The 576716-nt window shown below is 41.7% G+C and overlaps 3 protein-coding genes across 5 annotated transcripts; 1 reads left to right on the top strand and 2 right to left on the bottom strand.

Moving 5' to 3' along the window:
• Positions 1-109394: 109394 nt before the first annotated feature.
• SPOCK1 (SPARC (osteonectin), cwcv and kazal like domains proteoglycan 1) lies at positions 109395-434068 on the top strand. The gene is made up of 11 exons (XM_056350365.1): positions 109395-109569; positions 109952-110119; positions 218630-218675; positions 299947-300061; positions 330001-330133; positions 368302-368416; positions 415449-415565; positions 422392-422613; positions 423243-423305; positions 428472-428609; positions 429638-434068. The coding sequence occupies exons 2-11, from the start codon at positions 109952-109954 to the stop codon at positions 429826-429828; spliced, it is 1308 nt and encodes a 435-aa protein (XP_056206340.1). The 5' UTR covers positions 109395-109569; the 3' UTR covers positions 429829-434068.
• Positions 434069-510849: 76781 nt separating this feature from the next.
• KLHL3 (kelch like family member 3) lies at positions 510850-558920 on the bottom strand. Of its 3 annotated transcripts, XM_056349237.1 has the most exons (16): positions 558737-558918; positions 557023-557132; positions 551103-551219; positions 548066-548172; positions 542551-542672; positions 533113-533275; positions 530008-530117; positions 525491-525607; positions 524354-524503; positions 521605-521722; positions 520680-520877; positions 519753-519854; positions 515823-515951; positions 512102-512242; positions 511749-511892; positions 510850-511497 (listed from the first exon to the last, which is right to left on the bottom strand). In XM_056349237.1, the coding sequence occupies exons 3-16, from the start codon at positions 551138-551140 to the stop codon at positions 511469-511471; spliced, it is 1668 nt and encodes a 555-aa protein (XP_056205212.1). In that variant the 5' UTR covers positions 551141-551219; positions 557023-557132; positions 558737-558918; the 3' UTR covers positions 510850-511468. The 3 variants fall into 3 exon arrangements, with proteins under 3 accessions (XP_056205212.1, XP_056205211.1, XP_056205213.1); XM_056349236.1 differs by lacking the exon at positions 557023-557132 and having other exon boundaries at positions 558737-558920; XM_056349238.1 differs by lacking the exons at positions 519753-519854; positions 557023-557132 and having other exon boundaries at positions 558737-558920.
• Positions 558921-571478: 12558 nt separating this feature from the next.
• HNRNPA0 (heterogeneous nuclear ribonucleoprotein A0) lies at positions 571479-573305 on the bottom strand. The gene has a single exon (XM_056350024.1). It carries the CDS (start codon positions 572950-572952, stop codon positions 572017-572019), a length of 936 nt encoding a protein of 311 aa, XP_056205999.1. The 5' UTR covers positions 572953-573305; the 3' UTR covers positions 571479-572016.
• Between the last annotated feature and the right edge of the window lie 3411 nt (positions 573306-576716).

The following is a 576716-nucleotide window of genomic DNA, read 5'->3' as shown; positions in this document are numbered from 1 at the left end:
TTTCCAGTCCCAGTGTATCACATTCTTTATGATAATGTGACAGGTTTTATCAGGTTTTATCTTAACTGTGCTTCAAGGCTGCTGAAGGCATGTAAAGTCAGACCAAAACTGAATGTTCCTGAATACTGGAACATAAGATATTTTCAAAAGAAAGAAATAGGATATTTTTTCTCCTGTCCTCTGACCATTCCACGTTCTTGACTACCAACATTTGGATGAGGCTTCTGAATGGAAAATTCTTAATTCATATGATGATCCATTTTTCCCCTCTTCCCCTTGTTTGTCAAAGCCCTGGGTTTGTTGCACTATTATCTCTTTTATTTAAGATCTAGGATGGTCTTAAGTAAGATAGATTGTCTGTTTTCAGTGCCGTGGCATGCATCTGTTTATGAATAATGAGCCCCACAGACAGACTGATTAACAGTAATTTTATATTGTGGGAAGAGGCTAGAAAGGAGGACATCGTGTGGAATATTTATTAATGAAATGCAGCCAGCACCACACCATGAATACGGACTGTGGGGGAATAAAAAGGAGGGAGAGAAAGGGAAAACTGTTCCCAGAAACTCCAGAGAGCATGGGAAGTGGCCAGCAGAACAGTGCAAACGAATGAAAGACAGTGAGAAATGAGCCAGATAGTCACATAAACCTAATTCACGAGCACGAAGGGCCTCTCTTTATTTCTCTAATGCAGGTGAAGAACAGAGAGGATCAGAGTAGCACCTCACTGGCAACACAGTGTATGCAGAGGGGAACCTTTCCCCTGAGCTGAACTGGATCGGTAGCGCCACAGCCTGAGTTCCTTCAGTCACTCCAATCTGACATTCGAACACTACATCGCAGTTCTCAAGCTAAAGCTTTGCCAAAGTAAGCACCTGCTAGGATTTCCCCGCTCTTGGTATTAGCATCTAACAATGCCTTCCAGAAAGTCCCAGGCTGAATTACCCTAAGTCTCAGACAGACCAGGCAGGAACTCCAATATCTGTAGCTGGAAAGCATATATTTGCAGTTTACCAGCGATAATGTTTCCTATTAATTTAGCCACTCCTAACAAATGAGATGCTAGAAGTTTGCAAGATTTGCAATAACCTCTAAGACAGATAGTTTCCATCAGTTGACACTTTTTTTTTCATGTTTAAGAACCAGAGCACGCAGTAGTTCACCTCTAGTGACAAACGCTTGTCACAGACATGTTTTAGCTATTCACTAATAGCTTCTGAAGTTGTCAGCAAACCAAAGGAAAAACCTTAGAAAATGTTAAAGCTGAAAGCACACTTTGACAGTCATTCTAACACAGAGAGCAAGAAAAGAAACAAACCATACCTATCCATCCACACACAAGTAGCTCCCTATGTAGGTTGTATGGTGGTCCTTCAGCAAAACAAACAAATAAATAGATACGTAATACAAATAAGTAAAAGCTATTTTTCTTTTGCCTACTAGTATTGATTTCCCCAGTAGTATTTTTCAGAAGTGGCAGAAACAACCTTGATATGTTGTCCTCCTAAAACTGGGAAGTTGCTGTGTCTGTGCACATCCATGGCCAACCAAAACATTGAACATTGCTCTTCACTGACCTTTCTTACCAAGTAGTTTTTTCACTCACTAAGCGGGCAATAAATTAATCTGAAATAATGCCATGTAATACCTTGCTTTTAACAAATTTCTGGGTTTTTCTCCTGAAAATAATAACCTTGCCGTGAAACAGTAGAATCCCCTGTGAATCCCCGCTGTGTCAAACAGAAACTCAGAACCAGTATGAGACCTTCAGTTCCTATTCCCAGTCACATGCTCATCCACTAACTAAGCTTGATTTTTTCAGTCCCTTCTCTATCTTTATCTCTTTTTAGGAAAATAGCAGTAATTTTTTCCTGTTACTCCACTTGGTCATAAAAAACAAGTATAATTTCAATCCTGTTTTATTGTGTTTTTCTCAAAACTCCACACTTCCTCATTTAAGGTACAATAGAGAAGTACTTTTATTGTAGCTACTTTTTTGTTTTCGTTTTTGTTTTTTTCTTTACTGGCTTGTGTATCAATTATTAATCTAAGGAAGATATACAGAGCTCAGCTGGAAAAAAAGTGTAATGGATTTTTCCAATCTATTTTCAAGGTTATTTGTCTTTCTGCTAATACTTCTCAAAGATGTTTATTTTCAATTCCTTTTTTGTCTCAATACCCATACAGTATGGCTGGGTTTTTTTTAATTCTGTGAATAACTGCCTTAGTGATATCTAAAGCCAGTTAAAAAACTCATTTACAGTATATAATTTCTGTTTCCAGTGACTAGTCCTGTCAATCAACTGGTCTCAGGCTCCTGCAAAAGTATGTCAGAAGCTGCACTTTCCTGGCTATTACCTATAATCAGTGTGAAAGGAGAAAGCACATTATTTCATTTATAGTTGTGTCATATTAAAAAAAAAAACAAACCCAAAAAAAGCCCAAAGTCTGCTAAACTTCACCAAGGTTCAGCAGCTGCAGATAAGACAAAGCCTCAATTAATTTCTTAGCATCGAGTCTTTCTGCATCAGGTTCTTTTCGACCCCCCCCCAGTTTGAAACTACCAAGGCAGATGATCAAAGAGGCCATATGTGGTGAGTGTCCCTTACAAGCACATGAAATACAGTGAGAAAACAGAAGAATATTTTCACCCCTCCTCCTTTGCTGCTGTTCGGCCTTGTGTGCAGCGCAGGATGTGCTTCCAGCAGAAATTGCCCACATTCAGCACCATCTTCCTGAGATTTTCTGTCCCAGGTAAGGACCTTCTCTCCTCAAGTTCAGATCATCATTAGTACGATTTTGGAATGATGCTCTGTTATAGGCATTTGGTGCTCAAGTTGTCTTTGTTAGATGTAGTAAACCATACAGAAAGTTGCCCGCTCTAGGAGAGCCTAAGGAAGGTCAGCGTCGCCCCATAGTATTCACTGGGGGACCACAGTGGAAACTGGTGAGGGCAGAAATGACATCTACAGAGACCTATAGCATCAGTACTCGTGGCTATTCCCCGTAGGCATATGTGCCATGCCAGCCCATGAGCTGCAGCCCCAGCACCTCCCCCCGGCACGGATTCGGATAGGGACCATCCCTGGGCAGCCCTGTGCGCCCGCTCTCCCTCGCCACAGACACTGCCCGCAGGCAGAGCTGACGAAGTTTTTCCTTCTGTCTTTTTTCCCTGCTTTGCAGCTTAAATATGCACTGCTCCCGAAAAGAACTCTTGCTGGATCTTCAGCCCCATGGGGTGAAAACGGGAGCTCAAAGAAACTACATTTCTAACAATGCTCAGCCCAGCGTCAGAGGGAGCAGGAGTGGGTACAGCCCCAGCGGGTCCCTCCTGTCTCCAGCACTTGCCCAGGGAGGGTGAAAGAAACCTGCTCCTCATCCTTCTGCCCACCTGGGACCAATCCTTGCCACCTCCAGACTTTTTTTTGCCTTTCTTTTCCTCCTGTGTGTAAAGTGAAACTTGATGAAATTCAGTTGTTTAAACAGCAAAAAGCTGGAAACACTATGGATTTGGTGTCATTTGTTTTAGTCAGATACTGTGAGCACAGATTCCCATCTGTGAGATTATATGTATTAATAGATGGCATTTTGAAGAACGTAACCTTCTCAGAAATATGGGGTGCTTATTGTTTGTGTTTCATGTATATATCAAAATCATAAAGTAACTCCATTCTAGTCCTTTTACCATTTATTATACTTCTGCCCATTTCAAAATTATATCTTTGTTCCATAAAATGTAAAAGCTTCTGAAATGGCTTGGAAGGGGACCATATTAGGAATAAAAACATCACAAAACAAGATGAGCTCTATTTCTTTTTAACAGCTCATCATCAGTTTTCTAAAGAGAATACTCTTTTCTCTGGAAAGAAACCCACTTCAGCTGAAGTAATTCCTCAGATTTTTAATTAGTGCATTCCTCTTCAGGACTCATCTTTTAATAGCTAATTCCTTCACCTTCCCAGCTTTCTTAATTCTTGAGAACAAGCCTCTCAGCAGTTCCAGCAGCAACGTGTTTTGCATGATGACATTTAAAGATGTATCATAAAAGAAATACTAAAACTGACCAGCTCAGAGATTAATTTTTGAGTGAATATAGAATAAGTCCCAGCTAAATGTTAGGTCTAATTTTATTTAATGCATAATGGAGGCAACATTTCCCTGCAATGTGGCCTTGCATAGCCTGAGCAGCAGTAAAAGGCACCAGGTACCGCAGCAGTCTTCTGCTTTTGAGGAGCATCTTCCCAGACTGAGGGGCTTTTCAAGACACCCTGATTTGTGTCACTAATTTCTCTCTCTCCTCCCAGTGCTGTAGACAAGCATCTCTCCCTTCTCATCACCAGGTCCCAGGAGAAAACCTTCCCGTCTCCTTCCGCATAGCTCGTGACCTTCCCAGGAGCGTACAAGTGCCTGTGCGCTCTCGCAGGTGTAAACCTGTCATTTTAAGTTATCATCTAGGAAACCTGAGAAATGAAGTTAAAACAATATTCATATTTGATGTCATATAATCATTTCACCCTTCACAGCGTGCCTTTAAATCTACAAGCGAAACATCCCAAAGCTCCAACCCCTCCTTACATACAACATACGCACGGTGTCCAAGTAGACACATTCTCCGCTGAAATATGGGAACTGTAGGTAGAAGAAAAAAAGAAATTACTTAGAGGAAAATGTACATTCCTCTTTCAAACTTCTATATAGGTTATTTTATTGGAAAACTTAAAATTTGAAATCAACTGATTTCTTCTTTCTGCACGATGTGCTGCCTGGTCTACTGCTGCTCAATGGTTATTTTTATGTGAACTTCAGGAGTCTCTGCTCTATTTAAAAATTTTATTTTCTCCTTTATATGGAAGTTTGGGTTTTTTTCTCAGCAGGAATTCCATTTGTCTCACTGCCAGCATCACCGAACCCAAACAAGGCTGTTTACTATTCTTCTGCAGTTTGAGGCACAAGAAGAATAAACCCAGACACCAAAGTAGTCACAAGCGCTGCCACAAAGCAAGCAGCCTGTCGAGGCAGTCTGGCATTGTGCACACTCACACCGCTTGTAAGATAAAAATTAGAAAACATCCATATTCGTACCACAGAACCACAAGTGTGAGCAAGTTCATCTCCACCCTCCTCAAGTATTCTCTTGTCTATAACAGACGATATGGGTATCTGGTGTTACTGTAATCCCTCATTCCTTGGGTGTGTTCTTCATGCTTTTATAGTCACTGTAGAATAAGTACAACAGAAGAAAACACGTTAACCCCAGATGCTGAAAGAGAACAGTGTCAAGCACCTCAGTTTCATGGTTTCAACTCCAGCACCCGTCACCTTCGTTGATGCTGTGGGACTGGGATAACTTTATTGACTTCGCCTATTTTCAGCTGCAGCACAGAACCATATATCAGAAAATCTGGATCATCAGCCTCATTTAATGGCATAGAAGGACTTTTGAGCGTTGTGAGACAGGGTGATTCATCACAGGGACTGATTTCCAGGGCTTTGCTTTGTGGAAGGCTTGGCTGGGTAAGTGCCAGACAAAAGCAGGAAGGAAAAAATAGTAGAAATATTCAGCAAAGCATCCTTTTCTAAGACACCATTAAACACAATAAATATTTATGTAAAAATAATGTTCTAACAGCTTCTGAAAATGGAGAAAAAGCGCAGTGTTGGGTAACAGCTGACTGTTTCAAATCCAGCACAGCTGATCAAGCAATGTTGGTGACACTGAGGAAAACTGCAAAGACTGGTCTCAAAGTCACATAAAAAAGGAAGAAGAAAAAAAAAGGTCTAGGGAGGAGAACATTCTATTTCTGGGGACGTAGGTTTGCTTTTGAGAGGGCGGAAAAGAAATGACTACTTAAAACATATCTTTCCTGCAAGAGGTGATGCCAAGTCAAGGGCTGGAGTTGCTGAGGATGGTGTTGTAGGTGTGAGGCACGGGTGAAAGGTCCCATGGCCCTGGCTGCCCCGTTCTGCCTGTAACTGAACGCTGGAGCTGGGGCTGGGCCACGGAATCCTTCGGTGGCTCAGGTTTGCCAGGAACTGTCACTAGCAGCAGACCAGGGTGAGAGTGGGAGTTAGGAACCGTGAGAACAGGGTGAGGTGGTGTCACATGCTGGTCTGAGACCAGAGCGTGGTTCTGTTTGTATTCTCAGGAACAGAATTAAGACTCGAAACAGAGTCAAAAGCCAAGGAGCTTTATTTGCCCAACAATAAATCTGTGAATGCAAAGGGAGAGCAAGAGATAAAGCGAGGAAGGAAGGAAAGAAAGAAGTAAGTAAGGAAAGAGTGCACAGCAATAGGTACCACCCCGGAGCTGCGGCGTCCCGACAATCCGATTCATTTCCAACTCCGGCTGGGAAATGTTCCGTCCCATGTTAGTTGGTTCCAGTTTTTTTATAGAGTTGTTACAAGCTGTTCTGCTTAACCAGACCTTCCACCCGGCAATGGTGTACATGCCAAATGCTATCAGGTGGTCCTCAGGGGCCTTCAGCCACCTTGATCCCCCTGACCCCAGGTCTGGGTGCACGCACAGGGGTTTGGTTAAGTTTTGCAGGATCAGCCTCCCCCATTGCTCCATGGTGTCAGTCGGTCTCCTCCTTTAACAATGTATGGATACATCTCTGCGGTGGCAGTGCTGTTATCTTCCTGCCTTAACAACGTCTAGATGGACCATCCACTGTGGCGATGGCACGAGTTTCCTGCCATAGCAATGTCGAGACAACACATCTGCCATGGTGATGCTGGGTCTCACCGGCGCAGTCTCTTACAGGTGGGCGAGTCTGAGGAGGGGTGGGTGGAGGTGAGGAGGGGACCGGTGGGCTTGAGACCTGCAGGGACCTCCAGGGCTTGCTATGGCAGCGAGCCAGCCCCCTCGCTTCTTCAAACTGCTGAGTTTGGGACTTCTCCTTAGGCTCTGCGCTCCCAAAGAGACGGCAGCACTGGTGCCTTCCAACACAGCGCCACGCACCGCAGCAGCGCAGCCGTCCCGGAGGATCAGCAGCTCCCTGTGCAGAGCCAAGTCTGCCCTTGGATCTGTGCAGGCTGGCTGAGGAAGATTTTTATCCAGGAAAAAAACATGTTATATAATAGAAGAAAAGGTAGCAATCTATGAAGAGGGGGAAAGCATCTGGTTTATTTTGGGTAAACAAAGAATGAAGTCAGGCATTAATTTTCAACTGACTCATACCTCTCCAGTCCTGCAGGTTCATTTTTAATGTCATGGAGAAATGAAGTTATTTGCTTGTCTGAGCCTTTAATTCTTGTTTGCCTGAGCCTTCCTAAATATTTAGTCTTCATAATAATTAGAGCTGAAGTTTTTAACGTGAGGATTTTTAAATACCTGAACACAGTTAAGCACACAAAGTCTTGAGATTATTGCAGGATTTTCATACAACTAAGAAATAAACCCTACTTAGTAGAAGTTATTTTATTGAAAATTGTCTTTTGGCTTTGCTTCTTCTGCTTAAAATGGAACCAGGTATCTCAGGGCCTAAAAAAAATAGAAGCTCTATAACTGAATAATATTGAAGTATCTGAAAAAACCCAAGAATATTGGTACAGATTTTTAGTATCCCTGCTTTTGCAAGTAAAGATTTTACATTAATTAGTGTCTCCACATGCTTATAGATGTCCCAGAAAAGAGTTTCTAGGGATTGGAAGCCTCTGGCAGACTTCAGCAAAATAGAATAGGTCAGAGTAGAAAAGAACACTTATTTATTCATTTACCTATCCATCTCATGGTGAAAGGACGAAATGGCTCCTGTAAATGAATGTTAAATCAAGATCCTAGGCAAAGAAAATGTTATGTTACTTTTTGATTCCATACATTTATAAACAACATAGAAATGAGGAGGGCAGTCGTCTTTGACTTACAGGCACACCACTAGGCTTTCAGACCTCCAAAGCTGCATTTTCCAGGCAGGGTCGCTTGCATTCCAGGGGGATCCATTACAATAAGCGTGCAACAAAACTGTGACGTTTTAATTCTCTGAGACCCGCAGGCCTGCACCTGGCTGCTGAATTCTGCTGATAGCAAGCCGCTGAGAGTTGTCTTTTGAAAAATGCTTGCTTTTTAGTTCAGCTTTCAGAGAAAATGCAACTGGTGTAATTACACTCGCCGTCAGTCTCAGCTCTGCTCTTGATCTTTTGAGCCACAGAACAAGTGAAGTTGGACAGAAGGTGGCAGGATCTGGCCGTGCAGCAGGTCTGGGTGCTCAGCTTTATTACTTTTTTCTTAGCATTTCTTTTCAAAGAGTTAGGCAACCGTTCTGCTACAGTGGAGGCTTTGAAAAGACTAATGTATCTTCTTTATACTGGAAAATATGTATTTTTCTATAGCTAAAACCCAACTGATTGCATATTAAAACCACTAGTGTTTAATTTGAAAAATTCTTAACTGTAGCAACTACCCTGCTAGGTTCCTCTTACAGTAAAGACCTGTCTTTACTAAAAGGCAAAATTAAAAAAAAAAAAAAAAAAGCTGTTTGTCTGAAGGGTGTTTTGGACATTTTGCTTCAGTTGCAGTGGATTTTCTACTATATTTGTACTATTAAGACCTAAAATACTGGCATGTTACCATCCACTGTACCTCGTGTAGAAATTGTAATCATAAAATAATCAAGCACATGGAGAATAATCATCAGAAAAGAAAAATAAAGGTAAACTAGACCAAATCGCTGTGCTCTGGGGCAGCACAAGACAAACATTTGCGCACAGGAAGATGATAAGGTTTACTTTCCTTGGCAGCTGGGAAAGACACCAATACACACCAGAGGACAGAGCCCAATTAAGGCAATTAAAGAAGCAGCGATCAGAAGCTGACCAAGTTGAAAGCTTTTTGAAATGCTAACAGTCATGTTTGCAGTGGATGACATTCCCGTGTGCTGGGGTATTTCACACATTTTCTGTCTTGCTGTAGCTCCTGTTTGATCAGTCAGGGAACTGTATTTAAGCTTATACATTACTGTAATTTACTTTATACTCCAAGTTAGACAAATGTATTGCCACAGTGAATTTGGGTCAAGAGAATAAATTAGAACTACATTTTCTAGGTGTTACCTTTCCTGGTAATAATTTGACAGTTTTGTTACTAAACCCATAAATCTAGGTGAGTTCATCATAACAGCAATGTAAGGAAAGCAAAGCTAACTGCACTCTCAGCTTTGAATATTTTCTAATTTACCACCCTGCCTACAAACAGGACTGGTTTTATTACTCGTAGTTGCCTCTGGGTAAATACTGCCTTTTCTCTCCCTCCTGCACAGGACAGCCTGAGTGCAATCGCAGTGGAGAAAATCCTTGAGAACGCTGTAGTCCAGCCTGATTTGGGCTGCATTCCAGTTTTTCCTTTTTCTTCTACACACAGAAGCCAAACATGGCTTGGATGGAAATTGTTTACATCTGATTCTAGTAATTTTACCATGGCATAACCATCTGTTTGCAGCCTGCTGGCTCTAATTGTACATCAGGAAAATATCACCCCCACAGGTTCCCTGCACCTGCCTGCCAACCAGAGGCAGAGTGGGCTGGGGCTTCGCTGCATTAGCAACACTGGAAGGACACAAGGTGCAAAAGCCGAGAACTGAGTATCCTGCTTTCCTTCAATGGGCAAGGGAAGGGAGTATTACAGTCTCTAAACATGCAGTAAACTCAGTGGGAAAACCTTTCTGGTGATTTCCCTTGAGGTACCGAAAGCTTAATTCAATTATTCATTTATGTGCTTTTATTGCAACTTATCATCCTCCTCCTAGTCTGTCTACCAAACTTCCCTCTGCCTTAGAAAAAAACCACCACCACACCTGTAACAAAACCTTTCACATCACACCCCCTTTTTAGAGGTGTTATTTAATTTTAAGGGATAGAGTCAGGTGGCCCAAAGAACACTTAAGCACATGCTTAATTAAAAGATTAAGTATTGGGATTTAAATAGATCTTTAAATGCTTTGTTGAATTAAGCCATAAAACAGAATGTCATTTTCCAGTCTAATATTCAGCTATCATTTTCTTTTCTACAGCCACGTGAGCAGGCTCCAGCTAAGCTGCCACATCAGTTACTTAAAGCACATCAGGACCTGATGATCTGCCAGCTGCAGCTACTAAACAGGCTGTGGCAGCTTAGAAAATGCCTTTGACTTGCTTGCCAGCCTCCAGATAGCTGTTCCTGCCCCTGAGCTTTCTTCTCGCTAACAAAAGTAAAATTACAGGGGTTTGCCATTATGGTTTTTCTAAATCAGCCTTAAGGAGCCGTACAAGTAACATCTAATATTGAAGTTTTGGAGTAGCCATTTGCAATATTGCAGCATGCTGCTATATTGAATGTTGTGTCATGGAGATATCAAAGGCAAATTGTGCAATTTTTGCATGCTCTGATGTTTTTTGTAAACTTTCCCTCAAAGTACCAGTGCTTTTGCAGGTTACTGGGTTTCTAAATAAGTTCTCAAAGCCGTACCATGGTCCTGTGTTCCTCAACCACATTGCAGCTTCAGTAATTGGGAACAGGAGGACTAAACTATCTGATGCTCAATGGATTGGTGCTTTCTTTTTCCCTTAAGAGCGCATTTATTTTTCAAAATAACTACATTGCCCTACCCTTCTGCTTGACAAGACTTTTGAAGCCTCAGTGTGAGTGAACTAAGAAGCACAGCTATATGCTTTACATACAGCATAAGTATTGCCAAGATGTTATTTCAATAACCATTCCCAAGACACTTTCCAACACTTTGAGCACATTGCACCTAGAAGGGCACACAGTTTTTAAGGATTTCCATTAACCTCATCTAGCAAGAAACAATCTACAAAACCTCAGCTTATCCACAGGAAAAAAAGCAACAACATACTTATATTGCAGAAAGCAAATTGTTGAACTATGCTTTTTTGATATTCTGAGTTGGAGGTTTTAAAGGCGGGGCACCCAAGATAAAAAAAGAAAAAAGAAAAAAAAAGCCCTTCAGGTGTCCTTTAGCTTGGAGAAGACAGCTGTGATTAATTCTGGCAAGGCAGGTGTCCTGGGGAGGGCTTGCAGGTATTTTTTTCTGGGTGTTGGTAACTGTGGCATGGTGCTTCAAAAGCAACGTCAGCAGGCTCTGTGGAAGAGCCTACTTTTGAGTGATGTAGGATGGGTCTGGGCCTGGTGCTTACTTGGATGTTGAGCATGTTGCCAAGCTTGGAGACACTGACCTGCTTGCATGGACCAGGTGAGCAAGCTAGTTGTTTGTTAGGAGTTCTTCTGATCTAGATGCTCTTGAGTTTCTTCTACTTAAATAGTGAATTATTTTGGACTGTGTTCTGGTGAAGCCTTACTTTAGCATGAAGGAACTTTGGTCATGGCAGAGAGCTTGCTGTAGGGAAAGGCAAGCCTCTTTCAAAGACCTGGTCTGAGGTCCCTTCCTGTTAAGAAACAGTGGCTGAGTAAGTGTTGCTTTTAAACAAAAGCCTTTACCAGACTCGATTTAAAACATTATTAGAGGATGGTAAGTACTGTGATACTGCAATTTGGTATATTTTTCAAATGGGATGCAAAATTTTCTTGCCTCTGTGGGTTCTTATGGGTGTTTAATGTATTGTATGTTGTAGACCTTAAATGTTCCTGAATTATTTCAAGTGCTACCAGGAGCACAAAAGTATTTTTCACAAAAAGAAGAAGGTGCTTTACACCTTTGTCTGGTGTATGGAAATACCAGTATTGCTGAAAATAGGCTAACAGTTCCCTGTGTGTTTCCAGGGTGGGAGCATGGGCTTAATGGTAACAAGGAATGTTGATTAGTGATATAAATTTAAGTTTATCAGGTGTTTGCTTGTTAGATTTAGTCTGCATGAATGTTTGGGTTTCTCAAGTTGGAAGCTGATTAATTTCAGGCTTTCATCGTGTTGTCTTTACTAAAAATGTAACTTTAAAGAAGCAGAGACTTGTGTTGGGGAAGAAAATGGTACTAAAGGTAGCTGTGCATCTGCTACCTCTGTGCTGCAGCAGGTAGAAGCTGCTGCTGAGCAAGGAGAGGTTTGATGGCTCCTACAAAATGACCTTTGACTCGAAGACAAGGGCTGCTGTGGGGAGGAGGGTGCTGCCCTGCTCCTCTGGGTGATCGAAGGAGTCTTCCCTGGAGCTGTTGCAATCCTACATCTTCTTATCGATCACTTACATTTAACTTAGGGTTTTCTGAAAGAATTAATAACTTTTGAGAAATGAGGCTCTGGAATAAGGTTCCCCAACACGATTTTAATGTAAGCTTAATTTGTAGAAGTAATAATACAAGTTGCCTGCTGAGGACTCCAGGGCCCAAGCCCCTCTCAGTCCGGTGTTCCCACGTTGTTTTTCTCAGATGCAGGGAGCATACAAGAGCTGTTTGAGCCAGCATAAAGTAGGAATGAAATCAAATAGAATAATATTCCTATGCTTGCCTCTGTTAAAAGGTGCCTGTAAAATGGGCATTACGAAAAGGTATTTTTTGCTTTCTTTTTTATTAACTTTCTAGATTTGGTGGGGGAATTATTCAGGCTCATAATTAACTTTCTAAATTCTCAAAGCAATGTGTTCCAGCATTCATTGATGATGCTCGATGAGTAAGTAAATTAGAGGGTTAACAGCCTGGGAAGCGTTACAGCATTTGCAATGCATAGCCAGTTCTAAAAGCTACTTCACAAAGCAGCTGGGGATGATACAATGATGCTGCACAAGAAAAAGATTGTTATCCAGCTGTCAACTGTTTTACAGGTTTTCATCCATCAAGTGTTGTAGAGGGCCACCTCCCTACGCTGCCATAATTTAGCCCTCTTAACTGTGATACCCTAGGTCAATTTTATGCAAATACAAATTATGTGTGTGACATAAAAAACATCTTGACTCCTACAGTGTGATGCTGAAAATCGAAAGATTCAATAGATCTTTCTATTCAAAATACACAGATGCATATAGAAGAGCATTTCCTGGCTTAAAAGTTCCCCTGAATAGTTAATAGCTACCTTTTTTTTTTTTTTGTTCTCTCTTCTTGTTCCTTGATTTTGCTTTTACTGTTTTTATCACAGTGCCTGTAGTAAATCATGTGTACATGTACAGCAATAGCTCTGCAGGTAAACTGGTTGCTTCCTCCTTTCCAGATATTCCAATAGTCAGCAGATAACAGTCAGAACATAGACATATGAACCATGCATAACTTATGCATTATTTTTCTAGTGCTGTTGTCATTAAAAAGTCTTAATGTTTTCTTTTTTTCAAAGTTTACCTCAGAAAGGCATACTTCCAAGTGTAAATATCTACCTTTAACAATAAAAGGTATTATTTTAATGAAATAGAAGTCTAGAAATCTGAACAGATCTCACTCTGAAGACTCAAAAAGCTTGATTTCTCTCTCATAGGTTGTGATGCTTAGTCAACCTGCCAACGCTTCAATGGGAATCAGTAAATAGAGTCCCAAGCCAGGTTTCAATGACTCTTGGAAGTGTTTTTAGCTGTATTCAAGTATTTAGATGTTTTGATATGTGAAGTTTAACAGCCATAATATCTGACTGAGACCTGCCAGAGATTCATTGAACTTACTGCTACGTCATGAGTATTTATTGTCAAGGAATTCGGTAACTTGCATTCATGTTTGAAGATGAAAATGTCGTATCAAAAGTAGGATGTCACCTTGTCTGTGAGGCTGTGCTGGGTTGCTCTCTGCCCCTTTCCAAGTGGGGTGATGGAGCAGAGCTGAGGCAGTGGGAGCAGGGCTGATCTAGGTTCTGGCACCTGTAATCTATTACCATGAGTCTGAACAGCGTTTTCAAACACAGATTAGCTGCAGGAGCCTGAGTTGGACTGAAAATAAGTGCGCAATGCGAGCTGCTGTTGGAGGCTACTGCCACTGTGCTCCTAGCCTTTCTGCTGTTGCTTTGCTGGGATTTGCTGGGTCTCTGCAGCTGTGGGGTTTATTGGGACTGCTTAGCTGCGAAGGAGCAGCGGAGGAGCCTGGTCCCAGCTCTGTCCCTGGCTCATCAGGATGATGCTGTGCATGCCAGCATGCTCAGGTGCTCTACCCAGTCTTTTAGCCTTACATGCCTCTGCCTTATGTCCACAGGAGCTGGCATACTGAGATAAGTGCTGAACTTTGGCTTGTGGTCGGGTCTTAAGCTTGACCTAGTTTTAAGGACTTAACTAGTCTTAAGGACTACAAGTAAATACTACTGAGTGTAATAGCACTGAGCTGGCCACATGTTCAGTGTGTGTGGTTCAGCTGGGAATGGTATTTGAACAAACTTTGTGGCCCTGCACATATACAGTGCTTTATAAGCTGCTTATTCTGCTCACTGCAACTGTGTAAAATGGATGAAACAACAAAAATAATATAGTGTGCCTGTTCTCAGAATAGATAAACCCTGGTTCTTTCTCTCCACTTAGTTGCTACTGCCTAATGCTTGTAATCTTTCTGAACTCCTGCCCCCACTGCCATGATGTGCATATGAGCCCTTCAGTCAGAGTTTGCATTGTGCATGTGCTGTTTCTTTTCAAAGTTTTCTTTGTGTTGCATTTAATTTCTTGTAAGCTGTATCCATGCTGACATGGTGCAACGAGCACCAATTTACCTCTGTTCTGCTGTTCATTATTTTATATATCTCTAGTGCAATTCATAAATCCATGCCAATGTAGTTTTTCCACAAAGTCAGTGCTTCCTCGGTTCTCTTGCCAATTAATTGGAAGTACTCTTGACAGAAATGACAGATATGCCTGAGGAAGAACTAGTGTCTAGGGGAGTGTGTTAAGATAACTTACAAAGCTGAAATTAATAAGTAGATGAGTTTCTGATGATGCTGTTGAATAAAGTGGCTAATCAATAAAGCACACTGAACAAAAATACTCATTCATTATAAGTGCAGAGGCTTGTCTGTAGCTAGAAAAGTGAAAATATGAGCAAAACTTGCTTTTGTGATGTTAACAGGACTCTCACAGTTAAGTAGAAGGTTTTAATGCAGTCGTTGAGATGTGTTTTCCAGAAACACGTTGTAAATCTTCTCAGGACAAAAAAAATAAGTAGGGATGGGTATAGGATGTGTTGGGTGGGAAATGTTTCTCTTCTGCTCCTGGTGTGGGTTATTTTTATGCCTTGTTTTCTTGTTTTAGGCAAAACAGCCTTCAGGGCCACAACTGTCACCTATTTACCAATTGGACAGGCTGGTATTATAAAATGTACACCAGCAAAATGATTCTTTTTCTCCTTTTCTTTTGCATATTTTTCTGATTCTACGTTCAGTATCAACTTTTAGGATGCCCTAAGCAGCCTCTTTCTGCTGGTGGGTAATGTAGGTTTCCCTGCAGGTGTCCTATCAGTGAAAAACTTAAGTGTCCATCAAGTCTAATGGATGCAAGTCCGTGCAGGTTGTACCAAAACCCTTAAATGCCATGCTGTAGTCCTTTTCTCACTTAGTATTTATATTCTCTCTTACTCCTTGCAGCCAAGTGAAGCAGGTTATTTGTTATTCCAAAGCTATCAAACGAATCCCTTCCGTGCACCTATCCTTCATTCTGTCTGTTCTGTCCTTTTCTATACAATAAGACTGATTCTGTTTTCCTTTCATGCTTTGTTATTGGCTCTGAGATTCAAACCCATGCCCTCAAACTGCTGATAGCTGCTATAAAATAATCTTAAGAATCTGTAAGCAAAGTGCTTTTCATTGCTTGCCTGTGGGACACGCTGCTCTTCCCATGAAGCTTTCCTGATACTGAGGGAAAGTTCCTATGCTTAAATTATGAGTTTCCTTGCCAGTTGTTCAAACCCTACTTTTGTTAAACCGCAAGGGTAAATTGTGCAGAGTCACTTGCATGTGGTGTTCAGCCAGGGTAACTTCTGCCAGGAAACATTCTCCAGTTCTTTCCTCTCCATATACCTCCTGAAATAGGCTCTTTATCGAGGATGGAGGTTCTGTGTAAACTGCTTCAAAATGGGAGTTTATGGTGTTGAGGACAGATTTGTAAACCCATGTACTGTTCCGTGCTGCATCAGCGTGGCTGTGGCAAGCAGGTGTGCCTGGGCTTTGAAGCAGGGCATTTTTCACGTGCCTTTCATTTCTTATCTGCCTGTGGAATAAATGTCATGCCCTGCCAGCCTGAAATCGCTGTTCTCGTGCGGGGACTCTCTTCACTGAGCCATCTGGTGGATTTTAGCTGCAAACGTGCTGCTGGCCAACTTCATAAAGCATCTGCCTTGTTAGTCCTGCTCCTCTGCCTTCGCGGTTAGTTTTATAGCTGCATGATGTCTTTCCAGCTTGGTCTAAACTGTATGACATGGAATATGTTTCAAAACAAGATTAAAACGGTAGTACATTTTGGATTCCATCCTAAAAATACTTGGGTTTCACTGTTCCTCAAGGACACTGGCTCTGCTTTGATTTGTGTGCTTCCCTGGGTCTTAGATCCAGTCTGGGCATAGGAATTCATCATGTAGACACGATCTGGCAGTTGGAGATCCCTTTAGGCTGAGATGATGTGGCCTCTGAGTAACACAAGTCAATGCAGAACCAGAGGTGGGATGCAGTTTCTTTTGTCGTAATACAACGTATTTTCTACTGTAGCTTTTGTTTATACTTTAAGCAACAAACCTGCAGTAACAGCCATATGGGGGAAGCAGCTGAGCGCCTGTTGTACTCATTTTCCTCCCTCCCTTCCCCAGTTATTAATGAACGTTCTCCAGGGAGCTTTCCTTCCTGTGGGCACTATGTAATATACTTATGTATGACTTGGAAACAAAAAAGGGGAAGAAGTGGAAAAACTTCTCCAATGACTTCCCAAACTGCATAGGTGTTCAGCTGCATGGCGGTGGAATAATGTACGTGAGTTACCTTGTTTTTCCTTAATGTCATTAAGGGAGTGGATCCCTGCAACAATGAAGTGTTATTCCACAAGTCTTGCCTGTGGGGAAAAACCTATTAGGAAAATCAGCTCTGTGTAATCCCGGTAAATTTTGAAGCAAGGAAAAAGTGACTGCAGCAGGGTCAGATGGCAGAACTCTCATTGTTTTTGGAAAGATCGATATTTCAATAACTGATCCTGTTTCTCCATACAACTGGGAAGGTGTGTGTGTGTGAGATACTCCTGTGAGTGAAGCAGGGTGGTCAGCCAAGGAGATAGGTATAGATATAAAATATAGGTGATGCTCATCAAATTGATTTAAAATTCCTGATTACAATCTTCTTATTTCCTAAAGTAAAGTCTTGGTTACAGCTGGAGGTATTGGCAGGAATTTTCTGATTTTATTGTATGTTTTAATTTGACTTTATCAAAATAGGTAATTTCTAGTCTTTTTCAAGGTGTGTAGGAGCACAAGCTAAGGAAATCTGAACCTGTATGCGTTTAACATTTTATACCAGTTCAGTAGTTTTCTGTTGCTGAAAACTGGACATTTTCATTTCTCACTGCTATTTCAGTATATGGATGCATTTAAAAAAAAATAGAGATTCCCTTGCATGAGTTGTTTAAACTAATTCTGCTCATTTTGCTCCTGGGACTGAAGGGGAGGCCTGTGGATTTGGTGCAGTCGAGCCTGTCTCTGTGTACTTACATCCTGAGCCCCTGCTGGATAGGGAACATATTCTTTTTGCCCTTGATGCAGTGGCTAAAATGGCTTTTCTCAGCCTGCTTTAAAAGGAGAAAGCTTTTATCACATCGCCTCTTGACCCTGTGTGTTCCCTCAGGGCTGCAGTTTCTTCTCATAGATGTCTCTGTTACACAAAGCTATAAAATCACATGTGACCACACTGTCACCAGAGCGGTGCCGGTTTGCACTGTGGGATGCACTTCTTGAATCTGGCAGAGTCGAAGTTCTACTAAAATATACTCTTTGCTGAAACCAACTGTTATTTCAAAAATTTCTAATAAATCATACTCTTAAACCAAACATATTTCCAATTTCAGTAGTTAACGTGTTCACTGAGCTGACAAATATTCATATACCCCTTTATAGATCCATGTATAAGGTGTTTGCAGATACCTACTCGAGCAGTTTAAAGTGAGTTTATGTAGGAAATGTTCCTCCACACCTGCTGCATAGGAATGAGCTGGCTGGCCCAATAAAGCAGGCAGACTGCAATCACCCCCTGATTGCTAGGAGCAAATTACGGATAGATTCTGTCTCTGCTTTCTTAATTACAAAAACGAGATCGAGTTTCGTGGTTATTGATCTTGCTATTTACTTCACTAGTCATTTAAACGAGTGCGGAAGGGAACTCTTAAGCATTTCATTGCCAAGAAATCATTTCAACAAAGCAATTGTGGTTTGTGTCTTTACTAGGCATCCTGACAGCGTTTCTTTATGTGGGAATTCAGGCTAGTGAGAGGTTCAGAATCAGTGTGCTTATTAACCTTCTGGCTTTGAAATCTATTATTTTCTGAACACTGTTTCATATGATACTTCATGTAATTAGTGCAAATCCTCTTAGAGTGGCAGCTTTCCTTGCAACCAGATAATCCAAGCCTGGAAGAAGCAATTTGCTCTTTGTTTTCCTAAGACTCTACCCCCAGGATGAAGAAACTGCTGGATTCAGGTTCAGCTGAAGCTGATAGCATCTGGCAGTTGACTAACAGCCCTCGGGGTGCATCCCCAGGGGCAGCAGAGTTTTTGTTTTTATTTTTTTGTTTTTATTTTCCCTCAAACAATTTTGCTTCATCACCTGACCAGGGTTTGAAATACTTGACTAGAGCTGACTTTTCTGCATCTTGTGCCAACAGTCATGTCTGTCACTGGAAAAAGTACAGATTAGCAGGACATGTGCTAAAGCCCAGTCTTCCATGCTGGCAAAATGTATCTCTACCTGCCTGGCAATGCGGAGGGAAGGCTATTGAAATAATATAGATGAGACTTCAAAGAATGAGTCTGTTGAGCCAGAAAGCTATTAGAAACTTTTGGCAGAAATCTACTCCATCCCCATGGATCACAGTGTACTTGTGAAGCTTGTAGTATGCAAAGAGACAGAGGCTGTTTTGTTCAAGAAGCTGCTTAGGTAATGCAGTTAGTGTATATGCTTGTACATATATGTATACAAATGCCATTTTTTAATAGGAATGCTTGCAGGTTTGTTTTTTTTAATTGGGAAGAAATGCATCCCTTGACCACACATCCTGGTAGTTTAAATGGGCTGCTGTAAGTCTACCAGCCCCGAGAACACTGAAGTGATAGTGGGGTCAGCTCTCTGAACTGTTCCTATGTCAAAGGTGGAATTGGGTGTTCTGTCACGCACAGGAATTATTTTACCCTCTGGTTTAGCTGTTTGTTTTGCTTTGGGTGGTGGCTGCAGTCTGAATGCTGGGCATGAGCCAGTGGAGAGCCACCCTGCAGGACATGTGAGGCTCACTCCTGGCCTCTCAAGGAAAACAAAGACTGGCCAAAAATATTCCTGGCCTTCTCCATTTTGCTGCTTTAGACAATTTCCTTTAAAAAAATAACCCTGCCCAAGGTGTGTCATCCGTTCCCCCATCCCCCAAAAAACCCACCTTCATAACATTCCTCTTCAAGCAGAACCTCATACAATTCATGAGACAATTTGTAGGTATTTCCACCTAGTTAGTAGAAAGCTAATGCAATTATTTTCAGTAGATGGGAGTTGCCTGTGTGTAGAATAAAAGGATACCACCCTTGACTCAGGTTGGTATGGTAACAGCAAAAAGGCACGCATTTATTTATTCATTAAAACTGCTGGCAGGGATTTAAAGTCCAATGATTCTGTCCCTTGTGTCTCAGTCTTTAAAAGAGCATTAAATCCTTTAGCTGATTTTCAAAAATAAGTCATAACAGTTTCTGGACTAGTTTTTAGGTCTGTTAAGATCAGAAGGACGCAAAGAGGTACCTAAAATGTTGCAGTTCCCCAAGTAATAATAAAAAGATGAACAAGGCCACCTTGGTAACGTGTTATTCAAGTATGTCAGATATTCTTCCTGAACACGTTTTCATTGATTTTTAGAAACATATTCAAATGTATTAAAATTACTATCCTGCACTGCCTTGCTGTATTTTACTGGCTTACCTTTGTACACCGTCTGAAACAAGACTTTTTCCTACCTCTACAGCTTTCCCCCTGTAAACTATTATGGGAGCTAGTACTGATGTATGGTCTTTTTGAAGTGTAGGAAGAGCAGGATGCAATCTTGCTTTTGTTTTGTGGGTGAAATATATTTGAACACTGAAAGAAAGTGGAGTCTTGTGTTTCTTTAATCAGATTGTTTAAATGGACTTTAGCAAATCTGAGTGAGTATCGGTGTAAGTAGCATAAGCTTTGTTATCGAAGTTTCATCCATCTTGTGGGACTAATTTATCTATTCATCCAGGTTTTTGCCTGAGGACGGAAGATTAGAAGAAGAGAAACTTTAGTGGAGCTAGTCTCCTTTGATCACACATTTTATGATATATATGCTGCGGCATTTTAATGCCAGAAGTCTGCTAAAAGCTCAATAAATGGTCTCAATTTATAAATGGAAAAGCAAAGCAGGCAACCTTTCTGTGGGAAAGACCAATAAACTGATGGCGTGGTAATGTTCTTCAATGCAACAGATGGACTAAAAACAAACACTGGATTATTTTTTTTTTCAAGACACAAGTGGCTTGAATAACAAAGAAACATTGCATGCAGAAATAATCTATGACATTAGAAACTGATAAACTGGTAAAGAGTACTAATGAAAACTGCTGGAGGCTGCAGGGGGTATAAAGGAACTATCGGTAACGGAGAACCTCTCCGTTAGCCCTTTGTCTTTATAACCAAACAGCAAGTCATGAGTTTTGACCTCCGGTGAGACAAAGACAGTCTTGGCATTGCTCAGCCTTCCCTGTACTTTCTTGTGAGTTTTGCATCCATTAAACATTTGTTGATTGTTATTCTCCTCTGTCCCATCTCCTGTACCTTTGCCACCTGCTCGCTGAAGGCTAGACATGCAATAAGCATTTGTATTTTCTGTATCAGTGCATGTGAATTTGTGCACTCCAACACATCTTACTCTATTCTGAAGTTTGCTGTTGGAAAAAGATAAAAAGAAATATGAAACTTTGCAATTCTGGGGTCTTACTTCCGTGAAAACATTAATTAAGCTACAGTCAAAGGCAATTCAAGCTGCTGCTTTTTCTCTCGAGGGATCCTAAGCTTACTCAGCCTGTCTACTCATTTTAACATCTCATCCAGCAAGACAGGAATTTCTCAATGTTGCTCAGTGATATAAGTGTACACGCTGACAGCACAGCTCTGAGATGTAGGAAAAAGAGGGTGGCTTTTGTTGCATTGGTTTTTAATCTTTAGAAGTAGGTTATTGAAAATTATATCGCAATTACATCAGCTTTTCCTGGAATATTAATACAGGTCTAGATCTTGCAGGCTCTTAAAACTGATCTCAAGATTTAGTGCAAAATTAAGTGTTTTAATAATTCCACTTGGGAATTCTTGACTTTGGTTAGCATCCAACCCAGGAGAGTTGTGAATATTGTGCCTTATGATAACAAGTTTAACTGGCCTGATATATAACGGACCACAACACATGCTCCATGTGCAGTCCCTAGTCAAACACCCAGAGCGTATTATCTCCTTGCTGTAAAAGATGGATAGCACTTGTAGTGTGGGATACCTCCTAGCTTCTAGCAGACATGCTCCTAACACTATGGGTAAACCTTTCTTCATCTCACACCAGGTGCTTGAATACCAGTGCCTGTCATGGGAATTCCTTCTTTGTGCAGCCTTCATGTGAAAGGTGCTCTAAGGCAGGCAGGCAAGGAGCACCAATGTGACTTCCAACCCCAAAAGGCAACCTCGAGGCTTTCACTCAGATCCTCTTGGCTTATAGATGATCTGGTCTGGAGAAGGAATTCCCTTCCTCCCTGGAGACAAACCTCACTACCTTTCTCAAGTAGAGGAGTCTGATGCAAGCACTTCAGTTTGCTTCCAGGCTGAAGCAGGGGAGAGCAGAGCACCTCGGTAAAACGGGTGCAGCCAGACCATAAGGGTTTAGCCAAATCATTGCACAAACCCCTGATGTGCATTTGGATTTAGCCCTTTCCTTGAAGGTATTTGAGTGAGGTTAGAAAGGTAGGACATAATTACTTTGAACTGTTCAATAAGCCTCAACCTGTCCTCATTTGGTGGCATTTAACTGACCTGCTTCTGTGGTGCTTAGGCAGCTCGGTCCTGGGGCACGTGTTTGGCTGGTGGCTGGAGGTTACCGTCAAGGCACATGCCCAGTGCCCACACTGTGGTGGGTCCATCACCTGCTGCTCTCCGGGTATGTCCCCAGCATGTCAACAACCCTTGGACAAGAGGGGTGGAGAGCAGAAGGCTCTGCAATCCACACGTGTGGTGGGAAGCAAAGGAAAACCGAAACTGCTTGGATGTTAAAATCCTGATGTTCCCCCTGTGAACTCCCTGAGTTTATACTGAAGGTTTGGGGACTTCTATAAAGAGGGGATGGAGTGGGGAGTAACATGAGCAGCGTGCTGGCGCTGTCTGCTCCTGCGTTAGCACAGCCCTGATGGTCTGGTGAGGGGCCTGGAAGGACCCGGCTGCTCCCCCACCTCTGTGCTGGGGCCATGCCTGGAGCAAAGCTCAGCCGGGGGCAAACAGTCCCTCCCTCTGGCATTGCAATGCAGCCGCTGAACTGGAACTCATGTTTAAAATATATTTTACTGTTGAAATACAGCTCACTTAAGGCAGAGTCTAGCTTTTCTGGTTCTTGCTAGTCTGGGAAAAGCAGATCATGTGCTGTTCTGTGCAGCAGAGCTCAGCTCGGGATAAAGACTGTGGAGTCTGGTTCTTTTCCTGCAGGTTGGACCATCTTATTCTTTGTTGTTCCCATGTCACTTAGATTGATGGGACAGTAAATCTCTTAAGTTTGCTATATAAAGGGAAAGTACATGCCTATTTAATTTTCATCATCTGGATTTCTAGCACTGCTACTCTAGAGACATTTTTGGCTAGACAAAATGATGATTTAAAACATAAAGCAGCATTTATGGCCTATTTTCCGCTATTTATAAAATTTAGTAAACATGCATGGCGTGATGAATCATGATGGTATCTTCTGCAGTCAAAGCTCACTGGAATAAATGTTTGATGCGCAGTCAAGCAGAATTATGTTTTATGCAAAGGAGGAAATACAGATACAAGTTTTTCTGTCTCAAATGGTAACCCTGAGTTTGACACTTTTTTTTGTGGTGGTGTGTTTTTTTGTTTTTTTCTTTATACCAGGAGGGAGAAGAGATTTTGGATTTTTTTTGTGTTCCTTGAAAATCATAAGGGGCTTTGTGTTTTATATTCACTAATAACACTGATTGTATATTTTGGGGTTGGGAAAAGTGCTTAAAAGGCTTGTCTTACAAAATCAGTCTGGGTAAACGTTGCATGCAAAGCTGTAATAACACCTGAAATAACACTTGACGTTACTTCACCAGACTGACTTGAAGGGTACATGCTTCATTGATTTTTTTTTTTTTTATTTTTTTTTTGAGCTTATTGCTTGTAATATTTCTGGCAGCACGCTCATTACAACTCCTTGCTCTTATCAGGCTCAGAGCAGGCAGCTGAGAGCTGACAATAACATCTGACGTGTTGCATACCTCAGGTTGATAAAGATTTACCCTTTTCAAAGTGGTTATGTAGATCAAAACTACACCTTTTTATCATCTTGAATTCTCTTGCAGTGCTTTCATATAATGTTTACACAGTATCCTACTGCCCATCTGAAAGATTGCTTGTTTTAGTCATAAAGATTCACATCTGTGCTGCTTTTGTTAGTGAAATAATATAATATTTTTTTGTGTGAGTGATAATGTAATTAGTACTGTTAAGAATATTTTGCTAATAGTCTGCAACCTAGAACAGTTACCTAGGGGTGTGTTTATCCTGCACCCAGGTAAATACCAGTGGGATTTTTTTTCCTTCTGGACAGCATACTAGTGATTGACTTATTTCTCTGTAGCAACAGGATTTAGATTATGATCTAGTCATCATTTATGGAGCTGAACCTCCTCTTCTGTAAGAAAAATGTTTCCCTGAAAATCCAGCTACTACCTCAGTTCACTCCTCCAGTTTGCTCATTTAACTGAGTTCTTGTAACCTAATTAAAAATAAAATTTAGGTTAAGATAGGGATAATCCCATAAAGCAAAATAGTGTTTGGGTCTTAGAAATCAGTGCTGGCCTGGTGCTGTGGGTTGTCTTGCCTGTGAAGGAAAACAGGAGCATGAAACATCTAAACTAACATTTCTGAAGCGTGGCTGCAACCCCTGTTTGTACTGATGAAAGCTCAGCTGGTTTGATTTAGTTTAGACAATTAAACCAAAATGTTTTAAACTGCCCTGAATCAAAATAATGGGGAGTTTATATATTCTAAGAATGAAAAGTAAAAAAAAAAAACAAAAACCAAAAAAACACAAAAAAACCCCTGCAACCAACCAAACAAAAAAACCCCACAAAAAACTAAAGACTCTAAAATTTTTCTCGTGCTTTTTTCCTACTATTGCAGGTACAATGCTTTTCCATAAAATAAAAACTGTCAGTAACAAATTACTACTTAGATTTAGGATGCCAGGGAACATATCTGACTGTCCTGGTCCATGACACTGACACAAATACCAAGAACATAAATAGTGTCCACAGCCCTTTGGAATAATTAATTTTCCCTGTTGTTATGAGCAGGCTCAATCCTGAACACGTAAACAGTAAATATAGACACTGCCAGAATTACTCCTCAGACTGGTAATCTCTTGCATCTCTAGGCTGAGAGATTTGTGCCAGATAACATCCAGGATTGCTGGTCTCAGGCTGTTATTTGCATGGAAGGAAAAGGGTTTTTGGCCCTAGACAGAAATCTCTGGTATTTCCTCCTGCTCCCTGTGCCTTGCGGTGCTGGGTGGTGTGAGAGGCAGCAGCAATTCACCAGGGCAAAGCAGCTACCTGCAGGACACGACATCGAGTTGTCATTGTTCTCCCCAGCAATTAATAATTTTATTTTTTTTTTTTAAAGTGGTGAAGGTTGATGCAAGTTGCCAAATAGAGGTGATACAAGACCAGGTATTTTGACTGCTTCCCTTGCTACTGAATATTAGTCCTGACCGTTTGCTTTCCCAGTCCTGAATTTCCCTTCTCGCAGCCATGTACTGCTCTGCTACTGCCCGCTCGTACGCTGGGTGATGTACACCTTGCACGCCCTGGTAACAGCCAGGCTTCCCGCCTCATTCCTTTGGCACGGGTTGTAAATTGGTGTTAGCAGATACCTGGGCAGTGAAGGCTGCCAGCTATTGAGTTAATGAATTATTACCAAGGCCTTTATCAAACATCACTCTGGACAGGAGTTTCTGACCGAAGCCATCGGGAGGCTCAGTCACCAGCAAAGCCCCTCCTCGCCCCGGCTGTGGTCAGCGCTGGGTAGCTTCCAAGCAGATGGTATATTGCTGGTGCTGCACCTATTATGGTTTGACAAACTCCCTTGGATGCCCCACAACTGCCCTACTGAGCTGTTTCTATTGGCTGCTTGGAGGGACTTGCTTACCCCTTGCTAATGACACTGTGCCAGTGAAACTTTGCATAGTGGTGTTTTTGGGAGGAATGCTTTTTCTAGCACAGCTGACATTGCTGTGAGAGCTGGTGGGACTACACAAGCGGGAAGGTGTGCTGCATCTGCCAGAAAGGACCTGCAAGTAGATGCACCAGCAGAAAGGGACTCTTGTTTGTCCTGCAGCCGTGCCCTGTGCCTGCTGCCTCTGACCAGGCTGCAGCAATGCTGCTCTGCTCGCCCTCGCCTCTGCTCTATGCTTCCTTTCTTCTGAAGGAATCCATGAGCTCTTTACTGCTGCAGAGGAATATTATGCTTAGCAAACAGGACTTGTGAATCTTTAAGTGTATACAAAAAGAGACTGACCCCAGTTGCCTAAGAAAGGCTTTGGCTAGGTACAGGTATGCATAAGGTTTCTCCTATCTGTCTTGCGTGTAGGGACTATCCCTGTACTCGTACAAAAGATAAAGGGTTTGTTTGCACCATCACAAACATACTTACCTATATTTGTACTTGTGCAAATTCATAACGTGTGTACTTCAGAACTGTAGCGTTCAGATTGTACCCATTTATACAGGAAACATTTTCCTATTAAATTTCACTTGATTTCTTTAAGGGAGGAGGGAATCAAAATGTGAACAACATTGATAGTAAATAGAACTACCTCTCAAAATACACAGTACCTCTCGGTTGTGATAACACAGAAAAGCTATGTGTCAGGCTCCAGAGCTGCAAATTATCACAATAATTTAAGTAAATATGTCGGGTTTATCATTATAGGAGGTTTACTTGCTGAGCTACATATACTGATGTATTTAGTTCTTTGTGAATATAAATGTCTTCTTCTGATGGAAATGGTCAGCTGTCACTACAGTACAAATGCAAATTGCAAACTAATGGTTGAACAATTAAGACCTAGTGCACGGAGCTTATTGCCACTGGAGGACTGTAATTGAATTCCTATTGCTGTCAGACAGGTTGGAAATTGCTGTAATGAAGAGCATGAGTTTTCTCCTCTACATCTCATTGTTTCCCAGCCAAGGAGCATTACCGTTAAAAGAGTTTCCCACGAATAGATCAAAAAGTATTGGAAAAAGAGAGCAACAAAGGACAGAGGACTGCTACCTGTCATTAAAGGGGAAAGTAATTAACACTCTTTGGCTTGGTTCCCACATGCCCATGGAATCCAGGAATCTGAAGTCATGGCTCCTGCCCCAGTGATCCCAGTTGTGTTGCTGTGTGTGCAGGGTGGAACAAGCCATCAGGCAGCCATGTACCCCAACACCGGGCAATACACTAAACAATTTGATAACTTGGTACAATCTCTAATTCACAATATAATAGACAGCTCTACTGTCTACTCCAATAAATGTTGAAGTAATCTGTGGCTACGCATGTGAAAGTAGATGTTACTTTTATTAGTACCTTCTTAAAAATACATAGTGTGTATATGCCCATGTGCATCGCATCTTAATTACAGGAAACCTGTGTGGAATGATCTCTAGAATGAGCAAATTTATAGGAGATACATATTGAAGAGACATATTGAAGGATACAAGCAAGGGAAGATAAATTTAGTTATTTACAAAACACATTTAACTGGTGTCAACTCCTTCTTCTTGTATAGATATTCCCACTTCTGATATGGCAGGAAAAAGCATGAAATAGGGAATTGTCTAAGATTTGTTTCTTTGAGTTTCTTATTTGGGGCCGTTATATTGCAAAATAAGAGCACCTGCATGTTCTGGGTCGTTCCGTTGGGGGAAACTTCCCTCCCATCTAAAATCAGAGAGAGCAGTTTTAGTCACCAAAGATGAGGGGGTGTCCCAGCAGCTTGCCCTTGACAGCGCCTGTGGGTGAGAGGTTTGTGGTAGTGGGGCTGGGTCCCTGCGTTGAGAGCAGCAAAGGGGTGATTTTTGAACCACCTCTAGAAACTGTGAAGTAAGAAAGAACTCACTGCTTCAAAGTTTAGTGCATATATTGGACATCTGACGTTAGACTGTGGTAGTGCTTTGTCTGCTCGGTATTTGGGGATGATGCTTAAGCTGGTTGATAACAGTAGTTTTCACACTCAAACACCCGAGAGATGTTGTACCTTGCAAGGAAAAAAGGGAACTTGGTCTGATGGTGTCACTGTCAAGGGGACAAGGCTATTGATGAAGCACTGTGATATGAAATCTGTTTGGCCAGGCCTGTCCCTGATGTGGCAGCAGGCTTGAGTTGTGCCTCTAGGCAATACAGGTGCAGACCCAGCAGTACAGAAAAAAGGCACCTGCTTCATCTAAGCAACCACAAAATGTTTTGTTAGACTAGGTCATGAATGCCATATGTTATGAAACTTATTTGAATTTAAAATATTGCTGTTGTGAGTAATTCTGTCTGTTTAATTTTCAATTACCCCACTCAGCATGATTGTGCATATATTTCAGTGTATTAAATGTGAAAAGTGAACAAACATCCTGGAATATGAACAAGCAACATGCTGTAGTTTTTTGAATAGTCTAGCCATTTTACAATTTAAAATAGTGCAGAAGAAAAATAGAAGTGAGAGTTCTGCACAGCTTTCGTAGCTATTTTCTAATCCTCAGAGGTTCTGTGTGTATTCAATATATGACTGTTATATCCCACCACAAAAATGAAGACAAAATGGCAATTTTCCCGCTTCCTCTATGAGAGACCTAGCTCAGGTGATGCCTAAGGACTCCTTTATCCAGTGCACTTCCTAAGTACCGGTTACTTTCAGTCTCACGTAGTATGAATTTCCTGCTCTTGTGATCCTCAGTAAGTGCTCAGAGCTCGTTAGTAACTTGGTTTGTAGCTGAATCCACTCACTTTGGACCAGCAGCGAATTCTCAACAGAAAATTACCTGCTGTTAACTTTGGTTTCTGTATTCAAAGCGTAAATCCATCTGGATGTTGCACAATAATTCTATTGTCACACTGAATATCTAGTACTCCTTAACAGAATCCAACATGGTATTTATTATTTCTGTACATACTAGAGGTTGATGGGACCTACCCACTTTTTATTGCTTCAGGAACCACTAGATCAAAGCAGGAGAGCTGCAGTTCAAACCAGATGTAGCTTTCCTTAAAGCGCTCCAGTGCTATAAACTGCGCTAATGCAGAGGTGGGAATGACAAACAGCTTCCTCTTGGCAAAAGCAAACCAATTACAATCTAACAAATGTGTTGCACCCCAGCAACTAAATAATTCACAGTATTGGCAGAAGTTCTCTGTTCTGCAAGTCTTTTCAGTCCAACATAGTGAGATGTTAATGTATCAGAGAAGAGAGATCCATCTCCCCCCTTATCAAGAGGTGGTTGTATGTTAATAGAAAAATGCTCCAGGATACAGGGTTTTCCAGCACATTGGATGACATGCTTGAGAAGTAAAAGCTGCATAATCAAGTGCCGCAAAGTAAAATGCTTTTACTTTTTATTGTGTGGTTTCATCCTTGGTGAATACTAAAAGTCTAAACTTTGTTTCAAGCAAGACCATTTCTGTACGATGGCAGACGATGTACTCGGAGTGGGTCATTTACCAACAGGCTACACACAGAGTGGACCCTTCTCCATGCTAATAGTCTTATAACTAGCAATTAACTAATTTTGACACCTGGCATCTCATTAAAAAGATCTTTGCTCATGCTGAAAGCATACTGGGATATCTGGAAAGCTCAGCTCTTTCCGGGATCCTGTCAGCTGTGCAGTGTATTCCAGGCTGGTGACACCCACCTTGGTGGGGATGGTTGGGGAATTTAAGGCAGATGCCCCTCCTGGGGGGGCTCAGCCCATTTGATGAAGGCAACTCGTCTTGTTATCTTTAACTTGAAAAAGTGGTATCCCATACCAAAATTATAATAGATCATAAATAGTGGGAAAGAGCTATCATGTGAGAAGTCCACTCATCCCAAAAATATTAATTCTTGCCGTCAGTGGTGACTTTTAAGCACAAATCGGAGCAGCCAACTTGTGGGTGCTTTCTTGCTGCACATCTGCACACACCTATAACCTTCTGCTTCCCTGGATACTTTCACATTTTCTAGGGTTTTCACCTTTTCCTAGTTCCTCAGGTTTAGAGTTATGTACCCAGCTCCACCACAGTGGATGCACAGGAGAAACTGTCTGATGACACCAGAGGGCATGTTTGGTATGGAAAGTATGTAAGGCAGCTAACCGCTATACTCTTCGTTCAAATTCCAGCATTAAAAACTGTTCTAGAGCCTGCCAAACCTTTATGCTCCTGTGCTGCTTATTTGCTAGGAAACCCCAAGTGGTAGCAACTGGGAGCTAACTGATATAACCCATTGACTGCCCAGTTCCCACTGTGGCCCAATTTCTGTGAACTGGAATAGGAAATAATCCCTCCTGTGAAAGAATTTCTTATCACTTCCAGCTCATTGGATTAGTTCCACATTGAAACAACATTTCATGTGGCCAACTCAGAAGAGTGCCAAGCCGGCGGCTGCGCGCTGCCTCGCCAGGGGTGTCTCCTGAGTGATGGGAGGTGTGCTATTCAGATGCAGTGCTGGCTGCGGAAAAACCAGAAGAAATAAGAGGGCTCACTCCTGAATATGGTGTCTCAAATGCCAAAAGCTTATGGTTTAGTTCAGGTTTTTTTGTTCTAGGCCTGATGATAGATACTCAACCACTTGTATTTTCTTATAATAAAGACCTCAGCTTTGGCAATCTGTCTTCCTTCTCTTGAAGGTATTTATGTCTCTAAAAGGAGGGGAAAAAAAAAACATCTTTCAGAACACCCCTTTGCAAAAAGGAAGACAAATCTTGTGTATTATCCTTACATCAGCTAGAAAAAAGCCATTAATACTCCCCAGATGCTCTTTTCTTCACCAGCTTTTTTTCTGCAAAGGGAACTCTATCTCACTTTAGAAAAAAAACCCCAAAAAAACTGACAATGGTACTTTTCAACTGCCATGGGTCCAATTCTTCTATAAACTTGAAAACAAAAAAAAAAATGAAATTACTGAGGTGCTCTTAGGGTTCGAAGGGAGAGCCACGTTTACAAGACATAAATGCCAGCTCACACAGATTCAGATGATCAGTTCTGGATGATCTCAAATGCTTATTAACATAACTCGATACTGACCCCAAGAGAACAATTAATTAAATGGATTCAGCAGTGAGTGTTGGAAAAACATTATCTGTGACAGATTTGCCCTTGTTCTGTGCTAGGTTTAATCAGCACAAAGAACAATATTTACTTTGCTGTTAACTTCACCGCCTTTGTCTCAGTTTTAAAAATGTGTGAAAAGCTCTGTCCCGGTTTCTTCCATCACTGATTTTCCTGAGGAAGATTTTAAAATTCACATCTAGAGCCAGATTCACTTCTGTCATATGTGCAAACCCACTTACATCACCGCTAGCATAGATATGAAGGAAGGAATGAGCGCTTTGCTGCTTTTTAGTGGATTTATCCGTTGTTTTTGTGAGCAGGAAAAAACACACCCGGCTTGCTTAATTTTTATCTTGTGGTTTGATCCTGTCACATATATGAAAGTGCACATGTTGCCCACTTAGGTGGTATAAAATTATGCTCGTTCTTAAACCATTGCAGGACAGGGACTTTAAGGAAAAAAAAACTGAAAACCAACATATCTGTATTAAACCACTTTCTCCTCCGATGAACAGTTTGCAAAGTAAGGTAATGCTTTCCATAAGCATGAGGAATGTATGGAAGCTGAATCCTAGAAGTATTAGGCTTCTTTGCCTGCTCACAGAGGATAATTAATAATTTCAAGTTTTATATCTTCCTTAATAAAAAGAAGGGATGCTGGAGGGACTCCTTGTTTTTCAGAGACCACAAGTAGTTGTTTTCTAGTGGTAGCTGCATGGTAGGTGTTGCACTGTTTCGGCAGCTTACTAGTGCTTTTTTAATTATATCACTTGCAAATGACAGCTAATTTAATTTTCCTGTCCATTAATGTTACTTGGATTTTCAAAACTTATTTTTCCCTCTCGTCTGAACGCCACCATCTTTGTGTATGAGTTTCCTTAAGGCAATGTATTGTCACATTTAAATGCTTTTTGAATAATGTTTGGATTAATTATTTTTTTTCCTTTGGGCTATTATAAGTAGGAAGGAACTTGGCTCCCTTCTAGGAGAGTCTCCTGTAACTTTAGGTTGGAGACAACAGCAAACAGGACTCTGCAAGCTGCTTTTGCAGCACAGAGGCAGCAGCTAAGTGTAACTTTGATACTGATGAAGCCCATTACAGGTTGGATTTATGAGCATGGTTCCTTAAATGATAGCGTGTCCCTGTTACCTAAGGCTATGCCAATACATGCCGCAGTGTAATGCTAATGTTTCCAGACACAGTCATAATTATTTTTTTTTTCTAGGCAAAGAAAATCGTGGTATTTAGGACAAAAGTTTGGCATTCAGATGGAAAGATCCAGCACAGATTTGAAGTGGTCAGAAATAACGTGTCAGGACCTGAATTTCAAGCAGAGACTGCAGATCGTAGTGCTTGGTGCTAAAATGCTGCAGGTGATGGAGTTGTAGGGATTCTTAGAAATGCAATAAATTCTATGATAAATGGAAGAGATTGTTCACTTCGATTTCAAGTCACAGAGGCTTCTAATATAGTAATAAATAGTTCAGAATTCTGGAAAACATACTAATGTACCACCCAAAGACGTTTCAGTTGTTTACATATCTTAAATCTAGATTTCTCCCTCTTCTAACGCCTGCCAATCCCATGATTTCCTCTTTCCCAGTCTAACCTGAGCTAATCCAAAAGCAGTTGACTGCCACTATGAATTCATTCCACAATAACTGAGTTTTTCCCAAATACTCAGTGCCTAGTTTTGTCAGATGTAGCCTGACTGGCATAATCTAAGCTGGCCTCGCTACTGCTAAATGAAACCTGTATGCATGCAATGCTTATTATTGAGATGAAAAGTGGTATTATCCCATGGAACTCTCTCCTGAATGGCCAAAAATTCCCTCCAGGGAGGCTTGGAGTGAGCTGGCCACATGTTAAGTGCTTCCCCAGCTGTGGTGACATTAAACCTGCAACTGTTGAATGAAGCACACAGAAGGTAAAGTGAGAGGGCGAGATGCTGAGTGCTTCAAGGAACTGTACGGGACTTCACTAATTTTAGTAGTATATTATGCTTTGGTAGGCAAAAATTTACTTGGATCCATCTTTAAACATAAAACCTTTGAAGCCATCTCTATGTATCTCTGCTTGCTGTCTCCTTTTCCTGTATGATAGAGCCTTGCCCGGAAGGGACAGTGGTGGGAGCACACTAGTGGATTCAGAAGTGGAAGGACACAGGTCCCTAAAATTGCCAGAAAAAAAAACCCAAAAAACCCCACCACACTAACACACATACAAACCCAACCTTAGAACTGTTATCTGGGAGTGAAAGGAAAATAAATTTGCAAGACAACTTGCCACCTCCACGCATGCCTGCGCTGCACGTGCTGGGGCTGTGGGAGCATTCCTGTTCCTGCTCCTTCTAGAAACAGAGGGGTGCCCAGAGCCCCTGAGGAAAGGTGCCTTAGCTCCTCTGGCTGGGTGAATTCCTCTTTCGTGTGACGGAGCGAGCAGGGGCGCTGTGTTGGGCGCTGTGTTGAGTGCTGTCTGTGAATACTAAGGAAGAATGATAATGTTTCTGTCGCTGGCAGTTAGCTCAGGAAGCCTGAGGCTGTTGTTAAAGGCAGTTCCTTGGCCTGGCAACAAGCTGTCCAAGTGTTCCAGAGGCAATGAGGTGCCTGTGTACAGAAACCCTTGCAATGATCCTGCATCCGTGTCCTTCCCAAGAGGGGAGCAGGCCTGGAGTACATGCAGTATGCTGGCTCCTACGCACTGGGGGTGACAGTAACGTATGACATGCCAAAAGCATCGTTATCCTGCTGGAGGGGAATAATGGAATGGGATGTGGTTTTTCAGCCGCTAATCTTTTTCTGTCCTGCTAGTCTCTGTTACTCACCGCCTGTCCCAGTGGGCAGTCCTATTTCTTTGCCCCAGCAATAACTGCAGAATTAACTTTCAGATGTTCAAAACAGCTTGCAGGGATCTAGCCATGTAATTTCTTCTGACGTTAGTGGGAGATACATGATTACAACTTAGCTTGGTGGCCTGAAGTCGTCCCTGCTGGTGTTTTCACCTTATAGTGGCACCAGTGATGCCTCAGTGTAGCCAGGGCTGCCAGAGGCAGATGGGCTCGAAGGCAGAAGTACCAGGTTGTCTCCCTGCTTCTTGCAGAGGCTTCTCATCCCACTTGCTCTGGATACACTGAGCAGGAGAATCTCCTCTGCAGAACACTGATTAATGAAGCAGGAAGCAGTGTGGGAAGGAAGAAAGATGGATGAGGGGGAAGGTGGAGGAGGAAGGACTGGCAGGGAATGAGTTGTGGTTCCTTGATTTTGTTCTGTCCCAGCTCAGTCGTGTCTTCTCTAGCACAAATTTCCAATGGACTGCAACTCGTGCCAGTGTAGCCACCTCCCCAGATGGCTCTCGTTAGCCAGAGAAAAGCTGGGTAATTTCCAAGGCTTTAACTTTTCATTTAAGGGTAAATGCAGATCAAGCAGTCAAAGGGGAATTCAGAAGCACCAGGACAAACTCTTGGGGGGGAAAAAAAGTGTCCTACACCAATTCAGCTCCTGTTTCCACTTATGGAACTTCAGCTTCCTTCCCGCTGAAGAAACATATATGCACTTTGTAGTTACTGCCTGTTCCTGGGAAATATGTACTGCTGCTGCCCCAGGGGCTGTTCGCAGCAATTTCCAGTCATTGCAAATAACAGGCAACACAACTCCGAGGAAAACTCGGAAAGGATGTGTAACCTTTGCTTTCTGGCTAGAAATAAATCCAGGACTCTGAAATACCTCATTCCCAAGAAGCATTTTGATTTAAATTACTCTAAAAGGGCAAATTCCAAATTTCAGCAAGCCAAAAGAATATTGGAAAAAACTCCTCCAAATAATTCCTTTCTCTTCACTCAGTAATAAAAATTTGTTATACTTGTTCCTCATTTTGAAGCAGAATTATAAATCTATAGTTATATGAATGTTGCAAGCACCGTATACATTATTAATTGCCTGAAATAGACATAGTCTATTTTATATTTTTATAATACAGTCCCTCATCTCCCATCACACCACAACAGTAAAAGTAATCTCAGCGTTAACATTTGTAATTCTAGGAGAATGAGAAACGGGAGGTCTTCCCTTATGGTTTTTCACCCTACAATACATCTTCTTGAAGAAAAGGCACTTAGTGCTAGAAGAAGCTCAGGAGGGGTTAGCTAAAATGACTTCAAGAATAATTTTTTGTTTTTTTTCCATCCTGGAGAGCATTCAGCTGCTCCCTGTCTGGAAGGGTGTCTGTGTTAGCTGTCTGCAGCCCTGAGACGTAGGTGACAAATGTCCTGAGGGCATAAAGCTGCCCTGGCCATGCTGGTCCTCCCCACCCGCACTGCATTGGGGCTATCAAACTCTTATCTGTTCTAGCTGGCTCCCCTGACATCTCAGCTAAAGCTGGAGGCAGCGGGAAGTGCGGTTTGCAATGTGTTTTAGGGTAATGCTTCAGCGCATTGTCAGGGGGTTTGTTCTATTCTTCCTCTATGAAACCATTCAATATAACCATGTTGATTTACCGGGGAACCAATAAAAAGCAGTAAAAATGCATGTTAAAAAAAGAGAGATATTACAATGAACTGAATAATAAGAATAATCTAAGGGCATGATGGATTTCATTAGTTCGAGGCAAACATTTTGTTGGAATATCTTGCTGGCATTTTTCTTTCAATAGAATATTTGTGTTTAATTATCTGTGGTGATAAGTGAGATCTGCGAGAGCTGTTATAGAGACATTATTAAATTTTGCATTTACCCAGTAAAAAGATAATGATACCAATTACATGTATGAGTTCCAGTTCCGTAAACGTTTCTCTTTAGAACAATAATCTAGTAGGACTTCAGAATCTTCCTTTAGCTTTATGTCGTCAATTGTAACATGCTAACTGAGCAATCATTTGCAGAGAGAACAAATTATGCCACATAAACCACTGTTGCAGAACAAAGCATTTTCAGTGGTGTTCTAGCTGGTTAAACAAAGGACAGGTTCAGATGCTGAAGTGGAAGAATACTATTTAAAATGTAGCCAAGCATCATAACTCTCAGAGATTTTTAACTATTCATGATGACTTTGCTTCTTAATAGCAAGGCTGTGCCCATAAGTCACTGCTTGCTTCTCTCTGACAGCATGCAGCTTGATTTTTCTTCTGATTGTGTGGTAGACCCCCAGGCAGCACTCTGGCAGCTCAGTGCCTTACCCAGTTAGTTCCTTCACTTGAAAGTCAAAAAAAAAAAAAAATTAAAAAATGATTCCGTGGACCTGCACAGGGGAGAATTGAAGCTTTACAGAATTTGGCCTCCCTGGCCAGGAGGTGCAAGGTGAGGTGTGCAGTGTGCCCAGTGCCTGGCAGCTATTGAGGGTCAGGGTCTCACTTGTGTCATCTTGGTTTAGTGCAGGTAATAAAGTGTTGGGGGCAAAGGCAGGTCCGTCATCATGACTGTGCTCCTAACGTGGATCTGAGCCATGTCCTCAGACTGGGTTATTTCACTCATTAAAATACATCCACTTCTGCAACAGCTACTCCATGGAAGAAAACAGAACCTAATTTTCTAAAGTGTGAAGTAAACTGTCACAGTTTGTGTTCCTCTTCCCCTTACAAACACAACACATATTGTATTAGCTCAGGCTTGTTTCATAGGCTGAATGTTTATGAGCTCCTTGTGAGTACATTTTACTGAAACAAGCTTTGACACTTGCTAAAGATTTTCAGTGGTAAAAATACTTCTCAGTGATTCAGACTGTGCCTAGGCATATTAGACCAGGATTGCAAAATGTGTATCTTATCTGATAACCGGGGCACAAGGTGCTTTCCTCTGAAGAAACAAGTCAATCTGCCGAAACCTATTGCAGAGAGGAAAAAAAAAAATATTAATATGATGATTGTTTATTGCCATAATTCCAACAGGAAAGAACACCAAGAGTTTTTATTTGGCTGAGTTACCAGTATTTTCCACCTGGAAATGATAAACTAAAGCAAAACTCTGACCCAGACCCCAAGGCTGGGGTTAAGCAGCTCTGAATTTTTTGCAGGCTCAGAACAGGGTTTCAGTACAGACTGTTACCTGGTTTGGGAAATTTTCTGGGCAGAAGACTTATAGCTTACTACAAGGATTTATTTCTATGTGCCCATTTTCTTTTTCTCCTTTTATCAGGAACATCTCTATTTTCTTTCATTGCATTGTGTTTGGCCACAGAAGAAGCAACCCAGGCTGTCTTGAGAGTAACCTCAGTTCCCCATTTCATTTTAATAGCAAAATGTGAAAACACGATAATTCATGTAATTACTGTGCTTAAGGTGTGTGTGTGTGCGCGTATATCTATAAAATCTGTAGCAGTACATAAACCACCTCTTGCTGTTACCTACAGTCCCAATGTCCTTTTTTAGAGACCTTGTGTCTTTCTCCCTTTAAACCAGGAGATCTTTGGGGCAGGGATTTTTTTCTTGCTGTGGCAATGTGTGTTCCCAAGTATTACAGGGGAACCAAAGTTCTATTTTCTTGTAAAACATAAAAGGTAATGAGGGTATAACACCCTTGGAAGGATAACAGCATTTCTTCTTCTGTCTTTGCCACTGTCTTGTGAATTTATCTTAGCCTTATCACTATTGCTCTGATGCTCTTGTGAGCTTTTGCTGACACAAGATGTGTCGTTTGACTTTGCATCGCTGCTACACCCCAGCCAGCCACTCCAGCTTTGCAGGTTTACACACAGGTAGCAAGCTTGAGGATCAAAGCAGGAGATAAGTCATCCATAGAGAATGACTCAGGCCTCAACTGGAAGAAAACTGTACACGAAAGTACAGCAAGCTGAGGTGTCTGTAGAACTCCAATAGCTTGATTCTCAGCATTGTGGACTCTTTTACATATTAATCAGTGTCAAATGGGATGATCCCCTTGTCTCAGATGGGTGAATTCAAGTTTGAAATTAGTGGTGCCCTCTCTGCACCTGGCAGAATATCTTGCACATCGTGGATAAGAAATGTATTTAGCATAAATTGAAAAGTTAATCAGCTAGACTTCTGATTTTGCGCTGTGTGCTCTCCCCTGTATAGTAATGGACTTTGCAGTTCATTTAGGAGACTGAGGTTGCTCTAGCAATTAGCTTAGCTCCCATGGATGCCATTGGGAGGTTTGCTCTGTAAAGACTGCAAGAAATTCATTACTGTCCCATTAAACTGGTGTCAAGGTATCCCTTCAAAACAAGACTGGAATGCTAGTTCACTCATTCTGATCCAAATTCATTCGTTGCTGTTTTGTTTGATCTTAAAGGTCTGCAGCGAGTTGCATGTGCTAATGACATTTATGGATGCGTGCAAAATGCATTTGATGATTTCTTGTCTACAAGAAGTATGAGGTTTGACATGCAAGGAGACTTCATTTCAGTGTTGTGGTTTCATAGCCAGTGCCTGTGCTGTTTTAAATTGTCGTTAGCAGCTACTTGCCCTGTCGTTAGCAGCTACTCATCCCTCAGTTTATACAGGTGTATTTCTATGGTTGCATGAACTGCTTATGTGTTTGTCACCCAAAACCTGCTTAGGTGCATCTCCAGCTTGGTGTGAAGCATGGTTCTGCTTCACAAGAAAGCTGAATTCTGCGCTGGATCCTGTCCTGGAGCTTGCAGAATTTTAGGCAGGAAAATAATAGTGTCAGTGGATTAAGAAGGGAGCAGGACCCTTGAAATCCATCCAAAATGAGTGATAAGACCTGCAGAGCTAAGAGGTTACAGAATCCATCCTGGTATAGCAATGTACCTCTTGTTGCACATCAGGAATGAGTGTTCCCATATATCCTTACTTCAGTGGCCAGCCCCAATTCCTGTGTGCTGTGACGGGATGACCTTTCTCAGAAAAGAGTTTTCATTGGCAAAATTAATTTTTGGTGTGTGTACATTTGCCTGTTACAAACTATCGCTCTGAAAGGAATAAAATCCCCTTAAATCCCAAATGCTATCAGATTACTGGCAGTCCATATTCCAAATCCACCTGTCACCTAAGAAGCGTTTTGCTCCAAGATGAATGTCCTTCAGTCCTGTGTATTATTTTATTTATGGAAGTCAGTACAAAGTTTCAAAAATAGCTATTCCAAAATCACAGATTAATAGATCTGCCGCTTCTCTGTGCAGTGTTAAAATTCATGTTCTTTCTGGTCAGAGGCACCTGGTGAATGAGGTGATATAAGAATGAGATGAACTCAGAGTGCCAGCACCTTATCACCTGCTTTTGGCATCTACTTCTGTCAGAATTAAGGTATGAAGCAGCTGCTGTTGGCTGCATAAACATTGCCTGAGCAGTTCCGTTCAGTTTTTCACTAAATGCTTGGCAATGCTCCTTTGGCTTTATTCTTCCCCTTCAGAGCAAAGTGACCCTGTTACTCCCCTGAAACAGTATGTTCACAGTTTCAGGGAACAGAGACTCTGTCGGAGGAACGCTGCAAGTCCTCCTCTTGGTGAGGGATGCTGTTTGGAGACCTCAGCAGCTGCTCTTTCTCAGGCAGAGCTGTAACCAGTAATGCCTGTGCTGCCCCGAGGAGGTGGGTGTTACGAAGTGGATAGCTTTGCATTTGCACCTCGTTTGGGGTGTGGTGCAGAGTGAGGAAGGATTCCCAGTTACTTCCCATCAGGGTATCTTCCTCTCCCTTGCGTGAGCTTACAGAACATTCTATGCTGACTTACAAGCCTCCTCATAGCTTGGCTTTCTCCTGCTGACAACGTCCATAGTCATAAAAGATAAAAACTTCTCTGACACAAATTAAAGCAATCAAATTGTATTATGTATCTTCTTCCTTTGACCAGGAGGGTTTTAGTACTGGGCATACAAAGCATCACAGGCTGCAAATCTGTAGTCTCTGGCTGGTGCTAAGAATGAGTTGGATTGGCTTTCCTTGGTGGAAAGAGAGAAAACCAAGACACTCGCAGCCCGGAGTGTGCACGCTCTGTCGGCACGCTGAGCAGTGTTGGTTCCATACTCGCTGATTTCTATCCCTTGAGTGACCACCAGCCTTCAGATGACGCACCCTGGTGTAAATCCTGGATAGCCTCAGACCCAGGGCTTACTGAGGCATGTTGCTACAACCTCCCTGCCAGCACAGGAGGGGTCCTGTCTCCCCACAAGCAGGATGGTGCATGAAGACCAGGGCAGGCAGCGAAGAGCACTGCTGGGTATCTGCCTGAGCCCTTCTGCTGGCCTAAAAACGTGGGGGCCAGAAGAGTGGTGTGGCCAGGAGGATTTTTCAGGGTGGAAGAATATGTTGTTCAACACTAATCTTCCTGCATCAGCAGGGGGGGGAAAAAATGTACCCAATGCTTGAAGAAGTTGGAAGGGACTGCCTTTTAAAGAGCAGTGCAGTAGAGCCAGGGAGAGCAATTCCTTTCTGCCTGGGTGCAGAAAGCCAAGTGCATGCTGTCTTGAGCAGTCAAAAACCAAACAACCCACCCCCTGCAAAAAAAAAAACCCAAACAACAAAAACAATTAAAAGCCTAACAATGATTCGGTTTTGAGCCTTACCCACACTGTTCAGCAAAGGCAGAAGCAATTTGGCAGACCACAGACCAGTTTGATCGCTTGCCATCCTGTGTTAGCCTGTTCTCCTCAAAGGCTCATATGGACCCTGAGTAACTGTTCTTAAGTAAAAGGTAATTCACTGGTGAGTTTCTGATTTATGCCTTGGTTTCTGTTTAAGGATAGAAGCCATTCAGAAGGGAAAGCCTCCATATTTTCGCCCATGTAAAGGTGGCATCATTACACCCAGCTCTTTTGTGCTATTTGGCTTTTTTAATGAGTAATACTTGGCAGGATGCTGGCTCTGACCACTATGTGAAGTAATAACTTGGACTAACAGTATTGAGATAGCTCTTCAGTCCAACTCAGGAGTGATATTGCTGATGTGCTTTTCATATAAGGTGCATTATCCCTCCTTACATTCAGACTGATGGATTTACTGGAATTATACCCTCTGGGCTAATAGCTACAATTTCTTTGTACGTAGAAAGTTTAAAAGAAATAGGGCATTTGATTGATTTGTTCAGGAACTAGGTGTGATTTTTTTCAATTTTATTTTTTTTTTTGTAGATACATATGAAGTGTTAGATGTTTAAAGTTAATTGCTTATTTAAGTATAGACCTGCACTGAGACTTAAATTTAGCACTGAGGGCCAGATGAACCAGCAGTTACATACAACTGGCGAAATGCTAATAAAGCGATACAACCCTGTCTATTAAACTTTTGCATGGGTTTTGTTCGTGGCTGCATTTTTACATTTCCAGAGGTTCCTGCCTGGAAACAACCTTATTAATATCTTCAACTGAACTTTGAGATGAAACAAGTCGCCTAAAGAAATTGTGGATGCCCCATCACTGAAACTGCTGAAAGTCAGGTTAGACAGAGCTTTGAGCAACCTGATCTAGTGAAAGAAGTCCCTGTCCGTGGTGGGAGGGTTGGACTAGATGATCTTTGAATGTCCCTTCCAACTCAAACTATTTTATGATTCTAAGAAAGTAAAGATTTTAAAGAAAAGTTGTTGTGTCTCCAAAACTTGGTCTCCCTTGCTAACAGTAATATGCGCTCTCCTGCCTGGCATATTGGTCAAACTGTGAACATCTTGGCAAAACCAACTTAGTTCTGGTAGACTTAGTATTTGTGGTGGCAAGAAAAGCATCAGCCATAAAGAGGACTGTATGATTTCTACACCACAGGCTTGTGGATGCAATGTACTCAAGGTAGATTTACTACTGCTGAGGTATGACTTGACCTGGGATTATTTACCTTCCTGTATGTCTCCCTTTCTTTCTTTGACAGCCTGTCTGTTCACTGCTGTGATCTTGTCTCTAATTTTTCCCTGGGTAATTTTTTCACTGTTCTTTTTCTTACTTAACCTGAATGTTAAAGCAAAGACTTTCAAGGAATGACATAGTGGGCTTGACTGTGCCTTGGGATGGAAGAATAGACTAGACATCCTTTTAAAAACTTTCTCACCCCGTCTTTCATGATTCCATGAATTTAAGACAAAACTGCATTTTTAGTGAGGCTTGTCATGGGTCAATAAAAATTTGATTGAATTCACCATCTTCCCTTGCAAAAATAAGCATTACAGCTGTGAAATGTCACGTGCTTATTAAATGCCAGGAACACTACTATCTGTTTAGGTATTTTCAGTGGAAGACAGACATGGAGTACTTATTTTTCAGAACAGCTATTTGTTGCAAAAAAAAAACCCCAACCCAACCCTGAAACCAAGAAAACCACAATTACCAGTGGGTTTCCTGTTTAAAAATACTCAATTCTGCTTACCAAATGTGGCTTGTTCTTCAATATGTGAAGAAATGTAGGGAAGCATTATAGGAAGAGAAACTGGACCAAAATAATTTCCGGTTTATGCTGCAAATCTGCAGCTGCGGACATAAGCGTGGGTAGAATATCTAAAGACATATTATGTCACACCATTAAAAGAACACATGTGTTTAGCACGGTCAGGTATTGCCACCTAAATCTGCAATTGCTCACGCTCCTGTTTCATGCAGTTATTTCATTGTCAATTGTTATAGGCATATTATGTCCGTAGCCAATATTTTTAGCTTTTACGCAGTACATTTTATATATGCAATACTAGAATAAATGACCAAATGCAGAGCTGTGCAGAAGGAGCGAGTGCAGAACTAACACCACTGCAGTTTTCTGTCACTGCCATATTTCTGTCCTGACAGTTTTCTTTCAGGATTACACCCAATGACAGAATTATTTAGGTTGGAAAGGACTTTTAAGATCATTGAGCCCATTTGTCGACATATCTTGAAGAGTCTGATTTCTTTTTATTTGTGTTCATAATTCTTATAACTTGGGATGAATGTGATCAGTACATTCAGGTAATTCCCCTACAATATTTTTTTAGTGTTCTTTCTAAATCTTGTTTTCCTTTGACTCGCTTTCTGAATTAAAGCCGCTTTAAATATCTGTACTTCAGCTAGTTACGATTGAGCAGTTAGATCCACTCTAGCTTTTGCAGATCTCTCCTTCTAAGTAGTACTTGATTTCTAGACTGGTGCAGTATCAATCTTTCACGCGATGCAGAGCCTCTCTGTCTGACAGAAACACCTACTTCTCACTCAAGGAATCCATCTAGGGAGAAAGAAAATGAGTCTGGCAGGTTTTGGCAAGGTCTCAAGAGCATCCATATAAGTACCCCAGTGCTATTGGCAAAGGGTGAAGACAGGTTCACCTGACAGGGTTGTGGGGAGACAGTGCTGAGCAGAAGAGGGAAGCAAACACATTCACCAGACCGAGTGACTGCTGCTCCAGCTGCTCAGACGTGAAGGTGTCTGGGTTGTAGATAATCAAGCACCGCCACTTTTGCAGCTCTGATTAAGAGGAAGAAAATGATGTTTCAAAAACCAGTCCTGTCTGCCACCTACACTTGCTCTCCCCAAGCTCCAGGAAATGGACTAATTCAAACTCTGCTAATGGATAGCAAGAGCAGAGCCTGTGTTACAGCACTGGTATAGGAGATAGCAGAAACTATTTGCCCCTTTCACAGCAAGAAGAATAAAAGCAGCATCTCCACAAATCAAAAACCGTGGAAGAAAGGTCATACAAGCACAAGCTCCTCTGATCCTGTGCCTGTCCACTGCACAAGGGCTGTGGGTAGGGAGGCTGGTCCTCTTGCTGAGGGTCCCCACAGCCAAAGGGGCAAGGCGAGGAACGCAAGGGAAGCTGTAAAGTTGTCTGCAGGTGACATTCCCACAGGGATGAGGAGCTTACGCCAAATGTCACGATAACAGAGCACTCCCCTTGCAGGCTGTATTCCCACTGTCAAAGAAGTAACAATTCAGTTCTGGGTCAAGCAATTTTTCTTTCTTGTTTGAGAAAAAGAGGACCCAAAGATTTTTGTAGTCGGGCTGACTCTGTTTTCTCAGCCCATCTTTCCGCAGCAGTATCCTGGCCACAAGGCTGTGGAGAACTGAGTTGGTGCTGAGCCCATACAAATGAACTGTGATTGCTGCTACTTCTCTTGCCTTGTGCTGATGCTTCAGCTCACTGGATCTCAGCTATCATCCATGAGCCTAGCTTCTGATTTCTTGGCAATCATCATGCTAATTATTCATTTCTTTCCTCGTATATATGCATTTCCAAAGTCCCAAAATAAGACACGTCAATGATGTGAATAGGAGGTATGTAGGTGAGCCCTATTCTACATCATGCTCCTGAATATTTAGAAGGTAATTTGAAAATGAAAAAAAGTGCATCTTGCTAATGAATTATAGCTCAATGTCTGCAACTCACTCATGGATACATATTCTGCCTGTTGATCACTAAGGAAATTTGTCATATGCAGGGAGATCAGAAGAGCTCTGGGTTTGAAGACTCACTGTCTTGCAGAGCAAAATTGCAATGTAAACAAGAAAGGCAACTTTTAATTACCTTTATTTCTAACCAAAAAAAGCAAAACGTCTCATTATTAAAAAAAAAACAACCAACACAAACCTCAAACATTCTTCTCTACTGCCACTGAGATTTCCTTTTAATTTCAAACTTTTCCAATATAAAAATAAAGCAAGGCAGAGTGAAGGTTTTGTAGCCATTATTCTCCCTTGAAGAGAGTGGTTCAGAGCAGTTTTATCAGTATGAGCTATTAACGAGGTTTTTCTCTTCAAATTCCCTCTTTCTGCTGTCCTGGAGAGACCTTATTCTCTCATCTCAAGCCCTAATACAATGGGACAAAGTACAGTGACAAAAAAAAGGTAAAAATCACAGTGTTAATAACCCAGGAACTGCCTTGGTCATGTGGCAAAGCTCCCACTGGCAGGTGCAGTGACGCAGTGACCTCTCCGGCAGCGCCTGGCTGGGAGGGGTGGGAGGCTGCTCCTTCCTCATGGAGCAGATCAGAAAGGATATGAAAAACTTCCCAGCAGCAGTTGTCTGCTCAAAGAACAGGAGATGGAGTAAGAGCTGTCTGGCCCCTATCTTCCCTTTTAGAGGTCTTAATTGTGCTGAATTCAGTGTTCTGGAAAACCTCTAGGCACCCTTCACTCTGCATTAAGTTCCTTGTCACCGAGTTATGTGACTAACTTCATCTGCAGCCCCGTCACGGTTTCATGAGAGAGCCCTGGGACGCTGCCAGCTGCCTGCTAAAACCGTCCTGCCGCAGAGCAGCTGAGGTAACCCACCTTGGGGCACAGGCTTGGGGTCCTCTCTGACCTTGGCATCATCGTGGGGCACCGCAAGGGACTGGCCGGATGGGGAAGGACAAGGCGCTCTCGATTGTTACCCAGCTTTGTGTCTGCTTGTGCCAAAAATTATTTTCAGGGAGGGGTGGGGGGTGTTTTGAGTAGAGAAGCAAAAAGTTGAGGGCGTCTTGCCAGCTTCTAGGCAGCGGTGAGGTGGTAGCTAGAAGCCACCTTGCCCTGTGCCCGTGGCACGGAGGGGATGGAGCCCAGCTCATGTGGTGCTGCAGCCTGCCCGTCCCCACCGGCTCGGCCACGGCTTCCTCTGCGGAGACGGCACCGTCTGCCACGGGGAGAGATCCTTGGGTCTGTGCCACTGCGCGCGTACCTCTGCAAAATAAACCATTCCCTGCTTGCAAGGGGTTCTGGTGTTAATTTGGGTACGTGAGGCAGCATCTAAACCAGGCTTCTGCTGTGGGCAGGGCAGCAATCGTTTGCTTCTGGAAACCAAGCCGTATCTGCTGGATGGGATCAAGTTGCTCTAACTACACCGGGGGTTGGCCTTGCTGGTGACTCAGCTTCTCCCTCCCTCTTAGGTTCTCCTTGGATTTCTTCAAGGCTCTCTTCTTTCCCTGATAGAGAAGTGGACCACCTCCCTGTGAAAATAAATAAATAAATAAATGTGTTACGCGTTCTACCTGTGCAGCAGCAGCAGCACTGTGGGAGACATTATTTACATGAACTTCATTAATATTTATGGTAACATTTATAGCTTTGTTCAGCAGGAGGCTTGATCAAGTCGGTTGTATGGCTGGGGATCAGTCTTCAATATACTACTTTTAACGAGAATAATTTGCATTTAATAAAGGGCCTGAGGTATGACATTTCAATGCAGATTTAAATTTTCTTGATATTTTGGGAAATATTTGGATTAGTAGTTTTATACCACGTCCATTTTTTGCTAGCAGTGATGGAACGAAAGCAGAGATTTCAGTCCAAAGAAACAGACTGACAGGAACAGCATGAGAATGTGCCAGAAAATAAAGAGGAAATTTTTCCTTTTGAGCCCTATAGCATGGGTGCTGCATATTTGGAGATGGACCCCCATAGCTTTGGGTGACTGCCTTTCTCTCTGCCATGATCACTGCAGAGAACTGGGATGGGTGTTTGGGGAACCCTAGGAGGCTTCCTCTGATGCATTTTAAGCGCGGTATATTAAATCCACCTTTCCCTCCCCACAAACATGTGTGTTCAGGCTGCCCTGGGCATCTCCCGTGCAGCGGAGCCCGGGGGGGCGATGTGGGGGTGCCTGGGGATGCCGGGCTGGACGTGGGAGCTGCTCTGGGCAGCGGCTGTGCCGGCAGAGCTGGGGCTTGGTGCGCAAGGGGTAGCTGCTGCCTGCTTCAACCCGTGCCAATAAAAACCCCAGGTGCAACCCTCCCTGCTATACTAGTTATCTCATAACTGGATGTGGCTTCAACAGACTGGTTCAGTCATGAGCTAGCTAGAGAGAGGAAAAATCAGGTTTTCTCCAGAATAAGGTGTCGGGGCAGGAATGGGTGCTCTAATTTCACCTGTCCCTATTTGTGTGGCTTCGTTGCGATGCTATTTAGAACAAGACAGTTTTCAGGACCAGCCCTTCAAAGGGATCTTTCTGCCACTGCAAAAAGCACAATTTTAACTTGGCTGTAACTATTTATAGGCCCAAGCGTCTCCACAAAAAGTTGAAAGGCCAAGGAGTTGAGAGATGCAGAGCGACTTCAGCTGAAGATGGGGAACAAAAATAGCTCCAGGACAAAGCACAAAGAAACCTCTTCTTCATCCTGATCTCTGGGTAGTTCTGGGGAAGGGATTTATTTTCCTTCTGGTTCTCCTATATCAGCAAAGACATAGAAATAGGTTGTATCTAGTTATACGCACCACTGTTTCTCATGATTTTGTAACTTTGTGATTTGTTTTAGCAAAAAAAAAAAATATATTTTTTTTTCCCAAAGAACTGGTGTTCTACTGGCAGCAGTATTCTTACCTGGGCAGCTGGAATGGACAGGCTGTGCCTGCAATGGGGTCTGTGTGATGCCGGTGGTTGTTACTTGGGAGCATCAAACTGTGACCACTGTAAGTGGTGTTGCAGAGGAATCAGCAAGCCCTGTGTTCTAAGCAGCACCAAATTACTGTATGCTCTCAATAATTTCCGATGCATGTGACTCCTACGTGTCATTTGAATCTTGCATGGCACATTTCACAAAGCAACCTGCTGGGACAGAACGTGCCCAGCTCCCCATCCCTTGCTTTGGTTTTGGCTGCATCATTCCATTTTTTGAGTTTTATTGTGGAAGCCAGCTGCTTTGCCATAAAATATGATATGACAAGGGCTTGCGTGTATTATTATTAGATTTAGTGGGAGCCATAAACATTTGGATCTACAGATACCTCTAGCCATTCGCAGATGGTTGCTGAGTTGCCATCTCCTAGCATAAATGTTGCAATAACTTTACTAAAAAAACATTTACAGATAAATTTAGTGATACGCTTATGGCTTTAACGTTCTCAGCCAGAAAAACACTAATATAAGGATTATATTATGGAGACTGGAATCAACTTTTAAATGGTAGTTACAACAATTTATTTATTTTGGATAGGCATTTTCTGTTGAGCTCGTCTGTATATTTTGCAATAGTTTCAAGAATGGTTAAGCAAACGCTAAGTGGAGGGCTCACTGAGGTCTAACCTCGCCAAGACGAAAGGAGGAGGAATAAGTAGAGGATCTGCATCTGCAGGTGCTTGCAAACTACTGAAACCTTGACCCAGGATGATTTAGAGCCTGAGCAAGGTTTATGCAAATGTTACGATGCTTTTGCGTTCACATTTAGGTGCTTCTTCACTTCCTCAGGAAGATATTCTTGTGTCTCAGGTCATTAGTATCACCACACAGTGTACTCTTAGCCTCAAGATTTGTTAATACATTTGGCAGTCTTGCTCCTTGTTCTTCAGCATATGCTGAATATTTACACAGCAGCTATTTGTACCTTTCCTGTAATGTGCCAGGACAGCTTCCAGTTAGCAACAAGAATCAATTTTCTGCCTCTCTGGAAGGACTTTTTGTAAAGAAGGAAAGATTTAAAAGATCTTACCAAAACATCATTTACAACTTCTTGCTCTTGCATTGCACTTTATCCTCTAGCTATTATGTGCACCTACTAATGTACTTATTAAGAATTATCTTCATGATTTGGATGATTTGCTTTGAAGTTTGGGGTCTGACTATTAGATATGTTGAGGTAAAAGCCAGAGAATAATTTTAATTATACTCTGGAGGGCAATTTTAAAGGTGTCACTGACCTTCCACAGAATTTGGCCCATTGCATTTGCAGATAACGAAGAGGGTCTGGTCCTCCCTGCTCTCTGCGTTCCTGGAGCTGTTAGGAAAACCTCGTGCAGAGCCAGGCTGACTCCAGCAATCACTTGCCTGTGTTTGCTCCTCTTCTTTCACTGCTTTTGGTACTGAAAGGGTGTTGGCTTTGTACTCGGTGGTTATGGGGATTGCTAACTGCCAGCTTAACTCCTGTGAGCAACCAAACCTGCACTGAGGAATAAAACTGCTGTGTCCCTCAGCCAGACTCTTCACAACGAGCCCACACAGACTGCTGATAGTCTCTGTAAGAAGCTTCCAAATGCTAATTTTCACTGCAAAATTTTCTAAAGGGTCTATTATTGCAGCTTCTCAATTTATACTTCATAAAAAATCGGATGTTAATGGTTGCTCTGCGTTTCCAACCATACTGCAGGCAGTCCCTGCGTACCAGCCAGGGAAAAATATTCTAGGTTCTGCATTTCCAGTGTGGAAACACACACGCACTATGAGGGATTTCAGTTCCCTTGTGATATACTGGGAATCATTTGCATTCACTAGTAAAATATGAATAATGGCATCACTATTCTAAATACCAAAGCTGCATGTTTTCTAATGTGGTAAAGACACAACAGAAGGAAAATTTTAGACTTCCTTGTTACAGTAAGCAAAGATCAACTGTCCACAGGAAAGGAAATTGGTGGTGGTGACGATAACATAGAAATGTATGTTTATAACTGAGAGGGAAAGATTAAGACAAGTCTTAACAGTTGTATGCACTTCCAAGGTTGCACAAATATTGATTTCTAAGGCACTGCAGAAAATCTTAGATGCATTTAGTTAGGACAAAACATTTAGATATAAATTAAAATCAAAACTTACTGTGTGAAAACTGGTTTTGACTGCTGCATATTGTGATACCGTTGTCTGTGTTGTAAACCGGATGCTCAAATCCTGAAATTGTTACAGGAAAGAGCTGCAAGATCAGTTTGATGTTGGGCAAAAACCTCTACAAAGGTTCTTTCCATTGAATACAGCAAGATGAGAGAGGATATGATTACCAGCCAAAGTTATATCTCCACTGGTGCTCTTTCATCTAGGAGAAAGGGATGAGAAGAGCCAAACAAGCCCAATTTAGAAATCTGATGGATGTTTTTATCAGTGTTCATGACTAGCTACTGGAAGGATGTGCTGAGGATAGTGATACATTCCTGTGGTTTTTTCTTCTTTTTTTTTCTTTTTTTTTCTTTTTCTCCTTTTTTTTAATCAGGGTCTTGTCATCAAGATTAGAAGTCTCTCTGAAATCTGTGCCTTAGTGAAAACTCATTGCTTGGTCGAGCACCAGTTGGTACAATATACTGTTCTACAATATAAATGTGCTTAGATGAGGACATCAGATGGCCTTTAGCAACCTGAATTGATCAGAAGAACCTGCCAGCCCCGAGGCTCAGGTTAGGTGTTGTGAGCAGAGCCGGCAGCATCTCCTCCACCCAGCTTTTCCTGCTGGAGCGGCACCAGAAGAAATACTCCCAGATCTTACCCTGGGATCCTAAGATACTTCTTTGAACAGGGTACAGGGAATGTTAAAGGATACATTGTTTAAACCTATTATTTTATTAAGTGAAGTCTGAAGACATCACTAAAAGGACATATGTACAGAGTTATGTCCACCTAATGGAATTACCTAAGTAAAATAATTGCATGCTTAACACGCACTCCATTTATTCAGCATCCAGTTATCAATTTTTAAAAAGTAATTTTCTAATACAAGTAATTAATTATTGCTTAAAGTTTTGGGGATGCTCAAATGAATGTAGGAATTGAGTAGCCTGCAGCCTGCACTATTTGCTTCCTGTTGTAAATGTTGTTTTACTTGTTTTATGTCCCTTAACCTCTTGCAGATGTCACACAGCCAGAATTTCCTTCTATATTAAAAAGAAGAAAATGTGTGATAAGGCAGACTGAGACTTCTGTATATTACACATTTTAATTTCTTTCAGGACATAGTTTTCCTACAGAATGCTTTATTAAGAGGTATCAAAGCTGGGAAAAAAACAGTAGAATGAAGAGCTTTATTAGTATGATTTATTTTTTCAATTTCATATTATACCTGGAGGTATTTTATATCAGAATTCAGATGCAGAGAATACAGTTTACAATGCAGAACAGCTCACAACTGGTGTTTCTTAGAGATGTTTTGTTGTAAAAAAAAAAAAAAAGTTTTGATTTTAAAAAGAGTAATCACCAAACTATAACAATGTCAGTGGAACTTCTCAGGGAGAAATATTTCAGGAAATTTTTTTTTCTTCCACACCATTTCAGTTCTTTACAAGACCATGAGCTTGATCCAGATTTGCATTGCATTAGGATGGGTTATTTCGGTAGTTAGACATCTATTATGCCATCTACTGGGACCAAAGTGAAGGGAAATGAGAGCCTCCCCTAATCAGTTTTGGAGGAAGCAAAATACGTTGTGAAGGGGGTATAAAGTTGAGGATGCATTTGGGAGAGACAAATCGGGAGATACCAACAAATTATGAATCTCATTATTTTGAGATACGTAATTGTGTCATCAGCAGTTTGGCAAAATGTTGGGGGGAGGGTTATTGCTTTAAAGGTTAACCCATAAATTTACAAATGAACGTTGCAAAGATCAGAATCAGAAACAATATCAGCACGATCTGGAAGCAGTTCCAGTGGAGTCAGTAGTAGTAGCCTGGTTTGTGTAAATGCTGAGGAAATCTGGCTCCCTGGGGAAAGGGGGAGAAGAGCTCAGGGTTTGCACTAGTAGAGGGGGGGTCTCGGGTTTGTCTTGCATCGAGACGTCACAGAAGACAGGCATCGTGATACATGTGCTGTAAGTTAAGGAACATTAAAAGGTATCTGAAAATGGAAGATGCAAAGCTGCAGAGAGATTCGGGTGAATGTTTCATTTGATTCTCATCATGTAGGACTAGTTAACATAAATGGATATTTTTGTAGTCAGGGTTCAAAGGTGACAAAAAGGAAGCAAATGGCAGCTAAAATGGAATCGTTTCACCAGTGACACACGCACATGAAACCTTGAAATGCTGCTTGACTTTTATAGGAAACTGTAAATCAGGTCTGGATTACTTGAAAAGTTCAAGAGCCTTAGAAAATGTTTCAGCTAAATGCAGCTGAGTTGTGATTTGTACTTTTATGCACTGAGCTCTGAAAATGAGCACTGCAATGAAGTTATTTAAGAATCTTCCTAAGGAAGAACATTGTACCTGCCAAAAAGAACAGTGAAAACCTACGATGCTCTGTTTGCCATCTTTGTAGATGTAACTGTAAGGTTCACCAAGGTGAATGCATGCTAAAAGCAGCAACATTTGTGAGGGTTGCAATTTGTAGACATTCATTTTCAGATTAAAAAAAAAAAAAAATCATGGAAAGGATATTTGTCACGTCTTTAAGTGCACTGTGTATTATACAGGAAAGTAGAAAAGATGCAACAGTCCTAAACTGGTGAACTTATTACATATTTGCAATTCAAGACTATCGTATTTGCCATTTTGATGTCAACAGGCAGGGGGTCCAGGATCTTGCCCTGTCACATAAATGTGCTCTGATATTTCCCATCTGCTTTTTCTACTTTCTATGTCATAGGAAAAAATGGACTGTAATATTGTTTATTTACTTTAATGTATCAATAAAAGGGTCTACTGTGAGAAACTGCAGGCAACATTTTACAGAGCAACAGACACTATCACTAAATCGCAAATTAAATCCCTATAGTGATGCCCTGATTAGCCTTTAATACACGCTTTTTCATACAAATCATTCTGTTTTGGTGCAAAGGACAATTTCCTTTGCTGCTGTCCTATTTACAGTACTCCAAAGGCTTGCAAACCGACTGGCAGGCAGAGCTGGGAATCTGAAATGTGTCCATTACACCCTGGCAATGTACTTTCTTGAGTTTTAAGGAAACTTGAACAGAAATCAATTTGAAGTGCTGAAACATTTTGTGAATTGATACACGGTAGTGGTGTGCTGCCTGGTAAAGCATGCAGAGGAAGAGAGGTTTCCATGCCAGCAAATGTCTCTTTGACTGTACCAGAGAACAAAGTGTACAGACCTTGAATATAATTTATATTTGCCATGAGACCCAGAGATGTCAGAAGGCTGAAGTTAGTAAGGACAATTCAAATTGAAGGATTCTTGCTGTGCTTCTTTAGCCAGAATATCTCAGCTGGGAAAAGACATGCTGAACATTTCAAAAAGGAATAAACTTGGGTTTTATTTCACTGATTGACAGCTGTACATGTCACTTGCAAGAAAATTACCAGCAATGACTTTGTTAGCTTTACTTCTCATTTGAAAACAACAATTCCTTTGGAAACCCTTCATTTTTTCTGGGTCATCATTAATGTCAACAAGATTCTCCCTTGGCTTGAGCTGATGCTGGAGCCCAGCAGAACCGGGGAGAACAGCACCCGGGTGCAGCTTTGCTTGCGGGGCCTGGCTGGCTGGCACTCGCCATGGGGAGAGCAAGGGAAGCCAGGCTGGGAGGACTGAGATGTTGCCAGGACACCTTGGCTCCCTCCCTGGCACGGACTCTCTCCGAGGGGTGTGTTGAGCACCCACAACCTGGTGCCCAAGGATCTGCTTGCTAGTGGAAATGTGCAGGTCTTACCAGTTACAGTATCTTCTAAACCAGCTAGGAGAAGCCCGAAATAGTGATGTCCGTGGGGGATGACAGCCTCGGGTACCCACAAGCGCGCTGTAAGGACCTGCTGGCCTGATGCGGTGCGGTGTGGCACGATGCCCGGGCTGGAGCTGAGCCGCAGCCATGGGTAGGAAGGCAGCAGAACGCTCTGCAGCCTCTAGCACAGAGCCTCATAAAGTCAAGCTTTGGTTTAAAAAGTTATAGTTGCAATTACTTTTGTGGCAGGGAATGACAGTGCCTTTATAGGGAGCTAATCAAATAACCGGCACATGCATTTTATGGCAATAACTTATTCGATTTACAGATGTGATTCAGGAAACTGAACTGAGAGGTTGGAATGACGATGATAGTCATTATTGACTTTGACATTAACTTGCTGGGATGCAAAACATCACTCTGTAGGAAGTAAATTAAAATCCATGAATGAAATTAAATTAATTTGTATTACTTGACCAGTAGGCTTTCTATTCCTTCAAAATGTCATATGCTACAGTGTGTACTTAGAGGTCACTGTTGTTACAGTGGTTTGAAGGAGGTGGGGCAGCGAGTAGAGACTGAACAGTGGAGATGCAGGAATTAATTTAAACCCAGACTTAGCATGATGCTTCAGCAGATGTCCGATTTTAAGCAGTTGTAGCCACAAGTCAGTTCCAGTTTATAGGAACTTCTGCTGCCGCATGAAATTCCCAGGTATGGAAATAAGGAATTTGAGCTACAGTAAGTGCAGTTCTGGTTATGGAAAGTATTTCGAAGCTGAGCAGAGCTAAGTGCTGAGGTCCCCTGCCTAGGGGGGCTGCAGACACCACCCCACCCCACCCCCCATCATTGAGGTCTTCCTGAGCATCCCCCAGGAGTGGTGGACTGGACAAGCTGTTTCTGAGGTCACTGCCATGCTTTATTTTTTATGATTTAATGAGGAACTTGGTTTTTCAAAGGAAAACCAGCTACTTCATTCTGCTAGAGACTGTCATCCATATCCTGGGGTGGGGGTGAAATGTGAGGTCAAATCTGCTGTTTCTCTTGGTGCGTGTTCTGCCAATGTGTCTGCTAAGGCAGACGGTGATTCTTCTTGTGAAAATCCAATACAATTAGCTTTGTGTTAATTTCCTTTTTCCCCTCACTCTTTGCATGTCTCCCGGTTTCCTTTCAATACCCTGGCAGTTCTCCAGACCAGAAATTTGATGAAAGAGCAGGGATGTGTTACGGCATTGGCAAGGTTTCTCATCTTTTCTCCCTTGTTCTCTGCTTGCTTACCCTCACATGAGCAACGTAAAACCGTGTCTCTGGTTTGGGTGATGAGTACGTTGTATCCTGTCAGAAAAAGCAGATGCTATTTAAAGCTTCAGGCTGTAAGAGTATCTAACGAACGAAGAGCAGCAAGCGTGTCTGCAGGCACCTCTGGGCCTGCCACAGGAGGAAAGTCCTGGATATTATTACAACTTTCTGGTACCAAGGAAAATTGAGCTGTTTGACATGTCCCCTGTTCCTCATGATAGGTGATGTGCTTTTATTTCTCAGGAATTAAAACATCCCTTGGAATCTAAAATCAGCTATGAAACTTGACTGCTTAATTCTGTCAAACCTAATAAAAGCCGAGACTGAGTTGCAAGCTCGTTTTACACTAAGATTGGTATAAGGTAGAAATGAATAAATCAAGCGTATTTGCTCCTGAGGGCAAGAGTACCAAATTCTTTCAGGTTTTGGCCTCTGATCCTCTGTTTCTGACACCTTGCCCTGGACAGTCTTCCTTGCCAGGTATGAGCTTGAGGAATAACTCAGGGTGTCCAGAGAAGCTCTGTTTTGAAAAGCTGTAGTTTCTTTTCTGAAGTTCAGAAGTGGATGCTTCCTTCCTCTAATGACGGTGGATACTATAGTTGTGCCAACACAGCAGCCCTGGGCAATAGGATAGTGAGGAAAGTCAGAGTTAAGGAACTTCCTACCAAGTGAGTTACTAATTGCTGTGCAGGGGGTTCCACGCTCTCCCAGGCTGACCCAGGCAGAGCAAGTCTTTATGCTTAGCAGAACTTCACCAAAGCTTCAGCACGATTTCATCCTCTTTAGATATCAGAGACACTATATATATATATATATATATATATATATATATAACCACAAAAAAAACCTCAAAAAACAAAAACCAAACCGAAACAAAAAAACCAAACACAACCCCCCCAAAAAAAACTAAACCCCAGCAAACCACAAAACTCACCCGTGCCCAAGGAGGGAGCTCTCTAAGGTAGACGCCAGCAGCGACTGCTGTTTGTCGTGGTGCTTGGGTGTTGGACAGACTCTCATCTGGGCTTTCTGATCCCCCAGCAGTGTTGTTTCTGCTGCGCTTGTTCCCTAGCGGAGGCGTTAACAAGTCTCTTCTCTTCTTGGCTATCCATTTTCACAAAACTTGCAGAAACTTGTTATCTCTGGGATAACAGCATCTTTGTCACACATGATTCATTTGAGGGAGAAGAAAGCAAAGCATGAAGGCTACTAGGCATAAAAAAAGTGAACGGTGGGCATGATTTCATTTTGTGATAAGACGGGTGTTTGGGTGGTTTGGATTTTTTTCTTTTTAAACAAATGCTCATACATACTCCTGGCTAATTAATGCCAGCAAAAATTGGTCCAAGCATCACAATGACAGAAATTATAGATTAATTTTCTAAGAATATAGGTCTTCACTTTTATTAATAGAACACAAGGTTCTCTTTTCAATAAATGATAGGCAGAGAAATCAGGATAGACTCAAAGATGAATTCTAGTTTCTAGGTATCCTCTTCTTAGAGGAGAATAAGAAAAAATAAGTGACTTAATTTTTCACATTTTTCTTGGTCCTTATTCCCCTTAAATACCCTGTTTCTCCAGACCTGGGCAGCTTTTAACCTTCCTATTTCACAACATCCAGCCAGCCTTGTCCTCAAAGCCTACCCAGAAAAGTGAACTATCTGAAAAGATTTTGGTATTCAAAGCTTGCATGAGCCTTGGGAATCCTGGAGAAGGAGCAAAGGCTCATCAAGAAGTAAACAACAAATGTAAAAATAGAAGGGTTTCTGATTTTATATTCACACTGTAAAGTAATGATATTATAAGCAGTATGATAATGTCTGTCCAGAAGCTTGTGTGTAATTTTCTTAAACCCAAGAAAAGGCTAGCTGAAGATGAGATTAACGCTTTAAACTTATAGTTCATGCAAGTTTCCATATGTTTTCAGTTTAATAGGGAGCATCCCTTTGGAGGAATTGTTAGTCTTTCCCAGATCTTCAGTGCAAGGTGGTACAGCCAGCAACTCAGCCCCCAGCACCGCTCGCTCACTCCCCCGTGGCGGGATGGGGGGAGCACTGGAAGGGTAAAAGTGACAAAACTCACTCGGGGGCTGAGATCAGGACAGTTCAACAGGCAAAGCAAAAGCCGCACAGGCAGAGCGAAGCGAGGAACCCGTTCACCGCTCCCCAGGGCAGCCGGTGCTCAGCCATCCCCAGGGCAGCGGGGCTCCATCCTGCCTAACAGGGGCCGGGGAAGACAAACGCCACCACTCCGAACGTCCCCCCTTCCTTCTCCTTCCCCAGCTCTATGTGCTGAGCACGAGGCTCATGGCAGGGGACATCCCTGGGGTCAGGCGGGGTCAGCTGTCCCGGCCGTGCCCCCTCCCAGCTCCTTGTGCCCCCCAGCCCGCTCGCTGGCGCGTGGGGTGAGGAGCAGCAGAGCCCTTGGCTCTGTGTAAGCCCCGCTCAGCAGGGACTGGGCAGCCCTGTGTTACCAGCACCCTCCCCAGCACAAACCCAAACCAGCCCCGTAGCAGCTACTGAGAAGAAAATTAACTCTACACAGTCAAAACAAACACATCAGGTTATAGGTTACTATTTTGTTCTGGTAGTGCTGTTAAACCTAAAATTCAGTATAATGTCACATCCCCACAGTGTGGCTTATAAACAATTTACTTGCTCATTTTAGCATGGAGAGACACCTGTACTAAAAAATATAGGAAGGGCAATAATTAGAACTGAGCAAAAGCAAATATCTGTGACAATCCAGTAAATCTGAGAAATCCCATGAGAATAAAAGAATGAAAAGAAATGAAAGGGTAGCTCAAAGCTGGAATGAAATTTGAAAGCCTCCGAAAATGTGTATAGGCAGGCTTAGAGCTGGGATATTAATAGCTTTGCTGTCTGCCTTTCAAGAAATTCGATGAAAGGTGCAGCTATAACTTTCCCTTATTGCCAACTCAAGTGCATCTGCAAAGATGGCGATATTTCTATATAACCCTTCCAGCTAAAATATTGCAGAAATAAAGCAGAACTGTAGACTTTCAGGCTGACACACATACGTTAGATCCTGAGACCCGTATATATGCACAGGGGCAGTACTGGGAGACTTGGAAGATGCCAGTCCTGCATCCCTCAAGGCACTATTGCTCCTTCAGTAAACAGGAGGTTGTAAATAAGAGGTTCCCTTATCCCAAGCAGCTCTGTCCCAGAAAGCTTTGAAGAGCGTTGGCAGGTGATAAACCTTTACAGCTGAGCCCTGTCTCGGGGACCTGCACCGAAGGGAGCTCCAGAGTTTATCTGTGCTGCAGAAATCCCTGTCCCCAAACTGTTGACGTTTAACCTAGAAGTCTTCCAGCCCTGGGCTCCCTGCTGATTGCATTCTGCTGCTGTAGCAGAGCAGCCGCCGAGCTGAATCTAAAAGTCCCAAATTGCTCCTGGCGTCATACAGCAGAATTTGAGAGTCTGAGTGCTATTTATCTGCTCTGGATCCAAAACCGCAATGGCTTTATTTCCTGAACAGAAGGTCCCGTACAGAAAATGGCAGAGGGCATTTTGTTACTGTATAATCTAGAACAGGCAAAAAAAAAAAAAAAAATAAATCATAGTCAGGTCTCCACCTGAAAACTGGGCAAGGGAGGAAAAAAAACCCTAAGCAGACACACGTTGTCTTGGCTCGATAATCTCCTTTAATAATAATTGTGGGACCACCATTTCCATATTCACTGGCAAGAGGAAACAATTAGCTAAAGTATGTCGCACCATTTTGTCACTGCCACTTCTAGGCCTGAGGTGAGAATGACAATCATGTCTAAAATTTGAAAGCCGTTCGCTTGCTAGCAGTATTAGTGCGCAAAATGGTTCAGGGATAGTCTGCCAGGAACCCACTTATCCAGGGTTCATAACCAGTACAAACTTTAGTATGAAGCATAATTGTGGAAAATAAAATCCTTGTCAATGCTTTATATATGTTCACAGGATTTTTCTTAACTGCAGTACTGTCGTAGGCACTTGAAGAGACTTTTTGTTATTTGGCAGTAATTTTTGCGTGGCTCGAGAGGAGGTTTGAAGGTATGATGCTGAGGTCAGAGAACAGGGCAACGGTGCAACCCAGGGGCACTCGGTGCACGTGCAAGATTGCACCGCCCAGTGACCGAGCCCATCACACCCAGTTCCTGTATGGAAGGGAGAGCATTTTAGATGGTTGTATTATTTGTAATAAGTAATTCATATTCCAAATACATATCCAGCACTTGTAAGAGCCACCTTGATTTAATTCAGTGAAGAGGCTCCAGACTGATAAGCACTGACCACTGTAATTAAGATCACAGTGTGACTGTTGACCATTAAGTGCAAGATTTTCTTTTGTAAAGATGTGAAGGATGTTGGTCAGACACTGCCTGGGTAATCAATGTGCTGCTTTGTGTAAATGAGCACTGAAGAAAACCATGGTACATGCTACGAGTTTTCAGTGAACCCCAAGGAATAATTTAATGCATTATTAAAAATCCTCTAATTCAGAAGGAGAATATTAATTGTGTTTGGTGCTGAAGCTGAATATTGAATGTATGAAAGGAAGCAGAATTATTTTGATTATAATGGAACTTCTTTATCATTTACTTTCACATACTTCAAAGTAATTTAAATAATTAGGTAAAGGTCACTGTCTGTACCCTTTCTTCCAGCTGTCAGCATCATTTAATTTCAGCAGTTTCTGTGTAAACTGCTGACAAGTTGTTGATTGAAATACGTTTAAAATATTTCTTTAGATTAATGGGGATTTATCAATTCATTGATTCCTAATCACTGAAATCGATGTGTGACCTATTTGCCTGTATTTTCAGATCTGTATGACTAATACACTGCTATATTTTTCCCATGAGATAACATAATCCTTCCACCCGTAACATGACCAGCACCTCTGCATTGTCTCCTCATTGAGGAATATATTCTGGGTCTCAGTGGCAAAAAAGGAGATTAAAGAAGCTCTTGCCTACAGAAGGAGGATGGGAAGGTGCACGGCTCAGGGCGATTGATTAACTGTGCTGACTCGCTGCCTGAGACAATTACTGCGCTTTAGGCTGCCAAAGGTCAGTGAGGCAGCTGGTACTTGGAAAGCAGCAGAGGTACCGTCACACTGTCTTGCTTTGAAATCTGTCATCTCCAGAGCGGACGGCTAGGGCTGCCTCTGGCCCCCAGAGCAGGGGCTTCGAGGAGGTGGACACGAGCCCCGCAGGGGTCACACAGCCATTGCCACCACTGACCGGCTCGTGCTCCGTCCTCCCTGGGCACAGCGGGGCTCAGTGGAGGAGCTAAGGGCAGAGGCCGGCTGCTGCGCATCTCTGGGGTGTCACTCCAAAAGGTCACTACCTGATAAGATCACCACCACCGGGATGCTGTTAATGACTGGGTGCATGACTTGGCTCTCGCAGGACTTACCCAGTTTTCCCCCGCCTGGCGCTCCATTCAGTGCAAGAGAGCCCTTGTGCTTTCTCCAGGGCTTGCCAGAGCCCCTTGGAAACCTCCCCAGGTGCCCCACGAGCACACGGCAAGGGGACGGTCACTTCACCAAGAGCTGTACAGCCAGAGGCAGAGGGGTCCCAGCAAAGGACAAGAAAGCACAAAGTACCCAGCAGCAGCATGGTTGTGCTTTTTAACTCTCCTCTGCTGCAGGCAATAGTCAGATCTAGTGTATGATTTTTGGAGTGCAGGAAGCTTACGGTATGGCAAAATGGGGGGTTTGAGTGACAAACAAAATGTCACCTTGGAAGAGAAGCATGAGATTTCCCAGCACTTGTTATGTCAAGTAACGGGTAGAAGCAAGCAGTGAGACACCCCCCCCAGTTTCATGCTTCAGGTGCTAAAAGGCTAGTTTGATGATTAAATATACATTTGCTGTACCAGCTCCTGCTGTAACCATTCTTTTCTATGATGTGCTTGTTACGAAGGCCTTTCGGAATTGGGAAGATTATTGTCCTGCTCAAAACACTGAAACACAGGCAGAAGGATCTGTGGACAGCACCGCTTAAACACCCTGTTACTTTGAAGGACTCGTGAACCTCCCACCTTCCGTCACTCTGTCACAACACGCATCCCCAGCACCCCAGCCACTGGCTCTGGGTCAGGCATGTGTAAATCAAGAGGTTTTCATGGCTGATAAACTGGAGTTTGAATTTTTTATATTGCTATTTCCTTTGCAATATTTTTTCCTCTCTCTACTGAAAAACACAGCAGGAGGGATTTCTGCCGAAGATGTTTTTTGTCTGCACGGGGTGCTGGTGCCCTCTACTGCTCTGCCCATCACTGCCGGGTCTGAATTTAGACTTGCCTGAGGGCAGCTCTCCCTTGCTAAATCCCGCGGGACAGACACATGCTATCCTGGCAAAGAATATGTCCTTGGTAGCTGAGAAAAAAATCAGTAAGACTTGGCACCTCTGAGCTGCTCCAACAAGTGATTTTTTAATTCTTTGGGGTAAAAAAGTCCCTGATAGATTAAATACCACTGTTTTACTGGCTGATCCATGTAGATGTATGGAGTCACTACCCGACTGGGCTGCTCAAAAACTAACATACTCATAAACCCACTGTATCAGGGTAGGTCTGCCACAGCTCTGCTTGCTCACGGGATTGGGGTGGGAGTGCAAACAGTGTTTGTGTCAGTCCTGACGTGGTTGTGCCAAGCTCTGTCCTGGTTACGCTCGTTGCCGCAGGTCACAGAGAAACAAGTAGCATGCAGTCAAATTAAAACCAGCTGGTTCCCCAGAAATGCCCTGGAGCTGTGATGCCACCCTGCAGAGTCACTTTTGCAGAGCATTAAAGCCGTCCCAGAGAACCCTGTTAGAGGGTACACTTCTTTACTGTCTGATGAAGGTAATTCTGTGCTGCTGTAGAAACACAACGGTGTCTTACCATTATTTTTTTTTTTTATGTTTCCATCAGCTCTGTAATTTTTGCACAGCATATTTTTATCCCATTGCTGTATATTTTTAGCTACGCTTCCATTTGCAAGTGACACATAGTACGATAGCTGTCATTACAAGAACACCCGTGTCTCGCTTTTAGCTAATCATGTGCTGTCCCCTCCAACATCAACACTTAACATCTCTGTAATACCTAGAGCTAAAAATAAGCCCTCCTCCTCCTTGCAATGTGGAAGCTGCTTAGTGCAAATGTATCAGCACATTTTAACTTTTATAGTTAGTAGATGTAAGGTTGTATGTCAGGTCTGCCACCAGCATTCATCCCACTAGCCGCTCCCCAGTGATGGTCAGGAGACTGAACACATTGCCCACCACACATACTGCTGACTTTGAGGGATGTTTGAGTCTTTTAGTTCTTTGCAAGAGTTTAAAACCAAACATACGAAAACATGTCTGTAAAAACTTTAAAAATGACCTTGTTACTTAACTTCTCTTTATAGGGTGAGGGTGAGAGTTTATATGGGGAAAACCGGTGTTTATGTGTAGTGTAATTCTTTTTTATTATTTTTTATTTTATTTTATTTTTATTTTTTGTATCATTTCTATTAAAAATGGTAGGAAAAGAGAGACTTATTTTGTCATGTTAAAGGGCTAGTAACAGTGGAGGAAATAGTTTTAGTCAGGCCTAAGCTAAACTTTTTTCCTTCTGTCTGGTCAGTGTTGGAAGTGCCTTGGATGCATTTGCAGTTGCATAGATCCCTAAGAGATGAAGCTGAAGAGGATTTACACAATACTGAAAACTCCAGGAGCTTATCTGGTTATAAAGCTTCCTTATTACTGAACTTAGTTTTCTTCCTTAAGCTGTCCTATGTTCTAAGTGTCGTCGGGGACAGAGGCTGGGCTGCAGGGGGTTGGAGGCGCACCCTGGGACTGGATTTGTCCTTCTAAAGCAAAGTCAGCTGCAAGAAAAGTCTGTAATCTGTAGTTTGGTCTGGCCATACCACTCACTTTTATCATGAGTGTGCAAACAGATCACAGGTTTGTGCTAAAGATATGCTTTGTTTGCTCTTGACAATGAACAACTGTTCCATGAGAACAGTAATTTGCGCTTTTTCACCAAACTTCAGGAAACAAGAGTCTGAACAGATTACCAGCACGGATCACGGTCTTTGCCAACACGTGAACCTTCAGCTAATTGCTTGTCAACCTTCTCAGGAGCCTGAACAGTTCCCAGCTCCCAGGCACCCACAACTGCACAGGCAGCCTTGGGGCTGGGGGGGGGGGAAGGCAATTAACTCCTGTCTGAAGCAGGACATGCAGGGAGATCTGCACAATGCAGAAGAAAAGACAAGTCAGAATGTAACCAAACCAAGACACTGCTGCAGTGCGGAGCAGCAAATGTCCGGGAGGTGTTTATTACACCTGCTCTGGCCTCCCCAGCACATAGATGGTGACTTCATGCCTGAGCGCTGGAGCTGTTACAGCCAGCTGTGCAGTGCTGTTGTATCCAGCCTGTTTGAGCTACAGCATCACACCTTTTAAAATAAAAATGCCTTTATTCTGATTCTTCATAGATTAAGTACTCTGGCTGTGTTCCACAATGTTTCTGTGTCTTTTAGAGCAGCTAAGCATCCATCACTAAAATGCTGTATTACAGATCAATCAGTAATCCTTGATGCTGCAGTTTGGTGTTGATTTTTTTTTTTTCTCTCTCTCTACACAAGGCAGGAACTTTTTTTCTCTCCCCACGAAGCGGAAACCCCGAGGTTCCATTTCAGCTTATCTCCAAAACCTGAAAAAAAACCCAAAAAACAACCTCCTTAATTCTTTCAGCTCCAGAAATTTTACCTGTTCATTTGTTTACTCGCTTTCCTTTCCTCTTATTAGCCTTCTGCCCTTCCTCAGACTGATTCTCGTGCAGTTGTCTGTAGCCACGGGCAGAGCACCATTACTATTGCTACAAGGGGTTTGTATTTGAAAACAGATGTCAGACTTTGTGATTATTTCTCCCTAAATTTCAGTTGTGCCCATCAAACTTCATTTTATCTTCCATAGCTGTGCATTACCTATTTTTGATTATTATTTGCAGTTAGCAGCTGTTCTGCCACTACAAGTTACTTTGATGGTCTTTCAATTATGTTGAGTACACATGTAGGATCAATACAGCCTTTTCACAAATTGCCAAGCAACTATCTATCGCTGTTGTGATTAATTAAGCTTTGAAAACTTTAAGAACTGAGGTCTTTTTTACAAGTTTGAGTATTTATAGTGGCTTTAACACACCTGGAGTTTAACCCTGCAGGTGAATCTCATATAATCTCATAGCTCAGAAAGACTTAGAGGATTTCTCTCTGGGCTTCTCACTGTGAAGAGGAATAGGGGTGGGAGAGACTCAAGTGGCCAAGATCCAGATGAGGGCATTTAAACAACACTTCAAGGGATGTGAAGTCAAGAAGGTCTTCAGGGCTCCCGAGATATCTTTTTAGGTGGTGTGGAGCAGGAGCTTCTCTGAGTGGGTTACAGTGGAGCTGAATTGCTGCAGACGTTGCACACCAGGGTCGTGTGGTAGTGATGCTGCTGGGCACAGAGTAACATTTTCAGATTATTTACCAAAGTCCGGAGAATTTCTCATTTATGATATTGAACCTGGACCCAAGTCCTGAGTATTTGAGCATCCACACCAGCATCTAGTGAGTTTACTATGTGACTTACTGTTAGTAGGAATTTTTTGCTATCTTATTATATGCTACAAGTAAAGTATAAATATGCTGGACTATAGTCTAGAGATCCAAGTAGTCTGTCTGACAGCCAGTACCTAGTATTGAAATTTACAGTTTGAAAAACGATTTTAGAATGATTTTGTTTCCCAGCTGCTGCTTAGTGTTGCACGTATCAATTTTTTTTAAGGATGCGATGAGTGATAACACCATGGCAAAACAGTTTCCAGCCAGCGGGTTTTAAATGCGTTTTTTACTGGAATAAATTCAGCAGGAGCCCAGGAGAGGGCAATGTTGGCTGCTTTAAGGGGGCACGTTGCAAACCGCTTTTCTATTCCCCTCTTTGCCCAAGCCTGCCACCTGCAAGACTCACGTTGCATTTGGCCAAAGTGGGGGGGGGGGGGGGGGGGGGAGTACTAGGAACCTGGGCTCAGTAGCATTTACACGTTACTGTAATGATTAACAGAAGTGTTGGTGGTTCTTGGTTAAGTCAGTTTTAGCCAATGATCATCTGTGCCCTAAACTGTTTGTTGTTGAACCTCAGCCGGCAGCCCAGCCCCACAACAGCCGCTTGCTCACCCCCCCTCACCCAGAGGGATGGGGAGGAGAATCGGAAAGGAATGTAAAACTCAAGGGTTGAGATAAGAACAATTTAATAGGTAAAGCAAAAGCTGCACATGCAAGCAAAGGAAAGCAAGGAATTAATTCATCAGCTCCCATGGGCAGGCAGGTGTCCGGCCATCCCCAGGGAAGTCGGGCTCCATCACACGTAACGGTTCCTGGGGAAGACAAACACCATAATGCCAGATGTTCCCCCCTTCCTTCTTCTTCCCCCAGTTCATATACTGAGCATGACGTCATATGGTATGGAATACCTCTTTGGCTAGCTTGGGTCACCTGTCCTAGCTGTGCCCCCTCCCAGTTTCCAGTGCCCCTCTAGCCCTCTCGCTGGCAGGGCTACCCAAGGAACTGAAAAATCCTTGATTCAGTATAAACACCACCCAGCAACAACTGGAAACATCAGCGTTCTATCAACGTTGTTCTCAAATCCAAAACGCAGCGCTGTAGTAGCTACTAAGAAGAAAATGAACTCTATCCTAGCTGAAACGAGGACAACTGTGGATCATTCTGTTGACAACCAGTGCTGAGCGAGTAGGACTGTAGTTAGTGCTCTGGCTGTTGCAAATGCATGAAGCAGGGGTTCCCCATCTGTTTAAGCACTTGGTCCCAGTTTTATGTGACTTTTCATAACATTTTGTGCAACAAAACTCAGCCGGGGATGGGTGTTGATGGTCTCGTGTTTACTAAGGAGAGAGCTCACCCAGGATCTCTCCCCTCCTTTACCAAGGAGTCCGACCCACAGCTGCCTGGGCAGGTCGACACTGTCAAGCGCTGGTAAAGTTGGGAGCTGCATGACGCAGTTTCCACAGCTGATACTCCTATAACTTGCAAATTTCTGTAGGTCTAAAGGAATCAACAGTCAGATAGCAAATGCAAAACTGAACTTGTCTTCTCACATGAAGGCTGTAAAGAAAGCTGAATTTTGCTCTGAGATTAATAATTCAAATAGTGAGTGAACTCACAGGAAAGGTCCAAGAATATGAACTGAATTCAAAGCCTCTCCTGGATCCATGTCCCCAGGGATGCCTCTGTGTGGGAAGAAAGGTCAGGAGAAGCCTTTGCAAAGTGATCCAGATCAAAGAGCTTTCCCTCGCTAACAAATCTGGTTGCACAAAGGACAGCCCCTCTCTCCAAAGTTCAGGCTTCTGAAGTTGTCTTTAGATCTGTGAAATGAAAGTCAGTTCATTGATCAAATACCTTTAGATCCGAGTGATTTCCAAGTCATCACCATAACTTTGAGCACATAGAGCTGTGAAGGGGAGCGTTCCCTTGGGGCTGCAGCGGGGGGAGAGGTGCATCCATCCTGGCAGGACAGTAAGAGCCATAACCAGAGCTCTGCACTCCATTTTGAAACATACCTTTTATGAGCTGGCCAAGCCTCAGACCTTTCTTACACAAATGTTACATTAAAAGGGTGATTTACCAGAGATTGTACCTTTATCTTGAGAGAAAAACTCCAATCACTGTTCTGGAGGTTATGAAGAGTGTTCTGCGATGTCGGATTTCTCTACAAACCTCACTTGTTCTAAAATCCCCGACTTTCCCAGTACTAGTGTTTCATTTGCTGTCAGCCCTCAGTGTGAATGACACAACAAGCATCCTTAACAGACCAGGTAACGTCTGTGTGCAGACCACCACGTGGCTCCTGCAGTCCCTGGGCTCTTTGGGGGTCTCGAGGCAGTGCCCTTCCCCTGCAGCACCCGGCGCCTCCCGCATGCAGCTGCAGAATCCTTCCCAAGGCCACCCAGAGGTATCAGAGCTGTTACCTCTCTTCTGTATGGCAGCATCTTCATAAGCAGGCTAAATGTCCCCTTTTTTCTCTTTCTTTATTCTTTCTTTTCTGTCTATGTAAAAGCAATGGATAAACTGTAAAAACCAGTCACTGCTCACGATGGTCTCATTAGCCCTTCTCTTGCCCACTGGTCCAGGACCTTTACAAGCTCCGAAACGCCAAAGCTGCAGAGGGAAACCCAGCTTCACATCTGGTGTTCAGTGGCGCTAGAAGCTGTCCCGAATAAATCGATCATGCTACTAACGAGAGTTACATAGTGCCTGTGTAGCCAGAGGAGGGCACGCTTTCAAAGAGACCTGAAGTTTGAAGACTTGCACATACTCATGATACAATGTGCAATCAGATTTCATACTGCTGGGTGGGCAGATGAGCCACTGAGGTGTGTAGGGAACTGGCTTCAGCACAGGTGATAGTTGTGGTTGTCCCAGTGAGCAGGAAAAACAGTGAACATGTGTGACTTGATCCATGATTTCTGCCTGTATATATACTTTTCAGCTTTGGCTTCTCAATGGGGAGTATCATGTCCACGAGAGCAGCATGTTTCCCACATGCTGCAAATATTTGCACCTCATCTATATCTTTGGTCCTGGCAGACAGATTGCTTTTGATCATCTTCCTTGTAGAGGTGGGTAATCTCTGCTACTGCATGTTAAAAGCACACAAAAGCGATGTGGCATCTCTGGCTTAGACATGGATAGTATGTTTCCAGTTTAATTTAGACAGGAAATCAGTGAAGTGTGTGGAGAAAGCACTTGTGAGAGGAAGGTGGAGGATACAAGAAGCGTTTGAAAGCTAGAGAGCAGCAGTGTTCCAGTGAAAACAGGCTGGAAAAAAGGAATATTAAAGCGGGCAGTGTTAGATGGAAACCTAGAGGGATCACAGAACAAGTGAGCATCTAAGATTAACAACGGCTAGGAATTAATGAGCCAACAGTGCTTTCCTCAGTCTGCAGCAATAATGCGCAATGCCTACGTGGATTGCCTCTTGTGCTTTCCTGCTCACCACATCTCATCTCCCATTGTTGCAGAATCATTTTGCAAATCTGTATTAAAACCATACAAGAAAGCACTTCATGGGCAAGTGTTAGGTCATCCCTACAGTGAAGCTGTGGAAGCCAAATTTCACAGCCCTGAAGTCTGATGTTTCCCAGATGAGACCCTGAGCTGAGTCGACCCACGCAAAAATCTAGGGAAATGGGTGGTATCGAGCAAGAGGGGTGTTTGACATATTTGCATCCTTCTATCCTGTGACTCTTCGATTACAATTACTGTCTGCAGTGGGAAGAGAAAGGCCTGAAGCCATTTCAGTCTGCTGTGACATTTTATATTCTGTAGGGGATTAGGTGTAGAAATTACAGATCTGCTGGACTGAAAAAAAGTTTCAGCTGTACTCATCACCTGGGGTGTTTAAGTTTTGAACTTTTTTCTATCACAGAAAAGTTAAAAAAAATTAAATATTTAATATAAAGAATTTTGAATGTAGTGTATGAGAATCATAAACTCTCAAATGTAGTCAGCTTTAAAAAGAAAAGTCCAAAACACAACCTAAAAATGCCTCTTTAATAAAAATGACTGTATGCTTGCTTGCATGGGTATAAGTGATACAAACTTTGCTATGGTGCCTTGGTTACTAGTAAAATGTTTACAAACTGATTACAGTGTCATGCCTGAGTTTCCATGAGAAGCTGTATCTATGATGATTTAATACTGTCCATCACTTGCATTTCTCCTATATACATCAAAGCATTTTCTTGTGTGCTATCTTTCCTTTTTATTAGAATTTTTTCAAAAAGTGTCCAAGCTTTTAAAATAATTTTGCTGTATCTTCTTCTTGTCTTCCCAAATTCTGTCAGTTCTGGGTTGTAGAGAATCTCATTCAAAGTAGATGCAGCAGTAGATGCAGTAGAAGTGTTTCAACCCAGACACAATAGGGAGGATCAAAATAAGAAGTGAAGGTTGAAGATATGTCTGACACAGAGACAGACAAATACAGGAGCTATCTCAGTAGGTACAGTAGGTGACAGTTTTGTGTATCTATAATCAAGGGCTCGCTCTATATTGCTTTTTAGGCGAGTCATAAATTTCTAGTGACCGGAAAAGGAAAAATATCAGAACCTTATTGCATAATTGTGCTATGTAAAAAAAGAAGAAACCACAACCATTGTGAAGAACCACTTCACGATACAGAAAACAAATCTGCTGTCAACTGCGCACCAGAAAAATAGCTCCTAGTGCTAAAAATGGTACCCCCAATTCAGTTTCTGAAAATGCATGATTTAAGAGTGACTTGATTTTTCTGTATCACAGCACGTTTCTCTGTCTCTGAGACCCAAGCCCAAAAAGAAAAAGAAACACACCTCCAACCATCCCACCACTCTACACCAGGTTCTCCCCTGTCCTTTCCATCCTGTCTTTCTTCCCAGTTCACGTTATAGACGTTCCATAATGCATACACCGAAGCGATGGAAACTTTCCAACCAAGTGAATGCAGGCAATTTCAGGTTACTGCAAAGGACAGAACAATTTGCTAAGAAAAAGTATAATCAAAGTTATCACCAAAGTCTATTTGATCAAAGCCTCTACTGAGAAGTACCCTTCGGTGGGAATGAAAACACGTTATCGTAACAAGGTTTTCAAAGTGGCTATTTGCATATTATTTGTTCTGCTGTTACCGGAGTTCAACAACGCATGTATTCTAACCCTCCAGGGACTCTCGTGTGAGTAGATTCCTCTGTTCGTTGGTTACGTCTAAAACAAGAACCATGGTGATAATCTACTCTGATCTATTGCAAACCTTGGGAGAGGCGCTTTGCCCCATTTCTGCATTAAGCTCTTACCTCCTATTCAAGTTGTATCGTACAACTATTAATTTCTTTTCTGTGTGTGGGGACAGCTTATTTGGTGATGCTGTAACTCCAGGCTACTTATTGTAGGAAGCAAAAGAGGAGCTGGGGTGCATTCCTTGCTGCGCATAGATAATCTCAATAGAAGCTGAAACTATAGACTTCAAGGGAGCTAGGATTTCATCTCCAACCTCAGAAAGCCTCACAAACTAATTGCCCTTCACATTCGCTCTTGTTAAAGGTTAGAATAATCTATTCCTTTCCATTGCTGCAACCTAGAATACTGTTATCACTCCTAAAACCTATTAGATTTCAAAATATGATTAAATGGATTCTTGAGGGAAGCCAGGGGTGGGGGAGACGAGGGTGGTTTTTTCTCCAGAAAGGTTAAAATTTTCATTTGAATATCAAGCATACAGCTTGTAGGAATTCTTCTATTTTATGATGGCATATGATACCCAAAGGCATTACATACTAAGAAACCCCATTGATCTCTAGATTTTAATAAACACTGAACTACCGAGCTTGTTGAAAGAATGTTTTTTAATCATGAATTATTCCAATATGGTGAGAAAAGTATCAGTGTTTCAACCTGCCTTTTTCAAAAACGTTGCCGTCCTGTGTAATGACTTGTTGAGTCAGCTGCAAGGGGCCGTGAAGAGGACAGCAGTTCTGTCTCATTAGAGACTGCAGTGATTTGAGATCGGTTTTTACTCTGAATCTGGAGAAAAGCAGAAAAGGTCAGATTTTCCAAAATAATACTCATGCATCTGTACATTTTCTTCCAACAAAAAGGAAGTGTTCTTTACTTCATGCTTTTGTTTTGTACTTGTGGATTTTATTATCAAAGGCAATTCAGAATAAAGGGCCCAGCTGTGGTGGGTTGGGAGGGGGGGGGTGGGAGGTGGTGCTGTCCCCGTGTCCCATGGGAACACACACCTCACTTCGGCGGTGGATGCTGACAGCACAGAGCTAACGTGGTACACCTGCCTCTTCATTACCTGCTGCTTTTTGCCCATTTGTTTGTATTATGTTAGTGTTTAGGTCATGTGGGTACTCTGAGAATGTGATATCTGCACAGTCCTAGGCTAAAGCTTTTACTTGAGGTTGATGCTATTGAGCGGCTTTTTAAACTGCTTTAAAAATGGGAATGAAGAGTAATGAGGTAGAGGAAAGAGGAGAAGCTGTTTAACCAGCATCTCTAATACATTCACAAACTGCAAGATAGCTTCCAGAAAGAGATCATTCTGTGTCACGGGACACTAGATGAAAGGACAAGATATTGCTTAGGATATCCAATGCCTGCCTTAACAGTCGGCTGGCCTCCCTCCAAGGAAACTCAGACAGCTGTTTCATTTCGAGGCCTATTTAATGCTCAGAAGAAACTTGGGTTTGAAGTATTCTCAGAACAAGGTAATGGGAGAGGACTGAGTGCATTACCCAGCACCGCTGCCAAACCCTGGGAACAACCTGCATGCTGCTCAGCGTGCCTGTTTGGAGGCACAGTGGAAAGGTTGTGTTGCTCCTCCAAGATTCCCTCAAGTGACGATGCTTCACTGTGCAGACAGACACCACACTGTGATACAAGGGAAAGAAAAGGGAGAAGGGAGAAAGCAATTTATGATATCTCTGCTATTTCAGTCCTGCTGTGGCACTTTAGCTAAGTTTCTGGTTTGGAAAACGCTTGACTTGAAAGTAACATCTAAAGCAAAATTACAACAATTAAATATTAAGTATGTAATTTCTGTTTACTGTACCCTATATCTGTTCTCACCGATAAGCATGTCCCTTTGCTGCCTTTCCACCAAGCCATATATTTAATTTCTTTGAAATACTCAGTTTGGGGCTGTTCTGTTACTTATTGTAAGTTGTTGATTTTGATGTAGATTATGCATCATCAGAGGATGTATTTCAAAACTGCTTCAGAACTTGTTTGATACTTTTCTTCTGGCATATCTGTCTTCTGAATAAGATGTCTGTGACATAGGCTGCTGTAAATCATGGACAGAAAAGCAGCATCAGGGACAATTTCTCTAAAGGTAGTAACACTGAAACCCTTTATGTGCAGGTTTTAGATTAAGATACTTCTTTAAATGAAGGTAAAAATGCAATGAGATTGCTTGGTGGGAATTCAGTCTACATTTATTCCATGGCTCCTGCCCTTTACATTAACATTAACGCCCAAGCATTTTATAAGTGCATAATGTTTTAGGCCATGCATGTGGTCACAAGCCAAAAGCTATGCTGAATTACGAATCAAAAAAGCTCCAACTGCTATATCATTATTAATCTCTAAGTCCCCATCTGCATGGTATAACAGATAAAAACCCCTGTGTTCAGAAATAACATCTGACAAGCTAAAGACAATTCCATGTCAGCAGTGGTAATGAGAGGTAGACTGAAGAGTGAAAGGATCTTGCACATATAAGAAGCATGCAAAAATGTTTTAGCAGAATAAAAGGGTGTGAAAGCTCCTAATGCACCAGTACTGGAGGCAGAAATCTCTGTACTTCATCTTTATGGAGTGATCTGGATGCCAGAATAAAATGGTGTCTAATATCCACTTTGAATAAGCTAATATCCACTTTGAATAAGCATTAATGAATGTGTAATGTTCAAAAAAATGGGAAGTACGGTCTGTTTATTTCATCTGTCATAATATGTTGTAGTGCAATAATTTGAACAGTAAACTGTGCTCCAAGAATGTCAAAATTGGTCATTTTGTCACCAGAATGTTACTGCTCACCAATCTCAAACCTAAAAGACAAAATCAGAGCTGCATCCAAGAAGCAAAAATCCAAAATTTTTGAGTCAATGCCTGTCAAGTAAATAGCGGTTGAGAAGTGGGACTCTGTCATGTAATCCACCCTTCAAAGTGTGCATACATTTTATATAACAGAAAATACATTTAAGAAAGCTCTATAGAGTCTCTTCCTTTTTGCAACAGCTCTATAAATTGCTGAAGGATGCTAGTTGTACCGCTACCTGTTGTAACCCTTGGGGAGGAGAACAAGCATGAAGCTGAAGCTGGATTTGGGAAAATAAACAAAAATCAACACTTGGGAAGCTCCAGAAAGGAGCCTTCCAGAGAAGCCAGGTGTGCAGGTATTCTTGCCCTCCAACTATGTCTGCCATGTTGCTCCTGTGATGGTGCTGCCAGCTCAGTAATGCACCAAGCACCACCCGGCTGCAGGCAGGACCCACCTCTTGTGCTGGCTCTTTGGGAAGTGTTGAGGATCTCACCTTGAAGCCAACCTTGAGGCCCCTCTTAGTTACCAATGTGACAGTCACTATAATGGCAAACATTTCCATGGAGTTATTTCTTGCTCAGTCCTGGGCTGCTCTTCCATTTTTTCCTCTCTGTAATTAAGCTCGGTTTTAGCCGTTGTAGCTCAAACAGCAATTGTCCTTTACAAGATTACACTGAAAAATGATTTAACATTGTATTACACTGAGCAGACAAAGGGTGATACTAAAAACAGGCAAGTATGCAAACATTTCAGTAGGCAGGTAATCACTGTAGCCAGAAGAGTATATTTGCTAGAAGTTCTGCAAATATTTAGTGATTTAAAGGTTGCTGCTGTTATTGTACAGACTTATAATGTCTTACCAAATTATACTCTCCTAGCCTGAAAACTAATTATTTCTTTAGCTGAAGTCATGGATGCCAAAAATTAGTCAGCTTTTATATGTTGGTCCTTTGCAGTTATGTGTGGTTTTTTCTGTATGCAAGCATCTCAAAGCTCTTTATTAATGACGCATGATATTTTAGTCCAAGTCGAAAAGGTATTTCAAGAGTTGTAAGGGATACTCTGTCAACAGAAGCCCTCCATCTGGTAGGATTTATAGCATGACTTTTTTCTAAAGAATCTAATTCTAACCACTGAAACATCATCTGATACAATTTTGTGTGATGGGAAAAGAAATAGAATATTTCATGCACAAGTTATGTTTCTGACTGCTTATAATGACCAATTCCTATTTACATCTACAGTAACGATAATGTGCCTTCTCGTATAAATCAGAAGTGCAGCAGCCTTCTGATTCAGTATGCTTGTAAGAAAACTGATTATTTATTTCAAATCTGTAAGTAAGCCTTGGGATTCCTAGCCCTACATCCCCAAATCCTTTTGCAAAACAAGTTCTGCTGAGAGAGATCCCCTGTGTGGAAAGCTGTCCTGCTGCCAGATCTTCCTTGAAAGGTGAACAACTTTAAATCAATTTCTCTCAAATAAATTCAGGTCTCATAGAAAGTCACTGTAACTTTTAAAAAGAAAATACATCTATTATGTTTCCCACTGATTTTTTTATAAAGTTTTCTTTATTGTTGATTTTTGACAACATAGGGGAATTGATAAAACGCCTGGAGAGCGGTCAGCTGGAGGCATCACTGGGCTCTCGCAAGTTTACTCTCGTGGTGTTACATTGGCCAAAGACTCTCTTCATCCAGAGGTTCTACAGCCATGATCCCAAAAGATGGTATTACAGGTCTGAGAAAGATAAAGAGCTAATTCTTGCTCAACTGCACTAGAGCATACCACAAGTAGCTCCATTAGTGTAGCTCCATTAGTGTTAAGATATACTTGCATCAATTGGGAACTGATGTGAGAAGAAAATAAATATGTGGGTTATCTCTCTACCACTGCCCTTTCATTTGCAATGACAGAGTTACCATGAAATTCTTCTAATCAGTTCTTTGCCACTCAAGATTAATACTGAGTAACAGGGTGAAAGGGAAAAGATTTTTATCCTGTCAGGCCTTGAGTGCTACTGGAATATTTTTCCATCCTGTGTACTCTAGAGAAAACAGCATAAATAATTAGAAAGGGCACCAGAATTAGGAACTCTGTTAATGAGGTTCACATTGGTCTCCTGTGCAACAGAACAGTCAATTCAGTTCACTGCCCCTACTTCTTCATCCAGACTGTATGACTTGGGGATGCTCCTCACCGCCTTTCAGTCCAACGTCTGCTTCTCTCATTCTGAAACTCTCTCCTTGTCCTTGTCATGGTTTAAGCCATACCAAGAATAATTTCTAAAATAATTTGAGAATCAAGCTCCCCAGAAGTGCAAGATAGTCAGGGATTTTAAAAACCATTTTAAATTAGATTCAATTGGGTTGCCTTTCAGTTTTCTGAGCTATTAGAAGTTGCTGGTATGGGGTTCAGGGAATCAAAGCAGTATAGAAGATAGAAATTTGCATTTAAAAATAATGACAGCTGATTCTCAGGGGGGCTCAGGGAACCCAGACTCTAAAGGAAAGTATGAAATATTTTGAAGCCTAAGAAACGTTGCAAGAACTGAGAATTTGAAAACTACACTGTGCTTCTCCGAGAGACTATGCAAGCTTTCTGTTTGTCTTCTAAAGATATCTCTGTGTCTCCCTTGTGCTCTTACTCTCAGAGACCAACAGTGTGCCTTAGATTAACACCTGAGCCTTCCAAAACAGCTAGTTGCAAATGGGAAGGCTTCTTCCACCTCCCCATTTCACATACACCACTGCCTCTCATGAGGCTGCAGGTGAGTCATTTAGCTTGAGGCCATCCTGTTCAGCAGCAGAGAGACATTAAATCAGCCTAAGGCCAAGCTGCAGCCTTAGCAACCACTGGCTGCTCACACTGATAATTTTCAGTAAAGGTTTCTCATACTCCCAAAGCTCTCTTCCCACTGAGAAGTCTGCTGGGCTTTTGTTCTGCTTTGTTTTCCAGTTAGCCTTTATAGAACTCTGAAGTCGTTAGCCAAAAATTTTATAAGAGCCTTGATCACATCGAAATCAGCTGCAGGTCAGCAGTGAGTCTTATTGACTTATCTCTCTCTGTGACATCCCTTTCATAGGCACATATGTGACTGTGGATGCCCAGCGTCAACAGCAATCTATTTTCAACACATGAAAATATGAAATTCCTTGAAAAAGGATGAACCTGTGATGGTTTGGATATGGTCTTTTCTTTTCAATAACAGTAAGGAATTGAAAAAAATCAGTGCTGAATAGATGGCTACAGAAGCTGTTGCATGCTGAGACAAAATAACTTCACATACTGTTTTGTTTAAAATGTGAGTTGGATTCCATCTGTAAGTAATGACAAACAAGTAAAGCATTGTAACTATTTGTATGTGCAGGAAAAGAGGGAGGGGAGATGAGTATCAGGCAGGAGACTGGACTTTAACAGTGCAGATAAATTAAGTGCTAAAACACAGCTTTGCATCTTGGGTCACTATGTAGGTAAATATTAGATACAGAAAGGGCTATGTAGTTTCACATCCATCAGTGGCAGATAGTATCAAAGGCTTTGATGAGACATCAAAGTTCCAGCTGTGACAAGGGTGGTTAGTGATGGCATTAAATTCATTTCCTTTTCTTGAAAAATGGGTAACTTTGAAGGCTGAAAAACCACGATGTTCTGTAGGATAGAAGGAAACAGGCAGAACACCAGTTGCAGACATTAATTTGGGTTTGCGCTGTTATTGTAAATTCAAGGAGACTGAAAGAGGGTAGATTTAGATTAGATAATAGGAAGAAATTCTTCCCTGTGAGGGTGGCGAGGTGCTGGCACCGGCTGCCCAGAGCAGCTGTGGGTGCCCCATCCCAGGTTGCTGGTGTCCCTGCCCGTGGCAGGGGGTTGAAACTGGACACTCTTTAAGGTCCCTTCCAACCCAAACCGTTCTGTGACTCCATGATTCCTCAGTCCCCCCACTCAATGCAGAGGGATCTGTGTATGTGTGTGTGTATAATCCCTTAAGTTAATAGGATGGGGGTTTAGCAAAATAACGTGGTGAACTGTAGAGGGAAGAACTCCTGGGAAGTAACGCAGTGCTGAGAAGCCTCCCTGTTTTCTGTTTGGCCATCTCACAGTAAACTCTCAGCACTTTTCATTTGATTCTGTATTTTGAATCCCTGAAGACTTCATCAGCGCGCACACACACACACAAAAAGTTCCATGGCTTGTCATGCGCGTTTTTTGCATGAGTCTCTGAGGGATAGAGTGTCTCTGCAAAGACAAAAGCAGAACTCCTTCGTCAAAAAAATGGTCCAGAAAGTTAATACCTTTATCTCCACACACAGAGTCCTCAATATCTCTAAAAGCTTTTTTCAATTTATTTTTAAATGGAGCTATACATTGTCAAAAGCTGTATTTTTCTGTGTGTGCGTAAGGCTCTTTTTCTCTTGGTTGAATTTGCTGTGCACAACCTTTCTTTCCCATAATAAATGCCCTGAGGAGAACAGGTGTCCGCATTTGGAACCTTCAGCACCATCAGCCAACTGACGGGTAACCCTGCTCCTAAGGGAGAGGCTTCGGGGTCTGCTTAGCTGTAGATTTTCCCCATGTGACAAAAGAAGAAAGGGTTGAGCAGGGAAGTTCAATGGGTTGTATTGTAATGTCGGAGAACATATCACATTGTCCACAGGAAAACTGCAGCAGCGTAACCTGTGCAGATTTAAAAAACAAAAATAGGTCTTGCTCTAAATTATTCAGAGTTAAATAAAGACAAATTGGGCTGTAACAGTCTCCTGTGGTCAGCCATGCTGTATCAATGACTAAGTTAGCAGGAGCGGTCTTCACCTAAGTCGGGAGTCATAGTACCCAGGAATTGCGCCTGAATGCAAATTTCAATTTTATAAAATGCATCTCCATTTTTTGAATGGATCACTAAACCTTACATTCAGACACTGCAGTACGTTAAGGTCTTGCAACTAGTTAGAGGTAGAAGACCAAAGGGTCAACTTATTCTTCACTTTGCTGTTGACAGAAATTTCTCTCTGGGTTTTCAGCAGCGGCGGGTTCACTCGGTGTGTTTGGTATGAGGGTGGCTCAGTGACAAGGATTTAGGGAGCATCTACTCAAAGGGTTCAGACAGACCCAAATCCAAGTGGTGCTCCAAGCTGCCAACATGACCTGTCTGGCAGAGCTAGACTTGAGGCTGAGGCTTGAGTAGATATATCCCGGCTCTCAGCGGGCACGGAGCGCTGTGCTTAGAGTAACTGCCTGGCTTCTGCCCTCCAGCAGCCTTACATCTTGCCGGCCTGAGGGAAGAAAGAGCTCGGATCAGCCTCTGCAGGCACGTCTGCAGAGAAATGGATTTAAGTCCAGTGGGAATTAAAAAAGTTTCTTAAGTACTTGTGAAAGTCCCCACTAGGCTTCCCTCTTTGCAAAGTAAACACTTTAATAATCTGATTCCTAATGGCTTGCCTTCTCTGCCTCAGTCTTAGTTTGTCTTTAAAGTGGGGAAGTCCTGTCCTCCTAAAGCATATTAAAAAATAGGGAGCTCAGCCAATCTAATAAACCAGGGATTGCAGAGGATTTCATAAGGGAGAGCATACAGATATCACATTACAGCATTACAGGTATGTTTATGTAATACAAATATTACAGCTTGATTAGGATCTGTTTCAAATAGAAAACTGAATTGCAATGTAACATTCAAGAGCAGTATATGAAGACATACAGTTTTCACATACAGTAGATTTCACAATATTGCACTGGGCTCCAATACCTTTATAGTTATCCTACATCCTACGAAAAACCCTACAGTACATAGTACTGTGCACGCACATACGGTGAGATTTAAGTGCAAAGAGCTGTTTCTAGGAAGAGAGATCAAAAGAACTGAGCGAGCTGAAGGCGGATCAGCTGTGCCGTTCTTGACCACCATGGTATGAGGGATGAAGTGGATTTCAGATTTCAGAAAGGATGGTCTCTGGTTTACTGCCATCCAGATTTATCCAGAAACACTGAAGACATTGCAAATTATTTGAGATCAATCTTTTAACTGTTATATCAAGTTAGTTTTTAAATTGCTTGCTAAAGATGACTGCTCCACTAAAGATTGCTTCTATTTGCAAGGGAAATGTATTTTATACCCGCCTTTGTCAGCACTGGAGTACCGACGGCGCTCTGCTTTGAGGCTGTTGTTACAGAAGAGAATTACTGAAGGTAGCTTTTCAGGTCACTAGTCACTTTTCATTGAACGGAAAAATCTGCCCTCTCGGGTGGTTGGCGTATAGCTGGGATCTGAACCTATATTTCCCGTTGTCTAATGAGGACAGCGCTTGAGCAGAGCGTAACACAGGCGGCATTACTTTCTGCAGAAAATATTAGGAGGTGGTGATTCTCTCACCCTATGCAAAGGACACTCAGGTGAGATTTTTGAAGGTAGAAAGCTTATGACTTTGCTTCTATGACTTAAAAGTTCTTCGTGGCAAATTCAAACAGCTGGAAATGTGGTTGGTATGTTGTAGTTGCCTGTTTGTGTACTAAGCTTAAAGAAATTTATTTTCTATAACCTGGGCTTTTCTTTCTTCCCAGCATACAACATGATTTTTTTTTTTTTCTCTGCACTGTTGCTTTAGGGCATTAATCAAAGTAGATGGATCAGATTGTCTATGTATTACATGACCTCTGTAGTAATCAGGAGATAGCAGGGAGTTAGAATTTGACTAGTAACAGAGAATGTCCAGGGGAGACCATTCCTGCGAGGACATATGCCAGAACACACGCAGCCTGCACAGCTACAGCTCAGGAACAAACAACTAATTACACCTTTCACTTATATTCAAGGAGACAATTAGAAACAGCGTCTAAAAAAGCTGCCCAGGAAGAAGTGGGAAAGCTAGTAATAAGGCCGTACAGTTATTTGTTGAGAAAATTTAAAGATGTAGGTTCTGGAAAGCAGTGAAGGGAGCCTTTTGCATCCCCAGGCAGGATCCCGTTGGAAAGAGTCGCTATTTCCCATCACTGGTAGAAAAGGGGAACCAAAGCCCTGGAAGTAAAGGGAGCAAGGGCTAGTGGGGACCAGATTTGGGACTATCCATTTCTGTCAACTTTATTGCACAATCGTGACTCTAATCAGGATAAGACCTTCAGTGTACAAGTATTTGTGAATGATGAAGTTTGCTTTGTCACGAGGGCGTTGCTACACGGTTCAGTGCTGTCCCTTGGCAGGGGGTGGCTCTGTACCTCTAAGGCACCCTGGAGGGGCAGGCTGCCTATGGGCAAAGATTCAGCCTGCGAGAGGACCCGCTCTGTTTCCACTGCAGACTAGGTGGTGGTAGAGAAAATATATACTTCACATAGCTTGTCCAAACAAATAGCTGTTTCTATTTTACCTTCCTTTAGCTTCCCCAGGGGATACCTTTCTTTAGTCGGAAGCAGAGATGTGCAGTTCTAAACTGCAGTGGGCCAGCCCTGGAATGAGGGCTGTGTGATGACCTTTCTGTAGCTGGACCATTTTTTTGGTGGTATTTTCTGCAGGCTGCAGCAGGTAGCAAATGGTTTTAGTCAAAGCTTTCAAATACTGTAATTTGATGTTCCAGATGGTGGTGTATGATGTTATTTTGACTTTCCCGTTATGCTGGTTTATGCTCTTTTTTGAAAACTAAGTACATAATGTGAAAAAAAATAAATCCCATTAAATTATTCAAATATTTTCTTATGAGGCTATAATACAGGCAAAACGTGAAATGAAAAGAATTGCTGGAGACGTTAGTTTTTTACCTGAGAACTATGATTTTCTAATAAACATAATATTCCTTGCTGAAGAAGATATATATTTATTAAAAAGAGCCATTGTTTGCTTTTCAAGGTAATGTTTTGGACTTTTGTTTGCTTCTTAAGACTGAATGAATAATGTTTATTTACACTCACTGCATATAAAGCTGCATTATCTTTCATTACTCTTGCAGCCTTTCTAGGGTGTTAGGTTAGGAAATATATTGTAATTAAAAACGAGAAGCTAGCTTTAAAAAATAGTTATCTATTGCTGTGCCTGGGAAAGAAACGTTATTTCCTTTGTGACAAAAGAATAATAACGCTGGCAGATGGGTTGCTGCAGAGCTGGAAGAAAAGCTCTGTTAGAGTGGGACTGACAAAGCCGTCTGTGCAGAACGCAAAGTCCTGTCGTGGAGGTAATAAAAAAGACACTATTTCAGCTCAACTGGTTCCAAATAATCTCTACTTTAAGCTTGCCTTCTGACTTGCTAGGTAAACATCATGGTGCTAAGATAATGACTCTTCTAGTTTATTGAAATGACCTTGTTGTTGTTACCTCAGCAAAGACTCTTCGACATATAAAGGTGTGTTGAACACACAGCTTTAATATCTCCTGGTTTGGATAACACAAAAGTATTCAGACATCCTCTGTTTGCTTTGTCTGGCTCTTTTTTTTAGCAGATTGACATTGTTAGAAGAACATTAATGAATATGACATTGAGCCTGGGCTTCCCAAGATCTTTTCATCTTTGGAGAGGGGTGCTACCTCTTCCCTGCGAAGAGCTGTCCAGATGGCTTTTGGTGTCCCATCAGTATCAGCCTTATAAATGATCCCACCTGAAGGCAACAGAGACAACTCAACTAATGCTCCTGCACTGTAAACAGGGTACACAGGTTATCAAGGAAAACATTTCTTAAAAATATTTAACCCTGTAAACTCATCTTTACTTTAACCCCCTTATAACCTGCAATAGACTTTCCAACTTTTCAGTAAGACCTGGGTCAAAGCTGAAACAGCTGCCACAAGGGAGACTAACAGGTAACTACAGTGCTGCAAGCGACACGTCACCATACATCAGAGAAGATGCCCTAAGCAGGACCGTATCCCTGGATGTGTCCCTTCTCCCACACAGATGTATCAAACCTGAGAAGTCTGTAACACATACAGTCAAATCAGGTTTAACTGTAGCTGTAATACCACAAGTGGGCTTGCTGCGGTACCTTGGGAGTCTCTATCAGCTGTAGTACCAGCAAAGATTTGAGCCTCTAGCCCTATTGTCTCAGCTGGATTGCAACCAGCGCCTGAGCTAGCTGGCATTAACCAGTGCAGCTCTAAGGAAGGTGTATTGCAGTCACGGCCATGGCAGGTGCAGATGCATCCCACCGATACAGCAAGAGATGAAACGTTCCTGTATTTACAGAGTAAAATGAGTCTTTGAGGAGGATTATCTGAAGCAAACTTCTCAACAGAACCTCCAGGGAATCGTTACAATTCAACTTTTGTTTTGTTGACTCTTCAATGTTACCCAATCTCTTCCTCTCTTAAAATAGATTAATGGATTTCCCACCAATCATTCCCTTCCCCCCTGTTTACAGTGGTTTTCAGCTACCTTTTCAGGGGAGGAAGGGGTACAGATTTGAGTATTATTGTCTCCTCTGGTCTCTTACACAAACGAGACAGATGGCTAGAGAATAGGAGCCAGACTTGGGTCCCCAGTATTTGCTCTCTCTACCTTTACATTCTTTTTTTGCTAAAAAGTTGATTTAAAACAGGTGAAGCAGAAAAGCTTCTTTCAAAAATAATTAGCTAGAGTCTTTCCAGCCATGTGAAAAGGAAAAAAATCTAAAACCCTAAATCTTAACAAAGAAACACAAACCCAACAGTAGTAAGGCCTACCTTTGAAAGGCAGAAAGGTGTAAAACAAAACATCCAGATCAAAAATCTTGTAGTTTCTCCTTGAAAAGGAAGATGCCATCAAATTACAGACCTAATCAGGATTCTGCTCTTTCAAGGTTTGTAAAGTCAGACCCAACAAGCTGGAGCTTGCCTTCTGGTTTGATCTAAGCTACAGCTGGTGTGCAGTCGTTCACATAATGCTGTGTTGAAAGGCAAAATACCAGAAGGGCTGTTGATACTGTGATCTGTGCTGCATTTGAGAATAGAAAGGATCCTACAATAAACAGCAGGGGTTGTTTTCCCATTTTTGGAGGGATTGAAATACTATAACAACTTGCTGACATTTGCATTATGAAACTTGACTTCTCCTGGTATTCCAGTCTCAGACCTGCTGAAGAAGTAAAGCTAGGCACCTTCCTGAGCCTGTACCTGAGTGTGCTCTCTGGAAAACTGGTCCAAAGTATGTGGATTTGAGCGTTTACTTTGTCTGAGGCTGTGTACTTCAAAGGACAATAACCATACTTGTTTGATTCCTACTTGATAGACTTCTAGTGCCTAATACGGACTTCTTACTATATTTTCAAATTTGAATATTCCATATAAAACTTAGCAGGCTTTCAGATTAAGGAGTTATGGTGTATTAAAGCATGCTATAGGTAACATTTGTCACTTATGTATTTTTCACTTGTCCTTCCTGGCTGAATAATTGATACCTACAATGCTTTGTTGGGTTGCTGTTGCTTGGAATAAATTTGCTGAGACAGCACACCTCTTTGCCAAGTAACATGTATTACTATTTACAACATCACTTCTAGGGGAGCAATTATTCCTAAAGATGATAATGGGTTCTGTGCAAAAAGGCTGATACTTGATTAATTATGCCTTTTTGCTGGTTTTGTAAGGAGCTGGACAGGGAAGGAAGAGCAGTATTTCACAACTTAGTGTTTGTGGATTTTGCTGAGAACAAGAGTTCACCGATAGTATCTGAGCCTCACTAAGCTAGGCTCAAACTTTTTACCTGTATAAAGGAAACAAGTCTAAAATCAGATTTAGTTCTTTGCTTTCCTAATCTGTTTTCTGAGTCCAAACTCATGGTTTTTTGCTTTGCTTTATTGAGCCTAAAATTAACAACAGTAAACAGTCCAAAAATCACCATGGTGAGATTAAGCTCTTCCATGGTCCCTCTCATAAAACATCTCTGGGGAGTCATTGCGTGATTCTTTGTACTCAAATAAGTAACAAATAACTTTGATTCCATGGATGAACAGAAACCTTGTAGTTATTTAATGGTACCAAGCAAAGTTAACTAACAGAGTGGGATGATTAATTCAGTGAGATGTCTCAAGTAAACATGAGGATTTGAGTTTAAACTTTGGATATATATCCATTGGTGAAGCCATTGCATTTTTATTGTAATAGGGAAGAGAAAGCAGAGCTGACATTTCTGTCAGGAATGTGCTTGACTCGGCCACAGGCATCACAGTTGCAAGCTTTTGAGGTGTTTAAGATATGCTGTCCATGTTGTAGCATTCAGAATTTGCTTGCAAAGTTCAGATTTAAAACGAGTATGAAAAAGAATTTATAGAAAATTACATCTATAGCCCTCTCTTTCCATTACTATTATCACATCATATGCAGTGAGGAAGGTAAAAACTTGATTCAAATCAGTGCAAGTGACTCCTCCTCAAGTAGGCAACTAGGCACCCCCAGGTGCCCGATCCAGCTGACTGTCTACTACAAGAAGCCTTCCGTAAGCCCATCTTGTGTCATAAACGCAAAGACACTGTCTGGGGTTAGATGAGAGGTGGCAGGGATTGCATTTATGCCAAGGAACAGGTAGTTCTACCGAAAACTTTGAAAAAGACTGAAATTTTGCAAGAATAAGTCCTCAGTTAACTCCTCTCTTTCAGCAGGTTGGGTTACTGAAGAGGAAGATGGGATCCTTTTCACACTTAACTGTGGTCCCCCCACTGATAATAGAGTTTATGTGTCAAAGCAGGTATTATTGCTTCTGTTGCTTAATTGTTTGCTGGTTTGGGGACTAGCTCTGTCATTGCATTTGATAGAGAGTTAATGGCACTTGAAATACTCTCTGAAGACATTTAAATCAGAGGCCTCGGGTATGGACCCTGGCCCCGAGACCCCCATCACCCAGTGACCAAACTGTCACTCTCCGAACATACTTCTGATGCAGAAACCCTAGAGTTTTCTGAGAATGGCAAGGAAAATTTCATGAATATTTGCAAAATCTTGTGATTTTGGAGCAGAAAAAAGAGCCGATTATCCATATCTAAGTAATGAAGGGAAAGTTTTAATTTGTATGGAGAATGTAGGACAAAACTCACTGTTACCAGTTGCCTCTAACTGGGCATTTATTAGTCACTATTGGAGTCTTAAGACTTTTAAGACTAAATTGGACTCCTTAAATTCAGTCCAAATTAATTCCTTTATTCTCCTTGAAGGCCAGCTTAGTAACAATTAAGTAGATTGCATTCCTAGAAGATAAACCAACCTATGAAATGCTGTGTAAGGGAGTCACAAACATGAGGTTGAAGTGAAGCTTACGATTGGGGGGATGAAAAACAGTCTCTTTGCTCAGTCTTAACAGTCTCTCTCTGCCTGTTTAAGAGACCTTCTGTAGTATAACCCATTAACCTGGTGATAACAGTCAAAACAGGCTGAATTCAATGTTAAAATTTCAACTTGTGTGAGCTTCTGTTTCTGACAGAAGAAAATGAAATCTAAGATGAATACAAATGTAAAGAAACTACTTCTTATAGCTGTGTAATGTCTAGGATGTGAAAATTACTCTCCCTTGTTAGTAATCAGTCAATGGTTCAGCTACCTAGAAAGGGGCCATTTCATCCACTGTAAGAAGCATAGGCAGAAATATCTCAGCATCAGAAGTTCTACTTTTGAGGGAAGGTTTTTAGCTGTCTTAGGCTGATCAGTCCTATCTTTTGGACCAGGGAAATTATTTTCTTAGTGCCTTCATCTTTGCTGACAGAGAATATAACACCCTCCTTCCATTCTACTAAGCACTCACCATTATTGCAATGTGAATGAAATTTATAACATTCTGAGCACCATAAAGTTAGGCAGGCTGTGCCCAAGCCAGTTGTCATCATTCTCTCAGAAATAATACAATTTGAAATAAATGCAATCCCAAATGTTCCCTTTAGTTATCACCATGAAACAATGCATGAAAATATTGCTTGCTACAGCTGTCATGATGACTGATGGTGGCCCATTGAAAAGACCGCTCACTTTCTTAAAATGCAAATACCTGCAGACAAAACCTGAAAACAGCTAATGAGCAATTGCCCTTGGAAACATATAAGACAGAAGACATTCCATCCCGTTCCTTTATATATTCAGAGGCATGACTTCTTGGTAATTCACCAGAGCCATCACTCACTATATGATTCATTAGATGTTAAAAAAATGTTTGAAGTTGTCATATATAAGACGACAAATGTGCAAACTAGATATGCAGCTGTGATGAATCTGCAGCAGATGAACAAAGCTGACTTTCATGCTATTCAGAAAGTTCAGCAAGTGCCTTAAAAAATCCCAAACCACAACACTCCGAATTTAGGGATGTCCCGGTTTAGGAAAAGCTTTCATATGCTGTTTGTCACAACAAATGCATGTCTTTAATTTTCAAGTAGATGTTCTATAGTAAATTGTTAGGTCTTGTGACTAATGACTAAAATAAAAGCAAAACTTCTGAATAATTATACTATACATGTTAGCTATTCTGCCTAAAATGTTTCGTTTCACCAGGTGTGAAGGGTTTTTCTTACAGCTTCCAAGATTCAGAAAAACTTCAATGTATTATTAAATGACATTAAAATAGAAAATAGTTCTGCTCTAGTTCTGACTAGCTGTAATATAAACTTACAGACACTGCACAACAGTGGAAGATTCTCTAAAATACAGACTGTATCACCTGAGAACTCATAAATGTTCCTTCTTGAAGACTAAATCTCTACGTCTGCCTGCAGTCTCCGTATAGCCATTGTAAGCTGCCTTGAAAACTGGTACGTTCTAGGCTTCCAATACCCCAGCTGAAGACATTTGATTTCAGAAGTGATTTAATTTCAGAATGTCAAGTGTTTTGATGGTCAAATTTCTTCTCCTAGTTTATGGTTTGGTTTTGTTCACATTCAGTTCTCCTGCATATTGCAAAATAAGAGGAAAGCTTACAAAGTTGTGTGAGGAGAAGGAAAATATTGTAAAATACAAACCAAGATGATCCAAAGTCCTACACAAAGATCTTAGGAACACACTAAGGACTGTAAGGTTGCTTATCAGAACCTTTCTCTGATTCATGATCATGTTTGTTAGTTGAAAACCAAACGCTCCAGGTTGATTGCTACATTTCTATAAGAGATTTGGATTGATGTCAAATGATGATCAGAATGATGCTATTCTAATGACAACCAGCAGCTTTCAGCTGTACATATAGTCAGTGCCATACTTCTGGGAAGTATACCAAGGAATACTAGATAATAAACTATACTTGTTAGTTCAACTAACAAAGGTTCAGGTTGTATTTCTGTACCATGTTGCACCACTGTTTAGAAATGGAGACAAAATAGTTGTGAAACAAAGAAAATAGGCAAAAGAAGTGAAGAGTCATCAGTATATCTTACTTCTAATACGCACATCATCACAGACACATATATTTTTTCCAGGCAGTATTTCAGCAGAACTAAAAAGGCTTGTAGATTCAACTGATGTCCACATCATGCTATGAGATTAAAGGAGATGGGATATAAAGATAAAATACAGGAGTGATTTATACACTCGGTGAAAGCATTATGTTTCAGACCATTGTTAAGAGTCTTTTGATTACGTAGTAAGGATCTAATTTCACAACCCTTTCATGTAAATAATTCAGTTCTGAGAAACCATGCCAGGTCACTTTGTTTTTGATGCCTTGCAATATGTGCACAACAGCAATCCTAACAAAGCAAAACTTCTTGTGTTTTTGAAAGATGCTGACAACTCTCCAAGAATATTTACAACTTGCCAAACAGACTGAGCCTATTAACTGTGGGTGCATTGTTTGAACTTCTTATTTTTCTAATCAAGATTTGCACATTTCTGAGGAAACAGCTGGGTTGCTTGCACTATGGAGACTTCATAATTCCTTCCTTCGCTCCAAAGTGGAGACAAAAAAAGACTTCAAGTTTTCCAGCAGGTAACAGGTCAGTTCACACCATGACCCTGTGGCTGTGGTTCCTATTTCAAAGCACCTCTGCTACCCAGTGGATAGGAATATACTGCCTGCTGTGCCACGCTGCAGAGACACATATAGAATGGACAAGTAAATTTAGCAATTCTCATGGCTGAGCACACCGGTGCTGAGCAACCTGTCCCAGTGTGGCAAACCATGTTCTGTTAAGAGATTCTATACAAACAACAGCATCTAAACATGACAGAAACCCTGAAGAGTATGGTATGGAAGGAGAGCTGTGCTATGGGAAGCGGAAACAGCTCTAAGAACTTGTTAGAGCACCCTGGGATGCCAAGAAAAAGATTTGGGTTTTTATTCTGACAATTTATTGTGTGCTCGAGGAGAAAAACAACAATGCTATACTGTGAATAAAGGCACCAGGAATTTAACACTCAGTGTCCTACAGGAAAGGTAAGCCCTGCTGGAGGACTGCATTTCTGTCCAGAGATGAAATGTTCAGGTTTTGATCAGCCACTGAATGCTTTGGAACTGCTTTTTTCAGGATAACTTTCACAGGGCTTTGGTCCCATTCCTGCTTGCTGTGAAATAGAATTCTGCTCTGGAAAGCTGCCATGGAACAGAACGTGCATGCTTCCAGCAGCTTTGCTTGTCGTTGACATGATTACTTCCACGCTACACACAGCCAAAACAAAGCTTGGAGTTTAAAGGATACACCTTCCCTGTACATTTAGTTCAGGTTTGTGTCCTTATTTATCCTGCACCTTTATCTCCTTCCACCCTTTGGTTATCATTATATCATGTCTTATCGATAGTATCATATCGTGTCATTTCAATTTGTTGCCAGACCTTTTGGGTAATCTGAGGGCTCGGTGTCTGTAGCATGAATGAGTCCTGCAAGCTGTCTCTTTCCACCACATCTTACTCAAGACTGTGTGGGTGGCTCCCGGTAACCTGAAGTCAGAAAGGGCTGCTTTAATGATGGGTGATTTAAGCTTCCTGGGTTGGCTTTTTGTTCAAAGAGAAGAGGAAGAACAGCTCTGCCTAGCTGTCTGAATTGTTGGGCTCAGGAAAGGTGAGTCAGGAGAGCCACAGAAGCCGACTCAGAGGCTCAGGATCACAGGGATGGATACTACTGAAAACACATCCAAAGCTAATGTAAAAACTGTCAACCTCTTCGCTGATGCTCATTCCTACTAACCACACCACCTTTTCATTTAAACTATCTTGCTTACTTGTGTACTGAGTTATGTGAATAGCCAATGATGCTTTGGATCAATAGGTGCCCTGCATGGCACTTGGAAGGTTGATTCCTTCTGTGTTCTCCCCCTTGCTGTGAGGGTCCACACCAGTCTTCCCCACTCCCCTCGCGCTGCTGTCACAGGCACTTTCGTTATGATTGCTTGCTGTCTCCTGCCTGCTTCTTAGGGATTCAGCTTGCCCACCTTCACTTCATTATTTCATGCCCCTTCATTTCTTCTTAATGTGGACATTTGTGTGTTGGCATCTAGGCTGTGCCTTAATATATGTAGTGAACTGCTCTGATTCCGGTAACGGTCTGCACCTGGATGACAGAACTATCTTATGAAATACTCCTATTCTTCTGCGCTGCTTGTTTTCTCTGGCAGGAGCTTCTTTGTTCTGTTCTCACAACTGAATTCTTCCAGCAGAATCCTAATAGAGAGATCTTCTTTTGATTGGAAATTCTCAGAATTTGAATTTTTTTCCCCAGTGCTGTGTGGTTTTGATTTCCATAAGTCAAGTTTAGTGAATGCAGTACTTAAAATTCCAGTGAATGTGTTCGCTCTCTTTGTTATATGTATATGAGAGTGAAACTCAGTACAATTTCATGCATAAAAAGACACAAGTACCAAATTTAAGAGTCTTTTTATTGATCTAAACATTGAGATGTACTTGCCTTACAGAAAATATCTTCAGGCATGTTAACTCTGAGATGGGTGCATGCTCAAAAGTGTAACAGATTATCACAACATAATATGGCTATTACACAGAACTCTGTTTTAATGATCGTGAATGTGACTACCTTGTAATTACATGATATTCTCTACATAGCTAACAAAAATACTTATGAGCTGATGGGTGACTTGTGTACACAGTTTGCCTCTGCAGTGAATCTGGGATGTGTTTTATAGGACTTGGCACAGGAAAGCTATTAAAAGATGGAGCTAGAAAGCCCACAGGGGAAAGAATCTCTCCACTGCTCTGGGGAGGGAGGACAAGAGCCGGCTCTCACCATCGTTTATGCAGCATATACAAGTCTTAGCTCATAGACTGCAGTGTTGATCCTTGTTGACTCTAGATAGTGTGTTAAGTTGTACACTTCAGGAGTCTTTCTGTATGAGCTGTGTCATAAATGTTGTGTGTAATTGGACAGGAGCATTTGTTCAAGGTAAAGCCTGGAGAGAACTACTTGATAGCTCCAGTGCAAGAGTCAGACTTGAGTGGTGCTAGGTTCAGAAGCAAGGCAAGCACTGCTCTACTCTTGGTTTCCTACCTGGACACTCTTGCCCAGTGGAGTAATTCTGGATTTGTGACACTTGATCAAGAAGCAATGTACCAGCTCCATGACAACTTAGCTGCTGGAACAATCTTCCTGTGAGTGCTGGTGCAGGAGCTCCAATTATACAGAAACAGATCTAAAACAAGTGAATCTGGGGGGAGCTGCCTCCAGCCACTTGTTTGGCCATAAAGAGAGCTGATTAGAATGTTTGCTTGAGGTGACTGTGATGTCAATAAGCACCAGACCCTACTGAACTAATTAAATAATACCCAGAACTGTGAGATGAGCCAAAAGCCACAGACAGTCTTTTGTTGCCTTATGAGATGAACTGTGTCCATCTTTCCCCTTGCACTTTCTAGAAAAGGAAAGACACGAGATATATTCTGAGAGTTCCTGTATGGGAAGAGAGGGACAAACAGTGATGAAAATGCCTGAAAGTATAAATGTTATATCTAAGTAATTGACAAAAATATTTAAACAATTCAATTTTTACTTTTAGTTTTAACAGGAGTTTCTAGACAATATCAAAGCTGGTCTTTGCTTTGCTAATGACAGACTACATAAAGGGCATCTTTTAAAACCCAGAGTGCTTGTTAAGGTGTATCTTACACATTGGGGCCATGTGAAAGATCCTGCTCTACCTCTCCTGTAGCGAAGCCTTAGCTGGGTGAAACGATGTCATTTGTGATGGGTCTCAGAACTTCTCCATGGGGGAGAGTTATGAACCGGAGCAAGAATATCATTAGATGCTCTTAGATTATGGTGACCATATTGTAGCATTTCAGTAAACATTCTGGTTCTTGAACAGTCTGCACATAAGCCAACAGAACAGTTTTATCTCACATTTCACAAAGAAATGTGTAAAAATACTGTAAGGCACTAATACTTGGGGCAGACAGATGATAGGCCTTTTTGCAAACTGTCTTATTCATGATCCTGTGTTGTGCCATGTATCCAGATAATGATGGGATCCGATTTTTTTCCCTCTTTAGAGAAATGACGTCTTTTTCTGTGGATCCTAACAATGAAATTTGCATTACAATGCATGGCCTTTCTAACCTTCTGCCTGCAGCGTTCAAACTTTCCTTGATCATAATAATGATTAAAAATTTCCTGAGCATAAAGTATTTTCTGATGTTAAAAGATTTTCTAAAAGAAATATCTTAAGTGAAAATCTTAAGTTCAGCAGCATAGAAAGATAATTAAATAGAGAGGGTCTCACTTCCTTACATCTTCCTGTTCGATGTATTGCTGCAGGTTTCATTGCTTGTGATCAAAAGATGAATACAAAGTTCAGATAGACACAAATAGGTCATCCTCTCTTGCCTGGCTGTATCAGCATTGTGCAGCTGTAGTTGAGCTTTGCAAGATCTTTAACAAAAGTTCATTTCACATTCAGAACACAGACAGATTTGTGTTGCTGAATCCTTTTCACATCCACTCACCACACAAAAAGCATGTGCTAAATTGAGTTCAGCCCATAGCAACAGTTCTTCTGATAACCTTGGAATGCAGGCTGCATGGGCAGAGGACACTTTAAGTCTTTAGAAATACTTATTAAATAAGCCCCCTCTTTTATAATAAAAGCCCAATTTTAATAAAACAGTCTCAAGTATTCTCTTTCAAGTAACTACTACATTTATATAGCCAGGTGCTCATCTTGCTTTTATCTCACCACTTCTAGCATAATCCCAATTTATGGTTTTAATTTTTTTTTTTCCTTCTGACTTTGGCCCATCTCTCTTTGTAATTGGTCTTTGCTGTTTAACTCCATGCTTGCCATCATGAAACCATGAAAAGGCAGTTGTCTCAGCTGTTTAGATGTTGCTGTGGGAGTTTATATCCTATTCTTTACCACTCTAATCCAGATTTCATTCTGAGAAGTAGCAGCAGGGAACCACAGACTCGAGGTGATATTTTACACTTTCTCTTTCTCTTTTTGGCTCTGAAAGGTAAGGCACTGTTGGAGGTGCACAAGCGAATGTTTGGACTTGTTCTTCCTTTTCCTCAGCATCTGCACCATCCAGCAAAAATCAGACTATTGGTTTTTTACTCAAGCTTGCTAACAAATACAATTCAGCATTTTGGACGTCTGCTGAAAGAATCCTGTTAGTGGGCTTACACTCTTTCATTTTGTATTATGCCCTGCTCACCTTCTAAGAATTCATCTTTGTTTAGTTGGCAATGAAGCAGCTATACGAAGAGAGATTAATGGGCATTAGGCAATATTTGTCTCTGCGTCCTCTCCAGGGGGGCCACATAGCTTAACCACAGGGTTGGCCTGTAAAAGAATTCAAGAAAAAATAGATAAATGCCCTTTCAACTAATTATCATCTACTGTTACTGGTTAGGATAATACAATATAAGTAAAATACTGTATCATATAAAATTCCTATATGATAAAAAGAAGGCAGAAAAATCCCATTAAAGTTGAGTGTAAATGGAATATTTTCAGAGACTCATCTGCATCTAGTTTTGTGGTATCATAGCTGCATATCTTTACCATTATCCTTAGCCAAATTATTCCATGTTCAATTACTATAGCCACTGAAAATATTTACTCTTATTCCTTTTCATTTTACCCTTCTGAATTTTGCCTATCACTAAGGTTCATCCTCTTTTTCCCTCTTGATTCACATCCTATGGAAATAAATTCTTACAAGCAATAGAGCCTTCCTATCATCCTGTACCTTGATATGCTGTGAGCCATCCTTTAGGAAATCTCTGCATATCTTTCCTCAGAAACCAGTTATGTTAGCGCTTAGAGAAGCTGGTGTTTCTTATCTAAATTACTTCCTAGTTCCACCTGGGGTTTGGATGCTTGAAGTAGAGAACTAGATCCTTAGCAGATGTAAATCAGCATACCACTATTGATTTTAATTATGTATGATGTCTTCTTATACTAGCTTATGATCCAGCCCAGAATAATAGCATAATAGATGGCTTGTGCATTGCAAGAAAGGAGGTGCTTTTTTTTTTTTTTAATCACTGCAGGCATCCAGCCTTGTTGCTTGCACCTTCTCCTTCAGCAGCAACATTGCACAGGGGTAATAAGACTTTCCTAAAGCTTATCATTTAACAGAAGCATCCTTGTGGTACAAAAGGGTTTATTTCTGAATTAGCCTTTGCTAGTTCAAGATACAGTCATAAACTACCAAACCTGTATTCACACAGCGGTGGATCTGATTTAGTAAAACCCTTTCCGCTAACCAGTGTCACTGGGATTTAGTCTGCTCCCATCTCTTCAAACCTTGATGAAGGCATGATGACTTGCTGAAGAATTACTTAATACTTCTTCCTTAAAGAACCACTGTGGATTTGGACATGATTGAATAAAAGGTTCATTCTGAATCCCTGTTCTGACATAAGACAAGTGTGCCAGTAGGTTTTATGTGATTTATGTGCTAATTAGACACTTTTTCTCATTAGCCAATCTGAAACTGGAACTGCCTTCTCCAGAGGAGAGTCAAAATCTTCCTCAATTTCTGTGCAAAATACACCTGTTTCAGTTGCTAAATGTGATGTATACCATAGAAAGTGACAGGCAAAAGCATACAAATGACAGGAAAGTTAAAAACAATTGATTAACAAAAAAAGCATGTCATTCTCCATCTGATAAGATAAAAAAGGGAAAAATACAATTAAGAAAAAGTTTTAAGCCCTTACATGCTAGAGGAAGGGCATTTATTACAGCAATATCGGTGACATCAAAATTCATCAGCTGAAACAGAACATAATTTTTAGGGTTAGAGATGGTAATCACAAACAAATACACATTATATACAAATATATAAAAATGTAAATAAAAATTTAGTTTTTCAAACACAGCTCATAGAAAGAAGGCATAAAAGTAAAAGAGAATTTTGTTTGCCTACTGTGCAAGTAAAGAAGAGATGAACTGTCAATGCCTTAAGCCGGTTCCTAAAGTTGTTTATACACAGTGGGTTGCAGCAGTGACTGAAAAGTGATCAAAACACAGAGCGCGATGAGGAAGGACTCAGCCTGGCATCTCTCTATAATGAAGCAAAAGCTGTGTTCCCACTCTCTCTGGTCAATGCATGCCATGAAATATATGTATCCCGTATACTGAGATAAATTCTAAACATAATTTTTATCAACTATAGATGGATTAATGGGCTAGATTCTGCAATCTAGTCTGATTATGTGCAAATTCAACGTGACAGTCTTAATTTGACACATATAATTAAAGGTCATAGCAGGATTTCCTAGATTCAGAGATTTTTTTCACCCTATCTCAGCTACTTCAATGCATTTTAAGGAAAATTTTATCTAGGAGAATAATCACATAATTTTAAAAACTGCTTTTCATATTTATTGAGTAATATTCACTAAAAAGAGTATAGGCAGTGACTTCAGGGAAGCTGTTTTCATGAATAAGATAGCATGCTGTAAATATGAATTCTAAAATTAGGCCTGACTGGCTTTCTTTGTAAATGCAGAGTCCTGCCCATAATGGTATTCAGTATTTGGTTTGACCCATGTTTATTAAATTTATCATATATAGCTAAATGACAGAAATTATTGGTGGGGCTGAAGACAGGAGATGGCAAATGTTAAACTGTACAGCATAGCTGAATTGTGAAGATCGGAACTGTGTTTTGGGTAGAAGTCCATTTCACAGAAAGGCTTTGCTGTTCAGCAGCTCTGTGTGTACGTGGGGGTGCGTGTGTAGCTGGCTGGATACGGAAAGCGCCTGCCGAGTGCTGGGCAAATACGCAGTTGTGTGCCATGCATGCATGCTGAATGCAGTGATGCTGGGGTGAAGAAAGTCACGGGATACTTGGAGCTGTGATAAGTCCTGTTCCTTACACGTGGGAGGGAGAACTCAAAATCACGAAACCTGGGCCCTCATTGGTTATTGCAGACAATGGCGGTTATGTGGGCTACGCTTCCTGAGCTGGAAGAAACTTTCATAAAAGCATTATCCACACGCACACCCGTGCAAGCCTTTGGACACAGCTGGACATATCTAACTCAGTCAGTAGCAGGCCCTGAACATACTCACCGTAGCCAGTTCCTTAGTAAAATTTTTACCCTCACATTACAGACTGACACAGCATTCAGCTTTCTTCCTATGGTATAAGACAGAAAGGAAATGTATCCTAAGCAAGAACGCCAATGAAAGACAAATGTCTAAAGTAACAGTGAATGAAAGAAGCTTTCTGAAAACAAAACAAAAAAACCCTTATGTAAGCTCGTGAGAATAGAACAGAAAATAAATGCTATCTAGGGGTTACCAATCAAGAATAGTGCATGAAAAAAACAGGCTGGCAGGTTTTCTGCTGCTTATCTGGGACCTGAGTAGCCAGACCATCCTGATCCTGAGGAATAAGGTTTCTCTGAAGCTGTCTCTGAAGGTCTTCATTGAATTTCTGAGCGTGAATTACTTAACATTTTAGCTGTGCAGTAGAACTTGGAAGAAGGAAGTCACTACTGGTTGGGTTAAGATACTGTATCGCGCTTCTGATATTCAACCTTAGTAAAATGTTTCCAAAATAAAAAGGCAAGTAATTCTACCTCCTGCTAAGGAACAAAGTTACTACAAAGATGGTTATGTCTCCTGAGTTTCCCTTACCACTGTGCTTCTCTTTTGGGTTCCTAACTACCCTGCCAAGCTGGGGAGCAAGAATTTTAAAGGGAAAAAAAAAAAAAGAAGAAGAAAAAAACACAACAGAAAAAAACAGAAGCTGCCTCTGAGTTTACTCACAAGGTCATACCTATGTTTAAGCACTTAGCTGAACTAACTTTGGCTATTAGGGCTCTGGCAAGGACTGTCTCATATTTTATGTATGAACTCTGAAATCCCTGGTTGATGTTATAATATAAACACTAGTAATTATTTTTAACGTTAAGGCTGAAGATAGCAGTCAGATACTGGATTCCATCGCTCTAACAGATGTAGACTGTGAAGCTGCCCTTGTCCTGAAAAGTTTACAGTCTAATTATTAGTTGAAAGCCATCAGAGGATCAGCAATCACACATCTACATACACATATATTTTCCTCCTCAGTTCCCCAGAGAGATACACAAAAACAAATCTGTATCTTGTTTAAAGTTGTATTTAAAGAAAATGAGATGTAGTAAATAAAGCTGAGTCTGAGGGGAGAGAAATATGCGAGTAGGATTTCCCAAGCTGCACAGAAAGTATGGGATTAGAAAGAAATACACATGAAAAGGTATTGTTTTATTAGGCAGAACATGTTCACACAAGTTGGAAAACAATCAATGAGGATCAAATAAGTACTTTCTTATAAATGTACATGTTTAGCAAAGATAGACTTTGAAAAAGAACACCAAAGTCCCAAAAGAGTCATGTAGACAGACATCTGATAAGCTTCCAGAACAATGACCTTAGTGTGCTTGATCCTATATGCTTAAGTCTGTGAAGTGACAGAAAAAAATTAGTTAACAACATCAGGGTTTAGAATAAACATGCAGGAGTTTTTAACAATAGCATAATATAAAGATCTTTATGTAGTTTCAATTTCACACCAAAAAATCAAGAAATTCAAGTAATTGGGTACTATAAAAACAACAGAGGTTGTACCTCGTGTAAAAGGACAAAATGACATTCTGCCATCTTTAGGGATTGCCAAAGCCGGAGTCAAAATTTGCAATCTACATTACAAACTGTACTGCAACCTTAAATATAGAGGGGTCTATATTTAGAACAAAGCAGCATCGTTAGTGCTTTGTTAAAGTGTTGTCAGAGCAGACTGTTTTCAGATGCATGAGACAGACCCAGTTTGTGCAAGGAATCTCAATCAAAGCAAACCCACCTTGGAGCTTCCACTTCAGGTGCAAATCTTGCATGGCTCTGTGGCTCCTGCACCTCCGTTTCTCTCCAGTATTCCATCATTCTCACAGCACAGCCTGTCCCAGCTGTGGTCTCTTCTACAGACCGTATAAAAATAAAATACAGGATAAAACAGGACGCAGGGTTTTTCTGCATAGAGTGATGGGTACTTTCTTCTATAACAACAACAAAACCAGCCAAATGCCAAGCAGTAAGGTCTTTGCTTTGATTATAAGGCAGAGCTACACCACCACTATCTGTGAGAAGATAAAAGTCTTAGATATATTGGATATATAATGAGTATAAGCAACTTGATATATTGGATTGCCAATACAAAATATCACAAGAAAATTTCACATCCTCTGGAAAACTATTACTGAAACTTGATCCTGTTGCTTTGACCGAATGCTGTGCCATTGTAAAGTTTTGCTGCTGCCTCAGGGTTTGGGAGCGGATTCACAGCCTTTTGGATACATATCTGCAATACAACCAAGATGATCTAAAAGTTCCAGTTATGTGGCTTGGTAACCAATAAATGATGCATGAGGTGAAGAAGACGTGACCTCTCTTCATTTATGGAACTCTGCAAGTATTTATTTGTCTGTGGTTCACCAGGAAAATCCTTTCCTTTTTAAAATGTACTTTCACAGGAATTGCTGCCATACCCATCCTGCATTAATATTCAGGATCTGCACTCATAATCCATTGCTAAGCAACACTTAACAAAATTGATCTTGCATTAAGCAAGCTCTGGAGCTTGAATAATACATTATTTCCTCTTTCTACTTATAATCAGTGAAAACCTTTGGTTGCCTTTTGAATGTCACAATATTAAAACTTTTTATTTTAAACACTGATTTTAATTGTGGAGAAAGTCCATTTGGATTAAGGATCAGATGTAAATTCACCCTTGGTACTCTTTAATGCTAAAAGTAAATAATACAGCCCTTGAAGAATGTGGAAAAACTTAAAAATTGAAAGGAATGTAATGCAGAGCAGCCATATCCCATTTTGCATTCGGATACATTAAGGGCAATACCTTGTCAGCTACTGTGTGTATATCTTAAGCATCTCTGTCACTGTTTATTTATATTCTGTATTAAGATCACACAACTGTGTGCATTTATATGCTGAATACAGGAGTTTCTGATTCCCATGCACAAATTTTATGTACATAGGAAATAATCTGGCCTCTCTGGAGTTTTCTGAATGGCTGCTGGGGATGGAATTCCATGCCTTAAAGTTGCTAGAAATTACCTGTTTTGTCTTTTAGCCCATTTCTCTGCCACTGCAGGATAGCTCCCCTGAGTATATTCACCAATGCCTTAATCATCCTGTTCTTAAGAGTCTCAAGCAATGTCTCCTTTGGGAGTTCACTGCACAGTCTATTAGATCTTAGTGCTAGACAATACTTATTTATATTCATCCTGTACTTATTAAGCCAGAGTCCTTTGTGTCTCTATCCTTCCCAAGCCCCTGCTACACCAGTGCAAGGCAGAATGCAGGAAGTTACTTTCCTATGATTACTGAAGGCTCAGGTGTTGGGATAATTATTTATGCTTCCACCGTCAAGCCTTTCTTCACTTCCATTAAATTATAAGATGTCTTAAAACTCAAAAAATTGGGCCCTAGAGAATATGAATTGATTCATTTTATCTCACACTTCATTCTACAAGGCAGTTTTCTAAACCAAATCTAAAATACAATTTTAATTCAAAATTCCTAATAGGATCCAGACAAGGTGTTAATTTGTTGACATCTCCTATGAAATATTTTTGCTTACGCTCTGTTTGTCTCCATTAAAGAATCTAGTATCCATGCTGTAACACCTATGACTGATGTGAGGAACTTTAATCAAAGGCTCTTCCAAGCATCTGTACTTTGCATTTAGGAAGTGTATGAGTTATTTAAATGAGTAGAGAATATAAGCTACGTATCATTTTCTAAGGGACTTTTTTCGTGAAATTAACCAAAACACTCCATCTTCTCCTTGGTTTTTTTTTTTTTTTTCCTTTTTGCCTTCATCAGTGTTAAACTTTATGTTTTGACTTCTCTGTATTTCATTATCCTGATCACTCCCTGTTTAGTATACTCCAGAAATTTCAGTACTGGGCTGTAGACTCCTTTTACCAGGTAACTGAGGTTGGTGTTAAGTAAGACAATCCTAACGTTCATACCTACTTGCTTTCTGCTTGTTTCCCACCAGGTAGTGTCTCGAGTGTTTGACTAACATATTTACTGGTCTTTCTTCCACCGTTCATTTCTAGCTGGCAAGTCTTACAGCCCTAGTACAGATGTAACCCGTTCATATGTTCCACCACATACAGAGCAGGAAGAATATCCAGCCACAGGCTACGGTGCACCCTGAGGTGCTGCTCCGCAAAGACGCTTCCTTCCCACCCGGCACTGCTGCTGGATTCATCCCCACTTCGACAAATACTTTATATTTTGGCTTGTCTAGGATTCAGTAAGAATAATCTTTCCAGATGGGCCAACCTTTCCAAGGCCAGCCTTTGACTTTGGCATAGTCGCCCTTACAGACATCCTCTGTAAAAATGAAATTCTCAGTGTTTTTGAATAATCATCCAAATAACTGAAAGAATTCTTCTGTGAGGAGGTATAAGTAAAACCAGACACATTCAGGCCGGTGAAGGCAAAACTGCCAAAACAACCTTGCTGTTTAACTGAGCATAAGTTTCAAAAACCTTTTTTCATTGTATTGCCACCAATTTATCTGAAATTCTTACACAGCTTCTGCAAGAAAAATAAAATATGTAATCTTTAGTTAATAAAAATGCATATTGAAATTAAAACCATGAGCATAAATTTTAACTGTTCAGTGGGGAGACATTTAGACCCATGATAATACTGAACTTGATTTTTGAAAGGTAACTGAGTCTCAGCATCTTCATCTCACCAGAAATTTTGCTCATTCCTTACATTTTATACCATGTTGTTCCTTCTCATTATTTATAAAGGTTGAAAGTTATGTTTTTTCTGTGACAACACGTATTCCGATGCTGTAATGGCAGTGCATCTCTATTACAGATATTCCACCATTTGAAAGGGTGGCAGTTGAGAAAAATGCATTACTCAGTGCTTCCCCATATGACCTTAAACAACATTTTGTTCTTGATGAATTGTACTTCATATGCTTCCCTGTCACTGCGTATTTATTAGGCATAAACCAGGATGTAAACATCTGGTCTTAATTACACAGTCTTTGTATTTTGCAGGGAACACAACAGTTTGAATTCATCCCTAATAAGGAAAACAGAATTACTATAGTAAGCCAGAAAGAGTTAGGGTTTGGTGCCTTATATCCTTTTCGGATTTAGAGACAGAGAAGTCTCGTCTGAGAGCTGTGGGATGAATCTGGGACCCAAGCCATACTGCTGGGTTTGCACCTTCTTGTGACTTTTTAGCTCTGTGTCTCTGATAAGCACAGCTTTAGCCTTTAGCTTTTGAACATCCAGGCAACAGGTTTTCAGTTTTCTGTTGGATAAAATGTCAGCGAGTTTTGCTAAAATTATTTTTTACTTTTACTGTGAAGTCTGGGAACAACTCCAGTCTGTCTGAGCAGGTTCTTTGTTCTTTTGACATTTTCTCCCAGCAACCGTTTGGACTATGAATGGTGAGAAATATTGGTCAGGAGTCTGAAGCCACATTTCAAATTGATGGCTTAAACTCACACATACTAAGCAGCCTATTGAGCTTGTCAGTATTTACATATCTAGAAAAATAAACTGAGACATAGGATTGTCTATTTAATTGTAGCTTCTTGCAAGGAAGCTGCTGAGGGGGACAGAGAATAATGTAACTATTATATAGTTATTTCTCGTCATTGTTGTTAAATCCTTCTATTGGAGAGGACAGCAAAGGACAGGCAATTCTTTTTATGTGGCATCAGTGTGATGGAGATTGTCTCCTTATGTGCTCTTTCATTCCGTGTTGTCTCCATTGCTGGCCTAGGTGACAATATTTAATAGTTCATGCTTCTTTTGAGGCCAGACTTCAGACCTTTTCTTAGACTTTTCAATGTCTAAAGTCACCCATTTTTCTATGAAGCCTTGGGAGATCACTATCTTTGCCCCTTTAACAATTTAATAATCTCACTAAAAAAGGTATATAGGTCAGGAACATGCAGACCTGACTTTTGCTAATAGTATTAATTTCTTTCTGCAGGGGAATTTCAGCTATACCTTTGGAACTTGCAGGTTTTGCTTCATCTGAGGTCAAACAGGCTGGTTTTATGAATTGGGTTTAGAAAAACTTGTATGTAATCAAGCTCTGCACTTTGCATGGTTGCACTTCTGTCAAAATCTCCAGAGTGTGTGCAGGCAACCAAGAATCCTGTGCTTGTAGAAGAGGAAAAATAATCTTCTCAACAGGTTATATGCCAGATCCTCTGGCAATGGCAATAAGGTTTCTATATTCAGTTTGAGCTGACTTTAGGATCCTAAAGTACTTAAAGAAAATGTTAAACCTTTGACTGAGGTGAAAAACTCCCTGTCTATCTGAGCCTATTGCTATTAGAGTTTTGCAGACATAATGGACTCCAGAGTAAGAGGACTGAGTACCGTCTTTGAAAAGTTTTCTATAACCAACTTCGTTTACTCCTTGTAGTTCCCTGGACTTCAAAATTGGTTAGTTTGACATGACTGGCAAGTCAGGATAGATTTGCAAGATCAAAACTGGGTCCAGACAGAGTAGCACTGTTCCTGTTTTGTTGACCCCATAGATGCTGGTGTGGGGAACCTGTATCACGTGAGACAGACCGTCTGGTTTTCAACTGGGCTCACTTGTACTTATATGTTTAATATAGCTCTCTTATCTGAAACCAGAACTGTCCAGATCAAGTTATGATACCTGGAAAATTAAATTCCATCTCCATCTTAACTTTCAGGTTTCAGAAGTTGTATTAAATGCAAATACCTTTCTGCACTTAATTAATTCAAGAAATCCTCACACCTTCTTTTTGTGTGTTGGGGGAACAGATTTATGGTGTCAATGGATGATCTTCCTGGCCCTATTAGCTTCTCTCATTGCTTCATTTATTATTTATACCTCATGGAATCTACTTAATTTTATTTGTAGGGTCTTTTAGTTTGGTAGCTTTTGTTACCTCCAAAGCTGCCTGGAGATTTTATATTGATACTGTGGGTTTGCTCTGATGAAAATCTCAATATCTTGTGTTTCATCAAAAAAATTATTTTTCTATCAAAAAACTCTCAGAAAGAATGGAAAAAGACAGAAGAATGGAAAAAGTCTTTCCTGAAAGGGATGTTGAATATACAAGAATAAGGAATCAAAAGCATAGGGCTGGGAAGACTTCAAGAAGCCATCTAGTCAAACTGCAAGGAGTCTCAGAAGTCATCTTGTCTGCTTATATTTTGTTTCCCTCCCTACAGATCCTTTTCAGAGCCTGACAATGCACAAAGAGGAAAGGTCTATAGTTTCAAGGACTTCTGTCCCTTGGTGAAAAACGCTTCCAGTTTATGCGGTTAGATCCTTTGAGTCGAATCATAAGGAAAAGGTTCTACTTTTTCCCATCTCAAGGGATTACTTGCCTTAGGATAAAGCAGTGAGAAATGCACCTCATTGCTTTTCATCCTGTCCTTAAAATGAAAGGAACTTTCCCAGGGTTTTTTTCTGTGTTCTGAAATACCTTCTCCATTCCCTGGAAGGCACTCACATATCCTCCTTATTTATTTTGTATTCTTTGCCTTTCCAGTGACTTGGCATCATCAAGAGCAGGAATCAAACAATAGGCTTATTTTCTCTTGAAGTAAATGTAATCTGTAGCTTTTCTCAAATTCATATCCCTGTTGATTTGATTAACCCTCTTAAGAGAATGTGTGAGCTCCCCACTAAAATGCCCAGAGCTACAATCACTTAGCTCATTGTTTGTTTTTCTTTGATTTTATTTTTTTTTTAACTAAGAATACTATTTTTGGCATTTCATTGCGTTTAGCGCCAAAATCCAACCTAAAATTAATACATCTCACTTCCTTTCAGGCAGGTAGTCCATCTTCTGCTGCAGTGTTATGAACTGCTCCTATGAAAAATTTTTCTGAGCTGCTAATGACATTGTCATGGGTTTTGATGCAGCACACGCTCTTCTAGGGCATGTGAAATTATGTAAGCCTTTGCCATTATTGCATTTCTTTTTAGGCATCAGCAAAATTTTGGCTCAAATATATAGCACAGTGTGCCACCCCATGTACTACTTTTTGAGTGGACTTTGACATTGGGTTCTGTATATATTCCTGACCCCAGGCATACTTTCTTGAAATATTAGCAGATTATTTCTACTCCCTATGGAATCAAAGCACTGCCCACCTTCCATAAATTTCACTGTAGCATGAATTTTACTTGGCAGATCCTGATTGCTTTGTCTAGGGTGAATTCTGGGTTTTCTGCAGCATCTCTGCCAGAGCTTTGTCTGCACGTGTGAGCTGGTCTCCTCCTCCCTTGGTGGATTCATTTTCTCCCACACACCTTGGAATTGCAAGATCTGGAGTTGCATTAGAACGTGGACAAATTCTTCCATGCTTTTTGCACTCCGCATTTAAAAACTTAACACTCATCTTTCATTCCTATGCAGAATGAAGTGCTACTTAGATTTCTTTAATACACTTTCAAACATGGCCAGTTAACTGAAAACACATCAAGCACTTCGGAATCGCCTACTGTGAGAAATAAGGCTGCTGCCTGTCTGCCTTCCTTTCTGCCAGTCTCCATGCTTGCTGACACGAGGTGAATCCTCCATATTTCTAGACACTGTCACTGCAGGTAAGGCATTTTCCTCCTTTATAATTCCTGCCCTTAAGAGTATTAGTAGGGTTTGGGGGATATTTTTCTTTGGCTTTATAATGCTGTTATCATAGACAATTCAGTAATTGCTTAAAGCAGAGGAAGATGCTGAGAATTTTTTAGAAATTTTTGTCCATTTTCTGACCACCACACGGTCCTTCACAGAATACTGTCCCTGGTGCAAGGACCTGCTTGAAGTATGCATGACTGGACCAACAGTTCATAGCAGCAGGACTGTTTACCTAGACCAAGGTCTGCCCCCGCCATGCTTGAGCCATGGCGCTGCTGGGGTAGGTACAGCAGTACAGGCTCATAGCAGAGCTGAGCCAACGGCCACATTTTTGTCAGTTGCCTTCAGTATCCCAAGGCCCAAAGCTGCCTCTGAGAATCAGGTGTTCAGAACCCTTGTGCCACACCTGGGGCGCATGGTCCACATTCCTCAAATTTCTTACAGCCACCCTGGGATGCTAGCAGACACTGATGCTGACCATAACTTGCACTTTGTACCTCTCTTTCAGCTATTGCCACACCTAACGCCTCTCTTCTCTCCCTACCCAAAGTCTTCGTCTTAAGCACACTCACTTCAAGGGATTCAGTGATTGTGTAAAATAGCATCTGGTTTTCCATAAGGGTTCAAGTTATTGGCAAAACGAATCATCAGCTTCCCTGGAGAGCTTCAGCTTCATGTCTAAAATGTAGTGGCAGGGACAAAGAAAATTTTTTCTCTACATTATCTGGGAGTGTTGCATTCTAGCACATTCTTAACGTTATCCCCCATAGGAAAACACTGAAGCCGCAAAGACTGAGAAGGGTTTACGAGTATGCAAACCATTATGGCCCCTCTGTGGCTCATCTTTATTGTCTTCATCTATGGACATCAATACTTTTGTTTTATTTTCTTTAATGAAAAGAGGGTTTAGTGAGAGCCAGAAGATTGTTTGGTCCAACAAATCCCTGGTTCTTGTCATTTTCACGTTACTCAGCAAATCTGAAACTGCTGTTAACCATGTGTATGTAATTGGGCTGACGCGAAGCCTGGCCTCTGAAGCTGCAAGATGTTTTGGGACTTGTGGGCCATCAGGCAGCAACGCTTCCAGACTGGAATCTCTCCAATCTCTCAGGAAAGCTGCTGCTTTTGTAAGGATCTTAGCATCTGTTTATATGGGCAAGAAAAAAGGGGAATGGGATGGGATGGGTGAAGTAAATGAAAGTAGAAAGGGAAGAATGGAAGAAATGATCATAAAGGAACCATAAAGACCTCAAAATGCAAAATCTGCAGAAGATCATGTAAGAGGGAAAAGAAAAAAAGTAGCAAATATGGGGAAATTTGAGACAGTTTAAAAAGAAGCAAAGGATAACGGGGAAAGAACAAACACACTTGAGGCTTCCCTAACATTTACATGAATAGACATTTTATTTTTGTAGTTCAGCCATTAATGATGCTCTATATTCCATGCAGATTTCACTTCTGAAATCTGACTATTAATGTAAATGGTGTTATTGATTATTGTTTGGTGCTGTGGTGTCTTGTGGATGTTCAAAACAGGATCTTACTGCAGTAAACATTGAACAAACCCATTTGATATTCCACTTGTTAATTTCCAGATCTCTGTTTCTGTTCGTATATTACAGAAAGGGCTTAAGGCAACTCTCTGAGACTGCCTGACAGTGGCACATCTTGGGATGGCATTTTCCATGCTGAACAGAGCTACAAAACTTCATAACAGTGTTTCATCCCAGCTAACTATGAAGTCTGAGGACAAATTTAATTCTAGTGACCTTTTCCATCTGAAGATGAAGGCTGCATTGGCAGAGTTAACTCTGGCGTTAAATGGTGAGAGCTCTTCACTGCAATATTTATGTTAACCGATTTTTGTGATGCAATTCCTAGTAAAAGTTCCAGTAGTAATAAAAGCCGCTATAAAATAAGGTTGCCGTTTTACAAGATACTTTGTGAAATTCTATAAAATTACTTTTGTCATGATCACCATATCGACTGGAAAGATAGGAAAGTGAAACTATTTGTCAAATATTCAGGGATTATCTTCCCATTAAAAACTTTAAACTGATGAATGTTCTGATGTGACCCAAAAGACTGAGTCATATGGGTAAGGATGATTTTTTTGTTACCCTGCAGGTCCTGAGGGCAATAATCACAGGACCTAGCTTTTACCTAGCATGCCTCTGGTTTGGTAGGCTCTCTCTGGAGTCAATAACATCCTTCAGAAAACAATCTACAGTGTCTAGGATAGACTTCGGCTCTGAGGCATCGTTCGGAAGGACTTGTTTCTTTTTCCTTATGACAGAGGAAATTGAGGATTAGCGTCAGAAGGCAGAAGTTGATTGTCGTGAATACCTGCCTCAATCTCATCTTTCACTTTAAATGTAACCTTGTATTTGATTATACATTTTATGTGTACACCAGTGTTTTCAACTCTGAATGTATTTTTCTTTCCTCTTCTAGACACCTGTGGGCAAGATAGCTTTGCAAGGTGGGAAAAACTCGGTCCTGAAATCTACCTCCAACTTCTGTAGGTGGTAAGTCACTTTATTTATTCATTGGTTTTTTTCTGTTCTTTTGCCTGAGTTTTTTGTCTTGTGCCTCTTTACCATAAATTGTGTTCAGCTTTTACTTTGCCCAGGACTTGCCAGTATTTCAATTCATTTTAATCTGGGGTATTACAATGTTGTAGGATCTTTCCAGGTCAAGAGGTGTTTTCTCTTACACTGAAATCACTGACGTTGGGGCTAAGTGCTTCAAAAGGATGAGAATACAGGGGATTGCACCAATGGCCATGTCTCCAAAGCAGCTGGTGCCACTTTACCTGCAAGAAATCCATAACTTCCCTGCCATGTGACATATTTGCAGCACTTCTGGTTGTAAGCATTCAGCAAATTCTTGCAAAATTCCAGGCACTATTGCAATAAAATACAGCTGTCTTAGCCTTATATAGAGAAGAGGCCAGGAGCAGAGGCGAATAAAGAGGTCAAATCAAGAAACTATTTATAGTATTTTTAAAGAAGAGGAATTACAGTCTGTTGTAAAGTGGACAAATGTTTCAGGAACTTTGTATAAGCCAACAATCACTCATTGCACAGGTTAAACTAGTATTTTTCTGCACAATTGCCCAGCAAAGCTAACAAAGCTGAATCTGCAGTTCTGAGAATCATGGAAGGAAATAAACCCCCTGTCTATTAAAAGGATACAACAGTATATGGAAGAGATAAAGGGTTGTTAAATAAAGGTCTGTCCCCCTGCATGTTCCTTTTTAGTGGTGTATTTTTAAATCCAGTTAAATTATAAGAATTGAATTTTCCTAATCCAGTAGTGAAGGACTCTGGTGCACAGTAAAGTACAGAAATGCACGTTAAACATTTGTTACTGTAAAGATTTTCTTTCCTGAGTGAATGTTTAAAAAATGAAGTCAGTGGAATTGGGCCTCACAAGAGGAGTGGAAAAAACCATCAATAAAAGTCCACAGAAGATTTCCAAGGCTCTACTACAAAGGCTGCAGCCACTGCCTCAAGAACTATGGAAGTAATCAAGGAGGTGAAAAAGTGACTTTTGCTGCCAAGTATAACTGGGGGAAGTAAAATCCTTCACATGGCAATGCTTATGTGCTACTGCTGCTGACTTTACTCTGCTGGGTACACGCTGCTGGCTACTGGCTATGATGTGGGACAAGGTCAGTGTAGCTTTAGGGAAAACAAGAGTGGCTGAGTTGGTTCTCCAGGCATCCTTATTTTGGTCTAGGGGGAAGTTAACATGCTTCAGTTATGTTGCCTGCAAGACTGATGCTGCAGGCTTTCTCTATTAACTGCAAGTCCCAAAGTGCCCTATTAAGACAACTATCACATTCCTCTGCATGGGGAATTTAGCTGGAGATGAGATCTGGCCCTTGATTCTTGTGTGTGTGAAATGCTTTCTGCACCAGAAGGTTCTGCTTCCAGAAAGAAGCCGGACAGGCTACAGCATGGAGAAGCTGGCAGGGCATGGTTATTATTACAACTTCCGATAAAATAATTTATACAGTTGAAGTGAGCTATCAAATAATATACAAAATCAATACTGTAGCACTTTTTACAGCTGCAAGCACCAAAAAAAAGGAGAGATTTTTAACTCTTCAGTAGTTCTTCTAACTTGAAACAAAGGAGCTTTCCACATCCAAAATGCCAAATAGTTGAGTCATCCACTATAGAGAGAGACCTCTAATATTATATTCATGGATGAGAATTAGAGGCAATTATAGCACTGTCCAGAGATAAAAACCAGCCAACAAGGATGTTTCAATTCTAGTCATGGATGATAAACAGTGTGGAGGTGAAACGCTGCAGCTGCTGAGTGAGAGATTGCTATCAGGATTAAACGGGAAGCCTGCGTTTTACTGGATCAAGAAAGATTAGCCATGTGTTGAATATGGGATTATGAAGTAATTAAATAAATGAAGACACATTTCTGACACAAATGCTACAAGTAAGAATGTAATTACTCACGTTATAGACAATATTTATGTAATTTATCATTCAACCTTTGACTGGCAAGCATATCAGCCCGCTTCATGCTAAGTGAAGTCAACTGTACTGAAGTCACTGAAGGACTGTGCCTGGTTTGCTGTGCTAACAAGTGTGTTTTGCAGGGATGAACTAACTGCTGCTATAAAAATATAGTGGGTAGAACTCCAAGTTTTGGGGGAAACTGTGTTCTGCTGCTTTTTACTAGCCAGGCCTGGCAATTCGTGAGTTGAAGGAATGGTCAAGGGAGGATTAAATCGGTCTGACCTGCAGTGGGATCAAGAAAGCAGTACCTAGTGCATCTACACAAAACTGGAAGCACTGATGCAGCTCCTTGTGTATAAAAATCCTCAAATATTTAGTAGGTAACGTGGTTTGCGTATGATGGTGCTGAAATGTCTGGGGTGAAACACATGACTCAAATGGAACTGTATGCAGCTGAGTGGCAATAGATTTCTGTAAGCTCACTGGGGAAATCTCTTAACCATGAGATTTAAGATGGTGCAAGATCTTTAATGGCTGTGCAGAGAAGACAAATCCTCTGTTGTTAAAAACCTTACAGAAAAGGCCCATACAGAACAAACTGCACAGTACTCTGTTAATCTAAGTAAGAAATGAGAAAGCTTGTGTTCACCCTGCCAGGTGGAAGTTATATAAACCTTATCTGTCACTGAAACTAACAGTTTTATAGGAACATCTGTGCACAACAGAGAGATATTTGAGAGGAATACTTACCCTGGACCACCATCAGAAGAATGGTATAGTACAGTATAGGAAGGAAGGTGCAGCAAGGCATTTGGATATGGATTTACATCCCAATCTGCAGGGCTTTGGTTTGGATGTCTTCTATTTGTTGCTTTTATTGGGTTATATTTTGCCCTCCTGCAGGTATGTTGCTTTCATTAGATTCTGTGTGCACCAAGGGGAGAATGCAATGTGCATATGTGCTTGTTCTCTACCGTCAAAATTAACATTGGGGTTTTTTTTCAGTCCCAGAGGCTTTTATTGTGGTTTCGTGGCACTTAGGAACTGTATTTAAAATCAGATCTAGGAACAGAACTGTATACTGAGTTTAGTGCTCAGATATAGAGCAAAAAATGAATAAACATCACCCTTTTCTACATCACTGAAGAAACGCCTAATGTGCCTGTAAAAAATGGAATTAACCCTGTTGATAGTTTTCTTGGGGAGAAAAGGTGGTATTTACAAGACACTTTAATGAACCATATTTGAAAAATGTCAGATGGAACAGTATTTACTGCTGCATTTAAAATGATAAGCAAAAGTATATGTCCTCATTCTTGGGCATTCTATTAATTAGCAGGGGCTGAGTTCTGTCTTCCATCCAGGTGCAAAGAACGAGACCCTCAGTGAGAGCCTCCACTCTGTATTCTTAAAATCAAATGTGGGTGTGAAATTTCCCTATCCCTTGAAACGCTCGGAGGTGAGAGGATGAAGAGTGCCTTCCTCATGGTCCTTGGGGATGGATACAGCAACTATCACCCAAACCCTGATGTGGGAAATAGCCCAGCCCCCGTTCCCACCTCCTCGGTGGACAATGGAGGTCTTTCTCCTTTCTTGCAGGAGAAGGTCTCCACCTTTCACCCTGGCTCCTAGACCAGCACGTAGCTAAGAGCTCCCCTCCTCTGCCTCTTCCTGTTTTTAGGGATGGAAGATGGCTCTGGCTCTCGCCTGTACCCTCCCCACGGCCCAGGCAGCCCCACGCTTCACTGCCTGGTGCGGGAGCAGAAACCCGCTCGCACATGGGTTGCGTTGGCCAAGGGAGGGGAGCTCCTTGCCAAAAGAAATTAAACTATTGACGCAGGGTGGGTGTACGCTACCCAGGGCTTATAGACCTGGTATTTGTGGGGTTTGATGTTTTAAAGGCCAGTTCGACGGCTCCATCACCCTTCCGGCTGCGGTGAGGCTTTCATTGTCGAGCCCTCCGAGGAGGCTGCACCCGGTGGCCTCAGTGACACCCGGCCGCCCCCACCGACACCCGGCCACCCCAGTGACACCCGGCCGCCCCCACCGACACCCGGCCGCCCTGCCCTGCCCCGCCGCGGCCTCCACAGGTGCAGGGGCGACCGTTGGGCGCGCGAGCGGCGCCCCGCCGCGCCCTTCCCTTCAGGCGGGCGCTGCCGCCGCGCTCCGCCCCCGCGCCGCCGCCGCTCGGCGGTAGATGGCGCCAGACCTCGGCTGGAGGCGCCCGGCCGCCCGCCCGCCGCCGCGCACACACGGCCGGAGCCGCTGACGGCGCCTACTCGGGGCTCGCCGCGCTCCGACCCGCCGCCCGGCAGCGGCGCCGCACAAAGGAGCGGAGCGGGAGCTGGAGGAGGGAGCGGCGCGCACGGCGCTCGGAGCCGCGCTCGGTGGCACTGCCCGGAGGTAGGGGCTCGCTCCGCGCCCTGGCAGCCAAACTTCGCGGAGCTGGCGCGGGCGGCTCCGGCGGGGGGTGTCCTGGGGGCTCGGAACGCCGCGCTCCCCCCTGGCCCAGCGCCGGGTGATCCGTTTTATTTTAATTATTGTAACCTTCGCTGTTCCCCGCCTCTCCAGGCTGGGCGGGGGTGGGGGGGTGGGTTCTCCGCGGACCCGGCGGCTCCGCAGGCAGAAGTTGGCGAGGGGCGTGAGGGGAGGCGAGCCCCGACTTGGGTCCCCGCGAAGTTCCCTGCCCGGGGAAGCCCCCGCCGCCCCCCGGCGCTGCTCGCCGGCCCCCGCCGCCCCCCGGCGCTGCCCGCCGCTGCCCGCCGCCCCTCTCCTCTCCTCGCAGATGTCGGGGGTGCTGGTAATCGCTGCCTGGTGCTTCCTGCAAGTGGAGAGCCGGCATCCCGAGATCATCACGAGTAACAGCAACCACGGGAATTTCCTGGACAACGACAAATGGCTGAGCACCGTTTCGCAGTACGATAAAGACAAGTACTGGAACAAATTCCGGGATGTGAGTACCTCTTCGCTTGCGCGTACTCGCTCGTTCCGTTCGGCCGTAGCATCCTTCCCGTGGGTGGCTGCGGGCTTTTAGAAGCGGCGGGTGGAAGAGAGATGCAGCTCGGGCAACCGGTTGCTGCTTGTATGAAGGATGTTCAGAGCTGTTCAGAGCTGTTTGGAAGCCGGACAGACGGTCCTGGCCTTCCTGATTACCCCATCGATTGGGGCAGCTTAGGCACGATGTCACTCTCACGCAAAGGTCTTCAATTTTCCTTTCGGGAGGAACTTTGAGCGAAGTTTCTGTGCCTGCTGATTAAGAGGCTAGTTAACTGTAAAATGATGGAAAGGGGTGTGTGTGTGAGAAGGGAATGTTTACCAGTTCAAACCACAAGGTGGAAAACAGTGAAGCTTTTCTTTTTGCCTGCAGATTTGGTGGAAAACACTTTATTGTCAGTTCTGCTCATGGAAATCTTTGACGCTGGTATAGGGTTGGAGGAAGCAATGCTTTGACTCAGGGTTTTTTTCGGTCTGGAAAATAGGGGTAACTTCAAGATGTGTTTTGACATGTATTTGTACAAAACAAGTCACTTAAGCTTGAAATTAAGTCTTGAATTCCCCTAGTTTGAATACAACTGCATGTATTAAGTCAATGACTGGAAAAAGGGAAATGCAACGTTTATGGTAAATGCAATATTTACAGAGCTCCTTTTGCTTCTGCTGTCTGTATGCTGAAAAAGCTTTCTTGGAGCACACAGAGGAAACCCTGCTTCCATCTGCCCAAGCAGGGTGAGGGAAACATTACTGTTAAGGTTGATGATGAGCACATTGAGGTTAAGTGTTCTTTATTGCATGGGATTTGTGCCCTGTGGCTGCAGTGTGACCCTGGGAAAGGGAAGAGTAGAGCTGGCTAGCAGTTCTGCTGGCACTATTGTTTGTTTGTTTAGGAAGCTCTGGTATTTTATAATAAACTAACAAGTTAAACTTTGATGCTATGCGTTTGTCTCTGTGGTCTTAACACTGTATCTTATTTTGCAGAGGAAGTCAGAGTATTGCAGTTAAATGTGACCAGTCTCTGCCTAGGTTATTCTTTCTACGTTTTTCTGTAGTTGTGGTCATCTCTGTGTTTGAGAAATCGTGCTGCTCTGAATCTCAATATGACAGAGTACAGCATTAACAATGGTATCAACAGATATGTCAGAATGTATATTTGTGTGCAGTGACTGTAACGACATCCACCTACTGGGACTGTTGAAGTTCTTGTATAATAGGTGTCTGGAAAAGCCTATGCTAGTGCTCTAACTACTGGTTTATTAAGAGGATTCTACAGTTAACGTGTTTTCATAGATATTTACCAGAGTCCAAGGGAATCTTTGTTAGTATTTGGTGTAGTCTCCTGGGGAGCACAGGCTAAGGATTTCACTTGTTAATTTCTACATCCAACCTAATGTGAGAATTCAGCAGCATTTGAAAATGGTAAATTGAATGAAGGACTGATGAATCCAAAACCACTAGGGACAGATTTATAGCAAGGGACATCTTTCAACAGTCTCCTTCCAGATTGGCATTCTATTAATCACGCTTCTTGAGCTTAAAGGTTTTATTTAATTTTATGCAGGTGATGGTTGTTTGGGTTTGGTTGGTTGGTTGTTTTTTCAAGCCTGGAGTTCTTGCAACCTCTTCTCCCTTTTCCTCAATCTCACAAGTGAAATTGACAGAGAAATTACTCCTCTTCCCATGGAAGATGTTTGTGAAGATTACCTCTCCCGTGTTTTAAGCTTTCACAACTGAAAATGCATTTTTAGATTTTCTGAAAATGCTAACAAAACCTGTAAAGCCTCAAAAATGTTTTCTATAGGAAGAGTCAATTTATGAATAAAACCCTCTTAACGCGTCCTCTGCCAAGCAAAAGCAAATAGTAGAAAGTTAATGCAAAGTTTAGGGTTTTTTCTACCCAGCTGTCTCAATGGCTCTATTTAATTACTTCAAACTGGCATGTTACAAATGCACATGATTATCCATGAAACCTTTTATGGTGCAGATTAACAAGCTACTAATCATCTCCTACTAAGCTTTTCCAAAAAGAAAAAATAAAAAGCTTTTGTATGTCATTAAGCTCTTAATAACATGTCTTCAGCTACAGTGATTTACCGCATCATAATGTTCTGTGTCCACAGATGAAGACATGCGTAGGTAGAGTTGCTGCCAACTTAGTTGGTACAGTAGAGACAGTGTGCTCCTTGCATGCGAAGATGTCATTAGAAGAAATGCAGTCCTTGCTTGATGAAGGCTGTGGTGTCGGGGATAGATATTTGTTAAAAGGCTGCCTGGTGAGATGCAGCATGACAGTATTAACTGCTTTATATGGGGTAGACTAACATTTCATAACTGTTGAATCGTAGGGAAAATATCTTCCCATCTTCCCTTTGCTCCCCAACTGTAACTACATATATACATCATCACTGGATGAGGTTCTCAAAATGGACTTTTCGTAGAAGGCTGGAGTACAAAAATGGCATTTCAGTTAAAGCCTTCTTGGGTCTGGCATTACAGCTACTACAGAGCAGAAAGCCTAGATCATACCCTGTATATCAGCAGAAGCGAGGTTGCAGTAATTATCAGAACTGCCTTTAGTAGCTTTCTGGATTTTATGTCATGTTATAGAAATAAAATTGCACAAATATTTACGTAACTATGTCTTTATGTACAATAGGCGAAACAATGCACATATGGAGCTGAGATTTGATTGTTTTGGGTGTGCCCACTTTAAACTCCATCCGTCCTTGCAGCACAAACATCTGTGTGCACATACGTGTCTATAAATCTGTCATTTGCAGTACGGGGTGTTTTTTTTTACAGATGATGTATAATTGAACATAAAAATTTAAATTGTGCTTCTCTCAACTTTTTCAGTTATTCTTTTTTAAAATCAATTGGTTGGTCAGCCTTATTGAGCTATGGTCCAATATGGCCTGATTTTGAGAAGACAGCTATTGATTGCTTTTTTTTTAGTATGACCCATATTTCTTTTGGGCAAAGACAGCATGGTAGTTGCACTTAATGGCCCAGCAGTCATTACTCTTCTGTGAAAAGAGAACGCAGAAATACACCTCATTTGAAGTCTGCATTGCATCCACATAATCAGGCTAAATTTTTAACTCCAACTGAATTTAATGGTGTGAAATGATCACCTGTCAACATTTTCAAAAGGCCTCAAGGTATCTGTTTAAAGCAGTACTTTATAATATTATCTTTTTACATGATATGGACACAATTTGTAGAATATTTAAGTGCTCCATTTTCAAAAACAAGCAGAGCCTGTAAATGAATAGTAAGCCCAATGTGACTGATGTGCTGTGAAGCACATGCTGTTGAAAACCTTGTGTATTGTCCAGCTGTCTAGTATCAATATCTAGTATCAATAATGTCTGATGTGTTAATAAGCTTTCAGTACTATCTGAACTTGCTGTTGCTGTCTGTCTTCCACCCATTTTTCCCTCTCTGCCATGGGCTTTCTATCTGACCAGTGACAAAATCTGATCTCTGTTTGAAGTCCCATTTTATAGCTGGTGATAACAGTATTTCTTTTCCTCAGAACTTGTGTTGGAGCTCTGAAAAAGAAAAGATAGAGTTCAGGATCTGTGGTAGTATGGAATTTACTATTCATCTACTCCATATATTGAATGTGGCTTGATATGTACTGAAGTAACTGACTAGGTCTAGTTTAGTAAATATCTAAAACCCAAAAACTACATCAATATAATTATTACTAAAGAAAGAAAAAAGATAGCAAGGTGGAGTCTGTAGGAAGGACTGCAGCGATTTCCTTTGTACAGATGTGAGGCTTGGAAAAGCAGACGTCAGGGATATGAGGGTCAAATTAGACCTCTTGATATTTTGAACACAGATGTTAAGTCCTCGATCTTTCGATCAAATCTGTTGAGAGAGATCCTTTGGCTTAAGAGGAGCTTCACTGCAAATTGTCACCTGAATGTGAAGGGAATTCTTATGAGCCTTAGAAAGCATTTTTCTGTGAATAGCCATGCATGTTATTGAAATAGGTCACACTGCAGCACCTCGCTGTGTTCATAGAGCTTGGCACAGAGCATAGATTGGGTGTCCTCTCAGTGTTAGGCCTGTCTTTAATCAAAATGATACGAACAGAGTAATTCTATTACTTCTACTTGGAGTTATGTCTATTAAATTATTAATGCTTATATATAAACAGGTAGGAAGTTCAACTAGCTATGGATTAAACTGCAAAAAGGAAGAAAAAAGTTAAATGAACTTAGAGGATCTAGTATAAACCATACAAGGGATTTCTATGAAGTTGAAAGCTAAGAATCTTGGCATGAACTCTGGTTTCAGTGCATGTTTATGCATGGCAGGCTGCCAGACCACGTTCTGAGCATTAACTAAGCTGTTTCTCTAAATTTTATTGCTTATAGAGTTTCAGTTCAGGCTATCATGTTAAAACCCCCATGTATTATAATGCCTGGAGATGCTCTGAGACTGTGCATGCCTAAGAAGCAAGGCATGAAATGTCATCATCTGTGCATATACATTTCTCAGACTACTGTGGATAAATACTTACATATAACTATCAGGAGCAGGCATAGTTACAAGCATGAACATATATAAGTAGTTTAGATTTCCCAGGTTGGTCATAGACTACCATCCCGTGGTTTAATCCACTGAAGAGGCAATTTTGGCAGTTACCTATATATGTCACCTTTCTGAGTCTATGAGTTCCTCCTCACACCTGGTCAGAAGTGTAGTGTTACGTGACTAGAGCAAGTACAGAGCTAGGAACTGGGGGACCTGTATTGTTCCAGCTTTGCCACTGATGGATTGTTGGATTTTGGGCTGGGTCTTCACACTTAAGTGCTTTTCCCCTTGTTGCGCTCACCCTTCTATGAATTGTTTAGCCCAAAATTAGAAGTGTGGTAGTGAAACTTGATAGCAGGGAGTTGGAAAACATGACCAATACTGAGAAGGATTGGAATACCAAGCAGGCAGAATTGGAAGACCTTGGGAACTCAAGTAATAGAATTGAAATGAAATTTAAAAGTACAAAGTAGAAGGTCATGGAAGTGAGAGCTAACATGAATTTATTCTGGGTCCTGGCAGCTCAGCTTGAAATAGATGAAAGGGAAAACCTGTGTACTTCTATTGATTTGCAGAGTTATTCTAAGTAACAAAAGTAGTGCTACTCTGAGGAGAGCAAATGTAATGTAGGAATGCATAAAATGAAAGATTCCTGGTTCTGTTGAAGGAAGAAATAAAACTGTACAGTGTATAGGAAAGAATACCTAATAATGAATATTGTGAGTGGTTCTAATCACTGAAATTCAAGGACACATTTTTGTACAGTTGGTGAGCCAAAGGCTTTCCAGCATCATAGGGGAAAAGAGCCCGTTTTAGAGTAATATACTATATCAGTTTACTCACACAAAGCTAATTGTGTAAGAGTAGATTTGCTTCAGAATGTTTATTGAGGGACAGACAGCAAAAGCTGCCTTGCATGAAGTTGAGATAAGAAGGAAGTAGATAATCGGTGACAAAAATAACCTTATTTCTGAATTTAGGAATAAGGAATTACTCCACCCATAGTTATGTTTTAAAAAGTTATCTTAATGAGCACTTTGGTTTTAATAGGTAGATTGTATGTCAATAGAAAAGATTATGGTGTAGAAAACTGTGATAAAAGAACCTGGATTTTGAGTTTCTAGAGGCCTTGGCGTTTTGTTCACATATGTCTGTTCTTTAAGTTTAAAGCCCTTTGCACATGGTTGTGTTGCTCCCTATCCATGCAGCTTCTAGTGTGGTGGAACCGGATCTGCAGTACCCAAGTATCCCCTGATCCGTTGGGATTTTTGAGCTAACAGTCTGTTGCAGGCTGGGTTCCTTCTGCTGTCTCTTCTCTGACAGATACGTGCCTTCGATGTGATCTCACTGCCAAGGACTCAGTTTCAAGGTACCACCTGATACACTAGGTACTAAGGGGAGGTTCCTTGGTTTGGGGTTGAACTTTCTTTTTCTATGTTGTATTTAGGTCTCCAGCAGAATGAAGTATTTTTCTGCCTATAATTTATTACCAGTACATCACATTTTCTAATTTCTTCACCTCAAATATAAGCACAAGTGTTTCTGTGATTCAGTGATCAATACATTCATTACATATATTCCTGGAGAAACTATTCGGGCCCAGGTAATTACATAGAAGCGAAGACAGCCATAAAGGAAGGCTAGTACATAGAAGAATACCCACTAGCTAGGTGATGAACGTACCCAGTCAGTAAAGTGTCTGGGTTATGTGATGGGACACAGGCACCTCAGGCTTGCTTCCCAGGAGATTATCATTCCAAGACCACCTTGAGATTTAATTGAAGGTAAAGATTGTGTGTATGGATGCCAGTGGATCTGGACTGAAGTACAACGGAGTTGAAATGTGATTTATAAGTCTACCCAGACACTCTTAGCGTAGGTTGTCTCTTAGGGCAGTTCTTACTCAACGGAGGGACAAGGCTGGAATATAAATGTGATTGAAAAGTACAGCTGAGATGTACTTGCCAAAGCTGCATGAAGTTTAAAAGAATAGCAAAACATGAGACTGCATCTATGCAAATGTAATTCCTAATCAGCTTCTTACAAAGAGATACAATTACTAAAAATGCCCTTCTCAAACTTGACACATTTCTTGCATTTCTTCTGCAGTGGACAAGGGGAAAAATAATGTCATTTATTGCAGAATAATTAACCTGGAAGGTGCAGAGAGCCAGCTTTTAGTAATTAACTGACACTTATCCAGCTTCCTCAGGAAATACCCAAGACTCCAAAGCTAAATAGGTCAGTAAAGAACTAGAGTGTTAGTTTCTGTATTATATGTTTGGAATAATAACTTAGTTTCCTCACAGAAATGTTCTGTGGACTGCAGTCACAAATTGTATCCTTGCTATAGAATTCTGTAGATTTGAAGTTTTCACTAATGTGTTCCAGGTTTTTAGAGTAACCATCCCTGTATTCTACTGGTGCCATGTCCCTGTCCATCTGTGTCGTGTTCCCCGCCCTGCCCCCCCCCCCCCCCCCCAGCCCCCCCATCATTTTATAGGATTACTTTTCCATAGAGGCTTGCTTTATTTACAAGTTTAAACTGTAATTTTGTCAGATTCCTGGGAGCTGAGTCTTCTGTTACCTTTCTGGATGTAGCCTGTATGTTTTAAGAGTTGCACCAGGAACGACAAGAAATAGAATCATGTGAAGAGCATGCTGCAGCTTTGTAAGGCGAAAAGAGAAATATTTTGTTTCTTGATGAGCGTGAGGTCAAAAATGAATAAAAAAGTGGAAGAGCCAGTTTTGATGTATTGCAGTGTTAGCATCTTGGGGACAAGGGGGCTGAAAAAAACAGCAATCAAAACCAGGTACACAGTTGCGGCATAGATTTTGTTTACATATTTGTCAAAACTCACCCTTGTAAAAGGAAAAAAGAGAGGGGGAAAACCCACACGAATGAGCCATGTGTCATGTCAAAGCATGTCAGTATAATATAAAATGGGTGGATTGAAAATAATCATAGGAGGCTGAGTTCTGATGTCTGTAACAACTATTATCAGGCTCAGGTACCTATGGGTAAATAATACCAGTTTTATTTCAGTTAAATTGTCCAGGATTAGGGTTGCAAAAATCAGACTCACTATTCTCAAGTGCCAGAAGTTAAAGCTTAGTTTTAGTTTTAATACTGTTTTGCAAATGGAGGAATTACTGCTTTTTTTTTTTTTTTTTTTTTGGTGGATATTTTAACTGTTTGCTCTCTATTTATGGTTTCAACCAGGAGGCTAGAAGTAAGTAACTCCAGTCAGCATGTGTGCATTTTTGAGGATAAAATACGAGACCATCTGAATTTGTGTTTCGCAGCTGAGCTGCTTTTACAAGAGGCAGGACTTCATGAGGGTAGTGGAGGTCAAATACTACATCTAGAGAAGGAAAATGTCTCTTTTTAGATAACATCTGTTTATTCAAACAAAGAAAGATTGTTTCTTTCCTTGCATAACCAAAAATGAGATTTGCCCAAAAGAGCTGTAGTGAAGTCTTGGTTATGTTGAAGCTGATGACCAAATTCTCAAAGACTTTAGTAAGGCCTGAGTTTGATTTTCATATTCCTCATCTTCCTGTTCTCTTAGACAAAGAAAACTGTACATGAAAGACCAGTTAGATTAAACAGTTCTGTTTGGCTTTTGGAGGACATTGTGTAATTGGAAAAGGGTGAAAGACAGGTGTCTGGCCAACATAAATAAAGAAGCTCCCTTGAAGTCCTTGGAAGAATGAAACTATCTGAAAATCAAACATCTACAGTCTACAAAGTACACATTGTATAGATTGCAACCAAAACAAGAAAGTGGAGTTGAAACAGAGCAATGTTAAGGTAATGGTGCTGCCTCCGGTGTGAGGTTTTGTACTTCCAACTGCTAACTCTGTTTCAGCTTTACACGAGGCGTTACTGCTGTGAAGTTACCAAGTCTTAACTCCATTTAAGTAGTCTGTCATCGGGTAGATAACTGGCCATTATCATTGCGGGATATACTGTTGCAGGTTGGCAGCTAAATTGAATTATACTTTAGGACTGAACATCTAACATCTAATGAGTTTCAAGGCTCAGATATGATTCAAAATTCAGTTTACAGATAAATTGCTAAGCTACTGAATAGAGGCTTTGGCAGGGAGTAGATTGGTCTTTATCTGCCACTTCTATAGCTTGGTTTGTAATCCAGGGTAACAGAAAATCATTCTCATTAAATAGGTACAAGGGGGCATCAATTAATTCTGTGATCTAAGCTGTCCTCTTAATGAACTTAGTGTCATAAATCCACTTCACTGATTGCTTTCTCCTGGGCAGACAGAAAAATAATTTATTAAAAATTACTCTTAGAGGAACTGTATTCAGATTGGTTTTTGAAAAAGGTTTCAATATATCATGGCTTTACGGTTGAATTCCGACTAACGCTGGGATTTATAGAGGTAGTGATACTTGTCTGTCCATGCAGGTTATTTTGAAACTGTCTAATCAGGAAATTCAGCTGTGTATACAATTTGATTTGAAACTTCACAGCATATTCTTCTGTAAATAGTTTTTATGCACTTCTTAGCTTGGAGATCAGTTTTCTTCCTTCTCTGAGTTCCACTGGCCGTTCAAAAATTTATTTTAGCGTTCTCTTGTAGTGTTTGTATATTGCACTCTGCCTTTCTCTTCAAGTTGTAGCAGTTAGAGACCTTGAAGCTGCACAGAAGATTAAGGTAGAGAGGTAGAGGCAGCTGCCTTTTGGCTGCAATTGGCAGAGGGGATGCTTGTATTTTAGAGAATGGAATGGGAGGGAAATTGAAAATTATAAATGCAGGATTAGGAAGAAGCGAGGTGGGGTTGCTTGTTCAAGGGAGTGAGCAGAAAACGTTTTTAGAGTAGTATTTCAGTGTGTACTAGGGATGTTGAGGTTCTTGGTGGAATTTGATTGCAGTTGCTAAATACTGATAAAAATCGATTTTAGGGAGTTCAGAAATGCCTGTCGTTTCTTGTTTGATAACGAGAGTGTTGTATTATGAAGACAGATTTCTAGGACAGCTCTGTTAGTCTTCCAGTGTTTGTGTATGTGCCAACACCTACTGTACTGTAAGCGCTGGTACTCCTTGCTTGTGAGGGTTTTGCCAAGTGTGTTCATCCGTGGTGGTACGTGCCACGCAGCCAGCTCAGCCGAGTGAGCCTGTCCAGCACAGGGCTGCCTGGTGCTGAACCCACCGCGGGGTCCCAGACTGCATGGAGTGGGTGAGGACTCCTTCAAGTCGATTAAGAATACCTGAATTTTGCTACATCTCAAAGCACTTTTCCAATGTGGTTCGGCATACAGAGATGCGTATCTAGATTAGACAGATGTGGAAGCAGAGGATGAAGCTAGTTCACAGCTATCCATCAAGCTCATGCCAGATCTAGCCAGAGAATTTATGTTGTGTAAGTCCCAGGACAGTACTCTTCGACTGAGCGATGTACTGTGTTGGAATGCAGAAAGACAAAGCTTAACAGGTCTTCAGTCTTCCGTGGGATGTATGTGCTAGGATCTGACAGCAGTGTTCATTGGGTCAAATTCATTTCTTGTTTGATAACATAAGCGTCACTCAAAGTATATAAGGGATAAATTTTGTTCATTTTTTTTGTAAGTGAAGGCAGGGTAACCAATCTTTTTGAAGCTAGCTAGATGTTATTTATTTAGTGCTAGGTAGGTACACCTCTAGTTTGCTATCATATTGAAGGGGGATGAGCTCTGTCCTGTGAAAGCAGCGGTATTAGACAAAGCGGATTTCCTATATCTTGTTTTATTTGTATGCTAAACTATACCTGGTGAAACTGGTGACTTAGGATTTTTACATCTACTGGTCTTTTAAAAACTTGTTTTGTATGGCTGAAAAAGAAATTGTATCACATAAAAGATCACTGCAGTGCTGCATTCAGTAAGGATATCTAGAAGCACAGGATAATTAATGATTTAAATACAGAATTGTCTGCCATATTCCTTAAACACAGTCATGAATCTCCACATTATAGTTCACTCAGGACAAAAGCATCCAAAAATAATTCGTGTCACATTTAATTAGAATAAATATAAACTGGAAAAATGCTGCACAACTCAGCTATGCATATAACTGCAGTTCTGAAGCATGAAGGAAACTGGTAAACCAGATACATTTGCTCATAAGAAAGTATGTAGTAATTCAGATAGGTGGCCAAGATTTATTGGCGTCTTCATGCTTATATAACAAAGTTAAGTTGGATATAACAAGAGTTAATGGTCTGTTCTCATTGGAATATGAGGCAAGATGGACTGAAATGATGATCCTTATATGACACAAATGTCTTACTTTTATATCTAGTCTCCTTTTCCTCCTATAAAGCCTTTGGCTCTTCTCATGAAGAGGTGCTTTGTGTCTTATGCATGTGTCTTATCTTAATAAATGTTATCATGATTGACAGAGCAAAGATTTTGTGGCTTGTAATGAACTTCTTATAACCGGAGATGAAAGGTAATTTCTTTTGCTCCCCCTCCCCGCCCCCCCCCCCCCGAGATCGTGCTGTTAGAGACTGTGAGTAAGCATTCCTATCCAAGTGCAATGCCTTGTAAAAGAGAAGACTCAATGCAAGTACAAGAAACTTTAATCGGTGTAAATGGACAATCTTTGAGCGTTCATAAAAATATAAGCAATTTCAGAACCATTTAAAAATATATTAAAAATTCCACTTCTAAAGCAACATCTGCCATCACAAGTAGTCCCATCTCTGTATGTAAAGGGAAAAAATGCCAAACGACTTATAGGCCATATTTGCCATCAGTATTTTGTTTTTAAGTAATTGCAGACCCTTAGCATTAGTTTCTGTTGAGATACTCCGGCCATGGTTTAATGGCAGAATATGGCCCTATGTAATCAAGAATGAGCAATATTCTATTACAGCAGGGCAATGTACAAATGGAGATAGATGTGGCATGTGCTCAGTACAGCTGCAGTTTTCATTAGCAGTGAAAGAAGCTGCAAACAGGAAGCAATTTTGAAACCTGCCTCCATCATTGCAAAACCATTACTGATATATCAGAGATGGTGCGGTTGATGTGTTCCATCCAGAATGATGCAAGATTGTCTATAAACTTTGAACTCAGTAAGGAGACATGTAGATATAAAATAAGATACTAAGCTGAAGCCTTAGGGCATGGCTGATTTTAACGCTGAAGTTTCCTGAAATGAGAAGTTAGTGAACCTGTAATGATGGAATAAATGTGTTTTCCTCAGTCATTCCTTAAAAAGAGAAACTACAGGTGCAAGCAAATGGAAAAAAAAAACCAAACCAACAAAAAAAAACCCACAAAAAAACCCAAACAAGAACCAACCACAAACAAAAAACCCTGAAATGTACGGTCTGTGTCATAGGCAAAGGTATGCTGGATAATGTAGGGGATCCAGCCAGAGGAGTCATGGGTGAGATGGAGACATGCCCTGTTAGGTGAGAAATCACAGTTGGAACAATCGTTTCTAAAGCCCAGAGACCTCTCCTCATGGAAAACGCCTGGCAGAAGGGGGGAATTAAGAACGTCACAGGAGTCTGTGTACCTAGGTAATGAATTTATAAACACAGACAGAATGGGAAGGGGGTAGGTAAGGAAAAACATGTTTTGCTTTGTTAGAGAGGATTCCAAAATGGGAGGTTGCTGATGGTGTTAGGGGCAGAGGGAGAGGAGAGCAGGAAGGGATGTAGAGGGTATACAACTGAGAGTTAGTTACCTGCTGATCAGTGTCCTGCATGACCCTGACCTGAGCAGCAAGTATTCTTGTGAGCAAAGCTACTGGTAAGCCCCACTTAAGACATGCATGTGATTCTGGGCACAATTGTAAAAGTTTTGGACTCCCAAGCAATGACCACTGTTTTACTGCCAGATGAGAAGCTTATGTGGTCTTCTTACTGTGTGACTTGTGTGTGGTGTGGCAAGTGGTATCACTTTTAATTTAAGATAAACAACAAAGATGCATTGTAGAAAGCACACATGTGCTTTAATCACTTTTTTTCCTTGCAACGTAGTTGGGGATATCTGTAGCACTTATAATTAGCAGAGGAACAGATGGCAAAAGCTTGGTTTAAAACAGAGCATTCACTGAGTGATCATGTGCTGCTACAAGCTTATTTGGGTTGCAGTTTGCTCTGTTCCCTTGGATAGTGCTCTAATACAGCGGTGCAGAAGTAAAGTAGGAGAAGAATTTGTAACAGTTGACATAGTTCAGTGTGGAGGACATACAACAAGCATCTAAACTTCCAAAACATCTCCTGGATGCTAGCGCATCATGCTGCACAAGGATGAATTTCAACTTGTATTGTCCTGTATCGCTGAAACCTGTTACATATGCATTCATATATAGGGTAACTATAACAAAACGTCCCTAAGATTTCTCCTTTTCCCTGTCCTTATATCTGCACAGAAGGGAACAATTGTGTACTCTGCTCAAATTTTGGTAAGTATTGTTCTGTAACTTTTTTTTTTAAAAAAAACAAAAATACAACAAAAAACAAACCACAAAAAAACCAAATAAGAAAACAAATCAACCCCCCCCAGATATATATTTTGCTTGTGTGCTTCAAACATTAGCCCTGTGCTGCAATCTTTCAAAGCTAGAAAACATGAGAGGATTTTGTCAGCATTTCACCATGACACTTGTTTCACATAAAAAGCCAGAGGGCAAAACAAAGTGCTTTCTTTTGGTCCGTGTAATCTTTTTAGAAAGCAGTAGTAGCCCTGCAGGCACAATCACTGAGATTCAGATGAGGTAATGTTCAGAATGATGAGATCTCAGATGTAAAGGCTGATTGATTAGTTGCATGATTCCATTCTTCAAATTCAAAACCTAAAAATATTTGATTTTAAGTAGAGGCAGGCGCAAGGAGGAAAACAGAAGGTTGCTAAAGCAGAAAATATAAAGCAAAATAAATACGGTTTTCATCAATAAAGTAAAAATATGGTATTCTCCATCCCAAAGGAGCTGGATGGATTATTGCAACCATCCAATCTAGTCAAGATCACATTTTCTTTTTTCTTTTCTCTCTTTTTTTTTTTTAAAAGATAAATGAACCCATGTTGAGATGTTTATCTCTGTGAGATGACCTGTATTTACCTTCAAGTCACAGTGAATTGGGTATTTTCTTAGTCTGTGAAACAATTTTATATCACTCTTTCTCTCTGCAGACTCTAGTGATACAGACATAAAATATTTCAGTGAAAACAGTAGTGTCATTCCCTCTATGTATGGAATGGTTTGGGCAGTATCTGTAATAGCCAATGAAATGATCTTTGATGGCTCCTATTTTTCTCCATATGCTGAACTATAAATTTAAATACGTTGTGCACTGTTTCTTTTTTCCATCATAAACTCCCTTTATCTCCTTACAACAAGTAATTCACAGAGTAAACATAGTTTTCTGTTTGCCTAGACATCTTTCTAATCTCTGATCTTCATGTAAAACTGACTCAAATTTTTTCCAGTATGAAAATTAAAGTTTTCAACTGCGCCAGTTTCTTCATTGAGAAGACTGAACAAATTGTTTGTGCTTATTCAGTTCAATTGACAGGGGTTTTTTTGTGTTTGGGTATTCTTTTAATTATTTTTTTTTATTTTTTTATGTATTTAGATCAGAAACTTTTTGGAGTGGAAACACTTCTATGTGTTTGACTTTGGAGAAGCCAGCTCACTGGGGACTGTCATCTTTGCAAGGGCTGCGGACCAATAAAAATTTTTTAATATAAATAATTATTTTTTTATTGCAAATCAACATGGCGAGTAGTAGAGCTAAGTTAAAACATCTGTGTCACTATGGGGTCTTTTTTTGTGGAGTGTCTCTGTGCCTTCTCAGTATGCTGCTCTTGTTAAGTGTTTTGCTCAGACTAGAAACAAACTTCAGCTAAGTTTTTGAAAGACCTGCACTTGTGCAGAGTTTGACTTCTGCGCCCTGTGTACTTTCCCTTTCCTCTTGTAGAGCTCTTAAAACCTGTTTGGGTTCAGGAATAGCCTTTTCTAAGTTAGCTGGAGTATTTTCAATTTAGTATCGAATGGAATGTTTGTTTTCAATATAGATATTGCCAAAACAGTCACGACCATCGTGTAATTGGGTAACAGCATTCTAGCCACCTTAGTATTCAGCTACAGGAGCTGTAGAAGCAATGTACTTTGCTGCCCAGTAACAGAACTAAGCCTGAGCTATTTCCAGCTTTAGTCAGAAACACTTCCTTAACCCAAGTTTTCAGAAGTTATTTAGCTTATTGCAACCACTTGAGCCAGCAAGTTCATGGGTCATAGGAATTTTGCCCAGAAGACTTCTACTCTCTCCCTCGTCTTTGAAGCTGCCAGTGTATTTTTAAGATGCTTTTTTTTTTCATAGTGATTCGTGAACATCACATCAATGTATCTTACTGGCATGTTCATGGCTTCAGAAGATGATGTTTCTTAATTGCTGAAAGTACAGAATGACAAGACAAAATGATTTCTCACCTGGGATCTGAAGTTCCTGCAGCTGTGCTACTTGCAACTTCAACTGCCTTGAAAGGCTGCAGAATTACACAGCATTCCCTAGAACCATGGAGCTTACCGCTGCCTGCTGAGTTGCGGAATTGTTCCTTTCAGGTTAGACTATAGCTTGTACTAATGAGACTGCAAAAAACCAAGGCCTAACCTAACCCACTAAAAGACCACCTAACCCACTCACCCAGCACTGCTGGCAGAGTCGTGCTTAGGACTGTTTATTGACTAGCTGCGGATATGTTGAGAAAGCGTGGGGGACGTACCACAAGAAGGTACAGAGGGTTGGGGACCTCACTTGTTCTTTTTGAAAGGATCATTAAGTTACTCTACTCAGCAATAGAACATGAAAAATATGCCTGGTATGGTGCTGTAGAAAACTACATGAAATCCAATGACAGGGAGTAAACAGCTTATTGTTAACAGTTTGGAGCAATGACAGGAGGGAAAATAAAAAGGAATTTCATAAAGCAAATTTTCATTTGCTGCCTAGGGAGTGTTTCTTTCTGTGGGAAGGGAGATTGCGAGTCATTGCTCACTTGTTCCAAAACACTGTTTATAGCGTGAATTCCTGATCTGGAGGAATGGCCACCTTCCTGAGCTTTCTAGCAAGGCAAATGTTCTGCTAACTCAAACCGTGTAACATTTGCACCCTGCTGCGATCATACAACTCTTTCTCCTCCTCACTTCACGTATGGCAGTGGCAGTGCTATGCCTTTGCTTGCTTACCATCACTGAGCACTACAAATCCTTTTTACAGGGCCTATATACAGAGACCATATAGGTAGGAGGTGGATAGTGCCTTCCTTTATATTCCTGCACAGAACACAGGAAGTACCTAGTGTTTCATCTGTGTCTTCCAGTTCATCGCTCCTTGTAAATCTGACAATGATTTCAATTCTGTTTTTAGTTAAGGGCACTTCTGTTATCTTTTGCTTTCACATGCACACAGTATGAGAATAGGAAGAGCTAGAATGCTGCAGGAATAACTCGGCCTTCGTTTCAGCCTCATCATTTCTGTTACATAAATGGTTTTATTTTTATTTTTAGCTTTTACTTTCTGAAAATCAAAGCAGAATATGTGCATTTCTAATCTCTAAATTGTTTGTACCCTACTGAATATAAGAAAACCAAGGCTGTTTTCCAGACGTAGACCTTAGATTGTGCCTCAGACATTCTTGGGAAATTCCCAAAAGTGAAGCAGTGGGAGCTATCGCTATAATTTGGATACTAAAACCAACAAGAAAATGCCAGACTAAAAGTCATGGCCAGCCTCACTTAACAAATGAAATGGCGAGCTACCAGCCAGCGTTGAAAAGAATAGCCGAGTGATGCTGCTTGTATCGCTGTGCAGTTGGCAAGGCCCTCGGCAGGTGCTGAGTGTTGGTAGTGGGCCTGGGTACGATTGCACTAGGCCACTAAATCGTTCGACACTTCTGACTTTTTATCCCAGGAGAGCACTGGGATTTCTGCTTGTCTCCCTTGAGTAGGATGGCTGCGCTGGGAGAGGGGTCCTAACGGGCTTGAGACCCTCGTAGAAAGGATCCACTGTTTTTTTTCAGTACCTTAGAAGTTCTGACAGTATGAAGCACCAGTGTCTCTACTACTGAGATTCTGAGGCTAAAAAACCCTGAAGTTAAAACAAACAAAGAACCCAGATTAAAATTGGCTCTGGCAGATTGTTTGCATGGAAATTATTTGCACTTGGAGGAGATTAATTCAAACAGTTGTCTAAGGTGCAGAGTTTTAAGCCTAAATATAAGCCTGCTTTGGTAAGTTTTACTGTTTATTCTCATTGAAAAATCGGTAGTATTTTTCATCAAAAATGTTTCAGGAATCTCCATGCACATTTTATGAAGATGTCGTCTGTAGAATGAATTTACATTGTTCTCTAAGAGCTGCTTTGTCATCAAAGATATCCAGGAGTAAAACAAGCTGCTTTTGTTACTGTTCTCCTTGCTATCAAGTAGACACACTGTACGATTCTATGATACTGTTTTAGTTTCGTCCCAGAAATAAGTGGTACTCCGTCTGTGCGTTGCTGTGCGCTGCAGTGAGCTGGGCTGTGAGGGAATCCCTTCGAACACGCTGCACTCTCCTGTGGAAATAAGAGACACTGATAACAGGTGAAACTTTCATGATTTCTGGAGATAAAAATTTTAACATGATACTAGAGTTTAAAAGAGTCTTTGATAATGGAAAATGGATGTTTCCTACCTCCATTTTGGAGTGTTGTCTAGAGAAAGTATAAACAATTAACTGCCCTTTATTTTTCCTTCTGGTGACCAGTTCTTTGACTTTCACCTGTTTGGTGACCATTTTATACTCAAGCGAAGTCTCTCTGAGAAACAGATCTGATATCTTCCTGCTCCATGCAAAGTTAAGTTAGTATTTCTGAAAGGGCTTTTACTAGTATAGATTGTCCTTTGGGCAGTGCTCTCTCCCTTTGGAAACTCGGTACTGATGTTTAAAATCCTGTATTTGAAATACTTATCAACAATATAGGGGTAGGTGCTGTGCTTCCCGGAGGAGATTTTTGGATTACAGCATCTAACTCTGGACCCATTTTGAATGGCAGGGGACTAGACAAAGCATCTCTGGAAGCTCTTGATGTGAGAAAGTGTTTCCTTGAATTGTTCGTCGGTCTGGCCAGTCTCTTGACTAATTCAAACAGCCCTGAGAGTCTAGATTGTCCAGTAATTAATAAGTCACTCGATAATGCTGTTTCCAAACTATCAAAACTATGGGTCTCTGCAGCCCTTTTCAAGCAGAGACTTGACTCTTGGTTTTTGCTTAAGACACGACTGAGCACATAGTGTCACACTGTTTTCAAAGTGTGGTTTTTTTCTATTCTTTAAGGCTTTCCACTTTGTCTCCAGATTCCATGGAAGCCATCTACTGTTATTTATCTCTGAAGCTGACTTAAAGCAAGACCTCAGCTCTCAAGGAAAGAAAGTATTTTAAAGGATTTCTCATCAAAATGTTGTCAGCAAGGCATACTTAAAAATAAACTGCTTCTCTCCTTCTTTCCTTTCTAGAGTGAGCTGAGAGGACACCAGTTGAATCATCCCTCTGAGTCATGCAAACAGCTGTCATTGTTAGACGTAAAGATGAACTAAAAAGCTCTCATTTGCTTGAGAGTATTTTTATACTTGACTCACTTGTCCAGTGAAGGGGAGAGTTGGTTGGTTTTTTTGGGTGGTTTTGGTTGGGGTTTTTTTGCCTCCTTTCACATGGAAAATTACAATGAAGCCCTGTGTTGTGGTAATGGCTGTAAACTCTGCTACTGACAAAGCTTTACAGGAGACTTCCACCTCAGAGCATCTGTCATCCTGAAAATATTTTTTTTTTTTTCTTAACTTGTGCACAAGCTCTGTGAGGCTCTGTGCAGACATCTCTCATGCAATCTTTCTCTCAAAATGCCTGGGCCTGTGCAAGTATCTTCTCCTCCCAGCTGTGTGCTACCCAAAGTGATTCACTCTTGCATCTGGATTGTAAATACAGACCACGCTCTCACTCTGACATCTAACAGTTGACCCTCAGATTGATGGGCTTTTTTTGCTTGCCCTTCTCTATCTCTTATTGTCTGTTGTTTATTTCTCTCTTGTAATTGACTCTACAGCACCTTCTTTACTTCACGTCTTATACTTTTTTTTTAACTCCTTCGTCTGTCATGTCTGTTGTCCATCCTCTTTCTTTCCTGCATTTTTCTAGTGTTGATCTTTCTTCCCTCATTTCTAGGTATCTTTTATTCATTTTTCCATTAGCCAAGTCCTGTGAGTTTGCTACCAAGTATTGTTAGCCAGTAAGTCACAACAGCATGGAGCTATTTTATGCAAACACGTTATGGTCAGTCTGGCTGGTTTTGATGTAAACCTGACTCGCTGAAAACTGCTGTACGTTCCTGCACTGTGCACCATGGGGAAGCAGTACTCGAAGACTGAGCCAGTACTGCAAGATGACACAACCTTGGCAAAAGAAGTGCAGGGACTACTTTAGAGTCCTAATTTCTCTAGTACTCTGTAGAACATATAATTGGCGGCATTCGTTCAAGTTCCATAGTCACAGCTTTGCAGGAAAAAAAAAAGGGGGGGGGGGGGGGAGTTTTGAAAAACTTTCTAGCATGCAACATAAAAGAAAATCCCTACTTCCAGTTCAAAAGAGTGGAAAGGAGATGAAGATGCAGCTACTCTTTATTGCTATGTCTGCCATAAAGCTTAACATCACTGACTTAAATGGCTATTATCATTATATCCATGAAACATGTTTTTAATACTTTTCTGACTTAAGGAATCTAATAATACAAATCTTCAGACATGAACTGGAAGGCTTAGCAGTTGAAGTTTTCTCTAGGAGCCACGTTACAAGCCAAGTGCCATGCTTTCTTCTAAGTGTAGTAATTTTGAAATTTATTATCGTTGATCTCAAAATATTTAAATAATGGAAGTGATATTTCTCCTTCTATAACCCTACAGGAGCATTTATTTATACTCTAGAAGATGAAATTTATGCTACATAAGAAGCTTTGACACTAAGCTCAAGCATAACCCTGTCTGCAGTGGCTTCTAAGCTGAACTATGATGGTTTTTTTCCTCATTTATCCCTAATCAGCTGGGCAAGGCTCTTTTCTAGGATGTGTCACTCTCTAAGGTTTGCTGGTATGTTTTTGAATGCTTTTCTTGTTTTGGAATGGCTTCATATTCCTTTCTAATCACCTGGAGACAACTCACAAGCAAAAAATGCAATGACTGGATGTGACACTGACTACTCCTGATCGTTCCTTGTGATCATATGCAGTGACATGAGGTGTCTCCCTCCCTGGAAAGTGAGCTGTGTAATTTAGCAGAGCTGCAGCTTCAGTCTCCTTCTCTGGAGATACTCAAAACCCACCTGGACGTGGTCCTGTGCAACCTGCTGTAGGAGAACCTGCTTCAGCAGAGGGTTGGACTAAATGATCCCCAGAGGTCCCTTCTGACCCTGACCATTTTGTGATGCTGTGGGCTAGTGCAGCATCACCTCCGCTGTCCCACTCTGGTGTCTCTTCTGGTTAGTTGTCTGAACCGCTGCTTTCATTCCTTCCTTCTCTTCCTTATTTTCCTGTATGTAGAGTCACTAACCTTAAACTCATTCATGTGGTTGCTTTGGGTGTTCTGTTTTTTGGTTGATTTTTATTGTTTGTTTGGGTTTTCCCCCCTTTTCTGTGCTGCAGTTATTAGCTCCATGCATCCTTTTTATGGGTGAAATCTGGTATGTTAGGGTTGGGTATATCTGTGAATATGTGGTGATAAGTCAATGCTTTAGCATAGCATTTGTCTGTAATAATTTGGATTCCTGATTAAGTGGGTATATAGATATCAGATTAGTAAGACTTTGAATTTCTGAGAAAGTGGTGTATAGGTACCAGATCTGTACAGTTTTTCCGGCAAGTTTAAGGCCTAGCTAGCAACATTAATTTTTCTGTTAGACAAGAGATCATTAACAAGTGTAATTTTGCCTGCCCTGCAAATAAATTGAACAGAGCCTCTTGGAATATTGCACGAAGGATAGACACTAACATAAAGCAGCTGTATCATTTAATGTAGCAAATACAACTTGCTTTACGCAATACCTTTATTATGTGAAAGACCTGTTTGAAACTCAAGGTTAATGCTTTGTGCAGAATAGTCAGCATTTTATAGGCGCTACAAAAATTAATTTAATTTGTGTCATACTCTATTTCAGGAAGATGGTAGCCATACCGTTACTACATAAAATACCATGCATTCTTTTGATTAAGTCAATATTATGTTAACTAATTTCTGTAGCCAGAAGTACAAAGCGGACAGCAGGGGTATGTTAAGATTTCAATACTGTGCCTGAAGCTTCAAACAAATAGCTGTTTATAATGAAGTTGTGAAGTGAGTGCTCTCCCTGATAAAGCTTTATCATGTTCAGATTGAAGATACGGTTTCAGCATATTTCAGAAATTCATAATACCCTCTTCCCCCCCGCCCCCCCCCCCCCCCCCCCCCCCCCCCAGGTTCTCTTATCTTCTTCATGGAAAATCATAGTTTCTACTTATATAGTCACTCATCTGCCACAAACGGTTTCCCTGAGAGCTTGAGAAGATTGTGAGGCATATAATTGCCCTCTTTAAGTCCCCACTCCATTTTTTTCTGAAAGAAAATCCACCAGAGTTGTTGGTATCCTTCTACTTTAGTTGCATACACATTGTGTAACCACAGGGATGAAAGTCTAATTTTTCCATTCTCCTCAAGGGAGTTCTGATTGTTCAGTAAGTTGAACGTGTGCTTATTTGTGTTTAGGACCTGATGCAACCAGGAGACTTTTTATAGATTCCAGGAAGCTGTTCAAGCAATTGGGCTCCTCACACCTCAAAGTAAACAAACAAAACAAAAATAAAGATATTCTTTCTTTCTTTTCTACTAATTTTGACAGCCAACTGAGTACAAGTTGTCTTTCTATTAAGTTGCCTTCTGATAATTATCTTACGATTCTTGTGTATGATACAATAAGGTATAGCAATCTGTTACATCAATGAAGTTTTATAACCAGCTTACAGCAGTCTATTCAAATCAATCTCTACTTCTCCATATTTACTTCTTCACAGTGTTGTTTCTGATGTGAGTAAATGGGGAAACTAAAAAAAAAAGAAAAAAAGAAAAAAGCCAGCTTCTGGGAAGGGGGTGTGGAGAATACCTTCCTCTTAGAGAAGGTAAAAATAAAACAATGGCAATTCATTATGAATTTTGGTAACTGTAACATGTTAACAATTAAGTTTGTTAAATATGTAGACAGGATGTTTAGAGTTTCTAAATCTGCAGATGTTTAAGTACGTGTTTAACTTCCAAAGAGTAGTGCTCCAGAACTCGGTGGGCTAGCGTGCATGCTCCAAAGCAGGGTCTTCCATAGCTGTTCGCAGGATTTATGTTTAGAGATGCGTTTGATTAGCTAGTGGTTGACGTTTGAGCCCCAATGTGTAGTTGCATGGTTGCAAGTTTCAAAATCTGTTTGCCTAAAGCTATTTATTTTAGAAAAATAATTTACTTATTCAGTCTTTATAACGAGACTTTTGTTATAAACAATCAGAAGTTTGATTTTTATTGTTACCATCTGTTGATGCTATAAAGTCATGAACTGGCTGCCAAAAGAATACATGTGTTTTGAATCCTGCAAACAGTATTTAGGGAAATCTTCTAGTGACTGACCTATTCCTAAGATTGCATAAAATTCTGAAACACTTTACCTGCCTTTGAAATGCAGCTGTCTGCAGGGTAAAATGTAGCAGCTGGTTTTACGCACAAGAGTTAACCCAGCCTGACCCTGCAAGGCTCGTATCTGACGAAATCATAGCGTGAGGCTGTAAGGCTGCAGGCAGACCTGAAAATAAGCAGCATAAACTGACAATTCCAAATAAATAACTAAGTGGTGTAGGAGATACAGAATGTGCCATTTGGTATTTTTTACTTTGTGAGATCGTGAAATATATAAAATGCATTATATTTTGCGAGATCAGGTGTGTTTTGAAGCTTACTTTTTTTGAAGTTGCCTTCTGTTTTAGCAGGGTTGATACTTCTCTGTGAACTCACTTCAGCGGTTTTGATTATGGGTCCATTTCAGAATGACAAGGTGACGGTATTTTCTTTCCCCGTTTCAGTGTTGTTAAATTCTGAGTGCTGGCAGGGCTGAAATATTAGTCACTGGGAGAGATTTGCCACTATTTTAGGAAGTCTGGTGACATATTGGTGCTCTGCAGCTTTTACTTTAAACAGAAACAAACCAGCCCTAATGGTTGTCTTAGCTTTTGTTTTGTGGTTGAATGCCTGTGTATCTAGTTTGCATTGCAAACTAATGAATAAAATAATAAAAAAAGTGTATCTACAATGCAGCGTTCTTCCCGCTGTTGCTGATCAAAATAAAATTAAATGCTTACTCCTAAACTTGAACCTCTATCAGTGTTTTCCAGTTGTCAGCCACTTATAGATGTTAGTTATTTGTAATTTTCAAGTGCCTAGTGTTTAAGGTTGAAATTGTGGTCCCACTGAGGTCAGTCAAATTTACCTTTAGTGTGGTCACGTTTTCCCCGTGAAAACATTAAACCTCATCCTTTACTTTAAAGCTTCTTCCCTTCTGAAGACAAGAAAATAATCCTATCAATAGCAAAAAACCCCATGTCTGTTTTTTGCTATACGAGTCAGTAGCCTTAAGTAAAAATTTAGAGAGGTAGGCAGAAAAATAAAATTTCAAGTCAGAACACAGGAAGACTATTGCAGGTGGCCTGTAGAAATTGTTCAGTGTTGTCTGAAATTTAGCATGTGCCTCGCTGCTTTGCCTTGCCCTGTGAGTACTGTCCTCGAACTGTGGCTGGTGGTTCTTAGCTGCCTGCCATGGTCCAGTCGTGGTCAAGAGACAGATGTTTCTCAGATGGTGGTGATTGTGACGGTTGGGTTTTTTTCTTCCTTTTGGAACAAAAGTTTTAAAATTAGATTTTAGCAAAAGGTCAATTTAAAGCTGTCAGTTGATAGAATAAGCTGCTTTATTTTTGTATTTTTAATTGGTTTTTAATGTCATGGCTTTAAATAGATATGAAGATCGATACTCCCTTTTCCTTCAATTATAACATACCAGATAAACTCAGCTAACCTTTTTCATCCAGACTTGCTGTTTCTCCTCTGTTAATGGCAGTTGTCACTGTAGGGCTTAAGCATTCCTCAGAAGTGTTAGATACCCGCCGGAGCTGAGGAAGGGGACCTTCACAGGCAGGATTGTAGGAGCACATATTTCTGTGCTTCATTTTCAAGTGAATGGAGAGAGGGGGAACGAGGGAATACCAATACCTTTCAGAGAAGACAAGCAGTTTAGTACTATGTCAACAATATATTTTTTTTAAGTCTTGCACAAGTATAACAAAATGAGCATTAATCGTTAAATCACCCCCAGGGTATATTCAGCCACCACTACTTTTTCCCTGTTCGATGATCTGTTGTTGCAGACAATGTCTGTGCTGGTGACTGCAAGAACCAAGAATGCACAGTCCTGATCCTGAATGTTCGTCCGCATACCTGAACCAAACCAGTGGTTCCCAGTAAGGGCAGCTTAGGCATGTAAAAATTCATCCGCTTCTGGGATGTTCAGATATTTAGTTTGCAGCACTGCTATCCCAAGAATTATGTTGTTCACTTTGACTTTTACCTTTCTTTTTTGTATCTAATATCTTATTTTTGCTCTTATTTGGTTTTCTCAATGTGAAGCTTGGCCAAGAAGACAACAAAATTAATTTGACAATAATAAATCCAGCTCTTCGCATAATAGTAAGCTTGGATGTCTGTCTTCTGGTGTTAGAGCTTCACGTATTTCCTTTCTCTCACAGCCTCAGCCTTATGTCTTTCAATTATTTTCTTCAGCTGCATAATGTGGTTTGTTCTGGCTTACCATTTTGTCTGTATGTAATTCTTTCTTCTTTAAATGTGTTTCTCCATTGACCTTCATCCTTTCTTTTAACGATTTGTGTGTTTTTCTGTATCCCTTTGCCCTGTACTCTGCTTCCAATAAATTTCTCCTCTCTTAGGTTCCTGTTTTGTTCTTCTCTATTTTTTAATTTCGTCCATTAGCGCCCATATCTGCTGGAATTATTCAAGACATTGCTATGTATTATGGTTAATTTTCATATGGTTTAATTGAAAGTACCTTTCTGGAACACTTTCAACTATAACATTCCAGAATATTTACTTTTACTAAGGAGTTATAGCAGGTCAGAATGAAACACCAACTAGAATCTAAATTATTTTCTTGGGGATTAAATTGTAGTCAACCTCCAAGAAGTCACTGAAGCTATGCTGATTTACACCAGTGGAAGTGCTGATTTATTACTTTTTTTTTAAACCAAATCATTGTTATTTTTCAACTCAGAGTGTTCGGCAGTATCTAAATTCTTCTGTGTTAAAATCTGCATATGAAATCTCTCTTAGAATACAGATGATGCACAAAAGATGAAAGAGTATATGTGCTTCCAGACTAGCAGCTTTGTCACCGCTGTGTTTGTCACGGTGCCTCAGTAGAAGAGCTGTTGGGTGGCTTACTGCAATGTGTGATTGAAATGACTAGCATCATGCTTGTTTTCTTGTCCTTCTCCACTGAATAAGTGAAAATGCAGGAATTAATCACTAGCAGGAAATAGAATCTGCTGTCTTTGAAGATGACATTAACCTTCACAAAAAGGACTCTGTTTGTATATAAGTGTTTCTGTCCATGCTCCTAATGTTGACAATGCTGCATGCAGTTTGTTAAAATGATTTTCTTTCCACCACTAGCATAACACTCTATTTTTATTTTTTTTTAATTCCCCAGTCATCTTTCTTGTGCTTATAACAGCAATCATACTAAGTCCAAGTCTGTACCTAACCTAACATCCAACCTGTGTCCAGAGGCAGGTGTCAAGATAAAAACTGTAAGAAACAGGGTGTAACTGCTTATTCCATGTTTTCTCTTAGGGGCAGCGTTTGTACTGGGGACACTGGTGTCCACGCCCACCAGAACTCCATAACCGTTTTTCAGAGTCTTATTTCTAACTTGCATTAGGTGCAGACGACAGATATTTTTTTTTTTTTAATTTATTTACTGTGTGTTATAGCAGTATCAGCATGAATGCCTGTAGCGTGGCGCTATGATAAGGTAGTTGTATGAGCCATGCAAAAAGGCATCCTGGATACTACTTAATTCTTAGATTCTTTTCTGCACCTTAATAGAAGAATCCCAAAGCACGTACTCATATATGTCATGTCCAGTACTCTTAACAGTATGAGCTAAAATTTCATGGAAATAGTAACAGGTACTAAAGGCAAGGGAGGAGGGAAGAAAACTCAAACCTTGAACTACCTTGAGGTCTTCCTTTGTTTGTAATGTATGGTAACTTTATAAGGGGGAGGGGGGATTATGATTTAGCAGTTTTAATCTGTTTAAATTTGCATCTCTAATCTAAGGGAGGTCTGGTATTTCTACTCAATCAATCTGTGTGTCTTTTCTGATCCTGTTGTTCGGAGTAATTTCAGATACAGGCAGTCTTCTCTATTGATTTGATTCCCTGTGATATTGCATTTGATATGACAATTTTTCCTGCCAGCATTTCATCTGACAACCCATCTAAAGTTCCCCAAATATAGTACTTTGTCCTGCTTCAGTTTGCATATTGACTGGATGAGAATATTAAAGCCAGAGTTTGATTGATCTATTGCTACCCTTCGTAGTGAGCTCCCAAGATTTCCTTCGAAGAGACTGGTATGGCAAATTTGAAGCTTTACATCCAGGTTTTTTCAAGTTGTGTTATACTTGGGTATATACGGAAGTGTATCCTGCTACTCTTCTTAAAAATAAAACCAGGTATGTTCAGGTGTGTAGGGTATATTCTTGAAAAATAGTTATCTAATGGCAGTGATTCATATAAATAACAATTCTCATGAACTTCTGTTGTGACAAAGGTGCAAATATACTGTTATGCTTTTATCTTGTTGGAGGTATGACTGAAAAATAATATAAAAAATAACTAAAAAATAGAAGGTTGTGCCAAACCCCTACATTTTCATTTTTCTTGTATCTTTAGAAAATTGTGTAATGGGTTTGGCTTGTGTGTGAGGGTTTAAAACAAAATCTCTCGCTCAGATTTTCTTCGTATGGTCTGTATCTGCTCTTATCCACAGTAACAAGATGTTGGCAGTGATAGGAGCTTGCAATGTGACTGAAATAGCTACATTTGACCAATGGTGCTATATTTGATTTCAACTTTTGAGCAAAATTATGTGGCAGTGAAAAGTTCATGATCAGAAAGCATTAGTTCACTCGCTTGTACTGGCCATCAGCAGCAAGAGAAGATGATAAAAGAAGAAATAAATATGTTTTATTTTGTCCCAGAGCAGTGTGTACACTACCTGCTGTTGATTCAATGGACTCCAAGTTTTAGCAATCTGGTAGATGTCTCCAAAGTATCAACACATGGATGTGATGGAGAGACTGGCAGCCCTAGGGAAGGAGAAGGGTCATCCTAAGAGAATGGGCAGAAGTGACTGTTCCTCATTCATTGTTCTGAACTGGATCTACCTCCATAGTTTGTATTATACTTGCTTTGCTTTGGATTCCTATTTCAAACTAGTCTGGCTATTTAGTAATTTATGAAAGGAGATTTTTAATTTCCAATTAAGTCTTATGCATTGACATTAATGAATGATGCTACAGTGTTTTGAAACACCTCACTCCCCCACCCCCTTTTTCCTTCCTCTTCATATAATTACCCTTTGATTTAGGGTTGCTATTGATTTGTTATACACTTGTCCTTGGTCATTGTGTAGCGTGATTTCTTGGTGTAAATAGATAACTGTTAAACATCAGATAAGAGGGCATGAGTGACACTTTCCATTATACAATGCAGTGCTGTCAGCTACTGGGAAACATTTCCTGTATTTGAAAGGATTCTCCTATGGATTTTCTTTTGTCATGGAGACTGTTTTGCGGTATTTGATGATGTATTATCCTGGATGATAATGAAAATAACTTGTTGTCAAATATGATTCATTATGTGCCAACAATCACTTTTCTATCAAACATAGCTACATAACTGTACATGGTTTGAGTAGAAGGTTAAAATCAGGTAGTTTATTACACAGGGTTTTTTTAACTAGCTTTCTGTTTACATGTGGTGCCTTTAAGTGATGCTGAAGAACTCCTGTGCACTTGGAGAAGTTAGCAAGAAAATCAGAGCTATTGTCGTCTACAGTTCTTATTTTACCCAAGCACATGTTACTTGCCTGTGCTGACTTCTTGTGTTTCTGTGGTGTGATGCAACAGAAAGGTGTGTTTGCTGTGACAGCCAGTTTAGGTCCAGCACACTTGAAGAATCTCCCGAGCCATTAACTAGATCAGTTCAGAGTTCTGCCAGCTAAATCCAGCAGTAGGAGTGGTTGGTGAGTGTTCTCTCTCACGCTATCTAGAAATATGTTCATGTCTCTGGTGTTGCATGGTTCACACCCAAAGGGGAAATTCACTTCAGATGAAAATGTCTTTGATGTGAGTTGGCAGGTAAAGCCAGAAGTTCTAGAATAGGACAGTGGAAAAGTTGGTCTCTGATCTGGACTGCTTTTTTCCACAGACCTCAGGAAGAATTCCTGTATCTTTCAGAGATGTTCCATATTTCTTCCAGTCTCTTGAAGAGCAGTTGCAGGTAGGCAGGAAATAGTGGCCATCAGTTGAGAGTCCAGAAGAACTGAAGCTGAACCACTGTCTCCTGCTGAATGAATGCTAAAATCAGCAAGCCTTGATGAAATTAAACAGCAGACCTCATAACAGTTGAGTAGCTGACTTAATAAAGTCTCTATTAAGTCTTTTGTTATCCTTTCCCTCTATATACCAATGAGAAATTAAATGTAATTACATCTAATTGAGAAGCTGTATACAACCAAACAAATTGACCTTGGTTGTCAATGAACATTGCCCTCTCCAGGTGAAAACACTTCAGAGAAAAGTCACATCACCTGGCCTGGTGGTGCATGTTCTCCCAGAGGCACCGGGGAGAGCTGGATGAGTTTAGATGTAGGAGTTGTAATTCACATCTTGAAAAAAGAGCTTGAGTTTTGCATAGTTCCTTCTGCTTCTCTTGCAAGTTACTGAAAGCTTTTTGCTGCTTGTTCGAAGATGATCATCATCCTCACAAATCTCTTGCTGTAGCTATACAGCAAGTGTAGCTGTTGTATAGAAGCAGAATTGTTTCTGGTAGTATCAGTCCTGCTAGGCAGTGTAAAGACGTGCAAGAATTGTTCTGTCATTAGCATGCTTCTCCTTACCAACACACAGCAGAGCGCCTGCGTTCAGGGCAGCTGGCAGGTTTGTGAGTCCTGGGGGTGATGGGCTTTAGTGAATTCTGGCAGGAGTCGGGGCAGAGCGCTGCTCTAGAAGCAGGTAATGGAAGGGAAATGCCTCATTATTGCAAAGTAAAATCAGATTCTTGCCAGCATGAAATTCTTCTCTAAAGCCAAGTTTCAGCTCATAACTTACAGCCTGAGCCACAAAGGTTTGCAAGGAGGAATTACCTATGGCCCAAGACAGAAGGAACTGGTTTGCTTGCCCATAGGACACGCTTGTCAAAAGTCGTCAGTGTTTGCTGGTTATTTCCAGGGTACAGTAGCTCTCCCAGCAAGCTCCCCTGCTGTAGTTACCTGTGGCTGCTGGGAGCAGGGTTTATTTTATGTGACTAGGCAGGCAGAGTGGAAGTCGCTGTCTGACTCGCGCTTAGTGACTTACTGAGAGAATGAATGCTGCTGGACTTGGCGTGGAAAGGCGTCTCAGTGAAAAAGGAGATGAAATTCCTAGCAGCCTGTTCAGGTGAGAGTTCATCGGGAAGTTTGCTGCTTTCAGTCTGACATACAGATTGCTTGCTGACCTTCCGAGGAAATAGCAGCGTTCTTTCTGTTACAGCAATTCTCAGTGAAAAACTTCTCCTTTGGAGGAATTTTTCATCTTTGTTTTGCTTCTGCTTTGAGGCCTGATCTGATTGCCACGTGATGCATGGACGTCGCTTCGTTCTGTCATTGATTGTGTCTTTGTCAAGGCTTTCTAGTGCTCAGGAGAGATGCCCTTTCGTGTCTGTCCTGTTGCAGGGTACTCAGTGACCACCACACGGAAAAGGGACATATGCAGTAACATTCAGCTCTTACAGTCAATAACCTAATGAATGTTAACATGGATTAAGCAGTGAACACTAGAGATACTTGGTGTCAAGGCGTTCGGGCTCATCTGCCTAGTGTTTTCTAATGCTCAGGAACCTTAACGTAATGCTGGTTAATATGCTATATATTTTCTAGTTTTGCAGTACAGAGTAGCATGTCAAAATAATTGATCTAGGATCATATTTTGCCTTTATTGCCATGCAGCTAGAATGATATACTATCCACTTAATTAGAGCCAGTTTTTAATGAAGGTAAGGAAGGGAACAGCAATAAATGGAGCAGAAGCAAGTTCTAGGTATTGCTTAGTGCAAGTTACAGGCTAAGGGTTCAAAAATGTCCTTGATTCTGAGGCTTTTCTGTGACAGGTCAGCAAGGACACAGTTTCTGTACCCTATAATGGCCTGTTCTAGTCCTGCAGAGTATTGTATCAATCTGGATATGTGTAGTATGTGAGGAGAGCCCAATTGCATCCCTTCTTTTGAATATGTCTCTGGCTGAAGCATCTGATGGCAAATGAAATTGCCTAAGATTTGGTGCTGAGCAACCAACTTCAATCTAGATAAAAATCCGTCCATACTGAAGGCATCTAGTATGCTCATATTAGAGGAACCATATGAACAAATTTAATAAATCAGTTGATATTAATTAGCATAAATGTAATTAGTCTAAATAAAAACACTGTCTACGAATCGCTAGAGAGATTCAGACTGCTACCAAAATACTGCTTGTGGCACCATGTATTATGGCAGAAAATCAAATGCATCAGAAATGCAAATTCATAGCATAATAATAAGCAATGTTCCAAATAATTTGCAACAACCTATAGCTGAAGAGAAATAAAACTATATTGCTACTGCAGCAAGAATTTTGCAAGTTTATGGAACTCCAAGAGGAGAGCAGTAAAGCTGTAATAATTTTTTTTAATCAGACACAGATTGGTAAGACACAACTCTGAGCCCAGGGGCTCAATACATGAAACTACAAGGACCCACAAAGATACTTTAATTTTGAAAGGATTTTGGGTAAGTGGCAGTATTTTAAACATTCATTCAGGAGTGAGGGAATGAATATTCAGTTTACATTCAACCCTGAGTGCTGTGATGATGTTTGGAATTGTTCAGGCAATGACGGCTGTTAATCAGGGGCTAAAACCTGCAAGCCATCACCACCAACCTTTTTTTCCTTTTTCTTGTTCTTCATTATTTTGGTATGGGTTCTGTTTTGTTATTCTGTTTGGGTGGTTTGTGTTTTTTGTTGTTGGTTTTGGGTTTGGGGATTTTTGGGGTTCTTTTGGGTTTGGTGTGTTTTTGCTTGGCTTTTTGTGTGGGGTTTTTTGGTGGTGTGGGTTTTGGGTTTTGGGGTTGTTTTTTTTTCTTTTTTTGAGGCCCCTGTTTTGAATTTTGATTGGGCTGAGGGAGTGCCAAAGAGAACATCACATGGAATAAGTAATGTATTCTTAGATCCAGTGTTAGTGAACGCCACTTTACTATCTAATGGAAAATGGAAACTTCATTGGCATCTTCTAGAGACCATATTGAGTGCAAGTATTTGTAGGATTGTAGAAGCTCTATTTTGAAGAGTTAATACAGAGTATTGTTTGTACTTCAATGCATTCACACATATAGGAACCCCTCAGAAAATTCTGATGGACTGTGAATTCTTTAGAAAGTGATTCTGGGAAATCGAGTAAGCTGCGGCTTGGGAGTTTTTTGGTCCATCATCCCCCCCTGCCCACCATGCTTTTCAGAATAACCATGACAATTTTAGAAAGCTACCAAGAATGCAGCAGCCATACCTTTTCACTTATCACAGTATGGTGGTTTTGCGAAGTTGCTGTGAATTTATCTTAATTCATTACATTTATAGATAGTGGAAAAAAATCATTTGGGAAGTTCAAAAGGCAGAGGAAGTCACAGAGCAATCTGTGGACTTCCCTAAAACCTGTGGCTCCACTGGGTCTGGATCATTTGAAAAATTTTAAGAACATAGGAGGGGAGTCAGGGGAAGGACGAGGAAGAGAGAACTCTATTAAAAAGAGAATGTTCCTTTTTTTTTTTTTCCTGGGAAAATCTCAGTGCAAGAGACATGCCTTTGTAGTTAAGTTTGTAAAAAATGCAACATGGAAGTGATAGTGTTCCTGCAGACATACTCTGAGACCAAGGAAAACATCCCATTTTTCATCCTGGTGGATTTAAGCATGTTAAATCAAGCTGAAAATATTTTCTTGATTTGCAATGAATTTTCACATTATAACATGTTAAAATAAAGGTTGATTCCCATTTTATTTAGAGGTCATATGAATTCTTTTTAAAACAATGCACAGATCAGCAAATTCCTTATTTGTAGTCTACCATCTGTAAGTCTTACTGGATCTATTTAATTAGATTTCAGTGCAGCATCTGTAGCACTGGTAAATTCAAATAATTAAGTTTCGTGATTTCTTATGTATTATAAATGTCACAAAACTAGTTGCTGTAGAGCAGATAATTCCTTTTAGTAATTGGAATTTCTGTCATGAATTGTTTCCTCATTTATAGCTATTAGAACTTTGAAAATAATTTTATATAATTGGGTTCAGTTTGAATTACCTTTTACTATAGGTTCACGGTTTTTTATATCTTTCTTATGTATCTTATTTTCTTTTTCTCTTAGTTAAATTTTATGTGTATTTCCCTAAAACCCGTTACTACTCTTTTATTGAAGCACCTGAAGGGACTGCTGGCTGGGAGAGGAAGAAATTGAGAAACAGAGCTATTGTGACCCAGATGTAAGCTGAGTTGGATTCATTCCAAAGCATTACATTCTTGTGCCAAGACTCACATTTCTAAATGCATGTCATTGAATGAAAATCTGTTTCATAAAAAAAAAATTTAAAAAATTAAAAAAAAAAAATATCCAAGCAGCAACACAGGCAATACCTGGAAGGGCAATACCTGCATTTCGGTCCCTGATTCAAGGGTTGTTTCTATAGTGATTAGGGCTTTTCAGCAGTTATATGTAGAGATCCAAGTGTGATCTTCTGGGGGTTTCACTGTATGGCAGTTGCTGCCCAAGACATCTCAGCCCTAGCGTCTCTGCAAATGGTAAGTTAATGTGGTATGTTCTGGGCAGATACCAAGTCCCTCTGGCTGTGTTTTGCGATCAACCAAAAGCCACGAGGTGCAGGTTAGCCCCGCTCTGCCAGGTTGGCTTTCTCAGCTTGCTGCTGTCACTGCACTAATACGTTGCCTGGCTTCTGTCCGCTGCTGGCTCAGCGGCTGGTGGTGCCTGCCTGGGGCACGGTGTTCATCTCCACCACGCCAACAGCCTGCATCACCGAGCAAGGGGGCTGCAGAGACCAATTAGCACTGTTAATTGGTAGGCTGTTTATTATATTTTCAAAGTTCTGTAGGATGATGAGGTTAATGGTTGTTGTTATGCGAGGCAGAAAGGAAGGTGGGAGCATCCTACTACCATGGGTCCTTGCAGGACTCTTGTGGTTGTTTTGTTGAATGGAGAGTCCTCTTGCATGGCACGGTGAGCGAGGATTTGGGTACTGAATGAAGCAGACCTTAACTGCACATTGTCATCTGAATGTGAGAATGATTTTAAACTAATTTTCTTTTTTGTAGGTTTTAACCAGCTCTTAGGGGCAGATCAGCTCATCTAGATTTCATTCTTGAAATCAAAATTTAGAATTCTTCAAAATGTAGGGAAATAATTGAAAATGATAGTAAGATGTACTGTAAATGTTCTAAAGCTGAAAGGCAAACCAACCCCCTTTCACATAAAATCTGCTTATCTTTTTGAAATCCCTTGGCTGACAAATTGATCTCCAGATTTCTATGACTTCCTGGCTTACAATGTTTACGTTCATATCATTTAAAATAACAAGATTAAACCACAGAAATCTATGGAAGATGCCAGTTGATGATGTAATTTAATTCATCAGACACTGATATTTGAGACTAAGGATTATTTTAATTCAAGACTGACCTTTTCAATAGAGCTGCTACATGATATTTAAAAACTGGGACCAGATTTTCCTTCACACTGACACCTGGCTTCGGGTGTTGCCCCCCTGCCCTTAACAAATGAGTCGGTGGAAAATCAGGCCCTTTGATCCATTCTTGAATAGGGTCACAAAGCTTTCTCACTGTTCTTGGGATGTAAAGGTGTCTTAACGTGTCCGCAGAAGTGAAAATGTCCTCAACACCCTTAATGAGGCTGGAGTAACAGGAAATAGCCTTGTGCCTCATGCTTTCTGTGCAGTCACAAAGCATGTTTCCACTTCAGGAATCTGAAGCAAAGAGATGATGTAACTTCGGGTTTTGACACTTTGAAGGGCAGAGCCAAGAATAGAATTCAGGTCTCTGCAGTGTGATCCAGCTCTAGCTGCCCTGCCTGGTTCTTTCAGCCTGCTGCTACTAGAGGCTTGCTGACCCAGCTGCAAGCAAATTTGGGGACAGCCAAATTTTACTGAACTGTGCATGTGCTTCATGTAACTGCAACTGGTGATTTTTCTCTCGGTTATTGAAAGTCACTGCACTTGCATCTTACCATTTATGTGGTAATTCTGTCAAGCGACGGAAGATTTGCAGTGATGCCTGTGGGAAGTGCTGTATTTATCAAGTGTTTATTACAAATCCCTTGCTGTAATGGAAAATTAAGCAGCATGGGGAGCATGCCGAATAGGTATTAAAGAAGGAGTCAGAGAAAGGTAAGAAACACGGTACGTACAGAGACACTGATGCTGACCAGCTCTTGAGAATCGCCAGTAAAACACTTGGAAGCCAATTCCAGTGTCTGTTGGAGGAGACTGATTGTCAGTCAGATCAAAGCTAATATTAACTGGTACCTTGGCAACATAGTGCTTGAAACATAGAAAGTTAGCGTTGTGACTGTAGTTTGGTGCTTTCTGAGCAAACCAAAGATGCTGTGGGATCAGAAAATACAATATGCTCTATAGCTTTGATTTCCAGGCAGGCTGTTGAATAAAAAGGTTAAGACAGAAAAAAGGTTTGGTTTTATAAATGACAATATCACTGGCTAGGCACTTATTGAGTAGGCCACACACTAATCTCACACCATGGTGAACATCAATGCAGCAGTCCCAACACGTTTCTTTTGTAACAATACTGTCTTTTCCAGTGATTAATGAATTAAGCATGAATCTATTATTACCACTGGGAACTGAGTGGAATCAGTTTGCATTCGCAATTTTCCACTTATACAAGTTATCAGTTTCCAGAATATTTCTAAACTAGTGATTATTTGTCTTTCAAGGGGTCACTCAAATCTTTTGTTTATTTTAAATATATTGTATGTGATTTATTGTGCTTTATGGAGCTGACAAAGACTGTTTCATTGGGAATACAGTGAGAGTTTGCTATCGGCTGAGTAGTAGCTTTTGCTGGAAATAACCTGGTATGTTTTGGGGTAGTTCCTAAGAAGTGTAATTTTCCTTATTTCCTCTTGTTGCATGTACTTAATGATTTACAGTTGGTTTATTTTTTTTTTAATATTCTATTTTATTGTTTATATAAATAACTTCTATTCTAGCCCTCTGTCTTTCTGTCCCCCACAGTTCTATATGAGCCATCTCCAGAAGGGATTCAGGTATTCTCAGCCTAATTCACTATAGTTGTTTATAAGCCCATGTAACTTCACTGAAATGACATTAATAGAATCACAAAGCATAATACTGTTATGATGAATCAGGGTTGGCTGTTAGCCAGAAATCTGCTGATATAATTCCAACTATCCTGCTTCTGCAGAATGAAGTAAATGAGATGTTTTTCAGGGGCTCAAAAAACCCAGACACTGTGTTTTCCTGAAATTATAATGTGCTTTATTATTGTTGCACATCTGTGACTTTTCTGGAATCACATAGATTTTTCATGATTAATATGGATTCTCTGTTAGCATACAAAAAGAGCATCATCAAAATTCATATGTATGTCACTGGGCAAGTAGCATCACTCAAGCAATAATATGAAAAGCCTTTGAAAGCGTAGCAAAAGCTGATGTTCACTGGCATGAAAAGAACATCCGTAATAGTCAAGCCTCTATCTCTTAATCCTAATGAGTTGTTACAGAAGTTTCTGAAAGGTAACTGCATGTTTTTCCAATAGTGGCTGAAAGGAAAATATTGATCAGCATGGTTGATGTAATGCAGCGTATTAAAGACTTTTGGCATGTTCTAAGCATTAGGCTGCTTTGCTGATACCATGGTTTTAGCAACATTCAGGCAAATAACAAAAATGAAGATCAATACAAGCCTTAGAAATAAATGTTATTCTCTTGGGTGAGGAGCCACATTGTGTTGCATCTGAACAAAGTGTAGGTTTACAATGTTGCACATGAGAAAGGGTGATGGGCCAATCGATAGAGGAGTGGTCCCAGGTATCCTGTCTTCAGTATTAGAAAATTCTGTTACTGCCTTTAGTGAAATAGGTGAAAGTCAATTCTGTGGACTGGCTTGTGTAGAAAAGAAGCTTGTGATGTGGAAATTCCCAGAAGCACTGCGTAGATACAGCTCTGTCTTCTGACCAGTCAGTGCCATTTTATTATGTATTTCAGAACATACTTAGGTCATACGTAGTTCAGAAATAATACCTTTGCAGCTAGAAAGAGTGAAGAGATCCTGTTCATCGGAATCGGGACAAACATCTCGAATAAGTGGCAGTTCCTGACTCCTGTAAGGAGCAGGTACTGAGATGATTGAGCCCAGATGCCCAGAGCCAGTTTTAGAACAAATGGCTCCAAGGCATGTTCTTGAAAGTAATAGACCATGAGGACAGTCCTAAAAAAATTTTTTGCACGTCATCCTCATCTAAAAAATTGCCTATTTCTGTACATATTGGGCATTCAGTAACACACATATAAAAACAATTGTGTATTTGTGTGTTCATGGGGAGGTTGGACTAGAGACATCCTGGCCCCTTCCAACCTGAGTGCTAATGGTGATTCTGTGGTTTGTGTCCTGATGCAGATATGTTCAACCAAAAGGCTTTGGGGTGGTTGGCTTGTTCTTCTCTTATTGTGTTCTAGAACTATCAAGTTGAAATCAGGTGGCATTGACTACTTCAGAGGTGTAAGTGTGGGTAGTTGTGACCTATGAAAACCTATGTTTTCTGTTCCAGAAGGTGGCTCTGGAAAGACAGAGACCTAGAGGACCCACAAGCGGTATTTCTTCCCGTTTCTGGTGGGATGAGGGAGGGGAGAGCAAAGAGGCAGAGGCTTCATAAACTGTTGATGGTCCCCTTATAGCTGAAATTTGTTGTCCTTACTGAGTGGTTGCATGAACAGTTGTGATGCATGTAACTCCTGCTGAGCTGTGCTCTGTGGGAGTTGAGACACAGTGTTCTTTTCAGTAGATATGGCTGTCATTTTCAAAGCTTGATGCTTATGTAAAATATGGCTTTTAAGTATTAAGGTGTCTTTTTTCTCTCTCTTTATGCAATAGTAGTGCAGTTTTTTCAGATTTATGGCACATCATCTTTACGTAACCATTTCAAAGTGGTTCAGCAAACGAAGCAGGGAAGAAAAGATTCTGTTTAACCCCTAAGCCTTGAGGTTTTATTTCTGGTTACTCCTTGGGGGGAATATTCACATGCATTATGAGCAGCCTTTAAAAATAATACTTCTATTTCATATACTGATAGCTGATCCTCAAAAAATGGTGTGTAAAAATACAAATAGAAGAAAGCTGCTTTGGAGGAGCTCTCATCAAATGCTGCTTGGTCAGTTGTTTTTATTTCTTGATTCTTCTGATATTTGTAGCTAGACATGGTGAAAATAAATACAGCTTGCTTATTGGTCTAATTCTTTCACTTGTATAAATGTCTATATTTCAATGGATTCTAATATGTCTGGCTGGACATGGGAACAATGCTTGCAATCCTGTTCTAAAGGGGAGTTTCAGCAGTAGTGTTTAAGAATTGGATCACTCCCTCCATGTGTCTGCTTTCATAGTAGGTATGTTGAACAAAGCAAACATGGAAACAGGAGGCAATGCCAAAAAGTCTACATGCAAATGAGTCTGGAATTCACCATATTTTCCCATTGCCCTCCTTTTCCACTTGTTGCTTAGAACTGCCAGAAAAAGATGTGATTTCAAGGACAGCTGGCATTTGAAATCCTTTGAAAACTTGCTCTGACATCCCAGAGTTTATCCTTTTAAATGGCAGGTTACCAGAAAGGAAGTTAAACAAAGGATGCCTGTAGAAAAGCACTGAAAATATCAGAGGAAATGGGTTGTTGCACTCTGTGTGATCTGAAAAGCACCTAACAGCTGATAGGTGGTTTATTCTAAAACATAAAGTCATTCTAACAGTCTGTGAAAACAAGATATTAAGAACATGGTAATAAGGGGATAAAAAGTTGAAGACCTGCACAGACATTAAGGTTTGCAGAATGTAGACTTGGAAGGAACTGAAGTACAACAAGGAAATAAAAATTACCTGGCCACAGTGCCTAATCGTCACTTACTTTAAGGCCCCTTTTGGCCGCTTTGGCAATGCAGAGCGACATGAAGGTGCAAGTAGTGTAAATGAGAATTGGGCCACGATGAACAGAAGAAGGGAAACCTGCCACAGTCATTTGTACAGACTAACTAGTGAATTTACAATGCAGAATAAAAAAAGCCCTTAATACCTGCTTTATTTTGTCAGGATCCATTACACTTTTTGGGTATGTGCTCCGCAGGATGCAGCTCCCTTCTCTCTTCAACACCTGTAACATGCTTTTTGCTAAGGTATTTCAAGTCTCGTTACTTTTTAAAAAATCAGCTTAACTTAAATGATTTCTCTAGCAATTAAAAACTTGCCTGAAAACAGAAACATTGGTAGGTGGCAAACACAGTAAGCCCTGTTCTCCCCCTGCCATCTTTTTCACAGATTACTCTGTCATGAATAGAACTGTTCAGAGTATTTTGTCAAAATCGGCATTTTTTTGAACCGCAAAATGTTACAAGGTACCTTTTAAATGTCCTGTTTTCAAGCTTGGAAGACATCCACACTCCAGGGCTCTCTTGGTGCAATTAGTAAGAGAGGAGCACTGGAAATGTTTCAGTCTTGTTTATTTTTCCAGCCGGAAAACAGACATCGTGGTAAACTTCTACTTTTACAAAAAAGTTTTCAAATATTTAGGAATCTCATTCCACTGGGAAATAAGGGAACAAATTTGAAACTTTTCAGGTGTTGATGAAATGGTGTTGTCTGTCAGCGGTCGGCTCTGGTAGCACTTGTGTATCACAGGTTTCCTGTGTCGGGATCCGTGTCAGGCTGTCACGGCAGGTGGGAGGCTGTGCTCTAGCACCCTGATTGAAAGTCCTGTGGCTTCACTGAGTTGAGCTGCCAAATGATGGTATTCTTGTGGAAGAGAGCTCATACGTGGCTGTTTGGGTGACTGATGAGATTGAAGGAGAGTAAGGCAAAAACGAGTGCTCTGCAGCATGGTTCGTTGGGCAGAGGTAATGGCGTGAACCCTGAGAGGTGCAGCAAGAGATTCGCTTGCTGAGAAGTCAGTCACAGGAGGACTGAATTTCCTAAAAGGCTATAAATTAAACTTGTTCCTATAACTTTGCTGGGTAGCAGAGAAGCATAAGTTTAGATGAGCTGAGTTGTATTATCCTGTAATAATGTTCTATAATGCTTTGTTCTATTTAGTGGTAAATGCAGCTGTTCAAGGTGATACCAGTCACTTTAAACCCTGGTCCCAGGCTCCTTATAGGAGCACAGATTCTGGTTTATGCGTGGTTGCAGTTAAATGGCCCAGTTGAGGATGTCTTCCTTAAATCCCAGAATTAGGAGTGTGAGAATTGCTAAATGTTATTGCACGCCAGGAAAATGAAACGGCTATAAAATTTCAGGCAAGGCAGGACAGAGGGACCAGAAAAGGGCAGAGGAGTATGTGGCCACAGCGCTGTGATACTGCTTCTGTCACGTGTACGGAGATGTGCAGCCTTGGCTGCTTTCGTATTTCAGTTGGTGCAGGACTGGAGTCTGCACATTTAACAGGTAGGCTCTCTATACTATTTCTGTATCATTGTTCAATATGTCTGATGAGTGAAAATGGCTTAAAATTAATCGATAAAGGTTTCTATTTAAATAATGAAAAACTTGAATTCATTTGAATTCTGGATTTTCAGTTGTCTGTTCTGTCTCATATTGCAGTGCACTGCTTTTGGTTCAGAATACTTTATTATAGCATTTTAAATAACAAATAAATATAAATACCTCATTATAATATTAGTCATACCATCTTGTGACTTGGTTTGATTTAGATAGTGCAAGCTAAAGGGTGTTATTTGGCTCTTATGTACCCACAGATGCATGCCTAGTCATGCTGTTTTATGTACAACACAGCTGCTACTGTGTTACTGAGTTTTCCATCTAAGAGAAACCAATTTCTCCCACGTACAGCCTGATTAATCAGCCTGTACACAAAATTGAAACCAGTCTGTAACTAAAATGTACCACCCTTACCCATGACTGGACTGAAGAATATAGGAGCAGGTGAGAGCGGCATAGTTTTCATCTAAGAGCTGGAGCAGCAACTGCAGGTTTTAAGTGTCACTTGTACTGTGTTGAAGCCGTCCATCACATCTGCATAGATCCAAGTCTTTATCCCATTGTCTCGGCCTTTCTGGAGCTGTTACAGGGGGTGTTTCACCAAGAAGACAAATACGCAGGCGTTTCAGCTGTGAACGTATCACAGAGGAAGTGCAGTTCCATCAAGAAGGTGCAAATCTGGGATTTACAAAACTGCCTTTCATTTCATGTCCCTTCGTGTTTCCCCTGTGACTGAAGTCACTGAACTACCATATACCCCAGGTTACTGTTCAGACACCTTTGGAATGGGAATGTTATTTGCCGTTCCTGTGGGGACACTGCATAGAATATAGCAGCATTTGTGAGGCTCACAAAGATCTCCGTGGTGTGGCCTCAAAGTGCCTTAGATGAACTGTAGGAAATGGTCTCCTCGTGCTGTCAACCACTCTAGCTCTGGAGAATATCAGTTTTTCCATAAGCTAAAATCTCAGTGTTGAAAGTGCTAGGACTTTACCCTGACCTTTCCTTTCTATACTTGCTTCCAATTATTCTCCTGTTCCCTGTTTATCATTCTACAGTTAGCTGAAATAATCAGGGTTCCAGCAGGAACACCTGCCGTGATTAAACTGAAGTACCATATGTTGGCTCAGTGGGGCAAAGTCACCTATAAACTATTTTCATTTTTTTGAAGGGGAGGACAGATCTTACTTTCAGGGAGCAACTTGTATGAACAGGTAGTAAAAATCCCTTTCCAAGTGAATTGGCATCTGTGTCCATACTGCTAGGGAAGCACCGCAGTGGCATTTCAGTCTTGATTTTTCATTATAGGACTCTGCCAGGCTGGTGATCTTTTAGGCTTTAACAGAGCAAAAGATAGACTTTAAATGTGATTCATCTCGTCTAACTCAAGCTAGCTACACTGTAGTTGTATTTGAGCCAACTGGTTAGACTTGTTTTGCAGCTACTGGAGTGGAGCAGACAATTAATTCTTAGATGTGGTTCATCTGACCTAATTTGGATAGCTGTGTAAATGAGATGAATGGTGCTTGCTTCTGCCTATCGACTAAACGAAACCTAGGCAACTAACTTCGATGAATCCTACTTTTCATGTCAATATTCAGGTATCTTCTGATACACCATTTTTCTATACTTCAAGCTCAGGCAACGTATAGTCCTGAATGGAACAAGTTTTCTTCTTTAAAATGACACAAAATCTTACCAAGTCCATGTCTTTGGGTTGCAGAGTTGTAACTTTTTGAAACAGTCTATATATGCAATTCTTTAAATACTGCAATGTTATACTTTTTAAATTATAGTCTATATATGGGCAAAAATTCTCAGCATTGCGATATTAAAATTGTAATGTTCTAAAATAGATTAAGATAATCTGACCTATCGAGAAAATATTCTTAAAGTCTATTCTTGTTCCACAGAAAACAGTTATAATACCTGCGTATTTGTCAGTAGTTTCAGCATAAAAGATAAAGATCAATACATTACAGGATTTAGTGTGTCCTAGATAATTTTTTTTTGTACTTCTCACTTTTGTTGAAAGTTCTTCAGTATTTCATTGTAGCAATGATAGTAATAGGCCATTCTAAAAGCAATTCAGTAACCCTCAGAGTTCCTGCTGTAACAGTCATAGCACTTCATTTCCATTCAGTGGATAAAGATTAGAGGATCATTTTATGGTAATCACAGCAAAACGTACGTTGACAGATGACAATGCTGAACTCCAAAGAACAGCATAAAGGTAACCTCATACTTGTAAAAGTGGTGGCCACTAAAGTGTAACATATCAAATTTGCGGTTGGATTTTTGTATTGTATTCTTTTTTGCTATAGAGTTGAATAGAGATTCTCAAGATGCACAAACCCAACTTGAACCTTACTGTAACTGTGAACAGTTTCTATAGCTTAATTCTCTGATATGCATTTCAGAGGAAGTGATTGTTTTGTAACAAAGCAGGTGACTTCTGTGATACTTTGGATGTGAGGGGAGATGATCATCACTTCCCCCTGCGACCATACAACTCTGCTGACTTGATTAGAAATGCTCCTGGTCTGTACCTTCAGAAGTGAGATGTTTAAACCTTCTATCCTGGGAAAAATGGCAAAATTTTCTATTTAATGTAGTTGATGAATAATCCAAAATTTGTAATTTTAAGACTGGTAAACACTTGTAAGTTGAAACCAGAAATTTTGGATTTTTCCAGAAATCTAATAAAGATACGCTTTTCTCATGACAAAATGTACTCCCTGGCAATCTGAAGTGGATGCTGCACAGCTTACCAAGAGAACTTTATCATAAAGAAACTTCTCTCTTTCTTTCTTTGGATAGAATCTGGTGAAGTAGCAAGTATTGATTTGTCTCAGGTTCATTTTGGTAATGATCAGATTGATTTTACCAAACTTTTCCTGGTTTCATTAATGCAAAGGAGCTCTAGCATACCTGTAATAGCCTCAAGTCAGATGTTACCATTAAGGATTTAGAATTTAACAGCGTGAGAGACCTGAGTGAACAGCTCTAAGCTATGGAGGGGAATCTGTTTGTGGTCATTTCAATAAAAGCCAGGGTTTATTTCCATCAGAATGCTTGTAAGGTCTAACAAAGCCATTTTTGGAGAATATTTCTTCTAATTGGTGAGGAGGGGACAAGTGAACTGAGTCTGGCTAGTTGCTTGCTGGCTGACGCACAGTTCAGACTTACAATCGTGCATCTTGATTAGGTGTTGGAGATGGGGAGAGTACCACGGCTGCACATTGCCGATGCCCTTTATCTAGCATTTGAGAAATTTCGGTGAGTGGACACGGTAGACCTTGTATTTCCTGAAAGTGTCTCCAGGTGTGTGTTTCTTCATAGCTTGAACATGCAATCTTCAATGCTTCCAGCAGCTCCATTCAGCTGCTCCACAGCAGCGAAAGGAGTCTTATGGGTTTTCTCGGTATATTCTGTCACTGTCACATATTATAACAAACCTAAGAGAAAGATTTTATTTTGAAGTGAACATTTTTTTTTACATACAAGTTTCTGTTCATAAAGAGAGACTTTCTTATGTATACTTGAAATAGTGTTTCTAGCTAGCTGTGTGCAAGAGGTATTCTCATTGACCAGCATCACGATAGCATACTTGATTCATTGGCAATATGTTTTCTATATGGGACAACCAAATAAGCATTAAGGGATAGCTATTAGACTCATCATTAATGTTAGTAGACTTGCGTATGTGACTTTGTGCAAACCCAAATGTGGAGAGACAGATCTGAGACTTCTTGTGGAGGAGCTCCTGAATGAAACTGGGTCTCTTTACTCCTCTTTGTTTTAGATTCCCTTGTGCTGTTTAATCTTCGGTTTAAACGGATGGATATTCTTCAAATGGATTATTAAAAATACTGCTGAAAACTGGTAGTCATCCATCCATCCTTCCAAAGAACCTCTCTATGTCTCTTTAGAAACTACCTAAATTTCTTTATTGTACACTAAAAAAAAAAAAACCAAAACAAACCAAAACCAAAAAAACTAGCAGGAAAAAAAAAGACAACTTTGAAGCTTTGACGGTCACATCTTTTGCCACGGGACAGAGCCAATTCTTACTTCAATTTATTGGAGTCTCTATTGCAAGATTGTCTCTCTAGTCCTCCTTCTATAGCCAAAAGTTACTAAGAGGGCCAGTGTTTTTTAATTATTTTTTCCCATTGGATTTGTTGACTGGTTCAGCAATGTAGTTGACTGTGTTAGTCAAACTGTAAGAGGATTAAGGGTGATCCAAGACATGAAAAGCGTCTGAACGTCCAGCTCCTGGGTAAAGTCTCGGATCAGGGGATATTCCCTTGGTTTGGGGGAAGATGCACCTACTGTAAGACTCTAGTACCGTACACATGAAAATGCCTAAACTCATGGATATTCCAGAGGTATTGAACTCTGCCCCCATTTACTCGGGCTAAGGAAGATATCACTTGGGTTCGTTCAGGTCATATGCCCTTTTATTCTTGTGCTTTCTGCTAAGCATTCTTTAGAGACTTTCTGAATTGTTTCACAGATTCTCTTGTTAGAACTGATCGGTCTTTTCCCCTCCCTTCCTTTCTTAGGCATTTGAATTACAGCACTCATGTGTTGTGAAGTTTCTATAACATCTAAATTCTTTCTGAATAAGGGTGGGCATTGAATGAGCCTTTAACAAGCTGCACCACATGGGAATTCTTTTCTATATGTCCTGAAAAGATATGGTCATATCAGTCTGTCTTGTTTAGGATTTTTTTTTTTTTTTTTTTTTTTTTTAGAAATACTTGTGGATAGATGAACATGAAGCTTCATGGGATTATCTGATATAATTATCACTAACCAGTGGCTCAAAAGAGTTTTAGATATTACTCTACAGTACAGCTGCTGTACTCAAGAGGCAATCGGTTGGCAGCATGGAAGAGACTGGTGCCATGTTATGATTCTAATATGTCTTGATATCTAATATGCAGTAGTGATCTCTTTAAAAGATAAATAATGGTTATTTTGCTGAAGAGGAGAAAGAAGTGTAGATCACCAGTGGGAAATGTGAGAAAATGTGGCCTTCCCTCCCCAGTAGTAAGATATCCTTAACCAGCAAACCGCAGAAGGGAATGTACTGGGAAGAGGGTAGAAGTAGAGCATTCTCTTCTCTCCATGCCCCAGTGACCCTTGGGTTTCCTGATAGAAAATCTACACAGGAACTTGGCGTGTAAAAATGTACTCTAATTTTCCACTCTGCAACACATAGGGAAATAGCACTATATCAGGTGTGGGGTTCAGGTATTAACAAGCTGAGGTGAGTATTGCCGTCAGGTAACAGCGGAGCTCAGAGGTGCCAGGCTCACGATTTCCATGTCTAGACTGGAGCAAGAAGTGAGTGGCTGCGTGTGCCCAGAAGCACTGAGCTAAGAACACGGCACACACGGAGGAGCCAGAGGCAGGTGAGACTCCATGCGTATCAAAGTACAGACTTGAGACAGCAGGTCAGAGGGACAGGCTGCTCCAAGGACACTGCAGGTCTGGAGGGCAAGACACAGCCTTACCATCGAGGGTGAAGGTTATTCAGTTGGGATCTCAATATGAGACATCTGGACTACACCTCTTTTCACTGTCAGTTCGCATCCTCTGCTATTTTGTTATTTGGCCATTGTTAATTTGTAGGTGTTGTCTATGATCAAGCTAATTACTAGACACGTTATCTAACAACTTTGTCCAGGTAATGTTTCATTTCATTGCAAAAGCAAAGTACCTCTAAAATCAAGCCTGCTGGCTTTTCCTCATTTATGTGGTAATGCCATTTGGAGAACAAAAATCTTTGGCTTTTTCATGGATTTTTTAAGAATTAAAAGAATGGTTCAGAAAAGAGAAGTTGGGTTGGAAAAATATGCTTTGGAAAAAAAAAAGGGATGGTGGAAAAAAACCTAGAATTCATTAATGTTATAATCTTTCTGTTCACATGCTTTGTAAACATGTAGTTTTATAGTTATGTTCTATATTTCTACACCATCTGGAGAGTTAAGAATTTCAAAGCAAAAATATTTTTTTTCTTATTTTTATCAATGTGTCAGAAGTTTGCTTTAAATGCTTCAAGAAGAGCAATTTTCTGGCATAATGAGCTTGAAAGTAAGTTTTGACAGATTGAGTCCCCTGTTTGTCTAATAAGTAGTTCCATAATCCAGTACATGCAATTGCTGCTGAGGATTTCAGATTTCACTTTCTAATGTGTAGAATGACATTTAAAAAGTAGTTTACTACTTATTAGGACATTACATGCTTTTTAACAAATTATTGTACTATTTCAAATTCCACCTCAAAAGAACAACACATTTTAACAGTAACAGCTTAGAATATTTTTATCTAAAACCCTTGTTCTAGTGTATTCCAGAATCAGTTTATTTGGATGTCTGATAATATATGTTTGTATATGCATGGGAACAGATTGCTCAGAGAAGTTGTCATTGCCCCATCCCTGGGAACGTTCAAGACCAGGTTGGGTGGGGCTTGGAGCAACCTGGGCTGATAACTGGTGTCCCTGCCCATGGCAGGGGATTGGAACTGGATGGTCTTTTAGGTCCTTTCCAACTCAAACCTTTCTGTGATTCTGCGATGCATAAATTAAATATTAAATGCAAAAATAATTTAATGGTGTTCTAATGTAAATTGAAAAATCAATCAGAACCATCCATTCTCAAGTTCTTCTAGAGAAGGCTCGAGAAGAATTAGCATGCAGCAGTGTGCTGAAATGGAAATGTACAATCGAACACATCCCATCACACAACAAAGGGTGTTTTGTGAGTTAAATCAAACCAAACCAGTGGCTGTACAGGTCAGCTGGTTTGCCTTTGATTTTGTGCTATGGCTCAGATGTAGTGTAACTATCTAAAAGTATTTTCTGTGCTTTTAGAGGTAAATCAGTTGCACAGAGCCACTCTGAGTGCCTGAAGACGCAATATGATGCATAAGAGCACTAGACACTTGCAGAAGGTAATTTCTTTTTAATATCCTATTCCTAGAGTCATTTGGTTATATCTGAATATCATCTTTTATGTTTAAGGCTGTCGAAAAAGTTTGCAAACCACAACTTAGAAGCTGCTAGACTCACACGTTTATTTTTCTTAACACCATAATAGCTTTTTTATTCCTTCTGAATCACTGTGCTTTCCTTTTTGTTGTAGCTTCTCTCTTACTCTTTGAATGTTTGGGCCTAGTAATGCTAAAAGTACCGTCTAATGATACATAAAATATTTTTATGAGACTGATTGCTGTATCTGGTATCAAAGTGGTTAACAATTTGCAGGCCTTTTGTGAAAGACTTGGTGGATGGTCCTTGTAATGATGATCAGACTAAGTGTGGGGCAAGAATACTTTGAAAAGGTTTTTTATATTTTTCTCCTTTTCTAATATCAAAGGTAGAGGGATCTAGGTGTGAAATAATGTCATATGAGTTAAAAATCTAAAATTATTCAACACCAAACCCACAGCCTCTAAGGAAGAGCTGCAGGTCGCATAATCTGAAAGAAATGTTTCAATAAGACGATTAGCAGAGGGAGGCTGCTCTACCAGGTGGGAAAGGAATTCCCTGATGACAAAGGACATTTTGTTGCATCTCTGGAAGTTCTGTATTGATCTCACAATACATGTTTCCAAGCTCTATCGTTTTGATGAGGAAACCTCATTCTAAATGGACAGAATAACTTGGAGGAAAATTTGAGGGGGAGGCTTCCCTTCTTAGGGAGCCATCTGGTTCATAGTTTGAAGCTTGCTCGTCTACTCTCTGAAGTTGTCTTTAGTTGCAATGACTGTTCTATATGTGTCCCAGCACTTGGATCCTAGTACATGTGATAGTTACTGTAAACCAAACAGAATATATATGTGTGAAACGTGGTCTCAGAATTTAGATATTTTTTTATAGAAATATATTTTTAAAGCACAGTTTTATATTAGAAAATATTAATTTAAGCAAAACATTTTTTCTGCATTTTGGTTTACTTTTTTCCTGTGTCATATCACGCTGAAGTATTCCTTTGGATTATTTTCTCCTCTCATCATTCAAGAGATGTGGCTCAGTAGACTCTTCTAAGCCATAGAATTGGCATCCCTACCCCTGTGAGCAGCGTTACAAAAGGTGTTGGTTACTTACTGCTGAATGTAATGGATGAAAAAAACAGAAAGTACTTGTAAAAATAATTCAGAATGCTTCTGGGAACCCCTTCAAAATCTTGAATAGCTTTTGAATGTCTCTAAAAGCTGTGTGCAGTTTCCTGTTTTCTTGCCTACTGCAATTATATAAATTTAAAATTTTTAAAAAGTGCTGTGTATAATGACAAGTGAATTATTAACAGTGAATGAGGGTTGACCACCCCAACCCAGCTCTTTTTCCAGCATAACTGGTACAAACCTTTGCATAGTCAATAGAAAGAGTTATTTGGCTCTCTTAAATTCTCTGTTTAAAGAAAATTGGATTGTGGCAAAGAGAATCAATATTTCAAATAACTTACTTAAAAGCAATGTGGAGATCAAAAAGAGTCTTTATAACAGGTCGGATATGTTGAAGGTACTGTGCTGTGTGCTTAGTCGGCTCTTAGCAGCACTGCTGCTAGCCGTGTAATATTTATACAGCACCAAGATAGAGCAGGACAAGAATGATGTCTTGGAAAGGGCAGTTTTAGAACAAGCTTTAGAAACCTTACAGTTCTGAGGATATTACAGCAGGAATCTGAACTTTTTCAAGGTAGTAATTCCAGATTCTCTGGGGAGCTGAACAGGATGAATAGGTTAGTCATCAGATTTGGATGTAATGAGAAGAAGGGAATGATCTGTTCTCTGGACATTGATAACACTGGTCTGAAGATTTTAGAAGACTTCTTTCTTGTGTTCTTTTTTCTTGTATCGTCTGAAGGACTGCAAGTATTAATTTCATTGTTGCAAGACTTTCGAGTTACAGAATCATTTATCCTAGGTCACAACTCGGGGTGTAGACCATAACCTATAGATTTATTCAGATATTGTTCAGAAGAGTAGATTGAACCAGTAACTGAGTCCACTTTCTTAATGAACGGTTTATTGTCCTTACATTTTCCATAGTGACCTTACATTTTCTCCATGGATCATTTGCTGCTGTTGTACTAGATTTCAATAAATTTAATCTAGAAAAGCAGAATAATTGTAACTCATATTAAATTTTGCAATTAAGGAAGCTGAATACTTCTCAGGGTCAGCTTAAGCAGCGGAGGTCAATTTTTTTAATTCAGTTTCTGAACAGGAAAATTTGAAGAGGGGAAGAAAGAAATCAGTTTCAGTGAAACGAAAAATGGGGTAGGGAGGAATTGTTTTATTTTTTTAAAAGCCTATGCATACCATATATGAAAAAAAACCCATATTGAGAGAATACAATTTTTAATTCGTTCTGTGGAAAGATGTTTTACATTGCTTTTTTTCTGTGTCGTCTTAAGCCTTTTATCTAAACTTTTCTACTTCTTCCAGTGATGATAATTTTCTGGAAATTGTGGTGGTTGCTCCAAGAACACAAGGAGTACTTAGCGTGTGCCCAGCTTGCGTTAGAATCCAGCTGGTACACGTAGTGCTTATCTATTGTGGGTTACGTTCTGCTAAGTTTTACAGCATGTCAGAAGGAGGGAGAGAATTAAATGCCAGGGATGAATATTTTCCAATGTATTCCATAGATGTGCTGATTGTGAGGACTGTTATCTTGTGCAGTTTCAGATCAGCACCACAGAAACGTCTTCTCTAATGAGCTTTAGAATGGAGCCTTCTCTAGTGGCTGAATTTTGGTAGAGGGGTAGCCAGTTGGTATGGCAATTAATTCATTTACAGCCAGGCTGCTAAACGGTACGCTTAGAAGACTTGCTGCCTCTGAAACTGAGAAATAATAAACCTTAGACTATTCCAGTCTGATCTGTGGGGTTTTTTTTTCTACATTCACTACTTCTGGCCTGCGTTTGGCTGGTAGGATATAAGAGAAGCTAACACATTTTTATTTGTCCTTTATTGTATGCTGACCATATTGCAAGAGTTTTTTTGATTGTGCGTTTTTAAAAATAATCTTGACTGAACAGAAATTCTGCCTGAAACAACCGGAATATTATCTTACTAAGAGCGTAAAGCTTGGATGAAAATTTTTGTGAATTTGTGGTTTAGCTAAAATGGAATGAAATAGGACTGGTTTCTCTGATGTTAAAGCTGTGTGAGGCAAAGTGTATTTTAAAGTAACTTACAAAAATAATGTTAGGAAAACACAACAAGTATATAGCAAATTCAGTGCATAACATTCTTGAGAGCTGACTGCTGAGTGAAGATGAATGGATCTGTACCAAAGCAGTTTGTGTTTCCAGGAACCATTCTAACAATGTTAGATGATTTATTTCCAAATGAACATCATGGATAACAGAGATGAATATTTAACACAGAATTATAGAGTAATATAATTAACTGTATTTTTACTGTATCTGTAAGTGATCTGTATTTATTTATAAGCCAAATCTGTTTTGGGTTTTACTGCAGTGAATATGTTGAGTGCAGATTTTAGCTGATGCAGTAAAACGGACAAGCTGTTTAGTCTCATTGTGCATATTTCTACGGGGCTAGGGACAATTCAGAGATCTGTTCTCAACTAATTTCCAGAATTCAGTGGCAGCTCTTGAAAAGTGACTTAGCAACCCATTCTCATTCCTACAGATCATCATTACAGTCCCTCTTAAATCGTCCTCTGATGCAATTGTGAATAGGTGTAGCGGAATGATTAAGAAGTCCTTGTAAAAATACCCAAGAGAGGGGTGTGTGCATATATATATATATATATATATATAAACTAGCTTTTAAAAAGTAAAATCTTGTTAGAGCCCAGCAAGGAAGCCTAAATAATTTGCATGTTTTTTCCAGTAGAATATGTCACATAACTTCTGTGGTGTATTTATCGTGCTTGTAATTAAACTTGAAATGTTGATGTAACTGCAGCCTGTGCTACATGCAAAGTATAAAACAACCTTGCTGTGTGTTGCTCAATGGGCAATTTAGAAAACTGCTAGCTGAGTATAAGCATATTGCTGCAAGCTCCACAGGACATAGAGTATTCCCATAACAGGGCAGAAGAGTAAATCTGAGGATGCTGCAGAAATACAGAGCAGGCTGCAGCCCCTGGTCAACAGAAGTTACTATATCCAGTGTTCGTGTTTCTGCTCTAGCACTCCTAACGACCTTTTGAAATTTCCCTCTCTCCTACAGCAGTTAAAGATTTTCTTTGCTGTATGTCATTTCACTCAGAAAACTGCCACATGACCAATAAAATTGATTTCTCAGTTGTGTGCACATATAGAAATTGATCAACAGACGAAAGCAGGCTCCATGTCTTCCACATGCGATTTCAAGGTACTTTGGTGTTAAGCTTACTAGTTAAGAAGCTTTCCTACCTGTATTTACTACCTACACTCTGTAGAGATGTACCTTTCATCTATGGTTTCATGAAGGTTCAAGGAAAGGGTCTCCCTGAGTCAGCAGTAGTAATTTTTTTCCTAATGAAGCAAGCGCGTCATTGAGCTTTTTATACTTGGAAAACAGATTTTGTTTCTCTGAACCATAACCTCCTGCAGGCGTTCCCCAGAGAAGCTGGGTGCTGCCTCGTTCTCTTGGGGACAGAAGTGAAACGTTCCTATTTCCTTTTGGCATAAACAAAAGTAATTTCAGTATGTGAATGGATGCTTGATCACTGCAAAGTCTTCCTGGATTTGTGTGGGAGTTTTGGAGGCACAAGTGACTCTACCATATGATGGATAATATGCTTTTTTTAGCAGAAATAATGAATGGCTGTTAAAAGTGATTTAATGTGTCTTGAAACCTCGTAGCAATATTAAAGATGTATACAATTTAGGAAAGAACAAACTGAAATGAAACACAACATTAAGTGGTAAGGTGATAGTATTTGGTTTGGCTCATTTCACAAAAAGGAATTGTCCTCTTTAGTAACGTTATTATTTCTGCTTGTTAAAGTATTGTTAATAAGATCTGAATAGTTTTTGAAAACTTGCTCATTTGCTGAATCTCCCGAGGAAGCAAAACTTGAAAGGAACCGTGCCATTTGAAATGTGTCAAGCCCAAATGACTGATATGTCCGTCTGCCAAAATTATTTGGCTTTCTAAAGGGGGTATTTGCAGTGGTGTCATACATAAGAGATTATTAATAGAATAAGCAAAACAAGGAGCTGAAAAAAATAATTTGCTTCCCTTGTGTTATTACAGGGTTGAAAAATTCTGAGACGTTCTACAGCTGTTAGAAACCGTTGCAAAGAAAGCTTTTTGCCCTGCAAACAGCTTCATGAAAAGTAAGCGTAAAAAGACATTGCCATTTTAGCAGCATCTTTTGAACATTAAGTCTCTCTTCTTGTACACTAAAGCCTCAGAAACACTTTCCCTTATAGTCTGGGAATTCTCTGTCTTTGAGGTGAGGATGAATCTGTGTTTGTTTGATCTATTTTATGTTTAAGGAGATTAACATATATTCAGGATAATGAAAACCATTTCAAATGCACAGTGCATCTTTGTTGTGATGAAAGGCTGATATTAGCTTCCTGCTGAGATCTGCAAAACCAGAGCTCTTGAATTTAACAGAGCTCAGAGACATGCTGCTGGATTAACATTGTGTTAAGAAGTTTCTTCCTTGCCATGCTGGGTTGCGGCATTTTTTGTTACTTTTTGGGGGGAGGGAGGAGGAGTGTTGGGATGTTTGGTTTGGTTTTGGTTGGTTTATTTTTTCCTTAGACATGATTCCTATTTATTTTCTTTTGCTACACAGGGACTTGAAATATGATTCTGTGATACAAATTGTGAAGCTGTGAGGTCAAGGTCCTGTGCCCTCCTCTTATTTACTTTTTTTATTTTCAGCATTTATTAAAGCATTGGCAGAGCTGCTGGAGTTTTTTTCTTTCTCCCTCTCCTATACAGTTACCTAAAGAGTTTTGTATTTAAATATCTGAGTATAACTTGCATTACAAACTAATTGCAGTTCTTAAGTCTAACTTTGATCACCTGCCTTCAGGTCCTCATGCATTCAGGTTAGAGAAAGTGGGTCAGGGAGGAATTGTCTCTTTATGTTGTTTTAAAAAATTCTGTAATATATTTCTTTAGCATATCTGTGTTGCTAACTTAAGAATTGTTAGATTATTATTTTATTTTAGATGTTCCTGAGTTTGTCTCTACACAAACCTTCTTTTTGCAGTACCAGCTTCTAGTAAGGAAAAGTTTCATGGGAAGCTTGTGAGTTGTATTCCTATGTGAGGGTTCCTAGACTGACGTTGTTACGGAGTGATTGGAAAAACACTGAGGTGGCAGCATAAATATACGGGTCTTTCCTGCTAGACCTATTGAACACTTTCTCAGTTATCAGTTTCACAAAAAATAATTGAATTAAAGTAGCATGTTTAGTTGCTGAGCATCTCTGAAAGTGCAGATGATGATAGTTTAGGGGACTTGGAAAGCTACCTTAGGAAAAACATAAGTAATTTGGGGTTTCCAGTGTCCTGTGTAAGCAGACAGTGGTGGCTCGGCTCGAGTGTACCGTCTCCCCTGGCAGTCTTCCCGGGCAGTTTGAGATGCCGGTCTGCTCTCTGCATGGTGCTGGGGACTAGCTGTGCCAGGGCAGCGTGGAACCTGGGCAGGCCAAGGGAGCTGGGGAACTGGCTTGGCCACTGGTGAGAAACATTTAGGAACAACGAGGTGGGTTTTGGGGAAGACCATCAGGACTGTCAGTCAATTGAAAACCACAGTCAGTGGCATAAATTGCATTGAAGGTATGATTAAATTCTTAGAGCATTTTCCTACCTCTTTCTTTTCTCATTTGATTATTGATTAGGATTACAGGTCAATTACCAGCCCTCCCCTGTGCCTTCTGCTCAGTTCTTCACTGAGAACCTTGAAGTCAGCAAAGCTGTCAAACTCAACTTGTGTGGAAATGGTGAAGGTTTTTAATTAAATTTGTTAAAATTATTTTGTTATAGGCATATTGTGAATTGTTAATATACAGCCAGCATATTTGTATGTTGCTATGATTGTGCTATATAAATCATAATTACATTAGATATTTGGAAGAAATCCTTCCCTGTGAGGGTGGCGAGATGCTGGGATGGGCTGCCCTGAGCAGCTGTGGGTGCCCCATCCCTGGCAGTGCCCAAGGCCAGGCTGGACGGGGCTGGGGGCAACCTGGGCTGGTGGCCGGTGTCCCTGCCCGTGGCAGGGGGGTGGAACTGGGTGGTCTTCAAGGTCCCTTCCAACCCAAACTGTTCTGTGATTCTATGATCATTATCTGTAAGTCATAAATAAAATTTTAAGTTATTGATACATCAGGGCCTGAGACTTTCCACAACTAAAACTTACCTTCCAGAGCATCCCTTCTCACTCTGACAGTCTGATTTTATGCAGATTTGGGAAATGTAGACTCACGAAATGCCTTGATTTTTTCACAGTTGTGGCACTACTTAATAAAGAAGAAAATTAGATTTATTAAATTTCTGATAACTATGTAAAAGAACGTATTTCATTAACGTATGTGTGAAACATTTTCGTACAGGCAATTACAAAGCTTAAAAGCATCAATGCAGGAGGAAGAAGCAGGACTTCTCCATATTTAAAATTATTGACTCTGATACTTAGGAGAAAGCAATGTGATCTTGTTGCGCCACTGTCATCAGGCTGCATTTCAAATTGGGCTGTGATTATTATAGTTGGCTTCATTAATTATTAGTTTATTTGTTCCATCAAAAGCATTTCTGTATATTTCTAGTCCTGAGCTAAATTTTAGCCTGTCATCATCATCAGGCCAGTTTATATTTTGATAAAATCTAGGTAAACGGGCAGCTGTTTTGTATCCCTTTGCAGTGCCTCCCAACGTGCTTTTGAGATGATGCCGTATATCTAAACCAGCCCTTTCCCCTAATTTTAAATGTATTTTTAGTATTTAAGGCCTTCTCACGCTTTTTCCAAGTAACTTTATGCAAAATCCTCGAGTAACTCAGACGAAAAGATGAGCAAATATTTTTGGTCTGCAGAATCCAGGATAGGGCCGAACACCATACAGAAGAAAGCTTATAGAGCAAGGGCCTCTGAAAAGGAATCTGGAAAAGCCTCTTAGTGAACACTTACCAGTTATACAAAAACACTCCTTAAAAGCACCTGGAATTCTTTCACCTCTGATGCATTAGCTCTGTGTGTGTATTACAGGAAAGGTTAGGGATAATGGGTGCTAAATCTGTACTGTGTAAAAAAATGTATAAATATGGAGTAATAGGGAGGTTCTACTCAAAAGTACTTGGTCTGAGTACACCTAATCTTTCTGGTGTCATTGCCCTTAAACATGTTTGTCAGGAAATAGTTTTTCTGCCCCTATCCTTACTTAAGAATTGGAATGAACCATGTCAGAGGAAGATTTCTTAAAATAAATTTATTTTAAGAAAATAGATTTATTTTATTTTATTTTAATTTTTTCTTAAATAGATGAGAGATTTCTGAACAAATTCCTCATTACACCATAGCTGTGGAATCTCTTTTTTTGAGCTGTAGTAAGTGGTATACTTGGAAATGTTTTCCATGTATGATAAGGATTTCTGGTTTCAGTAAAGTCTCGGTAGAATTTCCTCCTCCTTCTCATCTTTCCAACCATTAAATCTTTGTTTTCATTAATTTTTAGAGCCAAGTGAAATATATTCTTTTTCTTTGTGGAAAGACTAAAGCCTTTTTCTTAATGAAGTCTTCGCTGACTGAATAGAAAGATTTCTTCCAAATATTCTGGCAAACCAAAACATTCACTTTTTTTAAGGACAGCAGATGTCATCTTTAAGAAACAGCATATTATCAAAAATGTTACTTTCGATCAAAGTGTGGTTTTTATAGAAAATTTCGACTAGTCTAACTGTGCATCATTTCAAGCATATTACTGACTGGAACTTGAATTGGGGTCGGGGGGAAGCATCCCCAAACTTTGAAGCAACTTATTACATTCCCTCCATATTTACTGAGGACTGAATATATTTGACCCCGTTTATGGTTATGAACTTAATCTGAAATGACCTTTCCTAGGAAAATAGTACCAAGGTAAATGCATTGACAAAGGTAACGAAGGCAAAACTCTGGCTTTGTTTCTTCAGGGAACATTTCATGGACAGAAATTATGTTCTCAAAAGTGAGGAAAAATCATTATAAGAGAAATTTCATTATTGCTGAAAAGAATATAATGGGTTTATATGTGATGGAGAAAGATGGCATCGCTCATTTGAAGCCTCTTTTAATGCACTGGTGACTTTACCATTTCAGCAAAATGCCAAAAAAGGTCCACGTTACGAACTCTGGTGTAGCGTATTATCTTGGCATATTTTTTCTTGAGTAAGTGCCATTGAGCAGAGCCAACATTTCAAAGTAGAATTCTTCACTCTTATTTTTAACATCTTGCCATTTGGTTCATTCCTCTCCAACGCCCTCCTGCTTTGAATTTGCTGGTTTTTATTCCTCACCTTTCACTTTCCCTTTCCTTTTATAGCCTTGTTAGCATTGGTTAAGTGATGTTCATTGCCATTTAAAGAACTCTGGGAAAAAATTAAGACTTGCATCTGATTATCAAATTGTCTTAGAAGTGAGAATTCCATACCATTCAGGCCTGGTTTTATTGCTGTTAGGTAGTTTGCTGTTATAGCTAAAAATAAAATGATTTATGAAGATAAATCAGACGTGCATCATACTCCTGGTTTGCAAGAAGGGCTACACAGCACATTATGTAAGTCAAAGAAGTGTGAGAATATTAATAATTCTGTCAATCAAGTTAATGTTTCTTCATTTAAAGGCACATTTTACCTCTAATCTTAAAGTGGAATAGTAATCCCCAGTTTTAAAATGTTACTGCTCACCAGTCCATTCCAAAGCGCCTTTCACTGTATTATTCCCATTCTTACAAATGACAAAAAACTGAAGCAAAAGTAAAATTAGCTTTCTTAGCCTCATTCAGCTTCCCCCTTGTCACCATTATACATCACTTGTGATTATAGTTCTTTATTTAAAAGTGTCTTTATTAAGATTGTAATCTTCTCATGGACTCACACAGCAATCACGGTCATCATTTCTCATTCTGTCCTTTTTTGACAGCAGAGAAGAGGGCTAAGTTGCTTTTTCTTCACTACCACAAATGAGTTTGAGGTCTCATAAATACATACAGAGGGCCTTGTTTTGCTCTGAAAGCAGCTATAGCCTGAAATAATTTCAGAATCCTTTCTGGCCTTGCTCCTGAATTGTGCAGGTTTCAGGGAAGAAAGCTGGTGTCTTTTAGGAGATGAATAAACCTCTGTGGAAGCAAGGAAGGCGTTAATATCTTAGGTGTCAGCAATGATGCTAATGGCAGCTGTGACACCTGCCAGCTATACTGGGTTTGGCAGCAAACAAAAGAAAGGAGCTTTTTTTCAAGTGAAGGTAAATGATATCTCTTTTAGGAATAGCTGGGGCTGGCATGGGTTCTTACAGGGAATAACAGCTGGGTTAAGTATCCCAGACTTAATATGCTAATCACCATCCTACAGTTCCAGCCCCAGAGTAGGTGCGTGTTTCAGACAGCAGTGCAGCACAAAGAGAAACGAAGCTGCTCAGAAGCTGGCTTCAGAAGTCTGGCTCAGTGTCCCGGAGTTAAGCACGGGCTGCTTCACCCTGCCTCGTACCGTCTTCGTGCATCTGGGATGACTTCGGTGCCCCCTCCAGCTCAAGTGCATGTGATGGGTACAGGGGGGCACTGTATCAGCTGAAATATGTTGCATAAACACACTCACAGGTGGTGTGGGGTTTTTTTTTTTCCCCTCTGTTCATTGTGCACCGTAAAACCTGGAGAGATTTCCATGGAGAGAGATGTGTCTGTAGTCAGCCTATCACAAGATCATTTGGGGTGTAGCTTTTTATTTTTTTTCATAGCCCCTTGTCAGAATGAACACAGACATACCAACTTTATGTTGTCCAAGCACTGTTCTCATAGAAGTCCTTCGCCTTTGTCCAAACTTCATAGGTTGTCTTCATGATGATCTTGCTTGGTAAGGGAAGTGGAGAGGATGGCTGCACTGTGGGGATGTGATTAGTTGAAGTGCTTAGGCTCCTGTGTGCTGTTTAATGGCAGGTGTGCCATCACTCTCACATCAAGGTCTTTGTGCATCACATTGACATCCACACACTGGGTTCCTCAGGCTTGGGTACAGCCTACAGGCACAAATAGCAAGTCACTACTGGCCCATCTGCTCTGAAAGGTTATTTCTAGGATGGCTGTTATTTATATCTGTTTTCTTTCCAGCTGTTAACATCATAGAGTTTCTGGACATCTTGATTCCCAAAGCCCAACTGTTGATTATGTGCTCAAGTAAATGTTCCCAGATGCAGTTCTCAAGCATTCACTTTGTAATGTTCAAGTGCCATGTGAATGCTGTTATATTTTTTAAAAAACAATAAACCAACACATAACTGTGGACCAGATCCTTTCCTGATGTAAACTGAGATCACTCAGAAAACATATAAATCAGAATATTTCTGCTGGGAATCAACATGGGGTGACCTTCATAGAAGTTGGGAGAATATTCCATGGAACCACTTTACACTTCTGTAAAAGCAATTTTAGGATACTCTCCAACTGAATTTGAAGGATGTTTGTGGCAATGCTTTTGAAAGGGTCGCTGACTGTACAAAGATGACAGTTGTGGGCAATCAAGTTCTCTAATTTATTTCTAAGCTGCTTACCGAAGAAAAAGGGCATATGTTTCTAAAGGATTTATTGACTTTTACTCCTTTTGATTTTTATTTAACATATAAATTTAAAATAAATGATTTTGTTTTGGAATAAACACACATAAAAACACAACATCAGACTGTTTGGTGCACAATAAATTGCCAAGAATACATGCATTCTCAGAATTTCTGCATGTGAAGTACATGGCACTTAGAACCTGAACTTCAGGGTTCTAGATCATAAACTGATTATTTTACTGCAGTTTGATGAGGTATTTATAAATTTAGAGTAGAGATGCAGGTGACAAGAAAGAACAGCAACTTCAGATTATTTGACTGTAAAAGAAGAAAAAAAAAAAGGCTGGGGGCATGTGGGGAGCAAATAGCTTGCCTAGCAAGTTGTTACCAAGCTGTGACCTACACAGCTGTTTGTTTGAGAACTCTTGTCCATACTGTGATTTCAGAGATGATAAATTTGAAGCAATTAGCACTGATTCATGCTTGTAAGTGCTGCTTGAAGGTTCAGATGAGGAACTGTGCTTTTGTATGATTTTTGTGTAAGTGGTGCTTCAGCATATTTAATAAGGTCAGTTATAATACATGTTTGAAAACTGCATAAATGCAATCAGGAAAACATTTCTGATTGCATGAATAATAGTTGTTGCGCATACTTAAAATGCAGTAAATTATAATGTGATATAAATTGAGCTCTAGAGACATTTTTTTCATTAATAAACTTAAAATCTCATATATTTTGACTAAGTGTTCTGATTAAGCAGGCATTTGAAGAGAGTGAGGAGGGAATACCCAGTTGCTGAAGAAAAGGCAGTTACAGATGTCATAGAACTAAATCCTGTGTCATCTGCATGGGCACATATATTCCAGGCAATCACAGTATATCAGTGCAGGAGGAGGCTGGGAGGCCTCATGACAAATCTGTGAATGATGTAAAGCCACATCCAGAATAGTGACTGAATTCAAAATGTGGTGGAAAAAACCTCTGGCCAGCTAAAAATGATCATTTCCAAGAACAGCCAGTGACGCTGTCTGCAGTCTGGCTCAGATATCAAAGTGATGTCAGGGGGTTCAAGGTTTTCTGGAGTGGCTGAAACATGGCATGGCTGATTGTCCTAGCAAAGGCTTGAAGTTTGTCTAGAGCATGTCCCTTGACAAACCCTGGAGTTTGAGCTTGATCAGCTGAGTTTTTCATAGAAATTCTGACCTGGGCTGATGATACTGGCTGGGATGGATGGGGTTTGTGCAATTGAAGTGTAGGTGGTGCTTGGATAAAGCATATTATGAAGAGGTCTCTCCAGCAGCAAGGTGATTATAGCTAATGTGCTGTTTCTTGTTCTCTGCTCATTGCAGTGTCAGGGAAGATAAGAGCACGCATGGGGAATTCTTTTTTCAGGGGCTCAGATCGGCTAAATGTCAGGTGATAATAGAATCACGAACAGCTGGAATCATGAGATTCCATGCTGGACCTATGAGAGAAGTGAGTGGAAATATCTTGTGCTGGAAAAGAAACACTGGTTCTAACAAAAACCCAACTGCTCTACTGATTTGTGATGCAATGCAGTAGTTCTGCATACCTGGAATAAGAGTTGCTGAAGAGATTCCTGGGAACCCAGCACTAACAGCTGCTGTTAGGAAACCTGCAAAGCCTTTCTGCATATGCTTGTAATATTATCTACCGAATCTTACCCTGTTTGTACTAGTTGCAATTGTGTAAGCACCTGTCCATTATACTAACGAGAGTTCTATGTGTTATTTTTTCTTCTGTGTTGGTGAGATCCCTTTTGAGGTTTTGCTTGAAACAATTTAAATACGAGATTAACTTCTTGAAAATGCACCTGCAGTTACATGCTTTGCTTTATTCTGATATATGTACTTCAGGCTTATTAGATGGCTGGCCAGCCAGCACATGGTGACTGTTTTAAGTTATAGCAGGACAGGGCTGGCAAGACCGCCCATCCTTTTGCTCAAATACCTGTGCTTTTCCTGACACGTATTTTTCAAGCCTGTTTCTGTACTGGATATTTCTACTGTACGTTGCTCCACAACTTGCACATGCACTTCATTCTCCTTGATTTAAGTGAGATTTTCTAGTGTCTAGTTAGAATCTTTCTGCTGGAATTCGAGGGAATTGTTTCGTGGTCCTATTTGCGTGAATATAAAGAGTAGATACCCTCTCTGCATCAATTTTTTTGGAGACTGTTCTTCATCTTACTGGCAGACTGCATTTATTATGGGTTACTTGAGAGGGCACGGTACCCGTTTCTGTCCATACCCAGTCAGTATGAGTTTCCTGCCCAGCTGTTCATTTGCCCTTTCCATGATCCTGTTACATTTCCCAGCTTTCACTCCTGGAACAATTCCAGAGGCCTATTGAAGAATTCAGTGTCCATGAACAAGTTAATATGGTTTCTGCTTCACTTAATTTTCCTTCCACTTGCGACTGCTTAATTGCCTGTTAATTGTATTCCACATGTCCTTTTGGTATGCATGTTAAATGTGAAATTTATGTACGTAACAGCTGTCTCTGTATGTTTTGCTGCATTTTAACAAAGATAGTACTGATGTTTCTTGCGTCTTAGTGAGTTTTGGGGGAAAAAAAGCTGAGGCTGTAGGACTTGAAGGACCAGTGTGTTAGGTGAGAAGAATGTTGGGAAGAAGATGGTGAATGTGGTTTCATAGGTGGGTGAGAGCTTAAGGAACTCTGGAGAGCAATTGGCTTTGTGCTTAGCCTCTGAAGGGAAGAAAATTGCATTGACTGAGACTGAAACTCCCTTGGGTTTCTCATTCAATTCCAACCTTGTACTCCCTGGGCCAATAAACAGATAAAGAAGAACTAATAAAAAAAAAGAATCAGGTTAAAGAGGCAATCTGTAGCTGCTAGCACAGCTGCAGTTAAATCCTTTCCTTGCATCATAGATTGCTCTCAAGCAAAATCATTTGCTAAGGCTATTGAAAATACAAAAGCTTCTGCTTTTAATCGTTGCCTGCTGAAGGAATTGACCTTTGGCTGTTCTGAGGTAGGAGGGCTGCCAAGAAGAATGCAGACTGGAAATTCATTTGCCTTCGTTCTCAGTCCTGTTTCCTTCCTCACTGCAGGCCGTAGCTGCCAGCAGGTTTCTCGGAGCCACTCGGATGGCTCTTCGGCTCTTCATGATCAACATGTGTTTCAGATAGTGTCAGCAGCTCTTCAGGTGCTGGGTTCTCACACTGAAGGCCTCTTCGGCCCTCGGTTAGTAGAGCTGTGTCATCCCGGCATACTCCGTAAAGAACGAGGAGATCTGAGTTACTTTCTGGTTGTTTATATTTATCCAATTATGACTCTGACCCACTTTCTGCCCCTTGAGTTCAAAATATCTATTGACTTAAATGGAAAAAAACCAACGACAAAGCCCACTGGAAGTTGTATATCTAAGGGCAAAATATATCTCTGCATATATATTTTTTTCTAGTCTTACATTAAGTTGCATGACTACAGATCTTTGTTTGCTTAGCAGGCTGTATTTTCTCGTGCCACTGTATGATGGCAAAGCAAAATGCTTCTGTGTAAACAGAAGCAAGTTCATTAAAATGGAAACCTGTAAGTTGGAATGAGTTTCAAGTCAGGCTTCTAAACGTTGCAGTGCATGTTTAGTACACCAGTTCCTGGTGGTACGTGCGGCACATTTCATTCAGGTGGATAGCTTAAATTTTATTAGGTCTGGCAGTTCTTTATTTCACTGCTGATTAGATGACCTATGAGCAGTGTAGCATGTCACCCTTGCGTTGGAGAAGAATTGGCACTGCCTGTGGAGTTGGATTCAATTGTTGGGATGTATGAATGTCTGCTTCCAAATGCTTGACAGAGATTAATAAAGTGCAGAGTTTCTTAAAGAGAATCAATGACAAAATGGCAGAAGCTATTTTCTTTATCTTTTTCTTTTGGGAGGGGGGTAGAGAGGGGAAGTTACATTTTTGAAGTAACGAATATTATAAAGAATTATAGACAGCTGACAAAGGATTGTGAAGATGGGGCACATCTTGAGCTATCCAGTGTGGTGGGTTAATGCTTACTGTTACGTATCATTTACATTTACTGAAGAGTAGGCAGGTGTTTGTGGTTTTCTTCCCTATTAACTTTTCAATGCAGGTTTGGGTGTGGTGACGTTTCTGGTAGAATCTGTTCTTGTGGAAATTTGTCCTCAGATTGAAAACTATATGAGGAGGGAATGAGAGGCCCAGCATTTTTAACAAAATAGTTCCCCCCAGCCCCCATGAAAACCCTACTTGCTTTCCAAATCCCGTTCCAGCTGTTTTAAACTCTTGGACCTACAAGACAGTCATGGTATTCAGTGCTTTTATAGAATTAAAAGAAAATACCCCATGACCACCAAAAAATACAAACTATTGATATTTCAAGAAGTGTTAATGTAATCCACCTACATGCACTTAATGTGGTCTGTTTAATTCAAGAGCTTTCCTCCTACTTCCCCAACATTTTTGAAGAGTTACAGGCTATGTAGCCTTGTATATACTCCTTTGCAACTCAAGTCCTGATGTGCTTGAGAAAGAGACTATGGGAAGTGCATCTTTGTGAAATGGACCTAGTGTGCCATTTTCCTATAGAGTTATATGCTCCCCCACTAATAAAAGTGTTCACTTTAAACACAATTTCCCCAACAAGTATATCTAAGGTATAACTTATACTGAAGATTCCCTAGTGAGTTAATTTTCAGTAGCTGTCCTTTGAGACCAACTGGGCTTGTGAGAGAATTTTTTCAAAATTCGGTTCCAGAAATGATACCCGAAAAAGCAGTCCTGTATTTTCCTGTCCGGTGGACTTTGTGGTCGCTGAGTTCTTTCTGTGGTATCACTGAGTGCCTATTCATTTGGAGTTCAAGGTAGCTAGATGGTGAGGCAGGAGATACAGGAAAAACATGTTTGAAGTCCTTAAACTACCCTAGGAAATTCTTTTGAAAAAATCTGCAAAATCAGGTTCTGATTGGTGAGTATGTATAGAAAGCAAATAGAAGGAAACCCTTTTCACAACTGGCAGATAGACTTAGCTGCAACATATAAATATACTGCAGGGGAGAAAACGAGAATGTATGTTGGGAAGTTGAAAGACTATTGGGGAAAAAAGTAATTCTAATTTACAGAACACACTTTTTGCACAAGGGGAAGACAGCTTTGTGAAAGTTTCACCTATTAGGTTACATTTTTTCGTTTATTTGTATGGCATGTATGTGTGTATTAAGTGAAATATGTTTTATTACAGATTTTAACTGTTGGGTAAAAAGAGGGGTTATTTTTAATTTGGGTCAACATACAAAATTATTTCTGATTTTTCTAACAGCTCAAATCTATGCTGTAAAATTTTTGCCGCCAAAATATGCTACATATATAAATAAAAAAAGGTTTATGTGGAAGAACAAATCCAAGTGATTAATGACAAATTGTGTTCCCTTATTTTAATAATGGAATAAGCTAAGGGCTTCAGAAAATGCGAGGGGGGGATGAGTTAATTCGTTTTATAAGTAACTGCCTTTCTAACCCTTATCTAAGCAGGTTTTTTACATTGCCGTCTTTAGAACCATAAGTTTCTTCTAATCAAAATCTTTTTGCGGGAAGGTATCTGTTTCCACAGAGCTGTTATCACAACAGGATGGGATTTCATATCCAAACTGTATTGGGAGAGACAGATGAGATCAGGCCAGTAATTAAGTTATCAGCTTGGATATAACATGTCTACCTGAAGTCCTTGCTCAGACTCATTACGGTGAAGGATTTGTGCAGTTTCACAAGCACCTTTTCAGGAGCAGACGCACGCCTTTCTGCTTACGTAGACCTGCCTCTCTGCAGCCCACTAAGTTGTGATGGTCCGTTCGGGATGGTTCTGTTTGACACACAGATGGCTGTATGTGGTTTGGGGGAAAGAACAGGTAGGGCCAGAGCAGTAGGGCTGCTTAAGCAACCATTTCCCTATGAAGAAACCTTTAAGTTGGGCCTTAAGTTGCAAACCTATTTCTCCTTGTAAGGAACTGAACTCAACACCGCTGCCCTATGCAATAGCAAATAGCTTCATGGTCTTGGTCCCCTTTGTTTCTGAAGTTCTCAAGGGATAGTGGCTATCATGATGAATTTTCATCAGTGTGAAAATACATTATTCTTCTATTAACGTGGATGTCGAAATCTTTTCTATAAATATGTTTTTCAGATTGGGTTGTTTTTTTTTTCTGGTGTGTATTTCAAAGTGCTATTTAATGTGGGCCATTGGGGGAAATCAAAACAATTTAGTTACTAACTAGAAATGTAAAAGGAAGACAATCACAAAATTATGAAAAATTGAGTCAGCTTTGGACCTTTAAGAATAAAAACAAATTTGAAATTTCTCAAGTGCTGTCACAAGGTTTTGCAGTTTATAACCATTTTTGCTTTTCAAAAAAGTCTGAAGTCCTTCCTCTTACGACTTGCTACAGTTTTTCCAAATATTTATGAAGCTCATGGAGGCCGAGGGATGAATGATCTCATAAGAAGGTCGTCCATTAGCTTATTCTTCACTCTCTGTAATTAAGAGCACAGTGGGAGGCTCATCTTCATATGCTGACCTTCCTGCAAGAAGGGAGGTTATAAAATAGCAAAGCAAAGTTTCTTTCCTAGTGCAATCAAACCTCTGAGACTGGGCTTATGGACATGCAAATTGTAACCAGGACAGAGAACAGAGCCCTAAACTGGCTGTGAAGTTGTTTCTTCTCATCTTTGTAATAGGAGCCTAGATATTACACAGTAAATACATTAGGAAGTCAGATGAATTACACTGAAGTATTTTATTCAGGATTTTGAGCTCTCTTATTAGAAGAATGTATTAAATTAGGTTGGGCAAGACACGGGTTTTGCGAAGGAATGGAGAAGGTGACGTGGGAAGCTTCAGAGAATGCGACTAAACCTAGCTTACTTTACTAAAAGACCCACAAATAGGTAATGAGCATATTAATGAAGTATACAGACAACACTGAGCAGGAGAAACTGCCTATAAAACTAAAGCTGTGAACATAATGAACAGGGACTGAGAAGGTAAAAAAACATACAGAAAATAACAACTGTAGAGCCACCTGTGATACATCCAACCAATACATATGGAAAAAACAATAAAAAATGCCTGGTCAGGTTATTAGATGACACACAGTGGTGGCTGTGGGAAGCAAGTGGAGCAGAAGAAATGCAGAATAACGGATTTAGAATTTCAAGGTTAGCTATATCTCGATAATTGCAGTGTAAATGGGGCTGCTCTTGACTAATACGGTTTCTGGTTTACCCATCTTCTGTAGTGAATTAAGTTCTGCTTCTTAAACATCTTCACATCTAAGGGCATATTAAATGGTCCTTCCTTGAATTGTGTGCACTGGACCACGCAGTGCATTGTCCTTCAGGATTTTCAAAGTAATTAGAATCAAATCCTTATGACTAGAAACTAATGATGACAAGTTTCTGAAGGACTAAAATGCAGATGCTGCTGGGGTGTTAACCACATGACTTTGTGAAGACAAGAGACATTCTTTTTTCTCCCAACAAATAGGATGCTTGCTAGGCTGACGCATCTCATTGTGTACTGTGGGTTCTGTGCCTGGCTCCTGTGCTTTGTATTTCAACTGTGTAACTGTGTCTGAGGTCCCTGACCCTTGTCTTACTCATGCTGCAGTGATGTACAGGAGTCTCACTCTATCTTGTGCGTCTACATTCTGAAATATAGTTGTCTGATGCTTGGCTCTTTTATGCTTTGAAGAGATGGAAAACTACTGCTGACAATTACCTTTCCTTGTTAAGATTTAGGTGTACTAAGCTGCGGAGGATTTTTGTACAAGGTTATTTTTTGTGAGGTTATAACACACTTTAATAGGTTGCAATTGTTTTAACCAGAGGCTGTAAATATTAGAGAGAATTACATACGCTGTAACTTTTGCAGGTTGTTAAACAAAATTATGGGAGGAAGGGTGTAGGAGACTGCTTTCATGTGAGATGCATAGTCTGGGTAGGCAGGCTAATGGGGGGACAGGACTAGGATGTGTGGGTTGTTTTTGCAGCTGAGTAGTTGGGCTGCTGGGTGACCTTGTGAAATGCGTTCCCAACTTTGTACCTCAGTTTCCTTACCTGTCCAGCTATAACCACTTCATTTGCCCCCCATTTGTTGTATAGGGTTGGAATACATTGTACTCCTGCAGCTGCAGTCAGCTGAGTTCTGCTGGGTTCTTCACGTGCTGCTTTCTGCTAGTATCTTCTGTACCTAGCAGTTGGTGAGGAAAAGATATCTGGAAATCAGATACTTACTTTTTTAAGATAAATGATGCTAGATGTGTCCCAAGTTGCAGTTGTCTAGAGAACATTCACTGCTTACTCTTAGCAGAGGTCTAGATCCTGGCACTTAAGTGCCAAAAGACATAGAAAACCTGTATCAGGATTTCAAAATTCGCCTTATATTTCAAAATTACCCCAGAAGCTTTCTCCATCTTCCGTCCTCTTGTATTGGCTCAAGTTCGTGAATTCAATTTTATTTAAGAAATTGGTGCAAATTTGGTAGTGATGTTCTCTTTTTGAATTGGACTAAATTAAATACATGCAACTCTTAGCACCTAAACTTTGTTTTAAAAACCTGGCCCAATGAAAAGAGATTTCTAATGCAATAGTTAGGTATTTCCGAGTGTTTTAGGAGTTTGGAAACAAACATTTGACAAACAGAATAATCTGTCAGCATATCTACTTCAATTAAATGTGAAATAGGAAGACTTTTAGCTGTTACAGGATGTTATACAGCCATGAAACGATTATTGATTGCCTGCACTGATTTCAGCTGTTACCTGTCACTGTATTGAAATTAGACAAAAGTGAAAGGAACTAGAGCTGATATTATTATACCGGATTACTTAACTCTTTATCTGTTTTAGAATTCATCGATCTTAATTAATGGGGGAAAGATTTTTAAGTCTCATTCTTATAGACAGTCACACTCTCCTCCAGGTTGTTTTTTTCTGTTGGGATTAAGTCTCCTCCTACCTGCAGTTGTAAGAGGTTTTTACTTGTTTTGACTTAAGACCAAACAGAAGGGTGCGGGGGTGGCCCAGACCTTTACAGGGGTGTCTAGATTAGGAGCAAAGATCCAGGTGCAGAGATGCCGCAGAGAACTTTAGTCTGCTTAGGTATGTGTGAGGCAGCTCCCCTGTTATTTCTGTGCCCTGGGAGAGATTTCTGCTCCCTCTTGCCACAGCTTTTGCTCCTGTCTAGAAACTACTGCTGCTTTCGTGATTTGTTCCATAAATGCTAAAGGGTGTGGAATAGGAGCTACCATAGCAGGTTTTTAAATATATTTTCTTCTTTGCAGTTTCCCTGTCAGAATCAAATGCTGTGTCTCACTCATACTTGCAGCTGATTCTTGTTCTAGTAATGAATGTCTCCAGACCTTGTCCCTAATTGAGAGGGACTAAGCTGTATGTTCAGGAAACATGTGCTGCTTTGATAATATCCTCAACAACTATGTTTGATCTTGTGCACCATTCTTGGTTCTTGTCATGGTAGAAGTTCACTAAGCATATAATTTTCAGAAAATCCCACTCCAGAATAAATAAGACTAGGAGAAAAGATGGCTTTCATTTCTCCCACCCACAGTTGCTGTTTGGGGGAGAGGGGGCAAAGTGGGGAAGGAAGTTAGGGGCCAGAAAGCGAGGGGACAGAACAGACCACAAAGCACTCTGAGGCCATAAAATGGAACAAAACCAAATTACATAAAAATACAGATTTAGCTTATTTCTTGTGAAATATTTTACTGAGAAAACATCAAAGTAGGTTCCAGAACACTTTGTCTACCTTCCCATAATTTTCTTACCCTTTTCTGTGCCTTTTTCTTTGGTAAAAGCCAGGTATTTAGTATCTGGAACAGTTTTTATAACAAGAGTGGACAGACTGATAGAAGATGCCTTCCTTAGGGAATATCTGAGTAGTTTTCCCTTGCAGCTGTTAGCAATATTTGTCACTTAGATGATAAAGCTGTTCACTGGCAGTTGATTGAGCATACTTGACACTATTTTAATAAAATTTGTGTATTTCCCCTATGTTGAAGTGGACTGCTTTTGTCCGATGGGAGAGACATTTGTTCCAGACACAAGAAAGGCACCTGGCACTGGTTCCAAGATGCCACCTAGAGCAGTGTAGTAATGGAGTACCAAGTTAGGCTGACTCACTTTGAAGAAGCCAAAGCACTTAATTCTCCAAGGGCTGGCTGCTTATTCGTATTGTTGAAGTAAAACAAAATACAGATGCAAAAAAAAAAAAAAAAAAAGTGAAGAAATTACTATGCTAACATTTTTGTTAAATTTCTCATAGGACTTTGAAAAAAGTGATGACAAAAGAAAAACACCTGTGAAAATTGGCATGGCTTTTTTGCCAAATGGAATATTAATAAAAGAAGGTGAATAACATTGAAATCAAGTTTCCAACTTTAAATCTAACCCCTGGGAATGCAGTGTCCTTTATTTTGTGCATTACACATACTATGAGCCGTAATTAACATACATAAACCCATAGGATATATCGATAAAACTTTTTGAAATTCACATAAGGAAAATGCTATTTCTATGCTATGTATTTGCATGAATGGTATTTTATTTGACTTTTGCTACTAGTGCTAATAATGTGCTGGGGTTACAGAAATACATGCTATGGCAAAATAAGATACGTCTGTTTATTTTGTATGCAGATAGTGTGCCTTAGCCCCACCCGTGGTCACCTCTGCAGTAGAAGCCAGATAGCTGAATCCGAGGTCGCTTTTGGGTACACCGTAGGAATCCACAAGTGCCCTAGTTATCCATTATTCATCTAGAGGTGATACCTACCTTAAGAAGCGCTAACGTGTTTGCTTCCGACTGTTAGTGGGCCTGTGGTGGAAATGGTATTTCCACTTGGGTGTTAACAGGTTGGTAATTCACACCAGTGGAGCTGCAGCCATGGTTACCTGGTTGTTTCATTTAAAAAAAAAAAAAAAACAAACAAAAACCCCACTATCTCTCTCCTTGGTGCTGAAAGGATTCATTCCAGCCCTCTCCTAATTGTAGCTTGTGCATGGCCGTGTAGGAAGTATACAGATATAAAAGTCCCTGTTTTCTGTTTCTGTAGCAACAGAGTTTCATGTCAAATTAAAGTGACCAAGTAAACATAGCTCAAGCAAGGAATTTAACCTAATCTCTGGTATTTACTTGGCATAAGAAAATAGCTGGTATGCTGATGACATAAGTAGGGCAAAGCCAGCATTCTGATCTCTGTTATACCCATGTTATAATGCATACCATTAAATTTGATGGCTTTACTTGGGATTTAGGGTAGAATCAAATTCTAAATCTTCTAAAGAACTGCAGATAGTCACGGTGTTTTATGGAGCATATACAGAGCTAAACGTGTTCTAGAAAACTTGGGAGACCTACAGTGAAAGTACAGTTGAGAAGAAATAACGAGATGATGGGAGGTTGAATGTGGAAGCGCAGGACTGGAATACTTCCGTGAAAGAGGACATGCTGGTGGAAGCAGGCTGTTGGGATACATAGGGTATAAGGGATTATTTTTGTTTGTTTGTTTTGCTGAAGGTTGGGGCTTTCATAGTAGCTTCTCAACTGCTACATGGTGTATATACTTTATATTTCTCTGCAGACATTGTGGGGGAGTTTTGAGTAGTTTTTGAATATCTGGTATCAAATTTGTTCTGTTTCGTGCCTGCCTTCCTCAGAGCAGTGCATAGAGCTTGTCTGCTCACAGCCGCTTCCATAATGCTGTTTTCCTTCTGGCCTTGTAAAACAGAGATCAGAAAAGAGAACATTTCACTTTTCTGACCTAGTGGTGTGGCCTTACCTTAGAGGTAGCTCTTAGTGGTGTGTAAGGCAAATGACTGGGTGAAGAAGGTGACATTTTCATTGCAATGATTGATGCAGAGTGTAACATGGCGTCAACAGGAGATAGTCATGGTTCCTAAGCAGATAAGGAGAAAGAAAGCCTGTGTGAGAATTGCTGCTGCTTTTTCTCAAGGTTTGTGGGGTTTTTTTAGTTGCAAAATATTCTTTGCTTTTCTTGCTACTATTTCTACAACTAATGAATAAACATAAGCTAGTGTAAGGTACTATGTCTCTTGAATCTACCCATTTCTCTCCCACCAGGAGAATACAAGTTTGTCTATCATGCAGTCGCCATGGTTTCAAGTCATGATAGCTGAATCCTCGCAGCTAAAAACCCTTGACAAGCCTCTGACACTATATTTAATCCTAGCTTTGTTTTAATCGTGATTGTGTATTCTGCTTTTCTGAGACATGATTATGAATGTGAAGTAAGCTTGTCAAGAAGTCACTTCCAGGCTTTACAGGTTTTGACAACTGATACAAAAGATAACTTTGCAGTGGAGAGCATGCTGTGCTGCATCTACGCCTGAGGAATGCTCTGACATTGGGTGAGTCCCATGCTGGTGTTGCTGCAAGGGACCCACAGATAAGAGCTGATGGCTCCCCTCATGTGTGTGCTCGTACGATAGGCACGGGAGGCTGCGCTCCGCTCTGGTGTGACGCCAGAGTAACTGAGAGCAGGAGTCAGTCCAGTCTGCTGCAGCAAACCAGCTGACAGGCATGGCCGGTCTTCCATCAGACACGGAGGGAGGAAAGCAAGTTGGCTTTCAGTAACCTGAGTTACCAGAAATTTTTTTTTTTACCTTTTTGGATGAAAGATGGTACGTGTTTTGGTTTGGGTTTGGCTTGGTTTTGGTTTTGTTTTTTTTTAAAGTTTCTCATAATCCAATGTTTTATTCAAAAATTAAAATGTTCCTTACAGAACTAGAAGGGAGTGAGAGGATGGGCAGACTACTCAGGGTGGTATAAAGAGAATAACTGATTTGGGCAGGAGATAGAAAATACAGCTATGACACAATTATGAAATAAGCAAATCTATATTTCAATACTACGTGAACTATGGAGCAATGAGAGCTACCTACTGTACTGATGACTATTTTGATTGTGATCAAATAATAATGGAAGAATGGATTTCCAGGCCACTGTAGTAAACGCAGAGGTTTGGGTAGTTTGGGTACCTTGAGATGAGCTCACAGACATTTGGATGTTTATCTGAACTGCGATAGGTTGCCGACTCTTGTGGCATTCAAAAGTTAGCAACACAAATCCAACACATTTCCAACAAGTAGTTAAGTCCAGAGATAAAGGATTGCTCCAGAGTTAAGTCCAGAGATAAAGGATTGCTCCAGAGGCTGAAATTAAATTGTGATGTTTCCTTACAGCATAATTCCTATTAAGTGACATCTGATCCTGAAGTATGTGTCACCGCTATTCTAAACACTTTGGGAGAAGGAAATAGTGCTTTTGAACACTATTTTTAAAAGGCCATGTGATGAGCAAGTAAGTTACTTGAAAGTCAACTTGAAGAATAATTACCTAGGTGACTCTGAGAGCTGCCATTAAAAAAAGGATGAGCACAAACCAATAAACAATTTGGATCCAATAGTGTCCATGAATCTGTCTCCTTTTAAAGAAACTATTGATCTTTACCATGAGACATCTAGACAATCAGTCATTCTTTGACAGCCACACATATACATGCAAGTAGTAATCATATTGTGCACTCTGTTGCCCAGAGAGATAGTGATTTTTTTGGTTTGTTTGTTTTTTTTTTTTAAATTATTATTTTAACGTTGTTTAGAGAGTTTTTCAAAGATTATCTTTTTAAACAGATTTTCACCACACATGCATTTTATAGGGATCCTGTATGAAGAGGGCAAATATGCAGTGTTGTTGTTTAGGGTTTTTTTTGTTTTGTTGTTTGTGGGGTTTTTTTGTTTGGTTGGGTGGGGTTTTTTTTTGTGTGTCATCTTTAAAGCTGTGAAATCTTGGGCCTGGCTGGGAGGCTAGTTTAAAAGAAACATTGATTTTTACAAAGGTTATTGAAGTCTCAGATGCTTAACGGCTTTATTTCCATTCAATTATATTGAAATCACTGGTCTTAACAATTAGCCAAGTTGAAGTTATTTGCTTTTAAGAAAGATTTAAACATTATCTATTGTATTGTCCTTCACAAAACATTGATATTAAGTTGATGGATCCTCACATTGTGGGAGCAAGAGACAATTAATTGCCGACCTAAATAATTTAAAGCTAAAGATGTTATAGTTTCCAAGTATCCATTTAAAAAAGAAAAAGGAAACAATCCCCCAGAACTCAGATACTGTGGTTGAGGGTTATGAATGTGGTTTCACTCAAGTGTAATCACTTTAGTTAGGAATGTGTTATTCTTTGACTATATGCAGACAAACCACAGTAGGATGTATCTAGCAATTACTGGAATAGGTTCTTTCTTAAAAATTAATAAACTATCTTGTTATATCCATAATTGGTTATTACATATCTCTCTAATGCTATGCTTGCAGTAGAATAGGTCTCTTATTAGTGTTTTAGTTGGCAGTCTTTTTTTTTTTTTTGAGTTGAAATGCTTGTACATTTTGTGGGTGCACTGATAACCTGTTATATATTTACTGCAGTTTATCCAGTATGCAGAAGGAGGAAAACATTTATATGTGTTCTCTCCACATGATGTTGATTGAGGCAGAATTTTGAGCTTTGATTTTTCTCATTAAAAGTAGCTGACTTGACTCAGACAAAAAGTGCTGAGAAGAAAGAGTGATCAGAAAACATACTGAGAGCAGCATCTGGTTTGAGAACTGATTTGGATTTCAAGAAAAAATATTTTGAGGCCTTTCTGTTTTCCATGCATTTATCAGTTGTAGTCATAGTATATTATAATGTTTCTTGCATAGTTATTCACACTGAAATCTTGACCTCCCTTAAGTCAAAGATAAAACCAAAATTTCAAAATGGATGTCTTAAAATAAATATATAGCTTTGCTCCATATCTTTGTTCCCTGTATTTGAAGAGATGTCTGAGTAAAACTATTTCCTTTTATAAAATGATTTCTTAGAGCATAAAATAAAAATTATTTCCTTTTGATAGGCCTTTTTTTTTTTTTTGTGAATGAGATTTTTAATTTTTCCTTAAATTTAAAATTACTTTAGAAATATAGGGCATTTGTAATTGTGTTGCGTTGTCACCCTGAGGCTTCTGAATAGACCACCAGGGATATTTTTATCCATTATGGGTAAGAAATACATCAGACAGAAACAAGAAAACTATTGAATGAACTTTCTTAAGGTTAATTTTACAGTGCTGTTAATATTAAAGCAGCACAATGGTAAAGCAATCCTGCCGGTACTGGAATCTGCTGACTAACATTTGTAACTTTCAATACTGTTGAAGCCTTAAGATAACAGAGTAAATACATTTCCTAAACCTGATCTGTGATAAATGTAAAATTTCATCATCAGACACTATTTGTGGGGGAGATTCTAGCCCCCAGTAGCAAGATCATTCATGAGAGGGAATGAGCTATAATAAATAATTGCTCATTTTGCAGCACTGTTATGGATTTCTCTCTTAAGCTGTGTTTTGTATGTGTAGTTATATCTGTTTATTTTTGTGTTTCTCTAAACAACTGTCAAGGAAAGATCTACGTCAATAAATATACAGTCAATACTGACCTCGGATCACCTAGCTTCGATAAGACAGCCTGCTACAAACTATTCTAATTAAACTCTCTGTACCCAAACTACACTAAGATTGGTGTTGCCTTCTGTTGAAGGGTGATAAATCATTCAAGTGAAATCTCAGTTCATTTAAACGGAGTCACGTAGGATTGAGTTTATTTTCTGGGAGAAACAGGGCTTATCAATAAAAGCGGACTCGGAGCCAGAAGAATGGGTCTTTGGGCTGCAAAATAATTTTTCACAGTAAATTCCTAGAGAAGAAAAAATACAGGGTGAAATTCAGAGGGAGGTTCTGGTGAAGCATGTTATTTTCCTCATTCTAATAATTGTATCCTCTGCAGAATGGCTATACCCCCAGGGAATATACCAAACACATCACAGAAGGTACTTTCACAAAGCAGTTTAAGGTGGTGAGAATTCATTTTACATTTTTCCTATTGGAAACAATTTATTATTTTTTTTTTTAAATCATTTAAATAAAATGCATTCGGGTTCGGTCTTCTGGCATTCCAGATAAAGGGCTGGGCCCTGGTGCCATGTTGGAGCTGATCTTCAAATTTGGTCCAGGAGGAGATCCAAAGCAGGCAGCAAACGTTCTGTGTAGATAGCCTGTCTTACAGCTATCAAGAGACGACTAAAAGGCAAGCACTCAGAAAGGACACGAGGGAAATCCTGCCACAGTCAGAGCAGCAGAGAGGGCCTGACATCCCCCGGTGTAATTCCTGATGTAGGGAAAGTCGGTTCTACTGTTTAATCCCATTTCGCAGGATTAAAGGTAATTATTTCAAATAATTTAAATTTACATGTAATTTTAAGGCTTTTCAAAGGGAACTAGCAGCAGAGCTGAATAAAGTGCTCTATATCAGTGTTTGAATTCTAGAAGACATCCGGGAAGAGAAACATTCCTTTCTGTGCCTGGCTAAAGAAGGGGCTCAAGCCCCTGACTGCAGCCACTGTCGGACTCTTGTTATAAGCTGTTCTTCTCATGGAGCTTTCTTGCTGTATAATTCAAAATTGATCGAAACAAAAATAGTGGACAGAAAAGGCCATAAATCTCAACTCTCTGTAGGGGAACATGATCGTATTCTAAAGAAAGATGACCAAGAAAATGTAGAGTGTGCCCTGATGTGCTGTTGTTAAGGCAGGGTGCTCCTGCCCACATGCCCCAGCGCAGCATGCAGGATGGGCAATGTGCCATTTGTGTCAGTGCTACACCACCCGACGTGCAGAGCCCCTGTCCCCATGCTGAGTGCTTGGAGAAAAGGTTATGATGTCTAATATGTAAATCTACACATCCTGAAGAAAACATAATTCCAGAGACCTTCAGGCCACAAGAGGACCCATGTTCCTGACCAAACAAGAACATTGGGATGCTCCAGCGTAGTGGTAAACAACCTTACTTGGTCTATTGTGGGTTTTGTTTATTTTGTATAAATGCACAGCAGCAAGTGAAATTTATGGTTAGCCTTCATTTTGGGTATTTCAGACAATATTGGTATTAATTTTTCATATTATATTTAGGATTCAAGGGTATGCATTGAGTTTTTTTTAACCAGAAGATCCTCCACAATTAAATGAGATGTGACTTGAAATGACCTCAGCTGTCCTGCTGTCACTGGAGAGGAGGTCTGTGTAAACATGAATATCTAAATGCTTCAACCATAATATCAAAACTGCAATTTTAAAGCAGTTTTTATTTATTATTTAACTAAAAGTGTGAGAGAAACTTTTTTCTGCTCTAGTCTCACATTTTTAAGCCAGAACAACAAGATAAGCAAGATAGATGGGCTCTCTTGAGAGCAAACAAACTAGTTGGTACCCATAAATGGAAAATAATGATGTCATGGCCAACAGAAATAAAACTCACTTCATCACTGCAACTTTAATATGTGCAACCAGTCCTCTGATACAGTCTCTGGGAAGTAATATTGTCATTACTGAAGAAAGATTTTCTTGGAGATTTCAACAATGTTTGACCCTTTGATTTAATGTTCCAACTACTAACCTAAAGGTAGAGTCACACAGTAATTTCCATTATGCATTGTACTCATGAGTTACAAGAGGGTAGGGTCTGCTCATATACTGTGAGATGAAGACTATTTTCTAATGCCAATGGTCTAACAATAAAATATTAATTTTAGCACATACATTAATAAATTAGTTATGTTTTGAATGTATTATTAATGTATTTAATACATTATTTAATATATTAAAATACTTTAACCAAGGTAACAATAACTTGCAGCCGTTCTTCATGGGTTTTATTACATAAAACTCTGGGTGACCCTATTAATTTTGATTAGATGTCATCCATGGGTGTCTGTACATGCAGATGTGTGAAGGAAATCAGTTTCGAAGACAGAAATAGCCCTTGCTTCAAAATAGATTGTTTGACTCTTGCTTGATACTAAGTACTGTTCTTGTGGAGTCCCCAGCAGGCATCTATCAAAGTAGTCCAGGACTTGTGCCCAGGTTAGTAGTCTTCCCTGGTATCAAGTCTAGTTAAGTGTTCTGTGCCAAGTCTGAGAACAATTTCTAGTTAAGAGCTGTACCCCAGTGGAGATTCAGGTGACCTGTATACTTAACATATGCTCTGCACTGGAGATTAGTGGAGATGTATGCGTGTCTTTCAAAGTAGGGAACACACCTAAACAAAGATGTGGCATGCTGTCCTAAAATCTTCCTCCTGGTTATAGAGATTTAACCTTCATATCCCTAGACAGTGAGGAGATATCTTGTGACGTGTTTTGTGCTGTGTGTTCTCTGACTCCTTGGTTGATATTGTTACACTTCCTACAAAAATCTGTAAATATTAATGAAAGCCTATGTTAGGGTCTGTTTGGGCTGTCTTCCAACTTTTCTATCCAGCTGGCAATAGAAAAATTATCTGTCTGGCCTTTTGGGTGAATCAAATATTTAGGTATCTTACGCAAATTGGAAAATTTTCAACGGATAGGTAAACATTTAATTCCAAGGCAAAGCAGAGGTTTGCAGCCTGTCAGAGAACGCCTTCAAGCACAAGTAGGAATAAACCTGCTGTTGTGTGCTGACCCTCACTGAGTACTTCTCACATCTTTGTGTCAGCTACCAAGACAATCAACCAGAAAAGCTGAAGATGACTGCAGTCTTAATTATTGCCATGTAGTATCGTAATGTAGCATTTTATGTTTATTACTTTTTACTGTATTTTGCTCTGCTACTTTTCTTTGCCTTACTGTTGCCATTACTCAGGGTTAATCATGTTTTGATTTCTGAGGAGTTCTGGGATGTGGAAAGGTGGCAAAATCCAGCCCTTAGTGGCTGCTTTTAAATTAAAAAAAATTTAAAAACCCCAACAAACCAAAACATGTTTATATAGTTTCTTCTACCTTCAAGAATTCCTAAGCAACGTGACTTCTTGACAGATTGATAATGAGGATTCAGCTCATATACCTAAAGTAAGACAATTTTTAAATTGTCTTCAATCCCTATAAAGAAATCACTTTTCAGACCTGTTTTGATATGACTTGTCTTTGGTGCTGTCAGCTACCTGCAGCAGCTCAGTGGGTGGCGTTTAGAATTGATACAGTCTTCCTTTGCCATCACAGTCGTTCCTCGCTTACTGCTATGGCAGTATGAATGAAAAACAGACAAACAATAACAAGCCTATCAATCGATAACCTGTGCCTCCCACGAAATCTTAGCTTTAGTTGCTTGAGATTCTTCACCAAGTTTTTTGAGTATTGACCTCTGGTGTACTCCTTCAGAGGGGTGTGAGGCATCGGTTACTGTGTGTCAGAGTAGTGCAGGAGACTTACGTTGTCTTTTTCCCAGCTGGGATAATTGTATTTTCTTCAGAGAAGATCTACAGAGTAAATAATCTAATCTTTATAAAGTGTTATGAAAATGCTGCATTACCTCCAAAGAGGGGCATGTGAGTAGTACGACTTAAGTCCTAAGATGCTTTTTAAAATTCTGAGTATTTTTTTAAGGTAATTAACCTTGCTAGTAGCTTGCCACTTTTTAGTCGGGGTTGTTGTCGTTGTTGGTTTGGGGATTATTTTTGTATTAACTGTAGCAAGTGCACTAATTGGTCACAGAGTGGAGAACAGTCCTGCAATTGTATCGGGCTTGTTCATGTTGCTTGCATCCCCTGTCAGCTGTAGGCCAAGTGCCAAAGTCTTAGAATCACACATGTGGAATTTGAAAATTTAGATAAGTCTGCAGTGTCTCCACTGATAATTAGGTTGAAGTGAGCAAATATTCTCTGAGCAGCGAACTAACGAGCCTCGGTTTCCTACAGATTTGTGCCATGTGAAAGCTTTTCCAGCTTTCATGGAGCCTCAGGCGCATGAATAATAGATCTGTTCATACCACAGCCTCTCCCTTAGTATTCTATTAGGGGCAGTTAGAAATGCTCTCTTCTCATCCATCTCTTGTGTTGGGATGTAGTTATCTTTGAGACCCCCTGCCCTTCTATCACACTGATTTAAAATCAGTCAGTGTATTCGGAAAGAATGTATAAACAGTGTAGCCTTAGGAAAGTAGGCTAAAAAATGATTATTTCTCTTGTACTTTATGGGGTCTATCTCTATTCTTAATCCAATTACATGAAGTAAATGGCTGTTCTATCTGCTACTGTGTATCCTGTTGTTACCTTAAAGGATTGGACTCACTATGAAAATTGCCTCCATATATTCTATGCAAGGGTTGTTGACAGGTTAGAAACCACAGAAGTGCCTTTGGTGAAGAGGAGAATGGTCACATAGGAATTGGGGCTTCTCCCCCCAAAAGGGCCATGGGATCAACAGCCCAACTGAAGAGCATCTACACCAGTGCACGCAACGTGGGCAGCAAACAGGAGGAGCAGGAAGCCATCATACAACAGGAAAACGATGCCATAGTTGCCATCCCAACATGGTAGGATGACTGGCACAACTGGAGTGCTCAATGGATGGCTATAAACTCCTCAGAAAGGATAGGCAAGGAAGGAGAGGTGGTGGGGTATGTAAGGGAGTGTTTTGACTGTCTAGAGCATAATGATGGTGACGATGGGCTTGAGTGTTTATAGGTAAGAATCAGGGCGAAGTCCAACAAGGCCAGTATCATGGTGGGAGTCTGTTATAGACCACCCAACCAGGGTGAACAGGCAGATAAAATATTCTGTAAAAGCTGGGAAAAATCTTAAGATCGCTAGCCCTTGTTCTTGTGCAGGGCTTCAGTTTATCAGATATCTGCTGGAAATACAATACAAAGAGGAAACAGTCTAGAAGATTCCCAGAGTGTGTGGAAAAGACCTTCCTGACACAGCTGGAGAGGGAGCCAGCTGGGGAGGGTGCCCTGCTGGACCTGTTGGTTGTGAACAGAGGAGAACTGGTGGGTGATGTGGTGGTTGGAGGCTGTCTTAGGTGTAGCGACCATGAAATGATAGAGTTTTTGATTCTTGGATGAGAGAGGTCAGCAGAACTGCTACTGAAATAATGAAACCTATCAATTTTTCTTCCATCTTTGTTGGTTTATGGCAATCAGATACTTCCCGCACTCCAGAAACTTTTTAACCCATGCACCAGCTCTCTTCTAAGGATCCTGCAGAATAACCTCTAGAGGCAGCCACTCTCTGCAGATTGCATTCTGATGCTGTCTGCTTGATGGAGAGAATTATATCTATCATTTTCGTGTGCTCATTTACAGAGATTCATTTCACATCATTAATGAATAGTGTTGTCCAGAACCCTATGTGTTAAAGACGGAGCTGTCTGTGTACTTTCTACATATCCAGACCAAATCTACTTAGGTTTTGAATCTCCTGCCATAACTACAAAAACTACAGTACTTACCCCTCTAATTGTGTCACTGTGACACAGTCTCAGATGGTCCACAATCTGAGCTGTTGAGCGGACTATAGATGTCTTCGTTTCTAAGGTATTTTAATTACAGGAATAAGCACCTGCAAAAATACCTTTAGTTATGCAGTTGTGAATACATATTGTTTCACTCTTTGTATCAGCTATATCATAGTTTATTTTTGTACCACTATTACTTTGGTAACGTAATTGCATTCCATGAGCTTCGGTCTGTGTTATTATTAATGGCTATCATATTGGCCAGTTAATTTGGATACAGTTATTTCCTTCTTCTAATACAAACAAGATTTGATTAATAAGAAACATCAGGAATATATAATGTGCCCATTATTTCAGTTGTGTATTTGCCAGTGTGTATTGATGTCTGGAAGTGGCATTGTTTGTTTTCGCTCATGCATGCATTTGTTTCACTTGCATTCAGCATTTTAAATAACAGAAAATTGCGCAAGCAAGGAGGGAAGCAGCAGTAAAAAAAAAAAAGTGTATAGAAGCAGTGATTAAGTCATGTGAGTCTGTTACACTCCAAGGTATGTGCAGTAAGTACGGATAGCATGAGGAAGCCCCGTTATTTCCATGGTGGTTTGGAAGTTGAATGCTGTTGCTTTTCTGAATTTTCACCAGTGTCAGTGATGGAATATTGATGTGCTAATGCTAACGCTCAGTGATGCCTCCTGGTTTGAAAAGGTATCAATGAGTGAGACAACATTCACACTATTACATACTAGTTGTCCTGCCTGTTTATGGAAAGCCTGAATTATGAGAAATAAATGGATTATGTATATCAAAGAGAGTGCCTGGAGTTGAAGCTGTAATCTGTTTCCAGTTCAGCCCACCCCTGTCATCTTCTAAAACAGTTGAATCATACTGCACTATTTTTATGCCACCCCGTCCACCCCCCTGAAACCTTTTTTTTTATTTTTAGGAGAAGGTAAAATGTGCAGAGTTCTTCCTGTGGAAATACTCCCAAGTATTATTTCTTTTTTCACAGGAACATTGCTAAGTTCAAAACTTGGCATAAAAATTTTCCATTGGGTTTGGGGGAAGAGAAGGTAAGAATAGGCACTCGTGACATCCCTTTCCAGTGTTCCTGGTTGGAATCTTCAGTAATTTTAGAAGAGTCTAATGAGGACTTGACCCTTTGCAGCACCATTACATGCTCTCCCTCAGCAAGCACTGAACAAACCATGTGTAAACATCAGGCAAAATAAAAAATTGTGAGTATGGAAAGTGGCGGGGATTCAAGGAATGCCATGTCCCTGTAAATTTTAGGTACAGCAAATAGCCTTACAGTTTGGGGTAAAACAATGATACTCTGTCCCTTTCTATTGTGACTATAAGGTTATTCCAGTATGTGCCGCTAGGCACCTATCAATAGCCAAAGTGAGTGAAAACGTTCTACCTGTTGGTGGGAAAGTCCAGTTAAGATGAAAAGGGTTCAGGGAATTCCAGAACTGGAAAATCAAAGCAATACATACTGGGGGATTCGCTTGCAATCCAGTGTGCATTGCAAGAAGGACAAGTGAGCTCAACTCCAATAACCCAGTAACCCAAAAGCTCTGCAACACCAATTCACTGTAGGCATCAAAAAGAAACAAAGATGTTGTATGGGTAAGGGCAAAGATCCAGTTCTCTCTCCTCGTACTTCTCATGAGTCTAACCTTTGTTTGCAAATGCACAACTTAAGTCTTTCTGACTTTATTAAGGCCTTCAGAACGTCTCAGCTATAACGTAGCCATCTTTAGGACATTCGCATCTTCAACCCATCAGGTATTTATGTACGTGGTTAGTTTTGTCTAGCAGGCTGAGACACACACCTTCTTCCTTTCAAGGTCTTTCCTCTTAATAGTTGTTGGTTCCTCTGCTTCTATTGTTATGATGAGTCTTCAGATGCAGCTAAAGCTTTTAGCAAGACCTGTTGCATGGGTAATGAAGTGCCATGGGTTTCAATACACAGTTTCCGCTGCTCTTAGAGAGGTACAAGCTAATGTATACCTCAGCACAGTGTGTTACAAATCCTTTGATGTGGGATTTGTAGGGTGACAAAAGCTGGCTGCCATTGACCTCCCTCACTTGAAATTCTTGAGCATTGTGCTTTATTTGAAGAGTTTGTTGGTTTTGTGGGTGGTTTTTTTGGTGGTGTTTGTTGTTTGTTTGTTGGTGGTTTTTTTTGGCTTTTGCATAATTTGAGGCAAACAACCTTGAAATTTCTGTGAAAAAGAAGATACCAGAGCCAGAAATTACCTGAAACCAGACTGAGGCATTGAAAAGTATTACTTTGAAAGTTGTCGGTTTTATTCCTTATCTCTCTGTCCCACAATTGGCATATGCAAGCGCTGTCAGAGTTCCTTACTCAAAAAATGCAGCAACGTGAGGACCAAAGGTCCCTGTTCAGTAGCACCTTCCAGAGTCTGGCTGTTCACTTCAGTATGTTCTCTGCAGCACCAAGGCATGAGTAGAATGGAATGTGTGGAGAAGAGTAGTAATACATATGTATGTTCTAAGCAGGGTGTGAATTCATGATACGTTAAGGAGAATTACAGAGAAATATGGAGGATCAGTTTCTTTTCTGTCTTCTGCTTATTTTGACCAGTTCCCAATTAAAAAAACCCAAACCACAAACAAATAACAAAAGCCCCACCACCAACAAAAATCCTGCTGTTTGCTTGCATTAATAGGCCAGTGAGTTGTTTACAGGTTCTTTGTGAGACTTTGTGGGAACAGGCAGATTTCACTGATGAGTTTGGCCCTTTAGGTACATAGTAATACTATGCTGTGTTCTACATTATATATTTTTCTACATGACAGTGAATTATTGCTCAATATAAGTCAAGACAAAGTTTTAAACAAAGAAAAAACTTTCTACCTATGCCTCTTTACCCGTAATGATAGGGAATATGAATGCCCGTTTTGAAGTCATGAATCTTCTGTTATTAAACTCAAGAGCACTGGAGCCCTCCTGCTCCTCTTCTGTTCAGACACAAATCAAGTGGGTACATTTTTCTGAGAAGCAGGTGGTGTGATTTGAATCCTGTTAGATGGAGAGGGAGCTGAATTCCTCTCTTGGCTCTTCCTCCCCTCCTCGGAGGTTTTGCAGAGGGCTCTGAGATCACCTGTGGGGTCTGCCCCTTCAGCAAATTATAGAAACACCTCTGCACCCTGGAAGGTACCTGGAGTAGCTAGGTGCTGCTCTGCTCAGTACCGTCGGGGCTTGGGCTATTCTCAGCATTCCCAAAGGAGATCCTGTGGGGGAGGGAAAGATGAACAGCAAAAAGAGCAGACAGATCCCACAGAAAATTTTAATCTGTGCAGTTCCTGATCCCAGTTACCACATAATTCGCTTGTCTGAGCCAGTGAAGAGATCACGTAGGAAAAAATGACAGAGGGTGGGGATGATTTTTTTTTTTCAGCCTATGCCAGGTTCAAGCAGCTGTGGATACGTGGCCCACCCTTACCAGTAAGGAAGCGTGTATTGCCATTCTCTCCCCAGTGCAGTGATGTCTTGCAGTGTCCTCAAACCTTGTATTTTAGAAGGTACCACCAACTCTGAAGGAAGTAAATGCGCTCCTTGTAATATGGAGTCATGGTTGCTCAAAGTACAGCTTTGATAAGTACATTTCTACATCATGAATAAAGAAGATTGAGGATTTATTCTAATAGTTACAGCACATGGTTAATCCATTCTGCCACTGATGATATCCATGTATCTGTTTGTTTTGGCTAATCTGCGTAGGCATTTCTGTTATGAACATCACTGTGCTGTCTCAGTGCTTTACATAGCCGTTGTATATTAGTGAAGAAACATCTCTAGTTTAATTAGTTTAATTTATGGCATGAATGAGTTCAGGATTTATTATACAGTGGATGCTTATTTAAGAGAGACTTAATTATTCATTTCTACATTTGGGTAAGGGTAACGTGGCCTCAACAGAAATACATTCCTGTTAAGTTTAGAGGTATTAGTTTCTTCCACTGAGCTGTAGAAAAGTCTGATGAAATAAAAATCTAATGCAGACACAGTAAATTACTCTGTTCCCACCTCACACAGGAATTGAGCTCAGAAATGATTAATGTGCTATAGATTTCTATAGCAGGTCAGAAGAAGCAAAGAAAATGATCCACTCGCTCTCACCAGGACACAGCAGCTTTAGTGTTTAGTATGTTCATCCATGCTTTGTCTGTTGGAAGGATACAAAATAAAAACCCGAAAAGGCGTTTATCTTTATTCTGTGTAAAGGAGGGAGAGGATGACAATTAAATTACATAATGGAAAGGCTAAACCTCTGCAATTTGTACTTGATCTAAAACCAACTATTATCTAAGAAAAATGGATCAAATTCCACTTTTGGTGATGTCATTACTATCCTGTGGTGTTAACTAGGCAGCGTGAGTGCAGCTGAAGAACCTTCCTCAGTATCTGTTTCATTGGGTGTACAGAACTCAATGTTATTAAGAGAAAATTATGAGAATTAAATGGGCGGTGATTGGGACGAAGAGACTGTTTTCTCAACGCTTGAATTAATGATCTCTTTCTCTCTTGCTGTGTTGGATGTGTTGTGGCAGCATTTTCCATAAGAAGTTGCTTAGCCTGGATTTTGAAGCAAAACTAGCTTTTTACTTAGGTGCTCCACTTCAGGACACATCCTGGGACATATCCTGTGCTGGGAGAGTTGGAAGTGTTCTGGTGCCTCTGTGGCAGTCCTCCTGCAGCAAACAGAGACCAGTTTCTGTTGGGTTTGTTGGTTTTGTTGGTTGGGGGTTGTGATTGTGGTTTGTTTGGTTTTTTTTTTTTTCCTTCCTACAAAGTGATTCTCTATAGGGGATGTTAATGTGCTCAAAGGTTGTGTGGGAATGAACAACAGCTTATTCTGGGGATACGCTCTGTGCTCGCAAAACCTATCAGGTAGGTTATTCTGATAAGAGCAGCTAGATGGGTTTTCCTGAGGAATTAGTTGTGCTGCGTGCAGACAGGACTTCAATTCACGAGAAATAGCCACAACTGGAGTGTGCTTTTGGAAATATCAGAAGAAACGATAACTGATCTTTTCTCAAAATACCCAAGTTTTGTTTGTCAAGCCAAGATACATTAGGCTACCTAGGCAGTCATTAGTTTTGCAGGTTTGTTTTAATGGAATGGTTTAAAGTAGTGTCAGTCACTGCCTCTTGAGCATGGTTTTCTCTCTATTAGTGATGATCCCACTCCCCCATACCTAATGAATCGCAGATGAGCAGAAGTCTGAAAGTAAAAGAAGGCTGTGTGTGAAGCTTAACAGAACTCAAGTACAAGAAAAACTGAAGTAGACTCAACTTGAAAAGCATTGGAAGGGAGAATGGAGGACCCGTTTGGAAAAGTTCTTTGCAAACAGCTCACTTTCTCACACATTCAAGCCCAGTCAGGAGCCAGGCTACAGCAAAGCACTGAATCTCCAGAGCTGCTGTGCTGTGTATTTATGTTTGTGCTCGAGAAAGGCTGCCAACATCAATATTGATTGTGCTGTCCATTCCAAAATACACTATATGTGTCACAGTTTTGTGCCAGTCGAATCAGCTGATACTGAATCCAAGGCAAGTGCCAGAGCTCAGTGGCAAGATTGGGAGGGAGGATTGTTAGTTTCTCCCAAATATTTTTTACAAAAGAAAAACATTTCCTTTGACCAGTACATGTTAGGGGGTGATGGGAAAGAATTTGATTTTCAGGAGTTATTAGTATTTTGGGTGAAAATCCATGGAATTCTTCATTTTCTCAAAAGATGCCCTTTTTCTTACAAGTTTTTGAAAAAAAAAACCACACGACTACCTCCCCAAACCCAGATTTTTTTATATGGTTTATTTTACATGTCTGGTTTTATTCAAAACAATTAAACGTAATGTTTCAAATAACAAGACAAATGCAAAATATATCAGACGTAATCTTTGGGAGATGTAATCTGCTAGTCTGTTGGGTTTTGTTAATATATAGCTAAAAATCTGCATCTAAACTATAAATAGATAACAATTATATACAGTATTTCATCAAAGCTTAGTTATTTTCTCATAATAGATGGGATTTGAGGGTATGTGTTGGCTAAGATTTCTGTCGTATTCTTTATGTGTATATGATTACACCAAACACCCAAGGTTACATGGAAAATTTGAGTCTGCATTTTTAGCCTGGGAGTCCCTCGGGTTCTGTGAGAGCTGAACAGATGAAGATTTTGCCAGCTTTTCCAAATTTGTAGAGAAAGTAATTAATTCCTTTTGCTAGTTAAAAGACACCAGAATGTCACTGTCAATGCTTAGAAATCAAAACTAGACATATTCAGAGTAGCAATAATGCTCTTAAACAATAGGAAATAATTAATAGATATCCATGTGCTTCTTGGTCGTGTGAAATCCTGAAACTGGAACTGGATATCTTTGTAAAAGTTTAGGCTACATTACATGTACGTATTCTGAGTTTAACACTGAAAACACTGAAATTTAACATTACAGGTGATCACCTTCAGTCAAGTTTTTACTAGCAGGGTAACTGCTACCTTTTTTAAATATGCAAGACGTAAGTCTCAACAGAGCTTTATAACAATGAGGTAAACTTATTTTAAAGTCACAGACTGTAGTGTCCTTGCATGATGAGGCAGACACTAATTTTGAAAATAATTTTTAAAAGTCAATTTTCCTTCCTTTTTTTTTTTTTTTTTTTTTGCATAAGAAATGTGCTGGCTTTTTCAGTACGCACAGATTCATAAACTTCACAGTCGCAGTGGTCTGGTTTAATACTTCAGTCTGATTTCCTGCATTACCCTTTGACAAGAGGAGCTGAATTCTCCAACAACTTTTCTGATATCATTATGTATTTGTTAGTTTATATTGCAGTTTTATTGTTGATCTCGAGGCAGAACTGGAGTTTCTCCATGCTGGAGTAAAGACACAAATAAATAAATATCCAAGCCAAAATGCCCAAGATTTGGCATGAGTCTCTATTTCTAGTATGGTAATCACTTTATTTCATTGAATTGAGCAGTCAGTGTTTTGGCTTCAGTCCTATTGCTTTTTATTGTGGCTCGTACAGCTGTTGTTAGCCTTTTTGTTTCCTAAGATCATACTCTGGTTTTCAAGACGTTTTCTTATGGTTCAAGGTGTGCCTGCTTTTGAGTTTAAGTTGGTTTATATCAAAATGCTCCCATTCTTTTAATGTAGAATAGCCCAAATCTGATTGAAATGACCCTAATTTTTCATTGCTTGGCATTGTTACTTCCAATCACCACAGAGGCTGAAGTTTACCCCTAACTTTATTTGGAAAGATTTTATGACTGTCTGACTTCCTTCTGTTACCTGTGTGCTAATCCCTCTTCCCCCCCCCCCCCCCTTCAGAATAAAAGTTATTTCTTGACTTCATTCATTGATCACAGAGACTTCAAAATCTTCTGTAACCTAATTTTTCTGTCTGTTATTACAATAAAATAAGGCCATCAAGTGCAACTGACTTCATAGTCTTTCAAAGTAGTGCACAAAGCTACACGAGTCTGTATTTCCTCACACTGGTCCATCCTGTTTAACGGTTTCTAGCATTGCGGCATATTTCACTTTTCTGCTTCCAGTTTTTGAATTAGGGCTGCCTTAGTCTGTGACTAACCTGTGTGTCAGAGTATATAATTTCTATCTTGATTGTGTGTATGTGTAAGAGGGCAGCAAAGCTGCAATCTGTTCACTGGTATTTCTTACAGTCATATTAGAGGAAGGTAGCACCAGACTTCGATAAAGCCCTCTTGTTAGAGTGTGTGTATCTCTGTGTGAGAAAATAGTAAATATATTGAAAGAATAATTCTGTATTTGATACGTAATTCAAAACCTCAGTGTCAGACTGTCAGTTCATAGAAACAGCCTCAACTCACATGCCTTCAAGGTTTGGTCAACTCTCCTCATTTGGTTGTCAGAATTCAAGCAAATCTCTGCAGGAACGTTCAGCTCCGCTTTGAACACTGCAGCAGTATATTCACTGTTCTGTCCAGGTTTATTTATTTTAAACAAATTATCTTTTCATGCTTATGATAGGTTAGTCATCATCAGAAAATTATCTCCCATGTTTGCTGATCCAGAGGAAAGGGAACCTGATGCCGTCGCATTGTTTGTGTTTGTTGGGAGATACATGCCATAGTTGTTATCAGATGTGATGCTCAGGGTTGTGCTAGCATCCAGTCATTCGCTTTGCCATATCAGATGATAAAGCCAAACAAATACCTTTAAAAAAAGAGAGCAAGCCTTTTTCTTTCCCTTTTTCCAGTGCTCCTCCCAGGCAGCAGACAGCTAGCAATTTAAATGAGTTGGGTTTATGGATGGCTGCAGAAGCTGTCTTCGTTTGCACCCTGTATATATCCATCAGCCTCTCCGCAGCATTTTCCTGCAGCAACAGGGGAACAGCTCATCAGGCCCATCCCTGTGGAGTGCTGCAAGGGGATGGAGAGGGCTGGACTGTGTGTTTGTGTAGGCTTGGAAGTGTGCTGGAACAAGAAGGCAGTTTGGAACTTGAGCAGTCAGAGGCGTATTGCGTGAGTAACCGCCCACAGCAAACATGCATATTAAAACCCTTGGAGGTTTACTAATGAAACTAAATGTGCTTTCCTACTTCTTGGTTGTTCTTGTGTATTTTAAGGGCAATAATTGCTTATGGCAAAAATTAAGTACCTATTAAAAACTTTGCAGACTGTACCTAATGCAATCAGACTTTCCTTATATCACAGCAACTGAATATATAGTAATATATTTTTCCATCTCCAAATCACTTTCAAGTGTAGAATCAATCACCATGCCACTCTACTGCAGTGGGTACATTGCTCCGGTTGCTAAAGAGAATATTGCAGTAAATAAACAATGTTAAGAGCTTGCTTAGCATACAGAAGTGTAGGTCGTCACACTTCAAAAGGAAGAAAATTGTTTTAAGCAAAATTGGGTATTTCATGGATTTACATGAATTTGACCGAGGAAATGAGAGGTCCCAGACCATCCCCCAGATTCTTTCTGAAATTACCTTATTTTGACTGATGAACTGCAGTGCATAATGGTGATATGTAAGACAGCCAGTATAGAGTGATTCTTGCTTTGGAAGAATATTTGTCGCGTATACATCCAGCCCTGTTCTTTCCCTCTTCCATCTCAGGCTTTTTTGCTATGCATTCCAGAAAAGCTAAGCATACTCTGTGACAGCCAGGTGAATATATATGGTGTTAATAAAAACCGTATCTTGGCAATCAATCTTCTGAGCTGGAGAGATACCTGGAGTAGCTCACTGCTCAGAGGTGGCTCAGAGCTCTGTACTCCAAAGACCCAAGCAAGTTTTGCCATTAAGAGAGATGTATTGTATTGAGGAAAAAAAAAAAAAAAAAAGGTGCCTCTCTGGGATCCAAAGGGTATTTTGGGGTGTTGTGATTTATCAGTATTTTGATAATCCTAGCTGCTAAAACTTGAGTAGGTCACTTTTTGGGGGGATGAGCTGCTCCTGAATGACTATTTCCCAAGTGCAAGCACTGGGAAAGGAGGAGACATTTTTAAATGATTGAGGAGGGAGCTGGGGAAAGTGACTGTCTGAAGCAAGAAAACTGTGTGTGTCTAGGCAAGAGGAGAACGCTCTGATAAGCCAAGTGTGGAACACAGCAGAGCAAGTCAGGCAGAGGAGCAGAGCACAGGGCATGTAGATGAGTGAGAGAACAAACAAAGGCCAGCTGCTGTCTTTTGGGGAAAATTATCAATTTTAACTTTGGCAAAGTTACCTTCAAAGTTTACCATGACATCTACAGAAAAATAAGTTTCAAGATCACAGCTGTGTGAACAGCCCGTAAAACCGTGTAGCCAAAGATTTTGGGTAAGGGATCAGAGACCTTTCTCCTTCATTGCTTTCATCAGTGCTTCCACTCCACTGGCCCCTGGGGCTGGCAGAGTCCAGTCCAACCTGTCCAGGAGAGCTGACCTGGAAGCAGGGGTGTCTGTGCATATCTCTACATCTTAACTACTCTCTGCTTACCAGCCCTAAGGCATCCCCAGCACCTTTCACATCTCAACAGCCCTTAACCCCCAGCATTTTTTGCCCTTCCGCACAGGTTTTACCTGTAGCAATTTACTCCCAAACCTCTACTCACCTGTTTCTGCCCCACACAGTATTCCCAGAGTGCTGTTTGCTGACGAGCTGATTGATGCTCAGCCTCCTGTCAGAACTCCTTTGTCATCCACTCCTGCCAAGGATGTCCTCACGGTGCTGCCACAGCTGCACAGCCTGCGCTTTGCGTGCCACTCACCTCACAGTTTGTCCTGTTGCAAAGAGGAGAAATGTGTCTGCATTCAGGAGGCTGCTGCTTCGTGCTGGTAAATCACAGGTTGAGTACCGCTGCTGTGTGTCTTCATGAATGAAGTAATGGTAAAGTACACCAAAAAAGAAGAGAGACCTGATAGTTTAAATAACACATCGGAAGTAATCGTGGATTAGAAGCACTTGGACGATTTCTTCCTAGTGAAGCAGAAATTTTAATCTATCTAATGAAAAAATATGTTATTGCCTGGCTAGAATGAACTGAAACTAGATTCTGATATATCCAGTATGGGAACACTGGAATTGCCATAAACTGAGAGTGTTGTTATGTTCTGAGCTTAATGGCAGTAAGTTGTTGAGCTATGCCCATAGGATTGCATTGTAGCAATTGTCCAACTTTCTACAAATAAATTCTTTGGCTCCGTTTTCACAGAGCTAGTGGATGATTAAATCTTCAAACAGTCTGGTTTGGATTTCTCTAAAAGCTAATGTTTTCTGGGTTTAAAGTATAAAGTAGGAGGCAATCCACTGTCTAGCTGATGAGTACTATAGGTGTAAATAATCAGCATTCATCCAAACGTCAAAAAATACGTAAAGAATCTGAAAGCGGCAGGATGGTGAAGAAAGGCAAGGTTCTGTGAGTAACCTGTAAATAAACTAAATTTTCAGGGAATTCCTTTAAGCTTTTCTTTTATTGACAGATATGTAATAGACATGTAACAGTCATTGCTTTTTATCTACAGTATCAGCAGATGATGAACCAGTGTTTTTGCCAGTGCTGTTGCTGCAAATGACCAATACATTCAGGAAGGAATCTGTTATGCTTAAGGTTAGGAAGAAGCATTGTAAATTCTCAGCCACGATTTTCTGTTATTTGTATGGATATAAACTAGGCATTAATTCTTTAGTCCATATACTGCTCTCATTTCTGTCACTGTTACATCTGCACAAATCTGCTGATTTCAGTTCGCATACTCCTGATTTATACTGATACAACCAAGAACATAATCTGTCCCAGCGAGTGCAAAGTAAACAAAGAGAAATATGTAATTAAAAATTTCAAGGACATATAGGAGACAGAAACTTTAGTGAGAATCTATCCAATGTGTCAGGACAGGCAGTGAAGAATCATGGTATCCAGATGACAGCCAGAAGTGAAATAGAAAGCAGAATAGGAGTTATTCTAAAATGCCAGAGTGAAAGATAGTGACAATATATTGGAGGTGCCAATTGCAGAATGGCAAAAAGACTAAAGTTGTAGTAAGAAGAAATAAAAAAAAATTAATTAAAAATTAGGTGCATATCCTGAAGATCAAGTTATAGGTACTTGGATGAAAATGGGAGAGAGACAGCAAAAAGTAACTGTAAATAGTATTTTACCAAAAAAAATAAAAATGTGTGTGGCTGAAAATCAGTATGAAATGGAGAGAAATTTAACAGATCAGTGAGAGCAAAGGTGTTTTTAGCTTGATTAACTGTAACACAAAAAAAAAAAAATCTGAGCCGTGGTGAAGAAACACAGGTAATGAGAACTCTTTTAGGGAGTTGCCTACTAAAGTTGAAGCAATAGGCACAGAACAAAAAGGGCTGCTAACAGTCTTCGGTAAACACTCTGCTGCTGGAGTTGTCAGCAGTCACAGAGAAATCTTTACAATATTTGTAAAATGTACAACCACTGAACCTTGCAGAAAGAAATAAAATATATACAGATAGGTCTGCAGTTCTCTAATGTTAGTACAGGAGAAAAACTGTAAAATTGACGAGGCACTCAGAAGATGCTCAAGGTCTTAAAATCCAGAATTATGAAGATTTATGATTAATGACTTTTTGCCTCCCCACCTTATTTTGAGGTTTTGATGATTTTTTTGAGGCAGGAATTTTAGATTAACCATGCAGAACTAGATACAATGAGCTGTAGGCCAGTAAATGAAGGCAGTTTTGAATGAAGGCGAAAGGCTGCAGTTGAAAACGTAATTGCACAGATACGGCAACCAGGAAAGCACGCTACAGGATTGCACCTTATAGTGACAGAGAGTCATACAGAATGTTGAATATAGTTGTCTGAGACTTCTAAGTGTATTTGACTTAGTGTGGGGTTTTCAAAACTGAAAGGCTCCGGTTTAGTAGCCTATTTGTAGATACAGGACAGAGGGGATTATGCTGAGTGTAACACAGTAGCGGATCATGCCGGGATGTTGGTGCGGGCTGTATGTTTATTCAACCCTCTGAGCAGATGTGAGACTCAATGTGGCCGTTCTCTTCAAGCTCTTCCTGCCTCTTGTCAACAACTGATTTTTTAAAGGATTGTTACAGATGCATAATGATGCCTTCCAGCAAATTTCAGGATCTACCAGTCTTTCTTAGAGGTGAGCTATAGATGTAATCTCAGAGAAAGGCCTGCTATAAGGAAAGCAATGATCAGTTGGCAGCTGGTTCTTGAGGTCCCTGCATGGCCTCTTGCTGTTGTGTTAGACTCCACTTCTGGAATCATCTCACAGTGCATCAGACTTACCCATCACTTTCTCTTTGGTTAGTAATGTTCCTCAGCCCACAACAGTCCAGCTCATATGATCTAGATCTCTTAATCATCTAGTGTTTAATCAGGATCTGTTTTGGTCCTAGAATGTCTTAGAAGTAGTGCTCAGCAAGTGCAAGGCATTTATTCATTAGCATTTTAGTTTGCATCAAGGTATGCCTTATCTCCCAGCTGTCTCCAGTTACTGTGCTGCTGTTTGCGCTGCAGAGCATGTGGAATGGATTCCTTATTGATGAAAGGAGAAAACAGATGTGCTTGGAGTTATCCATACCTAATAGCCAAGAGATCAGTTCCAAGGATCAGGCTGGAGCTAGTCTGAAGCAAAGTGTGGGCTTCATGTGCAGAATAGACGCTGGATCCTCAGCATGAATTATTCCATTCTGCAGATCCACTCCTCACGCACCATGCTGCTTGTTGATGTAAATGTCAGATCTGTGCTGCAGGAGGTTTATTGTATATGTTCTTTCCTTCCATAACATATATCTGCAAACCTGCCTGTGTACATTGCAGCTGGTGAAGGGTCAAGTCCTTCCCCTGTCACGTAGGGTGGTGCTTTTCAGCCATCAAATGTTCTCAACCCACTGTTAAGAAACAATACGTGAAACCATCACTTGCATATTATTACCTGATTTCAGGGGTCTAACACGAAGACAAGTGCATGCAGCCTCCAGACTGGTGCTGAGGACTCGGTTTCTTTTTAAGCATCCACTAAGCCGTGGCAGTTTTAGTGTCTCAGTGTGGTTAACCATCATTTTCTGAGAAACAGACAAACTGAGCGATTTCAGAGAGTCTCATATAGGGCAGATTATTCCAGTCCTCAAGCTGATGTAAAAATTACGTGGTGTGTTTTTCATTTGGCTGGATTTTTGTCTTTTGATTTCAGGTTGCAGTTTCCCTTGCAAACTCTTCTCAAAATACTTCCGTGAAAAGGAGTTCACCTCTGTTGAAATATTCTACCAGCTCATATTATGTTTGACTGAGCTGACAAATGGCTTGACAGCATTCCTGGAATCTGCCAAAATATAATTTCAGAAATGACAATACCATGCGAGGTAATAATCTAAGTGAGTGTTACTGCAGCTGAGCATTCACGTTCCTGACTTTCTTTAATACAGTTAGAACCAGGCAAGTCCCAGTTGTTTGTTTCTTAGAATTGTAAAACTTTCTGGTCTGTGTTTCCCTGTCAACCCATGATTATAATTCATATTTCATGGTTAGCTTATAACGAATGTAGCACATTTCAAATTGTTCCTTAAATAATGGGGTGAACAATGGGATTGACCTTAGCGTACAGCTATGAAGAAGTACCTTCAGTGCAGGAAATGCTCTATTTTAATTATCTGTTGATCCACTGGATCTCCTAAAAAATGAGCGAGAGCTGCTGTTTAGTTCCTGAGAAATCACAAAATTACATGAATTAGCAGTTTCAAAGTGTTTATGGAGATGAAGTTTATCTTGTGGATTTTGTAATGTTACTGGTTTTGAAGTATAATTTCCAATTTGAGCTTTCTTAGGTATTAAAGCTGTTTTAGAGGACCTACAAGTAGACATTGTAGTTTTAATGTAAAAATTATTGTATCTGCCTTACTAAAACCTGTGTCTTAATTTCTTGCAGTATTGTAATGACTCTATATTACCAAGCAATTTGGTATTTTTAATCACGTAGTGTTTGCACAGTCTCAACTCATATATTTGTGGATATATTTTTAAGATGCTGTTACTTTTAGGGAAGTTTCAGAGTGTTTTCTGTAAGTTCCTCAACACTATCCAAATCCCACTCACATTCAGGTTCACACAACCAAGAGAAAAAGCCACCGCCTGCTTTCCCAGCCACTTCTGCAGTTGAGGACATCACCTTCCTAGGATCCAGCAGCCGGGAATTTTGCCTTCAGTAGAAGCAGAAGGGAGCTAAAAATTAGGGGGGAAATGGTGCTTGGGTGCTGTGAAGATAATGCTAAATCTGTGTCTGTCTCCAACAACAAATATTTAATAAAACTGTGGTAGACCCATTTCAGGGAATTTTTCTTTGAGGGTGGATTTAAATCTTACTAATTTTGTTAAAACCAGTTAGGATGTACTCCTCTCTAAGCGCATTCTTGTATATATTGAAACAAATAGAAGTGTGACTCTAAATCTCAGCTCTTGACTTGAGTGAATACTGGTGGTTATTAAGGAAATCTATTTTATTAATCTACAAGTAAAATGTCTTACTTTGTTGGAAATTCTCAGAGCTTTGGCTCATAGCTTGTGCGACTCGTGAATAAAGTTGAGGCTTTGGCTTAGCAGCATGAAAACTTGTTTATGAGGAGCATTTAAGGCATATGTTCATTGATTAGGTCACTAAAGACAGAAAGAAACAAATATTTAAGGTTTTTTTTTTTTCCCCAGAAATGGGTAGATTAGTTGTAAGGATATCTTAAACCTTTTTGTGCTATAGTTCATGGAACCATGAAAAAGGTTAGTTTAAAATGTGTATGGTATTGAACAGAAAACAGAAGAGTATTTTAAGAGTAAGAGATTAATGTTTAGGTTTACTCACTGTAATTTTAGTAGATGTGTGTAATTCATAGTAAATGTGTGTGTTTGTATTGGAGGGAGGGTTCAATTAGAGCATGTTTCTAGAGATCCTCAGTGCACTTACTTAGTAATTCTATATTCTGTAGTTGCAGCTGCTCTCTAAGATATATATTTCCTCTGATTTTACATCTCTAAGGTTTGGAGATTAGTTACACTGAGTGTTTGAACTATTTTCTCTGTTGTTAGAATTAAATAGCCAGTTGTACTAGACCCCAGGTGTAAAATTACAGCTGATCAAAATTCAAACATTCTCTTGTGCCTGTAGGAGCCTTTATGACCTTCAGTACTCTTCAGTTGTCTCTCAGTGCTGTTTTTTTCAGGTTCTATTCTTTGTTGAAATGCTGTTTTGATTTGCTTTAGACCCATTTAATGGTTTAATCCCTTTAACAGTGAGCGACTGTAATGTCTAGATATCCAGGAACATACTTCTGTTTACAGCAGAGCAGTTCAGAAATTGCCTTTTTGAGATCTGGAAGCAATTCTCCTGAGCCATGGCTGCTTGGTTAGAAAGTTCCTGAGATTGTGAAAGGAATTTTTGTTACATCTTACTTTCTGATGTAATTATTCATTCCTCACCATGCCACACTACATACTGACCTTTTATCACTGATGCAGAGGGGCACATGTTCTGGCAAGATCAAGAGTGCATTATAGTTCCCTACAGGAGACTCCTTCAGATGTCTGTCCTTGATCCCAGAAGCATGCTACTGTAAAAAATGAAAGGTCACTTAGTTTTCTCAATTTGGTCAGAAGAACTTTGGCTGAATGTTGCTTTATCATCGTGATCACGGCTGCGGAAGCTTAGTACAATGTATATTTCATATTTTTAATTTGTCCTTTTCGAAGCAGCTCTGAACGTGTGTCAGTAATTGACAGTGTTGACACTGAATACTGTTGCTGGAGTGTGTACTGTGTTAAATTCCCTATGTACACAATTAAGAATTTTAAATTATGAATCAAAAGCCAATGAAAGCATAAAGAAAATGTTCAAAATTCCTGGAGTCATGTAACACCAGTGTGTCGTGTTTGAGTCTTTCTGCTCACTTGTTTGTCATGATTCTGAAACAAAATGGAAATATAGTCTGAGTATAGCTGACACAATGATATTTGTTAATATATCGACTTGTTACTGATACGATGATTTAGTAGTATCTGTGGCAGTACTTTTGGGGGTGAGTAGTTCTTACCCTAGTGTGTAGGGTATGAGGGGTCACTATCCCTCCTTGAGGGGAAGATACTAAGATGGTCGCAGTGGCCAAGTTGACTAAAATCTTTATCCAGTAATAATGATGTTGTCTTTGCTAGCTAGAACTCCTGCTATCAACTGGAAGTGTGTGAATTAATCTGTTAGATCATCTTTATCATTGCAAATTCAAGCGGAATTCTAGTTCGACTTTTGCAGATTAAAATGTTCAGCATGGCTCCGAAGTTGCCTTTGGACAGTGTTCCATGGAATTCTTGAGAACAAATTATGCATAAATTCGGCAGTCAGGTGCTGTCTTCTGCTGAAATAAAATAGGATCAATGCACATGGAAACCTTTGTACTGTGGATGCTAAAAGCCTTGGCATTTAAATCCCACTGGAGCCATTACTGCAGTTTAGCTATCCTTTGCCTGAACCAGAATATTTTGTTTCTTTGGCCTTTTTATATAATTTTTTTAACCTTTTTTTTTTATTATTGATTATTTGAGCTAAATCTTTTGAAATACTATTCCAACAAAAACTAGTTCACTCCAAAATACTATTGCTTCAACCAGATGGCTAAGTAGCAATCATTTATGAAAGGTCATGTTTTGTTACTGTTACTTTACAGCTGACACAATAAATTGGTTCCTTAATATTCAGAATAATCTGTATTATTTGATCAGTTTTAATAGATTAATGAGGTACTGTTAGTAAAATGTTACATTCATGCACCTCCTGTGATTCTTCAGGAAATGGGTAGAGAAGACGCAAGTCTTGTCAGTAACAAAACAGAGTCGTGAAGGACTTGACTTGAATCAACCAGCCCCAGCTGGAAAACCTCATCACATGATAACTTTTATAAACTGATCAACATATTTAAAATAACCTACTATATGGTCAAGTTGCTGGTGATAAACAAAGTGAGGAGTGCTTTCTTGTGGGAGGACAGGATTTCTGTTTGCAGCAACTGCTGCAATTATTTAGCTGCTTGGTTCCCATTAAGCTTGCTGTCAGCTGTGCATAATGATTTTTGATGTTGTGTTGTTTTTTTTTTAGAATGGATAAAATGCCAGAGACAGTTAACAAAATGATGTTATAAACTGGAATGGAAACCACACGTTTGCAATACCTCACAAGGTTTCTGGTCTGAAAACGTGTACAATTGCCTCACACAGTCAGCAGCTGGTGATTTCATATGCCAGTTGACCATGACAGCTTCTTTCCTGATGAAGTTCTAAGAAATTTCAAATACTGGCTAAAACTGGCTAAAGGGTGGCAAAGATGTTCTTTTCAATAGCAGCATGACTAGTTTGGTTTTATGTTTGGGAAAGGCTTGGTTTTTTTCAACAATGCTTGGAGCTAGATTTTCCCCGAAGCTACAAATGAAATACAAACAAATGCATGTGTACTCCCAGGGAGAGTTCATTGCTCATAATTCAGTGTCATTCATACAGTCTATTTTTAGGCATTAGTTATGCATTTAAAGAAGTAATTTTAAAGACTTGGGACATAGAGACCATTAAACTAGTTACTATAGATCTCAGAAAATTGTGTCACTAAATATCAAGGTTAGATAAGTTGGTTTTATTCAACTGCTGTTTGTACCCTTGTACATTTTAACCATTGGGATTTTTATATCTAAGTGGAGTATCAGCATGATTTTATTCATAACTTTTATTGTATAACTTTGATATTAGGAGAATTACTGCTTTATCTCGAATAATGAAATTATTCCCATAATGGTAAATTAAAAACCCAAAAATAATCACATGACTCAAAACAGATTTCTGAAGACTACTTCTAAAATAAAACAAGAAATAACTATGTATTAATTATTATGCAAATTTTTATTCACTGTAAAGCAGTTCTCATATGTGAAAGCAATGGTAGCCTTAGGATTCTTTCGTGTGGATGTTGTTCTCCAGATACAAACCCCAAATGTTCAGCTAAAAAGGGCCGGTGAATCTGTTACAAACAGCTACTGCAAATGTACTCTCAAAGCAGCAAGGATATTGAAAATGAAGTAACATTGCCGGTGGCTTCATAACCTTCAAGCTTAATGTGTTTGGCTTTCAAGCTGCCTAAAAACAATTGCTTTCCAAATATGTAATTTGGATCTTTGAATGAAAATTAAGATGTGAGAAGTTTAGTATCTCTCTGTTCAAGGTATGTTTTAAATATTACACGTATTGCTAGTATGATTAATTTGCAATACTGTCCTCTATAGAGAGAGAACCTGCAGGGGGGCATTCTTCACCAATATTCACAATAATAATCCTAGATAAAGGCACAGTGCTTTTGATAAGTGGAAAACAAGCAAATGATCATGTGAGGAAACAACACTAGGGCAGGTTGTCAATTTGTGACTCTTCAATTCACACAGCAGGCATTCATGTTATCTTTATGCATTAGTTGGAGCCTTAAGGATTGCTAGTTTCGGTGAGTTAGCCTGCTTACCCAGCTGCTAATTCATGCATAGTGTTAGTTCAGAGATCAGAAATAACGCTGCTTCAAGAAATTCTACCTGGAAGGAGGGGGAATATATTTTTGTAATCTCTGGCTCTGCTTCCCGAGCCCTGTTTGACTAGGTGCTGTTCCATTCGTGAAAGTGGGAGCTAACGACTCCCAGGGCTGCTTCTCTCTGTGCTCTGTGCTGAGGCTGCTGCACAATTTAAGTAGCTCTTCATGGGTCAAACTGAGAACCAGTGCCAAGCTCACAGGGAAGAACGGGGGGTGTGTATTTTCTAGCTAAGAGGTGAAACCCCATTGGTCTTGACTGTATTTTCCCAGTCCTCCGAAAACTAATTCCATTGACTTAAGTGTGTTCCACGGTAGACTTTCGGTTTCTAACTGGGTTTTATAAATCCTGTGGCAGATAGTACAAATCCCAAGGATCGTTTTATCAGAGGGACCTCTCAAGCTGGTTTTTTTTCTGAAATATGTTTATTCTCTGCCCTCCCATGAGGGCATTCGGCTTTGCTACCCAGTTGCACCCTGCTTGGGCTTGGCTGCATGGGTGGGAGCTCCGTGGTGATGGATCCACAAACAGCTGCTGCAGTCTGAAGCTCTGGTACCCTGTGGAGCTTCAGTCCTCTCTGTCCCAGAATTCTGCTGCCATCCTCTTCCATTTATTTGTCTTGTTTGCCACCTGCACCTTCCCTCCCAAACAGTCCTGTTCCTGAATAAGTGATGATAAATTTAATTTACTGTCTATCACTGGGATCCCTGACTGAAGTTCGGAAGCTCAGTCAACTGTTGTGGGAAATGGATGGGGAGGTTTGTTTAAGCAGAGATTTGCATGAACATGCTGTAGGCGTCGGGGTATAATTGGAGAGTAACCAAAAAATTTGGAAAGTCTCAAGTGGCTGGGACCAAATGCCGGGGTGACCTTAGTGATGTGTTTAGGCGTCAGTAACTGTTGAGCTTTCCTGCAGATTGCCTCAGGACCTGCTTGCCTGAGGAAATTGTTTCAGCTGAGGTGGTAAAACATCATGACACTACCTCTTGTCCTCAGGCCCTGTTAGAAGTGTGCCACCGCTTGTCTTCCCTGCATGCTAATTCCTCCCTGCCTTTGCTGCGGGTCTGATAGCCATGGTGGAGGCTCTTTGAGACATCATGGAAGGGGAATGTGTGACTGGAGAACAGAAATGAAACGTGAAGCTGCAGTGCCTCTGAGACAGTTGTGTGTGGTGGATGCATTGTAGCTAGTGAGTATGTGTTGTTAATTTACAACGTAAGCAATGAAGTAACATTCTGTTTTTCAATCTGATCTTGGAGTTGCAGCATCTGTGACCGTATGGCCCGTCCAACACAGCAAGGTTCAGTGAGCCCATGCTTTGCTCCTGAGTTTTACCTTCTGCGCTTGTGAGAGCTTTACAGCTTGCAGCATAACCTGGGGTGGCTGGTGGGTCGTACTAAAGTGGGAAAAACTTCCTGAAAGTAAAGTTAGAATTATTTAAGTCTGAGCAGGGATAATGGGCTTTTTAGCGCATCCTAATGAGAGGAAGAGTTCAGGCAGAAGTGATAATGTATTTCTAGTTAATCCGCTAAAAGGGCCAGCAAAGGATAATCAAACCAAGGCATGTTTTTTTACCCAGTTTTAGGTATTTCAGCACAAGCTAGCATAGGCAGTCGTGTGATTGTTCCAGCCACCCGAATATATCAGCTGTGTATGCTGGCACAGCGCTGTGCTAAAGCAGCTCTATAGCTGCTGGCTCACAGCTGGCCCTCATTCATCCTGCTCGAAGCACAAGCGGAGTAAATGAGCAGCTGTTTGCCCTCGACATTGTAGACGTACCCTCTGGCTTCATTCTTATGGATAAACAGAGTGGTTTGAGGTTGGTGGGGTTTTTTGGTTGCTTTTTTTTTGTTTGTTTTGTTTTGTATTTTTAAGAAATGTTTTTAATTCTTACTATATTTGTCTTTTTACCAAAAAAACCCAAACCACCAAAAACCACACCCCCCCCCCAAAAAAAAAAACAACAAACCCCACAATAGAGCAGCTGGAAGATTTCTGTGTAAAAGGCCATATGACTGAAGAATTCTGAAGAATGAGAATTCTTATTCTGACTGACATGGGCTCAGTGGTAACTTCTCCCTTTTTTTTTTTTTTTTTTTATTTTTAAATCTAATTTCAGAAGCTTTTGCCACCCCAATGAATCATTTTGACTGTGGGTAAAAAAAGCCTATGCTGTAAGTTTTGACTACCACTTTCTTACTTATTGCCTATGGAAACTTCCAGAAAAGTCTTCTAGTAAAACAAGAGTGGCAAATTTTGTTCCTTGATGTAGCACAAAAAAAACCCAACCCATGAAAAAAAACCCCTTTTAATTCATGCAAATAATAAAAAGGTAACATTCTGGGTCATATTGAGCAGAAGAAATTTTTTTGCATATTAGTGGTAGCTGAACAGAATGTACATGTGCTGAGAATGTGGGTCTTATGGGACATCTGAGATTGTAACACATAGTCAGGTGTCTTTTCTATATAATACATACTGAGGATATGCATTTTTTATTTTATACTTTTATCAATGAGCTGGTATTAATGTATTTAGCGTTATATATGAGTCCAATGTGAATTCTTTATACCATTTGAACCCTTTGTACCATTTCATTCTAGGCTAAAGCATTTAATTTTGTTTTTATTAATGACTTACAGTATTCTAGACGGTTCAGGTTCTGACATTCGTTACATGTGGTACTACTTCAGTCTGGAGTGATTTCTTCCAGTTTCACCACTTAATATTGCTAGCTCTTTAAATAAAGCCCTGCATTCCTGGCCTTTCAGGGAAACGTATCACTAATTTTTTCAATGGATTCCCCTCCCAAATTTAGAATGAAATATCCACACGCTAATTCACTAAGCAAAAGCATCCTGTCTGGATGCATATTGGCTGATTCCCAGAAGAGAGGGCGACCAAGCTCAGAGGTGGTTGGAGATGTCTTAATGTGCTGATGAGTTTGGAGGCAGCTCTTGATGCTAATGCAGACCCTGGGCACTAGCTACCACTGAGAAATCTTTATTCACTGAAGCACTCGGTGGGTAAAATATTTTCTCTTCCTCGTAAATAAATAAATAAATGATGTGTAATTTGCTGACACAAACTATTTGCTTAAAATAGGCAATAGGCCTTGGGGAGATATTTATGATACAGGCTAGATTGACTTCAGCAAGCAGCAGCTGGTGCTTCAACACTGCTTGGTGTTGGAAAGATCTTCCGTACTGCAAGGTAAAGAGGCAGAAAATGCAGCTGTATCTTTCTGGAGCTAATTTTAAAAAAGCAATGAGCTGGTAATTACCACTTTTCCCAGCTGGTCTTTATGAGGGTAAAAGGTTTAATCATAGATCGGGGATGGAAGAGGAAAATACTAAGCAGGCTGCACACCAGCATTAATAAACATACCTCCTGGAGATACTTAGAAATTGAAGCTCTTGTTGGCTGGGAGGAGCTGGGAATGAAGATTACCTCCAGAAGGTTATCTGACAGTCCTTGGGGCCTTCCTATAGGATTTTCCTCAGGAAGGCTCTGCGATGAGGGTCTGGTGCTGGCTGTGTACCCTGTGGGCTCATCCTGCTCAGTACGATCTTCCCAGGCCCCAGGGGAAGGAACTGAGCTGAGCTCGTCCTGGAAAGGTGCAAAATAAGGGGAATATTCTGTGGAGTTTTTTTCAGTCAGCATCTCGTTTCTGCTTGATTCATACAAATAACTTACAAGCCCAATTAACGCAACTAAATATAAATATTTTTGCACCCATTTAGGTAATGTTTGGCTCTATTTATAAGCAAGAGCATCTTGCAAGAGCTTCTTTTTGACAAGTAAATAAAAAAGTATAGAGAGTGCTAGTGTGTTAGTTAATTTAACCATGCTTCATTAACTCTTCCAAAATACCAGGTCTTAGGTAATAACTAAACCAAAAAGTAACAATAGAGTAGGTGTGGTAGGAATAACTTCAACTTCAGGGGTGCAAGAAGCTGTTGTTTACTTCCTTAGTTGATAGAGGAAAAGAGGATAAACCTGTTTGGTTTTAACATTAATTTCAGGTTTTTAACTATTGTTTTTGTAGTGATATGAAGGGTAATAGGAGAGAAGAGCAGTCATATGTTAATGTACTGGTCTTAGGGTCAATTCCGACTTGCTAACTTTTCTGATATGACTAATGGGAAATGGTGTCAGACCCATGTCTACTTCAGGCTTTGATTTCTGATGAAAGTTTTTGATAGTTCTGCCTGTAAAAAAGTAAGAAAGTTGTTTTGGTTTGGGTTTTTTTGCGAGCTTTTAAAGTAGCACCTTTTAATATGGCCTTTGCATACTTAGTTTAACATATGATTATTCTCTTGATTGACTTTGTTGATGACATATCAATCTAAGTTGGCTGAATTTGACACCTATGTATTGAATGATAAAAGAATATTTTGCTCTTGTTGAGAAACAATAACTTATTATGCCTGATATAGCAAAATGAATTCAAATCACTTCAAAATATGTTTCACTTCATCTCTTGATTACTTAAATCAAAATAATAGAATTGCAGTAAAGAACTGGGGCCCAAGTCTAGCAATTTATATTTGCCTTGGTAAAATTATTTCATTTGTTATGATCATGAGACCCCACCTGCACACCTGCAGTACTGTGTTCAGCCCTGAGGCTCTCAGCTTAAGAAGGACACGGACCTGTTGGAGCGAGAACAGAGGAGGCCATGAAGGTGGTCAGAGGCTGGAGCATCTCTCCTGTAAGGACAGGCTGAGAGAACTGAGGCCGTTCAGCCTGGAGAAGAGAAGGCTCCAGGGTGACCTTCCAGCAGCTTCCAGTACCTAAAGGGGCCATCAAGAAAGCTGGGGAGGCTTTTTACAAGGGCATGTAGCAATAGGACAAGCAGGAATGGTTTTAAGTTGAAAGAGGGGAGATTTAGATTAGGTAAGAGGAAGAAATCCTTCCCTGTGAGGGTGGTGAGATGCTGGGATGGGCTGCCCCGAGCAGCTGTGGGTGCCCCATCCCTGGCAGTGCCCAAGGGGCTGGACGGGGCTGGGGGCAACCTGGACTGGTGGCCGGTGTCCCTGCCCATGGCAGGGAGTGGGACTGCGTGGTCTTTAAGGTCCCTTCCAACCCAAACCGTTCGGTGATTCTATAACTTCTCAGTTAAGTTTCCTGAGGGTAAAATCTTGAAGTAGGATTCCATGATGCGCAGTGATGAACACACACAGAGCTGAAAAGGCCGCTCCTGTCCCAAGTCTTGCAGTTGAATTGGGTCCGGGGATGTCAAAGGTGAGCTGTTCTCTGTGTGAGGGGCTCTCGGGTCGTATGCCTTGCTATCCTGGGTGGATGTCTATCCTAGGCAGGTGATAGACTTTATAACGGGGCAGCCAGAGGCCTCATCCTGTGCCCAGTGGGACAGAACAGCACTCAAGGTATCCTTGAGAACTGGGTTGGGGCCAGTTTGGCAGGAGTCAGATTTCCCTTCCTGGAAGTGGAAGCTGAGTATTTGCTGTGATGTGAGAGCCTGGGTCCATCAGGGACCTGGAGTCACAGGACTTGCAGTAAATTCCGTACCGTTCCCCTCAGCGTGTCTGTGCTCTGTGAGAGGGACCGGCAGCTTCTCCTTCAGGGTTCGCGTTTATTCCTGGCTGTGAGCAGAGGCCAAGCCAATACATCACATTTCCATAACGCTGAGTTGAGCTAAGGGAGTCAGATCCAGCCCTGGTTTGCGGTATCAATTCTTCTCTTTCCATGCATGATTTTAGGTGTGCAGAGTCCCTTCGTTTAATTAAAAGATTGACTTAGTCATATGCAGCCACTGAACCGTAGGCAAAACCCTCACAGTGTGAATTCTGTGCAAGGAGAAAGATATTTTTAAATATTTGTTCATCATCACCTGTTGTATTGAAGTGGGTCCATGCCTGGTTTTGCTTTTCCTTCAGTGTCCATCAAATAAGTAGTGTTTAAAGTCAGCTAGGAAAGAAAATATTAATTCTCTCATATCGGGTGTCTAACAGATGACTATGTGGAACAAACACTTTCTGGTGGTTTTGTCAGCCCAAAGGAACTGAAAGTGCCTTTTCCTGTGCTCTGTGAGAAGGAAACGTGCTAATAGAATGGCATTTAGATAATAGCGCAGCTGATGAAAACTGGGCCATGACAGCAAAGGTGGAAAGGTCAGAAAAGAGAGAGAAAATTATTTCGTTTGGAGGTGAAAGTCATCTGAAATAAGTGATTTCACATTTAAAAGGCCGCCAAGGAGAAAACTGATGAATGTTAACGTGTTTTTTATATTGTTTTATTTCATTCTTTTTTCTTTTCTTATTTGTAATGCTTACGTATTCAGGAAGTTGAGGTAGGTTTTTCATTTTTAACTTGTAAATATCCATAGAGTGAATAAAAGTATTTACAGCATATCATAATTCATATTATACTTTGAAGTCTTATGATCAACTGTTAATATTGTTATAAATGAAATGTATTGATACATGTTAATTATTAATGTGTTAATATTGGTTTATTAACATGTTAATATTAAAATGGCGTAATAGTTGTGTATGTTACAGTAGACATAAGGTATTTTAAGCATATTAGTATCTGTCCTAGTAGAAAGCTCAGAAATGCATCGATTTCTGTGCAGTCATTTTTGTCAGGAAGGTGTTTCATTGAATGAGAATGTTAAATCTCTTTAATCATGGCAATTGTATTTGTTTTTTATATATGAATAATGTACATGGAGAGAGAATGATGTACGCCTGGAAATCAGTGCCGTGTTTAGGCACTGTGCATTGCTCTCTCAGCATGCTGGTTTTCTGTTGGAGGAACTCACAGTGAAATGGGTCCATTCAGGGGTGTTAAGAGTTCCTCCTCCTAACAAAAGTCATTTCAGGTTAATGTATAAATTTCAGCACCTTGCAGAGCAGTAGCACAAAGCTCTGTCCATTTTTCAAGTCAGAGCTTTAGGTGGTATTTAAATAAGACATAGATTTTCTACTCAGCCATACCTACAGGGTGAATTTCACCTTTACGGTGTCATAACCATTCAGTTATGCTGGTATCAGTGCTGAAGTGCAACTCTAGTGCTGTATTTTCTGTTGTCCAACTGACATAAGTTATTTTGAACTGCTATTGACCATATTGCTTTAATGTATGTATAATCATTATTTACTCCTGTAAATAATAATGAGTTTTATGTATTGAAAATCTCAAAGGTTTTCTCTATTCTACTTTTCAGGGTTTGTTCCATATTTTTTCTTGTGTATTTTCCTGCGTTATCATACTGTAGTTTCAGGCATCTTCTAAAATAAATAGAGTTTCAATTTTCAAAAAGGAATACTAAACACATCTGCATAAAGGAGAAAAGGAGTTGGTTTACAGAAGAGATAGTGTTTTGTAGTTTTTTTTGTAAAGGAAGGTGCATTTGCTGTAAAATATTCCTTTGACACTGAAATTGAGATAAAGCCCCTTTCCAGTCCTTATTTCAAAACTGGTTCCATATGCCACCAGCATAAGAAATCTTTCTTGGGATTTGAATTATTTAACAGTTTCTGATGCTGAAAACCCAGCAGCAAAGCAACACCTAGGAAAAAAAAACATATAGGCAGGCAAAAATAGAATATTTTGATGCTGGAAAAAAATTATTCTGCTCAAAAAGCTTAAAAGCCAGCACATTCTGAAAAGTGATTAATGCTTGGTGAATTTAGCAGTACATCGTAATCAATTACAAAGCATTGTATAACCATGACAGGGGGTTTGTATTAGCAAAGCTGTGGAATTCAAAGGCAAGCCTGCAATTCTGTTTTGGGTGCCAAACCCAATACTTCTGATGAAGAAGTATAGATGCTTTTGATGTATCTGAAATAAATCGTGAATAATAGTCTTTGTTGTTATGGGACATCATCACTGTCCATGAAGTCAGTATAGGCGCTGAGCATGAATATACTTGGAGAAAGAAAATGCATTTCTTCCTGACAGTCACGCAGAGTTGCTTCCTGGCCTCTTTGTTAAGGGGGCGCTTGCCCACCCCCTGCCCCCCGAGCAGGCAGAGGAGAGGGAAGCAGCCCGCGGTTCTCTGCGCTGGAAACGTTAGTGCTTTCTGCTCCTGCTGGCCGTAGCCTTCGGAAGGGAATGTGCTGCTATGAGGTGCATCTCCTGGTGTTCAGCGAGGGAACGGAGAGGCCCCACTCCTGTTACAGCCCCGTGGGCTGCTCTGAACCCAGACAGACATGCTGGCTTCCAGGTTTCCCAAATATTCCTGGTTAGGGTGACCAGATAGCATGAGACCATGTGAAAATCAGTGTATTGGAGAGAAACAGTAAACAAAGCCCAACGAAGAAATCATTTAGGTGTCTTATTCACACTGATGGGTTTTGAGTTACTCTTCTGGCAGAAAAAGAAATCTGGATGTCATTCTAGACAGCTTGATAAAGACATCTCTTCAGTGGCAGCCCTCAAGAAATGCATACAGAATACTGGATATATTATAAAGGAAGTAAAGTTTAACATGCAGGAAAATATCACAATGTTAAAGAAATCTTCCATGCTTTTTCACTTCAAATACACTATTCTGTTGTTACCACCTCCTCTTAAAGAGGACACAAGTGAGATGTACAGAGTATGCTGAAACCAAATATAACAGTTGGACTTGAATCCCAGTTCTTCAGAGCCGGGTTGATGGAACTCTGAAGTGGGGGAAATATCATGTAAATATTTGCTCAGTGCATAGAACACAAATTGATCCAATGCACAGAAGAGGTTTCTACTCTTTCTGCAGAAGGACTCATTTGCAACAGAATGACCATTTGGCTGGGTACTCTGACAGTTGCTACCTTCTCCAGTTTAAACTCCAGTCAGAATTATGTAAAACTGAACCACAAGACTCACAGCAGGATTATATCTTTACATCAGATTTAAGAAGTTTTTAAAAAATTGATAGTGGGAACAATGACAAAAGTGCTCCTGGATGTTATTGTACTTTAAGTATAATACTTATGATGCTGTTGCTGTGTTTCTGTACATTCACAACGGCGGGACTGACATGTGTCCAAATGGATCTAAGTATTTTTTGATTTATTTTGCTGACCTTTTGCCACACCGGGATGGTATGGATCATGTTGTTACCTGAACAATATGCTTTTATCTTTGTTATCAAAAGTTGTAGACTGATAAAAAATAATGCAGAATTTTCAGAAAAATATTTAATAATGGGCATACTTTGAAAAACAATTCAGAAGAAAACTTCAAGGTACTGAATTAATGGAATTTCCTATTCTTTAATTTCTAACCTGCGTTTACTACTCTTTAGGATACAACCTGTTGATAGTCTTATCTGATTTGGCCTAAATATGTTAGGATTAAAAGATGAGTTGATTCATTTGTAGTTTAGTTATGTAAATGATTATATTTTTCCTGAGTTTCCTTTTCTTTTCTCCCCATTTAGGATGATTATTTCAGAAACTGGAATCCAAACAAGCCTTTTGATCAAGGTAAAGTTATTACTCATTTTGCAATTGTCTTCTGCTATTTCATGATATCCCTATATACTTTATGCCTTTCTTCCTCCCCCTGTCCCATGCATTAGTGAAGAGCTATATTCATGCTTATATCTCGTTCCCAATTTAGTCACAGCTTGAGGTGGTTTATGTGTAAGGGTTTGACTCATCTCTGTTTTTCAGCCACATTTTTTAATCCATATCCATTCCAATTTATATTCAGTGATGATATATATGCTTAGATTCTCTGTAACCATGAATCTTGGTCTAACATGCAATGTAAAACAGATATGTTCATGTACATTTTCGTTCATGTACATTTTCTTTCATGTTAAAAACTTTCCTAAATGAATGTCATTAATGTAATTACTGCATTTCCTAACACTTAAGGGGCCAAGTCTTTGAAGCCAGTTGTAACGTATGAATTTCAGAGTTGTTTTTTTTTTTTTTAAAATGGTGTTGTGTATGTGCTGTTGATGCAGATACAGATTCTGTAAATGACATTTTATGCTTTGTCTCGGTGAGTTTTTAAGTTATGGCAGTACTTCAGCAATTTCCAGGCCATCTACCAAAGGATAGGGAAAAACACCCCAAAAAACTCTATATTGTTGTGTCCAGGATAGCACTGGAAACAAGTCATGCCAGGAGAAGGAACTTCAAATTGAACAGCTTAAGAGATGTCAGACAGCAACTTCCCATCAAGCATCCTCTGCTTTGTGTTCATAGCTAGGAAAAAATAGTTTCAGATGGGATGGTAAGACACATTCACTCTAAATGTCATAGATGAACATTGCTGGAAATACTAGTAGCCCAGATGTTGCTAGGTGTGGTGGGTTGTATTTGATACTTAATGTCTTGTCAGTAAAACACACTGTATGCAAAGAAATCTCAGCAGTCCACCCTCTGAAAGACAGAGTAGGTAGTGCAAGCTGATAGTATGCCATAATTCTGTCCTTAAAGTCAGGATATTGTACTTGAACTTTACTGTTTGTTATATTTGTCACTCTGACACTAAGATTCTGTAAGAGTCCATAGTGGAGCACCCTCAAAAAGTGTAATATTAAACCATTTGGGTCTTAGATTTCATTGTTTCTTAAAGCTTTCTATAATGTTTTGGTGGTTTGGGGTTGTGTTGTTTGTTTGGGTTTTTTTCAGGACAAATGTAAAAAACTAGATTTAGCAGAGCTTCTTTTGATTTGGTAGAGCCAGTTATCAGCAGTTTGATTTGTGGAGATAACAACACACAATATAAAGCGTAGGTTGGTTAGGTTCTGGGTTTGCCTTTTGACAGTTGCTCATTTTTTTTTCTCTTTGTAATGTTTGGTGAAGCTCATATAACTCCTGCGTGAGAACACGTATGAGACGAGGATATTACAGCTGCACAATCACAGGTAGATGTGTAGCCTTTTTCCACTGCTTAAGGCATTTTTAGGATCCTGGATTTCTTTAACTCGCTTTGGTTCATTATTCAACATCACGTCTCTTAAATTGTAGAACAGCAGTGCCTCAAATTTTATTCAAAATGGTGTTCTACAGTTTCAATCCACTTATACTCTGAAATTGGAAGGGATTTTAAAAGATGTTATCTTAAAGTCATTTAGAAAGGAATGATCATGTACCTGGTAACTCCAATACAAATGAGCTTCAGTCACGCAGACCCACTGCACAGTCGTCCTCTGTTTTGGATCCTGTGTCAAAGTTAAGTGCCATTCAAGTAGTGTGAGACGTACTTTGCCCTTCAGAATGTGAAGTGGCTCTCTGGATATATAACTCTTGTGATTTTACATTCAGAAAAGGTATTCCTGCAAGAAAATTGCTTAAGCAAATTGTTGAGCTGGCAAGTAGCTCATGGTGGAACAGTCACAGTGTGGTACGCAGAGGGAAACAACAAATCAAAACGTGCATGGCCTTCTCCAAGCATGGCATGGCTGGTGTCACTGGGATTTAACCAGTGGGTAATGGTTAAAGAATATTAGAAAATATCAGTGTTTCATAATTGACCAATACTTCAGTTAGTTTTTAAGTTTTTAATAACTGTTTAAAAAAGAAAAAGCAGCAAGTCATGTTACAGACAAACATTTTGATGCCTCTGGAAGTCAAATAGTATGAAATTATACTTGTGAATCATACCACAAATGAGAGCAAAGAGCAAATTGGTTAAGAAGGAGAAGGAAGGGCATGAACAAATGAATGAAGGGGTAGCTAGATAAATGACAGTTCAGCAGAGGAGATGAAACCACAATGCTTTCTTTATTTGCTTTCGATTTCAGCTTTGGCAGTCATTTATTTTACAAACAGGAGTCATAAGAGGGAGCACCTTGGCCGATCAGAGATTTGAATTTTCAGAATTACTAAAGTGTTTAGGAAGAAAATACCCATTAGAATTCTCTGAAGGTGCTTTTGAAAATTTCACTTTACATCTATTTCTATGTTTCATTGCCAGACATGTTCCTTTTATTATCTGTAGGTAGCTCCCAGGAATATCACTGGGGGCTTGTACATGTTAGAGCTGAAGAGTGTAGATTGTCTCTCTTTATGGAAATGGAACTTCAGTGTCAAAGGAAAGGGAAAGATGATGGTTTTTGTCAAAGCATATATCCACAGGGATTTTCAAAGGCATTTGAGGGATTTAGGATTACAAATCCTATTGACTTCAAGTGGAATTTATGGCCCTACCACTTTCAGAGGCCTTGTGGCCCTCTGTCTTCCCAAGAGGAAAAACAAAAAAGTAAATCCTGGCGAAATATTGCAAAAAGATTTTGAACTGACATGCTTTAAAACTGTCTTGTTCATTGTGTTACTGAGATTTCTGACTCTGGGCAAAACCACAAATCGTTTTAGAGAATCTGAAATCAGACGTGGATATCTGGAAGCAATACAAACAGTCATACATCTGTTAAAGATTACTGTCTCTTTACAGAGAAAAGAATCATTTCTCTTTCATTCTAAAATTTCTTCAAGACTATGGATAGTCTGTTGTCAGAAAGCAGAATGCAGACTAGGTGCTACTCCAAGCGTGATGCTCTGCCTTGCGGAGATCTGTGCAGCACTTTTGTTTCATTTAAATCTTACAGATGGATTTTATTTGGCCAATAGCTCATTCTTTTTGACAAAGACAACACTACTTTTGGCCATGGTAAAAATCACACTGACTCAGACGTTAAAATAGCCACTCATACCTTTCTAAAGAGATTTCATACGCAAAAATTTCCCTTAGGAAACTGTTACTTAGTCTGAGCAACCTGGTCAAGCGCCCAGCGTGTCTGCCCATGGCAAGGAGATTGGAACCACTTGATCTTTAAGATTCCTCCCAAACCAAAACATCCTAAGATTCTACGAATCTCTTTTCTAGGTCTTTTCCGCCATAGGTTTAGTATCTGTCATTATCCATGCAGAGAAAAAAGAATTGTCAGAAGAATTTGTCCTAGATCTGTTATGCAGAGCAAGCTGCAAGAAAATTGTTTCATCTGTCTTTGGTCTTCTCCATTCTCCCAGCCCTGACATTTTTTTCCATGTTGCTCCTTTTGGCCTTGGGGTGTTTAAATGCCCTCTGCGCTTTTGTATGATTTTGGAGGTACAAAAGCTTTTATTTTGTATTCCTTGGGGTTCTTACATCCAGAGAGCCTGTGCAGATCCTGCAGTAAGGAGCCCTAGCTTGCTGCTGTGAATTCAATAGCAGCTCTCTGTTTTCACAACACAATTGTTAGAGAGATACCCCAAAAGAAAATTTTAATCTCACAACACCAAGGTTCTTCCTACAGTAACTGAGGAGAAAAAACTTCTTCCAGTGGGTGAATGAAAGCAAGACAACTGCCTTCTCTCTGGGTTTAAGGGAAATCTGAGCATCACTCAGCTAAAGCTGAGAACCCATTCTTTGGGACAGCTTTACAAGTTGTTAATGTTTAAAACCTATTTCTCAATTCTAAATCTAAAATCATGTTTGAATATTCTAAAGGTGAAGTCTTTCCATGGAAGCCAGAGTGCAGAATCACAATGAAGGAGCTGGGAGGGCAGGGTTTAGGAGTAATGGAAGGTGGCTGGTACCTGCCAGAAGTCATCTCACAAAGGCAGCTGGAGGATTCAGTAAGTTTAACAGATTTCAAAACCAACAGTTTTGAAAACCAGCAGAATTCGGCTTCCAGTCTTGTACTTAATTTGCATATTTTAAGGAAAAGTCTGCTGGGTCCAACCAAATCTATATTCTTTTCTAAAAAAAACCAAAGCTAGCTTTATTCAGCAGATTGAATTATTTAATTATGCATTTAAAAACAATAGCAGTGTAATCAAGCTGTCTGCTTTCTGCTTGCAGTGCAGAGAGAAATATCTGCATGTGTCTCAGGAAAAGAAATAGGTGGAAAAGCATACATGACTTCCACTGAAACAACCCCTAGAGAGTCACACGAGGTATCTTTGCATAACATGCCTTTCCAGGGGAAGTCAGCTTGAATGGTTCAGCTGCGTCTTAGAGGGTACTTGAGTGATCAGAGTTTATTTTTAGCCTAGCTGCCAGCCCAGCTTTTTATTCATCTTGAACCCAGGAGAAACCAATACAACGGTGAGCATCTTGCCGACTGAGCCAAGCTAACGAGGCATTTGGACTGCAGAAGGCAGGAGAGCATATAGCCTGAAAATGATTGATAGTCATTAATATTGAACTCCATTCTGTCAGAGTTGCAGAAGAGTGGAAGGAGCAAGTTAGTCAGGATTCTAAAATATGAATCAAAGTGTTGGGGGTCTTTTTCTGACAAGGTCATTTGAGAGATCTTAAGGAGCTTGACAGCTAACTTGGCATACTTTCCTAGTCTTCTCCATCTACATTGGATGAAGAAAAGAGGGAATCGGGGAGAAAGTTTAGCATAGTATTCTCACATCGGAGATTTTGGTATGGTAATTAAATGTGTCTGATATTCTGCACCTATTCAAACTTGCCAGAAAATGAGCTTATTAAGACTTTATGTATTAACTGTTAAATAAAAAAATAAGTTTGTTATTGAGAATTTCTGCTAAAAGCCACCTCTTAATAGCTCTAGTATATTCTTCTACAGACAAATAGATATTAATTTTTCTGATGAGATGCTCAAGTAAGAGCACATTTTGTTAGGTGAAAAGTTGCTGGAAAACATTTTGGAATGGTGTCCAGTTATTTGCCACATGGCTTTTTTTAAAGCATCGTTATCCAGAACATTGGAACTACGGAATTAATGGGATGTTCTTTGTATTGCATATACATAACCTCTGAATCCAAAAACGTTTAGACCATTGAGCTGTCATTGTTATTAATAACAAACCTGTAGAAGGACATGGGGCGGGGGGAGGGGGCCAGAGAGCAACTTAATTCTATTGCAGTGCTGAGCTTTTTCCCAAGGAGCTGGCTGGGAGCGTGGTATCATCTCACCTATCACTGGTGACAGCAATCTCAAGTGTTCCAAGCTGCTGGACTTCTCAGGAAAAGATGCTCACTATTAGAAATAGTTGGAATTTCCCCCTTCTCTTCCAGTATTTATTTTCACTGTCTTTATTCCCAGTCCTGTTCCACAGTAACTGAGAAGTCTGGACAGGGATATTATTTCTCAGGGCTTTCATTATCTACCCTGTGGGGGGGAATTAAAAAAAAATAAATTCAAAATTCCAAAATCGCTTTTCCACTATTCTGTGTAAAAATTTTCATCTGCCTGAATGGGACGTATCGATGAGTGATGCCAAGGTCAGACATGCTTGTGTAGACTTGATTATCATTATTAATTTACAGACGTGAACTCTCCATCTTTGCAAAGAATTCCTCTTGAGCACTAATGAAAGTTTTAACTGGCAAAATACCTTCACTTTTGAAGAGGGAAGTGCTGCTTTGGAGTGGATTGCAGCCTCCAGCATAGCATCGCCCATGACTTTCACAGTCCAGAAGCCCCATGGAAGTGAATTTGTCAGATTTAGAGCTTATCTTGAGATGAATGTATTGGTATTCCTGCTTCCTCTGCTGTGTTGAATTGTACCGCTCTCTTTCCAGTGTCTAACTGGCAAATCCAGACTCCAGAAATGGCCTCCTGCAGCTGTGCAGAATAAAGTTTGCCTAGAATTCATAAGCCTTCCAAAACAGAAAGGATGATAATGGGAAGCCTGTGATGCAGGATGAAAATCATAGAACCTGCAATTATTTTTGAACATGTAATTTTCTGTTAGCCCAGTTAAGATGTTCTTTCAGAAAAGCCTGAATAAATTCCTTTCAGAGAGTTGTTTAGTACTGTACACATCTCCAGCCACAAATATATGTTAGTTTTATTATAAATGTTTTCTATTACTGTGCCTCAGATGGCAGATTTCAATTGAATAACTTATTTTGCAATTTATTTTTTGACTGTGGTTGAATTAGTTTTAGAGCCTTATTCGTAGGACAACTGCACATGAATTATGTTTGTAGATCTTCAGTAAATCAGTACAATTTTAAAACATGCTAACTGAATCAACAGAAGACAATCACTGAGACGCAGCACATGAAATACGCTGTCTTCCATCAAATGCGTGTCAAGTACATATGGCTGCTTATATGTGCCAAGCAGATGCACATGGTTCTCTTTACGTGCTAGGGGGGTAATATTAAATTCCTTTTTAAGCTTGTAAGCAACCACTTTTGCTATTAAATATGGCATCAGAAGTGGCAGAGATGGGGTCCCCGTCTATGACTGTATTATGGCTGATGTGCTTTGAACTAAGGCAGTGATCGATAGATTGTCTTCTAGAATTTTATTAACCCTTGGGGAGCACTTGTCAGTTTTGTCAGTAATGGTGCTGGCTTTCTTTTAATATCTCTTATGTCATTGACTGTAAAGCAGAAATTATTTTGAAAGGGAAATTCAGTCTTCCCCATGCTTATCTAGCTCTCATTTAATTAAATAAATCTTTGGGAATATTTCAAGGCCCAACCCTGCTCTCATTGGCATCACTTAGTGAGCAGGGATCTCCTTCCCTTTGCTTCAGTATATAGGAGTTCATTTTTTGGAAACCTACCTAAACCTTTAAAAATGAAGTGTGTTTAGAAATACATGCCTGCAAATCTTCCTTCCTTACTTGCTGCAAGAGAGACCTCAGTGTATCATTCAAACTAGCGACTTCGGTTTATATTCTGATTTAACAAGGCCAAACCAATCAGGGGCAAAGTCTTCAGCTTTGAAATACTATTTGACTTAAGTATTGGATGGTGTAGTAGATTCATACTGCATGTCAAATTGTGTTTTAAATCACTAGCTAGGCAGAAGAGTAATTTGCACAGTATTTAAACATGTTTTTATGCTTCTGAGTTAATAGGTGATTAATAACTGTCATTTGATTCTAAATGGAAAACAGGATCTCCTGTGGAGAATAAAAGTAGAAGGCAGAGTGACAATGGCGGTAAAAAGGTATAATGCAGTAATTTTAGGAAGAGAACAAGATCGAAATAAAGACAAGTTATTTCAAAATCAGATATCAGATAAACTGAGAATGTGTAAGGTGGAAATTAGGGGAAGAAAAATGAGGATAATTTGCATTTCCTCAATGTAGAGGGCACAAACAGGAATTACCCAAAAGCCAAGGCTTGGCTGATGGCGAGGCTCTTGGTGACTGCGGTGGCAGGGAGCTACATGAAGAACGTGCAGGAGCACAAACAGTACCCCAAACTCAGAAATTCAAGTATAACATGAGATATTTGGGCAGGGATGTGAGAATACCATTTTTTTACAACTGTGTTAGAAGAGAAAGTTCAAGAAAAATGACAGCTCACTGCTCAGTGGAGAGAGATGCCTAACACAAAGGCATTGCTGAGAAGGCCAGAGCGCTGTTACCTGCCTGTGCCTTGGCTTTCGCTTAAAGGCCAGCTGAGAGCAGGTGGCGATCATAGCTAACGTCTTCGGCTGAAGGGTAGGATGCTGGATTAGGGAAAGAACAGGCCTGAGTAAATTAAATATTTGCAAATTGGAAATAGATTGCAAACTGGAATTGATCTAGGGTTTAAGTGAACTGGCTGAAATAACTTTAAAGATACTAAAATTTACCTTTTAAAACCTATGAAATTATAGGAGACTGGGAAAGAAGAAACAGCATGCGTATTTTTTGAAGTTAGAGAAAGGAAGAAAATAGGAAATTCTATCCATAAGTTGAACCTGAAATCCTGAAAAAAAAAGTACTAGAATAAATACTAAAACAAATATTTGTGAGCATCAGGAAGATAATGAGATGAATAAAGCTGGTATGGGTGTCGAACTAAAAAAAATTCTTCTGGGTCATTTACAGGCTGTGAGACTTGGGAGTAAGCTTGACTTTAATAAGGCTTTTCACGTTGAATTACATTATTGTCTTATAAGCAAGTTAAAGAAATATTGTCTAAAAATAATTATGAAGTAGATACAAAATCAGTTGGAAAACTCCATTCTGGTAGTAGCTGTCAATGGTTACATGTCAGGCTGGAAGGGTAAATTGAGTAGGGTTCCTTTGTGATCTGTTTTGGGTCCAGTATTCACCATTTTCATTAAACTGTAGATATTGACATTAGTATGCTTATTGATTGTAACACAGCAGTAAAATTCACAGTCACCTTTAGAAATTTATGAAATGACCTGAAAACAAAGGATAAAGTTCAGTCCGGGCAGATGCAAAGTTCTTTAGTTAGGTAAGAATAATCATCTGCACAAAACAAGATGAAAAACAGTCAGATGGTAATAAATTTGGAGAAAAAGGGTAGAGGATCACGGTGGATTACAAATAGAACATGAGTCAACAATGTCATTCTGTTGCAAAAAAAGGCAAATGTTGCACTGGCATGTGTAACTATGAGTAATCCTTCAGTTCTAGTCAGCGCCAGTTAAGACCTTGGCTGGAATATGTTGTCCAGATTTGAGTACCAGGCATCTAGAATAGTGTGAATCCAACTGGAAACTACCCAGAGAAAAGTAACAGAATATGATCGGTCACAGAAAATACATTATGCGAAGAAAGATTGAAAGAGAGGAGCACCTTCTCTGTTGAGAGAAAACAAAACAACAACAACAAGAAAAAAACCCAACAGCCCACAAATTCCATTTTCAAAAGCATAAAATTAACTGCAAAGTGGATAACTTGTTCTCTATCCGTTGTGGATACAACAAGGAGCAGTATGTTTACATTGCAGTGAAGAGGATGAATTTTAGCCTTTGTAATGACAGCAATATTTAAGCATTGGGAGAGAGGTTTTAAAGAGGTTGTAGGGACTGTCTTTGAAGGTGTTGTGACACAGGTTAAACAAATGTCTTGCAGATAATGACACATTGATAGTTGATCTAGCTATGGAGAAGGGGAACGGAATTAGCATCCTTCCCAGAACTGCCACTCCAGCACTGTGATTCTGTGACTGTATTTTGATTAATGGAAACCAGCTAATTTCATTGAAAGCACAGAAAAAATGCTGAAGAAGGTATTTTTTAAAATAGATTACCAGTCAGAGCAAAGAAGGGGAAAAAAAAAAGAATCTGTATCCTTGACAGACATTTTGGCACAACCTGGAAAAACAGAGGTTCTTATTTGATGGGAGTAATGTGCATAACCTTCAAGATAGATACTGACCATGGTTGTCACGGGCTTGCAAACCTCCATGAATATAAACAGGGACTGGCAAAAGGCAGCCCATTTTCTCTGACTGCTTCTCCCTATCTCACTGGCTTTCTAATTGTCCTTGTTTTGGCTGCAATAGAGTTAATTTTCTTCCTAGCAGCTGTTAAGGGGCTGTTTTGGGTTTGTGCTGGAGAGGGTGCTGGTAACACAGGGCTGCCCAGTCCCTGCTGAGCAGGGCTTACACAGAGCCAAGGGCTCTGCTGCTCCTCACCCCACGCGCCAGCGAGCGGGCTGGGGGGCACAAGGAGCTGGGAGGGGGCACGGCCGGGACAGCTGACCCCGCCTGACCCCAGGGATGTCCCCTGCCATGAGCCTCGTGCTCAGCACATAGAGCTGGGGAAGGAGAAGGAAGGGGGGACGTTCGGAGTGGTGGCGTTTGTCTTCCCCGGCCCCTGTTAGGCAGGATGGAGCCCCGCTGCCCTGGGGATGGCTGAGCACCGGCTGCCCTGGGGAGCAGTGAATCAACCCCTTGTTTTACTTTGCCTGCTTGTGTGGCTGTGGCTTTACCCATTAAACCATCTTTATCTCAACCCACAAGTTTTCTCTTTCACTTTTCAGATTCTCTCCCCCATCCCATCGGAGGGGAGTGAGCAGCGCTGTGGGGCTGAGTCGCTGCCTGGAGATAAACCACAATACTAATAGAGAGTCAGGAGAACTTCCTATGGATGGTTCTGTTCTTGGATATTAGTGGGGCTTTTTGTCCAGGCAGTAATAAAGGTCATGATCTAACCCTAAGGTTAAAGATTTGGATGAAAATCAGTTAACTGTCCTCTTTCAATTCATTAGCTAAAACATGATGATGCATGTGTATTTAGGAATTAAATCTCCTTCTGCTATAAACCTAAGTACCCAGGTCATCAAAACACTAATTGAATCACAGCTATTTTCTTCCTGTCCTTACTGCTTCAGATTAAACATATTTGCATAAAATAATATTATTTCTGCTCTAATCTGATTGCTTGCATTCTAGCTTTGCAGTCCTTGGTCATTTGGAAATTTACTTTAAACTAGGGAATGGTGCAAAGCAGTAGACAGCAAAATGAATAAAAAAAGTTTGCCTATGTATTCTGGTGGTGTTCTGTGCTAAGAAGTTCCCTAAGCATAATGTGTTGAAAATTTTTTATCAGTTTGGTAAGCATTGTTTAGTCATTTAATCATATTCTGTCTTTTCCCTCTGCATCCTCTGTTGCAATATTGAATGGACCTTGCTGCTGGTACGTGCCTGTGTTGTCAGCTGTGGCCCAACAGCTCGCTTTAAAGGGCTTGTGGACTGTATGTACATAGTCTTCAAACTGTAGGGACAGGAAAGCTGTACCTGAAGACCATAAGTTGACTTTTACTGTCCTTCTTGAAACCTCTGTTTGAGGATTTGATCTGGTTTATCTAGGGGAGATAAGTTAGCAGCATTATTGTCTTATATATGTGCATCATTGCAGTGCCTCTTTAGCCGTACCAGATGGATGCATACAGGTGAAGTGCTGCCCCAAAATCTGGCACTATTATGTACACTTTAACCACAAGGCAAGACACTAGAATCAGACCCGTAATGTAAGTAGCTTCTGTTCCTGGGATAGCTTTAATTGTAAACTGTGCAATTGCATCACTTAGTTCCTCACTTGCCACCTTAGCCTTAATAATCAACAACAGATGAACAGAACTCTGTGATAAATGGATGTACAGATAAGCAGTCCTAGGGATCATTGCACTTTACAGCAATCTTTAATGCAATGTAAAGCCAGCATTATTGTAATTATTTTAATGTGATACATCAGTGTTTCATAGAGTTTCTCCTTTCTTTTAATTGCTGGGGTTAAAAAAAATAATCAGGAAATGTGTGTAGTAGTCACTAAGAGCAAATGTATCTTTGCTGTAAAGGTTCCAGCATCTAAGCCTGTTTCTGTGTTCAGTGGGGACCTTTGTAATGACCTTTCATCTATAAAACAAAGCAATGAAGAGTTGCTGACACAGGCTGCAGAAGTCTGCAAAACTGAGAAAGGGAAGAACCCCTGCTTTTCATTGTGTTAAATATAAACATCTAAGAAAAACTGTGTCAGCTTCTCTCTCAGTAGACTATAAAGCTACCTAAGGAACCGGTGTTAGCTAAAAAAAAGTAGCCAAGATTCGTTAGTTCTGTTCTGAACTCTAGCACTAATGGTTTATATGGTTATAGTAAATTCACTCTAACCTGTAGGACCTATTTATCCTCAAAATCCAGATTATATTTAGCTATCTCAAAGGAGAACATGGTGCAGTAATTGTTACTTCTTAAGTTACTTCTGTAAGCAACTTTTCCGTCGCTGATTTTATCGGTCATCACTACTTTGCATCCTTGACATTAGTGGCAGAACTGTAAAATGTCCGTTCTTCTGGAGGTGCCAATGTGTTTGTTTCTCTCTCCCTCCCTCCCATTTTTTCTACAATTTACCTGGTGTACAAGTGATACAAGAGTCACAGGATGATTGTCTGCAGTGTGCCCTTAGAAGGGCATTATATTTTTATGTAGTTTTTCAAGTAGCAGTGCTCTTTTTAAATTCAGGCTTCTCAGCACCCCTTCGCTGTGGTGAATAGCCACAGTGAATATCCAGTGATAGCCATTTGTATAACCAAAAGTCAAAGGCTCTTATTCATCCTCCAGGTTGTCTTTGTTAACTCTTCCACAATTGCTTACTTCAGTAAGCTCAAGTTACTTCAATATCCTTGAGTGTTTAAAAACCTGCGCTTAATTATATGAGGGGTTTCTTCATCTTGTGAGATTCTCAGGTTGCTGACGTAAAAATGCAAGGCTAAAAAAAGTGTGTATCTCCAGCAACACTGAGATTGTCTGGTCCTTCTGCACGCACACCAAGTGGAAGACTGCTTCTTCTAACCCTTCAAACGGCACATTTGCATGTGTCAGCTAAAACCTGACAATTGTGACAGAGCCTGAAAACTTTTCAGCAATCACATCTTTGTTTCTTTTCTCTTTCTTTTTTTTCCTTTTTTTCTTTTTCTTTTTCTTTTTCTTTTTTCTTCTTTTTTCCTTTTTCCTTTTTCCTTTTTCCTTTTTCCTTTTTCCTTTTTCCTTTTTCCTTTTTCCTTTTTCCTTTTTCCTTTTTCCTTTTTCCTTTTTCCTTTTTCCTTTTTCCTTTTTCCTTTTTCCTTTTTCCTTTTTCCTTTTTCCTTTTTCCTTTTTCCTTTTTCCTTTTTCCTTTTTTCTCTTTTCCTTTTTTTCTCTTTTCCTTTTTTCTCTTTTCCTTTTTTCTCTTTTCCTTTTTTCTCTTTTCCTTTTTTCTCTTTTCCTTTTTTCTCTTTTCCTTTTTTCTCTTTTCCTTTTTTCTCTTTTCCTTTTTTCTCTTTTCCTTTTTTCTCTTTTCCTTTTTTCTCTTTTCCTTTTTTCTCTTTTCTCTTTTTTTCTTCTCTTTTTTTTTCTTTTTTTCTTTTTTTTCTTTTCTCTCTTTTTTTTAACGTTTCTTACTAGCATGGTAAGGAAACATCCTATCTATCTGATAGTCCACTTCAACGGACAACTGTTACACAGGTCAAACCATCAAAGTATCCAAGTAAAACCCTGAAAAGCCATGTTCAAGTAAAGCCAGGAAAAGCACAAATCTATTTGAAAATACCAGCAGGACCTTAATGTGGATGATATGTCCCGGTATCAGAAACACAAATATATTGGTCTTGATAGTTTTGAGCATAAAGATCATGAGTTATTACTTTTCATCTTGAGATACTTCCTCAGTGGAACTCCTAAATATGCCATCGATACGTGCTGGGTATAGGCTATGCTTAGTTGCTCTCACTCCTAATTGCCTAACTTTTCTCCCGGCATCATTTTTCTATTGCAAGAAATGTGACTTGATATTTAGGCAAACATTTTTCATTTTCTTTATGTTACTCCGTCTGAGCTGCTTTTTCATAAAGTGGCACTTCTAGTGTGTTTTCCTACATAGGACTGTGCCAGTAACATTTTTCCAATGCCTATAAATAAATTAAGTATACTGTGGCTTGAAAGAGAAATTGCTATCAGCTGGTGTTCCACTACCTACAAAACATTTTATCTTCTTTCAGTTTCTATTACTTTGCTCTCCCTTGACTTTGTATAGGAAGGTGTATTCCCTGTTAGTGTCATGTGGTGCATTTGTTTGTAGGATGCTTGATATATGGAACTATTGCAAACATCTAGTGCAGAGAGCTCCGCTTTTGAAATTGCATTGAAGATGAACTTTTTGACGGATGGAGCTGTTGATATGATTTGGAAATAGGCTTGTTTGTATCAGTCGGTCAGGTACTCCATTTTTCAAAATGGAAAAAAATAAAGGTTTGAAATGAGGAGAGAGAGGCCACCCATCTAGTGGGAGCAGAGCTTGAGCCCAAAAGGAGAAATGCACTTGAGAGCTATGTGTGTTGGTTTTATAATGATACAACAAATAAATTCCTTTTCACAGGCTTCACTTCTAAACAGCTCACAGTCGCTTAACTTCATCTTATCTGCACAGCTACCCAAAAGCCAGATGCCTAGCCTGAGGCAGTTGTCCATTTTGTCTTTGTAGCAGACACTGGAATAAGTGTTTCAGACTAGGAAGCCACTTGGAGGTCTACCTAAGGCTAATTAACTTTCAGAAGACTCAAGTTAGATGGAATCAGACATTGCACAGATCCTGTCTAGGAAGTCAAGATGTGTATGGGGACCTAGATACTGTGATCTCAGCTTCCCCAGAGAAGAAGTCATCAAAAGCACAACGGTTGTTAAATTTATGAGGATCATGTCCTGGTTTGGAAGCTCAAATTAAGTGAATTTTATTGTTGAAACTACTTCTGTGTTTTGTGGAAGAGATGGTGCAGTCCAGGAGAGAAGTTGTGCAGGTTATTGTAGGTCGTTACAGGACCTCCCTGTTTTGCAGGAGGGGTGCTGCTCTCCAGACGAGTCGGGTGGAGTAGCATGGTGGTACCAACTATGCTATGCATAGTGTTGGTACAGGGTCCTCAATGCTTTTCAGTTTCCTGCATTCCACTTTCTTCTGGCTTCCCTCCAGAGTCTCTCCAAAAATTCTTTGGTTCCCTTAGTTATAGGATGGGGTAGACAATACCTCCTTAGAGACCGGTCCATTTTCTGATTTCCTGTTGCCATTGTTGGTGGCCACAGCGTGCTCGTTCAGGACACTTCTGAACATGTTTACACTTCTTGATGATCAGCAGGTTGTTTGCATGCTTTCCCCATGCACAAAAAACTATTCAAGGTTCATCCTATTGTTTGGGACAAGAGGCAGGTCCTATGTGGTCTACTTCTGCTGAAACCAAGTCAGCTAAATTTCACAGGCTTACACCAACAACTGTGCTAATTAGACAGAACTCCTGTTAGTTTATACACCGACACAAGATGTTTGGAAATTGCTTTATCCATGTCTTCTGAAACGTTGAAGAACAACAGATTCTGCCAGGCTTTCCAATGAAGAAAACTCAGAGGAAATGTGTGACATGAAATTACCATGGCAGGTGTCCCTTACCAGCAGGATTCCCCTGGAACACACCCCTCTAAGCAGTTCTATCATCTGTGAAAAGGCCGGAGTATTGGAAGATTACCCAGCTAAGAATATGGCAAAGCACCAGATAGTCGATGGGGGTGGGGGGGGAAAGGGTGGGATGGGTTGAAGGCTGCAGGGGCTGGAAATTTGTGATAGTGTCACCTTTACTGTTTTCCTCTGAGTTGGGATGAGGAAGAAAGAGCGAGCTCAGAGAAGTGAAAATAAAGTATGCAGTAGATGGTGTTTAACACTGAAAAAGAATCAGATAGTTTAATAATGGATTTTCTCTGTGACAGTCCTTTAGCAAGATGATTTTTACCTGTCCATTAGTATGCTGTCTTTTTGTCGGTCTAGCAAAGAGGAAAGAGTCTTTTGCTTGCTTTTCTGAAAGAACTGGAATTCTGTGATCTCTGTGCAGCTTTTAAATTAAAAAGTATTGTTTTGAATTAAAATGCTGAATCCAGACTCTCCAGACCTTAAGATTCAAAGTTTTTTTATGTCGCTTCTAGTTAGTATGCAGTCAACGAAGGGATGGGGTTTCAGGAGGCTGCTGGAGCAAGGTAGTATGAGATGGAAATGCTGCTTTCTGTGTGGTGGGGAGGCCAGGGAGGGGAGGTTTAAAGCTATGTCTGCAGCAAAATTTTTTTCTTAGGACAACACTTCTATTAATTTTTGGGATGTCTACATTAAATTCTGTTTTGGTATCTCCCTCCATGTGTTAGTCCAGTACATTGGCGTAATAAGATGTTTCAAAAGAAAAGTATTAAAAATCAAAGTCTGAAATATTCACAAGTGTGCTTTTTTTAAGGCACTGAACAATTATAAGAGACCGTTCTTATATGTAGGCAATTTCCTCAATGATAAGAACTCTTAGTTTGAGAAATTAATTTTCAGCACACTGACTAAATAAAAAAGTTCATTAAAATCTTTGTATGGTCTGTAGTAGGAAGGGTAATAACAATGTTTTGTCTTGTATTTCAATTATGGTAGATGTGAATTAACTAATATTTTAATAAAAATTAGTAGTAACATTTATTTTCCATTCAACGGTGTGAATTTACGTGATGTGTCTGAAACATAAAGAGCCTAGGGTGTGGGTATGTGTGGTGAATGGATTTTATTTTAATGAATTATAATATAATTGCCCTGTCTTGGCAATTAAGGTTGAGCATTAAATCTTAATTCATTAATTCCTTTGCATCCTTTTTTTCTTTGGGGAGAGCAGAGGAAGTACTAAAAATTCCTTTAAGCTTATAAAGCTGGAAGACGTGTATGACGAATAGATTTAAACGGATTACTAAGAGGTAGAACACAAAGGCAGAATTACATCAGTGTCAAATTCTGCCCTCAGTTACGTGCCGGCTCCTTGGTGTAGTTACAGTGATTGAAATTTAGCTTAGACTTGCATTAGTTGGATGGAAAATGCATGCTCATTTGGGTATTTCACTTTTTCAATCATTCTGATATAAACCTGGTTACTGGGCATTTGTGTCACGTGCATTTTCTTATCCATATGGACATAATACGTTGTAAGAATAGTTGTGCAAAACTGGGCCAGATTAGCTTCTCTTTTTTTAAACTTAAGTGAGTTGTGGATTTAACCCATTTCTACTCTGGCAGATAAAAGTTCAAAGGTGAAAAAGTAGTGTTGGTAGAAATACCTAAAACTTCTGAGGGATTGGGAAGCAGCCTTCTCATCTCTTGCCCTCCCTTAACACTAGTCACAACAGTGCCTCAGATGTCTTCATCAGTTTTGCTGGAGGTGTACTTATGAGTAGGGACCAACATGTCGGTGGCCTTGTCTCTCTCGGATGTGTGTGTGTATATTTATTTTAGCAGAATTGGACTATACTGGGGATAAGAAGATGGTGTCTAAGGTATCTGGCCTCATTCTTCAAATGCATATGAATTATCATGCCATGGAATTGAAAGAAGTTTCAAAGTGAATAAAGCACATGTGAAGCAGAAGGATTATGTATGTGCCCCATTTTGTGGTTTTGCTGTCATGGCTGTTTTCTAGGGAATGACTTCATAGCAGGAACTGAAAAAAAATCAGTAGTCCAACCATTAAAAAATGAGCATGTGACCAGATCTCTCACTTCTACAGTTTCCTAGCAAATATGCCGTAAAGAAAGAATCTGCCGATCCAGAGGTAGTGATGAGCTCAGCACAAACCCAAAGCTTGACAGTCTTAGTTCTATTCTTCTAAATGCTGTCTGATGCTGTAATGTGCTGCGTCCTTCTACTGAAGCAATTTCACACCTCATCTGCTAGAGATGAAAATGGCAGGGAACAAACTATAAATCCAGAAAACCTTAGTTTAGTAGGTATATCATCCTATTGGAATCTTTTCACATAAATAATTAGTTCATCACTTCCTCAATCCACTAAATTTGCAAGGCTTTGGAAATGGCATGGGGTGACGTTATCTCAAGAGCCTCAAGGAATTAGCTAATCCACCCCTCCACCCAAGGCAGCACCAACTGCACCTGCATCACTCCTGACACTTACTCACCGTGCTCTTAAAGACCTTCAGTGCAGGGCACTCCATGGTCTCTCCAGCAGGTAATACTGGCGCTCTCCTCTGGCACTCTTGACTATTAACATCCCTTTTTGCAGTTCAGACTTTTGTTTGAAAACTTTTCTGTTGCGTGCCGTTGATGTGACAATTGGGTGCCACAGTTAATTTACTGGCCTTTTATTTCTGTGAAGGCTCGTTGTTATGTTTGCCTTCAGTGCTGTCATCTTAACCACACATCTGTTAGTTCTTCCTCACAGAGCATTTACTAGCCTTATTAGCCAAACTGACCAAAATGTGGCATTTCAAACTCATGACAGCAGATACAAAGAGACCAACTTTAGAAACTGGAGGGTCATCTACTGTGTATGGTGGTGCACCTGTGCACGTGTCCTGGTTTTGGCGGGGATAGAGTTAATTTTCTTCCTAGCAGCTGCTGCAGTGCTGCTGTGTTTTGGATTTAGGATGAGTATCATATTGATAACACAGAGATGGTTTCGTTGTCACGAGGCAGTGTTTACGCTAAGTCAAGGACTTTCCAGCTCTCACCCCACCCCACAAGCAAGAAGACTGGGGGGCACAAGGAGCTGGGAGGGGACACCACCCCGACAGCTGATCCCAGCTGGACAAAGGGATATTCCATACCATATGGCATCGCACAGTATATAAACCAGGGGGAAAGCTGGCGGGGGGGCACTGCTCGAGGACTGGCTGGGTGTCAGTCAGTGCGTGGTGAGCAACTGCATTGTGCATCACTTGTATATTCTAATTGGTTTATCATTATTTTATTATTATTTTCCCTTCCTTTTCTGTCCTATTGAACTGTCTGTACCTCAACCCATGAATTTTACTTTTTTCCCTAATTCTTTCCCCCATCCCACTGCAGGGGGGTTGAGCGAGTGGCTGTGTGGCTGCGTGCCACGTTAAACCACAACATGCCTGTGAGTTTCTCTATGTGTGTGGAACAATCTGGTAAACATGGGCATGGAGGTGAACGCATTTGATGCTGGTTTTGCAAACAGGTGGGATCAGAGCTGCAAAAATGATCTGCACTAGGATTTGAAACGGCACTTCTATATTGTGTTCTTTCCCGTTAAGCTAGATAGTTTGAAAGGGATTCTTAGCACGTCCTCCCAAGATACAGAAGTGGTAACACAGTTTCTGTCACAAAGAGTTGCCGGTATGTTTTCCAGGGACCGTGCCAGCTGTTTTATGGCTCCCAGTTCCTCACTGCTAGGGGACCTGGACATGGGAGCGCGTGTATGTGTGTTAAGACCGTAATTATGCAGTTCAGTGATAAAACCTGCACATGCAACTGGGACTGCAACAAATTTAGGATATTATCAGGGCAGATAAACTGTACCTGTTAACATTCCTCTTTGCTACCTTTTTCACCTAGTGTCATTCTCTGTGTGTTAAGGGTCTGAGGTGGGTTGTGATCTGTTCCATCCCCTTGGACTTGTTGACAACTGGCATTATGGAGTTGGCAGAATTGCCAGAATCAAGAGTTTGCCGTGCACCTGAGATTCTTTAATCACCTCTCCAAAGGTCTATGATGCCAAATCTAACTCTTCTGACTGCAAGCATAGGCATGTACTGTTTGTTTGTCACTCCTCTTCAACACTTTGAACTTGTTTTGGGTGCTTTGAATGTGCAGAGAAATGAGATACGATTTCATGTGCGCACCCTGCTGTAAAGCTCCAGGCATGAAATCTGGGAAGGTTTTCCTAAACTGGACTAGTAATTCCTCAGACACATAAAGAATATCAGTCTAATGGAATAAACAAGCTAGTGGTACATTTTTATTGTTTTATATGACTGTTCATATTTTATTTGACTGCTTTTAGACATTGCATTCATATGCTTGTCCTGTACATTCATTTGAACAAAATATGTTTGATCTTTCTTCAATATAAACTTTTTTGAGTGTAAAATGAAAGAGAATTCAGGCATTTTTTTTTTATTTTTTCTTAGGGCAACCTAGTGTTTGTATTCTTTGTGCTTTTCACTAGAATCTCTATTTTTCAGTTTGAAAAAAATTGTGGTTCCGTGTTGTTTGAAATAATTCCACCCTCATGGCTTTCATCTTGTTAAATAATCATTTAATCATTGCTCAGAACCAACAGATCTTTTATTTTGTAAGGTGTTTACTTATGCTATGGTCATGCAGTTAAAGTATGATTGATCAGTTTCTCAAATGACAGTTACTACTAGACAATTAATTCTGATTACATAGATGATTAGAAGTACAGATTTTTACACCTAGGGCCAGTGATGTTTGGGTTTTTTTATAATGCAGGTTTAGAAAATATTTATGCAAGCAGACAATTGAATCAGCATTACCATCAGTGCATTAAATTATGGCATTATATTAGAGAAGAATTCCTTTAGAAGTCCTAGTGTTACATTTAACAGGAGATTGAGGGGGAGGGGGGGCAGGGAGAGACGACACATGAGGATTTCTAGTAAGGGTTTAGCATCTTTAGATTATGTTTTGAACTTTAAAATATTGTGCATTCCCAAAACCATTCCTTTTGCCTGCAGGATACCACAACTATATGATTTATGTGTGTTGAGTGTGCACACCTCTCTCCCTGAATCACTAGATGCTAGTGATGATTTAACTTCTGTGCTTTGATTTGTGCAGTTTGAGATAGTATGGTCTCCTGGATCAAATTAAATAAAAAAAAAAAAAGGGAAGGCAAAGATTCTTTGCTATATAGAGGGCTGACTTTTTTCTTTTGCGTTACAAATAAGTGAATTATTGATGCGACAAAGAATAACTCTGTTACTTAAACGTGACTCTGAGCAGCGATGTTGTGATTGGAATTTCTGTGCCAAGCCACTCTTGTCAGAAAAGTCCTATTCAGCTACTGACTGGCAACGTTAGTATGGCTCAGTAGAAGACAAGCTGTGCAGGTAATGACATGCTTTTCTGTACAGCCCTTCTCTTTCCTAGAATTTCCACTTCATGGTTTGCACAAGGATCTGGTTGCACACCAATTAGACATTCTTGGCACCAAAAGCTGTCTATAAACTACATATCATAAAGTGAGCACTGTTTCTATTTTTCTGGCATGAAGACATAGATGCACAATGCTTGATGGAAAAACCAGTCAAGTTTGGTCAATGGTTGTCATGAGAGAGGCCTTCCGTACGCAAAGGGCAAGCAAATGGGTGGATATGTTGTTCTAGATGTTGCTCTTCTCTGGATACAGCTAGAGGCTGCCTGAGAATGTCCTCGCTCCAATAATGAAAGCTATGAGGGTAAGTTGAATGGAAAAAGTGCTGGTAAAAGAGTAGCAGAATACAGGATCCAGTTAATCTCTGCCTTCAGGTACCCCAAAACCATTAAGTTTGTGAAACAGGGTCACTAAGACATAGCACGAATCCCTACTGCATTGCAAACTCCTGTTTTTTATTGCTACTTTTTAAACATTTAATAACCATTCTGTGATTGTGGCCAATTTGCTTGTGTAGCTTCCCATACATGCAAATCACCTTAAAAAAGTTAGGAACAAGCTGGGACCATGATATAAAGCATCTCAATTTTGTTTCTAGTTGGTTTGCTTGTGTGTTCCTCTGTTTTTTCCTCTCTTGTACGGAAAACCTTTTTGTATCATTCTGAACATACTGGAAAGTTAGCAAAACTGATCTATAACTAAGGATCCCGCCTATTGGAAAGAAGTAAATATGCTTCATTCCTGAATGTCCATACAGTAGGAATCTGTCCCTTGTGATCATCATCTTTCTGCCAGATTTGTAGCACATATGTTAGGGAAAGTACAGGTGCAGCCACCTTTTACTTAAACCATTTGATAGGCTTAGTTTATAAAAAAGCAAATTGAAGGTGATGGATTGTGTAGTATAAATTCCTTCATGCTAAGGAAACTTGGACTGCTGAAGCATCTTTAATCTCACAGAGGAAAATTGTAAGAACAACTGCCAGAAATAAACCCAGACTAATTCAAATTGGAAAATACACTTACATTTTTAGAATGTGCAACTACATTCTGCACCTTTAGTATAATAGAAAACGGCCACGGAAAGTTATGGAATATTCCCATTTAAATTCCCATTCCTGGACTTTCTCATAACAATACATAGACGTGACATTCGATGTTCTAATAATTAATTCTAGCCTTCACATCTGTGAATGAATCTGTATCCCAACTCCATGAAAAGTTAGATTGAGAATGATGAGATAAAATTTTGTTTTCCAGCTCTAATATCAGCTTCTTGGGAACCTGGGATGGGTTCATATAAACTGAGTTTTAGTTCCTTGTGCGTGTAATTGGATTAATAGCATTTTCTTTTTCCCTTACTCCCCTGTTTAGTTTACATGCGTGTGTGTGTTACCTCCATGAAGTGTGTGCTCTGTAGTTCTTTACTAGGGCTGCTCTCTTAGTTTTGACAGAACCACTTGTGGAAAAAAGACCAAACAGTTGCAGAAGTTGTGCCAATCCCTCTTCTTCCCATGTAGTCCGTCATATGTCCAAGGTTCTGCCACCCTGACCCAAATATTAAAACAGGATTCAAGATTGAGCGTTTAATAATCAGTGTTCAATATTGAGATAGTGATGAACTAACAGAATGGACGCAAAAAAGGGGCAGGAGCCCCTCCAGGTGGTTGTGAAGCAGTCACTGATAAGCCAGGTACCATTTAACAGGCTTACTTTTTTTTCTCAGCCACATCCCCATCCTGCCCTTTACTGATCAGCACCTGCAAGCTTTCACTGAGGATGAAGACCTCCTGTTTGCCTCACATCCAGTTAGTGGCTTCATTATTAATCACTGCTGATGGTCCTTCAGCTCATTCAGCTTCATGCCATTCGACTGTCCCTTATGGCCAAGTGAATTTTTATAAACTTTTGAGTCTGATCATACAAATTCTATCCACTATTTCATTAAAATGGAAAAGTATTACATTTCTGTATACCCTTCAGCTACTAATTTCTGTAAATTCATAAGAAAAAAAAAGTCATTAAATCTTTTTGACACTCTTTTGTTCTATGTAATCCTGTAGGATTTAAAGTTCAGAGGCCCAATATATTCTAAGGATGAAGCATCAGCCCCCATGTAGTCAATGGGAACTATATCATTTATCTTAGTGGGGGCAGAATTTCAACCCAGGTGCTTGCTTTCTTTTTGAATTGATTTAGTTCAGAGTTAACTAGACTGATTGTGGAGGTTTTTTTAAGGGATAAAGTAGGAGATACTGTTGTTTGGGGTAAAAGGATGCAAGAAAGCATCCTAGAGGGACCATGCGCCAAATAAATATACTGTTTTCACTGGAGTCACAGACGCTACAGGGTATTTTCAGATCCCAGGTTCCACTCCAGAGCCCAAGGAGGGCCAGGGCCAAGCAGATGTGGTTTGCAGACTGGTAAAGGTGCAAAAGGAACAGAAACAGAGGAGTAAATGAAGAGTCTGGGTTGATTGAATTTGGGGAAGAGTAATAAGAGGAAGATGGGAGTGATCTGTTTGGTGAGGAAGAGAGATTCAAAGATGAAAGAAAACTTGGAGAAAAAGTGGCAAAAAAAAAAAAAAGAATGAATGAAGTCGGGAGAATACTGGAAGGGAAAAGAGCAAAATTATTCTGTTATGAGTGAGTTGTAGTGGAAGGCCTGTGGAGCAACACGGAGTCATGGTTAGTGGCAGTGGAGTCATGGCAAATCCTTTGTCCTTGGTGCTCAGCGAAGGGTGCTCAGACACTGCCTGTGGGTCCCTGCAGGTGCCACTCTCCCCACAGGTGCAAGGCAAAGCTCATAGAACCATAGAATCGTTTAGGTTGGAAACAGCCTTTGAGATCATTGAGTCCAGCTGTTAACCCAACACTGCCAAGTCCACCATGTCCCTCAGCACCACAGCTACATATCTTTTTAGGAAAGCCAGGTTAAGAAAAAGGAAGGAAAAAAAAAAGTGGTGACTACAATGGTCTCTTTACAGCTTCTTCCTCTTACACGTTAGTTTTGTCTATATTAATTTTCATCCTCCATCTGCTTGTAACATTTTTCTTCCTTTAGTTCCGGATTTTACCCTAAATTTAGCAGTTGTGAGATACTATTTTGGTTTTCTTCTGTACAGTTTTCATATCACTGGAAATTCATGAAATCCAGCTACTACTGAAACTTGCGTTGAAGAGTCGTTAGCTTGGGTGAACCTCTCCAGAGTCAAAAAGGCCCTGTTGAATCTCAGGATAAGACTTTGTTAAACATGTTGATTTTCTTGAATTGGGTCTGGGGTTTGGCCTCATTTTTTCAGAATTTCTGTTGCATCTTCTGATGCCTTATCTTCCTGGCTTCTGTGAATTTTGCCATTCTCTCTGCCTTTTATGCTTTTTATTTCATTCCACTACTTTTTGCTCTCTCCATCCCAAGTATTGTTACCCGTTTTCTTACTGCTTCAGCGTGGATCCCTCTCGCTCATGTGGAAGTGCTGATATGTTCAGGGCTGATTGCTCCCATTAATGATTTCCCAGTATCTTTTTGTAGGAGCAGGTATGTGATCAGGCAGAGCAGATTAGCCCCCATGTTGTGGGCATAACAGTTGGTGTTTTCTCTAACATTTAAAGTCATCAGAGAAAAAGGGAAAGATAAAACTAGAGAGCAGCGAGATGCTTCCATGACTGTAAGGCAACTGGGAATCATGAATGAAAAGTTTGCTATCAGACACTGCCTATCTATATGGAGTCAGAAAATAGTAATACGAAGAATACTAAGTTTAAAAAACCAAAAAGAGCTAAAAGGTTGTTGCTTTACTCATAGAAGTCAGAACTGCACATTCCAGGGTCAAAAAATAAGGTTGGTTCTCCATGATTTAGGAAAACAAAGTGAGTTTGTTTAAGTATGATCTCACACAGTTACGCTCAACTAGGTAATTAAAAAAGCAATTAAGGGCAAACCATCAGCACGGAGACCTGGCAGAACAAAAATGAAACTGAAGATTACTGTTGTTTACCTTCAGTTTCTCTGAACTGAAATTACTTTTTGTTGGTTCTTTATTCACACACAGAGGCAAGAGCTGTTTAATCTGTTTTATGTCTTTTCTGAACCTCCTGATGGGAACGATCATTTTTCCAATCTGCCTTATTTGTTCATAAAGAAATAGAAAAGTGGCCAAAAGAATATCTTATTGTAATGTGTTCCTTCACTTGCAAAATACAGCGTTTATAGATTCTCTCAAAGTTTTCTTTCTTCTTCTGCACCATAATTATCACTCCAAACATCGTCTAAAATGCAGAACGTGTATCTTTATTAGGTTGTCACTAGATGTGATGGTTTGCCATCTTTTGTAGATGGATATAGTGACTTTGGCCATATTTTCATTAATTTGTCGTATTAGGATGTGTCAGAGCTTTTGCTTTAATGTGCCCCTGAAATGGGTTTATAACCAATGTCAACAAAACCAGATAATTAGAGAAGATATTGCTAGAAAGGCTTTAGAATTTTTTGCAGCTAGAGTCAGTCACACAAAAATTACACATAAATATCCCTCGCGCATTCTCTAGAGCCCCTGTGTCTCGCATTTAGAGTTAAAATATTTACAGATGAGAAGGAAAATAAGGATGAGGATGTCATGTTCATACTCAGACTGGATAGAATCTTATTCCTCAAGGATACTCAACACATTCCTCATTGCGCTTTTATATTGAAAATCTGTAACCCAGTTATCTCCAAAGAATTCAGGCTCCCAGAAATTCATTATTTCTTACCAATTACAAAAACCTTTACCACGTGAAACCAGCCCGTCAGAAACAAAACCTTTACCTTGGCTCCCTGCTTTTCATACTCTTTCCCAGTGAGGTGGGGCATGGTCTTTCCCACTTCTTCCCCAAAGCGAGCAATTTGGTAGCAGAACCTGTGGTCCCCCAGTGCCAGGAAGGCAGCAAGGAATGCTTTCATCTTCTCTTCCCAGCCTTCTGCTCGGACCTAACCCCAGGAGAGGTCTCAAAGAGGTCATGTAGCTCTAACAATTGTTTGCCCAAGCTAATCATAAACTTCTGAAGTGGGTTTTCTGATTCCTCAGAATGATTCCCCCAATGCTTCACCAAAACCCCTGTGCTGTAATTTGTCTGTTGTTCCTTGTTCTGTCCTCATAGATACAGAGAACAATCTTCAAGGGTAACTGCTTGCTTTATGACAAGCATTTTCTCATTTCAAGACATATCATGGCTCCCTTGTCGAGTCTTTCCTTTCTCGACTAGTTCAATCTATTTCCTTTTTTCATTTCCTTACAAGTCATATTCAAAATTTTATCAATTTTACTGTTCCCCTCTGAACTCTTATCCTCATCTTATCCTCTTATCCTGTATGTCTTGTTTATACTTCTACCCAGACAGAACCATATTCCAACTGAGGGCATCAACAATGCTTAATAGAGCAGAATAATTATCTCCCATGTTTTAGTTAAGACTTTCCCGCTAATACACTCCAGTAAAAAGAGTTTACTTTTTTGGCAACAGCTTGACAATTTTGATTCCTATTCAGCCTACAGTCTATTGACACTCTGGGATCCTCTTTTGTATTATTTCTACCTAGTCAATCCCCATTTCGTGTTTGTTCCTTTGATTTCTGCTTTGTAGTGATGCTGCTTTGTGTTTGTGTATACCGACTGTTGCCTTATTCATTCCTCCCATTTCCCAAGATCATTTTTCTCTGTAACCTCCAGAGCATGACAGCTTCTTTTCTCATTTCTGTGGTTTCTTTGCCTGCTCCCCATTCCATTATCCAAACAGCTGATCTATGGGTTTTTTAATCTCAAAATACCTCCTCATTTAACTGAATCCCACCAATTAGCAAAAAGTCCCTCATGTGAAGACAGACTAAAGTAAAATATGAAATAAAGCTCCTCCAATCCCTGTGTTCATTTTAGTGTATCTTATGCTGGCTGGGTGGTTTTGATTGCTGATGTTTGAAGGTGAGGAGGAGGTTGTCTGTTTAGCAGTTACTCTCAGTTATCCTGGTATTATCTACATTCTCTGAGGACTGAGCCTCCGGAGGCTCAGAGCCTGCCCAGCAGTCCATAGGAAAGGAACAGATGTAGCAGCTTCACGGATCCATGGGAACAGGATGCTGATCCAGGGTAATGTTCATTCTGTTTGGCAAGGTGATTATCCAACTGGTCAAAACCCAGGAGCCTGCTTCTCACTGTTGGGAACTGAGCATCTTTCCTGCTGATAGTGCCTGAACCTAAATCAAGGCCATTAGGAGCAAAGTACTAATTCCTAAAGTACTGGCAAAGTGACAACAAGAAGTCAAGGTGGATTTCTCAGGTTTGTGGGATTAATTTTATTTTTTTTTTTCCTAATGAAAAACTGAGCTGCTGAAAACTTCTTAACAAGAAGAGAGCTATTTCGTGTAAGGAAAATCAACTATTTGAGGCTGATAGCTGCAACGGGCACGGAACAAGAAATGCGAGTCACATATCTCAGTACATAAGAGACATCTGAGAGCGTGTCCTTTGTGCACTGCGCCTGTGTCTGTGCTGCCTGTGGGAGAGCTGTGGTGGCTGGAGCTGCGGGCAAATAGTATGTGATCGCTGGAGTCAGTACCAGCCTGTGGTTTTGCTGTGGGTAGGCAGTTACACCACTGGATCCTCCGGTTTCTCTACCAGCTGGGACCAGAATATTCTTTGCGGCCAATCCTTCCAGCTTTAGAGCTTCTCTATGTCAGCAGATTTCCAAATCAGGATCGTACAGTAAATAAAATCAAATGCAAATACCGGGAAGTGACTCATATTTTCAGTAATAATTGATGCTTTTCTTTTTATTTCCCAGTTTTCTTTTCACTGGTTCAGTGCATGGGGAAAACACATCAACGCTTCTCCCACAGGCACAGTATCATATGATCTGTGCCGTGAAGTCTGTGTCAGTTATGTGAAATGCACTTTGATACCCATGTGGTGTCACTTTACCCTTTAACGATAGCAAGGCATAGATGGTATGTGTGGTAAACAATTTAATTTGGTCAATAGTTTAATTTGGTCTGCAACTTAATGACATTTTAAAGTATGCGCTGGCATTTCTGCTAGGCTGCCTGCTATCATTTTAGCCTTGACAGGGCAAATAAAGGCTTACTAACTCAAGAAGGAATTAGCATGAAATATGTCCATCAATCTCCATAAAGAAGCATTATGTAGTAGAATTTTATTAACTCTGAAGTAAAGGTGGTATAATTGAACAGAAATGTGTGCAGCAACTGATAGGGTTGTCTTGAGAAATTCTCAGCATTGCTACTTTTCATTCTTTTTGAGCACAATTTTAATTCTAGCTTGCGCTTTTTTGTTATCATTCCTCAGCCTGTGGACAATACTAAATATTTTATTTTGAGAAGCTTTGCAGGATAACCTGTGTTTCTTACCCATCAAAAGGACTGTCTGACCTGAAATCAGATAAAGTGCACGCAGGAAGGTACATTCTATCACCTACATGCTGCAAAGTCACTTCTAGTTCAGCTGGCTGCTATTAGTCCTATCTAGCAAAATAGTTCACAGCATCCTATATTGAGAGCAGAAGATAAATGTTCCAGTAGATGCACTTTAAAAGTTCGTTCCAATTTTAGAAGTGTTAGTAGTAGCTGAAATATCCAACATTTTAGGTATGAAGAGTATCACTGGAATTGATATTACCTCTGCAAAAAGATCCTGAGAATCTGTTGTAAATTGGCCTGGCTATTATGAACACATTCTATTTTATAGCATTATATACTGCACAGCTTGTACACTTTGGGAAAAAATGGACATAAATTAACCTTGTAAATGGTTTTATATCTTGTATTGGATGAACCGCTGTGAGTCTAATCAGAAAAGCATGGAAATAAAAGATATTCCCATTGATTTTCATGATCTAGGGTTCAGATCCTATGTGTGTGAGCATAAAAGTCATATTGTGACACAGTCAAGCCCTAGAAAAAAATTAACATACCTTCCCCCAGTTGCTTAAAACATAAAGCTGTATGTTTCCTTATTAGATTCAGGAATGCCTTATGCACCAGTATCACTCTTCCTTTGCATGCAGAGCTCCTGTTGATTGGAGTAGGAGTTTCATGCATGGGAAGACAATAAGGTCAGCCTTAAAAAGGTGAGTGAGCAGGAAATTATCTACTCTGCTTTCTTTACTCAGAGTGTATTACACAAGATTGGTGATTTTTCAGTCATTAATTACAACTGACATGAAATAAGACTGAACTAAGTTATTTCTGTTGCTTCTAAGATGTTATTTTACAGGGTTCCCTATAACTTCCCCATTTTTGAGTCAAAATGTTTGTGTCAGTTGCATATTTGTAGCCACCTTGTTGACATCGCAGAATGTTGAGAAACTCTGGTAATCGCTCAATTTTTACTGCATTCCAACCTCTCTCAAGTTTTGCAGGCCTATAGCTCTGTTGCTGAAATCCACAACGTTGAAAACAGAATTAGGTTTTTAGTTGCTTGAGTAGGTCAGTGATTTTGGGACACAATTATTAGTGAGATTAACATTCTTAATTTATTTTAAAAGCCTATTCAGTCCCTCATATAGTCCAACAAAATAACTGTCCTTGATATCTGGAAGTCTTTTCCTGTCCTCTCAAAAATACTGCGAAAGCATCTTTAACTGCAGAACTTTTAACTACAGAATGAGCTGTGTTAACTTTTATATATTGCTGCCTACCACCTAGGCATGATTTGCTGCAACTGCATCTTACGCAGAAAAACCTTTGGTTTGGACGTTGGAAGTGTTGTAATGATACTTAAACCCAGCAGGTTTTTCATATCCTTGTGTTAAAATATAGTAACTTGCAGTTGATTTGTTTATGAGCAGCTGGGCTGTGAAAGGGGGAAAATGGACAAAAGTGCATTAATCCTTTACAATCAGATCAAGATGCAGCACTTGAAACTGCTGATTATTAAATCCAGAATGTTTTTTGCTTGAGGTACCCCAGAGGCCAGATACATATGACATTAATAATACTCAGTTATCTGTTGCATCAGTTCACTCCATCGGTTTTATATGACTCTTTGGAAAATTCTTCATTACTGGGTTCAGGCCCCCAGATGAAGGAACGATGTAACCACGTCAGTCCTGTGAGTTTCCCCAATAGAGAATACAGTGAAGAGATTGCTAATTGCTTTCGTGAAATGCTTCGGTTTGATGGTATGTGCAAGTAACCATCTAGGTGTCTGGAATCTCAGATCCCTCACAGGAGAATACCCTGGATTATTAAAGACATCCTTCCCTTTTTTTATTTTATTTAAGATACAGAATAAATTTGTATTTATTTTTATTAGAGACGGTAAAGACTGGTTTTGCTTTGCTTGGTCTCAGTGCCCCGGTATGTTTAACCCTGCTAAATGCTTCTACCTTCATCACTGATGTCTGTGTCTCACTGTTTTCTTTCCAAATCCTTGTTATTGCTTTCTTATATAAGTAATCTTGAGCATGAGCCCAAAACTGGACTCAACAAACAGCAAGGAATGGAGAAGAAGCTGGGGAGGTGGACAGAAAGGTATCATTAGACACATTGATAGTATGGCAATATTTATTAAATAGGTGCATTATTGAAACAGAAATATTTTTATGAAGGATTTTATAGAAAAACTGCTTAAAACTTCTTCCAGCTGAAACTGAGGAGCTCCGTATGCCTTGTAACATCTGGGGCTACATAGTGAGTGCTGTACAAAGGTATTACAGGTATGAGGTATTTGAGCCATTGATTATGGATATGGCGTTAAAGTAATAGTTCTTAGGCATGTAGCTCTAATTTTCCATGCAGATTCCCCACATTCTTCTATAGAAGTTTATTCTTCCTGTCTTTACTTAAAAGTTACTCTTTTAATTGCAATAAACAGCACTTTTTCTATAAACTGGAAATACTGTGCGTTATTCTTGAAATGAATCACTCCTGGGGTAAGCTGTGGATTTGAATTACAAAAAACAATCTTTGTGAAATCAATTAGATTTTAATCACCCCAAATATAACTTCTAGAGGTTTCTGGCACCTCAAATGCCATATAGTTCATGCATAGCCCAAGTGGTACTGCTTTGCTGAAAGAAGGTATGGCTTACTTTCTACATTTCTGTGTCTTATAAGTATAGCTGTGATTTTTTTTTTTCCTTTCATAATAGAAACTTGGGTATTAGGGCTTTTTTTTTCTAGTGATACACAACTGTGGTCAGGCAGGCTAGTTCAGTTGCATGTGTTAGCTATGTTATCAAGATATAGATTGCTAAGTGATAAATATGTAAAACCATAAATCTAAATAGGTTTGTGCAAGAAAAATTGACATCTCCAAGGGTATTTCTTGGTGTCCTGTAGCAATCAAAGCCTCAGAAATGGGCTGTAGGAAGACAAGCTTTGAATTCTTTAGTGTCAGATAATTTTCCTGCCATATAACAAGGGCAGCCAGAATGTGGGAAAATTCAAAGCTTGCGATTTTTTCATTGCTTTTAAAATTTCAGCTAAAATAAATAAATAAGAGGTGCTCAGGGAAACAGTATTTGCATTTCTTCTAACTTGGGGCCCAATTATCAAATTCAAATACTGTACTGTGTATTTTACTTTGTATTTACTTTACTGTGTATTACAACTCAAACAAAATGGGAAAAAAATTTCTAGGATAAGCCTGCAGAAAAAAACCCAATGGAAGTGTGATGATATGTTGAGTTTGGGCATGTCTACTAAGCCTGTAATATATACTCTGTTTTACCTTTGTGTCTTGTGCTGAATTTACGGGAAATTCATCACTGGAATTAGTGTAAAACATTCATGACACTTATTCCTCTTGTGCATTTTGCATAAATGTGTTTAACATTTTGTAGGGGATGTCATGTCCCTGAGCTTCCTGGAGGGGGGTGAGATGCAAAGAACAAGGGGAAAAATTGCTTTTTCAGTGCTGATTGGTTCTTCAGTTTGTTGGACATTCTAGAACTAATGCACATTCAGGACTTCAAATGATAGATGTGAACACCAGGTGCTTGTTATTAAGGCGTTCAATAGAATTGTCTTGAGTTTCTTCTCGTCCCACTTCATCTGTTCCCTTTGCAGCGTGTAACCTGCCCCATGACCAGGGTAACTTTTTTTGGGGTAGCATTTCTGTAGGCTGCCGTGTCAGAACAGTGGTTCTTGCGTAGTCCATGTGACGTTCATTTGTAGCTCTCCACTAAGCTAGGAAAACTGCTGGAAGAAACTTCTTGCTGCTTCATTTCAGGAGTCTTCAGATAGGGCATGAGCTAGGATAAAAATTGGTGGGTGGTAGGTGGTGTGGGGAATTTTTCAAATTCCATTGCAGTCCATTGAAATGATTGAATGGCATCAGCAACAGGGTTTAACAAGGGCTCTATAGTTGCCTTGAACAGAGAAGTTCACTCTCTGTTCAAAGTTGCCTACCTTGGAATATGTCAAAAATGTTCCCCTGATTTGCAGAATAGGGAGATAGGAATTTATCATTTGAAGATCTTATAAGCATGGTGTTGAGGGCTAGAAAGCAAACAGTTCCCAATTTAATGTGGCAATAACAGATGGATTACATTCACGTAGCAGGAAAACATTAGTCTGGAATTTTTTCTTGGGTTTCTCATGGAAAAGAGCTGTTGATGTTCTGCTGAAATGTGCTGCAAGACAGGCACATAATTATTTTACAATTCTTCAAAAGGCCAAACCCTGCCACTGAAATGAAAGAGTTTTGCTTTCTTTGTTGCTTATTCCATAGACATTAACAACTCTCTTCATTAAAACTGTAAGATATAGTGAAAAGATTTTTTTATTATTATTCATAAATAGTGGCTGTTGGCCTGGAGAGCAGCCAGGAAAATGAGTGATATAATGGGGCCCTTGATTTTAAGAAGTTTTATTTGTATTTGAGCTCTGGCAGCAGCCTTTTATTGAATGAAAGCTGTACTGCTGCTCATAACACGTTTTGCGTGATGGAAGATCGGCTCCAAACCTACCTACAGTCATTGCTTAAGAGACAAAGTAAATCAAGCTCCTAATCATTTGGATCTCCTCAGATTTGCTTAAATTAGTGAAAAATAGAGAAAACATTAATACAATCAATTTTGAGGGAAAAGAAGCATTATGGGTAACCATTTTTTTTTATAAATAGATAAGGGATGACCTAAGATGACTGCATAAGCAAGTTATCATAATAGGAGTAAGATATTAACTTTTTGAATCTGTTCAGCATTTTTTTAATCTTCTGTGTTGCTCAAACTGTTTGTTCAGGTGCATGAAGGATTAAAAAGTGCAACCAACTATTTCAGCAGGGAGGCAGTAAAATTCTGAAGCCATGATAATAACTTTGGAAAAAATGGCTATATGAGTTCTCTGGCGTTGCATTTTGGCTGCTATTGGTCCAAAACTGTTTCATGGAGCAAAATGGTATTCTAGTGGTTGCTTTTTGGCACTGGGAAAAAGTTGTGGAAGCTTGAGCAACATTAAAATAGTTGTTAATGAGTTGTAAAATCATGAATGGACAGAGGTACAAAAGAGGTACAGGAGAAGTTGCAGTATTCTGCAAACCTGAAAATTGATTTTTATCCATTTTCTTCAGTTGCAGTTAGTGAATTTAAAGTGGCTTGGGGACACTTGGATGAGTAGAAGAGAAATTATTTTAACTGACGTGACCATCACTATCAGCCATAGTCTACAGTGTAAACAGGTAGTGTGGTTTAGGACCACTCCATAAATTGCCATTACCTGAGGCAGGGCCTTTGTTTTGATATCCCTGGATATACTACATGCTTGTGCTTTTTAAGTCTATTAAATTACAGAAGGACTTCAGAATGACCAATAGTTGATCTGTCATAGCGGTGACGTACAGTAGAGCTTGCACTCCTCAAGATGAAGGTTGTAGCTGTACTTACTGGAGCTGGAACCAAGTCTGTGCTCTTTCCCTAGGAGCAAAGTTTGTCCGACAGTGCTTGGAGAATCCCAAAGTCAGCTGTTTGGTCAGGGAAAAGATAAGCTGCTGCAGGTGGTGGAAAGATTTTCCTTTACCTTGCTCATTAGCAAAGTTTAAGGGCATATATGACCCTACTCATTTTCAGGAGAGGTTAGAATGTTTACTCCAGAAGATCACCCAAATTAAGGGTACGTTATATTAGTTTCAGATGGTATGGAAAGCAACAAAATTATTCTTCTATTATTTCTTAAATGATTTTTTTTTTCATGGAAGTGGGTACTACAGCACAGCAGCTGTTTTTAGGTAGTGCAGAAAATACCCTTCCTACAACTTTTTTAAGGCTCATATACTGAATAGTTTTGAAAACCTGTAATTTCTCCTGTTTTTCTTGTAAACCTTTCTTTAAAAGTTATTGCTGGCAAATCCTGAAAATATTCTTTCAAGTCTTATACAAAGTAGTAAGTGTCTTTGATACGTAATAAAAAGATTCAACATATACATATGCAATCGTATTAGCTAAGCTAAAAAGGACGGGGCTTTCACTCTTTATGCCTCATCAGTAGAGCTCTGAGAGCATAATCCTCTTCCTGGGGGGAAATTGTTACTCAGGTGCTTGGTTCTGACAGATGTTGTGATCTGTAGTCTTGGAACGATAACCACACTCACAGAAATCAACAGGAATATCGATAGGGAGACATACGGTATTCTATAGGAGGCGGGGTTTGCTCTCCTAAATCAAGCTTGATTTAGAGTGATGGGGATTTTACCATCTCTGGATAGCTCTTTCTGTCACAGTGGTGTAGACAAGCCAACAAACAATGGGCCTTATTTCCAGTCCCTGGGAAATGGCTGTTCTCTGTAGCTGTGCAAAATGGATGTAGGACATTTGGCTTTGTTAGCAACACTGATTTTATACCTACTTTACTCTGACTCTCCCTAAGTGCAAATAACTGCATGTTTTTAAAGGAAGACACCATGCTGGTTCATACCCAGTTTTTATAATATATGGAATTTGTTTACTGATACACTTTGGCTAAAGGCAATATTTGTTGATAGATAAGTGACTAGAATTGTATAGTAACTTTCAACATTCAAGTAATGCTGTCTTTACCATCAACAGCCTTGCATTGAAAAGGAAACATATTTTAAAATATAGCTTTCTAACTAATTGTATGCCTGTGTAACCGCCTGGACCAGTGGTATCAGCCCCAGTCCCCCCTTGCAACTATCAGTGAGATTTTGAAGATGTCTTCCATTCCAACATCATACATCACTGAATCTGCTCTTACAGCTTCTTGTTAATATTCATGAAACATGCTTTGCGGATTTGTATTGCACAAAATCTTAATACCTACCACTGTGCACATCATTTGGAATGAATGATTTTTCCCGCTTGAACATTACTAGCCTTGTTCCTATTAAAAAAAAACCACCATATTTTATGTAAGCATCTTGTTGGACAAATTTTTTAGATGATGAAAGTTTTTCCTGTAGGCATGTTTGTTGCTTATCTTAAATTTTTAAGGATTTGGTAATTTAAAGCAGTAAAAAGCTTTGCATCAAATAGACTCAACTCTTTGAGTTTATCTCTAATGACTGCCCCAGGAATAGAGAGAAGGTTGTGGGAATTACATTCCAGTCAACGCATGACCCAAGGTGAAAGATTTGCCTATAAAACTTGGTTAAAGGAGTGACTTGGGATACCGGGTTGAATTTTCAAATGTGGTCTGCCACTTGATGGTTTTGAAACCAATGGTACTTAGGCTTATAAAAACAGGTTTAGTGATGTCACCTCTAGGAAGTATCATATCTAGGAGATATCTCTAGTGATATCATCTCCAGAATTGCTCTGGGAAGCAACTCTGTTTTAAATACGAGTTTAAATAGAGCATTATGATGATTCTTACACATACTGCATATGTATCTTAACATATATGTACATCTTCAAAACTCTGCCTCCTGACTTTCAGGGTCTTCAAGATGAATTTTGGAAATGAGCGATCATACTTATGACAATATTCCCATAGTCCAGAGTTATTAAAATAATTATGATCAGCCAGGTTTTATTCCTTTATTTTGTCAGGGCTAAGTCATTGTCACTGCAAAATTCAATTTTCAATTAACGAATCTGTTTTAAGAAAATTGCATGGAATTTAAAGGGGGGAAAGACAAAAGGCTGTGGACGATGAACATGCAGCGTTCCCAGCCAGACTGTACCCACCAGCCCTCAGGTGTAGTTGAGCGTGGGGGCAGGATTATGGGTGGGGTCTTGCAAGTCAGATCCTCAGTGAACTGGAATCCCCTGGCAGCAGTCAAGACCCTGGCAGTGACCGTGGGTGTGAACTGGAGATCCCCTCGTAGCCCTGCATGGAGGTGGACAGCTGGCAGCCAAAGCAGCGAGTAGGAGCAAAGAGGGAAGAAGAAACTCTTCATAAAGACTGTTAATTTAAATCAACCAAAATTTTAACTTCAGGTTTAGCTGCAATTTCCTCTTTTAACTGGGTTGTTCTGCCTGTACAGACAGGTACGCTGAAGGTCTGTGTCGGAAAAATCTGAAACACTGCCTGCATTTCCAACGATCTGCTTAGCTTATATACATGCACTTAATAACACCTGGTAGTGCTTGTTACAAATTGTACCAAACCCCATCTGAACCCCATGCAAATAGCATTTTATTCCACCTAGAATATTTCTGAATTTTGGACTGGGAATGGGTTGCTCTGATTCTCTCTGGAAGGTTTCATACGCCTTTGTAATAATTTCCATATTTCTGGCATTGATCTCCAGTTAATGCAATCAACTTGGCTGACAGTCTTTATGTCCTGAAGTCAAGATTTTCTTTTATTATATATGGAGAGATGAGCAATCAGCAAATCCAGTGAAATCTGACAGTCAGTTTCATGTTAGGCTGCAGCATTTTTAGAGACGAAGGTATAAATGGGCATTATTAGCTTCCATAGATTTCTGGAAAATTTTAACTACTTCTCTTTCCCGATTTTACATTGGAAGTGAACTAACTCTTTTCTGTTACTGTCTGGGTTTGGTCTAACGAATTAATGACAAGCAAAATAAAAACCGGTTAGATTAAAGTTGTGTTGCCAGCTTGTTTGTAATTGGCTGCTTTCGTGACAATGACAGATGAAGTGTACAGACTTTTTTGGCTATGGTTTGTGTTCTGTCCCTCTGTGCAAACCCCACATTCAGAGAAACGTTCGTTCAAAGCATTGCAGGAGAGCTGCAAGGAGTAAATAGTTAATTAACAGATAAAGAACCAGCAGATGGTGGTTAAAAACATGGCTTAATATCTGGATTCTGTGAGCCACAGGAAGCTTGCTGGAGGTTGGAAAAGAGTTTCCTCTAACAGCAATTTATTCCTTTCAACAGGGAGAATGATGTTAGGTAGTAATCAACAGGGAGTATGATAACATGCCTGCTGAAGTTGAGAAGAAAAATTCTCTGTTGAGCAAAGAGACAAAGCCTGAACACTGTATAGTTTTGATCCTTCTTCCTTCTCATGCTGAGGAGAGAACATAACGTTAAAAGTGAGGCTACTCCTAAAGGTGCATATAAGCAAACAAAACAGAAAGCTCAAACAGTATTAATGGAAAAATACCAAACTCCATCCTTTGAGCAGATGGACATGAAATGGGATGTGTTTACTGTTGAATATTCTTCAGATCACAGTGGGTGCTGAATGAAAAGGGAAACAAAACATGAGCAGAAGTACTATTACACAGACCACCAGCAATTAGTTAGCAGCAAACAAAGGGATCCATACAAAGCGCGAGGAGCACTCCAGGAATATTTGCAAACCACAGAAATGTCACAAGATACTCAACCTGTGCAATCAAGGACCTGAATAAACACTAAAGGACTATTTAGCTAAGCTGTACCAAATGAGTGGCTCATACAATTATCAAATCTTAAAAGATGAGTTAATTCCTGGTAGATTAGTAATAAGAACAAAGAAGGAGATCAAATGAGCATTCAGAGAATCTATCCTAAGTTTATCAAGATCTCTAGGCATTTAAAAAACAGTGAGCAGGCTCATACTAAACACAGAGAATAAAAGGAGCAGACAGAGGTGTACATCGTTCAGTTAGGGAATTCAGAAAGGTAGAAAAATTGAAACACAGCTAATGTGAAAAGAGAAATGTACAATTAGCAGATAAAAGACAATAGAATACCTGTAGGTAGTACAAAAAATAACATGACAATGGAAAATAACCAGCGTAGGGACTATTGCAGCAAAAGAAATCAAACTTACAGATGGGAAAATTGAAGGGAAAATGCATGTTAGTTCTTCAGTTTACCGCATACTGGACATCAGCCAACAGATGCAGATGCTGGAGAATATCATTTGGGATTAGTCTAGCAGGTGGACAAACATCAATGCCACAAGCAAAAAATACTAATAGGGTGCAAGGATCTGTGTAGAGCTGATGGTGTAATATTGTGTAGCTGTGGAAAGACAGTGGATTCCAAATCTTCTTGCAGAGAGTTTAAGCATACAGTGGCCAAGCGAGAATTTAATTGTTAAGACCTGATTAGAAAAAGGAGCAAAGAAATGTATTGGCATGCGATTACTGAATGCATAAGAATTCCATAGGTGGCCTCAGTTGCTATCCTTCTTGGCCAGATATGCACCTATAGGGATATCTCTGCCTTCGGCAACACTGGAAACAGCGGTAGTCAAGGAGGCAATGGGCAGAAAGGAGAAGCAACACACAAGAGCTGGAAGCCAGTACAGTCAGCAAGATCAGAAGCTCCTACGAACGACAACCTAGAAATCCTGTTAAGAGCAAAATATTTCCGTTGGACAAATTTGTTACGTGGAAGCAAGCTACAAGCCACGTGAGCAAATACATCCTTTTTCATATAGCCTGTCAACCAGTGGGTACATTTTTCATAAACCCCCCAATACGTTCAATGACTACAAACAGAAACCAAAATTATCTACTGAAGCAGACATTCTAGTGAGATATCATTAGTAGGACGCAAAAGGAATCCTTAGCAAAGATACCAGACTCTCCAAACACCACCACCAGAGTACCAACTATAATCCATTCTCTTGCAATCAGAAGGAAGATTTTCCCAGATTATTGCATTAAATTGCCTGTAGGTTATACACAAGGTTTTGTGTGATGTGAAGGTTTGAAAGTAGGACCCAAAAAAAAACAGTAGAAAGAGACTTCAGTCAGAAATAAGACCGATGAACTTAATCATGTAAGGACCTTTATCATAATCAGTACATTTTTACCTGTTTTATGGCAGTACGATTTTAGGGGAGTGTAATCAAAAGCTGAATAAGTAAACCAGTTATGATATTCATGCTTAATATTGCTTTTTTAGATAAAATGACAGAAAGTGTTTTGAGATCGAGAGCTTCCCCGTAACATATTCTATCATATGTTAACATCCTTATGCAGCAGGTAATACCTTGGAACATGGAGAATGCCCACTGCAGGGAAGTGTTTGTTGGGCACAGAATAGAAAGTGGACAGAACTGCATGTCTTTCTGTACATGAGCACCATCAAAATACTTAGCTTCGAAGAACTTTAACAGATATAAGAGGTCATTGGACTTATATGTTATTGGCATTAATTTTTACTAGCAGAACCTCTAATGTGTAAAATATTTGTGGTTAACCAGTTTGTGTCTTGTCCTGCTCTAGGGAAAAAGGAAAATTAAACCTTTCTCCTGCCCTACTGCATATCTGTATAAATTAGTTTTTCCCTAAATACATTGTGACCGGGAAAAATGAAACACTAGAATTGTGTTGCTACAGGTAATAATACATTTAGTCTGATGATACTACAGATACAAGTTCTAAAATGAAAAATATGTATCAAATCAATTTTCCCATGGAAATTTTGCAGGCAAATTACAGGGAGGAGCAGATGACAGTCAAACATCTCAGTAACGAGAAATCAGAAATCGTAATAGATAAGCACTAAAGCAAGGGTATGACATTTAGGTTTGCCTTCTGCAATTAGTGCTTTTGTATTTTTAGACTTTTTAGACTGTATTTTTTCCCCTCCTGATCTACCTGCAGGATGTATTACTGTAATGCAGTGGCTTTCAGCTGCGTAGTCTACAGACCCCCTGAGGACTTTATGGGCTACTTTAAAGGAGCCTGAAAAAGGGAACCACAAGTAGTAAACCCACTGCTAAAAGAGTTAAATTGGCTTTCCTCCCCAGCTGAGCTTTCTTACTGGTCTGAAAATTGGTGATGTTACAATTTTTTTGTTCTCTAGTAGCAAACTGATAAATACACCAATTAATGCAAATTCAAGTTTTACTTATATTTTTTGTCAATTCCATGATTATTCTGATCTCTCAAAATATTTATTTTTGCATCTCCTTTAACTTACTTCAGCATTAAGTTCTTTAAAGGCATTTTATGTAAAGCAATATACGTTTAGCCAGGTTCAGTCAAATGCAACATTTTCTAATCTTTTTCACCAGGTAGGAATAAAGAGTCTCTTGATACTTGGCTGAACAAATTGTTATGAAAATAGTTCTCTATTCCCTGCCTGTGGTAACGTTCTTCATTTGCTATTTCTATTAAGTAAATTTAGAATGCCTCTATCAGATTGAGTAAATCCAGAAAAGAAGACGTTTTCTTACATTTCAGATTACTCTGTCTCAGCTTACACTTAGATATTTTTTCCCCAAACTTTTGAGGTTTTTGGTAACATCAGCTTAAAAAAGATGAAATTTACAACAAATCTAGATTTAAAAAAAAAAAAAAGTCAGTTTTGCTGAAGCATGTTTTCTTTTTTAATATACTTTGATGATGACAACTTTTCTGTCATACTTTCCTAGGGTTAGGATGTTAATAGAACAGTTTTTGGGGCCATGTCTGTCAGTGATAAAGTCCATTTACCTGGCACGGCATACAAAGAGATTTTGAAATACTGCACATTTGTGTTCTGGCTCTCTTCTTAAAAACTAGGTTCTTTCAGCCTTTTTTTTTTTTTTTTTTTTTTTGTCTTCCAGACCTAAAAACCATAAATACTGAGATCAGTGCTTCAACTTTTGGTTGTGTGAATGTTACATAAATCATTGTGAAATATGTGACTAGCTTCTGACAGACCGTATTCTTGGGATTTGCTGGCATGATAAAAATGTGTTTGAAAAATTTGGGAAGTTTGCTTTAATCTCAGCATCTGACCTTTGGTTCGGTTGTGGCTCTGCTTTGCTCAGTGGTTGGCTAGCCACTGTGGGTTTGCTGGGAGTAGAAGGGAGGAAAAGTTGGGGGTCTTTATGGCTTATCCCTACTTTCTCCCACTAGCAACAATGGCAATAGCTAGTTAACCCACTGTATTTGACTCAAGCTGTGCTGCTTCTCTGGTCTTTGCGGTATACACTATGAGGTCCCACAATGCTCTTCATGCTGCTGCCAGCTTCCTCCCATCAGCACACAAAGCTGCTGATGAAACTGTTGAGCATCTTTGCAGAAAGACTGAGGAACAAGCACGTACTCACCAGAATGTTCTTATACTTCACTGAATGCATGTGCAATACAGAAGGCAGACATGAGTGTGCTGCAAAAAAAGCCATTGTTGTCAAGCAGTAAGGCTTGTTCTAAAAAGCTTTGGAAAAATTTTCAGTGGATTGTTTTTCTTATACAGCAGTATACTCTTGGGATCTAGCTAGTTCTGCAATTACTTTACACCTCTTCCTCCTGGAAAAACAAAAATATGTAAATGGATTAGTGTAATATAACTATGGTAAGACAAGTTGATTTCATCCTTGTGCTGTTTAAGTGATTGGAAACATCAGATTTTTCTGACTTTAATCCTTTTTGATTAATTTCCCTATTTTATCCTTAAAGTAATACCTTTCTCTCCTATAAAAGCATTCCACAATAACCTAGAACGTTTAGGGCCACCTTTCTGCTCTCAGTTATAAAACTGTAAATCCACAATAATGCTAGAGTTTGAAGGCTTTGCTTTCAATTTACACTGGAATAACTGAGGACAAGAAGGAGTTCTGGCTCTTACAGTAAAAGTAAAGGAAAAATAAAAAAGCTGTCCTTGAAATTTTATATAAGAGTAAAACTACAATCCCAGGATAGCAGCAAATTATACTGCCAGCTCTGCAGGTTTAGTCACAGGAGTATGTGACTAGATCATCACAGTGTCAAGGTCGTGCTTAGAAGAAAGGCCTTTCCAGATTGTAAGCATCTTATTGAAGGAATTAGTATTTTTGCTTTTTCCTTCAGGCTCATTTCTTGCGAACTCAAGATTTTCTCTATTTAGTGCATTTATTGCCGTACCAAAGTGATTGCATGATACACTGGTTCTGCATACAAAGATGTTATAAGCAAATGCACTGCTTTTATGTTATATATCTTTTTTGGTTTGTTTAAATTCTGAAACTTTGAAAGGTAGCATTTATGTTAAAGTATTTGTCTAGCTTCCCCCCAAGGGAACAGTCTTCTCCCAAGATTTTGGTATGCATGACAAGATTTTGGTGTTTGACTTGAGCAAGTATAAACCTTCTAGTGCTATGATTAATGTGGTTTTTCTCATGTGTACCCTCTTTGAAAGTGTAAGCTATACACCAAGGAATATAAACGTGCTGTTTTCAGTGGGTGAATATTCCCATTAGAAAAATTTCGTTCTTTGCTTATGACTTTTGCAAGTCTCTGGACTTGTGTTTAAATGGGTATAGATGCCATATCGCCCTTTAAGTTAGGGAGCTTGAGTGATAGTCATGTCAAGAAACATTAATTTTCTTTGCTTTGAATTTGTGACTTCAGTTGCCTAGATCCACAAATAGCCTTAGTTTCCAGGGCTGTGAGACCAGTTCATCATCTTTATGGATCTTAAATGTAGCCAAAACAATAAAAGTAAGTTCCACAAGGAAACTCATTTGCTGCCAAGTGACAGTAGCCTTTAATTCCTTTCTGGAATCTGACAGCAATACTCCTAGGAGAACGGAATTCAAGAGCAACAGGTAACAGCCTCCCATCTCACCCCTCGCGTTCAGCATCATCTGCAGAATATTTAAATAGCTTCATTTGAATTTTTAAACCTATCATTAGTCCGTATCTTTAGGCATCTTCAGATATTTCTCTTCAGTGTTCTTCCCTCAACCTGTCACTTTGATTAATTAATTTAGGAAGAATGTAGCAATAAAGATGATTCCTCAGAACCATATGAAATGGGTTCTTGTCGTGTATGTGTTGAAATGGGAGTTTTCCATTGAATCTAACTGTTGACATAAAAGCTTTATCAAAAACATTAATGTTAGTTCAAATGTTTTCAGGTATGCATTAAAATGAAAAAAAAAAACCCACATTTTTGTCATTTACTTTCCAAACGCTGTTTAAAAAGTATTTCTGCTACAATAGGAAAACAATGAAATTGAAAGCAATGTTTGGGAAAGCAACCAAGGAATATCCTGGAGTTAAGAAAAGGCCCCTCTTGTTGCAGGAGTGTGACACAGAATAGGGACTGGTTTTTCTGTTGTTTTCAAATACTCCTTAAACAGAAAGCTTAGCATGACATCGGTAGCAGTTTTTTCCTGAAAATGGATTGCATTATCAGGTCCCAAAGCTTTTATTTCACCTGGTGATCCATCAAGGCTTTCAGCAGAACATTCTTCCTAGAGCCCTAATAGTAATCTGTCTGGTGACTTTTAAATGCAGACGTGTGTGAAGTGTATCAAACATTGCTAAGACAACTAGAAAGAAATCTGATAGCAACAGTCAGCTTCTCTTCAAACTTAGGTAATAAGTAGAATGGAATTAATTTTCGTGACAGATAATGCAGTTGTTAAGAGTCAGTCAGCTATAAAAACTAGCTATGATCAGTTCTTGGAATAACACCAACCAGGTCTGGGAGACCTGGCTTTCACCCTACTGCAGAAAGCAATCAACATTCAATTAGTCAAGTGTTTTGATTAGTTAAGAAACATCTAGGTACTGAATATGTATGAGATTCCTAAATCAACATCCTCAGATTAGTAGATGATTTTTTTTTTTTTTTTTTTATGAAATCACTTGTCCAGCAAGTTTGAATGGTTTACAGTTAATGAATATTCATTTATACATGCATTTATAAGTGAAACCTCCAGTTTTGTTCCTTGGCCCTTGAGTAGGAGGTGGCTGTTGATGACCAGCCGGTCAGTCTGTGATAACAAATAGGGTGTGATTTCTTGGGGATTTAGGTTTTCTTTCCTTTCTTGTTTCCAACATGTTCCAATACAGTCTTGTGAGGTTTTTACAATTGCTTTTTTAGCAGAGCAGTACCTAAACAGGAACTCAAATTTAGGAAGAGGTCTTGAATGTTATCCAAGAGGGTGGTTTCGTAGGTACCTGTGTTTTTCTTTAAAACCAACGGAGTCCTGGATATGTGGAATGCAGAAATTTCTGTCAGTTTATACCTTCTAGGTGATTTGTGTACTTTTATCAACAGCTTGGGGGTGTCAGAACTCTGCCTGAAAATGTAGGTTAAGGGAAGGCTGTCTACCCAGCTCTGCTTTTGGGCTACAAACACCTGGAACATTCCGGCACTTGGGTCCTGATGTGCGTGGGGTGGCAGGGAAGGGGGCTGCACAGCCGCAGCGTATGTCAATGAATGTACAGCAAGGGATGGGGGTGGGGGTGGGGATGTTGCCCAGTTGTTCACCTTTCCTTCTTCCCATCTTCCCTCCTCCTCTCTCACCCAAAATGTTGGCACTTGCAACAAGAGCAGCTAACACCTCTGAAATCTGCTGACCTTAGGGAACATGTTGCAGTCCAGGCTAAGCTCTGAGGAGCCTGATTGTGCCGACCTGCTGAAAAAGTTGACCGTGAGGATTATTTTTTCTAGTGTTGAATGAAAGGGCTGCCTGAGACGTACTGAGGCACTCCTTTACGGTACCTTTCTTCATCTCTAAAATGCAATTAATTTTATCTTCCCTATAGCAGAGTTAGAAGGGTTTTAATATGTTCTACTGGACTTCAGAAATGTAAACTACTCCTTAAGTGTGAGCTCTGTTACTATGTCATGGTAAGCCCTTACTTCAGCTTCTGTCATGCAGATTCTGCCTGTATCTCAATGAATTAAACCTTCTGGTCCTCCTTGCGGTCATCTAATCTAGTTGGGGCTTTATACTACAACACTCAATCACTGGGTTTTTGGGGGGATAACAATATATAACATTACATAGCTATCAGCATTGAATTTTAACACAGATTAATTTAAAATGATAAAATCTGAAATTGGCAGCAGGTTTTGGATAAGATCCTGATACAGCTATCTGGGACTTTTTTTCAATACAGCAGAGTCTATTAACAAGGGAAATATTAAAATCCCCATAAAAGGAAATTGAAATATTATAACATTACATTTTTTATAAACAAATATTACATCGAGAGTACTTGAAGTTAATTCAGAAACAGCAGGGAACCTCATTAATGTTATATAATGCAGATAAGTATGTCTGACTTCACAGCAAACATCTTTTATTTTGGGTGCATTTATGAGAATGTTAGTGATGTTTTAATTTTTAGTTGCAAAGATTCATTATCATTATTATCATTCTATGAAATTATTACTATTCTATTGGTTCCTATTTTGTGGTGGTGTTCATTAAATTTTGAACACCTATAACACACTTGTCAAGCAGAACTGCCCTTTGTACACTGAAGTGACAAGCTGACAAAAGAGTTACATGATGATTTAAGTCCTGAGTGCAACACAAGAAAACCCCAGAGGGGAGAAAAGCAATCCTGTGCTAGCAATTGTAATAGATAGAAGTCCAGTGAGATTCCAAAGATTTTGAGATTTGCCAAAGCCACCAATTTGACGGGAGTCTCATTTGACAGCGAGATTTGTCAAGGAGGGAATAGATTTTTTCATTGAAAAAGTGACAGAAACAAATTGACGGTCATGTTTTGAAGTTGTTGGGGTTTGCCATCTTATATATAGGAGAAAGTTAACAAAGTCAAAATGGTTTGTTTTGACATTTTGAAGATTAAGTGCTCCATTTGCTTATTTGAAACATTTTTTCCACTATGTACCAAGCTTATGACATAGTAACAATAATAAGTCATATATAAAAGCAATAGTTAAATAATAAATAAGAACAACCGATGAAAATGGAAACCTGGAAGCACAGTATCGTTTGGAGAGGAACAAAATCTCTGGTTAGGTTGTATGTTTTAGTTTACTCTGAAAGAATTAAATTGGTGATAGCTACTGACAGGATTAGTGGATTAATTAGCTGCTTTTGAAATACAACTGTATTATGGTCTACATGATTCATTACAGTAGCAGCTATGATTAAAAAACTCCCAGTTTTCTGAATAAGTTAAGGGTGAACAAGTTCTTTTCAGTAAGGTTCATGAAGATAATACCAGCACGTGGTCCTGTACGTCTTGGTATTCTTCATAAAAAATATTTACAGGTTTCCAACTTGTCACATATCTGTGTCCCCTTTAAAGTCTGACCAGTAAATGGTATTTCTCAGTGTTCTTCAAAGATTTTTGTCATGCTCTGTGAAGAGCTTTGGTGGGTTGCGGTAGAGTCTCTCCACAAAACCCTAAAGCACTGGAGGTCTTTTGCAACCTTAGGAGAAAATTAGGGGACCCATCCCTGAACTGATGAAGAAGGAATAACAGCTCCCCTGTTATTTGCTTTACTTTATAGTAGATTCGGTTCTTTTCTGAATTGGTTTTAGGTTGAGAAAACGCCATGTTCATGTAAAATATATATATATATGAGAGCCAGTTTCCATAGATTACTTTTATTCTATAGTAGGCAGTGACTGCAACGTAAGATCTCACAGCCAGTTAGTTCCTTGGATGTTTTTCTGAAATATATGGCAAGAAAAACAGAACCTGGAGAAGGAAAAACATTTGTCTTTTTTTGGTTTGTTTTTTTTTTTCTGCTAGAAGGAACATCAACTACAGAAAGAAGTAAGTAGAGTAGCCCCAGAGAGAAAGACATCTCTAAAATACAATATGGAGTTTAACTTTGGTACATAAATGTCACAGGACCATGCGACAGGGCATTTGGAACAACTGAAAAATTAAAAGGGAAATCTTTGATAAGTAGAATTTGAATTTGTTGTGGAAGTGCCCTGCATAATGAAAGCATGCAGACAAAGAAAAGATTAAACTCAGTGGAAATGTTTTGTTGGTTTTGTTGAATTGTGTCAGATTTTAACTTGGAATCGGAATTTTTCTTCTGTGACCTCTTGACTGGGTAATTACAATGTCTGAAAGTTCTGAGTTACTATTAAAATTAATGAATATGAAAATATTCCTGAGGAAAGAAATCAACTGTGGGATTTTTGCTTGCTTTAAGAGAATAGTTCTTAGCAAATTTTGGTACAACTAGGTGAACAAACATTAGAAAGAGTCAACTTCACTGATCTTAACAATTTCAAATTCAGTATTTCAAAAAATAATGTTTACATGATAAATGCTTATTCCAGAAGTCACACAGAATGAATTGAACCTTTTTCTCCCCACTGCACTCTGTCAGGCAACTGTGATTTGTGGCGTTTGTTTCAGCTACAGAATTCATGAAGATGTGCAGCTCAGATATTTATCTCTCAACGCAGCCACTTTACAAAGTGAGAAAGCTCAGAACACAAAAATTTAGAGACCTTCTGGTGTGCAGCTTCCTGAAATCTTTGAATTACGGATAATTCCTTCATCAGGACTGGCATTCTCCTGCCTCCTGTTTATCCTCTTATGGTATTCTAAGTTATCTTAGCATCTGATGAGAAGAGGGGATTTGATTTAGAGAACAGCGTTGAGTCGCAGTGCCAAGTGTGAGCAGTATCACAGTTTGCTCGTGTTCTCCAGAGATGGAAAATTAAACAAGTTTGGCCCGTTGAGCAGAGCCCGGAGGGAGGAGAGCAGGTGCTGCAGGAGCTGTGAAAGTGGCTGGAATAAAGGCGAGTCCCATGAGATAGATACCGTGCAGCAGAGTCCCCCAGGGCTTGTGCCCTGTTGTGATGTTGTTCTGGGGCCACAAAAAGAAAAACAAAACATTTGTGCTTGTTCCAGAGGCATATTCAAATGATCTTGAGGTGCTCAGGCAAGTGAATATACATTTTAAAATATGTGCAGTTGGTGATGACCCTGTGTAGTTTCAGTTTACATATTTATCCACCCATTCCATGTTGTCTGGGCTTGACTGGATAACAATACAACTTCTCGAGCAGCTCATACAAGTAAATTTTCTGTTTTAAATGTATGCCGTGCAATTCTGCTGGGTACAGGACATACCATTCATTTCTACAAGGGAATTCATTTGCTTCACTGGGCATTTGTAAAGCAGCATCCCAGCACTAGAGGATGAAGGGAGATGAATTCATACAGGACTTGAGTACAGCCTGCGGCGCAGCGCTGACATCGCATTGGTGCTGGTGGTTTCAGATAGACCAGTTCATCCAGACCACGATTCATCTAACAATTAATTAGCTGAAAAGATAACAATAAAAACAACTGAAAGTAAAGCATACATCTCGGAGGCAGATTTCAGTTGTGGACTTCCAGTGTGGTAGCGATAAAATGAAGTTATCTTCAGGGAATTAGGATGCTGATGGAGAGGAAAATGTGTGATCATTTGTAAAGCAGCAACCTTCTCAAGACTTGGGTAATGGGTTCCTTACTCCTGTAGAACAGAATTAATTGGTCCTACTGAATATAAATCAATGCCTGTCTTTTACAGACTTTTTTATGAATCTCCTATACAATCATAACTTGAAGTGTGAGCTCAGTTTTGCAGAACATAGAACTCAGTTACTGTGAAAATTAATGGTATTTCTAAAAAACCCAGCATGAATCAATAGAAAAAAAGTCAAAAATCCCTCAGAATTTATGTACTTAGAAAAAATTAATTGTTCTGATAGCCCTTCGTTAATTTTTATTATGATGCAGACAGTATATTATAATGTAAAATAGAGCTAATGAAATGTAAATATTTTTGTAATAGATTTATTTGTAAATGAATTAATTTTATCATACTTCGAAATACATTTGTGTTGAGTATTGTTGAACTCGTGTTTCTGCAGAACGCTCCTGTTCCAGAGCAATTAGGCTCCCCATTGAGGCTTTTGTAACAGTTTTAATTGCAAAGCCTTCTTGGTGTAGGATTTTTGTAGCCCTCAGAGAAATTGTTCCACTCTATGACTGGAATAGCTAGAGGCCATCACCAAGTAATCAATTACGATGAAAAAATGAGGGTCAAATATAGTGGAAATGGATAGATCTAGCATCTGCCTCTTATTGTACCCCATTTGAGAAACATATTTCTTTGGGATTCAGGCTGGAATCCATTGCCCACAAGGCAGCCTATGTGCCAGCCTGCTCGGGAGCTTACTTGTGTGACTGGTGGGTTCAAATGCGAGCCTTAGGGTAGCGGTTTTGATGGAAGAATGCATGCGTGGTGTCAAAAACACCTGGGATGATGTACATAAAACACGGTCTACAGCAGACGGTGATCAAGCAGCCAAGAAACACTGATCCTATGGCCTATAGAAGCAGCAGAGAGCTTTTAAAATAGAGTGCTGGCTGAGAAAGGAGTTTACAATATTAGCCAAGGAAGCTATCATCTGTTGTTTGATTAATTTTGTTTTTCAAGAAAGCAAGACTATTTGCCTTTTTTTTTCCCCCTCTTTTTTTTAAATAAGGCTTTCACCAGTGGCTTATCTGACTGTCCTCCCAACAGAGAGAAACCTTCAGTAACTCAAATTTTGGCTATTAACTCTTTCAGCTTATTAAAATGTGATTAATTTACAGTGTCTGGCACTGCAATATATGAATCCTTCACACTTTTTCATGCAATATTTTTGAAGAAGGTAAGAGTGGTGATGTTCAGTTACTGAATCTATAGGTCTGAAGCTTCCCTCCAGGTTTCAGGGGATGCAATCCAGTATTAAATACAGAGGATGCCTTAAATACAATATCGCCTTCCTTCCCTGACCAGCTTTTCCACAACAGGTTATTGCTGTTTCAAAGAATGAAAAAAACCCAAACCTAAAATACCAAATGTAGAAAAGAAATTTGAGATGTATTCTTTTTTTTTTCTGAATATTCTTTCAGTTTGTAAAGGTTTTTTAAGCTACTCTCCACTGCAATTTTATCCTGTTAGTGCCACTTGAGTTGTATTACTATTCTATACTATGTGTATTGTCAATAAACAAATCAAGGAAATATGCATAAGTTTGGGAGCTGGGTGAAGGACATTGTGGTTGTACTTATTGTACCTCCTCCTATTCAAGTGTCTTTGTTTCCTAGTTACCATTCGTATTTTCTTTCATTCTCTGCTGAATACGAGCAGAATTTATATTTACTGCTTAAACAGCTGCGTTGGCAAAATCCTTTTGGGGCCAATTTTGCGGTATTTTCATGACTGGACTCTCCAGGCCAGACACCTGCCTGGTGTAAGTGTATGGTTTGCAGTGGGCATTAACATGACATTGTGAGTTTGATGGAAGCTGAAGCTGTGCATGAATAAAAAATGCAGGACAGGGCATATTTTAGACTATATGTTAAAAAAAAACCTCTGCCGTGGTTTAAATACCAGTATAATTGGCCAGTGTTGCATTTGGAACAGTTTACATATGTTAAGTGTGTATAGAACCTCTTGGCAGGACTGAAGTCTGTGTTTGAATTGGAAAAAGATAAGTCTGCTTTAAAGAATGTTACGTTAATTGGGAATATACCGCAAATAGCTGTTATATACGTGGGCAGTCTCTGGAGGCAAATTAATCCAGCCCCATGGCACTGTGTAAACATTTGTGAGGGGATGGGATTTCGTAAGCCAAAACCCAATTTCATCCTTTACTGCATTGTTAGTTCTAACTTCTCTGAGAAAAACATTTCCTGAAGTCTTTTATTTTACTTTACCTCTCGTGGTCTCTCTCTTTGCTTCCCACCTTCTCTCCTTTTGTTCTTTTCATCTGTATAGTACTTGTATGGTGCTGAACACCCGAGTTTCCTAGATAGTGGTACGTTATCACTGTGTATCAGCATTGACAGCAGTAAGGGTTGGACAACACCTTCAGGATCTTCCTCCTCACACGTTCTGTTAATGCAATGGCTCCCACTGTGCTTAGAGCCAGATTTTGCACGGAATCCCTTGCAGGCTATCCAGTTCCGAGCAGACCTTCCCAATGTTCTCCTGCCCTTGCAGAAGAACTACACCTGCTGGCCTGCCATAGAGTTCTCTGCATGAGTGGAGGACAAGGGCAGGGGTGGCTCTGGCTGGGTATAATACAAGTGATTTGCTGTATCCGTTTTCTGTCCTGGCTGGGCAGCTGTCATTGCCTTTGCTGGCACAGAGTCAGGTTTCTATATCCCCAGAAATCTCAGTAAAAAAAAGATTGATTTGTCATTTCACTCAAGGTTTGTAATATGCCGCTTTCCAGACATCTGTTTTCACAACTATGCTCAGAAATAGCTTCTGCTACAACATTTAATGAAATTCAGTGAGCTATTTTAAAAATTACAACAAGCACAATCCACAACCCTTGAATATTTGTGAAATAGATTGTAGCTAAGTGAGTTTGCTGTGACAGTCATGCCAACAGTAGAACACGGTGCTATAGTAGATGTGGAGACAGATGAGCTTGGGGCTGGTATGTTGGGACAGGTCCTTGAGCCCCTCTGTGTAAGCAGTCAAGGACATGTGTGTCATTTCCAGGCTTTTAGACATTGTCCTTTCCAGGAGTGTGCCAAGGTTAAAGCGTTATAGCTGCAGTAGTAGCAGCTAGGCCAGTATTGTAAGTTACAATAATTAATACATTCTTCTAGGCTTCGATTCTGCCGAGTCCTGTGTATCTCCTTGGGGATGCAAAGTGCCCTTAACTCCCACTGACGCTGGTAAGAGCTAACACTTGTTTAGCCCTTCTCTGCTCCCTTGCAAGAGCCCTCAGAGCTCTTTTGTTGCTGCTTTCAGTCAAATCGTATAGTTGAGGCTTTTTATGTTCACCAGTGTAATCAAACCCAGGTGTCTGCTGGCGTTACAGAATAGGTTTCAAGCACTACCTCTGTTTTCGCAAGTGCCAATTACTATAGCATTCCTATGTTGTAAGTATCTGTTCCTTTTGTTCCTGAAGCGGCATTAATCCACCTACTCCAATTTCATGAATTAAAAAGGGAGACTCAATCGGTGAAAGTAATTGAGACCATCATTTCATCATCTTTCAGTAGGGCAAAGCCTGTGTCCTTTGCTGTAGGTACTTGGGTAGCATGGTACTGTCAAGCATTACATCCTTCTAGAGCTGTTTTGTCTCATCAGATGAGAGAGAGACCGTTCTTCAGCAATGTGGGCCAAGAACATTCAAAATCGTTTTGAAGTGGGACAAGTATGTAATTCGTTCTACCTCAGAGAGACATGGGGAGCAAAAGATGGTGTAAGTCACCCAGAGAAGTTGTCGTGTGCTGTACATGTGCGTGTGTTGGTATATAGAAGTATGTTTTTACAGTCATTTTTATTTGAAATGTCTCGGTGCTTTTAATCTTTACAGTTCTTAAGTTTCATAAGTGAACAAAGAAATGTCATCCTGGGCACCAATTATCGCTGAATTTCTCACTAGTATTTGATGAAGCTGTGCTAGCTGTGTGTCAAAAAATTTAACTGTGCTTCATATCTACATGGTTCTTGGCTGCTTTGGGCCCTTATAATGCTTTAAAACTGCAGAATTACTGTCAGAGCTTCTTTTACCAAGAAATCAAATTGGAAAGAGAGTTAATCATGCATCCAATAAATTGATGGTACTTGCCGTGTGTGGTGAATGAAGAGTCATCGCCGTGCACCTCCAGCGCAGGGAAGCAAGAGGTCAAGTGGTGATGACAGACATGAAATAGTGTAGGTCCATGAGATCATTACTTAATTTCAGGGTTTAATAGTACTTTCTTTTCTTCTTTTATACTGAAATTTACATCAGGTACCAGCCTTTCAGGTGTACTGTGGATTTACAAAACCAAAACCCTCATCCTGAGCCTCTGGTATAATCTGTGCACAAGCGTGTAGGCAGCTTGCGGGGGGCAGCAACTGGCATTTCAGGATTATGGTTAGACAACAGCCTTGTCTTACGTGTATATCCAAACGGAGGCTGAAGCATCAACTCATTTCTAATTCTTCTCGACTCATTTCTCATTCTTCCCAGTGTCTCAGAAACGTGTGAAACATCCTGTTTGCTCTTCTATTGCAGTAAAGATGGGTGAAATGATCTTCCAGATGCACATCAGTTGCAAAAAAACATTTGAGCTCTCTACTTCATCTCTGTAAAGTAGAGTGGGAGTTGAGAGAGGAGAGAGCTTGCGGTCAACAACCGAGTAAGACTCCAAAGAGTGAGCAAGGCAGCTACCTTAGTAGGTTTCTATTATCACACGTTATTTGTAGCTGTGAGAAATCACGCAGTTGCCAAGAGCCTGCACAGTGTCTGTATTCGCATGTGAGTTTTGCTGAGTACTGGGGATTCTGTTGAAGCTCCCAAGTTTTTTTTTCATTTTCTGTTGAGTGGTTGGTGGATTTGTTTAGCAAACACTTTATTTTTCCACTCCCTTTCTACCAGGGGGTACAATAATTTGGTTTTACATAATTAACGATCCTGATTTTTATATATATATGGGTTTTTAATTAGATATTCTTTAAGAGTTTGGGAATAAGATGGAAAAATTACTGGGAAGGAAGTAGTTTTTTCTCATGTCACCAAGATAACCAAGAAGCAGTGATGGAAGACAACAGAAATGTATCATAGCGGTATCCTATATTGAAAAACCCATCAGACTAAAGGGAGGGGATTATTTCTTTTGAGGTTTGTTTTCTGGTGTGATTTACTGATGAGCAAAATCCCATGCTAATTCACGTTATTGAGCTCTAGTTTATTCCAATATTACACTAACTAAAGTATCTTTTGTATAATTATGTATCTGATTTTTAGGATGACTAGGTCTTCATACTGAGATTCCATTACATCTTTTGCTTGAGAAATATTGGATATATCTTATAAACCACTAAGGACAAACAAGTAATACAAAAAACTGGTTTTCACCATGATCTGTAGTAGCGGCTCAGGTTGTCAAGTTTCAGTTATATTTAGGTAAATTAAAGTTAAAGCATATCTTATTCATGTTTAAAGTACATCAAATACATTGCCCAGGCATTCAAGTCATTGAACTGTTCACCATAACTGTATTTATTCCTTTTATAGATATTACTCAGAGATGAGATAAGTAACAATATTGTACTCAAATGAGCATATGTATGCTGCAGTGCTTTTCAGAGAGATTTAGTTCAGTGATTACCTTTCCTTGATCAGCCAATCTGCACATCAAAAGAAGATATTTTGTTTAAATACACTGTCTACCAGTAATAACTTCACTGAATAAGTGAAAAACCCGCACATGTCAGTATGTTTTAAAACTATTTGGGGATTATATTTAAGCCACTGTTAACACTTCTTGTGTCTAAAGGTACATCAGCATCTGTTGTAGCATAACATCCATAGATGAAAGGCAGAGAAGATAAAAGGCAAAGAGAATGTTATTAATTAACTGTGGATATCTAATGTGCCCCACTTCCAGTCCAGTCTCTCACAAGTAACTGGCAGGCAAAACAGGCTACAGATGGGTCGAATGCAGCACTCATATGGCTGCAGATAAGCCATGCACATGTCTTGGGTTTTTCCCTGTTGGATGACTGGCTTCTGCGGGTGGAATGACTCACAGTTGTGAGATAGAAACATAGAGAGATCCTGGTGCACTGGCACACCTGTAGTGACAACTGAGGTTTAAGCCCAGGTGGGAGGCAGTAGTTGCTGGCCTTAGCTGAACATTGCAAGGCGTAGGGGTTCTTTTCCCATTTTGTGTATGTTTGATGCCTGAATGGACTGTTGACCTCTTACTGGGGTCTCCAGTTGTTCTTATAAATGTAAGCCCAGTGACACCTGCTGCTTGTTCTGTTTTCATTGCTCTACTGTTTCTGAAAGGCTCAGTTTCACCGTTTGAATAAGTCAGCCACCTGGCACAGCTTATTTGTTTTTTAAATCAGCAGAGGTCTATCATGTATCTGGCTGGAAGAAGCAACACAGGAAAACAGGAATTTATTTTCTAAATGCCACAAACTAGTCCAATGTCCTCTTTCTTACAGTGGCTTGAGGCAGAAAAAAATGTGTTAAAATCATGCAGTAAGCAAATAGGCAGGAATTTGCTACATCCAGAACATTGTCCTTTGAAGGCCATCTCAAAGCCACCTTCCAAACCAGTGAAATTCCCTGCAGCTGCGGACAGCAGGGGCAGCAAGAATGCTACAGAGAAAATGGGAAATTGCTTCTGCAGCCAAAGCACGTGTAGATTCTTAATATGCCAGTAAGTGGTTTGGGGTGCCAGTAGGCACCAGGTGTAGGGAGAGTGAGTGAACCAGAAAGCCATGCACAGCTACTGTCACAACCGTGCATCACAGCTTCATAGATGTTCCCATTAGATATTCTGATCTTTTGCAGATATAAGCTTAAGCCTTGAAATATTTAAGCTTTAAAATCCTTTGTGTGATTAATTATGATAGCTCTAGGTAGTTTTGCTGTCTGCATAAATGCCCAATCCTTTGGGGACCTCGTTAAGTTATTAGCTTCATCACTTCCCTGTAGCAGTGATTCTGCAGTTCTGTTCAGGATGGGTCAGCATGAAAAAAAAGTACTTGTTTTGCACTTCCACCTGTTGGTTTCCATACAGCAGCCAAAGTTTTGAATTCTGAGAAAGTAAGCAAAGAATTCCAGTTTTCCTGATATTGGAGCTTGTGTTTATGTGCACAAATATCATGTTTGAAGAACCGCATCTTGCACACATGGAACTATAAGTGGTCTGATATTTCTTCACTCCTGGAAAGCTTGTTCAGGCATTGCAGGAGAAAATTCCACTTGCTGTAGAGAGCAAGAAATACTGATGCCAGCCTTAATCCTCAACCTTTGTTGTGAAAGCCAATATTCAGGTTACTGCAAAAACCTCTTGTGTTGGCAGTGCTGTCATGCTGAGAAAGCTCTCTGCAGTGTTTGTTTATCACCTGCCTCAGCAGAGGAAACAGCACGTGGGGCTTTTTTTTTTTTTTTTTCCTTTTTTTTTTTTTTTTCCAGTGGCAACGGAGATGCTGGTTTAATGTCATCTCTGTCTTTTCCTGTGCCTGACTGGCTCTTCCGAAGCCGGCCATGCTGTCAGACAGCGGGATCCCGTGTTTGGACAGGTGGTGCGCTGCTGACGGTGGAATAGCTTCAGTAGCTGCAGAGGTGGCAGCATGCCCACCTACTTCAGGTCTGTTTGAGTTACTGAGCCTGGTATTAAAGGCTACAGAGAATGAGTAGCTTTGATGAACCATCACTTTCATGATTTCTTCACATTTGTGATGGCACTGTCTTGACAAAGACACCAAAGCTTTTGGGTACAGAGTCGAAAAGAGGATCTAAGAGACAGGTGTTACCCATTCACATACTCCCCTGGATCAAGGCTTAACACTCTTAACTCATGACAGGTACTGTCCACCACCCTTCACACTTGCATGCTTTGCACTCCCTCTTCGGAAGTGCCAACATTTGGGTGCTTAAATATTTCAGAGTCATTATTGCCAGGGTCCTGAGCATCACAGCAAGCTCCAGTGGTTTAATGCTTGGGCATTTTTCCTGCCATATTTTATCTATCGGAGAACCTGCTGTTACATAAAATGTAATTTGAAGTATGGTACTTCATTAGATGATTTTACAGTATTACAGCCACCCAAAAGCTTTGATGTAGATGATAATTAGTAAGAAATTATGAGGAGATAAAGCATGGGTGGGCAGACAAGGCTAATGAGTCACAGTCAGCAGAAAGTGTGAACTGAAGTAGTTTGCTGTCATTAATATCCCAAGCATATTCCTGTTGCATTTATTCCCCAGGTATGAAAGGAGGACACAGAGAAGATGCATTCTCAGAGCCAGGAGTTCATTCTAGTCTTCCTATGTGCTCTGTCAGACAGTATTGTTGCTGAATCACAGTGCCTGAAAATCTCAGGTCATAAAAATCAGATTGATTCTGAAATAAGCCATTGTTTAAATTTTCTTGAAAGATTCAAGTGTTTTTTCTTCAAGGGTAGTATTATCCACATTAAGGTGCTGAGCTTCATTGCAGCTCAAACTGACTTGGGCCTGTTTTCAGACTTCTGGCAGACTTTGTGATTGTTCTGGGGATGGTATTGAACTTCATCATAAATTCAGATGTATGCGCTTGCCTCTGTGTCCCCCAAACCAACTCTGCACCCCAGTCTCTTCAGCCTCTTTCCTCTTATCTATTGTTTCAGGAGAAGGGAAGAACCACTTAAAGGTAATTATTTAGTGTTTAACAACCCAGGATTTCCATGCCAGTCATGACCCACCAGGAAAGGTATCATCACCAGGTCACAGTAAAATTCTGTTGTTTTCATTTGAGGTAGCAAGATGTTCTCTGTTTGGGAGGTTTTGTTTGGTTTTTTGTTTTGGTTTGGTTGGTTGGGTTTTTTTTTTAATGTTGCTGAAGGTGTTTTTCCTTTATATAGAGTTTCAAGGCAGCTGGTCCTTTTCAGATGTCTTATTTTTCTTGGGTCCTGTGCACACATAACCTGGTTCATAGAGATAAGGTAGAAGGTGATGAGGAGGAAACTGCGGTGTATCTTGAAGCCAAAGATACCATTAATCAAGGAGATAATAGTCCAGAAGTAAGCCCTGTGGGTCCATTGTTTAAGGAGTAAAAAATGCAACAATATTGGAAAGACAAAATTAGGAAAGGTTTCGGCCTTCGCTTACAGTTGAGATTTTCTTTCCAGCTAATCACAGTCGGTATTAGCATGTTCTTTTAATTCAGCAGAAGGCGGGTTTAGAGTACATTGTATTTGAATAATCTCTTCCCTGATGCTCACGCTGCACTTACAATTTCCCTTGCAGTTCATCTGTATTCTGTTGCTGACATAACTTGCAGTTATTGTCTCTTAGTTCACAAAGCTGCCTTCCTGAGGAGTTAACAGGTTATCAGCTCTTGTAGTCATTTTTAATCATTGTGAAGAATCATATCTTTCTAATAAGGCAAGTGATTAATTATCGTGCCCTTTTTTATCAGTGTAAAGCCTGTCAGGGGTGTAGTGGCTTTCAATTACAACGTTTCAAGGATTACTTTGGTAGAATCCAGGATACTTAGAGAGACAACCCCATAGTTAGGCAGAGTTTTGCTCTATACAAACTATCATTATCTCCTCACTTACCATTCTATTTATTTACAAACACCGTCCAAATATCCACAGTGGAATGTATGAGAAAATAATAAGAAATTCCATTACTCCAATACTGAAGAAAAATTTGACGCCAGAAGCTTAATGGGAACGGAAATATATTATCCATTTGTATTATTATAGAATAAGCGCCCTTCATAAGCCTAAAATAAATGACATACCAATATGAAATTAGGAATATGTTTTTCATTTATAGAGTGTTCTGAAGCAAGATGCTTTTGTCTTTTCTTAATAGCCTCACTTCAGACTCAATTGTTATAGATTACTGTGGAGATGTGATGGAGCTATACAGCAGTGCAGGGAAGGAGGCAGGAGAACAGTGCCTGATAAGACAAATAAAGCAGCAGGGAACTTTACACAGAGAGCATGAAGCTGCTTTATGGTGAGCCATTTTGCTTCCTTCTCCATAAATCTGTAGGAAGGTCTGGCAAAGGAGTTGAGGCAGTACAAGATCCCAAAGTACTGAGCATCTCCCAAAATCCATCACTTGAGGTGGCCACAAATCCCTCCATAGCAAAATAATGGTGTTCCTCATGCTCGTTGGTATTTTCCATGGGCACATCAGGTAGCCCTGGCACCTCTTCTAGCCTATGCCTAGGGGAATGAATGCATATGTGCCCCTTACTGCTTTGGGAATTTGTAAGTGGCCTTAGAATTGCTTCCACCTGCCTTTTCTGCATGCTCTGTTCCATGAGATGCTTTAACGCAGTGCTTGACAAGCTCTTTAACCTACTCAGTGGGAATATAGACTCAGATTTTACACTGTGGTATGAAAGATTTCCTCCACAGATGGAAAAATACATCCCTTTTGAGTATTTGCATAAATATCAGAAGGATTTGGAGGGACACAAATCTCCTTCAGCAATAATCACACTTTTGCTGTTATTAGTATAACAAACTAAAAATCATTTTGTGTTTTTCTTAGACCAGTTGTTTTCCCAAAGGGAACTATTCATGGCATCAAAAACTCTATGTGAAACAAGTGCATAAATAAATAGGCAACAGGAGAAAGTATGAATATTTATACTGTCAGCATTCAGAGCGTTACAGAATCTTTTTTATTTTTTTTCTATCTAAAATTGAAATAACCAACAAATAATGAACTTTTGTACTGGGGAGGTGTTCTTAAGGATAAAGCTTGCCACTAGGCATGGGATATGGGAATGCTTCTGCCAAACTTAAAATCTTCTTATCCAATTCTTTTTTCAACAGTATTTGTCACAAGGCAGGTTTCTCTGCCTAGCACACTTAAAAGGGATCATTACCTAAAAAACCCCAGCATTTCATGACAGAGGGAGAGGGAAGTTTAGAATTTTGTTTTAGATTGAGATCTAAAGGATTTTTTCCCAAGTTTGCAACTTCTATTTTCAAAGTGTATTATCATCCCAAATATGAAACACATGCAATCAAAGTACTTCTAAGAGCTTAAATTGTCCTTTTAGAGCTTCAGCAACACTGTTCACTTCCTATTGTTTCCTGTAGCTGATGTCCATTAAGCTAATTGTATTCAAACCTCACTATGATTTATTGATGCCATGTGAATTCTAGTTTGCCTATTAATTCTAATTCTTTCACCTGTTGATACTGGTTCTTTCACTTGCTTTTTGTAGGGAATGTAATGTGTATGTAAGTGTTCTCCCTCCTTCTTGAATCCTGCGTATGGGTGGGAAATTGTCTCCAAAGCCATCCAACTTTGCAGCTGCAGGAAATTTTCATGTCCTGGGTTTTTTTCTCCCAAGTCCCAGTGCAGTCTGGCAGGTACCATACTATTCATCGCTTGGCTGGCAGTGCAAGACGTAGTGTGCTCTGAAATTGCTTCACAGTACATCTCTGCAATAGATCAGCAGGGAGCTCGGAGATGAGGAGTGTAGCCTGCATCTCCTCTAAGATTTACTATGTCATATTCAGGGCTCTATTCACGTTTCTGTGAATATACAGGGATTTTTCTTGTCTACAGCACAAATAAAATAATCCTTTCTTTAATCCTGTCAATACCAGACCTTCAAATAGCCAGCAGAGGCCACTCTCCTCGTGGCTGAGGACTTTCTCAGGTGCACTTGCATCCAGAAGCTTCCAACTTTTGCACATACTGAGTGCAGCATACAATTTGGCTAATTCCTGACAACAGAGAAGCACATTTCAGTGAACTGGCAAAGAACTGGCAGCCAGAGATACTAGAATTCTCTATCTACCTCTGCCTTTTATTCTTCATATTTCCTCGCCTAAGACTGATAAACCTCTTGCTTTCATTTTCCCACAGGCTAAAGTGCAGCTACTGCAATTTTATAAGGTTCTTGAAGGATTACTAAAGAAATTTAAAATCTTCCTTAGGTGCTAATAATGTTAGGCTGTATCTATCAGAACAAGCTACCGGCTCTGATAGATAACTGAAGTATAAAAGCTCAGGTTAAGAAAGTCACCGTAACTTATATAGTCTAAACAGAGAGCCCATAATACTGCTTACCAGGCTTTTAAACCTCCGTACTCAAAAGATGTGCGGGGACAGGTCCTTGGATTGCAGGTACAGGGCTGAGCATACTGCTCCTTTAATAAGTAGTTGCGGTACCTGTTGGTCTATTTGCTGAGTAATTTTCAAGCATAAGTGCTGCTGAAAGTTTTTGGGTGAGTATTTGAAGATAACTTACCCTCTTTTTTTCTTCACCTAAGGAAACCACTTTAAAAAGTGCCCAGATGAAATGACTGAAGGACAGAATTTGTGCATTCTTCACAAGTAAATTGTGTGAGACTCCTTCTACTTGATTTTTTTTTCCTATGGTCTTTTATTTCCTCCATTGTTAGTAATTAAATATTTTTAATAACATTACCTCAGTAATAGAGGAGCCAGCCGAAATTGTCTCATTTTTCCCCCTGTGGATTATTGCAATATCAGTAGGGTGCATCGTCACAGCAGCAGGGATTCATCTATCTGCATTTAAGTGTCTGTGACTGTGGATCTGATAGTCTGGATTTTGTTTCTCATTGGTACAGGCAAATAGATACTCTGGCGTGCAATTCATCTCATTTTCAGATAGCTGTCAAAAAACAAGTCGGAGGAGTAGTTAGGGTTTAGATGCCTACAGTGTGGGAATCTAATGTTAAATGAGATGGTTTCCCACCTGCTATGTTTATGTCTTGACATTTCTACATCAACATAATTTCCCAACTGGTAGTTGTCAAACACTGGAGAATTTTAGATTTTTTTGAACTTAAATGGTAAGTGTGAATGAGTCAGATTTAAGTGATATAAATGTTTCCATTTCTCCTTTTAGTCTTTCCAATGGAGAATCTTACACTTTCGTGTTTTGTCCCTTTGAATTAGGTAGGCTGTAAGTAAATATGGAACAGCATGTATTAAGGGATTGCACTCCCTTACATGAAGTAAATACTAAGCACTTCAAATTGCCTCAGCTATTAGAAAAAAATGCTTTAGTTTGAAAGCATGTTACTGAAATGGCAGTTCCCATCACCATTAGCAGCCCCTGCACAGAAAAGCTGTGTGTAATACCTTTCCATACAACAGATCCCTTGAAGCAGGTGCTCAGCCAGCCGCCTCGAGTAAGAGTTTGAATTGGGCATAGAGGCAACTGGTCCCAGCTTTGTGGTAAATTCAGCATGTGTTCATCATCACCTAAAATACTATCCTTGGTATTTATTACCTTTTAATGAAGTGTATCATCACTGAATATTTTAGAACCTTGAATGCCAAATTCTGGCATTTTGTGATTACTGCCCAGTACCGTGTTTTCATGTATGCAACTCGCATGTCATGGAGGGCTAAAATCCGGAGACTATATAGGCAAGGGAAGCTGCTGAGATGAAAATTCCTCTTGTATCACTATCACATGCAAGTGCAATGCCATAGAATCCAAGCTTGCTCTATTTTTTTTTTTTTTTAATGTAAGCTTCAATTATACACAGGAATATATAGTACTTGGCATATTCTGTATGTTTCACCAGGATGCTACAGCAATAGCTGTAATCATTACGTAATTCTATTATTTAATATCTATTATATATATTATATTTTATTATAATAAAAAGCATGTTGCTTACAAGCTAATGCTTAAAATAAGATCTGATCAATTTATTTTTCCATTTTTTTTAGCCAGTGCATATTCTAAACATTCTAAACACCATGTTGTATTTGAAACGCAAAATTCTGAAACATATAAAATCAGAAATCTGACCACAAGAATGCTAATTAGGGCCATATCCTGAGTAATTGGGCAGGGCTAGCTACACATTCTTGCAGCCTCTTATAATCTGAGTTGCTTGGAACTGAAAGTTCAATTTGTATTAATGAGGGAAATCATTCCTTATGCTGTACTTCAGGATGATAGAATGTGTATTCATTGACTAGACTACAGGTAGGAACATAATGAATTCAAGAGCTCTCACGATAGCGATCTGGCTTTGCCTGCCACAGCCCAAATCTGTGCCCTGATACCCTGCCTTCTGCGTTTGATGCCTGCTTTGCCAATCCCATTCCGTAATGCGTCACCGAGCCCATGCTCCTTTCCCAGGAGTCGGTGTGACCACCTGCTCGAATTGGAGATCTTCCTTCTGGTTGGCATCACCATCACTCCCTTTTGATTTGTCATCGCCATCACTGCCTTTTGCTTTGCCATTGTCTCTTCTACGCGTACTGCAGCAGTAAATGCCGCTCATTCCTTTCCTTACCTCCTGATTTTCTAGGCAACCTGTTGATCTGGATCACGTGGATTTTCAGTGGTGCATTCACCTGATCAACTGGGTTTGATGCATGTGATCAATTTTCGGAATAATAAATTAAAGGCTAAGAAGGAAGGCATTGTCAGTGCTGTTTTATAGATATGGTACCAACATGAAATTCTAATTCTTCTGTAAATTCAAGAGCCTGTAACTTGAGCTGAATAGAAATCTCTGGATATGTTCACATGATCTTCAGATACCTGGTTAATCCATTTTAAGTTACTGTTTGTAGGTAAAATTTAGCAGCCCTCAGCTGAAACGGTATAAGGGTAGTGTGCTGCTTATAGTCTCATTAGGGCAAAAGGATCCATTCAGTTCTCAGGGAGCAGGAAGGACAATTTACGCTTCTTTTCATCTGAGTAGTGGACAGATGAGGCTAGTAATTTCTAAATGACTGGTAAGAGGTACTACAGATTATAGATTTCACTGCATCGAGGTATTTAGTTACACCAGAATTTGTTATCCTACAGCCTGAGAGTTAAGATCATACTCAGCTACAGATGCTATTTCTTGCCTTTGTGCTCTTTGCAGACTTGTCTAGGAAATATAGTATCAGTTATACTTGTTCCCTCTTGGCAGAGTAATTGGGTGGGTGGCTAATTAATGAAATTCCACCCCACACACACACATTCCACCCCCACACCCCCTCCCAATTAAAAATCAGCGTAGTTTCCCAGGTCAATATTTCAAGGCAACGCTGATGAGATAAGATGTCAAGTTATAATAGAAGATCATGTTGGTAAAGTAAATTTAACACATACTCACTCAAACTGGCAAAATTATGGAACAACTAGATTTGCAGAAATGTAATTGGATATTGAATCCTCTGAATCATTTCAAGTGAGATGAGCACGTCTTTCCTCAAAGATGAGGATGCAGCCTAGAGATATTAAACTCTGGCTGCAAGCTGAATTAGCAAGTGAGAGCTGGGCAAAACTTTTGTGGGTAAGATAACGATTATTTTATGTCAGCAAGTAGGTAGCCTGTGATTAAAGTACTAAAGCATACCGGTATGCTGAAATACAACATTTCTGTAGTACTTCAGTTGCATTTGCAAGCTCTCAAGTAATGCACACGCTAGAGCTACCGATGGGGCCAGTGGGCCCAGGGAAAGCGCAACACTCAGGAATCTCTGGTACTTCTGTCTCTTAGTACTTCTCTCTCTCATGCCTTTTCAAAGGCATTAGTTGATTGGTATTTTTTAGGTTTGCTTATTTTCACTGAAGGATGCACCGTTGCCAATACATGGAGCCTTCTGCCTTCACGTTAAGTATTCCCTGGGGGCTGTTCAAGAAGGTGTTCTCTGCTAAAGATTTGCCTCAGGGGTCTATAATTCCTACAAGAAAAGCACATATCTTTATTTCAGAGTCATCACAGGGTATCACAGTGGTTGACGCTCACTCACATTCTGCTTCATTAACTGTTCCCCATTTGTTTCCTTCCCTTGCCAGCCCACTTAAGCCAGATCCCCAGTGTAACTCTATTAAAGCCTGTATCAGTTTGTCAGAAGACAGATGGCCTTATGCCCTATTCCCTCCCTTTCTGTGATGTACAAATTCTCTCTTGAATACTTCTTTCAAATGTTACGAAAATACCGACTGCACTCTTGCCTTTCCAATAAAATGATAAATATTATGTATTTTTGTTATACTGGACTTGGAAAATTTATGGTGCTGGAGAGGAAGCAACTAGACATGGGCATGTGGGCACAGCTTGTGATGTCATTAATGGGCAGCAGTAGTCCCTTAAGGACTTTCTATCTGTTCCTACTGAATCTGGTCCCGTGCTGTGCATTTGCATATTCTTAAGGTATTAGCTGGGGCAGCTGATAATAGGCACATCTCAAAGAAATATGAAACAGAGTCTGGAAGCTTTTAAATGTTGATGGATGATGTAACTCTAATTAAATGTGTAATTCAATAAAGTGGCTTCCAGTTGATCTTCTTCTTGGGGAGCGCCAGTAGCTTCCAGTCTGAAAGACAGTGTGATCAGTTAGGAGTTTCTCCATCTCTCATTTCAGCCACAGAAAAGATGTGGGATCATTTCAGACAGTACAGTGATACATGTTGCAGGGCAAATCCACATGTACAACTGTAGCGGTGCACAAATTTTAACATCATTTTGAAGCCACGTGCATTGCCTAGATTTTAGCATTGATGTGATGCTTTCAAGATGTCTTCTTCCTACATTGCTTGTGTGTGTATTCTGTGTGAATGCACATTGTCATCTTTACATTAATTTGGAGAAACTGGTAAGTGAAGCATGCAACAGATCCACTATTCTTTATTAGCTAATTTTCTGGTGGTGAGTCCCAGCATTCAGCAGTTCAAGCAAATATCGTAGATGTGAATTATTCACTACATGAGAACTGCTGTAATGGGTAAGAATCTAGCTATTCTGGTCTGCTCTTTCTGATAGCTCCATCAAGCATGAGCAACGAAGATACCGGAACCATAACAGCATGCAAAGATAGGGTCATTGACCCAAACTGTTCCTAAGGTTTTGCTTCCATTTTCTCTTCTGGAACATAGTATGAGCAGTAATATGTATTGCCAAGCTATCAGCTTTGCCAGGGTGGCAAGAATGTTTATGTCTACTGTTGCTGTATTTCCGTTTGTTTCTTTGTAGTCTGTGCGGTTTTTTCTCAAATGTGTCAGCAGTACAGTAGAAGTATTTTAATCCTCCAACTGACGAAAGCTGCTGTTCAGATAAGCTTTGAGATTCCCTATCTTCCTATTGAGTCTATCCTATGAATCATTTAACAAACCCCATTTAAAAGCAGAAAGTGAGATCCTGATGCCAAAGAAACCAAAGCTTCCACTGGTCTATGATAATACCCAGTGTTTCATCATTAAAAGGTAAGTATCTGTAAAAACATGGCCATTTTTAAATTTGCGCATTCCCTGGTAGAGGCACTTTGTATTTCCCATACAGGTAATGGCTCTTCATGGACGTTGATGTTTCTATGGCAATTTTTAAGACTGCCAGTTAATGTCATCAGAGGAGGCTGTGGATAAACAGCATTTTACAGGATCAGCACTCCAGCTGTAACACTCCGGGATTTTAGACATGATGAGAAACTTATTTGAGGTTACTTACAGAAAAGAGAGACTATGTGATCATTTTATTTTACTACAAAAATGTGACAGTCCACTGCCAGTAAAAATACACATCACACTTCCGATTTGTAGTCAGGTGTGCTGAGCTTCCTCTTAATTTGTTTGTTTTCTCAGGCTGAAAGTAAATAACAAGGGTCAGTAAAGCCCTTCTAGCCAGGGCCTTTTGACTTGGTCCTGTTTCATTATAAACCCAAATGATCTGGAAATCCACCTGAAAATTTAGTTAAGTGATGTGACATTTAGACACGCTAACAAATTACCAGTAGGAGAACATGCTGAGTTTCAAATCATCCTGCAGCCTGAGAGACTGCTGCATTAATTAGCTTGAGAGAACACTTCAGGGAGGAGCCACCGAGACAATCCACTGGGCAGAGGAAAGGATGTTTCTTCGGAAACAATGACATTGGCACCCACCATCCTGAAGTGTTTGCCAAGCCCTTTAAAAAAGCCATCTGTGTCTAAAAAAGTCTGTGCACCACCAGCCACCTTCAGCAACTACTGAGAGCCAGTAGGCAGTAGTACAGGCTACACTCGTAGTAATGGTCACGTCCCATATAGATTCTTCCATGTTTAAGGAGCCTATTACGCCTAATAAATATCTTGACTGTTATTGACTGCTCAGATCGCGTTAAAAGACCTGATATGGTAGTCTTCCTTTAGAGAAAAAAACAAATAACAAAGATTTGTGGACCATTTAAAAACCTATAGGGCATGAAATTGATACTGTGAGAAAAAGGAATTCCCTCATTAGGTCTTGCACATTAGTACAAAGGCTGTTGCTGTAGTTTAATCTGAGTTCTTGTGATGTATCCTCATAGCTCATTTATACCAGACACGCACGTGGAATAATACATTAAAATACTGATATTTCTTTTAATTATGTTTTTTTTATTGACTTCACTTTTTTGGTATGCATATGTATTGTATATGAAAGAGCAAGGGATTGTTATGTACGCTGCAGAATTGAATACCCTGAACTGAAACACTGACTCCCTCCTTCCAAATTGTGATGTCTAACTTAATGGCTCTCGGGCATTATGGGCAGAATCACATTTTATTCTGTTTTTGATGAACGTAACAGTAACGAACACGAAGATTCCTTCTGTGGCAACAGCAGAAGCTGGTGTGACAGCATTTCTTTCTAAGGCTTGTGATCTAGTCTGTTGTGCTGCAACTTGACTAATGCTTAGGCTTACTGGTTTGTACAGATGTTCCCACCTCTGTATCTCAGTAAGAAAAGTTACTTTAATATTCGAAGTGTTGTAAAAGGGCCAGAGCACAGAGTATGAAGCTCTTGGTTAGTTTTTTCTCTCCTGTACACCTAGCATATTTAGGTTGTCTCCAGTCTTTGCTCTGCCATGGGAGTGGATGAGAATTTCGAGTTAGGTTTTCTGGCAGCGACTCTACCTGGAAAGTTCTATGAAATCAGCTGGAAGACTGATCTTGCCCAAATAATAAATGCAAATTCAGTCATCGTGTCAGATAAACACATTTTCTCTGTTCAGAGTTTAATGTTTGACTATGGTAAAATCAAGCTAAACTCATTTTCCAGTTCAGTGTCAGCCCGAGTAACACGGGGGGTATTGCAAACCCCACGGGGAGGGAGGAGGGATCAGAACGGAGCAGAGCTACTCCCTCGTTGTCAGTCGGTCTTACTGCGCAGCTTGCTTCACCCTCTTGCAGTAGAGATGTAGTGATGCCCTTATTAAAATGTGAATTTACTGATTAAAAGCAAATAGAAATATATTCTGCAGAAGCAGCAGTGGGATGGAGAAATTGTGCTGAAATATGATTTCTGTTCCCTTAAGATCACAGCATGTTTATATAAACTGAAATATTTTTTTTCTCCCTAATGCTAAGGTCCCATTTATACAGTTTCTATCTTCTGACTGTTATTTTTCAACAAGAACCTTGCTTGAAATTGGACAAGCATCTGGCATTATTTGGTATTCCCTCCAATCTGAGATCCACTCTTTATCCTCCTGGGTTTTCCATATTCACTCTGAACAGTGAGGTCTAGAAGGGGATAGCAGTTACAGGTAACATTTACATCTTTTCAGATCAAAACTGAATGTAGTTAATTAATTTAGAATTATAGTAGTAGTTCCTGCTAGCATCATCCTCCTTTCCCATCTCCTGTCTCCAAACCCCTGTAACACTTTCTTGCTGTTCACATTATTTTTGTCTCAAATTTTGGGCAACACCTCCAGATATTTCTAGAGATAAGTCAGACAAGTTGACTCTGGAAATATAATTCATATTCCCTGAAAGGGAGTAAAACCCAGTTTCCAATTCCATTGTTACTTTGTATTTGAGTTATTCAGCATTACTGATATACATGGTTCCTTTTTATTAGAGGTCTATGTTTTATCTTTGTTCTAATAAAAAGTAACATGTACATCAGGCACCCAGAATAATTCAATCTTACCTCACGGCTCAGGAAGCCCACTCCTTCTCAAGGCATTTCTTGTCTGGGTGTTCCAGAAATCAAGCAATTCTCTTATGAACAGTTGTTCCTCTGTTGTAGAAGTGGATTTTGGCCACCATGCTGAGTGCAAAGTTAGACTTTGCTGTTGTATTGCCTGAGGCAGCCTCAGCTCTTTCTCTGCGGGAAAAGGACAAAACAACATTTTAGTTATTCCAGACAGTTACTCAAGTATCCACAAGGAACTGTTCAAAATGTAATTCTTCATAAAAGATCTTCTATCAGAATTATTTTAGCTAAGTATTGGCAAGAGAAATAGCATTTCTCATCTGTCAGATGGTATCTTCATCAATGTATAATTTTTTGAGAAACATAAAGCATTTTAATTAAGCTGTGAATCCATGTAAAGCTTTCCAAACGTTGGTTTTGTGTGTTTAAAAATTATTACCAATCACTTATCAAAAGACATATCGAGATGCCCTGGAATTTATTAATGAGAGTAGAATTTTACCATTAAAATTAATTTTGAGGTTTCAAAACCAAGAGAGGAACTGTAGGTTGTGCGAATTAAAAATTGATCATCATTTTCCACACTTCTGTAATAACAAAAGTGTATCAAGAAAAGAACCCTCTAGAAAGAACCCAATGCTGCTTTTTTCCCTTCTGTATGTATTGTTCTGCAGGGCCGTACAAGTCCCATAATTTCATATTTTTGTTGCTATCATACCAAGAGCCACTTCTAAATTTTAATGCAAATGCTCTTCCTTGTGACCACTTTCTCTCTTCCAGCCCATTTGACAATCCACTTTTTCCACTTTTGAGGTTAGCTGCTTATTTTACCATTTCATTCTGTGCAAAAAAGTCGCCAACCTCCTACTGTTTAGACACTCCCAGTCTCAAAATTTCTGCTTTTGGCACAGTTCCAGCAGTTGCTGGACAATTCCAGCAGAGTGGAGTTAATTTTTACAAAATGTTTTTGTAGTTCATGAATTTTCATCTCGGCATGAGGAATGGTATTAGCTGCTCACTGATTTTCACAGCACTGGTTTCTGTTAAACTCATGCTAGCAGAGGGAATTCTCATTGCTGCATTTGTATTTACTTCAGAACCAGACGGGACAGCTCTTTGTCCTTTCATTTATTTCCCAGTTAAGCCTCTTCCAGATATCAATTATATGACTAATTGATTATCTGTAGAGGAGCTTCATCTTTTCCTGTTCAGGTAATTCCTCTCAAAAGCAATGAAAATTACATTAGACAACAATCTATTACACAAGCCAGCCCCCAGTGGATTTACACTTGATGTGGTCCATGATGTTACGATTTCTGGATTATGTACGAGCCACACGTAGTAGCAGTAGCACTCGCTCTGCAGGGTCTTTGTGGTCATGTTTCAAGGCTAAAATCCACAGAACATTATAATTCTAGTGGTTACTTCTGACAATAAATTCTTTACCTGTAAACTTCTAAATGTGTGATTTTTTTCAATTTCATCCCTAACCCAGAGGTGTTCTGTAGAATGCGACCCATATTGCAGGGTTTTCCACTGTGGCATCAGGTTGACAGGAGCTGCTTCCACGTGGTAGGAGCTTTTCATAATGAAGTCAGTCTTTGAAAAGTCTTTTATTTTTGTGTTTGTTTTGCTCAGTGCACACTAAAACTAATGTAATATGGAAACAAATCTTCCTCTGTTGATGTAGAAAATGAAGTGTTTTGCCCATGTTTCCATGGAGACAATCAGGCTGCCACAAATGAACGTGAAACAGCTCTTAGTTCTGCAGAATTTGGCCGTTTTGAAATCATTGTATTAAAAGTCATTCACAGGGGCCCTTTGCTTGTGTTCTGTGATGCCTCCCAAGGGTCCCAGGGTGATTTCTAGACGGTATTGCTACCCCCATTTTAAATGCTGAAAAAGGGAGGGAGGCAGAGTGACTAACTCATGTATCCAATTAACAAAAAAGGCAAAGAGAGAGCAAGAAACGGTGTAAAGGCATCCTTTCCTTCCTGGGCGTCCTGTCCTTCCTGGGCGCCCCATTGACTAGGGCAGCTGCTGCCCATGCACTAAGATGCTAATAACAACTGTAAAGGTTGTAATTCTTCCAGGCCTCCTGTTTCCAAGAATGCTACCCGTATTGTACCTTATTAATTAAGCATAAAATGAGCTCCTATATTTTATAGTCAATAGCTTATAATGTTTGGAGCCAAATTCTGTTTCATTTGTCCTACTAAATAAGCAAAGGAACTCAATGGGAAAAGTTGAGGTTTTCTCATTTCCAGGGCTGAATGTCTTATCTAGTTTAACATTTAAATACGCATATGTAGAGATACGCAGGTGCCCGGCTGGGAATTGCTGTAACTGTAACAACGTTGACATTCAGTCTGTCGACAAATAGAGCAAACTCGTCGGCCTTTCAAAGAATTCATACCCAGAATTTTTATTGCTTGCCTAGCTCTCTACAACGTTGTCTTAGAAAAGATTTGTAATAATGCATACTGAAATGCCAATTTGTAAAAAAAGTTGTTTGGTCCTTATTTCTTTTACTGTTTGTTGATGGAATCAGTAATAACAGGGATGTGCTTTTGCTTCTGCATTACCTCTAAAAAATAACTATTAAAAGATCTGTTTGTTATCCATGTCTTCAAATGAGATTTAATGACATAAAATATCATTTGAAGAATGATAAAATTTGATAGGTAAGAGATTTTTCTCGCTGAAAAATACAGAAGAGTTGTATGCTTCAATTTTATTTTTTTCTACTCATAGTTCACTGTATTATACTTCATTATATTTTTTAATCAAAGTTGGAAAAGGGTTCAGTATCTCATGAACTAACTATCTGAATTAAATCGTGGTAATTTTTTCCCCATTATAATTTTGCTTCAGTTAAGTATAAATTACAAAGCTTCACAAGTATTACAGAAGTGTTTCGTGGCATACAATGCAACTTTTCTCCAAGCAAATCAAAATATATGTTTGTATTAATCTGAAATGGGAAGGGTGTATCTTTAATTATGCATGAGTAATTTAAAATACTATTTTCTGAACAAGGTATAACCTGTTTTGTTTTCATTGGCCTTGGAGTAAAATAATTTGCATTAATTGAAAACCCACTAAATAAATGATAATTCACTCCAGTGTGACAGAAAGCAGAAATAGTCTAGGTCAGTTCACAGGGAAAATTACATCTGGCATTTCAAAATCACCATAGGTTTGTCAAGTTTAAGCATTCAGAAATCTCAAAGTTATCTTAAATATACTTCCTTTAAAAAAAATATTGTAATTTGTAGTCTTTTGGATGGCTTTGATTTTTTTTAAAAACCTTTGTAGTTTATACTGTCAGTATTTCCCCATCAGCAATGAGAATAAGTTAGTTAGTTAGTTAGTTAGTTAAATTTAAAAAAAAAAAAAAAAGAAAAAACAAAAAATGGCTTTTGGAGAAAAAAGCAAATTTCTGTTCTGGTGCTGGGATCTAGAGATTTTAGGGAGTCAGCCGGCATCACAGGACCCAAGTTCAATGGCATATATGGAAAATGCAGCCTCAGCTGCTTACTGAACTGAAACCTGACGTACAGCCGTTTCACAAGATGTTATCAGCTAGCCACTTCTACCAGTATGGAGATCCAAGTGCTTGCTCTCTTTTTTTCCTCACATCATTTGCTAGAAAATTGAGCGTGAAAGTCTGAGGGAGCATATTTCATTCCAGGAGAGGTATGGCTGGGCTGGGAGCGCCCAGGGCAGGGGAGGCAGGAGCAGCATTGCTGCCGCAGGAGCTACACCTGCACGGGCAGGGCAGGAGGTGTGGGGAGGGTGGGCATCCCCGCGCCGGCGTAGGGGCATTTCACTGGGCTGACGGCAAAGGTGGGGACAGACTTTTTAATGGGGACTGTAGCAATAGGAAAAGGGGGAATGGTTTTAAAACTGAGAGAGGGTAGATTTAGGTTAGATAATATGAAGAAATCCTTCCCTGTGAGGGTGGTGAGATGCTGGGATGGGCTGCCCAGAGCAGCTGTGGGTGCCCCATCCCTGGCAGTGCCCAAAGGGCTGGACGGGGCTGGGGGCAGCCTGGGCTGGTGGCCGGTGTCCCTGCCCGTGGCAGTGGGGTGGAACTGGGTGGTCTATAAGGTCCCTTCCAACCCAACCTGTTCTGTGATTCTATGCCTGTGTTGTTACAGGGTACCTCTGAAAAGCAAGCAGAGCCCTGAGGCAGACCAAAGCGAACAGCCACATTTTTAGCTCTGCTCCTGTGCTGAGGGTCTGCTGAGACAGCTACTGCAGAGCTGTGTCCTCCCTGCAGGGCAGAAGCAGTTGTTCCTTCATTTTCTCATGTTTCACCAACTAAAGATTAGAGCAATCTTTTGAAGCTCTCCACTTCCATCCCAGGAAACTGTAAGCTGGATCACCCTGGGGGTTTGGGGGACTCTAGAACAGAAACTGTAGAGCTGCTTTCGTTAAACATATGCCAAAGCCCCATGAGTCCTGGAGAACGGGGGTATTTTTGTATCCCCACTACTTCCTGGAATTAATGATTGAATGGAACATCTGACCAACCTCTCTGTCTGTGGGGGTTTTAGGTCTGTTTTGCCATCAGCTTACCGGGATATGCAGAAGCACACCCTCGGGTACGACACACACAAGCATGAATCATCACACAGTGAAGGGCTCGAAATATAGAGGAGCACTGACAGCACTGGTGCCAGGTTGTACCGAGCCGATGCGAGTGCTCGGTACTTGCATGTTGGTTGGACCCTTGCCTTGCAGGCAGCAGAGTTGTTTGTGAGCAGGGCACCTGGTGCTGGCTGGAACACCAAGCAAGTTCCCAGCTATCTGACAGCCTCTTTTTTCCAGTGGATGCTTTTTTTTGTTGTTTTTAGATGCAAAAGAAGGTTTAAAAAAAAAAAAACAAATGTATGAGGTAAACATACCTAAACATATGAAATATTTAAAACCTGCTCCAGCGTAGGGAAGTATTTGAGATACGTTTGCAGTATATTAAGCTGTACATTATAATGATTCATTGTTAGAAATCAAACCAGGAGCTTCTCTTTTATGACTCTTCAGCAAATGCCAACTATGGTCTTGTACATGTCTCTACCTGTCGCTGAATACCTACATGGATGGTTGGGACTGATTATCACACCCACCGATGGAAGCACATTTCCTAACTTACAGTCCTGTGGTTTTTTTCTTTGCTTTGCTTATTTTCACTGCATTGGATGTCTGTGTATTTGTCAAGGAAATTTGTTTAAATACTTGGGTTCTTATCCTTTGCTTTGGAAAGGAAATCTGTAGAGTCCTTTGAAGCATCTTTTGCCTTGGATGGCCCTCAGCAATGTCAAAAGCAATTTTATGTCAGTTAGGAGAAATTATTTTTGAAAGTGCCTGTAAAAATTAAAATAGATGTTTCTGTGCGCTATACTGATTTCTTCAGCCACTCAAACGTGAGAGTGCTCCAAAACAAAACTATATGAAAATACTGCGCAGTGATGGAATAAATGCTGACAGTTTGAGATGTTACTGTTTAACAGCCTTGAGAAATTCCATTTACTGAAAATAATTCACATACATGTTTGAAACATTCAGGCTTACGGTAATTAATTTTCAGCTGAATTGATTTCTATATGCAAATTGCTCTGAGTAATTATGCAGAGAGGGGGAGCAGGCGAGAGAGAGAGACTTAAATATCTGAACTTGTTAATGGAAGACATGGTCTCCCCTAGACTTGGGGGAGGGCTAACACCAGTTTACTCCCTAATGAAGCAGAATGATTTATGATAAGATTTGCAGAAGCAGAATAAAAACTATTGGTAATTATTTGATTGGATTGGATATGGAGGGATTGTAATGGATGGAGGGATGTAATTAATCTGTTATTAAATAACATTTTTTAAAACCAGAATTATTAGCAGTATCAGCTCTGAGAAGAAATGTACAGTCAGTCCCAATAAACAACATAGTCTTAGTCACTCAACGTGGCCACTTACCAACCTGTCAAATAAGAAAATCTGGGGAAGGGGTAATAGGCAGAAACCTATAAGAGCCTGGAAGTCCATCACGGGCTTGGGTGTCTTGTTCATATGAGGGTGATGGGCTGGTCCCATTGCACTTGGCTTAAGCTCCACTGGCAGTCATATCTCTCAGCACATGGGTTGGTTGGAGTTCACCACTGGAGTATTGAAAACTATCGTGTTTTCACAGAGAAGCAGAGCAACGTTCGCCTGAGTGCTCTTTAAGTTATTGTGTACGGCCATGATCACAGTAAGAAAAAAAGGCATAAATTCATCATCTACTTTCAAGCTGAATAGATGCTCTAATTCTGGGAGGAAATCTATGGTTTGCTTTGAACACTGAAATGTTAAAGCCAAACCTGTTTTTACCCATCATGTGTGGAGAACATGCCCTTTTCCTAGTAAAAATCAAGGACAAAGTTTGTAGAGATTTTTATTTATACATGTTTCGGCTGGCTGTATGGTTTCTTACATGTTCGCTCTACGCCAGTTTTCGTGGAAGCCCATAGTAAAACTCCTCCAAGCCACTAAACTGCTTTGAACACATTTTCTCTTTGGCTGTCACCATGCTGTAAGTGGCGACAAGATGCTGATTGGAAACGTTGCCCCTTAGATCTGCAGTCTGACATGCAGTGCCGCGTGAGCTCCGCACTGAGCAGCGGGGTGAGGAGCCATCCTCGCGCCCCTGCCTGCCCAGACCACCTTGTGTCCGCGGCTTCCTCGCTTGTACAGCCAGGAGCTCTGCCCTCCTCCTCCTGCTTGCTTGCGGAATATCGCTAGAATCAGATAATACATAATAATATTGAAATGCACACCTATAATGTAATGCATCATTTAATTCAGAGGCTTTGTTTTATTATCATTTTATTTTGTTTTAAAATATGCACTAGCATCTCTGCATCGAAGGCAGCAGGTCCCATTTTCCAGTTCATCATACCTTTCTCAACAGATGTAGTTCTTTTCTCATATAGTCAGAACAGTTCCGAGGGGGTTGCATAAAAGCAACTTCTCTTGACATTTCATTATGTGGAAGCATTTTTGTCATTGAGTGATCATAGTACTTATTGTCAGGCAATTTTGAAAACAAAAAACCCAATATTTACATAATGCCATTTCTTTTTGATTGTGTAGTTTGTTTCAGCTCCACTAAACAGCTATGAAATTACTCTCTTCCCCCAAACGAATGGTCATAAAAACAAAATCAAGCTCATAAATCTTGCTGTGAACTAGTTGTACAGTTTCTGCAGGATTACACATCCATTGCTGCAAGACATTGAAAGTATTTATTTGTTATCACCCTTTTAAAGTCAAATGTGTGAAAAATAAATTTACTCGGTTATGATTAACACAGTGACCCATAGTTGCAGTATATAGAGCTACAGTCTTATAGAGTAACTTGTCCCTGTACTGCCGTTGTCTGAACTAAGGAGTTTCCTGGAAGTCGTAAGTCTTCTTTTATACTGGCAATATATAAAAACATGAAATGTAATAGAAAAGTATCTCAAACGCTGTTCTTAGGTCTTTGTCCAACACTGATTTATCTTGCAAACTCACAGCTTCTGGTGGATGGTGCAGGGAGGGCAGAGGAAGGTGTGTACGGTCCATAAGGCAGCTTTATCTGGTCTGCTTTGTGGAGCTGGGAGGGAAAGGGATTTGTGATGCAGTTGGTGTCTGTAATCCTTTTGGTCTTGGAAAGAGATGTCAGCATACCATTAGGAGGTTGTTTAATTGTCTGGTGCAAACCTTGGTGTTTATTCCTCTTTATATCTCCTGTGGTTATCTTATAGAGATAACCACAGAAGATTTATAGTTTTAGGAGGGAGCTGAGGTTGCTATGCATAATAAAAGTTTGACCAAAAAAAAAGGAATGCAAGTCTTTTGCCTCTTGGTGACAGGATTCTGATTCTGCACTGCTATTTTGTATAGACAGACCTAGCACAGGTTTTGGGTCCCTGCATCCGTCTGAAAGCCTTTCCCCTTTGCAGTGCAGTCAGCTGGCCTGGAGAACAGTTTTCCTACAAGACTGTTGTGGCCAATGAAGCAGAAACTTTAGCCCATGTAAACGCTTCTTGACCCCTGCTCTGCCAGAGAGGAAGAGAAGTCGCAGCTCAGAGTACCAGGACAGCTGGCCAGAAAACAAATGTCAGCAGCAGGAACACCTAGGTGTTCCGTGAGGAAGAATAAGACTTTTTGAGCCAAGATAAAAAGCCCAAAATTCTAAATTTTCCTAGGATAAAAACTTCTGCAAACGATTATGCTGAGGAATTTGCAGCACTGCATTTCCCTGCATTTCAGCTAGATATCTCCTGGGATGGATATTCCCTTGGAGGCCAAGTGTGCAGGGATCTGAACAGGGGAAAAGCTCAGGACTGGGAACTATTGAAGCCTGGACTCACAAAAAGCTAGACAGGGTGACTGAAGTGGATATTCAGCAAAGAATTTAAGTTCAAATGAAACCTTTAATTCCAGCACTGGCTGGACACATATCCCCTCCAAAACCTTTGGGCCAGTCCTCAGCCACTGTCAGGTCAGGTTAACTGACTGTACCAGTTTCACCTTTAGTCCCAATCTACAGAAAAATTGGAACTATGTTCACATATTAAAGCCAGGGTTAAGGTATTTATGTTACTACTGTGCAGACAAACTTGAGTAACTATGTGCAGACTCTTTGACATAGGAAAGGGATGGCTGCAATATTCCTTTCAAGTTGATAAAATAAGATCTTTTTAATAAAAAAAAAAAAAAACTTCAGGCTTTTTTCTCACTCCTCTTCCCACTTTCATTTATTTATTTGTACTTTTGGCTCTTCGTTTTCAAAAATTTCATATTCATTGCTTTAGGACAAAAAGAACTGGGATGACAAATATGGTTGTTATGTTTCATCTTATTCCCAAGGGTCTTTTCTTCTGCAGATGATGAGCATCTGCTCCTAGTCATGTAGAAATCTGATTAACAAAGCATGATCTTTGATTAGCATATTTCAGAAACTGTTTCTTATTATAAGCTGTCCTTAGGGCTTGTGTTGCTTAGCAGTAGAACAACCTTCCAAACTTATTTAACACATTGAGGAACTTTGCAGACATATAAATCCCTGTTTTGACCTTTTATGTTCAGATGGATCGTGCATTCTGCATAAGTGGCAAAAAAATCTCAAGAAATAATAATCCACATCATGGGATTTTTTTCCTGTCTTCTGACAAAGCCCACGGTTTTACTTGTATTTAATAAACTTCCTTCTACTGTTTTGAACTGTATGAAGGGCTGTTTCGTAATGAATAATAAATGATGCTTCTATAGTGATAGTGTGTTCCGTCTAAGGATCTTCAGGAGCTTTCCCACCATGAATAAAATAATTCATTCAGCACACAGGTTGGGAAAAGCTTCATTTATTATTATTATTGGCAGTATTGTTATTCTTTTCAGGTTTTAGAAGCAAGACACTGAAGTAGAGAAAAGTAGAGGCCTGATTTAGAATGAAATAGTGACTGGCATTTTCAACTACATCTTTTCCCATTCTTTTGCTTCAAACTGATGACCATTCAACAATATTTTTTCTTTTTTGGTAGACACATTTTAATTGCAAAATATTTGAAACTTGTGTTTCTTTTTACAATAATGTGTTTTGTGATACTATTTCAGACCATACACACTTCAGAAGTGCGTGTGTGTTTATTGCTTTAGAAGACCTAAGGAGTTCCAGAAGTGGCTATAATTCTTCAATTAGAGTAAATTTTAGTATGAAAATTGCTGAATATTGAAACTGTGCATGATGCCACATAGACCACGTGGGCTTAAATCTTGCTTCTCTTATTCCTGCCAAACTCGGATTGACTTTCAAGGCTAAACCCACATCCCCTTTCGTGCTGGCTCTGGCTGATAGAAGACTATGAGCACAGGGCCAGAGAGTGCTCTCCAGCAGCCCAGCAATGCTGGCAGCTATTAGCCCTGGGCTCCTAGCCAGTTTGTGCAATGGTTTCTGTTGATGCAGCATTTTGTACCAAGGATGTGTCACCAGCGAAAGCAGACAGTGTGCACATGCTCCAGTAAAAGAGCAAGGCCAGCTGCAAGCAAGCAAAAGTTCTGGTCGTTAAATTTTTTTTGTGTGGTTTTGACCTTTGCATTACGTCAGCCCAATGAACCTGTGATCTGGTGACCCTTCACTCTTCGAGTGGTGCTTTCTTGTGAAAGGCTTTGCAGAAGGAGGGTATCTCAGGCTGTTTAAGAATATCTAGGTAGACGGTTCGGTAAGGAAACTGTGGCTTGCCATTTCAATCCCTGTCTAATACCAACCTCAGTCTTTAACTCAGTCTCCAGTGAGAGCAGAGGATTAAGAACGTGTACCTGACCCACTGTGTTCTGGGAGCGTAAAGAGCAGGGGATGGGCTGCTTCACATGTGCTTGTTAGTCTGACTTGGAAAAGACAGCAAAAGGCAGCAGCAGAACACCCTGAAGAGCCCTTCCAGCCTTTGGGCTTTTCAGTGGGACAGACCCTGCCCCCTCAGACGCTGCCTTTGTATTTCCCGAGTGGCGACTCATTGGATGTCGATGCCGTGTTGTTTATGGTGCAGAAAACACATGGTCTTTTCTCCTTCCTTGCTCACTTCACCTTTTCTATCAGTTTTAATGGCTTTAGAAGAAAAAGCTTTTAACATATTTGGATTGTTTCTATGATTTCCCCATGTCTTACACCAAAGGCATTCCACTAAATACATACACACTAGTGAAGCGCAACTGCCCATCCCAGACGTGTAATCGGTGTTAATGTGGTGGGAGCTTGGATCTGTGGCTGTTCAAACCAATGCAGAACAGCTGCAGCACGCCAGCGCTGCAGGGAAACTGAGGAATCCTCTACTTGTTGGAAGTACGTTTGCTGTCATATAAAGAAATTCGGTACATAGCAAACTGAAATGTCTTGTGCTTCAAATAGTACCCTTCAAAAGTTTGTCTGATTGTTCAGTAAAAGTGGGGAAGACCATTATCATAATGTGCAGGAAGAGCTTTGTACAGCCCCAAAGATGAAACTAAGAGTTGCCCATCTCCAAGAGTAGCCCCTTATGTGGGGGAGGGAGAGGAGAGGTAAAATGGGATTTGAGGACATGTAAAAGGAACAGAAAGTCAAATCCAAGACATATTAATGTCCAAAATAAGCTTACCTAAAAGTCATTTAAAGGTGAAATTTCTCTGTATGGCTGTGACTTCCCTTCTTCTGAGGTATTCATATAACCATTGTTTGAATCTTTCTAATTCATCCTGGCAGATATGTCTTATTGCTGATCTTTAGAAGCTTCCTTTTGTAAGAGAACGAATTTAGATAGATAGCCTTTCAAATGGGACTTGATTGCAGCAAAGTATTTATAAGAGATTTTCCCAGGTGGGATCAGTGCTCTAATTGGAGTGGTATCGAGCATAGCACTGTATCGCTTCTCTTTCTTTATTTCAAGGATTAGCAAATCACCGCTCATTTAAGGAAGCAATCTCTAGAAACTTGGCAGGAGCAGACAGGCTTGCACACTGGCAGGACAGCGAATGCTGTCTGCTGCTGTTGAGCTTCTGTAGGGACCAGGAGGCTGCTCCAGTTCCTAATGCCCCAGCATCTTCTTGCCTCTCTGAAGGAGCCACTCCTGCCTCTGCGATCAGACCCTCTTGCTCACTTTGGGTGCTAAACAGGATGATCCCAAACCAAATCCTGATTTTACCACATCAGGCCACTGATACTAGCTTAACATCTTCATTTATTTGAGGACAGGTGAAAGGCATGCGCAGTTCTAGTAAAACCTAATGTAATATGCCGTGTGCTAATTTCTTCATTAGTGTTAGGAGACATTTCTCTGCATACAGAAAAAAGTGAAGGGGCTCGTCAGACTCCCACTGCTCCTTTCTGAGTGTTGGTTGCATCTGGGGGAAATGGCTCATCGCAAGCTAAATGAGGAACCTTGTCAGGAGCCTCCTGTTAGAATACTGGCAGCGTATCGCTGTGCCATTTCTGCCTCCCGGCACCCTTTGCAGAGAAGCAGGGCTTGTGTCTCTGTGTGCGTGAGTGCACGTGTGTGTTCATCCTTGCCTCCTGGATAAATGCAAATTCTGGCGAGTATTTTCTGTCTGTAGGCCTTTACGTCCATCTGTGTCATCGTTAGGGTACGGCATTATTCACTCCTTCGAGCCCATGGTTGTGCTGCCTCCCCGTGCACTTACAGCGAGGCGGATTTTAACAACAAGATTGGTAACTGGATATGCTCAGGAGGAAGGTTCATGGGATCTCTCCTAATCAAAGCTGTAAAGGGGGTACCAGAGGGTAAACCCTAATACCCTGCACTTCCCCAGGCAGGACTGCATGTCACTGGCACTTTTTCCAAAGTCCTGACTAGCTGCAGTACCACAAATCACCCATCACAGCAGAGGGAGAGAAGCTCCCTTTACTGCTGCCATGTCCTTTTCTCCAGCAACTTAAGAACTGTTGAAAGATGGACCACCTGGGGCTGGCTGGAGTACTGAAGTACATTTCTGGGCTATATAATGTCGGAAGGAGAATAAAGAGTTTAAGGACTGATTAAGAGGAGGCACTTTCCCTGGGGAGCATCGGCAGGGACAGCAGCTTGGGTGTATTTGCTTTGAGATAGCAACTCATCATTCTCTCTGTCCACTTCTGACAACACTGCTGGTGATGTAGGTGGTATAAAAGCCCAGGATTATTTTATTGTTATTACTGCTCTTCTACTCAAGCATTTTAAGTACGGGAGATGCTTATCTGTAAAAATAAAAAATAATTTCTACAAAATAATATGCCTTTTGTACAGTATCTGTGAAATCAAATTTATTAGTACTCTGCAGTACGTCAGTTATTAGATAGCTTCTAAGATACTAGTCCTTTTGTTACTTGTGAGGATTTTATATTCCACTGTAACTTTTCTGTGAAATAAACAGCATGATGTAGGTTATTATGCGAGAACTTCATCCCAAAGCGTTATGTTTAGTATTAATGTGAATGCCAAGTTAGACTCGGGTCACTGTTTAATAATCAAAGTCCTTAAGCTCTCCATCTATCTTTCTACTTCAACACCTCTATATGCAGTCTGCAAACAACGGCACATATTATGAAATGGTAAAGTATTTATTCACTCAGATGAGGGAGTGTTCATTCTAACCAGTTGTCATCTGTCAACCAAGAGAAAACTTGATGTGCATTTCTCACTTTCTTTTTTAATCTATCTGTTTTTTTATAGCCCTTGATCCATCCAAAGATCCGTGTTTGAAGGTGAAGTGCAGCCCACATAAAGTATGTGTCACTCATGACTATGAAACTGCGATTTGTGTAAGCCGCAAGCAGCTGGTGCACAGGTAAGGAGGTTTTATGTTGTTTGAGGTTTTTCTGTCTTCAGAGACATCCAGTATGATAAGTAAAAGGAAAAAGCTCCAAAATGAACATGAAAAAACTTAATTTTAGAATATTCCTTTATCAATTAATCTGCATTTTTTCCTGAAACCAAAGAGAAGTCATCTTATTTTTACCTGGGGCCATTCCAAAAAGGTGAACAGGAACATGGTGCACCATGTAGTGTGGAGTGCAGAATGCTCTCCCAGTTCTGGGGGTGGTTTTCTACTCCCAGAGAGCGGTGACTGTGCATGTTTTCAAATCTGAAAACCTGGAATATGAAAACATTGTGTCACAGACATCTACAGTTCTGGTAACTTAATTGGAAACAATTAAAAAGAGATTAATAAAGGTATTATTTTCTTAAAATAGATCAAACCTCTGCTTAAATTTGGTAAAGAACTGATAAATGTTGGTGGAACTTCGTAGAGCATCTCCCTGGGGAGTCGTCTAATTACAGAAAGCTCCAGATCTGATTGTTGAATGACTGAATTAAGAGCAAATGAAATCACTAATATGTTAAAAGCTTTGGTCAAGATGTTCCAATTAGACCACAGAACTTCACTGAGAGAAGCTATGAATAAACAAAGAAAAACCTACTGAGCATAGGTTGAAATACACTATGAAGAATCAAGAATTAAGACATTTAGAAAAAAATTCAGAGGAAAAAAACCCCTGATGTTACCCTGTTTTGGAAGCAGAACAAGCAGAACCAGTAAGAGAAATTGCTCTTGAGTATCTCTAAGTCTGTCTGAGTCGAGGCGCAGAATAGAAGTGAGGAAATAAGCCCCTCCACTTGCCAACAGATTTTGAATAAAACTGTACTGCTGTAACGGGCAACTCTGAATGGTGTGTCTGTACTTTAAGAGAAATATGTTGTCTTGCTTTCATTATATTTGAGTGATAAATCTTTGGACTGGTCTGCAATTTCTTTCCCTGTTTAGTAGCGAAGCAAAAATTTGCCTGTAACTCAGGTCCCTGAATGTCGTTGTCAGTTGAGATTGTAGTTCCACAACTGATTTAAGCCAACCTAAATTCAGGATGATCTGATTCCCATGTACTAGTACTACAGCTCAGCTTTTCTCACTGCTACCTGGCTGAGGAAGCTAATCCAGTAAAAAAAAGTTGTTTGATTTATAATACAAAGCTAATGGTGTAATGTGCATGAGGCACTATATTTAATCTGTGGTTTTCTATATGGGATGAACCCTGGAAGGATGTTAGGAGTATGGCTATGTGAAGTGCTTACGTTCTAATGACATTTTTGGCATTATGTAGCTTACATTTTCTAGTTAGGATGGATTTAAAGCACTTACATTATATAGTAGTCCTTATGATATATAGATATAGATGTTGAGCCAAATGCTTTCTGAGCTATTTCCAGTATTTAATGTCCCAAAAGTAGTCAAAATGGTAGAGAGAAATGGTGTAGAGGAGGAGCTGAATATCCTTTTATTATTTTTTTTCAGAAACCAGGTTGTGTTTCATATGATCTCTCTATGATTCCTCCACTGCCTACAGCTATTTCAGCTGACCTTTAAGTAGCACTGAGACTACGGAGATGAATAGAAAAGTATTGAAAACTTACTTAGAAAATTCTCCAAACAATTTCTAGCAAGTTTTGTAATGCTGAAAGAACTACTGCTGATGTGTGAGAGTGGCACATATGTCCCCGGAGTGTTTTTATTCTCAAAATACCTACCCTTGCCTCAGAGGGTAGGCATGTCAATGAGGAAAGTAACTAGGGCAAATTCTCTGCTGATTTGAATCAGTGGAGTGACACCACTAAAGGTCTTCATCTATAGTCCCACAACGTTCTGTTCTTTTTTCTGTGCCTGACCTGAATACTGCTGTATGTCTGACTCTGGTCATATTTAGGCTGTGTTAATCAGGAGTAAATGCATTACAAGAGGTGGAGTTGCACCTATTTAAAACCAGTGAAAACCTGAATAAGGTAGCATGGGTGCATGTGTAGTAAGAACCGTCAAATAACACAGCATTGTTGCGATTGCTTTGCACATCCACAGCCCTTTTGGGTGTGCTCAGAAGGATTTTCCATTTCATGCATCATTATCAACTTGCTGTAGTGGCTTTACAAAGTATGTAGGCTCAGCAAAAAGTAATCAGGAGAGCAACATCTTGCGTTGTTGCTGAGGCTTTCAGACAGTTACACCAACTTGCATCACCTGATTAACTCACCCGCTGAAGAGTTGCAGCACAAGGAAGCTGTATTTTTCCAGGCAGAATGTAGCTAACTTTGAAATCACCAGTGACAACGCAATGCCATTCCTGTTTAATTTCCTTTGTGCTGGAATGCACACTTTTTAAACCACTGCAAGAATACGGTAGCAGTGTATAAAAGAGAGTTAAACAGAAACTTGTTATTTTACATTTGCTCAGACCCTGGCTTCGCGATGGCTAACTCTTCCTGTAAGGCTTTCAGTCCCATGCCTTTAGAGTAAGACCCTTACATCTGCCAGCACGGCTGGTCACGTATTTCATCGTGCTGTGGTTTTGATCCTGCCCATGGTGGACCTGGTGGATGTGGGGTCCCCTGACCCAGCTGGCGGGGCACCTAGAATAGTTTCGGTTGGAAAAGACCTTTAAGGTCATTGAGTCCAACTGTAAACCCAATACTGTCAAGTCTACCACTAAACTATGTCCCTAAGTGCCACATCTACATGTGGGTCTGTGGGAGAGCAGCTCACGGTGCCGGTAGGTCTCGTTGTGGGTTACCCCAGGGGTGCCAAAGGAGCCAGCTAGAAGTCCCATGCCCCAGGGGCAGGCTGGCCCCTCCTGTGCAGCATCCTCCATCCCTCCTCCTCCTTCCCTTCACAGTCCCCTGGTGAGCAGCCCCGTCCTTGAAGGTAAGGGAGAAGATGGCTGAGAGGTGTTCCAGACAGACAATAGCATTTTGTCAGCACATCCTCTAAGGCGTTTACGGTACAAATTGGACAGGGCTTTAAGAGAAAAGGCAAGACTGAGCAGTGATTGAAGAGTGTGTAAAAGATAAATTTGAAGGTACCTTCTTATATGCTTAATAGTCCCTGGACTAATGATAAAGCCTTATGAAATCTTTTGTGTGGATTAAAACCCCTTTCAATTTGGACATGATCTATGAGGAAGAGTCTTTATTAGTTCAGTTTTGCATGAAATGCAGTAGTTAATACCTCTCAAAGATTTCTCATACATTTGCAGTCCTATAAAGCTTCTCGCCATTTGTCTCGGCTGGTGTTGCTAGTGCAGCTGATGGGAAGGAAAAGGGTCACTCCTGGGCTTTTTTGAAAAGAACGGAATGAGAAAAGAAGATTGATGAGAAAATAATGGGCATATTAACATGTCCAGGGTTTACAGCTTTGTTCAGTCCATTTAACTGGCGATCACCAATTAGTTCATCACCGCAGTGTACGTCACTCACGAAGGTAATCATGCAATGTCCCTGCTTCTCTGCTGTGACTTGGAAATACAGCTATTTACTCAGTATTGCTTCAGTATTTTTGAAGCTACTGCTGCTGACCAAAGACGCCACTACTGAATTCCTCACAACTTTTTTTTTTTTTTTTTTTTTTTAAGATCTGGACAAGTTCCCACATAAAACATCTGTTCTTCCGAATTACTCATCAAAAGCTTGGTGTGACCAAGGTGGCCATGCTGGCAGCTCCACCTACCAACAATGAGCAGATAAATCTCCCTCTCTTTCTTAATAAATCCTGCAGTTGATACCTGATTTTGGGTTAGGAAGGACCTCATTGAAAACAAGTCCAATAAAATCCATCCCCATATGTGAAACTGAGTATTTTCTTACCACTGCTATTCTATGTGCTGTTTGTGTGCTTTAAGTTGCATCCAAAAGGGAATACATGAATGAAGAAAATTAATAATTGCCAGAATGTCAGTGACCCACCTGCTTTCAAGAACTGCTTGGGAGCATTACAGAAAAATCTTTGCCCACAGCAAATGCACTTTTAGGGATTTATAAAAAGTTGTGCACATAAGCAAGGATGTTAAATGGCGCTATTCCTCAGCGTCTTTGTATTGGATCAACAGTTACCCTTTAAAACGCACTAAATACAGGACCTGTAAACCCTAACCCTGTTGTTTTGCTCTCCTGACTCACACATGTCTGTGTATTCTCTTGCTTGCTTCGCTGCTAAATGCTAACGAGGCTTGGCACAACACCAAGGGCTCCTTTGGGGATAATTTCTTCGGTGCTGAGCGCCCGCCTGCCCTGTTCTCAGCAGCCTGGCGGTGCGAGGCAGGGCTTCTTCCCAAGCTCCTGATGTTTAATGTGCGTGATTGACGTGGTAGTGTTTATCAAAGCCTCGATACGTGAGCAATCTATATGAGGTTTTGTAACAGAACCAAACATGGGAGATGGTTAATTATCTTTGGATCTGCTAATAACATCGGCTTATTCCCCACTTAGCCTTGCTCTGTTCATAGCTTTTTTCTTACTCTTTTGTTGATTTTCACGCTGATGCTGAAAATAATTGTTGGTCATTTGTGTACTAAGTAGAATTCAGAGAAAAAAGCATATCCCAAAGGAAACTTTACAAAATAACATTGTCGAGCTTCCTGCTCATATATTTATCAGTGTTAACTGTATGTGCTTTATTTGCATGTATTTTCTTGAAAGGGCTACTACAAGGAGCAAGATAGAACACGCAGAATAATAGGGCAAGACCACTGTATAGTTTATTCATTTTTTTTGGTCTTTCTCCGTGGAGACTATGCAACTAGTTTTTCTGGTAAGCTTCTGTTACTTCAGAATGTTTCCAAAGCAAAGTGTCAGTATTTCTTAAGTTCTCTGTAAATCCCTACTTTTCTTTCAGTTTGTGCTAAAATGAAGAGGGAAGGGATGTGATGCTCTAACAGGGTGAATTCTCCCCTGTTTCATTGATGTCTTGATGCTTTTTTGTAAGCTGGCAGATGCAACACAGGCAAAATTATGCAGAAAACTGGGAAAATATGCTGTCAAATACTGATCTTTCAATTATTATTTAATCTTAGCTGAGGAAAACCGCAGTTATTTTCAATGGTGCTGCAGTGGAACATGGTTTGTTCGTTGGCCTTTGGTAGGCAGCATGTCAAAACCAGTGTTCTGGGACATGGAGACCTTCCTGGAGTAACGCCTCCATGTCTTGAATGGTGAGATGTGGGACTCCACTCAATAATTTAGGATAATACAGCTCTACAGTAAAGTCGTAATGAAGATTAAATCGTTAATGTATGCATTGGATGCAGAAAACATAAATATCAAAATTATTTTTTACATCTTCAGACTTTTTTGTAAGTTCTGGAGTGAATTCACAGTTATGAGTTAATTTTTACTGCAGATTTGTTTATAGGCACCAAATTAATTCTTCTGTTGATTAACATTTTCAGAATTAATGAAAGAAAACTGCACATTTAAGAGCAGAAAGAAAATCTTTTGACTGTTGTTTTAGAAAGCCATTTCAAATTTGTTGGTTTTTTTTTTTCCCAAGTAACAATAGAACAATATATACATCTCTCTGCAAACTGTTTTGAACGTCACTAAAACTGATTTTCCCTAAAAACAAAGAATGTTTTCATGCAAAACATTTTATCCACTTTAATGCTGAGCATCGATTTCTCTAATCTACTGGCATAGATTTTTGCTTCAGAAGAGTGTTGAAATATTTGATTAAACACACACTCACAAAACCCAACAGATTGCATTAGGATTTTTCCAAACAATATATTGTACTGGGGAATTTGCCAAAATTTAGGCTTATTATTTCCAAAGGTACCTCTGACAGAGTCTTGGAGAATTATTTTAATCCTCTATGAATGAAAGTTCTAGACATGAACAGGATGAAGTAAATGGCATTTTTTTGCAATTTGTAAACTATAGTGCATTACTCTGTAAAGGCTATTATTCCTTCTAATATCTAATCAGTCATGGTACATTGCAGAGTTTAACTGTAGCTCTTGCTGTTTGTCCAGAAAAATAAATGAGAATCCAGGAAAATCAAAAAGAGACGGGCATTTGAGGTCACAGCCAAGTACAGCATATAATATGATGTGCAAGTGATGCGTGCAAGTCCACAGAGAAAAGTTGAAACCTTTTAAAAGTATTTCATCTGTGGACTGCCTGATAACAAAGGCTTGCCTCTGCTACAGTGCAAAAGCTTTGGATTTTGCAGCAGACAAGTAACAGACGTGGAAATCAGGAATGTTTGTTTTTCTTCTGTGGGCAAAGTTGCCTTTTAATAAGACAGAGAGCACATGGTATGATGTGCCATCAATCTCCAAGTGCTCAAGGGGACCTCTGAATATTAAGGGAGAACAGCACAAGTCTGGCACTATCCTTTATTCCCCATTACAGTTATTTTTAAAGTTTTGATTATGAAAATTACTATCTCAGCATGAACTCCCAAAGGTCAATAGCTTTTCCTCCAAGACAGTCTCTGTCTTTAACAGCCTGGGATTCAGTCCAAGGATGCTTAAATATTGGAACTGCATTCACTGGTTTTAAAAGCAGATATTACTCTACTGAACAGGATAATCTGTAAACTGTAAGTCTCATTCTCCGAGTGGTCCATTTCTCAGTTTCAACGCTGCCTAAGGTAAATTGCTTTTAACTAAAGAGGCCATAGGGAGAGTCTGTAGAGGGACAGCTTTATCAGTCAAGGTGATATAAGCCAGTTCTGTTCTGAGTCATGAGAGTGACCTACTTGCTGCCAGGAGTTTCTGCACAAATATCCTTCAGTTTATTTTTTTCTGGAGGAAGCTGGCTATGGTATCTCTTCTCAATAGACAAGACTTCAGGTACCATTTAGGCTGTTTTCTGGCTTTCCCAAGCTCTAGATATGCTATTGACTTCAGTGCGTTTCAAAAATCAGAGATAAAAGACTGCTGAACATTAGTAAACATGTAAAAGGCAAGATCCACTTTTCCTTAAAACAGAATTCAAATACAGTTCCTGACTCAAAGTAAAAAGTGCCCAAGTTTTGCACCATGCATTTTGGCATTTCTATGCATTTTCAAACTGCCTCAGAAAGACGTAGACATTCAAAACTATGGTCAGGCAGAGCACAGGTGTCTCCCATGGAAATAGCACAAGATTGTCACCAATAGCCTGGATGTGAAACTTTTTGCATCCTCAGGCCAATTAGAGCTCATTAGAGTAGTGCAAGGTGACTGTCTCTTATTGGACATGGGTAATGTTTGAAATATATGATAGTGCACAGCTCTTTGATAATGGTTTTTGGAGTGTGCAGTCCTCTCTCTGCTTTGGCAATAGCAATAGATGAACTTGCTCTTGCTATCAACAGGGGATTTACGGTGTTTTATTCACTGTCGCCAAGCACCTGGCTGCTGGGGTGAGTATCTTACTGCTAAGGTCATTGTCTTTTACTCTGCAGCTCCTGTCCCACTGTGCTCTACTTTACTGTGTGGATGCCGCAAGCACAAAAGGAAGCACAGGGGCTACTGAGACATCCCCCTCTTCCAGAACTCCTCCTAGACCAGGATCAGGGCACTCATGGAAAGCCACCTCAGTACCTCCGGATACCTTTGGTATCATCAGAAAGTTGTTGTATTTAATAGAATAAGAAAATAACCTAATATCTTCGGCACTTTAATTAACATTTATAAATAGTCTGTGCATTTAAAGATAATATTATTGGATGGGTTGAATACCATTTTGTAATATTCCTGCTCTTTATATTTCTAGTTGTACACTTTTAAGCAGTATATAAAAATGGGCCAGAAGTGACTTCTTGGATCGTTAAGTCAAATCCCTCTGCAACAGTATCATATAAACTTTTTCATTAGCCTAACAAGTTCTTCTGCCTCAAAGATAGTAAGGTTTATTGCCCCCTTACCTCTGCTGGGAAGAATCCTTAGCATCTCAAACTTTCTGGTTAGGAACCTGATAATATGTAGCCTAAATTTATCCAAATCCAACTAAAACTTCTGAGTTTTCCAAATGGTTCCTCAGTATTTATTCGGAAATAATGATCCTCTGTACTGTTACTAGCCACAGCAAATGCTCTTACTCTGTTCTTATGAAGAAGCTCTCCTAAAAAGACATTTCTCTCGGCTGTCTGTTTTCCTTTGTAGCAGAGCTCATTGGGTTTGGCTGCTGAGATCAGTAAAGAAATGAAACCCAGAATTATCACTTTGTCTTCTTGCTGTTTAAACTCTTTACAGATCTTTAGGTATTATATTCCTTCTGAGTCATTTCCTATTAAGATTTTAATCTTTATTTCTTAAATTAATCCCCTCTTTTAAGTGCCTGTTCTATCCTTGCCTGCTTTAAACCTGCAGCTGTCTTTCTGTGAGCCCTGGTGGCATATCTGCAGTTCAGATGTTTGTATCCCAGGTGGGCTTTCAGCTGAACACTCTGGAGAAAAGTTCTGGAGTTGATGTTCTGTGTAGCTCTGGATTGATACATATGGTAGATGTATGTGCAGTTTGCTGTTTCAAGGATTTCTACGTAGCATTCTGCATTTTTTTCATCCTCAATAGAAACATACAGTATCCAAAATTACTTTTCTCTGAACAAAACATTTTTTATTAAATGATGACTAGAGGAGGTGGAGAGAGAGTTTGAAATAAATGTGAACCTTAATTATTTGAGCATTAGATGTAAACTATATATAAAATTCAGCATTTAGAGCTCTGAGATCTGACTAATAGGAAACTTCAATGTATAATGGTGGGAAATGCATGTTTGAAAGTTAATGTGTGAATATAAGTTTGTGCAACAGATTCACAGGGAACATAAGCCAGCAGGAAAACTTAAATATGCAAACAATAAAATAAGGGCAAGACAATGTTCTTCAACGGTTTTACTGTCTCAGTCGGCTCTTTTGTTGACTGCAGAATTGCTCATATATAAACCTCTTGATACAGCTCTTCTCAACTTGTCGAGAGCTAGCATCCAAAGCTAAGTTAGCATCCAAAAGCTCCTGTTTCCCTTGAGATATCTGAAAGAAAACTGAGTTAAAAGTTCAGTCACCACCTCCATGGCATTTGTATATTCCTGACTTGGATTGTGAGCTGTTTATGGCATAAGGGATGTTGGCTTTTTTTGTTGTTTGGAAAGCTCCTCTTGCTCACTCTAAACTGAGCAAGAAACAAAAACAGTAACCGGTACAAATGTCATCTGCTTGGCGAATGTCAAGAGATTTGCCAACAAATGAATAATGAACAAATGAATAAAGCCGGATGGAACGCACTGCCTTCATATCCTTGTTCTGTAAGAAGACATTAGGTTTTGCATATGGAGTAGCTCAGTAATTCTTGGATTTTCAATGCTTTTTCAAACAACCTTAACTCATCATCATTATAACTATTATTAAAACACAAGCAGGTAGCTATATTAACATGTGGGACCCAAGAGGACAGTTCTACAGGCTTTCCATATACTTGTCAGCAGGTCGCATGAGTGCGGTTTTACCTTGAGCTGTTGGCTGCCTTTCTCTATAGCTACATTAATCATCACACAATGGAATCTGCAGTCTTTCTGGGTTTATCACAGCCCAGTAGATTAAGGATGTATTTCCCAATTCACGCTCTTTCTATTTTCTGTATGCTAAAAATCTTAACCATAGAGTTCCTGGAAACAAATTTGTAACAGTATTTAATACGTGTCTGTATTTTTGCTGTTTATCCCTATCTTAAATCTGTTGAGTAATACAGTCAGTCAGAAATTATTATTTAATGTTTACAAATGACCTCCAATGCTCTGAAAATTATTCCGTATTTATAGAATAATCTGTTTACTGGAGATTCTAAATTTATTGCTGGTTTTTGTTGTAGAAGCCCCAGGACATGAATGTGTTCAGTGGAAAAGTCTTTTTAGTGCTAATAAAAGGCATGCTTTAGTAAGATTGGTACTGATGTTTACAGCGAAGGAATTTTATTAAAGCTTTTCTTCAATTCTCAGCATCCCATTATATTAGAACAAGTATTAAATGTGCAGCATTTAAAATTCTTCCTTTTGATAAATGGCATTATACATTCCAATTGCAGTGAATATTACAAACAATATATTTTGTATGAAATTTGCAGATTAGGTCTTTAAAATACTGCATTTCGTTTGATACTGGTCAGTTTGCTGTTTTTTACACTCATGTGTCTTCAATATTATGCAGACTCAATATACATATCTTTTAAACCTACCAAAGAGTGATCTTTATTGTTCGTAAAACAGTTCTATACTTTACTGTTACACTTGAGATTTTCCAGTTATTGCTCCTAAAGCCTTTCACTGGCAGTGGAAGAAATTGATAACAACAGGCTAAAACTCTAATGAGTTGGGCCAGACTCTTCTTTTACTCCTCTTGCCTTGCATGGTTCACAGCTTTCTGCCCTGTGTGTAGCTCTGTCAGGTGGAAGACTGGCTCCTCGAAAGCTGGAAGTGGTTTTGCTGAATTTCATTCCACATTCAACATCCTTCATCATTTCAGGCATAAAACTTCACTAGGAAAAATGATGAAGCCATATCCAAGATCACCCTGAGGAATTCATCAGCAAGTATCTTGGCTTTCATTTTTGAGTTAAAGGTTGCAAAAAACTTACACTGTGAAGATGTTTTCCACATAGGTTTGCCAGCTCCAAACTAGATTAGCAGCAAAGGCATGAATGTCAGCTAACGTAAGGAGTTGGAAAAGGTAGTCTGGGGTGTTTTGTCCCCTTCACAGCCATGCAGTTCCATCTCGTGGCACTCTTTTGAAAGAAATAGCATATGAAAACAATAAGAAGGAGCTTCTTGCATCAATCATTTTCTTTTTTGGTGCAAGTTATGTTATCAAAATTAACTTCTAATCTATTATGTCCTACTTCTTTAATATTTCAATTGCTGTCATTCTCATTTCATTAATAACCTTATGATTGCCTGCTTAGTGCTCTGCCAGAACTCCTCAAAAGCTCAACCTACAGATTCTCGATTTAGTCATTTTATATCAGATTAATTCAACCCATGAACCGCAAATGACATTATTTATGAACGTGAGCCACCAAAGTAGAGTCTGTTTAAAGCTCTGTACATAGGGAGTACTAATTGATGATTAGAAATTAACCCAAAATGTTCGGCATCTTTAAATATGTCTGTCCAGGTATCGCCGTTCCATTACAAATTGACTACCGAAAGGCAAAGGTGTGCATCAGCTTTTTAGGCAAAAGGAGTAAGACCTTAGCACACTTTTGGAAGACATATTGCTTGTATCTCTAGATTTAAACCAGTCTTACAATACATGATAATTTCATTCCCATGAGCATCTCCTGCACCTTAAAAAGAGGGGCAGAAAAAAAGTCTTGTTATTTCTGTGCAATGCTTCTTATTGTGCAGCCAGTTTTTAAGGGAGTCAATGAAGGAAACACCATGCTCATGTGCATTGTAATTACAGTCCATGTCACCAATGCAAAATTCTTCTATGAGCTTTAATAATTGGAAGAGGTGATCAGATGTTTGAACTTCAAAAACTATTAAGGAAAAGAAGGGAATTCTCTTCTGTGGTTTGACCTCTCCCCCTCCTTTCTCCCTTGAATCTGCTGTGACACTCAGTGCTTAATTCTCAGTGCCAGTAGTCAGAAGACCATATTTTATCTCCCTTTCATGGCTTCTTAAAGCTGAAGAGAGTTATCATTTCAGAATCTCGCAGCTCTCAGGATTTGGCCTGGTGGATCTGGCATTCGCTTTCCTCAACGGGAAAATATTGATTCATTAAAGCCCATCTCATACTTACGTGCCTGTAGAGCTGGAAGCCTACAGGGTCATTTTATATTTGGAGGATCCATATTCACCTCCCTCACCTGTGCATGCAGGTATATCTTTTATCAGGGACTGTATATTCATTCTAAACCACTTCACTAGCTACAGCCTAGAGCTGTCTAAAATAAAGAAATAAATCACAAATATATCATGGTAGTTTCTGTTACGTTAATGAAGCATAATTACCAGTAAACATTTCTGCAGATCTGTGCTGTTAAATCTTTGTGGAATAGCGGGGGCAGGAAGGTGAACTAGTTTTCAGATTGGTTAAGGCAGAATTGTCAAGCCTTCATTTTGCTATCAGTTACTGGATTTGTGTTCTCCAACAAGGAAACCCTAAAACTTTCCTCGCAAGTAAATACAGAATGTTCAGTGATTGCAATTTAAAAAGTCAAAATTTCTAGCGGATTCCACAGAGTTATTTCCTACTCTACTTAGCATATTAAAAAAACAAACAGACTTGTATTGCAGCCACCTCTGTGAAACCAAATATTGCAATTAGAGACAGTACTTAAAACTGGGGGGGGGGTTTAATGTTCTTGGATTAGCTCTTAACTTTGTGGAATTATCTGAATAGTCTTTGCTGTCTCAGTTTGCACTCAGCTCCCTGCTGAGATTTTTTTAACACTGGAACATTTTGAGAAAGTGGAAACAGAAATAAGCTTAAAATGAAAACAAGCTTTCAGCTTTAAGGATTGAGTAGACACGTTCTGGAGACTTCTGACAAAATGATTTTCCTGTCAATTCAACAAAACATTTTCTAGGAATGTGAAGAATAGCTCTTGACAAGAAAGTCTCTCACCTCAGAAATGTGAGTAGGATGGTGAAGAAACCTTGCATGCAGCATGTGAAAAAGAGAGGTTCAAGCCTGGTCACCCCGGTAGAATAGTCTTCTGGATCTTTTGATGAGTGGTTATTAGTTTTTCTTCATGGTTTCCCTGAAAGTCTGTAGTTTTTATCCCTTACTCTTGGTGTTAATTGGAGAAGGGATTTGGTCTTATCCATTCAGGTGAGCGCCTTAGTCACTGGACTGACAGATGGTTGTCTCTCTGCATCTGACCCAATGAATATTTCATTGATTATGCAAAATTCACTCAGTAGCCTAAAGGTTATGGCACTCAGCTGGCACTCAGGCTCTACTCAGTCTGTACTGCTGTTGTTAACAGGAGGGTAAATAAAATCCGCTTCCCAGCGTTCCACCTTTGAGAAGTCAGTAAAACCAGACCGACGTAATCACCACCTCCTGCCTTGATGGTATGACACATTTATTTTATGTTAAGGTTATGAAAAGAGTCTACAGCATATAGTTACCCCCCAAATGACTGGAGACCTCAATTATCATTTGTACCTAGAGAAAATAAAACATTATTTTCTTTCACTGTTTTCTCAAGAGACAGAGTATGGCTTTGCTCCTGGAAAAGTGTCTGGAGACATTTTCTCTCCTCTTTTCATTATTTGGAAGTGATCTAGCATTGCTGCTCTCTTATTTCTACAATGGTAGAGAGGAAACAATGGATTATGATTTCTGAAAGATTAAATCCTTTGCCTGGGTCTTCACTGCCTTCTGACAAATGCCCACCATTAAAAAAAAAGATCCCAGTCTCCTTCCTTCTCCATTTCCTGGGACAATATCTTTAATAAGTGGATATTGTAAAGCACTTTCCCAATAACTCTCAACCAGCTTTTTTTTTTTGCAGAATTTTCTTTGCATGCTGAAGAATAGGCGATTTCTATCATTACCTCTCTTCATACTTTTCCAGGAAAAGTAAATGCTTCAGAGTGTTCTGAGGACTGGCTGCTAGACTTGCAGGATTTAGGGGAAAAAAATCTCACAAATCTTGGGAATGCTTAGTGATGTGATCACTTTAACTACTGCAGTATTTTTCTTATATTACATTTTAATTCTAGCAGCAAAACTTGTCCTGAAATAAATATTCTTTGGCCGTTTCTCTACTTTTATCCTGCCTAGAAGATCTGCACTTTGAAACGAAATTATTTTGTCCCTTAATGAGGGCTTATGTTGTCTCACATATCTGAATAAACATGCTCCTGTACAACATAAAGCAGTTTTAAAATAAAATAAAAAATAATTGTACCTTGAGGCTCTTTTACAACCTTGTAAAATTTCAAAACTGTGTTACTTTTCAAAAAAAAAAAAAAAGAAAAATATACCCAAGGACTAAAGCATGCTGTGCAGTTCATTGGAATCCCAGTTATATTCACTGATATATTTTATCTCCTGTTTATTGTTGGGTATTTTTGTTTGTCCTCTGGCCTAATCTATATTCTCATCTCTGTATTTTTCTCACCTTTCTTTCAGCACTTTACTGAATCTGTAATACTTTACACTTCTTATTATGCAGCCCATTTTTTATGGGAGTCAGGGAAGGACTGTTCTGACAGTTATGACTGGGATTAGAGGAGCTTTCTACTGGAGTCCCAGTTTTGACCCAGACTGAATCAATCATCTGTAAATTTTTCATGTAGCACAATCTACTAGAAAGGAATAGTTTTCTAAAAGTTTCGGAGAAGATATTTGAACTAAGTTACTTCACTTTTGCAAAGAAATCTTTGCAACCTTTTTATTAACGACTGTTAACACTCAAATTAATGATTGTTCACACTCAAATTTAAGCTGCTGTTTACAATTTACCTTAAAGATACAAAACTGAACTTCTGTTCTGAAGTAACGCTTACACGGTCTCTGATGGAGAATGCAGCCTTAACACTTCAGATTATGTTGCACTGTTGTCAGGTTTTCTTCTGTTTCCCCTTTTTCTTCTTTCATGGCAATAATTTTGAGACTTCCAACTGTATTAAACTCAAGAGGCTTCATAAATACAGAGGATAAATGTGATGTAATCACTCTCATTAAATCAGTTTATAAGTGTTCTTTGTTGGAATTGGTGGGAAACTCTTTTCTTGTCTCCTCACAAATATGGAGTTTTAGCATTTTTTCTGTCTTAATGAAAATACTTGAAATTTCTGTCTTAATGAAAAATCTTGAAAAATGTCACTTTTAGATACGCAGTAGGGTTCAGCCAAATCACCCTAAGCATTTGTTAATCTAATCGTGAAATATTTCAGTTTTATTTTGATGTTTCTTTCTTAACTTCTGGTGGAAGCTTTGTTTAAACACAAAAGGGGTCTTAATACAAATTAGCCTGTAACTCTGAATTTGGATAAGTAAAACATTCTGACAAGATAAGCTCTTCAGCATTTTTACAGATATGGAAATCCCATTTTCCCCATGGATTATTTTGGTTTCAACTAGTCAGCATTCACTTCTTTGAGAAAGAAATATTATGTGTCTAAACTTTCCGTACTCTCAGTTTGAAGACAGGGACCATTGAGGCTCCAGCTACTTATCCTGGCACACAGGAAATACAGTAGTAGGTTGGAAATCATTATTCTAGAAGATTATGTCAAAATAGCTGAAAGAGAGGTATTTATAACACCTTATCCTTTTAATTAGATGGAATTCACTAAAAAAAGTGGGGAAACAGGTCTTTCAAGCAGGTAATTACTTGGCAGCAGCATACTGAGCTGTTCGTACTCTGCTAGGTGGCTGTTGCTGGGATTCCTGGATGACTGCATGCCTTACGTCCCACAAACTACCTGGTCCACACCAATATCCTGTTAATGTGCACTTTTTTATGGCTTTTAGCTAGGATGTGTTTCTTGTATTTATCTGTGTGTATGCAGCTCCTAAAGAGAATTGACTTTGTATCATCCACTCTCACACTCTATGAAGTTTAGGAAGAACCACTGCAGTCTGCTTATGCTTTTTTGTGATTTTTTTGTGATTGTTCCTCTGTCACAGCTGTATTATGATAACACCTAAAAAAAATGCTATTTAATATGTATGGGGAGTGACAGGTGGGAATTTGGCTTTGCTGATTTAGCTAGCCTCTAGCTTTGATCACCCTACAGCCCATCCTCTTTTGTGAAACAAAACAAACCATTCTAATTAGTTGGTTGTTACAATCAGTGATCATCAACTGTGGAAGACTAATTAACCTTAGTAGTAAAGCATAATATAAGGGGGTTTGTTCATTTGTTTAGTGAGTTAAGAAGTCAAGAGAACAGGGTTAGTTAAAAAAAGTTGAAAACACTAAGAAAGAATCAAACCTGCCCCTCTAGTCCAGCATCCAGTCTCAGGCCTTGCTTAGAAGACAGGCATAGAAATACAGATTTCTATCTGTATTTATATATATATATATATATATATATATGTCTGCATATCTGTCTGTATATACAGATATACATATATATATGTGTGCGTATATATGTGTGTGTATATATATATATGAGCTAAAACTCCATATTTGTGAAGAGACAAGAAAAGAGTTTCCCACCAATTCCAACAAAGAACATTAATAAACTGATATATATACAGTCCATATATCTATCTGTATATCTATCTATCCGTATACAGATAGAAATACAGGAAAGTTCTGTGTCCTCTGCTTTTTCTTTCCTCGTCTTTAGAAAGTCTTTCTTTGTACCTTATTGGCATTTAAACTGATGGTCCGTGTTGACAGAAAGGACGTTTTCTAGTTTTGTTGTAAAAATTAGTCTGTCCATTCTTCATTGCTGTACTTTCTAATGCTGTGTGCCGTTATTCTGGTCTTTAAATCTCTTTTAAGTCCTTCGACAGATTTTTTTAGTCTTAGCTAACCCAGTTTACCTGAAGTCCAAGACTGCCAAATTGAATTACACTGCGGTCATTCCTGCTTAGCACCTCATCCATAGTTAATTTCTTGCGCTCCTATGTTTTATCTGTGTATAAATTTTTCATTTGCAGCAATATTTTAGCTTAGCAAAGGAAGAGCAGAGAAGTCTGAGGGATTTTTTAATTAGTTCCTTTGTTGGTTCAGAAATTTTTGCTTTGTTTTGCTTCATTTTGGACCAGCTGCCTGTGTAACTGAGGTTTCCTTTCAAAAATTCATATTCCAGTTTTTGATGAAACACAATGAGAGCTATTCATTTCCTAATGAGTTTCACCGAGACCTTGACAGCAAACCAGCAACATGTTGAGTGCTGAAATGGAAACCCTGCCTTTTTCACAGCTGAGAAGAGCTCCATTGCTGACACCTTAGAATCATGATCAAGATTAGATAAATGGTCTGTAGGCTGTTGGTCAGAGAACACAAGCTGAACTTTCAATGTTCCCGATGTTCAGTGGTCTCATTACTCCAGTTCACCTGTTGATAGGGCTCTTTGCTAAATTCTAAAAGGAACAAACCGAGGATCATGAGGGTGTGAATCCAAAGCACAGCGATTGATCCATAAAACAGCCTTACAGCTGCTGTACCACAGCCCTCCGAGTTAGCTGTAACTACCTTTGGCTTCCTTTATCGGTAAGGAAATGGGCTCCTGCAGAAGGTATCTCAAAGCACCAAAATTACTTCCCAGCTCTGGGAAGAAACAAATTCATATTCTGTATTTTACCTTTGCAAATACCTCCTTCCCTCACCACAAATATTATTTACTAATGGCCCAGAACTCGGATAGGTCTAAAGGAGAAAGTGCGTTTTGTATTCTAAACAGTATACAGGCTGAAAAGAAGAGAAGAATAGATTGTAAACAAGCAAAAGGTGAGAGTGATTGTTCAGGTGATATGAAAGGATTTTTGGAAGAAGATACAGGACATAGATAAATTCAATATTTTCCTCTTGGACACAGTGGAAAGGAGAAAGATAAGGTGTGTAGTTTGCATCCTGGAAAGGAAGGATATAGTTGAAAGTCCAGCTGATGTGATACATGTGATGATAGGACAACAGTGACTGAAAAATGGAGAAGCTGATGTGAGAAGGAATGTATGCTTGGTTTTGATGGAGCAAGCTTCTAATGAGGACAAGATGTTCCTGAGAAAATTACAATAATAGTACAAAAAGATAGAAGGATAAAGCAGAGAGGACACCTGTAAAGATTCTCAGACTTCCAAGGATTCAAGTGTACAACTACATATAAGTAGTATGAATTCATATGTAGTCTTCATATAAGAAGACTAGACTATTACAGGTGAAGCACCAAAATTACATTTAGAGAGCATCTGGAGAGAATATAATACTTAATGTGGTACTTCCTAGCAGGGATGGAAGGAGCAGTTAAGAGCAGGTGAAGAAATAACAGCTTCTCCAAGGGGCCTCATTTCTGAGGTTGAATGAAGCAGAATAAAGTTTCAGAGGCAGGAGGGGGGGATGAGAGGAAAAGGAGATTAGGTGAGAGGAAGTCAGAGTAGAGTGGTCGGGCTTAGAATCAAAACGGTTAAATACAACAGCGAGTAGGAAAGGGCACTGCAATTTTTTTTCCACAATTTTATAAAATTCCCCTTAAACAAGCTGACCAGATCTTGAGAAAATAGGGCTGGGGGAGAGAGTCAGAGATGCCAGTCAGGCAGAAAGTAGAGCTCAGACAGCAGGTTTTGTGAGAAAAAAAATGTTTTATGAAGAAATGCAACAACATTGGGGCAAAAAGAATAGTGTTAATTTGCAGTGAAAAAAATCATTGCAGTGTCTAGATTTTCACCAGAGCAGCAGAGAAATGGTAGAAAGAAAGAGTAAGAACAGGGTACAAGGAATCAATAGTGAGTAGGAGAAGGACAGTGGAGAGAGGGGGCTTGAAGGAGAAACTGTTGGGAAAGCCATCTGGGAGCTCGCAGGAGTAGAGCTCAGTACACAAGAAAAACAAGTGGCCATCTCTTATGAGTGGGATGGTTAATTCAGGATTCATCCAGATGAGATGACAGAGATGAAGAAATGGTGACCCTTGTTCCATCCATTAGTCTCTCATAAGCTAAGTCACAAAGGGTGAGCGGGGACAAAATCAGTGGTGAGGATGTGGATGTATAGTTCATCACAGCAAGATAAACAAAGGGCAATGTATGCTGAAACTATATGTATGTATGTATGTATGTATGTATGTATGAAATTCCGGTGGGAAGGAGTGATTAAAAGTAAGGTGGCACATATTAAGCCAACATTATCTGCACTAAACTGATTCCTGTTTAATAACTTAGCAGCAAAGTATTTAAATCTATTTTTTTTTTACAAAACCTGTGAAAGTCTCAAGTAATGTTATGCTATATATCTAAATATGCCGCTGGCAGAGTCTCACTTTTTCACACAGTAAAATAAGCTTTTGAGGAAGCTGCTATAAAGTGCCAAAACTTTCAAAAGTGTAAATGTGCAGCTACATTGCATTTTAATGGCACCTTCAGCCTCCATGGGTAGGGGAGCCTATGGAGCTAGACATTTGAAGAATATGGGAAGAATGGCTGGTTTGTAATGCGTGGTTGCTAGGCTTCATGATTCAAGGTCACAGCAAAGTGAAATTTTAATAACTCAGTGGAAGTAACTCATGAAATGTATATCTTGCAGTTTCTGCAAATATGTCAATTGCATTCATCTTCAAATTTTACCTAAAGGTGTGTTTCACCACGTGCTGTCTCTAGACTGGATTATGTGCATTCAGTACGTATCATAAATTAATGTGATTATGTAAATTCTGTCTATCGGTTTAGGACCTTCCTGAAGCTCTAGTCACCTTTCATTAAGACATAGCCTGATATAAGATGGGTAATGCTATTGATGGCCTCATTTGAGAAGCTGGGAATGGTATAGATATTATGAGCTCCATCTCTAGCATCAAATAACCAGACAGACAGGACTGAATATGTTGAGAAATTCAGCAGAATGTTTAGACATTCATAGTACTGAGGTCTGTAAATCAGCAGTGCTGAATAAGCAACAGGAGCATTAGCCTATTTAGATGCTAAAAAGGACGGGGTTTTAAAATTACCCAGCTCCTTATAATATTTATAACTGGTTTGGTTAGCATGCATTTCACTTACATTCGTTTTATTCGGACATAGGAAACTGCATTCTGATTATTTTTCCAAACTAACCTTGAACAGTGGATTTTGACTACACTCTGGAGGTGGTTTTGGGATTGATTTATTTTTTTTTTTAATTGTCTGTTGTTTGACAAGCCAATTCTATTCAGAAACCATACATGAATTCTTAGGTAATCGATGCTAATTGTGAAAATCCTGAACAGCTTAATCTGCTGTAGCCTTCCTGAGAATTTAATAAGCCTTTCTCATAATAAAATGTGTCAGAAGGGGCAAATATTTTGCTAGCACAGCTTGTAACTGATTGTTTGTACCATGGTAGCAAGTATTCACACAACAGAAGTACTGTGCAGTCATTTTTAAACAGGAACATTTGGTTTAGTGCCTTAAGGGCAAGAATTATTACTATATTTTTTAAAATGCATTTACTTTCTCATCCCTACCAGCAATATGTCAATTTTTGTGAGGATTGCATGTTATTCGCCTTAGGAAAAGCAAAATCAACATAATGAAGCAGAACGCAGCTGAGCTGTCTAAGGATGCTTGGTTTGGGGGGATTGTTGATTTTCCCCCTGCAGTTGAAAAGTGACAGTAAGGCCTCCGAGCCTTTTTTCTTCAAAAAAAAAACCCAAAACGAATCAAACCAAACTCAATTTTTTTGGGCAGCGGGGCTTTTTGGAATATAGAAGTAAGGAATGCATTGCATGTGACTGAACTACTGCCATTGCTGGAATAACTAAGGGTGGGTGATAAGCCATGCTGAAGGACATGGAACTGATAAAGATGCCAGTGGTGGTCTGCCACCTCTTTCAGCCCAACGGTTTGTCTCAACAGTTTCATTCTGCCAAGCAGCTGAATGTCTGCAGAGACGTAAGGCATTGGGGTTTTGATGCTGTTAAACTTGGCAGGCCCCTGCACTTGGCCAAGAATGAGGACTGTTTAAAAACTTGTCTATCCGCAGCTGCTGGGCGATTCATCAGTCATCTTGGAACTTTCTGGTGTTACTAAATGCTGCCAAGAAATCTTCCATCATTTTTAGCATTACAAAGGAACTTGCACCTTTCTGTTTGCACAGCTACTCAGCCACGCAGGGCTCAACATTGTAACTAGAAGTGGGAGCTGTAGCAGGGAAATGGTGGAAAATAACTGCTCTGCCAGATTTGGTGAAAACAATTTTGAATCTGTCTAATTGCATAAAACAGGGTATACTGAGGATCAGTTTTCCTCCCCAACCAAATGTGACAGCTCAAATTAATCTCATATGTCATCAGCAATTCAGCTTCCTCAGAGATCTTGGCAAGCTCTGCCGGCAGGAGGAGGCAGACCTGATCAATACAGTATTTTGATATCAAAATAATCAGATCCTGGGCAGAGAAAAGGTATCTTTATCCTCTTAAAAAGTATTCAGGGAAAAAAAAAAAAACCATGCAGGCTGTCACAGAAGGAAGAAAAGAAAGCCAATGCCAACAAAAGTATTAAATTTGCTGCACACCTTCACCTTTAAGCACTCTGTGCCAAGTTACAGCGTCTCTGACAGCATGCAAAAATCCAGGGTTCAGAAGTGGCCACTGAAGATTGCTATAAACTGAGGACTGGTAGAAAAGATTTCAGCTTTAATTATGAACTTCCTGCTATCTCCCCTCCTCCTTTGAAATTCAAGGCACTTCATTTTACTTTTGCATAGTTTGGTGTCTGAGATTCCTTTTTATGTTAATATAAAAATAACGATGAAAAGGCAAATAATTCTCTTATGAAAATTCATGAGAAGAGGCAGGGTTTAGAAGCTGTGTTATTTATTCAGAAGAGCATAATGACTTTTAAAAACACTGGGATTGTATGTTTGTGTGGATTTTTTGCTTTGTTTCTTTTCTTTTATGTACCTTGCCAGTTTTCATATCTATGCCGCTGTGGAGCATATGTATTAGGTCTAAAACTTGCAAATCATTAAGAAGTTAGATTAAATAATAAACTGCCTGTAAGCACAATAATCTATTAGCTAAGGATGTAAGTGGACCTTCCAAACACCATTTTTATATATTAAAGTGGCCAAGGGCAGAAATCCATGTGCTCCTCTAATGACCTTAATAAACAATCTTAGCATTTTTAGTCCAGGAATAAATAAGGCAGGTATTAACATCTGAGATGGATACTTGTACTGAGAGATCCTGATATTGTGCAGAACAAGTTCTCTGGGGAGTTTAGCAGCATCCATATTTAAAGCCATATTAGAGCTGTTCAGACACAGCCCCTGCTGCTCTTTGAGCAGCATCTCTCAAATAGATGCATTTGGAGGATTCTCTGACTCAGTGTTGCTGGATCTCAGAAATTACCCGCAGCAGTTGTATCGAACCACTGAGTCTAACAGGCTACAGTTTTTCTGTCCCTCTGGGTCCTCAGAATCTATGTCAGCTTTCCCAAGTCCTCTGTTCCTTTAAAACACATAAGAAAGTAAAAAATAAAAAGATTCCTTCATCTTGCAGAACCAATAACCTTGAGCACCCTGGGCCCTGAGACACTTCATTCTCTTTCAAGAGCCGGTTGCTAGCTGGACCTAGTAGGGTCCATGCAAGAATCTTCAGGGCATTTTCCCTGCAAGGTGCGTCGGGATTTTACTTTGCAAAACATGTTGCTGTAACAGAACTCTCAGCCTTCCCTGTACCTAGCTGACAAGTTCCTCTTGGTGCTTGTTTCCCCCATGATTATTTTTGTACTGCCTAATTGTTGGTAAGAAATAGAGGCTTGACTCTTCCCTGGCAATTCCTCTTTGCTTGGAAATACCTATTTTTCATTGTATTGGAATGACACCTGATAGACTTTCACCTCAACAGTCGAGATTTTCCTTTTCACTCTTCCCTGAATTTTTCTTGTCCAACTGTCTTCTGGGTACAGCCTGCTTTCTGAGAATAGGCCAGCAACGGACAGATTTAATTCCCAATATAATCTCATTGGTGTCATTGTTTGAAAGAACAGCAAGTGAGTATCCATTTACTGTGAGAGAAAGTCCTGAGCAGGTCTAATTCTGCCAGAAGGGTCCCCAGTCACCACCATGTCCCATTAAGGATGTTTGCACATCTACCAAAGTACAGTGAGTAGAGGTCTTTTATTTCTTATGGCTCTTTTAAGCCAGATCTGCTGGGAAGCAGATATGAAGGCAGCAAGAGAAAGTAATCAACAGCATTAGCACAATCAGATAGTTGGAATTATTTCATTGAATAATGAAGCCAAAGAAAGAGGTAGTATGTAAGTCCAGTGGGATGATGCTGAAATGCAAGGCAACTCTGCATGTTATTATTCTTTGTTTGTGAAGGTGTACATTCCCGATAGAAAAATTACTCTAATCATATGTCTGTTCTCATTTTACAGTGTTTGTATCACATAAGGAGTCTAATTCAAAAGCATCGTACTTTTTTTTTTTTTTTTTTTCCTCCTCAAGGTAATATGTGCAGTCTGTTTTCTTCACATAGCTTGACTGGTAGTGGCTCAAGGTATATACAGCTCTTGTGGAAAGTATGAAAGGTTGTAGAAATGAGGCCAAACTAATAAACAGAATTCAACAATGATACAAAGAGAAAAAAAAGAGTGTTGCCATTTATACTGGGAAATTTCAGCTGTCATTCTTTTCCTCAAGAACAAGAGAAACAGCTTATGCAAAGGAGAGATAGGAATAGCCAGGCACTGCTGGGTTTATCTCTAGTGTGATAAGCTTCCTTCAGGGAGGCAAGAATGAACTGTGCACAAGGCATAAAGAAGGTACCGGCAGTACATTTTAAACTCTTTCCATAATGAGTTGTTCCAGCTTCAGGACAACATTGAAGTTTGCTCTGTCAGAGCTCCTCCAGCTTCCCGGGAAGCACGGATACTCGGTACCCACTTTGGTGCACTGAAATCTTTAATCTTTATTTCAGTAGAGCTTGATTGATAAGTCATTGCATGTGATATACAGCATTTTGGTTTGATATCAGGGCTACAAAGAAAGAAAAGTGGATGAAGTTAATCGTAATCTTGAGGAATGTCTCCATGTGAGCTGTGATTGGGAAGTAATGTTCACAACTGGCAGTTGCCTGAAGAGAAGGTTATATGGAGAACCCTTGCAGTAGCTCACCTCCAGCCTGCCTCCAGGGAGCCTGCAAACCCTGAGGGTGGTGAGATCCCTTTTGCTGCATGGAAGTGGTCTCTGGAAAGGGCCACTGGGAAGAGATGGTCTTTCATGCCATCAGCCCATCTAGGACCAGAGCTCTGAGGGCTTTCAGGCTTCTGGCTTTAGAGCAGAAGAAATGGGAACAAGAGTTTCTGTCCCTGTAGCACTTTACGTGTCAAGGCATCTGCAAAGCCCCAACCTTGGGACCTCAAGGTCACTTGCAGCCCGAGATAAACTGGCACACCACCATCTAGACCTCCAGTAGTTATGTCATTGAAAGTTCAGGAACACCAATTTATCTCCATGAAATAGTTTGTTGGGTTTCTTTTTCAGGTAATTAAGTAATTTTGTAATTAAGGCGTATTTTATACAATAAATAAAATTCCTGACCAGCTCAGTACTATGCAGATAGGACCTGAAGTAAGTAGTTGTATTATTTTAGGCAGCAGAAACAGAGAGGTGAGAGTTGCAAGTAATTTGCAACATGTATTGAACCAAATTCTATGCTTGTGTAAGGTCACCAAAACAGTGACTACAAGAGGAGACAGTACCAATCTCTCTGTTTTGTTTCCCTGACACTTTCTGTCAGAAGAAACTGTGTAACTTGTATGTTGGGGTCTTTTTGGAAAACTTCCTGCCGTTTATTTGCAGCAGACCTTTGAAAATCCATCTGACAAAAACTCCTCTGGGTAAAGAAGTGTCTTTTTCTTGTCCAAGAAAATTACTAAATAGGTTCCAAAGTCCTAAAGAGGAACCTCTACTTACTGTCTCCCTCCTCCCAAAACTTTGGCAGGAGTTTCAAAATAATAGCTTGTCAACTTGTATCCAATGGAGCCTGATTTGTAATTGCACGAAACCCATGAAAGCTTAATCTGCTGATTTAATGTATGTGTATTTGGGAATAACTAGCCTTGAAGAGGAGTAATGTATATTTTCTTCTGAATTCTAGTGCATCTTATATCTTTACTAATACTGAAGTTCATTTACAGCTTCAATTGAATTTGCACTTGGTCGATCAAATATAACTACATCAAAGCACTGAATTGGTCTTGTTTATAGAATATGTTGATATTTTGGCTGTTTCTAGTCTGCAGTGATAAGACAAATATTAATCGAAACAAAAAAAAGTTAATATATTTTCCATTTTAAATTATACTGTAATTTTTCAATTGTTTTCCTGAGTTATAGTCATTAGCTTATGTGGCAATATTATACAGCTTGTTAAAATACAGTATGCCCATGTTGTCTGATAACCTGTTGTCTCAAAATTGAACACTGATTGATACTCTCAATTTGCACATTCTATATCAAATTTACAAGGTCCCATTTTTAATTTCATATCTTTATAGACCACCTAATCATATCGTACTATATTCACCACAGCTTCACCTAGAGATTCCATCAACAAGAGAAATTAGCTGCAGAGCAGGCTAACAGATCATTGTCTTCTCAATAAGTAAATTAATTAAAATCTATCAATTAGTTCAGTAAATGGCAAGAAAATGAATTGTCTGCAATAGTTTGGAATTAAGTATTGAGTGAAACTTAAGTGTATCCATTTCATAACCACTCTCACTTCCTATATTGTGGTTGTGATGCTCTTTGGCGATGCCCTCCAGGTTTCACACTAAAAGAGAAATTATTCCCTTTTAAAAATGCTACTTTACAATACTTTAAAATTTCAGTTTTTCCAAGAGTATTTCAAGGCAACTGAAAATGAAAGAATTCATAGTTCTAGGACCTGCATAAAATTTAAAATTAAATGGAAACAAATTGTAAATGTAAATAAACAAAACATCACCTTTGTGAAAGTGACTTTATTTCGGCCTCCGCCTTTGCCAGAGGTTGTTTCCATATGTGCTGTTCTGTGCTGTGCTGGAGAGAATCGTTATAAGCAAAGATGCAGAGATCCCTGACAGCACAGCCCGCATCACCCGCTCGGAGGGCAGGTCAGGAATTAAGGCTGTGGGTGGTTTTGAAAAACTGTGACTCAGTGTGTGAAGTGTTGTTTGAGGCATTGGGTTTGATGGCCTTGTGCTGAACAAAGGCAGGGTCCAGCCCCCCGGCAGGCCGCGTCTGGGCCAGCAGCAGCCCGAGCCACCAGCCAGGTGGGAAGGGGCTGAGTGATTGCCACCCCTGGGGCTGCCAGCTGCACCCGTCAGCTCTCACCAGGGTGCACCTGGGGGTGTGAAAACCTTGGGTGGAGCCAGCTTCCCTGGAGCTCCTGAGGTCCTGTTCCAGTAAAGCTCTGTGCTGGGGGCGGGCAGGTGCTGCTGGCAGGGGGGCGGGCAGCACGGTGTGCCTGGCCATGGCTAGCACCTTCGTCCAGCTGGCTGATGGCATCCAGCAGCCCTGCAGCATCCTCCCCGTTCCTCTGCGAGCAGAACGGCTGTAGTCTCCCTGTATTCTCACAGTATGTGGTAAGTAGTATGTCTGCGTAATGAGTAATGAAGTTGACTCAGTGTATGTTCTCCCTGCGTTGAACTGGGAGTGTTTTAAACCGCTAAAATTTCTTTATGCATTAAAATGTTAAGAGGCTGAATCCTGCAGAACTTAACTACTCCTTAAATCTTATGCCTTTTGGGGTGTCGGTTCACCAGTCTGAAAAGCAAAAGCAGGCAGGGTTTGCCTGTAAGTCTTAATACTTGAGCAAGACATTCATGTCTGTTGGCTTTTGGAATATTGGAAGTACTCAGCCCTCTTGTCCTGATAAACGTGGCAGACTTTTACCTCAGTGGGGAGTTTCTAGTTTGTTCTTTCTGCACAGTTGTTATTTTCTATCGATTTGTAGTAGACCCTTTCAACTCTGAGCCTTAAAGTTGGTTAAATTGTCGGGGGGGGGGGGGGGGGGGGGAAGGGCCTAATTTGCTTTGGCCTGGCTTGCTCCTGATGTATTTATTCTAAAACAAGATGATTAGCATAGCAAAACATGTTCCAGGGTATGTGAATGTGCACTTCCATTGAGAAGGGATTTGCTGGCTGGCTGCTTATGGCAGCCAATACCCTCGTCTAGATTTTAATTTGTTTGTTTGGATGTTTGATGTGTTGTTAGGGGTTCTAGGATTGAAAAGCTTCCAAAAGTTTTATCCAGCCTCTCAAAATATCACTCCAGGAAAATGCATGTTTACTTTTGGAAAACAGATGTTCTCCCCGGGAAATAGGTGCTTACCTATATTTTTGGTGGGGTATGGAATCTGGGAATCCAGTTAAAACTTTTAGCTATTGCTTACTTGGCCAAGCTGGCAAAAAATATTTTTTTGCTTTGAATACGGTGGCATTTTGCCCTGTTTTTTCTGACAAAACTGTAGCTTGAATATATTCATTTTTGAAGCCCAGCTTGTTTCTTGCACCCCGGATGGCTGTGCACCACGCTGCTGGCCCTGCGCACATGCAGGTGTTCGGATCGCTGCAGGTTTCTTGCAGCAATCCCCTGCCTTGTTATGCACATCACATGAAGTGCTACTAAAAGTGCTAAATTCTTCTTTTTAAAAGAATAAAGTGCTTGGAGATGTACTCCAATGCGAGTACTTCTTGTTATTTATTGTCTCAAAGAAAGTGATATTTAATTTCCTCTTATTATCAAAAGAAGATCCTGAAGATGAATGTGGGGGAGGAATAGAATAATGTTTCCATCAGCATCTGTAAGTGAAATGCTGCAAATCACGCTCAGGAGAAACCACTTGGGTTCCCAGCTAAGGGGGGGGGCTCCAGTTCCCACACGTGGCTCCAGACCCAAGGCTGTGCGTGTGCTTTTCTGTTCTCAGCAAAGTGAGGGAAAGGGCCACCAGGCTTGATGAGCTGCTGAAATGACTTGAAATGGATAAATTAATTTTATTTTTTTTTTAAAGTGATGGTGGGAGAGTAGAAAACATCATTAGCTCCGGAAGAATCTTCCAATAGAAACTGGCTTTGCAATATGAATCTTAAAGGGACTGAGGCAGGATTAATGAAATTAAGAGCATGGGGGGTGTAAGGCTGTGCAGAGCACCATGTCTGCGATGGACTTTTAAGCTTATAGTGTAAAATGCTTGAATGTAGTTTAGTCCACAAATGCTGTACAGTGTATTTTGTACTTGCCACTCGGAGCCTGACGATCCCGTGATTTGTTAGGCATCACTCTAGCTAAGAACTTCAATCTACATTTAATTTTGATGAGGTGCTCATTAGTTCAGTCGCTCATCTCCATCCTGCATGCTCTGTGGCTAATGGCTGTGATGATGATGGCATAGATCATACACTTCAAGTTTTAACATTTCGTAGCTGTCTTTCTATAATCCTAAAATTTCTTCACAGTAATTTTACGTATAGAGAAGTGTCTGTCTTTTGAGATTGCGGAAATCAAAGTCTATGAAAAGGGAAAAAAGCACAAAGCAAGCATGATCTGTTCTTCAGCCTGCAAAGGAGAGGCACAGAACCTCTCACATCTGTCTCCAGTCTCTGCTCATCAGTATCTACAATACTGTAACCAGATATGTGTCTGACTGAGTTTGTGTGTTTCTAGAAGTGCGGGAGCATAAGTAAAGCGAATAAGGAAATTTTCTTGTCAAGTTAAAAAGACAAAAGAAATGCCAGGAATCAAAACACTTTGAGAAAAATAGGATAATAATTATATTATGGTAACCAAGTATTGTTGGAGGCAAGGGGGCTGCAGAAAAGTCATTTACTCTGGAAAACTTAAATAAATGGTTTGCGCAGAGAGCACATCTGTGGAGTTGTGTTTGGCGGTTTGAAGCCAAGCAACCACCCATCTGCAGCATTTAGCATCTGGCATAATGGTAACTCTGCAAGGCAAAACGCATCTGAAAGAGAGAAAGCTGCTCTCTGCATTAAGAAAACTTCTTCAAAATAACAAGGGAATTTAGTCTTAAATACTGGGCTTCTATTTTCATAGTTTATGATACCATGATTGGATTCCTTCTGTGGACGCAAGCTTCTTAATAGTACTGTTCATCACTGACAAAGGTTAGACTTGAAGAAAACTAGAACTGAGATGAAAGAATAGACTACTTTATTATTTTAGCAGCTGAATGTGTCATTACATCAGAGTCAGTATTGTGTAGCAAATTGCAAGCTGTAGTGAAATTGCTTTAAAAAATATCTGTATATATTTTTCTAAAACTGTGATGAAGTCATTCAGTGGCACATTGAAATGTATTTCTAGCTGAACTGTTATATCATATCTTTTTTCACGGTGGTACAAAAACAGATGGCAGTTATTTTTCTTAACAGTCTCCAGCAAAGCTGATGCGATGCCTTGCCTTCCTTTGTAAATGCTTTCAAGTGAAAGACAAGGACACATGGCCAAAATGAATCTGCATTGTAACATTGGCTTGTGGTTTCTAAAGCAAACTTTTAATCAGCTCACAACAGTGGGCTGGTGATAATTACTTAATGTCCTATCAGTCAAGTAGTTCATTATGACAGGAAAATGAGCTATTAATCGGAATCAATTGCACATATTTTGCAGTAAGTTTTTGGAGCAGCTGTCTTTTTCATAGACATTTTAAGTGCGATAATTGAGTAGTCCATGACTTGAGGACAACTGCAGTCACTCCCGTGGTACAAATGCATTTGTAGATTTGGAGATGCTCTCTGTCACTTCAGAACATTCCCAGGGGGACTGGAATTGATCCGAGGATAACAGCTGTTCAGTAGCTGACCCATAGAGAGTGACCATCGCACATAGCATGACAAAATTGTTCAGTGACTTTTATACATGTTTATAAGTGTAATATAAAATGCAATGTTTTTCAAAGGATTTCGTTTTAAAATTGTCCCTACCTTAACAGTAACTTGGCAACTCTCAAGAGAGAAGGGCTGGTGAAAGTGTCTCTTAAGTATAACCTGATGCTACGTTACTTTGCCTGCTTCACCAGGAGTGCCGTGTAGTTCAACAAAATGCTGTATCCTTAAGTGTAAGTCATTTGTAGTTATAAATCCAAATGAAGCTGCCAAGGATTGTAAATCTAGGGCTGCCTACCAATTTATGACTTTTTAGATTGCCTGCTGTGATGTGCCATAATATAGAAGCATTGTTAGAAGCTATTAATTTACTTGCTTTAAATTAAATCTTGTTGAAAACCCAGTGTTGCCTTATGAAGCTTTCATTCTTCTGTTTTATACAAACATGTTCAAAAAAACCCTGTCGTTTCTTATTTTACAGCCTTCGACAAAAGAAAGGAAACTTGGCCCAGAAGCACTGGACTGCACCAGCTAACATCGTGAAATGCAAGCCCTGCCCCGTGACACACACCAGCGCTGTCTGTGGATCTGATGGACATACATACACTACCAAGGTAGGTTCTGCTTGTGACCTGAAATCCTCTCGGTAGCAGTCGTTCAGGCTGCAGTATGAAGATGAAATAGCGTTCATTAACTAGCAGTATTAAATTCCAGTCTAGTTTAGATTTGGAATATTTTTTTGTGTAAAAAGTGCTGATAAATGTAGGTTTTTACATATCTGACAAACAACAAAACAGAATGACAAATCAGAGTCTTGTGACTTTCATGATTCATGTTTCTGTAAATGATTGATTCTTGCCATTGAAGTAGAACGCTTTCAATGTTGATGATGCAACAGAAAAAATTCATTTGATCAGAGTGGCTTGTTAAGATGAGGATTTTGGGATAAAGATTTGGTCTCCAAATGGTAAAATAACTTGGCAGTATCATCATTCTGTGATAGTTTTTTTTATTATTATTATTTTTTTTCCCCAGACTGCATGTATAACATATTACAATTCATTTAAACCACAGTTTTAATAGGCTTGTGTGCCAGATGCAGCATATATGGTACCATAAAAAAAAATTCCCATAACCCAGTGGGGATAAATTGCCTCATTGTTATATTGAAAATCACCTTAGGGCTTGACTCAATAAAAGAAACTGGCTTCACAACCATTCAGCAGCCCAAATGCCCATTATCAAATAAAGCGTTCCGTGTCTCAGATCCATGTTCCATAAACAGCACTTCAGGTGCTGGAAGCTGTGCTTAGGGAGCCCCCCTAAGGTTTTCTTTTCCTGTAGGCAAGGTAAGGCTTGACAGCCAGTAAAACTACCCTTTAAAATCCAAACAGCCCCCTCAGAATCCATGGAAATAAATTGATTCGGGGGGGGGAAAAAAAGAAGTCTGCTGTGATGTAACAGTGATGATGATATTGCAGCTACATTATCTTCTCAGCTGGGTGGCTTTAATTATTCATCCATTAATGGACACAAATATTAAAATGCTGCCATGGCTAATTCATTCAAGCCCCTCTTCTGTTCTGGCTGAAGGATTTGCACGGCCAAAGGAGCACATCAGCAGACACTTTCTCATCTTTGCACACATAGGCTGCAGAAAAAGGGCTCCAAATTGCATGTTAAACAAGCTACTCTTTAATACTCTCTAGGAGTGTGTAATGCAGTAATTTATCATTGGTATTTAGGATTAAAATTGGGCTCGCTTTGAAAACAACTTTTTCTGTCTGAACTCTTGAGAGTATATAATCTGTAGTAAATAGTTTTCATTGCATATTCTGTCATCCTATTGAGTTCATTTCTGTGCATCTTACCTGCATCTCTGTTAGTCTTTTTTTTTCCCCACCTTCTGTATTTCTTACCATAAGATCCAAATGTTTTTTCACCAGAAATTCTGCCACTGTCATAAATTCACCAAACTATTGTGAATATGATAGGAACTTGACAGCTCTAATGAAGACAGTAAACGACCCTGTAGCTGACATGCTTGCCCATCAAAGGCATACCTCTCAGAAGTTGCCTGTGAGTGGTTTGGTTTCTTTTTTAAAGGAGAATTTAAAAAGATTCATTCTGAAGTAACTTTGTCTCATCTTCATTACTGTGCTCCTGTCCTAGCAATTGAAAATTACAGCATCTTGTTGGTGTCTCACCAGCAGCAACTTCTTTTCCACAAATTTTGTGCATGTTCTCTACCGCTGCCTTGGGAAGGCAGGGTTTCATTGCTTCTTGAGTACTGTTTGACAGGAGTGATTGCTTGTCCCATGGCACATTTGTAGCTGTTTTTTCTAAATTTGTTTTTTTGATTGAAGGCTCTTCCAGTCTCATGCTGATGGGTAATCTTTCTGTAATACCCAGTCCTGGTGACAGGATACGTGTCTGCTTAATCTTTATGCAATAGTGAGAAGATGCTTATAGCGATACTGTCGTTCTTTGCTGTATACAGTTGTATTGGGTTTGCATGGCAAGGTTTGGGTAGCGGGGCGCTACAGGGGCAGGGGGCAGCTTCTGTGAGAACCTGCCTCCATGTCCCACGGAGCCAATGTCAGCTGGCTTCCAGCTGGATCTGCTGCTGGCCACCTCCGAGCCCATCAGCAATGGTGGTAGCACCACTGGGGTAACATATTTAAGAAGGGAAACAAAATCTGCACAACAAATTGCAGCCAGAGAAGCAGGCTGTACCCTCAGCCCAGGGCGGTTAGTGGTGGGGCAGTTGCCCACCTGCAGCCCAGGGCGGTTAGTGGTGGGGCAGTTGCCCACCTGCAGCCCAGGGCGGTTAGTGGTGGGGCAGTTGCCCACCTGCAGCCCAGGGCGGTTAGTGGTGGGGCAGTTGCCCACCTGCAGCCCAGGGCGGTTAGTGGTGGGGCAGTTGCCCACCTGCAGCCCAGGGCGGTTAGTGGTGGGGCAGTTGCCCACCTGCAGCCCAGGGCGGTTAGTGGTGGGGCAGTTGCCCACCTGCAGCCCAGGGAGGACCCCGCGCCAGAGCAGGAGGTGCCTGAAGGAGGCTGTGACCTGTGGGAAGCCCCTGCTGAAGCAGGTTTGCTGGCAGGACTTGTGACCCCATGGAAAACCCAGGCTGGAGCAGTCTGTTCTGAAGGACTGCACCCCGTGGGAGGGACCCACGCTGGGGCAGCTCATGGTGGGGCTGTGGAGCCCTCCCTGCGGTGCTGGGGTGGCTGGGACAGCTGCAATGGACTGACCACAGCCCTGGCGGAGAGGGGGAGAAACAGAGTGAAGTTGAGTCGGGGGGGGAAGGTTGGTTGAAGTTTTGAGTTTTAGTTCTCATTACCCTGCTCTGATTTGAATGCAATAAATTAAACTGTTTTTTCCCCAAGTCAAGTCCATTTTGCCCGTGATGGTAATTGCTGAGTGATCTCCCTGTCCTTGACTCGACCCACCAGCCTTTCATTAACTTTGCTCTCCCCTGCCTGGTTGAGGAGGGGGGTGATGGAGCACCCTGGGTGGGCACCCGGCAGCCAGCCAGGGTCGACCCACCACAGTCCTTGTTGGTATTCTCACTCCTCGGTACGCTGTAAATCTGTGAGTGGGCTATTATGCTGACCTGTAGAATGTCATTGTCTCTCTACAACTTCTAAAAGCTCTGCTTTGTTGATTTTCCCCCTGCCTCCTGACAAATTTTGGTAAATGAGCTGAAAATACTTTAGGCAGAGCATTAAAATGAAACGGTGTATTGTAACGTCCTAACAAATAACATTTTTATGGTCAGTGATGGTCGTGGGTTTCTGGTTTCTTTTATGAACAGAATACAACTGCTCCCCTCAAATTTGCCATTATTTTCACTAGGCAATGTGATCCCTCTTTTCTTGCTGTTAAGTCACTAAAATAAAAGCTTTGCTTTGGTAATTTTCTTTCCTATGCTGTGCTCTTGGCCAGTATTATTGTTGGCACTGCAGTGCTGGCATGTTCTAGTATTGACCGTGAAAATGCAAAAAGGTGAACGTTGGAGTGTGGGCAAATACCACGCTGCTTTGCATTTGTCTGTATTCCTATCTGGCTCTGCATCAGCTGCTTTGTGAACGTGTAATGATGTGCTGGGCAACTGAAAGGATTCTTGCTAAGCTTGTAAACAAAAGATGGAGAGTAGCTGCTGTATCTCAGGAGGGGAAAGAGTCTTCTGAAATTGTGTACTGGCCATCCACTCACATAGGCTGACGGGCAGTGGACACGTACACACCTGCGTTTTGATCCATCCTGGCTCGGTTTGATTTTTGGGGGTTGCTGGGGGGGGCAGGAGGCAGCGTTTGAGCTTACAGTTGGTGACCTGGCACAGCAGCATCAAAGTGTTGCGCTGGTGGCCGGGGGCCGTTCAACCCCTCAGCAGTGCTGGTACTGCAGGTTGCGCTTTCCATGCTTTGAACTGTTAGCTGAGGTGAAAATGAATGAGAAGGAAATGATATGACAGAAATTATGACTGACTGATAAAATACAGGTGAAATTTGGGTGTCAGTAAATCCACAATAATTGCATTAATGGGAAATAATGAAACCTGCACATCACAGGCTCTCATTTAGCCACTTGATCTCATAATACTTTTGGCTGTTTCAGAAAAATTGTAATGATCACCACCATGCAAAAATGCAAATAAAGTTTAAAAAGGGCTTGGGAACAAGCACAAAACATTATTACACTTCTCTGCAAATGCCTGGACTTCTCATTGCCTTCGGTTATCATCACTCTGTCTCAAGGCTGGCATGGTAGAACTAGGAGGTGCTCAGAGAAGGGCAGTGATGGCTGTCAGAGGTGTGGAACCTGCGAGGAGAGGCAAAATTAACTAGAACACTACAGCATGATTTTGCATGACATCGTGCCTAAAATTGGAAAAGGAATGTTGTACTTCCTAATTATAAGGCAATGGTTTCAAAACAGAGAGAGTGTTTTTATTTTTTCAGCTTAGAATAAAATTGTGACATTCCCTGCAGCACAGTGTTGGGCAGGTCAAAGATACAAGTGGGGTTTATATCAGTCCATGGAGAATGGAACCTCTGCAGCTGCCAAACCTGCAGCACACTGACTCTCGAAGCCAGTGGTGGCCAGAAGCTGGGATGATTGGTGTGGTCCAGCAGGACTGATTTGTTCTGTTTCTAATTTGCTCACTCTTACTCGTTTATAGCTTTCTTACTTTTAAGGGTCTTCCACGTGGCAGGGTATTAGGCTGAGGGATCAAGGGGCTGGACTAATGGGATTCTTATGCAAAAGTGGAGATATCCGTATCTTTAGATAAGGCAAGCTGATAATGGAGCAGACATACTGCTCTTTAAGAAAGGAGAGTATTCCTTTTCCATTTCAACTTTGCTTGGGTTGAAATTTCTTTCTTAGCAGGTCCTGAGTATTCCTTGTATCATTGCTTGGCATTTTGAGGTTTTTACTCCTTCAAAGTTCAGTTTCAGGCCTTAAAGCAAAATGAAGACTTCAGAACTTGATCTGGAATGATGTTTAGCAGAGCTTGAGGAATCCGGAGGACTTTGATTTGTTCTCTTTTTATGAAAACTTCAAGAAATCTTTTAAGGTTTCAGTTGCAGGAAAGTAATATGAAATGCATTTTTTAGTTGTTGTTCTTTTAAATGATGTCTTGGTCATTCCTGACTGGATAATACAGTCTTCCACTCATAAAGGCTCTATGGCAAGACAGCAAAAGCATTATCATCTTGCTGGTTTGCACTGTTTGATAATCCTCAAACTGTTACGCTCTTTGTTCTAGTGCTTTCTGCAGAGACTGCATTTGGAAAGAAAGCATTTTGCTTCTGTTAATTATAGTGCTGGTGATTCTGGGAACTGACTGTGCCATCCACCTCGATTATAAGAGATTAGTATTCTCTGAAGGCAGCCTTTTGCAGAGCAGCAGAGGAAACGTTACTGGCCCAGCAGAAATATGAGCTATGTGGCGTATTCTTGAAGGCCATAACTGCAATGTGCTGTTATGCCTGAATGTCTCTGGTGACGCTCAGTAACTGGGACTGTGGGTGGAAAAAGGGGGAAACGGAATCATGGATCCTCACTCCGGCAAACATGGTGCATTAACAGCAGGTCCAAGCATCCTCAGGAAGTCAGTGCAGCAGACTTTCTGGAGTTTTTTTAACCGAATTACTTTTCTTCAAAACCAACTTTATTTTTTAGTTCATGAGTTTTTCCTCGTGAAGAAAGATATTGCAGTCCTAGAGGCAAGATTTCATGATAAAACTGGGGGGATTGATCCAGCCCAAAGCACTCCATAATACAAGGGTCATAGGAGGGGAAAAAAAAAAAAGTAAACCATAAACCACCACATTTAAGCTTGCTGGTCGGTTTAGATGGAGGCTTAGGATTTTTAACTTGGTCTCTCAGTTCTGCCAAATACATAGAAGCCTTCAGCCTCTCAACTAATTTATTGAGGGCTAGTCAAAGGAATCTTTTTATCTCTTTCAAATTCCATTGGAAAATATTCAAAGGTGTTGATTTCCAACACAAAGGCAAAGAGGAAAATGTTGAAAATCATGAGAAGTCTATGTCCAGATCCTGTGCTACAAGGGGTTTATGTGTCACCTAAACTATCACAATAGGAGACACAGTGTACTGAGTGCTTTGATGGATCTTAAGTTGATTTAGCTTTGTGTGTGGGAGTTGTACTGCCTGAAAAACCTTACCACTGTTCACACTTTAAACCTTTCTGGTTCTTTTTCTGGACTGTCTTCAAAGCTTGTCTCCACTGCTGATCGGGGTTTTTTCGTTTGCTTCGCAGAAGTGCTAAAGTTGAAGGGGGTGAAGGTGTTTGGCTGTGGTGACAAACGATTTCTTCTGAGCGATGGGATTCTTTAGTCACACCAATAATTCAGTGTTTGTGCGTGACAGGATTTGAACACAGATGTGGCCTGTATCAACTCAGTCCTCATACCCTGTTTCCAGCAATTGTTCCAGGCGTTTTTTTGAACTTGCATAATTTTGTTATATTTCTGGAAACTTTAGAAACTCTTATCACCCTTTCCTGTTAACTTTGATCTCTATGGGCTTTACATTTGCCAAAAATATCACTGAGTCTCTAGTTACTGCTTGAAATGCAAATGTTTTTAAATGCGTACTCTCTCTCCTATATTCTAAACTTTGAAAAGAGAAATTGCTGTTTCTTGGGCATAACAGCTCTATTTAATGCTCTGATGTATTGTGCTTTGTGTTAAAGCACTTCCATAGTATATTGCAGTCAGAGTTTTCAAAGCTCCTGAAAGTGCTAATGAATTAAGCTTACAAGGTAAGTAAGCCCTGCAAAGTGCGCTGTGTAATTAGTTAATGTTTTTTGTCATCAACACATTAAAAAGAATAACTCTGTAGCTGTCAGTTTTACAGCAAGTTTAATTAAACTAGTTAATAAAGCAATTACCTGAACATGAGGATGACTGCACTTAACTAATCAGAAAATGAAAATAAGGATGATCTTAAATTACAAAACATACCACCTCAATGACTAATGGTCCCTTCAAAGATGGAAAGGTACATTGGTATAATTATCATTCTTCTAATTAGGTACATTGTTGTTCTGCAAATTTTAATTAAATCATTACAAACTAATTAAGTCCATGATCATGTCTCTTTTTGTTTGGAAATGGAAAAATCACCTCCTGTTGCCATAACATTAGATAACAAATTTGATATTGAGGGATGTACCAGAGAAATGATTTTCCAACAATCTTAAAACAGGAGAGAAAAATAATGACCAAAATAGACACTATTAGTTAAATGTGTGCAATGGGAAGGCTGCTATGTTTAATTAGGAGACTGTATTGAGAAGCACAATTAACTAATATTTGTTAAAGTGTCCAAGTGCTGAGTAATTAGTGCAACATGGTTTGGCTTTTCATAATGCAGCTGTTGGGTGGATTACCTGTCCTCTAGGTGTGGGGTCCTGTTGCCCAGCTGCGCCTTTGCACCCCTTTCCCTCTCCGTGTTTTGTCTAACGGGTGACTCAGCCTTTCCTGATGGAAAACAAGATGCTCAGCAGAGGTTTAGCAAGTGTTAAGGCCTGGCCTGGCCTCAGATGCACAGTTGAATTAAAAACGTGTTAACTTCTAACTTTGGTTTGGTTTTTTAAGGGAAAATTAAGGAAAAGGGAGAGGGAGAAGACAGGAAGAGTAAGAAAAGGTAGGATATGGTTAAAGAAATGTATGGATAAGAAAATTGTCATCCTTATGCATCTGCTCCCTCACAAAGTTTGAAGATTGTTGGTGGGAGGTACAAGAATAAATTATTGTTTCCTCTCCAACTTTTCTTTTTCTTCATCATCTTCTCTTTAATGTAGGAGCTCAGCTCTCCGCTCTAGGTGCAGCGTTCAGGCCTGACGCGGTCTGTCGTGGCTGGGACCTATACGTGGCAGATCCCATACATTACCCGTTTCTTCCACAGACCGATGTTGTGATGCTGGGCAATTTGCATTTTCCTCATTTCCGGTGTGGAAAGAGCTGGACTGTCCCTTAATAAAATACCAGGATTGCTACGCTGAAGTCATGATGCAAAAAGCATGCATGGTTTAGGGGTTGGGGCAGTGTGATGTTTGTGTAAACCAAATGTGTCTGTGTAAGACATAACAGCTCCGATGTCATGTGTAAGACACCACTGCTCGGATTCCTGGAGTTTTCTGATCAAGCTGGTCAGGTTTTTTAATGGAGTATTCAAATATCTTTTTGTGGAAATTGGTAGCTTTCACGGGATATGACTGTTCTGATGGAGTTTTTCTACAGGAAAAATATTTTACAGCATCATTACTACTTCCTTATCCCAGCAGGAGTTTTTCAAGATTCATTCCTATTCCGTTATTCATGTCATTTTGTTGCAGGGAGGGTCCTAACTGTAGCAATACACCTGGCACGAGGCTTTTCTTTCTCATAAATAACAACAGGGAAGCTCCAGAGGACTGCGGGAGAACTGGAACCTGCCCAATGCTGAGGACCGTTGTAAGATTGCTCATTTGACTGCAGCACATTGGGCTACTGTGTTCCCAATAAGGCTGATGTTCCTTCAGCCTGTACTCTGGGCCAGTGAGGCTCGAATCCTACAATCCAAAAGCTATATGAACCTGGTATGGCGTAGTCAGGTCCTAGGTGACAAACTCTGTCCCTCAGAAGGCCAAACGCCCGCGGCGCCGTGCTGTGCCTGTCACAGCTGCGTGGTGCGTTTGGCCTGAAGCATCGGCTGAGCCACATTACTTGATGAAGCGCTATCTGTCCTAAAGACGTCCTGCTGTTCATACGTTTGTTTGGGTTTTGGGGTTTTTTTTCCCCCTTCTGTGTGGTCTCGAGGAATGAGCAGAGAATCAGAACTAAGATCTCAAATCTTGTGTGCTTTGTAATCCATGCCCAGTGCCTTGGTGTAGTTATGTCTAAGGGGTGGTTTTGCATATACGTATAAAGGAGAACATTTATCTTTTGGTCAACTAATGTATTGAGAAAAGGCTTTGTCTCCCGCGTTCTTTCCAGTGCTGCCTTGTAGAGGTGTTTTGGCCACACATAAAGAGCCCAGGACAGAGAGACCTGTGCTTTCCCCGGGTTGGGATAAACTTTGTTAAACTCCGAGGGCGCTGGGAAACACAACTTCTGAACCGCGCTCAAATAACCATGCAATTCAGCAAGTTCCTGAGCTTCCCTTCAAATCCCATTTAGTTTTATGCTGAAGTGGAGAAGCTTTTGCTTTTCAGTGGTGTCAGATCGTAAATACAAAATCCCAAACAATCCTCTACCAATTCTATATCTGATCTGGGAAAAACTAGGCCTGCATAACCACTGATCTGTGCATTGTGGCCACTTCTGTGGCAGCTTCCCAGCTAAACCCCATAAATATATACATGTTAGCAAGATTTTTCACCTGGTGTAGTGTGAATTGTGAGAAAAGGCAACACAGAGGCTTTTGCAGTGAATCAACAGGTAGAGAAAAAAACCCAAATGCTCTGGGCAGTTTTTTACAGGGTAAAGGCTGCTTTGTCATATTGTCACATTTGAGATTCTATGAATTAATGAGAAATTGCTGTGGCAAGATATGATGCTCTTTCAGAGACTGCTTGTTGCTATCCCTTTAGTCTTTGGAGCAGGAGCCTTCCTTAATGCAGTTCTGCAGTGGGAAAAAAAAAAAAGTCTTTTTAATCCCATGAAGAATCCTCTTACACAGAGGATACAGATTGTTTTGGGGGAAGCTGTCTGCTTAAAACTCTGTTGAAGCCACTGGTCAGTGTTGGAAAGAGAAGGGGATTGCTGTGTTTCTGCTGAAGGCTGCTGATCTCTTGTATCCTGCATAAAGAAATACTGGAGGCGTTCAGGAGGCAGAGATGGATCACAGCCTGGTTTTGTTTTTTCTTAGTATATTTTCTTTTAAGAAAGATGAGACAAAATTCCTAACACTTTGATTTCTACCGGGATCAGTGAGCAAAGGGTCCTGACAGAAAGCAAAATGTATCCGAAGTTGTACCTCCAAGTTTTAACAACTGTGGGTTAAGCAAGTTGGTCTAATTGGGGTATGACAATATTTATCTCCTCTCTCCAACCTTGCCTAGCAGGGAAAGGATATTTTTAGTTGGTTTCTCCATATTCTAACATTGCTCAGTCCGAAACAATTTGGCTTTGCACAGACTGGGTTCTTTGCGATTAACGTATTTTGTCAGTTTCTAAATCTGTATCTTTTTCTTTAATTCCTGAATCTGTTATTTTACCATAGTTAAGGATTGTCAGTGTTGAATATTTTAATTATCAAGTTAAGCCCACAGAATCTGGGGGCAATTGTGGTAAAATGTCTCTATTAGGTGTGTTGCTGCAAGCAGTATTTCATTCTTCGTATTATTTTGGTAACTTGAGTATAGAGAAAGCACTGCTCTATACTCTCTTAAAAAAAAATACAGCCGTCTCAATATCTGCAGTAGGATGTATAAATACCGTGCTGGGAAATGCAGCATAAGAACCTGTGCAGAATAAAATAACCTTCAGATTTCCAACTAATGTGCACCATCATTGAGGGAGAGGAAGCAATGAAGTTTCGGGCAGTATCAGATTGCTTCTCACACATCCAACTCCCTTAAATTCTTTACAAGCCAGTTTTCCCAAATGGCTCTGATAATACTTGTACAGGTCTGTGAAGCAACTGGAAGAGCTCGTCTCTTTGGTCCTGCCGAAGTGCAGGCTTTTGTGGTGGTGATGGTGGTGGTTGAGTTTTACCCCATGGGAGTACGGGTGATAACTTCTAGACAAGTCAAAAGGAGTATATTGTTGAGCATGGGTGGGTGGGGTGGTGTATGCCTTTTTAATAATTATTTTGTTCATTTAATTTGACTAGAACTCAGTTGATAGAATTCATTTAAATGTATCTTCCTTGAGTTGGAGGTAGTCATTCCATGTTTACCCATCGAGAGTCTCTAGGACACTTAGCAATTAGACACGTCATATGATAATGCAGCTCCTCCTGTTTACATATCAATTGCTACCAGATTACCCCCAACGCCACTATGAAGGGGGAGGAGTAGAGGATGGTGGGAGGGGTGGGGTGAGTCATACATGTCTAAAATAGTCTTTGCCAAGGTATTGAGAAACAACAATTAATATTTTGGGATTTTCTTTTGGCAATTTGTAGCATGCTAAAACAATTTAAATCTAGATTTGTACTTCATTCTGCTTTTGGTGTTTGTGGAGGTTTCGGTTTTTTAAAGTGTGTGTAGGACTGACTTTTTACATAACTAAGCCCAATGCTGAAGAAGGGCAACTCACCGCCCAACTCACAAAAAGGAAATGTTTGCTCCCTATGCCTTTCTGATTTGCCCACGTATGTTTTTTCTGGAGAGATGAAATAATGCTTAACATGTCACTGATTTTTCTTCTTCCGTTTACAAGCTTCTACAGTGTTGAAGGCAGTGTTTTTATCTAGGCACCCAGGTAACTACTGCCAATAATTAGAAGTCTGAATATGTAACAGTCCCGCTGTTGGCTGCTCAGTATTCTAAAAACTCAGAAAAACAACCTTTTTCTAGGGAGTGGTTTTAAATATATGTGCTGAAGTCTTGCTGACTTAAATGAGACTGCATCTCATTAGTGTCTTGAAAAATGGAGTTATGTGCCCTTCTTTAGGCTGGAAGATGTAGGCCTATCAACCATGTTTTACACAGTAAATGGACATCTTGGTTTGTTCTCTAGATCACTCCAAAAGTGAGTTGTTTTGGTTTTCTGGGGTTTTTTTCCCTGGTGTTGGTGGTTCTGTGGCTAAATTGTTTTGGGGTTGGGTTGGGTTTTCTTGTTTGTTTGGTTGGTGTTTTTTAATTCTCATTACCCCATTGCATTAGATCTATTTGTTGATGAAACGCATCACCGGCAATGACTTCCTTTGGGTATGTTACCCCAAAGGAGGAAACATTAGATGCTGCTAGAAGAAAAGCATAACTTGGGGCTTTTTCTTTTCACATGCGTGGAAGAAGCCAGCACTGAATGACAGAAGACAATGTACTTTATTAATAAATTTCTACATTAAAATTACAGCAGCTGCACAGGGAGAAAGAAGCAGCAGTGAGTAGACTGTGCCTTGTGTACTTTGAATTATTGTGTCAGTAATGATGGATGGAGCAAACAATAAAATTTGACCTGTCACGTTATGCTTATGAGGCTGTAAGCCTTAAGGCATTTGTAATTGGCTTCAGCCAGCAATGTTAATGAAGGTGGATTGGAAAATTAGATTATTTGAATGATACAGACTGCTTTACACTTCTAGTATTCAAAAGAAAAGACTAGAAACTCAAAGGGACCAAAGCTGTAAGGCTCGATCTTTGTAAACAGTTCTCTGTTCCTTTATAGTAGAGCAGGCAGAAGAATAGTTTTTAGATAACTCATATTCTACACAGTATGAACCTGTTGTTTAAATGTTTCTGTGGGGCATAGTTTTTAAACGGTGTGGGAGGTGCAATGCACATGGTTTCCGTTAACAATAATGGGATTTATGTGTGTATCATCTTTATATATTGTGCATCATGTTCAAATGTGTCCCTATAGCATAATTAGACTAGGAAATGCATCTTGGGGTTGACGTTACTCAACGAGTTGTCAGTATGGCATGAAGTGCACAAGTGAACACATTCTTCATATTTCAAAAAATCTGTGCAATATAGTTTTACAACTAAATAGGATTTAAAATGGTCATGCATAAAGTTATTTCATTGTATTAAGTGTGTTTATTTGTTGTTAGGAAGAAATCACGTTGATATTATACACATAATAGTGAGGAGGTACTGTGGTAGTTGCTGCAGGTAGAATGATACATTTATTTAACAGTGAAAGCATTTTATAGAAAAATGTCAGTCTGAGCTCACAGTATTTTCATCAGAATCACTATTCTGAACTTTCAGTGAGTCTAAGGCAAAATTAGGAGAGGACCCTGTCTAGGCCCTCAAAATATCCATACCCAGGTCGGGAAATCAGCTGAGAACCTGCTTGTTAGTAACTTGCAGGTTGACACTTCTTCCTGAGGTGATAGGGAGTGAGGGTGGGGTTTTTTTAAAAGAAAAGAAAAAACAACAACAACAAAACCCCCGAAACACACACACAAAAAGCACCAAAACCAAACAAAAACAAAAAAAAGGTTCAGTGGTGGAGGTGGGACACAGCCCTCCAGATCTTCAAAACATGGTGTCATCCAGATGAACTTTTGATGGTATTACAAGGATTGGGCCATTTCTAGACAATTTTGTCTTTTCCTTTCAAGGGCTATTCATATGCTCTTCTCCATTTCCCTCCTGCCTACACTTCCAGGTACTTGGCATTAAGGTCTTCACTCCATCCAACCCAAGGAAATGCAGGAGGAATTTCGGGTTGTGGAGAGGGCCTGGGAGATTGCCGTGATCAGCTGCAGAGGGTGTAGAAAGTGATTTGAGACTGATGGTCTTGGGAAAGAGCCTGTGGGAAGGAGAAAGAAGAATTCTGAGAATCCTATCATGGGGGTGGGATGATATAGGGGACATGAATTCGTAGAAAAATTGGACTTAGTTTCACTGTTTGCAGAACAACTTACACATACTGGGCCCATGCCCAGTGACTGGCAATTAGATGATACAAGTGGAGCTCTCTTCTGAGAGGTAACACTACACAAAACAGAAACTGAGACCTCATTTAGTTGCATTCCGCTCATCTGTGCTATTTTCATCATAAATAGAGGAGAGTTTAAAATACATACAGCTATACTCATTAATTTGTGTTTCCATATGCTTTGGACTGTTTATGCTTTTACCCGTTGCAATGTGTTCCACACAGAAATAAATATGTAGGGAGAAAGGATCACAGTCAAAAATACAACATTCTTCCAGTTTGCTGTAATGTAATCCTAGTAAAAGCAGTTTCTACTGCAAATATACTTTTCTTCCTAGAAGAAAATGATATATTGTTTCATATGTATGACAGTGGAGGGTATTTTCTTGTTAATGCAAGGTTTGTCTTCGATTGTTGTTACCTGTTCAAATTGAGAAAAGAATATGAAGTGGGTCACTTCTTGGAGGAGAGCTTGATGAAAAGGTAGGGAAATAAAGGAGAGGGGGAAGTTTCCTAGTTTCGATTTCAGTAATGCTGGTTGTGAGACCTCAGTATGAATTTCTGCAGATTGATAGAGCAGACATCTCAAAAGACTTTTAGTAACCTGCATTGTCAGGTCAGAACAGACTTCTTTTGAAATGAGTGATATGAGGGAGAGAGAGTGCCAAAATGTCTTTAAAAGAAAAGTTTCCTCGGGTAGCACAGACAGGGTAAAGAGCCTTTAAAAATTTCAGTAGCTGAATGGGGACAGTGATGGCTTTCCTCTGTCGGTGACATAGCCGTAGCGCTGTGTTCGTTTGCATTTCATGGTAGAATGAGTTCAAAACCACAAGAAATTATTAATAGAAAAGCAGAGGCTTTCAGAGGGGAAATGGCAGTGTTATTCAAGCTGTTTCTTCCAATTCCTGTGTAGGATAGAAACGACAGGAAAGCCTTGTAGGATTCGGTTCCAATCTGGGGGTCTGCCCAGCCTTGCAGAGTTCACCCTGCAGGATCTCTGTAAATAGATCCCATGTCCTGGGGCAGGGCACGGTGGCATCATGCAGATCCTCCCTGTCTGATAGTGTGCCTTCTGCAGATTACATCCATGCCCACACGGGCTCTGGGGTGGTGAACTAGAACTGCTGACGGGGCTCAGTCAGCAGGGGAATATTTTTGTCCTGTTCTTGCATGTCTGTCTGCAGCCGTGCACCACATGGTTCTTGAAAATTGGCCTGCAGTGTTAATATTTTGTGTTGAGACATAGAGTTTCTTTTCTTACAGACGTGTAATCACATCATGTAATGCATTTTGTCTGCCACCATGTACTGGTTTGGCTTTAGGTGAATCTTTGTGTTTTATTTGTAGTGTTATGTTTGAGCTAACTGAAGTGTTAGATTGGTCCAGCTAACTGGAGAGATGGAATCTGGCTTTTTTTAGTCATTAGCTGTGTCCTTCTCTTATATGTGTTAAAGTGCATCTTTTCCACAGCTTTCTCCCACCTCCCTGGCTTGGGATGACAAAACATAATATCTGTAAAATAAAAAAAACAACCCACCAAAACCTGTTTCTGGCTGCAAATGCTCTGAAGCAGCTCTCTTCCTCTGTCACACACAAAGTAGAGAACAGATTTGAAGACTTGAAGTCTGTTGTTGGATTTCAAATAGCAGCTCCAAAAAAAATTACCTCTTCGAAGCAGCACCCCGTTGGAGTGCAGGATGTACCCTTTGCAGTACAGCTCCTTTCAGAGGTTGGGGAGAATGCTTAGCACCTTAAACTTGAGGAGATGCAGACAGCAAGTGCTTTGCTGTGAAGCAGCCTGCTAGGTGAACTTGAGACTTGCATGAAGTACTAACAGTATTCACTCAAACGAAGGCCAAGTTTGTGTGACAGCTACACTTAACGTATCACAGCACCATGCTCTTAGCAATGTCTGTGGGCTGGTATGAGCAGAGTACTTTTGCATCTGAGTGTGCTCTCACTCAGACAGGACGCCTGACAAATGAAGACATCTGGGGAAACTTTGTCTTACAGTTGGAGTCCAGAACATGCGTAATTGTGCCCACTTCACAGGTGGAAACTTAACTGGTTTTAGATTTCCGTGTGCTTATTTTTCAACTATGTGATCTGAGCCAACTTGGTTACTTCAAAGCATTATTATAACATCAGGAATTTTGTTTGTTTGCAGCTTTTCCTGGTTTCATTAATGCTCAAAAGACTGAGCATAAATAATGAATAAAAGATGCTCCTTCAAAAGCTTGCAAGAAAGACAATTTAATACAAATGTTGGCCACAGGTGAACAAAGGACAAAAGGTAGAGAATGTTTCCAATGTTGTTTCACAGGATGAGACTATAGCCAAAGCTGAATTGTAGTCTTTGAGAGGTTTTTCATCTTACCCCTTTGTCTTTCTAACATGTCATGAGGTTGGAGCTAGTCCTAGCCCTAAATTTAAAACTCAGTTTATCAACACAAAGGCAAACCTCAACCTGTAGGATTTGTATCTGCACAGACCAATACTCTTCACCCTGCCAAAAAGAAACTTATCTAACACTTCAGGTTTCATATTGACCTAAGGTAAAAGTAGGACTGATGGTGTTTTCAGCGAGACAATAGAAAGGTAAACTGTTCTTGAATGGAGGCATTGGCAAGGGTCTATATCCAGAAATGCACAGTACTGCTTAACAAATTTAAAAAAACAAACCACCAACCACCAAACATAAAAAAACCTCACCATACTATATAAGTGATGGTACAGTTAATTCCCTTGGGCATGTGGAAGACTGGCTCCTGTATTTCCTATTTCCATTATTTTGCTCCATCACTTTCACCAGTACTTACTAGGCAAAAAGGAAGATCAGCATGACCCGTCACATGGCTTCTCCAAGGGCTAGGAATAGTCATACATCTGGTGTGACAACTATGTGACATTATTTTGTCTTTTAGTGTCATTCAGGGTGTATTTGTGATAAAAGTGAGGGTAAATAGGAGGATGGAGGTGATCTTTACATGTTTATTGCCAGCAATAGCACATGGGAGTGAGATTAATCTCCAGTAAAATAAAGAGGATATTAAAAGGAAATGCAAAAATTATCTGTGTTCCCAAATACTTTAAAACCTAAAATGAGTTATAATTACTTACTTTGCCTGTCAAACCAAGGGCATCCTCAAACCTTTAGTCAGGTTTGGGTATGACTTAAAGTATACTTTTGCTTCCACCCTTTGGTTAAGATTCAATGTATAACTAACAACTTGCAAGACTTCTTGACCCAGGTCATAAACGACAAACACCCTGTGGTTGTTTTTGTGAGCAACTTCTTTTATTTTGACCTAACTATAACAGAGTTGTAAATGGAAGATCACAAATAAAAATGGCATAAATTATCACTTCTATTAGCTGCCTCTGTCAGAGTAACAAATAGAAATAATCAATGGGATTAATTAACTGTGGAAATGACATCATTGCAAGGCAAAAGCCACACAAGGACTATCTATAAGTTGTAAGCAGAATATCCAGAGTTATAACACTAAACTCTGCAGAAAGTATGAAATAATTTCATTCACAGGGGTTCTTACTGGGGATTGTGGATACACTGTTTGAAAAAACCTGTCCTATTAAATACAAATTAGATTAGATAAAGTGCTAAAAGCCTCCTGTAGATAAAGGCTTCAACTTGTTAATGGGCTTTCTCCCTCTTAACTTCAGATTTTCAGGTTATTTCAGGAATATTTTGTCTTTCACACAAATGAAAGCTACTTGCTAGAAATTCCATTTTTAATGTCTCTGAGTTTAACGTTCTCAAGAGAAGTATGTCAGAGAGGCACCTGCCACCCTGGGGGGCTAAATGCTGTAAGACACAGTGTGAAGCTTGAAGACATTTATGGATCATATGTAGCCAATTTAAACTGTAGGGAGACTGAAATGAAGGGCTGTTTCAGCTGATGCACTGCACTAGGCTGGGATATGGTCTGTTTTGTGCTGGATGCCAAACCTGGGACCGCAGGATGAACATCATGACCACATTCTTCTGAAGCTGGTATCAAAAGCCTTTCAGTTCAAATAAATGAACAGTAAGAAATAACCAGCAAAAGGCTCTATAAGAAAAATGGAAGAGGAATGCTAGCCTCTACAGAGATCTCTCTGTATTTTCAAAACTAAAATCTGTCATCCCAGAGCCTGCATAAGAGGGTTAGTATCAGAAGTGTGTTTTATTGCTTAAATATATCTTGCACAGGCAATACTGAGCAAAGAAAACCCTTTTGAGTTATATAACTCTTTGATGGGATGCCATAAGGTCTTTCATTTTAAGCCAGTAAATTCCAGAGCAGTAATTTAAAGACTACACTTTTCCTTAAATCTAAAAGCATGTTCTAAATCTTGTTGTATTTAGTTTGAACACTTATCTGATATGCCTGATCCTGTATCTCCAGACTGTGAGTTACATCACCTGTAGGCTCTCTTGAAATACCTTTTGCTTACTGTAAGGCAACTTGCTCAGGAGAAGGCACAGAGAGGCAAGGAATGTAGTCGGCCCAAATACGAATATGGGCTGAGCAGCAGACAGGGTGAGGGTTTGCTCATGCTCCTGTAGGATGCACCGCTCCGTGTGGTGGCAAGGGATACGTCAGCGCCGATACCTGCAGGCAGCGTGCTTTCAACCTGCCGTAAGCTGCCAGTATTACCAATTCAAGAAACCTTACCTTACTCTTGCCAGACGCTGGGATTGCCATTTCATCTGCACCCTTCCACAAGGGAAGGCACGGTCCATGTTTTGGGTTTTCACGTGCAAATTTTGTGTTTGGCTTTGATAGGGTATCAGTGCTTTTTATAAAGCTATCCTGTAGATGCTGGTACTTAACAGAGGGGTCAGGTGGGGATGCTTCAGCCTTCAAAGATGACTTCTTTCTTCGCAGCAGTGATTTTACTTATAGGAGATGCCAAATGCAGTCCTGCAGCTCTAAGTGTTCCTACTGATACCAAAAGATACGGGCTGCAGGTTGAGGGCAGTTAAGTCTTATTGTGTTCACTTACCTATTTCTTAGGACCGTGCAGAGTCTATAAAGAGAAGAAGAAGCTGTTCCTTGGGAAATGGAAATAGGAAATAGGGCATGTAAGGATTAATTTAGAATGCATTTATGAAGCAAGAATGTTATGAGCTCATATGGTCATATACAGAGATAGCTTTTGCTGTCAAATACAGTGAAATATTAGATAAAAGATTAATAAAATGAATAATATATAAATTGATGGCTGTGACTAGAGGTTAGGATTAAGCAGAAGACATATCTGAATCTAACCTGCGGCAAACAGCGTCTGTCTGTGCTAAAGGCACACAGCATCAAAAAAAAAAAAAAAAAACCCAACAGGAGGTGTTCCTTGCTGTTGTTTAATTAGCTCTGTGCAATTAGCAGGAAAATCAGTCAGGATTTTAGGGACTCAGGCCATTGACTGGGGCCAAAAACTGGGTCTCCAAGAGTACCTAATACACCATTATGAAGGTAATGCTGTGATCCCAGGGTATTTGCCATGGATTTGCTTTCTGATGTTGAAATACAGCCTAGTGCCTGATAAAAGTTTGTTAGGGTTTTTTTAGACAGCTTTCTCAGATTACCACAATAATAGAAAAGTATGAATAATACATGGATTTAGATGATGAGATAACTATTAATTCAGAATGAAGGGTGAAAAACTCTTGTAGATGTACAGGTGGAAGTGAATCATATTTCTACTGCAGTGATAAATTTGGCATTATCGTTATCTGAGTTTCAGTCCTTTTCTTCTGTTTATTCGTTTCATAGGTTTTTATTAGAGTAATTTTCAGACTTAATTTATAATTGCAAAGTAGTAGGAGATCATTCTGAGCAACACCCAGGCTACACTGTGACTAAAGAACAGTGATTGTATTGGTTGGAAAAACCAAATGAGAAGAATTATTCAGTTATCTCCTTGTGGAACAACCCCGCAGATTGATGCAACAGAATATTTAATGATAATCAGCAATAGATTCCTGGCGTTCCAGCCTTAAATATTCTCATTCGTTCTGATCTTCTATTAGTTTAGCTTAAAGCATTTCTTTTCCATAAGTAGACAGTTACTGGAAAGTTGCTTTTTTCTTCTCCTTGTGTCTAATCTAAAAATTGATTTAAAATTTAGGTTTTGTCATTATTTCCATTTTTGTTAATCGCAAGCCTTTTAAATTATTGTTTTTCTTTTGATGCACTATCATAAACTTTTCAGTGTCCTCGGTATAAGACTGAGACCCCACAGAGCACAGAATGTGAAAGCTTTGAATAAGCCTGGTGATTGCCAAGTAACTGTCTGCAGTGAAGCTTATAAACTTCTGTAGAAACAGCTTAGAAAAAAGTCTTTCTCCATTATCAGTGATTATCTCTACATTGACATGGTGAGTGGAACCTAGTCCATCATTGTCTAAAATTTTATCATCTAATTCCTCTTCAGAGAAGATACTGTGCAACTTCAGTATCAAATCTTGCAGTTTACCAGTAAATTGTGACCCACTTAAAGATCCCTTTAGAAGAGAATCTGAGATGTGAGCTGACACTGAAACTCCAGTATCTTCTTCCCTTGGGCAACAGCTCTCAAGACTAAGCACACACTGTGCTTTAAGGGTGGCAGATTACTCCGTGGGATTTATTGCTTTGTTAATATGCTCAAGACATCATCTTTCACTACTGCGAGAGCTGAGAGCACTGTCTGGATTTTTCTGCTCGTTGTTCATCTCTGGCTCCTTCGGTTTATAACTTTGGCTTTGGTCTGTATCATGGCTTTGGAAGGAGAATCATTTGCCACCTCCCAAAATCTGATGTTCTCCAAGCCTTGTGTTTCTTCCGTATCAGCAGTCATTTCCCTGCTTCTGGTCACCTCCAGGATAACACTGTTGGAAATTTAAAAAGCCGATCCTTCGACTTCACAGGCTCTCGCTGGATGCACTCTTTAAGTTTGTCTGTTTAGTCAATTCAGTTTCATCTACCTATCTGTGACTTTGGGAAGGTGAAGAGAAAGGAAAGGTCCTTTCCCACTCTTCCTCTAATCAGCTGATCCCCTTGTTTTTGTGTTTTCTTTTTACCCCTTATCTTCAGCGGTGAGCTCTTCTGTCTCCATAGGTGGAGCTCTCTGCACAGGCACTGGTCTGCCTCTCCAGTACTGCGCCAAGCACACAGTCACTTTCCTTGCTGCTAAATTCACTTCAGAAAATCATCACCACCTCTAACCCCCCTCTCTTTTTTGCTTTTCCTTTTTATCCCAGGGTCCAAGACATTCTGCCATGATACCAATACATTATCTGGTACAGGCTTTGATATTTAATAGCTGGATGCCTCCTTGGTACTGAGCATCATCTTTGTTTCGGGAGCAGGGAGGAGACAGTGGGATGAGCCGAGCAGTCACGCATCGTTACACAGAGAATATGGTGTGGATATAAAAAGCAGCAATGTATGCGGGGAAAGTGTTTTTGTTAGGGTATCCAGGAGGCTAGGAAGGAAAGCCGGTTGTATAATTCATGTTAGGTGCCCTTGCTGCTGATCATGAATTTAGTCTTGTCTTGGCAAATCAGTCACACTTAGAGAATGACAAGGAAATGTAGCACTGGTGACAGCCTGTATTGCAAATATTTTTAAGGTCTTGGCTAGAGCATAGTGCTAGCCCAGAATATAGGCTCAAGGCCTCACTAGACAGACACTTTTGTCAGGGGCAATTGTGAAATCTAATATTCCTTAAATTAAATGTATTTCTACCCAGGGAGTTGTGCAAATCAGTCATGTTCCCTCGGTTTCCAGCCCTCAGCCTGGGCACTGCTGGAGGGATAGCTTTCCATGGTGCTCACGTATGCAGGGCTGCAGTTGACTCCTGCATGCTGCTGCCGTCCCTCGGCACAGCTCTGGCAGCACAGGTCACCCAGTCTCATTTCATTTGTAAAAGAAATGATCCAGATCACGTCCTTTCCTCAGCACCTTGATGAGGAGAATCCTTCCTGCTGACATGAGACAACCCAGAGACCAGGAGAATGCTGAAGGGCAGCGGGGCTTTATCCATCTGACTGGTCAGGGTGAGGCTAGGATGAGAAGGGACTCTAATGCCTTTCCTGAGAGATGGAGGCTGGTACTCACTGACTTACTAAATGGCTTCTCATGGAAGCAAGGGCTCAAGCCCAAATGATGCTATCCAGGGCAAAGGAGCAGGTGCTACAAAGTCTACAGTCTCTTTAAGCTTATTGCTTTAAATCGGCACAATGACTCTTCATTTCAGTGTCTTCTGAAGAGTACCTTCAGATAGTGTACCAAGTAGTGGCAGTTAAAATACTTACATTATTTTCAGCATTTTAGTACAGTTAATTTTGCAATATGTGTATATACGCATCGCATTGATTGTGTGAGCTAATGAACAGCTTAAATAAGTCACTTTATCCTTCTATCTTCCTTGGTGTTCACCCATCATAATACTTACGGTCTCCATAATGTTCAAGAAAAAAATACCACTGCTAAAATGACATTTGAACCTTCAAATGCTGAAAGCGGTCCTTCCAGCATCAGCTCAAAGGATAGCTGGTAGTGCTACAGGGCCAAGAGGATGAGTTTGTAAAGCGTGTGGCAAACATATCGATACCCAACCTGAGAACTTGGCGTCTGTTTAAGGCATTAAATGTCTGCAAGTTGAGCACATCAAATCTCATTTAAGTGTCAACTCTCTAAGCACCTATCAGTCACTGTGGGCATTAATTATGTGACTAACTGCAACAGCCATCAGCTGGATTAACCTCACTTTCATTAATTCTGCAGGGAGTTTAGACACTTTCCAGATCCAGATGAGAAAAGGCAACGTTGTAGTGTCTGTCCAAGGCACGTTGCAGTAAGTATTCAGCCGATACCGCCTCTAGGACGCAATTTTCTAGCCTCTTCTCTGAGCAGGGGCTAACTCTGTGTTGGAGCTTCAATTGTAAAAGCAGAACTTGGGCAGAGATGCCTCAGTTCCTTGCATTTCAAAGGTGACATCCTCTGGACAATTCAGGTACTGTGGCAGAAAGTGCACGCAGCTTTTTCAACAGCAAGAAATGGTTTCAAGGCTTTATATTGAAGTATTCCAGAAACCAGTTCCAAAAAAGCAGTCATCTTTGACTTCTGATCTGGTGAAGCTTCCGCAGTGATTTACAATATTATGATTACAGTCTGCAGGAAGGGTGATTTTTTTTAGAGCCTTTTAAGAGAGGTAATTTCAGAGTTCTTTTGAGGACGTGTGGGAATGTCTCAGACCTGTGAGGGGCAAGGGGAGGTTTGGTCTGGAGCATCACAGCAGCGTGAATTGCTGGGACCAGCTTTGAGCTCAGCTGTTTGGGATGGATGTAATGTTTGTGTACAAGGGGCAACAAGTGCACATACAGTATACCCCAGATAACCAACTGGTCAACAAAATGCATGATATTAGACACGAGAGCTTTGCTGTTTATTCTATCAAGTAGCTTTTTCAAAGGGAGTTACAAAAACTACAAAAATAAATCTCTTGCATGATTAAAACAGTACAAATATCAATGGTATAAATATGGCTATTGTATACTATGTGAAAAATACTGATTTATTATCTGGGTAAATCTTTTTAATCTTGAGCTATTTATGTTTTAGGAAAAAATCTTAGCCTAATGGGCTGAACTCCCTTCAAAAGTGTGAATACGTTCTCCAAATGTTTTTCACGGACTTTTGCAACATGCAAATATGAAGTCAAACTGCAGTTTTATTTAGGTTTCTATGGGGGTAAACTTCAGCAGAAACATTCTTGTATTCTGCTTTGCTTAGTTCTGTACTAGTATGCAGACGCTGGAATAGGTGGCATTTTCCAGTTCAAAGGGTCTACTACTGGGTGCTACATATTTATGAGGTCATTGTACATCTCATGTGTAGGAAAACACTTTTAATCTTCTGGAGTCCTAGAGTTCTTTGGGAGATAACATCTAAGTTTTACTAATAAGATTCATTCATTCTTAATAAACTTATATTGGAAAGTAATAAGATACATGTCACACACCTCATCTGCACAGTGGCCAGCTGGAAACTAGGGATATATTAATCCTAAGAATTAGTAATTTTGCTAGTGTCCAGACTATATGATACCTTCTGCAGTTCTACTCTTCTGGTTTTCTTAGTGTAAACTTGTTGCATTTTAAGTTGGCATGTTAAATGGAGAAAAACTGAGGAGTTTTAACCACTTATTGTGCCTTATGTTCAATGGTTAGCAGAAATAAGTGGAAAAAATTTTTTTACTTTTCTAAAAATCCCTGTAGTATTCAGCTGTAAGGGTTGTGTTGGTCTTTTTTACAAAATTTGTGGCTCATAGGCTTTTCCAACTTGAAATCGTTTGTTTCCAACCATTCCTTTCACTAAGGGGCAACAATTTTATTTTTATTATTGGATCCAGTGCCACTCAATGCCAAGCTAAGTCAACAGAAGAAGACTCTGTCTCCAGGTATGAGCATGAGACTTACCAATAACCAGTTTTCTAATTGAAACCAACGAGTTTCTGTAGGAGGATTGCCATGTTGGTTGTTTTAGGTTTTTAAGTGAGCAGTGGATTCTGACAGGTGGTCCATGGGCATCCGACGTGGGGTCAGTGAATTACTTTGCTTGGCACAGGGTCTGTGAACTAGTTTGCTTGGTCAAGAAAGGTACGTAAGTAAAGCAAAGCTGTTTTCAGGAGGCTTGAAGTCATGCTATAATGGACTGAATTTTTAGGAGCTGGTAAATAAGCAAAAGTCTGGAATTAGAGTGTATGTTTAGTGCTCTAATCTGGTTAATTGGGTGTTGTCGTCTCTCTGTATTTAAATATCATCACTCCTGTCATACAACCCATTATATTGTTGCTGGTGCAGAGCGTTTGCTATTTCCTGCTGCAGAATTGGCTGCACTTGAGCAGTAGTATGTGTTTATACCCTTATAAATACATAGGACTTTGACTTCTTTGTAGATGAAGGGAGCCATATAAATGGTAATTTAACTGCATAATTGTCTTACTGAATATATTTCAAAAAAATATTTAGTAGGATAGATGCAGTACATCAATACCAGTCAATTAAACTGCTCCGGGATCTTTTTTGAGAATTAGCAAATGCTCTGTTAGCTGTTGGGTGTTTGTAGAACGTACAGTATTTCTCTCACAAAATCTATTTGAATATAAATGCTCATGCCTTGGCCTATGTTGCACCAAGATTGCAACAACTTCTCACTAGCAATGCCCACAAGGTTATAAACTTCCTTGAGAACTTTAGTACCTTGACCTATGATAGTGTGAGAGTAAGAGCAGTATATATTAATTGTAAAGGGTTTTTATTATTTAGGAGGCATGCATGCTGTAGAATATTAGAATAGTAAAAATGCTTCAACTTTGGAGGAGGTTCTTGAAGCCTTTAGATTTCTTCAGGGCTCATGACCTTTTTTCTGTTCCCGTAAGGATACACACTGAAGCTATTCAGAAAGTCTTGCTGTTGAACTCACTGAAGTAGCAAAGCTAAAATCAAACCTGTGTTGTAAACTAGAATTTTGTGTTTCTTGTTACGCACTGCATTAAACCATAGGTTTGGTTTTTTTTATTTTAGATAAGCGTTTGTCATATCTGTGTCAGATTTCTCAAAGAACATGGTGAATTAACAGGACATGTTTAACACAATCTTGACAGAAAGGTTAAAGAGAATTCAGAAGGCAGCAAGGAAATAAGTAGTGTGTACTGCTCCAGGTGAAAACTAGAAGGAACCAGAATAAGTTGCAATTCTGCTTGTCTTAAATGGAGGCATTTATTTGTTCTACAGCAAATGCAATTTAAAATGTTTTAAGCAATTCCCTCCTTCAGTAATATTCACTACTGTCAATGCATACTGCAGTAGGACCTAGAAGGTGTGCGCCCACTGGGCTGAATTATTTTGCCAAAAACGTGTTTGAGACAGACTCTGCCCAGCATGCTTTGAAGGGAAAAGGATTCCTGCATCTGCCCGGTTCAGATTCTGTAGGATCAAGATCCCATGGCTGAGAAAGGCAGAGAGAAAAGTGGAAATGAAAGCAAATGTCATGGTTGCATCCTGATGAGAGTGGTTGCTGTGTTTCATGGCTACGGGGCTTTCTGCCATTGTTACCCGTGCTGAGCCAGCCCTGTTACTCGGAGGAGTGAGAAGGGGCCATAGGTCACTGGAACATGTGCTTCCTTGCACTTAATCTTGATGCCCACAGACATCTGCATATTCATACAGCTTATGGGAAATCCCAAGAAGTTTCCAGAGCTCCCTCTAAAGCTGCAGCAATTTCCATTGAAGGGAGTGATCAAAGCATATAGTAACTAAGCTTGAGTAGCTTTCTGGTTTGGAGCCGTCTGGCCGGTTGATGAGTTGCCCTATGCAATGGGTTCTTGTGCATTGAATAAGAAAACACCAGAGCTGGCAATACGTAAGGACTGCAAATACAGTATTTGTTCTGCTGGGGAAAGCTACTAATCTTGGTGATGGTAATCACAGGACTCCTTTTCTAACTTGATTAGAAGCCCAGTTGTGACTGTCAAATCAAACAAATCAACATGTGACGGTCATAGCTTAAAAACCCATCAATTACACTCCTCTGCCTACAGTTTTCTTTGAACTAAGGACAACGTGATTACTCCTGTTGTTAGTTCAGCTTGCCTGTTGTACATTTGATGTGTAAAGCCAATATTATTTATAAAATCCTCCTTTCTGCAGCCAAAGTCAAAATGGAAGAAAACTGTTATTTACATTATGAATTTCAGATTTCAAGCGTTGAAAGTTGTGTTCTTGAGAGGAGGAGGAAACAAGAAAATCTTAGAGCTTATTATGCCAACTCATAGCTAATTACACAAGCTTAAATAAAAACGTCATTTGCGCTAATTTAGTTACCTTGTTCCAAGCTCCATGCCTGCATTCAGTTAAAATGTGAAAATCTTTGTTCCAGTACCCAGACAATGTGATACAGGGGTTGTAAAACAAGAGGATTAGCTGCCTTTGGGTGGCTGGCTTGTAAGGGATTTTTATTCCAGGATCTTCTCCCTTTATGCATGGACAGGAGGTGCACCAATGCTTGAGGTGCTTAAAAGTTGTGATCCTAAATGCTCTGACCTTCCTGAGCGGTGCTAGTCTTTCAGCACGGTAAATGACTTTTTTTGATTATTTTTTTCCGTTTCAGAATTTGTATTTTGAGCTTTTACCAGCAAACAGCTTATTTGAGCCATTGAAAACATCAAAGGAGGTGTTTCTTGGCTTGGGTACATCTTTAATTTAAAGCAGATTTAATAAAGGCCAAAACAGGATAATACTGCAAAAGGATTAGCTGTGGTTACTTGATTTCTGAGCAAACACACCAATTCTGCTCTCTTTGTATGGGTGTCTTTCACAGTGAGTCCATTCACTGCACATTGAACTAGGCCTGGTGTTCCATATTTCTGTTTTGGGTTTTGGTTTTTTTTCCAAAAAAAATTCATTTTTTCTATTGTCTTCTGTAGAAATCAAAAGCATTGCTGAAAGCTTTAACTTCAAAGCTTAAGCCAACTTATTCTTCATTGGTTGCTATGCTCCAAAATACATTCCTGAAGCTTCTTTGCTAGTAACTGCCAAATGTTTTGTTTCAGCGCTCCTTAGCATTGGGGCTTTCAGTTTGGCTTTTGTTTTGATTTATTCTTCACAAAATAAAAATTCTGAGAAGTCAATTAAAAAATAGCTTGGCGTTCTTAGCACTTAAAGCTTGTTGCTGTTCTGAAAGCAACCAGAGCAGTGATGCTGCAGAATGCTGTTTATTTCATATTAGTACTTACGCTTCAGATTTTCTCTGTCTATAAACAACAGGAAAAAAGTCTCTCAGAAGTCTGAAAATCTACTTCCTACTGTACGTTTCATACATCAGTAGCTTGGCTTTGAGATATTTCCCAATACTTCAACCTTCTCCCCAAGTTCTTTGTAACACAAGCCCTGGGAAGCACAAAACTTTACGAACATGATGTGCTAGTTGAAGTGTTACTAGTTTTTGTGGCAAGGTTGCTACAGAAGGCATAGGCAGCAGACGACCAGTTCAGTAGGCTTATTCAGGAGGTGAAGAAGGTGTAGTAGCAACTTTTCTTCAACTTTCATTTCTAAAAATACATACATCAGAGGGTTGAACTGTACTGCTGAACTGTTCTTAGCCTGCAGAGCCATAGCAGTCAGAACCTTGCCCTAATAACTCGCTGTCAGATGCATCAGACACCTTACAGTAACTGCAAATACAGTACTAAATACAGGGCCCTCACCTAATGCTTTAGGCTCCTTATGTTCTACAGAAAGCACATGACTTTGCAGTTACTGATTGATGGGGAGAGTTGGCGGAGAGATTTTTTTTTTGAGATGCTGAGATATTGCTGTCATACCAGTCGCATAAAAGCCTGAAGCGAACATGCCTGTCCTTTATGGTGGTCAGCAGATGCTGCTTTTTGCCCAGGTATGGGCAGATGGATATGAGAATGACTAAGTAGATGGAGCGTTGCCTCATCTGAAATCTAGATTGATACAGTTGCATGGTGTAGCTAAATTGCTCTGTTTAAAATGGCATTGCCTGGGTGGAAAGCCTGTGCTTGGGGATCTGAATGTCTTGCATAGCCTTCCCTCTGCCATATGTAGGCAGTTGTTTAGCTGGTAACGGGACTATCTGTATATGCATAGAGCCACAGATCGTTACCTCTTGGTTATGTTCACGTTATCTGATGTGTTGTCTCCATGAGAGAAATTAAATTGCCTTTAGTAATTTGAAGCAAGTAAAAATGACAAATCATCGTTCTCCTGTGATCGGTAAATGGCTACAGAATGAGAATGCATCTCAATTACATGGCAAGTACATTTCAAGCAGCATCGATCGTTCCAAATCTCCAATTGTTTTCCTGTGATTTTTCTTTACTTTTAAACTAAGATGACTTTAGTCTATTAAAAATAAGTAGCTTCTTTCCACTTTGAACAATGCCATTAGCTATGAACTCTCAGCTCATAATTATGAAGAGTTAGAACAGAGAATAATTTCATAGAGACAAAAGCAATATAATATATATGCATAGAAATGAAAGAAAATAAATGCAGTAGGAAAGTGATTTTTAAAGTCTGCATCTTGAGATGTGGCAGGCTAGTATACTGGAACACAAAAACTCCCATGTGCAGCTAGAAAATGGTCATCATTAGTAGGCTATCATGCAAATCCTGCAGGAAGAAAAAAAAGTAGGTATTTAGTGGCAGAAAATGTTTTTGTACGTGAATATGGAACATTGGGCTATAAGATACGTTTTTATTTTTTTTTAAACAAGCCAACATTGCTGCCTCCATTTGCATTTGGATTATTCTCATCCTGCAAATATTCCTGACTACAGAATTAGTATCTCCAAAGACAGTTCATAGCAGTAATTACCAGGCACAGCGCGTGATTATGCCATGCAACGAAGCGTCATCCTGCAGAGACCCCCAAGTTAGTGCCACCCTGCAGCAGCGAGTCCCTGCGTGCGGGAGGAGGCTGGGGAGCAAGAGCTGCTGCTCTGCCCCGGCTGCCCCGTGGGACGAGTGGCTGTGTGTCGGTGACGCGGTGACTCGGCTCCTGCATTCGTGCACGAGGAGCCAGCTTGCACAACCCGGCGCATGGGCATGACCTTGCTGCTTAGAAGTGACCCGCAGAGTCACCAAATCCAAACGGCAGGCTGAAGCCCGGGTTTCAGCCTGAGAATGTGACTCTGCTGGGGAGAGGACAAGTGTGTGCCTACCCCGTACTAGCCATTGCATGGTTACTAACAGGAGGTAGAATCAGAGGAAAGCAGGGTGGTTTGCAGATTTAACACGGGCTGGAACTTTGTGTTAAATCTCAGGGAGAAGGAGGGTGGGTGTCTTTATTTTGACCCGGCCATTTCTAGTGGCAGAAGTGCTTTGTCTTCATTTACCTTTTAACTTGTCTTGGTCGCTTCAGCCAGTGAAGGAAAAGTCAAAATCAGCGTTGCACAAGTGTTTCTACTTGTGAATTGTCTCTTTTGTGTCAAGTTCCAGCCCAGCTTGGCCCCTGCTGCTCCAGTGAGCACCAGAGTTTCTTACAAGATGATAAACCAGCTATGTCCCCCCTCACCTTGGCCTAGGTGTTTCCAGAGCTGTCATCTAAATTACTTTTAAAAACAAATTTAATTTCTATACAACATTCTAGATTTTGATGCCTAGAACTACTGCCTTGTTTGCACACAAGATGACAACCGTTTGTTTTCATTGTTACATCGTATTACCAAGTGGTCACTTGAATGTCCTCCACCTCCTGTATCCAGTGCTGTGACCTTATATGCCATATATTCTGGCTGATGCAATTAAGCTGCATTTTTTTTTTAAACATTCCTGCTTCACACTGAGCTGATTGCCAGCTATTTCTCAGGGCGATTTGTCTTGTATTAAAACATAATTTTGTCCTTCAGTGGCCTGTCCAGAAGTCCCTGAATTAGCTGATTTTGCTCTGTCCATAAGGGCAGTTTGCAGTAGCACAACTACATAATAATTTTCTTGGTTTGCAGTCCTGCCATTCAACACTGAAATGGTTCAACATGCCCACAAGCAGTCACCCTACTAACTCTTCAGCTATCAGTCAGTTTGGGAAATGGATTTTTTTATTATTATTTTTAAAGTCTGTGGTTCTTTCTTCTTTGGGTAGCAGGGTAGTAGCAGTAATGTCTAAATGCAAAGGGTTTGGCTACTTCGAGTCCAATTACAAATATGAAAGCTCACCCAAGCAGTCCTTTAGAAACAAATTAATGACAGAACGCTTAGGACTCCATATTCTGACTGCAGCGTGCTCAAATGCTCTGCTCCGGAGTCATTGCTTTAGCTGTGCCATTGCCCTGGGTTTCCACGCGCCTGGGGAGCCCTGAGAGTGCAGTGTTGGCACACATGCCCCGCGGCTCTGCCCCGCTCCCGTCCGCCTTCTGCCCCTGGCTCTGGTGTGTAGGACCCCATGAGCACAGGCTCGCTTTTAAGTATCTCTCTTGCACTAATTTGAGGGCAAGGAAGAGCCATGAACTCTTCTTGGGAGCAAAGCTGACCCTCTAGTGAGCAGTCAGGCTCATTGTTTTCTAAAACAACTCTTAACTTTGACGAAAACAAGGAGCCCCTTCTGCTGTTCTGCTGCTAAGTATTTTTAGAGAGGGGTGCACCGTTCTTACTATGGTCTGGAGTCAAAAATATGCAATTGTTCTGATTTTGGCAGGGATAGAGATGATTTTCTTCTTAGTAGCTGGTACAGCGCTGTGTTTTGGATTTAGGATGAGAGCAGTGTTGATAACACAGGGATGGGTTAGCTCTTGCTAACTAGCGCTTACCCCAAGTCAAGGGATTCTCAGCTTCCCCGGCTCTGCCAACAACAAGCTGCGGCGGAGCAGGGCCAGGAGAGCTGACCTGACCCAGCCAAAGGATATTCCATACCATAGAACATCATGCCCAGTATATAAACTGGGGGGAGTTGGTCGGGGACTGGCTGGGCATCGGTCAGTGGGGGGTGAGCAGTAGTACTGTGCATCACTTGGGGTTTAGTTTGGGGTGTTTTTTCCCTTTTGGGTTTTTTTTTCCTCTCTCCTTTTCATTATAAGTGGTGGTGTTAGTATTATATTTTATTTCAATTATTACATTGTTATTATCTCAATCCACAAGTTTTACCTGTTTTGTGATTCTCCTCCCCATTTGAGCGAGCAGCTGCGTGGTGCTTAGTTGCCAGCTGCGGTTAAACCCCAACAGCAATTAATGCCATCCTGAGTTGTGTGATAGCCTCTTGCACCTCAGCTCCATCCTTTCTGAAGCCCAGGCCAGGAACCAATTGTCTTTTCCTGGAAGATGAACCTTCTTTCTGGTTGCCCTGGAGTTGGTAGTCAGTTATTTAAACTTTACAATGTAAGAGTCAAAAATACTTAGTGGTTGCATATGGCTGGGACCTAACAACAAAAAAAAAAGCAGCTGAAAAACTTAAAATTAAAAAAAAAAAAAGTGTTGTTACATTTCAAAATCTTAAAGTTGACAAGCGTAATTTAAGGACCTGAGACATGTGCTTGGAGCACCTGTGTTTGGCAATATTAATGATGTGACCTCCTGACTTAAAGAGTGATATTTAAGGATTGCCTGGGTCTCATGCTTTTCCTCTGCTCCGTGGTTAATTTTACCCTGAGGGCAAAGTCCTGCAGCTCTCCCTCATTAGAGCTGCAGGACTGCGGAGGGCAGAGCTGTGGAGTGTAGAGCAATTTGTGGTCCTCGGAGCTTTGCTGCACGAGACCTTTTGGCGATACTGCATTCAGCTGCGTAAATCTGTTCAGCCTATTTAATATCAGTGCCTTGGAACCTGGGACTCTTTCTTCTTGACCCCACACCTGGAAGCTGTTCTCTTTTGCTAGCAGATTATGAACCACTAGCCTGTCAGCTGAGTGTGCAATAAGAGACTTTCTCAAATATTTGTTGTTCACCTGAGATATAATAAGGTCCTTTGTGTCATTTCTTGCAAAAAGGAGAATTTCTGAGGCAATCGGCTATAACATCTGCTTCAAAGCTACAGCTAGCACACAGTTTAAAAATGGTTCAATCTGTATTTACTCAATAGGTTGTTTATGTTAATTAGAGTTAATTCCGCCACTGGTATGCATGCCTAACTCCCATTAATATCAGCAGCAGCTATGTATTCTCGTAAGGAGAACAAAGCCTCTAATTAGATATCTTGAAAACTTGGAGTTCCTTGTACAGCTTTTATTGCAAAGATGAAGTGCTGTATGTTTGCCTGCTAACTATTCTAATAGAAAAAAAAAAAAAAAATACCGACCTCCCCTTTATCTCTGTTGCAATGAGATGAGGCAGTCCCAGAGCAGACGCGGGGCAGGACGCGCTGTAGGGGGCTTACCCTCCAAGCAGAGGGAACAGCATGTGTGTGCCCGGAGAAAGGAGACGACTGTACCAGCTAGCCAAAATGCTGGTTGGCCATGGAATAGCCGCTCTGTCACTGTGAAGCCTCCCCAGGTGGTCAGTCCTTCGGGGCAGAGCCTGGTCTGTGTTTGCAGTGGCCACCCTGAGGCACGGAGCCACGTTGCCCTGTGCCCGCGCAGCCCCTCTCCGGCAGCGGCACGGGCAGGCTCTGGTTTGTGGGGCAGCAGAACCCCCCGGCAGGGGGACACAGTGCCAAGGGACCACCAGCCCTGTCCCACAGCCCAGAATTTAAGACTCCTGTCAGGACTTTGCGTTAGCATCTGACTTTTTGCAAACATGAATTCACGTGGTTGACTTTGCTGTCTCCCAGCTGCGTAACTGGGACACTTGGTTTTAGGATTTCAGGTTTTACAAAGCCTAAAAGGTTTGGACAACTCCCATTAAAACTTTTTAATGTACTTGTTCAGCAGGATGCAATGAGAGTGTACCCTATGACATTTCTTTTGGGATTTGAAGAAAAGAAACTGAACCTTTTTTTGTTGTGCCAAGTTTTTTGTGTTTGGGTTTTTTTTTTAAAAAAAAAAAAAGTCTTTTGGTCTGAGTGTGGTCCAAATATAGTAATTTTTTTCCATCTGATTAAAACTCGAAACAAAGGCATATAAAGAAAATACTGGTAAGAGTCCTAGCTAAGGAAGCAGTGGCAAGCACTGCTCTAAAGCTTGTAAACAAACAGCCCCTCTTAAATAAGTGTCTGAATTCCAATGGATTCTAATTATCTGCTCAGACAGATAAGTACGAAAAACTAGTGTATAAAGAAACTCAACTGAAAAATATATATGCTGTAATTTCAGGAAGTTTTAGCTTTTGTTGGTGGTAGATACCGAGTAAAAGATAAGGTAGAAAATAATGAGTTTTTGTTATTTGTATCTTAAGTTTAGAAGAGACATATTGTGAGTGAACAAAAGATGCACCATAAAACAAACACTGCACTGAAATAATTCTTGGTGGAAATGTAAAAAGCTGCTGGGCGCTAAAGATGCAGTGTCTTCCAGGTGAGAACACTGTTCAACAAGAGTTTTAGAGCCACTGCTATTAGTAAGATGTAATATTTCAGTTTTTTCACATACATTTTAATTAGTATGCTATAAAATTTAACCTATTCCAATTTTCAGTCTTTTGAGAAGATGAACTACCATGAAATCTCTTTATATTGTCTGCTAATCCCTAAATACTCCCACCAACAAAAAATACGCTTCTCTCTTTTATAATTCAGATTTCAATTAATGACAGAAGCAATAGAAGTTTGGAAGCTAACATTTTCTCCTTGATTAGCATAACTACAAGAAATTTTAAATGATAGATTTTGTGTTATGGATTTTATGCATTAAGACCAAATCAGGGTCTGAGAGCTTCCTTTCTGCTGAATCCTGGATGAAGCGTGCTCCCTCCTCATCTTCTTCCCTGGTGTTTGTTATCAAGGCTGCGAGATCGCTCTGTGCAAAGTTCTCGGGTGGTTTGTCCTCTCTGTGGCTTTGTGAACAGAGCAGATTAGGCACATAGTGTGTCCCGGGCCATCAGGGGCACCTGCAGGTTCTCAATTACATCTGCACTCCCTCCCAGTGAAGGGTGCTGTCAGGGCTGGGATCTGGCAGTATTTATCCTATATATTGTAATTAGAACCACAGTGAAGAAGTGCACCGCTAATGTCGTTACCGTGTGAGCTGCCAGTCTTCATCCCAGCACGTGTACTTAAAGCATCGGATACTGTCGGTGGGCACTAATTCCGTCTCTCCTGTTGAGAGCATTTATTGGCGTAGTGCCCCTGCCTGCTCTCCTCCACTGGCAGGGGAGTATTACCTGTTCCCAGCAGGGACCGGCTGGGTACCTGCTGGTGGAAGGAGAAGCTTCCTGAGCTGCTGCCTCACCTGTAGCTGGCTGCCGGAGGGCGTTTCGACTCTGCAGCAGATCACTGAGGTGTGCATCACGCGATGCCAGCTGGGCAGCAGCCCATGGAGCCGCTCCATGCAGATGCTCGTGGTGGCCAGCAGCCGCCCGTGTGCTGGCCCCTCTTTCCCCCCGCTGCTGCCTTACTTCGCTGCATTTTAAGCAAACACGTGAGTTCCATGTGTCAGTATGCAAAGCTCCTCAAGCCGTTAATGTGGTCTGGAGGCTGTACTAGGCTGCGCGTGTAGACACTCATTAGTCAAATATACACCCTTGTGCAAAAGATCACAGGACTTACTCAGTACTATTACTGTAACGTGCAGGTTAGATCAAAACCTGGCTGCCAAAAATTGAAAGCCAGTATAAAGGCAGAGATACGCCGTTTTATTACATCATTAAAAAATATCTAGATTCTCCTCTAGCAGGAACTACAGGCTGGAGACTGACAGACAAGAATAAAATAGCTGGGAATAAATTTTATGTAGCTATTTGCCTTCTCCCTCAAATGCTTATGCAAAACACATTGCTGTAGAATCACTGACAATAAAGAGGGAATCATTATACGAGTAGTGGATTCTCAGGAGAACACTTTAGCCAAAACACACTCTGCAATAATTTCCCACGTCTTAGTTGAATAAATTAATTTATGAATTTTCCATGAATATGTTCAACCGTTTCTCCCCTCATATATTTTATTGATCTCCATATACATTTAGCAACAAATAACAGAGCTGCTTTTCCATTTGCAGTAAAATAGTTTCGAGATGTTTATGTGGGCCTTGGGGTTCATAGTAAACAAATGCAGTTCAAACACTGGGGAGGTAGCAGAGAAAATGAAGCTTGGCAGGATGCAGGGAGCTCTGCTAGGAGAAAAAGCTCAGCAGAGTCTACATCCAGCCTTACCACCAGTGAGGTGTCCCCTGAAATCAGAGGGAGCAGCCCTGAACTGTGGGACTGCTCCTGGTAAGTCCCGTGTGGAATCGCTGCCAGGAGCTTCACGGCTCATGTCTGCAAACCTGCAATGTCCCTTCGGTGTGAAAGACCAATAGGTTGGATCATTCCTTCATTAAGTATGTTTTGTCCTGTAATGCATACCTTCTTACTTTCATGTGAGAAAGGAGATGAGGATGGCAAAAGGAAAGAGGGAGTTTGGGGTTTCTCCACAAAAATAGAAATGCAGGGTCTGTGGTCTGGAGAAGGCCAGCAGGCTCCTTCTAGACTGTAGATCCAGTGACAGAGTAGTCTGAAAACTTCATTTTTGCTCCACAAGACACCTTCTGTGGCCACCCTGCCTCTGAATATCACTTCGTTTGGCTTAGGCAATGTCATTAAATCCGAAGTTGAGCTACTCATATATAGGCCGTTACAGTGAATAAGCACACCATCACATGGAAACTGTGATATTTCCAAGTTTTTCTTTAGAGAAGGGGAAAACAGTCGCAGTGATTAGATGTTGAAAAGTAGTCGGTATCATCCTAATTTAATGTTTAAAACTATGGAGTTCTTTAATTTTCCTCCTCCAACACCAAGCTGCCATCCCACATCTATGTGTATACAAACAAACATCCCAAACAAGTAAGGTGGGCATACAGTGTGGTTAATCATAGGTGTAAATTTACTCACATGTGACTGCACCGTTGTGATCTTCAACTTTAGCTCAGCTCCTTGCCCTGCACGCTCAGATGACAGAGATAGCCCTTTTTAAGCAGTTTCTTTTGTGGTCTATTTCAAGCTTTCTGGTTGTCATTTTTATCAATCATAAGGAAAGCTGAGGGGAGACTTGCCTTGCTGTTTCCAAATATAAAGCTCTTTCTTTCTTAACTACATGTAATGACGGGCTTGAAATAGGCCTTGCCATCCTAAAGGTGGTATTTGAAGTATAACTGCTAATGCTGAAATACATAATTTACATTTATTATCCATAATAAAACATGTAACTAATTGATGTTCTGTAAGGGATTAAATGATCAACTGCAGCTGCAGGGTGAAGATTTATGCCTGTGTTCTTTATAACACATTGACTATTGGAATATGCTGCAGAGTCGTTGCCTTCAGGAGTGTGTGCTCAGAGTGTTCTCCTTTCTCTTGTTCTCCTTCTGATATGTTTCCTCTTGTGTTTGTGTTCTGTGCAAAGTGATTTATGGAGGAAACGGATGAAAAATAAGTACTTACATTCCCTTCAGACTTGCAAGGTACTAGTCTAAAGGGCAAGCCAAGCTTGCACATGTTTGTGTGTGGCCGTGCATTTGCTAAATTGGAACATCACACAGAGCGTGCAACCACCACGGTGCATTGAAGTTCAGAATGGCCAGGAGATAATGTCAACAGAATGGGATGTAGGCACAGGATAATGGTCTCCTGCTGCTAGATTAAAGCCTGGGCAAAGATGAGCCCTTTTAACAAAAACAAACAGAGGCAAAGCCAGGTTATTTGCAGTACTTTCAGAGCAGGAGGCATTTATCTTGTAACAACATCCTGTTCTGTTCTCTTGGCTTCCACCGTACCAAAATAACGGCAGACGATGCTGTGATTTTCATCAGTGGCTGTTGCTAGACGAGCTCTAGTTGCCCGCTGCATCCTCGTCGGCTAACACCGTGGTCTTATGTTGTGTGTCCTCCAGCCTTCAAAAAAGCCGCACGTTTCAAAAACACATTGTGTCACACTGTGTAAGCATGCTGGCCGACTTTTAAATGAAAAAGAATTAATCTATAATAAAACTCAGAGTTACCAAAGGGATTTTACAGCCCGACGTTTCGGATTTCCCCTGGCAGGAGGCAGGCTCCGCAGGGAGGAGCACCAGCCTTAGCACTGCAGGCAATGCTCCCCCTTGCATTAGAAGCCCTCAGATTCTGATCTGGTAAAATCAGTGCTTGAAGACAAAAAATGGAACTGAATTCCGTTCATTAAGTATCAAGCCAAAGAGAATGCCTCACACAGTTTTGTTCCTGCTGCTATGTGCCGTTTGCTTTTACTCTGTTTTATTAGTATGTTAGTCCAGTCTCCAGGAACTGTGCTGCCGGGCACAGCCTGGGGAAAATATCCTTGGGGCAGTAACACAGAGAGGACAACTGCACAGGCACAAAGCTCTTAGAGGAAAGTCAGCACGAAAATATATGTAATGCAAACAGCAGAGGCTATGAATACTGTGTTATAAATCAGGGCTTTTAACTAGCACACTTCTGCGGTATTAATTCTTCTGAGTAGTCTCATTTGTCCAATACTGCATATGTCCTGCTGTCCTAAATGGTTTGAATGCGGTGACTGTCGAGATCACCACGTGTTGTAAATCCCGTCTGCTGAGGTTTTAGGGAAGGGAAAGGAACAAGTTGCTGAGGCGAGCGGCTCTGGTGCCAGCACGGTCACAGCAGAGTACTCCAGCTCCTCAAAAGACCCAACTAATAAAACAGTAACAGGTGATAATGGCATGATTTCATCCCTGAAACATGGTAATGCAGCATAGGAAACACATGGGATTCTGGAGGTTTGGGCTGTATTTTCCTCCTAGCTTTGCTACTGATCTCTTAGGTGACCTGGAAGAAATTGTTTCACCTTTCTGTGCTGCAGATTCCATCTATTTAAGCAGGGAATAATGACAACTCTTTACAAGGCACATTTAGAACTGCCGTGCAAAACTCTGCGTAGGAAGTAGCTATTATTGTTGTTATCTGTAATAATAAAAACAATGGCATTTTCAATAGAGACTGAAGTTTTGCAATCTGTCCAATGCCTTTACTGCTAAATACAATTTCTCATTTAATCCACAGCTGCTGCTTTTATGTCTTGTCCTAGTTCAAAATGTATAAAATGTATTCTTCCCTTCTTTTTTTTTTTTTTTTCTTTTAATATATGATTCTAGTGCAAGTTGGAGTTTCACGCATGTACTTCTGGCAAAACCATCACAGCTCAATGCGAAGGGCCCTGCCCCTGCCTTCCCGGACCTGAAAGTTCAAAACACAAGACAGAGAAGACTGGTAAGCTGAGCTGTTAATGGAATTGTAGCAGATTAATTGCTTCCTGCTATGTTCTTAGACAAATGTAAGAAAGGCATTTCTTAACTAGTAGATTTTATATGTAATGGTTTCTGAGTAAAAGCTAAGGTACAACTACACCTTTTCTAAACATGTAGTACTTTCAGGTACCTTAACTGCTGTAAAACTAACACCTGCTTGAGAGAGTATCATAGGAAAACTGAGTTCGGGCTAATGAATCTCATTTTTGAGTGAAAATATTGAATCATCATAACAGAAAGACAGACAAGAAAAATATTCTACTTGATGGTTCATTACTTCATAAATTAAAAGCAATCAGTAGCCTGTGTGTTAACCATGAAGTCATTTAAAGTCACACATATATATTGCATGGGATCAGAGTTATAATATTAATGTTTATTATTATTGTTATCATCAAAAGTCAAATACGTTGCATATAGACACATGTATTTGTATTTATATATGAAATTGTTTCACCAAGAAGCTCATTGCAAATGATGACATACCAAGCTGAAGGTTGGAGTCTCGGCACAAATGGCCATTTCTCTTGCCAGCTCTCCGGTGAGTGCTCCATTTCACTCTGAAAGCCTGGTGAGCCCATTCACCCCCCAGGTCTTTTCCGAGGAAGTAAGCACAAGCTGTCTGGGTCTGACCTCATCCTAAGGGAATTAGTTCTTGCAAAGTGGCTGACTAAAAGCAGAAGTCCAGCAGCAGGACCACAGCCAGGTTCTGTCTAAGAGTTGCCACCGTGCTCGGGGGAAAGCCCTTTGGAAGAGAAAAGAGTTGTTGGTGTGGTTGTGGTTTCTTGATCTGAATGCAGATGTGCTGGTGAGGGCATTCGTGGCAGCGTGAATACTAGCCTGTGTAAGCCCAGCGTGTCTCCCCTCTCTTAGGGGAGTGCGAGGGGCAACGCGCTGGCAGCTGCGGGGCGCCTGGCTGTGCTGGTAGCTCACAAAGCCAAAGCAGTGACTTACACAGCTCTGTCACATTAAGCAGTGAAATGTGTGTGTGTTACCTCTGGTTTTTTCTGTGATTCTATACATATATAGATAGATATGTTTAAACCAGATGAAGCTTTAACAATGATCTGTTTGACCCAAAATATTTGAGAATCTCCCTTCACTCTTACTCCTCCCCAGTCTGGACGCATTCCGACAGTAGCGGGCACAGAAACTGAGCCAAAGTTTCAGCAGCTCTTCCTCTGGTTAGTTCAGGCCTTGTCTCTTCAGCTGAAAACCCTGATGATCCTGCTGGTGCTGCTCCACACGGCGCATCCTCGAGCATGGCACCAGTTTTCACATCAGGTCTCCATTTTACAAGAAGTGACTCTCCAGCCTAGATTTCGAAAATTCAGGTTTATTCCACTTTTTTGCAAATCACAGGCATTTTTCTGCATAGCTATCAAACTCAGATGAAGTATTTCAGATGGCAAGGTTCTGAAATCAATATATAACTGTAATATTGCTTTATGTGGCTGGAATCTTTTGGTTACAGTATACCCACTGATAAATTGCCTTATTCATATTTTCTGTTTCTTGTAGCCCTTATCAGGCTACAAGAAATATTTCTTTTTCTTTGCCCTTTCTATTTCTTTGCCCTTATCAGAAAGAGTTTCAGATTAATAAATCTACAGTGACATTTTAAGCTACAATTTCATTCACACAAGAGAAAAAAGATTCTAATAACCCTTATCTTGATAAATGCAATTTGACACGGTGTACGTATTCTGAAACCCAGGCTTTTGTTTTCCTTGACTCAAAACTTTTAACTCCAGCCAACAAAGCATTAATTTAATGGGTTGAGTGATCTGCAGAGCAACTTTCCTGAGAGGTTTTTCAAGAGGCCGAACTTGAGCTAATGGTACTTCTGCCATTGCCCCAGTGACAAGGACATGAAATGCCTCAGTTCTGGCATCTTCAGTGTGGCATGAGGGGGGAGGGTGCTCTGCCCCCTTGCAGAAGCACAGTCACCTGGGAATAAGGGAAATTGTTGCCACGTGTATGGAAACATTCAAAAACCTGAAGACACTACTCGACCCCTGTATCAAGTGTATGCAAAGAAACTGCTCCTGAGCCAGGTTGGACGGGGCTTTGAGCAACCTGGGCTAGGAGCAGCTGTCCCTGCCCATGGCAGGGGGCTGGAACTGGATGGTGTTTAAGGTTCCTTCCAACCCAAACCATTCTGTGATTCTGCGAGCCTGGTTATAGTGTTATAAGCAGAATACCTGTACAGGCAGGGGAGTGATTGTGTGTGTGCATGTATATGCAAAAAAATAATAGCAGTGTAATGTTTTGCTTTATCGCTATCTGTTCCTTTCTGGGGTTAGGTGCTGAAATGCCCACAAAAGGAGTTGGTATTGAGAATCAAATAATCAATAGCAAAGGCGCTTTCTAACTTGCTTCATCTTAAATTTTCTTCTGGATCTTTGAACATTCCGGTAACGTGCCAGTTAAAGACCTCCTTTAACTTACTTTCTCAGTCTCCTTTCTTCAGATGTTGTCCCAATGAGTGTAACAGAGTCTCAAACTGAGTATTTTAGAGTTTGTCAGACTTTTAACAAAGAGCTCCCAGGAGTTTCCATGAGAAAACATGAGTAAACTCTCCATATCAGTATAAATTTTACCCAGGTGCAGTTTTAGCAGCATCTGAAAAGAGAGTCGGTATTGTGCGCGTCTGCCCTTTACAGGCTGGAAGCCAGCCAGCTTTCCTTAGGTTTATGGGAGAATTATCAATTCTAATTGCTGACCACAAAAAATTTCCTTAGCGCTGCCTTTCATAAGTTTCCTTTAGTTGCTCAAGTAGTGTCACCCCGCTTCGGAGAAATAAGCCCCAACTAGTATCTGAGGTGACGTGAGTGAGGTGTGATGGCAATGACGTGGCAGAGCGTGGTGGTCCCCTGGAGCCTGGGCACAGCAGCGCTCGAGCGACCTCCCCTTCAGCAGATCTCCAGACCTCTCAGTCTGGAGCTTCTTGACTAGCAGTTTGGCTACTTGGTACTGTAGTCTTTTCTCTAGTCTTCACACAAAATTATTTTATTTTTCTCATACAGTACGATAGTATCATTAATATTGCTGAATTGGTATACAAGTCAGTCGTTTGATTTCTCATCTAAGAAATTGTATGAAAGATTTGTGTAGACAGTTGGGACTCGGGTTTCTGCTCCTTTTGTAGTTGCCAAGTTTGTGAAATCCATTCAAATACGGTGTAATCTTAAGTAGAAAATGATGGAGGGCTAAACCTCATGCCTTATACAGACATGTCAGTGGAAAAATGCTAAAGAGAATTACAGTGCAAATGCTTCCAGCAAAATGGAAATGCAGATCTTAGAGCTACCACATAAACTTTTTTATGCCTATTATACAACAAGGTTAAATGTATGTGGTTGTGAACTTCCAAATTGAAGACAGTTTGCATTAATCTTTACACGTTCATTCAATCACATTCAAATATTATTCCATGATAAATTACTTTCAGAAATTAAAAATGTAAAGGAACATTTAATTTCCAGAGTACTGTAATTCTAAATGTCGTGACCTTTTTTTATACGCTTGTGAATAAAATTGGCAGCAGCATCAAAGAAAAGCAATCTGAGTGTATGTGCTTGGAGGTAACAATTGGCTGCAGTGTCTGAGCCGTATTCCTTCCTCCTCCCTGGGCTCCTTTGAAAACATCTCTGCTTTGAGGATGAAAATCAAGACTAATAATCATCGTAATAAAACTGGAATTCCTTTTATAGTGCTAACTGGTACAATGGAGACGTTAATAAAAGAACACAAATGCAACCAAAAGAAAACGACACCAAAATTATTACCTTTAATAGCAAATAACAACAATAAAATCTTTCTACCATACAGCTAAATCTTGGAAGAGATGGCAGGATCATGTTCTTCATTTTCTTAAATGGGATTTTGAGTTGGAGTCTGAGAGGTAGAAAGCAGGACACTGTGAGGGTACTAATGAGAGATTTTGGAAAGGAAGACAAGCCCTAATGCTTTTTCTCTTTTCTTTTTGAGGCCCATCTAGATTCCTTTGGTTTGTCAAAACACTTGACACGCTTCATTATTCACAGCAGTATCCCCACCTGCAATATGCTTCCCATGATAGCTGCTGATTTTCAACTCGGCTGCCCAGAGACAGAGGTTGAGCTGTAATCTGCCCTGGGGTTAGCTGCCCTTCCAGAGTGCATGTGCCCTTTTATCTAGTACTGTAATGTGAGTAAGGCTGTAATTTCAGTGAAAGGACTGGTAACTGACTCTTAGTGACACCAAAGTGATAGAAGTTACTTAAGACACAAAGTCCTGTCTGCTGGTGGGTTTCAGGTACCTCTTTCTAAAAGCTCTGCAATATTAAATAGAGTTCTCATAAATCATAACTTAGACACTAGCTGAAGCTTCTAAAACCCATCCATAAACAAAGGACTTCAAATGAGAAACAAGTAGTTTTAGTTCTTCGGAATCTGCTGGCAAGGGCAGAGATTTTTCCCTTGAACGTGCCGTTCATTCTATCAAAAAGACAACATTGTGCAATGATTGGGGCATGTCTCGGCAAATGTGAATTTGTAGTTGCAATAACGTGGTTCTGCCGGCTTCCCCCATGCCTGTGTGACTCCTGTTTCTCACATATGTTATGGTGTAGTAGCTCAGGCAGGATGGTAAATGTTTAACAGCATGTCAGGGCTTTTTCTGACCATACCCTCTTTTTGTGTTCTCTGAGTTGAGTGCTGTACTCCCAACGTAGTAGCCTTCGTTTGTTGCCATCAGGGTTGCAGAGCCACCGGCGCATGAATGGATGCAGTGATTCAAAGGAGGTTTGCCCCTATCTCTGCATTGTGTCTTTTTGACTTTGCAGAAATGCCCAAAGCAACTTCTAAGAAAATGCTATTATCTTGATAAGGGAAATGTAAGGTCAACAGGCAGAAGCAAATATATTCAATTATACTGAGTGCTGTTTAAATTTCTAAAGAGAACCAAGAGAACACCTTTAAGTTACAGGAATAGGTCTTGGCAAGCTCAATCAAGAATCTGCCTTGTTTAGGGTATAGTTTAGGATATGAATTGTAGCATTTAACTACCAGCACTGCTGGGTGTGATGGTTGAGAAGGTCTACAGTTCCATTCCTTTATAAAAAGAGCACTCAGTGCATGAAGTTCATTTGAAGAAATCACAGTCATCTTTCCCAAATGGGTTGTATCACTTCTTGTGCCTGAATGACTGACCACTAAGAGAATTTGTAGTCTTGGAATTTAGTCTTTCTTTGCAATGCACTTTCAGCAAATATTTCAGTTTGAAATTGCTATTCTCAAGTTTTCATGACAGCAGAGTACGTAATTTGAAAGTTTGTGTAGATGAAGTATGAGTCATGAACATGGTTGAGTTGAAATTGATTCCTGGGTTTGATTTGCCAGGAAATGTTTCCTTTTGTGGCTTTAGTTTTGGAAAAAAGACTCCTCCTGACACTGAATTTCCAAGGAGATTTTTAAATGACCTATTTGAGTCTCAAACTCTGGGAATGGTAAAACAAACCCCTTCTAAAACTAGTATTAGCAAGAGTTTTAAAGCTTTAGTATATTACATTAAAACTAGGAGGGTTTTCTTTACTGTTTCAGAGAAGAAATTACGTTTGTTCAAACCGAAGAGTAACTGTCAGTGCAGGGCAGATACAAGGACATGAGATACAGTGATGTGTGTTCCAGGCACTGACATGATGTTTCTCTGGGCTTCATCAGTAGAGAGTAGAATTATTAGCTCTGAAATATCTGATTTTTTTTTCTCCAAAATTTTCTGTATGAATACTGCAATTCAGTCTTTTAATTTGTTACATGATGAAATGACCTTACCCAAGTAAATCTGAGTTATGTTGTATTGGTAAATAATAATTACAGTATTAATTACTATTATTATTACTGTTATTTTGCCTGAAAGCTTTCACACAAGCAGATCAGTCTTTATTATTCCCTTCCTGAAAGCGTGAAAGATTAACTTTTTTCATTTCTGCTAGATATTGTCTGTGAGTAGCTAAGTGGCTGCACCCAATTAATATTTGATTAAAAGAAAGTGAGAAGCAGGCAAGAACTGATACCTTTGCTCTTCATGGATAGCTATTGCCATCACCCACTCCTATCAGAGGCAAAAGCAAATAGCTTCCAGGCTGAGGCAGGAAAAGCAAGTCCTTGCCAGGGTCAGAAGAAAGAGCAAAGTAATCGTGGCTGGGGATGGTTCGTTCCGCAGCTCAACCTCACGTGCATCTTCCCAGCTTGCGTGGGAAAGGCTGTACGTTCTGCATGTACATATGTAATGGGAAAACGTGTATTTTTGTAGGAGTGTTACGTTGAATAGAACGCGCAAGCTGAGAGCCAGATCAGTAAAACGTTCACATGCTGAAAAGGAATCGAGCAAAAAAGCTACCGATGTGACTGAGAACGTGTTAGTTGACTGATACACAGGTGCTGTTTTTTCCTGGTATTTTTTTCATGTTCCTACCCCACATCTTTCTGGTATCTTCTGCCATGTCTGTGAAGGAAGTGTTTTATCAAGGCTCATGTGCAGAGCTAGCTTTGGAATAACTCAGGAAGGACCCATTAAATGCAAGTCCTTTTACTGTAGCTCAGAAAGATGGTGGTGCCCTTACAAGAGGTTTGAGAGGCCACTGGGCTCTCCCATTTGCTGAAGAAAATGTTGATGTGATGGCGTGATCGGTACTTAACCACGTCCACAAACTACGGAGGATTCCTTAGCAAAGCTTGGTGCTTGTAACTCCCTGCCTGGGTGGGAAGTTCTCCGTGTGCTCAGTAGATATCAGGCCCTTTCTGGTCCATCTTGAAAATCTGATCATCCTGAAGGATTTATAACTGAGCAATAGATGTTGCCGACTTGGAAGCATTAAAACTGCTGCTATTTATATCACCCTGAAATTATATCAAATCATACATCTTCTTTGCATTGATTTCAAGGCTAGCTACATATAATGAGGTGATCAATAGTAGTTACTGCTCCCCTTCAAATTCAGTGAAACATCTTTAATCAATGTAATTTAACCTCAAAAACATCCAAAATTTTTGTAATGACTTTGCTGTATTGCAGAAGTGAGGTGGAAGGGATTTCCATGGCATACAATTAACAAGTCATCATGCAGAACAGATCCAGGTACTGAAAACCCTTGCAGATAAATCACTTGCAGGCTTTAGGTTTTTGTTAGCAAATTAGGACAGACCTCATAAGGCCTTACAATGAGTAGTTCTCACACCCCTGAAGTATGGTACTTCCCTGAAGAAGGCAGGGCATCTTGAATCATGTAGATCAACTCAGAAGCCAGCAGCCTTTTAAACATTTTCATGAAAGCAAAAAGAATGTTGCAAGAAAAGGCACGGCATAACCTTGTATGCAAAATATTGCCCCATTCTGTCCCAAAATGTGCTGAGACACCTACCCCGAGGTGGGAAGGATTGCCAGCTTCTGTAGGGGTTGTGTGCATCAGGATTCAGTCAAGATCTCACGTAATGGTCTTTCCTCTCAGTTTATGCAGCTTGTAATATTCCTTTTTTTTTTTTTTTTTTCTTTTTTTTTTTTGAGGAGAAGTTAAGGCTTGGTATCTACATTCCAAAGTTAGTCAAAAACTCTTGGAAAAAAAGTAAGGAATGCAGAATGTAGCCATCAGTAAACAAAAGACATCAGCTATGCCAGGAAGAGAAATGGGAGAAAGGTACTACACAGATTTAAAATAGACTCAAAACTATCATTGTGAACCTGTATATTTTTCTATGTCCTAGCAAATAATTCTCAGGAATCTTTTTTGAGAAGCTGCACTTTTTCCTATAATGATACCTGAAAATATGTATTTCTTGGCCATTTGAAATTCAAAATAAGTAAATGACTTAATTGAAAAACCAACTCGTACGTCAAGTTGAGTCTTGTCACTGCAAACAGCTGTACTCAGCAGTTACTGCTTGAGTAAGTAGGTCCTTTGTCTTTGGTGAATGTTCCCAAATACAACTAACTGTGTCTGTATAATTAGCCAACACATAATGTGAATTGTAAACTTTATAATTGAAAGAACAATTCTAAATTTCTTTTTCACCAATACATGAGCATCATATTTTAGGATGTAGGTATGAACAGTCATAACAGTATAGTTGAAGGACTCAAACCTTCACAAAGAAAGAATATAAAGAGATTGCAGGCATCATATCAAAAATCACTTCTCAGTTTGAGGAAATATTATTGGATTTTTCAGCACCATTTATTCTGCATATACCGAGGTTTTGAATTATATGCAAACTATTTATACAACAGAAATGAAATTCATATTTTCAGACTGCTGCTTTTTCTGTCATAGCTGGGTAGTACAGGAAAATTGCCTGCCCAAAAATCTTTGTTAGGTTTAAAGAGTTAATTCAGGTCTGAACCTATGATACCTGAATGCTTTTTTTGCCAAAGAGAATAAATTTTAATATTTTTTGTACTTTTGACAATCATACACAGAAAGCACTCGAGTGTGCATGTGAAGCCTACTTTGACATGAACTTGAAAAGGAGAAAGAATTGTCCCCTGTAGAAATTGTTTTGCGTTTTGGTCTGGCTCAAAGGTTTTGGAACTCGGCACAGAAGCATTGACCATAGCAGACCCCAGACAGGTAACGAGTTAGGGATGATACCATCCATTGACTAGCTGTCACTTCCCTGGCATGATCTTCCATGGATTTGGTCAAATTGCAGCAGGCTCCAAAATACAACAGACAACTTCTTCTTTAGAGGCAAAAGTGATAGGGAGGAGGAAAAAGCAGCTTCGCTTCCGGACGCAGGGTGCTGTTCACTTTGCTTCTGTCGGGTACTGGCTGAGACAGGTGACTGTAGTAGCAACATCACCAGCAGCAGGGTTTGCACTTCCAGTGCATGCATCTCTTTCACAAGGTAACAAGCCGATAGAATAATGTTGAGCCAGAACTCCTGTCATAGTTTTTTTGAGGTTGAACCAGGACATGAGACATAACTCTTCATCATTGCTAAATAAATCCCAGACGGCACCGGGAGACAGGAACTGCATAAAAATAGCTGTGTCGTGGTGTAATTATATTAAAAACGGGGGGGGGGGGTGTGGGGGGGTGTGGCGGCGTTTCAAATCCTTTTGACATCTTAGGAAAGAAAACTTTTGAGGCTGTGCTACTTCTCTGGCAGCTCTCTGTGGCTGAAGCAAGTCCTTATGTTTTCGTAAGCTGTACTTACAAAATACCTGTGCTCTTACCCCAGGCTGACTGGTGTATCTGGATTTCACCCCTTGCCCACGAGTGGTCACCACCTAAGATGGAAATCTTATAATATTATAATATAATAATAATGGGAAAATAAAATAATATAAAATATGGGTCTCATCCATATAACTAGCAGGTAGCTGTGGATTGCTTCCTGCGATGTTGAATTCAATACGGAGGCTCCAGATGCCTTCCCACTTTGATATGCCAAGGGTACAAACACCACCGGGAGGTATAAACCCACCAAACACAATAAAAGCATATTTAGACAGCTCGACGATAACTGCTTTCATAAACACTTATTAAACAAAATGTTAAAATGGCTCTTGATTTATTTATTTTTTTAAAGAAAAGGCTGGAAAATGACAGGCACAGTAAATGCTTAGCACCAGCAAGTAACAATAATTTTCAGATGAGAAGTGATTTGATTTTGGATTGCCAACAGAAAACTGTTGAAATGGCACACGGTGTTAATAGAAACACCGTCTAGCAGCAGCAGGTGCTTGTGTGCTGATAATGATAATTAGGGCACTAAAATCTCTCTCATCATAAACAAAAACAAATAATTAAGACTGGTTGCATATAGGTTTTTCTCATGGATATGGACTTCTGCATTTTTGGGAATATTTCCCTAACACTATAATAAAAAGTTTGTAAAATCTCCAGAAACCTGACAGTGAAATAAATTATGGTGCTTATCACTGCAGTGTTAAGCTGAAACATCCCTAGTGTGAGAGGAAAAAAACCCAACCATTTTCAATAAAATACAGGAGAAAGTAAGACACTTGAAATTTCATATACATCTTTTTTCTGGTTGTTTGTTGGTTTGTTTTTATTTTCCTTTGGTATCTTAAGGGCTCAATTCCATCTTTGGTTACTCCAGTATTAATCTGGATTATTATTTTTTTTAAGTTCTATCGACAGTGTTGAGCTAATTGCCTTTGGTGGAGTTATTCTGCGTCTATAATGGTATAAATGAATATAGACTAGAGACTAATTGATCATTCCAGAGGGTTTTTTACTTCTTATGCAGGATTGTGTCAAATCAGTTCTAATTTTTTCCATTTCTAATTCCCTGTTTATTAGTGCAGAAGAAGAGAGATGGTATTTGAGGTATCACCACCTCATTCCAAGTATGTATGCTTACATATTTTACAGCTTTCAGTGTTCCAACAGGGACATTTCTACATTTATTTTCCTCTGAAGAATTGCAATTTTTTGTAGTTCAGTTTAATGGACTGTATGTAAATAATAATAAAAAAAAAGTTATCTGCTTCTTGTAAAGCAGATGTCTCTCCTTAGAATGAGAATCAGGATCTGTATTTGTGAGTTACTAAAATCTGAACGATTTGGCTCAAGTCCATCTCTGTCAGATGAGAGCCCATCATCCACAGAGAAAACACTTATTAAAATATCCCGCAACACAAAAAATAAATGTCAATATTGGAGAAGCATCTAGGCAACCAGCATGTGATCTTTATGTCCCAAATGGTAAAACATACACGTATGTATTCAAATATTTTTTTAGATACAGGCTCAAACTCTGGAGACTGGGGTTGTTCAATCAAAATTGCAGTTTATCCTTCCCTGCAGGGGTCTAGCCTCTCTGGAGGTCTCCTCAGGACTAGCTTGGACAGTCAGATCTGTAGTTGGAGCTGAATTACAAAGCCCTAGTCCCCTACAAGCCTTCAGACATGTCTGTGTAATATTTCTAATTAATAGTAACATAGAAAGTGGCTGAGTTTATGTCCAAGCGATCTGTTTACTGTATGATGATTTTCCAACTTAGTTTTAATTAGAATTTTCTAATATTGTGTTCCACTAAGTGAGACACAATTTCATGACTTAATTGTTTAGGAGGATATGTTTACGGAAAAAAACAGTTTAGTTTCCTTTATGAGAATATACTTTATAGGATGATACCACTGTATTCTTTGATATAATAAATTATGGCGTTGGCTCCATCCTGCGTGTCTGAAGGTGATTTTACATAATGCCGTGTCCCATTTCTCAGTGTGTTTACAAGGGTAGTCAGGGCCTAGGAGTTATCAGGCACAAACAGGCAGATTCTCTTCTTGTCTAAATAGTAAGTATGGTCTGTAACAGCAAGTACTCACTTATCAGGCAGTCTCTGTCAACAGGAAAAATGAAAACTGGGTAAAATAAAATCATGTCACAGTCATTTCAGGCAGTGGCTTGCCTGTTCCAAATGCCTCATTGATCCTTCATGATTGAAATTCAGGTTTAGGCTTTCAGTTCTTGAAAAGGTTGCAAATATTCTTGGAGAGCCTAAGATGCAAAAAAAGTAGAAGGGGTGTGATCTTTGAAGAACCCAGGTCCCTGAGTGTTGGTTCAGAGAACAAAAATTAGGCTTCATTTGGGACTGTAAGGTGAGAAAAAAACATATATACCTTTTTGTCTGCAACGTGGTATTTCAAACAGTTATGGTATGTGGTTGTTGATCTCTGTAATAACTAGCTGTGAAAGTGGAATACTGAAGTACTTCTCAAGCATAATATGTCTTTTGTTAAGTTTATGGTATTATAATCAGGTGTGGTGAAGAAAATAGTTTCATATAGCAGGTGCCTCATTCTGTTTTGTGGTTTTCACAAAGGGATTAATTTGCTTCTGCTTCAGAGGTGTGTTCAGTTGAACTGAAAACCAGGAAAACATCAGAAACAACTTTGTCTCCAGAAGTCCCAGTACCCAGGTACCAGTGTAGCACGTGTCCCAGTCAGAGCTTAAGGGCTTGAAAAATACTGAAGTCACAGGGAAGCTTTACAGACTGAGTGTTCCTTCTGTCAAACCCGATGTCTGTTCCTAGCTGTTCCCACCCAGAAAAAAAGTGAGATCCTGCAGTTCCAAAGTGCGGTGGGATTGGCCTGTGTAACGTTGGAAGGCTTCCCTCGTTTGCAGTCCTTTCTTCTGAGCCTGATGAGGGGGAGAAGCATTGGAAGCAGTGTCTCATAGTTGAAGCACCTTGTCTCTAAATTGCATTGTTGGTGGGCAGCAGAGAATTAGTTTGAGGGGAGTTGCCAAAAGCCCGTTACTAACAGTGCTTCCCCTCGTGGTTTAACCCCAGCCGGCAGCTGAGCACCACGCAGCTGCTCGCCCACTGCGCCTGCCCCACTCGGGTGGGGAGGAAAGTCAGGGAAACGTAAACCCCATGCGTTAAGAACAGTTTAATAATTTATATAAAGTAAAAGAAAAAATTAATAATAATTGTAATGGAGAGGGAGAGAGAGGAATAAAAGCCAAGGGAAAACCCCCCAGTGATGCACGGTACAACTGCTCACTCCCTGCTGACCGATGCCCAGCCAGTCCCCGAGGGGCGAGCGGCAGCTCCTGACCAACTGCTCCCAGTTTATATACTGGGCATGATGTTCTATGGTATGGAATATCCTTTGGCTGGGTCAGGTCAGCTCTCCTGGCCGTGCTCCATCGCAACTTCTTGTTGGCAGAGCCGGGGAAGCTGAGAATCCCTTGACTTGGGGTAAGCACTAGTTAGCAAGAGCTAACCCATCCCTGTGTTATCAACACTGCTCTCATCCTAAATCCAAAACACAGCGCTGTGCCAGCCACTAGGAAGGAAATTAATCCTATTTCAGCAGAAACCAGGATACTGCCCTTTCATTTTATATATTCACACTACCATTCTGGACGTTTTAAATAAAAAATCTTCATACCAGTCTTCGCCTTGTACTTTTCAGATTGTTAAATGAAGCTTATATATGAATCACTTTCTTCAATTTAGTAAAATCCCATAAGCAAACAAGAAACTGTCTAACCAAAAAAAAAGATCAGAATTTTTAAAGCAGAATTTGTTTTTATTAGCGGATATAATTTTAAAGTGTTTTGGGTTTTTTGAATGTATGAGGAGGAAAGACATACGGTGACTGCTATATAGCATATACTGCAACTGCATTTGAGAATGCTGTTACCCAGAAGGCAATGAATAATTAAAATAGATTTTTCAATAAAGAAGCAAGTAGGAGGAAGTGTTATCTGTTCAGTTTACGTTTTTATGAAAAGAAGTGAAGTTGGTTGCAAAAACACTGGACAATATTTTACATTTAAAAAGTTCCTTTTTGTATTTTCAACTGGGTGTCCTTGAGAACTGGAGCAATAGAAATGGGAAGAGGTTCATTAGCACAAAATGCATAATTATACACTTGGGGTCTAATAATAGGAACATCTGCTTTAATCTAAGAGCTCTTTGGTTGGAAAAGTCTAAAGGAGAAAATGACCTTAGTGTGCTAGCTAGTCGCAGAATAACCGTGAGCAACCATGAGCTGTGAAAAAAGTCTTCGATAACCCCCAGGTGTGTCAGGAGGGGCACTTCCAGAAACACCGGTAATCCTTCACAGGACACTGGTAAGACCTCGTCTGGGCTCTTCTGTAAATTTGGACCAGCAATGTTCACATGACATGATTTCAAGTTGAAATAGGAGAGAGAGGGAGGGGTTTTTTCTCTGCCTCAGTCTAGAGCTAAGCTGCTCCTGTCACTGACTTCTTTGTGCTCGGTACAAATATAAAGGAAAAAGTTCCATCTCCTAAAAGTTAACGTTACAGCACTATTGAAAAGATGTGTTACAGCCACTGTAGAGAAGACATCAGCGTGGTATAGGTATTTAAACGACAGTATAATTATACCTTTAAGGCAGTTCTTTTAGCGTGCATTAATTCAAAAAGAGTATATTTTTGCACATAATTTTATAGGGGTTTTTTTTAGTCATGTAGTTTGGGGTGTAAAGTGAACGAGGAATTTGAGAAAGGGGGAAAGACATCTGCTACTTGTAAGAGATTTGGAAAACGAGAGCTCATGGCAGCATTTCACACTGTCGAGGTTCTTCTGTTGCAAAGGCAACCTTGCAAATGTCTGTCTGCCCGTGTACCCAGACTGATTTTCTTTCTCTCTTTCTTTTTCTCACCATCTTTTTAAGACCTGTCTGTTAAACATCACTAGATTCTTTCTGTTCATTACCAATACTACCATAGTAAAGGTGATTGAGAAGTTTCTGTTCTTGGGCTGCTGTAATTTCCATCACCGTTTTGCAAGGCTGTACAAAGGTGATGTGTTACTGCTGAGTCTTGGGCACAAGGCGTTTGGCTACATTCTTGTGACAAAGAATTCATAAAACTGAATTTATGTGGTGCTTTATGGAACCAGCTGATTAACTGCAGCCCTCAATAAAAGAAAGATGCTGTGTGCAATTGAAGTACGGGTATAAAAGAGTGACAATAAAGAAGAGGCAAGTGAAAACAATATATTAAGCTTCTGAGAAGCAGATTCATTGGCAGGTCTTTGCATTTCAAAAGAAATTCAGAACCTGCTGATACGTGATGGTGCTATTTCATGTTGCACGACACCACCATTAAGAGCAAGGGTTCAGAAATAAACTACTCCTCCTGACCTTGGGAAGCTGAATTACAATAAAGCAGTTTGTGTTTTAAGCAAGCCTGGACTTGTGTGCCACACTCCTTAAGGACTAGTGAAGGCCACAGAGTAGCTCCTGCGTTTAACTTACTACAAAGAGAGATTTTCTTGTTTTGCAGCAAAAAGCTGCCAGGTTCAAACACGTTTATGTCTGGTGGGTTGGTTGGCATTAATTTTTATTAGCATACATCACAAGGAGTGATTATATTAATAAATATTCACACCTTAAGTTTGCAAATAATCCCAGACAATATTCCAATTGTTATTGGAATTCAGATTTCTGTAATTGGAAGTTTTGATAAACATGAAGAGTTTGAGGTTGCGCAGTGTAATGTGTGTTTACCAGGTGGTTGAAAGTGACTGAGGGTTCGTGTCTTTTTCCTTCCCTCTGTACTTTGCACAAGGTTTTGCTACATGTGATCTAAAGGTTTAACTTCAAGCCTACTCTGACTATTTAGTAACCTCAGAAAGTGTTATAGCATACCCACTGGAAAACCCGAAACGTGTCTGGGTGAATGACCAGTTCTTTGTGGGAGAGCTGCTGTGAATATAGAAGTATTGTGTGGCCAACTCTTTGGCTAATGCTAAAGACAGTGCTTCTCTGGCAACATTGAGAATTAAAAATACTGTGGTTTATTTCTCCTGGTGCTTCAAACAGGTGAATGTGGATTAAATGAGTTGGACTGGTGGAATGCCTAAGAAAGGTGTTGATGAATTTAGATTGAAAAGCAGTTATTTTTCAAGTAGATAGTCAAGGAGAAAGTTCAGAAGTTTATTTCACTGGTACAGCAAGGGACTGAGAGCAGCAAGAAAGTTTTTAGTCATGAAATAATGGAATTGTAGTTATTAGTGCAAACTCTGAATATATTATCATGTCCTTGCCCAACATCTGTCCTAAAGGACAGTTAACAAATTGGTGTAATCTTTCTTAAAAGCAATCATAAATGTGAATACTATGTACTATTATGTTACAGCTTCATATTCTAGATGACAGCAAGACAAATTTTAGCATGCTTAGTGATAGGGCATTTTCCTTGGCAACATTTTGACCGGTATATTTTCTTAGCCTAATTCAGATGCAAGAGAATACCAGTCTCCAAGCTCTTCACAGTCTTTGAGTAATTGCCGTTTGTTTTTGTCCTTCACCTCTTTGCTCTTCTGAAAACAGATTGTATTCCACAGCAGGGTTTCAGTGATGAGAGGTAAAGTAAACCCTCCTCTAGCAATTGGATGCTTTGACTTACTAAAGTCACTGCTGCTTGAAAGAGAAATCGGCTTCCCTTGAGAACATGTGAGCAATAAAAAAATAAAGCCGTAGATGAATTTGTGTAAGGGCATGTAAAATCTAAATTCCTCACCATAGACTTTTTTGTGGGACATAGAAAACTGGTTCACTTATTACTACTGTGGCCATTGTATTTGTTTAAGTAATTTTAGAGGTCCAAAAACTCTTTTAAAGTGTTTATTTCCCTGAGGAGACAAATGCAGGCTTCTGTATTACAAGTCAAGCATGCCAGCCTTTAATAAGATTATGAGAGTCTTTTCCATGGGTCTGCAGTGTGAAAAACGTCCTTAGCTGTAGGGCACAAGGAATAAGAGGAGAAGAAAGTAGCCAGAAGAGATCCAGCCAGCCAGCTGGTTTTATGGGTAGGTTGTTAGACTGGCTGTAAAGGACTGGTTTCAGGTTTAGACCAGCGCTTACAAAGGAGCTGGGTGTACACATTCTATTGAAAATACTGGTCTTAATGCTGTAGGCAAAGCAGTTACAGTATTAGACACTTTCAGGAAATGTACATTAATAGAACGGAATGCCCTGGACTTCTGCAAGTGACTTCTCTTCCTCGTTCCAAATACCAAGATGCAAAGCTAATGTTAACTTGCTGTATTTCACAGGTGACTGTTTTGAACACATATTCCAGGCGTTAAAGCAAAGACAAAGAGCAGCATTGATGCCACCATGATAGGAGATCTGTAAATGCCTCGGCAGAGAGATGAGGCCTGAGGACAGTCACTCACCGGCTAATTCGGGATAATAAATGACATCTAAGTGAGATGTAATTTGTGTTGTTAATAAGTCTCTTCTCATGTTAGTAAGATGCAAATCTATGCAAAATTATTTGTTTTGCATAAAGAAATTGGGTTGGAAAGGTGCCATGTGGCCTAGCTACAGAAAGTCCTTAAAAAATTACATTTATTGTGCGGCGCTTGCTCCCTCACATTACTCTTCTCGGATAACCTGGATAATCTTAAAGTAAGCAAGCACAGTCTGGGTGTTTGAATACCTTCTTAATCCGGTTCCTCTTGCTGCCGTTAAGTACTAACCAACATACCTGTTGCAGGCGTTTTAACACTTTTTGCCAGCAAAACCCTTTATTGGAGTTCTTCAGGCACTTTGCTAATGGTAATGGTTCAACCTCCTACTGCCTTAGGGATTCGTTTTTATGCGCAGGTAAACAAATGCACACACGGTTTCTATGATTCATACAGTATACTTCAGGAAACCTCTAGCAGAGGTTTAAAGCTCTCGCTTAATTGCTGGACTCAGCTTCCTTCCAAATCAATAATTACTCTTCTCCGCAGAAAGACATCGCAGTTGGACTGCCAGAGGGCTCTGTTCCAATTTCTGCTCAGGCCTTTTTTGTGGAGACACTTCCCTTTGCTCAGGGACTGTCGTGTCATGCACATGCTTTTAATTTCTATTCAGATTTTGGAGACCAACTTCTCACTTGCTTTTTTTAATGGCTGTCTTCTGCTGCGAAGTGTCGGTATCGTTTGCTGAGACCATCTGCCCTCTTGCCAAGTCGGAGTGCTTGGGTTCTGTATGTGGCTGTGACACTTGCCAGCTTTTCCACTTTCAGCAAAGTCTTTTCTCCTACCTTTCCCCATATGTTTCTAAATATAAATTAGGAATAGCAGGCAGCTTTTTGTAAGGCTCTGTCAGCCCTATGGATAAATTCTGTGTTAATTCTCTCTCACTCTCCGTTTGAGTCCCCACTGACTTTTGTATGTGCTTGTCTTCTCTTCTGGCCTTTTCCCCCAAAACCAGTACTGTGCAAATAATTGATTTTTCAGTTTACTGACTGGACTGGAGAGTCAAGATTTGAGGGGGTAATTCTTCATGGTAAAGTAAAAGACCTTTTTAAAAACCCTTTAAAAATGAAATCTGACAGATTTTGAAGCAGAGGCATCACTTGGAAATGAATGAGCTTAATTCCAGCATTTCAGTGCCTCAGCTTGTTGATCCCAATTTGTAAATTATTTTCATCATCTCAAAACTCTTTTTCCAGCACAGACACTGTATGCCTAATAATAATAATAACAACAATAGTAACAGTAGTCATCCTTTTCTCCCCAGGAGTGCAGTCACTTCCCATGATATTAGTTGTTTTCTTTTAGTGATGATTTTGCTTGTATGTAACTCCACTTGCTTATGAAGGCTTTTCAGTTCCTGGCAGACTTCAGAGACACTTTGTCATTGAGTCTGTATTTTAGCCTCCTGATCACATTTTCAATCTCTCTGCTCTAAACAGCAAAAAAACCAAACAAACAAACTAAAAAAAAAAAAAGAGTGGGGAAGTTAGTAGAACGTTCTGGAGAGTTATGACTACCTTCTTCCAGATGGCACTGGGCACTGGCTGTCATCACAGAGCGTTAGGCTAAATGAACCTGGTACGACCATCCCATATTCTTTTATTTCCTAGCATCTCATCCCCCCAGCAACTGTTTGTCTTCCTAAGTCTCAGAAGATGCCCATCGGTCCTTTCTGTTCTGATCAGGGTGAACCTTCTCATATGCCCTTTGAATGTAAGTTCCAGAGTCCTTGTCACTTGGCCAAAGCGGAGCCAGCTCCTGCACGAGGACAGGGAAGCAAACCTCCATTTCTCTTCTTCTGCACTAGTGTAATCTAAGGAGAGTTCATAGCTGCTCTGTGTCTTGTCAGCGTTGTGACAGATTATCCTTCCACATCAAGGGAGACATTACCTACTCCTGCATCAGCCACATCAATGGTTCACATTGCTCCTGAAACAGCATTTGCTGCTCTCTGTGGCAGTATGTGGTGATCAGTTCCAAAAGATGCAGTGACAGTTCTCACTTCTGTGTGCTAAAAGTCACGCTTGACCATTTTATGAAAGGAAACGAATAGTTTTTTTTCTGAAGTGCTTTGAGTACTTAACATGTATGATATACAGTAAGTGGTATTATCATTATAGAAAACTCTTTTCTACCCTTTCTTTTCATGATTGTTTGACTTCAAGTAGACTTTAAATCTCTCCGTGTTAGTGACTTGTACTGTGCACGTAGGTCTGGCAGATGCCAAAAATCAGAAGTTGTAGGGAATACCTATTTTCGGTAGAGTTGTCCGTATGGCAGAGCTGTCAGTTGCTTTAACACTCTCTGGACAATCAGCCAGCCAAGATTTCTGCCTGCTGTAAATCCACATAGCTCCATTAAAGTCAGGACTGATTTATGTCAGTGGAGGACCTGTCCTGGAGTATTCACCGTTTGAAGGCCACCGCCTTTCAACAGAAATAGAGCCAGCTCTGAAAGGACAGGAGTTTAAAGCACTTCACACCAATCCATAGGAAGTGTGTCCCTTTGCACTGCTATTATGTATATTTAGGATTCTGTAAATGGCCTTCTTAGAAAATTAGAATTATGTATAATTTAGTGGCATTTTTCTCTAGCTGCCCTAGAGATACACGTTAACCGCTATTAGAATGGAAGGTAAGAGCAAACATGTTATTAACAAGTGCAGGGTTTCTGCATGAAGCCAGAGGTTTATTACCGTGTTTCTCTTCTCATCTCACACCTCTGTGTCACCAGCCTGGGCATTATGCAAGATCATGTTTTCACTTTTTTCAGGGAAACTGTCTTTTAAAGCTTCCTTAATGTGATTTTTAAATCTTTGATAATTGAAATCATTCTCAGATAATTGTTTGGTTTTCAAAGTACACCTGAAAGTGAGAGAGGTTGCTAAATCCATCTTTCAGATAGGATCAGTTCAACCCCTTTTCTGTATGCAGTATGACGCTGGATTTAATGACATGTTTGTTGACCCCTTAGTCCATAGCATCATTTTCTCATTCAGTACAGAATGTGCCTGTGTTGGCCATATGTCAGGTTGCATAGTAGAGGAGACAACGGTTTCATTGTACTTCTCCAAAGCTGCAGAGCACCGGAGGCAGCAGAATTGCAAAGGTTGAAGAACACGCAGAAAAACAAGTCACATGGACAGACCAGTTGATGTGTGCTGCCCTGGAGAAATTAATTCTTGTGCAGTTCCTGGCACTGATTTCCTTTGTAATGCTGCCCATCTTGCTAAGCCAGGTTTTTCATGAAGGTTCACTAGCTACATCTTCTAATTTTCCAGGTTCCTGATTTGAAACTGTGAGGCTTCATTTGCAGAAGTGATGAGCACCCACAAATGAACCGAGTGGTCAGTGTGAACGTGTTAAGAGTTTTCGGATGTTGTGGAAAAGCAGGTTTCAATACCTGAAACTAGATATCAAAAAATTGACTGGCAATGCCCTTCTTATTTTACAAATGCCTCGCTTTGTAATTCAAATTGCTGTATAATAATCCCTATGAATGGCATAGTGGCAACAAACAACACTGGTGATTGATTAAACACTTCCGCCTCCCTTCAGAGTTTAATTAATCTTAGCAGTTCTTTATTGCTTTGTAGGCTACAAAGCAATAGGGATTATCGCCATTTTAGTAGGGAACAGAGTAGCCGTGCTGCGTGTTGGTTGTGGTTTTTTCCCCTTCCTGAAAGTCTTCCTGGACCCATGCGGAGGAAGTTGCTTATGAGTTTCAGCTACCTGGAAGCGTTAGAGCTTCATAGGAACTTTGAAGCCAAGCTCTCTGCCAAACCACGGTGCCTCGTTGGGTGACATCTCCCCTGCCCAGACAAAGACCCCTTCCAGCCAGGGCTCTTCTCTCTGTATAATAGGGTTGTTTCTAAAAACCACTTAAAAGGGAGTTTTCTCCCTTTCGGTGTTTGTCGTTGATGTTCAATTCTAAGAATTTTCCTTTGAGAAAATCACACTGTAGTAAAGTTTTACATCTTTGTGATATAGGGGTCTTTGTGTTTTTTATTAATTCATTTGACACGTGTATTGCCATTCCCTTATTCCTGTATATCCAGGAGTGCATTGTGGGGGTACATTGTTAATACGTGTGATATTTTATACTTCTTGTGCAGCCTTTCTTAGAAAAAATTTTTTGCTACTGGTACAGAAATTGTTCCAGGAACTGACCTCCTTTCTCAGCCTGTCTCCCCATCGCTTTTCCTGGGAGAATTCTTGCACTTGACTATAGGAAAGTAATGGCAGGGAAGCATCAAAAAGTCAAAAGGAGATTCTCTCGTTTTAATGCAGTGCACTTCAGATACGGGTCATATCCTCCACGTTTACTCCATGCTCTCCTTGAGTGGATGTATTGGCTTCTCCATATTTTCCCTCAGCACTTGCAATCCCCTCTTCTTGCATGACCTCGCATCCCTTTGCAGTAAATGCCACAGTTTAAAACGGTGACAAGAGAAGCCGATAACTGCCACTTATTTTACTCTATACTAGTTTCACTTTTTATTACTTTTTAAGTTTCATACAAAAAAATCTCCAAACCAAAACACAGCACCAGGCAGGGGATTAGCGTTGAGTCTTAATATACTTCCGATTTCAGAATCATTCTATATTTAAGGCTCTCAGACCTTTTAAGGGTGAAGGGTGACTAAAGCTCCCCACATCTCCAGAAAGTGTATATTGTTTTACACAGCATAAATATATATATGAACTATTGGCAGAATAAAATCAGTGCCTATCACGCAGCCATCTTACTCCTGTCCTGAATAATTTTTATCACTGTCGTGAGAACAGTCATAATCTGCCATTTACTTTTCTCCCTAGCTTTTTTTCTGGGTTGCAGATGTGAACATACAGTATATATAACCTATGAAAGAGTCACCTGGAGTATAAAGTTAACCTTTTAAAGATTCAGTATTTTGATTATTTACCATTCCACCCATTTCTCTCAGATTACCAAGGCAGCCAAAGAATAGGAGTGACCAGACAGTCAAACCGAAGAACCGTGAAAAGGTCATATTAGAAAATGTATAATGCATTTAGTGCATATTATTCTGCTGTCTCTTAAAGACTTTGTGGAGGATTAAAAACATCCCTCTTGTGACAGAGATCATAATGAGAACTGAAAATGTCACAACATAAATTGATTTTATGTTAATGATTGTTGCAAGAATAGGAAATGATTCAAATATAACTTTTTACCCCAAACCTGTGGCTGCAACATTGCGGTGTTGGGCTGCTTGGTGTTTTCAGCACTGGTGGCATGGTCACGCTCAGGCTGAGGGCTGGCACCCATCATTGTGCTTGGCACACCTGCAGTTGCAGGGAGCAACAAAGAGCTTCCACATGCAAATTTAAGGAAGCCAAACCAATAGCTTCATAGCTCTAAGATGATTAGTGTCACCGGCACAGCTCCTCCTAACTGGACTTGGAGGTGAAAAACAAGCAAAGCCAAACCAAATTTCCCTCGATGTTGGGCTCCCTGGGTCACTTTACGTTCGGTTCCATTTCCTCAGTTGATGGGCTCTATATGTTAGTGTTCATACAGCCTTACAGTTGGAGAAAACACAAAAACCCTGAGTGTAGCCTACACTATGCTTTAGAATAAAATGTCAATGTATGCAGGCTGGCGGGACTTGCACACTCTTATTACCTGCTTTTCTTATTCTGGACTCTTCATTTCTGGGAGAAGCGGGGACTGGATGCTGGCAGCCTCCTTACAACAGTTATTCTGGGGGTGAGAATAAAATGTTCACGGTGATGTGGATGGTCTGAAAGGACCTCACTGACCCGGTAGAATTAGATGACTTTCAGGTGACTAAGTCAGGCAACTATTGCAGCGATAGTGCGGTGTTTTCCTCTCTCTCTAGAAGGTTTTAACTTCAACAGAATAACCACAAAAAACACTTTCACAAGGAGCCTTACGATACTTGTGTAATACCTAGGGGTCAACAGTTTTGAAAAACAGGTTAGTAAAGTAGGGTGGGGTTCAAAACAACTAGTTGTTCTCTTAAAACTGCTGGTGATCACAATTTTGCCCCTTTATATTCTTCTCAGAGGATATTGAAACGTATTTTCCAGAAATGGCTCACCAGTGTTTCAGATGTCTCATAGGTACGTAGATAAGAGGGAAAAGATTAATATCACTGTAGCTTAATTCTAAACAAGATATCAAGATGCTTTTCCCCAAAGCACTTTCTAACCACTTATTCTGCTAACTTTCTGCAAATTCCTTGAGAATATAGTGTAGCCCTGGGTTTATCTGCCCATGGAATCATTCTTGAAGGAAGCAGATGTGTTTTTTCCTGCCCATAAATAACTTCATATGTAAACAAGCTCTTACTGATATTCTGGGAAGGCACAGTAAAATAAAAACCTAGATTTGCAGAAAAGATTTTTAAAAGCCCAGTAACAAATGACATACTTAAGTAACTGACAGATATCTGCCAGAAGACAAATAAATGGAAATAACAGATAAGAGTGAGTGGAAGCTTCCTCCAAGGTTTGCAGCTTGTATGAAAAAGGGCAAGGCAGGCATCCAGTTTTCAGTATTACGTACCCATTTATGTTCTTATTTTCGTGAAAGGAAGAAAAAGTTGTCCAAATTAAAACTTTGGAAATGAAAAATGTAACTGCTTGGTATTGCCAAATCGAAGTCTCATCTTTCCATGTTTTGCCTTACTGTTAGCTACTGGAGCTTCGGGAGGAAGGGAGCAGAGGACTTCAGGTCTCTGTCAAGAACTGTTGACATTATACATAAAGATGTAGCTGATCATTTTAGTTGGAAAATCAATGAGAAAATGAAAAGATTTGAGGCAATGTGTGGCATGGCAATGAAACGGAAACAGAAGGGAAGTCTATATCTCGTCATCCCTTTTATTATACCCTCCTCCCTAAGCTCTGCTCCTCTCCTCCAGTGCACCTCACTCTCTTTCTTTCCCCTCTTTACCACCCCTCAGCTGGCTGACATGCACCCCACACATCAGCATCCTGCTCTGTCCTCTCTCCCCGGCTTCTATGCTGCTGTCCCAGCCCCAGAGCCACCTAGACCCTGGCAAAAAGTTACACTCTTCCTGTACTCAGAGCCTGTCAGGTGCCACCAAAACCTCTAATTCATAACCAGCGGACTACCTGAGCACGTACAGATTATTGGCTCTTTTCTCTCCCCACATCCATGTTTGATCCTGACTCTCTCATAATCACAACACTTCAGAGACAGATTGTGTCTAGAAAATGTCCTTCTGCTTTGCTTCTCTATGTGAGCTACTCCAGCTCTTCAGCCCCGATCTGTCATCCTATTTATATAAGCTTCATTGTATGTAATTCCTCATCTTAACTACATAAATAACTTGAGGATAAATATTATTCACTGTATTGTACATATTTGCAGGTAGATCTGCAACGGATGCTCCACAGTATGAGCTAATGTTCTTTTCAGAACGAAGGCATGCCTGTTAAGTAAAAACTTACGTCCTGGCTGCAGCTTAAAACCCGGTGCCATTTTGTCTGATTTTAATCTGATTTTAATTCAAGAATTTGCTTGCACATGTAAAGTCATTTCAGTTAGTTTCTTCCCATTATCTCTACAGCCCTGTGAGTAATTGCTACTGTCTGTGAAAGAGGATGTGTTAATATTTTGTTAAACAAGATTGCAACAGATTACTTTTTGCTCTGATTTTTGCAGACTGATAAACGTGATAAAGGTAACTTTTCCAAAAAGGCCAGTCTCTTTGAACTTGCAAGCCCATGTGACAAGTAAACAGTGTTCTTGATTTATAATATTCCATGTGGAACATATTGTGATTAGACTCCTAATGATGATGAAATATTGTCATTAATACATAAGGAAAATAGCCAGAAATTTTATTTCAAACCAGAGCAAACAGAAGATCTGCCCACGTCATGACATTTGATGCCAGGCTTATTTTCACCTAATCAAATTTGTTTCAATGAATGGCAAATTAAAAAATTACAAACATAACATTTTGATTTAAACCTGTGACCTTCATTCCCAGAAAATCTCTGTATTTTCCATTAAGAGGTTTATACTCTGGGTGGAAGTGGATTAATATGCCACCAGTCAGCAATCTGTGCATGTAGATCCCTTCAGCTTGTAATTGTTATCAGACTGGTTCACTGCACTCTGCATAAAGTGTTAAGTCTCTTGGTAGGGGAGTACATAGACCTCTGTTTATTCTGAGAAACTTGTGAACTACTGTAATTCATTTCAGATTTATAGTTTCACCATCTTTAAATTGATGTAGTTTTTTACAGGGAAACGAACAGCCGATTTTTTTTTAACAAACCAATGCAATTTAATGCTTATAGAATTTATCTGCCTGTGGATCAGCAGCATAACACAATTTTAATTACACTTACCACACTTCACTGAATTCTCTCATTCTGTAGCACGTCTTATCAGACTAAAGGTCCATGAGATGTGTTGAGCTCTGCTGAGCCCTAAGTCACCAGGTTTGCATTCTCATAATTAAAAAAAAAAAAAAAAGCTGCCAATCGTTTACACTTCTGTCTCAGAGGGAAGTGATACTCACTATTATAGAGAGAATTAATGGAAAATACAAACTACTAAGTGCCTCTGTGGCTAAGAAATCAAGTGCAAAACCTTCTAAAAAATATGATTAGAGAAAAAGGAAGTGTTGAAGCAGGTCGGAAACACTATTGAAATAATTGTCAGTTGCTCATTATGTATTAATTCATGGCTAAGTGGGTTTTACTGCTTTCTTTGCAGTGCAGATATAGTTCTCTGGTAGTAGGGCTTTGTATCAGACCACTCATACCTAACTGCAGTGTTTTCTGAATATGTGGATATGAATTCATTGCCACTGCTTCTAGTGATGTATCTAAGGGGCAGGGAAGCTAATGAGGGGAGGTCATGTCCAACAGTGGACATACACGTGCTGTCCCGGTGGCTTGTTAGATACAGAAGTCCTGTTACCTCACAGCTGTCACAGAGGAAGAGGAAAGGCTTCAACATCTCCACATTCATGGCTTTGACACAACTTTTCCTAGTTTCAAAATAAGCAACAGCCACATAGGGGAATTATCTGTATCGAGAACTATTTTGCTTTATTGCCCTGAGGTATATTGGAGGCATTTTTAAGAAAGGCTACACAGCACCTTTGCTGAAATCTCTTTCATGCCTGTTGAGCCTGTAAGTCAACTCAAAGCGAGTAGAAGAGGTGGTGATTCCTGTCTGGTTTGGGACAAAACTGAGAGATGAGCTGAAAAGAGACCCCAGGGAAGGGCTCGGCTGTTCCCTGGGCTGCTTGGGCTGTTAGCGGTCACGCAGGAGCAGGGAATCCCTGGGGATGTGGTTTTGTGGGAAGGGAACTGTTTCAGGGGGAATTTGGGGATGGCTTTGGCACATGTGGCATTGGCGAGTTATGCGTTTTTAAGCTGTTGGGACATAGGAAACAAATCTGAAGCAAAGCAGGTTTTGTTAGTTGTGTTACTTAGATCACCATTTATTTTACTATTTTTATATATAACTGTTGACTGATGGTAGCGGTTTGTCTTTCCACTGGAAGAGCAGAAATACATGTACTATATAGGAATGAAGAGGTAATTTCAAGGAGTTCTTAGGAAGAATTAGTGATTTTGATTTGAAGTGTGTCTGTAAGTGACTGGAGAGAAGACAGTCTGAGGCAGAGATCTCCATCGATGCGCTGTCACCTACCATCCTGTACTCCTTGGCATATCTTGTAGCGCCCCAAGGTCTGACAGCAGAAGCACCACGGTTCTTCTCTCTCCACAGGGTGCGTCTCTGCGTCCAGCTGGGCCAAGCACAGAGGGTGAGTGGTGCCCCTCTGATGCCTCTCAGTTAAACAAATACGGAATATTTTCACTGATACCACTACTTATTTTCGAGATTTACAGTGAAGTAAATCACGCTATGAATTTTGAATTTGTCCTTTACCTCCTCATCATCCATCCCAGTTAGTGATTTTTTTTCTGACGCTGTGCCAAATCGTTATATCCATTTTCTTATCTGTTGCAAAATAGATTTTATACATGTGGAAGGGGTTAGATAGTTCTCTGTTTTAAGATACCTTTCTTCTAACAATTTGCTTGCTTAAGATACTAAGAGTCAGGTATCTGCTACGCACATTTCTTGGGTGTGGAATAAAAAGATGGTTTCTAAGCAAAAAGCTTACAACAGACGTAAAGCAAAGAGAAGAAACAATATGGGCAATGCTAATTAAAAACGTGACAGTAGAGGTCAGCAGTATGGGCAGTCTCAGTGCCTCAGAGCCTAATTATGCATTTGTCTGGGTTTCTGTAGGCATCACGTTGAAGTGGAGTTTTAAGAAGTTTTCTGAACATGACTTTGCAGGTGTTTACAGAGAGTTTCTGACAGGTATGACAAGAAGAGCTGCAGATACTTGTTTCAAAATTTAGCAACTGGGTAACAAAGGCTGTCATCGTTAACAGAGAAGTCAATGATGGCTTAGTAGAGGTATGATTAAAAGTAAAATAGAAATTGTAAAGTGTTCTGAAACAGATTTACAGCTTATGTGTGATGCGGTGGGGACTGGGAGGCTGGTGGAAGAGCGCAGGCAGCAGAGGATGGCATGGGCAGCGTGAGAAGTTTGGCTACATCGTCTTTGCAAAACTGCCTTTGCAGAAGCTTTTTGAAAGGATATGGAGAGGAGGTGGCAGGACTCGGTAAGGCCAGAGGAAAGATCAGGAGAATAGTCAGGAGGGAAGCAGATGAAAGCTGCTTACATGTGCAAATGGACTCAGAAAGTCATGTTTTAAACTGTCATTTACTGATTTTGGAAAGAAAAATCAGGCAGAGCTGCAGTTTGAGATAGTCTGTGGAAAGGCTACAGCCCCTCTTAAAAACAACAGAAAGAAGGTGGGAGAAGAACAGCAATGAAGGGGGTTGAACACTAGAGAGGAAGGATGAGATCAGTTCTGCCTGGGGGTATCTTGAGCTGACAAGTTGGCATTTGTGAAATGTATGAGACATGGACAGAAATTTCAGTTTGATGGGAAAAAGTCAATCCATCAGTCTTGTGCATGTGTTGGAGTCTGTGACTCTCAAAAAAGACAAAAGAAGGGTGGGGACAGATGACCTCTCCCAGATTGCTGCAGAGAGCAGGAGTGGGACATGTAAAAGATGGGCAGAAAAATGTGGGAGGCAGAGCCACAGGAGAAGAACATTCTTGAGAAAATGGCATTGAAGGTAGCTGAGAGTTAAAGAAATAGGGAAAGAGTAGTTGGCATCCACATTAGTTGCAAACATGCCATTTGAAATGAATTTGGCTTTGCTGATGTGCAGAATGTGGATGGTGAGCTGGAGAGGCAATCCTGCTGGTGCTTTGGGGTGGGACCCGAGCTGCTGGACAGGGAGTTCACTGAGTGTCCAGACAATGGGGAGGTCAGTGGGGTTTTTGGTAGAGCTGTAGTAAGTAATGAAAAATGATTTCACATTTTAAAAGTGAAGTCATAGTGATCCCTATAATAGGGAACTTTTATTCAGTATTACAAATTTCTTCTGATGACAGGGATGATGACATAATTGAGAACATCTGTGGCTTTTGCCCAGGCAACACCAGTTAACAAAAGATTATTATTTTTTTTAATTGAGTAAAATATACAAAACTGAAAGTGAACTGATGGTAAGAGCAAGGACAGAGTAAAGTGGGTATCCTTTTAATTTTCTAAACAAGTAGAATAATGATCTTTAGAATTCAACACAGCAGCGATTGAATTTTATTTTTTTTCTGAGATACCATAAAAGATGTGGGTGTAGAACAAATACAACTCCCGCAAAAGCATCTAGGTGAAAAAGGCTCACTGAGATGTGGATAACTGAATTTCTTCTTAGAGAAAAAGTGACTGGCAGATCAATAGACAAAAAATCCAGCTCTTGAAAAATCTGTGAATGTTCAGCTACAACTATACTGCAGATCACAGTTCACCTCTGTGAGTGCTTCTTCCCCTCATAGGAGTTTAAGAATGACTTCGTTAATCTGTCTTGACCTATTGACCTTTACATTTATTACCTAGAATATGGATTTACTTGCTTTCAAGAATTCCAAGTTGCTGTACATGTGTACATATTCCATCATACTGTGTATTCGATGTAATGTGTAGAGAATTGATAGATATCCTTTCTTTCTTCTGCTTCTTTTAAAAAGCACATATAAAGGGTACTGACAGGGGAAAACAATCATTTCTTGTTTGAAAGGAGGTCAGCTCAGGAGCCCAGCAACCAATTTGTAAGCTGTGAGAGACTGCCTGGCGTAAGGTTCTCCTCCACGACCCTACCAGATGTTCTCTGTACCCTGGTCTTATTGTGCCCTGATGCTGGCTCATGTAACACATCGTGTCTGCAGTAAATCCAAAAAAATAAGAAAGGTCCTCTCTTTTTATTGGGCCTTTGCTGGGCAGGCTCGCAGGGGTTAGCACGGGCTGCCCCAGCACCACTCAACTTACTCCCCACGAAGTCCTTAATTGCGATAAGTTATGTTGCCTCCGCGCTCACAGCTGTCTCCTGATGACTGATGGCACATCACCTCCACCTCTGTAGGATCTTAAAAAAATTTTTAGACCAATGCTTTGTGCTGCTACCTTGTGACTGTTGGCTCATACACCAGTGCCGGAGCCTGTGTCTCCTGGATTTCCCATTCAGCATCCCTCTGGCGTAGGGAAATATATAGACTTGTTTTCATGAAATATGGGTGCTTGAGATATTTTTTTTTAATTACTTCTGAAATTCTGTTACACAGTAAAAAGGCCTTGTAGGTTGAGTTAACATTTTCACTTTATAATTTTGACAGTGCAATATAATGCAATTGAATTCATCAGGTTTGCCTGCTTTTCTGTTACAGAGGTTTTGAGGATCTCAGTTAAATCATCCCATTTGCAGACTGATTGCTAGGGAAGGAATGTATTACTCTGGGTTTAAATTATCTTGCTGGGGACAGATTTTAATCTTTCCTTCTTTTCTGTATGGAGTCCTCTGGAAATACTATATTCTGTTCAACTACATGTTTTCAAAATGTTTTATATTTTCATCTGTGTTTCATGAAGCATTTCAAATATTCCTCACTTTTTGCACTTTAGAAATCTGTAGAAATCATTTCTTTGGGAATACAAAGGACTGAAGATTTGTTTTACTTTTCCAAAAGAAAATCTGACATGAACTCTTTTATGCGTGAGCTGTTTTTTCCTGGGTTTGTATAGCGTTCAGCATGACGGGTCAGTGAGAGGTACCAGCTTCTCAGCTGTGCAGTGCTGTGATCCAGAAACTTGGCAAAGGGTCGCAGTCCCTGGGGGGGCAGGCTGGGGGGGCAGGCTGCGCTCGCTTTCTGATTCAGCATGGTGATGTGTCCTCACCGCTTTCTAGCAGTTAAAATGGTCTTTTGCAGGAGCCCCGCTGTGTGCCGAGCTCCCCATGAGGCTTCTGGGCTTCAGATCTGGAGCGCACAGGGCATTTCCCGGCCAGCTCAGCCCCAGCTCCTCGGTCCCCAGGGACAAGCAAGATGGTAAAACCCTCTCCGTGCCCGTGGCCAGCTCTGTCGGCCCAGGGTGCGTACAGGTACTTTGAGCAAGGAGCATAAGCATCTGACATTAGGGCTTGGAGAGTTTTCCAGGAGCCGTTGGACTAAAATTTGGGTGATTTAACACCTGACTTGGGGACGCCAGAGTGCATATCATGCTGAAGGTCACAGTCCATCACTCTAGTCATGATGAATATGAGAGCAGAAGACAGCTCATGGGAAGTCTTTATTTTTATGAGGCACCCTAGGATCCCACCATTCTTGTGGAGTGTATAGATAAATGCATAGTGCAGGGAATTGGTTCTTTTCTCCATTTCTTGATCAGTAGAAAATAAAAAGGAGCTATATCAACACCATATGAAGAAATGCAAGGTATATCCAGCCTGGCGAACTGCAAACTCTGCTTGCTTTGGCACTGGCTGAAAAAGAAATGGGAAGGAAAGAGAGGAGGAGGAGGAGGAGAAGTATTTAATTTCCAAACGTGACACTGCTTAGATAAATACTTCCCAGATTAGCTATCAAACCATTAACTACTGCACTCAGTTGTGGTCTGCTGCTACGTAGGCAGTTACAGTTGAACGTTCATATTTTCTCTGAAGAACCGATTATATTTGGATACTGACCAAAATTACATCTTCTGTAACAGGACACCTGTTTTCTTACCTCTTTTTCTACAAGCTGTTGTTTTCCAATGAAACCAACAGTAGCAAAGGTCAGGATTTGTGCAATAACATTAGCTGTGAGTACAGAGGGGGAGCTGGAATGGGAAGCTGGAAGCCAGCTGCTGACCACGGCAAGCTCGCTGCTTTCTTCTTGCAACGTATCACTTGTTCATGAAAGAATATTAACATCCTACATATATACCCTCTCTCTATACGCTGTTGGAAATGTGTAACGTTGCTCTTAATAACAACATTCCATTATTTTCTATCTCGCCGTTGTCAATAAATCATTTGCTAAATGAATCAGGCCTTGTGAACTTGCACTGGCAAGATTGATTTCTGCATGACATTTCTTTAGGGAATGAATTAAATCTTAGAAAGAAAAATGCGTGCACAGTGGCAAAGTGTACTTTCACAGGGAGGGTATTTATGATGAATAGAAGGAAGATCGAGTACACATGCTTCAAAGAACACATTCTTGTAATGATGCACAGTACTAATATGATCTGAAGTGAAGATGGTAAGATCAGAAGCTTTCAATGCAGAATGATTACCATTTCTTTTGAAAGCATTATTTACTGTAAACTAGTGAGATACTTTTAGAAATACATTGAGTTCTTTCATTGTAATTTACATAAGTCCTTATTTTTTTGGTCTTTCTTTGGTATCCATCAAAATAATTGGGCTTTCAGCAGTGCTTTTTACAGACAGGTAGATATGAATCCAAGGGTGATTTTTTTTTTTTTTTTCTTTACTGCCTGCCTTCGCGACGCCTGAAGGAGGCTCCTCTTGCATTGTTACTTGAATGGGGGTAGCTGTGCGATTCTGCCTACTATGCAAAAGAATGAGTGTGTGTGTGTGTCCTTCACCTGTTGTTACATAGATACTTAAATCCAGTCTCCTGCAGCTGTCAGTGAAGGTTTCTGGAAGAAGAAAAAAAAAATTCCCAGTGGATTCTTGAAGATTTTCTTAACGTTCTGAGTGCATTTCTCTTGTGTTTAGTTACTTAGAGATATTGCAAATGAGCAAAACTTTTTCAGAAATTGATGTTTGTAAAAATATTTGAGAATTTTACACCTCAAAAAGATGACAGGCTTTGTACTGTTCTTGTATGGGAGCAGGGTGGGGAAATGCCTGTTAGAAGAGCACAGCCCCACTGTCTTGACTTGCAGTAGCTTAGTCTGAAAATGCTGGGTTGACTTCCAAACCCATTTTCCAACCAATTAGCCAAGAAAATACTACGCAGGGAGCTGAAATCCACACTATTCAGATTTATGTGAATGTAGATCTTGACTAGTCCACTTCATCTATATATAACGTCATTCTTTCTATGCATTTCACCTTCACCATGGAATAAAAGAAATAGCGTGTTTTGCAGAACAGCCTAATAAAACAGTAATCAAACTATCAAACTGTGTGAAGTGCCAGCAGATCATTCATGTCTGCTTTCTTCCACAGAACTCAGCCAAGTTTAAAGCAAATACTTTCACTTACAAAGAATGTTGATATTTAAATAGTTGTGTTTGAACCACTGAAGTATATCAGCAGATTTTTTTCTCAGATCCTGGCTGGCTTGCGTTGTGTTTGGTTGTTGAAGTACACATCAGCGTTTCTGCTAAAAGGGAATACCTAATAAAAGTCTGTACGACTGTAGGTGATTATTGGTCTAATGGATTGGACTGTAGTTTACAGTCCTGGGACAGGAGAGCCCCCCTGAAACCTCCTTCACAAGTCTAAAACATATTGCTCTGGTTTTCACTTCTTCCCTCCCTCCCTCCCTCCCCGGAGAAGTAAGCCAGCCTCCATCACTAATGAGTCATCATCTTCTCCCCAAGCTCCTTCACAGCATTTTGCTCTCACACCTGTTTTTTGAGGAAAAGTTTAGAAGTGGTACGTTAGTCCCTGAATATTACTGCTTTTCTAGATAAACACCAAAAAGTACCCCCTGAAACTCCATTAATATAAATGTTTATATCCACACTCCTAGACGTATTTGTACAAATCATTTGCATGCTCATTATGGGTCATCATCTTTTGCCTAGCAACCAGGAATAAAATGACTTCTGCCTCCCTGGATAAAAAGCATCCCTTGGTGCTCAAGGCATTTGCAAATACCCACTGAAAACAAGGACTTGATAGCACGGGTGGTGCAGCACTGCCTCAGTTAGCCAGAAGGAAAAGGTAAATGAAGAAAGATGAAGGAAGCAGTCTGTGTTAGTTAGTACAGGACATAATTGCTGTGGTTAGGCAATTCAGAAACAAAAGATAGCTTGGCATCACTCTTAAAATGTTTATTGTAGTTAGCGGCCCCAGCCCCCACAGATGACTCTGCAGAACACTGTTCACTTGATGCTTGTTACGCTGCTGGGTGCCGGCTCAGCTGATTCTTTCCCAGATGAAAGGTTACCACTAGAATAAAGGCAAACATTAAAGCTGCCTCAAATCAAATAGTCTTAATTGGCCTAATAGGTAACTTTATCCAGCTTCACGTGTAGTTTTTACCGTTAATTAATATGTTATACATAGTTTTACTCATTTAGATTTACTCATCCACATTCAACATCGACACTTGAAGCCATTCCACAGATCACTTTTAAAGCAAAAGTTAATATTCAAATTTACTGAATCCTTTTGGGACCAAATTTATCAGGCAAGCTGCGATCCTCTCTGAGCCACACAAAAAATCAAACCACCCAGTTCAGCCGTCGGTTACCCTGTGACCACGTTGGGTAGCAGAGGTTTGGAATCTGGGACACTATCGTCCTGAATAATTGGGGGTATAGTGTCTGCCTCTTCCCATTATAGAAGTAGAATTATACTAAGTCTGTGGATTTGTGGATCCAGCTGTGATCAGTCATAGCACACATAGTAGGAAATTATTTTTAATCCTTTGCAATGAGACACACACAAAACAGCCTGCCAGTTATTGGCTTACAATAAAATAATGGGACTTTGTTCCTTTAATGTAATGACTGCTTTTTCTGAAAGTGACAGGGACAGCAAATATTGTACTAAAGGCCTGTAACTCAACAGATATTTTAATGTCCTGCTTTTAATGTCCAACAACTTGGGGTGAAATGGGAAAAGTACAGGCCAGCTCTGTAGCGAATTAAAAAAACCCAATAAATTTCAGTGGCCAGAGTGTGAAAAGATATCTCTGCATCCTTAAACAGCATCAAAAGAATAATGAAATCGAAATCACACGAGGATACTTTTGGAGGGAGACATAATATTATATTCAAAAATTTTTTCAGTGTGCATCTGGAGAAATCAGACTCAACTTTCAGTTGCACCCAAGTAGATTCAGAACCTTGGAAAAGCAGAATCAGGCCCATAGCCTAATTATAATAGCGTGGTCTAAATTTACTGAAACGTGGGGTATGAACTGGACAGTCTGATAAATCATAGAATAGATTCATAGGATCATTTAGGTTGGGAAAGACCTTTAAGATCATCTAGTCCTAACCCAGCACTGCCAAGTCCACCACTAACCCATGGCCCTAAGTACCACATCAACACATTTCTTACACGCTTCCAGGCATGGTGATGAAAAAATCTAGGCAAGATACCAGTTTAACTAAAGGATTAATTTCTGTAGATGCCTCTGTACCATGTAAGAGAAACGTGTCAGAGGCATGGCCTCGCTCTTTGTTCCCAATGAAAAAGCTGCCACTGGGAAGCTGCTGATGTTTGCACAACGTGACATTTTATCTGGAGCTCCAAATCCTCAGTTCTACAGGATGCCTTGCTGGACCTCTTGCAAAATTTGTTAATTGCGAACACTTTGAGAGCACTGACCCATGGCTGCTCTAATTAAATAATTATTCTGAAGAACACTTATGAGGGCTGACAGGAGATGGGTCTGAAGGAACCACGCTAGATCTACCTCCAGACAAGTGCCGCCAGCCCCCTCCCAGGATGTTGCTCTTTCCTCGCCCGTTCTGTCAGCAGGTACAGTTCCAGCTATTTTTATTTTCAGCAGAATGACTCAAGTTCAAATTAGATTCAGATCATTTTCACTTTGGCTTAAGCCATCAGCGAGTAAGCATCTTGGCCGGGGAAAGGGGGTCTGCTTCCCAGCCAGTCTTTTCTCCTTCTCTTTGCTTTTTTGCTCACAGACTTGCCTGTGCTTTGGGGAGATGATAGTAATTGCTTCTACAAAGGCTTACAACTACCCTACAATACACTCTGTCAGCCTGGCCGCTTTCAAAGGTTTCTCAGCCACAGTTCCAATTCTGTCATTTTTTATAAAACACAAATTCCTTTCACACAAGCCATTTTTATCTTTTTCTTTTTCCAGAATTGCTCAGCTTATGGTTTTCATAATGCCACAGGACGGTTTTGATCTCACTTGCTGCTTTTTTTTTTTTTTTGGTGTTAAATAATTTAATAGTGCAAATAACGTTGAAAAATCAGGACGTTTTCAATAAATCGTATTGTTGACTGCACAAAATTCAATCCCTCCTCTAAAAGACTTTAAAAATATACAAATGCGCATGAAGGGCTGAGAAAAGAATTGACAGTTTTTTAAATGAATCTTCCAAATACGCATTAGTAGGAGATTTTTGCAACTCCATTCCATACTTTTTGAAGTTATTGATTCCCACAGCATCTAAGTGGCCAGGTGCTCATTAGCACGTTCATCTCATACTTTTCTTTATACTACTAAATGAAGTTTTGTGGCTGTAGGAGGTACATGTCACAGCAGGTAAACAACAGTGGGGGTTTTGAGCCCTTTTTAATCTACAGCCTTCCCTGACAGCTCAGCTTAGCTGTCCTCTTGTTAATCCCACAGAAGTTTGCTTTGTGCTTTAGCAGCACCCCAGCTATTCAATCCAGAAGCAGAGACCAGAACAAACGAAGCATCAGTAACTACCTCAGCCAAAAGCTATTCAATCCAGAAGCAGAGACCAGAACAAACGAAGCATCAGTAACTACCTCAGCCAAAAGCACCAAAGCTTGTTAAAAATTAAGCTGCTCCACCACTTTGCCAGTGTAAATCCAGGCAGGTTCCTGAGCACTGGTTCTGTCAGGGAGCACATCGTCATTTCACACCCAACTAAGGTGCTCTCCTTTGGGGAGTTTCCACAGTCCCTGTTGTCACACCACAGAAGACAGTTGTCTGACCAGAAGTCAAACCCCTGTTTGTAATTCACCTCCTTCACCTTCAAACTCATCTACAGTGAGAAATACATTTTGAAATGCCTTTGTTAAAGTGATGCGTTTGAGCATCGATGAACCAGCTCAGACAAATGTGTTTGCTGATGTGCCAGTTGCTGCTCATTCCTGTGAACCTGCACTGGTGTAAAATTGGTTCCAATAAAATCCTATTCATATCTGAAATCCATTCAAATTTGAGTCCCCAAATGCGTTGTATTTCCTTACTAAAATTACGCCTTCACTCGGCCGTCTCGTGCTGCCCCGAACACTGCGTTACTGTGCTGTGTTTCCTGGTGCTATTGGTGCATTTCTTGATTTTGCAAGGTGCGGTAGTGCAGAGAGTTCGGATTTCCTTCCCGGGCAATCCACTAGGGAGCTATGTTGTCTCATTTGCACTTTCTTATTGAATTTCAATCATTTTTCCCAACAATTTGCTGGAGGAATTCCTGTGGGACGTCTTCAAATATTCCTAGCCCCATGCTGTCCGACAGCTCCTCATTTTCTCTTCTAGGGTTGTCTGTGTTTTCTCATTGAAGAATAATTCACCACATGACAACATTTTACATTAATGAAGCCCTGGTGGTATCAGATGTGCTAACATTCAGTAGGGAACACAGAAAATAAGTACAGGGATATACACAGTATAAAATAAAAATCAGCTGATGTGCAAAAAAGTTAATGAGGGGGAAAAATAGTTTCTGCTAGCATATGCTGACTCACGAGTATCTCTCCATCCTGCTCAAGCATGGGTAAATTGGGTTTATCTATCACTTTTCAAGGGTCCCTGAGGAAACGAGTAAAGATGGTGGACTCCAGAAAAAAATGAAGTGAATCTACTCAGTTGCTCTGCCCTTTCTTTTTGTGTGATGGACTACCCGTTCCTGGCAAAGAAGGAGGCTTTCTAATAAATTCCTGGGTCCCTCTTGCAGCTTTGGGGCAGCATCCTAAATCAGGGCAGGGACTCCGAGAAGGATGTGGGGTAGGGCTTTTCTGTGGAAAGCAGATCGGTCATCGTGCTCGCTGGCCCTCTGGAAATGCCCCGTGATGGATACACGTGGGCTGTGTAATGTAAGTGCTGCTTTTTCATTTCTGTACAATGTTCTGCGCTTAGTTTCTTCTGGTAGCAGCAGTGATCGTTACCGTAAGGGTCGATAGCCCAAACTTTACCTCTAGAATAGGCATCTGCCAGTCCAGCAGACACTGGCATTTTAGATCTTGCTAGCCCTAAAAATAATACCTTTTCTCATTAAAGCAAACAAACAAACCAAAACAAACAGCCAATAACCAACTGGGAGCTCATTAATTTTAGATTTGAACAAACTTACTGAGATGGAGTAGTGTCAGAAGAACAGAACTGTGTAAAAGAAGCCGTTTTATGCTATGAACCACTCAAATATTCATGCATTTTAAAAGAATGGTATCAAATAATAATGAATATCTCTGTTTACTGAAACACTTTACAAAAATGAACTACTGCTATTGGGTTTTTTTCCTAATTCAGTTTAAATCCATCTGTGATTGCACAAGGAGCTGTAAAAATTAGAAGTGTCTTACATTTCGTATTTTCAGCTTATTTTTTGAGAAGCGTTGCATGTGCTTATGCTCTAACATAGGCATTCTGTGAAATCATCTTGTGGTTTTATTTTTTTTCCTCTATATATTATCTTTTAATATATATTCTTGGCTGTTGCTTTCCTGCTCTGGTTGAACATAAATAGATCTTCCCATTTCTTCTCAAATACTATCAAATTACTAATTTTACTACCTGAGTTTTGCTCTTTTAAGCCCAAGGGCATTTTCATTATGGAAGCTAGCTGCTGCCCTTAACATCAACAGCTCAAGTTATTTCCAACTATTGTAATTCAGAACACTTTTACTGAAGATCAGAATCTGAAATTTCTCTCTGTTCAGCTCTAGAAAGTCGAGCAAAACAAACCTCCTGGATGTGGAAAAGTTCAGCAGGTTGTCTGAACACTTTCAGCTGTGGAGGGGCTGTAGGAAACAATTTCATCTAAAACTGAAATGCACACACTGTGGTAGCCTATACTGTTTGGCTAAAAACAACCATCCCTCAATTCCCTCATTTTAACCCCACCCAGTGAGTTTTGTTTCTACTCTTGATTATTCTTCCAGCTTTGCTTATTTATTATTTCAAGCAACTAAGAGTACAATACCTGTGAAGCTGTTAGCAACAAAGTTGGGTATCTGTGCAAACCTCTACAGACTGTGAGCTGTGGGTCTGCTTTAAATGCTGCTTTAAAATCAAGCCAGTGTTCAGTTTTTCTAAAACCCTTGCAGAGTGTGGCCAGTGCTTGACAAGCCACGACTGGCTGGCGTGCCTTCTCCGAGACGTACGGACCTCTGCCGGGTCAGGGGCACCTGGTCAGGGCAGGCTGTAGGAAACGGAGAGGGAGGGAGGCAAGAGGGGATGCGATGATTCTAGTAACGCTTTTTTCATCCAAAGCATAGCATGAACTTCTGGAAAAGTCCATTCATAGACTCACAGAACAGGCTGGGTTGGAAGGGACCTTAAAGACCACCCAGTTCCACCCCCCTGCCACGGGCAGGGACACCGGCCACCAGCCCAGGTTGCCTCCAGCCCCATCCAGCCCCTTGGGCACTGCCAGGGATGGGGCACCCACAGCTGCTCTGGGCAGCCCATCCCAGCATCTCACCACCCTCACAGGGAAGGATTTCTTCCTAACATCTCATCTAAACCTCCCCTCTTTCAGCTTAAAGCCATTCCCCCTTGTCCTATCACTACATGCCCTTGTAAAAAGCCTCCCCAGCTTTCTTGTCGGCCCCTCCAGGTACTGGCAGGCTGCTGGAAGGTGTCCCCATGCAGTTAGACATTTTTATTTCCTCTGGTTTAGTTTGCAGTTGATGTGACTGTCTATTCCTCCTTTCAGGTGACATGACGGAGTTTGAATGAGAACATTAGGATGAGCTGGCAAATTAATTTTGGGAGGGTAAGAACTATGCAGGAGATAACATTTTAATTAGTACCTGACATGGCCAAAATATCGCGAGGGATGTTACTCCCACAAGCCTTCCTGCCCCCTTCCAACAGACCCCCAGCATCATTATAGTTTGTATTTAAAATAAACCTTCAGGCTTCTTAAGCACCTGGCAAAGATGAACTTTCCAGGGTTTTTATAATTAATGTGAGCACAAAAGGAACTAGCATTAACTACTACAAAGCAGATGTATGCTTTGCCTACAGCTTTAGAAAGTGAGCTTTGTAGCTCCCAATCTTTGTTTATACAGTTCCAGCTGAGCTTAGTATTTTAAATGTACCATTTTAAGGAAGCTTCAGATCAAAGCCTATTTCATCTTCCCAATAATTCAGCTGCTTCTGTAATCATCTCAAAGTCTGAACCGCAGGATCTTGGCATCTGCTGCTGTATTTATAAGACAAGGCAAAACAAGTGACAAAAGGATCAGAGGTGGTTATCAGCATAGGTGTCAACCCTGTGGAAGAATAGCCAGTGCATGCCAAAAACGCAGGACGAGAAATACAGCCTGTAGAACTTTGTCGTGAGATGTTGGTGACTATGGGAAGGATTTTAAATTAAAGATGTTCATTTATCAAACCGGCAAGGCATGTTTGGAACACAATACCTTTCCTTATAGTAATAGTAAACAATCCATTCCTTTCTACTTCATAACATTATTGGCATAATACTTCATTTTTTATTGTTATAAGAAGTTGCCTGGGGCCTCAATGAAAAGACCAAGTTAGAGCATTGCCCCTTCCAACCAAGAACGGTGAAATATTTGTGAAGGTAATTATTGCCACCATTGCATCACCAAAATATCATATATAAACCACTTGGAGTCATCTACAAGTCACATACAGGTGTGTATGTTTATATGCATGTGTGTGTAGTTGCATTTGAAGTGGAGGGTTAGCACAGCACTGAATTTATCTTCATGTTTACTTTCAAAGCAGCTCCTGCAGCAGCGTTTTTAGAACACGCTTTGTATTTTGCATGAATGGGAGCAGACCCACTCCCTGAAGCCTGAAAGTTGATAGGATTTTTTGGGGGGTTGGGGTTTTTTTTTAACTTTAGTTTTAAAACCTGTTCGGTAACCCACACACTTATGGGCACAATTATAGCAGAGGGAAATAAGTTGTTGACTTACCTACAAGAGAGAAAATGTAGTGATGTTTGTCAGAGAAAGCATGGTTTAAATTCCCACATATTCTTTTTATACAGAGAATAATATAAAAATTAGCACTTAGTACAAAAGATGAGCATTATCTCTTGTCAACTTCCATGCTATGATACATTTACGTCCAATCTTTTTGAACAGTGTTATTATAGTGTGTTAAAATATGTGGTTTACCATACAACTTTGTCATGTTGGTCTTTAAAAATACAAAAACGAGGCTTTTTTTTTTCCTTCTGAATTGTTGAAACTATTCCTGTCCTATTTCTAACTGAAAGAATATAATATCACTATTGGGCAATGTCATGTAGGTTTGTGCTATGTCACATTTTAATCAAAACTAAATGGTCTTGTCCTCCAGGCTCACAGGACAAATGACTGAACTACGTGTTACAACTAATATGTCTTAACAAATACAGCTGGCTTTCTGCTTGGGAGCAAGCAGGGCTGGTTTCCATCAATGCATCCACTCCCTCTTGCTTCTCAGGGAGCTCCAAGGCTGAAACTTCAGACTATGGATTGAGATGGGCTCATCTTGCAGTGTTTTCCATGTTATATTTATGTTATGTGGCTGGTCACCTGGGTCACAACACATTGGTTCTGTTCCACAGCAGGGCATTTGCATCTTTTTAAGCAGGTGACTCAAAATTACTGACATGTTCTGAAGCTGAATTCTGTCATGGCAAATTTGCTTCACACAGAAAGGGCACTGACCTCAGCAGCTAAATATGCATTTCTTACAGCTTCTACTTTATGTCTTGTCTTTTTTTTTCTTTTTTCTTTTTTTTTTTTTCATTTCTCTGCATTTGTCATTTTCTCTATAGTACAGAAACAGCTGAAACTAGCCCAGCTCTCAGGGAATTCTCACACGCTCTGCTTTGGCACTCAGGGAACAAGGAATTTGCTCCTCAGTCTCTACCTGAGAGACTATTTAGTGTTGTATAAGAATAATAAGAACCCAAAGAACCAGTCTCTCCACATGTAATTAGTAGTAATGTAGTGCTATTTGTAAGAATTATAATAATAATAGTAATGATAAGGCAACAGGTGCATGCCAGATAGGTGACAGGGAAAGCAAGTGACATAAAACATGTTACACACATTCTGTGACTCTGGTCGCATAGCTTGCTTGTTGTGAAATATGGTGTCATGTATGGCTGTCTTTTCTCTGGACGGTATGGATCCCTTGCTTGGCACACGGTACCAGAACATTATGGCAGCAAGTGAGACCAACGCAGTAACGCAGCAGTCCTGAGTGCTGGGTTAGAGTTAACTGCAGTGTGAGTTATAGATCACAGTCATAGAACGGTTTGGGTTGGAAGGGACCTTGAAGACCACCCAGTTCCAACCCTCTGCCATGGGCAGGGACAGCTGCCACCAGCCCAGATTGCCCCCAGCCCCATCCAGCCTGGCCTTGAACACTCCCAGGGGTGGAACTAAGCCATAAGGCTTGTTCTGTTCGCAGCCAGAGATTTTACAATACTGTTTAGCTAGGCTCAAGTAAAAATGAGATGTGAGAAAATATTCAATATTGATTTAACTTTATTCATCTACAGGTAAGTTTAGTTTATTGTTATTTCTGGCACTGAACACTTTTGAAAGTCCCTCCCTGAAAAAGTTAAATTAAATATTCTACTGTTAATTTTCACCATGGATGTGTACAGATTAGTATCTGTAGAGCCGAAAAAGTCCATAATGGAAGTACGCCTATAAAAAACTGAGCCTTTACAGCATGCTAATGTCTTTCCATTAGGTCAGATTAATGTTTTCTGCTTGGTGAAAATAGGTATTTAGCAACAGTGCTTTCAGAATAAATAACTGCTGGACCAATTGCTTCACCCTTGGGAATGAATCTGCACTTTCAGTGCTTTCTAGTAAATCATCTCTGCAGCATGATTCGTAACATCTGGATTCAGATCTGAGGATGTCGGTTGGATCCAGCAGCAGGTAGATCCTCCCGCACCGGTGTTGCCGTGACTCAGAGGGGTGACGGCCACGGCCACTGCTTGTGGTCCTGCTGACACGTCAGATGCAGGGCACCGCGCACCGTGATGGCGCTGACAAGCTGGACGTTAACCAGCCTGCCTCGGCATCCCTGGTGGTAACAGCAGCGATCCAGCCTGCTGCACGCGGGGAAGCCGTGGGCTGTGAACAGCTGTCAGCCAAGCACATCAGCAGGGAAGGAGCCAGGAATTAACGTGATGTGCGGACCTGGGATCAGAGGGCTGCTAAGGCAGGACTTTTGGTAACATCAATAAAACAAGAAGGGTAAAGCCTTGTGGTTTTTCCCTTTTTAAAAGGTGTAGTCAATTAAAGGCAGAATCTCTTATCTTGAAGAAAATACACACAGCAGTGAAAATGCTTATTTGCATGTTTGCATTTGTGTCTTTTTCACAACACTAGCATTTTAAATGGCGGTTGACAGTTGACTGGACAGATTTCAGTTGCTAAAGAGGGGCTGTGGAGAAGTTCCTTGGTGTTTCTCTTTGTCCCAGGTTTTTTAATCAGTGCTTCAAGTCATGTCAATATCCATATTGCTTGCAACCTAGGCATTCTCTCCTTATAGATCTTCAAATAGCAAGAGACCCATTATCACATCTATTCCTCCTACAGCCCTATTATTCTCATCTGAGGACTGTTACTTGAAACTTCTATTAATAGTAAAGAGGTACATTTGCACTGCATTTTTCATGAAGAGGGTTCTTAAAAATGCTTTATAACTTCTACTAATGCAAATTTATATATGAGGATCTTAGATCTGGGGCTCCTCAGAGCGATGCTTCCTAATTGTTTGATATGTAACTAATGGGCTCTACCGCCAGAAATAAATCATTAAGTACCCTGGATCCTGGATAGCCAGCTGGAGGCTGGGCCTGACTTTCTGTGTATTAAACTTCTGCCCTCTGAATGTCAATCCACTTTGAAGTGTCTAAAATAATGTGTCCCAAAATAAACAAATTGAGAATGATTACAGACTTCTGAAAATGTTCAAATAAAATAAATGAAATAGAATGCAGTCCTATTAGGTAGAGAGGCAGAATCTTTTTCACCATGCACGGTAGCATTAAAATAAAATTTAATAAAAAAATTGTAAAATAATACTTCCTCTATTTTAATGTGCATGAGAAAGTAAGATTGAGGGCATGAAATACTTGAATAGACATTTAACTGAACTTTGCATTAAATTTTTGAAGTCTCATGAAGAAATTTATTATTCACTACATATTAACAGCACAGTTGGTCCCTGTTATACTCGTGAAACAGCAGCTATTCCTGTGAAGAAAGACTGCAGTTTTAAGAGCGAACCTCACTATAATACCCACTGTCGAATCATCCTTAAGCAACATTCTTAAGGAATATCTCAGTTATTTGCAAAAACCCTCTCCAGAATGCAGAAAACTGCAGTTCTGGGCTTACTGTCATGCCTCAGACCAAATTCCAAAGGAGACCTGCAGGTCTGGGGCATTTTGGGTGTAACGACAGAAAGCACCATCCAGGGTCCCGCTTGTCCCGGCTGCCCTCGGAGTGAGAGAAGGAGGCAGTCTTCAAGGGAGCAATGTCATAGCAGGGGCTGAAAGCCTACTCTGGCTCCATCAAAATCAAGAGAAATGTTGTTAGTGAATGGCAGGAGGACACAGGGGTCCTGTGTCTGTCTGAGCAGCCGCCAGCTGTAACCGAGCTGCTGCAGGTCATGTGTTGCAGCACTTGGGTAGTGGCAGGGAACTGGTGCAAGGAGGAGTGTACATGTACATAGTAAAAGCTGGTTCTCGGCATGGTTAGCATTACAGACAAGCAGGAAAAAAAAAAAAAAAACCGACAACTTTGTTACAAATGGTATGTTACAGATCCTGACATGTTTGATTGGCTGGACTATAGAGAGAAATCGTTTCAGGTCTGATTTACCATTAATTAATCTACTTCTGTTCCACCTACAGTGTGCATTCAATCCTGTTTTCTACCACACTTTAAAAGCATGGATTCAAATTACCTCAGTCAAGGCAGTTTAAACCAAATGACCACTTTGCAGAATTTCTTTCAGAGACATTAGTTTTTCACTGGGAAGGCCATTCTGCATGGTGCTGAGGCCAGGAGAGGAGGGGAGCATGCTCTGAGTTCCAGCCTGGCACTGGCAGGATGGCATTGCAAGTGTGAGAGCAAATACAATATCCCTCAGAGCGTTTAACTTACCGTAGGTTTCTCTAGTGTCTGGAGTTGTCTTTGTATTTGGAAGTATATGGATCTGAATATGGGACACAGCCCTAGAGGATATTTTCTTTAATATTGTTTTTTATCCTGTAACTTGCTGGCTGTCTGTGAAGCTCAATATTCCTGTACAGAAGGCACGATGAGGATGTCAGGAAGGCATGGGGATGGGTGTTTGTAGTCCAGAGTTCCAGCCTTGGTTTCCTAAAGATGTCACATGCCGCAGCAAATACTTAATGAGTACCAGGTTTGCACAGTAAAACTGTGTTACACACATCTTTGACAACTGAATCTTGTTTTTCACCTACTTGATACAATCAGTAGTCAAAGCTGTGTTTATGCGTGCAGGTTTGACTGGAGATATATGTGTGAAATCTGAACATACGCATAACCTGTCATGTATGAGGTATTGGCTAAACACCACTGGCGTGTTATGCACTGTATTTCTCCTTTTTTCCTTTACAAAACTGACTTTCAAAGGACGAGGTGGCTACTTGGCAGAAGGAGAGATAAGATACTGCCTGCTTTTAGTTCTGAACCATGATAGAATTATTGGCATACTCCTCCAAAAACATCTGTGAAGACAGGGTATTGAAAGGAAGGCTGTTATAGTCCCTCTTGTTGCTGTTGTTGCCTAATAATATTTTGGCAGAAATTATGTCTGATGAAAATCAGCTGATTACAAATCACCAGGGGATGCAGGAACAGCATCTCCCATCCCATGTAAAGGGAAGTATCTCCATCACTTCTAACGTATTTAGGTGCCCAGCTCCTGCTGAAATTAGTGCATGATGGAAATTTCTTTATCTTTATGGATCTAAATTCACGGAATAAGAAATCATTCCTGCCTGTCTAGAGCTAGTTCATTCCTGAATAGCTATTACCTGTAAAATCCGTTTTCTTCCTACCCCCTCACTCCTTCAGGCAACATCTCCTGATGGGGGCTTGTTACAGGCAGGAGAATGGAATTTGTTCTGCTATTGCTTCTGTTGTGATTGTTCTCTGATAAAAGACTTTGTGAGTAAAAACCAAGGAACAACAGTGGCATGAGATGTCCCTTATAGAAAGGATGATACGGTGGGCTCAAAAATCTTATCATTCTATGAATTTTGTTTTAACTTGCAAAGATAAGATACTTTACAGTGAGTAAAATACAATGTTAATTTAGGCTAGAAAATAAAGAGATAAGCTTTTTCAGTAATGTAAGCTACTTTACAGTTGATACTGCATTGTCTTCCATCTATTTTACATTAATTGTTGGGGTTTTTTTCTTTAAGACGTGATTTTTTTCCTTACCTGGTCTCAGCCTTAGTGTGTTACAGGTCTTCATATTTTTATCTTTAATAGGAAAAGCTATCAAACTCTTCAAGCATTACAGAAAAATTGGGAAATCTTTTTCTCCCTCCTCTCCAAATCCTGAAAAACCTTTCCCTTAGAAAAAGCTATAATGTCCTATTTTTAACTTGTGAGTTGTTTCTGACCCCAGCAAACCCGGTGAGAACAAACAAATACTCCCCACAGCCGTGAGATATCAGCGAGTTCGTTGCAGTCATCGGAGCCGTGAGTTTAACTTGGGAAGACAAGCTGTGGGACTCATTGCTCTTCCATAAGGTGGAAGGAGGAATATTATAATGTGCAGTGAATTGGAGAAGACATATTGTGGTTTGCCTTGTGAAGGGTGTCTGCCTCTACAGCATAAAATCTTGCTCTGTACTCCAAGAAATGTCATTTAAAATGTAGAATGAGTGCACAGCAGGAATAATAAAATTGTCTGAGCATGTGAATTGTAAGCACTAAACATGATACAGAAACAAGAATATTTTTTCTGACAGAACCTGGTGACTAATGCAGCTTTCTTCCTTAAAAATATTTGCTTCAACTGGACATTAATCTCTTGGCAGAAATTTCTGGAAAAATTAGGTATTTCTCAGTAAAAATTTATAAGGAAATAAATGTTTTACCTAGCTAAAAAAATGGAATTGACAGCCTTCATAGGTGGCAAAGTCTCATTTGCAGAACTAGAGCAACATAACCATTTTCTTTGTTATGTATATAAATAAGTATATGTGTTTCCTGTTACTGTAATAATAGCCTTCTACTAAGCCAAATGTGGTTATAAATTATTCCTAGCATCTTGTTCGAGTAGTACGTCTAGGCAAGAACGTACCTCCTCCCCATCTGTTTGACTGCTATTTTTCTCTGGAATCCTAAAAGGTGAAAACACTGAAGTTCAATAGTCACGTAGCTCTAATTGAGAACGGTGGGTAGCTCTGCGTGTCACTTCTTCCATCACAAATCATGTCAGCGACCGAGGCAGCGCTTCGAGTACAACTTGTAATTCATGATGACTTACATTTTCTTTCTAACTTGCATCCTTTTCCCTCAACTTCTCTTTTACCTCGGAGCTCTTAATGAGGAGGACTTTACAACCATCAACAATATCTTTCTAATAGTCTGTCTGGAGAAGGTTTCCTTGGCTGATGCTCTTGACTCACTCTGGTGTTTTGTTCTTTTTTCTAGCTTGCACAGACAAAGAACTGAGGAACCTCGCTTCACGACTAAAAGACTGGTTTGGCGCTTTGCATGAGGACGCAAATCGTGTCATCAAACCGACCAGCTCAGAGACGGCACAAGGCAGTAAGGAAACACTTTTCCCCTTGAACAATGAGTGTTGTAGGCAGCTTCCCAGCCTGAGGGTGTTTGGCTGAGGACAGCTGTTAGTGCTACAGTGTCGTGTCAGGCAGGTCCAGCGAGGCAGCAGGTCCACAGGAGACCTGAACCTGCAAATAAATAGCTGCGCCATTTCTGAAGGAGCTGCCGTCATTCTGTACTCTCTCTAGCCCAAACTGCTCTAAAAATTGGCAGTCAGAGACAGAGAGACCTTTACAAGTTAATCAGGCAAATAACTGTGTCTGAAGGCCACGGAGGTCACATCTATACTAGTAAATAAAATTGCTCGGGGACTTCTCTCCAGCCCTGAGGTTAACCGGCATGACCTGGTTCGTGTCTGTACAGTTGAACTCCGTGATGCTCCAGATCCATGTGGCTGCATCCACGTCACTTCTTGGGGATGGACCCTGGCCTGTGCTTACCCCCCAGTTTGTGGCCAGGCATTTTCTGACCCACTGCCAGCGGCATGAGCCCAAAACATGGCATAGGGACAATTTGCCGATGTTGGAAAAGACTCACTCTGATATTACTTTGCAATTTCCTGCTAACTCCTTATGCCAAAAAATAATAAAACATTCACATCTCAGCCGTAGAGCAGGAATAGTTAAATGGTGTGGAAAGCTGGAATCTGTTGTGTCCCAGGTATTTAACAACACCATCTTTACTTCCTTTGATGCTTCTTTTTTTTTAAGAAAGGAAGAAAATGAACAGCTTAGAGGACATTTACTCTCTGTGGGTTAAGCCAACATGACTGATTTTGATGTCATTTACCCACCAGGGAGGGGAAAGATTCAGACAACAGCATCAAAAGAGGTCATGTTCATCAGAGAGCAGATGTGACTTTATTTTCTGTAAGGACTCGTTAATCCTTTTAAATAGTATGTCCCAAAACACGCGGGCCCTTGGGTTGCGAAGTAGGATGCACGAGTTTTATCTAGGTGTGTGACTCCACTTCACTGCCCTAATTCTCTGGTACAGGCTGTCTGAACACACAGAATTTAAAGGGTTCAGTCAACTTCTCCCTTTCGCAGCTTTTTCGGCCCCAGTGCCTAGTTTCCCAGTAGTGTGAGACTGGAGATGCTGACAGCGAGTAGAGCAGACTGGAATGTCAGGCTGGGCATCTACTGTCGGTCCGTGTCTCCCCAGTCACTCTTCTTTTGTGCTGCTTCTGAGCTCGTGTGGCCATACATCACCTAAAGAGTGATACCATACATTCCTAAATGTATACCATTTATATGTATACCTAAATACATACCATACATATAAAGGCCATACATTCCTAAAGAGACAGAATATACCACAGGCTGTATTGCTCAAAGCTATAGTTGGCACATTAGTGCCAAGTAATTGTGTCTTAAAACTATGGGGTGAAACGAGCCGTGTTCTGTGTAAATGATCTTTTTCGTATGTCCCTTACTTTCCATAATATTTATAACAAAGTCAGTATCTTTAAAACCATATGTCCTACTTATTTTTTAAACGGTACTGCAGGAAAGGGTATTATCCTGCAGAGGAAGCTGATCCATAGTGCAAAAAGGCAACTGGATGTACAGCTAATCATGGCTTCAAGATGTGAATTCATTTCAGACCCCATGACAGAAGACTCCAGAGACTTAAAACTTTGTCTGAAATCCTTCAGGCCCAGAGCCATGTGAAATCTCATTTTATCAGATTGTCAAAAGGACGTTTTTCATGCAGATGACCTGTGAGCTGCTCGTGAGGACCTTGCCAAAGGCCAAAGGCCAAATTCATTCCTAAAGGCGTTAGGTCTGTCGTTCCCTCTCCCACCCCCACCACCCCCACCCCCGAAGCAATTTCAGTGAGAAAAACATTCCTGGTAATTCTGCAGTGTTTGCTCTGATTCACAGAGGAGCTGTTATCTCTTTTTAGTTTAGTTTGATTCCTGGCAGCTTTTATATGAAAGGCTGCCTAGATGATCTTAAACACTTGATCTCAACAATGTTCATTTTTAGACTGTTGACTTAGTTTGGCACGTTTTCTTATTTTCTTATATGTCAGTTAAAAAAAAGAAAGAAAGAAAGAAAGAAACTTTATGAGTTAAGATGCTGGAATTGGTTTTGAATGCCACAAAACTTGGGCTTGTTTTTCTTTTAAAGAGTTTGCAATAGTATCCATGAGTTAATCTGCATGTGCCTAATTCTCTCTGGTAGCACTGGAAGTACCGACAGAGTAAGGACAGCAGTATTTGGCTGCCTCCAAACATTTGTAAAAATGAAAGACATCTTAAACAGGGCTCAGAATTCAAAGTTCACACACCCAAGCTGAAAAAAAAGAGTTTGTGTGAATCCTGGCAAACAGGACACATGTAACCCTGGAAACACACTCTGATGTACATATGCATTGCCTGGCTTGTTTTTTTTTATTGCTCTGCATGTGTTGCCTTCCTCACCAGGCTGATCACTTCAGTAAACTGAACTGGTTTGGTTATGCCTGTAGAGTCTTAAAAGGCATGTACATCCTCAAAGTAATCCATTTTGGATATGCCCCTGTGGCAGTAAAAGGAACAGATGGTGGGATGCGATGACTATGATGCCTCAGACACATCAGCTGTCTAGAGAAGGTGTTCCAGCAGAGATTTCTCTATGCTACATTAAATTTTCAAGATGTTACTGTGAGTGTAAATAAGCTTTTTGAGTGTATTAAGTTCACCCCCCAGGTGAAGAAAAAGAGTACACTTTTTTTTTCCTTTTTTTTTTTTTTTTTAAACTCTCTTGAAAGGAAACGGATGAGGGCAAGTCATTGTGTTTGAAATCTCAAGCCTTCAGTGAGCTATCTGCCAGGTCCCAGCCAAGCACCACAGGCCAGGAACTTTTGTCTTTTGCAGGCTTTGTACAATTGAAGTCTCCTCAATAAATAATACAAGCAACTCAGGGACGTGCTTTGACATAAGGAAATAATAAAACTAATTAGGTAGTAAGATCAGATTCAAATTGCTCCTGAGCCTGTTGATAAATCATAACATTCCCATATTGTATCTAGATAGTCTCTTTGGTTGGAGTGGGAGTTCTTTTTCTCTTGCCAGAGATCTGTGCAATATAAAGGATTTTTTCTAGGGAACATTTCTTCTCCTCCTTCCTTTATTTTAAGCGATGGGGGAAATTAGGTTAATTATTCCCCTGCTAATTTAATTGTAGTATATACATTAATAAAGTGAAACCAGCTCATGTAAGTCAACTCTTGAAGGGGGGAAATAGTTTTATGTGCCAGAAGGTGTGTTTATTTTTAATTAGGATTTTCACTTAAAGACTTTTTTGAATTTCATTCCATTTTAATTCCGAGGAGGTGGAGCGCTTTACGTATTAATAGGGTATGAGGCTTTTACATGTAGGTCACCGCTTTGAATTCCTTCCAGATCTGTAGTGAATGGAAGTTGTTAGGATGCTGAACAGCTGTCAGTCAGAATGGGAAGCGGGATGGTCTCGATCCAGGTCCTTGTGAGCAGGTGTCCAAATGAAAGCAACGACCACCACAAGTGACATTAATTGGTATCTGTGTTGGCAGCCTCTGCCAAGGAGCCAAGAGCAGGAGAGATGCGGAGCCTGCACCATTCTCTGGCTTCTCACCATAGCGCTGGGCTGACGCGCACAGGGGGATGCAGAGAAGCTCTCCCTGAAGTTGCTGTTGTTCCGGGTCTGTTGTGCTGGAAGTCCAGCCTATTAACCAAGGCTTAATTCATTACAGAATTACAGTATGTGGTTTGTTTGATCCAGCTTATTGCATCATATTTTATAAGCAAGTATATCAAAAGACTCTAAAAAGGAGTTAATTCATTCAGCATCACTTGGCCTCCCCAAGCTGATGGGAGCACAGTGACCCTCCCAGTGAAGGTAAGTGAGCTCTGAGAGCCGTTCTCCATCAGCTGCCCCGGTTACACGGTAAGTCAGAGCCTGCACCGCGCCCAGGGCACACTTTGCTTTCATTCCTGTTGCTGGTTTTGTACTGCAGAAGCCGTGTTGCAAAAGCTGATTTACAGGCAGTAGCTTTTACCAGGAGATAACATGAGGAGGAGGTAGATACCACTGTTCGCCTTCAACCACATATTGAGGGACAGTTAAAGAATTAACCTTTTCACTGGTAGCAACCATCCAGCTAAAGGCTTTCCATCACACCTACCACTGTAATTTTAAAGACTTCCAGACCACACTGTCTAATAATCCAGCACTGCTTAATGATGCAGCCTCTTAATAAACCTAATCTGGAACTCCGGTCACAAGAGTGAAAGCTCCCTTGTTTATAAAAAATTACAATCAAAAGCTCTTCAGCTAATGTAATTAACTGTCTTCGTCAGTGACCTTTCATGATTGTATCTTGCATCCAAGCCCAGATGGTATGTCACAGAGCAGCGCCGCATTCACATCAGTCACCATCTTGCGATCTGCACAGACAGATCGGCACTGAGGGCACGCTGCTGGCGTATCCCTGGGCGCGTGTTGTACACACAGATAAAGGCTTCCCAGGAGGGAGGAAAACAAGACTGAGAAATAATCCACAGACACTGTCAGGGGCAAGTTTGTGCCAGGACCTCCTCCCTGCGTTGATCCTTGCCGGTTAGGAGGTGACCTTTAGAGACCCACCAGGGCTGAGGAACAAATACCATACTCAACTGGTTGTACAGCAGACCTTGTAGTTGTTCACCTTGACAGCAGTAAGTGCCATGACAGGACGTAAAGACCATCACCAGGGAGAGGACCTGTGCAGGGAAAGAGCAGCCAACAGAACCCAGCTTTCTTTCCCCTGGAAGCCGTTGAACTGGGGTAGCTGATGCATGTACTGACCCCGGTCCCACCATGCAACTGAATGATCCACCCCGGCTCCTCCGACTGCTTGTAGCCTGCCCTGTGGTGGGGAGTCAGGCACAGCACACCCCCACACACGGCAGGACTGCATGCCCTGCTCCTCGGTGCTTTGTCAGGCGAAGTCGAGGATTCTTAAATCATTTCACTCAACAAGCAATTGCGCAGTAACCAAATCCTGCTTGCCTTCTTCAGATGAATAAAATAATTGAAGTCAGTAGTCCTAATTGGTTCAGCAAGGCAAGCAGGCTTCCTCCCTACATCTATTCAGGTGCCCTTTTTCTTTTTCACTGTGCTCGAACTCGATTAGATAATGTTAGAGGAGATAACAGCACAAAAATGTGATGAAATGTTCAGCATGATTTCTCTCTTCCCTGCCTGAGCTGCCTCTAGCCCTGAGGAAATGGTGTTACCTTCTTCCTTTCTTAGAGAAACATGTATTATAAATGACACAAACCTTCCCATTAGTTAACCCTTCTGATGATTGTTCCTCCATGTCACCGGCAACCTTCAGCTGCAGTTGCATACAGAAAGCACAGCTTCCAGCATAAAGCACTGCCCTCCTTTGGATAAATACTTAAAATAGCAGGTAGGCTGCAGAGCTTGGACGAGCTGTCAGCGTGATTCCAGCAACATCTCAGGTTTCACTTGAACAAAGCGCCATCCTGAAATGGGACTTGACACGTACAGCAAATAAGTCTAAGCTTGACCTCTTTCAATAAAAGATGCAGCAAAAGGAAAAAGCCCGTCAGACTTCTCCACGTGGCCCACAGCAGAAGGAATAGTGCAGGAGCAGGTTATCGCACACAGCTGCAACAGCAGGAGGTGCCCAGGCTGGGTGGCTCAGGTACCCTCCGTCCCCCCGTACATCCCCAGCCAGCGTGTGCCTGTTTCTGAGCCCTTCCTGAAACCAATACCCTGACCATCAGACGCATTGGCTCTGCATTACCAATATAGTTCCTTACATCATAGATAACTTGGAAATTAGTGCATGTTTGTACGGAGCATTGAAAAATAGAGTGACCGTATGGATTTATAATGCCCTGTCTTGTTGTGGAAGAAGGTAATGCAACTGTTTTTTGTGGAGACTGCAGAATACTGGAACACGTATCTCGTATGTATTGTGGGTATCTATAGGCATGGCTTGGACTTTCTATGATTGCTGCTGCTGCTGCTGCAGTCTTTTAAGGATCTGGGCTATTAAAGTGAATGATGATGATGGTTTCCAGAGCGCTGGAGGAGCAGAAGCCGGTATTGCCGCACAATCCTGCAGGCCACAAGAAGGAATAGTGCTAGTATGGCAGACACGAGCATCCGCAGCTCTGGAGCCCCCAGCTGCAGCAGTGCCGTTCTTCAGCGGTACAAGCAAAAGACACTTCATCCCTTTTCTCCCCCCGCCTCCCCCAGGCAGCTTGCCATCCAGATCAAAGCATTTCATTGTCCACCACAGGAGGCAGGGCTTTGAAGAGTGAAAAGCTAGGATGAGAGGTGGAAGGTGAGAGCGCAGTAGGGAAGAATTTGATCAGGGAACTAGAAATGGGTCTGGGAAACAGGGTTGAAATCATATTCAGACTCAAGCGTAGTTTGAAAATACAGTGGATGCAGCCTTTCCTCACCACGTTTCAGTTTCTTGGAACAAGGCCAACCCACTTGGACTGAGGACAGAAAAAAAAAAAAAAAAGTGAGAATTTTTTGAGTAGAAATAACTTTGAACTACAGTAATGAGCTACGAATCTCAACCCTCTCCACCCCACAGCTCCTAAAGAGTGTGAGTAGTGCTCTAGTCTGTAGCAGTTCTTGGGTTTTAAGCTTTATGCAATCAGTTCAGTCAGAATTTTGTTCTGCTTTCGGCAAGTCGGGTTAATGTTTAGGGTCCAGCCAAAAAAACTTAGCAAGTCTTCAGCTTAGCAATGATTCCCATGCAGTGAGCGTGCTGGGGTTCATAAAAAAAAAAAAAAAAATTGTTTCTTTTCTTGCAGGATTTGACACCAGCATACTACCAATCTGTAAGGATTCCTTAGGCTGGATGTTCAACAAACTTGACATGAACTATGACCTGCTGCTGGACCCCTCGGAGATCAGTGCCATTTATCTGGACAAGTATGAGCCATGCGTCAAGCCTCTCTTCAACTCCTGCGACTCCTTCAAAGACGGAAAGCTTTCCAACAACGAGTGGTGCTACTGCTTCCAGAAGCCGGGCGGTGAGTTGTGAAATTCAGAGCACAAAGAGAAGTTGTTTGGGTGTCCCTGTGTTTTGGGTTTGACTGACCGGCTTATAGGTGTAGTTTGGTGATCAGCAGTCAGCTGCGTTAAAAAGCTCATTTCTCCAGCCCTGGTGTGAAAGGGCAGTGTGTAACAGTGTTTAATGCAGTAATGTATTAATATCCCTTGATCGTTAAAACAAACAAAGGAGTAGTAAGAGGTAGTGCACACAGTCTAGAAATAAGCTCTATAGATAGGTAGAAAGATAGGTAGATGGCTGATTGCAAGCTTAAGAACTTACGCTTTTATTAATGCAGAAATTAGTCAATTAGCAAATCATAAATTGGAGAGCTGGCATTATGTCAGTTTGGTGAAAAGACAGGGAAAATGGTTTAACAATGAAAATGGCCCCCAAACACTATTCTCAACTACAGTGCGTTGCTTTTTTTTTTTTTTTTTAATTAGTGGAGCTAATGACATAGATTTGTTTTGCAGTACAGTACCAGCATATGGGCTCCCTTCATTCCCAGGTGTACAGTAGTCTACATTTCTTGTCAGCAGTGAAGCCAGTCATTACAGAGTCTGTCCCGTACCATCTGGAAACTGATTCTCATACATTATATTTTAGGTCTTCCTTGCCAGAATGAAATGAATAGAATTCAAAAGCTAAGTAGAGGGAAGAGTCTGTTGGGTAAGTTCGATTACTTGATATTCATTTACTCGACTAATTAAAGCTTCTGTGATTATTGTAACTTTATATGCAGTAATGGGTTTTCAATTAGAGACTAATGTTTTGAGTTAGGAATATGCATCATGGAGCGTAGGCCTGACACTATGAAATTAAACAAATAATGAGATAGCAACATACAGAACAGGTGTCAGCATGGCAATGGGTTCAGAACTAATTTAGAGATCTCCAGAAACACAAAGCCTTGTCAGCGCAGAGCTTTGTACTGCCTTCATCCCCTTGTAGGTCAGAATAAGGACAGAGCCTCCCGTTTTTGAAGGGTGACTAAAGGTGCCACAGTGCATAGCCAAGGGTCCATGTCTTATTCCAGTTATGATGCAATGCATGCATCCCTTGGGGTTCATTTTTGCCTAATCACCCTTAAAAATATTTGAGTATATTCCATGTATACGAAAACAAGAGTTCGTACCATTTCGTTTTAGGCAGCTCTGCAGGACGTTCCATGCTGTAAGCTCTGGTAATGCCTGCCCCTCTCTCTGTCGGCTTGGGAGCCTGAATTGGCTCATAACTTGCACTGCTCTGATGGATATCTAAAATAAGGTGAAATAAATCCCCATATGACATTTTCCCGTTTAATTGCTAAAAAAGCAGGTGGTTGAACTTTATCAATGTAGCTATTTCCATACCCTAGAATCAGACAGTGTTACGTAGCCTGGTGTTTCTGTGGTGGTACCTTACCGAAACTTTTGTCCTAGCACGTTTGTGTACGTAAAGCCAACTCCTGCAAGGCATACCAGTGCAGGTTAAAGTCTCTGTTTGCAGACAGCACTGCATGTCACCCTTGAAGGTCCTGGCTTGCCTCAGACCCAGGCTGTCAGGCCCGTCACGGAGAACCCGTGTCGGGTTCTGGTGGCATCACTAGTTGCAGCACAGAGCACGGGTGTCAGCGCTGCTGCAATGCTTCCCAGATTGCAGTCGGCTTCTCAGGTTGCTCTCAGATTTTAGCCTGATGTTTCTAGATACTCATTAACACACCATGCAAACAGAGCTGCTGCAAAGCTCGTCTTTGCCAAACCCTGCCATCCCCGGATGCCACTGCCATTTGGCCTCGGGGTTCAGTTCCTCATGAACAATCCCAACCTGGATTTGTGGGTTTAAAATAAGAATAAACATTCCCAAAGGCCACAGGGACTATGGTTTAGTTCCATCATCCTCTCACAGAAAGTTCACATAAAGATTAAGATGTTTCAGAGCTACAGCTCCTGCTGTTCATAGCTGTGGGAGCGAAGGGAGGATTGATTGCTCAGTTGCATGTGTGCTCCATTCAATGAATATTTTGCATTTGTGTTCAAATGCGTGTAGTGGCAGGGGGAGTCATGGTGTTCTCTGTCTCATGAGTGTCATGATTTTCAGAGCCACCTAAAAGAATAAGAAGCCCAGTTCTGAATAGATAGCTTTGGCTATCCCATATTTATTTTATGCTTTGCTGTTATTTGCTATATGCAGTAAATGTCATCTGGGTTGAAACATAAGTGGTTTGTTCCGATGTGCAGGGAAAAATGATGGCTGTGCTGCAGGTAGTACAACATGCAGGCAGTTGTAGCGTGTCACTGGGGTCTGATCACAATAGCAGGAGTAAAATGATGAAGTAAAAGCAGTGAGAATGGTCCCTTACCACAAATAACTTCTAGTCAACTGTATTAAAAAAAAAAAAAAAACATGACGGATGAAAGTGGCTAAGCTCAATAAGTAGTGTCAGGCATAAGGTGTTCCACAAGCTAAAAAATTCTAATACAGAGAGGAACTCTTTGCTTCACCTACTTTGAAAGTCTGCTTGCATAATGGCACCTGTCTGTGAGATTCTAATCTGATCTCATAGCTATTTATACAGCAGAAAACATTGTCTTTTCTCTTCACTGACTGAAAAAAACATGCAAATGGAAACCAAAACATACACGTGACAAAGAACATGCTTGTAGCAACAACAAAGAATTTAAAAGAGAGATTAATATTTTCAGAGAAAATAACCTTTAATTATTCTCTTCCCTTCTCTGTCCCTGACATACAGAGCACAACATTTACAGTCTGGGCAGTATGCATGTAGAAGATTTCTGTTAACTTGTATCCATTGATAAAAATGATGACTTTTGATATTTTGTTCTCTATATATTTTTCAAAACACATGACTGTTGCAACAAAGTACTTCAAAGCCATTGCCATTAGATATGTTGAATTTGGAGGCTTTCAAATAGAGTCTAGCATCCCAGGGGACTGAATTAAAAAGTAAACAGCACTATTCATCTTTTCCTACCAGATTTATCTAGAGTACAATTAACTGCAGAGAGTGTACTTTTAGAGCATGCAACTGTGCAGCCTGATAATGCTTCTCCCACATCACTAAGGTAATAAATTTCTGCTCCCGTCACTATTTTCTTCTGTATCAGCCCTGTGAATTCAGCTAATATAATAGCTAATACAGGGAGCTGTGTGCTGGCTAGCACTTAATTCTGTCAGGCTTTTACCTGTGTGCTTCACTATCTTTAGCATGTAATTATTCTCCCCATATTCTCTGAGGAAGGGGAGTATTATATAGATAAGGGAATGTTGCCAAAAAAAAAAGGAGATATAGGTCTGGATCCATAAAGAGGATATAGAAACAGTGCTGTTCAAGTTTGTGTGGAAGAATTAAATACTCCATGGGACAAAGAGAGGGGGGGTAAGCAGAATTCAGTAGCCTGAGGCAGTTCAGTGGGGAGTGACTAACATTTTGTAGGGCTTAATAGCAAAGCTGGTCCTCCAGCGGTCCTCTCCACACTTGTCGGGAAGCACTGGCTGTGCAAGAACCTCTGGAGAGGGAAAGTCCTTTCTCCTTCCAAAGTCTACAGATGTTCTCTGATGCCAAACTAAATAATAGGGTGAAATTTCCCCACTAAATGGGCTGCCTGGATGCCATGCTCCGGAGTAGCAGAACGTGTGGCCAGAGCTTATTTCTAATGAAGGCAGGGGCTGATTTCTGTAGGATTTACAGGATGTATCATCACGCCATACAACACGTGCTCCCAGTGACTCTCCATCCTCACCACGTTGTCACCTGCATCTGACACATTGGAGAGGACATGCTATAATCTTCCCTCTGATAGTTGGCAAATACTGTGACATTAGTATGCATAGCTAAATATCTAAAGCTCCAGCGTTACATGCAAATTGGCACAAATTTCCCATGCGGAAGGAAAAGTACCTTCTACTCCAACCAAAGTGTGGATCCTCCCCACACACAGTTATGTTGGCAGTGAGCCTGGGTCATGATTTATTTTTTAAATTTACGGCTTTTACAGGCAGTGTGGAACATTTTAATACCTTACAAGGAAAACAGTGAAAGTATGCAAAAAGGTCTGTTCCAAAGAAGGCAAAGGTTGCATTGCCCAAGGAAAAAGGACAGTTTAAAATGCAGAGGCCATTCTCCGCTCACCCCGCAATGCCACTCAGGTTCCCCCTTCGATTCTTTCCTGGAGCCAGATGCTCATTTGAGGTAACAGAAGAGCTCTAGTGACACGGGTAGAGCCATGCTGACTCGCAGCGGTGCAAATCAGCACCTGAGACTTTTTCCAAGGTTGTGTGTAGTCTGATAAACACCTGGAGTGCTTAACAAGGAGAGGACATGAGCATAAATATGAAAAAAACCTTTCTTAATCAATATTGAAATAAAGAGCTGAACGGTGAGCACTGACTTACAATAACCTGCAAAGGCGAGTATGCAGAGTTATTAGAACCATTTTTTTTTATAAATAGTGAAAGTGAGTCTTTGGTAGCCATCGGTGTGCTTATATTTGTACGTGAACATAATGGTGGTACCTATAAGCAAACCTACTATAAGTGTTTTGAAGTTATTTAAAATACTCTCACTAATGGATGTGAAGTGGTCTCCAAAAGTGATCCGATGACAAAGATTTCTGCAGATTTCTGTTCTCATCTTCCATACCTGTGTTAGTGGCACTCAAATATTAGACAAGATCTGCAGCACAATGAATTTGGAAATTCAAGGATTCTCTTTATGGGGGGGATGTGTGTGTGAGAGAGAGAGAGAGAGATTGACTGACTTCCACTTCTATGTCTTATATACGAAATTTCGTGACATTTGGGCAGCACCTTTCATTCATTTTTTCTGTGAGATGTTGTGCAAAGAGCTCCTTTGACACATGAACTGTCTGAAGAGATGCTAGACACATGTTAAAAAACTTAACTGCATTACCAGTAAATCACTGGTATCTTTGACAACAGAGAAAAATACTTTCTCAAAAATCATTTGAAACAGGAAACTTGGGGGCAAGGGAGGGTTTCTGCCATGTGTCAAAGTGAAGCAATTGGCAAAGAAGGGAAAATGACTGTGCTGACCTCCCCCGGGAGTAAAGCTAACTCGTCTCGGAGGACAAGAGGGCTTTTCATATTGAAGTACATTTGCTGTATCTGCTGAAAATGGTGGGAACAATAACACAGGTTTCTCCTGAGAGGTTCCCTGTCTGCAGAGGCCAGACTGAACCACAGTCTACAAGGCTGAACTATTTTGGTTTTATTGTGAGACAAATCTTGGGCTTCAAATCCAAAGACTGACTGACTTCAAACCCTGTTATCCCTGTCTGTAAAGCTTGTGCATTACTTGTCCTTTGTATGTGGGAACTCTCAGTAAGTCAGAAGTTGTGCTTGAGATGAGTATGAATAGCAAGCAGATGGCAGATCGCTTCCAGGGATAATTACAGTGTTGTGGAAAGACTTATATGATAAACACTGAAAGAGTGCAAATGGAAGGGAAATGCAGAATTAATGAAGTTGGGGTAATAATCCAGTTGGGAAGAAAAGTTTAAAACCAGGAGTTAAATCTGAAAAGGGCTCTGTGGGAATATTAATCATCCAGGGGCAGACTGATCCTGTCTCTAGTACCGTATGGCATCACCTCCATGTGCTACATATATGCAAACATTTATGCACTGTGCAGTGACCAGGGTTAAAACAGTTAACCATACAGATTTCTGCTCCCTTTTAGGCACCAGATAATCACATGTATTTTCTTGCCAACGTTGTGAAGATTTCCATGTCATTAAGTGACAAGTTCATAGTACTGTATTTGGTCCTACAAAGGCTTGCATTACTGATTATACCTTATATTTTATTCAGGTGCTTTCATCCCACGGTGCAATGAAGAAGGTTATTACAAAGCCACTCAGTGCCATGGCAGCACAGGGCAGTGCTGGTGTGTTGATAAGTATGGGAACGAGATCGCCGGCTCAAGAAAGCAAGGAACAGTCAGTTGTGGTGAGTAATGATGTGCTTTCCTCAGACAACAAAGGAATTAACACTGTTGTAAACCCTGCTGTTGCTGTATGATGGAGTGTGATAACAGAAGTAACAACAAGGAAACATGACTACCGGTGTTCAAAGTGCTCCTGTATTTTCCTATTCCGACTGCAAATGGGGCCCTTGTATACATGTTGGTCCTGGGGACTGGAGGGCTGCAGCAGAAGTTAACAGGCAGTAACCACTGGTAAGAAGGTATTTTTGCTACCAGCCTGGAAATTGATATTAAATATGATATTAAATTAAAGCTATGGGATTGCTATGCATGGTTATTAAACATATTGTTCTGTATAGTCTGGAACATTTACTGGGACTTCATGAGTAATGTCTTTTCAAACAAAGGAAGGCCCAAATGTGTAAAATTTTATAAATTAATAACCAAGCCCTATAAAATTGCTGACGGGACACTATTACGCAGATTTGTGAAATCACCAATTAGCTGTTATACCTAGGCAAGCAAGATTTCAGCCGTATTGCTTCCGAGTGCGTCAGCGATGGCTGTGGATGCAGCTTTCTTCTTTGAGAGGGGGCAGGAAAAGCAGCGACCTGGAGGGTCTGAGGTGCCAGAATCGCATCACAGATGTTAGGCTCAATAGCTACATTTGCAGACCGTGGTTTATGCACTCAAGTAAAATCAATTTGTAGAATATTTTTAGCCTGGTTTACAGAGCTGTGGTGGGATGAAGATATTTCATCACAAGTAATGATTTTCTGGCCTGCATGCGTGTGAACTGAGACTCTTTGGTCAAGTCTCTAGGAGGAAGGTGATGCAGAGTTTTTTACGCGAGTAAGATTTTCGGAGTAAATTGATATATCTTCATCCCAGTTCAGGATGAAAACTGAAATTTAAGGTTATTTATGACCAGCTGAACCAATGAATTTTAAAAGTAACATTGCAAGTGAGTGTGGCTTAATGACAAGGGAGGGGATGAACACAGGGTTTGGTGTCGTGTGGGGGAATGACCTTGCCTGCTCACCTGTTTCAGAAGAAGAGCAAGAAACCTCAGGGGATTTTGGCAGTGGTGGATCTGTTGTACTGTTGGATGATTTGGAAGAGGAACCTGAAGCAGCAAAAAAAGACAAAGAAGGGAAGCTGAAGATTCATGTAAGAGCAGCTAATGAAGATGATGAAGATGAAGATGATGATAAGGATGATGAAATTGGCTATATATGGTAGTGCCCATCATAATGAGGACTCACGTTTTGCACAATATTGCAAATCACATCATATCTCTGCAATTGTATCTGAGAGTACCTGGCACAAATATTCCCTCTCTACCGAGTTTAATTTTGTATAGTCTATTTAATTTGGAAGACAACTGGGTTTTTTTCCAGCAAGGACTGTTTGAATACAGCTTTCATTCAGTTGGTTTGGGGGATTTTTGTTCTATCCACGGGGCAATGAGTTTTGTTTTAGAAACATTTCATATCTTAATCCTCACACAGCTTATGAAATACATCCTGTGAAAGAAGAATGCAGAAGGGGCTCGACAAACCACTAAAAGGCTTAGAAGCCCTTCTCATGTTAGAGAATTTGTGTCATATCAGAAACAGTTTTTTTCTTTCATGAAGAAAGAGAAGTAGGTGCCTCATTTTTTAGTCCCTATTAGAACTAGTTGTGTTCCAGTAAAGAGTAAGTCTCTTTGGATAGTGACTTCTGGCTGCCCAGCACCAGGCGTTTCATCCAGAAGTCCCACCGGGGTGCAGATCAGCTCACTGACACTATTTGCTTACAGAACATGACCTTGATCCTAAGAGATGCTGAGAACCTGCAATTCTTATGGACCCAGCCCTACAAGCAGGGAACAGAATCCACCTGCCTTTCAGGGCGTTTAAGGAAAGAGTGTTTTATGGATTTGTAGCATCGTAACCACCTCCATAGTTATTCCTCAGCTTCTGTTGGAACTCGTTTGCACTGAGAGTGGCACTGGCATCGCACAGGCAGCCTCTTCCTCCTGCCACACACTAGGGATCTGCCTGTTCTTCATTTACTCTTAGCAATCCTTCATTCCGAAGTTACAAAGCTGTCAAAGACATTAACCATCAGAAGTGATAAGCTGTCGTTCCTTTAATTGAAGTAGTTCATATTTATTTGGCCTGTTTAAAAAAGCAACTTTAGGTGGTCATGTTTCAAAAGCATAACCCATTTGCTCCGTGTGACAAGCTGCACACTCATGATACACACACATAAAAGAGAACGGTATTAAAATACAATCTGTGATTCCCTCAGCATCTCCCATGTATTGATGGCTCTTCAATTATGTCACAGCATATTGAAATTAAATTATTTGCTGTTCCTTTCCTGTTGCAGTTCTCTGATGCACTAATGTACTGTGGTGACCTTTTTCTTGGTTTTGCTGTTTTCAGAAACAGTAAGAGGTACCTTAACCCCACTCTTGCATTAGGATGCAGATGTATTTCAGCAGTGCCTGTGATTTGCCTGTGAGTTATTTTGCAGAATGAAAAATGTGCTTATTACACAAGAAACTAATTAGATTGATTTTTTTCCCCCTCTGAGTTAGTTTTGGATATAGAGGTGGAAACAGTATGGAGTTAAAACATGGCTGGTTACGTATTCACTCAAAAGCAGGAAAATACTGTGCTGGTGGACAGAAGTCAATTTTTTAGGGACACTGGCCCAAGGGCTGTGGTCCTCAGCCCCTCTCTAAAGCCAATGCCCCCCTCCCCCTCTGTGCTGGAGGACCTCTGCTTTCAGACACGATCAGAAGAGCAATACAGAAGAGGAACTCCTTTCAGACACCGTGTGTTGCAGGAGCTTAGTTGTTTTCTCCTCTTTCATTTCCTATTTGTCTTGATCAATGACCTGAGAACAAAGAGCAAGCCTGCATAATTGTTATTAATGCAGAAGGATGTGTAAAATCATGAGGAATTTGTTGTGTGTTGTTTCACACCCCACATCCTCCCAAAAATTTGCCATCACAATCATTTGCAAAAGGTCTACAATCCGTCCTGCCTCAAATCCCTTTGGTTTTCTTACAGCCTTTGAAAATTTATTGTAAAATTGTTGTCCATGAGCTGCACAGCACACATACACACACACACACACATGCCTTTTCTACTTGTCTTTCATAGAAAATTGTGGAAAATTGTGCTGACTTGCAAGAGGAACATCTACAAGCAGCATTTCTGTTTCCCTAAATAGTATAGTTTTGTGAGAAGCAATTGAACACCAGCGGTAGCTTGCTTCTCAGAGGTTGTGGCTGGTTTCCTTATGGTATGTTATTAATTAAACCCGTACTGTCTGGGTCTAGCTCTGCTGTCCTGTGCAGGACCTGCCTAAGGCACAGAGCTGACATTTCACTCCGACATAAAGCTGAGGTCTGTAATCAGTAGAGTTACACTTACCCTCCTGACTGGGCTCATTCTCCACACACAACTAGGTGTTTTTCTGCAGTCCCGTGTCCCTTTGCAGCGGCTTGCCCTGGACCTACACCTCACTCCAAAGGCCACGTAGTAAATCCCCTCTCCTGCCCAGCACCTCACCGGGGTAAAGTCTAACCGAGCCCTCGCAGGCAGCTCCAGAGTCGAAAGCGGCAGCCCTCCTGTGTCCCATGCAAACATGCAAGATGGTTAGATAAAAGCTGTTAAATAAGCCTTTAGAGGTGAATGTGGGCTTCCTTCAGTTTACATGAGCTGACATGCCACCACCATCCATTTCGCAGCACCGCTGAGCCTCTCCTAGCTTTAATCTCTCATACACAGCTATTCCCGAGCAGAGCTGGCAGGGCTTACATCTTTCTCTTAAACTACAAAACAATTCCTGTTGCTGGGACTCACCAGCACGGACCTGCTGCGGGTCGCGGTGGAGCAGCGTCATGGCAGCCTGCTGGCCTGCGGTCAGGGTGACACCCCTAGCCAGGGGATCGGGCAGTCGCCTGCTCCACTTGTTCAGCCATTCTTCTGAAGAAGAGCTAGCGCCGGGGGAAAAACGCCATGGTATTGACTGGTTCAGTTGGGTGCGACTACAAGAGAGAGAAAAGGCAGTAGTGTCGGGCCCCGAGGTGTCGCAGCCCAGCCAGGAGCAGGGCAGGCAGGCTCCCGGGCTTGGAAGGGCAGCTCGGACTAGGGATTGCTTTAAGAGCAAGTTCCCCAGTATTACAAAGCTATTTAGCAAAGCCCTTGAGCATCCTCCAGTGGCTGGAAGATCTGCAGTCTATATATACCTGTGTATATATGTGTGTCTGTATATATATGTTTATACACATATGTGTGTGCATATGTGTGTTGTGTCCAATTTGGGAAGATGCATTAAGAAAATGTTTTATTTCTTTAAAAGAAAGCAGTGATTCTACCAAGAACCAAGATCTTCCAGATCAAGCCCCTTCCATTCTTCATACTTTGGAAAGAATTTAATTTGCTTCCAGCTTAATTTAACTCCTTTCTTTTTCTTTTTCTTTGTCTTTTTTTTTTTTTTTCAAAGCAGTGCTTCCCATCAGCATCAAGTCACTGACATTCCCAACATTTTCTCATTGTGAAAAATGGAATCAGAGTTGTCCCACCCCTTTCAGAGACACAAACCAATTTTTAATCTCATTTTCTTTTCATGTTAGAGACTATGAAATACTGTTAGGTATTGCTTTATGTTTCTTTTAACTACTGTGGTTAAATCAAAATCTTGAGTTCAGGTTTCAGCACAGTTGGGTTTTTTGGGTCATTACTGGCCTTCGCTGTGAACACAAAGAATCCTTTTCCTTTTCTTTGCTTTTTTTTAAGCTATTCTGTACTATTATTTTAAACCATTTGAAGTGTTTATTTAATATTTATTCTACAGTTTATATTGAAAATGTAAAGTTTATATTTAAAACAACACTGTTTGTTAGTGAATGCTTCTCTTTGCCTCTCCAGCCTAGTCTGTTAGTCTCGGTGTACATTTCTGGCATGGGAATATTTTGATATTAGAAGTTTTGTAGCATCTTTCCCCTCAAGCAGCAGATGACATAGATCTAAGGTCACCACTTGATACAGACCATGAGATCGCTCAAGCTTAGCTTCCTACATTTGTTGGCTTTTACTGCAGTCCCTTCTGTATGCCATTCAAGTTCCTTTAATATATAGACTGCTTTGTACAGTTACTATACATCAAAAAGCCCTTTCTACAGTAGGTGGGTTTTGGTCTTTTTATACTTTTCTCAATGCTGTTGATGTCCGTTACTGTTAAATGTGTAGATCTGTAAGGAGAGATCCAAATATTACGTGTTTCAGTTTGATGTCCCTACTGTAGATGGATGTAGACTATCATAGTAAGTAGAATTGCATAGTAAATTCTGAATGCTTTTTCCATAAGGAGTTAAGTGGAATGTGAGCATTTTGCTAACTTTGGTTAACTGTAAATGCTTAACTGTAGTCTGAAATAGTTGCATTTTTGTCCGTCTCAATAAATTTTAATTTGTCTGCGACTCCTTATTGCCTGTCCTGAATTTTATTGAACTTTAAGGATCAAAAATACTGCGGTACCTTGAGTCAGCATTTAATCATACATAGAAACGGATGGTCTTTTATATTTGGTTTATACCTTATACCTCTGTCCAATGTCAGCTGTAATCTGTGAAGCTGAGGTAAGGTCTCTAGAAAGCTCTATTTTAAAAGCAGAAATTAAACCAAACAGAAAGTAATAACTGTACCAAAATCAGAGCTTTTCAAATTACATTAAAATTGATTTTTAAGGAATCTAGCAGGGGCTGGGGGGAAGGGGCGGGGGGAAGCTAGATTTCATTTTTATTTCCTCCCCAGTTTGCAAATCGTGATGTTTTTCTGTCTCTTCTGAAGGTATCCAGGGCAATTCTATAAACACAGCCACAGCGGCCATTATCTACAGTATAAATGAAAACAAAATTATATTGAATACGATTGGAGGGAAGCCATCCTCATTTAGAAATACCTGGGTTTGTGTCTCCATTATTAAATTAGAGCTCCTCTTTAATATTATTAACTAATTTAAACAGCCAACATTATTACAGTGCTAATTACAGAGTTTAAAATGTTATTTCATCACCTTTCCTCTGTATGTGCAATATTAAAGAACCACATGAAAGCACGAAACCTATTTTCAAACATTTGTGCAATTATAATCTCATCGGATAATACATTTATAACTTGTCTGTCCGTACACCATTGGCTGAGTTGTGTCATCTAGTCAGAAACTGCCTTAAATTTCTGTTAAATTGAATGCATTCAGTAGTTTATTTTTACAGTGGATACCACACATTACTTCCAGTACGTTGCATTACCTGAGTCTGAGAACAGATGAGTTTTCCCTTTCCAAAACCACACTGAGATGCTTGGAAGTGTTTGATCACCCATGTTAGCGTGATTCAGCTGTGCCAGATGTCCAGCACTGTGGCACTGAGGGCTGGAAGGCAAGCAAACCAAATCTAAAACGTAACGCGAGTTGCAAATTTTAGTTGTTGGGCAGGGTTAATGATTGGAGTTTTCTTTCTTCTAATATACCTTCTAGATTCAAAATTGTAGGTGTCTTACAAGCTTTGTTTTGTATTAATTACACGTGCATAGCTAGGTATGCATACACACACACCTCTTTTCTATACACAAATGTACGTGTACATGTATACACACATACACACAGAGTATTTGTGTGTGCGTATATATATCACACACTGTTATGACCACCTGTGCCACAGTATTCTGGGGGAGCGAGGGGGAGCTCATAAGGAGCATGGGGACTGAACCCCCCGTTGGCCCGGCCAGCTGCCTCTGAGGAGCTGCTCTGCAGCAAACTGGCAGCTCCCTCCTGCTAACACCTTCCTGCTTCGGTCACTGCTGTCTTTAGACTCTCCTAGGTTTGGGATAGCCACTTCTGGGAATTCCTTCCATGCTTCAGATAAGGTTGAGCTGGTGTTTGATCACCCATACTAATCTCCTCTGTAACAACTTCTGCTGGGCTAAATGCTATGAATTAGTACTTGATTTCAAACATTAAAATACTCCTAGTAGATTATTATGTCCTACCTGTCATGTCTTGATAAGCTGCGTTGATTTATATTTCGCTTTTCCATGATTCTGTCCTCCATTCTGGATGAGGATCTTGGACTAATTTTCATTAACTCACTGCCAGGGGCTGCAGCCTTTGCTTCCTTAGTGATACTGAAGAGTGTCTGCAGCTGAAACATTGCTCCAGGTAATGCAAAGGCAAAAGGTCAGTTTGGCCTTAAGGTAAAATGATCAGCAGAGGTGGCTCTTACCTGGAGGACAGGGGCGTCCATCTGCAGCCAAACATTGTACTTTGCATCCTCAGTAAAATCTGCCATACCGGGTAGTACCGCACTGGTGGGGGTCGACACGTCTGCATGGAAAGGGACACACATGACAAAGTTACAAGATTAACCATTTACAAAGAAATAGCCTTTCCCACCACCCCCTGGTTTCCAATATATTACTATTTCCCTTTCCTTACTGATAGTATTTTGCTAATGACTATACCATTCTTGGGTTGTTCTGTGAAACCTCCACTGTGAGATGCACACATACACTTACACACATACACACACACACACACGCTCAGACTTTTATTTTCTTTATAACAATTTTTTCTGTTGAGAACCTCACCAGCTATAAAACAGTAGCATTAATGCTTTCACTGATGATTAGTTTCATTTTTCCTTAAATACTGACAGTCAAAGGGTGAGATATTAAAAAGAAAAATCATGTCACAACAGCTTTGCACACTGTACGGCTTTTTGAATAGATTAAAAAGAGGCAGAGAGCTATTAATAAGCTTTTGACTTTCAAAGCACTCCCATCTTTGAAACTAGACCGACTAGGAGAGGGTGGGGGAGGCAGAGTGGAGAGCAGGCTTTGTACACTCTTGGCAAAAGCAAAACAAACGGTGAAACTAATAGATTTCGGTAAGCTGTGAAGGAGAGGGACAGACCCTGAGCACAGGCACAGCAGCCCACCCGCTGCTTTCAGGACAGAGCCTGCTCCCGTGGGAAATTCCCACTGGCTTGAGCGGGTCAGGATGAGCCCGTCACAACCCACAAACTGCAGAGGCAGGTTCCTGCCACGGGCTGGGTTGGTCCTGTCCCCTGTGTGCAATATCTAGTAACTGTTTGAAATGCATCCCTGAAAACTAGGATTAAAAAAAAAAAAAAAAAAAAAAGCAACCCACAAACCGCAGAGTGGCACTCCAGGAGGAAGGGAAGAGCGAGGCCAGAAGCAAATTCTGATTTTGCCAGCACTATATCAGCCCAGTAATGAGGCAGAGGTATGTAAAAAGCTCTTATGTGTGCATTCAGCAGTTGTGAAGCCACCCTCCCAGCTGTAGCTGTGCAAGAAACCCCTCTGCTGACAACAGATTTAGGAAGAAATATGGTGCCTGGCAGCTACTGGTCTTGACTATCAACTTCTTTCACATATCACTATAAATTCCTGCAATTTCGTGCTAAAGGGTTGGGCAGAGAGCGAGTTTGTAAAGAAAACTTAAAATGCAGGGTCTTTGCCAGGTAGTAACTGCCTTTTCTCATCTATAGTTACTCAATAAAAATCATTGCTGGAGCATGACTCTACTTCCATTCCCAGCCAATACATTTGCAATCTGGCCCTTAAACATGGGAAAATCGACCCCAGAGCATATTGCTGGAGGAAAGGTCCAAAAGCACATTGGTTTGTGCTTTGGAAACATATTACCGCTGAAATTATTTGCAGATTTTGAGAGACTTACAGATTTTGACACCGGTTTTTCTCTCTTGAATATCACAAATCCAGTTAATGCAAATATATGCAGGTAAGAGTCCGTACAACTAAGAGCATACACACACAGCTTTGCTCCATCCCAGATGATGTACCAATTTATCAGAACTGGCAAGGAATTGACCTAAATAACTTTTAGCCTAAAGTAAAATTAAATAAAACTGAGACTGTAACAAGATGTAGGTTTTCACAGATTAATGTCGGCTATCAAAATACTTCGGGTTACAAGAGGCTATTACAGAAGATCAATATTCCCACTGCTTTTGGTACAAGTGGCATAAGAATCCAACACCTACAGCGAGCCGTGCTGGTTGTTAGTGACACTGATGCTGCAGCTCACCTCCACGCCTACTGCGATAGCTGCCGCTCAGGCAAGAAGAGACGGCATGCAAATAAATACATCTGCTAAAGTCCTCCCTTGTCACGTACCACATCAGCCAGCTTTGAAAGGTGGGCACTATTCAGTTACACAGAAGGAATTACCATAGATTTATTTTGGCAAGCCATAAAGTACAATTTGGCTCAGCTGCCTGTAGCAGTAGAGGCAAACATCAGGCTGGTTGTTAAACTACCCAAAATAACCCCGATATCCTCTCAGAGCAGGGCTGTCATCCCATCTAGTCTCAAGTCCAGTTTCCATCCTCAGCTGAAATTATTCTCTCCTGATTCTTCTGTAGGGTTTGGGGTTTTTTCTTCTTTTTTTTTTTTTTTTTTTAATTTTGTCCCCAAGCCTCTGCGTTAATTAAGTTTTAACAATGAGCTGTATCACTGTAGAATAGGATATCTGATTGCTCATCTGTTTTACATAATTGATTAATTAATAACCTTGCTAATTAAGTCTCATGAAATCCTCTGTTAAACTGGAGCAAGGCTACATCCCAAGCCATCGCTTGTAGGGGTACATTAAAATCAGGACATTTTGGCTGCTCCATCTGCCCCAGGCTCTGTGATGCAAGTCACAGCACAGCATTAACTTAGCGGGGCTTCCGGGCTGCTGGAGAGATGCAGAATTTGGGGTGTGAACATTGTTTTTACCTGTTCCCCAAAATTTCAAAGCTTCTCCCCCTTTTTTTCCTTCTCCACCCGCAGCTACTCCTTGCATCTGTGAACTCCAGGGTTGCCTCTCTCTTGCTTTACACCACCAGCCACCGCTCACGTTGCACAGAGTGGTACAGCCCCCCAGCCAAATTTAGCTAAGCAACGCTTTCTCCCACTTTTGGCCAAGTGTGAGTGCCAGCACAGCTATAAAATAAAGTGGGAAAGCAACCCTCCCCTCCCACCACCTGAAAAACTGCATCGTGAGCGCTTCTCAAAGGCACTGTGTTCAACATGATGTGACCTACATCTTTTCTCGGGAGCAATCACAGCTGAAATAAAGCATAACATGATGGATTCTGTGCTATTAAATGGAAGAGGACTATCCGTGGAAATAACCACTGACAATAGTTCGCATTTTAATGTAATTTCCCTTTTTCTTATTACCCCTAGACGTGGAGCACAATGTATTTCTACCACGTGACACCATCTGCCAGCCAGCAGCAAGGCGGGGGGTGAAATCTTTGCCTTAAACACTGCTCGGGTGAGGGTGCTTTCTAGACAAGCTTCAATCAGAGCAAGCAGCAAATCTTTTCCCTCAATCTGCCCACTAAGGAAATGTTTTCTCAGTCCTAACCCACTTAAATCTACCTAGACATAAACCCACAGCAATTTCACCAAACGCTGGAGGATTTAATCCACCCACAGAGGCCAGGTGAGCAGGGACCTTCCTGTGGTGCTCTGGGCAACGAGCTAAATATGTCCTAAGAGAAACCAACCATATTCTGAACCAGTAAATGAAGGTCATCCCTCACCTTTGTTTTCAGAAGTCAAGAATCACCCAGGAGGCCAGGATGTAAATCCGCCAGCCCTCATCCATCCCAAATCTCTTCCCACACCACTTGGTCCATCCTCTCCCGCTTCTTTATAACGTCTGCAGCAGTGTCTGAACCTCATCCCTAATTCAGGCTGCAGTCCCACTTGTGCTGAAGGGTCTTGGCACAGGCCGGTCTTGATGAGAATTTAATCCCAAGGATCTGGAAAGGATTTAGGACCTGGAAACAAAGAGATGGGTTAAAATCCTACGCAGTGGGCAAAAAAACTGTATTGATACATGCATCTGCAGAAGAAGCTAGGGACAGCGACTATTTATTTCTGAGTATCGCAAGGATTCCTGAGACATCAGGGAAGGAGGGGGAAAGTGGAGTGAATCAAGAGACAAGAGTCAGCCATCAAAAGCTCCTTCTAAATGGCTAAATTACAGAAGATAAATGCCATCCCTTTTTTTTTAATCTATCTATAGCGGTCCGAGAAAGGTTGGCAGCATCACTCCTGCCAAGATCATTTGTACATTGGGGTGGAGGTAGGAAGTGGGCTGGTAACGCATCTTACTTCCACACCGCTGGTGAAATTTTTGAGTAATGAATCCAGGAGCTAATCCATCGTGTCTGCCATTTCAGAGAGCTCTGATAACCTCGTCTCTTCTTGTTTTCTTCTCTAAGGCTTCTGCAGATTTACTAACACAAGTTTTCCCTGAAGAGGGATCACATTTCAGGCCTGAAATACTCTGATTATTTACAGTTTGTCACACCGTAATTTATATTTATTGATTGTGGCTCTTACTTACACGTGTTCATTACTTCCTTATTTTAGTCATTTATCCTGCATGTTCCCCCCCACTTTTTCAATTATTTCGCATACTCCATGTTTATCAATTATATTGCCAAGATGCATTTAGAGACCATAATTTGTTTCTAATGCATGATTTTTTGACAGCATGATTTGTTTTCATGTTTGCAGAGAACTTTAAGATGACAGTGACTCTAGGGCAGAGAATTAAAAGTCGTGAAGCTTTTTCCTACGGAGACATACACCATACGCAATATGCATGTTACATCGGCAGCATTTGCTGACCTGCTCAAGTGCACATCGGTTCAGCTCTCGGTGCCACTTCCCTCCTCCCAGGGGAGTGTTAGAAACTCTCAGAAATTCTGTGTGCTCCCTCAGCAGTACTCCCCTGCCAGCCAGCATTGCTGGGTCACTTCAGAGGCTGATAAAGCAGCTTCAATGGGCTGAAAGGGTCGTTGAGCCTTGCCGGCTCTGGCAGACCTCAGGCACGGTGTTCCCTTTGGAGTGATCATCTTTAGTGATGAGGATGAGAGCCCTGCCTGCCCGTTGCTGGGGCTGGCTGAGAAGCAAATGGATCCTCTCCAGCAAAGGACTCTCATGAAGAGGCTCCCTGTTCAGGTGGGGCTGTTAAGTGCACTCCATCTGCTCCAGCCTCGGTGGTCCCTTTGCTTATTAACAGCAGAGAGGGGGTGGTCCTGCTGTCTGGCTTTTGCCTTTGGAGCTTTACAGGCTGCAGTGCTTAGACTGGCGAGGCAGGAAGATCAGGTTTTCAGAAATGAGTGCCAAAAAGCACAGACCTTCCCACCATCCCACAAGGAAGTCATCCAATGTGCTTTGCTCCAGGACTCGCTACCTGTGTTTATTCCTTTACCAAGGCGATCTGGCCTTTCCTACGGATGGTGTCTCCAAAAAGCTGAAGAGATGACAAACGCATTCACTGGTCTCTTAGTGGTCTCTATCTCAGGTCCAGGGTTTGGCAAACGCAGCCTGGCTGCCACCCATACCCTTGTAAGCATCGCAATACTTTAACACATCCATTGCTTTAAGCAGCTCCATGAGATGTCTGGATGCAGCAGGCATACTGGAAAACACTTCAGCTGTTGATCCATCACTTTGCCTCCTCTCCATGCTCATTAGCTGCCAGGGATGAGCCAGTCTGAGTTCTGGCTCTCCAGCACAAAGTCCCTCGGGGTTCCAGCATCCCCCAGGAAATACCCAGCAATTTTCAACCTAAATTTACTGCTCTGCAGCTCCACGTTGTGACAGAGCTCCCAGTTTTAGTCTTGTCCCACCACCAGAATGAAGGAAGAAGAAAGCACTGCTTTGAGTCAGAGGCTTGGTTTCACCAATGTGGCACATTAGGAAGGGAGCAAGTCATCTGCTGGGACGCAGCACAGAAGTGCCAGCTCAGTGGTGGCTCAGGCATGGAGGAAATCTTTTCACCCTTCAGTTCTGAGGCCCAATTTTCAGCAGAAATTCAACCGTGGTTTCTCTGCTGCAGCCCCTAGACCCTTTTACCTCCCTGGTTTCTGTCACTGAACCTATGCCTCAGAGCATTTTGCTCCCGTGATCTGATTTATTCCATCCAGCAAGGCTGCGAGGGACGATTTATGTTATGAGGCCTAAAGCAATCGTGTCTGTTGGCCTCTGAAATCAAATCAGGCTCTGCCTCAGCAAAAGCCCCAGTTAGCTGGGCAGCACTATACTTGTAGCAGGGAGATGTAGCACTTATCTCAAGACTGATTTTAAAAAAAAGGTGGCTAGAAGAGTGGGGGTACATGAAAGGGTTCAGAAAAGGTGAGGCAACAGATGTTCGTTGAACCATTTTCAGGAAAAGTGATGGCTGCTGGACGAGTTTGGTGTCCTCAAAGAAGCGGCTGAGACCTCACGCTAGGTTGTCTTCTTGTTTTTTGTTTCTGCAAATATTTTTGGAGCACATCAGTAGTGCTGGCAACAGCAGATGCGATAAAAGCACAGCCAGGTTAAAGGGAATGTCTTTAAAGGACTGAAAGGCCAAAGGTCCCCCCACTGTGCTCATGTGTGACATCCTTTACATCCCTCCTCTTCCTCCCTGCTTCTGCCTTGCTCCATGCAAAGCCCTTTCCAAAGCATCTCAGTCCCCTGGTGTCCCAAACATCACTTGTCAGCTGTGACCGGCCACAAAACCCAGGCCGAGATGGACCTCCTGAGTTTGCACCTTCAAAAGATATGCAGCTGCCTTGCAAGATGTATTTCGAGACTGAAACATTTCATATTTTTTGACCTAAATGCTGCATTCATGGCTTGCTGAGCCCATTTTAGGCAGCAACTCCTTTCAGAAAAAGCTGAAAATCTCTTTCAAAAACATATTTAAATAAATATTTGGAGAAGGTAAGAGACAGTAAGAATACATTTCTTAAAGTATTTTGGTATAGAAATCAAAGATTTTCACACTGAATTCAATAAACTAGTTTTATAGGGCTCTAGATTTGGAGTTTGGTATACAAAATCAAAAGATTGGAGTCAGAAGCAAATTTTGTAGGATTTTACATGACTAACAAAGAGCATAATCACTTTTCAGAGAAAAAAAAAAAGCTGTATGTGTCTTTCAGCTTTGTATAATAAAATTACAAATGGGAGATCAAATGCGATATTTAATTCCTAGATTGGGTACATTAAAAAAAAGGTCATTTAGGTTAAAAGAAATGTATTCACTCCCTGGCCAGGGCTGTAAATCAGTGCAGCTCCACTGAAAGCAGAAAAGGAGATGCATACCGGGGAGGACCCGACCTGTAATTTTTTGATCAGAAGGAATCACAGGAGATTCACTGTCAACCCACAGTGCTTACAAAGGCACTTTGAACCTTTGGTCCTTTTATGTTTTGAATTAAAACTAGTATTTTTAAAGGCAAAGCTATCACATGACAATACCTACAATTTCCAACAGAGTGATGTGGGATGCGGGGTATGTCTCTGGGATGCAGTGGCAATGAGCCCCATCCTCCAGCGTCCTTAGGGCTCTCCCACCACAGCTGCTTGCCTTAAGGCTGCTGCAAAACCAGCTAAATCCAAAGCAAAATTTCTGTTCTGGCAGAGACCGGGGCCATCTCCTGCCCTGCACATCCCAGGCTGGCACTTAGCAGGAGCTCAAGGCACCCTGGCCGCGGGCTGGGAAACAGTGGCCTCGGCACGGGGCTGAGTGCAGAGAGAGCAAAACGGACCAGTGGGCAAAAGCTGCTACTCCACGACACCCAGTGTTTCCAAATACAAGCCACGGCTTTTCTTCGTACCCAGATTCTTTTAGTCCCGGCACGAGTCAGTGGGGAGCTGATGTTACCGGGAGGAGACGCATGCCCACTGAACTAACTTATCGTAGCTGCAAAAATTTCAGAGAGGCTATTTTGGGCAAATAACACGTCCCAGACTTTCTGCTGCTGCCATTACAAAAGGGCTCATTCAACATGGAGTGTTCAAGCTGCAAATGTAGCACTGCATTTCCTCTTCAGCTCTGCAAATGATTCACTTTTTTCAGCAAAGTGTTACTGGGGTATTTTACAGCTCCCCACCCCCCACGCCCCCAACTTTTTTCACAGCCAAGTCCTGGTTTTCACCTTCAGTCTGACTTTGTAATCCATGATTGGTTTCAAATCAGCAATTCAGTGTGGTAATGAATGGATTAAGTTTCTGCTTTCTCATGAATAGTAGGAAAAATGTTTCTGAATTATCAAAAAATAATTAGAATTAAAATTGTAAATGGTTTCTACAAGGGACTTTTTTGTAATTAGTTGAATCCGTGTGATGGAAGCTATTATAAATAACAAAAAAATGTGTTTACCTAATCACTGGGAAAGTGCACATTAGCTCTCTAATTAGAAGTCCCTCGCGGCTCTACAACAAACTTTGGACATAAAATAATTTGTTTCATGCTTCCTTTAGCAGGCAAAGGAAACTCCATCAGTCCCATTTGTGCATGTCCGCAACTGTGAAAGCAGCTGCAAATTCAATTGCCAAATTCACGCTGATGTATCAAAGCACATCCCCGTGACTTCCCAGCACCTCACCCTGAGCAGCACCCAGACTTCCCAGCCCCTGACCTGCAGACACCAAAAGCCAAACTGGTCTGTGCCATTTCGGTCACTGCTGATCCAACACATCACTTGGGTGCTACCACAGGGACAGATGCAGTTATAAAATTGAGGTGGGTTTAAGCACACCTGGGTGCAGAGGGATGGGATGGAGCAAAGCCACAGCTGCTCCAGGCACAACGCCATGGGATTTTGCTCCAGAAAAAATGCTGTGGTCTGTTAGGGTGAGCTTGGTTTGGTTTTGCTGTAAGCTGTCCTGCCAACTGCTGTCGTGTTGGGGACTGAAGGCCTTTCACCGCCCTGCCTTCCACACAGAATGAGGGTATCACAGACAGAAAGGGGCTTTCTTTTTAGACACACTTTCTCATCCAACACACCCCACATTTCTAACTCCAGCAAAGCATCCCTGGAGCACTCTAACCTCAACCCTGGGCAGGGATCACAGCCATCCCAAGTTCCCTGGATAACAAGTACTTATAGTTACAACTACCTGTAGGTTCCTATAGCTGTAGCAATGGTATGGGATGGTGAGGCTGTGCTGTCGACGGTGAGGATCACTGCATCCACAAAACTCAAGTCTAGACTGAAGTTCTTCGGAAAAAAATATATATAATTAAGAACAGCTGCCCGGCAAACAGTTGCACTGCATTAAAGGCAAATCTCAAATAGCTGCTCCTAGTGCACTTGCTCTGTTTCCAAAAATGAGTGCGCTACTGCAAAAGTTACTTTTTAAATAATATCATACATATTCAGATGAAACTGCTGCAGTACAGCTAGTTCATCTGACTGTGATTTTCATGCCTTTCAAAGCCAGGCATGAACTCTTGTTGTTTGAGCCAACGGCGCAATGTACTTTATTGCACAAGTGTTCTTCAGCTCTGTATGGGTTCAATGAGATGTTCTGTGTGCTTTGAATTAAGCACCTCCCTAAGCGCATCCCTCGATGTGGCCATAAGAAAGTGCTGCAGGTCCCTGGCTCTGACAGCTCTTGCCTGCACCAGTGCAACAAGGCAGCCTCCAGGTATGGCGAGAGCCACAAGTTTTGACCTCAAACAACGTCACATCTATTTCTGCCCCAGATATTTTATTTCATGGACATATAGAGAGCTTTTGTGGGTCATGCAGGAAGGACAAGTATATAGGCATCTATGGTCAGCTATACTAATCACACTGGGTATCACTGGTGAGGCAGCACTTTTGTAAAACTTCACTCCTAAGCTGTTCTCCCAAGGAAGCCCAGGTATTTAATTCAGCAAAGTTAGTATCTGATGATTAAGTCACATTAAAGCAGGTTTTTTTAATACATTTGACCTATTTTCCAAATTGTGAACACAGACTTATCCTTGTCATGCTAAATAGCTGTTTAAACCTGCTGTGTTAAACTGAGCAAAAATGAAGATTTTATTATGGTTACAGAGATAAATTTATAATGTCAGTGGTGGGTGTTTTAGGATCCAGTTTGCATGATGAAAATCCTCTTAAATGACTGAAAACAGGAAACACTGTTTAACAAATGAAAACACCCTTTGCCATTTAAAAATATATGACCTATTTTATCTACTTAAGAAAATCTATTCTCTAGATACATTTGCCACGGTATCAAATTCTGCAAAGGGAGTTATGCTACATTTCATAGATAGCCTGACAATTAAAGTTGCTGCTGTGCCGTGACTGCTGTACCGCCACAGCACAAACATCCTCTGCGCTTGAAGGTAGCTACACAGAGAAGCGCTAATGTCTTTTTTTTCTTTAGTATCACCTAGCGGGTAGGCAAGCAGAGGAAGGGTATGATTGACGATGAATTCTGTTTTCCCAAATCTCAAAAATCAATTAAATTATTTTTCAAGATCAAGAGAGGAAAAATGCATAGTTTTGGAAATTAAGGTATTAGAAGTTGCTCATCTAAGACTCATGATTAGCAACCCCTGTGTTAATGCAGCTGGTTTCCTTGACTCCGCTCCCTCCTCTGCCTGCTCCCCACCACACACATCCATGCCAGGAAACAGCTCCAAGCTATTTCCCACCCTCCGCGTGTAGCTATTTTGGATGTAGAACCACATAACTTTTCAACGTGCAAACACCGGCATCACTGGGAAAGCCACTTGGCTCTGCCCACGCAGGACACGGAAACGCAAAATCCCGCTCCCATAAAGCAAGGAACAGCACCCAGGAGCTCTGCTCCTGCTCCAGGCACACTGAAACCAACACAAGAGTTTTTACTGAGCAGGAGATCGTCCCACTGCCCTGAACCATGACAGAAGAAATGTCACTCAGGAAGGTGTAACTCCACCACCCCAAAACGGAGAGATTGCTGATAACATATGCCTCCTTTTTACTGTTAATTACTTCAGAAGCCTTCGGTGTGTTGTTTAGCATGGTAATATGGGAAACTGTAGCCATACAGGAAAAAACTTGCAGATAAACAGTCCAAACAGCAAAAAATTTGGGAGACAATATTCTAGAACTACAAAACCCAACTTATCTCTCCTCAGTACAAAAGTTCAAAATATTGATGAAACATGTTTATTTTCCAAATATTTCCATTAAAACTCAGAGCAAGGAGTAACAGAGAGAACTAAGTAGTGTCTTCAGCCCAGTGGCAAGCAGAAGCATGGGGACCAACCCCACCCAGGACATCCCCTTGCTGGGTGCTCTCCCAAGCACATGTGAGGGTACCAAAAGCTGCCCCAGGGCTGGAGAGATGCAACCCATCACCTGGACGCCAGGTCTGAACCCCTGAGTACTATTACAGTATAAAAATTACTTACTTCCACCTGAAAAATCTTTAAAAAGTAATTATTTTTTTCACAAATCTTCAGTTTCTTTGAAAATGGGCACAGTGGTGCAAATCGTGTGACTAGTAAATACCCTTTTTTGTCCAGTTTTAATAAGGTGCTGGCTGTGGGCAGCAACAGCACGTTAGCTCCCAAGAACTGAGGATGCAGGGCTGCTGCATACAAAATACACTTGGTACTTTGCAAGTCTGGAGAGAGACATAGGTGCCCCAAATTACTGACAATCTGAATAAGTTGCTCAGGCCGTTACCTCGTCATAGGAGGCAAATACCATGAAATCAATTTCTGTGCCCAATTTACTTTCAGTGACACCTGCACACATTTTAAAGGGCAATTTGTCACTTTGCTCCTCTTGTCACATTATTTTGGGTCATGGGATCATTAAGTCAAAAGTTGGGTTTGACCCTCCACTCCATAACCCAGAAATGGAAAGTCAAAACACCCATTTTATTCCCCCCAAGAAGAGAAGCCAGAAGTTATAAATAAAAGCAGATAGAGTGGATAAATCAATCCTGGGTTTCTGTCACCTTAAGCCCACTCTGTTGTAAGCACTGCTCCTTTATTATCCCACAGCCCATAGTGGGAAAAGATCATTTCATGTCCAGGGTAAACGTGACTTGCTGCATGGCCCGTGGATCACGGGAGGTGCGATTTGAGCCCTCCCGATAATTCATCTGCCGGCTTGTTTAGGCAGAGCCGCAGCCTGAAGCGGCGGCAGCAGTAAATGGCTATGGTGAAGAGTGACAGGATGATACTCTGTGATATACTAGAGCAATTCAGGGTGTAGGGAACATAAAAGGAAAGAAGCAAGACAGTGCTAAATGCAGTCCCAAGAGAAAATGATGGAGCCAAACCAGTAAAATATATACAATTATATATATGTATATAAAGCCAAATAAACCCACGGTGCTAGTAGAGTGAGACAAGGGAGGGCAAAGCAGAGCAGCTCTGCCGGAGGAAGCAGTAGGACGTGGGGAGCAGAAGAGGGTGAAGGGCACAAAAGCTAAAGCAGGCGGGTGAGCCGGCACGCCGCCGAGCCCACGGCACCTCCGCGAGCGGTGGGTGCTGAACACCAGGGTGTTATTTCTGGGGTGCTCACCCGTCTTTTCAGCCATTATGGGAGGAGTATGGGGGGACTAACTTTTCTGGCACAAAACCAAACTGCAGCCGTTGCTCAGCTGCAGCCAGAGAAGACTTATTTATCTGTCCCGAACTCAGCATTTGCATTTTTCCAAACCTGGAAGGCAGAGTTTATAGACCGCTTTGCTAACTCTGCCGGAGCCCCTCGTGCCAGCGCCGCGGCGCACGGGTGGGTAAGAGCACACGGGAACCGCTCCCTGGAAAAGGGGCAGACTTTGACATGTCTCCTGTAGCCAGGACTTGTCCCTGCAAGGTCCCTCCGACACCCTCATGGGAGATGATCCCCCCTAGCTGGTGGCAGAGGGCACCCAGGCACCGCTGTAAGGACAGCTGCGTGCCCTGGCACAGCCCTGCAAGGCGCGACGCCTGCTCACCGCAAAATGGTACGTTCCAGTGAGGGCTTTAAACAACGATTTCAGCGTTCGCAAATCACATTTTATACGTAAAGTTATACATATACGTAAAATAGCTGTTACTCATCAGTAAACTGCCTTAATAACCAATTGTTAATTAAGTACCACTGCCCTGATAGATCTAAAGCAAATCCCTTTCTGAGACACCAGAAGCGCAGCCAATAGCCCTTGTCGATTACATGCGTCACAGGCACCGGAGAGGAAAAGGTGCCTCTTTTCCTGCCCCTTTGGAAGCTGTATGCAGCTGTATCTAAGAAACACAGACCAGAGTTACCAGAATAATTTGTTATTACGTAAGTCCTTTTGACTCTGGATGTGAACACATTTTCTATAGGAATAAACATCCCAGGAGATGTCTGGTACCTACTCAGACCATTACAGAGGCGGAAAGAAATCAGCGCAATACTAATAAAGACTGAAAAGCTGGCTCACAGTCGATGTCTCTTAAACTTTTGCTGGAACGGCTGCTCCAGTGAGACATACTGTACAATGCTGGCTTTTCATAAAAAGAGATTTGTCCCTAAACCCCTTGGTCACGTGAATTCTTCCGGTGTGGAATATGGAGCCTGAATCAGATCTGCCTGGGACCTCAGCCTGCAGCCAAATCTCAGCAAGCCTCCTGTTGAGACCTGCTTTATTTTACCGGGCTGCTACTTACCATTTACATATTAAAACCATAAATTCCTTCGCTAACAAGAAACAATGCTCCTTCCTTTTTTTTTTTTTTTTAATTATAAATCTTACACTTAGAGCAGTTTAAAAATTACTTTCAGTTGCCTTCTTGCTGCTATCAATCAGAGATACACTTCCAATTCCACAGTGCTCTAGGGACTCAGTAGGTTAGAAAAAGCAAATAGGAAAGCAGAATGAATATTTTTGTTATTCATTGCAATAGCCAGAAAGTCATCCCTGAAAACTGCTAAAAGTAATAGGAACCGGCTGCCCTTTTAATATGCCCCCTTTTAAGGTGTCTGTTAGGAGCCCTGAATACAGTTCGATATTCATTACAGCAGCATGCCTCAAGTTTTTATTGAAACCTAAATTTCTTACACAGTAGAGTTGATGCGCTTCCTCATTGATATTTTACTGTGGCTCAAACCTCCTTTGTGGACCAGTGACTGTGTGGGCACGCCTGTGAGGGGGAGCACCTGCAAAGCTGCATTTGAAGGTAGCTGGGTGTGATAACGGCACCGCACTGCCTGTAGCTGGGTGGTCACCAGACAGCCAAGCAGCACCCAGTAACACTGGGCATGAGCTGGTTTTCAGCCAACATCTTATTTGTGAAAATTTGCCAAAATGTTTCTACCTGTGCCTTTTTTGCTCTGTCTATTTATCTTCCCTTAAAAGCCCAAGTATGCCAAACCATTACAACCATCACTGATGCTCCAAGGAAGCTTGTTTGGTTTTTTAGTCGGGTTTTTTTTCTTTGGTTTGTTTTTTTTTTTTTCTTTATTTCTACAGCAGGAGGTGATTACTGACAGAAGTTCCCTCATTCTTCCTGAAGATCAGCTCAGGTTTCCCATTGCCTCTGGGCATGAGTTTCCTAGCCTGGGAGCTTGTCATCTGATAAGGACAGAAAGAAAAATTGGCACTTAAAATAAGGAAAGAACAATAAATAAAATAAATAAAATTAAAAGAAACACCTTAGCATTTAATCCTGTACTGCAAAGACAACGTTAGATCATTGGCTCATAAAGGATGTAAAATCCCACAGATCTCCTCCAATTTTGCAAGTGAAAAAAATATTCTCCGTATCTCATTAGTTTCCAGTTTATCCTTGTATGGAATTATTCCACCTTCATCAAACTGAGCCTCGCATCTCGCTGGCAGAAAGCGTCTCCTCATTACGTGGTGATGATGATCCCTCACCAGACCTGCCATGTTCGATCAGTGACAGGGAGGTGCTGAGGTGCATGGCAGCGGTGATCAAACAAGGCTTCCTTAAAGCTGCTCAAAAACATAATGGGAAGAGATTTATCTTTAGTGCCATGAACATGTCCCAGCCAACACCACCGAGGGTAGATCAGAGTTGAAAACACTTTCCTGAGCGCATGGGAAGCCAGAATGCATGAGAAAGCAGAACAGGAATAAACTCAATCCCAGGACGGGACCTCCTCCTGCTCAGGAGGATGGACCCAGACCTGGCTGTGCCTCCGGGCCCAAACCCAGGCTGCCATCTGAGTGCTCTTGCAAACAGCAAGCACAGAAATGCCCCCAGACTTTCTTCCCCTGGAGGAGAGGCCCAAATGTCCCCAGCCATGGTGCAGAGATACCAGGGGATAAACCCACAGCAAAGAAGGGTCTGCAGATCCCCTCACTCACACCAACCGCCCCCACATCCCTCACTCTGCTTAGCCCAAGTAATCCAGATAAATAAAGTAAGCATGCCTCATTTTTCCTGGCACCAGAAAAAGAGCATATTAGCTGCCTTTGAGCAACAATTAGGAAGCAGAACATTACTCTGGGCATTGCTAAAGAAGTAGATCATCCCTTGGAGCAGAAGCCATAATAGCTTTTGAATCATTATAAGCACCGCACATTCAAGCAACAGTGATTTGCACTGAAAATAATCTAAGGAAGACGGTGAAAGCAGCATTTATGTAAATAAACTAACCTTAGCATTTTGATGCATTTGTATTGCACAAGGGTTTTGTTTTTCTACACCAAAGGAACCTCATATAAGAGAAAGAAATTAAGTACAAACAGGATTAAAGGGCTTCAAGTATTTTAATATTTCACTTTCATTTGGTGGACAACTATTTTCCACAATCTGATACTAGATGCAAATAGCTGCAGCCAAATTCAATTCTATGTTTACCCATGCAATTTCAGGTTGATATCAAATTGTCAGATTTATTCAAACCCAATGAAAATTGCACATCAATCACAATGTCTGTAGCAGAACCAGAGCTGAATCGAAACAGGGAATAGCTCTGAGAAATTGTCACTCAGAAAAAAAGTAGTTTTGAAACTGTTACTCCTGCAAGACCCTAACACTGTCCCTAGCCACCCGTACCTCTGCAGCCATTGAAAAAAAAAATTAAAAAGAAAGTGAAGTAATAACAAATTAAAAAGAAATGTCTTTGGGGGGAAACAGCATAGATGTGCAGCTCTGCAAGGCAGAGAGCTCAGAGGGTTTTAACTAACTGAACTGCTGTATCACAAGACACCAAAACATTTATTTCCAGGACTACGTAGTTAATGCAGCTCAGTTTTAAAGTCTGTTTGTCCAATTTAATGAGAGAAACTGATTTCAGTTAAACTGCTATTCCCTAAGGGATATTTTGTTTGGGTTTACATTCATTTTACTTAAACTATTTCAATTTTGCCTACAGGAAGAGTGCTTGGGTTTAAAAATACAGTTGCAAGAAACAAACAAAACTGCCCCATGATGCCAATTGTACCAACAAGAAGCTGAATTCCTCATGGGGTGGTACCCTCTACGGTATCTCGCTTCTCTCATTGCTAGAAAAATAACACTAGGTTAGCAATCAACAGCTTTACCAGTAAAGATGCAAACATGGTCCTTCTGGATAGTTGTCCCTGTCCCCATCAACCCAAGCCAACCCTGACGGGGCTTTTTTAGGCAGGAGAATTTATGAGGAGCGCACACCACATACATCTTCATTGACTGGCCTCACAGCCTCAGCACCGTTGACCTCTGAAAGCTTCAGCACAAATTAAGGTGTCCAGGCAAGTTTTGAATAATTTGTTTCACAATGTCAAGAGTCCTTGATCGAGGTAGGAGAAAACAGTGCCAGGCAAGGCCAAATCCTCACACAACTCTTACTTAACGTCCTTTACGTTGCGGGGTTTCTGATGGGTTGGGAGCCTGTGATGGATGAACCTGCAGCTGCTGCTTTATCAGTGGCAGAGTTTCCAGCCTTCACTCAAGGGATACCTGGCTAACTCAAAGGTCACCGACGTGCTGGCCCCCCGCCCCGTGTTTTCCCAGGGCGGGACCATAGCCCATCAGTGCCCTGATCACAGTGCACGCGGCTGCAGCCTGAGCCTCTGAAGAAAAGCGACAGGGGCGGCTGTCTTGCTGGAAAACATGCCCAGGAGGCGGCGCGTTCCGGCAGAGATGTGCCAATGAGTTGTTGCAACAATTGGCAACAAGGCACGGGGAGGACAGCAAAAGCCCAGGCAGTTTTGGGGAGAATAAAGCAAGGTGTCAGAGTGAAAAACCTATCCAACACAAGTAAAGGTGTGCTGGGCGTCACTATTCTCCTGCATGTCTTACTTAAAACGTTGCAGGTGCTGCCTTTACAAACGCACCGTATTAAGTGGCAAGACGAGCAGCCATGGAGCACTGCTCAGCAGCACAGCAGCACCCCCTCTGCCTCAGCGACACTGCTTTGGGACTGTGGCACTTACCTTAGCCAACAGCCATTTTCTGTGGCCGAGTAAAACATGGGTGATGGACCAACAAGACAGTCGCAGGGACACAGTTGAAGTCAATCTTCAATCTTTACCCAGGGCATGGGTGACCAAAGCAAAAGAGCATTTGCTCTGACACAAGACATGCAACGATGCCAGTGATCAACGAAGATATCAATGATTGCCAGGAGCAACCCCAGCCTGGCACTGCACCACACAGAGATGCCAGAGGGCTCAGCAAGCTCCAAGAGCCACATCTCAGATGCCCACAGCTGCTCAAGGTGCTGCAAACTTGGACTTCTCTCATGCCATGGAAGCCACAAAATCCCTCGTCAAAGCGATAGCACCACATCACAGGGATGTTCTTACATTGACTATCACAAAAAAAAGGGGAATGTCAAAGCTGTTCTGAAAAGCTGCTGGTGAGCAGAGGACCAACAGACAAGAGCAACTCTGCAGCCACAGCAATACTCCAGGCCTGTCTACACTGCAAAGTGAGAGAGGACTTCACTCACGTGAGTGAGAGCAGCCTTCAGAAGCCATAGCTGCAGTCAACATGCTGCCATCCCACCATGGTATGGGGCTCACTCTTTCTATTTTATGATTTTGCTGTGTGTAGTTTTCTTTTAGACAGGATTTGCAAATTTGAGGCAACTATATTTTATAAAATAGAGTTTTCTCCTATCTGCATAATAAATATTAAAACATCCTCACTGCAGTTTTAGGCAGGGAATGTTTATGGAAGAACATCATGCAGATGTGGTGAAAGGCTAATAAAGTGATGCTAATTATCTAATCAATCTTTCTTAACCTTTGTCTTAGACACTACACAGTGCTTATGCTAAGCTTAGATCCATTTTTCAGGGTCTAAATAATGTTGTAATCATAGCTGTAATGTGTGGGTTCATTGGAAACTTCTCTTTAACTGCAGCATTGTCAGTTTACACAGAAATCTGTCTATAAGCCATCTGTTGCAGAAACTGGTCATTATCAATTTCATCAATCTGTTCCCAAATATTGCAGATGCGAGCCACTAGGAACCATCTGTTAGTGTCAAAAAAGTAACAATTCAATAAGCAGATTATTTGGGGAGGAGGTGGGGAAATATGCTGCAGTATTTGGCACAAAAGGCAAACTCACTAATTGTTGCAGTTTTACTACTGACCTACAACTTCTTTTGGAGCGATGCCAAGCTCATCGATTAACCATCAGTGGGTGGGAGACTTCCAGAAGATGGTAATAACCATCAGCAGTAATGAAACTGGAGAACTGACACCTACTCCTGGAGTAACATATTGTCCGACAGTGTCCAGGCTGGTGCCAGCAGTGACTTTCCCAAAGTCACCAGTGCAGTTTGAGCAGCTTTGAATGATTACCTTTAGCAGTAGTTTAAAGACAGCATGTATAAATGGGCTGAGATTGCCTATTTTCACGGATTTCTTCAGCCTTGTGAAATAAAACAAATTCCACATCTCTCTCCCAAATGCCCATCCCTCACTGCGACACTCACAATTGCTGGCACCATCTGGACACCCAAAACTCAGCACCCCTTGAGCCCTTTGCAGTGATCTGGCAAGGCATGTGGCACATAGCAGCATCTCTTTACATCCATCCCCACTAGAAAAAGCTGCCCAGGCCCTGCTGAGCAGCAGGCTGGGGGCTGACCGGGGGGCTGTGGGGGCCAGGGCTCATTGGTAGGGCCAGGACCTGAGCGTTGTCTTCTCAGAAGTGACAGGAGTAGAAGAGATAAATGGTGTGTTCTGGTCGAAAACCTTTTTGTCCCTCACTTTATCATTTATATATCTGCAAGCTGACACATTAAACATCCAACTCAGAATCTTAGATATTAACCATCATTATAATAGCCGTTTGACTGTCACCAAACTGCTCATGCCTTATATACCTGTTACGTCCACAAGGTTGGCTTGTTCCTAAGGTGCCTCTGCTGAAGCCGCTGCAGTTGCCTGCATGCCATGCCATGCCATGCATGGGTGCAGAATCACAGGAACTGAAAAGTTTTGTGCAAGGCCAAGCACAAGCTGAAAAGTAAGAAAATCAAAGATGCAGCAGACACGGCAATGTGTAACTGCCAGCCAAAACTCATGACCCTTGCTAACAATTACATTTTCCCTTTGCTTTCCTTGTCCACAGAGAACACTGCTTTGACAAATCCCTGGCAGATAAACATGTAACACTGGAATAATAAAAGCACAGAAGCTCGGTGTTAATTAACTACCCTTGCAGCAAGAGCAAAAAAACATTTGTTTCCAGACACAGCTTTCTCATGAAAGAAAAATCCCAATTCAGGTTCAGTTTGTAGGAGGACATGCATTCAGAAAGTGCTTCCATTTGCAGTTTCTAATGGACACTTTATTTGGGTCAGATGCATAACTGTATAAGCACTTATTCTCTGGGAAAGCTGCTTTGTCCATACAGTCAGCCTTGGGAGTCTTTCACCTCAGCAATTTAGGTTAAATCTTTATCTGTCTCAATCTCATTTAAAAATGCAATAAAAAAAGACCAAGCCATTTTCTTCAGCCAAAATAGAAAGACAGTATCTGCAAAACTGCCCTGCCATCTAATCACCATCTTCGGGCCTTGCAATTCCTTAGATATATTCTGGTAAAGAAACCGCATCACAAGAACCCGCACAGCTCCCCTCGCAACAACGCCAGTCGAGTAAAGCACCAACGCATCTTACACACCTTGCTGGACTAATGCTTGTTCTCATGCCTTTAAGTTCATATACACGTGTGTATGTATACACATATACATACACACACACACAAGAAAGCATGTGAAAGTACTACATTAGCTATTGCTTATGCTACCAAGCTGCAACAGCTCTTCCCATCTGACCTTCAAACCTTCAGAGACGTTCCCTTTGGGTGTGTGTTCCCTATAAATCACAGCTGGAAGGAGCCAAGCTGGGGCTGATAAACGTGCAGGACGGGAACGAGCGTTCTCCATCAGGGAAGGAGCGTGGAGGTGGTCCAAGATGAACAAGGGAGTAGGTTCAGATGGTAGGGCTCCAAAAACCCTAATTAAGTGTTCATGAATGCTGTTGGGGGACAAAGAAATGCAAATGCCACACTGAGCAGGTGAGCGCTGGGGTAGGCGGCGGGAGAAGCTGGTATTTGTAAATATTTTACAGGAATTGAAATAGCTGAGCAGTTTGTTGGTAGAAGAAATGGAAAAAAAATTAAAAGCTCAATATTCATAATGCTGTGCAGCAAAAGCCATACCTGTGTGGGATTATTACAAATGGATTTGGCTCTGCTTAGGGTTTTCAATTTGGTGTTTATAATAAAGGGAAGCTAAACTCTCTTACTCACAGCTGAACATCGGCATGCAGACCTGCAAGGATAACTGACCTTTTTGAATGTTAATTATCTTTAAAAGGCCTATTTGCCCAGAATTCTCTGAACCAGCTGTAACCAGCCACTAGTGTCACTGAGGAGAAATGATGGACGTCATGAGGAGTCATTTGATATCCATTAAAGGGGAGGAAAGTCATTAAAACATATTGGGCCCAGGGACCTTATGAAACAAAGAGAAGGTAATTACTTTAGGCTCAGGTTTACCTGCCTGGACTGATCAATAAAAAGACACCCTGAAAAGGAAAGGGGGAGTAGAAAGAACACATTTTGACATGCCTGCAAGGAACATCTGTCACCAGGGCAGAAAAGATGTCAGCCCACCTGCCTGAGCGCTGCTCACCCACTGCGTCCCTGCCAGGGGAGAGGGGTTCCCGGGGCAGCAGGACCCCAAATCCACCTTTTTAGAGGAGTCACAGGTCAGAACGACTGCATCAGGACAACCTCAGCCCGCTCCTGGCTTTGGCTAGTTGTGTGACCTTCGGAATATCACTTAGGACATGGTCAGGTTGTATTAACTAAGCAGACGGAGGCACCTAATTAGGTGCCCTTGTTTTGCTGTCCCTGTGTATGGATATCAGCTCTCCTCGCAGGGGCTGAGCTGTGGGTAGCAGAGCATTTCTGAAGCTTAAAGCACGTCTTCAGTGGCTCTGCATCTCTGTGGAAGCAACCAAGCTGCTTTTTCAGCACGGCAGTAAAGATTAGCTTTGCAAAATTTCCTGGGATTATGCAACATCTTCTGGGGCTCTCCATGGCCAGACGCTCAGAGGCAGCAGGATTCAAGCCCTCACAAAAGTTTGCTGGCTTTTTAACACCCTGGTAGGCACCAAGCTCTTTGAAAAACCTGATCCCACCTAATCTCTTTTAAAATGTAATGCCAATTTACTTCTTCACCAGGATATGTGCAGATTAGCTCAGCTATAGAAGATGAGCAAGGCTCAGGCACAGAATTGCAATGGGCATCTCATGCCACAGAAGTGATGCCGTCCTACCTCTGCTAAAATCAGTGGGCATTTGGGCACCACTTTCTCCAAAAGCAAAGTTGCTGATTTTATGCACCGTGCAAATCTTTCGGATTTTTGCAAAAAGAAGTATCCTCCGAGCCACTCCACAGAACTCCATGTATCTTCCAAAATGAGACATGCAAAAAAACCCACTAGTTAATTTTGTATCATTATTCATTCTAATTAAAATCTTTGTCAAGGGAATCTATTGCCTTTTTTCTATTTTCTGCTCAGATGTTGCAGTCCTTGACATTATGCTGTGGTCTGTGAAGACACAGAATATTAATGTCTCCCATTCTAGAAAAATATATTGAGTCTGCTCTACTATTTTGACCTTTCCAGTACATTGTATTTTGATTAACTGGCCACCTTGCTTCTGCCCCACAGGTCTGCAAGGCTATAGAGGGACAAAGAGGTGGAAAAGCTACCAAATCACATTTCTAATCACTGGGAAGGTTAAAGGAGTGTGATAAAACACGGTATCTCACAGGCTGGCTGAGGCACAGCCACACGTGTAGAGAACAGTGAAAAACAGAACCAAAAGCCCTGCTGTCGTCACAAGTATATTTTCCATCCTGCTATTCTGTATTACTTTCTCTCTATAGCCCCTGCAAGTGCTGGCTTTCCCGAGAGCCAATTAATTCAAGTCACAAATATCTGCCCTGAATTCTTGCAGGTAATTAGCACCACAGGTTATCAACAGGAAGCTGGTACCCACAGGCACTTCAGATAATTGTGTTTCAATATTGGCACATTTCTGCTTACCACGAAAGGTCACTTCAGTTTCTCTCCTCCATTTTGTCGCGCTCTTTTACTAAACGAATGAAAAAACGTTATCATTATTATTATTATTTTGAATGTTCTAAACAGTTGGCAAAGGGTTTGGGCATTACAGGATGGACATGAGTGATGCGGGCACTTTAGGAGGTTGCAAAATTATCATTTTCTAATCCCTGGTTTCAGATATAACCCTCCTCAGCACACTAGCTAATGAAAAAAAAGCCCAAAACCTAGTTAAATACTCAGGCACCTGAATTAATTTCAAAGAAAAGCAACAGAAAGAATACATAATTATAATGTAGCAAAACTGTTGGTCACTTTAACGGGCATCTGCAATTTGGGTAAAGCTGTGTTTAGTACTGCACACATTTGGAGGACTCTTTAACTGTCACAAGAAGTTGTAAAGGGTAACCACTCATTTAATTATATGATGAATAGCTTCCACAAACAGACTAAGTATTATACATGAAGGACCGTGTAATTACTTTGTAAATATAGGATTATATCTGTCCTTGAAACAAGAAAACAAGTTAAATCAGCCTTGCAAAATTGTACTCCCCACTCACAGTGAGTGAGTAATTCTATTGCAAAAATAAATTACAAATCATCATGATCTTTACAGAACGGCCACAGTAAAAGGACAGCAGTGATGGTTTTGTGACAGGGCCGGCCAGTCAATTTCAAGGCAAGGTTGTATCAAGTGTTAAATTTCAGTAATGACAAAACCTTATCTGCAAGAAGTATTTGAGAGTACTTTGCAGTTGCCTTGGACTGCTGAATAAACCACGTACTGAAAAAGGAGGAGTCAGCATTTATGCCCTGCTAGGTTGAAGTTATGAATCAGAAGCATCACTTCTGGTTAAAGTTTGGGGGTGGAGGGGGTGAGCCGTGGCTCTACAGCTCTTAATTTACATCACTGCGTACACTTCTGGTGCCTCTCCTGCTGCTTTCAAGACATACAGCCATGCTATTTAGCCTAGCATTTTCTGCAGGAGCTCAGTCACAGTCATTTGATTCTTCTCAGCCCAATCTCTGCTTATTGACATAGATATATCTGTTATGTCAGTGTATACAAGTGTAGCAAGTGAAAACCAAAATTATCCCCATACAGAGAGGTCCGCACACACAATCCTATAATACCGGTCTTAGAGGTACCAAAATGAATCAAATGAATCTTGCAACTTTGCTTTCCAAATCACTTAAAGGCAAGATCACATATGGAGTGCATTAACAACAGGAGTGCTCAGAGTTGCTTTGAGTTACTCCCTTTCTATCATCACTGCATTATTATACTTAGGGTTTTTTTTTTATTGTATCATTAAAGTTAATGAAATCTTACAGACACAGAACTGGTGGGTGGTGCAACAGGGAACATTAAAATCATACTCTCATTTCAATCACAAAACCAGAAAGCCAACCACTTAACCACTAAAGCAAAGAGCTTGCTTCAAGAAACATGATGGCCCTTTAAAAAAAAAAAAAAAAAAAAAAAAAAAAAAAAAGGAAAAACAATGACACCACCTCAGTAAAAGAAAGTGTAGCCATAGTGCAATTCCCAGTTGCCTTCAAGAAATCAATACTCACTTCATATGGTACAAAACTTTTCCTTTAACCTTTACTCAAGGTACAACAGTACAATCAATCCAGAGTTTCAGCCCCGGTGACCTTCCCCAGTGGCACGCACAGCCCTACGCGCAGCGAGCTCAGCCAGCCCTCCGCAGATCCAGCCCCTAACTGAAGCCGACCCTGCAAGTGCCACCGGTTCTCCCTCCAAACGAGCAGGCTGTCACACGCTCGCTTCTTGCCCATATGCTCCACTGAAGCTGCCTGGTGACTTTGGACGGTGGCCACACGTGAGCAGCCGGGCTCCAGCTCAGCCATCCTGCAGCACTCTGCTTGTCATCGGGGCACAACACACCCAACAGGATGACCGTGAAAAAAGGATAAAAGCTTACTGTTTACAGCTACCCAAGAAACTCACTGCTTACCTAAAAAAAGCAACAGACACTCACAACCCAGTAGATTTTCTTTTTCTTCCCTTTTTTTTCCCCTCCAAACTTGCTGTTCTAAAAGACCCATTGGGAAGTTTTATGCATTATCACCTCCCACTGTAAAAAAGCAGTGAAGTACTTTGCTCCTAAAGGAATGAAGAAAAATAACAGGACGGAAGGTCACCTTGGTTCACCTGTTTTGAATAGTTTGGTTTGTCAAACCAAATGCTTTTCCTTTTATTTTAGTGCAGTCATTGAGTCACTTCAGATTTTATGTACAAAACCTAAATGCTTCTCACTGCAGTCAACTGCCAAAGCAGACTGAACACCATTCCCAACCTGACTTACATCTAAAATCTCCAGCAGGAATCCTACGAAGCAATGCCATCTGCATCTCTTTACGGTTCATGCCTCTGCTGCATCACTGGATAAGAGCACATGTACCAAGAAATTATTCTCCCGTTTAACATCAGGTTTCAAGTAACCGATCTAGGAAGCTCACCTCCTTGGCCCAAACGCAGTCAAAACTGACTCCTGTCCGAGTGCGAGAGCCATTATTACATAAGCATGACTCTTAAAAGTCACAACCTACTAATCTCAAAGCTCATAATCCCATAAAGTTCATAATCTCATACAACCCTTGATGGTGTAACTCGGCACAGTGGGCACCCCACACACAGGGGGTGTGCAAGTGCACATCTCCAAAGACAGGCTGAGCCAATGCTCGATAGGAGCACCCAGATTTGTAGTTTCCTGTAAAAAGCAGAGTCAAACAATAAAATTCAGCTCTGAAGCCCCATGCCCATCATGGGCTTTTCCTAGTTACAGAGGGGGTGATGCTCTCTGTTCGTACTGACATGTTACAAGTCACTCAGTGGATGGTAACAATCTAAATATCCACATGCCTGGAAACCTCATTTGGTTGGCTTTTTGACCGACAATGCCTATTTTTAGTATATTTGCTTTCACCTCTATCCCTGAGCATCTTTAGGACACTGATGTGCACACGTGCAGTGGTCTCCTGAAGATGCTCAAGCGGCAGAAGTGTGTATGTGCACACACCATTGCATGATTTTTTGCTACCCAGATCTGGAAAAGGAGGAGGAGGAGTCTGGGTGTGAGCGTCATTTCTTTCTGCCTCCTGAAATGTGTCCGAATGGATGTGCCGGTGATGGTTGCCTTAGAAACCAGCAGAAGTTATCTTGCCTGGCCAGGGCAGAGTCTCTCACACTGCCAAGAGCGGGGAGGCAGCAAGGCAGGTACAAATGTTCACACCACAAAAGTAAAAGGTTTTTCTGCTCCGCACAAAGCAAAAATGCCATGAAGTGACGGCACTAGCAGAGCCCAGTGTCCACTGGCCCCTCTCCAGGGCCAGGAGATACAGCACCAAACTGCTGCCAACCAGGGTCTGGCCACCCCAGGAGGAACATCGTCCCTCTCCAGGCAGAGGGGAGGTATGTTTTCACTAAGCAACCCCCCAGATCTGGTCATAGCTTCTGTACCTCATCTGCTTCATAGATGGGAGCAATGGGACAAAACCTCCCCTGCCCCACGGTGCTGCTGTCTTGCCAGCTCTTCCATGCCTCGTTTGCTCAGCCTGCCAGCACCATGTATTAGCACAGCGTCTCCGCACTGCCAGGGTCGGTGCAGTTGCTTGCAGAGGAGGAAAGGGTGTACTTTATCCCTCCATTGCTAGTAGTGGATCTGTCCTCACAAAGAGTGCTTTCCTGCATCACTTGGCAGGAGAGGTTTTTTGACATGGGTCCTACTCCGCACCACCCCAACGCTGTTGCTGCTAAGCCTTTCCATGAGGTGCCAGACCCGATGGCAGCTGGCGCCTTTGGAAGTAGCCAGCTCCCTGCATTCCAGCTTTGCCATCCCAACCGAATACTGGCAGTGGGAGAGACGTGCTGCCTACCCTCACCTTGCCGAGAAAGCCAAAACCCCTGCCAAGAGGGTCACCAGCAGCAGGGCAGCAAAAAAAGACCCAAGTATTTCATCATGCTGATGAAAACATGTTTTTTTAATACTGGGTTGTTGTTTTTTTCCTTAACCAATAAAAAAACATTTAATTGAATTAATCAAGTTTCCTTCAATTTTTATATGTAAATACAAATGATAAGTAACAGCTACAGGTAGCTATCTAGATGTTTATACTAAGCAATCTACATATGAAAAGGCTAATGCTATGATCATTTGTATTTTAGTTATCAGACGGTTCTGTTAATTTCAGGCTCTGGTAGAAACACACAAAAATCCATGTTTGATAAATGGAAAAAGGCATTAATGGGTCAAGGAGGATTATATTTTTGCAGTTCTGCAAGCCGTGTGAGGAAAAGAAGTAATCAAAGCTGTTGGAAGCTATTTAAAGAAACATATTTGACAGTATCCCTTTAAACAGGTTTAAAATTTACATATATTTATGCCAAAACTTTCCCAATATATTTGAAATTATATTCATGATTTTGGGGGGAAGAGGGAGAGAGGGGCAGGAAGGGGTAAGAAAATATACAAATATTTGAAAGCCAACTTTAGAATGCATTTAAATCCTTTTCAAATGCAGTCTAAAGGTCTGCAGTCTGTGCAATCATTGCCTTCAGTGCCATTTTTGTCAGTTCAGTGCAGTATTCAAAATCCATTTAATGCTACAAAAAGGAGCAGCCTTTTTCATGAATTCTGATTTATTTAATATTAAATCCGAGTCTAATATGGTACAGAAGCAGCAAAAATTGTGCTCCAAGCAACAACCAAACTTACTTTCCACTTTGACAGGTGCACAAGCAGTTATTACATTTCTGTAGAGCACCTTCCAAACTGTGTGTAGCTGAGTTTCTTTATTAAGAAATGCAATTTCACTTGGGTGCTGCAACAGCAAAATATGGCATGTTAGGTCACGGCTAACAATGGGGACGTGACTGTGAACACAGATATGACTAACTTTTTCAATTTTTTAAGTGCCTCGGTAATAAAAATGGAAAACTAGCCCAAAATTAGAGTTGCTTCTAAATCTTGGCCAGCACTGAGCAACACCAGTGGCCACAGCCCACGCAGGCAGCGTGCCCACTGCTGCCCGAGCCCAGTGCCTGCCCGTCAGACACAGGCAACGGCAGTAACTGAGCACCCTCCCCTCCAGCACCAGTAAGAGCAGGACACACGAGGCTCTCCCTGTCCCCTTTTTATGAAGGTTTCCAAAGGGCCAGTTTCCTATTTTTAGGGAAGGCAGCAGCTACAGCTTCTTCCGACACATGCAAAAGCTTGGGTGTGGTTTTTAGAATCATAGAACCATTTAGGTTGGAAAAGACCTTTAAGACCACTGAGTCCAACTGTTAACCTAAAGCTGCAGAGTCCACCAACCTCTGTACCCAAGACAAGAAAATTCACCAGTTGAGAGTCCAGCAGCATGAATGAAGGCAGCAGTTAAGGGGTGACAAACTATAGTAAGTGGCAAAGAGCTTCTTACAGAATCATACAACCATTTAGGTTGGAAAAGACCTTTGGGATCATCGAGTCCAACTGTTAACCCAGCGCTGCCAAGTCCCACTAAACCACGACCTTAAGCACTGCATCAACACCGTTTTTAAATACCTCCAGGTGACCCCGCCACCTCCCTGGGCAGCCTGTTCCAGTGCTCGACCACCCTTTCCGTGAAGAAATTTTTCCTAATCTCCAACCTAAACCTCCCCGCACAACTTGAGGCTGATTCCTCTTGTCCTGTCACTTGTCACCTGGGAGAAGGGACCGACCCCCCCTGCCTACACCCCCCTGTCAGGCAGCTGTGGGGAGCGAGAAGGTCCCCCCTGAGCCTCCTCTTCTGCAGGCTGAGCACCCCCAGATCCCCCCGCCGCCCCCCACCAGGCTGGTGCCCCAGCCCCTTCCCCAGCCCCCTGCCCGTCCCTGGACACGCTCCAGCCCCACACAACCAGCCCCAGCCCCTGGGCCCGGCCTGCCCAGCCCCCTGCAGAGCCCACTGCCCCCCGGCACATCGACGCTGCCCCCAGCCCGGTGCCACCCGCAGCCACACTGAGGGGCACTGGCTGCCCTCGCCCGGGGCACTGACAGAGACGCGGGACAGGGCTGGCCCCAGCCTGAGCCAGGGAACACCCGTGTGCCCAGCACCAGCAGGATGTGACTCCATGCCCCGGCCGCTCACCCGGGGACAGCGCCCGGCCCGGCCACCAGCGCCGGTTTCCTCAGGAGATGCTGCGGGAGGCGCTGCCAGAGGCTCTGCTGAAGTCTGGGCAGACATCACCCACAGCCTGGTCCCCCGCCAAGCAGCGGGTCACCCTGTCATGGCAGCAGGTCAGGCCCACGGGGCAGGAGCTGCCTTCCATCACCCCAGGCTGGCGGGGCCCGATCCCCCGGCTGCCCTGCCTGTGCCGCGCGATGGCACTGGGGGCGAGCTGCTCCGTGGCCCCCCGGCACCGAGGTGGGGCTGGCAGCCTGTAGTGCCCCGGGTCCCTCCAGCCCTGTCTGTAGGTGGGCGTCACGCTGGCTGACCCCCGTCACCGGGACCTCCCCGGTGCGCCGGGGCTGCTGGCACGTGATGGAGAGCGCTCGGTGAGCACTTCTGCCAGCCCCCTCGGCGCCCTGCGGGGGTCCGGCTGCCCCACGGACTCACGTGTGTCTGAGCGGTGTGGCAGGTCACCGACCATTCCCCTTGGGCTATGGGGGCTTCATTCTGCTCCTCCTTGTCTTCCAGCTCAGGCAGCTGGGTACCCAGGGGGAAGCTGGTCTTGCTATTAAAGACTGAGGCAAAGAAAGCACTAAGTACCTCAGCCTTTTCCTCATCCTTTATGGCAATGTTCCCTGCTGTGTGCAAAAAAGGATGCGGATTATGCTTGGCCCTCCTTTTGTTTCCAATACATTTGTAAAAACATTTTTTGTTATCTTTTACAGCAGTGGCCAGCTTGAGTTCTAGCTGTTTTCTTCCTCTGCGGGAGAAAGAGCTTGCCCCGTGATGAAGAGAAAAGTCTGATTGATTTATCCTTATATCCTGTTCTCGTTAATGAAACTACAGAACGATTACAGACTAGAGTAGGGATATCAAATAAAGTAATTATTAGATCCATAAGACAAGCAATCAAATAGATTGAGCTGAGCTCCAAAATTAAGATGCCAACAAGAAACAATTACTTATCCTGGCTTTTCTCTGGGTTTGAATTAAGGACAGTTAACTTCACCAATGACATTAGTTACTGGAACCAGGGAGAGTGACTGATGCCCTGTAAGAAAATTCATTTCACATCTAGGCCACGGATGTGTTTTGCTGCATTTTGACCAGGAACAACTCCCCTCTACCTTAGTACAGAAGGACAAATCCCCAGATGAAGCAGGGCAGCAAAGTCAGCTGTAAATCTGACCCAGAGTGTTTGCACCACATTTTTCATGTATGCATATCTTTAACAAATCAGGCTGTCCCAGGAAAGGGATCCCAATACAGAAGCAATAAAAAAGGTCCCTGTGGCGATTGGGCAAATGTTTGTTTGAATGTATTCGTATCGTCTGCATTTCTGCAAGGTCTTTACTTTCTCTCTCAGGTGTTCAAGTAACTGAGATTTAATCAAATATTCCTGAAAATGCCCTCGCCCAGCTCCTAAAGCAAGCTCTCGATCAGCAGCCCCGCAGTCGAAACGAGCTGGTGGAGCTGAGCAGCAGAGGCTGTACTGCCAGCAAGCACCAAACCACAGCTCCAATTTCAAGTTTTACCCATCAAACAGCCAACCACGGTGTAAACTCAAATTGCAGCTGACTTAGGGACACTCATATGGAGAAAAAGGCTGCGTTTGTCAGATAAATGAACTATTAGGAAGTACTCGCTCAGCTCGGCTCCCTAATTTGCAGGTGAGAGAGAAGAGGGTTGTATCTGAAGCAGCGGTTGCACCCATGAAGCACAGACGTCTGCGAGCACCGCCTGGGGCCAGCCCTGCACGTCCCGTGGGTGCAGACGTGCCTCCATCCACGTCTCCTGCAGGATGTCCCACCGTCGTGCTCAGCCACGTGGCTTCAGCATAACCCCCCAGCAAAGCAGCGCTGACCTACTCAGGACTGAGCTTTACGTTTAAAATAAGAGGAGCTGCACAAGGGAAGTACAAATCAAGTCACGCTCACTGGACAAATTTCAGCCCTGAGGCTACAACCTACTTAATGTTACAGGGGTGTGATTTGTGAAGCCTTTTCCCAAAAGACATTTTTCCTGCACAGATCAAAGGATCAGCCAGTCCCATACTAGCCAGGGAGGGGAAATGATGCTGCAACTGCTGACTGCCCAGCTCCCCTGGATCCCTCCCCTCCACCCCTCCTGCAGAGGAACCCAGTTACACCCCTCATTTAAAAATGCTCATCTCTTACTCACTTCTGCCACTAAAGACAGCTAAGGACGTTCTTCCTGCGACATTGCCACAAGTACACCCAGTTGCTAAGGGCATGGGGAAGAGCACATGGAGAAAGGTCTTAAATAAGGGTAATAATAATTGAAAGGATGACCAGGAAATAATAGTCTGAGATCGTATGGAGTCAGCTTTGAAAAGTAGGCAGAGGACGGGGAAGAAGACTGCTTTGTTTTTTTCCGCACAAGTTTATATTCCTCTATATTTTATCCACCAACATTGTAATTCTATTTCTAAGCCTAATAAATTTCCCACAGAAGCCCTATTCATTCTTAAACCTATGACTGCTGATTCAGGGAACTGTCATGTTTTTCCATGCCAGTATCGGTTCACACTGTACTAAAAAAGCAAGATAAGGGCTAGAAAATAAAAAGCAAAAGAAAGAGACAGCTTAGGGGGACTCAACAGTCTTATTTTGCTGATCATCAGTCTGCAACAGGCTCTGTGACCAATTAATGAAACACAGGCTGTAAGAGCTGTGATTCACAAGAAATCTGACCTCCCTTGCACTGAAATTTAGAGATAAACATGGAGTCTAGTTCTCTCCATCACCGTTCCAGTTCATCTCAGTGAATTGCAGAATATCTGTGCTGCTCTGTTCAAGCTGAGAAACCCACCCAAATGTGGATATCAGGGGTGGTAAGAACACAACAGGCAGCTCTACACCATCCCAAGGACCATGGTACAGATTCCTACGAGCAACGTGACACTTCCAGGCCAGAAAAAGGGGATCATTTTTTTCTTCTACCTTTGAAACATATGCCATCTTTATCTCAGAAAGACTTTATCCCTTTGAAAACAGAGAACAAGATCCTCGCTTCCATTGCACAACATGTGGTCCCACCAAAGAGAAAGTTTGCAGCCCCAGAACACCCCAGCTCCTGACACCGAGGAATCATTTCAAAGCACACAGCACTCCAGCCTGCCCTGCCTCCAGGCTTCCTTCAAAGCCTACCAAGAGGATTCTAGCAAAAATGCAACGTATTTTTTGATCCTGACATTGGTTCAGAAGTGATCTGACACCAGCACTCTGCGATTTTGCCATCCAGAAGCAGCCGGTCACACACCGGTGCCCCTCGAGACCATGTTTCTGCAGGCAGCCTCGCCTGCCTCCTGACACTCCTACCATTTCTTCTGATCACATTCTCCTTTAAAAAAACACACTGATATAGTCAAATTCCAAATATTTGATTTCACTGGCCCTTTTTCCCTTGTGTCTGCTCTTGACCTGCTTCTCTCCCCCAAACCTACCACGTGTCACTGTGCTAAGAGGAGTAATGACACACCAATATTCAAAGGGCAATAGGATGAACACCAAGAATTGCTGTATTTGTACACATTCTCTTTTTCTAAGGTTATTTCTCTCATTATAGAAGTCTTGGAATTCTCTTTGAGGCTGTTGTAACTGGGGAAGAGCTGGCTCTTGCCAGCTGTAGTAACATCGATGTTTGTCATCGAAGAGCTGTCTTGATTCAGTTTCTCTTTCTGCTGATACAATCTGCTAAGCAGCCAGCCTCATCCTGATTTATTTATTGGCTCTGCTCAAGCAATGGCTACAAGTTAATTACAGTTTGCTTTTTGTAACACAAAAACATGCTGTAAAATGTTTTTATCACTGATCAAATCCTTGGATTACTCCGTTAATTGTGACCTGGCTTAATCACAATGAGTATTCCAATGTAGGAGGCAATTCCTCCAGCTTATCTTTGCGGTCACAAGACATGTTTCCCTGGCAGAAAGTAAGGTAAAACCATTAAGTGTGTTTTGGAATGACATCTGATTTCTGTATCAAGCGTTCCCCTGTTTAAATCTACCACCATTTCTACTATTAAAAGAGCCAGAGCTGCAACCCAGCCTTTTTGTAATAATTTATAACCTCTCAGCAACTAAGGGGATGTTATACAGAAGCTGCTGCATGATCCATCTCTGCCCTGCACAGACTCAACTTCTGTTGGCAGATTTGTCAGTCATGTTTATAGGCTCCGTTCTGCCATACAGTCAGGAATTCTCATCCTGTTTTGATCTGTGTCATAAAAATGTACTAGGACTGATATACACCCAAGGACTTTCTGTTGATTTGTTTCTGTCATGCAAGCTATGCCTAATTCATGTATAACTTATCTCATTCTATTAGATCACTTTGTAATCATATTTAATTTAGATTTATTCCTGACAGTTCAGGCTGGCTCCAGGCATTTAATTAAATTTTGCCCTCTTAAGCCACTTAGTCTAGATTTCAAACATGATGTAGTTTTTCCTTGGACAGCTCTTTTCTATCCATAACCTTTGAATTGGTAATTTGTTCAGTTGCATCTTACACGACATTTTCAAGAACTCCTTCAAAACCTGGCCTTGATGCTGTGCAGTGCAAGCATGCAACGAGCACCAGGTGAAAAGCCCAGGGAGAAGCAGCACAGCACCATCCAGCCGTGCTTTCACAGGAACAATGCCATTTAGAACCATTTTACCACGCATAGAAACCTGAAATGGCAACCACCGAGTCAAACGTAGCACAAGGGGTGAGGTGAAAAGTAGGGATCGTAAAACTACTAAACTACGCTATTAAATTACAAATTTGGGCTGCTTTTGAAGACTTGAATTGAGAATTAAAGTGTGTTACATGAAAATTTAGAAAAATATTGGTTGACAAATCCTAGCATGCAATTAATATCAAATGAAATTATTTTTATTCAAGTTTATTGCCCTTTAGGAAATGGGCACAAGAGTATTTAGAAACAAATTAAAATATATAGCTGAAAATTAGGATTAGAAAATAAGCTTAAGTACAATGTTTATTAACTGCTTTGGTTTTCTTCCCTGATTTTTATTAATAAGGAAGAAATGTTTGCACGTACAGGACTCTTGGTTTCTTCAGGATTCTTCCTCTCTTGCTGATTACTGCAATTGCCTCTCCCCTTCTGCTGTTACGGGCAAATTACAGCGTTTCAGAGAACACACTTCAAATTTCTTTTTGTCCTGCAATTTGCCACACCTTTGTTCCTCAGACTTGAACTTAAAGTTTCACTCATGCTCTTCTCCCTACTTCAGATCCTGCCTCTTAATTTTTTCCTGCGACTCTATCAAGTTCGATATCATCAAAAAGCAGGCAAGACGTGGCTCTGCAATAGCCACACAGCTCTGCACATGTTATCGTAGTCTGGAGTTCCTAAAGCACTTGCACAACCTGTCTGCTGCTTTCATCTTTATGCTCACGGCAGAGTGCACTGCAGAGGGCTAATCATAATGCAAATTCAGTCAGAACTAGTCACTTAAATTCCACTAATATATCTTAATTTTTCACCCAGCGATATGATATATGGTGCCAATATAATTCAATCTTCTTACATTTTTCATGAGTTAAATAAATCATATCAAGATAGAGTACTTCAACCATCATATTTTATTCTGCATGCACATCTCCTTCAAATGGATGCAGAGCAAACCCCACATCCCACTTTACCAGCTTCAAGGAATTTGAGCCCAAGTAAAGGTGGACCCCAGGGATCAGCACATGGATGGACGCAGGCAGTCCACTCAGGTCAGCCTCCCATCTCTGTGACTTATTATTTCAGAGGAGGGCATAAGAAGAACCTGCCTATAGGGAGCTTTCCTGCTGCTGTTAATGCTCGGGCACTGGGATAAGAGTACGTACATCCTTTCCATAATTCCTGACCTTCTTTTGAAGGAGGCCAATTGTTTCGGTCCTTCCTCCCCCAGCCCAAAGTATTCACAGCATCCACAGAAACATCTGGACCATTTTAACATCAGCGCCTTGCGTTCAGCACTCTTGGCAGGAGCAGTGAATGCCATCATTTTCTCAGGAGTGATTTCTGCAGGGTTAGAGAGGGCTCTGATGTGCCGTGTATCCCAGCTCCCCACCTCAAAAACCCGGGCCACCCAGGATTTCCGTGTGCTGCTGCTGGATTGCAGCAGTGCGTTATGGCACCCCAGACTTACTGAATGAAAATACTGTAAAACTCAGTTTTTCTCCGCAGTTTTTTCATAGCACATTCAAAAGAGCGAATGGACAATTCGCATGAATAAACAGACACCATTATCAGCAAAGATTGCAAAATGAGTCTTCAGAGGCACAAGCACTATTGTTACCAGAGTAATCATTCGACTTTCTTAGTGGTTACTCTGGCTTAGGAATTATACATTTATATGAAATTTTCTTTTGCATTCCACATCATAGCATTTTGTGATCACAAAAAAGTAGAAATCAAGAAAAATGTATTTCGTTTGCTTGCATTCCATTTTTCCCTCCCCACCAGAGGTCATTTTGTACAGAACAGTAGCTCTCCTACCGCTGGCAGGGCTGCTCTTCGTCATTTTCCTTTCGTCATTTATTTTCAAAGCTGCTTATAAACTTCCTATCAATGCATTACTAATAATCTTAACAGACTTTTATCAAGGAAAACCATAGGTTTCTATTGTCAAGAAGCCTTTCTCTGAACCTCAAGTGCTGACAGTTTTTTGACAATTTATCTAAAGTCAATTGTCTTCTATTGACTTTTTCAGCCACTTCCAAAATGACGACACTTCTTAGGTCTGACAGTTCATCTGGCTTGCTGTGCTCTCTCTCTCTCTCTGTTTTTCCCTAAAATACATAAATCTTGACAAAAAATACTGTACTTTGTTAACAGTATCTCTTCACTTCTCAGCACTTCAAATGTATTTCTTGAATTTCTCAGATTCTGTTGCTCTCGTGGCCATCAAAACAAAGAGTCAACAAAACATTTTCAAATGCTTTTGAGGTTCTAATTTGGTAGCCAATTTAGGTATGTATTTTAACTTGTAGGACAGTGATGTGTTACTTGCTCTCATCTCTCTATGGGAATCACTAGGTGCTCGCTCAGAAGCCAAGCCCAGAAGATACTGCAGCTGGCAACATGAGCCACAGCTGCTTTGTCTCCACTGAAGCCAGTGAGTGGTGGTCACATCCCTTGGACATCCCCAATCCCTTGGATTCATCCGACTCCTCAATTTCCGGCTGGTCTAAGGTCTGACTCCCACCTTCCTTCCTGCGAGCTCATTACAAAGTCCCCTTGTGTTCAGCAGTGAGAGAGATGAAAGCATCGTTTACAGGCTTTGCTGAACTGGAACCACATGTCTGTTTTCCTTCTGTAACACACTTTTTCTTCAATAAAACTCCATTTTCCTACATGTTCTTTCATTCTTTATATGCCAACAATTTGATCAAGCTTTACTCTGTATTCTCTCCAACAAGCCATTTCAAGATTTATTTCAACCTTATGTCGCCACAATGTCATGTTAGGAAGCAAATTAAGTTTATTTTTGTATCACTTTCTTACAAGACTATCTGTTCAAACAGAGATCACTTCCTCTTCTAAATACCCAGTTATTTTATTCTCTTTCCAGTTCCCACCACCCTTGACTCCCTTCCTCTCTCCTGTGCCTTTGCTTTTTGCTCATCGCAGACTAATGAGGTCTTTCCTGCACAACACGCTAATAACACCCACATGCCGCAGTTTGAACATAAAAGCAGTTCATCGGTTCCAGCCTCACACACTCACAGGGGGACAGAAGATGCTTCAGAAATCATTGGCCCAAGCCAGAACTCAGCATTATGGGGCTGCAGCCACTCACTGTTCCCCTGCATGAGGGCCTGATGCCACACAAGACAAGAGAGAAACTTTTAGAATTGCTAAATAATCTCTCTTTTTTTCCCCAAACACTTCTCCCCATTGCATTCCTTGGAATGTTTCTGGCACACCTCAAATTCCTCGCAACCACGTGCCATGGATGTGTGCCTATTGACTGTAGCCGTATCTACACGGGTAAGAAATCTCTCTCCATCCCAAAAAAGATTCTTTAACTATGACTTGCAGTTGCTAATTTTAAATTCATAGTCTGTCAACACTGAAAAACCTTCTTCAGCAATTTCTGCCATGTATGTTCTTAGATATTATATCAAACCCTCCTCTGCTACATAAGAAGAGAACAAATAAATTCTAATCACATGCACAAATCTCCTTCCAATATTTGCTAAGCACTAAATCAACTCTTTATCTTTTCTCTTACTATTTCCCAGAATACTCTTAAAGCTCTAGAGAGCCAGAAAATGAGAGGAAAAGTGCAGAGCGTGCTAAAAGAAATGTGGGGGAGGAACCTTTTTTGAGTCAAGGGAGAAATCAGAGGTTTGAGTGATGGCTGAAAACAGCCTGGTTGTTTAGGATGAGGAGCACAGCACCAGGTCTGAACCTCACTAAAGTCTGAAGCTGGTAACTAGACTAGAGCCCTGAGAAATCTCTTGGGTAAAAAGGTTTATTAAAGCAGAAATTGTGTAGGAATTTCATGTAAGAGATGTGCAGTAGAGAAAAGACTGTCTTTTCTTCACATAGATCTGTTTGGCAGATGCTGGCATAGCTCTTTCCATTTTGATCTCCCCTAGGTTTTAATTTTTATTTATGTCATGATTAGAGACTTTTAAAAATCTAGATCTGATTCAGGGTGGAATTTTCCTACATTTCTAAATGACTTAGGACCATGAGTCCCTTTAGCTTTTGAAGGCAAAGGTGCTCCTTAACAGGTGTGAAATGTCTAACCGTCACTCTTTGTGAACTCCTCCAAACAAAAATCCCTGGAGATATACATTTGGCCTCTGGCTATTAAAACCAGACAGCTCAGCATGTAACAGCGGTGTGGACCAACATTGTCTTCGTGCTTTTTAAACCCATGAATCCCTTTGCACTACTTCAGGCTAAATCAGACCAGAAGGAAAAAAAAAAAAAAATGTGACTGGGTAAGGAATGTCCCTATTGCTCCTCACACATGCTGCGAGACCAAGGTGACAGTATGTAGGATGCCCCAATAATTTACAACTCACGCCCCCACCCATACATCCTTCCTCCTCCCTGTCTGCTTGATAGAGGTGGCAGGAGCGTGGCTGTAGTAGGTGGAAAATGCTGTTGCAACATTGGACGTAAATGGAGTCCCTCGCTCCCAGAGCCACATTAGCCTCGGTCAAAGGCAAGCCTTTGCTTGCCCATGGCTGAGCTAAAAACACCTCCAAGAGTGGGGCTGCCATGGCCAGCTGGTGAGTGGAGCTGAGGAAAGAACAAGAAGTGGTCTCAAAGCCACTACAGAAGCAGTCAAATGAGAGTCGAAAGCCTCTGTTATCAAACTGCAAAGTCAGAGAGAAATGGAATCTTTGAAATCTACAAAGCCAATTTGAATATAAGATGTTTTTTCCCTAAAAAAAATTCAAGAAACCCCCACGGAAATGCGGTCCCAGCATTCAGTGTGCAGCTGCCCATGGACACACAGATACCCTGTTTTTTCCAGCTCCAAATCTGAATCTTGCAAGGAGAATGTATTTAACCTGCATTGCCAAATGCATTGCTATAAATAGCATACAAAGCTGCGAGGAACATATAATGCTACTAAGAGAACTCTTGTTATTTTTATCTGAACCTGTCTTTGCAGTTTTCACTATTTTCCTAACTGAAGCCCACCAGCATTCTGCATTGCATGAGGATTAACAAACCCATGATGTTTCCTGGATTCTCAGAAATCATTGTTTCTAGCGTGTATTTGGAAAAGAAGTTCACATACAAAGCATGTTCCCAGTAGTATAAAATGAAAACTAGACAGTGTGGAAGGGTGATTGTGCTGTGGTGGGGGCAGAACCCAAAGTCCTGTACTGGTGAGCACCAGTAATCCCACACAAAGGGTACATGAGAGGACACATTTATGGAGAGAAAAGGGGGGTGCTACAGGGCCAAGGGCAGAGAGGGGGAGAACGGCCCCCAGCACCGCTCTGTGACAAGCAGCTTTCACAGGTAGGCACTAACCGCTACCACGGAGGAGCCATCAGCCCTCGGGAGCACCCAGGGAAAGGTGAGTAGACGGCTCCATCCTTACCCCCTCCAGATGAATGTCCCTTCTCATCTCTGCTCATGCCAACAGGAGTTAGTCTCAAGTCATAATTTCTGCCTTTTGCTAGAGTAGTGGACTCTGAGGACAGACAGAATAAACTGGGCATTTGGGACATGTCAATCAGCACATGCCACAGATGATGCTTCTGACAATTTCCCCTGCAAATATTAGGGGCTGAAGGCATCTACTAATTACAGGGAGCAAATGATCTCTACAGCAAGAACAGTAAATTAATTCAAGGGTATTTGGAATGAAGAGTGGTCCCAGAGCAACTGATGGTGTATGGAAAGAACAAGGAAAATGGTCCTCATGGGGGATGGAGGGAAGCTTCAACCTGGAAAACAGTAAAAAAACTTCCAGGATTTGGAGATGAGGCAGCGGGTGAAAAAAAGAGGACACTGGGGTTCATGGAAGCACTGGAGGAGAAAGATGATCCTTGTGTTCCTTGGAAAGGAAAGAAGAAATATTGATGGGAAGGGGTCCTTATAATCTAATAATTTAGGCTGCAAGTGACCTCTGGAGCCCAGCCCCCTGATCAAACTGGAGCCTGATCTGGCTGAGTTCACATAAAAGTATATGCTGGTTTTGGACTGACAATACAGCACGTATTATGCCATCCATATTTGTTACAAACTCTTGGTTCTTTAAATTCAGGTTTCATGTATATGTGCACATAACCTATACAAAAGCAAACGGACTTACCCTGGAAAGCCAAATCCTGCTAATTCCTGTTAATATCTGAGATTTCATTGCAAGTTGCTGAAGCTAAAAATGTTTATAGTGAGTAAACAAGAAAATAAGCCAAGCTGAAAGGCAGAGTATCACAAGCTGTTCTTTACTGGAGTTGTTACATTTCAACATCTTATAGTTGCCTGTGGAAAGCAGCCACATAATTTTCTACTCTGTCTTGTAGGACAGTCAGAGGGAAGGAGGAGGACAGAGCCAGTAACTCACATTGCCAGAACGGCTCCAACCTTCTCACTAGAGCAGCAACCTGGTGCCTTCTGCAAACTGGTGAGCAATGGGAGAGAGCAAGTCCCAGCAGAACAAGGGAGAATTTTAGTAGGCTGCAAATTCAACACTATTTCTATAGTTCATGTTACATGGCCCGGGAGGAGACTGTTAGATCAAGTGACACAAAGCCATTAAGCATTGTATTTCCCCAGTGCAATTCGGGTAATGAAACACCTAGAGTTAGATCACTCTGTGCTGTGCTAGCCAGAAAACATCAAAGCTGTTGCTACTCAGGAACTGTGCATGGGTTGAAGGGGGCGATACGTGTGAGCCAGTGGAGATACAAAGCCTGGGGCCAGGTCTGCACCCTGCAACAGAAGGACATAGCCCGAACCGCTACAGCAGATAAGCAAGTGAAAATGGGATTGTGAGGAGCAGGATGGCTCACCGAGTGCCTGAAGGCGCTCAGCTTCTCAAGGTGCCCTTGTGGGAGAGCTGCATGCTTTCGAGGTGTCACTTTGCTGATGATCAAAAGTGATAGGCAAGCAAACACGCACCCCTGAGCAGCATTAGACAAACACGGTCGCCGTTAAGAGACGGGATCTGAGTGGATGCTGAAGCAGCAGCGTTGGCGCTGACACCGTCGCCTGTCTGCGGGCGAACGGGAGGCTTTGCACCCTGCCGCAGCCGGCCTGGATTATCCCAGGGGAGACAAGGGAGTGACAGGGTGCCACATCCCATCTCCACTCAAGTGCTAACGTACCTCGGGGTCAGTCCCGGCCTCATCCCCCTGCATTCAAAGGTTTCCAAACCGACTGCAGGGACACACGGGAGCAGTGAGAGGTGAGATGCACACGCTGCGTGGTGGACACCAGGGAAACGGACACTGAAGTTTCCCAGGCACTCACAGCCTTAAAAGGCAAAGTAAATGCAGTGAAATACATGGAGTTAAATGGCAATAGGGATGTACAAACACAGACCAAACGTGCCCAAAGGTGAGAAACAACCTCAGCAGCTGTATGCCAGCTTCACAGGGGTATGCAACACAGCTCTGCAGCTGCTCTGCCCGGGGGAAAGTTTCCGAAAGGTCCCTTTTCCTCAGCAATTCCCCGATAGCTGGTTTGGGCACCCTAGTGTGCAGCACAGTACTTAATGTTCTCCATTTCTCCTGCAGCGTCTAAATGCACAATAACCACCCCTGCACATCTCAAACCCTCTTTATAATGATGCCAGGAGCAAGAGCAGGTGGGTTAATAGGTGTTGGGCTCAGCAAGAGGGAAGGCTGGAACAACCCCCGCAGTGCTCACCCCTGCTCCCAGCCCTGCTCCAAACCCTCACACCCTCTCAGCACAGGAGGACATGGGGTTTTTTTCCAATTTTTCCTTTATGATTTCTTTAAAAAGCACCATATAAATCTGAGTCAAGTGAAGCTGCTTCCATAAAAACACTGCTTGCCAATACCCGCTTTGAATAAATGTTTCCTCTTGGGCTATTGCTGCTAGTCACAAAACCACAAATAATAAACATTGCCCAGGTCTTGCGGCAGCTGCTGGTGGGACATAGAGATACCACCAAAAATTAGTGTGAGAGACAGGGAAAGGACATAGATATGAAGAGGTCAAAAACTGCAGAAGAGCTACAAGTACGTCTGGTCTCCCTCTCATCCATCTTCTCCCTAAGAAAACTGTTAAGGTTCTGCCCCATAGCAGAGAGCTGAAGGAAAAAAGTAAAATGGAAATATTTCATTTTTGGCTTAGGCTTGTTCTGTTGAAGGGAGACTCCACTCTTTTTTCTTCCTTTTTTTTTTTTTCTTTTTTTTTTTTTCTCCTTCCAGAGTTCAGGATCTGATCACATCACTTTAGAAGTTTCCTTTTTTCTCAGGAAGATAAATGCCTGTCACTTTATTTCAAATGCACTTTAATATATGCCACAGGCTACTTCAGGAATTATATATAAAAAAATTGACACATCCAAAAAACGAGGAAGTCAAATTATTTTCTCTGCTTTGATGTTTATTTGTGTTTTGTACTGCGGGGCACTTGTGCAATATGCACAGAAACGCCAGCAGAATGAGTGAATCCTGTTCAAGTAATTTAGAGGATAAAATACTAAAGGAAACTTCTTTGAACTCAGCCCGATGGCACATTCTGAAATGCACTTTCTGATCTGCACATTGTCACTTTTCTCTAGCCTGGGTTTGTTACCACCAGGGCAAGTCTGGCCATAAACATGCAAGGCAGTACTGGAACTGGGATTTCATGCTATTTCTTTCTGTCAGGGTTTGAAAAGGCAATAGAAGAGAATTTGATACCAAGGAAATATGTGCCTTGTTCTTCTTCAGAGCCCTCTGGATTTAAAAACTTTAAAAAAAAAATCAAAATATCTCATTTTTTAATATAATTTACAAAATTGGTCCAAAGTTACAAGGGGCACGGGGAAGAAATCTAGGCAACTGTATGCTGATTTTATGAACGCCACCCCAATGCGGATGGTTTAGCTAAATAAACTTCAGTATTGCAACTATTAATTAAAATTCAACCCAACCCTTGGCTAATGTGAATTAGTGCTAGATTATAATGCTACATCATGATAAGCAGCTTGGAAATATTTCAAACAGATTTGGAAAGTTGTTCTCCATTAGATTATAAATACTATTAACAGATAAAAAGCCTTAAAAGGGCCCGTCACTTCAAAGGGGATCTTCTGGCCATTTTCTAGTAGTTGAGCTGAAGGTACACAAGTTTGCTAAGCCAAATTTGAAAGCAGAAAGCAAATTGTGGCATCTAGAATTATTATTGGTTCCTTAAGTTAATATCTTCAAGGATTAGCTTGTTCGCTCCATTTTTGTTAAGGATAACGCATTAGCTAGGTATAATGAGGGATAAGACAGGCCAAGCTTTTAGCTCTAAACATTAGAGGCCTTTGAAGATACACATGAAATCAACCTAATGACATAGGTTTTTCTCCCCAGAACGATGCTGGGAACAGCGGTCTCATCTGGGCTGAGGAAAGGGGCAGGAGCTTTGGCAGGGAACAGCATCGGGTCTGAGACACCCAAGCACCTCCCCGTGCCTGCACAGGACACGTCTTCATTAGCAGTTTATGAGATAGTCATTATTGACAGATCCACTTGAGGTTATGCCAGTAGCTATGCAAACACGTAGTTAAAAAAGGAACGACAAAAAAGTCTTTACCAAATGAACAAATTGCAAAGAGATAATGAAATGGGGCAGACGAGGCCTCCCGAGGGAAAACGAGATTAAATTAAACTTGCCATCAGCTGATCAGCATGAAGTTTGCTTTTCAGCAAAACCCATCAAAAGAGATTTCATTGCAAAGCACTGCTTGGACAACTAGTTTTTGTTAAAAGCTTCTAAATTATTTTTTTTTTTGTTGCCTACCAAAGCAAACAAGCCCAACTTTTGCTCAGTCTCAGTGAGGGTGTTCAGCAGCACTCGGTAGCTCGGTGGTCACGCTGATGTGGAGAGGGACAGGGTTTCCTGGCTCTCTCTGATTACAGCTGAACTGTCCTGCTGGGACCGATTTTGATCCTGGAAATAGAGATAACCCTATAGATCAAATGGGTCTGTATTTAGATTTTACTGTCTTGCTACTGATAACAGAGATTTCAAAAGAACGCTTCATGGGAAGGATTACACCAGGATCTGTACGTCCAATCCTCTTGTAAGTACAATCCCCTTTCCCAAATTCCCAATGTACACCCCATGGGCAGCTTGTCTCGATGGCTACAAATCTTTCATACAAACCACATAACAGGTAGCGACACATTTACAGCACTTTTCATCTTTACAACACCATGTGCTGGTCAGTTTTTATTACACTTGCCAGACAAAGTGCTTTCCTTAGCGTCCACTAGGAAAGAGATTTTTTTTTTTTTCCCAGACAAGCTTTTAGCCTGGCCAGCTGTAAGTACACAATAAAGATATATATACTACATTTTCCCATATTACAGTAATTGATAGAAAAAGTCAAGCCTGAGCCTGGTATGTTTCTGTCTCTGTTCCCATCTAGCCCAGCACATCATCCTGAAAATTTTCTTTTTTATAGTACCTTAGTCCTTGGTACTATCTAAGGCCTGAAGTGCTCCCTCAAGGGTTTGCATTAGGCTCAGAAAGGATGAAAGAATGAAAGAACAAGATCAGAGCTGTTGCAGATTCAGCTTTAGGGCCACAGAAAGTAAATTTCTAGTTTGTAGCACTTGCTTATTCCTAAAGTTATTAACCACTCCAATACAGTATTTATAGCTGGGCTGCCTGCCTCCCTTTCCCCCAAGCAAAACTGTCACTATTTTAATGCTATAATAAGAAGCTGATTTGCTAGTGTAAAACTTCAAAGGGAAACTTTCTTCTTCTGCTTGATAAAATATTAATGGGGAATAACGAAGCATGGTGAGGTTACGCAGAACCCCAGGAATGAGCTCTTTTGGGGTTCCAAAGCAGCCCACTCCCTGGCTGGTAGCTTTTGCTCTTGCCAGGTTATCTAATAAGAGTTGCCTGCAGGAGCTCATGGTTTGATTTCCCAAACCGTGGCCATGGACCAGAACTACTTTCCCAGAGCAATCCGTTCCCTGTACAACCCCAAAGCTCCCAAGCAAGGTCATGCCAGCAGAACCAGCTGCACAGCGGGCTCCCTCGCCATTTCACACCGGGGAGGGTTTAGCAATGATGCAACAAGCTGGGAGGGAACAAGGCAGAGGCAGGAACAGGCCAGAGCAGGGTACGGCTTAAAGCCTCCTCAGGAGGGTACACAAAGGACCCATCCATCATCCCAGGCTGCATCTGCCAGCCAGACACCTCTGCAGAAGATACCCCAAGGTCACATACAAGCTACAGCCAAAGATGCTTCTCCTTCCCAGCCAGAGAGGATCTGGTGGGGTTCCTTCAGCCCACACCTGATGCACAAACACGTCAGTTTAGTATCTCAAATACAGCACGTGCCCTGTCCTGTATTCTCAGGATCAGTCCCTGTTGCCCTCTCTTTTCCCACGTCTATCTGCACAGACAGACCAGCAAGCACAATGAAGCATTACTGGGAAGGCTTGTTAATCACCTGCAACGTGATTCGGAGGCAGGTTTGTCAGCATATTTTATGCTATTACTGCACTTTGTACCGGTGCAGAGCCTGCATGTGACAGCCCAAAACAGACAGGCAAGGTGTGCCGAGCTGCTCCTCCACCCAGATGGATTTGCAGGAACTGTGCACAAAATTGCTTGAGGAATTTAAACGTGTCGGGTGGCTAGAAAGCTGTAAGGAGAGTTGTCAGGGCAAAAGGCAGCTGCAGAAGAGCTCGGACAGCAGTTCTTGCCTGGGGGCTGGAAGCCCTCAGGTGCCAGTCCTGCACAGGCATTTGCATTGCCCAGTGGTAACAGTGGGATGCTGAGCTGAGGGACATCATTCCAGGTGAGACCTTTGTGCTTTATCATGGCTGGCCAGCTCTGATGCAAGTAGAAGAATGCAGCTCTGCTGTGTGGTGTTTTATTCAAATTCCCATTCACCTCTCTGAATTTTCTACAATTTATTTTTCCTTCATTACCAAGAATTTTGTATAAAATGAAGCTGCTGTAAAGGCTCGCACAACCAGTCCCACGGGCGTGATCTAGCTCCTCTAACAGTGGCATTACACAGAGCTGCAGCAAGTTACGCCCTGCTCATCTGCTGGTGGTCCTGGCCACCCTTCTCGGGAAAGATTCAAAAGTTCAGCATATCATAAAGACCATAAAGGACAAACATTGCCACTTTCCCATATTCTGGGTTCTTTCACCAACAGATATAACCTCTCCAGGCAGGATTCCAATCCAGAGAGGTAACTCACTTCTACTTGCTCTTCCAACAGACTGAAGAGCACCCGCAGAAAAAGCCTGTTGCCTGAACGTACACCATGATGTGTTTTCATGATGTTTAACAAGCTGCCCAGGGATGTGGAGTGACCACCATCCCTGTAGAGTGTTCAAAAAATGTGTAGATGTGGCGCTTAGAGGAACAGTTTAGTGATGGGCTTGGCAGTGCTGGGTTAATTGTTGGACTTGATGATCTTAAAGGTCTTTTCCAACTAAAATGATTCTATGATTCTTTGTCTATTATATTGTGGTTATTTTTCATGTATCATAGAGCACTCGTTTTGATTTTTTGAACAAATGTTTGCATTGTGTTTTTGAGAGTCTTTCACGGGTAGCTCGTCCTGAACATGCCAAAGAGCAAGAGCTTCAGGAATGGATACGGAGTGAGGTATACCCAGAGAGGAATTGCAAGGAGTGGAAAGACGACTTTACAGATCTCTGAAGGAGGAGGTGACTAGTCTCTTAACTCCTCTCAAGTGCTTCCCACGGCAGAGGGCAGTTACTCATGGCCTGTAGCCTCTGCACATGCTGGACATCCCATGGAAATACATCCTAGCACATCACATTTTAGACACACTGCAGCCACTCACAGAGGAGAAGTAAGCACATAACACAAAACAGGTAGGTTACAATAAAAGCAGCAAACTGTTAAAAACAAGAATTCCACGATCCTGACTTGGTTTTTCCAATTTGTATTTCAATTCCTTACTCTGACAAAGAGGGCACACTCACTCTTGGGCAAGTGCTTCAAGGTCCTCAGAGGTGAGGAGGCACCAGAAGGATCTTCGTGCCTAAAAGCCTTGGCCTCAGTGGTCCCTTGGGGGTCTGCGCATGCAGCACTGAGGATCTTGGTCATCTGTCACATGCAGGCAAACACAGCAAGGCCTGGGCTGGGCAGAGCGTGCAGGTTACATTCTGGTGGTGGTGCTACATCATCATTGCTTATGGGGCTTACTTCAGCTTTGTCACTGCTTTCCAACTCATTTCACGATGACCAGTATAATTGCTATCACAGTCACCAGACACTCAGGATTTCAATTTTTTCTCAAGCACTTAGAAATATCTTAAATCTGAAGGGTACTACCTGAAAAAAAATGGATTCTGTACTACCAGTGCCATCCCCCAGGTTTAGTGTCACCCCTGGCTAATCTCAATAAACATTTCAGTACCCCAAGTTATCATTCACTACAGGAACATTGACTCTGGCCTCCTTAATGGGTACAGCACATGTGGTCCTGTGATGGAGCCAGAATTTCCTCGCACCGCTGCTGTCGTGCCCACTTTCTTGTGTGGGAACAATGCAGCAGTCAAGTCGCTTATTCAGCCTCACGCCGAGGAATAATCATTAATGTTTACTGATGTAGAATGCACACACTACATTAGTCACAATCCTATAAATAAACATGATTTTCATTCACACTACATTAATCTTGATCCTATAAATAAACAGATAGAGCACAGCCCTAGCTTCCTGAGATACCCCCTGCAGAAAGAGAGTTACTGTACCAGAATACATCAGGAGCAGGACTGCGGCATCGGCTGCTTATGAGGAGACCATGGATTTGGTTATTTCATTATAATGGCAGAGTCATTTAAAGGAAAAAAAGGGCCGCGGAAGGGTGGATAAGTTTATGTACTGTAGCACTGACTTTTAGTACTGTCTGGTTTAAAAGTGAGCTTAGCCTTAGGTAAGAACTTTATCATAAATCCAGCTAAATAAAGCTAGGTGTCCCATGAGCAGCACCTAAATGACTGGATCGTGCACAGAGACTTTTCCTCGTGAGATGAAAAATCCACATTATCACCTTGCATTCACACCATAACCCCCCTACTGGAGTGTCATAGCGAAGGGAACCCACTACGCTTTCCAAATTAAATACCTAGGAATCACTTTACCGAGCACAGAAACATGGCAGCTGATTAGCTGCAAACCAGCTTGGGGTGGAGAGGACACTGGTGCCAACAAAGATGACAGGGAAGCACAGGGAGGCAGGACACGCTCACCTGAAGCGGGATCTGAAGGCAGCATGAGTGGATATTAGCGCCTACATATAAGCTGTAAAATCTGTTCTCAACAGTCCACTTTAGCCACCAACCGGCGAAGGAAATGCCAGCAAAGGAAACAGAAGAAAAATAAAAACTTTGAAGATTATGGAAAAGTACAGAAAGAAAAACAGAATAAAATTGAGCCCTTTCAACCTCAAGCAAGTGGGACTGGAAGCTTGAAAATAATTAGATACAGGGAAAGAGAAAAGGAAAAGGGAAGGGATTAGCACTTAATCTAAAGGCACAGTTTCATTAGCTGTGTCTTACTCTTTGGCGTGATATCGGACTAGACCCCAGACATTTTTGTCTTTACAGCAAATAATATTTGTATTTTAACACGTGATGAACCTATGACTAAGAGCATCTTACAAGTCTCGCTGTCAGTTCGCGCCGGCATCTATACAACCAAAATTACATTCAGGAGGCCATAGAACAGAAAGCACCGAGCACTACTCGGATGATTGGTAATATGATGCATTGACCATTTTAATTAACTTCCCCACTGGGGGTTGACTGTTTATACAAAGCGCAATAAAATACGTTCTTAATTTTTAAGACCTTAAAGACAACGAGACAAAATGAGCGCAAGCTATTGAGGCTGTCCCTAGAGATCAGGGCTGTTGTGCTCCTCCATCCCCCGCGAGGAGAGGACCAACCCCACAGTGTTGCAGAGGGAGCACAGATGATTGCTACAGCATGAGATTTATTTGATGTACAGAATGTCTGTAGCCTAAGCAAATTTCTGCCTAACATTTCCATTCAGATGTTTTTACTGACTACTTCTACTGAATCTTATCTTACTAAGGGCACTTAAGCAATCAGAAATAAAGCTGACTATAATAATACTGCTTCCTTTTCTATTTTTCCTTCTCAAGAGGGTGTAATCAAGGGAAATTTAATTGTTCATGAAAGACAACATCTGTATCACATATCCATCATATTTCCACTTGGAAAGCTTCCCAGTGTGGCTGTTCTGTTTGGTGTGCATTACCTTTATACTCATCATTAATGAAGTTGATTTTGTTATTAGAGGCCTGGAAGCTGTAACAGGGGGTGATATTTACGTCCAGAGCATCTGTGTTCATTTTATAGGAGATGCAGTTCATCAAAAGCAGATACAGATGACTAAACCAGTGGGCAAGGTGTGTTGACTTTTTATTTTATTTAACAGTAATGAAATGTAACAAGTGCACCAGAGGGATACATTTTCATAAGCAGACAAGCAGATGGGTGAAGAAATTTGACTTGCTATAAAAAGCTCGTAACTTCTGAGCAGTCTGAAAGGCTCCATGGAAAGAGTCATCTATACTGCAAAGTGTATTCCCCCTTCAAAGATTTCATGTTATATGTGGCAGTCTCTCTCTTTGGCATTTTACATCCTACAGGTGATGAGCCTTAAAGCACAGCTGCTGGCAGCCAACCAGCAGCAATACACTTCCAGGCCACATTTTGCTTGAATTTGTCCAGATTTCCCTCTGACACAGAGGTGGGTGGAGTCGGGATGGGGATGACAGGAGTTTAAACGCTAATTGTTCATTCAGATGATTTCATTGCCTCCCGGAAATAATGTTCTTTCAGTAAATTGTATTGGAGCATTAGAGGTTCTCTACTTCAAATGCTCCAAAATCATACACATGCTGGAGGAGAGATTATTATCAACTATCACCCGGAGATCAGGCATGTACACTAGATGCTAGATTTTAATGCAGAAAAAGTTCAGACCCTTTGTAGTTGTGATCACTGAATCCATCCAAAATGCCTACAACAAGGCACCAAAGCAACAGAAACGTCAGCAACTGAGTAAGAAGCAGCAGTAAGTAGAGCACTCCTTGTTTCCCATACCAAGTGAGTAGCAACATGCTGTCACTGACTGCAGCCCTTAATGGCAAACCGTTCTCCTTATGTTCACAGCGCACAAAACACAAATTTAACTTGCCAAAAATCACAATCACTAAGACGTTTCTTAAATTAGCTAGATTCAGAGGAACAGAGGAAAATTAGTGCTGCTTATCCCTCAGCGAACGCTTGTACTGACAGCCCAGGTCAATACTTTTGAATACAGTTGCCAAAAGTCAGGCACATCACCCTGAGAAGGCTGGTGGATGCCTGGCACCCCTAAAAACCAGACAGCTCACTATCAATTTCCTATAAGCTCTTTATTCTACTAGAATTCTTGACTCAGAGCAGCAATCACAGCCAGCCTACTTTGATGTTTTTCAACATGCCAACCTGTTGCTTTGTTGTGGTTGAGTCTTTTGTCTTTGAGATTTCAAATGCAAACTGATTTTCTTGGGGTTTTTTGTGTTCATTTGCAAGAGGCATAAGTCATCAAAAGCAGATACAGATGAATACTCTAGCGCACATTGTGGGTTTTCTTTTTAATACCAACAAAACATAACAAGCCAACTTGAGAGATGTATGTTCATAACCGGTCAACCAGACGGGTGCAAAAATCTGATTTGCTATAAAAAGCTTATAGCTGCTGAAAATCTTAAGGATTTACTGGAAAAAGTCAGTTGTAACAAATCATGCCAGGGCACTAAAAAGATTGATCCTGCTTTGTCCAACTGTCGCCTCAGCGTTAGCTTTCCTGCTGCTGTGCCAAGGCACATACGTAACGCAGTGCTCTGCGGCGGGACGTGCCACATGGGATGGCTGGTGCTGGGGCCAACGGCCAAACTGCAGATGTTGCAGACATTTGCACCAGACCAGCCCTTGTCTGAATGCGTGTTGGCGTTGGAACATATTCCCACTATACGTGCCAGTTGGGTTCGCACGAAGGGAACCTGCTCTGCACACTTGGAGAGGTCTCTGCAATGCAAACCAAGGCGCGAGAAGTGGAGACAATCAGGGGATTCGCTTCAGGAGCACGTCCTCATCCAGACCACAGTACTACCATAGACATAGCCACACAATCGTAGCTCTGCAGGGCAAACAAGCACCCGACGAGCAGATTCACAATCAGCACGAGTGTCTAACAACTCCAGTCAGAGCCCACCCCTCTACAAACTGCTGTAACCTTCCAAAATCCTAGTACCTGCCTCGGTTACACCTTCTGGTGAGACTTCAGCTCTCAAGGGCCCGAGCCCCTCCCAAGGAAGAGGAGATGCTTCTGCCAGAAAACTTCACGCCAAAAGCTTTTGCCAGCCTCCAAGTCCACCCTGTGCTGGAGGAGTTGCCCACATCACCCTGGTGGCTGACAGACCTCCCCAGCACACAGGGACACCCTCCCAGCTATCCCAGGGAGCTCTATTTCCACACTCCTTCACCTCATCTCCACTCAGAAGGGATTATTTCACTTTCTGCTTCTTGCTAATGTGTTTTGCAAGTACAATTCAAATGAACTTTTCTACAGGCTGTAACCTCTCTCCATCATCCACAAGCACAACACACAGAATTTCAATCTTTTAGCCTCCTTGTGGCAAATATATATATATATATATATAAGTAGTCTTTTGCACCTAAAATGAGATCTGCAGAGACACGAAAGATGTCCAAGAGCTGCCATGGGCTGTTAGTCCAGTTGAACTGGAAGTTCATCGGAGCCAGCAAGCCCTCTCACCCTCTCAAGGCACTGGGGAAATGCCTTGCCTCTCTTCTATGTCGTTCTTCTCCTGCTTCAGGCGTACACAAATCGTATCCTGATAGGGAAAAATTGTTATTCACTTTATAATTTATGTTTTCTTAAAAGGCGGTTTTCATATTTTTGGCTCTTTCTGTGTCTCTGGAAGCCTGGATCAGAAAAGGGTAAAGGCTCTCCAGCTATCCAGGCTTGCAGGGCAGATACTATGATAAGAATAAAATATCTGTTCAATATAAATGACAAGGCATACCTGCTAAGAAATGGCAAAAATAACAACTTGCTGGTTCACACTGGATTTTGACATTGTAATACAAGATATCCTTAAAAGCACTTCAGAAGCAGCTTTATCAGCCCATAACGCTTACTAAACGAAGCTGTAGGGTCCACACCTGCACATCTGCTAAACACCAGCTTCCCTGTTTTGTGCCCCAGTGAGAATCCAGCTCCCAACTGGTGATGTGGGGAGCCCCAACACGCAGCCCTGCACCAAACGCACCATCATTCCCGCTCAGGTAACGCTCCTGCCTGCTTGCCTGAGGTCGAGGAGCATCACTGAAAAACATAACCTGCTGCTTTAAAACCCAGCAGTGATGACTGGAATCCATAAATCAGGTTGTTCTGGGGTTTTTTTCCAGACCTGTGGGACTGCTCCAAGCATAATTAGGTTTTGGGTTTACAAAAAAATACCAGCATCTGTTGCCTGTTCTGTGCACGCTGCAAGTCTAAGGGGACTGCTCCAGGCTCAGCACAGCTTTTGTTCTCACAAATAGAGAAAACTTTGCCGAGCCTGGAGCAGGGCTGCTGGCCAAGGGCTTTGGAGACTCACATTATATGTGGGACCAGGAGCAAAGGTGGAGAAAGGAGGAGATGAAGGGGATTGAACTCAAAGTGCCTCACCCTTTAGCTGAATTGAATTTGATGAGTCTCTGTTTAAATTAATATAGGGGAAATTCCCAATAACAGCTACTGCCAACAATCCCATTACAAAATAATACCAGCATAAAACAATTACAAACTTATGCTTATCTCTCACTTTAAAGTCAGTTCCAAGAATCCAAAGGCTGACCAAGCCCCTTGCTGATTAGCAAGGAAACATCCTCTTGTTAGATGAAAAAGCTTTCTTTCCCCACCTGACAACAGAGAAAAACATCACAGCAATTCTACCAGAGCAACACCGCCTTCAGCAAAACGGGGTGCTACCAAAGGGTCAGCTGAGGGGCCTGTTAGTCCTTCTCCAGTTTCTGGAGGAGGCTCTGGGTGAGCTTCTTGGTGACCACAGTGTCTGGACCACCCTCATCACACCTGGCACGTTGCTTCCCCAAGAGCAGCAGCAGGGTACAAAACAGCATGTTGCAAAACCTCTGCCTGTGGAGGCCCTAAAGGAGGACTATGGCCTTTTGTCAGTATTAACAAATATCTAAGAACTGCACATATTATAATGACTGCAGGTGACGGTCACTGGATACAGGATTGTCATGCAAACAGCGCACTCCGTAGAAATGTGCCAGCCCAAAAATGTCTATCCAAATCCAACTGAACTTCTAACTACATCTGGGTTCAAAACCTTAAAATTCCAGCTAATTCAGTATTACTTTCATACCTAGATAAGCAGTTCCTCTGGTTTCAAAACCGAGCTGCTACTCTGTTTAGACTCTGCACCTGGATCCTCTCCCTGGGCATCCAGATGCCTCTTTCCTTTCTCTGTACGTGACAATTCTGTGAGTGCATCATCCAGGCTTGACAATGCTCTTCTCTTCCTTTTCTGAAGCCGGTAAACACTTCCAGGAATCCTCCCATTACTCTGAAAGTGCTGATTCACTTTCCCAAGGCAGGAGGAGATTCATTCCCATACCCCCAGCATCTTCCATGCAGGGGGACTAACCCATGAGATTATTCGCTTGTAAGCGGCATTGATTCTAACTCAGGGGACCATGTTCAGCCAGCTCACACCCGAATACATTATGTGTGAGGGTATAGCTATACAAGTGGAGTTAAAGCAAAAAAAGCAGCTGAATGTTGAAAGAGGGAAGAGCCAAGTTATCTGCCTTGCTTCATACCATGCTCAGCCCCAATACAGAAACTTTATGAAGTTAATATGAACAAGTATTTCACGGCATAGGGGATTGGCAGGTGGCAAAAATGTTCTATTCTGTCAGAAAACAAGTGGCACATTTTGAAAGACTTTCTCCATCAGGTACTTCTTAACCAGGAGGGACACGTACAGCCACACACAGGGTCAGGGGCACGAGCCTTTGTACTCCGTCTTCCTTACAGCCACCAGTAAAGGATTACACTAAAACCAAAGTGAATTGTCATGCCATGAAACACAAGGCTGTGCAATAGGTGTCCAAGGCGCAGGGCAGTACTTCTGCAGAAATAAAGCAAAATCTCCCCCAAACTGTGTCTAAAGCATATGCAAAGCTGCTGCAGGCGTTGCTGTTGTACGCCAGGCTCTGGAGTCCTGCGGGTTTTCTGTCAAAGACACCAGAGCTTTGATGGCAAAAGAACCAAGTTTGCAATTATATCATTTGACTTTTTATTTTCTTATCTCCTTTTCTAAAAAAAGGAGAGGAAAGAAAAGTTTAAAAAAAATTGATGAAGGATTAATTACAAAGTGCCTTGAACTAAGAAGGGTAAAAAGCCATTAAGTGGACATGTAGAGAGAAAATTGTATAATGACATACTACAACTGCATGATTAAGAAGTTAAAATGGACTATGAAAGGAAGGTACTATTGAAGGCAAAATAATAGGACTATTTCCAGCACTTTTCAAACAAAGGGCTGGTAACATGAGTTGTCAAACATTTCTGAGATCAAAAGACAAAAACCTACCTCCTGGGGCATTTAAAAAAATGAAAAGAAACATTTCTGCTTGCAAGAAGGAGCATAACAGACACAAAAAATGAACATTTTCTTCTCTCAAGAAAATGCTACTGGCCAGCACACTTAAACCCAGAAGAGACTATGGAGGATACACAGCTGCAGATTAGCAGAAAGCCACCATAGCTGTAACTGCCCCTCAAATTCTGCAGAAAAAGTGAAAAATAAATAATAACACCCCAACCACACTGTGCAGAGAGAGGCAAGTCTGGGTTAGAAAGAAATGGGTTTCCTCTAGCATGGCACAGCGCTGCCCTGCCAGTTTAAGGGGCAAGGCCAACACCGCTTGGGACGACCTAGGATGACCAGCAGTAAGTGATGTACACTTTTCCCAGCTCACTGCAGGGAAACACAGACAATACTTTTGCTCTGTGATCTCTGTTGTGGGACAGCGAAGCAGATGCTTGTGGCGAAAGGGTGAGGATTACTGCAGGCACAGACATAGTCACCGCTTTGATGCTCCCTCAACTTTCAATGCAAAGCGGTGAAGAGTTAAAATTTTGTGAGGATATCATGAAATCCCCCTGTGCGTCGGCACTGGAGTGCTTCTCACGGTGCGCAGGTGATTACCTCCTCCATTAGCAGGCCATCGGTGGAAGCAACCACCTCCTGGTTATCCTGAAGTACTAACCTGGCAATTTCATCAGAGACCATCTAGATAAAATTAATCGAGAAGTCAGGGTATAACCCTTACGGAGAGTGGCTATGTTTTGAAAAAGTCCTTCTTCATCTCTATGTCAGTCTAATCTTGTATCAGCCATGCTGAAAAAATATATCAATTCAAGCATATCTTTGGGGTTTGTTTTTTAAGGAACCGAATATTGTCATAAATAGCAATTGCAGCCAGGCTTGGAAGCCCGCTAGCTCAAATACCCATCGACTTCCGTGGAGTTCCCGTGTGTGAAGTACATGCAAGATCAAGCACAACTGTTACAATACCACTTACAAAAGCACTTTATGCTCCAGAAATAAATTGATAGCTGCAAGAGGAATAGGAGAGCGTGCCCGTTACTGTGCAGCTGAACGGAGGCTCAGCATCGCTTGGCACACTGCTGGGGCTCTGCACCTTGGCTGGTTAGACTGGAAGGTTTGAGAGGACACTTCACCATCTTACGCTCCTATTCTTCCATAAGGCTGCAGGAAAGACATTAAAGCCCATGACTTTTTCTAAAACCAAGAAAACAAAATATGAATTCCGAGTCCTATGAAAGCTGAAGCAATACACACAACAGTTGGAAGAAATAAGCCTTTGGCAGCTTCAAGTTGTAAAATACGACAAAGGAGAACCGATGGTTAGCACTTGATAAATCTCCAAATGCCTTGCCATAATCTTGTGACACCACGAGTTACAGGCTCTAGCATGACATTTTGATAACTGTTGCTTTTAAAACCAAATCAGCAAAAAAGGGAGACATAAATCATTAAGAGCATAAGGAATTATTTTGGGGGGGGGGTTTAGCTCTTTTTATAGGAGTGTGGCCGTACTGGAATGCTGTAAAGAGCCTCTTCTTAGAAAATACCACAGATACAGGGTATAAAACGGGATTTGAGAGATGTTTCTTAACCAAAAAGAAGGATCTACCAAAAAAACACAACCCTGACATCTCTGAAAAGAGAAGACAAAGAAGTACCAAGGTATTGTAAGATTACTAGTAGGTTACTACTAGATTTGTAAGAACAACTACAAAATTATCGCAATTAATATAAATCTCAGGCCAGCTGGTGATTGTTCAGAGATTCATGAGGCAACATGAGTATTTAGGTGGATTTTTCCTTTAAACAAACTTTATGAGGCCACACAGTCAACAGGGAGCCCTGAAAAAGGATTGGAAAAAAAATGCATGTGAAGCACTGAGCATCTAAATGAGGACCTTCCATAAAACACACGGCAATAAAGACCTTTAGAACACATTAGATGACTATTAGACAAGGGTAAATATCGTTGTTAGCTTACAGCGAACAACTGATAGGCTTTATGAGGCCAATGAGGGAAACATAAACCATTTAGATCCGGTATGCACAAACAGCAGAAAAGCTTTTGTAAGCGAAATTTTGTTCATGCCAGTAGTATCACTATCAGCAGCTGCACCGGCTAATCTGGTGAGTGGCAATTCCATTTCATGCATCCAAAATAAGCTCTTAGATAATACAATTTTCTAAAAGACACTTGTATAACAAATACGTGTTTCGTACCGGTCTGCTATTAATTTTGAAATGTTGTTTTTATTTGAAATCCACTGCCATCTCCAGTCTGAGGGCTTTCTGCAAGCTTTCCTTCCTTCCCTGCATAATTGATGCCATCTTGTGGTGGAAAAACCCTCAGTCTCCTGGTGGTTTCAGTCTCCCTTAATAGCCAAAATAACACCTAACTCAGTGTTACAAGAGAGGTGACTATATTCCAGACCTACATCCCTCCTCCAGACTCCCAGCCTTCGGAATGGTATTTCTATTAAGCTGTAACTGGTTATTCCAGCACTGTGAAATGAGCTGGAGTGTGAGCTTTCAGGAGCTGAACCTGCATGCAGAACCCTGCCTCACTCATGTCTGAGGTACCAACCCTGCACGCACAGCGCTTCCAGGGACAGCCCACGCTGAGGCGGCTACTTCCAGAACCGCCTTCTTTTATGTTAAACAACTAGATTTCTTCTTCTTCTTTGCCAAATGTTTCTATTGAAAACTCCTTACTTTCAGACATCCCTACTTTTGGTTTCTTTCAAAGAAAGCCAGTATTTTGTTCACACCACTCTGTGCATCTCTCTACCTTTCTACCTCTGTCTCTCATCCTTTCTACCACCTGTGGACATTTCACATCCTCCTATATGTTCCCCTCACATCTTTCTCCAACTACATTTTCTGTGTACCGACCTCATCTGTTTCAGACACCTGGTCTCCTCTCCTCCCCATCAACGTGCAAGTATACCCGACACCTCCAGGCAAAACAAGCTGGTCTTCTCTCACCCCGTCACCAGGCTGACTGCTGCTGTGAAGTATAAGAGCACCTGGTATATTTTGGATGATCTGCTGTGAAAGCGTGCTGATGGACAGAATGACCAGGAGAGCCACACACGGATCCAAGCTCCCTTGGTCAAAGCCTTTCATCTGTTGCATGCAATTACCTATTGCCCCATCAGTCATTAGTTACATGCCCCAACCTGCAAAACAGTTGTTTTTTAGGTACGTCAGACTCCTACCCAGTGAGATAGCCATGCTCACCATCCACCCTAAAGCCTCCACGGACCTTCTTAACTCAGACATACTTCTCCTCAGCCCCCACAGCAGCAGGTACCCAAGTTAGGAGCATCACCCTGAGCATCAGCACAGCAAGCCAGGCTTTGATGCTCACAGCCCAGCCACGAGCAGGAGGGCACCTGTGTCTCCCCCAGAGGTGCACGGCCAGGGGTCCCCAGGCTGCTCTGACCCTCTTGGCAGCAGGGGCACTCCCAGCATCCCAGCTGGTGGGGCTGGGGAGGGAAACAGTACTGACCACAGCTCAGAGCAAGCGCTGACTGGAGGGAGCAGGAGCCAGGGCACAGCTGGGGAATTGCTGCTTAACTTTGCCTTTAACAAGGGAAGAAGAAAGAACTTGAGGAGGAAAAGCCTGAGAAAGTGGGATGTGCTGACCTCAAGAACCTCCTCCAGACTTCAGAAAGCCTCTGGGTTTCCCTCTCGCCTGCTGCGAGATGTATTTTCCTGTCCCAGTACAGCCCAGGTGAGCCCTTTGCCCATCAACCAGCAAAGGCTGAGTGACACCCGGAATAAAAACCTCTCCATGCCTGTGAGTGAGCATGTCTGATGAATGACAGTGAGAGAGAAAATTTCTTAATTTCCAAGTCCTGTTTCTTAATGAAGTTCCTGGATACAAGCAAAGAATACAGAAAGTGGGGTGGTATTTGCTGTGCTTCCCACCGGAGCACTGCACTTGAGCTGACATCAGTGGAAACCTTTCTGGCTTCACTAAAATTCACACGTAGCTGCTGAGCGAGAGCCCACAGCTCCCACCATGACTGCCTGCGGTACCCTGCACCAGGGATGATACAGCTAATAAAGACTGTGCATTCATCTGCCTTGGTGAGATCCCCGCCTTCCCAGAGGGTCTCGAGCACGTTTTCTTGTGTGTTCCACATCTCAGAAACACCAAGCTTTTCTGAACAACAGACACAGCTAACTAAATCTACCTGCTTTGTGAAAGATAAAAGCAGGGGGAAATCTCTTTATATTTTCTTTTTGTCTAGCTGAATTTGCTGTTGCTTTAGTAAGTATTGGGGTTTGGTTTATATAAAGGTAAACAGTGTTATCACACAAATCCTAGTCTTATAATTGCAGCCTCACTTGAATTACTTGATGATTAGCCTCTAGGCACAGCGCTCATCTCATTCAGTTATACCTTCATTATCATCAGATTCATTAATTTCATCCTGTGTGCTAAAATGCGGCATGCTTAAAGGCAACATTTAGCAATATTCAGAATATTGGCAAGGTTTCCCATTCTCTGTTGAAGAGTTTGTAGAGCAATACTACACCAAGAGGATCAAGAAGTTGACTTTTCCTTTAAATCCTTGGTGCGCTGGATTTTAATTCCAGTATGCACTGGAATTAAAAAAAAAAAAATACTAGGCTTAATTAATTTTAATTCCAGTGCATGCTGAGCATAGCAAGTGGCCTTCAGGTGGACCCCAAAGGGGCTTTGCCAGGGAATGGCTGGGTGAGCATCCTCTTACCTGCATGGCCTGGGGTCTGCCACCAGAGAGGACATTTGGCCCCTGGGGTAAGAGTTTCACATGCTGAGTTGCTACCTGTCAGCAGCAGAGTTTGCCAATTCTCCTGTTAGCTAGGGCTTTGTAAGAGAACTTGGTTTTGTTATTCCATAGTTGTTCTTGGCAGCGCCTTATACTGCCAGGTTGTACGCAGTTCCTTTATATTCCAATTCCATTATTACTGTTTTAAATAAACCCTGTTAGAAGGAGGCTGAGAGATCAGTCAGTCACACAGCAGGGAAGCAAAGGATGGAAACCAGCATCAAGGTTCCGAGCTCGAGAGAAACTGTCTCTAAGTGACACAGGTGATGAACCCAGACACAGCCAAGTCATCCCATCCAGGTTGGCATAGTCATCCCAAGCCTCCCAGGGTAAGCTTACCAAATTACTGTTCATTATAGCTACAATAGAGTAAAATAGGGTGTCACACCATTTATCTTTAAAACGTTGAAGAGAACCTGCTTGCACAGCATGCTTTTGTCAGGATTCCCCACCCTCCCCTAACAAGGGTGAACCCCTTCCAGATGCTGAACATGCCCTTCGAGAATTAAGGGGTAGAGATGTAAAAATGAATAGTCTAAACCTACATCTGTGTTGGTTTATAAAAACTTCCATACAGCACCTTCAGAACAAAAGGGTACTATAAAAACATAACGTATTGCCAAACCAGTTCACAGCATTATAGAACATCTCTGTACTTTTTGACCATTAAGAAAAACAAGTGTACAGTTCATTAAAATAGCTGTACATGTTCCAGCTAGAGGCACAGTGACCAGAACAGCTAGGGTATCAAGCACAGGGATTTTTTTTTTTCTAAAGCACTAAATTAAATGTTATGTGATAAACACAGTATTTTAGCTTCTTGGTAAATCAGCCTCTTTGGCAACACATAGAGATTGATGTAACACCATTTGTAGGTGAGAAGTGATACAGCTGACCTGCCAGCAAATAAACCAGAGGAACATTCCCCTGACACACTGAATGTATTTGATAAAAGGGAGGAATTAAATAAATACACATGCAAATATATGTAGGGCAATTTAATAGAGGCCTTCGAACTCAAGTGCTAACATTTGTACAGCTTATGCTCTGCGCATCTCTTGTGTACTTTTAAGCTACAGACAGCTTCATTCAACAGGACAAATATGACTTGCATTAGAAGAGCGGGTGGAAGCATTTCTCCTGCCTGTCTTCCAGGGCTGGAGCCCAGATAACAGGATGGGAAGTGGAACCAAAAATATATTTAATAAAAGGGAAATTTATAGTTATTAAGTTTCTAATACCCGTTTCAGAGAAGAAAGATTTTCCAAATAATATTTCTTTCTGCAGAAGACAGATCCCCTCAACGCAGCAAGGATTCAGCAATTCAGAGATGCCTGATCGCTGAACTCACCAGCTATGGCGTTTGTCCTCTACATCCACTCAGAAAGCAGGCCTCAGACATTTGCAAGGTCACAAACCAGTTCTTTCTCAGTGTCTTTTGGAGGTTTCTCATGGCTGGTTGGGGATGATATTAAACTGAGTTAGGGAGGAGTGAGCTGCGCTGATGTGCATGAGAGTCCTCTGCTCCACAGCAAAGTGCCATCCTATACCAGACAGGACTCCTCCAGGGAATTTGTCTTTTCCTTAAAATAAACAAACAATCGTAACTTCTCAGCTATTTACAGATTTGCGGTTACATGGAGAGCTTCTGAAGTCTCCTGCTATCTTTACACTGCTTTTATCTGGGCTTTGGACCAGCTCCTAATGACACTTGTGAGTGACTGATGGCAGGCTGGCACTGCTGCAGCAGGGATGATAACATGAGTTTGGCTACAGACTCCATGTGTGCAGAATCATGCCCAACAACTTAAATTAAATTAAGTTATATTGAAGCTGGTGACCGCTCAGGGACCATTAAAATGTCAGTTACTTAAAGCTGGGTTTACCAAAGGTTATGAGACAAATGGTCATCTGTTATTCTGTCAAAATCTGAAACTGAGATGCCCTGAAGAGGTTTAGGGGATATTTTAAGGTGATCCAACAACAGAACTACCCTGGTTTCAGCTGGGGTAAAGTTAATTTCTGTCCTAGTGGCTGGCACAGCGCTGTGTTTTGGATTTAGGATGAGAGCAGTGTTGATAACACAGGGATGGGTTAGCTCTTGCTAACTAGTGCTTACCCCAAGTCAAGGGATTCTCAGCTTCCCCGGCTCTGCCAAGGGGACAGCTGACCTGACCTAACCGAAGGATATTCCATACCATAGAACATCATGCCCAGTATATAAACTGGGAGGAGTTGGCTGGGAGCCGCCAATCGCTGCTCAGGGACTGGCTGGGCATCGGTCAGCAGGGGGTGAGCAGATGTACCATGCATCGCTTGTCTGCCTTGGGGTTTATTTCTCTCTTTGTTGTCTTCCTTTTCATTACAATTATATTTTACTTCAATTAGTAAAATGTTCTTTTCTCAACCCACGGGTTTTATCTTTTTTCCCTGGTTCTCCTCCCCATTCCACTGTGGGGAGTGGAGGGGGTGAGCAAGAGGCTGCTGAAGCTGCTTGCCTTCCACAAAAGGAAAAAGGGCTTCAAAAAGTTAGTAATTCCCTCAAGAAGCCACAATGAGACCAGGTTCCACCTATAATCTCATCCATAAATCATGAGATTTGAGGAATCAGTTGTAACTTCATAAGATTAAAAATGTCAAGGAAAAATATTTAATTGAAAGGGCTCAATTATTTCTAAAACTATGCAACAGCAAAATTTTTCAAGTATCTGATCTTGATTTTACATTTACTTAAGATCAAATCCAGACAATCTCTCATTAAAAGCAACAGGCCAGCTGAAGAAGAAACCTATTTTCTAGGAAGAGCAAAATTAGAGGAATCTGTTCCCAATTTGTTTAAATGACAATTATAAAATGAGTTAACAGCAAAAAGATACAGATTTCAGAACCAAAGACCTTCTCCTTAACAGCCACATTAAGAACCGGCAGTGTATGCATGTCTCATCTCACATATCTTTTCAAAAAAACTAATTAAAAACATGGCATGGTGTCAAGCTTTTGTGTAAGTCTAAATCTCATCTCCATAAACTAATAGAAGCTTTTCTGGTTCATCAACAAGCCGGTGACAGCACAGGCAATCAGCCCCTTCCTAGGCAATGCCGGCTTCTGTGTTATGATAGAAAAGCGAGATGCTAATAACCTGTTGGGCCTCGTTTCTTGACTTTCAAAAAAATAAAATAATTCCCTCGAGGCAGGAGGCAGATTGAAACAAATGAGGGGCTCTAATTTCAACCAAGAGTAATTATTTGCCCTACAACAAAATCATACCCTTTGACCTCCAGAAATTTCTAAGCGTTACTTACAGAGCGGAGCAGCTTTTAGGTAATGCCATTGAGACATGATTTTTAAATTATAGAATCATAGAACAGTGTGGGTTGATAGGAACCTTCAAGACCATCCAGTCCCAGCCCCCTGCCACGGGCAGGGACACCAGCCACTAGCCCAGGTTGCTCCAAGCCCCATCCAACCTGGCCTTGTGTTTCCATTAGATTCGAATCCCAGAACTCAGCGGCTGGAGAACATCCATCTCACTCTTCTCTAACGGGATCTCCAAATCACTCACTTTTTCCAAAAGGCAGCTCCCTTCAGTTTAAAAGTTGAACGAAGCACTTCAAGCACAGCACGTCTCATTGCCACCAAGACTTTTGGGCAGTGCTGAGGACAAGCTTCAGCCTCCGGTGGAATTAGAAGGAACTTCCAGAAGGTCTTGTAGCAAAACAGTAGCCAGACAACCAAAAAACCTATGAATGAAGACCTAATCTGCTAGATACTGAGCTCCTACAGCTCAGCAGGGCACCAAACAGCCAACAAATAATAATAATAAAAAAAAAAAATTTAGAAAGCCACTGTGACCCAAAAAGTACGTAGTCATCGGGTCCTGCTGCAAATCTCGGTTTCACCAATTACTGTGCTTCATCATCCCTTTCCGCAGCTTTCCCAGTGTATTTTTGACAAAAAGTTCTATGAGGGAAAGCAAACTATTATATATAAAAAAAATTATATATTTTATATATACACAACTAGCTATAAGCATGGTACAACTTTGTGCGGATAAAATGCATGACAGGAGGAGGTTGCCCCCCAAAATCTGTCCGGACTAGCAGGTTCTTTGCGGGTCCCTGTGACTGAGGTTTGCCAGCACCTACATCCTTTTCCCCCCATGAACAGGAGCCCTGTGGGACTGCCCCGCACCTATCGCACGCCCAGCATGCCTCTAGGACTTAGGAAAAATGAATGTAATTGAAATAATTCCTTCATTTATTCATCCACATGCACAAGCAGTGGATCACAGCAGGTGTGCAGGAGACCCAGTTTTTAACTATTTGAAGAATCAAAAAACAAGAGTGGTGAAAGAAGAACCATAAAATAGGCTGCCCAGCATCTCATGCTGATCTGGCCCCTCTGGTTCTCCTCCCCTCCCTGCGCACACATCCACATATCACACCCCAGAGACCTTTTGGAGAGTTAGCCTCTTCCCTGGAGAGAGGGGAAGAATTGAGGACAAGGAGAGGCTGAGACCAGCTGTTTGGCTTAAGCTGCCACAAAGCAGAGATCCAACATCTTGCATCACACAGAATTGATGCCAACTTAAATCCGCATTGCTCCCAAAAGCGGCGGTCCAGTCCTTACTCCCAGCTTCCCATTTCCCACCCAGGTAGCCCTTCCTTGCCCCAGCACCAGCTTTCACACAGCGCTGTAGCAGGGGTGGGATGTCATCACTTTTATCTCAGGGCTTTTTTTTTCTAAGCTCGTTTCCAGATGGGCTCATTCGCATTTTGCTGCATGGGCAGAGCTGTGCTGTTCCAGCACCCTGTCGTGGATCACCCACCGCCACTGGTGTCCAGGTCCTTGTCATCTGCACCCAAGGAACAGCAGGAGCTTTGGCAGGATTTGGTCCTGTACACAAGCAGCAAAAGACCAAATTCCTCCCAAGCATCCTTGGCATGCCCCAGCTGGTGAGACAGCCTCGACTTCCCTGTTTATTTTTCCCCTCCTTTCCATCCATGAGGGATGACTTCTGCTTTGAGGTTTTCTGCAGGGCATAACAATTAGCAGAGAATCAAACTGTGAAGCGGGGTAAATGACACCCCAAGGGTTCACAGGTAGCCAATATTCAGTTAATAAAGGCTACAGCCCCACAGGCTTACACAGGTCTTTCCCGCTAAGTCCAGTTCAAAGACTCCCCCCTCCCGTCAGCTGCGGCTCAGCTCACTGCCCCTTCAGGCCCCCCCATACTCAGAAGGAGATAACAAACTACATGGCTTAAAGAAAACACACATTAAAACCTCCAGCTTCTTGTCCAGGAGTTATTTTTAACGCGTCTCATCAAACGAGGGGCTCAGATACAATGAGGCTGAAAAGCAGAGCGGGAAAGGTTTGTATCACAGTACTTTTGATCCCAATCTATATGTAAAATAAAGCACAGGTGCCTGTATAATGAAGCTGCACTGCTTGAGAAGAAAAAAAAAAAAAATTTTTTTTGCCTGAATACTATTTTCAGGAAGCCGCCCTGCATTGCAAACGGCTCTGCTAGCCAGGCTGGTGCTCATTTATTTGGCTGTGCTGACCCCCAGAGTCCAGCACCCTGCACGGCACATCCCAAAGCCGAAACCCACCGGGCTGTGACACGCTTCCCACCCAGCACCACGAATCCAGAGGTTTTGCTGGAGTAGAGTGATCGGTCCCGCAGGCTGGGGATGATTGCACCCTGACAGCGTGAGAGAAAACTGGCATGTACCCCGCGCCACCTCAAATTGCTGCACGTACGAGAAACCGCAGAACTAACTAGATAAGGGGAAAACCAAACCCTAGGCGCTATCATGAAAGCACTTAGCTTCCCCATGAATTTCTCTGTCTGATTATATCCGATATCTCTAGCCACACACCTGGCAAACCCCAGGTTATCGCTAGATAAGCACCAGCTGTAGCAGAAGGGAATCCTTTCTTTCCACTACTTGAATCAGGAGGAAGCTGATACTGGTTTATCTCGCACATTTTTAGAACTTTATATTTCCATTTTTCTGAAATAATAATTTTTCATATTAACAACTAACATACTGATCAACCATTATTAAACATACAGAAAACAGATGGATAATTTTGGTTAATTATTCTTAGATGGTCGCTGTATAAGAGAAATTATTGTTTAGAACACAACTGTAGTGTTAAAACCAGTGTGATGGAGACCAAAATTGCTCCAGCACAGGACACTGGCAGCATCCATCATCACAGGAGCAGGCATCACTGCCGCAATACACATTTTCTGCAAACAGTTATTCATGGTGTGGGTTTGTTTCACAGCACTTCTACTGAAAGTTATGGATACACACAGCAAATAACAATAGGAAAATCTGCCAGACTGGAAATGTCAAAAGTACTGGTTTGACTTTGTATTTCTTGGAGCGGGGAGGGGGGAGAGTATTTTGTCATCTGTTAGCATCAGATTCTTGCCTTGTACCTTCTCCTTTGATCTAGGAGCTCACTGAAGTGTTTCTGTTCATTTATTATGAACGTGGCATTAAAAAGACCACACAGTTGCCCTTCGCCAAATTTAGGTCTCCTTGTGGATAAGGGCATAACACTTCTTTTCTGTGCAAGTTTAACACACCTACATACCGTTTTAACTTTTAAGGCTCAATGCCACCCTCAGCCTAGGAAAAAAAAAAGAATACTGATGTTTTTCTTCAGTTAAGAGACATTTTTCCACAGCCGAGACAGGGATTATCTTCCCAGTCCTCTCTGCACAAATGGCAGCCTGATAAATCTCTCAAAATCTCTATATACCCTCCTGTGAAGATAGGATCTTTGTTCTCAGCTGCACTGCCCAACCTTCACCTTTTCCTGCACCACGTGTTAGACCGACACTTGCCTCCCGAGCCGCTGCTGGAGCTCAGGGGTCTGTGAACAAGGACATCGCCCCTGAACCCCCTTCTGTCACGGGTGTGCTGGACACCCGGCTGGAGCCACACCGTGCTCCCCTGCTGCAGGGCTGGCTGTCATCGGCACCACGTGCACACAGGGGACAAAGGGAAAATGCTGAAGCGGAGGGAAAAGAAAGGAAAATAATACTAATAAATAGAACCCTGGAAATGAACCAGGAGAGCAGTATTGCTTGATGTATTGTTCAGGATCCTGTACTTCTCACAAACCCTGTATCAGCAAACAGGCTGCTACAGCACCCATACATCACCCGCGCTGGGACAGCCCCGCGGGAGCCAGAACCAGGACTCCCACCCGTGAACCAGCTGGAGCCCCACAGCAGCAGCACCTTGGCTGTGCCTCCATGCACCCACCACCTGCGAGACTGCTGCGCCGAGCCCAACATGCCTTCATTTAGCACCAGAGGCTGCAACATCTTGCCATAACAAATGCGTTAAATACTGGAACTAATTAAATATCAAATAGCTACGCAGGAAAACATCGAGCTCCCAGGATAGGTTAAGCCAAGAAAAAGTCTGTGATGCTGCATCCTCAGCACATCATCTCCTTCACTGAAGGGAGGGACCCCAGCACTGCTTCTTCCAGCACAAGTTATTAGGGATGTAGAGAGAAGGCACAACAGAGAAAACACAAGATTTTACCATGACCTCACACAAACGTCACCACCATCACTGACACCAGCTCGTGGGCAGCAAGAGGGACTTGCATCCCTCTCTATTCGAGCAACAAACCACCCATGCACCACGCATAACCCAGCACCGAGAGCTTCCCCCGCTTTTGTACATACCTTTTCTCCTGCAGCTTCATCCTTAATATGCCCTCTCCTCCGGCCACAGGGGTACAGCACCCCCTTCACAGTCGACACTGCCTTCCCCAACATCCACCACAGCAACTTTCACAGAAACTACTCTTCTGTCTTCACTTGGTGGGACAGGTTGTTTGGGACCAACCAGGAGCACAAGACATTTCTTGCAAAGAAAAACCAGAAGAAAATCCAGAAAAGCAATTAAACTTCCTCCATGCAGAGTGGCCAGGAAAAGAGTGGAGAGAGACATGCAAGTGAAGCAGTCAGCACCTGCCACTTGAACCAATTGATCACAATTAAGGTTTAAGTCATCAAGCAGGTGTTCCTGTTGTAAGTAATTTGCTTCCACCTGGTTTCCCACCCTTTTTTTTTTTTTTTTTTTTTTAAGGTAGCTCCCTAACAAAGCCACTGCTTGTTCCAAATAGCCACCAGGGTCAGTTGTAGCTATAGCCATATTAACAGTTACATTACCAGTGCTCCAAGTCCCAGTCTTCATGTTATGCAGAGTAATTCGTTTCACAGCGAGGATGTGATCTTTTCCTCTTGGAGTTTCTGTCAATCTGTATAAACATTGGGTTTAACTAAGAATATAAAAATAACATCTTGTTAGATAAACCAAACTGTTCCCGATACCTTATATGCTTTCAAGAAAGAAGCACATTTTACATTCAATATATAGCTATTAAAAACAACGTACGTAGTTGGTAACTGGGTTGATTTTTGAGACCTAGCACCTCTTTGAGACATACACACCACAAGTCTGTTCACACGCTGGGCTCTGGTCAGCCACACGCTTTATAAACCTCCTTTTGCTTTTGCTCTGTCCATTGGGGTAAGCCTGGAGCATGGTGCACAACAGCAGATACAGGCTAAGACATGGGCTGCAGCCTTTGTTCTTGCAAAACCTGAGTAAAGAGGGATTTTAAGAACCACAGAGGAGAAAACAAAGCAAAACAAAACATGGACCACGGATCCCATAGGGCCTCGTTAACTGATGGGTGTGTTGGCAGGATGTGGTCAGACTGGAAGATAAAGGGAAAAGCATCAGTGGGAGTCACAGCCAGCAAGTGGTGTCCTAACATCAGGTTGGGTGGTACAGATAGGTCCTAAAATCATAGAAACACACCTAGTGTAAGGGCCCCCAGCCACTAAAACTCTCAAACCTGGTCTGAGCTTGGAAAGTCAGTATATACAAAGTCTAACACTCCTGGAATGATTTATCATGTTTGCCTGTCTAGGTAACCATAGATTAAGTGTCCCAAGCTGTTTTCCATTGGTCCACAAATTAGCTGTAACTCATCAACAGCATTTTTTCCACTAAGTGACTGAGGTCCTTTATCACTTCAGGTCTGTGTAGCTGCCTCGGGGATTTCTGGGCACTGGGTCAAAGCTCCAGTGCTCTGGCACATGATGTGTGCCCTGGGATACTACAGCAATGCATTAAAGCACGTGTGATGACACACGTTATATATATAGCATTGCATTCAAAACTGAAGTGATAACATGCAAATTGATAGCTCATTAAACTTTCCTTACACAGGTAAGAAATACTATCCAGTTCTGCTTTAAATTAGAGCCATCTGGAAGACTATAGCTCTATAAATACTGGAGTTTCCATCAGAGAAAATTCTGTTATGAAAAAAAACCCAGACCCAGGGTAACTTGGCAAGGGTTCCAGCCCAGCTGGAGGGGGGGGCTGCACGCCATGTCCCTGGTCATTAAGCCCTGAACTCTAATTTGGCTCAGGTGCCTGCGGCTCCAGCTGGAAGGGCGGCTGGTGGAGCTCCCCCAGCACAGCAACAAGGTGACTTTGCAGGCGCAGGAGCCCCGCAAAGCTGGAAGCTTCACTCCATTTGCACCAGAGCTGTGTGGTATTTTACAATATATAGGGTCGGGAAAGTGTTCCAGGTAGGAAAGTTGCAGGGAGGTGGAATGGGGCACCAAGAAGAGATCTGGTTGTGAGTAAAGCATAAAGTAAAAAAATGTTCTGTCTGTTGGTGACTTTCCCTGCTCCTCTAGCAGATAAACAGAGCCCAGTAACCTCTTTAGGTAAATTCAGGAAAGCTGAGTTGTGTGGAACAAAAGGCAGGGTAGAAAGAGATGCCTCTTCCCAGGATGAAAAAAGGAAATAAGCAGCCAACATGTATACTGGGTTGCAATGCAGTAAAAAAATGTCTCACGAAAAAGTGCAGTTTTTCTGATGTTGCCTGCACAGGTCTGGCAGCTGGGGCTTACCAGCAGAAATTGCTTGTGCTTAAAAATCCTTAATAAGTATCAAATAAAGCCTTAGGGTACATTTCTGTCCCAACACAACTCTGACTTGAAGCACACTCATTATATTTCAGCATTTGTCCCGTGGGACAAACTCACCAGTGGGTCAGATAACATTGTAGAAATAGCATAACATAAAGGAGTAGGAGAAGGACATTGAAAAATAACATTTAAACCTCTTATGCTTTAGAGAAGAAAACCAGATCCTGTGGGACAGGTGTTGTACATCCTTTAAAGGGCCCCTTTAGAAGTTTTACTGATTGCAAAAAGAGACTCTAACATTTTAAGACCTGTAATTTACTAAGCAATATGCTTAGCAGAGGCAGTGGAGGTTTGCAATGGAAGAAAGAAGGCTCATGATAATACAGTTTGTAAATCAAGGCCAAATCAAAACACATTGAGCTTCAGCAGCTGTGCCAATTAAATCTCATTCAATTTGCTGAACAAGAAAACTAACATTAATCACTCCAGCAAATTTCTTAGAATATTTCATGTCACTAAGTAGTTAAGTGATTTTGTGCTTGTTTACAGTGCAGAATAACATCATATGAAGCACTATCATTAGTCACTGAGCAACTGTGGGACACTCTAGGAACCCCTGTGTGGTTCATGGCAATGTTCCGTAGAGGTCCTGTGCCTCCTACAGGCTGTATTTTCCAGAAGTATCCAACAGACTTTATCTTTTTTTTAGTTTCAGTTATTCCTTGCCCTCACACAAGCCATCAGCCAGGAGCCAGAGGGAGCAATTTCGCTTTCTGAAGCCACCACATCCATGTCCCATCTCCAGGCCACATCCTCATTGCTTGGGAAAAGGAGACACGGTGCAAGCTTCCCACTGCAGTTCAGGGCACAGGAATGCAGGGAATCCCTCTCTGGCCATATTTATTTGTTTGGTGCTACAATTAAGTAGGTTCATCTTTAAGCAGACGTTTGCAATTTCCATAGCTGAGGTTGTTTTCTGCCCTACCTTTGATTCTATTTCTGGATGACTCACGTACCAGATCATACAGTATCGCTCTTGCAGAAGAGGCATACCTCACCCTGGGTTACTTCAAAATGCGTGCTACCCAGCAACAAAAACGGGAGCTGGGGTTCGAGCTTGGCAACAGCAACCCAGGCTGGGGCATCCAGCCTGAGAAAGGCGTGGGTGCAAGAGAGCCTGCAGGAGAGCAACAGGAGCGAGCATCACCTGCAAGACGTTCAGGCGATCAGCTGGCTTATTAGAGAGAGCATTGCGGGGGGCATAGCGAATGTCTTTCAGCAGGTAAAAGCCTCAACATCACACCATCAGTGGTGCTCCCTGGACACAGCCCTCCTGCCAGGCAGGGAGCTGTGCGGTGTACTGGTGGAGATGAGGCGGGACCTGAACTCGCTGGGCTCCCATGTGCTGCCCAGTGTGGGGAAATGCCCAGTTTGGTCAGGGATCAGCACTGCTCTGCTGTACAGCCCCGCTGGGTGAGTTTTCCCCGTCTTTCCTTTCCTTTCCCATTCTTTTCCTCACTGCAAAAGCACTCACCCTTCTGAGGTGGAGGAGGCAAGGCAGGAGCTACCGCAAAGGGTGAAATCTGGGGTGCAACACATGCCAAAATATTAAAATGTAGGATGCAAAAAGAACAACAATAATATCAGAAAAAAAATCAGGCAACAAAATCAAGGTAGTGAGATTTCTTCCTGTAGTGCAAAGCATTTTCTTTAGCCACAGGTTCATAGATCTATAGTTTTACCAGTTAAAACATGAATAAAAATGGGCTAACTGTGCAGGAAACAAGTAATTTTGAAATAAAATATGGAATAGTTGCAAAGTCCCCCAGCTGCACAGAGCAACCCACAATATGTCATTATCTGTTCATCAGGTAATTAAATTTCAGGATCCCACATGGTAAATTTGACGCCATACGCTGTTATTAACAGATGAGGAAAACTGGAGAGCTCAGTGAGACGTATCATAAGACAAAATGAGTTGTGCCACTTGTTATATGTGTTGATCTTTCCAGTGGTGTAGGAAATGTGTTACTTTATGGTGTTATTAAGAAATATTGAACCCATGGGGGTAAACTCTCCTTTTTTTATGTTTTCTCTCCTCGCAATCACATTCACTAAGAGGCTCTGCCTTCTGCCATCGGTGTCCCTATCCAAAGCTTTCCCACCCCCAAGACAAACACTCTTCTCCCGCACCCCGGCAGCCAAACATCCTTCAGCTTCCCTTGGAAAAGGAGCAGCGCAGACCCCTGGAGAGCATCGGAGCCAGGCGTCAGGGCAGCATCTCCTCCATACTTGGGCCTCTCAGCATTGGCACGTGCGAGTACCGCTGCCCCGCTCCAAAGGACACAAAGTAAACCCGGGGTCTGTATTGGCTGTAAGTAAAGAGGGGGGTGAAAAAGCCATGTGGAGTGATGAGATCATTCCTCGCTGTCAAACGCTGACGAAATCAAAACAGACCCAGGAGAGCTTCATTAGTCCAGTTTTTATTCCAATTAATGGATGGGGAACTACAACGTGATCTTCTTTTATAATATAAATATGTCAGTGAAGGCTGTTTCTTGAGTCGCTCGTCACACTGGACAGGACAGCTGTCAAGAACTGCTTTGCAAAGTCCTTGGTCCTCCACACTCATGCAAAAAATCTTTACTTAAAAAAAAGAGCTTCAACAGTCAGCCAACTCATTACGGTATACTGTCAGCTACTGAACCAACAAATCCTGTTTTACAAAAACAAAGAATCTGACACCCAGGTAAATTATTTCACAATCATCCATTACTCTTAAGGGGGTTTTATACATAAAATATACAAATTAAAATTCTCAATATTTATTGTCACTGTAGAGGAAAATAATTTATAAACCCATAAACAAAGATAAGGGCAGAGGGAAAAACATGAATTAATTCATTTCCAGACTATAATGTCTAACACACTCCCAAACACTGTAGCTTTGAGCAACAAATTTTGCTCGTGTGGACATGATTTGTGGGTATGATGTTAAGCCAAGGGCGCAACTGCTTTGATACTACATTTTATTAGTAACGAACCCCAAAGGTTAACAATGAACTGCATTTGTCTGTTGAACCATCACGTTAGCTTGATGAACAGAATCACACCTCACTGGATATTAAAGATTTTGGTCTCCAAACACTGCAAATGAGAGAACAGCATTAAACTTTCGTGATGGTGTCATACAAATGCTGCCAAGTATATTTATGGTAATTACAGTGCCGTACACGTCTGTACAGAAAAAGTATTTGGATAAACTGAATGAACTGAAAATTGGTTTTAATCACCCCCAATTTATCTATTAGGCACAAATGGAAAAGATGGACTTGATTCAAACTCGTTTAAACAACAGATTGCTTGAGGCAAATCTATCCTGCTTTGCATACGCTTGCCTGTTTTGCAAGCCCGGCGGCGTGTGTCCCCACATGCCAGGCTGTCGGTTTTGCGGGCGCATGTCCCCAGGGATGCCCCCTCTGCGGGAGCAAAGTCACCTTGGGGAAATCCAGGGCCAGAATCCCACAGGGACATGGTGACCCACAAAAAGAGCCAACACCAGAAGAGAGCTGAGGAAAGCCTTCATGTTCACAAAGGACCATTGCAAGGAAGTAGCCTGAGTTCGGTCTGTAAAGCTTTTACAAAACCTCCTGCAATAACATCATGGGGTTTGGCAGCCCGGGGTGGCACACGTGCCGCTGTGTGCACGGCCTCCTCCGTCCTCAGGTAGTGCTGCGCTCGCCTAGGAGCCCAGAAACAAAACTGCTGAGACAGCTCGAACAGCAGCCGGATCGGGAAGCAAACGCACGGCACGAGGGAATTAAATCAGAGTACTAAAGTTGTTATAAAATAAGTAATAATCTAAGAGCATACTGGTGACTGAGGTAATGGATTTTAATTTATCTCAATGGTGAGCCCAATGCTGTCCTCCTAATACGTTAGAATCAACATAAGAGCTATCCCAGATCTTAGTTACAACACGTAATTTCTTGTGTAGAAAACATACAGATTCACACCTACATCACAGCCAGCGAAAACTGCACTGGAGTGCAAGAATTAGATCCAGAATTTAACCGAAGTGTCATCGATGACCATAAAAAGCAATCCAAAAAATTATTTAAAATTGTCTTATAAAAATATTTACAGTAAATTTTGTTAGCGCTAATGCTACGTTTTCAGTCCTAGAAAAAGGCAATCTTTAAAGGATCTGGCTCAGGTGCTCAGAATTAACAATACAAACATGAAACCACACACCAAAGATGGACAAATTCAAAAAGCATTTCAGGATGGGGGGGTGCGGGTGGGGTGGGGAAATACAGCTGGTTCATCACGTTACGGTTGTTCATATTGCATAGCTGGAAAACGAGGTCACTTGACTTGCATAACACTGCAATGTTTGAGAAGGAAAGAAACGTACGTGTCATTTGCCATGGAGGAGAAGTGGCTGCAGCCAGAAACAGCATCGCTCGCCCCTGGCAAGGCTGCGTCCTAGCCCTGTCCAGCAAGCCGCGGCGCTAGGCCAGCAATGCCATTTTACAATAGCAGAAGAACACCAAAAACTGTTTTCCTTATAAGCAAGGAAGGTTTATAAAGAGATGTACTGCAGGAGAAAAATTCTCCAGCCTTCAGGCATATCCACCTTCCACATCTGACAAACACAGCAGATTTCAAACTTGCATCTCTAGCACTAACTATTAGGTTTTTAGCCCAGGTAAGCTCAGTCTCTGGATAATATTTGCATTTGCTCCAGCAATGCCACGGGTGAGAGAAGTAGCTGGTAACCATTTCCAACTATTGAGCTGCAGTTATACATTAGTTATTCAGCTTTACGTTCTCGACGCCTACACCAGCCCTGACAAGGGCCATGAGTGCCCAAATGCCTGCGCTCCCTTGCCCCATTGCCTCCACCTGACAAGAGATGCTAATTAACCAAATATATTTTTTTTTGTCTCTGCCCTTTTATCCTCTGTTCCCCCAGGCTGCATGAAAGGGAAAAACACCTCTTGGTGTTTGCTTTTGGGGCAGTGAACATGAGTCAGTCCGAGACGGGAAGATGCCCCTCGCTCCGACCCGGAGGCAGCTGCAGTCAGGGGTACTGGGGTACGTTCCCCACAGCGCCAACAGCTTTCACAGCATGCGACAGCCCACGGAAGAGCAGCACGTTGTGCTACTAGTTTGGCACATTCCACTGCAGCTTGCAGAACCCAAAGCAAAAAGTTTAAAGGGTATTCTAGAAAAGGCGAATTTCTAAATTATGATGATTTTCAAGACCTCTGAGCTGACGCACAATGGAAGGGCAGACATCAAGAATAATCCTGTCGTTTCTTTGGACAGTTTGCTTTTGTTTGCAAAAACAAGTGCATCCAAAGAGAAATGGGTGCTACCTAGCGCTCCCCAGGAAGGTCAGCCCGTTCCGTGGGAGGTGATGCAGCAAAGGTAGGTGCTGTTTCACCCACAGCCAACAGGCACCCATCTTACAAGGACTGCGTCAGCTCAAATGCTAAAAATCTACTTATTTACAGAAGTCACCCGGCTCCTCTACAAAAGCTGCAGAAGGCAGTGTAACCTTAGATCCCTCTGAAATAAATTTTTAAGTATTTTTCTACTGTAGAAGGTCACACGGTGCCTTTTTGACAGCAGATCTATGGAGGAAGAAAGCAGCAGAGCAACACTGGTAAGTGCTGGAGCTCAGCAGCAACATGGGCAGGTTTGTCCTGCAGGCCAGCTGCCCACTACAGAAAGCCTCAGCTGACCCACAGTGGTGGAAGAAAACCAAAAAAAAAAAAAAAAAAAAAAAAAATCCCTTTAGCTGGGGAGTCTTTTGGGAGTCTACTCCTATACGCAGAAGCATGCGCCAGAGCTCACAAGGAGACATAAAAAGGTATTTTCAAGTCAAACATCTTCTTAAACACAAAGCTTTAAGAATTTAGCACGTAAGCAAGACAGCTACCTTACAGCTGGATCTAGACTTGTCTGTTTTGAATAATCTTATGAATTCTTCATACTAATAGAGAAACAGTTTCAGTATGGGCAAGATTAAAACAGTAATTACAGTGACAGTGATTAACTAATCTCCGTACTCTGGAAGCATTAAAACACTGCAGGTATTTTACTTTGCTCATTAATCCCTGCTTGGGTGACAGGGGGTTCTTGCTGTAATGTCTCTACAATAATGGCACCATAAGGGATTTCTTTTAACATCTAAATGCTCTATTATGAAATGGCACTGAGATGCTGGACAGAGCTAGAACTGGGGCTTTCAGCACAGCTGAAATGCACAGGTTGGGAACACCTTCTATTCAAGCAGTATTTGTTTCACAGGAGTAACAAACCCCACTGGAGCAGCACACGTTTTGTGGGGCCGTGAAGTTTTGCGTGGTTCAGGTGCCGAGACCTCAGCCCCAGGGAAGGCACTGCCCAGCAGGTCCCATCACGTACAGCAAACAGCATTCATGGCAAGTAGAAAAATCACATGGTATTTATTTCCACCATACGACAAGCATTTCAGGGGTACACACAGTAGTCTGGTGGCATATACAAACGTATGACTGAGACAGTGTCACACTCAAGCCAGAGCACCCTGTTCCAGTCCATTTCTGCCGACTGCTTTTCTCAGTTGGTACTCAGAAGTTTCCACTGCCAGTAGTAATGTCCACCCTTCAGGCACAGTGAGTAAGTAGTTCAACCGATAATGTGCACGGAGCATCAGTAGTGAAGAAATCCATAAGTGTTCGTTTTTACTCACATGCCCAAACGTAGCAGTTTTGTTTCACACAAGAAATTCAGTGCCTGCGGTTCAAGCACAGTGTTTATCTCAGGACACTAAGCCATTGAGAAGAACAGTTGATTGCACCACAGATAACAAGCAACACCTCATGTCTAGCATGGAACATGTCCACAGAGGGATTTTCGCTTTGCTACACAATCCACCGCAGAGCAGATGATGTTTGTAACTTATCACTTGTCATGCTAAGACACTAACAGCAATGAGATGGGTCAAGTCAAAGGTCAGTCACCTTCCCAACACCACCCAGCTGGATCCGCTTCACTTCTGCTCCTCGCTTTGGCTTAATTGTGTGTCACAAGGGTTTGTGAATCACAGCCACACCTGTTGTAAGAATGGACAGACAGACACAGTTATCATGGGAGCCACTCCTGGGCTGTGCTGTGGCTGAGAACATCCTGCAAAGCCAAAGCAACAGGACAGCCGAGAGGGAGGTGTCTACTATTTCTGTGAAAGTTTCCTCTACTGAAAGCAACATAAAACATACAAAAATGTAAGATTAAAGCTTCAGGAGGCACAGCCGCCAAGTTTATGAACGACCCCAGCTGTCGCCAGCTCTCCCGCTGACTATTTACCTGCGTAACTTCTGCCCGTGCTCATGCTGGTCGGTAATAGTGTCCACTTGTCTGTGATGGGGTTGTAGTATTCCACCGAGGCCAAATTGCAGGAACCATCATCTCCTCCCACCACGTAGAGGAGACCATTCACCGCACATACACCTCAAAGCAGAGCGCAGATGGTTAGACACAGGCTACTCATCTCCCACGACGGGTCGCCTGCCACATTCTGAGTCATTCCCAAGCAGATTCTTCATCTTCCATTTTTATCACTTTCTTACCATACTGATGATTTACACTAGCACATTAGTCACATTAAAAACCACACAGACCACTGAACCAGCCACCACAGAAAGGCTTATTGTGGTTACCTGCATTTCTTCTACACATATTCATGTCTGCTACTTGCTTCCAGGTGTTTGTTCCTGGATCATAGACTTCGACACTCTTCCTTACTAAGGGACCGTCGTGCCCCCCAGTAGCGTACAGCAGCCCGCTGAGGACACCAACACCTGCCAAACAGAGCCCAGCGTCAGCCTGCGGGGAAGGGGCGGCATGTCCCTGGGTCTTCTACTGGGTATTGCCTTGGCCCCTCCAAGGCATTGCCAAACCATGGGCTACAGGTGCCTGACGATCACCCGGTACGTGGCCAACCGTCCACCCAGCCACCGCGTGGCACTGCAGCAGGCCAGTGCAGCAACGCCTGGCAGATGTCCTGTCCCTCAGGGCTGGGCCCCCTCTTGGGTAGATGTTAGCCCGTCTGAGACCTATTTGGACTGACTTGTTTCCTCTTCCCTTAGACTCCCCGACCACCGCATCCCACCCCCACCTTGTTTCCATCTACCCGATCCTTTCTGCCATGGGGCCCTTTGCTTTTCAGCCTGATTCCCAATTCCAGGAGCTTTGTTTTTGCTTTTCCTGCTGCCTTGGTACCACACGGCTTCATCCCTTGGATACGTCCTCTCCTCAACAACATACGGGCTCCAGCCCTTGCAGCTGCTGCTGGGTTCCTCTCCCCTGACTCGTGCCCCCAGACACGGCAGCAGCACTTGGCACAGACAAGGTGCCTCCGATGCCACCCTCCCAAACACTTTTGCAGTCCCCTGGCTCAATCTCTGGGAATGACAGGGATCTGAAGGGTGCTTCTGCCTAATGTTAAAGTGAATTAATGAATTAAAATGTTCACCAATCCATGAGAGTTAAAACTTCCAGCAACATATCTTCATTAATAGGTTCAAAGGCCTCTATTAAAATTAACAAGGTGGGATGTTAGTAAAACAGAAACATAGATCTGAATTGCATCATATCAACCACGGGCACTAACGAGCAGGACAGCCCCTGTGCCCTGAAGACGGACTCGTGCTGATGGCCAAGGGAAAGGCACGGGGCCAGAAAGGCGCGCGCAGGGAGGAGAGGGGCCCTAGCAGTGTAAAACCGGTGGGTTTTTTAATTGGCCTCTGTGCAAATATCTTTCCTGTTGGCCACATGCAGCACAGGGAAAGGAGAGCACAGAAGCAGAGTTGCGATGGCGAGCCAGAGAGCAGGTACCATCCAGGCTCCCCAGCTCCCATGCCACAGGAACATCTCCTGGTGGTGTGTCACATCCCAAAAATACAATGTGTCACATTGCTCTGAGCCTTGTCACGGTCGGCAGGAGCACAGAGCATCGCGTCTGCTGTGCTCCACCTGCGGGAGGCACACAAGGCAGGGAGGGAAACCATCCCAGCAAACCATCCCAGCATTTGTGCTCCTCCCTCACCCAAACCAGGCCAGTGCCTAGCCCAGACCGACCGATGGATTAACGCCCTGGCAGGCACACCACCGTCTGGGGGACAGGTACGTCGTCTGGGGGACAGGTACGTCGTCTGGGGGACAGGTATGCTGCTGCAGCTCTACCACCATCACCTTGCCCTTCTCCAGATTTTCATAACTTGCTGCTGCTGGGTTTGGCTTTAACCAGCCATCCCTCGCTGTACCAAGAGGTGCTGAAATCCCAACATGACCTTGGGATTCCCAGTTCACCTCCAGCAAACGCTGGTAATTAATGTCTAACTGCCATAAATACCCACCCTACTGGACCAAATTCTCAGTCTGGCTGGGGCACTTCAACGTGCCCCTCTTAGGAAGAGCAGAACACGTCCCAGTTTGCATCCTGGCCCCACAGCCGTATGAGGTATCTCCCCCAGTTGACTGGGGAACGGGAACTCACTCAACCGGTAAGGAAAGTCTACTGCATCTGAGCCCAGCAGCCTGGGTTTGCAACACCTCAGCATTTATCTATATTCAGCTCTTAGCAGAAGTCTTACACTTTTAAGAAATAATTTAATGAAACTACTAATTTCATTATATTAAGGTATTATTACCTTAATTATTAACTATTAATACTTACTTATTAACTATTATCAAAATTACTAAGAAATAAACTAATTTAAGCAAGGAGGAAAATTTAAAAGAGTTGGAAACACGCTATGGGTTTTCCACCTAAACCTGCCTCCCTGCGCAGCGGGACAGGGCACGCGTGGCCAGAACATCCCTGCCAGGAGGGAAAAGGGCAGCACACACACACACACACCCCCCAGCCTGTGTCGGGGACACCCCGGGGACTCGGGGACACCCCGGGGACTCGGGGACACCCGTTCTCACCTCCACTAGATGTCAGCACCGGGACGGCGATGCTGGGATGCTGGCAGCACGAGCATCCTTGCTGGAGCTGTACGGTAGATCGTGCTGCAGCATCACTGGCAATGAGTAGCCCCGGGCAGTCCCCTCCCCAGTGGCTGCTGGAGGGCTATCTGGGTGACAACCAGAACCTGAGCTCAGCTTTCAGGCTGGGAACAGAAAATTGCAAGGCTAGGCTCTTTGGCAGGCAAGTGAGAGCATTCCAAATGCTGGACGTGCTACACGGAGATGTACTTGCAAAGCAGCACTGAGAGCAGAGTGTTTCCAAGAAAGAAAATTCACTAAAATCCATCTCACTATGGCCACAAACTGTTTTGCTGTGTTTCAACAAGTTGTCAACAACATGACACACTCGTTCTGTTATCCTATAAGGTTGCATCAGGCTAGGTTTAAGCATCAAGCAGATACTAAAAACTTAATTCAACTGAATTCAAACCAATGGGGTGTGACCATATTTCCCCACCTGGAGTTACAGAAAAGGTGTTAGAGTGAGGGCAGAGGGATGGTGTGTAGAGAGCAGCCTCTAAACAGCCCAGCTCAGAAGGGAATTCCCCCCACAGCTGAACCTGGCAGGGTCGCCGCAGCCCCCATGCCAAGGGCAGCCTCCCGGCTTCGGCGGCTGCACAATGAGAACTGCACAATTCGACATCAGGGAGGACCTGCTGCACACACTGAGCAGTAAGACCAGCATTGACACATTCCCTTTCACCTGAAGATGATCTTAAACGCAATGGGTAAGAGCTTCTATCGCTTTGAGAGAGGAACAGCCACAGAGAGGACGAGCGCCTACCTGGCCTAACGTCACAGAGTAGGTCAGAAATACAGACTGGAATATAATCCCTTTTTAACAAGCCCTTCCCTCTAATCCTCTGGATCACCAACTTTTGCCAGCAAAAGATACACTAAAAACTAGCTTAGCAGGGGCAACCCAAGATGAATTCTGTTACCTGGGTCTGCACATCACCCAGTGTAGATGTGCTGTGTGCTGCAAAGCACCCACTAGATGTTTGCAGAGAAAATCCAAAAGGAAAATCCATCTGACAGCCCCCAAATGACAGGAGAGAAGGAAGTGCAGCTTGACTTTCCAGTCCCCGGCTGAGCCTGCAGCTGGCGATTTGGAAAGACAACTTTTTGCTTGCAAGTGAGGTGCATCTGTTAGCGAGGCTACTTAGAAACATTGAACATTATTTCATTAATCCAGAAATTAATTTCAGTTTGGCAGATTTTAACAAAGTCAGGAGAGCTGCTGAAAGCTTCCAAGCAGTTATGTTTTTTTTCCCTCATGGGAAGAGTGGGAAATAACAGGTTGCATTTGCCAGCCCAGCAATGCCAAATCACACTTTCCCTTCCCTTCCATGAGCAAAGGAGAACCCATGGATCATCACTCTTAGGAACACATCTCGGAGGCGGTACCTGCACCACTGCGTCGAGTGCTCATGTCGGCTACGTAGGTCCATTCATTCGTGGCTGGGTTATACTGCTCGACGGTACTAAGGCACTGACGGGACGCTCCATCGTAACCCCCCACGGCATACAGCTTACCTGGAAGAGACACATGTTGGCATTGGCATTGCAGCTACAACTGATGTACGTTACCATCACGCCTGATTGCCCCAGGTGAGGACAGATCCTGGCTGAGGGAGGCCCTGGGAGACGTGGCTAAACCTGCTGGGATGTCTGGGGAAAATCCTAGCAAAAGGATCTGAAGTGGACTGGCAGACGGGGTGGGACTGTTTTTAAAGCTGTTAAAGCTGTCAACTAAGGCACGGCAACAACACAACACAACTTCATTAGAACCCAAAAGCCCAGAGGGTTTTCCAAATGACTTGTTAGCCCAGGAGAAGAGGTAACATCAAAGCGCGTTCTGCTGATCGAGCGTTTCCTTCTGTCTGAGTGCCACAAAGCAAGGTGTGCTGTCAAAGGTCGATACTGTACATTAATTACAATATCACATGAGCAATAAATATGCAATAGCCTCTTGTGTTAATACAATACCTGCATGGAAACCTAGACCTGATTTTGAAGAACTTGGACTAAATCAAAACCAACCAACGCTGCTAGCACAGCTGAGGCCAGCCTGCTTACTCATTACAAGTGACCACGACACAGAAGATACCATGGGAGACCCTCACAGCACGGCATGTCTGTCCTCCCTACCTCAACTCAATGACATAACATACAGATAGTGAGACCTGGTGTCCTGGTTTCAGCTGCGAGAGTTAATTTTCTTCTGAGTCGCTGGTGCAGTGCTGTGGTTTGGATTTGGTGTGAGAACAAAGCTGACAGCACACTGATGGTTTTGGCTGCTGCTGGGTGATGTTTATACTGACTGAAGGACTTCTCAGCTTCTTGGGCCCTGCCAGCGAGAGGGCTGGGGGGGTGCAAGAAATGGGGAGGGGACACAGCCAGGACAGCTGACCCGAGCTAGCCAAAGGGCTGTTCCACACCATATGGCATCATGCTGAGTGTATAAGCTGGGGGAAGGAGGAGGAAGCAGGAGACGTTCAGTGTGATGGTGTTTGTCTTCCCAAGTAACCGCTACTGGTGATGGAGCCCTGCTTTCCTGGGGGTGGGTGCCCAAAAAGGACCTTAGCCTGGGCTGCCGAACAAGCCCCACGCAGCCACTCGCTCACTCCCCCCACAGTGGGATGGGGGAGGGGATCAGCAGAGTAAAAGTTTGAAAACTCAGGGGTTGAGATAAAGACAGTTTAATAGGGAAAACAAAAGCTGTGCATGCAAGCAAAGCAAGACAAGGAATTAATGGGGTACTTTACATCGGCAGGCAGGTGCTCAGCCACCCCAGTATTCCTGCCAAACCAGCAGCCTGCGGCCGTGGGATGAACTATGCTCCTGTTTCTCTCGCTGAGCAGATTTTCAGTGATGGGTACTCCATCCACACACTATCTGCTGATAGCAACAGCATTCACTGCACAATGCCATTTGCTTTCACCAGCCAGAAGCAGCCCAGGAAGAATAAGGATTGAAAGAAACCTGCACACACCTAATGGAAAGCAGGGCTCCATCACAGGTAACAGTTACTTGGGAAGACAAATACCATCACTCCGAATGTCCCCCGCTTCCTTCTTCCTGCAGCTTATATACTTAGCATGACGTGATATGGTATGAACAGCCCTTTGGCTAGCTCAGGTCAGCTGTCCCGGCTGTGTCCCCTCCCAATTCCTTGCACCCCTCCAGCCTTCTCACTGTCCTTGTCCTTGACTTGGTATAACCATGATCCAGCAACAACTAAAACCATCGGTGTGCTATCAACATTGTTCTCACGCCAAATGCAAACCACAGCACTGAGCTAGCTACTATGAGAAAAGTTAACGCTATCCCAGCTGAAACCAGGACACTGGAGAAGCACAATCAGATGTCACAAGACTACACCATCCATGAAACAAGGCTGATGTTCCACCACATCCTCTGTTCACAGGCCTGGCAGATACTCTTGCCTCATCTCCCCATATCACCTAGCAGCTTGTTTTGCATTTAGGCAGTAAACTCTCCAGGCAGACAGCCTTTCTCTGTGCTCCTTTACTAGATAGAGCACCTAGCTCAAAGGCATTCTGGTTCAAGACCACACCTCCTAGACACTACAACAACCAACCATTAATAAAGTTCAACAAATACACAGGAAAATTCTAACCCAAATTTTTAGGCAAAACCCATGAATAAGACCAATTTTGAATCCATAACAGCAGAGCCTGGTCACAAACAAGCTATGCAATTCTCTGCTTCCTTGATGTTTGCAAGGCTCCAAGAACATGCCAGCTCTGTTCTTTCTCTCTCAGCTCCACTCATGGCCTCCTCAGGCTGTGATCCTTAGGAGAGGTCTGCAAGGATCAAGTCAACAACTGTGCTCCTTCTGCATCTTCCTGCCTCTATAAACATTTCAAATTCTTATTTGTGCTGTTGGTTCAACCCGCCCGGTGTTAGTCGATGAATCAAGGCGAGAGCGCCAGACCAAGCAAGACAAGACAAAGTTCCCTGGCTGGCACCAATTCTTAGATATTTTCAGTACCCACAGACATCAGATCAATCTTCACCACGTTCAGATGAACACTGCAGATTAGCTGCAGGCTGCAACTTGTCCCCGGCACCAATATGATCAGCTCTTCTTGCCCATCACATGCCCTCCTTTTTTTCTTTTTTCACGGACTCCAACATGTGCAACATTTATTTGCACTCTCAAACAAAGCCAAGGATAAGGATTTCATATATCTCCAGTAGAAAACCTGTCCACAGAAATGCATCTCAGGTACATACCTAGTATTTGTTCTGCATTCAAATCCCTTTAGCAAATCCCAGTAACTATCAGCAGCCCAGCATTTCACAAACATGGGCCGATTTTGAAGGAGATGATTCTTAAACAAATACGCAAATTTAGCACAACCACTGCTATTTATTCTGACTTTGTCTCCCTCCCTCTTCTCACTAACACATTTCACGTACATAAACACATTTCATGTATTCCCCATTCAAACAGGTCAAACCAAACCACTTCAAAGCACAGTTTACGACAAGGCTTCTGCCAGCGGCTGCTCTGCACCATACGAATTGGAAACTGCTACATCACCCTGAAGACAAGGTCAAATAAAACCTTTAACTCGCTTCACAACTGATTTTGCTAAGGGAGGGAAAGATCCCTACTTCAGCATCCCTTTCTCCCGGATCCAAACCAAGCTGCTCAGTTCCAGCTCACTGGCGTTTGGTGCTGACACACAGGTGCCAGCAGCTGCCCCCTCCCTCCAAGCGCCCTGTCACCCACCCGCCTGCCTCCCGAGCTGCCACAGCACCAGTGTTTGCTGCCGTCAGCCCCTGCTCGTTTACGAACCAGAGCAAAGCGTGCTGTGCATGCTGGCGAGCCTGATGTCAATAAACACAGGTTTTAGTATTCCTGCCAAACCACCAGCTTGGGGCCGTGGGATGAACTATGCTCCTGTTTCTCTCGCTGAGCAGATTTTCTGTGATGGGTACTCCATCCACACACTATCTGCTGATAGCAACAGCATTCACTGCACAATGCCATTGGTTTTCACCGGCCAGAAGCAGCCCAGGAAGAATAAGGATTGAAAGAAACCTGCACACACCTAATGGCATTCACAGGAGGCATGGGCTGGTCTGATATGGGTCTGAGGCTCTTGGAAAGCAACACATGATTTTTCACTAAGATAAAGAGGAGAATGGAAAAAGCTGCAGCAACTACGTCACATAAAATAAATCTTTACCAACTGGTCTAGAGAACAGTTCCTGCAGTTCCCTCCTATTGCACTTAACCGTTCAGGCTTCGGTTTGACACAGTAACATTAGCTTGATGGAAACAGCTGCTGATTTTCTTACCCTCCACAACTCCAACTCCAACACTGCTTCTTCTTGTGTTCATGGGAGCCACAAAAAACCACTCATTGGTTTTATAGCTATAGGCCTCAACTGATGCCAGACCTAGTTAAAAAGGGGATACACAGGTTTTCTAATTAAAAAAAAAGAGAAGAAAAAAAGATTGGTGTTGCACTTTCATCTGCCTTCTACCTCCTCCCAAGCCCGTAATTCCCCCCACACTCCTGCAGCCCAGTTTTCTAGTCCCTTGCCTTCCAGGCTGTGACCAGTGCGTCAGTGCCACTTCTTCAGCAGCTGGAAAAATTGTTACCCCATCGCCCCTGCCCTGGGACTGCTGCCCCTCTGATGCGCTGGGGACACCAAGACGGAGCAGAGTCCAGATTCCAAGGCCAAATGTCCCACGTCCTTTCAAGCATTACAAAATGTCCATGCAAAGGTTTAAAACTTCCCCCAGACCCTGTTGCATCATACTCATCACCAGCTGAAATAGTTCAGGGCTTAACCAAGTGGCAAAGCTCTACAGCAGAGGTGTGAATCTAAACATGCAGTTATGCCAAGACAAATCCCAGGCACACATACCCCATAAGATGCCTTGCTGACACTTTATTCATGTTGCTATGAAAAATTTAACTAAAACAAGGAAAAATCCCTTTTCAGTCCAGAAAAAGCATATTCATACAGAGAATGAGACTGCAAGAACTGTATCACTAAAGAAAAAGACCCGGGTGAACTTCTCTGCAATTACTGATGCGCCATAACACGCACGTGGCAAGCTGTAACACGCAGGGAGGCCAGCCTCTGGCTCTTTCTCTACAAAATCATAGAGGAAGGGCACAGAAACATCACTAAAGCTCTGCAGTCTTTGCAGGCGTCTCTGAAAACATCTCTGCAAGTCAGGCAGTGCCTGGTGGTTTTTGCTCAGTCACCTACCGGTGCTGCCATCAAAGCCGCCCACTGCATACAGGAGATCATTGAGCACAGCTGCACCTAAAGTGCTTCGTCTTTCCTGCATGCTGGCTATGGATGTCCACTGGTCCTTCACGCCATCGTACACATCAACCGTCCGTACCCTCAAAGATCCATTAAAGCCCCCGACAGCATAAACATTGCCAGCCATAAATACCACACCTGACAAAAGAGGAGAGAGATTTTTTTACGGAGCTTTTACAAACAGTACGGGAAGCGTGTCTCATCAGATGTCTGTCAGAGCAGGTAGGACAGCAGGGAAGAGCAGAACGTGGGCAAGTCTTTGGCATTTTCTGCAGGTTAAGAGCATTGGAGCCAAGTATGATAAAACATAGTGTCATACGGAAGGTGAAATGTACATAAATACGTGGCAACATAAGGGACAGATGGATTTCACACCTGAATGAGTAGTTTTCTGAGCCAGCGGGAACAGCAAATGGTGATCCGCATTCACAACCCTGTTGGATGTCTTCAGAGCAACACTCCTAACTCACAGATCTGCTCTCCATCACCCACTCTACAGCACTGAGAGGGACTGACTCAGCTCCTTTAATTTTCATGAGGAAACCAGCAAGGAAAACTGGATCCCTGTGGGCTGCCAGGCCAGCAGGACAGGAGGAGGAGGGGAAACACTGATGGAGGAGCAGCCAGGAGAGAGATGATGAAAGACAGACAGACAGGAGCAACCCCACTAGCAAGCAGGGCATCCACCTGAATGAGAAGGACACATGTCTGTAGGGAAAGAGGAGGAAGGAATGGCAAAAAGAAAGAGCTGCATGAGGCCAGGAGCACAGAGGAAGGCTGAAGGGATGACTGAGAACATCCATCCAGCACTGAAGAGCTGCACTAGTAAAACAAAGAAGGTTTTGCAGCAAACTTTCCCATTTACCTGCTCTGCATCTCCGGGAGGGAAGCTCAGCAACCTGATCCCACCGCTCCTCCTCAAAATCATAGCACTCCACACTGCGAATGGCTTTGGGCGCTTGCCCACCCACCACGATCATCACCTGGAGAAGGAAGACGAGAACTAGGAAACCTCAGACACCAGCCCAGGCAGCTGCTCTCTGCAAAGGAACCACCACCACATCTGGTCAAGGGTAGCTGCCAAAAACATGCTGCAAGCCCACTAGAAGCCTCTGCAGCAACACTTCTTTAAGTCAATTTATTCCGAGGGGGAAAAAAGTTACCTTCACTGTAGTGCACAGTAAGTATGGCAGCCCCCTAACCTTTCCTCACCATTTCCAACGTGGGCAACCTGCCCCGTTTCCCCATGAAACACAAAACTGCTTGACACCACAGCACACTTCTGCAAGACTCGCTGCAGAAGTATTTTTAAGTGAAGAAGATCCCAGTGTAATTTCCACAGCCAGCCCACTGTTTAGTCATTATCTCCATGGTGGTGCTAAAAATAATCGATGCCACTTAGCAAATAAAACCTGACAGCTGTATTGCCACCTGCGGGGAAGACGACACTCGGGGAAATCACCAGGACTATTAAGACCCGGGGTGCTGGGCTGCCAAAGGAAGTGATTTGTCAGCTTCATTAAAGCTTTTGGCTGCAACATGTATTGATGCAAATCCGGTAATTAAACCCTAAATTCTTTACAGACAGGGAAGATCTATGTGAGGTGATCAAGGGCAATCTCAGGAGTGTGAGAAGCGCTCTGCCAGCTCAGGCTGAAGGTCCATCCAGCCCCAGACTCCATTCCCAGCAATGGCAAGAGGTGGACGCTGGCGGAAAAGCGAGAAGACCTGAACAGCACACAGCGTGCTCCTTCCCAAATCTGCCCTGTCTGCCGCCAGAAGACAAACTCCCCATGGATCCACTGACTTGTCCAGGGATAGTGGTCCCAGGAGCCTGAACCTCAGTGCTCGAGGGCTGCCCATCGCTGCTGAGCCCCAGCTGGGCACGTGCACAGGCAGAGTCCAGACCTCCTGCACCTACACACTGCTCGACCTGCGCACTTTGTTCTGAACACATCTCCTTCGACCCTGCTCACCTATCGAGAGGGAGGATTAGTTCCCCTTATCACAGCAAATTGGCAGAAGCAAACATTACCCAAAACAACCTGGTTTTTACAAGGCCAAGGAGCTAGAAGCAAGATAACAGGGCTTCAAATATATCCAGAGTAGACGGGAAACAAGCTTTAGCTTCTGCACAGTGGCTGCAAGTAGCTGAGGGGATAAGATTGTCACTTGAGGTCACTCGGGTAATGAGCTCAACTCCAATCACGGTTGCTTTAAAAAAGTACAAAGCTAGACAGCAATTTAAAGAATTTGAAGTTAAGAAAATAGTGGACTGTTTGATGTACAAAGATGAGAACGTGACATTAGAAAGCAAACAAAGTCTAAATTAGCAGCCTGACTACTAGTTGTGTAACAGTCTTCCATGGAAAGCTGCAGAGCTTCACATGATTACAGAATTAAGAGATTTCACAGCAGACGGTAATCCCTCACCAGTGGGAGCAACAGACCAGATGAAAGTTTCTCAGTAATAGGATTGCTGGAAGATCATCACCTTCCCCCCTTTCTTTACAGTTAAAAAGGCGGCAGGAGAGACCTGCAGAAGATTTGGGTTTGTACTTAGAGGTTACGCTACAGAAGTTGTTGAAGACCTCTGAACTCGCTGGTTCACTGTTCATTTTATCCTTAACTACTTTAGCCATTGAACAAGGGTCACATCATCCCTTCATGGTACCCCCAAAGTCACGTTCTACCAACTTCATCTCAGCGCCAGCAGGTGGAAAGGACACAACACGCTGACACGCTGCAGAACCACGATTGCTCAATGGACAGTTCAATATCTGAACATCTGAACAGTCCCTCATAGCGTGGATCTCACACACCATGCCACAAACCAAGCTCCCTATGATTTGTCCTTAGAAAAATAATACATTGTGGGTTTGACATCTTACAATCTCCGAAATGTTTAATGATAACTTCAGCAGCAGTCTCTTGAGAGACATCGTGCCAAAGCGCATTTATCCCTGGGGCACAGGGAAAATAGTTTCTGTTGTCACTTTTTTCTTCACTAATAAAGTGGCGGACAGAGCATCACACGCCTGCAGGATAAACGCAGGGAGTAACAAGGATCGTTTATTCAGTAGCTGCTTTGAATCTATCGCTTCAGACCTCCTGCCCGCGGGTCTGGGTGCCGTTGTTTCCTGCTGGCCTGGCTTCTGATGATGGATACGGGGAAAAGGAAAGACACCTGGCTGCGACCCCCCCTCAGCAGGGCTCCACGATGGTGCTACCAGCTGCAGAAACCTCAGCCGACCCCCCCGGCGCTCCAGGCAGCTGCTGCCGCTGCCGCTCCACAGGGCAGCAATTCCCCAACCGCAGCTCCAGGAGCAACAGCCGCTCACAAAACCACTTGTGGCTGACGAAATGATTCAAGGGCAGATCTTGCCCCTGGGAGCAGAGATATTGCTTCTGCTAAGGGTTTATCTAAGTTTGTCCAACCGAATTACCTATCTGTGGTGGACATAAGCGATACCAGAGGAGGGAGTAAAACACTTCAAAGAACGATGATGGAGTTAGTAAGAATTAATGTGGCGAGTACACAAGCTCCTTTCAAAGACAGAAAATGCCATCAGTAATATGGTGTGAGGTGACACGAAACGAGAGACCCTGCTTACCTTTGGCAGGCTAACGGGAGTCCTTGGCTTTGTTCTGGGATTCTTGATCAGTTGCCTTTGATCCAGAGGAAGCAAATGATATTTCATGGCCTCAATAAGGAAGTCTTTACAGGTGTTGTTATTCTTGATTAAAGCTTCTTCTTCAACTGTCTGAGAAGACGCACACACATGAAAGATCATTTAAACTGAAGTACTTGGTGGCACAGGTCACAAGGAGCTTTGTGGAAAGAACATGAAACCTGGAATTTCTCTTCCAGAGTACCAATATATTTAAAAAAAAAAAAAACAAAACACAGAGGACACACACAGACTTCCAGCTCTTCCCAAAGAAACACATGCAGTAACATCCAAGCTTCTCACGTTTTTCCAGTATCACTCATGCATAGCAGTGCTCCCTCTATTTTACCACCCTCTGCCAGACACTTAATTCAGCAGGAGAATTCACCAGGAACCTGGGTACAAAGCAAGTTAATTTCTTTTATTTGAGTCAGAATTTTTAAGGAGAGGCAACACCGTTTACTCAATCAGAGAATATAGTTAAGAGAGGGGAAAAAATACATGATGGGTTCATCTTGTGAATACCAATTTTACTTTGATTGTATTGCTTTTTTTAGACACGTGATAAAAGCACAGTAGTCAAAGAGCCTGTATGTCAACCCCTTCTTTGGGGATTGATTCTCTCTAAGTCAGACCGCCAGCGAGCATCTCACCTGCCAGTCACACAGACCCATCTCTATGCGCAGCACACATCTTAAGCCAAAATTATCGCACGTGATATATTTTCACCAAGCTAATTTACCTGCGCATTAGGGAAAAATACCACACAAGCTTGTAACACCACCACCTGGGTATTTTCAGGGTGAAAAATCCCAACATACTAACTTCTAAATGCTTCCACCAAGAGGAGCAGGAGCTCTGCTCTCGGCACTGCCTGGCAGAGCACAGGTCACATTTACAAAAAGGTTTCTGCACACACACACTGATTTCGGAGTCCACCCAGATCTTCCTTTTATACCTCTGTTTACAGACTCAGCAACATGCCAAATTACCCATCTCAGACACAAACAGCCATGCCATTGAATTAAGAAGCTACCAGCAGCTTAAGTGCAAGTATTAATTACTTATTTGCAGACTAACCTGTACAAGATAATCTCTGGGCAAAAGGGGCAGGCGAACATGCTCCATCAGTTTAGCCATGTGCTCTAAGCGAGATTCCTTCTCATAATTTATCCAAGAAATAACCGCTTCAAAGACCTACACAGATAAAGTACAATTAAACAGCGAAGAGAGAACTGGCTCGCACAGTCACCTACCCAAAATCAGAAGCATTGTGATTTTACGGTACTGAAAGAAGGAGGTGCAAGTTCTCTATCAAACAGATGAGAAAGTCGTGACTATGCACAGAGCACAAGCACCACGGCAGCAAAGGGGTGAGCTGACCATGCATATTAATAAGCAACTTCACATCTAGAAGTGCTGTATCACTCTCAAAGCTAAGCGTGTGGCCAGGACAATTGTATACCTCTTGGACATTAGTACTGGAAGGCAGCCAGGAAACTTAATTAGCCTGCTGGACGTTATTCATGAAATCACCCACAACGATTACTCCTGGGAACTGAGATCTCCCCTCTCGAAGGAGCCTGGCCACACAGTAAGTCACTATGCTTACCATCGTATTTAATCACTGCACTGGTCATGCATCGCCCCCCCACAAAAACCCAAAAAATCTTCCGGACAAGTTCACCACACACGCAGGAAAACCCCTGCCTGCAGCCACAGAGCCTCTGCACTGCATGTGTTTCACTGCTAAAAATACCCAGATCCTCCAGCTGGGAAACAAGGGCACACCGGACTCCTGGTCCGAACCAAAATCTTAGTTTAACTCCCAGATCCAACCAGCTCAGATAAGCATCCAAACTTTGCTGTGTGACGGACAGCTCACAAACAACCCCACACAGCAGGAGCCATGCAGAGCCCTGCATGAGGCAGAAGCATCCTACGTGGGCTCCCGTATGAATATGCATGTGCTTATATAACTTACATAACTGCGAGCCTCACTCCTCCCAGAAGAAAGCCCTAAAAATGTCACTGGGAGCAGGAGAGGATTCCCGAACCACCAGACAAGGCAAGGAGAGGGGCTGATGCTGCGTGGCAGGACCTGGATTGTTGCAGTGGAGTTTCCCCACAGAGGCAGAATTAAATTCTGACCCTTAACTCACATCTACAGGCAAAACTCCCCAAGCGCTCTTGCAACCCAGTTACTCAGAGGGGGCTGAGCACAGCCCTCTCCCACACACCCCAGCCCTCCCGTGCTTGTCCCGAAAAGCATCGCTGGCTTTGCCCCAGCACGCTCAGCAAGTGCCCTTGGCTTCAGCTTCCCTCCAGGGTCACCCAATGGCCAGGCCAATTTGCACAGATGTTTTTTTCTTTCTTTCCATCCCTTCCATCACTCCCCAAGAAACCATTTTGTTCGGTCCAAGGTCTCTAATTTGACAAAATCAACCAGAACTGAGGGCACCACCTCTCAGTCCCCAGCTTTTGCTGGCCAATGTATTTGCAGGAGGCACCGCTGACGCGTCCTCCCACAGAGCAGGGCCAGAGTGGAAAGGGGTTTCTTCCTCTTAGGCTAAACTATATATTTAAAAAAAATTAAAAAAAAAAAAATCAGTAAAGCACCAGCCTCATTTCCTATGCCAACAAACAAACTCTTTGGAATTCAGGACACTGCAATGAGGATTTAAGCAACAGGGAGCTGTGTAATCAAACCCCAGCAAATGCAGAGGGAAGTAACTGCTGCAGAACCTTTAAGTATTTTTAAATGAAAATAAACAAACAAACAATTTCACTGTGGCTACAAGGCATTTAAAGTAGAAACTTAGGTGGTTGTGAGATTTTTGATTGCAAATGAGCCTGGAAGGAGCATAAAGCAACTGTTTAGCCAACAAACATGCTTTTCATTAACCCCTCCTGCACAAATGCTGAGCTACAGACCAGGTCACAGGACGGGGACAGGCCCAGCTACCGACCGAGATGACAGTGAACGAGTCTTAATGGAAGGAAAAGCAAATGGGCACGAGGAATAAACAGATTCCTCAGTGCTGGAGACTGCTCCTGGGTTAGGCATACACTGATGATACCCTGCTGTGCCTACTCTAAAAATAACAGAATTTTTTAAACAAATCAGATTCTGGCACCTCCCGTTGGCTACGATTCCTAATTTTCTGAGAAGGGGGGTGGGGGGGTGGAAATCTTAATCCAAGACAGCAATATCTCTATTTAAAGGCCACATCTGTTTCCACCGCTGCCATGCCCGCCCTCGGCACACCGTGCCCGCTGCAGACCCTGAGCAGCTGCTGCCGCTCCCCCAGGAGACGGGTTTTTCCAGCCAAGCGAGACCCGCTGCCAGGGTGTGATGAAATGAAGCAGTTACCCACACGGCTTTATTCCCAGCAGAGGCACGGGCTGAGCGGGCGGCTGGCACCTGCCTGGCTGTAGGAGCAGTCCCGAGCTTGGGAGAAGCAGATTTCCTACTCTATGGAATAGAAGGGTAAAAGCCTGGAGTATCCCCTTTCTGCACCCTACCTAAGCAAAAGGCAAGCCCAGATGTTTTCCCAGTCTCTTCAGCCAAAAATCCAGTTGTTAGATACTCCCAGGAGCGACGACCAAACCGTGCATCAGCTTCTACTGCACGTTAGCAGTGTGAGACGATGAGGCGATTAATGGACTCTGTGAAATCCCCAATCCAAAAATCCCAATCCTTTAAAAAAAATTTATTTCATCACTGTTTTGAGTTAGCAGGAGCCCCTTCTGGACGGCTGGCCCTGGCAGGACTGGGCTATAACACTTTCCAGTGACCCAGGGACGGCAACGTTCTGGCTCCCAGGCTGCAGAACGTGCGCGAGACACGGTGAGAGCCTCTCATGACATCTGGCTGTGACAGTTCAGCTCTCAGATGTTTGAAGTATTTGACTACTTACAACATCTTGTTGCTTAAAAATAGTTATCTATCCATCACAGGTGCACATGCATACACGTAGCTAGATAGATGTGAATGAATGCATAGATACATATGCACACATATATACACTTTTATATATATACATATTTATTTCTTTATAATATAAGTTTCATGCATTAGCAGATAGGAAGGATAAAGGTCAGGAAAACTGCTTGTCTGTCATGAAGCCAACATAAAACAGCAGCCTACAAGTCTGTCCTCAATTTTCAGTACTTCTTTGGACTCCAGCACATATTTCATGTTTATTTTCCAACCCCATTCTCTGCCTCTCTCCAGACTTCTGTATCTGTTGTTCTGAACATGCAGCTTATGCTTACATTTCCTTCCACTGCCTTGCATTCTCAACTTTCACAACCAGCTAAAGAAATACTGGGTTTGATTGTATAAAGCTCGGGTGAGGGAGGGAGTGCTTTGATTTCCCTGGGCACAAGGCCAATAAAAGCTTTTCAACAATGCTGCACAGGACTGGAAAAATTCGTCACTAAACTTGCACTTCCCTTTGCAGGCTGCTTGGCTCATGCAAAGCGATTCTACTGCAGGTTTGTGCCATTTGTTTTTCCCCCTTTGTGGCCCTGCCCATGTGGTACCTCACAGCACCCCACTGAGACGCCCACGCTGAGCCCCACGTCTGCGGAAACGTGCTCCCGGAGCCTCCGAGTTTGCTGGCTCAGGATCTGAATGAAGCATCGCTGCGTTCACACCTCACATGGTGCAGGTTTTCTGGCAAGCTTCACGGTCCCTATGGGCACCCAAGCACCTGCATGCCTGCAGCCCGGAGGGGCCGGGCAGGATGGGTGCACGCACCTGGACGTGCAGCCTGACCAGCCCAGCGCAGACCAGCAGGACCAAGCACACCCAGGTCCAGCCCCATCCCACCAAAACACAGGCATTCAACACGGGTCCTGAAATTACTAGCCACGTAATCCTCAAGCTCTCCCAAAGCCTCCCACGGGCGTCCATCTCCCCGCAGGACAATGTGGAGCGAGCTGAAGGACTCGAGGCACACACCTCTCCCCAGAAACCTGCTGCAGGTTGTGCAAGAAGCCCAAGTAGGAGAAAGGGGCTGGACCTGGTGTTCACCAGGTACCACACAACCACCAGTCAGCCACCTTCCCAGGACTACACAAGATGTGCTGAGCATTTCAACCACAACACAACATCAAACGGTGCCTTTTTTCCCCCATCTTCCCTTAAAAACACCGCTGATGTTAGAAAAAAAAGTTTGTTTCCTTCCTTTCTGGTTGTAGCCGTTCTGCCTGACATACAACAGAAGCCAATGCTCCTCCCTGGCCTAATGAAATTCACCTTTTTTGAGGTTTTACAGCAGGTAATAAGAGCTTTACACAACAGCAGATGGGAGGTTCCTAGCTTTCCAGAGAAGGAAGGTATTCGGTCCCGGCCTCCAGGGGCTTTGGAAGTGATATGGATCTGAGAATCATTACTTCCCACAAAGAACAACCAAGTGAGGGTCATTTTTATGTGTTTTTTAGGATTCATGTTATTTTTCATTTTTCCTTTCATGCGATCTCTGTTGGAAAATGGCCCCTAAGAGCATAACATGAGAGCAGGTCCTGACGTAAGATCTAGAGACGTTCCAGCATTCTTACATTCACTGTTGCTATACAATTTACTGTACCTTTTCTTCAGAGGAGACTGTGAGCTTGTCACTTGATATTAAACTGCAAACCTGGTCCAGACTAAGGCTAAGAAATTCTTCTCCTAGCATCACCTCAGGGAAGTGCTGCTCTGTTCAACAAATGAAAAGGGGGAACAGAAAATTATAATGAAATCCATGCTTCAAGTCAATGGAAGGACTACAGCATTCAGAGACCCGCAATTATTACAGCTCTGAGCACCCGAGACAAACAACACACTGCAACTGCACAGCAGAACAGAAACAGAAAATAGCATCAGAGCAGATTAAATAAATGTGATGTTATTTCAAGTAACACAAACCCCACAAGACACTTTCATAAATGACGCTGGATGGGAACTCAACTTTCTGCAAAGCCACTAAGTACCTTCCAGGGGCAAATATGAGTAGAAGCGGCAACTGAGAAAAGTGCCAATGCCTTTCTAGAGTAACCTTTCTATATGCCTTTCTATAACCTGGTCACCTCGAGATTTCAGTTCTTAGCAACTTCAACAAGCTAGACAGAATCAGATCTGCTCAACACTTGGGTGACAGACCGCAGCAAGGATCTTCGACATTAGTAGGTACTCAAAGGAAAGTCCATTTTTAACACGAATCAGTTTGGTGCACACACTCAGCAGCAAATAGTGAGGGATCCCAGGGCACGCAGCTGAATCTGGATGTGCGAGGGGGCAGGCAAAGAGATGGGCAACAGGGATCCTCGTCCCATGCACGTACATGGGATCAGATCTCCTTCTCTCCTTCCACCTTTTACTTCTTTCCCCAAAATGTGTAAATAACCTTTCTTCTGCTCCAAACCCTCAGCACCCATCTTCCCCAGCAGCTTTGCCCCTTCACACTTAAGTCTGCAATTGTTTAGATTTCTTTTTCTCCCTTTTTGCCTCCAAATCCCTCCATGCTTGTAACATGGGGAGTTACCTGAAAACAAAATCGACATCACTACTTATAACCCCAAACTGGAAGAATTACAAGCAATTACAATACAGGTCCAAAAAGGATCATCAAATCTGTCAAATCTAGCCAGAGGGCACTAGGAAAGAATTATTTTCTAGAAAATAAATCTATCTAGGTCAAAACCGTTGTTAGCCCGTTGCAGACAATTTTAGCTTTGAAAGCATTTGTTACATATACATGCCAATTTAATCTCACCTGCCATTTGCTGAGTCCCATTTATCTTTGGTTGAAATACAGAAACACGCATCTCAGACACTTTATCTGAAGCAGCTTTTTTTCAAGCTCTAACCCTTTAGTTTTGAGAAGCTCAGACTCACGTTCCCAAAGAGCTCCCTCCACAGCAAGATCTGCCTCTAATTTTCACATCTGCAAAGTGCTTTGCCTGCCAAAAAGCAGCACCACAGGGACACAAGCTGGCATAACTTCCAGAGGGAGCTCCTTGGGGATTGCACCTGAACAACTTCGCACCAATGCCAGTGCTGCAGAGGGCACTAGGGCTTCCCCCACCATGGACCCCGCTTGGTCTAACAGGGACCAAAACACCACAGCTAAGCCAAAGGCTCTGACTAAAACCGGCAGTATCTGGATAAAGTTTAACAGTCTGTTATGCTGGAAATCATATATAAGATCTAATGAACCCTTCTGGCCCCAAGTACTTGAGAAGCAGGAAACGCTCCCCGCACAGTAAGCTGGATGCACTCCGACTTCTGGACACAATCCCCTATTCATTCTGGATGGGCATCTGGTAGCAGAAAGATATTTGATCTCTTGTTGTTAGTTGGAGCTAGTAAAAATATTTACTGATTTTATTAAAGTAACTTGTGCCTGTATCGAGAAGGCTCCTCAGCCTACTGAAGTCATCCAGTGGCCAGAACTAACCATTTCCCAAGTAACTGAGCTCATGCATGCCTGGACTCTTGGGCTTGGGGACTTCTGTCTTGATTTAATGCTGTTACATAAACAACATAGTGAAAAGAATTTTAATGGCATTTTTATTAATGGAGTTCCATTAACATTACATGGGCTGTTGTACTAACTGGGACTTATGAAGGCCAATAAAACAACAAAGCAGACTTTCTAATTGCCAAACAACCAAATAAATATACAGTGAATGCACTGCTTGTTGGGTTAAAGATTAAACAGGGCCTGGAAGCAAGGATAATGAGATATTACAAGCAAGCCTTTATACAATTAACCATTCCTTCCAGAGTACCTTTTCCTCCAGGGGATAATACAGCCGGAGCAGCTGAAAAGGTTTTACTTTTATTTGCAGGAGAATAGGGGAGGGCTTGGTGGGCACATTTTAATTCCACTGAGCCTACTTATGGTCCAATTAAGGACAAAACCGTACCAAGGAAAATGCTGCAGGACAGAGCAGGTGCTCTGGGAGACAGCAGGTGTATTTTTCCCTATACAAATAGGCAAAAATGCAGAAACCCAAACTGAGTAGAGAAAACTACCAGCTTCTCCCAAGCAGATGTCAAGGGCAACCCTGCCGGAGGAGAGTGGAAAGCGCTGGGGAGCTAAGAGCATAGGGCCACTGGGAACAGCTTTACATTTACAACGTAGAGGAGGAATGCTGAAAGCTGTTGCCTGTACCTACTTACTGCAACCACACACGTCCACTCTCAAGGAAACAAGCCTATTCACCCTTGGGGTAAGTGGCCGCTGCTCCACAGATCAGAGGCTCAAACTGCGTAACAATTTTAGCTGAATGCTCCCACTCACAAGATTTCATTTTGCCCGGTGTCGTTTATTCCCACATTTATTCCAGCATTGCCTACTGCTCTCATAGGGCAGCACACACGGGGAGGACACCAGCATGCCAACACTGTGCTATTGAACAGGCAGCCAAGAGCTTACTAGGAACTTACTAAGGAACTCTTCTGTGGGCTAGGATCCAGGGAATCAGGTTTTTTTACCTCCTTAGGTGCTCCCCTGCGACCAAACCACATTTCACAATTTGCAGCATGACAGAAAGTTACAAGCCTACAGCCCAGCCAAGTAGTCCCTTCTCTGCTCCAATACCAGAAGCACAAGGAGACCAACCAGGACGTGCTGATCTTGCTCAACCTACGAGTCGCTGTACCTGGAAGCAGGTTTAACCCAACAAGCGGACAACCCTTCCCTCACCTGCGTAGGCATTTGCCTGCTGCAGCAGTTCGGTACACGCGTGCACGTCGGCAAAAGCTCGGATTCCAAGGCAGTTTGTGGGATGCAGCTGGGACTGAAGAAAGTCACAGCAGTTTTTTCTAACGTCCATCAGTTGCAATAAACTAGCAGCTGGCAACAAAACCTGCAAAGGCAAGAAAGGAAAATTAGAGTTAACAACAAAGAAAGTTTGATTCACAGCTTGCACAAATAAGATGCAATTTCCCTTCAGACAAGAAGGGAATCAGATGCAATTTCCCTGTGGTGTACAAGAATGAAGGGTTAAGTTTTAGCCCTGTCTATGTGCAGAAGATCCCCATCCGTGCTCTGAAAGACAGAACCAGCCGTGTCATGCTGGGCTAAAAGCAGAGCTCTTCACCTCACATCTTCTCCCCACAAGACTTCAAGGCCGGTAAAGTGACAGCAAAACACAAGCAACCGCAGATGCACCTGAATTTCTGACTTTGCTGCAGGCAGGTCCTGCACACAGATTCATTTTTTTTTTTCCCTGAAGAGCTTGATATTATTTATGTGCATTACCATCACACTCAAAACCCATCACAGCCCAGCAGTCCTTGAAACCTTGAACTTTCTTATTTCCAACAAAAACCAAAACCATGTTGGCTTGCGAGCAGGTGCCCTAACTGCTGTATATGAGAGGGAGTGCACAGAAGCTCAAGCAGGTTTGGGGGACAGCAAGGCTCTCAGGAAAGATGAGGGCAACTATTCAAACCAACAGCCCTCGTTTTCACCCACACAAAATGCTGTGGACACTTGTGCTTCATGACTGCACCTGAAAATGGGGTACTGCTTTGTATCTATAAAACTAAGTGCAGAAAAGGGAGACAGAAGTGGATCAGGAATGTGACATCTGCTGGAAAAACCACCTCTGAGGCCTGTGACATCAGCTGCTTCCTTACGTCGTACAGCAACTGCAGACGTGTCTAATCCTAGCAATTCCGTAGCTCTGGCTGCTTCACATATGTCCTTCCATCTAGGCATCTGTGCTCGCCATCTGAGCACAGACTTCCGGAAAATTATTTTCAATTCAAAAAAAATAAGCGGCTGTTAAATATAACCAATAGGTTAAGAGCATTCACCTCCCCGGATCTCGATGGCAGGGAAGGGAAAAAGATGTCCCCTCCCTGTCCCTGCCCACCTGCCCTCACAGTCCCATTCCACATCAGGGCAGGACACTCACAACCTGCTCCAGGTCTTTTCTAAGCCACTTTCCAGCTCCAGCCCAGCTGTACGGCAGCGTCTGGCTGCTGCCAAGCAGCCACCCCAACAGCCAACAATAAAAAAAAAGAAATCAATTAACTCAGGAGACAGTTTTGGCCCAAGCCTCTTGATGCCAGGAGGAAATTAGTTTGTGGTTTTGATTAAATCAAGATAGAAACGCTCTTGCATTTTTGAAACCTAGCTGTGCACCACTTTCTACCTAGCTGAACCATCTCCTTACACCAGCAGAAAGGCACCTGGGGTGCAGAAAGGCTGGGTAAAGAAGTCAGATCCCCTGCAAACTACCTCTGGCCATGTACCAGACAGAGCTTCCTCCGTCCACTGCCCACCCACCCAGTGTGCATGCCAGCAGATCCAGGTGGGCTGCTTACCTTGAACGTTTTGGGATATTGCCTCTAAAACAGAAGGTGCTCACCACCGTCACTAATACCCACGGGCTGCAGCCCCCTGCCCATCCTAGTACTGTTATTAGAGCCTTGTGCTGCCTTGAGAGGACAGTGTAGAAGGAGCCTTACACCACTGCAGCTATTGGGAACTGGGCATTATCATATAATCCTTCTCAGAAGTAGGATATAAATAGCCTATCAAGAGATGACTGGGTTTTCTCTTTCTTATTTCCCAGTTGAACGTCTCACCGCTCATCTTGTTTTTACCAGGGAAGGCGAAAAGCAAGCAAAGGATATCCGCTAGTACAAAGTCTGTTTCCTTTAGAAATAACAAGAGGAAATGCCCTGCCTAAACATGCAGCAGGACCAAACTGCAAGCCCATTAACATCCAGGCAAGTTACTCACTTTGGCTTGGATTTTGCTCTTATATTTGAGCTCTAACCACTGCGAACAATTTAGAGAGCTGGCTTCTTTAGCCGATCAGCCTCCATACCAAAACCCAGCTGCCTTTTGAATCTATGTCAAAATTATCTGCTATTACTACTGAGTCTAACTTCTTTGTTATGTAAGTTATGTCTAGAACCTCATCCATGGTGCCTGGGTGTGTGCATATATATATGTATATGTGTGTGCGTGTATATATACCTACACATACATATATATCCATAACCATCTAGTTCACCAGCTGTGTTCTCTTGCTCTGCAGATTCTGTACCAAGCTCCAGTTTTATACAACATTGTCGTTGCAATTAAAAACTTTCACAGACTTTGATAGTCTCTGAACTAGAAACACCTTTCAGCCAAAGGTGCTCTGTGTTGCTGTAAGGTTCACTCGATAGGCAGGACATTAAGGCTAGACTTCAGAGATGGGGATATTTCCCTGCTCCGACACAGCCTCCCAGGTAACCTGGGCCAAAAGTTAACCTACACCATTCCTCCCTTTGCAAGACTGGGAGAGCAGCATTTCCCCAGGGCAGTGGACGTATTAAAGCTTAGGAACAGCTTTGACAGCTTGTCAAATGGGAAGCCAAATAAGCGTCCTGGCTGTAATCCTCAGCAGCACATCCAGGGCCACAGCTGGGACTGCACATCTGCCCCAACGAGACAGCTCCCAAGCACCCTCCCAGGGAAAGCCGTGACCAGAGAAACAAGCAGATTTTGTGTTTGCAAGGCAGGTTAAATACTCAGGTTGAAATGAAGAGCACTAAACTGCACAAGTAGGGGAGATAAAACTACATTACTGTAATGTGGCTTTTCAGTGCAAGGAAGGCAATTAGGCTTTATCACTCCCCAGGCGCTACCAGGCAGTGCAGAGGGTGAACAACGGTGCTTCTACTTAAATGCTCCACCTGGGATGCAGCAGCCCAGGCAGAGGCAGGTGTGATGGGATCAGGGAGCCACAAAACCTTGCCAGGAGCAGGCACAGAATCACAGAATCATTTAGGTTGGAAAAGACCTTTCAGATCCAGTCCAACTGTTAACCCAGCGCTGCCAAGTTCCACTAAACCACGACCCTAAGCACTGCATCAACACCGTTTTTAAATACCTCCAGGTGACCCCGCCACCTCCCTGGGCAGCCTGTTCCAGTGCTCGACCACCCTTTCCGTGAAGAATTTTTTCCTAATCTCCAACCTAAACCTCCCCGGCACAACTTGAGGCAGTTTCCTCTTGTCCTGTCACTTGTCACCTGGGAGAAGGGACGGACCTCCCCTGCCTACACCCCCCTGTCAGGCAGCTGTGGGGAGTGAGAAGGTCCCCCCTGAGCCTCCTCTTCTGCAGGCTGAGCACCCCCAGCTCCCCCCGCCGCCCCCCACCAGGCTGGTGCCCCAGCCCCTTCCCCAGCCCCCTGCCCGTCCCTGGACACGCTCCAGCCCCTCAGCGTCCCTCTGGGAGTGAGGGGCCCGACACTGACCCCAGGGGTCACAGTGTGGCCCCACCAGTGCCCAGCACAGGGAGAAGGACCAGGGATTATAGAGGCAATGGAGAAAACGGGAGCAACTCGCAGCTTCCCTCCTGCTTGCTCCACCTTCCCCAACGTCACCGCACAGAGCAGATACACCGTCCCTTGGTTAAAAAGCGGGATGAAAACATGGAGACACACCCCTCAGACACAGCGTAGTCCTCTGGTGCCACATCCACAAGTTTCTCCTCACCCTTCTATTAGGCCAATCCAATTTAAAAGACTTTCCATGGGCCTCGGAAAACCCCCGAGCAGCCAGCCCTGACACCCAGCCTGGCGCTCCGGGAGGGCGATGCATGGCAAGGAGCTTTGGCTCCAGGGAGGAAGGCAGCCCTGATTTATTGCGTCTCCCAAAGCTGACCTGAAAGGCACTCTGCCTCAGCCGGGGCTTGCACCTACTGTCATTGCAGCTTCTGGAACGAGCAGGGGGAAGGGAGATGAACTGACCCATTTATCACCCCTTTATCATCAAAACTGCATCTGCCACGGATACTCTCCTTCCTTGTTGTGGAGCCCTCAGTCCCTAGGGAAAGCTGCGGTGCAGCAGCACGCTTCTGACAAGGAAATGCTACAGCTTCTAGCAAAGCCTTTTTCCTCCTTTCTCAAGCCATTTTTTATTATAATTACTATGTCTGCAAAGCTGACGGTTTCAATATCTATTTCCTCCAGACAGCTCATTTCAGATTTCGTTCTTCCTATAAGAGTCTGATCTCGAACTGTGATAGTACACAAGGACACATCATACACGTGGTACACTGCACCTCATTTTTAAGAATTTAATTGTGAAATCAGGTTAATCAGGACTTTTCCCAGGGAATCATTACAACATAATGGTAATGACTTTCTTAACTGGGAGGGTAATTCTCAGGCTGCCTGCAAGTAATTAAGGACCATCAGTAAGGGTGGGCGGGACTCGTTGGAGAGGGACTGTATTCACTGTCTACAGCCAGAGACGTCCAGGTCCCATATCTCCTCTTCTTTCAGCTCTGCTGAAGGACACCACGATGATCCATCTCTGGACTTTGCTCCCATCGCTCTTCACTGACCTAGCAGGTTTGATACGAGTGTTGCAAAGCAAGCAGTAACGCAGCCAGTTCAGCTGCAGAATCAAGACCTAACTGAAAAATCGAAGGAACCAGTATGTTACCACAGCCAGCTGTTCCGTACAGGTAGGGAGCAGCAGGTCCTGTGCTCTGTTGGACATGTGCACGTGGTTTCCATGGAAGCCAACCAGGGCTGCGTGTAAGCATCTATGAACTTCCCTGAGTCGCTCACTTTAGTTTTTCTCACTTTTATAGAAACTGCATGGCACAACTTCCTTCCAAATAAATTTGTTAAGCTGCACCTTCACATGAATGAGGTTTTTTGTCAGGCATGTGAATCTTTACAACCAACCCTGATGTGGGGTGCAACAGAAAAGGAACAGAAGGCAGCAGGGACAGAAATCCCAGGGTGGATTTTTCCTGAGACTACAACATGACTGCAGTGAAGACAGAAATTCTTCCTCTGCTCCACGCCTTCCAAACAAGTGGGAGGTTAAATCCCAGGTATGTGTTCAGAGGCAAAACACTGCTCAGCACAGAAGTCTCTCCATCATTCATCATCCCTACGGCCTCCTACTAGTGCATCTATATTGTCTTGAAATCTCACTCTAAAAATGAAGTTCCAATAGTTCCAATGCATAAAGCAGAAATGCATTTGTCTGGGCAATTCTCACTCATGTACCACCACCAGAGCTAGAAGAGCATATTTGCTCCCACATGTGCTCAGTGCTGTCTTTCATGGAGCTACAGTGGACTGAAAATCCTCTTTACCTGCACACCTGGGACCACTGTTGAGGAGAAAATGCATGAATTTCCCCCCGTAAATTCACTACACAGATGATGACTGGAACTGACTGTACAGGCTTGACCCTTTTCATACATACATCCTTCCTTCCTTTAAAAAAGCTAACAAAAAAAGAAAAAAAAAAAACCAAAACCAAACACTTTGCGCAACAAAATGACAACTAGCTACAAAAATACGTGCTTAGAAAAAGAGACTCATTTCCTGAAAGCCATAACAGGCTCATAAAAGGGAAAAAAAAAAACCAAAAAAAACCCAAACAACACAGGTTTCTTTTAGAAAAGAAACAACAAAATTACTGTTCAAAGGCTTCTGGTTGTGAAGTGCTAGGCACCACTCGGCATTTAACCACACTTGGGAACACACGTTCCTGCATTCCATGTTACATTTACTGCTCATCTTTTTCTCATTTCAGTTCTGTTGGGTTTTTTTGGTTGGGGTTTTTTTTGCTCATTAAGAAGATACAAACTTGTCTTTGCATTTATTCACACATTTTGGTAGCTTGGCTGCACCTGTTCAGTTATTGCCATTTATCAAACTTTTTTCTTGTAGGACCTACAATGAAATTACCTGGCACCTATGCCCAGACATCGCTTCTTCCAGCTGTTGAGGAAGTCTGGAAAAAAACCTTTAAAAATGCACCCTTGCCCTGCTAGAAAATCAGAGTGCCTGACACAGCAATAGCAGCCCCCTCAGGAGATACCTGCTGGGAAAAGAGAAAGTCTTGCCATGCCCAAGCAAGACTGCGAAGGAACGTTGCTGAAGCCAGACAGGCGCTGCCGCAGCATCCTTCCAGCTGGGCGGCTGACACAAAGCTGCGCAGCAGAAGGATGTGACAGCGCAAGGGACCAAACCTCCTCACTTCTTCCTAGGGCTGACATTGCCAATCCAAACCAGAGACTGCAAGGAGCTTAGCATTTTGTTGTTCATGTTTGCCTTCACTGATGTGAACCTTTCCAATGAATCCAGAAAGCTCTTTACTGTAAGTTTTTCTTCCTGGCGAATATTAACCTATTCACGGGTGAACGCCCAGAGACAGAATGGAAGTTCCTGTTTAAACTTTCTATTGGTGTCATCACAAAATTATATTAAATTCCATAAAACATTTTCGGCATGGACATTTTAACACATATTAAAATCTAAACTAATCAGTTAATCTTGTATTAGATCAGCTTCATTTCTTAGTTCCCATGAATTAATTTATCTCCAGCTGAAAGAGTTACTCAGAGAGTGGTTATTTAAATAAAACCTGTGGTAAAAGGACCTGCTTTACTACATTGGGAAACTATGCCCAAACCTTAGTGTTCACCAAACTTACATTTTCTTAGTATTACTGAGAGATGGAAGCCAAAACATAGACAGGGCTCTTTAACTCTTTGTAATCCCTAAGCCACAGAAGGTATGCTTTGGTTAGATATTACAAATAAAAATAGCTTTTCAGTTGCTCAGAAAAGGTAACATCTGGACTTCTTCATAGACCTCCTGGGCAAGCCTCCGCTGCCAGCACGGAGCAGGACTGAGCGGGCTCTCCAGCCTGCTCCAGCTCCCACAACGCTGCTCACAGCCAGGTGCAGACATACTCGAGCACTGAAATGTTCTCATGGGAAAACAGCCAGAGCACGCGTAGTCCCTCCAAGCAAGCTTCATTCAAGGCAGACTGACTGGGGCCAGCACACCAGATGGTATCCTGAGCTCAGCACGTCCCACATGCCGAGTGGGTGCTTCTGGGCCACCTAACCACCAGCAGCGTGGAAGGAAAGCATACGTTTCAGAAAGCATGTGGATATAGTCTTCACATGTCCCACAGAAAGAGGGACCAGCCCGAGCGTGTAAATGTCATTTTCCCTCCAGCCATGGAAGATCCCAGAGGTGCAAGGAACTCCAGCCTGGTTCCCCACTGAAGTAACGCTGTATCTCACCTCCTGGTGACCCTGACTACACACTGAGCATGGGCTACACAGCCAACAGCTAAGTTCAAGCAACTCACGGTTGGGTCTGAACCTCAGCTTCTTTGCTGTAACGGCAACTTGAAGGTCTCCTCACCGCTGGTCCTCAGCCTCACCATAGAGCAACCAGGGTCCACACTCCTATCAATGTGACAACTGCCAGAAAGTAAGGTTTGTAAAACCAGAGGGCAGAAGGGGCAAGAAAAGGCACCCACAGACTCAGGTCAAAGGATGGCACAGGGCTTAGGCTGCAAAGCAGACGTAGCTCAGGGTTTTGTCCAGGTTCCTGCAGGAAGAATGACAGGTCAGCAACAACCTGCATCCTCCCTGAGAGGCAGAAGAGGAGCATGTCCCATCCACAGCAAGAACTAACAGCAGAGCTCAGGGGCTGCAATCAGCACGCAGAGGCTAGCTGGAAGCCATTAGCTACCAGTGTTCTCCACGGGTCAGTGCTGGGTCCAGTCCCGTTCAACTTAAGCACCAGTGACCTGGATGAGGGGACAGTGGGACAGTGTGCCCTTTTGCTGCTGTTCAGCAAGACCTGGACAGGCCAGAGAGCTGAGCAGTGAAGAACTTGATGAAGTTCAGCAAAGGCAAGTGTAGGGTCCTGCCCTGGGTAGGAATGACCCCATGCACCAGCACAGGCTGGGGATGACCTGCTGGGGGGCAGCTCTGCGGAGAGGGACCTGGGAGTGCTGCGGGGCAGCAAGCTGCCCATGGACCAGCCTTCAAGAAGGCCAGTGGTGTCTGGGGGGGCATCAGGAGGAGCGTGGCCAGCAGGGCAAGGGAGGTGATGCTCCCCTCTGCTCTGCCCTGGGGAGGCTGCCGGAGTGCTGCGTCCACTGCTGGACTCCCCAGTTTAGGAGAGACAGGGGGCTGCTGGAGAGGGGCCAGCGCAGGGCTACGGAGATGATGGGGGGACTGGAGCATCTCCCTGGTGAGGAAGGGCTGGGAGAGCTGGGAGTTCAGCCTGGAGAGGAGAAGGCTGAGAGGGGACCTTAGCAATGGCTACAAATATCTACAGGGCGAGTGCCAGGAGGAGGGGGCTGGGCTCTTTCCAGTCGTGCCCAGCGACAGGACAAGGGGCAACGGGCACAAACCGCACCACGAGAAGTTCCAGCTCCACGTGAGGAAGAACTTCCCTGCCCTGCGGGTGACGGAGCCCTGGCACAGGCTGCCCAGCGAGGCGGGGGGGTCTCCTTCTCTGGAGACATTCAAACCCACCTGGACGCGGTGGGTCCTGCTCTAGGAGAGCTGCTGCAGCGGGGGGGGGATGGGGTGAGCTCCGGAGGTCCCTTCCCACCCTGACTGTGCTCTGATTCAAGTCACAGAGAGGAAAGTTGCCACCTGCAAGCAATAATGGGGCCAAACCAAAAAGCACATCTGCACGTAAGATCCCACGTCCCTTCCAGAAATCAGTGGCGAAGCGCACAACCGTTTTCTTACCACAAATAAGAGTGAAAGAGAAAACTTCAGCAGCCACAGCCACGTGACATGGCGAAATGTCTTCCTGAGCATCCAACTTGATCCCTAGACTGCTTCTGAATTACTATTTCCACTTCTGGACAAATATTTACCTCAAAGGAGTTCACGACAGCGCGCGCACACACACGGGGGGAAGAATGCCCTCATTCGTACAGTGCATTTGACTCCAAGCTCTGCTAAACAAACTACCCAGAAGAATCTAAAAACCAACAGCCAGATTCCTCTGCCATGCCCTTAGAACAACGTTTGACTCGCTGCTTGTTTGAGTTGATTTTGACCTTCGACAGAGTGACCCGCCAGCCAGCCCAGCTCCTTGGAAGGCAAGTGCCTGCTCTCGTTACACGAGCTCGACACAAACCCCAAATGCAACATGACTTAAGCGCAAGGAAAGCACCAAAGCGCCTCAAGACTAAACAGAGGCTGGAAGCAGCTCTTTTCAAGCTCAGCCTTTCACCTTCTGCAGCCTGAAGAGATCACTCACTACCAAAGGACCTCTGCCTTCGAGTTCCAAGCTTTTTATGTGGGTCTCCGCAGGAGCCGCTGACCCAGGCCTACCTGCACGTTCTCCTCCGTGACCTCGATCTCGGCAGTGTAGATGTAATCAATCAGCTTCCTCAGCGTCTGCCCATCAACGTCTTTTATCTCAATCTTCTTGGCTTTACTTTCAGACATGTCTCCTGAAATTAATTTCAAAAGGGAAGTTATAGGTTGCTTTGCAGGACATTGCTCCCCATACATCCAGCACATTCTCCTGGTATTTGACTAAAAGACCACCCTAGCGCTATCGCTGACCATCAAAGGACAACCAGCAAGATTCCCAGAAGCCTCATAATGCCACCTAAAACACATCTTAGCATTTGAAGACATTAGTGTAAAATAAAATAAGACAATAAACGCAACAAGCTCAACTTCTTGCCAGAAAGGAATCTGGCATAGTTCACCTGCATTCAAACACATATAGGGGCTAAAGAAAAAAAAAAAAAACCAGCATGACCCTCAACCATGTCTCAGCAGAGGGAGAGACTCAAAGAGACTGTGGACAAATCTTAGGAGGGCTTTTTAAAAAATATGTATATTTTATATAGGTACTATATTTTTTAGAAATTTTTACATATATACACACATACAGGTAGATGAGTAAGTTGCAACAGCTAAGTTAGGGTGCTTTGTCATATACCCTACAATAAAAGCAAGGCAGCATTACTCTCTTTCTTTAGGAAAAACTTGAAACCTGCTCAGGAAAACAAGCATACATGCCAGAAGTCACATCTAGTGCAATGCAAGCTTCTCTCCTAAATCACCCTGCCGTAAGCTGCCCGCACGGTCAAACATTACGCAAAGCATCTCTGCAGAAAGCCGTGTTTCTCATCTCTCACCTTCCCAGTCTTGCACCTCAAAGGCAATGCAGCCTTTGGATCCAAATTGCAGCCTTTCTCCAAACACGTAACTTTCAAAAAAAAAAAACCCCAAAAACCAACAACCAACACCAAACATGCAAAACTAGACCAACAGTTTCCTCTATAGATAGACAAGTAAAACATGTATCTGTGTAAGAGCCTATACATGAACCAGAGCTTTCTGCACATCTTCCCCATCGCTGCTATGGCCACTGCTGTGCAGGCACCATGCCCACATATGCTGTGCATGACAGGAGCACATCACCAGAACAAAAGCATGCTGCGGGGAGGAGAAAGGCCTCCCTGTGGCACTTCTAGTGTCCAGGCACACCGTGACCTCACCCAGGTTTTAAACACCGAGATCTTGAGGAACCGCAGAAAAGAGAGAACAAACTCCCAAGCGGAAAGAAAACAATAAGGGGGTGGGGGTGGGGGGTGGGGAAGCTAAACAAAGGGGAGCATGAAGAAATGTCAATTCTTAAACCTGGGTATGAATAATCACTACTCCAAGAAATCTGGTGACTCAGTACTGCTGTGGGGGATTAAGTCGAAAAATGGTTCCTGCAGCCTATGGGAGCCGTAATTAAAGCCTACATCTCCGTGCAGCATGTGACAAGACACGGCCAGGCTCATTAAGTCCACAGCACAGTCAGATGCTTAAAGGGTGTCCAAGCCTGAGCAAAATCTGGATCCTGGAAATTAAACTTTGCCGGCTTCATTTATGCCAATAAGGAGGTAAATAACAGGACTAGGGTCAGACCATAAGTATTAGAAGAGCCAACAATGTCCCAAGGGACATGTAGACTGAAATAATATTTGCCCCAAATTCAATTTCTTAAACTGAATAATGAAATGTTACTCAGAGAAGCCCATGAATACAAATGCACAAGTACAAAGGGATACACAACCCACATTTGGGAGGCCTTCAAAGCAAGTAGGACTTTAATTGACAAAATAAACGTCATCTCCTTCACATACTTCCTCCCTGCAAAACACCTCAAACATCTCCAGAGATGAGAGGGGACTTCTGAGACCAGGCCAGCCCCCAGCAGCCTCTGTGGAGCTGGCGGTGCCTGCAAGGAGCACCCAGCCAAAGCCCACCTGCGGAGCTGGGGGTGAGCGGAGCAGCCGGGGACCTGCAGCACCCACCAGGACCCGCGGGGCAGAGGGGACGCTCGGCCGCATGCACCCAGAGACTGATGCAGAAATAGCTTGGAGGGACCGATCCAATAACATCGTCTCTCTTTGTGGCATTCACGTGACACAGGCAACAAAAATACAGGCTGTGTGGGCTTCCACACCCACCAGCAAGCTGCCAGTCCTGCATACTAATGGCCTCCGCTGCCTCTGCGCTGCTAACAGCCCAGCGCTCGATGGGGGGGGGGCTCGGGTGCTGCACCCCACAGCCAGGTGGGATCCAGCCCCTCCAGCCGCACCAGTGCGGACAGGCGGCTGCCGCTGGCCAGAGGGTGCTGCTCTGGACGTGTCTAACATGGCAGAGCGAGGAAGAACCTGAAGACACCTCGGGAGAGCCAAGGTGGGGGTTGGTGCAGAGCGGGAGCAAGCAGAAAGCTGCCCCCTCCTCCAGGCACAGACCCAAGGCGAACACAGCCTCTAAAGCACGGCTGCAGGCAGCTGAATGGGAGGGTCAATTAAGGCATCTCGTCCCACACCCCCTTCAGAAAAAAACCCAAAACTTAAAGCCCACAAAACCCAACCCCTAGGATTTCTTCCATGCGGCAGACTCCAGCCTTGCCTGGTAAGCTCGTTACAGAATAACCCAAAGCGCCAGCATCGTATCTAAAAGCTGTGCTGAGAAAGGGCTGCCCTGCACGAGGGGCTGCACAGCCCCTGTCCCCCCAGCGCTGCGGCTGGGCAGACACGAGGGACAGGCGAGGAGGGAGCAAAGGCAGTCAGGACAGGCAGAGCGGCTCCAAGCACGGCCTCTTTAGGGGACAGAGTTTGCAGAAGCCAGCCCCCTGCGAAGGCAAGCCCTTCACACATCGTGGTCAGCATCCAGGGGTGCTCCCCCCATTCCCCTCTGCTCACCAGGGCAGGGACAGCAGAGCTCTCCTGCTCTGTCACAAGATAAACTCCAGCAGCTCGTGGTGCCTTGTTTACCCAGCACAGCAGCTCGCCCTGCCTCCTACACAGCCCACTCCAGAGAGGCTTCCCCGTGCACAGCGACAGCTTTTGCTGTTTCGTAAGTCAGAGGCGTGCTGAAGGGGAATACGAGTGCATCCGATAACAAAACCACGACTTCTCGCACATGGGGCGAGTGCTTTGAAGCAGCACGTGAGACTGGTGGTTTGGAAGCCGCGACACACTCCTTCAGCACTTCTGCAGCTCCCCCGGGTATCTCGCAGGAGCGGTGCTAGCAGCATCACTGAAGTATCTGTTATACTTTCTGAAATGATTGTGGTTTCTTCTAAAAAGATAGAATGGTGCCGACGAGGACCAGCCACTGTCCAAAATGCTCTAGAAAGCCAGTATGGGAAGGGACACTCCATTAGAAGTGCTGGGCTCCATCTGTCCTTCAGCAGTGGAAGACACAAATGGAAGACGTGCCTGCTTATTTTCAGACTCCCCAAGGCTATTTTGAAGAGGAATGCCCAGCCAGAGGATGCTAGATGGTTTAGGAAAGACCCCAAGGTCATCACAAGGTCATTCATGAGCCCAAAATCAAGCCCAACCTACAGGGACAGGGCCTGCAGAGCAAGCATCAGGCAAAGGTGGATGAGCCGCAAGTCTCAGTTTGGTTCCCGCTGTTCACAGCTTTACACTGATCATGCACTACCACATGGCTGCCAGCACTGCTGGGGGACCCCTCCAGCTCCCCCTACCCCCCCAGAGTGGCTCGTCCAGCAGGGACTCAGCATGCACAAGCTGCTCCTGCAAACACCCATGTGGTGCAGATGCTCTGGAGCCAGGGGGTTGCATCACCAACTTGCAATGCAAAAAAAAAAAAAAAAACCCAACCACAAAACAAAAAAACAAACAACAAAAAAAACCAAAACACACAAAAAACCCACCACAAGCCACAACAACCAACCAATGTTCAAGCTGTGATTTTAAACTGTCCCCCTCCAGCGAGTGAACCACCACACAGCTGGAAGGAGATCACGCACTCAGTCTTTGCAAGAGGGAGATCCAGACCTTAGACAGTTGAGACTAGCCAGACCAGAAGCGAAGGGAGAACTGCTCTTTGCCTGACCCGCTGCCCCCAGGGACATGTCAGGGGGAGGGGACCGGCGGCCGCCAAGGCTGTCACCCAGCCCAGGGGAGCTGCCGAGCCAGCCACATGATGGTGGTTAGCTGATTACTGTTTAACCCGCAGCATAAGGGATTACACAGCCTGGAGAATTCCTGCATGGAAACACAAGCAGCCCTGCACCACCACCTTCCCTCTCAGATGACCTCTAAGGGTCAGAGGGTTTTTCCAATTATTTTTCTTTTTTAAACTTCTTGTCAGGAACGGGCATCACACTTGCACTAAGTCCTCCTCGAGGTGCCCTGCACGAATCGTTGCCTCTGAGCAGCATCTGCTCCCCTGCCTCCCCACTGCAGCCAGCACCCGCTTCCAGTTAGGAAGCGCCCGTTCCTGAGAAAGCACAGATGCTCCCCACCACGCTCATAAAGCCACCGTGGCGAACCTCACATCTCACATTCAAACATCTGTTTACACCTGAGTCCCACCCCCCACCCACCCACCCCCATTACAGAAGGGAAAAAAAGCTTCCCAAATGACAAGCTTTCTCCTAAGAAATGTTGTGTTCTGCTTCCAGTAAAGCAAATAAATCGGGGCTAATCTCAAGGCTTTTAAAAGTAAGAAGCAACCCCTAGACCACAGGCAAAGGAACATGAAACAGCGGCAAAACCCCAAACCTGATTTATGCTGAAGCTGAGGGACTGCAACAACCATTCCCTGGAGCATACACGCATTTGCTTTGTATTTGGTTAAGTCAGTTCCTGTCCTGGAAAGGAGGGCAAGGAAAAGCAAGGAAGCTAAGGAGCTCCCAACCAGACTAATTTTACTAGAATAACTTAAACAAGCTGGTCACTCCCCTGCCCTGGGACTGGCACAGCATTTTTGCTGCCCCACCTGGGCACAGCCTCCAAAGGGCACCTGCTATAGGGATCAGGCCAACAGAGCAAGGATTTTGTCCTTCCCTTCACACTGAGGTTGCCATTACCAAAATATACCAGACTGCAGCAACGCACCCTGCAAAAAAGCAGGGCTGCTAAAACGCGCTGGGATCAAGAGAACAATGGTGTTATTTCGGGCAGCAGCAGAAAGTGCCATGGGAGATTAAACATCCATGACTGCAAACCGGCATCGGCAGGGCTGAGCCTTGAAACTACAACTCCTGTGCCAGCAATCTCTTTGATGTGCACCATGAACATTTAGGGCACTGTACACGTGCTTGATGTTAATGATGTGTTTTCATGACCCAAGGTCTTGTTAAGGGGGGGGGAGGGGGAAACCAACCCAAAAAGCAGTGAGCCAAACCTCATAGTAACCTTCCTGTGACTCACATGCTACCCACTCGCCCCACACCCATACAATCGCCCCATACCCATACACCATGCCTCAAGGAATTAGTCAAGGATGACCAGCATCATCCATCAAGCGTGGCAAACCGCAGTACAGTGTCTGGTGTCAGGAAGAGTACCTGTAAACATCGCACAAAAGTAAGGGCTGCAGGCTGCAAGGACCACGCGGTGGGCTTCCATCTCCACGGTTTCAGCCACAATCACTACATCACAGAGGAGCCGCTTGCTGGAAAAACACCAGAAAAGACAAAGATCATTTCACAGCTCCTGGTCAGGCAAAAAATTACATTGGTACAGAATGGTACAGAAAGCAGAAGACCCACCACTACAGACAAGGCACCTGAGCTTCTGCCAGATCCCAGTGGAAGGTTCTCTAATCCTTCAGCTACCAGCTCCTACCGGTGTTTGCCTATAAAGCAAAGCCTGAATCCTCCCGATGCTGCAGCCCTACCAGTGGTTCTGCTTTTCCCAGGAAAAAAACAAAACAAAACAAAAAAAAAACCAACCAAACAAAAAAAAAACCCCACCACAAACCTGGAAGCCTAACTAGGTATACATGCAGCCCAAAGAACAGCATGTTTTCAATCAAGGCTTGGAGAAGACACAGAAGAGCTTAAGAATTTGGGCACTCCCTGGAGGCAAGCCCTAGTCAATCTACAAGACAAGAAAGAGCTGTGCAAGGGAACACCAGCAGTGCTTTCGTCTTTCCACAGGGGAAAGAATGAAGTTATTTCTGTACTTCCTTCCATGTTTGGCCCTAATGAACGTGACCACCAAAACATCTCCTGGCACTGACCAGCCCAGAGGCTGCCTCAGCCATCTCCCAGTGAGAAGATGTCAATCACTGGAGTTTATCCATGGGCCTGAGGACTTCGTTTACCACATGAATTAGTCTGGGATTAAAAGTCGCTGGGATAAAGCACGGGATTCCAAACAGAAACCAAAAAACTTCTGAGCTCCCCCACTGATTCATTGTACAGCTTTGGAAAAGTCACTTCATTAACTCGTGACCTTTTCCTACTAGCCCCACGTATGGCCTTTGAGGATTCATTAGTTAATGTTTGCACAGGGCTTGGGAGATGCCGACAGCTAGAAGTGCTCAGCCTCCCAATAAGTTGGTTTAAGATGTTTGAGCATACAAATGCAAAACAAGGGTGTTCTTTTCAAATGTCAAGCCTGAAAAAGGATCAGTGTCTGTAAATCTAGATGTCGCCTTCTCCTCACCACGCCGCACTTTGTCTTTAGGAAACTGCATATTTGATATGCTTCTAACGGCCTAGGTATGTCTCCTCCATAGACTGGAACACATGAACAGAACATCAGTGAAATGGAGGGTTACAGTTGGAAAACAGGAAGAAAGTAGGAATGAGATGCTGTGCTCTGCGTTCAGCCCCGTTGGGAAGGGGTGACTGCAATGAGAGGGGCCCTTGGACAGCCTCCCTCATTTCCTTCAGCTTATGTCAAAGGTGCTTTGTTCAATTCCCCTTTGGACTATAGTTACCTAAAGTAGCACTCATTAAGTTAATTTTGTCTATATTTGAAAGGTAAAAATTTCAAGTGAGCAACACAGAGCAAATAGGTTAAAGGCTTAGCAAGATTTTCCTAGACCCTCTGTATGAGATTTCTGGATGTATTTGAATGGAGGCACTATTATTCCAGGTGGCTATTAACACTGATTGTTGACAGCTTAATGGATCGCAAGCTCAATGCACATACAATAGATGTGAGAACTGTATATTCCAGAACAGCAGGAGGAGCTGACAAAAAAGAGTACCCAGAAGAAGAAAACATCAAACAGGTGCTTAAGGGCAGCTTTCAGTCTTCTATGTTTTTATCACTTCAGTACTACACAAGATCTAGCTAACTACAGGCACTAAGAAACACTGAACATTGTCCGTCTCCAGCTATTCCCACTATGCTTCAATTAATAAAGGAATAATAGTAGCACAATAGATTTCTGAATATAGCTGCACAAACCTCTACTTTCAGATCCTTTGCTTTCAGTACAAAGAAAGGACTAGAGGGACGCCAATTCAAAAAAAAAAAAAAAAAACCAACAACAAAACCGCACTCCACTACATGTAATTGTTACAGGGGAAAGATATTTCCATTTTCTGTTCACATGCAACTGAGAATCACAGTCAGACATCTGTGGAAGGAGACATTTCTAATCCTTCCCCACAGCAGAGAACATGTATATTGGGAAACTACTTAATCCACAGAAGAGAGGCGGCTCTTACAGCATCTTTTGAGTACTTTGAGCGTGCAGGAACAGTAAAGGGTGTTACCTGCTTTCGTCACACCATCTGGATAGCAAGGGAGCACACACATTCGGGTGTATGACACGTGTACTTTCCATGGGAATTTTTTCAAAATTTGGGTTTCTAGGTCTCTGTTTGAATGGTAAAGGACTCAAATGAACTAGCCAGAGAAACACGCACTGAACAAACACCAAGAAACAACTCGGGTTCAACCACTGCCACCACATCGCTGATGCAATGACAGCAGTTCTTGAAGATTGCATTCACTGACACTTTTTCAGCCTCCATCCTCCCTGTACCCACACAACTGCGTAGAGACCAAGGTGTTCTCTTTGAAGCAGTATCAGGATTTTTAAATTTGCAAGTAGAGACGTAACATTCTTCCTGAGTTGTTGCTTTCTTGTCACCCCTATTTTGGAGTGCTAAGCCCAGACTGAGCGACACTGCTAGTTAGAGTAAGAACAGCGCATTAATAATCTTTGGTCTGTAATTACGTGTAGGTGTCTTAATGTCTGTAATGTTCTATTATCGGTTTTCAGACCATTAGCTCAGTTAAGAACATAGTTTACAGCTGAATTTGCTGTAAGTAATGGAAAAGACTAAATGAATTATCATCTATAAATGCAGGCTATTGCTCAGATAATGTTTTTGAGCCATAGCTGGCTTCCTTCTGCTGGGAAGAGAGAAAGGTCTGAGATTGGCAAGAGCAACCCATCACAAAAGGGCTACATTTTACCCGTCTCTTTCTACTCATTGCTTAATTCCTTACATGCAATCATTAGCTGTGACAAAGAGGGCACAGATACTTTTTTTTTAAGTCTCCCAGGAGCCCTTCTGTTCCAATCAGCACGTTTCTGCTAAACCAGAGAGGGTGCCCATTAAGTCAAAGGTGTACCTCCGCAGTTCATTCATGACCTTGAACGCCTTCCTCATGTGAGAGGGGTTGACTGTCACTGTGCGCTGGTCCTTTTCATCTTCAGCTGCCTCAGAGGATCGGGAACTCTGCTTAATGCTAAAAACAGGGACAAAAAAAAGAGTAGAAAGTTTGATTCAATTACATTTTAAAAAAAAAAAGTATCATAAAACTGCAGCACAGGGTATTATGCATGGAGTTACTTGCATGTTTGTTAGTCGGCTCAGGTTCACTGTGTGAATGAAGAGCATCACAAAACACAGCTACTTCTGCGTGGATATTGAAAGCCAACCCAGCCCACATTTCAGTCAGCAGGGAAGAAAAGGAAAAAGTGCCAAACACTTGAGGACAAAGCCCAGCCTTTTAGAGGCTTCAGGCCAGGAAAGCAGTATAAGTTGAAATTCAAGCCAGAACATAATTCCCTCACTGAATAGAAATAGACTTCAGCACTGGGAACTACAAGAGTACCATGGATACTTTAACATCCATACAGAGAAAGAGTTTAGTTGTCAATGTCCCATCTGCAAAGTGCAAGCATACAATACAAGACTTGTATCGTCTTCTACAGAGGCAAGTAAAAAAGGACTATTAGAACTCCCTGCACAGCTTCCGAAGCATTAGCTTTGCAGGGGCCACATCCCATTTCCATTTTAGAAATAGGTCTGTTTAGTGCCACTGAAACGTATGAGAAGATTTATTAAACCAGACCTTCCTACCAGACCCACCAGCTACATAGGTAATGTCAAACCAGATGCACCCAGTTATGTGCTGTGTTTAACCAGGCCAACAGGTGCCTAAGGCACAGACGTGTCCTCATTACTTTGTTGGGAGCATTGACTCTTTGTACAGAATTGACATCAGGTCAATATCTCTACCTCCCTGATCTGAGAGTGTGTGAAATCACTCGGAGCTGAAGGTTTCCACCTATGAAAAAAGGAACACTTTAGAGCCACGGTCCTTGTTCTGCTGACAGCCACGGCTCGCCCCTCAAACCTGCCAGCAGGCAAAGGCAAACGAGACAAGTCAAGCAAAGCTGTCTGTATCGAAAGCCAACCCCAAGCGAATGGCAGACGTCAGGAGGTAACCCCATCGCCACCACGCACCCAACTGGGGACCTTCTCAGAGCTTTCCTTCCAAAGGACAATCTCCCTCAGTTTCACATTTGTCCCCTCCTCGCTGCCACCTTTCTTAGTTGGGCTTGTATGACAATAAATAACAGGCTGATTCAAGTTAAGCCAACAGTCTGGGCAGCCCAGCATCCCAGCTCCAGGGGTGACCAGAAGATGATGGCTGAAGAAGGGTACAAAGCCAGGGAAGTGTGGAAGAATCCTTCCCCAGAACAGCCTGCCAGCCTCTGCCAAGGTGTGTATGCACGCACATCTGTACCTATATACATGTATACTCACACAGAGCGACTTTTCCTTTGAAAAACACAATTATTCACAATTCACAACACCTTGACAGCACAAAGCCCTTGCTGAACATCACACCCTCCCCGTTTTCTGCTCCTAACGGATGGCTGTTACTAGCACCATGCCCCCTGAGACCCCACGGAGCTCTTTGCCCTTCCAGCTGTCCTCGGTGGGTTCCATTGTCCTCCTTCTAGAAACAAGACACTGAACAGCAGCCAAGCTGCACGCAGCTCGAATACATGCCTGCATACTGAGCAGCCTCCAGCTTTGTGCCCGAGACAAAGGTTAACGCCAAAAACCAGCCAAGTCCAATTCTTTCACTTTGCTGAGCAAGTGAAATATTTTCAGTCATAAGCGAAGCCACAAGGCTGAGCACAACATCACTCAGCACATGTCCCAGGGAGGGAGACAACTTCCCAGACTCCGTTACAGTCAGCAGCCAAATGGCTTAGTATGGCTGCACTAAAAAGAAAAAAATAATAATAATCAGAGAGTACCTCCTGTTAAATGCTGGGTGTTCAAGGGACTGGTACCAGGAACAAGACAACGAGCTTTTCCGTCCCCGAGGAAAGCTGAACTCATTCTGTGCGGCACGTACCGCCAGCAGCGTTCATGGGCACGGAGCAGCGGCAGCTCTCGGCTCTTCCCCAAGCCCACACACCCCAGCGAGGCAGTCTCCTTGCTCCAGGGACGCGGCCAAGTTCAACTAAGCCTCAGTGTTGTATCTATCAAAAGCCTTGGTTGAAACCTTAGGCCGAGTGAAGCCTGACCACAGCTTTAAACACCTCAGCGCAAACCCTTTGCTTTTAAAACAGCTAAACCTGCCCCTGCAGCGCGCCCGAGCCAAGGGGTGAAACACGAGGCTCTGGAAGTGCAAGTGACTTCACTGCGCTTTCAGTCTCCAAAGCCAAAACCCTCACAGGAAGCAAACAAAACAAACAGAAAAGAAAGAATAAGAAATAAAAGAAAGCGAAACCAAAAGGCGGTGGCAAGGACAGCAGTACCCATCGCTCCAGGGCAGGACAGCTGGACCACCGCGGGACATCACTCTGGTTGCTGTCAAAGGCAGACCTCGCGGGATCCAAACTCAAGTGATGCACACAAAAGCCATGGGGCTGCTTTAATAAGAAAAAGCACACCACTGAGATCTGTTTATTAGCACGCCAGTGCCACAGAGCAAATATTCACCATGTTCAAACTTTTCTGCTGGCAAAAGATATGGTTCAAAGGACACGGCAAGTTTCATTGAACACCAAAGTAACTGTCAGATCAACAAGCCTTTGTAAAGCCTCAACTCTACCAACACTTGTCTGTGTATTTTCAAAGCAAAAACCTCACTTCAGAATTTCTAAAAAAGATCAATCAGTTCTTCCTAAAAAGCATGAAAACTTTTTTAAAAGCATCCTAAAAGACATCCTCAGTTTTATTAGCAGGGGTGGATCTCACATTTTGCCAAAGGCTTACCATAAGAAAATACTGCAGATTGTCTGGTTAAATACTCGTTTCAAAAAAATAAAGATATGTTATTTAAAGTTTTTCCATATGACTCACATAAAAAACACATTTGAAAAATTAATGGCCAAGAGCCTTTAACTCATCTTTGAGACTGACTCAGCTTCCACATAAGTGTGTTCCAGTAATGGATGGAAGACAATTTTATCTGGGAGAAAGATTTCACACCCCCGTGCACGCACTCTCAGAAATCACCCACACATTTCCAACATAAAAAAATGCAAGAACCTAAATGCTCCATGCAAACGCAACCTGCCACAAAGCAAAAGCTGCCCCTGAGAAGACCAAAACGGTGCCTTGCACAGCCCTTTTCTGAGAGGTTTTTTTCCCTACAACATTTAAGAATTATTATACTTATTACACTGTTGTTATATTAACGGAGCAAAGCAAAGGAGGAACATGGTCCTCTGATCTGGCCGAGACCACCCAGAGGTGCTGGAGCTCCTGCACCCCGTGGTCACAGAGCCTCTCTCCCCAGCACCTCCACGTTTGCCTCGCTGATGTCCTACTGCACCACTGGGACTCGCGAGCCGGCTGCCAGGAGCAATTTGTTCAGTTCCTGGGCTATCCAAGGCCACGCACCGAGCGAATGGACAAACGATTTCAATTTCCCTTGGCCAGATGAACATCCTCATTAAGGACACAGCAGGATTCTCCCAAAACAAGCAAAGAGGCTCTTACTTCCCAACAGCACCAACCCCACTGCCACCTCCCGCATGGCCCCAGGTAGAACAAATGAACCCCCATTTGAGAGTCCCCAGTTAAGCCAGCGAAGCTAACGACAAGCCCATTTACACCGTGTTCCTCCTCTCCAAGACCCACTAGCAGGGCTCGGCTTGAGTCCCCGCGGGCTCACAGCAGAGCCGCATACCCACCAACAGAAAGGTATTTTAAAAACCCATAACCCGTAGCTCCGCTGCGTGCATGTATCAACTATAAAGTTGGGTTGCCTTAGTTACCAGCAGTAATTACAGATGTCTTTGTAGATTACGTGAAAGAAAAAAAAAAAGCCTTCCTTAGAGCTAAACTGTCCCCTGGCAAGATTATTGCTGTGCAGAGAGCTGGTAAACCCCAGGAACAAAACTCCTGGCTCGCCAAAACCAATTCCACCACCGGTTTTACTGGAGCCAGTTCACCCTAAAGGAGGGGCAGATCTCAAATGTGCTCTCCTACGGAGCACAGAAGGACAAGCTTCTGCTCATGTTTTTGGGAGCACAGCTGGTGGACTCAGCTCCTAGCCCACATGTGGGCACCACGAAGGTCCCTCTCGACCGGGCTCTCACATCAGCGAGATGATGGCACTCCTGACACGTCCAGTCCAGCCTCATCCCGCCGTGCAGCACTGGGGGGGTCTCTCGGAGATGCTCTCATCCCCTGCCTGTGCACCACAGGCTGAGGTCCACTCTCCTGGGCTGTCCCATTACACAGCAGAGCTTCGGCCACCCAAGGCTGGCCAAGAAGCCAACAGGGCTCGGTGACATGCCCTCCCACAGCGCAGCAATCCAGCCCCTCTGCGGGCACTTCATATGCTCGTATTAACTTACCAGGGACATGCTGACTGTAAATCTTCAAAGCCTGTGGAGCTTCTTCGTGGGATACGTTACAATCATCACCGTAAAATGTTAATCTTCAGCTTCTGAGAGTTCTGACATAGCTAAAAATTTAATAGCCCAATAGCAGTTACCAGTGTTCAGAATTTAAATGCCTCTAGTAAGATACACGGAGACCAAAATATCAATTTAGTCTTAGCAAAATGAAGAATCATTTTATCTTAACTGGCATAACTCTCTGTTTAGAATCAATGGCCAAAATCATGGTGCAAATACATTAGCCTCAAGTATTTTATTCCTCAAGTCTGGCAGCCACAGTAAGAAAAAGATGTCAGTGTAATGGCGTATTTATAAAAAACTCAATTTCTGAATTTGTCTTTAGGTATATGCATAGATAGTACAAAAAGGTGACTGAAGGAATCCAAATACCAAGATGGATTTTGAGAGGATTTCAGAGAAACATATCATCATTAAAACATATGGAAGGTAGCACAATGGAAAGGACTTTTTCATTTTTAATAGCAATATTGTTTTCCTATTTTGTTGCATTTTTTCAGTGCCTACATCAACATGGAGACATTAGCTTAGAAAAAACACACAATTGGTATACAACAGATCCCCAAAAGGATATTCATATCAAAGGAGACCTCGGGGGAAAAGCAGACTTCAGGAACTACTGAGAAGAAAAGTCTTTGCTGACAGTAATGGAAACAACACAAAATAACTCAAATATGACAATACCATTTGCTTTCAAAGGAAAATAGTGTATTTTTCAAATAAATACTATGAAGAGACTACCCCCACTCAAAGATGAAGTTAAAATTACAGGCATTTTAATTCTTTAACCAAAAAAATTAACATTCCAGGGTTCTTTTCCTACTCAACACATCTCGCAAATTCAGAACCACGGTACCATGCCCGACCATACAGTCTTATGTACTTTCTCCATAAAATAGATGTCCTTATTGGCACAGTAAAAGAAAATCAGGATTCTGAAATAATTTATTGCCAAACGTGAACGTTTCAGGTTAGATCCCCCTTGCCCCCAGCTGCTTCTGCCCATGTGCAATGACACGGGCACATGATACTACTGACCAACACGGACGTGCAAGTTACCAGGACATTTGAGTCCAGGCAGGCTTGGGACCAGAGTCAGAGGTGACACAAGCATGTTCCTCACTGACTACAAAAACGGAAGAAGCAGTAACATTAAAAACCAGGGGGAATTCTGCTGTCATGAAAGTCACAGTGTAAAATTTGAGGCTTAATCTGCATGACATAGATCTGAGGTGAAGTGGGGGGCAAAAGTACAAAACCGGGAACAGAACCAGCCCGCGGTGCTCGCCCACCAAGGGCATTTTTAGTGCCTCCTCCCAGGACTTGTTCAGTGCAGGCAAAGCAGCCTCGGCGCAGTCCCACATAACATACCCTTTCAAACCAGAAAGCAGGTGAAGATTTCCAGCTTTCCTTGGCCATAGTCAAATCCCACATTGCTACTGCTTGCACCGAGTTCAGGACCACCTTCCTCTTCCCAAAAGCTAGAAATACAAGCAGCAATTTGGGTGATCATTCCTCACTTCCAGAGGCAGAGAACATGCTGATGGGGACACTCCTTCGTGCCCTAAAAACAGATGGTCTGGAAAAAAAAGATGAGGCAGAACAGTCCAGGTACTTTCCCAGGGGCTTTTTCACCATTGTATTCCCAGCAAAAGACCCCCAGTCAAATAAAGACCATTACTGGTAACCATAAAAAAATAAGTAATAGTGCCAAGGATGATCCCAGCCTGGGGTACCGAAACAGCTCCACTCCACTTCCTCAAACACCAGGCTCATTGAGATAGATAGATAGATAGATAAATTAAAAAAGAAGGAAAACGCATTCCAAGGGCTAGCAACTAGCATAACAAGCTAATATTTCAAGGCACTTGAAACCAATTAATATCTGAATTCATACCCAGAGGTGGTCATTCACATCCTTATGGGAAGCGGCAACTCTACAATGTAACCACAGAGATGTGGCAGACAAAGTTTTGTTTTGCACATTAAATACTCAAACGATTACAACCTGTGAGTCACAGAAGGCAGAAAGCTGCCCTTTGGAGCTTGGAAAGCAGCTCCCACAGGCTGCTGCAAGTGTTTTCCCTCAACAGAGGAAAATTTTCCAGAATTTGGGGGTTGGCCCCAGCTTAATTTTTCAATGTATCGTATTTAAACAAAACTCGTGTCAAGCCCAGGCGATAGGTACTACCAGCAGGTCAAGCCCCTGCTCTGGTCCCCCACTCCCTGTAAGGTCACGGGCACAAAAGGAAGCACTCAGCATATCCTGTTTTTTTAAAAAATACCCAAAAGGCGGGGGGGGGGGGGGTGTAGAGAAAACCAAAAAAACAGCATCATGTTTAGTTTGAAGCAGTACAAGTGAGCTCGTGTGTGCGAAAGGCACTCGACAGCGGGGAGGAATGGGGGCAGAGCAGATACTGAGCGATGAAGTCCCTGTGCAGCAATAACCTCATTTTTGCGTGCGGTGGACGTTACACCGACTCCCAAGCACTTCTGCACACAGGGTGTGGGGCAAAACGGCCGCCTTGATGGCAATAAAGTACCCACGGCCCCGGCCCCGTGTGCGGGAGATGCGGGATGCTGTAACACCGCACCGCACAGCTCCCACGGCTGCAGGAGACCCCCGAGGGCTCCGCAGATGCTACGGATTTTCATTCATTACCCAAAAAAGCAACGAGCAGCAGCGGTGGGTCTTCGACCGAATCACAAAATCAGGTCCAGACAGCAGCAAGACAGAGACGAGCCCAGCGCTCGGGAGGCAAAGGGGCCCCGGCCACCCCACCAGCGATTCCAGCCCCCCCCCCCCCCCCCCCGACACGCATCCTCCTGCAAACCCGCTCTGCTCCCTCGCTTCGGGTGCGCGGGGCGAAGCAGCCTGTCACCATGACATTGCAACATCGCGGCATAAATAACACGGCAGGCGCCCACCGCAGGGGGCTGCAAGGGGAAAGGGGGGGGGGGGGGTCCCCGCAAGCCGCGTCCCTGCGCACCGCCGCGGGGGAGCGGCGCCCCCAGCCCCCCCCTCCCCCCGGGGCAGGCACGGCGCAGCCCGGCGCGGACACAAAGGCTCGGCGGCGGCACCCACCTCTCCTCCTCCATCGTGCGGCGCGGCGGGGGCCGGGGCCGGGGCGGGCGGCGGGGCAAGCTCAGCGCCCCGGGCCCGGCATGGCTGCGAGCGGCCGCCCCCGCCCCGGGCCGCTTCCTGCGGGAGCGGAGCGCAGCGTCCCGGCGCGCCCCGCCGCAGCCACCGCCGCAGCCCGCACCGCCCCCCGCCGCCGCCCCCTCGCTGCCTCCGCCCCCGGCCGGCGGGCGGGCGGCTCCGGGCCGCGGCAGCTGTGGCGGGAGGGCGGCCCTGCCGACCGGCTCCCCCGCCCCCACCCCCCCCGACCGGCTGCCCCGCCGCCCCCCCCCCCTCCCGACCGGACTGGGGGGAGCCGCGGGCACGGCCCCCATCGCGGCAGCGAGCGACGAAACGGGTCACAGGCCCGCCCCGAGCCGCCCTAACCGGGGGGCGGTGGTGGCGAGCTGCGCGGCGGGGCAGGGAGCGGGCACCGCGGGGGGCAGCGCCTGTCCCCCCAGTGCATCCACCCACCCACCGGCTGTTGAGCCCCGTCCCGGTACCAGCGCCGCTGCCCCCCCGGGTGATGCCGGCCCTTAAGTGCTTTAATCCCTGCGGTCCATGAGCTAAAGAAAAGTTTTAGCGACTGAAATCCCCAGTACCAAACCGCGAGGGCAAGCCCGCGCACAGGGATGCAGCAGGAGAGGACCGGTGATGCTCAGAGCTGCTATCGAGGGAGAGGGTCCCAGCCCCTCTAGGTCTCCCTGCACAGAAAGCGGGATCTAGCCTCCAGGTCTCCAGTTTGTAAAAATTCTGTTGCCCTTCTGGGCAGTCTATCGGGCCAAATCCGTGCTGCCTAGGCAACACGGGCCCTTCTAAACTGCAGGTGCTATTTAGCCTGAAGCACTGGACTAAGTCAGATTTGCCATTTTCATTCCAGTTGATACAAATGTAGGGAGTTTTACATAAATGTGGGTGGGTTTTTTTCTCATTTTATTAAAAGATTTTCTCAATCTTATTCTGCAGCGAGGCCCTAGAGGTTAATCATAATCAAGACAAGGAACATTTGCTTTCTTCATTACTCTTTCATTCACAAAATGCTCCTGCACAAAGAGATAAGTAGAAGTATCAAGAGATTTCTCTTGCAAGATACCATTCCATCTCTTTTATAAATAAAATTACCTCACTTTTCTGCATTCCTCCCCAAACCACGTCCTCAGCCTAGGTTACATACATCTTTTAAAAATGTATCAGCAATGGCGATTGAACAGATGCTATTGCACCTTCCACATCAGCGTTTCAAAAGCTTGTTGAGAATCTGAACCAGTCATCACCCCCATTCTTCAGATAAGAACACTTAACACACCTGGAACTTAAAGGACTTTATCAAAGTCACATGGGGATGGAGAGTCCAGAGTCCTGCTGTTCAAACACCATTTGGCAGCCTCCCCATAAACAGAAGAAATACAGATAAAGCCCCAACATCAAACCTCACACAGGATTCAGGCAGAATTCCTGCATTTTACCTTTGAGAATCCTGTTAAACTATCAGTTTAAGACATCAAGATCCTCAAAATTACTTCCCCACCGTCCATTCAGTCTCACACTCTGGATGCACAATGTGCAAAACTGCAAGGCACAAGAGTTCAAACCAGAGAAAAAGTGACTCTACTAAAAATAGTAGAATTTACCTAGACAACAAGGGCTGGAGCTTGTTTCCATTAAGGAAGTCCCTCAGCAACCAGGAAAAGTCCAGATACCAGACCGAGTCCTGAAATTGCTGCAAAGTATCTGTGTATTTTTATTAACACATCCTTTTTAAATAACCAAACATTAGGCTTTCACCATAAAAAGCTACATCTTGCTTCAGTCAAGCTGGGAACTAGGCACCTAGGTTGAACCAAACCAGCGATACCTTCTTACCTGCTTTGCCCCACCAGCATGTGTACCACTGGACTCTATAAATGCATCAGCAGCCTCGGAAAGGTGTGACAGAAGCAAACCAGTGAATAGTCCTTGCTGGGATGAGACAAAAGGATGTTCCAGTAATCTGGGATTATCTTTATAGCAGCCTTGCAAAATAATTGTGACTGGGTAACAACCCCAATACACAAATTTCTTGCTTGTTTTTAAGTACAAAGATTGATATCTTGAAAAAGCATACAGTTAAAAGGAATTAGTAACACCCGATGGATGGAAGCTTTCCAGACTCTTTAAAACATTTCTAATTGCAAATAGTTCTAAACTCCTCCTACATCTAATCTACCTTCGATCTCTGACAACCATATAACCTATGCTCAGAGCAGAAAGGCCCACAGAATGCCTTCTGGCCAGTGCCACCATCTCTTTGCCCACCAAAACCTTTCCAGATTCCCCAGACAATCTTCAAATCTACAGTGAAAGACCAAACACCCCCAACTCTAATGAGCCATAGGGAGAGGAGAGATCAAAGCACTGCAGCATCCCTACAAGAAGGAATTTCTTCAATAAAAATACCAGGAAGGGAGTGAATAAAAACAATCCCTGCCAATCTGACTCAAAACTCTCTTCTGGCAAAGTCTGGCAGCTGGTTTAACCCTGAGGTTGTAAAGCACAGCACACCGAGTGCTTCAGAGAATTTAATTCTGTGAAGAGCTTCAATACACTCGGACAACATCCTGCCAATCTCCACAGCTTCAGCAGAAGCCAGAAAGGGGCTCTTCCCCAAAACCCAGCAGAAAGAAAACTGCATCAACGAGGAAAAAACTCCCTTCCTGACCCTGCAAGAGCCCCAAAACACAGCATCATACAGCTTAAACACAGTGCAAGCAGTGATTCAGGAAGCCTTCACTCCCCTGTAGATACCTGTTTCCAGGTATATACCAACATAGAGGTTCCAGAGATCCATATCATAAACAATTTGCTCTTTTTAGCAGCTCTCTTTTTTAGTTGCATAATCCCCTCCACTAAATTATTAATCAGCTTTTGTAGAAAGCTATGGCTTCTGCACTGAAGAGCTGGAAAGGCGTACCTAAAACACTGCATTCAGGGAAGCTTCCAGGGCTGCATCTTCTCAGCCTAAATTATTTTTCATTCTGTTTTTTAAAAGAGATTTTTTTTAGATAAATACATACGTTTATGTCTAAACATCTATATCTTTATAAATGCATATATTAAGTGCGTATAAGCGTATTTTTCTCTTTGTGTGACCAACCTGATCAAACCCTGAAGCTGGTCCTGTTTTGAGGGGTGTTTGAATCAGATCACTTCCAGGAGTCTCTTCCAACTAAATTTATTCTGCGATTCTAATTAAGTAAATACTTATTTAATTAGATCTGTATTTAGATCACGTTTTCTGGGAAAAGGTCCACTAAGGAAATTAACGTAAGAAAACCAGTGAAAGGTCTGTATGGAACTGGATGCGCTGGTACCTTGGTGGCTAACTGCAGTCACTCGGAGGTGGTACCTGGGTAGCGTGCTGGTTCCCAACGGATCCGGAGCACAAGGCACCTTGGCAGAGAAGCCCTGAAGGTATCTGCCACCCAACCACTGCCAGGATGCGGGGCATGCCACATTGCTCCCACGTACCAAACCCAAAAGAGCAGCTGAACTTCAGCTACTACGGCGACTCACTGGGACGCAAGTTACCGCAAGGCTCGAAAGGAAGCTCCAGGAGACCTTCTAGCCAGGGATCTTCCCACCGCTGGGATCAGGGATGTGTTGGTAGCAGAAGCTGAAGAGGTAGGAGGATTCTTTTTTCACATTCTGAAGGATGTGAAGGGCAGAGGAGGGCGGCGGGAGCATCCACCCCAGCCCGCTCCCCGCCGCCGGGACGCGGCCCCGCCAGCCGCCGGGGCTGTTGCCCTCTGCTGGTAAACGTCCCGCGCTCACGCTCCTGGCTGCAACCGGTACTTCTGAAATACGTTTTCTTTTCATCTTTAACGTAAATAACTTCTATAAAAATAGGGATTTTACTCCAATAGTTTCATCATAACATTACCCGCCTTTTGAATAACACGCGCTGGCCGCTTCGCCCCCCGGCTGATTTCTGGGGTGTAAGCCATCCTGCTGCTCACCCTACACAGCCCCAACAAACAGATCAGCTGAAAATGTTCTCCCTGGTCCCCCTCTTACTCTTCCTGTAGCATAAGCAGTTGATGTCACCCACAGCCAGGTATGTCAGAAGCCCAGGCTTCCTGCCCTGTAGTCATATTACGTATTTATCAACAACTTGCTGGAAGACTTTTTCAGATAGATTTTTATAGTTTAGAATTGTGCACTCAAAAAGAAAATTAGCATTCAAGGAAGAAAGCTGTAAAAACAACTATTGTGGGCACTGGAACAAAGGCAAAGGCCAATATTCAGACGCCTAAATACTACCAAGTCCCTCTGCCTCATGAGTCCTTAGTTTTGACTCTGATTTCTGCACCCGCTGAAGCGTACAGTTCTTGCTGCAGGCTGAACACAGGGACTTGTTCTCACTGTAAAAATTCTAACTAAACAAAAAGTTTAGGCTACGGTCCAAAAAGGACTGGTTTCCCCCAAATTTTTTGCTTGTGTTAAAGATATTTTCATATGTTTCTTTGTCTTTATAATATATCCCTTAATGGTTCCATACTACCTTCTGTAATGAGCAGAAACTACCCATATGCTCCATAAAGATGTTGTATGGTTTAATTAATATTTGGATGTGGTAAACCTGAAAGACCAGCATAAAAAAAAAAACCCCAACAATCATATATTCATTCAGGATGTCACCAACCCAACCCAAGTTTCCTTACTATCACTTATTATTCTTTACTATTACTCCTCGTACACTCATTGTCTCATTCTCCTCTTGAAATGTTTTAAAACATTCCATTTTTTTGTTCTTTGCAAAAGCCAAGAAACACAATCCACCGCCCTAGTTTCGAAACACAGCATGCTGCAACGTTAACACGAATGAGTAAATCACACAGCTGCCACACAAAGTTTGGGTGAGATTGTTTCTGCAGGCACATTATTTTACCTTACCAGGCAAAACCATCCCATGCAGCACATCTTACTCACAGATAACGGATTCTCCTTCATTATCCTGCTTGGTATTTTCTGGGCAAACACCTTTTTCTGCTCAATCTCCATAGCATATTCAGAGTAGGAACTGTACGTCAGGGGCTCAGCTCGGGTTTCTGTGCACTTACCGGACTTTCGTGGTGTACTTTTCAGGGCTCAGCTTTCCCATCCTGTCTCTCTCCACACAGAAGCATACCCTGCGAGGGAGAAAGGAAACACGCTCTTCTCAGAAGGCGTTAGAAAGCGCGTGGCACCAGCTCGCTGCAACGCGTCTGGCCTAGGGCAGCACCAGCAAAACAAGCCCAGCTCTTCCTTGCCACTCCTCCTTCCCAAGGTGATGTTCCTCAGCTCCCTCCCAGCTGACTCCCTAGTACACAGGCAGTAAGAGCTGTCCACTGCCACCAGCTACACACAAACCCAACGCAACATTCCCAAAACACACGTGGTGCCCCTGCATCATTCAGCTCACACCTCAAAGAGGCTTTAAAAGTAACAGTGATACCCCAGAGCAGAAGCCCAGATTCTAGCTGGCACTGGGTGAGTAAAAGAAAACTAACCATTACTTCTAAATGATACAAGTACAGGAAAAAAAATAACTTGCCTGCATTTAAAATTGCAGAAAACATTGGATGGGTGGGCCTAAAAGCAAAAAGACACGGCAATGCGTACCAGGTGCTTGACACTGCCCCTTGTGCTCCTGGGCATCTCTCGTTTTTTTCAGGAGGATACATCTCCATGAAAGTAACAGCAGAAAGCCAGCATTACTGCTCTTGCAGGATGGACTTTGCTACACATCCTACGCAAGAGGCATTAGCAATCACTATAGCCAGCCTGCAGTGCTCTGCAGGGGAGAAGTCCTGAATTTGCCATCAGACAGGACTCAGAGGAGCTCTCCCCAGTAAGAGCATCATTATTCCAGCAGTGGCAGAAAGCAAAAAATGAAACAAACCCAAATGAAATCAGACAGTGAAGAACTTCAGATGAGTTTGTTATCAGATAAAAGATAACAAAAACCTGAAAAGGTCCTAGATAACCACACAGAGAAAACTGAGAACCAAGTATCAGAAGTCTTTCGTGATTCTGCAGAGAGCAGCCAGCGAGCCCGAAACCAGAGGACATCCCTTTTGAGCAGGGAGGGCACCTGGAGGATGAAATAGAAGTAAACCATTTCAAAACACAGCTGATAGTGCTGTGCTTTTATGTGACAGCTAGGTAAGCCCAGCCTCCCCCCAGGGCCATATCCTGCCCACGTTTTTGTGATTTGTTCATCGAGGTGTGTGGCTGGGAGAGGGAGGCTTGCCACTGAACCCGTGTTAGTACGTATGTAGAAAACAAGATTATTGATCCACGGAGAAAGTGAACAAGTAAAAAAGCATGAACCTCCAGCCGCAAACACCACTCATACATTTTATCCATCATTGCTTTAATCCAAGTCCATGCTGGAAATACAGACTGGACTCCTGATCTTTCTTCTTCCCAATCAGTGCCTGCAGTGACAAGAATCACGCTTCCTTCCCTCCAGGATTTTGTGGAAAGCAAAATTTTTTGCAAAATAGAAAAAATCCATCGCAAAACCACAGAAAGCAACAAGAGTTACAGAAATGACAGAAGAGACTGGGAAGATACTCATCCGTTATACTGACCAGATTACAGACTAACAGCATATTTTCAGACGTGTGGCTTTGCACGTCTTTCAATTCAAAACAGTATTCCCAGTGAGAACAGGGCTTCTGTGAGACAAATTAGTTGGCAATTGCACGGTATAAAGTAGCATTTGAACAACTTAAGTATTTTAGATTCATCAGCTCACTCTGCTTCTAAGGAATTTTCCTGCAATGTTCATCAGCAATTTGTACTTTGGTGGTAGTGAGCATCTTGACACGTTTCCAGCCAGAAACTTAAACCCTTTATAAATTGGCATCAATTCCTTACTGCATTACACATTAAAAGAGATATTTATAGTAGTTTAATGAATGTAATATGTATCAAAACTATACGTAGTGCTACATAGTGGGATTTTTGGTTTCTTGAGGAAGAGCTGTTCTTTCCAAATCTGTGTATTTCCCATTTGTGAAAGCATTCAGGAATGAAACTGTATGCACCAGACTAGGAGGGTTAATATCCAGATGCCTCAGACAGATGGCATTATTAGTCTGACTGGGCTTGACATCTAGTTTTCAAAGTTAAGGAGCTTTGGTTACTTGGATGGCTGACAACCTGAGAATAGCCAGTACTCTAAGCTTGACGCTTTCTAGAACAGCACAGGCAACGCTACAGCTTTGCCTAACAGACTCCTAGGAAAAAGAACGTTACGCCAAGATCAACCGCACCAAAAAAGTACTTAAGAAAATGCTGCTGCACATTTTAGTTAGGACTCCCACTGGCAAAGGCTGAACCGAGGACAGAGAACAGTACCTGAATTTGATTATTTTATGCCTTTTTTTTTTCTACAGCCTAGACGTGAAGTGTTCCATCTTTTTAACCGTTCCATCTATTCAGATAGAACTACAGGAAATAGAAGAATCTGAAGAATGTCTCTCTTCTGCACCAAACTATAATTTTACAGCCCTTGCTCTTTCAGTGTTCCCACTACCCATTTTCCCTGCAAGATGGGTTACACATTTTTACAGGGAATATAGATATGATTAAAACACTCTTAGAACCACAGGAACAAGAGGCATCAGTTCAAAAGTGACTATATATATATATATTTCCTCCCCTTTAGAGAAATCAAGGAGAGTTCTGGGAGCAGAGAAGGCAGAAAAACTAGGATTTGTCAAAGGAACATCAAGGAGGAAAGCACCCACCTCCATCAGCCCCTTTACAAGTCCTAGTATATATTTGTAAATGATACAAAATTCCTAGGTAAAGATATATAAAAACACTTTCACCTTGTTACAAGAAACACGCATCTGACACCCGTCAATTTTAGTACTTACATTACAAACCAAATAAATACGCATTAAAGGTAAATAGAAGTAGAGGTGATGTATGTGTGGGGGTATACAGGCACATACCAGAAATAGTCGAGTAGTAATACTTCAATAGGAGGCCTAAACAAAGCCCATCGACCAAAGCAAATAGTGCTCGTTCAAGCTGGCTCAAACCTCCTTATGGCGTGTTTGCATCGTGAAATACATTTTAAAGGGAAGCAGGGATGCAACTGTTTTATTCATTTAAGAAATACAAAAGTAACAAGCAGAAAACTCATCTTTAAGGGATACATACACCCGATCACAGAATCAGTTCTGCAAAAAATATTAAATAACCCATTGTTTTGTAAACTATACCTCCGGTTAAGGTGAAAGACTGACATTTTGGGTGTTACACTTTCAATCACCTGATACTAATCCAAGGTATTATACATAGACACATAGTTCGAAAAACGTATTGCAAATACCTTCTTCCAATTAAATAGCTTAGAAAACAGAGGTCCGTAATAACGTATACCACATAAATGTGGCACTAACTTGATTACATGATAAACTCTAATCCATAATAGCCACAACAGGACAAGCAATCCTTTTTAAAAGGCTTGGATAAGCTACCTTCTATTAGAAAACCAATCATCTCACGGACTGTAGGAGCAAAACCCCACTCCCACAAACGCACCACGGTTTTGTTCACTGTGTGCGTTATCAGAAGGGTGTCCTTCAGTTTTATTTTATAGAGACTAATTAACAATTTTAACCAAACCTTTGCATTTTAGGAAGAACATTCTGAAGTACGCAGAAAAAAGAAGCTGCTCTATTTTCAGACCTGAATAGGAGGTTGGGGTCCTCAGCACCACTCAGGCTCAGACCCTTTTCAGCAGCAACAGGAATGCCATTATATTGCGACAACAATATCAGCTGACAGGGCAGGATAATAAACCAGTGTTCCGACCTACGCTATCCACTTAGGTCTTTCAATGCTAAATGAAAGCAAAATTTGCTTTACAGATGGGATCTAGGCTGGGGCGGGGAGGAACACCATAAAGCATTTGAGAACTCTAGATTACATTTTTAACCACCTGAAATATTTCAGCTTCACTGTTATGTATGTGCGCACAGAGTATCCGATAAGAGTTCAAGCACATCTGGCAGTACCCCCGCTGTGCACACCGCTGGCCTCCCAGCAGCTCCACGCTCCTGGAAGCGGAGCTGGGAGTCCAAGAGCCAGTGCTGCAGCTGCACAGCTTGCAACTATGTCAACACACAACACAACTCGGAAAGCTTGCTCAATTCTGGAGGGTAAAGATTGTCCACCTTGGGATACTACACAAGCCTGCAGGGCAAGGCACAGCTTTTATTTCACAAATCTGTCACAGCTGTAATACAGTCAGTGACCCACAGAATTCCTGTCACCAAAGCTGTTTCAGTTCTTACTGATGTTCAAAACTACCTTTTCATCGCCTCATGTTAAAACAAGTGAGAGGTACTTCCACTGATCTGTGCAAGTACCAATTTATTACATATACAGGTGTTTAGCATGTTTCTTTTTAATGCAGTAGTCATCAGTATTATAAAAGTGTATGTTAGGCTAATTTTATTAGCCAAATAAAGTTTACAAGTCACACAAGAAGCAGAATCAAGAACAAATTAGAGCAGACACGAAAACCCATCTCTGTTAAAAAACTGTGTGCACATCACAACACACTGAGCTATGCTGTGATACCGTAGTCTCTGAAAAGCTTACATTTGGGGAATTTTTGTTCATGCAATTACAAAAAAGAACATCATCTGTGTTTTAAGAAAACTACTGCACTTCTACTTTCATTATTAAATGCTGAAAGTAAACGAATTGCTCTCATGTCCTATTTCTCACAGGTTAAACCAACACAATCCAGCACTCATTCCTGAACAGAAAGCTGTTAAAATTAGAGAGAATTTCAGACACATATACTTCCAATCTCAATTACAAACTTAAGGAACAGCAAACTCAAGTTACTTTATTTCTATTTCCGTGATGATCCTAAAGCGACTGCACAGTCACAAACTTCTTTATTTACCTGCCAGCCATATACTTTGTTTCATCTCAGTTCTTCCTACGCACCTCTATGCAGATAAATCCACCCAGGGGTCAGAAAATTACTAAATTCCATTAAATACATAAGCAAAGCTTTATCAACAAATCTCTTCTGTTCACTAGGAAACGTACTAGAAGCAGGTTTATAGTCAGTGGCTTTAAATCACTGTGTCTTTAACACTGTCCAGTACAGATTTGCACCTCTTTCTATATTCCATGGCACATCCTAGCATTGCTGCTCCTTACTAAACAAGCGCTTACACAAGTCACTCAAATGTTACCTGCATTGTTACAAGGAAGTTATTGCTCCCCAGAGACGAGGTCAGAGTAAATCAAGTCCCATCTACTCAAGACACTCATCACAGAACATTGTTACGCAGATGACAATCTTTTGAGGGAGAAATTAGTTAGCATACTCCCTATGTAAGTGCAATTTCTGGGATCTACTACTTATGCTAGAAGACATTAGTTCTACAAGAGGACTATTACATAGATCATCAAACAGCAGGTTTCAGTACAATTCTCAAAATCAAGCTACAGCCTGGCAAAACTGCCAGATTCGCACACAAAGTCACTTTTTAAAAAATCTAGTTTCTAGTATCAACATACTCTTTCATGGCACATAACGTGAAAATACCATAAAGCTACAGTTGGTGCACAAACCTTTACCTTCCCAAGTCAACTGACAAACCACATCACAGAGGTGAATTTAACCATTTCTTTCCAAGCTAGGCTGTCCCTTGATAAGGTTAAGGCAATTCACGATTCCAAGGGTCTAAATCACACGCCCAAACTAACACAAGACCTAGAACTCAGCAGTTCACTTCAGCTACAAAAAGAAAAGCTGTGCTTCAAGGGAAGTTCAAGGATGACTGTCCAACATGGTTTTAAAGTGCAAAGGTAAAGTAAAAAATTTCAAGCCCTGTGAGCTGAAATAAAACAAACCACCTGAAGCTGTCTGCCCCCAAGAGCTGGTACTTGCAGCATTTTACAAATACTTCTCTGAAATGACTTGCACTTTCAACAACGTATCAGCGATACTGATTCACAGCAGCAGCTAACAAGCTTTTTGAGATTAAAAAAATTACAATACAATTGCAAATAGCAAGTTACTTGGAACCTGTTTATAAAAGCTAAGCCAAAGAGAACCAGTTTCACTGTAAAAGCCGTAACTTATAGCAATCAAGAGGAAACTCGGCTCTTGGTTAAAATCCTGATGATAGCAAAAGGTTGTCCTGCTTATTTAAGCTCACGTAGGTAACTAAGTTGATGCTAGTTTTACTTCTAACAGCAACAAGACAACTAATTTCAACTACAATCAGTGTCAGGTTAGATTGACATCAAAGACTGACAGTATCTTGAAGTTTCATGCAAAATCCTTCAACCCAGAGGCACAAAGTCCTAGACATCGAACTTTCCACTGGAATCAGTGGGAATTATATGCCTGGTCTCTTGCATATCTGGAGCAAAGCAAAAACCAGCTTTTAAGGTACAGTCTCACAAAGCATCAGCATTAAAGACTAAGTGCTTAGAAAGCTGAAGTCAAAGTAACTTTGTACTTTTTAAATCCATGCCCCATATCATACATACTCTCACTCAAGCATATAAGGAATTCAATTCTTTATTTGATATCCATAAACGTTGCTATTCTATTTTTCTATGCAGGAAGGCAGTTTTCCCCTAAAACATTATGCTTTTTAATAAACAACAAACTTTAATTCTATTGCGTGAAAGGGCTACAAATATACATTTGTTAATCAAGCAGACTACACAGATATTTTTGCTTTACAACTGGCACCTATGTTACTGGTACACTTAGCTGGCTCATTTATCATAGCACTTTGCCCATGTAGTTTAGATTATCACTTTTTGAAATACGGGCAATTGCAATTATTTAAAAAATAAAAATAAAAGAATACGTGCTGAGGCAGGTACTGCAAATCCATTCCTTTTTTCCAGTCAATACTCATGGAGCCCATCTTTATTCACATGCAGATGTCATTGCATTCTACACCAGTCATCTAGCGGCATAAAATAACTTTCACAAGTCTAGTACAATTGTTAGCAAACCAATTTTACTCCTGCTGTAATGAAGCCTGCAGCAAGGGGGCTGCCATCCTGTCGGTAGATGGTGCTGCAAGAGATTCTCGGGAACTTTAAAGAACGACAATAGTTCAGAGTGAAAAAGTCTTGTTAACCCGGTACTGTGAAAACAAGTATGCGTTTAATAAAAGGGATAAATGTCGACCCTTTCCTGGAAGGAATCATACACAGACAAACCGATAAGAGGACTTGAAACTAAGCAATTGGAAATTCTGAACATTTTATATGAATGAAGCACATGCTTAACACAAACTATTTCTTCAAAACTACACAGTACATACGTTGATGAAAAAGTCCTATAGAAAAAATTGACCAACCATGTCAGCACGTCAAACTGCCTAGTACAAGATGGTGGATGTACACAAACTGCATGAGTGAGAACGAGTATTTAAAAGAAAAAACAAACATCAGACCACATCCACAGATTAGTACTTCAAAAATTTTTCTGTCGAGTGTTCGAAATCCAATAAATCCACTGGGGGGTAGCAAAAAAGTCAGTTAGGACCTTTACTGGCAATAAAATACTTACTTTAAGTACATAGATTTTAAAGCAGAGCAACACTTGCTTCAAACCTAGAAAAGTCTTAAAACCGTACGGAATGGATCCTAGGAAAAAAAATTAGACATGTAAAGGTCAATGAACACAATGATTTATTTAAAAAATAAAAAACGTAAAAACGATTTTTTCCTCCTTTACAGAAATGTTAATTCAGTCATGGGATCCAAGTAGATTTTGTAGAAAAAATGTAGTAGCCAGGTATCGAGTCCTTACAACAAAGGAAATCCCCCCATAACCCTCCCCAGTTTTTACTCCAGATCAGCAAGACACTTCCCACCCCATACCCCCAAAAAACAAATTAAAACAAGACATTTTTTCGTTGCTAGTATAAAAACGACCAAGGTCCAAGTAATAATAAAAAAATAGAGTCCATCAATGACTGTAACACAAAGTATGTGTGTGTGGGGCCCAGTCCATCTTCAGAGAGAACGAAGTGGCACAGGCAGCAGAGGCGACCCCCAGGGGGTATTTAGGAGCTGCTCCCACAGCAGGGAGGCATTTAAAAGGAGCTGCCCTTCGGCGAATGAGGGGAGAAACCATTTAGAAGCTGCCCCGTATCAAAGGGAGGGCTCTCCACGCCACCCCCGATGGGTATGGGCGCTCCAGCTCAGAAAGAGCCGCCCCCATAGCCTCCCCCACCATAGCCTCCTCTGTACGGTCCACTGTTACTGCGGCCCCCCCAGTTGCCGCCCCCTCCTCCACCTCCTCCGCCGCTCTTCATGGGGCCGTAGGAGGACTGGTGCTGGCTGTAGCTGCCGAACCCGCCGTACCCGTTGCCGTAGTCGCCGCCTCCCCCTCCGCCTCCGTAGGAGCCGCTGCCATAGGAGCCGTAGCCGCCGCCGCCGCCGCCTCCTCCACCGTAGCCGCCGTAGCTATTGTAACCGCCGCCGCCTTTGGAAAGGCCGTTGTGATCCCGGTTGCCGGATCCGCCGCCGCCCCGACCCCTTCCTCCTCCTCTGCCTCCCCGGGAGGGCCTGGAGGAGCCGCCGCCACCCCCGCCCGACTGGATGTCCTCCTTGGGCACGGCCTTCTTGACCTCCACGCGGTGGCCCTGGATCGGGTGGAACTTGACCACGGCCGCCTTGTCGGCGGCGTCGTGGTTTTGGAAATAGACGAAGCCAAAGCCGCGCTTCTTCCCGCTCTGTTTGTCGGCGATGATCTCGGCCTTCTCCACGGGGCCGAACTGGCTGAAATGCTGCACCAGGTCCCCTTCGCCCACGTCCCCTTTGAGGCCGCCCACAAAGAGCTTCTTCACCTTAGCGTGGGCCCCCGGTTTGGCCGAGTCCTCCCGGGACACGGCCCGCTTCAGCTCCACCGCGTTGCCGTCCACGGCGTGGGGGGAGGCGGCCATGGCGGCGTCGGCCTCCTCCACCGCCGAGTAGGTGACGAAACCGAAGCAGCGGGAGCGCTTGGTCTGCGGGTTGAGCACCACCACGCAGTCGGTGAGGGTGCCGTAGGCCGCGAAGTGCTCCCGCAGCCCGGCCTCCGTCGTCTGCACGTTCAGGCCGCCGATGAACAGCTTGCATAGCTGCGAGTTCTCCATGCTGCCGCCGGTGCCGGAGCTGCGCCTGGGCCTGGCGCCGAGACTCCTCCTCCTGTTGGGGGGCAGCTCTGACGGTTTTTTCCCCCCCCTTCTCCGTCTTGCCGCTTCTTCCCCCTCGCTGGCTGCGAACAGCGCGACCTCACGGCTGCGGCAGCCGCCGGCAATGGTCCCCTCGGCCTGGCCCAACGCCTTCGCTTCGCCTCACCTGACCCGCAGAAGAGACGGGGCGTCCCGGCTGCCGCCGCTCCCGCAGAAAGGGGGGTGGGGGTGGGGGAAAACACAGGCACGCACAAAATGGCGGCTGCTACTTCTCAAGAGCTCGGCCGGCGACTGGTGCCCACACAAAGGGGACGCTGGGAGCCCCGCCCGCCCGGCCGCCGCCGCGCACGCCCCCCCGCGCCCGCGCAGCCAATGAGAGCTCGCCGCTGGAGCCGCCCGCGACTCACCTTTAGGGGCGGGGCTCCGGCCGCGATCGACGAGCGCGACGACTAACCAGAGGGCGCGACCTCCGCCGCGCGCCGGAGCGAGGCCCGGGGTTGGCCGCTGACAGACGCGGCGGGCGGCCAATAGCGTCGCGCTGTAGCGGCCGGCGACGCGAAGTCTCTTCTGCGCGCGCCGAGCGGAGGGGCGGGGCCACCGCCGGCCCGGGCAGCGCCAATGCGTCAAGCCCGCGGACGCGAGCCAATGGGCCGCCTCCGGGCTGGCCGCGCGCCTTCTGCCGGCGGCCCCGCCCCGCGGGCGGGCGCAGCGGGCGAGGGTCGGTGGGCGGCTCGCGCGGGAGGGTTTGAAAGGGTGACCGTTAGGGGCGCGCGGCCGCGGCGCCTCCCTCGGCCTGCGGGGCGCGGGCGGGGCCGGGGCCGATGGACGGCCGGCGCGGGGCCGATGGACGGCCGGCAGGACTCTCGTTGCCATCTGGCTGCCTTCCGTTCTCGTCTCGGCCAGCCCAGCCCTGCGCCCTCGCCTCCCCGGCGGGCCGGCCGCCCCCAGCCCCGCGGGCAGGGCAGGGCAGTGCTGGCGGGCAGCGGCTCCCTGCTCCGGGGGTTGGAGCCGTGCCGGGTTGTCCCGTTCCCGCCTGCCCCGCCGTCCCGTCCCACCCCCCCCAGCGTTAGCTGGCTCTTCTCCCCTCGTTCGCATCCGTTTTCGCCTTTCCAGCACGCTCCCAGCTACCAAACCTGCTCACTCAAGAAGCTTCCTTCTCGCTTCTCCTGCTGCTGTTGCCTCCCCTGCTTCCCAGACTTTTTCCAGCCCTCTCACTGCCTTCTGTTCTCACCCCTAAATCTCTCCTTAGCGCTGAAAAGGCGGTATTTTCGTAGAGAAATAACTAGAGCTGCTCAAGGGTGTGCAAACCTTTTTCTTTTTGGAGCTCCAAACGATTTTTGTGGTGAGATTTTCTTTCCCTGAAGGTGACAAGGTGACTTGCCATTTTACTAGTCACGCTAGCACCTGCACCGCACGGTTTCTGAAACTCATGTTAACTTAGTCTTCCTCACAGATAACTACCTAATCTGTTTCTAAAACCTTCAAGTGAAGGCAGTTTCACAACCTTTTCAGGTGGCTTCTTCCTTTGTTCATTACTTCCACAATGAGAAAAGTTTCTCCTTAGACATTGAGACAGTCTTTGAAAGAATAACCATATAATCAAATATATTAAAGTGAGCACAAACCTCAAGAACTCATGAAGCACTAGAGCATCCATACATAGAGCACCCCACCCACTCTCCCTCTTTATTGAGTACATCTATATGCTAATACGCTGTGGGGTCTACTCACGATAAGACTTTCTCCTCGGTTCGGGCACCTCTCCCTCTTTGCTCTGCTCCTTGTTTTCTGTTGCTTTGCTTTTTCAGGTGCTAGATCCTGAAAAGCGGGTCTGTCTTGTCTCATCCATGATGGTAATGCAAAAGAGATGTTTTCCAAAAATTTCAGGACACTGTTCCCGATGAAAAAGGGTCTTATTATCTCTACCAATTAGCAAAGGTTGGGAATATTTCTGACCATTGCAGTATTTGTCAGACACTGCACCTCCAAAGAAAGAGTTTGTCCCGCAAAAAATCTTGACATCACCTATGTAGTACTTGTTTTATATTCCAGTGCTTGGCTTTCAAAAGCCTGTCCGTGTTATTTTATTCTCCACACCATCCAAGAACATTAACACCAAACCTCACAGGCACAAGTCATCTCACCCTCCTGAGTCACAGATGGGAAATCCAGAGTAGTGTACTGGAAATCAGAGGCTTGGGGAACTGGGTTAATACAAAATAACTATCAGACCACCTGGTTTCCAGCAAGATCATGCCCTGGATCTCCTGACAGACACAATATTTGTCCCTTGTTCAGGGAGAAGAGTATAGTCTTCCATCCAACACCCATCTTGGGAGCCTTTATAAAGGTATAAACTGAATATTCCAATCCTCCCGACCTGGTGGGTAGCTTTGTACTAGGCATAGTATCAGGATGTAGTTTCACAGTTGTTGGAACTGATTTGTGCTGGGAATGCTGCACTCCAGCCCTCCAGCCATGTGATCCTGCCTTCTCCCATGTGCCAGCCCTGTCACTTGGGCAAACACACAGCCATCCACTGACGAGAACTGAGACAGCCAAAAATAATTTTACCATGAAAGGGAGCTTATTTTGTAGCCGCCTCAGCTTTCTGGTTTTTGCACAATCCCATGTGTGCTGGCGCTGGCAGGAGGGAGGAAGCAGAGCTGCTACATCCCCCTGATTTAGATCAGCTGCTGTGGAAACACACCCGCGGAGACTCGCAGACACATGTAACATGGACTGTGCCACAAGGTCAGTTAACTACAGCCCCAGATGAAGTCCAGAGGGCTGAACATTTTCAGCATGAATATTCTTCCTTACTCCTCATCAGATGGTGTCAACTCCAGAGTTTAACTGCTGGTAAAATTCTGCCTTCCTTCCTATCAGCAAGCCAAGTTTTCATGCTTTAGTCTCAAACACTATGATTACCATTAACCAGTAGGAATATTACTTGCAATATGGTGATCTCTGTTTTATTAAATTGGATTTTTTTTTCTCTGTTAGAGCCAAGTCTGTTAAGAGTATCTTATTATTATGACAGGAATATTAAATGACCATGTTTGACAACCACTTACAGGGAAAGATGTCACCTGTTTAGATCCATTTATCTCAATGCATGAACAGACACAATCATTTTATCTAACTTTAGAAAAGAGAATGTGCCCATAAAGTCACTCAAATATTTGTGGTTTTAAACTAAGCACATCCTACTTATTAAAAAAAAAGTTTCTTCCCAAAGGCTGTCTGCAAGCTCCACACAATTACAGGAAATACAAAAATATATTTTGCCTACCACTTATTGTAAGAAATGTGTGGCCTTTCCCAAGATAAATTAATATCTGGTTCATGTAGAAAACAACCCATGAGAGTTTTATAGAACCTTAATAATTTACAGCAAAAAGGAAGGAAAATTAAGAGAGGCTAATTCTCAACGGGTAACAAAGAAAACAGAGCACTTGTTTACCGCTCATATTTTCTCCCTGAAAGCAAGACAGACAAGTAGGCCAAGGAAGAGATCAAAGACAGGAGTCACTGCTGCTTTCAGCAGGAGGAGGAGATGAGGGTCTTTAAGATGTGAGCAAATCAGTCAGCAAAATCAGTCACTGACACAACTCAGGTATAGCCCAACAGCTTCCTCTTCATTTGCACTTCTGACTGCTTGATTAATGAAAGGAAAACGCCTTTAAAATACATATACCCATCTCTTGCAGTTAGAAATGTCT

The sequence above is a fragment of the Falco biarmicus genome, chromosome 8 (genome assembly GCF_023638135.1).
Source record: "Falco biarmicus isolate bFalBia1 chromosome 8, bFalBia1.pri, whole genome shotgun sequence".
NCBI lineage: Eukaryota > Metazoa > Chordata > Aves > Falconiformes > Falconidae > Falco > Falco biarmicus.
This window is presented reverse-complemented; position numbering and strand designations above follow the sequence as displayed.

Bases quoted from the DNA above. Each gene is read 5' to 3' on its own strand.
- HNRNPA0 (XM_056350024.1), bottom strand. From the start codon at position 572,952: ATGGAGAACTCGCAGCTATGCAAGCTGTTCATCGGCGGCCTGAACGTG.
- KLHL3 (XM_056349236.1), bottom strand. The intron at 548,173-551,102 runs GTACACCTTTGA...GTGTTTTTCCAG, and splicing joins GTCATGAATGAACTGCGGAG to CAAGCGGCTCCTCTGTGATG. The intron at 521,723-524,353 runs GTAAGCAGGGTC...TTCCTTCTCCAG, and splicing joins CTCCCGTTAGCCTGCCAAAG to GTGATGATCGTGGTGGGTGG.
- SPOCK1 (XM_056350365.1), top strand. From the start codon at position 109,952: ATGTCGGGGGTGCTGGTAATCGCTGCCTGGTGCTTCCTGCAAGTGGAG. The intron at 330,134-368,301 runs GTAGGTTCTGCT...ATATGATTCTAG, and splicing joins GACATACATACACTACCAAG to TGCAAGTTGGAGTTTCACGC. The intron at 368,417-415,448 runs GTAAGCTGAGCT...TCTTTTTTCTAG, and splicing joins ACACAAGACAGAGAAGACTG to CTTGCACAGACAAAGAACTG.